The sequence below is a fragment of the Paramacrobiotus metropolitanus genome, unplaced genomic scaffold (genome assembly GCF_019649055.1).
Source record: "Paramacrobiotus metropolitanus isolate TYO unplaced genomic scaffold, Prichtersi_v1.0 Parri_scaffold0000045, whole genome shotgun sequence".
Classification (NCBI taxonomy): domain Eukaryota; kingdom Metazoa; phylum Tardigrada; class Eutardigrada; order Parachela; family Macrobiotidae; genus Paramacrobiotus; species Paramacrobiotus metropolitanus.
Window position 1 is genome coordinate 154 of NW_026570265.1, and position 527,858 is coordinate 528,011.

Here is a 527,858-nt window from a genome sequence, read left to right on the forward strand (position 1 = left end):
TCGTTCAGCTGCAGGTGAAAAGTTTTGGACGACAAAATATGTGTTGATGGATTTGGGAACCCACCGGAACATGTTATCAGTTCTACGGGTGCTTTTGGCACGGCTGCAAAAATGCTTCCCTGACCAACGGAAATGAACACGGTCAGAATGCGTACTTTGGCGAATTGCGAGAGGAAACGCTAGGATTAAAAGAAAGATTGAAAGCTATGGCAGATTTTTTTGTGGAATCTGGGAATGTGAGTACGACGAATTGGTTAAAATGGAAAAATCATACCGCAAAAGAATTTCGACCGCCACTGAATGTACGTGACCACTTGTTCGGCGGAAGGACTGAAATTTTGCCATGTATAAAGAAATTCCACCACCGCTGAAAGGAAAAGCTTTGATTTCATATCCTTGTACCCGTCAATAATGGTGTACGGCAAGTATCCAGTGGGTCATCCTACGATTCTTTACAATAACTTCGGCGACCCGTTCGACTTATCGGAATATTACGGCGTGATTTATTGCCGTGTACTTCCCTAAGAATTTGTTTGTACCGACGTTGCCAATGCGACTGAAAGATGGAAGAACCGTCTACACGTTATGCAGAACATGTTCTGAAGAAGTAATATTGCCAAACAGTGTGAGCACACAGATGAAGAACGGGAACTTGAAGGTGCATGGATCACTCCTTTAATGGAACAAGCTGTATCGGACGGGTAAAATTGGCACATTTTTGAGATCCACCATTTCGAAGAAACGTCGCAATTCAATCCTGAAACCAAAACGGAGGAATTTTCGCTCAGTTTATTCTTGACTTAATCCGTGGCAAAATCGTGAACAGCGGGTTTCCGGCGCACATCGTGACGGAGGAAGAGAAATGGGATTACTGCCGCAACTATGCCGAAAAGCTAGGAATTGTTTTTGAACCTGACGAAGTGCAGCTAAATCCAGGCGCAAAATACTGTGCGAAAATTTGGGTAACGCTGTGTGGGGCAGGTAAAAGCAATATTATCGATATTTTGTAGTGTGTTTCTGTACTAAATTTTTGATAGGTTTGTTATGAAAGCGCTGTACCAGCAACATAAATACTGCACTACTTATAAGCAAATGAAGGACATCGTTTTCAATACATCGTTCGAAACAAAAGATGTTCGGATCGTGAATAACGGCAAAGCGTTGATGTCACCTATATGGAAAAAAAAAACTGGGTATTATATTTCGGATTGATTTTGTCAGTTTTATTCAGCATTGCATTTTATTTCTTTTAGGCTGCGCCAAACAAACGATGCAATCCGTACATTGGTGTTTTCACTACTGGTTTGGCTCAACTGAAGCTGTTGCAGCAACTACGGCTAGTTGAGGATCGTCTTCTTTATTGCGACACGGACTCCGTTATGTTTGTTAGTGAACCGAAAAGCCAGATCCACCTCTTGGAGATCTGTTGGGCGAGTTCTCCGATGATCTGGGTGGTAATTATTTCGTCGAATGGTTGGCACTGGCAAAGAAAACGTACTGCCAAATGATGTCTAACGGGGAGGAACGGATCAAATGCAAAGGTATCCGAAAACCGAAGCACTGAAAGATCGTTTCACGGATCGGTACTACGGGACATGTTATTCAGCACTGGCCCATCAACTGTCCAAGCATGCGATGACATAACGTTCAAACGGAACACCACGGACTTTACCATTCAAACTGTGCCTTTGCAGCGGCGCGGGATGCACATTTACCAGCAGAGTGATCGGAGAAAATTTTGTAACGTACCCGCACGGATATGAAAATATTCCTTCCTAAAATCGGCTCGAAGGAAATGGATCTCGTATTTAATTTGCTTGAGAAATACACCTGCTATGTTGTATGAAAACATTGACGATGATGTGGCTCTCGAATCCTTAGTGGATTAGCATAATTTCTACTAATTCTGGTTTGCGTATCTTTATTTGTGTTATGGCGTCAAAAATGGCGTCAAAGTGTATACTGTGTTCTTTTTGATTTTCTACTTTTTCTGTCGAACAACTGAATATTCTTTGCATTTATTATATTAAAAAATGTGAAACATCGGTTGACATTGTCTTCTTTCAAAGAAGCTGAGCAAAAAAGCGATAGCGCAGAAATATTTACAATTATTCAAAACTGAGTGCACACAGAGATTATTTGCTTTTCCGTTTCTACACAAATAATGTCAAACTAATAAGATCGAACAAGAATGATGAAATTTGCAATACCAATGAGTGCACACAAATTATTCCAATATGCATTCTGCCATGTGCAATGCAGAAATTTCCATATCCCAGGCTTCCGGCTTGTTGAAATGTCCCAGCGGCAATTCCTGTCCTAGTTCATTCTCCAAACGGTGAAGTAAGTAACACAACGTTGACCAAGTTCCAGCGATAGACTTCACCCTTGTGCAATCCGAATACATTGTTCTTTGTCGACACTAGTTTCAAGTGGCGTTGGAAAACACGTCACGGTGGTTTTTCGCTTTCCACGGAAAGAGATCGTTTGAGCAGTACCAACCGTACGAGCCAGATGCATATTATCAATGACCGAGCGATCTTCAAAATTCGGAATAACTGTGCCATTTCTAGATCGTGTAGACAGATGCCGTTCTTTTCAATGAGGTCCAAATCGACAACGTTTGGTTCAAGGGTTGTAACCATTTTCACCTTCCGGTCACACCAAGTCACTAACACCATAACACTGCATTTAAATAATACACTGTCGCGCCATCAATACTACCGATTTCACGAAACTCATTCCTCAGAGCCTCAATGTACTCTTTATATCTAATTTCAAATGCTGCGTCCATTGCAAAAAATATAAGAATCCTTACTAAATCAAATACAAATGGAGAGATCTAAAATTTGCAATCTTTTGTTGGTAGCCGGACACAGCCGATTATCATCAGTGTACTTGTGGGCAGCCCCAACTATTTAGGCCGCACGCGATTGGTCAGAAAGAAAAATAAAAAATTGTTGCCAAGATGGACGCGCAACAGATACAACGCCACGTGCTTGACATTTCACTCATCAGTTGGTTTGTTCAATTTTAAACCTAAAATGTCGCATTTGAGAGCCGAAAATAATGGGCGTTTGAAAAGCGAGCTTGTGTCAGGGCTTTGTTCTTCCGGAAGTTCTCGCTTACCAGTACATGATCAAAATCCCTTTTGTATAAACGCAGTGTCTCTGCCTTCAAATTTATCGTTGCGTATTTGATGAACCAGCAGTTCATGCAATCGTTTGGCCTGAAGTGTTATTCTGTGTCACTGGAGCATTCATGCAAAACCGACTCAATGATCGTAATTTAAAGTCTTCAGTCTTTTTATCTCTCAACCAGGTGAATATCAACTGGAGCATCTCATGCAATAACCCTGACTCAATGAATCGTTAAAAATTCATAAATCAGAAAACTTCTCTCAGAATCACCAAGTTTCGGTATGAAAATTTGCTTGTGCCTGTATGTGCGATTGTTTTTCGTCAAGCCGTGGGTGGAACCTCTCCGTGCGTGAAAAAAATCTGGTATTCAAGTAAAGGATGCTCTTCAAAAAATTTTACAACGTTGCGGCTTTCAACCAGTGCGACTGCAAACGGACCTGGGAAAAGTTTTACAACCAACATGTTTCCGGTTTGTTAAAAGAGTATAATATTGATCATTTTCTACTCAGAACGCTGAAATTAAAGCCGGTTTAGTGGAACGTCTTAACAGAACAATTTCAACAAAATTATTTCGCTATCTCACATTTAACAAATCAAAGAGATGGATTGATGTTATACAAGATATTTTGATTCATACAATAACTCTCCACATCGCTCACTAAAGAACCATACGCCTAAAGAAGTAAACAAAGAAAGGAAGCAGAGTTCGTGAAAATAATGAAAGAAACGTGGAAACTTAATCATATTTTGACAAGAAATTCGAAAACCAACATTAATGTGGGAGACTACGTTCGATTAAGTTTAAAAAAACTCCCATGAAAAGGGATACACGATTGGGTGGACCATTGAAGTGTACAGAATAAAAAAGCAAAGATACGAAAGACGGCGTTGAAGTATTTTTTGTGGAAGATTTGAAAGGTGAGCAATTAGAAGGAAAATTTTACCTTGAAGAATTGCAAAAGTGGCGAAAGAAACGAATGAATCCGCTGAAATCGCTGTTATTGGAAAAAGAGAAACAAAGTCCTTATTCATTATGTTGGGTGGAATAAAAATTTGATGAATGGATTTCAGTTTCCGAGTTAGCTAAACGTGGTCTAGTGCTTGTTTAAATAATCAATCATGGATTTTACTATTACTGCTACTTCTGATAAGCTGAACGGCAATACTGCCTCTGAGTTTACCGTGTATTTACCTGATTATATGCAACTCTCGTCAGATTATGAAATGGCTTTAACGTTTATACAATGTCCGAAGCCAATAAATTCTGATGTAACCACCCTTTTTGTGCACTCTGATTTAATAAGAAGTCAAATTTTAAATAATTCAAGAGTTTCACTATTAGCTTTGCTGTCCGTCAAAGAAGCATGTGGCGGAAACGCATCGAAACGTGGATCGTACACTGACATTGCCGTCAATCAGTTTGACAGAATTTCATTTTCGATAACGGATGCAAGTGGCAAAAACATTTTATTTGAAAAGGCGCTACTACTGTACTTCAGTTACATTTTCGGAAAAAATAATCATGGATGATATCCAAACGTTCAGCATACCTGCTCAGGTTTATGTGCAGCTATTATCACCAACATATAACCACAGCGAAGGGCATGCACAAACTGGATATGGCGCTATTGGGAATTTTTTGGTAGTTTGGCTAGAACGGCTAAAAATATAATATTTCCAAACCTCGTAAGGTTAGGGAAAAATGTTGTTAACGACGTTCTTCATAACAAGACGCCTCTGTTGGATTCGGCTCGGAATCATACTGTGGAAGCTATGCAAAACATCGCTAGTAAAATTCAGGAGGGTCCGGAAAGCGAAGAAAGCGCAGAACTCGCTCCAGAAAAGTTGTCAAAATATAGAAAAGCCAATCACGAAGCGGAAGCGTCGCCATCGAAAAAAGAAGCAGGCAGCAAAACCGAGAAAGCGAGCTGCTAAACGTCACAAGAAATCAAAAGTGAAAAAATCTTGAAGAAGAAAAAGCTGCGTTTTCCTCTGAGTAATTACTGAATCAGAAATAGAATTCTATAGAAAGCCACGTGGCAATCATGGATCTTCAATCAGCTCCTCTATGTTTAAAGTCTGAGTTGGACCACTTTTCATTTCCGCCTACCCAAACGGCTATCGAATCTGCAAAATATGTATCTTATAACCCAATTGGGAATACTCTTGATGTTGATACCCTTTCATGGGAAATCGCTGGGACTCCCGATGAAATGATTGATTTGGCTCACAGTGTAATTTTGTTGGATGTTTGTGTACGAACCTCAGGAAACGCACTACCAGCGGATGCATTAAATTTTGGTGCAGTGAATAATTTAGCGCGTAGTTTATTTAGCGGACACGAACTTTTATTTAACGGCGAATCAGTTTCATCGATACCATCGCTATCACATTACGCATCGTACTTTGAGAATTTATTTAATTATGGAGAGCATGGCCATGAGCAGCTGTCACATGCTGGATGGGTTCCGGAAACCCGGGTCAATTCGACACGTTGTTGCTAGCCGTACCCGACCCAAATGATAATGACTTGAAAGTTAACGAAGCGTATGTTGTCCGAAATCTGGCTCTTAAAGCGGGAATCACACTGCGTCTGTTTTTAAATTTCCGTCTGATTTGGCTAATCAGCAGCGTCTGATTCCGACTAAAGTGGACATGAAACTTGTTTTAACACGGGCTAAAGATAAATTTGTTCTTATGTCAAGCGTTCCAGCCCTAGATTTAAAAATTGTTATTCAGAGAGCAACATTACGTTTGAAAAAAATTAGGTTGGACCCAGAATTTTTGCTGGCTCATGAAATTATGTTGCAAAAACGTAATGCCTTAATTCCATTCATTGAATCTAACATTATGGAAATGACTATCCCGAACGGAAGTAGTCATTGGTCGCGGGACGATTTATTCCGCGGACAATTCCCAAACAAATTCTTGTCGGCATTGTACATTCGCAAGCTGTTGGCGGCGTGTTAACAAGAAACCCATATAATTTCGTTCTTGCTGGAGTTGGTCAGATTGTAACTTATATCAACTCGGAGCCGTTCCCAGGAAGCCTTTAGAATTAGGGGATCACAATTACCGCGATGGTTATCTAAGCTTAATGGAAACGACCGGAATGCTGTTTAAGAATTCGTGCCTGTCTTTTTATGCGCAAGACGACTGAGGGACGTGGGTTTGCAATTTACGGTTTCAATTTAGAACCGGATGTCGGAGATCATTCATGCATTAATGCACCTCGCAAAGGAATTTTAGGATTGTCAATTACATTTTCCACACCAACAACTGAGACCTATTCAATTTTAATTTACCACAACAGAAACGCGCTGATAGAAATCGATTCTCGCCGGAATGTTTACTGCCCCTATAAGCGTGCCTAACAAAATAATGAATAACTACGAAATACTGGACATTATTCAACACGACGCCTGTTTGGCTAAGCATTTTTTAGGCGTGTATTCACGGGACACACTGCCATCCGGCATTCAAACTAGGTTTCCTTGTGCACTCATTGTTAATTCGGACAAATATAACATGCCCGGAGAGCACTGGCTTGCCATATTCGCAAAAAACAGAAACAACGTTACATTTTTCGACTCTTTTGGAAAAACATCGCTCTTCTATGGCGTGGAAATCGACAAATTTTTGTCCGATAGCTTCCCTGAATGTAACGGCTATTACCGTGAGAATTATATACAACTTCAGGATCTTAACTCTAAAACTTGTGGTTTATTTTGTATTTATTTTCTATATCATTCTTGTCGTGGTCTTATGTTGCGTGCTATTACTGATAAACTTGAATATCCGAAAAATCTGAAGCGCAATGATGTTTTATTAAATAAGTTTGCACGACGATTTTTACACATATGTAAACATCCGGAACGTTGCTTGAAACGTCATCCGAAAAAATTGCAATATTCGTTGCCGATGTACAAAGTAATAAAGTGAAAACATATTTTCATGCTGTTGTTGGAAATTTAACAAATATTAAGCAAAACATTAGACACAATAAGCATAATAAAGTTAGTATCGTCGCCATGATGTACTTGGTGTAGCGTTTACGCTGCCGCGACCACTACGGGTTCCACTTCCCGAACCTTCAAATTCATCCCCATCAGCCGTTTCATACAGTCGACGCCGTTGCGCGTTAGAAATTAAACTTGCTGGAACGTTTGAGTATTTCATCGCATTTATTAACGTCATTAAACCAGTTGGTGTGTAAGTGCTGGTTGGATTTGTTGGCGCTGTCACCCAGCGCAGAAGATCAACGATATTGGTCCCCGGTAACGCCATGCCATCGTTAATTATATTCCAATTATCCGCAACACTCAAATTCGTGTGTTCCAAAGATGATTTAAAATCTTCTGAGCGTTACCTTGCTGCTTGCTTGGCAATAAATCTTTAATTTTGCTCGTAATGTGTTCGCTTGCGTCTGTGGTGTCGACAGGCTGCGGAATAGTTAATTTTCCAGGTGGCATTGCAGTAGCTTGGTATAACATATTTCCGTAAGCGCGTAAAAAGCATCATCGTGCACAGCTAGTTTTTCTTTTGCGGTTAAGTTAGGATTATGTAAAGCATTATTACCATCCGCATATGCATTATATAATGGTTGAGCGAACCGATCCGTATGCGCATGTGTTGAAGGAAAGTTGAAGAGGTTTGTTGCTTGGGCATCTCTGTGTTGTGCCAACTGGTCAGCGTTAAGTAGAAACATTTTACGTGCAGCCATATTAGTTTTAAATTTTCCCCAAAACAAAACTTAAAACAGGAGGTAAAATCAGAGATAATAACGCGGCACCTTTTGCTAGAAGGAAATTTCTTTTCTTGCGACGAGAAACGTTGCGCTTTGATAATAATTTCACATACGGCAGCACACGTTTAAGCCGTGCAGCTTTGCTTGTTTCAGTGACAGGAACTACTCCTTCAACAATTTGTAACGCACACTCAGAAATAGCATCAATGAGAGTATCTTCAGAGTTTTTGATGATTGCTTTGATCAGCTTTGGTTTGCCTTTTGCAATAGATGATAGTAAGTCCAGATTAGAAACGGTATGACTGCGCTCCATTATGAGGGAATGTAAATTTCCGGTAATTTTTCTTCGTTTTCCCCAAAATGGCGGTACGCAGCCGATATTTATCAGGCGTTGTGTGCTGTAAGTCAATTACAATGTAGCCGTACGGTCTATCTAAACATCCGGCAAGTGCTGCTTCAAAATACTGTTGCTTTTGAGGAATAACTGTCTTCCCAAAATTTGAAGTTGTTGTCTATCTTGCGGATTTTAAAACAGATAATGATTTTGGCGTTCAGTCTGATGTCACGAGCATAAGCATTCTTGAAGAAAAGGTTTTGAGTCAGAAAAATGACAGTGGTATTAGAATGACGTCCACCATTGCAAAATAATTGGGCTACGTGTTTACTTGTCTTCTCTTCAAGATGTAGGTCATCAATAATGCATACATTAACGAAATTTTTATCAAAATATCTTGGTTCAGAAATTTCGTCCGGTAATCCTTCGATGAAAATAATAGGTACGCCTTCTCTAAAGTAAATGTCGTCGTAGAACCAATGTCTGGTAACTGAACTTGTAGAACCAATAAAAGGATCTCCATTGCTGAGATTGTTGCTGCCAAATCCTAATAACTGACGTGTACCGTCAAATAAAAAAGTAACAAGCGGCATAACAACTGATTTTAAAGGAATGCGGTTAGTAACTTTTAGTGCGATAACAGTAATAATGCGCATTGTTTGAGAAAACAGAAAAGGCACAACGTAAAAGAGCATCCAGAACAGAATCCCATGTGGCTTTGGCTGCCCATTAGGATCGTCCGGCACGTAAACAGGTGGCAACGGTGTATCCATTGTGGCAAAAAAATTCTACGAAAAAATTGATCCTTTTGTACGATTCAAAATGACAAATGAAGGATGAAATATTTACCAGCAGTGGCAACAGTCGTTGTTGTTGATATAGTGACAGTGGTTGTTCAGGATGCCGTAATCACCCCAAGCTGGGTCCATTGGTGGCCACACCGGTTCGAATGGTTGGCTCTTCCTCTTCGTACTCCGGGTCCTGCGTTGGAAAGCCGTAGATAGGATTTAGACGAATCATTGCTTCGTGTACCTGGCACACGTTGTAATAGAAATCGATGTTCTGGTACGACTGCAGCTGTTCATCATCCGTGCCACATGATGCGTAGATCTTCAGTCCAGTCTTGTCCGGCATTTCCGCTGTAATGCTGATATACACGCGGACATGCTGCAGCCTCCGTTCTTCAACTTCACCTTCCCACTTACGCAGTTTCCACTTCAGATAGTTACGCATCCGGCCGTGGGCTAAGTCGCGGACAATGTACTTCCAGGACGCCAGAGCCACCTTGTTGAACGTACGGTCAGGAAATCGCTGCTGAATCTCGGCAAGCTGTTCCACTGGCTTGACAAATTTAAAACCAATTCGGCGAGGCGTTGCATTTCTGAAACACGCTCAAACTGCACTCTAACTGCCATGTTCAAAACGGATAATCTTCAGCTGCAAGTGCAAAACGATTCTTCAATGCAGTATAAATTTCACGGATGTAGGTGTCCTCAGTTGCCGTTGCTGGCATAAAATACGTAATTCCATCAGGAAACCCCATGACATGACCCGTTGGATAAAGAGCACCAACAACGCCACTGAACGCCATTTTGGAGTGAAATATTCAAAAATTAAACTGAAGAAAAAGTTCAAATGATTGTTGAAAAGAATGAAATGAAAAGCCGGTTATGCGGCAGAATCTAACGCGAACTTGTTTACATAGTGCAGCCAATGGCTTGCACAGCCTACTGGCTACTGGTCATTTGTTAGAATAATATAGATCGGTATACCCGCCTCTTGATCTGCTCGGATAAGAGCAGCGACAATAAGTGGGGTGGGATCAGGCAAAAGCAACTGCTTCGCACCTTTCAGATAGAAAAGTTTTCGAAACATCATTTTAGTCTATCGATGCGCGAGACGGATTAAATTTGGATGGATTGCTTCCGCCGATGCACTGGTCGTCGCTGATTATTCACTAGCCGTTATGTTTACAGCCGTGCGTTCCGTGACCTGTCCATTCCTATGTACAGTTCGCCGAATGCATGGTTATAGATGCGATATGTTTATGGCAAAATTGTTTAGGATATTCTACTTGTGGATGGCACCATTATTGTTAACTATTGTTTTTTCATTCGTTTACAGAGATGCATTACACGGTAAATGCGTCTGCATATGGCGTGGAAGGCATCTCTATAATGGAATGGTCCGATTTTTTATTTTATGGCAGAAGTGTTTAGGATAACCGGACTTCCGAGGCGGCATCTGTGTTCCTTTTATTTTATAGAGGTGCATACCATGGCAAATACAAGTGTATATGCCGTGATAGGCACCTTATAATGAAAAGGACACTTCGCAGGAAAACTGATCATGATCGTATGGCTGTTGCATGCACAAATTTCGAAAGTCGCCACCACTGTGGACTATGATAGTGCAACGACTGTTGCATGAAATATATCAATATGAATGATTTATGCGATTTATGTTTTGACGCCATTTTGACGCCATGATATTGACTTGAATTAACATTACCATTTTGACGCTAAACGAAGTCTGTGTGCATTGGCCTACCACTAGGCAGCAGTACGATGTGCGAAATGCATTTCCGGCAGCGCCGATACCATACAGCACATGCAATGACTGTTCGGACTAGCGTTTTGTACTGACAGTGTGTGGTGACTAGTGGTGATTTTTTTCAGTTCTTTTGTTATCTTCTGATTTCTACCGAAAATGGCGTTTGTTTCTGTCTTGTTCGTCTTGCTGTGCTTGTGCAGTGGTGTGGAGTGCGGAAAATGGATCCAGTGTTACGGGAAATGTCTGTGCAGTTATGATACTGGTATTGTGAACTGTACAGGTAGAGAACTGTCAGCGATCCCTTATCCCACCGAGCCGAAAACCTGGATTCGTCATATTGCCTTCAGCGGAAATTCCGTTCGTGTCATCCCTTACTATGGTCTGTCCGTTTACTTTCCTGGTCTGATGTCTGTTGATTTGTCTGGAAATCCTATCGATGAGTGCGTTACTCCGCCACCGTTTGTGAAATTTCGTGTCATCTCTGTTTGTGGAACTGGCACATCGGCTAGCACTGGTTCTCCGACGATTCCAGCCACTACACATGCTCCTTACATCACCACCGACACTGCTGGATCAACTGCAAATGTCATGCCATCAGAGACGAGCACTAGTGTGGATGAAGACGCGGAGATGAGTACCACTAACATTTTGTATTTCTGTGTTGGTGCGGTTGCTTGTGTTGGAACTTTCGTTGCGTGTGCCTGTTTTGTGGTGAAAAAGTGTGCCAAGAAACAGAACGGCCCCGCTCTGGAGCGACTTGCTGAACCCGATGATGCGATACAGATGCACGTCCGTAATGAGAACATTTACGAATTGTAGATGTTTTTTACAAAAAGATTTATGTACAGATTTTTACTTTTATGAATCTCAACTGTTGACCAAATTACAGTCAGTATTCTGTTTTACACCGCTAGCCATACGAAGTTGTGATTTTTTGTTAGTTTTTTATAGTTTTTACTCTTCTATGATCTTGATGGTTGTGAAAAGATAATTACGCTCTTCTCCGATTTTGTGTTATGACATTGAAATGATCTTCTCTCTGTTCTGTGTCTCTTGCCGGTCAGTGTGCTCGTAAAGTACGGAATGTACGGTAATAAAATGTGGAATGTGTTTGCACAGGTGTGTGTACATAGTGTTTTTTACTTCTCCTGATTCCCTATCAAAAGTTTGTTTACATAAGAACATTTAACGACTTTGAACTTCTCCCTGATTCCCTATCGAAAGAGGTTTTTACGATTTGTTTACTTACGGCATAGAGGCTTTTGTATCTACTGTATTAACAATAGCATATCAACGTAATTTAGATACACAACATACTCCGTATTGCGTAACATGAGTTCACTATACTGAGTGCTCTCTTGCTATACGCGATGCGAAGTGGTTGTACAATGACCGAAAAACAGATTATTATAATAAGCACACCAACATTAACAATCTGACCTAAAAATTGACTAACTCTGCACATTACTTTGGATGTCGGTAAATTCCTCAGCACTGCGTACATAATGACAACGAAAATTTCAACACAAACCGCATATAATTACCGCTAAACCTTCGTTCGTAAATTCATTTTAAAACTGCTAAAACAATTACTTTCTACAATTCTAAAAATTCTCAACCGAGGCCGTAGGCCGAGGTTGAGCTTGTACTTATAATTATCATTTAATTATTGCTATCTAGCATCCATAGAGTGGCTCAGTACGGAGATCGGTCAGTTCGTCGCCGTTTAGGAACATTTCTTTTGCCGCTTGAACGTTTTTGCTTTTTTTTCTGTGTACAGATCGTCTCTTCGTCCTCAGAATTTGATGACAGCTGTGAAGTACTTCGACTACTTTCGCATTGCGGCGCGTCAATATATTGCAGTTTGATTAGGTCATCGAGCAGAGCTGTTGATAGTGTCGATCCTGAAATAAAGTTGAGAATGGAACTGAGTATGTTGTTACGAGTTCGTACACTTCGGTATCACTTTCCGGTGGCATCTCTGCTGAAAGAAGTGCATCAATTTCTTCCATGGTTGGTGGTTCCTGTTGTACTTTCAGAGCAATGTGTACATGCGGAAGTCCTCTCTTCTGAAATTCCACCACTTCGATACAATAAATCTTGGATTTTCCGTTTAGTATTGTGTGAGCGTTATTGATAAGCAGATTCTTCTTCGCGTTGAATACGCGGGTGACGATATCGGGTCGGTCAGCAGCTGTTTGTCCGGGTTTTAGTTTCGTCGTAATCTCGGGCCATTTCGGGTTTGTTGTGCAGGTTATAAAAAATGTGGGATTTCCGTAATGACTTACTATTGCGAGCGCTTCGGCAGTTCTTTTTCTTTGTGCTCTCTTCGATCCAGGAAAACTGTCTGGTAGATAGATTTTACTCGAATTGATAGGTCCGTCTGCGTTGATCGTTTCATCAAACAATAGGTCGTTTTCCTTGATATACCTTAGTTGATTTTCCCGTATATAGTCCAATCTTTTCTCTTCCACACTGCTATACATGTCCACAATGAACTCGTTAAATAGACCGCCAAAATAATGCAATATTTTGTGCCGTAAAATCATTTGTCTGTGGAACGCAAGCTGTGTTAAATTATGTAGTTCTTTATATTTTGGTGACCATCCTGGTTCTCCGCATGGACAGATAAGAACGTATTGTAGTGGCAAATATAGGTTTGAAGTGGAGCGAATGAACGTTGGCGCTGCACTTGTTTTCTTCCAGCAGATAATCGATCGCTCTTGAATTGGCTCATTTTTATCGAAAACAATTAGAGCTGCAATTTCGTTAGATACAGTTTCGGTCAATTCCAAACGTGCATGATCTGGACACTCTTGGTAAAGTTGCTGAAATTCGCTCCATAAAGGATTATTCGTTTGCAGCGTTTTGGTGATCTGTGAAATTATTGTACGTGATAGCTGGAACTTGTTAATATCTTCCCGGATATAGGTGTTATCATGGATGAAAAAACGCAGCGGTCCGCGAGGATCATTTCCTGTGCCCAATTTAAAAGTTTTTATTGGATAGTTAATTAAGTTGTGTATGATTGAATACTTCGTTACCATTGAGCATCCGGTGATATATTTTGCCATTTATCAAGATTAAGTTAGATAGTCCTTTTGTGCCGGGAATTAACTGTCCTGTACATCCAGTTGCAGACATGGCAAAAAAGTTATTGTATTTTCTGGAGTTTTTTTGAAGCAATTTTGAACGAATAACATAGCGCATGTAACATTCCGGTATATGGGGCAGTTCAATAAGTTTTTCGGGTTGCTTTCCTTTGCTGTTACAGCAGTTGCTTCCTCGTTCTGATAAAAGTACATCGGCACCACATCTTTGACACTCCGTCCATTGGAGGTCACGTGTTAAATGTTTTAAATGATTTCTTTGCACAGACACTTTGCGGTTTTGTTTACGGATCAAATTTTTATGGTCATAATATTTCCGTCGTTTCCGTCGAAATGTCCGGGAAGAGTATTTTGATCTTTTGCCCATTTTGATTTAAAAACCGCAGTACAGATTGGTGTTGGTGACCGATTTTATTTTGCATGTAGCCGGCTTTTTGATCTTCATTTGCGGTTTGATCTTCAGAATTACATTCTGCGCGCTTTGCATATTGTCTAAACTCTAAAGAATCATTCATAATCGATTACGGAAATTACGTTTCCGTAATATATTTATATTGAGCTCACGCAGACTTTCCTCTGTCCGGTTATTCTGCCATATTAGGTTCATTCACAGATAATGCACCGCGGCATGTGTCTCACCGTAAAGTTTTAATGCTTCATGTAGCCGGCTTTTTGATCTTCATTTGCTTTATTTTTATTTTTCAAAGGTCATTATTTTTGGACATAGCAACATGTTGTTACATTGCTGTTATAATGCATTCCAAGTTTCGCGGAAGTGCCGGTGTTCCGTCCTGTGCCGGCTATGCGTAGTTGATTTTTTAAATTAAAATAGTGTCTGGCCGGGTTTTCGAGTATGGGCTTTCCGAATATATTATTGGTTTTTTTCTAGTCACTTTGGTTTGTTGGCTCTGGTGTATCCCATTCGTGGCCATATAGATCTGAATCTGGATATTATAAAATTCTGAGCAATCGTGTTTCGGTTACATATAGCCGGGACAACTTATTGAAAGTGCTGCGTGAATTTGAAACTGAAACTTTTATTTTTTTATTCCGCAGTCCGAAAACGTTTAATCAAAGTCAAAACGCCAACTCGCGCGTAATACTCGTTTGTTTAGTGCACAGATCCGTACAACAGGACTTCGTGAGCATGACAAGTTTGAACTGCGTTATTAAAAGTAAATATCATAATATAGTGTAAGTGCGTGAAAGAGTTAATTTGGTCGGAGAAGTGGTGTGATTAGTAACACAGAAAAATATCTTAGTCATCTCGCTTTGCAATGGACTCGCACGACTCGGACGCCATTTAGTCCGCTACAGAAAGCACAGTATCGTATTCGCCAGCACCGACACTCGGTGATTTTGGTATGGATGCACTGGGACGTGCGAGGTTGGGCAGGGATAGTGCACTTCCGCTCCCGGCCGACCCATGCGAATCAACGCTAAATCGCGGCCCTTCGCCTCTCGACGTCAAGCTATACGGTGAACTGCCCGATTCTGCCACGGAGATGCTGCGAGAAGTCGCTCGTCCAGCAGGTGGCGCGGACACAATAGCAGAAGTCTTCGTGGGAATTTCGTTTGGTTTTTCGTTGGCGGTGTTAATCGATAACAGCGCAATACGTTCTTGCTGTTGCGACTCCTAAAAAAGATCCGAAAAAGAAATGGCAGTGCTCATTAAAAAGCGTCGAGGCAGTGTTTATAAAGGTAATATTGTAACGCTTATAGCGTTGTATTTGTTGCAATATTTTAGAACGTATAAAGAAACTAACTTCGCCGGGTTAATTTTGTAAAAAATGCCGGTCTTGTATTATATATATGTCACGAAAATTTAGACATTGAAGTGTGCGTGAACGTACGCCGATGTCGGATACTTTGACCGTTGTTTTCACCTTTGTATTTTATTCATACACAAAAATCAAAAGATTTACTTACCTGTCTTTCCAGTTGACGAAGATTTTCAGTGTGGAGTTCCCTTTCGATTTCTTCGTCTAACAGCGCATCATCGCGCATTATTTGATTTGACTCTTGCAGATGGCGCATTAAGACCGCAACCACAACATTTACTAATGTAAATTGGGCCAGCAGTACAAATATCACAAAGTAAATGGGTGCAATTATGGGGCTAACGCAACAATTTGTGATGCAGGCGTCGTCTGACCGGCAGTCTTCCCGCAGCGCATCCTGTACATTCATTCATTGTGCTGCATCATATTGCTCGCTTACAAAATGGATCAACGGTCGAATGACGGTACCTTCATTATGCCATTCCAGTTGTCCCCGGTTGCAACTCGAAAAAGTGTCAGGAAAGCCATTCCAAAATTTCGGAAATGAGCGTGTTCGCCTAGTCCTTCGCATGGATGCAGGTCATCGCATTCTGTTAAAGAATAATTCGGTTTTTAGCTCTTGACTTACATCTATTTTGCTCAATTTGCGCATTATATATGCGAGCACCGTAAACCAAAAGGCAGAGTTTATAGATTATAGAGTTAGATATGCTCATTACATTAATGATTATTATGCCATGCCTACCTAACCGGCCAAACAATTCAACTCCCAGGGTAGAAAAGATGAAAAACAGCAGGAAAAACAGCGTCCCCAAATTGGTAACTTGAGGCAACGCTTGGAAAACCTTGAAAAGTAAGTAACAGCATGAGTGTACATTCGTCCACTTGAACTGATCATCGCGTGTGGCATTACCGTATCAAGAAGCGCTCGAATCCCGCGGGCCATTTTCAGTAACTTGAGAACTAATGGAAAATGGAAGGTTTTTAAACAATAGCTGTCAGCCAATCGAACATGCAAATGGTATACTTCGAGCAATGCGCAGCACTCTCATCACCCGTATGATCGTGGGATTGATGGGAATAAGGTCATTCTCCATTTCTTCCAAAATGATTCCCACGACAGATAAGATCACGATGGCAATATCTAGCTGGTTCCATCTAGCAATACAGTTCGAAAAAACTCAGCAGCTAGTGCTGTTCGGTATGCAGTTTTAACCAAATTAACTAAAGGTCATGTGTCTCACTTGTCGGAAACGTAGCGCTTAATTCCCAATGCCATCAGTTTAAAAAACGCTTCGAAGAAGAAGACAGCCGTAAAAAAGTAGTTGAAGATCTTTAGGGCATACATCAGCTCCTAAAATTGCCCTTACTAAGGTTACGCAAATCCATGCTTTGGTATGCGAGGATGCATGCTCAGCTTACGTTCGGCATCAAATAGTACTCCATCGCCATCGTCACAACATTGAGTCCAATTACCAACGCTATGGCTAGATCGAAATATTTGCTGGTCACCACGTTATGCTGATATAGGCGAAACTTGGAATAATTGGCGTAATAAGGAGGTGCTCGCAATTCTATAATTAATGTGGTATTAAAACGGTGATTTAAAGCGCAAATGCGGGCGGGCTTATGAATATGTGAACAATGTCAGAACATGTACGGAGGATGTACTTTGGCGTTTCCTTTCCAGTCGTTCGGCACGTTTTACAGCTCTCCGTGCTCGTTCCTCGGCTTCTTGTTCTTCGCGGCAGCGATGGAAATTTTCGACAACAACACCCACAAACATGTTGAGCACAAAAAAGCCAACCAAAAGTAGGAACGAGATGAAGTACAGTAGACGCCATTCATTGAAATTTTCCGAAGGCTGCAAGAAAACAAAGTGATGTATTCGATGTTCGGGCGTTGCAATTCCGCATTCCCTGGCGAATTATATCAAACTGACTACGCAATTAATTTTTTAACTGATTTAGATACATGAGCTGCACTCTGGTTTTCAGTACATACTGGCTGCACTCTGGTTTTTAGCCATCAGAATCGATGGAAATCATGATCGATTCCCAATTATAAGCGTATTCTGATGTGAAGGCCGCTTGTAAATGTGTACGTAATGCCAAACAGCGCACAATTTACGCATAGTGCGAAGTTTTTTGTACAATTGTTGTCTTTGCATTTTATCCCCACCTGCAAATCGACGCCGACCGCATCTAATCCATTGTACATGATGTTGACCCATCCATCTTTACTGGATAGCACAAACAGTGCCATAAGAGCCTGTCCCAAATTATCGAAATTGTACTTCCGATTGATCCACTGCACACCGACAACACCCTCGCGGCGCAGTGCATCGCAGTCACTGCGGTTGCGCACATTCCGGATAGCAGCCGGCGGACCATGGCAGTACCAAAATGTTCCTTTAAAGAGCTAAAACAGGCGCGAGTTTTGCAAACATTAACTTTACTTTTTTTCTGCTAAGGAGTTTTACCTGGACGCCAAGAATTCCGAAAATTATGAAAAAGATTGCACTTATAAGCACAATGTTGCCGATTGGTCGCAGGGATGTTAACAAAGTTTCCACGACGAGTTTTAAGCCGGGAGCGCGATTAATAACCCTGCAAGTTAAAGTAATATTAAGTTTTACACAACCACGATGTAATTATCACACTACTCTGAAAGACGATGTGATTACTACGATGTAATTATCACACTACTCTACTCCTTAAATTTTATGTTTGAAAAATCACCTTAATGGCCGCAGTGACCGCAACAGACGAAACACTCTTAAAATCCCGAATATCTTTGGACTGTTCGACGGCGCGATCAACCCGATGAAAACGTCCACAAGAGATATCGCAACTAGTATTCCATCCATGACATTCCAGCTGCTACTCGTATATGGATGAGATCCCAAAAACAGCCCGTGACCAATAGTCTGCATAAATATACATGCAAAATTGTATTCGTGCATGGTTTATAATAGAAAACTAGCTGTTCACCTTTAGAGCCATTTCCACAGTGAATATAATGGTAAAGATATAGTTGGACACAATCAGAATTTCTCTTTCCTAAAAATATTTATTGTGTTAAAAGACAATCCTCATGAAAGAGGGCAGATTTCATTACCGTGCTATAAGGCGGAATACTTGGCCGCTCCATGGCCAGTGTAATGCAGTTGAGTCCAATGCACAGTAGTATGACATAATCAAAATACTTATGATCGCTGAAATTGGCGCAAAAAAGCCGAAACCTGAAACATTACTACATTTAGGATTCGCAATCTCGTAACATGAAAAAATAATAAATCAAATTGCCTTACTGGTTGTGCGGTGGAAAAACGAAATAGGAATAATAGTATCTTTTTCGCAGATTAGTACATCGCTCCGGAATCCACCAGATCTTCTTTTCGGAATTATTCGGTGAATTACTATCCAGCCGCTGTGTTCGTCTGGCCTGCAGTGGTGACAATGGTCCTTCGCGGTCCGTATCGGCCACCGGGTTGTCTGTATGGGCGTCCACCGTCAAACCGGGGTGTGCCGGTGAATCCCGCCGACTGAGCGGATACACACTGCACATGGAATCAAAGCGCAGACTCGGGGGCAGCACAATGTCTCCATGGGGGCTTTCGATAATTTCGGGGTTATATGGGACGCGGCGCACGATGGGGCGAGTGCGTGGTGACCTTCCCACCGACAGCGAACGCATGGGAACGCCTTGCTTCAAGCACGATTTTCTCAGTACGCCGCTACCCGGGCTTCCATTGCGCAGTGGACCACTGTTGCCATTGGATTTAGATGTGGGCGAAGATGCTAACGGCTGGATTTGAGCCATGGTACTGTCGCTATAAATGAAAACATTAGGGTGGCTGAATTTAAAAACGGAAATGCGCTGTGATCAATACAACTGCATTATTTTTTTCAATTTACTGCAAAATATGTTATTTTTTTGATTATTTTTAACAAATCCATAATAAATGATGAACTAATTTTCTTACTATGAAGATTTTCGTTTGTCTTTATGTGGATGGTATATTTCGAAGGGATTCGCCAAAGAGCGACTTCGCCGGTTCGGGTCAAAGCCAGATGGATCTTTCGATTTTCGCTTCCATCGTCGCGTGCTAAAGCGAAACGGATGTGCTCTGAACTCCTCCAATTCGAATTCTCGTTCCATTCTGTAGGACAATAAATGCCGTTTTGTTGTTAATTATCCTTTAACTGTGATAATAGATATCAGTCGCGCCGTTTGTCAGCTAATGACAACCGGCTGGCGCAAAATGTAATCATACCGTTCGCTCTCGGATTTGCTCATCCGGCGTTCAGCATCTTCCGGCCGCTGATCGACACTAGCGGCCCGTTCACTTTCCACACTAGATATCACATCGGAAGCGGTCGATTGACTGCTGTTGGAGCGATTAGGCACATAGAGCAGTCGATTGTGTAGTCCCAGATTTTCATTGACATTTAACCCGTCAATGGGCGTGGCCGCGGTGCGCGTAATGACCGGAAGCGCCAGGGAAGGACCATTAAGTCGCGGAAGTATTTTGTCGCTGTTGCCAGCGCCAGATAGTGCCATCGTGGTCATTGCCATTGCTGGTTCGCCATCTCCGTCCTCTGACTCCAAAAATGTACTGGATGGAGCGTCCCTAATGTTTTTTGGCGATTCACTGGTTTTACTGGAGTCGATATCGTCATCAGCAAATCCTTCAACCAGAATCGCCACCAATAAATTAAAGAGGACGTAATTTCCAAAGGTCATCAGCGCAATGAAGTAGATGGCGGCCCAATGACTCGTATATCGCATAGCCAGGTACAGCACGTAATTCCAGTCTTCTTGGGTTAATATCTAAAACACCGGTAATTGTACATTTTTGTTTTCTTTTTGGCATCCTCTGTACAAGCTAACATCAGTTAGCTGAGTAAGCAAAACCATTAATGGAAATTATGGAGAAAAATTCTTTAAATATGTCTATAGAAAAAAAGCTTGTACTGTAAGTAGAAAAGTAACTAGTACGGCTGCAGTTGAGAAGCAAAAGCATAAATAAGACTTAGTAGTAAGCTAACTTAGAAAAAGAAGTTAAGTACTATTGTTGCATTTTAACCTTAAAAAATTGTTAGACTGGCCACTGATTAGTAGAGGAAACAAGCGTTGTTAGATATTTTTGAAATACCTGGAATACGGTTAGTGTACTAGTTAAGAGCGTATCGAAATTCCGGCGATCTCGAATGAGGGTCATATTAGGATTGCGAAAATCTTTGCATTCGCAATCTTCGCCAGTAGGAAGCGAGCAAAACTTATTGGCAAACAAATGGCGTCCCAAAACGCTGGAAGCAATAGCATTTGTAATGAAACACTCAGAGATAGACAGATGTAAGCTTAGCGCTCAGGAAGATGCATAGTGGAAACACTCTTGACTGAAGTAGTGACATGGCAGCACAAAGAGCATCTGTTATTAGATTGATTAGTGTAGCGCTAATAGCTGCAGCATTTTATAAATAACTATAATAATTTTTCGAGTAAAGCATGGATATTTTTGCAATAGAAGCTACAAACTTTACATTCTGATATAAATAATATATATATTCTGTGGCGCAGTGAAATATTACAGGCCACCTAAATAATAAAGTGGGTCGATTTGCAACTGGAGATGAGTATGCATTAGGGACATACTTGAAATACTGTTACGAAACTCCAAATAAATCTATCAAAATTCGTACGGGGGCATTTCAAGACACCGTCGTATGTCAGTCTGCATAATTTCTGGCATCCGAATAAGGTCATGGCTAGTATACTGCAGAACCGAGAAGCGTGCTGTATTGAAAGATTGTTCACCACCACGTTCACACATTCATATCCAGAGTCATACACTTTATGCACGCATCCAGCAGCGGAAGTTGCGGATATGTACTTACCTGAAGACGAATATAAATAACAATAACAACGCAAAAAATGTAGCAACATTATCCATGGTCCGAATCATAACGACAAGCTGTCGCTTGAGCGCCGGCATAAAACGGACGAGTTTGAGAATCCGTAGCAATCGAAATGTGCGCAGCACAGACAATCCACTTCCGCCGGCCTGAACAATTTCTATTAAGCTGCGAATAATAACAAAAAATTAAATCTTGAGAAAAGAAACAGAAACTATTTTTGTGTAATTTTATGAACATACAGAAAAATACTTTACTAATTGTAAAAACTTTGCCGCATGCATTGCGCTGTTTTCCATGTAAAATTTCGTAACAGAGATATCTACTGACCTCAAAACAACAATAACACAGTCGAAGAGATTGTATCCGTTGCTGAGATATCCAAAAACTCCATCCGCCATCATTTTCAAAAGCATTTCGATGCAAAACAATGCCGTGAAGAAAAAATTACAGTATTCCAGAATTATGGTTAGCTCATCCGGCTAAAGGTTAACAATTGCAGATATTCAAGGTTACCCTGTGTGATACGCGGAAAATAACTAATTGATGATAAATTGTGCATACTTGTAAATGATGCTCGATTCCCATGCTAAGCGTGTTGATGAGAATGGCCACGAGTATTCCGCGCTCAAAAAATTTACTACCGACGAACTGTTGGACTTTAGCCCGGAATGCAGTAAGGAACTCAATCAAGCGATTTTGAGGCTTCTCGGGTTCTGCATCTCGAATCCAAAAGTAACTGGTTTCATCGATCTCGCAGTTGCGGTTAAAAAATGCGCGCTGTGTTGTTGCGGCTGGGTCTTTCGAAGAAGTCTCTGATGTGACACAAATAGTAAATCCTAGTCCTACTCGTGAAACTTTAAAGAGAGTAGAATTAATAAACTTAAGTAATAAACAAATTATTAAACATAGAATTAATAAACATAAATCTTTTTAGTAAAATTTTCCCAAAAATAACTCGTAGCTATCATGTATTCCTTCACGCAATACAATGTCAAGAGTATTTCAACGAAAAAATGTTAAGAGAAGTTAACATTTCAGCTAATGAAATAACATTAATATTAAATGTTAACGTTAGCGAAATTTGGAAAAAATTTTCAGAAAATGGTGCATAAATAAATAAAGTCAGATTTACCGGACTGAAGACCCGGCATATTGTGCGTTTCGACGTTGACCATTCGATCTGCAGCTGGCTGGAAGAGCGTGGTCGGCTCTTCCGGCTGCACGGTGATCGTCGCTACCGTTGACGCGCCGGCTGGCATCGCTGCACTGCTCGTGATGGAATCCCGGGAATATTCCTCCGATTTCCTTCTGTCTGGCGGATTATTACCACCATCCATAAACGACACAGTGGACGATCTCTCCGATGACTTATCGGCTCCTGTACCGCTCGACTGCTGCACATCCAGTGTGCGGCGAGTATAATCAAAAGGCACTAATGCCAGACTGCCTTCCAATGACAGATCGGGATGCCGTTCACAGGACATCTCAGCGCTGGACAACTGGGCGGTGGGTGTCGGTCGACTAAAGCCCTCCTTGCCGTAATAGCCTTGGGCAGTGCGCTTCAGGAGTTGTTTTTTGATTTTCTTCTCTTGAGCTTCGGTGTAGTAGGCTTTGGCCTTGCGCTTGGCCCGGCGCCATAAATGACCACAGTAGCGCACTAGTTCCCTGTAGCACCCGCCCGGCTCAGCGCCGCTCCCCAAAGAACTGGTGGAATGGTAGCGTGCCCTTTCGGCAATCATTCGCTCTGTCTCGCGTTTCTTCGTCTCCGAAAACTACAGCAATCCATATTTAGCAATAATGCAATGGTGACAACGATCCTTGTATCATACGAATATATTATCGATTATTGCAAATTTGCCAGTCAATTAATTATCTCTACATCCACAGCGAATTTCTGGTGAAATAAAAGCAATCTCATACCTGGGTAGCAATAACAACAAGGCATAGGTTTATCATAAAAAATGAGCCAATCTGGAAAAAACAGACACACGCATTATATAATTAATGGAGTGTCTGTATGGCGTGCTGTAGTGTATGTAGTACTCGTAGTAGCATCACTTACAACAATCAATATCACAAAATAGATGAACACCCAAAAACTGTGTGCATCCTGCACAAGATACATAATTTCCGACCATCCTTCAAGACTGATCACCTGCCAAAAAGAAACAAATAAATAGCATCAATATCAAATCGTTCGTCAAACTTAATTTTGGCATAAAACACCGCTAAAAGATTTGGCATTGCATTTTCGAAAGCAGCCTTGATGCCCGGATACTTTTACGTATGTATTGTACTCTGTGATGTCTGTATACACGGTCTATTTTTGCTTATGTTCAACTCACATTCTGTCTAATTTCGTATGCCATATTTTAAACAAATTTAAAATACGAAAAAAACTTATTGTTTTCCAGCAGAATTTAAATGGTTTGATATCGATTAAACCTTTTAAATGCTTTTAGCGTCACTCACCAGAAATATGGCTACCCACGCGGTGCCTATAAACAGACAAGGAAATATTTCGTTATGCTATAAAAAATAAATGAAAACAAAACGAATTGCCTATATGGAATGCATTTTTACCAATGTTATCGAACGATATCGCTCCAAGGAAAGGATTTTTTTCTGAGGCACGACAAATTCTGTTAAACAAAGAAAAAACATGTTGTAATTCCTTAAGAGCGTGGATCGATATACTGTAAATACTCCTGCTACGTCATCAGAATGCAGCAATACGGTGATTGTTGCAAAAAATCGTACATTAATGTGAAAAAGTCATAAAAATTGACCATCCCAATTTCATCACAATGCCTCACAACTTAATTATCAGGCAGTTACGCTGCAGTAAAAATTTTCCTTCACAAGAAGATTGTAAATTGTACGTACGTGTAATACTGATGCCAGTTTATGCAGGTGTTTGCTGGTACGGAAACGGAATTGTTGGGTCCCCATATGAGATCGTTTAATGAACCATTGCATGGCCTATTATTCTCGATATATGGCGGTAAATTGTCACATGTGTGCATGCCATCGTCTTTTGGTAGACTGCACACATACTCCAGATAAGTATGTTGGGGTTCGTAATACTTCGGGATGCCTCTGTAAATGCAAAGGTTACAAAAGGACGGAAGCGTTAATCGTTACGTACAGCAAATCTCTGTATACGCCTAATTTTTTTATTGACATAAATGAAGTCTACAAAAATAAACTTATAAATTTCCATAAAATATGCATCAGTTAATTAATCTGTATACTGTCACATGATTACGTTAAAGTATTTCTTGTTTAGCTAACGTCCTTAGTCGTTTTATTTGACTTTATATATTCATACCTTGGAAAGGTAATGTTGCCGCTTCCGCTTAGAGTGCATCGATTTCGTAGTAAGCCAGCCCACAGTTGTACACCAACTATTCCGAAGGCTGAAATGCATTATTAAATGTTAAAACGTAACTGAGGTGATTCCTGGCTAGTCAGGGATTAAGGCAAGTTCATGTTGACTGTGATGTTTGTTAATATTCGCAAAACTCATGATCAGCATATTCGGTTCATACCGCATACACAGCCATCATCGTCCAACCAAAACTTATAATTAAACCGTAGATGTACGTTATTTTAAATTTGTTTAATGTCGTCGCCACGACTAAAATAACATAAAGAAGACACTTACAAAAAAATACAAAAAAGGCAAGGAGAAAGGTGCTTCCGAGCATCGGAAGCGTGTCCAGCAGCAGCATCACCAGTATCCTCATGCCTGGAAAGTGTGAAGCGCTTTTGATATTACCGTTCACACTTTTTTATTCTTCAAATAACGTACTGGGCACTCTGTTGATTGCTCTCAAAGGCCGCAGAACCCGAATAGTCCTGATAGCGGACAGGTTCATATTCTCCATGTTGAGAAGATATTCCACCAGACTGGAACGCGCACGCCAAGAGAATTTGTAAACGCTTGTCCATGCATACGCCATTAAAAAATTGATTTCGCTGTGCTTTTCGAAAAGCAAGCGAGGCTTACCCGGCAATCACAATAAAAAAATCCAGTCGATTCCTACAGATAATTTAATTTTTTTACCAGTCACAGGTTAATTAGATAGGTCAGTTTTTAGCTTTTCGTATATTATTTCAGCTACATTTCCTATGTTCTATGCAACAGTGACTTTATACAAACGACCAGACAGAAATCGCAAAATTAGTATGCAGATTAGAAATACTGAAGTTGACAAAATCTTTTGCCACCAACCAGGAATCCGCCAGGTATGTCTTTTTTCCAAATACTCCCATAGCTATCATTTTTATTACCATTTCCAGCTGCAATGAGCAAACAAATAATTAGCGTCCGCTAAGCATTAATGGAGCATAGGATTTCCACTTACGGCGAAAAAGGCAAAAATTAAATGGTCTGCTATTGCTAGAATGTGGCAACCAGGTGTATCACAGATTCCATCACAGGGTTGATATCTGATAGAGCAAGCGATAGATAAATATTATTCAAATCTGTAAAGATGGGGCGTAAAAAACGAAACTTACAATGCTAGTGTGACGCAATTAAGAAGAATCACGGCCATGCTGACCCTTTCAAACCAAGTATAACAGCCAGAAGTTAAGGAAACCAGTGCAAACACATTATACCAATACAAACGTCTGGATATCGTATGATGACTAATTGATCCACAAAACCAAATTAATATGCCTGTTTTACAAAAATGACAGAAGGTATGCGAAATGGATTTCGTAGTGATCACAGAAGAAATACAATGCAGTGAGATAATCCTGATTCTTGACCCGATTCCCTGTTAATCCCACCCTTTTTCTTTGCTCCATGCTACCGTAATTATGGGCTAGGCAGAGCCATAATTGGTACTATGTTGCGCTTCCGATTACGTTCTCTAGACATTTTATGCAACTGCCTTATCGAAATTTTTTCATTTGACTCTTGACTATTTATTAAATCACTCGAATTTTTTAACGCCGCAGTCGGGTCAACTGACGACCGTGTAACGTCATGATGATAAGAAACTGCAAAGGGACGGCGGGTATCATTTCCCAGTGGATAACGAATTGAAAAACAGAAAAACTGTGCAGATTCAGCAGATTTGTGTTGCTTTCTGTTTCATAACCCAATTGATTTGATCATTGATCAATAAGTCGATGAAGCGAATAATACGGCAAGCAATTTACTACTTTTATGCGATTGCAGACTCCTGTTACAAGCGAAGGGTTTTCCATGGATGTGTACGTAGCCAGAACAACTGAGCTATCCCTTTCCGCCGCCGCGCAATATACTGCAGACGGAATAATCGGCTCTCAACCTCATTTTCGTACAGTCAGCAGTGGCAGCAGCAAAAACTGCGTGTGGTGCCGATGCCGTTCGTCCCCCCAAACAGCCGGGTATCAGCAACCCATTACCGGGAATATATATTCTGTACTTCCCATTCAGCGGATTTTTGGCCGGCTTGTATAAAGTGCTGCATACACACAAAGTGTAGGCTGCGCACTCAATTATGTGCAGCCATACAGTCGCTGCGCAATGACGAGCTGGCGCGGTCAAGCTTCACTTCCGGTCCGCATCATATGGGACCGAGTGAATGCTGCAGTCCCGGATTGATGCCGATATACAGCGGCTAGATTATGTTATACGAGACATTCGGTCCACGGGAAAATGAGTCCCTTGTGACTGATAAATTCGATATCCTTATGTTAGCTTTCAGGCAGTTTTCAGCAAATTAACAATAACTCTTGCCTGTGCCCACACGCCATACCAGTCAGCAGATATGGTTAAGCTGATAATTATGACTGTTATTAAATTTCTTCGCACTCAGGAGCAGAATCTAGCGTGTAATTCACTGCTATTACTTGCACTACCAGTCTACCACCCCGAATTTACTGCTGAAACGTTTCTATAGCTAGCTGAAAAAAGCACAATCAAAAAATACATACGCACGATAACAACGCCTGCATCCTGTCAGGGTAGGAAACGCATTCAGTCAGCAAAAACCATAGCTTTGGCCTTTGTGCGAAATTAGCATCAGATTTATGGTAAATAACCAGCTTACAACCAAAGTGCACGAAATTCAGTGTTACGTCGCTTTTTTTGTAATTTGAGTATACGACAAGCGAAAATTAATTGTTACCTTTTTATACACACGATAGAACTGGTAATACTGAGTTACGGACTAATGCATAATTGCGCAAACAAAACGAATTCAACATTAATAATTACTATGATACAAATGTTTGGTAAGTAATTTCGAAATTTGTATTATGTCATGTTCTTTTACCCATTGTCGGTTATTTAGCGGCAGGCTCGCCGATCCCTCACGACCCTACACGCTTCCGCTTCATTAGCATCGCTGTCAGAATGGAAATTCAAGTGTGATTCATTGGACGGATGACGGAAAAACATTTCCGGCACATCTGTAAACTCTTGTACAGATTCTTTGCACAAAGTGACTGCGTAGATATCGCTGGATTTCAGATGCTACGGTATCTGGATATTTGATGTTATTGGTTTTTAATTCAGTGTTATTGAATTGCTGTATGTACTGTAACGTTTGCACCTGACTACTATGCCATACATATCGGTATCAACCACTTACGATGGTTTAAAATGAGGTAAACTATAACATTACAATAAAATTTTGAATTTTTTTAAAAAATAAATAAACCGCTAAGTAAAAAAAAATTTAGTTTTAAAGTAAAAATTTCTCTGGAAATACTTAAATATTCTGAACTGCAAGAAAATAAAAATTAACAACCGGTAGGTTATTATATTAATCGTAATTTGTTACAAGACTGCAGTACAATAAAACGTTGCTTAAACATAAATTTATATAAATTAAGCATTGGGATGGATATAGTATATACAGAGTTACAAGTATAACAAGTGATGCAGATTACGTGAAAATAGTTTTATAATTCGAGCGTAAAAGCATTGAAATGAATATCGCAAAAGGAAATTTAAATAAGACAGACACATGCCCCACCCCTTTATCGGCAACGATACAGTAATAATTGGCTAATTTTTAAGAGAGGGTTATCTCATTAAGTAATACGGGTTACAGTTATCAGTTCTGCAGCAGGTCTTAAAATCTTTCATAAATTCTAATTTTGCACTAGAAGGGACACACAAAGTAGCTATCTGTAGTTGTTGATTGATAAATCTCAAGCCAATAGCAGCTTCATTTGTAGCTTTTCGGCTAGACTGCTTAATGACCCTTAGGTCGACATCAGAATTATGACCGGAAGTAGAAACTAGTGAGATGCAGTAGATCCATGAGTACGCATGCATATTGTGGGAACCAAGCACGCCGATCATGCCGGAAGACTGATAAACAACCTCAGCGGCTGGTGTGCACCGCGCTCTAACCAAACCCGAATTACTGCTTTAATAAACTTGAAGTCTGACTATGCATTTCGATTTCTCTGCGATGGGATTTACTGGAGCTGGCGCTGTAGTCCCAACATGCTGCCGGAAGGTGAATTCCGGTATCTGTCAGTGAGTAATCAAATGAAATGCTCAGGAGGCTTAAACTGCACAAATTAGTATCAATCTTGACTTATCGGTTCGACTGGGTTTCATTGTAAGAATTATACACGAATAAAGCGAGAATCTTTTCATCTTTAAACAGACTAACGGTAAAAGCTTGCGAAAGCGAAGCATCATTTTATATTTGCGTTTCTGCCGGGTAAATCATATAAAAGCGATAACAGTAAGTTAATGATGGCCTGTTTATATATTCTGTTGTACAGTTTTTATCGTTAATGATATATTTAATGATAAATACGACTATACGAGTACTTACTTACACACTACGTGGACCAATCTCGTTTCACTCGATTGTATAGCGGCAGGTTCATAAAAAAACAATAATAAAAATAATTTAAGAGTATCGTGCAAATGCAGTGTTAATATAGTTATCAATACAATAGGAGAAGTAAGGCCTTGTCCCGAATTCGAAGCGAATCTTTATCTATGAATATATATTTACTATGTTGTACTGTAACTATGCGCCCTACTGAGCCCCATTAAATCTAACTGCAGCCTCAAGGAGGTTTATAATTTTGACTTCTAACAGCACGATTTCTAACAGAATTCTGTAATATTGACTGAAAGTAGTCAAGTTTTTGCTATACATACAGAATTCCAAATAAAATGAGAATTATATGTTCATTGTTGAATTAATTTCAAATAAAGCTCTTTATCCAGGATGAAACGGTCGGTCTGTTTAGTGGCAGTGATAACACCAATGCCGGCAATGGCTTTATGAAAATAGGAGGTTTATTTTGATGGCTTTGAAACTGAAACTTTTGTTATCGAAAATAATATAATGTAACATGAATATAATATAACATGATTAGGAGCATAGCCCAAATAGAAAACCGGCGTTTTCGACTCCAACCAAGTTCTACTTTGCCGTTTTTCAAAACGTCATGAAGTTGAGCTTGACTTTAGCACTACTTGGTCTGAAGCCAACATCGGATTAATTGAATAAAATAAATCAAGGCAAATGTATGTTTGATAATTGTAATCATAATTTAAATAGTTAGTTCGCGCTGTTTTTTTACGAATAAGTCGATGTAGTTGTTTGGAATAATGTTTTCAAAGGAATTCTCTAAACGCAACTTGGAATTTGAAATTACAAAGAGTATAAAAGTCACTAACGCTAATATACTAGTGAGGTAAGTGAAAGCAGGTGAGTGCGGCACACTGTAAATATGTAAGTGCACGCAGTAGCGTAACGTTGTATATTCCTTCCAGATGAGCCATCAAAGGAGGGCACGATACTTTATTATTATTATTATTATTACGGCACAAGAGCAGACAACCCCAAGGGGACTTCAAGTCTGGTCTTATATGTAGGGCTGTGAAATCAAGCTGTACATGCTATTTTTTTCTGTACAAAACAGCAAATATAGATTTTGGTTGGAGTCAGCGTTGGTATCATGTGTGAACGCACCGGGTATACAGGATGACTTATATTCCATTTCATTTGGAGTATGAGCGGATCTACAACTTGGTTGGACTGCGCCCAGCTAATGCGACATAGCCTAAGGTAGCTTTAGCATAAGCTGGTTATGACTCGGGACATGTAAAATTAGCGATCGATATTGTCACGAGAAAAGTCTCCAGACAAACTTCGGATGCCGTCTAAGTTTTTTTTATGGGTAGTACATGAACAGTATAGTACTCGTACATAAACAGGAACATAAATTGTGTAGTATAGTACACAATTTTTGGGTAAAAATAATTAGCTACACTTTTGTTACCTAATCTTTTCCTGTACTAAAATTGTCCTTTTTGAGAACATATTTGATTTTCCGTTCTAACTAATCTTGTTGATAGAAGTTCAGAGCTCGAAAAACGTAGGAGCAATCTTTTTTAAGCCTATTGTCTGCACTTTAAGACGTAATTTAAAATATTTTTCAGGTGAAAGACTATAAAGCCGATCACCTGGTAAACCACCATAACAAAGATAAGCTCTTTCTTCTAGTCCAGGCTCTGAGTTCCAGACCCAGAATAAATTATCATTATAATTTAATCTGGGTCTGGGAAAACACGCTCATAACCCTGTGTGCACTTAAGCGGTACGACATTGTTAGTATCTAATAAAGCAGCACTATCTGTAAAACCGATTTTCATGATGATTTCAGACTCACTGGTATCTAAATTTTCCAAATCACCAATTTCACAGTTAGTATAAAACACATTATTACAAATCAAAATAATTAGCGCTTCATAAACCTATTTACCTCATCAATACTTACTTCATTATCTTCCTACTACAATTACCCTCAGTTTGATTTTACGTTTTTTTCTATATTCATGCATGTATTCGCGCATATTTCTTCCGATTAGAATCACCTTCTATTATTTTATTAAGGATAATAATACTTAAAATTTAACGCGGATCTCTGTTCAAGAAAACTTCCTAACCCATAATGAAGCTAAAAAAACGTACCAAAGTCAAACAAAACACGGCAGCCTGAATCAGCACTGTTCCAAAATCTAAACCGACCACCACGAAATAATCAACAGGAGAAAAATCTTCTTCACTGCATACTTCTTTAAATCCATAATAGCTCACACGCAACTTCTGCTTATTCCGGAATTCCTTGTATACCCACCAAACTAAAAAGATCCAGTCAACAAACCGAATCACCGTAACATTTTCTCGAACAACTTTCTAATGTACATCGCAACCTACTTCCCCTATAAAAACCACCTGTTACTAAAGATCCATAACCATCAGATCAGAACATCATAGTCTGCTCCATTAAGCAATAACTTTCTCGAACCTTCATGAATTTTCCACAATAATCCATCACCATCCCCCACCACAACTCATAACACACAACACACTCCGCTTCCTGTTACACTTCATTAAACTATGAAGTATGAACAACCAATAAGTCGAATACACTTATGTCAGACTACAGTAAAACCCCCACAACCTTCCCTCTATTGCAACATTCACCCCTTCATTATCAGTTTCTTTCAAAACATATCATCTTTTAATATAATCACCTTTAATATAATTTACTATATTATTAAATTCTCTATTCAGCACTTTACATTCCTACCCCTTATAATCTCCACATACAATATGCTCCTGCAATGTACTCCTACATTATGTAGAAGCATATTGCAATGTCCTCGTACATATGTAGGAGCACATTGCAATATGCTTCTACATAATGCAGGAGTACTTGCAATGTGCTCCTACATATGTAGGAGCACATATATGTAGGAGCACATTGCTTCTACAAAATGTTTCTACATAATGTAGGAGTACATTGCAATGTGCTCCTACATATGTAGGAGCATATTGCAGGAGCATATTGGATTACGTTTGTTTGGATACTACAGTTCCGTTTTTCTCCTCCAAGAACCAATAAACCGATGCAATGTGCTCCTACTGTCCTACATAATGTACGAGCACATTCCAGTGTGCTCCTACATAATGAAAGAGCACATAATGTAAACTAAAAAAGATGCCGAGTTCACAACGCCATCTACAAGTTTCACGCATCGTTACTCGACTCATGTCACATGACTGTTAGGCCCTACCGCTTCCTTCAACCGGCCGGACCCTTCCGTACTCTACGGGCGCCAAAATTTACTTTTGTTTACACATGGATATCGAAGACCAAAAACCGAAACTACAGTTTCATATATGCTACGACTGATTCTAGTCGTATACCGCATATAAGAACCTGTCACGGTTCAATGAACCTGCCGCAAAATTATTTATGGATGCACTACCAATAATTGGACTGCCACGTACTCACCATTTCCATTCTACTGTAAACTGCTGCTTCTAAAGTTCTAACGTTCAGCTTTGCCAAATAATAATTAAGCTAGTAACTGTAAGCTCGGGAGAATTCTGAGGGTGCACAGGTGTCTTTGTCAACATTGTTTATGCGAGCATCTGTAGGTACTTAGTGTTGATCGCTATAAAATCCGATATCTTGAATCGATCGTGGAGAAAACTTGGAAATCAGCATCTCTTGCACACGGAAACATATTATTGTTTGCGTACCGGTTACATGCTTGCTGTTGCCGCACTTGCACAAAACAAGCCAACAAGGGTCAAGCGGCCATTATGCTGATTCTGGATGCCCATGTAGGTCACATAATGTACGTTTTACTTTCGAAGCGTTTGATTTCATAGTTTTAAGCAAGAGAATTTCGAGATTGCTTATGGACTCCAAGGTCATAAAGTGTGTGTATTGCTGAATACACGGTATACCGCAATTAACAAATTTCCTGAAAGAACTGTAATATACGTTTGTGACAAACGAAGTTTTTCGTCGGCAACAAGTGCCATTACGATAATTCACGAGCTAGAATTACCATCATTCTCAGCTGAGCACTCGGAATATTCGGAATGCTACGTGAATACAGTAGTTAAACACCGCGCACCCTTTGACTGGTAATTTTCTGTAAAAGTTTCGCAAGACCCTTTTCAAAACGCACATTTAAGGGTTTCAGGAAAACAATGTACATCACTTCCACATGCCAAACCGAAAAGTCCCTCCACAAAAGAAAACGAGGTTAAATAAATAAATATTCGGGCACTTTGCTGCCAGTACCATTTAGAAGCATTGCGCTGTGTATTTGATCGTCAATCGCGCTAAGCGATATGTGAACATGACAAGCAAAGTGCTAAGAATAATAAAATTTCTCCTTCTAACGTTTACCAAGCTCATTACGCGCTAAAAGACGTGAAAATAGCCGGGAGAGTTTCGAAAAACAAACATACACACAGAGTCCAAATTATATCTGTGTGTATGAGAGCACACTCCCGGATGGGGCTGACGACAGTCTGTGGGCGGGATGGAGAGAGTATTAGCGTATGATTAAGGCGAAATTCGAAATCAAAACGATAATAACCTCCCGAGTCCAGTGTCCCCAATTATTAAGCACGTCATTTTTTCGGATTATTGGTCACTATACAATAAGTAAGCGCTTACTGCCAGTGCACAACACATCCCGTACCCGGAAATTAGCTACTGAATATTCCTATCGACCACCTGATTAGTGGGTAGTGTTTTCGCGTCATATATGCGCGCACTATACAATGTTGCCTTACCGTTGTATATCCATATTTGTACGGTAGATTTTACGCGGTAACGTTAATTAATCCTATAGTTTCCTTAATTAATAAATAACCGCCCGTCATAGTGAGAAAAAGGATATCTCGATAGCATCATCTGTAGACAGATTGTCCGCAGCTTGGAAGTTTGCCGTAGACAGAGGAAGGAAACGGGTATAAATCCCGGAAACGGTAATGGTTCCGCTGGAATGTAATCATAATAAGGCAGTGGCTCCTTAATTGACATCCGCTCATTAATCTGCTCCTCATTGTTGTCAATCGCGGCAGCATTATCCGGTATGATTATGCGCGATGTGGTGGGCTGATCAGGAACAGGATGGTTATTGGTGGATGCAGACGAAGTTGACCTGTCGGGTGCAGATGTACTCGGACGCGGCTGGGCCTGATTAGCGACGGCTCTGTCGTCCGCAGTGCCATAAGCTGGATGATAATCCATGTCGCTGTCTTCCTCATTGTTTTCCCTACCATTCAGCGACATCCTTAACTCTTTTGCAAAGGTTTTCTGCACAACCAACAAAAACGATCCTTATAATAAAGTTGTAATGGTCCACATTGGATATCGTTGGCGCGATCAGAATAACAGTAAATCAATCAATATTAGCGGCAGATTGGTTATTTTTCCTGGCTGCATTTTTTTGCGCCAGATTCATAAGGTCAGATAAGCCGCACCAACGCAGAAAGTTGCCGCATTATAAATAGTATATTTTGTGATCCATTCAACGCAGCATTAATGTAGCTAAAGATTTCGGATAAGAATATGCCGATGTGTAACAACGTTGCATTTTCGCAATTAATTGTACACCGGCAAAATTATATTCTGTTGCTCGCATACGTCCACATTTCGCGGCTGCAAAAGATTTTTCCGTCAAATAAAGATCGTGCGGCAGCGGCGGAGGGAAAAACGATAACTGCTGAACTATTGATGGCGCGCCATTCCTGAATAGGGAATGTGAATGGCTTTCAAAACGTAACGCAATACCTTGGTGTATGTGTGTGTATATGGGCAGTGTGCCTGCGCATAGATCGCTGTTGCCTTGTAATATATCGTGCGTAAAAGGAAGGGAAAGGGGAGCACAGGAAGGAAACCGACGGGAGCTACTCAACACGGTTGTGGTGTTAGTGCGCAGCGGCGCGACACACGATCGAAGTGTACGACAATATGTAATATGTGTGTGTTGTGTGTTGTGAGCCTGCGCGCCAGTGCCACACAGGCAGGGATGCAGGCCGGGACCGCCGGGTGATGGGCTCCGTCAGCTATTACAGCCAATACGCAGTGCGTTGAGGAAAAAAGCGCTCTGATCAGTGCGCAGCTTCCCAGTCGCGCCGCGACTACCGCTGCAGTTAGGATTGATGAAAGGATCATGAACTATCTTCATAAGAAATTGGCGCCATCACATGTATACACAGACGCGGCTTCCTCTTAACACTGCCCGTACAAGTCAAAAATTGATTTTTGCCGATTTCGCTCTCGTATCCCGGCTGCAACAGTCCAGAATAACTGGGTTACTTTAATCGCGTATACGGAAAAATTCAGCATCTCTAAGAATTAAAATTACGTCATTTATGGAAACAGTTCTGCGTGCAAACTCAGTGTGTCCCTTTTTTTCGAAGCCCCATAGTGTAGACCGAAGATATGAATAACGAGAGCGCTACACTGTACGCAAATCTCTAATGGAATAGAGGCGTAAAAACCGCATTAACGAAGAGGCTTAGTAGAATAAAAATAAAATCGGAAGCGGTGTTGTTAAGCCAGCGAGTGTCTGTACAGGTGTTCGTTCATGTTGCTCCATGTAAGTGTGGGAAATCCATACAACATCCTAGAAGCACCGGAAGTGGAAATGCTCGATAAGTACCACTAGACTGTGCTGTTACAACAGGGTGTAGCCAGATTCGGATCAATCAATTTTCGCAGTGAACCCACTCTGTGCAACACACCAGCTTTACACCTTTCTTCCTGTATGCTGACAAAATTAGTAGATTGTACAAATTTGCTGCCGGTTAGTTCCCATTAATATGTTATCTGACAGCAGACAAAATTATAATCGACATGTTATATTTTTTTGGACTTTAGTTCATGTTTAAAGTGCAGATGCACAATGTGTGTATTGTAGTTTTATCCAGCACATTTAAAAAGTAACATGTTTACATGAATTCTCAATTTTATTTGATAATTTCACAGTGTAGCAACAATAAATCGCACTGTAATGTCATAAAGTTGTTTGACTCTTTAAGATTCCGATCATGTACATGTGCATGCGGCTAGCTTGCCGCTGCATCATGGAATGGTGACCTTAGCCGACTGTGGGGGGCGCTTGGGATAATTTGTTTTAAGTTAAGCATAGTATTCCCACCGGATCGCACTCGACCGGGTCGAGGACGAGTAATATTCGATCATACCATACAAGTAAATTCCCATTTGGAGACAATTCCTTCCAGTGGAACATTGCCCATAAAGCCATAAATCTCATTTATAGCGCTTAATGGTTGTATCATAGTGTGTGCATACATGTACATTGTCAACGTATAAAACATGTGTGTGCTTTTGCTTATCGGTATCGCAACGTGTGATGCAAGAACAAACAAACCCCCAATACTATCCTCTTTAATTTTCGCAAAACACAGAACACACTTGTAAAATCGTCATAATGACTGCAAAAAGCGACAACGTCGTGCAAACCCAGTTTTTCTTAAATCCTTTGATACATACAGTACGGAATAAACCATGCATATGGTGTATTTCTTGCTCGTGAATAACTTCCTCGCTGCGATTTCTGTTACTAAATTCTAACTTGATTACTTGATTGTTCAGTTACTGCTTTGACTACACTATATCCAAATATAAATATGAACTTTTATTAATTACGAGTCTCGCATGTTTAGAGAACGTGCCGGTTTTTTGCGCGCGTGGATATGATATAGAAGTACTGTACTATATATGATATGGATATGATATGATGTACGGGATATGATATATAAATATGTTGAAGTGTTGCAGAACGATTAAACCCACTAATTACCTATAACACACAATGAATCAGGCGATATAAAAGAACTTTATTGGTGCTTCTTTGGCATTTGATCGCATTCTAAATTTTAACAATAAAATAAATACTGAAAAATACTAATCCCGGTAACAGCCAAGAATAAGGAATTGTTTCTAATTAGAAAAAAAATTAGCTAGGACAGTAACTGCACAGCTACGAAATCAAAGGAACAGGCACTACAGAATACAGTACCTACAATATATACAGTACCTGCCGCGAGGAGGTGCTTGCACTGTTACATTACTCTAACTAGCATTCAAGACGCGAAAAAATCACTACGGTACATGTTATAGGTTTAACAGCAGCATCTGCCAACATTAATTAAGCAGATCAGCAAGAAATGCACCCACAATACAGCACATAAATAGCTACAATTAAAGGGTAAAATTTGAAATTGAAGGCGGGCAGTATAAAATTTGATAAAAGAATACAAATTTCGCTCGTTAGCGTGATTCAGCATTATCTGCATAATCAGCAAGCAAAATTTTTTAGAATCTATTCTTCAGTGATACGGTATATTTTAGGTCATGTTAAGGATTTTTTGATTTTGGTATATCAGGTTTGCGTTTTTGAATATCATAGTATAAGACCAAAATCGAAAAAGATGTCCTTACAAGTACTTACTCGTATTTACGAGTACTTAGACAGTTATACTTACTCGTTTTTTTTTCCTTTTCGTTGGACTAGGTTGCATATGGTTCGACTACTTAAAAAGTCAAGCATTTTCGAACTGGTAGACAATTTTACTATACTTTTAAACTTCCGGTAAACGATTATCCTGTACGTAAGATAATATTAATTTTATTAGTAGTAACATGATACAGTAATAGAGTGTGTAATCTAACAGAATATGGATACATGGATGAAGTCACCTTTACCACGGTATATTTACATTTATATCTACAGTATATAAGACATACAATGCCTTTTGGCCCTTTTCCTTGCCTACACAGAATCTGAGGAGTAACAAACAAGATTTGCAGAGACTGTTACAGTGTAGGCATTACTTTGTACCTACCTATAGAAGCATGTACAAATAAAACTATCCGTATCTTTTAAGTGAAATCATTAAATTCTATGCCACATGCTTTCTTAAAAATTTTTAAACCGAAGGGGACGGAATAAATTGATCAGTACAACAGGAGGATTGAAATGCCACTGTTGAATATTTAAAAAATGAAAGGAATTGATATACTCAACGACGTAAATTCTTTCGTTTTAGATTTCGCATGTTTTAATTTCCACATTGCTAATTACGACGGCGGCGATCCGATTTTGCGGCAGCGATCTGATTTGGCCCTCCCGCTCTAACGTACCTCGCGCCGGAACATATATATGTAGTTTAAAGGAGGTTCGCGTATTCAGATTTCCGAAACTTGTGACTAAAATCTGTAATAATAATACCCCTCAGTGATGATGTTGTGGGAACCGGAAGTGACCACCGACCAATACCATAATGGTCCTGGGTCCACGAGTGACGTTGCTCTTTTACTGTAAAGTACACATCTGAACTGAAGCCTCATTCTCGCAGTTTTGTTAGCAACATTACGACAACGGCTTGGATGGTTATTTATAGTTGTGAAACTAAAAATACATAGATCATGCTTCTCGAGCATGCGAGCATTTCTTTCTTACAGCTAAAAGTACAGTAATCAAGCAGTGAAACAAATAAATATTTAAAAAACGGGCCGGCTAAATGTGTCTTAGGTGGCAGTCATAAACGGCTGTTAGCAACTTAGGGTAGTCCTTCTTATCGTACAAAAAAAGGTGAATTTTTACGAAGAAATTTTTGCCAACAGAATCACCATAGAGTAAACAGAGCATACTGTATTTACTATGCTATTGTGACAGGTTTTCTTTGGTGCCCCACAATCCAGAATCCAGAGAACGGAACGGCGAACAAAAAAGGGGAATCGAAATATGGAGCGGCTGCGGCTAAAACAACTGGCACCCCTTGGAAGGTGGTGAGCGTTCAATTTAAGAAGAGCAAACTGCAAAGTTAACCTTCATTGATTCCCCCAGTAGGAAATTCGTATGTCCCCACTTCAGTCCCATTTGCGATTTGCAATAAAAAATTTCCTGGAAGCCATCAACAGTCCAACGCAGCACCTCCAACAAGTTTAGATTTTTGAGTTTCCTTCCTTCAGTTAGTAAGTAGTAAACTAAGCATTTAAGGTGTTACTTGTGGCAACAGATTTTTACTCTTATCGTTCATTATACCGAGAGGACTGTGCAACTCACCAGATTATTACTTATTGATTGACAACGTGATGGCCTTGTACTTCCTGTTGAACTGAGTGTTGTGCTCCTGTGCTACGTACCAACAAGTTGTCATACACACTGCGGCTGCTGATGTGCCAGCATTCTAAAGCCCTCGGCATTAACCCGTGAATTCTTCTTGCCTTGCTGTAAAACACAGCCTCAATGGAGCACTCCCTGCCAGCCCACACCACAGAAACCACGTCCTATCCTCCCAACATCCACTTCGCTTCCACACTAACCACCACCACCCTGACCGACAGCACCCACTTGCCTGACGACCAGATGGTCGCCACCCATGCCCAGGCCCTGGAGGAGCACGAAGAGAATCCCAGCGCCGAGGGAACACTCGAGCGCCTGGTGAAGACGGACGATGTGCCCAGTGAAGACCCCAATGTGGATGATGGACAGCAGCCCCTGGGTATCGTCGAGAGCTGTTTCCCCTATCTGGCGCGCCGCAATCACCATCATCACCACCACCATCCACAGCAGCAGCCGAGCAAAGGGACCCTGGCGCAGTTTGCAGCGTGTGGCGGGATGAAGTGCCACGCGTACGACGATGAGAAGGAGCATCCGCGGACAGCCAAGAGCCGAGGTTCGTTTCTCAGTACGTGTTGCACTGGTCATCATAGGAGTAGAAGAGAGGCACGAAGCAGGCAATAAGGATGCTGCACTGGTCGTGGTTATAGTAAGTTTTTGTGTATTTTTACAGTTTGTGGTTACTATTTCTGTGAAGGTGCAACCAGCCAGGACTAGGACTGGTTATCAGGTTATTTTTTTGTTGCGCTTTCTTGGTTATTGAGGTGGTGTCAACTTGAATATGCTAAATTTTTATACGCTGCTAAAGATCAGTAACGCAGTTGTGTTAAATGCTTCAATGATGTTTTTTTAATAACTCGTCAGAATTCAGAATTCGACAGTATTTTAATATTTAGCCGTAGTTGCTATACCAATCATTTACAGTAATATTTGGCTATAGTTGTGGCGTAGACAGATTGGATAAGCCAGTTTTCCGTATCTGTTTGCATGCACTTCTCTGAAATGATCGGATCGATTCAGATTGCTAAACGCAGAAGCCGAGGGAATCGTGCATGGATAATTTCTTGTATGTACTGTATCTGTAATGTACTGATTCTGATTGACGTTTCTTTGACAGAGGAAGTCGGAAGCGTTACCACCGCTCTGCTCCATGAAACACCAAATCATGTGCATTTGGTATCTGCGAAACCGGCCGAAAGCGTCCCAGTAACCAGCACAGAGTGACCTGACGGGAACAAACGCTGCAGACGATTCAAAAGTTTTGGGGTACACTTTTCATTCCGTGTTTTATCTTTTATGGCGGTCAAGTGTCAGAAGTTCTTCCAGAGCGGTTGCTAATGATTTATGGCTTCGGTTGTATAAAATATGTTGTTCGCAGTTTTTTCTCGACTTTTTGATTCTGAATTCATAACTTGACAATAATTTCGATGGCTTCATGTCTGTTTTCTTGTACAAACCAGAAACTATTATGGCTTTAAATAGATCAGTTTGGTCACCGGAAGGAAGTCCGATAGATTCTTTTAATAAAAGAATAAAACAACAAAAATACGTGCGCAGCTGTCAAAAAACACAAAACAACGTGCAAAACCCATCCCCATCCGTGATGTGATAAAAAATTAAAATACAAAAAAGCCGAATTTGGTCAAAAACGTTTCCGTAAGACTTTACATACACGAATACATAAAAAACACTTTCTGCGCATAAAGATAAAACACTTCGATGTGACGTTGCAATCCACAGAGTAATTAAAAACTTGAGGTTCTAAAATTCTATACACAAAACACACACATGAACATGAACGCGCGAAAGACGTAGAACAGGATAGGATTGTCCATCCAAGCAGGTAGTACTCATTCGTACCCACGAATGCTTGTTGGGCCGGGCTGGGCTAGTCGGTTTGGTCCAGAGCTTCACTTGCGGTTCAAACCATCGGCATTCATTAGCTGCAGGATCTGCAACAGACGGGTCGGGATTTTGGCGCGCTCCGAGAATTCATCGGAACTCAACGCCGCCATCAAGGGATCAATGTGCTTTTTGGCGTACGTAAAGAGCTCAAGTAAAGCCGGACGGGTATGGAATTCATGGCGGTGCAACTGCAAAATTAAGTTCTCCAGTTTATTCTCCTTTCATTTTTTTTACCGATTTCATATGCGCGACTACACCTAAAAATCAAGTACGATCCCTTTTATGCAACATAGGTACTAAATTTCTGGAGCAACAACTGCAATAACTTTTTGGAATGCAGTATGTTTGATTTTGCAGTAACTAATACATCAATTACCATACAAGTAAGAAATTTAATTACAAGACATGTACGGTGATGTACATATCTGTTAGTTTCCATAACTATACAGGGTAAATAAAGCGCGTTACCTTTGACTCTTCAGCAAGAAGCTGATTAAACTCCTGCTCAGTGATTTCCGGTACTTGATACTTGATATCATCGTAATAGTTGCGCACTAATTCCTGATAATTGGCGATATCTTTGGCAAACAAAAGTTTACTGGAAGGTGAGTCTTTACTGAGTTTGAGATCCGAGGTCGAGCAGCTTTCCATTAGAGCCTGAGCAATCACAGACAAGCAGGAATCCACGCTGTTGGACTGCAAAAGCCAGAAAACAAATGAGCAAAGTTGTTATCCTATCAGTTGTTCCTGCATCTGAAATTTATTAAAATTTAAAATGTGACCTATGACTACCATAATATGTATTGACTGCAGGGGTACTTCTTGAAAGCCGGCGGCTTATCACATGCTTGCGTAATTCAATTACAAATTTTTCTCGACATCTCTTCAACATCTCGACATAAGCGCAACTATGGTTTTGATCAATCAGCATGAAAAATAGCTAAAGCAACCAATTCACCTTAGGTCAGGCATTTCAGTTCATTAGAGCCGCATAATAAGCAAATAATCATAGGCTATTGTATCGTTGTATCATTCTCTGTTAACATCCGTGACCTGCAATTTGTGCTTCTGCGCATGATATAACCAATGAGTCGTTAAAAGAAAGAAAAATCTGCCCACATCCGCCGCCAAAAAAAACCCCATCAAACGTGATTGGTAGGCGTTGACAAATGTTTTCACAAGCTGCCGATGTGGTAATGAGTGATGAGACAAGTCATTACGCCAGCGTCAACATTACCTTGTGAATGTCGAAGATGAAATTGGGATTCTTCAGTAGATTCACCCAAAATCGCAACGGCACACTGTTACTCTTCCACGTATGCACCACTTCCGGATCGCTGATCTCATGGTGCAGCGCCTGGTCATCCAGGAAGTCGAACAGGTGTTTAATGGCCGCCGGGAATGCATAGCCGCGTGTATTGGTACTGAGTATACATTCGAACATCTCGTCGATGAATTTCTTCAGGGTGGTCTTGGTGGTCAAGAGGCGTGTGAGATAAATCTCCGTCATCATTTTGCTGCCGCGCTTCGTGGTCCCGTCCCGACTCGGAGGATCGGGAGTGTCGTGTGGCCGCACCAGATGCCACACTTTGACTCCGTGTTCGGCGTCGGTGTGTACGAAAGGCGACACGCCACGACTGAGGGCCGGACTAGATTTATGGGACTGTAACGACTTATCCGACCTGCAATGCACACAAAAATATGATCAAAACACTTCGATGACCACAAAGCGAGCCGCAAAGTTATGGGTCAAGCCACTCCGATAAAACAGATATATATTTTCATGCGCAGTTATGTAAATAGGTAAGTAACCACATCCACTTCACCACGAAACATTTTTTTAAAAAAATTTGGTCTAAACCGTTTCCGGCTCAAATCCCAACCCCATATCAATTTAAAAACTTACTAACTTTATAAATTTCTTTTCAATTAATAATTTCATTACGGTAATTTTATGTTTTAAAAAGACTATCTTTTAGAAAAATTATTTTTGAAAAGGAATTTCTTAGAGGTAACTTTACGTTTATTATCGACAAAAATTTTCAGGCTCAAAGCAGGGAAAGCTTCTTGACTCCTTGTGGATTCGGCAGTGCTCGTAAACTGATTACGTGGAGAAGAGGCATAATCAGCTACCATCATTCCTGCCCACTTGTCATGCACATCTCCGTCAGAGAAAAAACCCCCTCCTCTCATCACGAAGTAGCCGCAATGAGAGCACACCAACACAATTACTCCTTATATACATCAAATTTGCATAATTTGACAAATCCCCCCCACTAGAGAGCGCGTCTCAAGACCCTCCATCAATTCGACCACTCTGACAACACATGGCGTTAGTCTTCAAGCGGTAATCGGCTTGCCAGCAATAAGTCACTCAATTCTTCGTGTGTATAAAACCTTGACATACTTATCGGACATGATTGTCAAATTATAGAAATTTGTGTGCTTTGGCACCAGCACAAAGGCAGCTCCATCATTAACATGGTAATGCTGCAGGGTGTTCAGTCGCTTCCACATGGTGCCGGCACTGCCCGTTTCCGTCTGCGAGGTAGTGTCTTCATCCTGCAGTGGACAGCGGCCCGCCTGCCCCGTTCGCCACTCCAGATCCAGTGCTTCCGGTCGGGGACGCCGAGAAAAGGGCGTGTTGCGGTAAATCACGTCCAGGGCCTTTTCCTTCACCTGGGTGATGGAATCACAGTCCAGTACTTTTACTTGATAATCCTGACTGCTGTGCTCCGAATCCACACACGAAACATAAATATGCTGCAAATAAAATCAACAGAAATGTCATCTGGTAAACCAATAAACCAACCAAGTCATAACAACCAACCCATTACTGATTTATGTACTCGATGACTGCATTCAATATTCTTACACACCCAATCTTCGCAGAAACATAACTCACTGCTTTTTTCTTAATTATTCATTGCTGAATTTCCTGCCACCCGAAAATCTATTGAATAAAAGATTTATTATGGAACAGAGATGAGCCCAGCGCCGCAAGCAAAAGGTTCTTCTTTTTCAATGGAATTTTTTATCCAAGAGAGTAGAGACATAAGCTGCACTTCTATCTAATTACGTTCTCGTATGGATGATATAACAAAAGCCTGATTATGCGCACTCACAAGCGCTATCACAACTCGCGAGCTCAGCGGACCGCTAATTTGTTAAGATCAGTGTGAACTTTGTGCAATCGAAGTGAGTCTAACAAGTGGAGGTGGCTGAACTCTTGGGTCACTTACCATTTTTTTGTGGTCAATTTTCTGACGGATTAGCTTTTCTTCGCTTAGCGAGTACTTGGCCTCACTTGTAATGCTGTCGACTGGGCCCTTTTCAATTTGCATTTGCACGGCACGATACAATAAATATAGCGGCCGTCCGGCAACATCCTGCAACGAAGGAAAAATCAGTGAAAAAACACGTTGGCAGACGTTCGAAATATAGAGTGATATTCAACAAGTCAAACATACGTTGACCGCCATGTCAAACTGTTGCCGTTAAACCATCAAGTCATTCAACTCAAGTGTTTTTGTTGCGCGTCTGCACTTTTCCTTAAGCCAGCCGCGCCAACAAAAACTGATTAAGCTCAACAAAAAACATCGGTTAAATAATCAAAAATGCACACTTATAAACGGCTAATGTTTATCTTTCAAACGTGTTCATCACACATCTGCATACTGCAGACACATTTACAACTAACAAGCACGTTAAAAAGCGAAAGTGCTCCCGCAAATTGATTTGCATACCAATGAAATTAGACCTGCCAATCATACAGTAAATAGTACTAAATACATACCCGCAGGAAACCGTATAATAAAAAGGTCAGCCATGCTGAGAGCATTTTTTCCGCCACCGACTCGTTGCGCCGCATTAACAGCTTGAGATTCGGATTGCTCTTGCCATCGACACATTTTTCAATTAAGTCACTCAACAGGGTCTTCAAGATGTCCGTACAATAAACCATGTTACTCTGCAGAACGGCCATTAACAGCGACGCCACATTGACACGGTCGCGCATTCCAAAATATCTGCAAGAAAACAAAATCAGAAAAGTGAACCAGTGCTTCTAAGAACCACTTCAGACAGGCACACAACACCAATAACTGTACCGATTAGACTCCAGTGTGCGGATGAACGTCAGCAGAAACGTCTTATTGTGCAGCAACTCCCCGAACAGTTTCAGTCCACTATCGATATTCTGTTTCCGTGCCGGATCCACCACCATCTCACCGGTCATCAGGGGATGGGTATCCGAATTCGGAAATAACACCTTGGCCACGTACCAGCGATAGTCGCGGAACGGAATGCCCCCGGTGGACAAGTCTCCGGTCCAATCAGTAATATCGGTCTGCAGCTCGGCGAAGGCCTCTTTGCACTCACTGGCCACCTGCAACTCCAGCGCATCAATCTGATCCTGCATTGTCTTCAAAACCCGCGAGCTCTCATTGGTCTTCTTCCGGTACAGGATAATAAAAATAATGACAATCAATATCAGGACCCCGCATCCCACAGAAATTCCAATGATTACTTCCGTTGTAAATAGGGACGCACCCGCCAGCGGCTCGTATGACAGTGTCCCAATTGTGAAGTTCTGTCGATCGGTAATGATGACACGCACTTCCGGCAGCGCTCCGATACGCGCTTGTCCATCTAAGCCGCGCGCCGCCGGCTCGGTATCGGGCGGTCGACAAGTCAGCTGGCGCTGCGTTAAGGAGGTCACATTGCACAGCTCCATGCCAATCTCCACACGGTAATCCTCCAGCCGATACGACTGATCCAGATTCTCTCCATCGATAAACAAATACTCGCTCTTATGGTATTTAATCCCGTTGGGGTCGGAGAAGTTGGCCACCACCGGACTGGGATACAACTTAAACTTGGGAAACTGCTGGCCCAGTTTGGAGATGTTCCGCACCGACTGAACGCCGTCCAAATAGAAACTGTAATCCAGCTCCAGAGGCCGTTCCACGGAGCGCTGCCGTCGAGACCGGGAACCGAGATCGGGTATGGCTGGACTGCGGCATTCCATCCGAATGTCCGATGATGCCGTGCACATGCCTTCGTAATCCCTGCCATTATAATGGACAACAATCCGCGGTTGGGCAATCACATTGAGATTACTTCCTTCCACAAAGATATAGCTTCCCCCGGAAGCAGTGCCTCTTGGACCCAAATTAAGTTGTCCGGATCCAAAGGAGTTGACTCGTGTTACTTCCGGGTCAGTCACATACTCGAACAACTGCTCCTCCAACTGCCGTCGACCCCGATCCAGCATCACTTCAATTAAACCTCCACTAATCGATGCGGCACCCGATGTGACACATGTCAGTGTCGTTGCATTCCGCCGCTGCACATCGCAAACGTTTTTCCCCACCGTCACAACCACGCGGCTGCCGGCATTCAGATAACGCCCCTGAATTGTTAACTGTGTACCACCGGACTTGGGCCCCAGTTTGGGGGAAAAGCTGGCCAACTTCGGATCGACGTAACTGAACTTGGAATCGGATAGAGCCGTAAACTGTCGGGCAATAGCCACTTCCACATCCCCGCTTAAAATCTGGTCGCCTTGAAGCTGCTCCACAGCATCCGTCTGGCAGACGATCTTGGATGTACGTTCATAACGGTCAGGAATGGGGCTGCAACGTCGGCCAGCTACTTGCACACCGCTGGCAATGTCACCGAACGTCTTCCCGAGATTAATGCCTTCAATAGTGACCAACGTGCCGCCTTCCCATGGGCCCAGTGACGGATAAAATTGTTGGATTTCCGGATTAGGACAAGTGGAGTTCTTGTTTAACCACACTCCGGGGCACTGATTTGTTACCTACAAAAATAAAACGGTCAAATTACTAGTTAGGTCGTAATTTACATTCATATGAAATCGAATTTTCCATGAATACTAAAAAAATTTGTGATCATCTCACATCACGGGTTAAAATTAGTACATCGAACGGTTAAATGTCATACGTCCATTTCTTATGTAGCTTTTACAAAGAAAACAGCAAAAGAACGATTACGTAAATCAGTGTTTTCTGAACCGCCGATGGTCCTTTTACCTGGCAGCTCTTCTCGCACCAGCCGCATTCGAACTCGCTCGGCAAATCCAGACAGAACCCACAGTTTGATGACATAATCGCGCACTTGTACATGAGGACATGTAGATTTTTCGGATTATCCAGGGGTTTTCTGTCTGCCCATGTAATATCTAACTGCGCGGTGGCATTCGGCGCCGTCGCCATGTAAGCGAACTGCAACGGCGAACACGACACCGTATCGCCCACATAATTGGCTTCCGTTCGTTCCACTCGACCGTCAATATTGAACACACAGGTGAATCGTGTCTGGAACGGTTGTATATTCTCGACTTTAACCATGATTTTCCTCAGCATATCAGACGGCACCAGCATGTACTGATCCTTGACGAACCCTTCAGCCGGGCCAATGCGTGGACAGAAATCCGGTCCCGAGCGTGAACTGTACCCGCTGCGATTCTGCCCGTTGACCAGGTAATCACTGCGACAGTTCTCGCCGGCATTATGAGTGCAGCGATGATTCTGAACACACCAGTCACAGGGATAAGGGCTGGAAACGCAGCTCGTGCAGTCGTCCAAGGAAGCGCAGTCATAAAAGGTCACATTGTCGGCGCCGAACTCGGTCCCAGCACCTTGCAACCGGATGGCAACACGGACCGACACGGCGTTCTCACCGTCCGGGATTTCCGGTAGCAAATCCACCCGCGGTGTTAGGCAGGAAACACCATCTTGGCTTCGAGTGGCGTTTGTTTCCAAACTGCGACCTTGTGCCGAAAATACGCATACAAGCGGTCCATCAGCAGATGGGAGATTTTCTATCGCAAGGGCCAACTAGAACAATATCATTTGAAATTAGAGAAAATAAAAATATTAATCAGCATGTACAGTAAATATCTTATATCTTGCAATTTCTTGAAGTATATTTATATACAGTATTATAATTACTTTATTATGATGTGCACATGTGTTCCTACTGTGATTCGATGTCAAGCAAAAAAATAATGTTCTTTGACGAAATTATTCTCGTTACTCCGGGAAACATTTCGGTAAGTACTGTATACAGAAAGTAGTTAATGTAAATATTTTATCCATTCATAAATATTACCTGAAAATTTAAAGTATGCCTTATATTATGGAGTACGTAGTTTAAGCTTATCTCACAGTTGAAATGCCATTGCATGACTACTGCAGGACACGCTTAAGAAAAAATGCTTTATTGCTGCCAAGTCAGCTATAAATCTTGATACAAAAAATGCTAATTTGTTCGACTGCCGACATTGTTAAAGGTTCACTTAGAATGCAGGCACTTAATTATATTTCCTGTTCGCTGGTATGTAAAAGCGTTAACAAGATTCGAAATAAAATGTCTAACTGTCGCATGTGTTTATTGAAGAAACGTGTGACGACAAAAAACATAATATTCCGCAAAGCCTAATCCATCGACGCCGACGCGAAAACTTTCTCAGTGAATATTTTCTATTATGACAGCGTATTTTGTGTAATGTCCTTGTCGGTATGGGCGGCTACGCTTGGATGAAGACCAAACAACAGCAGCCAAAATATTCAAACAATGAGATTACGGCCTCTAACCATGAAGACCGCGATTATGAACACGTTTGAGTGGTAACATCCGCATATTTAGCCAGTGTATTGATTAAATGCTTTTTCAAATGTAACCTGTTACCGTTCAATAAAAACGCAAACACATTCATAACCACCTTGTAATCACATCCATTTAATGCGCGCATTTTCTTATACGTACCGTGCGTGATGTTGTGCGCTGTATCTGGCTTGGCGTAACGGAGACGATCCGGGTGCACTTTTGGCTCTTGAACGGTAACCAGTACAGATAGGTGTTATCATTCTTCGCTGCATTAGCACTACACTGGCTCCGCAAACTGCACCTATAAAGACAGATAACACATACTGAAAGGTACCCAATTAACTACAACGTGCCGTAACTACCAAGCGGTTTTCTGTCTTCAATCACATCAAAACGATAAAAAAACGCTATAATTATCTGTGTAGGCGTGGTGCTGCTTTTTGACGGCTGATCGCTGCCGGCTGCAAATGCCTGATCTGACATGGTCAGTGCTATAAATCTGTTAACTGTTTTTTATCAAGAAATTGCATTTCACAATAATTTTGATTCGTGTTTGATGGTCCAGACCACACAGAAGTTAAAAACTACTGTTGATATTCATAGTGGTTTAAATGAATATGATGACGCAGGATACCACCATTCAGCGTACTCAATAACGCTGCATATGCATTTCTTTGCGTCTGCATTAAAGCTTTTTCACAAACGAACATTTCAGTTTCTCCCAAGAAAAATTCTTTCTTTCGATAGCGCTGAGACAGAAACCACTTCTACTACCAAAAGATTCCAACGCTAATTGATCAGCTTAACGTTATTTGCACGAAGCTTAGCGCGACAAAAGGATATTCAAGGCCAACCATTCATAACAAAGATGTATTTATTCGTCAGTACTGCCACGGCATATAATCCATGCACATATCTTGCAACGTGCATCTGCAGCAGTGCCGATACATTATTTTCAAGAAAAGGTTAAAAAATTGCATGCAAAATAAAACCTAAATTCCGGAAAATACAGATATACAGAAAGTCATTAATTGTTGTCTAAACAGCAATAAGAAGCATAAATTTATTTCTAATAAACCTTATAGACTTATAAACCTATATCCACTTAAAACCGTCAACGTAACAGCGCTGCCCATAGACAAGCTGCTTGTCTTCGAGCTTTCGTTTGCACAGCGCCGATGCCGATCTGCAAACTGTAATCATACCGGCACTAATATAAAGAGACTGCCCTGAACAGCTTCCATGAGAAAATGTCCATTTACGCAAACTGCAAACCGGTCCAGTGCTCTGACTGTCAATTGGTTATGCTCACTATCCACCACGACAACTTAATTAAACACGATTTACTTTGCTCCTGCAACAGGACGCCATTATCAGTCGTATTTTCCTCTAGAACACCCGACGAAAACAATGACCACTCAACCGTTACAAGTCACCGCCACTGGCTAAGAAAAATTTGCCAAAATCAGTGTTATTAAGAGCATGCATCCAGTCATTACTGCTCAAGGTTAAATATTCGAGCAAAAACGTCTATAATCAACTTTAACAGCGATGATCAGCGTGTCACAACGCCGCATTCGGTCGCCTTGCTGTGGTTTGAAACTTAAGAAAACAAATATAAAAACAGCAGATTGATACTTGTAATCTAAGCAAATTTCATAAACTACACATCTGTATCGCGTGCGTATATTTTAAAAATATACAAAATCGATGCATAATAAACCAAATAATTATTTAATTTTGCGTATTAAACCGTGAAACAATGCATAAATTCTGCGTTTATGCACTATTTAACAGGTCAATAAAAGAAACCTTCCTTAGGCTAACCATTTTCCGCAAAATTCAATATCTGTGGTGTAATCAAAAAGCTTCTGCTTATTTTACCACAACCTTGTTCAATGTAGCAAGAAAATATTTTATTTTACTAAGCCGCACATTCTACATAGTGATACGATTTAGACTGCTCTCACTTTCCGTAAGATACGCTAATCACGCGGAATAATAATCCTATTTTGAGCATTTCGCTCACAGGAATTCCACCCCTTTCGCCAGTGGAATTTAATTATCTGACCAATGAGCCTAATCACATGTTCTAACTTCATCCGTTTTCTGCCGCAGATTTTGGGGATAGCGCACAAATCATGAGTGATCTTTACAGCCTCTTCCGGCTGCCGTTCGACCCTGTATTTCCCGGAGTAACGCCCTTTTGTGGCGCATGATAGCTCCCCTTTGCCAGTCGTATTATCTAGATGGAAGTCTGCTCCTTTTCCCATGCGTCACCGCAGCACACGAACAACAAATCAACACTAATTAGACAACCATGAACGAGATGTGCATTCTGCACTCTGAGTGAAAATTCCCCGCAAATTCTCCAAAAGCTCCCAATGTTTCAGATTGATGGCACTTTAATGAGATGCGACCTTGTCCGCAGCGGAATCGGACGGATCGATCTTTCTTACTATGACCACAAATTAATTCCACTAACGATCTCCGATGGGACGGACAATTTTCTTCTAGCCGAATTGTTAACTTTTGCGACAGAACGATTTTCCGTGTCCACTACCACCGCACAGTCTCGTGCTAGTTGCTGCACCAAGTAATCGAAAAATTCTTGTGCATCCTTATCGCGATGTCCAGCAATGTGGCACAGCGCGGTCATTTATGAGCATATTGGCGCGACGGCAATGTTTAACACATGTAACCTGATTCTGCTACAGTCAGGGCCTTCCCATGGTGTTTGATCAACACGCTCTGAGAGAGATACAAGTGCCCAGCGCTGGCTAGCCTTTATACACCCGCAATGGCCAAATGGCTGTCTGATTAATTATTAAAACCACAACACACCGGACAATACCAAAATAAAACACTCCTAGACGCAAAATCGATTCCTCAAGTCAAATCTATGTGTCCACTTCTGTCATTAATTATGGATGTGCTCTAAATTGCATTTTAGCTTACTAATGAATTTGCAACCATGTTCAAACGCTCTGTGCTCAGTGTTGACTTGAATAAAAAATTTATTAAATATTACCACGAAACTTACTACTTAGGAAAATTGGATTAATTCAGTCAATCAGACCACATAAAAAAGAACGCAAGTGCAGTTTTCACCATATGAAGAAAAACGAAAACTTTTTTTCCTAAAAGAAATTGCGGGCGTTAAACCTCTCAAGAGAATTTAGATCTGAGAACAGAAATGTTAACCTACATTGATTATCCTCAAAGCAAATCATAAACTTTTACGACCATTATATAAAAACATCTATTATTCTCAATCATCGTAAAACGGGTTCCGATCTATATTCTGTTGGACTGGTTCCTTTGCGGACGAGTGTTGATAAAATTTTAATGACCCCGCCAAAGAAGCCCACATTTTTTTCTTTCATTCAGGAAACCGCTTGCCTTTTAAGGACTGAATACGCAACAATTGCTCTCTCGAATAAAAACTTACTTGTTCTCCAGTGAGCACCAACCACAATACGGGTCATAGTGCCCCAAACAATCTCCACAGCTGGTGTAAACAGAGCAGTCTTGTACGCGAATTTTGCTGATCTAAACATGCCACAGAAAATCGTAACGTGAGAAGTAAAATAACTCGTTCAGAATGTCAACCATAAAAAAAACAAACCGAAAGACCGACCTGTGAGGCTGTCGCGGCGTAGATGAATTCTTTCGTCGGTGAGATGTGCATATCCGGCAAAATAGGAGCCGATGACAGAGGAATTTCTTCATATTCGCGGGCGGTTTGCTTGGAGTCAATAAGAACCTGCAAACAGTCATATCATACAGTGTTTGCAAAGATAAACCCAACGGGCATATCCGCTCAATCTCAGTGTCCGCAAATGCGACTTGTAAACAATTAATAATCATATTTTTATTCGTCTTTTGACAAATTATCTGTGCAATCTAATTTGGTTTTTATTAGCGGCACAATCCAGTGAACACAAATCGCTTGACACGTGTGACGAGCCGTGCTATAATCGCCATACAGTATTACAGCGATTATTAAAGCCCCTTTGTTTACAGTCCACCTCCCGGCAGAAATTGAAGGGAAATCCTGTTTGAAGCGTCTGTGTGCCAACATATGTTGACTTAATTCTTCAGAGCTGCGAATCAAGATGGACTCGCCACACATCAAAGATTTTCATGAAACTTGCTGCATGCAACTCATATGTATGCCCACAAAGTCCGGCAATTCAATCTTGAGAGGTCAGCAAGTGCGGCTACCGGACTTTCATCAACATCATTACTTCCACTTTGTTGCTTTTGAATTAGTCCAGCTAGCTGGCCGTAGTCCAATATAAATACACATTATCGATTCTATTCCGTACAACGGCATCTAAGCGGAAACACAATTGCGTTCTTGGTATACATGGCACTTTTTGAAAAGTCCTGGATAAACTGATACCTAATAAATGGCTTTACTGTTAGCACTGGAGTGCTTAAAAATATAACGAAAATGATTGCATAAAACATCAAAACGATGTATTGTACAATAAGTTAATAACTATAATTAAAACGATTCAAAATGCGTATTACAAAACCTCTGTTTACTGCGGAACAATAAAATCATAGAGATCAGAATTACATCCCTATCGAGTTACGAGAATGCCATTCGTAATGGCCGCTGGCCAAGCACCAAGGATAACAGAAATTTACCATTTTAGTTCAAATTTTCCGAATTTTAGCACTAATCCTGGCTAATAATTTTATTTTTGCACATTCAGATTTACAACATGTAAAAGCTAGCTGATGCTGACAACGATACCATGTAAGTACATTATACACCACGGACTGAATGCTTGCACTGACCCACTGCCTATTTTCCTTTCTACAGTAGGTCATAACCACGCTACTTCCGGTTTGCCGCTTGTCATAACTGCAGCCCGCCATTATCCATTATTTATTGAGAAATATTCTCCTACCCAGATAAACTTTCATCCCTTTTGTACCGCATACAGCATGCATCATAAATTCGATTAATGCTGTCTGGCCGGAAGGTAATTTGCCTCACATGTGACTGCATTAGTTGCTCATATAATTACACAATCTTTACCACTTCGTGTGTGCTCCTTATGTCAAATGAATGAACACACAAGCTCGTCGTTTGAGTTGTATGTTTGTTTGGCAAATAAATTTTCCTTCTAGTTGATCGGGTAAACCTCACCGTTGAGCTTTAAATTAACCATTAACCTAATAGTCCAAATTCGAAATTCACGTGCTAAACCAAATGATACCCCAAAATCAATAAAGGTTTACTTTTTGTAGGACGACGGAAGGGGAAAACTTCATTTAAATGTGGCTTCCTGTCATAATAGTCAAAATTAAAGTTTTGACAGGACGATTGCACTGTTATGTCTAACTTGTCAACTACAACAGGGCGTTTTTGTGTGTCTAGGGTGACAATTGTTCAGGGTTTGTTATAGTTTTGGCCGATCTTATTATTTGTCACGATAAATCAGGCAATATATATGCTGACATGCCAAACTGACAGCCTCACTCTTGCGGAAGCTGACAAGGGAAAGGAAACTCACCAAATCAGAATCTTTGAACAAAAATTCGAGCGCTAACTAGGGGCCGTCCCAAATATTCCTCATTCTGAACTTGAGCGGGATAAAACCTCTCACTTAAATCCATCAGGATTACTCTTATGCAAGAAATTCTTATCTAAAATGCAGCCTGTATCTTCGAAAGACATAGCTCATGTTCTTTTCGTTTGCGTGAATTGCGTTTCGTTTGCGTTTGCGTTCCATCAAATTCAGGCTCACAGCAAATTGTCCGCCCCACAATTCAACTATATATTATTATGTTTAAGAACATGAACTTTCTTCGACCAGTTCGGTTCTATGGCAATCAGGGAAGTTTTGAAAAAGTAAATTACAAACGAGTTAATTTTGACAAATTTTTACATCCCCCATTTTCACAAATTATTGCTTGAATGTAGTAATAAGGCTTGCGATTAGTACTTCAACAGGATATAAATATAGATATACATCCTCAATATCCCTTTCCAACACGAACCGCAGAAACAGGTTTATGGGTTATCGGCCTTTTCAGCACATTAGTTTATCGATTTCCTTGTGATGGCAGCATAAAGTGCACATGATCATATATTATCCGTTGCACCGCCAACGAGGAAAAGAGACATGGTCAAGCCGGCTGCTATTTGCCCCACAATTTCCGTCTTCCTAACCGTTTTCAAAACTGTACTTACTTTCTTCAAAACGCCTTTTTCCGTTCCCAAAAAGAGCACAGTGTAGGCATGTGTAACTGATGTGGCGACAGCCGTAATACGGACGTCGGAATATGTCAAGATGGGAGTCGCTGTTATGGGAATGGATCCGTTGAGGGGATAGTTGAAGTCAGAGCCACAAAAGTTATCACCAACTTCTATTAACTGTAATCAGACAATTTTGTTAGGACAGAATAGCCCATTGCGTCGCGCTCAACAATTTGAAATGTAATAGCTAGTTTATTTCCCAAGAGGACTTGCCACATTGACCCCGCCGATCGGCAGGGCGACATAAAAAACTAACCGGGAATTAATAATCCCCGGCGTACCGCCTGAGGTAACGGCTCCGGGTTAGACCAAACCCGTAATTCACCACAACACAATGGAGTTTCCAACACTGCCACTTATAAACAGCAGCCAGAAGTAAAATGGCAGCTGATAATAAAATTATGTGTTACTAAATATTAACAAAAATAGAATCAATAATTACATGACTATTGTTTCTGCGCTTACAATAAGAATTTTTTAGACAGAAACGCAAACAATTTACGATTGCCACTTTTCACTCTCGTTTTTTTGACGTGTGAGCTTCGATTCCAAAACCCTAAGTGGCCATTTTCCAATCTGATTCTTTGGCTTTAAAATGCGGAAGTATTAAATCGTAAAATAAACTAGAGTAGGATATATAATGATATTAATAATAATGATTAGTTGCGTTTTCTTTGCATGCAGAAACACTCGCACGCAACCTGAGCCTCAGGCACCCCGCTCTATAGGACGTGAACGGTGATCCCGCACAACCGCGGAAATCTCTCAGGACGTTAATTACTACGAGCGGGGTCATGTCAACTGATATTACTTACTAAAAGAGGGACTTCAACAACACCAAGCCACCGAGCACTGCCCAGCGGTCAGACGCTTGATTTCCCCGCAACTAATTCCGCCAGCTCATTCTGAACAACTCCATGACAATCCAGTCAACAGAGAAGCTATTTTCTTGACCACTAAGCCCTACCATAAGCTTATCTAGTGCCAGCAGATAGTAATTGTGGCTTCATCTTTCGAGAGCCACTATACGGACAACTTGAATATGCTCCGCTATTGGCGCACATTATGCATCCAGTTCTCAAGTGCGAGATAGTTCCGAATAAATCAAATCTCTGGTCACGCCACCATCGTTACGAATGTCAGGATAATACAAAGACATCTGAGCATAAATACTCCACAGCAGGTCTGCGCGTGTTCTGTATCCTACAGTCATTCTGGCATGTTTGTCACAGACAAATTTCCGTTCGAACATCAAATTTTTGTTTAAAAATAAAATTAGTTTTGCTTTCAAGCGAATTAGTTTTGCTTTCAAGCGAATTTTAAGTGCGAAGGGGGTTTCAGGACGAAATTAGATGCTACCATAATCCTCAAAAGATCTTCCCGCAATTTCCGACCATAATACTTTGTATTATACAAAATCGGTTTTCAGGCAGACATTAAATCTATCAATATAAAATTAATTGTGGTCAGTTATTTGTGATATAGGATACAATACAGCCGATGTGCACATAAAGCAATGGCAGCCTATCAACAAAAGAGATTGACCGAATTTCCCCCGCGAAGTATCTCGGCAGGGATTATGGTAGCCACTGGAGATTTGCCAATACAAGCATTCTTACATGATACCTTCCCAGTTGTGGATTATGCTGTTCATATGATATATCCATTTTATCTAAAGAAGGTCGGTGGCTTATTTTGTACCATAAACCAATTCATACGAAAAACCCGTTTCTCAACAAGTTCGTTTCCTTACAGCAGTTCAAGCGGAAACAAGTATGCCACAAGCACTCAGTGCAGTGCGTTAAGAACAATGATATTTAACAAGCACGTTAATCGTGCGGCAAGTGTTAGAAAGAAAATGTCAAAAATCACCAGCAAAAAAGAAAAATCGCCTGTCATGTTATGGGAAATGGATGTAAATCGAATCGTTAAAAACCTATATTGGTACTGAAATGGAAAATCCATTTTCCAGATTATAAAAATATCCTGCTCAGCACCGACAACCCAAATAGACGCTCAGCTAATGCTAGAGCATCTTTTTAATTTAACTACCAACTGCAGTGTCCGAAAATAAATAACTACTAGTATCTTTCAGATGATTTCAAATTATCGACACAAAAAATGAACATACATCCCAATATCGCATTCTAAAATCGACCAGCATTATCCCGCTCTGCTGAAGGACCGAGACAGGCTACGCACAATGATAACAATTCACGAAAAGCGCCACTGGATTTTGAAAAATTACTCGTAGTCGTATCGTTTCCAATTATGCGTTCGTTTTCCCCCACGCAAAAACGAAATATTTACATTTCCAATAAAGAACTATGCCCTACAAACCAAGCAGCATTTTTGAAATTCACACTGCATTATATTCATGGTTACCCTAATTTCTCGGAGAGATTCCTTTTCATCACGTAAAAAGTCCTGGTGGTAAGGAATATGTACGTCCCTTTTAATGTAAATGTTTCTTCGATATAAGGACATGACAGAAATTCACAACCATAACCTCCTGATATTGGCCATATTAATTTTCTACATTTCGGCATGTACTGGTAATAAGCAATTTAAACCGTTTACGTATATGACAGAGTCACTGATGGTATGGTGAGCGTTCATAAACCTCGTTGTGCGTTAATCACTGTGCTGAAAGAGCCTTCATTGTACTGTATTTATATAAGTTCTATCAAGCGTGAATTCTTACTGTTGAATTTAGCCTAAATTTAATGGTACGTGCCCAGATCAAAGTTTTGCGGCTAATTTGCGAGGCGCTCTTGTCTTATCTGTATTCGTCAAGAGATTTTGACCTGCCTAAAGCAATTGTTGTTCTATATTTCTCAAGCTCCCTTTTGGAGAGGATAACTCGTTTTCGGGAAAAGAAAGCGGGATAAAATAGCTTTGCCTCCCAAAGTCGGTCCATTTTCAGGGAAGAGAGCTGCAGCAATTTGTAGCGCTGGCTAGATAATGAGGTTTTCTTAAGAGCTGCACTTTTGCACTTATTGATTTGGTCCGTTCGCGCAAGCCACCACACAAACCACCACCATCCCATAAAAGCGCAGCTGAGATTTTGACCACGTATTACCCATATACTATGGCCACTACTAGCTTGTTTCAACACAGCCAAATCTGAAGTCAAACTCTTGGGAAATTGACACAGAGCAGCCCAGCAGGAAGAAAAAAGTCATAGCTTACCGATTTTAAGCACTGCTTAGTTTGCCGGATGAAACTCAATCCGGCCATCCCGTTTCCAATAAAACACTGCCGGATATTATCAGTAAACTGCTGTTGAATTTGTGCCAGTGAATACATACACACAGCCGAATGGGAGTCTGGTCGATTTTGATTAGGCTCGCCTGCCTGGTCCGCGAAGGCCACAACAAGAATATCATCCGTTACTTTTATTCCCAAATTTGCTGCCAGTTCTGTTCCCGGGCTGCCCAGGGAAGCGGCCTGCGCTAAATCGTATGTTCTATCAGAATTGGCGCAGACCAGAGGCACCTCGGTGTACGAGTAATAATTTTCATCGTCCTGACATATTCGAATCAGTTTGGTCCGCACTGGTTCATATAAATCCGTCGAGCGTGGTTGCGTTGTTATGAAATAACTGAATCTTCCAGAAGCAAATCCATGAACATAGTTGATCCTGTAATTCTGCCGTGTTTTCGAGTCGATCATCACATATGTACCGGTACTTTTCATAGGGTCATTGAAGACCAGTTGGAAAAGGTTGCGAGGATCTAAACTGCGGCTGCTTACGGCGAACACATTGTCTTCCGATCCAGCATAAACTGATCTCCCGAGGTATAAAACTTTGCTGGTGCCGCCGGCAATGGCACTCGGTGGCCCAGGTGCGACGAACGCCACTACGGACAGTTGGGGGTCCATCGGTACAACGGCCTCCTCTACATTGTCGCTTTCCAACAGCCCCGTAATGTTCTTCATATCGCGCATAACGCATTTTCCGTGATTAGCTGTTCCGCATACAATCAAACGTTCGCGATCGTAGTACGGAAGTAAAACACGGTTTTCATTCTGATTAAGGATTCTGGGATAACTGGAGCAATCCCCGTTTACTGGACATGATGGACTTTCGTTCTAAAACGCAAACGCAAATTAATTTTATAAGACTCGATTTCATAAAATGATTCGGACACCACAATTCAGCGGGAGCAATAATTTTATCAACAATCTCTCAGGCATATGTTTAGTGTTTACAACATACCAAATTTGTTTGATTATGCAGTGCAGGTATGCAAGCAAATTTGTATCATAAATCTTTACTAAATGTACTGGTGTTCTACATTTACAATGCAAAAAATTAATATGTGCTCTGGGTGCGGAGAAAAATCGTAACGGTTAATGACAAATTGCAACACCCTTCCTGGTGCGTCAACATCAGCAGATTCAGCACGTACTAATTGTAAACTGCATATAATTATTGTCCACAGCGCAGGCTGTTGTGATCGCTCGGTATGCTTCAAAATCCTAATCTGATACAAATATTTTCGATTCTGTTATGGATGAATACGACATAAATGTACTCAGAGGTTCTAATTCCCTTTGCAGCATATTTAAATATTTTGCTCAACTTGATGCTCCAGTGGGTTTTTCTCAGTATTCAGATCTGCCATTCTTGTCCTTCCTTTTGACGAATAACATACAGCTCAGCGCGCAGGCATTGTAATTCCCTAGTGTCCTCTGCATGCTGACAATTACACGCTTTTATAACTGGTTTCAAACAGTGATTTATAACAATCTTTAACTACAAATTTTACACCAATGACCCTCGGTCAAAGCGGGCTTGAGATAGTCACGTCGGTTCAATTTTCCACTGTTTGATGTTGCTGTGTTATCGTCTATCGTTGGCGGCTCAATGCGGCACAGACGCGCCGTGAAACACCGAGAGGCAGGCGCGAATATTATCAGATTAGATGGTAAACGATCCCGAAGCCAGCCAATGTGATAAGCATCAACACCGTACATAGCTCAGCTTCTTTAAAATCAACGACATGAAACATTTTGACTCATAAGGCGAAACTAAACTGATCAGAATTCAGAAATGAAGCAAACATGTCGTTCATAATCTGCACGCAGCGCGCGAAGACGCAGTGAGACGCGGTAACGCCGCCGTCGTGCGTTCAAATGCCGCATTCCAACCTTATCAGTCAACCGGATGAATTCGAATCAATTAAACCATAAATTTTTCCCTATTAAGATTAAAATCATAACCATCCCAAGTAACACATCTGCTTGGAAAGTAAACAACAACAACCGAAAAGCTTTTATGCGTAAACTTACAACGGGTCCCGTAACGACAGATTCTTCCAGTGCTAAATCCGGATCCAGCTGAAACAAACGGTTGACAGCACCAACGTACACCTTGCCAGTGGATCGGTGAACGTGCAGATGAGCAAATTTTCCGGTGCTGCCTGCATCGTCGATGGTAAACGTCGATACAATACTGCCAGAACAATGGCAAATAGGGCACAATATGCAAATAATAAACAATAAATTCCACAGAAAAAACGTAGGAGGCAATGTGTGCGTTAATCCAGATTTAATCCGTAATCGCGGTGGAGGACGACCCACTGAACTGACAGACATTTGCATCAAATCATCCAAATGATATGGTCGCAGCATGACAGCAACATCGCACAAACACGATCTTCTTCCCAGCAAGATCCAAAGAAATTATTATGGTTGGAATATTTGGATCTTGAATTGCCTCACTCAAGAGGATATCTGCGGAAACGCCAGACAACGGTTAAAAACAGAGAACACCAAAATGCATTAAAAATTAAAGCGCTCTGTTAATCAGGTCATGGAAATTCGATTTGTCCATTATAGGCTGCGTATTCAATGATAGCTAGAAAAGATCGAAATTTACGGCTCGATAAAGACGCAGTAATTTCAATACTTACAGAGCAACTGCGGCGTATTGCGTAAAATATGATCAAAGAAACTTCATTAACCCTATGATCACATAAAATCATAAACTAAAAACACAATCAAAGAAACATTTTATTAAAAACATAAATGCGTCCATCGGCAATAAACTGCATAGTTTCAAAGAACAACAATTATCTTCTCACAAATATGCGTTATTTGAACAATACAACCACCCCTCTTGCGCCACAAAACTGCATTTTAATAAATATCAAAAAGATCGCACAACCGACAAACAGCCTACAATCCAGCCTACGCGTGTTTCATATCCACCATGTTCGTCTTAGTCATAAATGCACGCGTAAAAATAAAACAACAGAACGGGCAATCTGACAACTGTGATTTGTGAAGCTTAAACTAAAAATAAATGCAGAAAACGCAATATATTACTGTGCAGCACTACAATCAAAATTCGGGAATGCCCAAGAATGCTTCGAAATTAAGCACTTGCAAATTGTTACATGTTCAATTACGCACAAAACAACTGCCTGCTACTATGTATTGAACAATTTGAACTTATCGGAACAAACCGAGATACGTTAAAAAAATCTTCTCAAAAACAGTATGTATACTTCCGGACTTTTCAATTGCTCTGTGCATTTACAATGTTAACGTCCGTGTGGAAAACACAATTAAGAAATGTGTTTATCTGAATTTTGAAGTCTAAAAAATTACAAAACCAGTCAGATCCAATGAAGCAGAAATTTCGGCCTTTCTACAAGTTTGAAATTTCGCATACACTCGTTCTCGTTGGAATGCAGAGAGCCAGAACGAAAAATAAGTACTGTAATGTCACGGTACTCACGTAATGAACAAAATAATGGACAAAATACGAACATTCTATTCTCAAATAAAATATTGTATAATTGTGAAAACACGATCAATGCTAGAGCGAAAAATTTTTCTAAAAATTTTCCACGATAGAACCTGCTGCAAAAATATCAGCCTAACAATTTTAACCTACCTATAATCAATTAAAATGCGGTTTAAACAATCAACAACAAATCAAAGCCGATAAAAAACTATAACACACTGGTCACAACTCACAAGTCTCAAAGATTCAGAAATAACGGTAGCATTCATGTGATGGTGCGCGGCGTATTTGTACCGTATAATAATGATAAGCCACATGTGGAAAGGAAACTGCAGTATCGAAATTCCGCAAGCATATTTTACACTTACCTTAATGGTATTCCAAAAATATAAAATTATTAATCAATATGAGTAATCCAATACAGATGACACGTCCTTATAATTAGCCCAATCCGACAGGCTTGTCTTTCAGAAAGCCATATTCCGTGGATTTGATAAGAATGAAGATCTTCAATTAAAGCTCAAAGGAACGCACAGCAAATTACGGCGCCTTTACTTCTGTTAAGAACCCATATCCTGCATTTGGAGTTATCATATTTTTGCAGTAAGTATTTATTGCAATAAATACAAATCTGCACGTAGAGCAAAACCTGTTTCAGTTTACAATCGTATTACAACTATCGTCACTGCATTTTACGCAGTCACACTGCACTGCCACATCGTTTTCACTCTGTAGATCATGCCAGGGTTGGACAGTTGCGTGCTATGATTTCCGCAGCCGATTCGTAGTGCGGTGTAAAGCTCGTACGGAATACAGACAAAACGTGATGTGGTTGGTTTGTGTTCGCACAAATTACCGCCCACTGCAGTTTTCGGTTCTAAAGCTACAGTAGAGAGAATTATGTGGTGGTCAGTTGTACCGGTAGTCCTGGTAAAGCAAAATTCGAGCAAGATCTGGTTTTGTGCAATGCGTATAAATGCGGGGGAAAAATGCATTCCACAGGATTGATAGGCGGGCCAATTAACTATGGAAAACAAAAGAATGCCACAAAAGCATTATGGCAGCTGCTGTTATTAATACGCCGCAAGCCGAAAAAGCGACATCTCGGAGTTTTACTCACTACTCTATTGAGAGCGTGCTATGTGTATTTCGATATTATTCTAATTAAAACGGTCGTAAATTGGTACGTACTAAATGGACAAAAAGAAGTGCAATGTTCAAGTTTAACCACGCGATTTACTTGCAGTGATTTCACGAAAAAGAAATCATTGCTGTTTGTATTCAGATTTCAGGATATTAACTGCTATACTCGTAGTAAGAAGTAAGATTAGTAAGATACTGCAGTAGAATAGGATTCCAGTACTTAATAAGTAGTAGAGCATTATTATAAAATTAATGTAAGCACATACAAACGATAAAACGGTACACAGCGAACTCTGAACAATCAAGGAGTAGGACCCGAGAACAGTACATACTACATACCTAATATCTACGAGTATATTTTATTTAAGTACAGTATTTTATATTTTTAAGCTACGCAAAGGTAACAAAGTACAAAACTCTGTATTTACGAGTAAGTACAATAACATGGCCGTAGACTGGAGACCATTAAACTAAATTAGCGAAGAACATAAACCCTGCACCTGCACTAAATTCAGTGAATCAGTACTGACGGACAAAAGCTTAACACAAATCTGACCATTTTGATGTGACAATTAACAAAAATAAAATTTGGATATTACCATAAAGTTAAAATTAGACCAAACGAAACCCGAAAACCGGCAGGGAATTGGGAAATAATTAAGTAATGGTAAGTACTCGTACAAATGCCAGTGCATCGGTTTATACTACAAACTGTCTCTTAGAGGCGATTGTCAGCCCTATAAAATTTGGAAATCAGAAAAATTGAAAATACGCGTTTTAACTTTTGAGCCTTCACAAGTCAAGTTGTGGAAGTTCTTTTGTCCACAAAATTTGCAATATTCATTGTGTGTAACAGCGAAGATTCTTTTCTTAGTCTTTAATGATTGTTATTGATCCACTATTTTGCGGGCGTATTTAACCAGTGGAAGCCCCAATGGCTTTGCTAATGAAAAACAGCAGCAGCGTCCTACAGCGGATATCAACCATTGGAAAGGATGTTTGGCCATCTTTGAGTTCTCGCTTGTTTGGTTTGCTGTCTAGGAACTTGGACCCATTTCCCTCCAGTGCAGCCATTTGTGGAACGATGTATAATGCAAGACCGTCCACAGCGCCGTCCACCACTCCGTTCTCTTTGACGACCTACAGAGGGCTGAAACATGTGGATAGATTGAAGCTGCGGTGCAGTGCATGCTATTTTGCAAAACGACAAGGTGTGAGTTATGTTTATTGCCGTCTCCGTCCTAGGCACAATCAAGTGAAATCAGGTTACCTGCGGGCTAGACACTGGTGCTGGTCTGTTTATCATCTTCGAAATATGCGGTAGAAACTGATTGACTTTGGCATTTTTTCCTAATCAGTGCTTGGGTTCCCTGCTACTGGTTCCCAGAGTTCTCGCACCATATTGACTTTTTAAGAATCGTTACATCACCCGAAAATGATAATTTCTGTTGCAATTATTGATTGGAGTTTCACGTAAAGCAATGAATAAGATGCGAACTTCCGCTGCTTATGATGCAGCAGTGGCATGTTAAAAAGATTTGAGATGGCAGTTTGTTACTGCTAATTGCGAGGCTGGATGCCGGTTCTTGAAATGTACAAAGTTGTCATTAAAAGTATTAAAACGGAAATTTCTTCATTCTTTCTGTTTTTATACACATTTTCTGGGCTGATTCTTGATTGCGCGGAGTGTGAACGTGAATCTGTTCAAGCACAAGTCAAAGCAAAATACGAAAGCCAGATCGCATCACTTTGAAGGCAAGCAAACATCGGATGATAGCTTGCGTTAGGTATCACAAAACCTGCCACAAAAAGGCCAATCCGCAGTACATAAATATGGCATCGGTGTCTTTTGCAGATTTCCAATTCGCCATGGAGTGGGGCGTATCAGTCACCAGCAGCTACACACTAGCATCCAGTAACCCTTAAGCTACTAGCTACTAGGGAAGTACATTAGGTAATAAAACAGGTAAAATAGTAGTTCAGAAACTAAATTCAACAACACCACACCATAACTTCTGAAGATGTAGGAAACAATGATCACGACGGAGAATCTGACGGTGTCTTTTCTTGGGAGGTTCTACCGGGCCTCTCCTTGGGCGCTTCTGCAAGGGATTTCAGTTCCTCTTCTAGGCGCTCCTTCGCTCGCACAACTTTCGATTGCAAGTAAAATGAACCACCAACTGCTTTGTCGTTGACTTTGAATAAGTGGTCGTACTTTTCTGTCAGCTCTTTTGGATCTATTCGTTTTCCTGGAAGGTTTAGGATCTGACACGCTTCCTGCAAAAACCGAAAGGCCCTTCGGTCATTAAAGATTAGTATCCGTTCTCAGCGCAATTGCTGGTAATTTAATTTGATTTTTTTCCATACATCTAGGGCCAATTTTATGAAATTATGAAATTTATCCTAAACTGTTTACTAATACCGCAGCTGGTGCAATTTACAGCTGCTACAATTAAGTAATAATGGTCATAAAAGTGACAAAACTAGTAATTTTTCATGTGTTTTCTTACTTGCACTGTCATGCCTAATCTGCTGGATACTGCGGCTGCTCTGGATGAATCCCCCGCTCGAGTACCGCCTCCGCCGCGTGAAGCTGCGGCTTGCTGGCTTCCTAAAAAATGCAACAGGGCTAAAAGAGTGGATAATCATTTCTACAAAGCATTTTCGAAGAAATTCTTGCATAAACGCGATAAAGCGCCTCTTCCTGATTTGGCCTACTGATCACTGATTAACTCGTGACTCTGCCAACAGTACGCGCTGATTTCTCTTTCACAGCAAAAAACTGGACTTTAAATAAAAGCGCAGAACACATTCAGTGCAGATGTAGGTATTCGCATTCTGCGGTTTAACCGTTAAACGGCGCCGGGAACTCACTTTGTATTTCTTCTTTTAGTGCCCTGGCGAAAGCTCTCCCCACAATTTGCGCCCCGGCGAGAACCAACTGAGCTATATACTTCGCCTGCAAAAATGCACAATAAAGTAAAACTCAAACAGTCACGTTTCCCGATTTCCGGTTCGTAAAGGTAAGTTAGTAAAGCACAGCAAATATTCCTAAAGCTAACTGCAAGCATAGCAATTAACTCTTAAACAGAGAGGCAAAAAGCAACCTCGAACTAATCACTTATTTTTCTACCTTAAAATTTCTAATCATAAGTTATAGAAGCTGCGCTTAAAAGTTTAAAGAGCCAAACTGGAATACGCACAGGCCCCGACATGTTCGCCTTCAAATTCTTCGATATGATTTGTGGTTCTCCACTTCTTCAGAAGAAACGATTTGGATCACAATACTCAACTCCACCAAAACTGTTACACCTTGTAGACGATCCGCGAGCCCAGGCCTCGAAAAATTCAGCGTTTCATGTGGCGAAATGGAATTTGAAGAACTTGATCAATTACATTGTCGCTACTGGCTTCTCGTAAACATAAATAACACAACGTGACAACTCTACGACTGTACGACATATACGTACAATAGTATCAGCGTCAAGTTTACAAACAGTTATCAATCTACCTTCGAAGTAGATATAAAGTAGACAATAAAGAAATGAACAGCATCGCGAAAAACTGTTGTGAAAGCGCTGGTTTTCCTTGTGAGATGGAACCAAACGGCTTGTCATCAACCACCGCACAAAGACCGGATGGGATGACACTGATACCAGTAAGACAAGGAAAACCGATCGTTTGGGATGTAACCAGCTGGTGTACGGTTGCTGACTCTCATGTCACTGGAAGCTTCAAGAAATGTGGCAGCGTGGCCCAGCTGGCTGAAAATGCGAAGCGTGGGAAGTATTCGTTTTTGGAATACGGATACCTTTTTTACCCTCTAGTAATGGAAACCCTTGGAGTTTTTGGTCCGGCTTTAAGTGAATTTTTACATTTTATGGGTCGTAAAATTCGGGATTTGACTGGAGAAGCACGTTCTACTGCTTTTCTTAAGCAGCGATTCAGCCTTGCTGTTGTTAAGGGAAATGCTACGGCTGTTTTGAGCACGTTACCTTTTAACCCGAGGGAGGACCGGGAATTTGGTTGTTTTTTTAATGTTTAAATTCTAACGATTACGTAGGGTGTCAGCGCGTGCATTTTTTGATATAAAGTATAAACTATCTCTCTATAGTTAACAACTTTACTCAAAAGACTGAAAAGAACCTAAAACAGTAAAACTGTTGTAGTCAGCTGGATGCTGCTAAATCTGCGATGATGCAATCACACGGTAGCAGATCAGCCGCAGATGTACGAGTATTGCTGATCTGCGCCGGGATGGCAACCGCCGTAGACGTTGTTTCGCACGTCACCAATTACAGGAATTACGCAGTGCGCCAAAATGGGAACTACGCATACGCTACGTATCACGTACAGATTGGCGCATGGTAGGCGCACTGTATTACGGGGGCCACTAACTGACCGCAGATTTTACCGAGCACACAACTCTTTTTTATCATGCATGTGTCTTTCCCTTTGTAGACCTTGGTTTTCTGTTAATTTTCATGTGCCACCCGTATTTGCAGACAGCACAGTTTGCAAACGCGCCCCAATTAAAAATTACAGTAGGAGCACGCGTTGCTATGGAGCAACCACGACTTCCCGGCTACTCGAAGGCTACGGCTTTCAACCGCCCTCGGGCGGCGTGGCGGCGCAGATCAGAAATAGTCGCAAGGCGGTTCAATGTAAGTATATTTTCCGATTCACCAGTAGTACAGTACTCGTACGTACGATTTCTTGTACCGACACATTCCCTTTTCCCGGCTAACTTGTAAAATGGTAAGAAGTTAATAAAATTCAACAACCACAGCTTTGTCCTCCACAGAATTTTTAGCTAAAAAAAACCCAAAGTGATACACTGCTTACAGTTAGAAAGGGCGACGGATTACTTTCTTTTTACTTTTCCCGGATCAAATGTCCAGCGGCCCAAGAAACTATCAGCTTCGTTTAATGTTCCTTCATCAAGGAACATTAAGGTTTAAGTATTAGACAGCGTGGGATAAAAAGCCAGACGAGCATACGTTTATGTCATCATATTGTAGCGATAGAAATTAGATGTACCGCCAGTAGGAGCGTTAATTGCCTTTCTCTACTCGTACTGTTTATTGGTTGTTGTGTTATGAAGATCAGAATCCTTATTTCCATACATTTTACCGACCGCATCTCACGGTCAGAAACACCTTGAAATTAGTCCTGCTGCAGCTTCCTCCGAATCTTGCTCCGCGCCTTCCGCGCTTCTTGCCCACGCTTATGCGTTCTTGCTCCTCAGTTTGCAACTTTGCATAGCTCGCTGAATCTTGCTTTGTGTACTTGCTAATAAACACCTGGGATGACCTTGAGTTGTATGGGATGATCGTGCATCTCCCACCTAGTCCGCTTCCGGTCAGCATCGCTGCCGACCGTGCCAGCCTTTCCCAAACTAACAGCCGACAGATCGTGGTAAGGTGGATTAACCGACCCACTAGAACAGCAGTCAAACTCGATAATTTATGGCAAGTAACAGCGGGTCGAACTCGATATTAAATTGATAATACTAACCAGAATTCTGAACGTGCTAAATTCATTCGTTCGTAAGAAGTGTTGTCATTGTTAATACGCATACATTACATTCGACGCTTAAAAACGTATTGTTGCCTCACCAAATAGTCACCATGAATCGAAGTAAGTAGAATAACTGTACCTATCTGTATCGGTCAGAAATTTTCAGGATTCTTCGTGAATTATGAGAAAGACCACATAATATAATTTTATTCTGCAATCATAAATTCCATCCTTATTAATGTTAAATGTTAATCACACTCAGACAATGTCACAAATTACGGAGAGACACAAAGGCATCAGGTATAAACATCAGACGTAGAAATCAAGGAACATTATGTAGCATAGTAAAGTCAAACTACAGATACACAGACTATTCGGAAAACACAATGAATCATATTCTGCTTACATCTCCATTATTTATCACTTTCTTTAATTGGTCAACCTCCTCCTCTGCAGTCCAAGAAGCAACGGTATGACTTTTCGATGGCGAAGGCATCAGGTTCTGTGCGCGTAATTCGTTTTGGTACGTGCGATGGACTAAACGAATCGCAATTTCATATTCGTGCTCCGAAAACGGCCGTCTTTGGTCCATTACATGGGTTACAACATCCTAAAATACAATAAAGTATACGGATTTTTTATGAAATTTCAAATTCGAAACACTATAAGATGTCAACTTATTTCACAAAAGGTGCTCGGCAACGTTAAAACTATACCCTGTTCACGTCAAAATGCTTATTTTTCCACCAGAAGTCGAATGCGTCATGCACTTACACCGGGTTTAGATGCGGATGCGAACATATCAAAATACTGTCGTATTTCCTCAAAGGCAGGCTCCTTAAAGCCAGTGATTTGGGTTAAGGCTTCCTCCAAGTGGAATACACACCGCTGCACACACTTAACAGCTCTCATGTTGATTTTGACCATCTGGTCGGCACTTCGTATGAAGATATCACGTAGAAGCTGGGCTAGGCTTCGATAAAAAAAATTAAATTTCTTCTCTTGTACAATATGCGAAATAATTCGGGATATATTCCACAGATCATTCACCAGCAAGCCAACGCGTCGCTCTGTTTCTTCGCAGACGTCCTGTAGCGTCAAATCCAGCCGGCTTGCAATGAATGATTTGTGTAAGTAATGCAAACAACGAATACGAATCTCCCAATGTATCACTAGAAAACACTTTTCCGCGAATTCCATCAGAGCTGTTGCGGCAAACCGCAGTGGATCCAAATGGACAGTGGGAATGGGATAGAGGACATTCGATGTTCCAATTAGATTTAACGGCCGCGCCAATTCAGCGCATGCTGAACTCGATAACTCAGTAACAGGTAAGCTTCTGACCATACGGTCCAACATATGCGACAGCCACTCACAGTTTTCCATAAATAAGGCTACAATTCTCATCACTTTGGGTTCATTCATGATCTCCGCCAAAGAACCGTCGTACATTTTTAGCAGCGTATCCAGTTCAGTAGCGCTGCTTTGCAAAACTGATGCTTCGATGGATCCGCGATAAAACCAACCAGGAAGAGCTCGGTAAAATAGACAAAACTGATCGTCCTCTGTCCAACGAACACTTTCCGGAAATTCCTTTTCAGGAAGGTAGGCTGCTATCTTACGGAAAGTAAACTTCGTTCCATCAATAAATTCGTTGACGCAAATGGCTGTCACAGCCAAAATTTTTTCTGAGTGGAGTGGCATAGTGTACAATAAATTGCAAAGATCTTCGATCTGACGATAGAACTGATATACATTTAGTAGAATTTTCACGTTGTGTTCCTTTAGCGCTTTGAGGACACCAGGAGGTGCCAACTTGATGGTATCGTCTGGAAAATTACGCAAAACACATGAGCATTAACACACCTCTCATATCAGCAAAACAAAAAGGGTGTAAACATCCGCCAATACACCAAGGGAAATCGGACATACGGTAACACGAATATACGGTAACACAAAGTACAAACAAAACTTCAGAGTACAAATGTAAAAACAAACTTTTCAGTTTCAGACATGGATGCGTAATATTATCTTGTATCATTACCTCTGCTAATATGGCGAACTTTCTCTCCGACGACATGCTCCACAGAAGGAAGATAGGTGTCTGCCACAAACCGATTCACATAAATGGACAAAACACATGATTTTCCGCTAGCCGACGATGAGGAGTCAATTTTATCACATAGGCGCATCATAGAAGGATACAGCGCTGAAAAACAGTAGCGAATTAGCGATCAACTGAATGACACAAGCGACTTCAGAAATGTAAAGGAAAACTTTAGATACTCCGCAACTTTTTAGTCTGTCTGTCAAAACTATAACTCAGTCGTTCCATGTTACAGAACCGAATCTTACTGGTAATGTTTTTCATTGCGGGAGTGCAAATCTTTTTCAACTCCAGCTCTTCCTGTTCCGATAACAAAAGAGCTCCATCCACAAATTTTCTTCGACGTTCTTCGGCGGCGTATTCATTGAGAACTTGCGTTGATGTAGAGTTTTCAAATCGGAAATCGATCTAAAACAAGGCGAAAGTGGTTAAACTTGAATTTCTGTATCAAAAAAATAGAAACACTCACGCCCTGGATTTTTTTAGGGCGTCTTCTAGCCCAAGCCGCTTTAACTCGTTCAGCAAACAACTGTTCGCGTTTATCCACTGCTTCCTTTATTTGCTCGTTCTTCTGATCCAGATAGTGTGCTAAAATCCGCTGCATAATTCCTTCAATGGCCAACCAAACGTCCGACATGTCGTATACCATGAGAGCCTTTCCAGCAATCGGGTCCATATCAGCTGAAAACCTGATGGTTGTAACGGCCTCCAACAGCGCACTGTGCGCTTCCGCGATGGCTATGAACTGATCAACCAGAAGCTTGATTAACTGATCCAATAATTCTGGTCGATCCTTGCTCTGCAACAGCTCCACGTAATTAATGGCGTGAATAGTTTCCGTTGTGTGGAGAAACACTTGTTGCAGCTTGTCACCCAACGCCAGCAAACTGTTCTTCAGAGCGTCCACCAGGCGGTCCATATCGTGCAGACACCGCACCACGATTTCGATTGGCACATCCGGCTCATCATCCTCCGTGACTTCGGCTTTGCGCAAAGATGTTTTCTTGAAAACATTGGACGTGTTTCGAACATATAGAAACAATTCCAACTGGCGCAACATTAAATCCTTCAGATTGTCTCGCTCTTGCAGCAATTCGCTGCGAACATTGGCAACTGCTTCCACCTGTGAAAAGTCGAAAAAAACTTTTATAAAAAAGAATTCTAGTGACTGAGGAATTCAAGAACCGTTTTTGCCTAAAAAGTTGTCAGTGGTAACTGGGAAGTGCAAATGTGCTTCGAAATCTTTTAAGCTTTTAAGCATTCACACAAAGTAAATCACAACTGCGTCAAAATACAAAGAAAACTCGGAAGTCACTCCAGAGCCTAATAATAACTAATGAGTAATGACCATTGCAGCTATTTTTGCTTTGCCTTCGATTTCTCCTCAATCAAAACACTTACATCATGCAGTTTGCCGTTAACAATCTGCAAGCCATCCATGATTTTTTGAGTGGCTTCCAAATATTTTTGTTGCGCTACAGATTCCCGAATGGCAGCAGGCAAATCCTTGATGGTATCGATGGAGTGCAACAACTTCAACTCCTCCTGCAATTCCACAGATTGCAACCACAAAGTTTTCAAATCCTCCTGCTTGCCTCGTAAATGGTCTTTGGCTGATAGGAGCCAACTGCGCACCGCTGTCGAACTCTCTTTCATGGCATTAAGACGTCCGACCACCTGTGTAAAAGTCTGTGCCGAAGTGGTTAGCTCTTCGCGTTTCTGTTCAATCAGTCCCGACAACTGTTCGTCGCAGCGACGATATTCCCGTTCAATGCGATTGCGTTCTTTTTCCTTCTTCTCCGGTCCTTCGAATGCTGCAATAGTGGCGACACTGCGCATGAAATCATGCAGAAGATGAGCAGATTTGCCCCGCTGTGTCTCCCTTTCGTTAAGTCCCCCCAACATTGGGGTTTCTCTAGATCGCGCCATCTCAAGGCAAAAGGCATACGTCACATAAACAACGGTAACTGATGAACACTATTTTCAGGACTTATAGTCACTTGTGAGTTGTGACTTCTTCCAAACAATTCAAATCCGCAGAGCAGTTTGGTGCCAACACTGAATGACAATAATAGTATTTAAAATACTTTTATCATTATGATTCCAGATTTTTGTGTTTTATATTTATCACACAAAACAGACAAAAAGTTAAATTTCAGTCAGTAATTATTAGATTAAAATCAACAGAGGCTTACAGAGTCAAAACAAAAACGTCTGAATAACTGAAAGAATAAAACTTGTACAGTACAAAATTTGTTTTCAATAAACTTTGGACCGCAAAGTGACAAAGTCTGTTGTTTACGTTGCGGCCTTGTGGGCGTTAACAAGGCGTGCCATAGGACGTAGACCAGTACTGATGATGCCGGTGATCACTAAACCGGTACGAGTACGGTTTGATGCACACAACTACAGAAACGATTCGAAATGAACAAGTGGTTAGCTTGTATTCCACTCTTTCTTGTGTTCCATTCTCCACTGATAAGAATGATGAATTCTCTATTCTTTTAAATGATTTTTGATAAATATTATTTTCAAAAGCAGGCGCTGTCAAGTTCAGGGATGCTGGAATGAAGATAACTGAAGCAGTAACTACGAGTCTGTGACCACTGGTGAGTGGTGACGCTGTTTCCGATTATTATCGTGTGATCACGTTGAGTTTGATAGTGCTGGGATAACTACGGTGGATTTGGAAACGACGCATACCGGCATACGACACTTGAAAGTTTTTTTTTAAACGTGTCTAGATCTCGCTCTGGATTAGTTATCATAAGGCACGCATCTGGATGAGGTGTTATGAAGAGCGCCTATTTGCAATTACACATAGGTTAGTGTATTGAAGTTATGTGGGTAAATTTTGTTATGCTAACTGTGATAATGTGGCAGCAATTGCAGCACTCTATTAGTAAATTGTGCAATAGTTAAATTTGTTAAATGACAAATGGATGCATAGTTAAGATAGTTTTATGGTCCCAACTCCCATGTTGTTTTTAAATTAAGCTGATACAATCCATTTTCGTGCAAACCGTTCATTCGAATTCGAGATTCGCTAAATTAGGTGAAGTTTATTATAGCCATAATAATATCGTGATAGTAACTCCACTGAATTCTCTGCAGCCACAACGAAGGCACAGGCGAAGTGCAACATAACATCACCGGTGATGCGTGCCGTATGTTCCGGAAGTGTTTGCATGGACTATGTTCTTTGTGGCGGATATGGAAATTGAGTCGCTGTTTTATTACTCAATATAAAATTTATGGTTCCTGCGTATCATGCTTCCTCCATAACAATGGCGGAATTACCATGGAAAAACTTTGTATGGGCATGGGGTGATGTGCCGTTTATAATTCTTCTATTTGCGATAAAGTTATCGCTGCTGGAGTGCTCACATGATTCGAACATAACAGGTACAGATTTATCGCTGTGCCAAGGTGGCTGTACATTTTACAAGATACTGATATACAATAGTTAATTACTCAAGCATCGATATAGGTATAATAATTTGTGAAGTGCTTACACTATCTCCTGTAGCGGTGTCATCCGAATACGTGTGCCGGTTACACGTCCATTAATTAATCTTTTGCCACTGTACTGTTTACAAATTCGCTTTTGTGTCGATTATATTCGGCCGCAAGATGGTGCATCGCGAAAAAGATTTAAGCCGCAACATTGTCGCAGCGGCTTTTTTCTGTCTCTCCACGTGTCTATACAACTGTCGATAGCACAGCGATGATAACCGCTCTGTCCCATCAGACCACGACTCCTTTTGCTGCACAACAACTAACAAATTCGACGCCTTTGTCAAGCGAAATTGCTTTTTAATGGATTCTTGTGGGCATTCTGGCGTCCACTTGGAATTGTTTCTCGAGCAAGTCGTGCAAATTATGCTACTTCAGACCACTGTGTACAGACACATTTAGGTTGTCAGTGCATACGATTTTGTAACATATCATCAGATCTCCAAATTAATTACTTTACTTTTGCTCTGGTTCTCGATCTGTCTAAATTTTGGGTAACGAGGGAGAAAAGTTCCACCACGGGCACGGTGTAAAGGGTTTCACTCGTAATAAAGCATTTGCATCCTAATTATTACTGTATTCGTACAAAGTTTATTTTATGGAAATACAGTTAGGATTGGGAAGTTATGATGGGTCAGGTGCCTTTGGTGATCTTGAATGCTGCCGATGTATACTGTTTTATCTGTAAGCAAATTCAATCCGGCTCCATTAACACTATTAAATTTACATAATACTGTTTTCTATGCTGTTACATTTTTTAGCAAAACGATCCACTTTCCGCACTTATTATGGGAAAAGTGTCCCTTCGGTGATCACTAATTCCAAAAACAATGAAAAAGTGGTATTGGTTTTAAATCTGATAGCCTTGGATCTTGTTGTAGACAAGGATAATCTTGGCACTGTAGTAACTCATTACATATTTACACCGTAAAAACAAAAATATCTGAAAGCAGTTATTTTTTATGTTTTTAAATTTTTGGTTTTATGATTTTATCTAACGAATTGATGCACTCGTGTACGTAAAAGTTTCAAAATTAACCATATATACAGTAGTTACAGACTTTATACAGCAAATATAATTATGACTTCCGCTGTAAAATGAATATTTTCTATCGTCCGCACTTGTGAAATGTGGTTATTGCGAGGTAAATTAAATTTGCCAATAAATATGATGTAAAAATCTTTGATATAATATTGCGAATTGGCGATTAGTGCGGCAAGCTAATTCAAAAACGCCGGCATACTTTGTAAAGCATGTTTTATATGCATATTTTGAAAATACACCACCAGAATCACTGAAAATATGCATACGTACTTCACGTTTCTAACAATAATAGACGTCACTACGATTTACAGGAGACGTTTTGAGGACATTTTCTTTGGAAAATGGCTCTGACTTCCGTCAGATATTGTACGATCCCGTTTTGGCAACGAATATTTTACATGTTGGAGGCCGTGAAGCCCTGTACAAACTGCGAGCCGACAATCTAGATATCATCAATTTAATTCCATGGGAAGCCAATGAAACCGATCGAGAAAACTGTAGAATAAAAGGCTATGCCGATCAAGAGGGATGCCTTAATTATGTCACTGTGTTGCTCAAAAGTGGCGATGGAAATAAGTTATTTGTTTGTGGAAACAATGCATTTAATCCGGTCTGCACTTGGCGAAAGGTTTGATCAAGCTGACAATTTCGATTATTTAACTGGGATGGCGCAAAGTGCTTTTTCTTGTATATTAGGCCGACGACTTGAATCAAGAATTATCGCGGGAAGATGGTGCGCTTTCCGCACTTATGAGTCCATTTCCCGCTAATGTGTCAATAGCCACATATACAGCGAGAAGTGGCGATCTCTACTTTGGAAGCCGGTTTGCTTGGAATGGCTTAGACCCGGGATTTCATCGCTACTCGCCGCAGTCTGCAGTGCCTATAATAAGGACACCAAAAAACAGCGCTTTATGGGTGGACGGTGAGGAAACTACATAATTCGTGCAAAGTAATTTTAACAATAATTATTGATAAAGCGCAGATTTTTAACTTTGGCGCTTCTTCTTTTCTTGCTACTTCCGAACTTGTCGTATTAATGATGTGCGAGCTGTTATAATTACATACGCCATTAATTTTGTTATGCTGGTCAGCGGTTAAAGAGTTTAAATTTGTTTTGGCTGATTACGCATGTGTGCTTTTGTGGTGGGTCGTGAATATTATCGTTTTAAGGATAAGAAGCGGCTCATGAGATACGTGACGATCTAGGTCTTTCTATATGTACATAAGCAAAACGAAAGCTGATAGCGTTGGGAAAATGGGTTGGTTTTCGCTCATTTATACGTGTTATTTTAGACGCATACTTTGTGGAGATATTTGAGAAAGGACCGTTTGCGTATGTGTTTTTTCGTGAGACCGCTCGGGAATTTTTCAGTAAATCCAACGAAAAGAAGCCGGTTTACAGTCGTATTGCACGAGTGTGCCAGGTATGACGAAACTTGACAACGGACATAAAAATTTATTACTCGAAGACTGTGGTTATATCAGAAAAATAAAACTGAGATATATCGATTCATTAGAAAACGCATCAGTAATTTACGTTTTCCATCGATTTAACATTATAAATTCAACCTTATGGATTACTTGTTGCAGAACGATATAGGAACCTCAAAAGTTACCGGTGTGCAGGTATGTCCTTATTTCGCAGTTTTGGTCAGTATATTATAAATTTTTGTGCGTTTTATAGTGGACAACGTTCCAGAAAGCGCGAATCGAATGCCCACTACGTTTTGGAAGTTCCTTTGATCGGTCGGCGAGTAATGACGATTCGTTCGACCAAGTACAACAGATTGCCATTCTGAATGACAATGCCGAACAGCTTGTTACTCCAAGAACCGTCTTCGCCGGCATTTTCAACACGCCTGGGTATGTGCTAGTCTAGATTCTTGTTTGTAAACACAACGTTGACAACGTAGTATTATGCAGGTAGTGCGTGCGATGATTATGGGTTGTATTGACTTACTGTATTTTTCTGGCTCTTTATTATGCTGGCCATAGTGAATTGACCGCATGGTTTAGCTGATGATGGCATTCTGACGGTATCTTTCTTAAAAGTGCCACTTGTATAAGGTTTTATAATTTGATCGTAATGTGTGCGTAAAGTCTAGGCTAAACGAGAAATCAGCGAGTCCTCCGCTGACATTAAGCAGACTGTTTGACCCTCTCGATCATGACACCTGCCATCTTTTGTACACAATGTTGTTTGTGTTACCGGCTTGAATGAAACCTTGACGATTTTCTGCTGTCTTTAACATTCAGAGGGCGTTGAAAATTATGCCTAGCTACCGGTAACGTTTTATTCTGCTACGCAGTATGCCATACTACATATCTTGCGTTCAGTGCATTAAAATGCTTGTTTGTACATGATTATATGTATACTTGAAGCATGTAAGATATGTTTCTTTCATGGAAGGCAGATTTACATTGATTCATTACAAAAATAACCATAATCATCATCAGAAATTTAGATGGCTAAACAATTTTCAGATTGTTCGTGCACATAAAAACAATTGCAGTACTGGGTAGTTTTTTAGGCTTACCTTTCCTTCTGTAGGGATACGAATGTTACTGGTACACAGTGCAAAAGTGTGCTAAATCCTTACTTGTTATTGTTAATAAACGAAAACAAACTCTTACTCGTGACAGTCGTAAGTGGTAATGTTTGGAAAACTGTTATGGGTCCATGGGTTTAGAACAACAGAATTAATATTTGTTGGTGTTCCCTTTTATAGCGTAATACTTAATTCTTGCTGAATAATACCTATTTACCATTAGGCAGATGTGGAAAATAAATTGCTAATTAATAATGCCTTCGTACAGTATGTTATACTTGGATAATTTGATTTTGTGAAATTTTGTTACAGCCACAGCCTTTTTGGGGCTGCCCTCTGCGTCTACGAGATGCGAACTATTGAGCGGGTTTTCGACGGAAGTTACCAGGAGCAGCCTAATACTGCTTCGATGTGGCAGAAACTCGATACGCCTGAATACCGAAACTTCAACGTGAGTCGAGCGGCAGAACAGTAGATCGGGATTATCGACGTCGTTTGGCCAATCATCAGTTTAATCTTTCATTTGATGGTTTTTTGTTTGCAGTGTTCAGTGCGGAAGGACAGTCAAGGCAGAAATGTGACGGTGCTTGATCTGAAATTTGCAAGTGACCCTCGGTTAATGTTTGAAAGCGTTGGACCAGGAATTGGGCCACTGTTTGACAAGCCAGTTGTCATCGAGGAAATGACGCAGTAAGTATTACGGAATTTGCACCAGATAGCAGTCAGTGATTGATAGATTTTAGCGACTTGCTAGGTGCTAGGTACGAATACATTCAGTTGAATGCCGACAAGTAAAATTACAACAGATTTAGATGGCATTAGCAAAATAACGGGACGATTAACGGGCGATATCTCAATCGGTTTGTGAGATACAGTACTACAATTTACTAATATTTATCAGAATTTTCGTCACAGTTCCGGATCGATAATAATCTATTGAATAATTGTATACGGTAAAGGTCTGCCAGAATCAAACAGCAAATAAATTAATGCCCTTTGTTGGATTTCGTTTTGCATTGACTACGAAGTACAAATAAAATGATCGAATTAACGGAAAAGATATTTGTACGATCAAATCAGTTAAGGCAGAGCGTAAAGAAATTTGGTACGAATAGTCGGTGAAAGCAATACTACCATTATTTCATGGTACGACTTCAAGAAACTTGTAAATAGAACGACTTGCTTGATTTGCGCTCGAATTACTACCAACGTATTTATCCCTATAATATAAAAACTTGTTTTACCGAACTGAACCTGTAAAGTGTTTTGCTCTCTGCAACTTTTCAGTGGCTTCCTTTTCAAACAGTAGATACCATAATTAAACGCAATTAAGCAGCGCGTTACTGCGTTTAAGCTGGCTACGGGCATCAAATTATACATCTATAAGTGTCAAAAGTGCAGATAATGTTACCTGAACCGGCGCCGCAATTTTGCGGTTAGCGTTTTCATCCGTTTGTGGCTTGTGTCAGAATTTGCTGAAATGGTATTATGGAGGTTCGTTGACTCTCGTCAAAATTTGCGCCGTCGATTGATTAGTTGACAGATGGGCCTTATTTGTTGTCTCTGACTTAATTTTTACAGCTGAATAAGTTCAAACTATTTGATTCCACCAAACAGTTGCGTAACATTTGATTAATCAAGTGCTGAATAAGGAAATAAACTCGCTCAGGCTCACTTGCCGCATCCTTTCGGCTTTCACTGCCAATGACGCGTTAAACCCTCATTTACAAAATTCGAATCCACAAAAACCAACCGCTTCTTTTTCTGGTAGCGCCTGTTTTTTAGTGCATTTGTATAATATAATGCAGAATACACATAGTCATATGTTACAAATATGTTGTAAAAAACCATGTTAGAAATTATAAAAACGAGTTTACAGTTATTAAAAACATCTCTCGTTTTAGGTTCCATTTTTTACAAGCGGAACGCATTTCCATAGGGAATGATCACTTTGTCTATGTCTTCTACGTAATAACGAGCCATAAAGATATCCGCAAATATGTTCTTGATCCGGCGGATACCCGTTCCGGGCGAGCCTGTATCGTGGCAGCATGGACCAGTTTATTTAAGCCACTTGAGAGCATTTTAACGATGAAGCTGTTAACGAAGCAGCAAGCGCTGATTATTGGGACATCTCAACGGGTTATTCGGTTGAGTAACCACGCTTGTTATGAGCACTCTAACGAAAGGTAAACTAAGACCACTTGTGGTTTTTATCGTGCGTATGGACGCGTAGAAAAAACGTGTTATGCTCTTTTTTTCTCCGTGCAGATCCTGTATTGACTCGGGTGATCCACACTGCGGCTGGGATAGTCTTCGCCAGATGTGTCGAGCTCAACCGGAAGGTGACAAGCAACACAACACCGGATGGACGCGTTCCCGTCTGGACAATTGTCACAGTAATACGATCTTTCCGGCATGGGACGAGCAGGCGTGGTATCCGTGTAAAGAGGATGGCAGTCATGAATCGTGTCAGTGCCGGTCAAGAAAATGCATCGGCAGTCAGTGTCATGCAAGACAATTCCAAATGACCAATTGTACGCGGCACGGTGGATGGACAGATTATTCTTCTTGGAGTGAATGTTCACGGGCCAACCGCTGCCAGCAAAACCGTACCCGCAGTTGTACAAAGCCTCTACCACAATTTGGCGGTAACGACTGCGAAGGCAGTGCACTGGACAGCAGATCGTGCGATGTGGGCGAATGCGAGGCAAAAGCCGATCTGCGCATGGCTGTACCATTGGCGGCGCCGGTGATGTCGGGGGCGCGATTTCAGGATTGGGGTCCGTGGAGCGAATGTTCACGCTCTTGTGGACGGGGAACGCAGCGGCGTACACGATCCTGTATGTTAGGGTCACCCACGGGGAAGTGCGATGGACCCCAGGTGGAAAGCAAAGACTGCAACGTGGAAGACTGTCCACCCATGACAAAGATTGGTAGCTGGTCCATATGGATTAGTGATCCTCACAAAGGATCGGCCGAAGCGTTTGATGAACACAGATTTCAGTGTGTGGCGATTATGAATGGAACCGAACTGGAAGTTAATTTGAAGCATAACAAACGAGAATGTCCAAATGCCCGAGCGTGTCACACTGGCCGGTAATCGAGAAACTATTTTTAAAAGTTTTTGCCATGTTTTGAAGTTTTTATCTCCCTTATTGCATGGATATTGTGGTGCTTTTTGTCGACGAATCTGTCGAGAAATGGTAAATTTCTTTTGTTCTACAGTGTATACGATGCCCGTGTGGAAGCTTCCTGGAGCCCCTGGATGGAGTGCAACCATATCGGAGTACAGGAGCGTTTTTATGATTGTAAAGGTGCTGAACAACGTCCTTGTCCAGCATTTGAACAACAAGGTAGGGTATCCAAGTGGTAATTTGCTTGGATGTAAATAGTGTGGTTTTGCCTGATTCAGTCGTCCTGATCAGCAAATTTCTTACTTTAGCCACCGAGGACACTTCATGGGGATGCTGGTCCGATTGGTCACCGTGCACGAATAACGAACAGTCCAGACATCGGATCTGCATAAAAGATAGCAAGGCGTGTCGCCATGGGGAATCGACAGTTGAGGCCAGAGTGTGCAAATTGTATGGTGAGTACGATATGTTATTTTACAGAAGAGTGACCTTTGTAAAACAGCAATGCTACGTGTGCTAAGTCTGAACGAATAACATATAGATGAGAACAATATAGAGACTGCCAGCTCCATCAACCAAGCCGCTGCTTACGGCTCCCTGGGTTATACGGGATATTTGATTGTCGGATGCGTTCTATCATTCCTGGCTGGTACCATTTTAACACTTTCGATTGTCACATATCGCCAAAAGCGGAAAAGTAATCCGCACAACGAAGCCCCGCAGTATCCCATGGCGCCCTACATGGAGCGGCAACCAGTCCAGCTGAATACGTATGCCATCCCGCCGGGCCATCACATACCGAACGGGGAGAGCAAAGATCATGACACTGACCATGACGACTACCCGGAAACGCAGGCCTTCGTCCCGAGCGAACCGGTCACGCCGAAAAACTTTGAACGGGGAGCACCCATGAAAGCGTCTTTCAGGGGTGACAATTTTGGCGGGAAGCCGGCGGCACAACGGCAGTTTTCCACAAGCCAGAAAAGCGATCAGTATTTTGCGTGAAGTATTGTACGAAGATGAGCACAGCATAAGGTGATGGGCATACTACAGTGTAACGCTGGTGTGGATGTGGTTATGAACTGATGCTCAGATGCAGATTGTGATTGTTACGGCAGTTTAGCTGGTTTTAGACTAACGTGTCCTTGGACTTGTCTGTCTTTCATGCACCGCGGGATGCTGAGCTGGATTTGCTGTAGAGGTATTCTCGGAAAGTTTCGGTTGAGTTTTTGTATTTATGAAATCTTTCTTTGTTGTGGCTCGTTGAATTTTGTTTGGCTTTGTTGTACAAATCAAATTATTGAAGTGAGAAATTGATGTTAAATTTGCGATATGATATCTGCAACGAGTTGAAGTATTTGCGGCGTTGCACGACAGCACATTTGATGTAAGCCAAAGAAAGCCGTCGTTACAGACAATCACCTCTTACCGAACCCGTTATCGTAAACACTCTGTTTATTACAGGCATCCATTTTACGAAGTCATTGTGTTTTATGAAATTTACGTGGTTTAGGAGTACATTGGTATACCCACATCAACGTGTGAAATGCAAATAATTACTATAAATCTGGTAAGAGAGGCCAAAAGAGTAATATAAAAACAAATTTGTTTGCAATTCAGTGCTCGAGCCAAGTGCCGTGCATATTAACAGTTTTCGGTAACCTTTCAAAGGAAACAAGCCACAATGATTATAAGTAGAAAAATTTATTGAAGCGAATATAGAAATTGTAGATACTTAATCAACAATGAAAAATCTTAGGATGGTGGACCTATTGCAATGGGAAATATCGTTACAAAGTCCCGCCATTAGTAAGCTGCTTAAATGTGCTGGTCGTCCGGATGCGTGCAATGGGCGGATGACTTCCTGATCTGTGCGACAGATCCGAAGAGCGGACGGTACTGTATACACGTTCACTGGACGCGGCATTGTCCGTCACCGCGCATGTGGAAGGTTGCAGGGAAACGATATCGTCAGCCGGACACAGTTCGGAACTACTGTCCTGAAACATGGGATTGTCGAAGGCCGATACCATCAGGCTGCAGTTGTGCGAAGTCGAAGGGGGTCCGTCGGAGAAAGGACTATCCAACCGATACCGTGAATGGGAACTTCTAGCTAGGATGATTACAATCCCCAAAAGTATTACGACGATAACGCAGAGTGCCGCTATGAACATAATTATACCCGGGGAATGCGGAATATATCCCTGCAACAAAACAATCAATTACGGGTTGTGACCGGTGCGATGACCTTTCGTTTCAACATTTTTTCGGCCTCTACCGAAGACGGGTGCCTACACTATGAATTACGAAAACGCAAACCTGCGCACCAGACGGACTGATTTGTTTGTAATTGTTCATTATAAAATGTTTCAACAAAATTTTGTTATTAGGTTTACGCACGGTAGAATTAAGGATGGCAATGTTAGTGACAAACTTACTGCATACAACGTAGCCGCATTGTGGGCGTCCAGCAAGTGCAGCGCAGCTTGAATTATGACGCGGAACTCCGATGGAGTGAAGACGGCGGTTTGATTGGCTAAGGCGTACACGGTAATAGTTGGTTGCATAGATTGGTTGGAGCTACAAGATCACAGTCACTTTTTCAAAATTCTGCACGATCTGAAATTGCAATAGTCAAAATTCACTCACATTGACAGACCGGTCAGCTCTACAGATGTCGTCAAAGCCGCAGTGGTTCCGCTGGTTTCGCTGCGCTCTTGAAGCCGCTCGCGGGCTACCTGGTAGATGGTCCAGTTCAGTTTGTCCAGGAATGAACTATCGTGAATGGAGCTCGCCGTCAGTCCCGTTCCAAGCGGTACATCATAATGAACAAAAGCGACACCTTGACGAAAAACATTGTATTTATTATCCTGGAGTCTTAAATCGGATGCTGTACCCAGAGACTCTGGCAAAGCGTGGCGGGTATTCTGGGTCGCTTGTTTAGTATATGTGCAATAAAAGTACAACTTACGACTTTCTGTCAGCGAGTTCGCATGCTTTGGCCCGAGTGTCGTATTATTATGATCTGCAGTTAAAAAAGATGTGGACGAACTGGACTACGAATCGCTGACCTTCTGGGGATGGCCTGTCGTCACCGGTGAAACTGTTACTGCGCTGGCTTCCTCTATCGTGTCAGTGCTGTGTGTTGCAGCTGAGATTTCCGGCAAAATTGTTTCCGGTGGAATGCTGGTAGTCAGTACAGTTCCGTTCAGGTTATTCAGCAAATGTGGGCCAGTCATTTCTGGGCTCGGATGGTCTGTTCCTGCTCTTGTGGTGTCAGTTGTCGTAGATCCTGTTGTCTGCGAGGGTTCGGAGGTGCCGGTCGTGATAGTACTAACAAGTGTGGTTCCTGTTGGAGCGCCGGTTGTCACGGATTCTTTAATAAGCACCGGTTCAGTAACCTGTGAGGTTTTAAAAATTATCGTGAACATTCATTCGAAAAACAAACCTGGAGCGGAAAACATTACCGGGGTTTCAGGTTGAGTAGCGTACACGATCTGCACAATGTCATACGCGCTGGAGTCAGTGACTGTTGACGGACCGGCAACCGTCGAAAGCTCCACAATCTCCAATTCGTCGAAATCTTTGACTTTGCCAAATTGTTCCTTTTCGGACAATGCAGTTGGTGCACCAGTTTTGGAGGAGACAGTTGTTTCCGTTACAGTGGTAAGGTTGACGGAAGTTTGTACAATAAGAAGGTTTGGTATCGCTATACTATTTTCAGTTACTGTATGATTTTCGGCCAATGATATAACGGCAGCAGTCGCTTCGCTTGTGGAGGAGGAGCCGGTCTCCAAATCTGCAAGTGCAGATAACGTTGTTGCTGGGACGTGCGTCGCATTGTCCGACGTTGACGTAACCGTGGTCTTTTTTTCGGTGGTCGAGCTTTCGGTAGACGGGGACGTTGTCGCCAGGTAAGTCAAGCTGCCCATAAGTAGCGATACGGTTAACGGCCACACTGTCGAAGACGGTGTTGGATGGACAGTGGCCATCCCGCCGCTGGTGACGGCTTCGGCCGATACATTGCTGGAATGCTTTTCAAAATACGGTTCATGACCTTCTTCTTCGTGGATGGTCGTGCCTTCCATTCGTACCACCTGAACGTGTATAGGATTGATACCGCCATCGGGATCCGTGTGAAGTGTTTCGGCGGCCAATGTGATGTTGCCGGTAGTTGGCAGTGCGTCGCCGATGGGCTCGCTGCTGTTGGTCACCTCCATTTCGTATGCCACCACGTCATCGGTTTGCGAGCCAAACGTTAAAGGATGAATGTTGAGATTCTCCGACAGCATCTTTGCATTACAGAAGTCGCCGGTCCAGCCCGGTTCACAGACACTTTGTCCGGTTCGGGAGTCGCATGTGAAATGGTCGTCTGGACGCGGCACACAATATGTGGAACATTCCGAATCGTAGTAATGGGGCAGGCACTGAATTCGAGATTCCAGTTGCAGGCTGAAATTGTCAAACCACTATGAATTAAAAAAATTTTCAGTTTCACTAAATAAACTAATAAATAAAAGAAACAAATAATAAATAAAAATATTAATATAGATATTAAAATACTATGTAACTTGCACATTATGATACTACATTGATACATATCGGCATGCAAACAACTGACAAATTATATGCCCGGTGCAGGTGGTGGCGTTGTTTATTAATGAAAGTACCAATAGATTAAGAATAGACGTGTTTAGACGTACTTTTATAATAAATTTGTATGTGTGGAACTGTATTTAAGCCAATAATTTTTAAGCGCGCATGATAAGAATGCATTTCGCCATACCTGGTGTTGGCCGCTGTGGAACCGGTCATCCGTAAGCGCAGCATGCCTCCGGATGGAGGCTGTTGAAGAAGTATGTATGTGAAGTTAAATAGCCTGTAATGAATATTTTAGCTTTAAATCTAATATGTCATTGTAAATAAATTTTTAAACACACTAAAAATAAACATCTGAATATGTAAGATGATTTTGTTGTATCGATTGAGAATAGCCACCAAAGTTATTTTCTATGGTACGTAGGGCGATTCGGCAAACCCGGATCCAACAGTGGATCCGGATGCGCAACTCTGGTTCCGTGTCCATTGTTCTTCGCCGGGCGATTCAACAACCCTTTGGGGCGATTCAGCAAACTTTATTTTCGACAAATAGTTAACTTTTACAACGCAGCATCTGTTATTTATGTATTTGCATGTAATAAATAAGTGTTGTCTATCTCCATGGCATGCAGTAAGTTGTTGGTCTGTCTGTCAATATAATGCTTTAAATTGGACGAAGGGTTCACATTCACCACAACGGAGCGTAATCAAACGGCGATTTTTTATAACTTTGGTGGCTATTTCTATTTCGTTAATAGGCGCCTCAAATAGTAATCATTTTATTACCTCAAATAATAATTTAGCTCACCCCTCATTTTCAAATCCATTCTTCATATCATTTGAGTATAGACGATAAAATCAACTTCAAGGAGCGCTAGGCAGTACTATCAGTACGTGAGCTTTCTAATCCTATTACCGGTCCTTTTGCCGTATTAGCTCCAAGGAAACTGCCACGCTCCCTCTCATTGATGCGGATGCGCATTTCCACCCCACGCCAGGCGTGTGTGATGTTAAAGACGAAAGGGTTTTTAAGAGTGTTCAGTTGTTCACCGAAGGTTACTTCTGCGGTATTATCATACGGTCCAAATGTGAAAGGTCCAGCGAAATCACACGTGGCCAACGGATCAACAGTGTCGTTCCTGCATAAAACATTTTATGGTTAACAACCACTTTTCGTATAATAAACACTATCCCCAGTCTTTACATGTTATAAAACCAATACAAAAGAAATCAAAACTTATTTAATTTACCATAAGATATTGTCGAAAATAGGATTTTGAAACAACCAGACAGGCTGCACAGAGTGCGTCCTGTGTAGTGTTGTTTTGTGAGTGCGGCAGTGTGCCGGTAAGCAAATGTTTCTTGGCAGTCATTACAGGAAATTAGCAGTGCAGCTTTAATACATGTTAAAATTAATTTGAACTGAACAAAAATGTGATCAAACAAATTACTTTCCTTCTATGGCAGTTGGGAAGACTATTGCTAATAGTACATACTACTAATAGGAAACTAATTCACGAATTCTTACGCCAGCGTCTATCGATTGAAATTCAAAGAGGCAATGCAGTTTCTGTTCTTGGCACTATCGATGGAACAGACAATTTAAGTGAAATTTTTCTGTTGTAATTAATCCCGTTTTTGTTACAAACTTGTGAAGCGACTGGCTTGAGCTAATAAGAATATAGATTGTAACCCTTCGCATAGGAAACCGGTTCAATTTTTTAGTACTCTCATTTTCCTAATCTAAATCATACTTAAACCCTGGCGATTGCAAGTTATTGTAGTAATTGTAGTGCAGTATTTGTGACTAACCAGGTCGCATCGGTGGTAGTAAAGCAGACGGTGAAATGGGGATCACATTTGTTGGACGAAAACCATCCCGAGTCGCATCTTTGCCCGTCAGACATCATATGCCGAGTATTAGAAAATTTAACAAATCGTACGCGAAATTGAACAGTGGACTAGTGCGCGTCGGCCAAGCACTGGAAGAAAATTTGTTGCAGGTAAACCCAAAGAAATGCCAAGCGATGTATTTATGTTCTGACCGAAATACAGAACCGGATCCGGAAGTTGTCATTAATGGGTCGGTAATTGGCATAGCGAAATGTGTACGATATCTTGGTGTCGAAATTGATAATCACCTGAAGTGGAATGAGCAGTTCAGAAAGGTACAGCGGAAAGGGAATTTTGGCATTGCCATGATTAAACGGGCACAGCAAGGGCTCAGCATGTCACAGCGCAAAGGTCTCTATCACGCCTGCTTCGGTTGCCATATCGCACACCAGTCGCCGGTATGGTCTGCAGCGTCTTCGACTGAGCGCGACAAGCTAGCCGGACTACAACGTAAAGCTCTGAAAACCATCACTGATTACAAGATGCCGGTTACTCCGGAACTGTATCAGAAGCTGGGTATTCCTCACATATTCGACCGATGGCGGCAGAGCGATGCGGTGTGGTTGTTCAAGTTCTGGAACAAAGATCAGTTCCCGCTTCCGCTTCCGGCCTACCTCCTGGACATGATCCAAGTAAAAGATAACACCACGCGCTACAACTTGCGGAAGCCGGCCCGGATCGATGTTACGCGGGCAAAGAAAGTTATCGGAGGGTGGACTATGGAAATGCGGCTAAAGCGTCTTCTTGATAAACTTCTTGCTGTTAATCCTAAAATTCTCGAAGCCAGTTCTGTACCTTCTTTCAAATTTCTACTCAGATCTGTTAAACTCTCCTAAACATTTTTGTTAGCGGAAAATTGTTTTTGTTCGACCAGACTCGAAGTCCCTTCGGGGTTGTCTGCTCTTGTGCCGTAATAATAATAATAATAGTTAATGTTGCGACGATTTCATTTTCATGCGTAGTGCGTGGCATAATTTGCCCATGAGCTCCAAGAAGTAAGTAGTACGCAAGAAAAATTAGGGAATACATGTTTGCGACACACTAGAATCTTTTATCAACGGCATCCAGAAATTATACATGCACAGCAGACCGATGCCAATTGCAATCTTCGTGGGAAAGTTAGTTTTCTTGAACACTAAAATGACTACAATTATCGGCGTTTACAATGGAACTTCTCCTGCAGCACTTAAACACCGACCGGACTGACCAGTGGGCGTTGCCAATTTGACCATTTCAAACAAGATAACGCTTAAAGAGATGGCCATAACAGCTTTCACTTTCCCTTTCCTCTATGGCGCGGCGCACAGACGAAACGACGAAGAAAACAACGACGACGTGGAAATACGGCTGGGAAAGGCAGCAGCAGATCGCTCAAGTACCCTGTCTAGTGTCTACCTCCAGCTTGTCAGGAATGCTCTGCGCACACTGTGCAGTGTGTACCATTCAACGCTCTGACAAATCACATAGCATGCTCCGAAATCTCTTCCTTCTTCAATTTTCGTGTAAACACATAATTGTCAAACACATACATCATAACCACGTTCAGGTACGAAAATTGTCTACTATTAAGCCAAACCATAGCACGAATGAATGGCCAAACAAATCTCATAAATGATCTGACAAAACTGGTTAAGAAAATTTCACACGCGAGGTTAAACGAAAAACAGGAAATCTCTCTTGCTCATTTCTGTACAAAAATCACCATCACAAATCATTGGGAGGACTGGCCAACTTTTGGCCATCGGAAGCCGGGTCGGAATGGAAGAGCGAGAATAGTATCGGGCAATGAGTACCGCCACAATAACAACACCAATGCCGGCTGCCATACCAAATTTCATTTACAAACGGTCATGTTGAGGTGCGATCACCGGTGGCTTTTTCGTTGGTCTTGTAAATTTGTTTTCGCGAGCCTCTTCCTGAAGCTGTCTAACCAAAACGAACGAAAACGTTACTGTACTGGAAAATAAAATATAAAGGCAAATCTACAAAAAAAAACTTCCATCGCCGAAATGGATCAAATTCTAAAAGAAATATGTTACAAAATTTAAGAAATCCATGTTTACGCTTTCTATAAAAGAATCACAGCGAGCGAACTTTTTGAATTAATTTAAAGTTAATCAATAAACTGTCGTAAAAAACTGTCGTGCACTGTCGTAAAAGCACTCCACTCCATGAAAATGCAGCAGAACGATATTTTCAGAATTTAAAAGCAGCAATAAGGGTTCAACAATTGTTCTGTAATCACGATAATAGCATCTAATCAGCCCTGGACTTTAAGCAGAATCGGCCATTACGAAAGCCCAGATAGCAGATACGTACGGTACACGTTCAGCCTCCGGGGCAATCGTGGCAGGAGGGAATTGAAGGTAAAGATCCCGGGCGTCTTTGATTAACGTTTCCCATGATAGAGTGGTGGGGAGATAATTGAGAAATCCGTGAACTTCGGCCTGATCCTCAGGCAACGACAGGATCCGATGCGACAGGCTGTTCACTATCTGTTTTAAGAAAATCCTTTTAAACTGATTAAATCCTTCACGTGCTTAGCATGAAACTCACAGCAGCGCCCAAGTAAATCGGCATGTGTGGATCGGAGGCAATAAACAGATCGCACAGGCGAACAACCAATGTTAGGGGAACATTTTCTTGTATGTTGTGACTGTACCAAGTAATAAGCCATGGCAAAGCAAACATTGTGCCAATGTCTGACCTAAAAAACGTCAGAACGGTTAAAAGGATGATTATAATTATCCGTAAATATACCAATACAAACAAATAAGCACACATATTCAATTGTGCACTGGATTTTCTGAAATACAAGCTTAGCGATTGAATAAAAATATTAACGCTCAACCCTGCCATTAATATCTAATATTTAACACCTGCTAGGTTGCTCATAATTTTTACGGTCGACTGAAAAACACAAAATTTAAAAAAACGTTCCGTAAAGCGATCGTACGTCACACAACCACCATTACGCATCCACACTGTAAGTCACGCGTGACCCCAAAGCAGCCTGCACCATGAGTCCATGACTAATTAAAAAAATAATAATACAAACACACGGTACAAGTAACTATCCATGCAAATTTGGTGATACAGTACACATCGAACCAATAATACCCATAACACAGGAATTCCAAAAATTATCATCTGCAAGCTTTCAGATAGAGCCATAAAGGCAACGACCTACGGTGTTAAAAAATCATGGAGATGGGGGTTACATCTGCGGATCAGTGGATAAATGAACTGCAGCATAGTAACCGTATCTAATAACGTCGGCGTCATGAAAACGCGGAAATGAGTCTGGCACAGTTTTCGAAGAACGGCAACCGTCACTACAAAGCAAAAACACTAAGTAATTCAAGCTGTGTAACAACGAGCAAATTTTAACACTAAGTAGTACTTATTAGTAGTTATTACTAATGATAAGTAGTTCTACACTTCCCGAAACACACACATCCAACAATACTTATAATATTATCCATATGTCCATGGTAAAAGTACTGCATAATACACCGTTATTATTGCAGAAGCAGCTGAAAATTATTCCATGCCGCATGTGAACTGGTACGACCACAGTTAAGTTGTTAAATAAAAATACAAGAAAGCGCATCGGTTATAAATCTGATAAAACTTACGGTTCCCATCGCGAAGCACCAAATGCACGGTAATGGCGATGTCACGGAATCCTTTGTAGTAATGATAGTCTGTTCCGTGCAATGTCCTCATAATGACACGCTTCAACACATCCTGCATTTCATCGCGGACTTCCGCATCCAAATCAGGCGGATATCTTTTGAGCAGTCTCTCGACATCCAAGTCCACAACACGCGCATCTCGGTGCTCCTTCATGTCCTCTTCGGCTGCGAAAACCCATAGAAATTTTAGTAACTAATTCTAAGCAGAAACCAATAACTAACAAAATACCAACCAAAAATTTACAAAAAATAGCTCTTTTAAACACTTCACAAAAATTACGAATTAGACACCGCATAATTTAGACACTGTAACAAGATCAATTGAAGCGGACTGTCGTACTTGGTTCGTCATGTTTTGCAAAGGGAGTGATATCCAGAATTTTAGGCCACGCTTGCTGACGAATTTTATTCGTCAAAAGTCCGCCTGGTAGAACGGCCATCTGGCGCAGTCGCTCTGTGTTCGCAGAGTTGGCACTGGCCAGCAGTGCATGGATTTCGCGCACTTTTCCGGGGATATCGTCTACAACACAAACTCTGGGATTCCAGCGGCTGAAAGGTACGGTCTGATACAGTGTATTTTAAGACCAAATTAACATGAGTTATGAAAATTTTACCTTCTTCAGACATCGTGGTTCTGGAAGTTGCTACATCGATTCGCATAATGCCCCTTCGTCGCAGCAATTTTTTAATGGATAATCGACGGAATATGCCAGCGGCCTGGAGTCGCGGAAGATGCGGAATGTTTACCGATTTAGGAAAGCAATCCGAAATTTACTCCGCGATACACTGTCAGGGAAAAACCTTGGGTGTAAATTGTGCGATATCAACAGGAATGAGCAGATGCACAACCAACAGTCAGTCAAATTGTTTACATCACTGGCTCAAACTGGAAGCGGAAACAATTAACTAGAGTAAAACAAGGAAAGAGAAAAATGTAAGAGCAGACTCTTTTCTGGTCAGAATGTCAGATTAAACTATTTTTGGAATATTACAATTCACAAACTGACACAAATAACAAGTACAGTAATAACCAACTGTAACCCATTAGAACACCAACCTGATTATGCCGGAGGCAAACCCCGCCGCCGCTGGGCAAGGTTCGCAAAGGTACTTCGCCGACGTATTACCGTACGCTCTTTGAAACCTCCGTCTTCCTTGTCGTCTTCTATGGGAGTGCCCCGGCGAAATTGATAGATGCAGACGCAGAGGTCCACGAACAGAATGAACAAAACTATGCCCAAACCTCCATAGCAACCTAATCTGAAATAATAACAATTCGATCCGCTTGCTTGACAATCCGTCTGAATGAACGCTACGGATACACCAATAAGGAATGGTATAATAACTGACAGAAACCAGTGCTTCTTCAAAATCCTTCGGACTTTTCGCCTCAAATTTAAGAAGCCCTTGATTCTTGACATGACATTATTTGGACGTAGTGCTAGAAACGGGAAAGCGGGAAAGCCCAACTGCAATTTTAGTTTACGGAGTCCAAGGTTTCATTTCTCACGCAAACGGATTGCAGATTCTGAGAATCAAAATCAGTGATGAGTTTCACGAGCGCAACATACTGACAGTAGAGATGCACAATAGTGCACCAACTTGCACCTTACTGCCTTCTCAGTAGGGAAGCCTTACATATACATTACTAGCCATGAGGCATGAGGCTTGCAGCCATGCATCTGCAGTGCTGCACTTTTTATTTGCGTTTAGTTTTGGTTCTCGGTTTGTTATCATTGTGATGAAATTTTAAGGCGGTAATTTACGGATATTGTTGTCATTCCTCCCTGTTTCGTTTGGCTAGCGGTTAGTTTTTCCTGCACAAAACGTCTGGACGTTTTTCTTCTACTAGAACTTTTTCTGTTATGGATGTCTGATCCCTGTGTTTGAGTTCAAGTGCAGCGATTCGTTAACGGTCATGTCGTCAGAGGAGGACGAGTACGTTCCTGGTGGTTCAGGTTCTCCAAAGAAGACTAAGGCTACCAAAAAGAAGAAGGCTGCAGCATCATCCGAAGATGAAGGAGATACTGACAATCAACCAACAAAGATGGCCCGCACCCCCAAAGAGAAGAAAGCCATTAAGAAGATCTACCAGAAGAAATCGCAGCTGGAGCACATTCTCATTCGTCCCGATACATACATTGGCTCGACGGAACTCGTGTCGCAAAAGATGTGGGTCTACGATACCGAGGAGAAGAAGATGGTTTTTCGCGAAATAAAATTCGTTCCCGGACTGTACAAAATTTTCGACGAGATATTGGTAAATGCGGCGGATAACAAGCAGCGCGATCCAAAAATGTCCATGATCAAGGTTGGCATTGACGCGTAAGTTTCAAGTTTGCGATTTAACGCAGGAACTCGAAACAGTGATTGGTTCTTATTTGGGGTTTTTTGGTTTTATAGAGAGCAGAACCAGATCTCTGTTTGGAATAACGGGCACGGTATTCCGGTCGTGGAACATAAAGAAGAAAAAATGTTAGTTCCCACAATGATCTTCGGTCATTTGCTGACTTGGTCCAATTATGATGACGACGAGAAGAAAGTGACCGGCGGACGAAATGGATACGGAGCCAAGCTGTGCAATATCTTCAGTAATAGATTCGTTGTGGAAACCGCTTCGAAGGAGTACAAGAAGAAATTCAAGCAGGTATTGCGTTGGATTTACCGTAACCGAAATTTTGTTTGTAATTATTTATACCGTTATGTTCTGATTCAAACTCGCCTTGCGCTAGAAATGATTACGATTACCTTGTGTTTTTGTCTATGTTTATTTCAATATTGCAGGAATGGTCGAAAAATATGGGAAAGGCAGGTGAGCCAAAAGTGGATTCGTTCAGTGGCGAAGATTACACCAAAGTCACTTTCGAGCCCGATCTCAGCAAATTCAAAATGGCAGTACTGGAAAAGGACACTGTGGACCTGTTATCAAGGCGAGCGTACGATGTTGCTGGAACCAGTGGAGGCGTTAAAGTGTACCTCAAGGGAGAGAAGCTACCGGTACGCGTACATTATACGAATTACGAAATGCGTAATATTCCTCGATTTTTGTTACTGACGGTTTTCCCAAACCAGTCTGTAGAATGTGTTTTAACCGGGTGGGTCGTCCGTTCATTTAGTACGTATTTCTTGTTGCCAGTGGTTAGTACTGCAGTTAGTCAGGTTTATGTGAAATTCATAATAAGCCTTCCAATAAGTAGATGTTGCCGTCTCTCCCTGGTCATAAACTAAAAAGAGTGAATCCCTAAGTAGATCTACTCTAGGCTAACATCAGTTTTCCCTGAACCACATACCCTCATCGGAGTTGATCGATGTCACTTGGTTTAATTGCTGTATTCCCTTCTGTTTGTCCTTTTTTTAGATCTCTAATTTCAAGCAGTATGTTGAGCTATATACGGCCAATAACTCCGACGAAATGGGAAATCCCTTGAAAGTTGTAACTGAGAAGGCTAACGAAAGGTGGGAGTTTGCGGTCACTTCGAGCGACACTGGATTTAGTCAAGTCAGCTTCGTCAACAGCATCGCTACTACAAAGGTAATCGATAGATTTTTTTAACAGTTTTGTAGAATTATTTCCTAATGTGTTGTTCTGATTCATTGTAAATTGGTGAAGTATTCAGGGTGGGCGCCATGTGGAATACATCACTGACCAGATTACCAAGGCAATGAACGAGGTCATCAAGGAAAAGAACAAGAGCGGTGCAGAGATTAAACCATTTCAGGTGTGACAGTGAAACTTTGTTTTTGTCTTTCAGTTCGAGTATACTTTGGAGTTTTACCTCTATGGCTTAGTCTTTTAAGACATGTTTTTCTTGAAGAATTTAGCACTCTACTCTTTTGCGAATGGATATTCTGGTCACTTTGACGCGAGTCCGCAGTACCGTACGGAGCGTAAGACTCACTGTTATTGTTTTAGGCGATCAAGGGGAACGTAAGGGAATGCTTTTACAGCCTACCAGAACTGGAAGAATGGAAAGCGAATCTCACGGAGAGTGAGTTGAAAAAATACAAGATCAAATATTATAAAGGATTGGGTACTAGTACCTCAGAGGAAGCCAAAGAGTACTTTACAAACATTACGCGGCATCGGATTGCGTTCCGATACGGTGGAAAGGACGACGACGATGCTGTTGATTTGGTAAACCGTCGGTTCATCGTTTTATTTTAATTACGTATTAGCTGTTTACTGTAAAATACCCGGGTATTTTTCTGTTATATTTGATAATTTTGTTTGTCGTACTTATGCCTAAATTTACTTTTCGTTAGGCGTTTGCGAAAAATAAAGCAGATGCCAGGAAAGATTGGCTGACGAAAGGAATGGAAGAACGTAAGCAGCGCAGACTGGAGGGTCTTGGCGAGGTTAGCAAAAGCGCACTGTCGTGTTACTACGCATATAGTTTCCTTTTCGTGATCGGTATTGTTTTACGCAGGTCTACCTCTACACGAAAACCACAAAGTCTGTGACGTTTAGAAAGTTCGTGGACGAGGAGCTGATTCTGTTTAGTAACATGGATAATGAGCGATCCATCGCTTCGCTTGTTGATGGTGAGAAATCCGACTTGACAGGATCCCATGAATATATCTTATGTGCTTGCTATCAATTCACTTATTTGCGGGATAATTACACCTGCATTCAGGTTTGAAGCCTGGCCAGCGGAAAGTGCTTTTTACGTGTTTCACGCGGAAGAAAAAAGGTGAAGCGAAGGTGGCCCAGTTAGTCGGTTCCGTCGCTGAAAAGTCCGCTTACCATCATGGCGAAGTAAATCTCATGCACGAACTGTTTTGGGATTTTTTATCAGTTTGTATTATTTTTGGTAGCAGTCACTTATGTCAACAATTGTTGGATTGGCTCAAAATTTTGTTGGGTCGAACAACATCAATCTCCTCCTGCCACTCGGACAGTTCGGTACTCGACTGCTTGGTGGAAAGGATGCTGCCAGTGCTCGATACATCTTCACCAATTTGAGGTATTTCGTGGTTATCCATCTTCGCGTCAATATTAATGTCAGAGTGTCGTTTGGATAACAGTCATATGGCCAGAGCCGTATTCCATCCGCACGATGATCCGCTGTTAAATTATTTAAACGAAGATAACCAGAAAATTGAGCCAGAGTGGTATATTCCCGTTGTGCCTATGGTGTCAATGAATGGCGCCGAGGGAATTGGAACCGGATGGATGACGAAAATTCCGAATTATAATCCACTGGATATTGTCGCGAATTTAAGAGCTTTGATCCGTGGAGATGAAATAAAACCAACGGTAAATGCTTTCAAGTTTACATGCAAACTTTTTAGCTAACTGTGCACATATCTTTGATCATCAACATTGTTGCAGAAACCATGGTACAAAGGATATCACGGTGAAATTTTGCCAGTAGATTCAACTCGTTACTTAACTAACGGGGAAGTGGCAGTTCATGATCAGGAGAATTCGATTGAAATAACGGAACTGCCTATTCGGACTTGGACTCAAAACTACAAAGAAGTGGTTGTTGAGCCTTTGCTTTTAGGCTCTGAATCCAAAGATGGTAAAGGAAAGCCTCCCCAGATTCAGTAAGTCCATATGTACTTACTCGTATATATGGTTTTTGTGTTTATACAAGCACGGCTATTCCGACGTTTTACATGCAGAGATTACAAGGAGTACCATACGGATACTACCGTCCGTTTCGTGATTCGAATGTCAGGGCAGAAGTTTGTGGAATTCCAAAGGGAAGGATTTCATAAGACATTTAAACTCCAGCAGACCATCTCTATGAGCAGTATGGTAGGTGCGAAGGATCTTTGCATTAATTACTACATTACCGGCATTTTTTTTCGGCAGTCTCTTTTGTGTAGAATGTGTGTCAAAAGTCCTAAAACTTACGATCTTGATTTTTACATTTCATGGATTCGTACAACTTGCCTACTTCGAATTTCCTTCTGAGTAATATATCTGTACTTACAATTAGATGTGTTGCTTGTTGAAGTGTGGGTTCAGTTCATGTGGCCTGCTTGCTTCAGGTTCTGTTCGATTCCAATGGAGTGATTCGCAAATACGATAATGTCAGCGACATCTTGCGTGAGTTTTTTGAAGTTCGAATGACATTCTATGGAAAAAGAAAAGATTTTCTCGTGGCGCGTCTGTCGGCTGAGGCTTTGAACCTTGAGAATCAAGCCCGGTTTATCGACGAGAAAATTAACGGGAAAATTACAATAGGTAAAACTGGCAGTCCTGTTTAGTCCTCTTTTATATAATTCGTTCTTTTTTATACTGACAGAGAACGTCAAAAAGAAAGACTTTATCAATAAATTAAAGAAAGCTCAGCCACCTTATGACTCGGATCCGGCCAAGACTTGGAAAAAGAAATTTGGATTGCCGGAATACGAAACTCCTACCGCGGATGACGATGATGTCAAGAAGAAAACGGATGAAGCAGAAGCCGGATCAGATTTTGACTACATTCTTAAAATGCCTCTTTGGAGTTTAACGAATGAACGATTTATGGATCTCATAGAGAGACGGGATGATGAGGTAATGCAAATTATCAAGGATCACTTGAATGTACTAATGTAGTGTTTGCGCTTGGATTCCTTCGGGTATTGCAGTTCTGACGCTTTGTTATTATTAAAGAATAAAGAGTTATCAGCTCTTCGGATGAAAACACCCTCGGATTTGTACACGGGTGATTTGGACGAGTTCGAATCCCGTCTGGAAGTATACATTTCCGATTTTCTTCATGATTATTGTAGTTTGATTAGGGTTTCTTGCTGTAGAAAGTGGAAGCTGAAGAAGCCTTTGTGTCACCTACCAAAAAACCTGCTGGCAGGGTAGCGGCCAGGGCTAAAGGCCAGAAAGGACGAGGAGCTGTTGCGAGCTACGCAGATACGCTCCCTTCTGTGTACGGGACACGGGTTGAGCCAGTTGTTGATACTGCCACTATTGCGAAGTTTGAGAAAGCCAAAGAATTAAAAGATCGAAAAGTGGATGTAAGAAAGTCTGTCGCCATGTTATTATCGGGTTCTTCACATTTTTCCGCAATGTGTTAGGGCATAAAGGTACCCCGAGCTCGGGCCAAGAAACCCGCTGAGAATGGCGAAAATCCCGCCTCATCTGAAGCGCCGAGCTCTAACAGGCCGGCAGGAGACGACAGTCGTCGGGTGGATACTAAGCGCCGTCGTATACACATTACGCTGGAAATAAGTCGGGCAGGTCAGCCGTTTAAAGGCATCCTGTTGTGCTTTTTTCTCCTGTGGATGTTGAACTTTGCTGTGGGTTCCCTTCCTATGCTACCAACGGATACTTGCGCTATCCGAAATGACACGTGCCCTCTTCCGGGAAAAAATTATTATGTTCCCAACGTCTCAGATCCCAAAGCGACGATCGTAAGAACATAACACTTAATTTCAGAAATTAAGTTCTAGTGCTTGGCAAATCTTTTGTCAGGCTAACATGATTTGACTGAGAACTGACGGCTAGAATTAATATTGATGCATGTGCCAGTAGTTGCTGGCTAGCAGACTGCCCGTATTTTCGATCCATAAGTCGATTCGTTTCAAATATTGAATTTGTTTTCAGGTGGAAAGGGTCGCATGGTACTTTTTCGGATTTTTCACGGGTCTTATTGTTATGTATTTCTGTATCTTGTTTTCGTCTAAAGTTGAGGTAAGCATTAACAGCTGCTATTTCCTGTAATTCGAAGTACATTAGGTTATTTTATCTGGATGATGAAAATTTTATAGTACTTGCTCTTTCCAGTTTGTCGCAGGGCAGATTGACTTACTTACAGAAATCTCTGCGTCGTTTTCCAAGAAAATTAACCTCAGTTTGAGATTCAGCTTAATACGTTAAAAATCACTGTTATATGTTGATTTTCAAGAAGTTGCTTAAACAAAGATACGAACCTTCTGCTTATGTTATCGATATTTTCATCACAGCCTAATTTATTTTGTGCTCACAGGAAAATGTGACAGCTAACGGAAGAATTTGTAAGCGACATAATCTGAATATTACAATTATGGTGGCGCGCTTTTCTGGGTTTCTAATTACTTTTATTTCTTTTCTAGCAAAACGTGAAAATGGACGCGGATCCGATCAAAATGCCATTCTAGCATCCAGAGCTCAACGGGCGTTAGAAGAATACGCAGAAAGCCAGGAAATGCCATTTGAAGTAAAGGAGTATTGAGAATCGTATTTTTTAAGCTTACTTGTATGCATTTGCAGCCAACGTGTCCATATTGTAATTATCTTTGCGACGAGGATTTGTCGACCATACACAGGAGAACAGTTACAGTAGAAAACACGCGAGATTATGGGTTCGGGTTCAATTGCAAGAAGTTCCCTGGGACTGACGGTACGAAATGGATTGTAATTTCGGATGTCATGGATATGCAGATTGCCGTTTACAAGGGTGACTTTATCCGGGAAATTAACAAAATAGTAAGATCAAAGTTTTTTTTTCAAGCCACTAACTATGACACTGGCGAATGAATTTCGGCTGTGATAATTCTCTTGGTCAATCGTCTGTAGTCAACGCAAGAACCTAACCAGCGATCCGCTTTGAAAGAATTGTTCAAAAAGACTGGCAAAGCCTTCTCAGTGACTTTGGTACTGGAATACCGCCATGATTTGTCGCCACATATCGACGCTAGTTCCGGCGGTTTTTCTGGATAGCCGCCCGATTCCATGGGACTAATTGATGGATCATGAGCAGTGCTAGCACGACCTTACTGTTGCTGCATGTTAAGCTTCAAAATTGTGATATTGTACTACTTTGGCAAAACTTTTTAACCCAGTGTTCTCTTTAAATGTTCCCCGCAAAGGCGCAGATAAAATTGAATTTCATGTGGAATATTCGTATTGCTTTTTATTATGTTAAGGCATTTTGAAATCATTGCATACTTTTTTTGTTAAATAACTTTTGCCTTCATTACCATGTTGGTCATCGTATCCTATTAGGTGATGCAGTCGAAAAAAATACAGATAAAGTTTGTGTTAAGATGCAGTTGTGTGTGAAGATGCAATGTGTCTCTCCATAATCGCTTCATGCGCGTTCAGAATGAAATGTACCGGTAAATGGCCGTAGTTCATGGTGAGTGGTTAATCAGCGCGATAAATTCGATAAACCATCGCGCTGTCGGGCGGCAACACTGGAAACCAAAGAACATGAACAGCGGAAAGGTTGATTGAACAAAACGCATAATATGCGCGAACGTGAGCTGGTAGGCAGTTAATATCATCAGTCCAATTAGCCCAGCTGTAGCTCCCCATGGGCCATAGCCCGTTGCATCAGCATCTTGCCGTATCCGATTTTCGATCTCGTTCCAGCTCAAAATTCAAATGCCATCAGTTACATCTGTTCCGGGCGAGCCTGTATCGTGGCAGCATGGACCAGTTTATTTAAGCCACTTGAGAGTATTTTAACGATGAAGCTGTTAACCAAGCAGTAAGCGCTGATTATTGGGACATCTCAACGGGTTATTCGGTTGAGTAATCACGCTTGTATGAGCACTCTAACGAAAGGTAAACTAAGACCACCTGTGGTTTTCATCGTGCGTATGGACGTGTAGAAAAAACGTGTTATGCTCTTTTTTCTCCGTGCAGATCCTGTATCGACTCGGGTGATCCACATTGCGGCTGGGATGTCTCCGCCAGATGTGTCGAGCCCAACCGGAAGGTGACAAGCAACACAATACCGGATGGACGCGTTCCCGTCTGGACAAATGCCACAGTAATACGATCTTTCCGGCATGGGACGAGCAGGCGTGGTATCCGTTTAAAGAGGATGGCAGCCATGAATCGTGTCAGTGCCGGTCAAGAAAATGCATCGGCAGTCGGTGTCATGCAAGACAGTTCCAAATGACCAACTGTACGCGGCACGGTGGATGGACAGATTATTCCCCGTGGAGTGAATGTTCACGGGCCAACCGCTGCCAGCAAAATCGTACCCGCAGCTGTACAAATCCTCTACCACAATTTGGCGGTAACGACTGCGAAGGCAGTGCACTGGACAGCAGATCGTGTAATGTGGGCGAATCCGAGGCAAAAGCCGATCTGCGCATGGCTGTACCATTGGCGGCGCCGGTGATGTCGGGGGCGCGATTTCAGGATTGGGGTCCGTGGAGCGAATGTTCACGCTCTTGTGGACGCGGAACGCAGCGGCGTACACGATCCTGTATGTTAGGGTCACCCACGGGGAAGTGCGATGGACCCCAGGTGGAAAGCAAAGACTGCAACGTGGAAGACTGTCCACCCATGACAAAGATTGGTAGCTGGTCCATATGGATTAGTGATCCTCGCAAAGGATCGGCCGAAGCGTTTGATGAACATCGGTTTCAATGTGTGGCGGTTATGAATGGAACCGAACTGGAAGTCAATTTGAAGCATAACAAACGAGAATGTCCAAATGCCCGAGCGTGTCACACTGGCCGGTAATCGAGAAACTATTTTTAAAAGTTTTTGCCATGTTTTGAAGTTTTTATCTCCCTTATTGCATGGATATTGTGGTGCTTTTTGTCGACGAATCTGTCGAGAAATGGTAAATTTCTTTTGTTCTACAGTGTATACGATGCCCGTGTGGAAGCTTCCTGGAGCCCCTGGATGGAGTGCAACCATATCGGAGTACAGGAGCGTTTTTATGATTGTAAAGGTGCTGAACAACGTCCTTGTCCAGCATTTGAACAACAAGGTAGGGTATCCAAGTGGTAATTTGCTTGGATGTAAATAGTGTGGTTTTGCCTGATTCAGTCGTCCTGATCAGCAAATTTCTTACTTTAGCCACCGAGGACACTTCATGGGGATGCTGGTCCGATTGGTCACCGTGCACGAATAACGAACAGTCCAGACATCGGATCTGCATAAAAGATAGCAAGGCGTGTCGCCATGGGGAATCGACAGTTGAGGCCAGAGTGTGCAAATTGTATGGTGAGTACGATATGTTATTTTACAGAAGAGTGACCTTTTGTAAAACAGCAATGCTACGTGTGCTAATTCTGAACGAATAACATATAGATGAGAACAATATAGAGACTGCCAGCTCCATCAACCAAGCCGCTGCTTACGGCTCCCTGGGTTATACGGGATATTTGATTGTCGGATGCGTTCTATCATTCCTGGCTGGTACCATTTTAACACTTTCGATTGTCACATATCGCCAAAAGCGGAAAAGTAATCCGCACAACGAAGCCCCGCAGTATCCCATGGCGCCCTACATGGAGCGGCAACCAGTCCAGCTGAATACGTATGCCATCCCGCCGGGCCATCACATACCGAACGGGAGAGCAAAGATCATGACATTGACCATGACGACTACCCGGAAACGCAGGCCTTCGTCCCGAGCGAACCGGTCACGCCGAAAAACTTTGAACGGGGAGCACCCATGAAAGCGTCTTTCAGGGGTGACAATTTTGGCGGGAAGCCGGCGGCACAACGGCAGTTTTCCACAAGCCAGAAAAGCGATCAGTATTTTGCGTGAAGTATTGTACGAAGATGAGCACAGCATAAGGTGATGGGCATACTACAGTGTAATGTTGGTGTGGATGTGGTTATGAACTGATGCTCAGATGCAGATTGTGATTGTTACGGCAGTTTAGCTGGTTTTAGACTAACGTGTCCTTGGACTTGTCTGTCTTTCATGCACCGCGGGATGCTGAGCTGGATTTGCTGTGGAGGTATTCTCGGAAAGTTTCGGTTAAGAGTTTTTGTATTTATGAAATCTTTGTTTGTTGTGGCTCGTTGAATTTTGTTTGCCTTTGTTGTACAAATCAAATATTGCAGTGAGAAACTGATGTTAAATTTGCGATTTGATTTTTGCTACAAGTTGAAGTATTTGCGGCGTTGCACGACAGCACATTTGATGTAAGCCAAAGAAAGCCGTCGTTACAGACAATCACCTCTTACCGAACCCGTTATCGTAAACACTCTGTTTATTACAGGCATCCATTTTACGAAGTCATTGTGTTTTATGAAATTTACGTGGTTTAGGAGTACATTGGTATACCCACATCAACATGTGAAATGCAAATAATTACTATAAATCTGGTAAGAGAGGCCAAAAGAGTAATATAAAAACAAACTTGCTTACAATTCAGTGCTCGAGCCAAGTGCCGTGCATATCAGCAGTTTTCGGTAACCTTTCAAAGGAAACAAGCCACAATGATTATAAGTAGAAAAATTTATTGAAGCGAATATAGAAATTGTAGATACTCAATCAACAATGAAAAATCCCAGGATGGTGGACCTATTGCAATGGGAAATATCGTTACAAAGTCCCGCCATTAGTAAGCTGCTTAAATGTGCTGGTCGTCCGGATGCGTGCAATGGACGGATGACTTCCTGATCTGTGCGACAGATCCGAAGAGCGGACGGTACTGTATACACGTTCACTGGACGCGGCATTGTCCGTCACCGCGCATGTGGAAGGTTGCAGGGAAACGATATCGTCAGCCGGACACAGTTCGGAACTACTGTCCTGAAACATGGGATTGTCGAAGGCCGATACCATCAGGCTGCAGTTGTGCGAAGTCGAAGGGGGTCCGTCGGAGAAAGGACTATCCAACCGATACCGTGAATGGGAACTTCTAGCTAGGATGATTACAATCCCCAAAAGTATTACGACGATAACGCAGAGTGCCGCTATGAACATAATTATACCCGGGGAATGCGGAATATATCCCTGCAACAAAACAATCAATTACGGGTTGTGACCGGTGCGATGACCTTTCGTTTCAACATTTTTTCGGCCTCTACCGAAGACGGGTGCCTACACTATGAATTACGAAAACGCAAACCTGCGCACCAGACGGACTGATTTGTTTGTAATTGTTCATTATAAAATGTTTCAACAAAATTTTTGTTATTAGGTTTACGCACGGTAGAATTAAGGATGGCAATGTTAGTGACAAACTTACTGCATACAACGTAGCCGCATTGTGGGCGTCCAGCAAGTGCAGCGCAGCTTGAATTATGACGCGGAACTCCGATGGAGTGAAGACGGCGGTTTGATTGGCTAAGGCGTACACGGTAATAGTTGGTTGCATAGATTGGTTGGAGCTACAAGATCACAGTCACTTTTTCAAAATTCTGCACGATCTGAAATTGCAATAGTCAAAATTCACTCACATTGACAGACCGGTCAGCTCTACAGATGTCGTCAAAGCGGCAGTGGTCCCGTTGGTTTCGCTGCGCTCCTGAAGCCGCTCGCGGGCTACCTGGTAGATGGTCCAGTTCAGTTTGTCCAGGAATGAACTATCGTGAATGGAGCTCGCCGTCAGTCCGGTTCCAAGTGGTACATCATAATGAACGAAAGCGACACCTTGACAAAAAACATTGTATTTATTATTCTGGAGTAGTTAAATCTATTACTGTACACAGAAACTCTGGCAAAGCGTGGCGGGTATTCTGGATCGCTTGTCTAGTACCTATATTGTACTTACAATAAAAGTATAACTTACGACTTTCTGTCAGCGAGTTCGCATGCTTTGGCCCGAGTGTCGTATTATTACGATCTGCAGTGAAAAAAGGTGTGGGCGAACTGGATTGCGAATCGCTGACCTTCTGGCCATGGGCTGTCGTGGCCGGTGAATCCGTAACTGCGCTAGATTCCACTACCGCGTCAGTGCTGTGTGTTGCAGCTGAGATTTCCGGCAGAATTGTTTCCGGTGGAATGCTGGTAGTCAGTACAGTTCCGTTCAGGTTATTCAGCAAATGTGGGCCAGTCATTTCTGGGCTCGGATGGTCTGTTCCTGCTCTTGTGGTGTCAGTTGTCGTAGATCCTGTTGTCTGCGAGGGTTCGGAGGTGCCGGTCGTGATAGTACTAACAAGTGTGGTTCCTGTTGGAGCGCCGGTTGTCACGGATTCTTTAATAAGCACCGGTTCAGTAACCTGTGAGGTTTTAAAAATTATCGTGAACATTCATTCGAAAAACAAACCTGGAGCGGAAAACATTACCGGGGTTTCAGGTTGAGTAGCGTACACGATCTGCACAATGTCATACGCGCTGGAGTCAGTGACTGCTGACGGACCGGCAACCGTCGAAAGCTCCACAATCTCCAGTTCGTCGAAATCTTTGACTTTGCCAAACTGTTCATTTTCGGACAAAGCAGTTGGTGCAACAGTCTCAGAGGAGATAGTTGTTTCCGTTACAGGAACAAAATCAATGGAAGTATGTACATCGGGAAGGCTCGGTGTCGTTAGAACAGTTTCGGTTACTGTATGATTTTCGGCCAATGATATAGTGGCAGCAGTCGTTTCGATTGGGGAGGAGGAGCTGGTCTCTAAATCTGTGATAACAGGTAACGTTGTTGCTGGAACGTGCGTCACATTGTCCGACGTCGACGTAACCGTGGTCTTTTTTTCGGTGGTCGAGCTTTCCGTTGACGGCGATGTTGTCGCCAGGTAAGTCAAGCTGCCCATGAGCAGCGACACCGTTAACGGCCACACTGTCGAATACGGTGTTGGATGGACAGTGGCAATCCCGCCGCTGGTGACGGCTTCGGCCGATACATTGCTGGAATGCTTTTCAAAATACGGTTCATGGCCTTCTTCTTCGTGGATGGTCGTACCTTCCATTTGTACCACCTGAACGTGTATAGGATTGATGCCGCCATCGGGATCCGTGTGGAGTGTTTCGGCAGTTAATGTGACGTTGCCGGTAGTTGGCAGTGCGTCGCCGATGGGCTCGCTGCTGTTGGTCACCTCCATTTCGTATGCCACCACGTCATCGGTTTGCGAGCCAAATGTTAAAGGATGAATATTGAGATTCTCCGACAGCATCTTTGCATTACAGAAGTCGCCGGTCCAGCCCGGTTCACAGACAATTTGTCCGGTTCGGGAATCGCATGTGAAGTGGTCGTCTGGACGCGGCACACAGTATGTGGAACATTCCGAGTCGTAGTAATGGGGCATGCACTGAATTCGAGATTCCAGTTGCAGGCTGAAATTGTCAAACCACTTTGAATTAGAAAATTTTCAGTTTCACTAAATAAACTAATAAATAAGAGAAACGAATATTAAATAAAAATATTAATACAGATATTAAAATACTATGTGACTTGCACATTATGATACATATCGGCATGCAAACAACTGACAATTTATATGCCCGGTGCAGGTGGTGGCGTTGTTTATTAATGAAAGTACCAACAGATTAAGAACAGACGTCTTTAGACGTATAACAAATTTGTATGTGTGGAACTGTATTTAAGCCAATAAATTTTAAGCGCGCATGATAAGAATGCATTTCGCCATACCTGGTGTTGGCCGCTGTGGAACCGGTCATCCGTAAGCGCAGCATGCCTCCGGATGGACGGCTGTTAAAGTAGTATGTGAAATTATCTATTACCGGTCCTTTTGCCGTATTAGCTCCAAGGAAGCTGCCACGCTCCATCTCATTGATGCGGATGCGCATTTCCACCCCACGCCAGGCGTGTGTGATGTTAAAGACGAAAGGGTTTTTAAAACTGTTCAATTGTTCACCAAAGGTTACTTCTGCGGTATTATCATACGGTCCAAATGTGAAAGGTCCAGCGAAATCACACGTGGCCAACGGATCGACAGTGTCGTTCCTGCATAAAACATTTTATAAACAACCGCTTTTCGTATCATAACCAAACTTATAAAATCGTTATAAAAGAAATCAAAACTTACTTGTTAGTAAATTTACCGTAACATACTCGTATTATCGGCAATAGGATTTTGAAGCAACTGGGACAAGCTGCACAGGGCACAGAGTGCGTAGGACTGTTTTGTGTGTGCGGCAGTGTGCCGGTAAGCAAACTTTTCCAGGCAGTTATTACAGGAAATTAGGAGTACCGCTTTAATCCATACTTGTTAAAATTAATTTAAAATGACTTGTGAATAAACATTCGATCAAATAAACGACTCTGCTTCTGCTGCAGTTGAGAAAATGATTACCAATAGCAAAACAGGAAGTAAGTAATAGGAAGAAAAAATAGAAACACTAACAATAAGAGGAAAACGGTTGAATCTTTATTTCCCTCATTTTCCTAATCTAAATAATTACCTAAATCCTGGCGATTGGAAGTTATTGTAGTAACTAGTAATATTTGTGACTAACCAGGTCGCATCGGTGGTAGTAAAGCAGACGGTGAAATGGGGATCGCATTTGTTGGACGAAAACCATCCCGAGTCGCATCTTTGCCCGTCAGACATCATATGCCGAGTATTAGAAAATTTCACAAATCGTACAGTTAATGTTGCGACGATTTCATTTTCATGCGTAGTACGTGGCATAATTTGCCCATGAGCTCCAAGAAGTAAGTTGTAAGCAAGAAAAATTAGGGAATACATGTTTGCGACACACCAGAATCTTTTATCAATGGCATCCAGAAAATTATACTTGCACAGCAGATCGATGCCAATTGCAATCTTCGTAGGAAAGTTCGTTTTCATGAACACTAAAATGACTACAATTACCGGCGTTTACAATGGAATTTCTCCTGCAGCACTTAAACACCGACCAGACTGACCAGTGGGCGTTGCCAATTTGACCATTTCAAACAAGATAACGCTTAAAGAGATGGCCATCACAGCTTTCACTTTCCCTTTCCTCTGTGGCGCGGCGCACAGGCGAAACGACGAAGAAAACAACGACAACGTGGAAATACGGCTGGGAAAGGCAGCAGCAGATCGCTCAAGTGCCTGTCTACCTCCAACTTGTCAGGAATGCTCTGCGCGCACTGTGCACCATTCAACACTATGACAAATCACACAGCATTCTGCGAAATCTCTTCCTTCTTTGCAGTTTTCGTGTAAACACAGAATCGTCAAACACATACATCATAACCACGTTCAGGTACGAAAATTGTCAACTATGCCAAACAAATCTCATAAATGATCTGACAAAACTGGTTAATAAAACTTCATACGCGAGGTTAAACGAAAAACAGGAAATCTCTCTTGTTCATTCCTGTACAAAAATCACCATCACAAATCATTGGGAGGACTGGCCAACTTCTGGCCATCGGAAGCCGGGTCGGAAATGGAAGAGCGCGAATAGTATCGGGCAATGAGTATCGCCACAATAACAACACCAATGCCGGCTGCCATACCAAATTTCATCCACGAACGGTCATGTTGGGGTGCGATCGCCGGTGGCTTTTTCGTTGGTCTGGTAAATTTGTTTTCGCGAGCCTCTTCCTGAAGCTGTCTAACCAAAATGAACGAAAACATTACTGGAAAATGAAATACATAAAGGCAAATCTATAAAAAACTTCCATCGCCAAAATGGATCAAATTACAAAAGAAATATGTTAATAAATTTAAGGACTTCATGTTTACGCTTTCTATAAAAGAACCACAGAGAGCGAGCTTTTTTAAATTAATTTAAAGGAAAATCAATAAACTAATTGTGCACTGCCGTAAAAGTGCAACAGAACTGTACTCCGTGAAAATGCAACGGAACGATATTTTCAGAATTCAAAGCAGCACTAAGGGTTCAACAATTGTTCTGTAATCATGATAATAGCATCTAATCAGCCTTGGACTTTAAGCAGAATCGGCCATTACGAAAGCCCAGATAGCAAATACGTACGGTACACGTTCAGCCTCCGGGGCAATCGTGGCAGGAGGGAATTGAAGGTAAAGATCCAGGGCGTCTTTGATTAACGTTTCCCATGAAAGAGTGGTGGGGAGATAATTGAGAAATCCGTGAACTTCGGCCTGATCCTCAGGCAACGACAGGATCCGATGCGACAGGCTGTTCACTATCTGTTTTAAGAAAAGCCTTTAAACTGATTAAATCCTTCACGTGCTTGGCATGATAACTTACAGCAGCGCCCAGGTAGATCGGCATGTGGGGATCGGAGGCAATAAACAGATCGCACAGGCGAACAACCAGTGTTAGGGGAACATTTTCTTGTATGTTGTGACTGTACCAAGTGATAAGCCATGGCAAAGCAAACATTGTGCCAATGTCTGACCTAAAAAACGTCAGAACGGTTAAAAGGATAATTATATTAATTTTATGCATTAATGTACCAATACAAACAAATAAGCACACAAATTCAATTATGCACATTCTCACGAGCTCAGTGATTGAATAAAAATACTAACACTCGCTCACTGCAATTAACATTTAATAACACCTGCTCATTTACGGTCGAATGGAAAACCCCATATTAAAAAAGGTCTGTAAAATAATCGTACGTCACACAACTACAGTACTACCACCATTACGCATCCACACTATGCATCACGCATGACCCCAAAGCAATCCAGTTCATGACTAATCCAAAAAAGTGATAATACAAACACATTGTACATGTATCTCATGCAGATTTGGTGATACACGTTGAAGCGGTAATACTCATAAAACGGGAATTAAAAAAATTTCCAAAATTATCATTTACAATCTTTCAGATAAAGTCATAAAGGCAACGACCTACCGTATTAAAAAATCATGGAGATGGGGGTTACATCTGCGGATCAGTGGATAAATGAACTGCAGCATAGTAACCGTATCTAATAACGTTGGCGTCATGAAAACGCGGAAATGAGTCTGGCAAAGTTTTCGAAGAACGGCCACCGTCACTACAAAACAAAAACACTGTGTATTTTAGGCTATGAAACAATGAGCAGATTACTAAACTAAGTAGCAAATAAGTAAAATTATAGTTCCAACCTAAGTAGAAGTACTTATTACTAATGATAAGTTTAAGTAAGTAGTTCTAAACTTCCCGAAACGTATACTACCAACAATATATCCACATGACTATGATAAAAGTACTGTATAATAATACATGTACACCCATTATATGTTTATTCAGGCAACAGCCAATTAACATAACAAGCAAGCCCGCGCCGATAGACGCTAATAAAAAAACCGAGGTTTATTTACACCCATTATTACTGCAGAGGCAGCTGAAAACTATTGCGTGATGCGTGTGAACTGGTATGAACACAGTTAACTAAAAATACAGTGCAGATCGCAATAAAGCGTATCGGATATAAATCTGGTAAAGCTTACGGTTTTCATCGCGAAGCACCAAATGCACGGTGATGGCGATATCATGGAATCCTTGGTAGTAATGATAATCTGTGCCGTGTAGTGTCCTCATAATTACGCGCTTCAACACATCCTGCATTTCATCGCGGACTTCCGAATCCAAATCAGGCGGATATCTTTTGAGCAATCTCTCGACATCCAAGTCCACCACACGCGCATCTCGGTGCTCCTTCATGTCCTCTTCAGCTGCGAAAACCCATACAAATTTTAATGACTTATCATCATGAACAGAAACCATGAACTAACGAAACACCAACCAAAAATAGTATTTTAAACACCTATTAAAATCTGCACCGCAAAATTTGTACCACTGTAACAAGGTCAATTAAAGCGGACTGCCTTACTTGGTTCGTCATGTTTTGCAAAGGGATTTATATCGAGAATTCTAGGCCACGCTTGCTGACGAATTTTATTCGTCAAAAGTCCGCCAGGTAGAACGGCCATCTGGCGCAGTCGCTCTGTGTTCGCAGAGCTGGCACTGGCCAGCAATGCATGGATTTCGCGAACCTTCCCGGGGATATCGTCTACAACAAAAACTCTAGGATTCCAGTGGCTGAAAGGTACGGTCTTATACAGTCTGTTTTAAGACCAAATTAGCAAGAGTTATGAAAATTTTACCTTCTTCAGACATCGTGGTTCTGGAAGTTGCTACATCGACCCGCATAATGCCCCTTCGTCGACAGGCTCTTCGCAGCAATTTTTTAACGGATAATCGACGGAATATGCCAGCGACCTGGAGTCGCGGAAGATGCGGAATGTTTACCGATGTAGGAAAGCAATCCGAAATTTACTCCGCGATCACTTTGCTGTCAGGGAAAAACCTTGGGTGTAAATCGTGCGATATCAACAGGAATGAGCAGATGCACAACCAACAGTCAGTCAAATAGTTTACATCACTGGAAGCGGAAACAGTAAACGGTAAACCGACAGAAATTAACTAGAGTAAAACAAGGAAAGAGGAAAACGTAAGCGCATGACTCTTTTCTGGTCAGATTAAACTATTTTGGAATATTACAATTCACAAACTGACACAAATAACAAGTACAGTAATAAAAATAAACCAACTGTAACCGCGTTACCGCTTTTGTGCCTGTATTTGTGGTTTACGTAATTTGACCGGATTTCACGCTTGTCACGGCTTGTGACTAATTTAAAGCATGTAAAATTAAGTATATCAGCATTCAGCAATCAGCATAATTATTTAACCCCAAATTTTGATTTCATACTCATATAAATTAATATGCTGAGGGGTTTATCCATCTGTAAACAATGTCGCATCTTATAAAATTCACGAGATTTTAGCACTCTTATCTGCCTTTATTACAAACTCACTTCCGCCACCGAGCCTTCGACATCATTATGTAAAATCAATGGCATAACAGTGTAACACTACAGAAATCCTGACCTTCTGATGACGTTCGCCGTACCTACTATGTAAATAAATTTCATTTAATATTAAATTACCCTTTGTACCGTTATTACTTTAGTGCACAGCAACTTTTATAAAAACGTGGTACGTGTGAAAACATACGTATAGCAGCTAAGAAAAACGATGCTGATTTTCATACAGAAATTGGTTTCTTTTGTGGTCAGGAGTTGTGAAGATAGCAGAAGTATGTTACTCTATTCCAAGTCCCTTTTAATAGTTTTTGTGTACCATAGTAAAAGATTCGTACAGATACTAATCATACTATAATGTCATATATTTCATTAAATCTATGTCACCAAATAAAATTTCAAGTTGGTTCTCACTACACTGGCAAAGAAAGACAGCTTCAGAGTTCTACGTGAACCGGGTGCTCATTCGGATTCGGCGTAGGCGTTCTGGATACTCCTGGTACTTCTCCAAGTTCATCGTCATCTTCCGCCAAAATCTCTTCTTCATAATTTTCTCTATTGTTTGTCCTTGTGTCACTTCCAGCCGTGTCCTCCATAATCACATCATCGCGAATTTCCTCGGGACATTGTACTTTGGGCCGGTCGGGACGTTTTCTGGATGAATTCTGTGCATCCGTGGATGCTTTTGCATCCGGTTGCTGCTCACCTTTTTCTTGCTTTTCTTTTTCTGCCACAGCGTCCGCAATGAGTTTCTTCATATCTTGGTTATATTTCTCCAGATATTCTTTTATTTCCGGGCTAAGTTTAGCGCCGCCGGCTCCGGCCTTGCCAGTGAACGGTGCCAAGTCAGCTTGTTGGTCAGTCATAATATCCATGAAATCCTGCATGCGATCGTGAAGGCGGCCCAGGAACAAAGCCTGTGCTGCTGGCTGTAATAAATCCAAATCATCGGCCGAGAAAACAGCATCACGGTTCAAATCCAGCAGCAAAAACAGTTCCCCGGCAATTGCTTCATATTCATCATTCCATTCGGTCATTTTCTGTAGTAGTTTCTTATCCTTCTTTAACCAGTTTTGCATCTGGTCGAATGTGAAATTTTTCTGCCCAACGGCGTTCAGAATGAGCTGCAGTGGAGAAATGGTCATGATTTTGTTGAGATCAATCTCCGGTTCTTTCGCCAGTTTCAGCAGTCCCAGTGTCATTTTGCCGGTTGGAACGGCGCCGCAAATCTTATCGGACGAATCAATTGTTTTTCGAATCCAGTTCGTTTCCGCCTCAATGAAATTAGAAGAGATTTTCACAAATTGTGTCCATTTTGCTGGGATGTACAGACAGTCCGTTGCTGCTAGTTCCGCTTTATAAAATTTTGCAAAACGCAGCCCGGGAATTTTTCGCAGGTCAACCGAATCGAAATCGAAGGTTTCCGCTGCATCGATCTCGAGTGTAACAGTAAAGTTGCTATCCCGGTGAACTTGATTCCCATTGACCAAAAAAACATTTTTCTTTCCCTTTGCCACGCAGACTAACCGATCCAGATTGCTGACAGCGGGAATTACATTGGTCTTCTTCGAAGCAGACATCCGCAGCTTCGCTTCTTGCAGTTCTTCGATAATCGCTTTGCACTGCACCGATACCGGAATACTGAAATCTATGCGCATAAAATCTGGAATAGTCGTCTCCATCTCTATAGCGGTATCCCAGGACTTTCGCAGGAAAAACTCTCGAAGCGACAATTCCTCGGTGTTTTTTGATGGCCCAGTCGCGTTTACCCGGTGCAGTGCGGCAAAGGCATTCGTTGTGAAAAAGGAATCTCTCGGCCAGTTTTTCTCAATATTCGTATCCTTGAATGCCCCGGCCACAACCAATGGCATCGCCGGAATGGCATAATCGTCAATAAATGTCTTTCGCGGCGGGAAGGATTTGACGCGGTCTACGCTGAACGACGGCGCGGTTTGACCCAGCGGTTGACCGTTGCCCGGCCAATCGTTAGGATCCGCGCTGAAGTGTGCCTGCGTTGGCCATTGCTCTTCCGGTTCCAGTTCTGGTAAAATATCTAAATCTGCGTGTTCGTCCACACTTTCCGAAACCACAGTTTCGGTGGGTTGCGACAAATCCTCATCATGATCAACTGCAGGAATTCCTCTGCTTAGAAAGAGGAAGAGCAGAATGCAGCTGCTCACTAAAACTTTCGATGGGAGCATATGCTTCCTAAGAACCATGGTTTGTGAGGAACGTGGTTTCGGCTTTATCAACATTTCACGTAATCGGTATTTGGTTGCAACGTTAACACGATTCGCAGTTTTCATACTTAGTCTTCCGCATAGTTGCACATAGGTTGCATTTGCACTGATAAGCGCTCATAAATTTCGATAAATTGTGCTTGTGCTCGACTCCTTCATAATGCAATTTGCATTATCGCATTGTGCACCTCGATCGCTCCCACACAGATAGCGCCAGCTTTGAGCTAATTTATTTACGTGCGACAACACATAAGAACTTTTCTTACGACGTCTGGACTCAAACTTCCACAAATGAAGTTTAGGTGTGGTGGTTTTCTGAAAATTTTTGAGTTGGTGATACCAAAAAAAAATAAATAAAAAGAAATTGTTATTTAATGAGCATGATTGTAAGAAATGAAGACTAAACAGGCAGAATTTGCTGAGCTAGGCTTAACTTATAAGCCATAATTTAAACATTTTAATCTTAAACAAGAGCAGAATTGAAGAAGCACGTCCGATAATCAGTTATAATCCATGTAAACGTATGTCCAAGGACGTCGTTTAATACGGTAATTCTTTATTGGCACAAATCATTCATTGCAAGCTGCCGGCTTTGGTCCCTGTTAAGAACAAACGATTTGCAAAATTCTCATGGGTACGAGTACTGTAATAGCGCATCAGTATTGGGTATTTAGAAGTGTTTAAAACTTACAGTGTACGTATCACAGATGAGTCCCAAAAGGTCATACAAAGCGCGCGATTGCATGCTGGCGGTATGAATCTGCAATTAATATTCCACATAATGCTAAATTATTGAAAAACTGATAATCTAAATAGTTACAACTTACAAAGTCAAAACAAAACTGGTCACAGTTTACTGTAAGAAAACATCACAAATTATGATCCGCTTGTATACTTGTACATAGCGTACTTCTAAAGCTATACGTGTTCTGCTTCCACAACTAGCTTCTAATAATTTAAAATTTTATAAAGTTATCATTTTAACTTAATTATTTCACTCTTACGCCATTGATGACCATCCAGGGCACAAAAGTCAGTTTGGGATCCAGAGATTCCGTTCGCACTCCCATAGTGTGTTCCAACTGGTTTCCTTCTGAACTTTTCGAGCACTTGTCAATAGGTGCAAAGTCAATGCTTTGCTGGCTCGCACACTGTTAAGCAGTTGCAGGTATAATTATCCTATTACAGATGTAGGTATCCATAATTCAAAACAGCAAAGTTTTTGTGCAACATACATCAGGTCCAGCGGATGAGGGATCTTTTGCGGCTTCCATGCAGTTAATTAGGGTAAAAACGCGAGAAATTTTTGTAGCGGGGTCAGTGTTGTTCAGCGGCAAATATTTCAGAGCACAAGACTGCAAAAGCAAAATTCAAAATCTGCCGCTTTCTGAAGAACATTGCAGTTTCAGGATTCTAATTGTTTCTGCTGTAGAAATACTGCATATTACCGTTTACACAAATGACACACTGGGTGTTAGTTAAGTACCTTAATAATTTAAGCGTACAATTTGTCGCGATTCAAGAGTTGTTTACGACAGCCGGTAACGGCATTAAAGGAATTCGTGAGTGCTTACTTGAATTACGTTTCCAACACATTCCCTTGGTCCATGTTGGCAGGTGAAAACCCAGTTATCGCCATCCTGTTTTTGCTACATTAGCAAAAAGCCTACTTATAGTCGCACTTTATATACATCAGACAACCAAACTTTGCAAATCGATATAAAAAATTAATTTTGTTATGCTGCCAGTTATAGTGTCGAATATATGCATAAAAACTTCTCCTCGTATAATACTTTTGTGCTCGTACCGTTGCTTTGCCGTAAGGAATCATGGACACGTTCATAATGCTGTTGATCTGCTGCAAAGTTGGATACAGCTGGTTTGTGATAAATGCACGACTGTCCGGGCATAGTGTTTCATAATAAACTTCTAAAAGTACTGGCGCTGCATCCCGAATTCTTCGATGGGAATGGTGATTCTTCTTGTGATGAAGCTTCGATGAGGCGCACGCAAACACAATCGTTAAGCTAGTCAGCACCAGCATATATTTACCGGAAGTCAGCATTTTTGAGTTGGTTGCAGGTGCAGTTCCAGTTGCCGGTACTTTAGATATTCGTGCACACTTGCAAGACTTTGTGTGCGAGTTGTTTTTATACAAAACTTAGGAAGTTTAAAAACACTGTAACAAAATGCACTGGTGGTGTTAATTCGATCAGGTGAACGTCAGATGACCTAAGCGCATTGCTGGTGCAAGGTGCAACAGGTTTGCGATGATGTCGTTATCATTTTGCAGCTCTTTATCAATATTTCTGCACAAATAACTATTTGATAAACTTGCCATAGCATAACAGCTAAAGCATTTGCATGAACTTGTGGTCAAGATTTACTGTGATCACAAGATGTGTACGTTATTAAACTGCTGATGCTGATGTAGTTCATTGCCACATTCCATTTTTTACGGGACTTGGTGCGGTAACGTAATGCATATTCTACTTTGTAGTATAAATTTTTACAACTGTATCGACAACCGCAATGCTTCCATTGCCGCACTTTGTAACAAGTACGCAACAATGTGGTGCAAAATTGTACAGTTCGTGCAGGTACTGTAAAGACGTAACGTTTATAGAGTATAGATACACTGCCAACCATTATTTAAGTATTTGTAACTGTTTTATTTGTTTCCATTTACTGATAATCATTATATGCTGCGCTCAAAAACAGTCCACTAAAAACCATTCCACTAAAACAGTGAAGGGGCTAGTAATTGATCCTGTGCCGGCAAGCTGACGGTAAGTGACCCTGAAAATCAGTACCATTCAGAAAATTAATTAACGTCATAACCGTTAACTTTTTAACAAAAATACTCACGTACACGTTTTCAAACGTGCTAAACCAGTAATAATTCTGGTTCCTTACCTTGTACATGGAACACAACAAATGAAGCAAGTTGCTGGTTCCCAGACGTTGTATGTGATCATTATGCACCTACGATACTTTAAAATCAAGACACCACAAGTATATATCATCTAAATGGTTACTTTTTAATATAAACCGTATAAATATTAGGCCACCTTTAGAATTATTCATAGACTCGTAGTCATTTAGTGACAGTCTAAAGTCTATTTAGGTGTGCAATTATGTATTATTGCAAAAATTATAAACTGCATAACGTATTATAACAAATAGCGATCCCAATTTCCAAAATTTCCTTTTTTTCCCAATTTCCAAAAGTTTTCCACGAAATAAAGACCCCATCCCAAACGGGCCAAACCCTTACGAAAAAATAGTGACCCCGGGTTACTAAGTGGTAAAATACGCTAATGGAAAACGTACACCATCAATAACAAGCCATGGAACCCATGTCAGTTTCGGCTTTAAAGCTTCGGTTTTCAGAGCCATTTTGTGCTGTAGATGGCTTCCGGCTGAGTTTCTAGTGCAATCCAGTAAGGCTTTTCCACTGAAACCAGATTTCTTGGCACACTAGAAACAGAATTCGAATTCTGAACACTGAAGTACGAGTAGCACGAATTCTGCACAAGAGTGAATATGAATACATATTGCTATGATTCTGCACGCAAGTCGACGACATAAAGGTCACCGACAGTTTTGGAATACGTTGTTGCAAAATGGTAAGCGACATTTACTCTTTCGGCAACTGTGGACGGATCGTAAGCCTGCATTGTGCAGTAAACGAATTCCAATGCTGCAGTTTCGTTTTGCTGCTTTAGAAAATGATATCCACATGTCTGAAAGGAAGAAGGTCGAACTAGGTAACAGAAACTTTTTGTTGACACTACAAATCTGATTTGCCAACAATTCAGCATTTGTTCGCAGGAGAGCAAATCGCGACACTGAAGGAAAATACGAGCAATTGTTTCGAACAAGTGATAATTAATACACAGTTGCAAGCGAGGGCACTCTTCTACATGAGTGTTGCAGTTTAACACTAAAAAAGCAACCAAAATCGCAATCTTCTCTTGAGAGTTGAGCTTTCAACTGGAGTTTGGCCTTATAGATGAATCTACTTTGTACTCTAACGCACCTGTATGCGATTGCCCTTGCATTCTGGAGGCCCATGGTGGCACCGGAAAATGTATTCTGCCCCTAATCGATGCCACTGTAATGTGCACGCCAAAATTAATTTAGGACAATGAAGAAAAGTGCGAGATATAACGGTTTTATAACTTTATAGGTTTTCTATTTGTTTAAAAAAGATATAACAAACAACTTGGAAAAAAGTACGTAAATATACGACCAAAATGCTACAAATTACGAAATACTTCATACTGCAATGCTTAAGGCGCGATTCAAGTATTACGTAACGAAAATTTTCCACTTTTTCGACCACCCCCCCACCCTTTTGTGACCTTTATCCATGTATTACTTATGAGCGGGTAACGCCAGCCGGACCCACCCCCCACCCCCTGAGCCGTTACGTAATACTTGAATCGCGCCTAATGCTAGCTTTCCGAAATAATACCTTCTCTTCAATCAGATGTTTATAGCAGTTTGCAACTTTACGACTGGCCTTTAGCCATTCTAAAAAATTGTTAATATGTATGAGACAGCGTATACTTGAGTTACCGTTGCTTTTCCAAATGGTATCAGCTCAACCCGAACGATGTTGCCGATCTTCCGCGTAACTGGCAGCAGCTGCCGCAACAGGAAGTCCACGCTATCAGGACACAAGGATTCGTAATACACCTCCAACAGCAGTGGTGCGCTTTCGTTTCTTTCGACCGAAACTTCAGATTTTCCTGGATACGCCTGTGGACGTGGGTAAGAATCCACCATGTTCACCGAGATCATCGCTAGTGCCATGAAGAGCGCTACCGCCCATTTCGCTAATACAACTGCATCTTTTCCAGTCATACTGAAGATTCGGTTTCAAATTGGGAAATTCGTAAATAAATCTATAAAAGTTGCTGTGATAATGTGGAATTGTTGCACGAACATTTTGCTGCTCCAACGGACGAGTGTGCTGCACAAAATAAACCGCTAGTTTCGACACATATTACTACTACACGTATTAAACGAGTAGTGCCGTAATAGGAATACCGAATGTGCATAAAGTAAAAATGGCCAACAAATCTGGAACACCACTTGTGAAAGATTGCACTACCACTTAAACGATGTCAAAAATTGTCAATAAGATGCAAGGCTGATCAGTGCACTTTGCCACCATATCACCATATTCACACGTAACCAGGCCTGATGGCTTCGTCAAAAATGTCGCCACAGTAATCGAAAAAACAGCCTTTATTTCGCGATAATACAAAGATTTCCAGTGCTAAAATAATAAGAATCACGTAATTACAACGTTACGAGTAAGAACCGGAAAAACATTGTTATCTTTAATCGGAAACTGCTGCAAAATGTTATGAACTAAATAGTCAAAACTAATTAACAGGAATCGACGTCCAAAAACAAAACCCAACAATAAACGCAAGTATGCAAGTAGTAACATGCGTAATTTTAATCTTTTTAATTTTTACGAAAAATGTACAACTAGTAAACAGCCTGCACGCATCTTTTTCAGATCCATGTTACTCGATTCCGTTCCGTAAATCATTTTGCAGTTCATTCCTGAACATGCAGATATCGGAACTATTAGCCAACTGGCCTTGCAGATGGCGATTTGTGTGCTTTCGTGATGGACGGTGTTTGCGTTGACCACCGGCATCCATAGTATGCACGCGTTCACCACGTTGGTAGGGATCGCGCAGATTGTTCGGCAGCACAAGATACTGATTCAAATACTGGGGCAGGCGTTCCGCCGTGGTATCCGCTGCAAATTAGGCAGAAGTTAGTTACTTGCAATTATCGCCCCACCCTATTCATATGCAAAGGTTAATAAAGGAATAAGAGCGGTAATTTCTTGTACGAAGTTAACTCGTAAATAAACGGTACGTGCTTTTGCGCAAAAATGTCTTTAGCCTAATATTTGCCTAGCCATAAAGAATACCCATTACGTGCCAAGCACGTAGCCACGTACCATCCGATAAATTAGTGGGATGCAGTTGGTATGGCCTGGTGCGTTGGCGACGCTTGCCGGTCCGGCTGCTTGTAAGCTGCTCCACGGGATTAATCGTAATGTGGCCAAACTCCGTTGGCATATCGATTCGTGGATATGAATCCCTGGGCAAACTTGGATAGTAGCAATTGGGGCACGCAGACGCCGCTGTCTTATTTCCATCATCATACAGATTAAACGTGGTCTCAAGGCATGGTGGACGCTGCAGTAAATCCAGCCATGATTGACGTTGGATGAAAGCTTGTTGTGCCAGTGTCGTGCCATCTTTGCAACTCAGCGTATAGTGGGCATGATGATGCGGCTGGACCGGGCCGTGATAGTAGCCGGCTGTTGTTGTCAAGCATGCCGGATAGTTATTAGCGATCTCTTCGTAGATGTGCCCATCCACATGGGGTTGGCGCTGCTGCGACTGTAATGTGGATGTTGGTGCATAGCGGATGGCGCTGTCTGTCAAGAAGTTTACTCCTGACGGCTGCAATAATCAAACACAAAAATTACGAATCAATTTCCATTAGAATTGTTAGCGGCACTTGGGTGTCACTAAAGCTGTTATCGTACCGGACTGACAGCATTCAGCAGTGATATCTTTTTGTAATCTAAGTTATCCGAGTAGGCCGCTGCACCGGATCCTTCCGATCCGTCGGAGGTGGAAACCGAGGCAGGTGAATGCTTCCGCACGGAACTGGGGGATCCAGATAAGCAGGACAGAAGTCGGCGAATGTGTTTCTTGTTCCTAAAATATTACAACAAACTGATTTTCTTGCCCACCGTATATTGCGTATAAATTTTACTGTTAGGGTTTTTTCGAAAACTAACAGCAAAACGAGTTTTCCGTATGCGGTGGATTATTTACAAATTACAAGCTAAGTGAATTCAGCGAACACAATATTCTAGTACAGTAAAATAATGGACTTAAAGTACTCATACTTGCACGAGTATGTAACAAGTCACAACATGGTATAGTATTTTATGGTGACATGTCGATAGGCTAGTTCATTATATTCATGGAACAGTCCCGAATTTGATGATTAGCTATAATCGGCCACGAATGCATTGCTGTACGAGTACTGAAAATCTCAGAGATAGGTATTATTATCCTTTGTCCACATGCTTCCCAATTTACTAGCGTTTCCTTAATCCGGTGCTTAATATCTACAGATTTCCCATGAGGCTTCAAAAAGGAATTCGTCATGAACTCGATCTAGTCTATCCAGTAGGGAGAACGCATTATCCGTAGTTAATAAGCCCTTTTACGTGCGAATGCGAGACCGAAAATCTGTTTGTACGTGGATGCGAATCTGACAGATGTTTAAAATGCGAGATTAGAGGAGAAAGTATGCTGTTTATTCCATTAACGCATTTAAATCCGAGTTAACTTTCGACAAATACTATCTAATCAAAGTGTTTACGCCTATTAGAGCGAAACGCACAGACGTAGCGCCACCCAATTATCACAAAAACTGGATGCATTCCAGACTGAAAATGTAGTAACCGATTGGACACTCCACTCGTATCGCCATGATTTAGAATCAGGCTACAGGCAACATCTGGTCAAACCTACAGTACTCATGCTGATCCAGAAAGCGATTACCAAACTGCGGCAATGGGCATCACATAATGCGCATGTTACAAATATGTAGATTTCGGAATTACATTGCATTATCTTGTTGCCTCCGACAACGCAATGAACGCCCGAAAACGCCCAGATTCCCGTTGATCTGATATTAACCAACACGTAGTGGCACTGCGGGAATGTGCAGAGGAAACTGTATCTGTCATGCGGGGGGTAAAGGAAGGGCGGTAACCCAAAGCGAACAGGAGATGTGAAATAAATAACAGAGTGCAGCAGCCGTGCTGGGCAGTGCCCGGCCGCAGTATAATGTGTCCGTCCAACTGCATAATTATGGCCGGACAAAAGAAAATGCATTAGACAGCAGGTTCCTTCAGTGCCGCATCGCATTTCAGAATAATAACACACAGGGCAAAATACAATTTCCTCAGGCAACACTTTTCTGAGCGAGATGACCTCTTTAAGCAAACATTAAGGATTCAAGAGGCTTTACTAGAAATGGCAGGAGAAATGCAGTTCCAAACGGCGCGAACAAGAATCCATTTAAATAAACGCCACATTTAACGTCGTAGCAAGATTGTGTAGCCGCTATTTTTAATCCCGAAAATGGATCGCCAGCACAGCTACGGCAGTTTAGTAATCTGTCTCCAAAGTTTAACACAAAGTGCAACATACAGTTACCAAATAATTTTTATTAAAAATATTAGTTTTCATTATCCCGCACAAAAGAATTTTAGCAATATTACTGTAATCATTTCTGCAAGCTTCTGTATTGGTAATGGCATGGTAATGGTTCTTATACATTGTCCGTGTTCCTTTTCGTGCCGGTGACCATAAAACGAAATTTCGAAAGAAAATGAGATCGTTAGCGCAAACTTGTAGCCGGTGAAATTTATCATTACTTGTTCTGAACTCCTCCGCTAATGATTGCGCTAGCTGGTAGAATTAAAGAAAAGAGCGCTTGCCGAGCGGATAATGATTTCTTTTGTCAACCAGGCTGGCTCAACTTATCCGTCTTGGTAAAGAAAACTCCGACCGGGCGAAAAAGTGCGTGCCATTCTTTGAGCTGACAGGTGCCAGACTGCACCGATCATCTTTGGCGAGTAATTACCTAGGCAGGGGATGTGTGTAGGATCCTATTTTCTTGATGAATAAAAACAACATCTGACGCATAACAAAAGACCGTCCAATAGAATATAAGGAATGGATTGAGATCCCATCGAAAGTACTTAGAAAAAGAAAAATACTGGCCCAGTGCTGTCCTCGTGGACTGACTCACAGTGACTTGAACCACACTTCCTTTCAGGTTTCAAGTATCGTAGGAAAAGACTTACGAACAAAGAAACTACTTGAGGTGAGAGGCAAAAACATCAACATAACATACATGATCATTTCAATGCTGTGTTTGTTTAAAGCCATGCCATTCTCACTATGTTTTCTTTTGTAAATCGGGAAACGACAGAGACCTAGCCAGAAAGCACTGCGATATACGAATCGGCTTAATACCGAAAATAATAGGTTAATTTCAATAGCGCAAACTATAGAAATTTTCAAAAAAAGCGATGAAAAACTTATTTCATAGTTTTGAAAAAACAAAATAGACAAGTTCACAAAATTAATAAAATGTCATGAAATGTGCTTTTCGCAGACTTATTTCAGTTTTGCCAAATACCACCAAGCATCATACCCAGTTGTTTTTTACCCTTGGTTTTACGGTCACTTTTACAGTTTTACCAGTATCAAGTATGTAAACCGATCGGCAAAATTACTCACCTCCAAGCGCATACACCGGAAACGGTCAGTGCCACACTGAACAACACAACGCATACAACAATAATGGCCAGGGTCGGCTCATTTTGCACGCCGTCGGTATTAATGGAAAATGGATAAGGAATACCATTGCTGCAAGTGAATTGTTCCTCGAAGGAGCCATCACAAAACAGCAGCGGGGGAGGCCGAATAAAATCAGGTGGATCATCCACCAACAGACATTCCACATCGTCCCACGAATCGCATCCCATGATTACGGCGAAGACTTGATCGGTTAAGAATTCAGAAAACGTTTCTCCAGCATCCAGAAAATCAGACTACAGAAAAGGGAGGTTAGATTCACCACGAAGTCCACAACAACCCCATATATCGCTCGTTTGACGCGTTACATAAAAGCTTTCATTACGCGATAATATGTGCAGGCGATGAACTGATCGATCCTGTTCGTTTCCCAGTGGCTGCCAAACAGCGGAATTCTCGGGATGCATATGAATTCACCACTGCATATAACGCTGGTGATTTAGTCAACATGAACGACGCTGCTACATTGTTACCGATCGATCACAAAAATATCGATTAGCTTTGAAGCTTACAAACAAGTGCTTTGGCTCCTACTCGTACATACCCAAAACTGTGGCAAGTCTTATTGGTCCAGTTTTCCCCTTTATTCACAATCGATTGGCAGCAGGCGTGATAAAAGAGATTATAAACATCCAGGCACTCTGCCGCTCCGGTATTCGAGATTCTGCAGACTGCTCGGTGAACATAGATTCTGGACTGTGGTCCACGAGGAAATCGTGTTTATTGGCTGTTTATTATTGCTTTCTCCTTCCACTTCACATTTTGCCACTGTTCATCTCCTTTCTCTACATTTGTGGTTAAATATGTCTACCGTATACGCAGCTTTCCGGTTCTATTAGCTATGATTTCATACAGCTTCGGCACTAAAAGCTGGAAATAGTTTCAACGTTGTATTTCTCTTTTCACATCAGGGCCACTCGTTGCATTTGAGATGAAGTGGACACTCCTCTCCGTTCTACTCTACTCTAGACTTTTTGACTTGTACTGTATGTGCGTACTGTGTACAGGTTTAACTACTACTAACTAGTAAGTACTATGTGACCGTGCATGCGAATGCGATAGACCGACTGCGGCGATATCGAATGACCACACCACCGTGCTTTCGAATCGCCTAAAATATGCGATAGAGCAAGCAATACGATGAAACCCATTCTGAATTTCTTCAGTTTTTAAATTTCAATTTTCATTCCTGCATAGTGCCTAGTACAGAGTCAGACTACAGAGTACAGATACAACAACTGCGGCAAAATGAACCAGCTCAAATCTGACGGTCGACTAAATATAAAAATGTAATGAAAAGGATTTATTCGTGAAGTAACACTACTTAAAAACCGAGAAGAAATTCTTTTGAATTAGTTTATTAATTTTAAATACTAAGCCTGAACTTCGTCCGACTTATTTAAACAAATGGCCAAGATGCTAAGGGTGGGTCTCACATTCAAAGCGAATCTAGTTGCGATACAGCAACTCCACCTCGCGAGGTGGCTTCGCGTACCGTATCTGTAGGCGTGGCCACTGCAAACAACCACCTCGTGCGGTTGAGCAACCGTACCATAACGAGATTCGCTTTGAATGTGAGACCCACCCTAAGAGTGCCGCTAAGACATCTAAATAAAAAATCCCCTTCAATTCGAGGACAGGAGAAGGACCGTTCCCCAATCGAAACACGTTCTGATGGTGAACATTTTCACAACAAATTAATCAAAAAACACGGGCCCGGCACCGCGGCGTTTTACCTCACCGCGATAGTTATCGTTGATAATTTTTGTGACCAAAAAGTTTAGTCCTTATTTTTTACGATAATGTTGATTGTTCGTGGTTCTGAGTTTTTCGACCAGACTCAAATCAAATTAAGTTCCTAGTGCGATGTATGGAGACTATCTGTAGTGACCTTTTAGGCTGTTCTTTTGTCGTAATCGTAATGATAGTAACAATAAAAGCATTTCCTGGGTTGCATTACGTGCCAATTGCCATACTGCTACACTGATGAGGCAAGCAATATCCACACCGATTGTGAGACGACTCAGACGAGTCACCAGCGTGAACAGTAGCGCCGGAACGGCCCGGAAGCCAAGCAGAATCATGGACTAGCGAAACGTTATCAGAGCTTATCGACGTGTTTTGTCCCATTCCCTTCGAATCTCAAAACCCTCATGCAGAATCTTCGGACCGGAACTTCGCCCGATTACAGAGCCGAGACTTCAGAAGTAGTCTTTAAGTTCAAGTCATCATGACACCCTAACCTTTTCTCTGATCAGGCCGCTTGAGCTGCTCAAAAATAATGATATTGCTCCTTTTTATGCATATTTGTATTATACATGAAAACTGATAGGTGCTTGATTTTGAATAAAATAATGCTTTTTCAACTTTCAGGAATTTAAGCGCGAGTCCAGCACCAGTAGAGATGATTATCGTACCGTATCTGCACAAACAGCACTATGCAGACTTCTGTCCATGCTTCTTTATTGAAAGTTTGAAACGTACACTGGCTGCTGGCCACGCAACAGTTCAAATTGAAGACAGAACCGTGGGCGGCTGCCACAATCTTACCTTGAATAAGCTCTTATGTAAGTAAGTGCGGATGGGGTAAATAAACTTTCCAAACGTTGATCGTCGTGGTCATCAGACGATCTCATTGTGACAGTTTCTTGCGAAATTGGACACTTTCGTTCCTCGACAGAACGGAACGGCTGTTTAGGATTGCTTTTAAATTTACATCTGTAAAAACTAGCCAAACCTGCTCTTAACGAGGACCAAAATTTGTGTGCAGCTGTAATGGAATTAACGTCCCTCAGGCTGCACCGAAGATCCATTTTTGGAGATTTGCATTTCTGTTGCCATTATTGTGCTGATTTGGAGCTGTTTTCGTTATGATAACTGAAACGTTGAGGGGAGAGTTCTGCACGAACTTTTTATGGTTACTGTGGGGATTCTCTTGCATTGCCGTTGCATGTAGCAAATGGAAACATGAGTTCCCAAAAGAGAAACCATTCAGAGAACGTACGTTTTTTGCTTTTTCGGTTCTCATTTGTTGTCGCTGCGTTTTTCATTGTTCGCGCATGAAATTTGCAACAACGTTAGACCCATGATTAGAGATCTATATAGAAATTACTTGTAAAAATCTTTTTCTGCATGCTTAGTATCGCTTTTCACATATTATGGTGGTGGCGCTTTGCCACTGATAGCATAATAATAATGTGGTATTTCCTTATTAATTTAAAGGGAATATCAGCATTCCGTTGACCGTTGGTAATGTTTACGATTTTTAGCCCAGATTTAGACCAGTAAGGATATTACTGATTCGTTATGTTTTGCAGATGGGATCAACCCCCACTCCGGATTATATAATGTCTCTTGAAAACAGTTTCTCACCAAAACCAGCTGACTTCCAGAAATCCAAAAAGCGGAAATCATCAAGTTTACCGTTAAACCGAGATTCGAAGGCCGTTGCGTGTCATGCAACTGAGTCGCCTGCGCCCGCAGTTGCAGCTCAGCCTCTTGCCGCGCCGTCCCTGGTAATTCCACAGACCGTTGGGCAGTTTGCCGAAAAGTCCGGGAAGGAGCCGTGCGCGGAACCCACCAGTTCGCCCATTGATCATTTTCTCCTGGAGAAGAAATTTTTATCGCCTACTGAAATCGAGACGCAGCCACTGGATTTATCTGCAAAGAAAAAAAGACATAAACCCAGAGCGTCAGGGGATTATTCGTGCATTTGCAAAGATGAGGAGAAAAACAAGGACAGATTTATGATTGAATGCAGCGGTTGCGAAAAGTGGTTTCATGGAGAGTGAGTAACAGTTCTCTCTAGCGTTGTTGTCATCCTTGAGCGTTTTTTTAGCGTAAGGACTGTTTGGTTTTTGTAGATGTGTAAATGTTTCAGCAATGCAAGCGGATTCCTTCCTGAATTACTATTGTCGCGAATGCGCTAAACAGCATGGAGAGCCAACGAGTAAGGTTTATTTACAGGCGAATTGCTTTTACACACTAATCCAAAACTGAAGTTTTTTTTCATGCATTTAGAGTTTTGATGCATAAAAATTGGTTTTAGACATCTTTCTAGAATTCAGGAAGCAGAGTATTATTGAAATTTTGTTGGTGGAGGCATTGAATTCGTGTTGAGCCTTTAAGCTTCACTTATAGTTGGGTGTTTTACAGAGAAGCCAAGGACAAACATGCACCGCCATAATGCATACGAAAAAAGTGCTACCGGTAAACCTACACAGTCTGGGACACCTAGGTTTATGGAGGAGTTACAAAAAAGGCAGTTTTCACCGTAAGTTGAAGATTTGTAATTTTCTTAGCGTCTTGCAAAACGTGCATTTAAATTTGCGTTAAATGCCGCTGACAAACATGGTGAATAAGTAATTTTAATATGTTTGTGTTTAGTATTGAAACTGTTTTGGATGTAAAAAGAGGATTTGAAATTGATGTGCAGTATCTGGAAGAAAATGGTTTTGAACGACCGATTTTGATTCGCGAGAAAGGCGGATTGGAGATTGTGATCCCCGGTTCTGAGTTTTATTATAAAGATGTTGTTCAAATCCTAGGTACTGTAGCTTTTTTTATTTTTTTTATAGAGTAAATTTCAAGTACATTTATCTGTAGGTGGATCCCGAGAAGTTATAGCCATCGATGTCCGTAAGTGAAAATTGAACATTACAAAATAAGTTTCTGAATTTAGTGTTGGTTATTCATTTGGGTTCGTAGAAACGCAAGAGGATGGAATCAAACTAACGTTAGATGAATTTCTCAAGTATATGCAAACTCCGCCGCCTAGGAATCCTGTCCTTAATATCATTAGCCTGGAGTTTAGTAATACTGAGTAAGTTACTCGTGCGTCGTTTCAAGATTGCTGGCTTTAAAACAGCTTGGCGTTTGTATTAATACTTTTCATTTAAAACACCAGACATGTGTTCTTTGTTGTTGTTCATGTAGCGCAGAAAGTCGGTTCCCGCGGTGCTGTCCAGAGTGGTCACGGCGGCCGATAATATGTTTATATGCTTATTTGTAGACTTGCCGCAAAGGTGATACCACCTCTGGTGGTGCGTGAGCTGAGCTGGGCGGATCAACATTTTCCAGAATTAAATGATGTGCCACCGGAAAGTCCGTATGCCAAGCCCGAAGTGCAGAAATACTGTCTGATGTCCGCTCAAGACAGCTATACGGATTTTCATATTGACTTTGGTGGAACGTCCGTGTGGTATCACATTTTTAAAGTAAGCAGGAGGATTGGTAATACCTACTCTGGTTAAATGTGTGTTTATTTTTCGGAAGTTGTAATGTCAGGCGACGTGATGTTTTTCTGTAATAGGGGAAAAAGATATTTTATTTAATTGCGCCGACGGATTCCAACTTGGAAAAATATGAAGAGTGGATGAAATCCGATAAGCAGTCAGAAAGGTTTTTGGGCGCCGAATGCCACTGCTATAAATTGGAGTTAAATCAAGGCGAAACCATCCTCATGCCTAGTGGCTGGTGAGCTCATCTGCCGCATAATGACAGTGCTTTACAATTTGTAATGTCACAGTGTGGTAACGGCATTTTCGTTGATGCATGTGTTGGTGCTTCCATAATTCTGGTTTTTGCTGGAAGTCATCTCTTTTCGACTAAAAATGCCCCTCTATGCAGGATCCATGCTGTTTATACTCCGGAAGATAGCCTTGTTTTTGGAGGAAATTTTCTCCACCATCTTGGCGTTGAAATGCAGCTAAAGTATGTTGGATAGTGGATAACTTTAGCTGGTGTATTTCGATGGCTTGTAAATTTGTTTGTTTTAGGATTAACAAAATGGAAGATCGCCTTAAAACTCCGTTACGTTATCGATTTCCGCATTTCTATACAGCGTGCTGGTACGCGCTGAATGACATGACCGATCGTTTAGCGGATTTCGTCGAAGAGCATAAAAAGCCTCGCAAGATTCCAAAATTCTTGACTGCGGGATGTAAATGTTTATATACGGAGTTTTTGGATTGGATGGGAGATGACGAGGTGCGATGTTGGTGTTAGTTGTGGTTGTGTTTGTTACAAAGGGTGTTGCTTTTAACAGGGAGCAAAAACTAAACGGCACGAGGTACCAGAGACCATTGATCCTTTTGAGACCATGAAACGGCTGAAGCGATTTTTGAAGAAACTCGCTGTAAGTAGTCACTTGTTCCAGCATTTACTTTATACCAAGCAGAAGAAATACAAAGAATTATTAGATAATAACTGGCAAAGTTATCGGAAGAGAATTACTAGTAGCCTTACGTAACACCCTTAAAATAAATGGCTAAAATTTAATGTTCGTTGGTTGCAGTTTAATTTTCCCTGTTTTTATTATAGATGTTGTAGATAGCCTTTTGATTAAGCGTGGACCAGTTGGATGCATTTATCTACCTGTGCAGCGCAGCATATGTTGTATAGATACGTAGCGCGGAGCTCATTCTGATCTGCCTCTTTAGAATTCGTTGTTCGTCTGTCCGTGAAGATGTTGTTGTCGTGTAATTATTTTGTTTTGTATGGGTTTTACTTGTAATTAATTATTTAGGTTTTGTTGAATCTAACAGTATTGCACTTGATTTCGGACAAATTTGATGGGAACACTGCCGGTATCGTGGGTGTCTTTGTTGATTATGATTTTAATTTAATGAATATTTGCGAATGGGCCAATTTTCTTTTAACTTTTTGTTATCGTCTTTTTAGTTTTCTTTGTGTGGTGTTAGTATTTTGTAGTTTTACCCGGGTGGTATGAAGTGTGTATGACATTGTCGCCGTTTCGGCACATTTGGAAAGGTGGACTGGTGTCTTGTGTTGTTGTTGACGTTGGTGAGAATAAACATTCCCTGGTGCGATTAATTTGGTGCATCGCTTTTTTTGCTGATTACATACAGGAATTCTCGTGAAGGGAACGTTGAAGACTAGATTTTTGGGAGCCGATTGCCTGATTTCCGCGTTTTTTGCATTAACCGGCATTCGGAAATTCGATATGTTAACAGAAGGTGAAAGTCGCTTGCATATAAAGGAAGAAATTGGTCTAGATGTATGAAGTTGAAATATGAGCTGTACACCATGCTTTCAAATTCTGATCATGAACTTCCGTCTTCCGTGTGTACTTCAAAATCTCGTGGCTGGTTTCGCGTGGTCGACCACACGACCAGTTAGTACTTTTTTTCAGCTCTAACGCACGTAAACCGGCCCGATGCATCTCTCAGCTGTAGCTCGATTAATCATAAATCATTAAAATAGTATTGTTACACTATAAAATTAATTTACACCTACTGTACGTAACATTCCATGTATAATGTAATATACTATATGTTTCCATAGTTTACACTTTGCAGCACACAGATAGCAGTAGTTTTACAGCATCTGTCCAACTTGTCTTTGCAGACCACACCATTAAGTCGTCATAGAAGTCGAATTCATTCACCGGGATTACCGAAATCACATACGAGACCAGTAAATTTGGAGCTATGCCTAATATAAAATTAACAGGACTATAAAAGCCTAATAAGACGTAAAAATTAATATAAGCAATTCATTGTACAAACTGTTCGAGTAATGAAGATGTGCGTATCACATAACGGAATTTTGCCCAGATCGGTTCACCCTTCTTCGGCGAACTAATTTGCAAATGCGCAAGTGTTAAGAGATTGGAACGGCATCCATTAATCACGAGCCGCCGCGGCGACACGGCCAACAAACGGGTTATCCTCCTCCATAAATGACACACTTTTCCGACTAAGACTGCGGCTGGAAGATGATTTGCCCATTAGACTATTAGCGGAGTGATTAGGCATTAATAATCGGGTATCCTCGTTTTCATTAGGCAGGAGATTTATGGATAATTGCTTACCGGCCGGCGCCGGATGATGGTTGCATGCGGATGCGGCCAGCGACGCGGCGGCGGCGGACGTGGGTGTACCACTGGCAATCTCCATGCAGAGAGAGGGTCGTGTGGAGATACACCTGGAGTCAGACCGCTGCTGCTGTAGCGCATGCGACGGCTGCACCTGCAACAACGTCTGCGACCGGAAGCTGCCGTTGTTAATCTGCAGACTGCACTGCCGTCGGATCTCGGCCTTGCCCATGAATAATCTCCTGACATCCCGCCGCAGACTGGAATTACTGAAAATGTACAGGAACGGATTGCAGATCGTGGAGGCGACAAAGAAGAGAAAGAAGACTAAACGTTGATATTTGTCGTTATGATCGAAGCGTGCTAGCGAGAAGGCCCGACTAACCATCAGCAGATAGACCGGGAATGCGCAGATTAATATGGACAGCAGGATCCATATGACAATCTGTACCGTTTTCCGGTTGTCATGACCGGTTAAGAAGGCTTGCAGTGATGAGTAGGAACTGTGCCGTTCGGCCGTCGCGCCCGATGAGAGCCGGGTGTCGCCGCCGCTGCGACTCTTGGCCAATTCCACCGTAATGCTCCGCCGGATGCCCAGATGATTCTGAAATTCGTAAACAAAATTCTTCCGGGTTGTCGAGGCGGCATTCTTGGCGGAAATGAACACCTTGATGTAGATGGCGGCCAGGGCAATAAACGGCAGGACAAACGTCAGCGCGGCGTAGACACAGGCCACTAACTGCGCTGTGCCGGTCCCGGACCAATTAATGTCACAGTAGCCATTGTGCAGGAAAAATATATGCGTATCCTGCCAGGCCAGCGGCATGAGAACGGCCACCGGCAGACACCATGATGCCGATATTAAGCATAATGATCGCGTGTAGCTCATCCGGCGACTATGGTGTAATGGATTACCAACACATGCTAAAAATCTATCCAGACCGATCAAGAGCACGGTGAGCATAATTATGCCGACAGCTGCATGAAATCCCAGCGCCACGAGCTGGCAAAATAAGCCGGTGAAATGGATACGCGTTAGATTAGCCGGGGCGGCGAACTTTACATACACACTGATGGGAATCACGCCGATCATCAGGAGTAAATTGCAAAAGGTCATGCTCATTAGAAAACGATGCCCGCTGGTGCGGCGTGAGCCCTTGCGGTAGAAAATAACGCCGGAAATAATGTTCAACACCATTCCGCTCAGCCAGATGCCGCACAATGCCGTTGTTTCCACAATACACTCCGCATCGCAGCCGGGAGTGCCGGTATACGATGTGTTGAACATGTTGCAGCTGTCACAATAAATGAAAGAAATTGTACGGTTCAATACAGAACGATAGACCTGAAATTCCCAGGGTAGTATTTTCGCTGTCATGCGTACATAACACAATTGCGACGCAGTGTGTCACATATTTCCGCACTGGTCTGGAATGATTAATAAAATAACTCAAAGCGGGGCAACGTCAGTTTGCCTATGCATCTCAAAAAAACAGCACGGCAAATTGCAGCAAAGAGCCCAGTGTTTGGCAACAGAGAACGGGCGCGCGCCAAATATGCAAAACCATCAACGCCGTTCAGTTCAATTGCATGCTAATTCTTTCGACGGCCAAACATACAACTGCATCAGATAGCCGTTCGGCGGTTTGTGGACACGAACTCGATCCCCGTCAAACCATTAAGTTATGGGTTTGATCAAAGTCAAAGATAAAAATACTTTATTTCCTCAGCTAATATAAGAGGCCAATCAATGGCAGTATGGATGCCATCTTAAACAAACACATAAATATGGAACGGATATGGAGAAATCATCGCAATGTATCGCTCGCTATCGCTGCGGTACAGCGCTGGCGTCTGGCACAAGGCCGGCCGTGTATGAATAGCAGTTAGCAATAGCGTTTCCGGAAGTCAAGGAATACACGACTGGAGTGAAATCAGCGTTACACACTACTGTGAATCAAGTCAAACTTGACATTTGCTGCCAGCTGTGCCCATAGCACGCAGTATCGTGTACTTGTACGTGTTCCATGACTCCTGCCGGTCGGCCGGGAATACCGTCGTCCGTGTATGTACAGATGCAGATATAATTATGAACATACAGGCACCACGCGTAACAATTTCCTGTTGCGGGTGCGATGCGTTGTCCTTGTTGGACAACCTACAACGCAACCTACGATATTTTCCCATTCGACCATGAATTTATTAATGGCTGTTTACTCAGAAGCGATATTCCGTAATTAAATGTCGACAAAAGGTTGTGGTGGTTTCGGATAGAGCGGTGTGTAAGTGCTGTCCGACAGGAAATGAGTTTTCCCTTTTTTATGCAACTGAGCGTGAGTACGACGTTAAAATGTTTACAACTCCAAAGGATTTCATTTTTTAAAACTCGCGACATTCGAGATTATAGAAACCGAAATAAAATGTGAAACTGAAGACTGCAAAACATTCAAACAGCAGATTCCGTAACACAGAAAAAAGTGCAGTATGCAAAGGTCAGCAAAAGCTTCGTTCTCAGCCACACTTAAATTGTGGAAATAATGCAAACATTGCGCCTATACAGAATCACTATCTGACTAACATACCGTCCAGGATAATGAATTCTGCTCGCAAAGTTCTGAAATTCAACAAGACCATGGAAGGAAGCATGGAAAAATTAGCGACGGAGAGTAAGGTCACTCGCTGTCCGTTCGGTCCTGTAACAAAGTCATTTAAGAATTTTTACTGTGCTAATATAATAGCCAACCTCTCAAAATTTACTTACGATCCATAAATAAAAATTATGTATTATGTGTGAGAACTAGTTTTTGGATATATCACTCAGCGTAATCTCACACTACGAGGCAATACGTAATAGAGTAAACACAACAACACACCATAAGCAACCCCTACTTCCATCAAAGAATTGTTCTGAGTTTGACTAACAAAATATTGGCAATGTTATAACTGTTCCACGTAATCAGCAATGAACGAATTCGTGCGGCAGCGGTGACCACTGACCAGCAACACTACAACTAACAGTGGCCGATACAGCGGAAAAACAACAAACGTCTTTTCTTATCATTCAAATGATGCAAAAGGCTTGTTGTCATTTTTGACGCCCCAATAACCGTGACAGTAATAGCGCTTACGCACGAATGACTTTACTCACATGGCCACAGCTAATAATTATACTCTACAGTCACAGCATAGTATACGAGCGATGCGTACAAAGAGAATAAACCTCACCAGTAATTTGTCGGCATCCGTTGACCGACTGGTTGCCCGAAAAATATACACAAGGTGCTTCGTCAAGTATAAATGGATCAACATCCACAAAAGGATAACATCCTAGACCGAAGGAAAATACTTCGTAGTCAACGAACAGAAATAAGTGGAAAAATAATTTTTACCTAAAGTGTCTGGTGCCGTGGGCGCCATGTGGCCCCAATGTAAGGTCTGCTCCAGAATGTCCAGTGGATCATTTATACGGCAATTCTTGTAAATGTCGCTAACATTTTGACCAGAAGTTCCGAGTACTCTATTAGAAAAATATCTCATATTTTAGCAGTGTGCAAAATCCTGGCGCATAAAACGGGAATAATAAAGGATAATTCCTGTACCGTACGCCGTTCAGATCAAACTGGAAGGGATTGGTAGCGAGATGAAGACCCGAAGATTTATAACACAACGGAAACATGCTGGGATGCAGTGGCTGTTGCGGCAGCATGAAGTTGGCTGGGTCTTTACTTCCGGGCATAATATACACGTCTACATTGCGCTGCCAAAATTGAAAAAACAGTTTTATCTTCACCGCTACTGTATGGAATAATTATGGTGAGAACAATACACGAAACTTCGCCATCGAAAGTCTGCTGCCAAAATAGCACCACTTAAACTTACAACCAGTTGTTCAAGAGTTTCATCCACATTCTTCATTTTCTCCACACTCCCAAGAGAAGTATGACGGGTCAGATATCGCGCCTACAGATTTGAAAAAATTCTTTAGAAACCGTCTTAAAATTATGCTAGCAAAAAACCATTGAACGACCTGAAAAAAATAAAGCGAAAATTTGAAAACAACTGCCAGTCTCAAGCTACTCATACTTTTAGAGCGAGTTCCTTCCGTTCTTCTAAATCCGCTTCTATGAGATCACCAGCGATAATCACAGCTGCAACACAGGCCATTTTCTTCTTTGTTGTTCATCCCCAGCTTGACCAGTGAGCAGATCTATACATAAATCCACAGGGAACGAGTTTTTATTGTTGGGACCAAGACCCAATCCAGAAAGGAACGCAACGTAACTGCAAAACGCATTGCAATTTTCAGACATACAGAATAGTCAAAATTCGTTACTCCTTAACGCGTAGCCGCTGAAATAATTTCCAAGCTCGAATTCAAACAACTATAAAAATATAATAAAAAAGCAACAACTATAAAAATATAACTATAAAAAACTAAAGCAAACAAAACAAAGCAACAACAAAAGTAAGAAAAGAAAAACTAAAGCAAAAAAAGTAAAATAGTTCTACATATTAATGTTAATGCAAGTATAGAAACTATAAACTGTAATACCGCAAGTTTTTGAAAGTACTCTGAAAACTACACCGTAAATGCACACCTCACACGTCAATAAAGAAATCGAAGAGATATTTTGCGATTAATTTTTATTTTACAAATAGTACTTCTATACTTACCATTAGATCTTGTAAGAGCCAAAAACGCCAGAAATAAAAAATTAAATGGAATTAATTCATTCAGAAATATTTTCTCAAAATAGACGATAGGCATCAAAACAACTTCAGTATCAGAGATATCGTATAGTCATAAATTACATGTTTGTTAACTTGCTACGGCTGTATGCGACCCCAATTCCTCAAAGAATAAAATTAATGCCGTCAAACACGCACCAGTCAACCTCGGGAAGATCAAAATGCGGCTGCGGTGGCATCCCCAGAAAACAATAGTCCTCCACCACGAACACTCCCGCATCGTTCTCCCGCCCGGCCAACGCCACGATCATTCCCGTCACCACCTGTTGCAAATCCATCTTTCCTCCCACGACGATTCTCTGCGATTCATCCTCCAGCACCAGGGTGTCGGTGTCACTAGTATAGCGCGGCAGAATAGGCTGTGCAGGCACTTCGGTGTCTTCGCACATTTCCCGCAAAATATTGGGCTTTAGTTCCATCTCCTTGTACAATGTTCCAATCAGGCATACTGTCTCGTTCTCCACGATGTCGCTCAGAGTGCAGAATCGGTATTTGGAGCCTGCAGCAGATAGCCATCATCATAAATGATAAATCCGCTGCTTGAGAGTGCCTTATTGAATCAAATGCATTAAGGACGCTTCGTCAACGCTTTAAAAGAACAGTCGACTTACCCCATTTTGCCTCAGCTGCTTTGGTCATGCGAGGCTGCAGCGCCGTCAAACGTTCGTGATAAAGCTGAGCGTACTGAGGCCTGAAAGCTCTTGCATTTCGCATTCGGAACGCTCCGCTTTTGTCTGTTATATCGCACGTGGTCCGACAAATGGGTTTCTGCGTTTTTGCGAGGCTCATGTTTGGAACGCAAGCAGATTTTTCGAGGCAAGCGAACTCAGTGCGAACGCTGTTACGCATATGAATTTCCCAACTCCCAAGTCACGCCATGGAATGCCTAATATTTTGCGGATTGATCGGAAAAGCAGCCACGAAAATTTCTAGCTACAGTATTCGTATTTGTTGAAGCGGAAATGGGAGGGCGGAGCAACACCCAAGTCATTTGATTTGAAAGTTTCCCTTTACTGTACTCGGTTTAGTGACTGAGCCGGCTTTGCCGTCATGGCGGGAGTTTACAAAGAACTACAGCAACCTCGAACACGCGCATATTTTGATATTATTCTTTCATTCATACTTGCAGTCCACCAGATTTTTAAATGCCAGTGGACTTCTGTATTTTATGTAACGCAAGTTTTATGGCTATTTAATATAGGCAGATATGTACAACAAATGTACGAGTATGTATATGTACAAATCGCCATTGGTATAATTATTATCTTCTTGTGCCGTGGTATGAGCTCTGGTACGATGCACAATACAATACTTTGTAAGTTTGTAGTATCAAATAAAATAGGTACAATATCAAATTATTAATTCCTTATCTATTAATTCCTTAACTCTCCAGATACGGTGACATGTCATCCAGTTCGCACAACAGACAGTTAAATAATATGAAAGAAAGCAATAAAAGTCACTGAAGCTTTGAAAAAAACGAAACAGGCTCTAACAGCGCATTAAATGCGAAAACAGAATTGGAACTAGCTCAAGAATCCCACGATGTTTCTGATCCGTTAGACTTGGAATAACCAACCGTTTTCAGGTAAACATCAGCTTAACACCCAGAATCTGGTTTGCTTGCTGGAGTCGAAGTTAGCTAACAGTACTTGCAGCATTCGATCAAAACCTTGGCTCACGACGATCTCTCATTTCCGACTATGATCAGAAAACGGCACTTCCGGATCTATTCCGTAATAGACACACTGGACATCTTCGCTATCCACTGCGTATTCGAGTATAAACATCGGGTCATTCTGTTATAACAAAAAATACTGATGTCAGTAGCTCGAGAAAGCAAAGCCCGAAAATCAAAAACAGCAGCCATTCGATATCGACAAACAATCAGCCGTGACAGCGTAAGTGGTCGCGGAACATATCCATCGTGAGACATTTCGTCAAACTTACTTATATTTCGACAATTCGTTTTGGGATAATTTGAAGCGCACACCTTTTCGTTACGTGACAATCTTTTGGGAGATGGGAAATTATGGGCAGAACAGTCATATGACCATTCGCCACAAAAGCAAATTGTACTTACTTATGGTTAAACGAAATGTCCGTAAATACTCACTAAAACAAATGTCCTGCCACTAACTGTGTCACGACGAATTGCCTCACGCGGCCCACGGCCAACTGTCTATGGCAAAATGCATGCCTCACCCCCAAATGTCTCCTAACTACCTGTCGCTCAGCCACATTAGGCTACTTATATTGTTACAAAAATGCAAAATCTCTAATAAAGCGTCGAAGTTTCAGCACAGTATTGGCCATATAACTATCCCAAAATCGTAAACTGACCTATTATGACACGATAATTACGTCGAGTATCAACCTACTAGTGCAGTTACACTAACACTATACATACGCCGCTTCGAGGGATGAATGTGAACCTTCCGTTTAGTTCGTTACGGTTGCCGAAATCAGGAGGGTTGGCCAAACACAATATGCAGTGACCATAACGAGAACGAGTTTCGGATGGTTCTGCGAAAAAAGAATTGTTTTTGTACAAGCCACAAGTTCCACAACCAAACACGATTCCAAAGAAACCTATAAACATAGATTAATTCCAACATAATACTTACTAAGAAAACCCACCTGTCGACAGGATCACAGTTTTGCCGAAATCGGACAAAATCTCGAAATGGACGACAAAAGCAGTGACAGGTACTGACAATCCCTGTGGAATTTGTTGTGGACGAAGTGAAAATTCCGAAGTAAAACCCCAATCTCGAACCGGCTGCGACACCAGTCCATGTAGATCGTACGTCTATCGCAACAATTTTCTACTGTTACTAAAATTACGAAAATAAGAAATTTTATGATCAGACTGCTTGACCGGACGAGTTCATTCAATGCTTCGTACGTTAACATTATATGAACAGGGAGCATCATAAAGCCAGACTCTATAGTTAAAAATACAATATAAACCCTACTTACATATAGTTCATCGCTTGTGCTGCATATGGCTTGTGCCTCGACCCATCCGCCGTATATCGGAGTGGACAAATCGTTCTCCTGGAGCCCCGAGAAGTCGATATTGTAGGCGTTGTTCCATCCTAGCAAATTTTCGTGTAATACCACATAATTGTCAATAATAAACTAAATAACCAGTCAACCGCAAACGTTTACGGCTTACGCTTTGTCTCGCGATGATACTCATCACTGCTAGAAGCACAAATGGAAAGGCGAATCACTGACGGTAGAATCAAAGGTGTCCTCTGTACAAATAAACCCCGATGTATGATATTCACCGGTCAGTATGACATTTTGAGAAGAAACAGCGTACACTACAAAACGAGCTTGCAGAGATTATTTGATCCACCAGATTCCCTCTGAAAAAGCCGTGACCGCACCAGTCACAAACAATAACATCCACGGATGATAACAGCTGTTTCAGGGGGGAAGCCGTTCCCGCATTCAACAAAGAGCCGGTATTATATGCAATCACTCCTGCAAAATGAAAGCACAACAATGGAACAGCTCAAATTAAAACGCATCTTTTGCGTTAATGTTAATACTGAATAAGATCTGGAATGTTACAGTAATAATGATGAGCATTTCATTGGTGCTAGTTGATGCGGAAACATCTGAATTTGTACTTGTACGAATCTTCAAGCTGAATAACATTGGAGAAGGGCAAGGGCAAGGGCAAGAGCAAGAATGATTTTAGATCAGTTAGACATTTCCCAAACCAGTCTAGAAATCCACGATAAAAGTGAAGATTCGTACAAGTACAAATTCAGATGTTTCCGCATCAAACTAGCACCAATGAAATGCTCATCATTATTACTGTAACATTCCAGATCTTATTTGTACGGCTACAATATGCTATTACGAGTACTTACGATCTGCCAACTTGTTGTCCACTGCTAACTGCGATACCAGTCCTACAAACGGTGACGAGTCTGCCTGTAAAATTCCAAAACCTGTACGCATACAGACAAGAGGAAAACTGGGACATTTGGCGCATGCCGGCATACCGCAATAACCATTTTCGCGCCAAGAGCGGCACACCAAACGCTGCGAATACCGGTGCCGCAACCGAGATCCAGAACGACGTTGCCCACAATGCTGCTTTGATGGTCACGGATAAGCGTGAGCAGAGCAGATACAGATTTGAAATCATTCAGCCTTATCTGGATTTAAAGAAGGAGTACCATGTAAACCAGTTAACTACTTAATGCACAGCATAAACACTTATTAAACAGTGATTCCGAATAAACGTTACCAAGTGTCCTTTTATTGTCGTAAACATCTTATTCATACAGTAAGGAAACTGGGCATTCTCTGATTCCATCTTCCGGAATACTGCCTTGATGATAGGTCCTGTTTCTCGAAACTTTACCGGCTGTTTAAACGGATTCTCCACTGTAAGTGCACACTTCTGGTAAATAATTATGGGGGTTCTCATTCTGTTGTGATCAACATCGGAAATCTCAATTACAAAACCTTTTAAAAATCTGGTGGCACAGTAATCGTACGTTTTCTATTCTAGTTTTCAACTGTTCACATAATTGACTTCCAGAAGTTGTGAGCACGTGAATATTACGAGTAATATCCACCAATAACGACGACACTTGTTCGTCGTCTGAGTCTTCTCTTAATAGTTTCATGGAAAGTTTCTTACCTTCTTTATCTTTGTCAGTTTCCGAGCTTCGCGCGTCGTACGAGCTACTCGTGCCCGCAAGGCAGGCATTTATCTCTGGTACGGATTCCCGTACATTCGGATAGTTTGCTCTCATCGGGACATCTTTAACAAGCGCAAGGTTTCTCGGTTGACCACGTCCAACTCCTCTGCGCCCAACAGCTTCCGGAGGTCTGATTGTCCGTTCACCGTTGTCTGCCTGTCCAGGATGTTCCATTGCGTATATGGAACCAGATCTTCTGTGACAGTAGATTTATCGTTCCTTTACTCCGTGACACAAGGACATCTATTCCATTTTTTCTCAACAATGGGAAGCCGTCACAAAGTTTTACGGTCGCTATATATCAGACGATCGCAATACCCGGGGCCGCGATGGCCCAAAGCCAAGAGAATTTGAAGCAAAAAATGGAAAGATCTTGAAACTGTGAAGACGTTCACAGCAGCTACAGATTATCAGGAATCTAAACAGTTAGTACCATGGAGAAACAAATCTTCGCTTGATGTGCCCGACGCTTCTTTTGCACAGACAAATACAGTGCAGTACATGATGGTGAGTACACTGACCGTCCAAAAAAATGGGAGAGGCCCAAGACTCCAAGAGTGATAGAATAACAGAAATTGCTATTAGAACCATGGGCGAGCCGCCCGGCCGGTCGGTTTACGCCGAAAACATATATAAAGTAAGCACTTACTGTACTTGCGCTCGTACCTAGACTATAGCGGCTGCACTCGTACGTACGTCATGAGCATTCGTGACTTCCGTAGGAAGTTGCGATCAATCCGCGCGTGGTTTGGTTGATCCATCATATCCACATTACAGTTTGTAATTTTCCCACAGAAAGTTTCAGGTGTGAAAGGCTGAGTAATTTCATATGTACTGCAATATTTTTCAATGTTTGTATTATCGAGTTAAACTTTTAGTTGGCTGTCGAGTGTCGACGTACAAAGATTTAGCGATTTGTTTTTAAATCTTTTTAAGCTTTATAGCGTCTTTACATTCTAGTTTTCCCTGGACTGTTTGCTGAATTGTCTGGGTCAGGATCGAGAGATTGATTGCGATGGCTGATCATATGCATCACAAACCCGTGAAAGGTATACTGAAGAAAACAGACAGCATCGATCCGGGTGAGCAGCCGAGGAGGAATTCTGCTTCACAAGAGCACAAAGAGATGAAGTGGGACGAAATGAATATTCTGGCTACGCATCATCCTCCTGGCAAAGACTACGGGCATATGAAGGTTCGTTATTGCTAATTACCGACTTCGTATTTCCTTTTGGCTTCACCCTGCCTCCAGGGGGAAGAAAGATTCGGGTTCTTGTAGCTTCCGTATTCTGCTCATTATCTTCTTACAAGCGTTGACTAATGAATGGTTAAGACGATTAATTGTTGGTCTAGAACGTGACACATTTAAATGTTTACGCAGCTGAAATCCAAAAATAATTCATAGCAAAAAGAACTTCATAGCAGGTTGTAAACTGGAATGGTATCAATAATACATCCGATTTTGCTGGCTGCGACATGCATGCTTCTTTGCTCGTATCATTTTTACTGCTTTGATATCCAGTATCCATCACGTATTAAAGATTAGGTTATAGAGCACTCATGAGATTCATCATTGAAAGGTGAATTGTTGAACGTAAATGCGGCAGTTTCAGGCATCATTAATTTTGCTAATCTATTCAGTTGTACTCAGACCACAAAAGGGTAGATTTTAACAAGCGCCAGGAACGGCGCCAAATGACTGTGACAGCAGGTTGTCTGGAAAATTTGTGATATATTTCGCTCTCGTAATCAGTTAATGGGCTGTATTCTTGCTGTATAGATGATGCGGTAAAATTTAAGGTTTTAGTCGGATCATCAGAAGTTTCTGTGATGTACCAATGCTCAAGACGTCAATAGGTTTCTTTGAATTGGGCTGTATTGTTTTATGCTTCGAATCCTTTTACCAGTGCGCAATCTAATTGAGTATTTTGTGCAGATTGAAGAACCTAAAACACCTTTTTCACATTCGCCACTGCCGCCTGATCATGACGTGGACGATGATGGCGATACGGAAATGCATGAACCACGTTCCGAGTCGGAGCCCGATCTTGCTGGACCTTGCGGAATCAATGCGGCTTCCCTGACGGAACGTCTAAATGCTGAACAGATGGGCCACCAATGCGCTAAAATGATTCGTGTACCGTCTCATAATGATGAAGATGAGGAGATTCCGGATTCGGAGTTAACACCCGAAGAAAGGGAGAAGCGCCGGCAGTTTAAGGAGCATCGTAAGGAGCACTACAATGAATTCCAGATGATGAAGAAGGCGAAGGAACTGTTGCATGATGAAGGAATAGAAACCATGGAGGATAATCCGCCGCCGAATGCTAAAACCTCATCCACGTAAACATGTCGTCCAAGCCAGTTTGTGACTTCGCTACATGAATTTCGTTATGGCGGGTTTTATTACTTATTCCACTAATGTTACGAAGATTGTATTCTGATTGTGGACTGCAGCTGTTACACCAGATATTCTTGTTGTATCTGACTTTTAACATCACGCTTCTCATGCTTTCATTTATATTATTTGAATTTTGCCAGGAAAATGTCTGCTTTCTGTAAACTTAATGCTATACAAACGTTTTGTGTGAATGTAAATGTTGCTGTTGGTCTACTTACAAGTGTTAACGAAGACATTCTGCATTATGAATTAACCGCTTTTAGGAAAGGAAACTTGCATTTACGTCTCCGTAGTTTGTCCTATGGTACCGTGTGCATTTTCTTCAAATTTTTCTCCAAATAACTATTTCACAATTAGAATAGATTTCTCCATTTTATTTTATTAATCGTAGCATAAATGGGATCTGGTGCTGTTACTGAGTGTGGAAGTTTTTGTTTATGTCGTGTACAAAGTATTTTGCATTTGTCATAACCCTGTCTAGTATCACCGAACATTCGCGAGCGTCCAAAGTGAGTTTGTGCGCAATTTCGCAGAGCCTGCTGTTTTTTTATTTAATTAATTCGTACCAAATGTTGGTTATTAGTTTTCAACTTCGGATAATCGCTGCTGGTTTCGTTACTACATTAGATACATCTGCAGTACGTGGTGCCTGGTGTGGGCATGATCCTAAATCCGCACACAGTGTACTTACATCATCCTGTAAGTAATCCGACTGTAACTCATATTCATCCATATTAACGCAATAATAAATATTGGTCGTCAGTTTAAATTAATGGTGTAATTAACTTTAAAGTATACGGTACATATACAGTAATACACACTGTTTGCCGCGAATGCCGTGGGCTGATAATTGTGTCCTGTGGGAAGATGTCAGATCACGCAATCAGCGCACCGGCGAGGTTTTACTTCGTAATAATTGTTCTCAGTTCTTAAGCAGCTCCGCAGCTGGAACTTTCCCATACCACGGTTTTTATTGTGGTGGTAGTATTTACTGGCCATCTCTGGTCGAGCGTGCACAGCGAATAAAGCTTATTTGCAAAAAAGCAGAATCTTACTGGAAAGATGTGTTTCCCAAATTGCATTCCTCTACAATTACTACTAAAACGTTAAACGGATATCGGTCATTTCGCGTTTTGATGAGCTCCACTATGGAACACCGGCTATCATTTGCATCATAAATCTTTTAAAGGCGTTACAAATATCTTACAACATTTACTATTAAACGCTAAAAACAAAAATCACAAATTCCGACATCAGAAATGCGGATGCACGTAACCCGACTGCGGACAGATGCTTCCCGTTCACACGAAACCTTGCCTGACAATTAAATTAAGTATTCCCCAGCTTCGATATCAGGACGACGGTGCATCCCTGCTACCTGATTGCTCTTCATGCAATTTCACTAATTCTTCAGCTGGAGCATGCTGCTCATGCCAGAGTTGGGTGTAAAGGCTGCTGGGACGGCGCAATAGCGAGTAATGCGTTCCACGCTCAATTACTTTCCCGTTCTCCAGCACGAGAATTTCGTCGGCGTCCACCACCGTCGAGAGTCGATGGGCTATGCAGATGGAAGTGCGGTTTTCCGTTGCTCTTGCCAGCGCTTTCATGATTTTCTGTAAATATCGCAAAATTTTGCGTCTACCCGTTAGGCGAGTGTCCATTAACCTTTACGTCTACAGAATCATTAATGTGGTAAAAAAAACTGAGCGAAACTAACATGTTCAATTCAGCGTCGTTAATAAAAGCACCAACTGGCCTCATAATCACTTACCTGTTCCGTAATAGAATCTAGTGACGATGTGGCTTCATCAAACACCAGAATCAAAGGGTTTTTCATGATGGCTCGGGCAATGGCTACGCGTTGCTTCTCGCCGCCGGATAACTTCATGCCTCGTTCTCCGACTTCCGTATCGTACTTATGGGCCCACTTCTCAATCGAACTGTGTATTTCTGCCATTTTTGCAGCATCGTAGACTTCTTCTGGAGATGCCGATAGGCGACCATACTGAATATTATAGAAGATTGAACTGTGGAACAGGACCGCATCCTGCGGTACGACTCCTGAAAAGAACGGCGCCACGTTTTCACTGCATTACGATTCGAACGAAACGAATCTTAATATGTTGTACAATTATTTAACAAGATTGTGTATACGCTTCAAACTTTACCACGCAGAGCTCTTTGCATGTATTCTGTATATCCATTCGCATGATTTATTTCGCAAATTAGTGTTTTAGTTTCGCTTGTTGAATTCAATATTCGTACAACGTCAAGAAAAACTACACTCACCTATAGCTTCCCTAAGGCTGTACAATGTCACATCTTTGACATCCTGGCCGCCAACAAGAATGCTCCCTTCCATCGGGTCAAAGAATCGGTAGAGTAGACGTACTATAGTCGATTTTCCGGAGCCGCTGCCCCCGACTATCGCAATCTTTTTCCCAGCGGGAACATGGAATGATAAGCCGTTGAGGATCGGATAACCATTGATGTATGAAAATTTTACATCCTCGAATGTAACAGTTGACGTAGATGGTGTGAGCATCAACTGCACCGAATCAGGTTTGTCCTAAAGCACGAAGGAAGAGACTTTAAATGAGAGCGCAGATGCTCAAGAAGACTAAAAACCAGATCCGCCGAAGAAGGCAAATCCAGTACCACTTACCACTATGTTAGTACCAACGTTCATAAGGTTAAACATGGTCTGCATATCTATCAGCGACTGTCGGATTTCACGATAAACAGTTCCCAGGAAATTCAGAGGCAGTGAAAGCTGCATTAGTAATCCGTTTACCATAACTAAATCTCCAACCGTCAGCTGGCCTATAAAACAAAATATTAGCAGCGAAACAAAGACATTAAAATCTTAAAAATTTGTTCACCTTTTAAAATTCCTTGGCTGGCCATAATCATCACGGCGGCAAGAGCTGTACTGAAAATCAGATTCTGCCCGAAGTTCAAGGAAGCTAGGCTTGTGTTGGTCTGCAGCGACGCTTTCTCGAATTTCATCAACACTTCATTATATTTATTCGCTTCGTGCTGCTCATTGTTGAAATATTTCACTGTTTCATAATTGATCAGACTGTCGATGGCTCGCGATCCTGCTTCATTGTCCGCTTTATTCATTTCCACTCGAAATTTAGTTCTCCACTGAGTTACCAGTAGAGTATATGTGGTGTAGGTTCCAATACATCCCAACGTGACAAGTGCATACGGTAATCCGAACTGGTGGTACTACAAAACACCAAAAATCTTGTATCTATAAAAACATAATATCTGGTATGAAACGGACTAAATCACTAAGAGTACAGCGAAGCTCCTGATAAGTTCACAACAACACATGGAATAGGGGTACGGAACCTCATTCTTACCATAACACCGGACACTAGCCCCACTTCAAGGATGGTAGGAAAGACATTAAAAACTAAAGCGCTGAGCACAAAATTGATGCCCCTAGTGCCACGGTCAATGGCTTTGGACAATCCTCCCGTCTGTCTGCCGAGATGGAAACGCATGTCTAATGAGTGCAGATGCTCGAACGTGGACACGGCGATCTTCCGGATAGAATGCTGAGCAACTTTGGCGAATACTGCATTTCTCATTTCGCTAAAAAGAGCCGCTGACGCCCGAGCAGCTCCATAACCAAGAAAAATCACAGCGGCGTAGGTGGCTGCGTTTGTAGCGGGATTCGTAGATGTTACGGTCAAAAGCTCGCCTGAATGCTCGTTGAGATAGTCCACGCCGTGTTTGAATATAAACGGGACATAAATGTTTACCACCTACAAAAGGAAGCGAGCAAATCAAAACTAAAACGAAGTTTAGGGCAAGAAATATGTGCAATTATTTAACAACAAAGAATAACCAATTTCTACATTCAAATGATGCCAAAATAAACAACCATTGGACAGGTACTTTCTAGGAATCGCATACACAGAACAAACCTTGGATCCAAGCAGGAGGGCCATCGCAACCGCTACCCTGACTTTCATTCCCACACTGTCTTTCGGCCACACATAAGACAGCATTTTCTTGACAATTTCCCATCCTGTCGTTCGCTTTTTAACGCTGAAATCCATGTCACTGTCATCGCTGCCGCCAGGATGGCCATGCACAAACCGTTTAACCACTTGTTTATCCTTCTGATCGGGATTGGGCACAAATGCGCCAGATATTTCCCGACCTAAAATCTCACCACCAGGAATTTTCGGGGAGAGAAACTGCAATTTGTCCGCTTGAACCTGGGAAGTATTAAAGATTCAAAAGCTTAGCCTAAACAGACAATAACATTAAGTATTGTATATGACTGAAGGATAGGATTCGTCCAGTCAAAAGCTTACATTTTTGAAAGATGGCGACCAAGAACTCGTTCTCCTAACGCCGCCGCATATTCGCAAGCTCCCATATTTTCCAATGTATCCCAGCTGACGATACGGCGCAACAAGCGTCCGCGCAGAGGCAATCAACTGAAGGCTCATGGTGCGCTGTTACCTCGACCATGGGCCACTTGAAACAGATTCAAACAATTTCCTGCGTATATCACCATGCATGACAAAATCTCCGGAACTTATATCATCACTGGCAATCGGGTATGATATAGTTAACTAAACAGCAAGCTGCAAAAATGCACAAAACCAAAACATTTAAAGCCACAAACGTCAGGCAGGATGAGGCAGTGCAGGCAAACACTGCAGGATGAAGACTTCCACGAGTTTTCAAAATGAAACATTACAAGTGCCGCAGTCCAGAAACACACTTGCAACAAACTTAATCTAATGATTAATATACAGTTTAAATATCCCAAAACCAATCTGTAAAAAGTTTCGTAAACCAGTGTTAGCAACTGCTTCGAACAATACCAACAGCAGGAGCACAATAATTTACTTACGACTTCCAGACTTCAGCGAGTGAAAGATATCACAAAAACATCGGAATTTTCTTGGGCGTAGTAAGCGAGATGATCTACCCTGCAGGCTCCCTATTTCCCACATTTTATTGGGTGGTTTAAGTTTGCACATGCAGCCTTCGCTACTTACGCTATTGTTGTCGAAAAGACTTCAAATTAAAATTTAATGTGAATTCTGAAGTTTGAACCCATGAATGATGAATCACGAGACGCTTCAGATTTTTGCAGCATATGATTTTTTGATTCCCGTTCATTAATAACCGTTATCATTCCCGTTCATTAATACCCGTGTTAGATAAGTTTTTGACCTAAAGCAGTATGTGAAGTTATTGTGAACCAGTAAAACTTGAAGATTGAAGAGTTGATTCGACGTGCTATCTATGAAATTTTGCCCTTTTTGGGCTCTTGTAAAGTCTTGTTAATCGTATTCTAACGAATGGGAACAATAGGAATTGGGTCAGTTTGAGTGATCGCCTGGGCGCCTGTCGCAGACAAGGATTTTCATTTGACAGGTGAATCACGTATCGTACAGAAGAAGCAGGACAGAAAGTTGTTTTTTTCGTTTCCGATCACCTTCGTCCGAAGATGGAAAACTAGCGCATTATAACGAGCGATCTGCAAACCTTGAGCAGCTCAATTTTTTAAGCAGGATAAACCGTAAATGTATGGTGAGAAGACATGGACCGCAGCAGCACGCCTATTCGACACCTGATGGACAGCATGTTGGACAGTGTTGTTGAAACAACGTCGCAGTTGAACAAATTGCAATACGCTACGATTATCTCTGATGATAATGAAAACGCAGCCCTTACGAGAGCGACCAATGTTTTCACCGGAAACTCGGATAACACCGCCATTAATTCCGCAACGCCTGATTTGGACTATGGATTCCACAACCAGTCTAGCGAGCGACAGTCCAGCTTGCATGATTTAGGTACTAGTACTTTGTGGCTTTTACCGCATACTTAGCATTGCTGGCCCGAATTGTGCAGAAAGCATTTGCACTTGCAGTTTCTGTAGTTTCAGGCTTTCAGCAATCTCGCTCGCATTTACTTATTCTATGGTATGAACTGTTATTTACGAGTGCAGTATAGTTTTGAGTTTGGCATTTAGGAACAAGAAAGGAAAGGACGCCATCACCGGAAATCGGAGAGGCTGTGCCGACGAGGAGGGCACGCTCCAGTTCACCGGAAATTGCAGAATGTTACCGCTGCTCTGCAGGCGGGTCTGGCGGTAACAACGGTGTTTATCGAGAGGGTGATTCCGGTTTGGGCTTGCCTGACGAAGAAATGGAATGCGATAGTGAGAAATTCCCGTATCTTGACCGTCTGGAAAAGGAATACTTGGTATGTGTGCAGTGTTATTTGTAAACACATTTCATACACGTGCTATTTAAACGTGGGTTTGTTTGTTGTGCTTACTGTTTAATAATAAAAAGCGTAAATTTTTATTGAACTTTATCGTTTGTCTGTCCGCGTTTCTGGCGGCTTAAGTAGGATATCCGATATAATGCATCATTTTGAGTATCTTGATTAAAGTATATATGGAGAAAAATAAAAATGCCGATATCCGTGCAGATGTTCAAAACTTGATATGTGTTGTTGTCCTTATTACAAACCCGATTTGCGATACGTCTGTTGGGTAGAAATGCACCGAAGAATACGAAAAATTTTCATCTGTATACGAGGATGGCCAGGACGAAGATTCAGACGATGAAGAACGAGCTTGTGACAGAATTGAAGTGCTTAAAATGCCAAAGAATTCGCCCGAGAAAGACTGATTTCTTATTGTCAAAGAAAACGCGTCACATCGAGGGTGTTGGATCCAGAAATCACAGCATTTCGTCCATGGAAGGGTCAGTTTCCGTATCACTTTTATTTTTATTGTGACGGCTGTATGTTGGGCAAAAAAGGAAGGGAACTTCGGTTTTAAAAATTGCAGGATCTGATTCGACGATTGTGAATGCCTTCATGACAAGCAGTATTAATTCCCGATTGAAACCCTCATTTGACGAGTGTCACAATATGGTCCGGAAAGCTTGCAAGAGCGAACGATGGGGACAAAATAATGCTGAAAACGAAGAACTGGGTAAGTTTTGTTCTGAAGTTATCTCCATAGCGAAAAATTCTAGCCCTACTCAGAAAATAGCGGCGCAAGCCATATGCAGCTTTAATGTGCTTAAACTCGCAACATGTTTTGTTTATCCCCGCTTTTCTGTTCCAGCTCGAAAACTAATTCACGAAATTCATGTTTGCGTGGATAATATCAGGAATATTCATAGCTCGCATTCCTTTGCGAAATTGCTAACGGAACTTGATGGTCAAGACGTACAAGTTGACCCAGAAGTAGAATGCCGATATGAATCCACTTTAGAACAAGCGCGCACTCGATGGGATGATGCTAAATTCGATGTGGACGGTGGCGAAAATTCCGAAGAAAACGATTGGTCAGGACTAGCTTCAGGTGCTTGAAGTTTTTGTTGACAGTTTACATGTTTTTCGCAGTTACGCATCCTGCACATTCACTGGAGCTGCAGTATTTAATGTCATGGTATCTGTTGGCTGCAGATCATTCTCCTACGCCATCTGCATCTGGCTTTTCCAGAAAGCCTAAGTTTTCTTTCTCAAACACTCGGTCAGCGGTTACTGCCCAATCGCTCCTCATGGCAGCTGTTCAACGGTATAATGATCTCTTTACTCCGCGGCGTGTGGCGCTGCATCCAGTCCCATCAGAATCGGTACCGCGGTCATTTCTCCAGGCTTCTGATTGCCGGACAAGGAAGTTCCACATCAGACGTCGGCCGGAGAATCAGAACGATACTGACCAGGGTGAGAACAGGCAACCACCTCCTAAAAAGCGAAAATCTTCCATTTCAGACACAACGTTCGAAAATGCCTCAACTCTTTCGCTTATTACTCGCACCGCCACCCCTTTCGTTCAAGTTCAGATACCCGTGACGGTTATTCCAATGGAATATGCTAGATTTACGGTGCGTATCAAGAAAAAACTTGGCGGATGAATATTGATTTTCTTGTTAGTTTGATTTCGGGATTTACGTACATCATTATTTTGGGAAATGGAGAGTGTAACCGAATTACGTTAAGACTACTCGTACAGAACATCAGTGTTATTTTGTCTGTATTTCAACTTTTAAACCATAAATCATTTCATGTGTCATAAATCATTACTTGTATCATTTCACAGTCAGTTCAGCTGTAATGCACATGCAAAATGCTCCAGCAAATAATAATAATAGTAATATAATACTCGTACTCTTTGACATCAGATCCATTCATCGTAATACTGCAAGCACAGCACTGCCGAGACAGGCATGCCATTTTCAAGATTTCGCAATCAGTGCGCAACTGGAAGTACCCAATTTACAACTGCTTTAACACATTCCGTCTTCCGAATGGCTGTAATATTTTCACCGGCAACCGTTTCAAAACCACCATACACCGTATCACAAATTGCATTAGTAAGGGCCTAAACGAACAAAACAGACATATACAGTACAAAAACGCCAAATAATATTTATCCTATATGACTGAAAACATCACAGATGTCATGGGAGGAAGATCAGTAAAACAAAATCTACACTGACTTGGACAGATCTTGTGTAGCGGGGACATTTGGGCTCCTACGCCCAATACGAAAAACATCTCGAACGTTAGTAAGCTTTCCAAAATTTTCGGCTTCCGGGATGGTCTCCGGCAGTGGACAATTCAGTGTCTCCGGCAAAATCATAGTTGCAAAAATTCCGATAGCCGACAAACATCCAAACACTATCATCGGAAATGCTGCGCCATTGAAACGGAGATACACAATAACGGGTCCGAAATTGCCTGGAAAGTAAATGATATGCAAATAGAAGAAAAACGATGCTGACTGCTAGCTTTCGCAATATTTCAGATCTGCCACGGGTAAACAATATTCACTTGTCAGCAACGTTCAAGTGCCGATCAAACTTAAAAGCAAGCTCGAACTTATAAGCATACTACAATTAAATAATTACCAATCTTCAACACGGTACATGTAAAATTAGGCAACCTGATGCAAAGTTTATCAATTAATATCAAAAGAAAATTTACTAAGATGCCATTCAATATGTTGCTGTACAGTTTTGCAGCTTTTGTCATGTACTTACTGACGAAGTAACCCACGATATTTGTCAGTGCCACACCTTCACCGCGCAGTACTGTTGGAAAAAGTTCTGAAACCATAAAAAAGCAAAAAGTCTTGTATAATATACAATTATTCACACTTCATAATACAAGCAAATGCTATCTTACCATAAACCATAAGTTCTTGTACGGTGTACGCAGAAGTGACAAATAATTTGGCGACTAAAAACAAGGTGAGCAGTATCGGCCACGTCGAACTGCCCTGGGACGGTATCGCAACAGTTGCGATACAAGAAGCAGTTCCGGCCACAAAACACACAATCATGGTCAAGCGTCGTCCGAGACGGTCGGCAATTAACTGAGTGAACAATGATCCCGGCAGCTCCACTAATCCAACCAACAAAAAACTGAGGTATGGATTTTCACCAAGCGCAGGAGCATAATAATTCAGCCCTGTATATATTACGTTGACGGCGCAGCTGAGATAGGTCAAAACCAAAGTCTTTTTCCGCAAATTAGGATATTTCAGAAGATCAAGCCAGGAAGTCTTCTTGGGATTCATTCCAGAGGATAATCGCTTCTTTTCTGCGTACAGCTCTTGGAGTTCGCTGTATTTCGCTTCACATTCTTCGTCATAGATTTTGCCATTGGCTTTCGCCACTTTGCGGAGGAACTTTTCCGTTTCAGAAAACTGTCCAATCGATAACAACCACCGAGGGGATTCCGGCATGACAAACCAGTAACCGAGGAACAAAAAGAATGGCGCCGTGGAAGCGAATATCAAATACCGCCAGTGCCGGATAAAATAGGCTACCGCGGTAAAAGCCACACCTCCCAACGTAAATGCAACAGTCAGAAGGACGGAAAACGTCGAACGGATTCCGGGCGTGAGAATTTCAATGCCCACCATATAAGGCAGGATATAACAGGGGTTAGTAAATATATTCTGTACACACGCTATCACGACGAAGGCGATGAAATTCGGTGCAAAACAAGAGCCCACACCCAGCAACACGTATAACAGTAAAAACACAAAAAATGATCGTTTTCGTCCATAGTGATCACTGAAATAACCGCCCAAAGGAATGCCCAGTACCCCGCCCGTAGAAGTCAAAATATAGGCCAGGGTGGGCAGAAATGCTGCGCCGCATACCAGTAAAAATTCCGTGATCAGGCTGGTGTCACTATTGTGACGGTCAAAAGTCCAGCCGTGTCGGCAGTGAGTTGTGTTTAGATGGGTGTGGGATGTGTTGATGTATCGTATCACTCCTTCTATGCTGCCCTCTTTCTCCAGAATGTCCGTGTAATTCAGATCATACATTTTACAGGTGGAATGCTTGACGGTGTCGTCGTCATTTTTTTCCAAGGGAAGAAGCTGTCGTTCCTCCGCAAACGTTAAGTTGTGCAGCGGAATATGACACCTAAAACATCGACAATTTAAAACTGCATATTAGAGCACAAGATCCGAGAAATTTCGAAATGCCTTTACCTTCCCATTAGTGCCGGTAACTTTTCTACCAGTAACATGATTCAAACAAACATTACATAACACTCCAAAATACTCTTTTACACTCACTTTAAATTCGTGTAACAGAATTCTGTAATTTAACCTGTTTCTGTTGCAATAACAACTATTATCTACAGATTCTACTTACCAGTGATCCGTTGGCATAGCGGAAACAAACAGCTAAAAAAACACAATACGTAAGTTGATGTATCATGCATGCCAGTCACAGATATTTACCAAAAACTCTTAAATTACGGTTCCACTCCATCAGGGCCAACGATACTGTTTTCGAGTTTTTTTAGAGTTTTTCGTATTCTGGGTTTTTGCTTATATTTTATCGAACTGCAAAAATCCAAATGCCCCCGACTTACCCATGAAGACTGCATAAACGCTGATGCGAAAAACATGGGAAGTACCACAAGAAATATTATGCATTTCTGATAGCGACCAAATCCGCCGAGTCTTTCCAATATGTCCTCAAATAATCTGCCGAGATCCGCTTCGAGAAAAACAGGTGTCTCTGTCAAAGGATTTTCTTCAGCATGGCTGCACAAATTCTGTTCCGCATCGTCCAACAACGGCTCATCATCTCGAACATCCTCCATGCTGTCTGCTCAGTTCGACACCAAAGTTAAAAAAAGGAATATTAAACCGAGAGCTGCAAACTGCACAAGCAACTCGAACGGAGCAGGAACGAGGAATCGTTGGTTTCCGAGCCTTGAGCAATGGAGAAAACAAAACAAAACGGTGTCGCACAGTTCGTTGCTCGATCGGAGACCCGAATACTACAGAGTTCAAACTAATCATGCCAGTATACAGTACCGAGAAATCCACAAAATTTTTGGAAGAAAGATCTGTCATAGCAACTTTGATGAATATTATCTAATCGCACGCTTCGTCGGGAATAATATGGACGTAAGCGAAGAAAACGCTGAAAACCAAAACAAATGAACACAAACCAAACTTTATCAGTATCAGCTGACTCCTTCCAACTCCACTCGCGTGCAGTCGGATGCGAAATTGTGCTGTAGAACAGTAGAAGTACGTACTGTAATAGACAATTTTGTGAAATGATAAGACGGTAAGTAAGGGAATAATTCTAATGATACTTCGTATTTTTAATTTTTTGATAACAAAAACTTACTTAAGAGCTGCAGAGAAGTAATTAAACATGAAGATCTTTTCGACTAGAAAACATTAGTAAAGCTTTTATAAAAAAACCGCAAAACGGTAGGAACCATTTCCATAGTAATTTTATGTACGTATTACACCGTGTATTGTTATTTTGTACAGCATTAAAATTAGTAGAGGTGACTATTAACGAACGTAAGTAAGTTTCTTCTGTTTTCGGGAACGTCATTTCGGTTAGTAACTGCTGCTTGCGCTACTCCGCTTTCGTATCACGGAACAAAACAAATAAAACAAAACAACGGCATGCTGATTCAAATTTGTAGCAACCATTGAAAACTGATATCCCATCTTCTACGTATTTTATATGTACGATTATATCCATATCTATATATATACTAAGCACAAAATTATAAAATTTAGTTTGCATATTTCTAAACATGGTGCAATGTCGCACTTTTCGTCTTGGATTTTTTCTATTAGTTCTCGTAATTTCCGAGGTCAAACTTTTCGTTCAGTAATTTCTGTAATGGCTTCCGCTTTTAATCAACAATCTTTGAGAATTAATGCTGTTTGTATCCTTCGAGTACACTGTATGTACGCCTTGCAAAGTTGTAAATTAATAGTGTCGTACCAATTCTGCTGATGGCGATTTCATTGCCGCTGTACAATAAGTACAGCAGTATTCCGTACTATTATAGGGCGTGTACTATTGTTAGAGTGGCAATGGCAGTGTAAAGGGTTTTCGTTACTTATTATTACAAGAACCGTTTTTGGTTTTGTGTAAAACATGCTGTTATAAAATTTTGTAAAATATTCTACGAATAAGTTAAATGCATAATGCGTTAAAGTAATGTACGGATGCCTTTGATAGGCCCTTTACCGGCTTTACGCTTTTGTGGACAGGGAAGGTTAACTTGTTTGTAAACTGTAAGAATGACTCGTACTACGAACATTTCGAATTAAGCATCAAACTTTTAAAGTATTACACATATTGTGTCATTCCGTAAAGGCTTCACTAACAAAACATGGCAGGCGAACACAATTCATTTCAATTTTGCTTCATCTAAAAATTACAGAAAACTATGCTGGTGTAACATGCAACACCAAAACCTACGCGGAGATTGCAATTCACCGACCCCAACTTAAAAGGATTCAAAATAAACATCTCATTATATGGCACAAGACAATGAATGTACTTATACTGTAGTTGCGTCTCACTGCTTTGCAAAAACATTCAGACCAAGGCTGTGCATCCTTTGAGCTAAGAAATCAACAGTAGTATCAAACAGCACTTTCATGAACGCTTCGCTGCACTTCCATTTAAAACTTTAGAAGGAAACATAACACTAGCACGGGGATTGGCAAGGTGAGTTTGTACTGGTCCATTGTTGTTGACCAGCGGCGTAACGAACTGACTCAGACTGGTCAGATCATCGTCTTTCGCCACATGAACCAAATGAGCAAAGCAGCAGGGAGGCGAAATACTGGACTTTTTCGGTGGGGGATTTTTCTTCTTAGGTGTTCGCTTCATCTTCATCTCCTGAAAATTTGCCGGATTGGAAATCAGCGTGATAACATTCTGGAGAAATTTACTGGCCGCGGAGGTGCTAGCAATACGCAATCCCACTCGGGTTTTTTGGTTTGAGGCCTTGAAATCATGGTAATCCGCATCCACACTGCGATAGTCCGATGTCTTTGTGATCACATCCCGCCACAAGGGGAAGCCGGTACCACGCTCGGCAAAGATAAAATGAACGGATTTTCGGTCTGGCCGTGTTACCTGCACCACAACCGGAACGCCCTCGGCATATTGCAGAATCCAAGATGCCGGCGTCTGGCGAGTGGTCATTTCCGGTTCACATAAATACAGCGCAGCACCCGCTGGACAAACATACACTTGGCTGAACAGTCCTCGATAAAATGTTTCAATTTGTGTGACTTCTTCGGCCGAAAGCGTTTCGGCTAGTGATTCCAGTGTCAGCGGTGAATTCCCAGTATTTGACCTTTCCCACTGAGCATGGGAATAGTTCAGGGAGGAGGCATGGGAATCCCGATCGGGGGAAGTCGTACCACTGCAGCTGGACGATTGCACCGATGAGAAGGAATCTGACGCCACACTACTACCGGACATTATGAAGATTATTATGAGAACAAATGGGAGTGTTCAAATAATAATAAATGAAAACATGGCACAGAGCACATGCGCATGCAGCTGCGGCGATGTTAGGCGCGGATATAATTGATGGGTTGCTGAGTTTAAATTTGCTCGGCCCTCGCGCGCTTCAGATGGACAATGATGGATTGCGGCCGGGAACACTAGAGAGAGGGAGAATTAATCGCTTGATCAGATTGAGGATATGAAGAGGATTATTCCGGTCCCGGAGATTCCAATTTCACATCCACAACTACAAACAGACAATTTTCAGTCTTTACTGCCGACGAGAATTAGCAAAATTCCTGTACAATATTTTCAGAGGCGCGCATAACGTAAAGCCTTGTTCGTCGGACAAAGAATACGAAATGAAACATCAACAGGAATTTCGTGCAAACAGTCTCGTGTTTAATCAAGTCCACTATCTTTTTGAAGTTATTGTTTAGCCAACATAAATATCCGCATGACTTTTGCGCGCATGCAAGCCATATAGCATACGGACTACATACTGCCTCATGGGCATTTTAGACACAGTGCTAACACAAGATGCCGTAAGTCAGATGGCATAACTGATCATTGCCACAAAACCTGTTAGCCATAAAAGCATAAATCAACGCTTTCACACGATTTAAACTATTACCTTTAGCATGGCTGCATTTAAAGTTAGCGTGCTCGAATTCGAATTCCCACTGAACCGTATCTCAGCTAGATCAGCATCGTAAAATTGTGTACTCTCAGAATTCCTGTGATAAGGACACGCGACGATGTTTGGAGCTTTGCTGCACGTCCTCGTGTTTTTAGGGATTTCCCGCATACCAAGTTTTAGCCATTGATATTTGATATAATATTATACCACAAGCTGATAGTTACAGATAAAAAGTTCTTGACTAATGCATGCTAAAAACATCGATTACTCAGGAAAGCAAAGCAACGGCAATTATTATTACGTTGCTGCCGGCATGAACGCTCATAAGAGTCATAACCACTTACAGATTAAAAGTTTAAAACGTAGCGGCTGCTAAACGGTTCGGTGTGTCGTGTACACTATACAGTGACGCACCAAGACTGTTTTAGACCGCCAATGCAAAAAAACAAGTAATCGGTCAGTTTGCTTCAAGTTCACCATTTATTGCTTTAATTTACTGTAATTTCTTTATGAACTGTACTAATTTTACTTACATACATCAGTTGCATAAACCATAGTGCACCGCAGCCACATTCAAACTCGGTACAGTATTTGAGTATCAGGATCAATCTGTCTACCATTCGTCACTAACACTGCCGATCATTAACCCGTACACCACATGTCAAACAAACAAAATCTAATTCAATTCGGGATCTGTTCCAAAACCACAAAGGGCGAGTTGCCCGGAAAGATTAAAACAACTGATACTGGAAAAAGGGCGATCGCATAAATACACGTACAAACTATTTCCTGGCTTTCCCTCATAGTAATATGATCACTTGCTTATTACACTATAACCACCCACAGTGGCCGCACTGCTTTTCATAATTATTAATTATCTGCATAGATAAGTTACTTAATTATTACCACGACAAAGCCATAATTCCAGTAACAGAAGTCGTAAATCATGCATAATCAATCTTAGGTAACATTCACCGGCAGAAAAATAGATCGTTTTTGTAACCTCCTACGTCAACGTTGCGAAAGATCGCGATATACAGGGTTACAAGGAATATCGATTAAAAACAGGAAAATTATTCATGCTTTCGTAATAACTGGACAACACAGACTTTCTGCTTAAACTTCACGCGCCACCACACCACATCATTATTGTATGCTGTTAATTATTGCCTCTCTGTTGTATCAGTTATCATACCAATTGCCGCATACCTTATCGCAAAGTATGAATTACGAAACCTCATTTCCCTTCAATGGGCGTAAATTCATCAGTTCCATATCCATTTACAAACAAACACCAGATAACTTATCACAGCAAAATTTGCCAAACAGAAATAAACCAATACAAAGTATGCACACCTGTTTCTAAATTCAACATTTTAAGACACAAGTGAGTGAATATCAGAGTGTCACTAACCTGTATGATTTATCGGCAATGGTCAGTTAACTAAACCAGGAAACGAGGTCAGAGCAGTTCCCCAGCGGCAAAACAGAAGCGTATTAGTGCTGATTAGCCAGTGACTACAGTCCAGTTGGTGTAAGTTGTGGCAGCGCTATCGTCTCTCTTGTGCAACTGGCATCTAGATCTCTCACTCTCAAAAACGACCGCTATTCAGCAGAAAAGCGGCACAACGTTTTCGCTTTTCTTCCAAATGCTTGGAGAGTTTAAAATCGGCGATGATAACGGTAAACTATGAAGGACACTTGAGTCTTATCGATTTCGCTAAATCACCATGTCGACTTGACGCGCAATGATTATTAGACCACTTGCAATTCAGACCGGATTTAAGTGTCGCCACTGCCAGCTCTTCACCGCAAGCTCAACTGAAAAGCCGGCTATCACAATAGAAATCTTCACAAACGTCCACGGCGAAAATTTACCATTCACAAAGCAGAGAATCAATAAGAAGCTACTACAAGAGTAGATTCCTGACGACAGCTCGATGTTCGTTAGATTAAAGAATCCGTTCAAGGAATTGCTCGTAACGGTAATACACAATACGGCAATAGGCACTGATTCCACTCTGCATTACAGCACTGATTGTGAGCTTAACGATCGCCGCCGATCGCGATCATCGCACGGATTTGTCCAATAGTTGTTCGCTGACCACAGAAAACGAGCCCAACTACAAGCGAAGATCGCTGCATCCCGTAAAGAATCGGTAGGACAAGCTAACAGAAATTCTGGGACTATCAATAACAGTCGATCGAAGATGGATTCATACAAAACACATCATACGAAACAGCAGGTTCAAATGATCCTGCAGAAGGTTAAAAGAGTTTATCTTTATACGTTAGTTTATAGTTTCAGCTCAAGCTGCAAGCAACTTGCATCCAGCTGCAGCCGGATCAAATTTTCTTTTCAACTTGTCGGCGTTTCTATTCAGGAAATTCAGATTTAACTGCCAGCAGATGGCCTGTTGCATCTAGTAAAAGCTTCATGAATGACGGATCACAGCCAAAAGAGAAAGCAGACTGTAGTAGCGAATGGATCGACATAGCTACGGATAAGGGGTGGATACCCCTTTAATATCTATCTTGCTTGTACGATACTAGTAACTGCATATTTTGCAGTGCTGAAAGCAATTAATTTCGCGCTCTAGGTACGGTTTAACCGTAAATAAAACATTCCAATGTAAATCACATGAAAATCAACAGAAAAGGAAATTATAAAAACCGACAATTGTTATAATGATCCACGCACACCTAATTGTAAAACCGGCACGAGTGTCCAGTACTCTTAGAGACCGCAAAACGTGACCGGCCATAAATGATGAGCGTGATTACTGAGGCGGTGTCTCTGAACAGTGCACACCTATATGCACATTATGAGCAACCAACCTCGGACGCAAACAGTAAGAGCATTAATTATGCGCTAGCAGTCTAGCACTATGGAATTAATTTTTGTATTTTATTTATCTATCATTGGCTCATTAAGTCTAACAGTAAGACTGGATGAGTAAGGGCAACACGACAATTATTACGATTACGGATATGCCGAGTGTAGAGTACAGTTTCAATATCAGCTCTGTCAATTTTGGTGCCGCTCCAGACGAAGGAAGAGATTGCAACAGATGGCTAATAAAACTCATATTCTTGACAACTCAAAATTTGTTCACAGGAACATAATGCAAAAACAAAATAACCGGGTAATTTCCAGAACACATTAACACAAAAACATAAACTCGAATAACTGCGCCACAAAATCGCAAAACGAGACAAATTTCACGATTCAACCGGGAATATCTTTCCCGGCAACGGTTTATCCCCATTAAGCGGAAGAAAAACACAAATACTACGCCAAGAGGTTTTATCAGACGCAGTGTCCAGAGATTCCTTGAGAGGTCCAGAAGTTTCGGGTAACAGAAGCACACAGCCCAAAGCTACAATCGTCATACCCCCAAACACCATGAAAGGCAATGAGAAGTCTCCGTACCGGAAATGCACGATCAACGGCCCAAAACTCGAAACCACATACGAAAAGAGGGTGATAAACGATACGGCTTCTCCCCGAAGAGATGTAGGATAGCTTTCGTACATCTAAATATTAAACGAACAACATTACAGATACTACATAAACGTATGAAAATTCATTTTAATTCTTAGTGCAAAAGTGCCTGTTATACGGCCGTTTCACGCTGGTTTAATGAATATACAGTCAGTTGCATTTTACTATCCAGCAAGGTATTACATGACCGATAAAAGGTAAACGACAAACATCATTACATAAGAAAACTCACCATCAATTCCTGCACTGTATATGCACTGGTCATGAACAGACGAGCCAAGCAAAATAAAATCAACAGGCTAACATAATGGGTTTCCGCACTCGGGATTCCAGCTGTGCCTAACATGGATGCCACTCCAAACAGTAAGCATAGTAGTAAAGTGATCTTTCTCCCCAATCGATTAGCTATGGTTTCCGTTAGCAGCGAACTTGGTAGCTCGATTAAACTGGACAACAGCAAATTCAAAAATGGATTGCTTCCAAGGCCTGGCGCATAGTAGTAGAGTCCAACGTACACTGTGCTGACACAAAAACTCAGATACGACAACAATACTGTCTTTAAAAACACGCTTCGGGTCCTAAATAAATCCAAAAAGGACGTCTTCGAAAGGTTAGATTCATCTGTGCGTAACCGTAAGGCTTGTAGCTGTGCAACTTTGTCTCCAATCTCCACTGAGTATCTTCGCCGGTTAAATTTACCGATAACTCGCAAGTATTTTTGCAATTCTTTAAAACGTCCCTCGGATAGCAACCAGCGCGGCGATTCCGGCATTATGGTCCATAAGCCCAGAAAAAATACTGACGGAAGTACGGAAGCCAGCATAATGATTTTCCAGTAGCGAAAAAAGTATGCAAACCCCACTAGAGCAATACCTCCCATGGTAAAGGCCACAGTTATCAAAACGGAATAAGTGATGCGCATACTGGGTGTAATGACTTCCAGACCCAGAGAATACGGAATGGTGTACAACGGATTCGATGGGATCGACGCCAACGTTGCCAGTGCCACGTACATCGGAAAACTAGACGAGAGAGATACAGCAGGGCCAAATGTCAGCAATAAAACCAGAAACAGGAAGAAGGATTTCTTTCGGCCGAATTTGTCCGAAATGTATCCTCCAGCAACAATTCCCACGATACCTCCAATGGATGGAACTATGTATCTGGAATAATAAAATAAAATCTGTAATTGTTAGTCAACTAACAGCTACCAAAGTTGCAAAAAATTGTAACCAATGGGAAGCAGCAAAACTAGTAAAGACACGATACATTTAAACACACTGAAAAATAACTACTGTAATCCGCAACGGGAATACTTTGCATTAGTGTGACAATCTGATAAATTTTCAGACTTTGAAACACAAATTCGCCAGATTCTTACCCTAAAGTCGGCAAATAGTCATGCTCGCATACGAGATCGAAATCGGTGACTATGCTGGAGTGGAGGAATGACTTATCGTATGTCCATCCCTCAGAACACTTCTTTAATCTGGTGTTTTTCATCACAGTCCCGTTCAAGAATGGAACAACTGACTTTTCCCAGTATATCCAGATGTCCACACTTCCGCGTAGTCCACATCATACATGCAGCATTTACTGACGCGTGACTCCTCGGTGGATCCACAGGAATCCGATTGCGACGGAACATAAGAGGAATTTCCTTTTACCAACGAATTATTTTTCGGAATCGTACACCAGTACTCGGCCGAAGACGCAACCAAAAAGATCTACAAATAAACCCAACCTTCGGTAATCAAATGATCACCAATTTCCGATTAAACATAACAAACTCACCCAGCTGCTCCCCAGCACACCATTAGCGAAGATTGCCGGTAGCACAACCAAGAAAACAACCAGCTTCTGGTATTTGCCAAAACCACCAAGGTCATCTAGAATCTCTTCAAATTTCGTTCCAATGTCCACATCCACGTCCGCGCTATCACTGCCAGGCTGCACGATGGTGGAATTCGAATCGCTTGATGAGATTAAGCTGGCGTTACTTTTTTCTTCCCTGAAAAAGGATGAACTGCTGTGCTGCTTTCAGACATAAATAAAAACAGTGTACAGTTGGTCGGGTTAGCAAACTACTGTGCGAACTTAAATTATGAAATAATTCAATTAACGATGACTGTGTGAAAAACAGAAAACAAGCGCAAGATAATTGAATGCCAAAAGACACAGACAAAAGCAGAACACCGTAGGTAATCTTTACTTGGACAAGAAAAAGAAACGTCTATTCAAGTGCCTGGAAGAAATTGCCTATGGCAAAAATTACTGAACACCGAAACGCATCATAACTTTTACACTAAGTTTATAAATCGGCGACTGGCTGCACCGTTAAGCTCCGTCTAAAAAATATAGGAATTAATTATTAATGTAATTTTTTTTCTTGCGAAAATATGAAGACTAAAACTAAATCGTCAGAAAACTGCTGACGCTCAAAAAGACAATGATCGACATCTATTACTGCACAGACAGCACAGTCACCCATCAGAATGTTTTCAACTTTTCCTGCTCCAGTTTAGAACCTGTCAACTGTCAAATGACCCAAATCCGATCTTGACTTACGGGTTTGCATCGGATGTCGCTGACTCTTCCGTCGACCCTATAGGTGGTGGGTCGTCGTCTCCGGCTTCGATTCCCTGAGAACTTTCGGCCATCTAATCAAACAAACATAACAAAATAATGGAAAGCGAAGTCGTGCATCTGTGTCATTTCCAATCAGGAATTAACATGAGCTGAACTGATCGGCATAGAACAATGGCAATGCTGTCACATTCAAGTTCAACCGTAGACACAACGGCTCCAGTGTCGCACGATTCCGAAAACCTCGCATTCAGTAACCACCAAATTGTAATAGATTCAGCATGTCAAAAAACCAATAATTAATGATAGATCAGCAATTACTTAAATAACGTTCTGATGATTCTGTTATCTTTAACAATGAGCGCCAACGGTAAAACTACGCTCGGGACACTCACTCACCATCCAGAACTTGGCTGTAAATTAACGTGGCAATCATTAAGGCATCAAATTGCTGCTGAACAAGAGATGGTCAAAGAAACGTGAAGTAAGTCTTTCAGCGCTTTTAAACTATTTTAATTTCAGTATTATCTAAAACTAAAATTGCCAGTTAAAAAACACCCGAAGTCCAATGATAAACCAGGGAGTACTAATACTTCAAGATCACAAGGTTCAGAATGCTGTGCAAAATAACTGACTCATATTTTTGCAGCGATGTTTTGGTTCGCTTTTTCGTCTACGCCTTTACGGCATGTTGAAAGAGGCGGGCGAGATACCCATTGGTTGGTGTGCCTGATGTTTGAACTGATGACGTGAGCATTTTTACGCCTACTTCCGCTATGCCTTTTAAAAGTAAAACAGCGGTATCATTTCATCTCTTTTGTTAAAAAAATGGAACAGTTCCCAAGTTTCAAAGCCTACCAACACCGAATACATTCAATGGAAGTCAATTTGCACATTAACCAAAAAGGCGCAGACAGCGCCGTTACACAGAGCTTAACTGTAACAACCCACCTGACAAATGGTGTGTAGAAATACGGAAGAAAACATGTTTCAAAGACAAAAATTTACTTCTAATGTATTTTGAAAAATACCAGAAAAAGCAGTTATGTTTTCACGGTGCTGCGATCATTTTAGTAGTCGCTTCCATTTTGTATCCATGTGTGGCGAAAACGTCACTCTTGAAAAACGATCCCAAATTCAAAATGTTGACCCTCTTTGCCTATAAAAATTTGGAAAACCTTGAAATGTAACTTAACGAAGAACTCCAGTCTCCAGATGAACTGCTAGTCTGCTACTAACCTTTTCCTCTAGTTCGCGAACCGGAACTTTAATAGCCATATCCTGATCCTGCCCACTGAGCCGTTTATATGTGCGATGTTCATTCACAAGTTGCCGCAGCAAAAACAGCAGCAGTTCATTGTTGTCACGACGCTGAGATAAATACTTGGCAAAAATCTACGGAAAAACAAAATTCAGAGAGCACAACTAGGATATAACAGACCGCACTTACCCGGCGCATGTTCTTCATAACAGTGAATTTCTGAGCCGACACAAAGGATTCAAGACAGACAGTTATTGCCACATTGACATCCTCTTCATTGACGTATTCGCGGAGGTGCATCTTAGCATGTGATTCGGATAGGCGGATAATGGACTCAATATGGCGTACGGTGATGGCAACGCTTCCGGTAATCTATAAAGTCCAAAAAAATTAACATTTCTATGTCCCGTTAACCGCTTCATGATTTAACTTCATTGTTCAACTATTTTAATTAGCAAATTTTTTATTTGCTAACATTATATTACCATTGATTCGCGCCGTAATTCTGCATACATATTGGCGATTTTGTCCTGATCAACTGAATGCAGTTTTGGATGAATCCTTTCACGTGCATAGGTAATGTATTTCTTCAACAAATCCTGCTCAATAGGTTCGGCATGTGTTTCCCTCAAAGTGCTTCGTTCGATTTCCTCCATTTCCTCTTCGCCGGTGTTATTTGGATGACTGCGGCAATGACTTTCCACTACAAATTTGGCCAAGTAAGCGTCCTCTGCTGCATCGACCGTATCTTTGACAATGCACAACACGTCAAAACGGGAAAGAATTGGGTCCGACAGGTTGACCTACCATGAACGAAACGTATCAACAGACCATGTTAATTGCCCTATGAATGCTGATAACTGATTTTATACATTTTCTGCAAACGTTATGGAAGCATCGTATCGTCCACCGATGGGGTTGGCTGCCGCAATAACTGAGCAACGCGCTTGTAAAGAGGTCACAATTCCTGCTTTAGAGATGGAGATACTCTGCTGCTCCATGGCTTCATGGATACTAACGCGATCGGAATCATTCATCTTATCAAACTCATCGATTAGACACACACCCTTATCAGCAAGCACCAGCGCTCCGGCTTCCAGCGTCCATTCTCTTGTCTGCGGATTTTTATTGACGTACGCTGTCAAACCCACGGCAGAGGCACCTTGCCCGGTTGTAAATACGGGCCGATTGGCAATCTTCTCTACGTATTTCAAAAATTGAGATTTTGCTGTCCCCGGATCCCCGCACAAAAGGACGTTAACGTCACCACGAATCTTATGTTTGCCGCCGGGGTTTTTCGGCACGCCGCCAAACAAAGCCAGAGCCAGCGCTCGTTTGATGTCGTCATGGCCGAAAATTGATGGAGCCATACTGTTAAAAATCTAGAGAAAACAGCAGACTTCAACACTTCCCGTTTCACGAGTAATTTCCGTAAAACCTACCCGTTCGGTTATGAATTCATCCTTGGATAGTGCCTGAATGGCTTTGATATCGCTGTCCGATAACGACAGCGCGAGGGTCTTCTCGTCATTTCTTTTGATATGGTTTACCACAATTACAGTAGCGAAAACAGGAAAACCATTCCGCGTGTTGAGTGAGCCATCGTAGTTGTTGGAATACACTCCAATAACTTCCTAGGTAATAAAACGAGAACACGTTATAATTTCAGCCAACACCAAAAAAGTTATACACGAATGGCCTGACAAAGCATCATACAATTTCGTCCCCTGGTCGCACGGTGTCAACCAAGTCGCCCTTCAAGATGCATTCCTTGGACCGCGGCAATCTACCAGCGGCAACTTTACCCGGACTTTCCTGGATGATTACCCGCTGGAAGTTTTCATATACGGTCTGAAAATACAACGAGAAGTTGCAAAATACAGTGTACTCGGGTAGAGGTTATAACTTATAAGCAAATGCTACCGCACCTCTTTTGCGTTAACAGTAAATGGACCTTTGGTCTGACACTGAACGCACACTTTAGGTTTAGTTTCTTCTGATCCAGTAATATAAATGGGTCCATTCTGTTCTCCACAGTTCTCGCAGTTATAAAGTACAGCTAATAACTTGGGAAGAATTCCGGTATTGCTAACAACAACTCCATTAGTTCGGATAAGAGAATTCAAATGGATTTGCCTGGTAAATACAACCTTGGTTAGAACTTAGAAGTATACATTATTATAAGACTTAGGTAACTATTTAGTCACCAGTAATACTGTAATAACAACCAAAGGAAGTTAAGTACTTAATAATTTCAGCAAACAACCAACCTCAGCATACGTATGTCTTCCTGAACGGGAAGTTCAGCAACTCTGACAATGATTTCCTGATTGATACGCTCATAATTCGGGAACATCTTCACGACAACTTCAGTGGCCGCCTAAAACAACAAAATAAGTTTTGCATAAGTAATCTGCAGTTGTTTTTATTCGAAAAAGCGTAATATTAATTTTAAGTATTTCTTACGGCATTAAAAAGTTCCAGAATTTCTACAGGACATTCGGGGAGAAAGAAGGCCAACACCGGTTGATCCTTGGCTAAATGTTCGTAATTGATTTCGAAACTGTTCAGATTTTGGCGGCACATGCGGGAAATCCGATCGCGATAAACATAAGCGTTTTTACTATCGGGATCCTTGAATTCAGTCAAGAATCTTCGGAAACGATTGAAAATCTCTGTACGTGGTGCGATCTGGGTAACCCATTCCTGCAGGGAATGCCCACGCATATCTTGGAGATTCTCCACTGGCTCGATGATCTAGATGGAGCAAGTCCAGATCAGCACATTATGTTACTGCACAACGTTGACTACCACAACTCATACCATCGCAAAGGCAATTTCACAGCACAAACTAAATATGTGAATTTGCGAAACCAACCTCTTCATCTTTATCCCGCATGGCCGCTCTTGAGCGAGAAAACCTCTTATGCAACTGATCTTCTCTCTTCCCAAGTTCCTCTTCCAAGTTCCCGAACTACACGAAAAAGAGAATTATTGTGTTATTCCTATGGTAAAAAAACCACTGGTCTCTGTACCTTCTGAATCGTCCATATCTAAACGGTCTTCGTCCAAACGTCGACGGTCTATGGCCAACTCAGCTGCCAACCGAGCAGCTTGTGACATTTCGGAATAGGCGCTTTCATCCAAATCCTCCGGATCATAGACGTCCAAATGGGGCATGGGTCGGTAGTCTCTGAAGTATTCTTATTACGACTCAAAATGCTTATTAATTAATTTCTTGGAAATTAATTAACAGAGCACGTAAGGGCGAATCTTCGACACATGCTGTACGAGTATACTTCTTCTACACATGCTGTACGCTTACTTCTCCATATCGTCGCCCATGAGGTCCTCTCCCTCTGGCTCATCTTCGGCCTCCTCATCACCACCGCCCAGAAGGTCCTCTTCATTTTCAAATGCAGCATCATCGTCTTGTGCTGGAACTGCTTCCGCTGGAGGGTTCGAAGCCTCATCTTCTGACAACAGTGCGTTGAGGGGACCGCTCTCTTCGTTATCCATGTCTGATACTGACAGCGACTGTTAAGTAGTCTGCGAACCGTAGTCGGATTAGAACAGATATGCCATTACTCCTCAGGAGCTTTCAATTCATAGCACATCTGACATAGGACACTCCAATTTAAAGCGTCACCCAGTCAGGCTAAAAGTTTACTGCAACATTACCTGCGTTTTGCAAACAGAAAACCTTTCGGAACCGAATTCACTTGTGACTTCTCACTTCTGGCTTCGGAGTCAGATGGCGCTGACACAACCAGTTCACTATTAACCAACTCATAAAAGAATGAGCAAAGACCCGCAAAGTTCTAAAGTTTAAATTGTAATTTGTAAAACTTCTGTAAAACATTAAAATCAAAATTTTAGAAGCAGTTTTGCTTCGAGTTCTATAAAAGTATAAAACTTCGTAAGTCAAAAGAGAAAGCAAGCATTTACGGCGTTCTCGCTTTGTTTGTCTTCTGCTGACTGACTGCAGCCCGCCGATATTATAACTGTGCCAAACAGTTCATCATCACATCCAAATTCCGTGGGAAGCCGATCGTCACAACGCAGAGCAGGTGCCATTCCTTGTTCAGAGCACGTATTTCTTGCACATTCTTTTTGAATAAGCAATTCTTAAATTTTAACAGCCCTCGCGCAGTCGTCCCTGATTCGATCCGTGATCCGTTCAAACCCGAACACTATCCTCGTTGGTCAAACTGAGGGATTGATGTCAAAGTTCTAAGTCGGAATAAATTGAAGAAGTTTCCCAAATTTCTCCTCAGTGTCGGACTTCGACTTTTCACTCCGCCTGCGTTTGTGGCTGACGCGAACGTCCTTGCAATTGTTTTACCAGGGAGACCTGTTCTCGCCTTATTGGCGCCCATCTATATTTTCGATCCTATCGGCTGTCCTGAGGGATCTGTAAAATGCATAGAATATCCACTGCATTACTCCGTCAGGTAAAATTCGTAGTCGAAATGACTGCAAGGTAAAAGATAGTGCAACTCATTCCAGACTGAGCGTTTGATTACTTATTACTTTAATTTAATGGTTGTTAATTGTTAAACATTGCGGACCGTAGTTCGCAGTGGAAGCATTTCAGTTTTTAGTCGTCAGTGTTACCCCCTTGAGAGTTTTAATCTAAAACTTGAATTTCCTCGCAGGCAGATGAAATTAATGTGCATCAGTTAGATAACGAATCGCTAGATTTTACAAGTTTAGTCTTCATTAATTGATACGTGAGCTTGAATTTCCATTTGCTAACCGTGTTTGGTTCAGGGAGTTCGGGTGCCTTATCCTTACGCTTCTGGATCTCGAAGCTTTGCGTCTACCTCATCGAACGGTACGGCTGACTTTATACCGCCCTGAATTTTCTTAGCTACTTTTTACAGAGAATATTTCTACTTACGTATAACACACATGGCGTAATTCCGAGTTCTAAATTATACACATGCTTCCGATGTTATGAATTTACATAATTTCAAAAGAATTTAAACAGTTTATGATAAACAGCCTAATTTTTTTTGACAAATTTTTTTGGACACGCTCTACCGATAAACAGTTTACCGGTAAAGCGTGCCCAGTAAAGTTGAATTTTTTGTCGCGTACCGTCGTTGGTTCAGGGCTTTCTTTTACGTTTGGATAATTTCACATTTATGAACTGTGTTTTTTTCCTTGCAGAAGAATTCGACCTTGTCGTAATTGGATCTGGACCTGGTGGATATGTGGCCGCTATTAAAGCAGCTCAGTTGGGATTAAAAGTAAGGGTAAAAGTCCAAAGAAAGGCGCTTCTGAATAATGAGTCGGTTGTTGCAGACTGCGTGTGTGGAGCGCAGTGAAACTTTCGGGGGAACTTGTCTTAATGTTGGATGTATTCCATCTAAAGCCTTACTAAATAATTCGCATTTCTACCACATGGCCCAAAAAGATTTTAAATCCCGCGGAATCGAGCGTACGTTGATGTAATTTTTGAATATTTCGAATTTTTCACCGTCTTACGTTCGCCGCATCTCTGGCACATGCGGCGTCTGTATTTCTTATGAAAGCGAGTTTTAATGACTTATGCAGTATGCTCATTTGTATTAACGTGTAAACTGTAGAGATTGATTGCTTACCGGCAGCCGTTCAGCTCGAAAATTGTTTTTGCTTTTCAGTGGACGGAGTGCGTTTAAATTTGGATGCAATGATGGGACAAAAGCGAGATGCCGTTAAAGCGCTTACCGGTGGTATCGCGATGCTTTTCAAAAGCAACAAAGTTACTCCAGCCAAAGGACACGGGCATATATTAAGCCCTAACGAAGTTGCCGTACTGAATCCTGACGGCTCACAAAATCAAACCCTTAAAACCAAGAATATTCTCATTGCCACGGGTTCAGAAGTTACACCTTTTGCCGGAATTGAGGTTAGTTCGGCATTCTGCACCATTCTTTAATAACTTTGATTAATTTTTGTTTTATGTGTTCAGATCGATGAAGAGCAAATTGTTTCATCTACTGGCGCCCTATCGTTGAAGAAGGTTCCGGAAAAAATGATCGTCATTGGTGCAGGTGTGATTGGGTTGGAATTGGTAAGTGTTAGCGTTAGTGCTTTCATGTGACGTTTATTAGCTGATGTTCTCAGTCACGTTTATCGTTTAACATCTGTTGTCCTTAGGGTTCGGTTTGGAAGCGATTGGGTGCTGAAGTTACAGCAGTAGAGTTTTTGGGACATGTCGGCGGCATGGGCATCGACATGGAAGTTTCTAAGCAATTTCACAAAATCCTCCAAAAGCAGGGAATAAAGTTTAAATTGGAAACCAAGGTTCTGACAGCCAAACGAGATGGAAAACGGATAGCTGTGGAGACGGAGGCCGTTAAGGACTCTGGTAAAAAGGAAACTCTGGATTGTGATGTTCTGTTGGTTAGTGTTGGACGTCGCCCCTACACTGCCCATCTGGGACTTGAAAATGTGGGCATTCAAGTGGATAAACGCGGGAGGATTCCCGTAAACAAACGATTTCAGAGTTCAGTTGCCAAGTAGGTCGGCTTTTCCACCTTCGCATAATGAATTTACGAGGCTCATACACTAAAACTTTGATTTTTCTATAGTGTCTATGCAATTGGCGACTGCATAGAGGGACCGATGTTGGCACATAAAGCCGAGGACGAAGGAATTGTATGTGTAGAAGGCATCGCTGGTGGACCCGTGCATATTGATTACAACTGTGTCCCGTCGGTTATTTACACTCACCCAGAAGTGGCTTGGGTGGGAAAATCAGAGGAACAACTGAAGGAAGCGGTTCGTAATCAACTTATTGCAATATCGAGCCGCTTCTGTTTTGGAACCGAACATGTTTTACAGGGAGTAAAATACAAAGTGGGGAAGTTTCCTATGGCAGCAAATAGTCGCGCAAAAACTAATAACGATGCGGAAGGATTTATTAAAATTTTGGCTGATAAAGAAACGGACAGAATTTTGGGTGCTCATATGATTGGTTCGGTGAGTTATTGTAAATCTCAAGATCGAATGTCGCAGCAGCGTAACCGGAAAGTGTATCGCGCAGTGTTTTGTCTCGGGTTTATCTTTTGCTGGTTATTTTCACGTTGTGTCAATTTATTGTATTTTGCTGTGATAGACTGTTGGTGAAATGATCAATGAGGCTGCTCTGGCCATGGAATATGGAGCGTCTGCTGAAGATGTTGCCCGTGTTTGCCATGCGCATCCTACCACGTCCGAGGCCTTTCGGGAAGCGAATTTGGCTGCGTATTTTGGCAAAGCTATCAATTTTTCATAAGATTTTATGTTTTATTAATTTTTGTGCTAGTGGCTTCAAGTTAAGGGTAGCTGTGGTGGCTGTGCTGTACTTTTAAAGCGGTTTCCGGTCTAGAGTTGGAATTTAGTGCAACAAGGGAAGTTTAGTTTTGCGGTGTTAAAATGTTAAAATTTATGGTTAGAGAAAATTTGGCCACTGTGATGGGTATTCTTTACTTGCATTTGAAATAAATCGCAAAGTATTTTAACCCGGTTAAGTAAAATAAATATTTAAACCCAGCCAAATCAGGGAAAAATTCTGATTGTAGTGTAATTTCCACTTTTAAAAATGATCAAGGTATTTTGTGCTCCTTATCGCTGTGTGTAAGTAGTCGTTTCAATACTGTCCTAGCTGTTGATAACTACTGAAAGGTAATCGATGTGCGAGTACTGTAGATTGTGTAATACCATCGAGACGTATAAACGCTTACATACTGGTACTGGAAAAACCTGCAAGAGTCGTAGCACGAAGAACATTACAAAAACTATAACTTTATTTTATTCGAACAATAGAAACCAACAGGGTGACAAAAACTGCGTATTGCGCGACGTATTTGGCATGTAAATAAATTACGATTCCCGTAAATTTCTGTCATAAATTTTATGTGCAGAAGAGTTGTCTAAATCCAAAAAGTAAAATAAATTATTAACTGTGCAGGGCACATACATGACAACGGCTGCAGTCTGTATAGTGTTAACCATTTCCTACAATATGGCACAAGCACGGCTGCGTGCTTTCGCAGACGTCCCATTGGACCGGCTTTCTGTATTTCTCCGGGAACGCGGTTCTTCCACCGTCTGATTAACATGAGCAATAGGCGGTGGAGATGGCGATTTCGTGGGCTGAGGCGGAGATTGCGATGGCGGTGCGGCAGTGGCTGGTGCAGTTGTTTTAATGTCCATCCGTGGACTTTCCACCGGCTGAATGGAAATAACTTCCAAAGAGTTCTTCGCTGAATTGACCTTCTGTTCTGAACTCTCCCTAACCATCGTGGTGGTAGCCGGCAATTCTTCAGGTGTTCTTATTAACGTTTCCGGTGGTGGCTTGGACATTTCGGGCGAAGATGGCCGAAGCGGTCCCGGTGGGCGGGGCGGATACGAGAAGTCCGGACCGGCGTGATTGATCACATCGCCGTTCTTGCCGTCTTCCGGAACGGACCAGTTAATACTAATCTTCTTCTTTTTTGTACGCGACTGAGACGGGCTACTTTCTTTACTGCTGATCCCATTCTGTTCAGTCGGCGGGGACAAGCGTAAATTTTCCGCGGCTAGCTTTTCTCGTCGCATTAATATCTGCTGGATCCAGTGGGAATAGTCCTGATTGGGTGCAGCTAAAATGCCATACCCATATGTTAGAAGTATTGAATTCACTATGTACTACGTCCAAAATAACAATTTGGCTTTTACGGCATTTGCGTACGTGAACATGCGCTTTTATGCATTTAATTTAATGGTATCAATTTGTGATTCCATTCAGGTACAGTCCTTTGATCTATAATACACTTGCCGCAATAATGGTGACACGGCTGCTTTGCGTTATTAGCAAGTGTATGCCTGTGCCGTATGGCCCATGCGGGGACTTACGTAAAATACTGGATGGAACTAATTTAGCAATTTCCAGATATTTGTCATCGCCAGCGTCTTTGAATGGAATGTCGTCCTTTACTTTCGCAGCATGATACACCTTGGCAAGCGTCAACTCCGGTTCGGTATCGATTTTTTCGTCAATATAAAAGATATCACCGTGGGCGACCAGCGAAGCCTATTAAAAAGCGACAATACAGATTTACAGGATAGGTTCCGGAGGGGAGCATAGCTGACCAGATGGATACTCATGACCCATTGAAAACTCCACATAGGCCTTGCATTCAAATTGTGTATATTTACCTGCGAGTCAAAATATATTTCCGCTGGAATGGAAACTCATGACTTGACTGTGCGGTACGCACTATATTATCGATTTTTTTATGTACAGAGTTATTATATCTATAGTTTTCATCAGCACGGCAGATAGAAAAATTTGGTTGATTTTTTCGTGAGGCACCAGGCTGTAGTATTTGTGTAAGAACTTATTCAAACTTCACGCCGGTAAAAGTGCAGAAGCCTTAATTACACGCCAGGGCGCGCACTAGTAATCTGAAGCGTCGTACGTACTGTATACTTTTATTGATGGTACGTTCTTTCGAGCACGCGCAAAACGTCCATCTGTTGTTGCCAATCAAAGATTCAAAGAAATGGAATAGAAATATATATGCCGTGTCGGTTCGGAATTTCTACTTTAAGTTTTATAAACATTGGGTTGATTACTGCAGTTTACAGCCGCGAGTAAGGAAATTTACCGGCAAACCTTCACTCCACCGGTTGTACAGTACGCAACACCTACTGACCACTTCCTTTGACTTACAGTGGTGCGGATGCCCTGCCAGCTGACAGCCATGAATTCGTTGACGAGATCCATTATATAAAACACTTCCAACCACAGCGATTCCAGGAATGACGTGTCATCCTCCTCTTCGGCCGTTACTCTGGCGGATATCTCCAGAAAATCATCATGCTCACAAGAGATGAAGAGCAGCATGTCGGATGATTTGGTTAGTACGCCTCGTTTCCAGTAATAGTGATATGAGCATTTTTCAATGAGCATGTTGTTAATCAAGGCAATCAACCGGGAGGCATTCCCCGGGGGCATCACGGGCAGGAAATACATGTACAGGGACAGCTGGACGTCCCCGCGGAAGGGCCGGCTTGTCCAATTCAATTGCTAGACAAAATCAAATCTAATAAACCGCCCTTTCACTGATCATTTCGCCGTAAATAATTGCGAAAAATCTCTGTAAATCTGCCGGATGGAAACATGTGGCAGAAATGCGCGGCATAGGTTTCGTGATGACGGCAAAAAGGGTTTTTACACCGGCCACTTACTGGTTTCGCATCCGGAAGTAATCCGAGAAGGGGGATCGCGTATTGCTGTTGGGGCGAGAGGCTGGGAAATGCTGGCAGCGCCAGTGTTTCCGATGCGGTACGCACGGGCCGGCTTGTTGACAACAAGCAAAGATGGAACAGAAGACTGCGTATCTGTACAACTTGATCCTCCTCCAACGCATAATCCTGAAAAGTGAACGCCACTGCACTTCAAATCAAGAAATACGTTTGCCACACGGCTGCTACATTTCGCTAATTAAAAACGGGATGTGTTTACGTGCAGCATTGTGCGCGTGCGAACTGAAAACTGGCTGAATATTTATGTGTGCCTATTGTATTACCATTTAGCACTGTTGACATTGTAATTAATTATGGGATGTTGTAATACAAACCTGCCAAATTAGCGGGAACAGCGATTCCTTGATCAGTCCTTTATTCGGGATATCTTCCAGTGCCGAGGCTAAAATCTGCGCTTCCGGCGGATGTGCGTTGAGACTCCGGGGCCAAAAGCGTTTCCCTTCGAAGCGGAAGGATTTCTTCTGATCATCAATATGCAGCGCACATGCGCAGCGCGCTAATACTGACGGATTAATACAGATGAGATCCACAGACTGAATGGTTTGCAGTGCCCGGGCATCCAGTATCACTCCCTAGTCATGACATAAAGTCATCAGAGGTTTAACCTAACGTAAACCTATTTGTCCAGACCAATTTCTCTGCAACTATGCAGAGTGCGCTTATACTGTGACAAGTTCTTCAAGTTGGAGAGGCGATCAGTTAGGCGGCTGATGGTGATAAATGGTTCCCATAATTCATGAATATACACTTCCTGCGAGCGCTGAATAGTAGTAACGTATAAAGTGGCTGGTGGTCAACGAAGAAAAGTGATTCCATAATAAGTTTCTACATGGTTTTTTCAACAGTTTCGTTTATGAAAAATCAAGAGCGCCATTTCGAGTTAACATTCTTACAGTTGTGCTTACAATTTGCTGTAAGAATCCAATGCACTCAGTGAACCGAGATTTGCTGACACGCTCATCTTTCGACGCCATTGCTTCGAAGTTCCTCCAGGACACACACACCACGTTCTTATCGCGCAGTGTCGATACTTCATCATACAATTCCACCCAGCCAAGAGGGATTGGGCGTGATAAATGTGGGAAAGTATTTGCGTCCAAACAAGCATTGAGCAAATGTTTACGAAGGGGATCGATCCCTTGTCCTGACTGGCAACTTGCCGTAACGAACATTTTTATCGTGTATTTTTCATCCACCTGGCGCTGTAATTCGTGGATTTTCCCTTCAAACATAGCACCATCTGGAAGGTCTCTGAAATTACACAGACGTCTCTACATAGCGTCGTTAAAGGCTGCACTTGTTTGGGAATGGAAATTAACTTAAACCGGAAATGTGCAGATCTAAAGTTTTAAACAACTAAATAAAGTGATGTGAGTTTAGATCGTCGTTTTAAAAGCATCATAAATCTAGTCCCCTTTTAACAAAACATCATGCTAGCACCAAAAACAATTGCATAAACAGCTACGTACGCCATACATAAATACAAAAAAAAACAAAAAGAAAGTTTGTTCACAAAAAGAAAGAATTGCATATAATTATATGGCATTCATGACCTTTAGGTTTTTGTAGCACAATGCAACAGGACTTACTGCAATAAAGCGAGTTCGACATTGATGCTGTTTTTGCGAACAAGGTCGGCACTGTCAATTGACCTTTTGATTATGTCCATTCGCGATAAGCACTCTTCATGAGCATATTTATCCGCACGGGTGGCCACCACATAAATGTGTGGCCGCCGTGCTTTGCCATATATGGTGTGTATTAATAAAGGTATTTTTTCCACACTGCTCGAATCCTCGAAGTTACACACACAAATATACACAGACGCATCGCTGAAGAACACCGGGTGCACACCACGCAGCACATCCCGGCCATCACAATCCCACACTTCTACGGTGAGGTCCTTCTCGTCCTCGCTGATGTCTTTTGTTACAGCACTATCTGCAATGGATGAAAGGTTGCCAACACGCACAGAAAATACACACGATGCTGGAATGTGTATTGATTATTTAAACGAACGTACCCCATGCATTCTCTTTGAAAGGCTGCCAAACGTGAATATTTACACCTGTAACAAACATACAACATAAGGTCTGCTGCCTGCATATTGTACATCGCACTGCATATCGTAAATAAGTGATATGTGTGCAAAACATAACTTTCAGGAGATTGAAGAAGGGCTTTGAAGCAAGTCAACAAAGTCTACAGTTCGATAAAATATATATAAGAAATACGGCATCCTGCAACGCGGTATCCCTGTAGAAGATGTTTGCGTGCCGGAGAAGTTATAATATAGGCTCAAACAGTATGCGATACTATTACCAGTAATAAGACAACAGAATGCCTTTTACGTAACTTTATACTAACCAACTAATTAGAAGTTACTATCCAACTAATTATTCAAACACAAAGTATTGTAATTGGCTTCTGTATCGGTTATTTTCAAAAGTTACGACTATTTTGATTTGCTCTTTGCAGCGGTTAACACGTGCTAATGTACTCTAATTTTGCAATCGACGAAAAACGTTAAGGTCAGTGTGGCGAAAATTGGAAAACAAGAGATTTATAGTCGTGATGCTAAGGCCAAACTAGTTAAAATAAAATGGAATAATAAATATGACTCTTGATAAAATGCTAATTAACGACTTCTTTTATTTCTTACAGTGCACAAACACTATGTACCCACGCTTATTTACTTAACTATGAAGTCCTGCGATTGCAGATTATTTCTTTCTTTTACGTACAGTAATACCGCTTGTACATTCAGCCGGATAGTTCTTTCGTGCTTCTTTAACCTCAAGCCATCAACTTTAAACGCATATATATATACCAAAAAAATTACTTATAAGGCAAATAATTTTTTTCAATACAGTCGTAATAATAACGCATTATTATATTAAGCATAAGCGAATCATCACGACATTTCGGTAATATAAGCGGACAACAACTACCTTCTGAAATGAATGTCGGAGCGTGATGTGCTTGTTTGCCCATCAAGGCAGTTAGCACGGCAGTTTTTCCGCTTCCCGTCGTTCCCAGAATGAAAGCTTTTAGCCGATAATTAAGATTTCTGGATTCAAAGTGATTGAGAATAGCTACAACTGATGAGGATGTAGCCGATACTCCAGCACTGATTTCGTCCGGAATCCCCATTGCGTTTAATTCCCGGCACATAGTCAGGGAGATCTCTTTTAGCGTTGATCTACGCTTAATAATTGAGGCCGGTATGCGCGTAATTGACGTCCCATCCAGCTTTATCCTAACAATGGTTGTACAGTAGCGAATAATTGCCTGCAGGGCGAGATCTTTGATTTTGGGATTCCAGCTAAGATTGACATAGCGTAGATGGATGGCATGAGTGGCCAGCTCCTTCACACCATAATCCGTAATCTTGGCACAGTGCGACAAATCAACATAGTGCAAATTACTACAGTACTTGGCCAGTATCCACAGTGTGGAGTCGGTAATGTTGGTTTTAAACAGTTCAATGTGGCGTAATAGTTTACAATTGGTAGCAATATACTCCACACAGCGATCGGTGATCTGTGGACAGTCGCCCAAGGAAATGGCATTTAACGAGCCGAAATAGCAGTCAACAGCGTAGTTGACATGGAAGTCAAAAATGTCATCAAATCCGATAAATTTCACGCTGTGCAACTCCAAAGGAATATGAGTAACCCTGAAAACAATGTTGCCTCGTTAAGCTGTACTGACAAAACGGAGTGCTATAAACCTTTATGATTTAATGCAGTGAATATGGGAAGTGTAATACTGCAATAAAGTTTGGAGTCTGCTTGCAAACACTTGCGATTAGGGCGTGAGCGGTGTATAAGCAACCACTATTGATCGCTCCTGATTAAAAGAGCCGACTGGCTACCGTCTGTCGTATGAAAGGATCAATCTTTGTTTCCGAACTTACACACTCCAGGTTGTAAAGTTCCATTGCAAAACTCTAATGTTAATCGTTGATTTATCGATCTGATTAAATTATGGTAGGTGACTAGGGGTGGTTAGGCACAGGATGCATTCAATGGCATTTCGACTTTAGTGATTCATAATTTTAATTATGTTATGCAGCTTATCACTTGTTGCAGCAAGCGAAATCCGCTGGCTGCTTACTAAATTTAAATGGATCCTTCAAATTTAACCAGGTCACTGTCAAACGTATGGAATTTGCTGCTTATAACGTTTCTGTAATATTATTACTTAGGATAAACATAAACATCGTAAACATAAACATCGTAATTTCGTAAACGTATATAGCGAATACGGGGTTTCGGCAGGCAGTAAGTAAGCCTTCGTAATCAGCAATTAATGGACTAACTATTATATTTCACATAATTATGCAATACTCAACAGTTCATGGATGGGATTGTCGGGCCATGGCTTCCTTTTCGTATGCACAAATGCAATGTTCTGCAGCTCTTGAAGGTTGGTACCGATGTGCTTGAGGCATCTGTGGTCAATACCAAAGCAATCCTCGAATTGCAGAGCTCGAAGGTGTTTACACCGCGTTACTAAATGCTCTAAATGGTTCAAATCAAACTGGTTGTGACCTTCCACTTCCTGCAAACAACAGCAAAAAGCAACAAACCATTATAATTACCCTTACATATACTTGCGTATTTCAGACGCATAGAGGCAATATTTACTATTTGCTAGCAAAAACTCGATGATAGTATAAACAAGTTGATGCGTTGCTGCAGAAAAATAACGTTCACACCATTCCGAAATGAATAGGCCATCTTACCAGAGATCTCTGATGCCGCAAACTGCTGCTCATATTTATCGCGAATATCACGGGCTCCGTAAATGCTCATTTTCTTGCTTATGATTATAATTATTACTCACAAAATGGGGCGCAACGGTAGCACGTTATGGTAGAAAGGATGTATTTACCTTAATTTCAAAAGACAGCAATTTAGGCGTAACGCATCCAACAATATCATGGAGCTGCGATCCGGAAAGCTGAGTGCACGCTCGTAATCTTAGCACCTTCAGATGATCCGAAAGGTGGATAATCAGGGTCTGTACACAAAAGCCGGGAAACCTCAGGCAGTATTCTCATAATTAAGAAACACCTAATACAGCCTATGTCGAGCCTTAGAAGTACTGGAGCAGTAAGTTACTAACTTAAAATGATTATATGGACGGTGGTAGTTTAAATTCAGCGAATCGAACCTATCACTAATCAAGCATTTAGTATAAATGCATGGGCAGAAATTAGGAAAGAAAGATAATTAAATATAAGTAACATAATTATTATAGTTAAATAGATGCTGGGTTAAATCTGCCGCGCTCAAAATCATAAATTGGCAACTCATACACATTAAATAGAGCGCTGAGATGGGTTAACGTGGTGAAAGAAGATTAATGTAACGATTGTTAAGTCACGCTTCTGGAAATACAACTTTCAAGTTCGACAACTCTAAAAAATAGTAAACCGTAATGCTGTTTTTTGGGCAAGCTCAGAGCGAAGCAATACAGTAGCCATTTTGCAAAATGCAACAGAATGATTTGCATAAAAAATGCTAAAATTAATTTTTCATGGTAATGTACGAGCTAACGATTAGAGAATTGTGGAATTGTTCGTGTTTAGCTCACGACTGTTAAAAGGGCAAGATCTGGCTCCCACTGTTCCACATTACGGTAATACAATCACGTAGAATATCAAAAAACGCATATAATTACATGTTACCAAAAATTAACAAAATCAGAACTGGATTTTTTGTCGGCATCACGCTTGATCGAGTGTTAATCGTCATCAAGATGTAATAACCATTTATGACATTTCATGCATAACTGGTTACGATTGGCTGTTCTTTCGCTATGAACTATAAAGATGCTAATTATCTGTACTGAGGTTTTGTAAGATCATAGTAAAAATCTCATTAAGGTCACATTGTAAGTTTTCTTTTTTCTGTTATTTGGTTGGTCCCGAGAAAGATAAATAACGTCAAAACTCATAAATGTCCACTATTTTTAACCTACATTTTTGAAATTTATTATACAATGAAAATGGCACAAACGGTTTGCAGAATCGTAGATGTCTACGAGTAGCTGTTTACTTCTAACGCCAGACCAGTGTAGTTTGGGAATCGGAAAACACGTCATGCATTGTGTATACTCCCAGTGTGATTAAAAAGTAAGTATTGTTACGATTATCCACTACCTGACAGCACCTGTGCATTATGATGTGTGGAATTAATCGAAGTTTATACTATGGAATCGAGTATCGACAGACACGACAGCTGTTTTGGGATAGTGCTGCATATGCATCATGCCTACTTACATAATATTGTAATCGATTATTTAATATCATTATGTCTGGGAAAGCCTATCCCAGACTTCTGAGCACTGTTTAACTGCACGTACACATATCCCATCCTTACTTGGATATCATCTAGGCTTTCCGCAGCAGTAATTGTAATGTCAGTCGTGATGGTTTCCGCACCAGCCTCATGATCGGAGCGCGATGCCGGGCCAGGTGAAGACGTGCCTGTAACCGCTTCCGCTGGTGTAGTGAAGCGGCGTTTTAAGCTGCGCGCACGACCCGCTGACAAAGGCCGAGATATGGTGCTGTTGGGCAGGGAGGTTTTACTGGAGCTAATACTACCGCTACGGGCCACAGCGGTTGCCAACGCTGGTGTTTCGTCGCCAGTTTGATTAACTGTCAAGGAGGCTTTTCTGGCCTGACCATCCATACTATCCGTACAGCATTAACATAATCCATCAATTGGCCGCATCAGGAATCGGTCGACGCGGGCACAACGGAAACGATATTGACGAAAAGTCTTGACGTTCAATAGCGCATTATTCATGAAGAATTACCGGCGTTTTCACAGTAACGGATAAAGCACTTGTTGGGATAACTTCCCATTAAGTAAACAAGAACCTGCCAGATATGTATTTCTATTTCTGCCCGATTGTCAATGATCGATAAAAAGCGCAATATTTGTTAGCAAAATATATGGATTACGGATGCCTATATGCTCGCGCAGACACGTCGGGGAACGTTATTAAGCACCTCCAGTACTGGCGAAGGAAAGATTCTGGTCTGTCCTTATTGATTAATAGAAATTTCAAATAATTCATTGATCGAAGAATATAACATGAATGGTCCAGCCGAAGCAGTCATGATCCATATACATCAACGCCTCAATGCTTTAGAGTGACAACACACAGACGCTCAAAAACGTACAATTTGCACAAACGAAATGCTGGATCTGCATTGGTGTTGTGGGATGTAATAAGTACATGTAATGGGAATCATCTGGATACTCGGTTTGCGTGCGCGGTAACTGCGTTCATTTTAGAACGTTTGCTTACACAGGATGAACGAATGGTGCGCCGGGACGGTGCAAGATACTCTGTATTGTCATATGCTTGGATGTACACGCCTTTATCAGGGTCTCTGTCTTAACTCGCATTCTGTCAGGGTATTCGTGCTCTATCCACTGAAGTGAAGGGTTTGTTTGTCTGCTTTTTTAGTCTCATCCATTTTACACTGCACCAACCCAACCAGGAAGTAAAATACCGCAATTAGGACGACGTGAAGTCAAATCCATTAGTGCATAACATTACGTACCCATAATACAAAGTACGTATCATGATCAGTAAAACACAACAAGCTCACTGCAACCCTTAATTCGGCACCTTTGTATTTATACATCTGTTTGGATTTATGCATACAGATAGAAACGTATTCTTTATGTGTGTGCTAGACATAACCCTAATGTAAAACAAGAAAACCACTGACTTCTGATGTATGTTATCAATACAGGATTTGCGATGAAAAGAACAGCGAAAAGGCGGCCCAGAATAATTTAACCAAAGGCGCGTCCATTTTAAGGCGGCAGTCCATAAATTAATAACGCAAACCTAGAAAATATTAATGTCAGTCGTACAATATGTATGAATTTTTTCGAAGCGGAAGCGCACGTATAATACGGGGCACAATGTCGGGACGGTACGCCGCTAGGTCGGTATTGTGGTCAGTATCTGACGAGGTGGTAAACACATTCTACTCCGTGTTACAAGCTCAAGAAAAAGGAAACTACGATCGCGTTCGGGTACTAACTACAGTAATTAATACTGAACAAGATACAGTTGCAGAAGAACACCGTAAAGGTACAGAGCATACAAGAAAATACTGATTTAATAAATCACTATTTTTTTGTTTGGCTCGGTATCCGTCAACTCTTTTTTGGGTAGGGATTGTCAAAAGCACCACTAGTTACTTCGAGTGTTTTCTGACAGTGGGAAAAGCACCCATAATATTACAGGCGTCGGCAAACCTAATCAGCACAGTAGCACCCTCGTAACGACGATATTTAGGAAACACCTGAAAATGACAGACTGCTTTATTTACGCTGCTAAGAACTTCACCGTATCCTCAAAGTCTGATTAAACAAAAAGGATCAGACTTTTGTTTAAGTCAAAATTTCGGTTTGGCTTTGCGGTGTAATCCTGTAAGTATGTGTACTATGTATGTAGTCGGCTGTAGCCGTGGATGACGATGTGTAAAACACAAGGTTCATGATAAGTTTTTCTTAAAAACAATTTATAAACTAACCAAAAAAATTTCCAATAGCCTGGTAAGATATTTCCATTAAAAAGAGCTAGTGACTGTAGTGCGATAATAATAATAATAATCGTACACTTATGTATGTTACTTTTTATAATAATTTTATGGAGATTGAATTGATAGAAATAAGAATAAAAAGTTTAAGTTTGGAGATTATGCGTGGTAATGCTATGAGTGTTTTGTGCACAGTCCCTTCCCACGTTAATTGGGACAAATTCTTCATTTGATTATATTTGTTGAGCGAAGCTCGCCTTGTACATATTGAGAAATAAAAGAATAAAAGTATAGGAGAGGTGGTTGGTTGGAGTACATCCTCCAAAAAATAATCTCTTGTTAGTTCAAGTTAGTCAGATTTTTAAAATTTATGCGCGCTGTGGCGAAGCATTATCTGTATCTGTATTATTGTACACGGGCTATGTCCAATAATGGATTGTCCAAATGCAAAACTTTTACCATAGTTCTTGTAAAGTTCCAGAGGTTTTGTGGTCATGGTAAACCGCACACAAACATCTGTATTCGTACTATGTCAAAAAAAGTCTACGCTGACCTTTGCCAGCGCTCTCTACAAGACTACAAAGGCGATCCTCGCTTCAGATCTGGTGCCTTCGCCGAAATCCAACATAAGCATTTAGCGGCAACATAGAAAACATAGCAGAGAAGATTTTGTTAGAGCTTGTCCTCACTATTGTGTTTTTTGGTTATGCATTCCAATACCCAATTATGAATTTTCTAAACCGTTAGCGTTAAGTTTGCACGATGCTAATGCACTTTTGTAAGTAACTCGTAACTCGTATTAATTTTACTTTCGCCGCACAACTTGCCGATTTGTCTAACTCTCATATACTGCTACGTCCAAATTCCAATAACGAGTTAAAGGGATTCGTGTTAGTCCGCAATATTTGTTTTAGGTCAGTATTCCCTTTCTGGTCCTATTACTTCTATTTTTTGGTTATCGGAATCATAATCGGATACCCACAGAAAACGGAAGTAAAATAAAAGAAAATCACTACAGCACTGCAATTGCGTTGCAAATATATGGTGGGAAGCACTTCGACTGACGTGTGAACTGCGAACCGAACTGGAAACTTGACAAGCGGCCTGCAGCGTCTTGGCGCTACCGAAAAGGCAATCAGTACAGTTCACTTTTCGGCGATCGGGTTTCATAGAGTGCCGAAAAGTGGGCTCATACATGATTGCTCCCTGTCTGGCCTTCCAGTAGCTGCCGCTGCCAACGATTGCAGGGCTGGCATGACTTAAATAATTGATTTGGAACAAACGGTCCAATACGACCAAGAGAGTGGGTTTCTTAACTTTTCTTTAAATGTGAATCGAATTTGTAAACTGGATTCTGCCTGATCTGCCGTGCACTTTATCGACCGTCTCGTACTCGCCACAACGACAAGGTAATCTGAGACGGTGTTTCTAACGAGATTTCTTCCACGCAGCGCGATCATGCGCTATTGCCGTCAATCACGGATCTTGTAGTTGTGTTTTTCTGTGCGCGATGAGTGCCAACATGGATGTGGGTGCTGCTGATGGAAAATCGAGCAGTCGACCCAAGGAAGCTGCTCCTGACAAGCAGGCACGTTTCAATCCCGCGTACAACAGTGGCGATCCGTCTGGCTCTACTTCCCCGTATCCCAATATCCCTCCAACTCCCCCCGTTGCCTCGCAGAATGCCAATGCGACATATGGTGGATCGTTTGAGAGTGGCAGTCCGGTTAGCAGTGATCCGTCGGTGCAGAATAATCCCGCTGCCGCGTCTCCTCAACCCAACCGCATCAAAACCCCCTCTCCCAATTATCCCGCGGATATGCAGCCAGCCAAGACACCCCTGGAATATCAGCGACCCCAGTACACATTTCCAGGCGTCCTACACTTCCTGCAGCATGAATGGACGCGTTTTGAGTTGGACCGCGCCCAGTGGGAAGTGGAGCGGGCCGAGCTGCAGGCGCGCGTTGCCTTTCTGCAGGGTGAGCGCAAATCTCAAGAAAGTCTTAAAGTAGATCTGGTCCGCCGTATCAAAATGCTGGAATTGGCGCTGCGGCAGGAGCGACAGAAGTTTGCTCGTTATAAAGTGGAGATGGAGGGCGCACAGCCTGTTAATAATGATGCGGGCAAAGCCAGTGAGGAGTTCAATCATGAGTACGGGATGAGTGATCTGGGATATGGTGATTATGTGCGCGATACGGCGGAAGACAGTAGTGCTCTAATATCGGGTATTTCCTGGAAGGAAGGTCGTCATCTGCTGCGGCAGTATCTGAAGGAGATCGGCTATACGGATACGCTCATTCACCTGCGCTCAGCCCGTGTGCGTCAGCTGGTCGGCAATGCTAATCGGCGGGTGGGGAACCCGCGGGGAGCGAACGCCGCCAACGCCACGGACGAGCAGGAACGCGTGAAGGATGTGCCCAAATCTGTGATGGATAATGCGCTAATGGTAGCGGAGAATGCTATTTGTGCCACATTTAACCTGCTTAATCCGCATCCTTTGCAGTCGTCGCGGGAGGCGGAAGACAGTGATGAGGGCGAGGATGACGAGGAAGAGGGGGGTTCGTCGTTTACCAGTGTGTTTCAGCGGGATAAAAAGTCCAGAAAGACCATCATCCCCATGCGACCGCCCAAAAGTGCCAGCAATGAGGATATGGCGCAGGTGATCGGGGACGCCGATACGGAGGCAGCAATAAAGGAGTTCGATTTTTTGGGCGCGGACACTGAGGGCAGTGGGGAGGCGCGCAGTGGGGATGGCGAAGAGTGGCCGTCATCGCCGAATTTGGCTCGCATGAAGGAAGAGTTTCGCAATGAGCAGAAGGATCGTCGTGGAATGAGCCGGCCTAAACGTACGCAGCTGCAGGAGATGCTGCAGAATCTGAAGCAGGAGGAGGATATTACCGATCTCACCGCATCAAACAAGTACAGCCTTTCATTTTCGGCTCTTCCCGAGATATCATTTCCCACCGGTGATGGAGGCCCGGATGGATCATTTGGTCTGGGTGAATTGGCAGGCTTAACAGTTAACAATGATACTGAAAGTGGAAATTATGACGTAAGTTTACTCTTTCACATATACCACAATGTTGCATGGTTTTTCTTTGCTATTTGATCGCCGATCCGTGTATGGGCTATCTGACATGTGAAAATTAAGTGCGGATCACCTGTAAATCGCCTCAGTTATGGTAGCAATATTGGTGTTATTGAATGTTGCAGTTATCAGCGAATCGCGATGGCAGCACGCGCAAGAGTTGGTCCACCAAGTACAGTCTTCGCAGTCATTTTGACGGTGTACGCTCACTGACATTTCACCCGGAAGATTTAATGCTCATGACAGCATCCGATGATGGAACGCTGAAATACTGGAATCTTTTCCGTAACTGGAATGGCAACAAAAAAGCCTCGTCCGTGGATTTTGAGCCGGTTTACACATTTCGCGGCCATATGTAGGTTTTTATCGGCAGTCATTCTTTGATTAACGAGTCCTAATTCTGTATTCTGTGATTGTAGAGGCCCGGTTCTCTCCACAGCCATGTCTAACAGCGGTGAATATTGCATCAGCGGTGGCGCTGATTCCACAATACGCTTCTGGAATCTCTCCTGCACAACTGGTGATCCCTATGAGGCCTACGATCCCGCCATCGTCGGACCCATCTTGGAGCAGCATACGGATGCCGTCTGGCATTTGGCACATCATCCCCTGCAGCCGCTGATGGTGTCCTGTAGTGCGGACGGTCGCATAATCTGGTGGAATACGGAGAATAACAGCATGCTAACGCAGATGGCTGTCTCCGATTGGGGCGCTCCCACATGCGCGGACATTTTCCCCAATGAGACGGCCAAGTTCTCGGCGTCGTTTGCTCATGATGCGGCTATGTTCGATGTGGAAACGGGCAAAGCAGTGGTCAAACTGAAAATTCCTGATAATCCGGATGATTACATTTACCGTATTGTTAATCATCCCAGTCTTCCCATTGCAATAACCGCTCATGAGGACCGGCAGGTGCGCTTTTTTGACACTAATACGGGTGAACTGATCAACTCGATGGTGGCCCATCTGGATGCCGTGTCCTCATTGGCCGTGGATCCCAACGGACTGTATTTGGTGACGGGCAGCCATGATTCTAGTATTCGCTTTTGGAGTATGGACTCCAAAACCTGCTTACAGGAGAGTTCGGTGCATCGGAAAAAGCTAGATGAGTCGGTGCTGGATGTGGCGTTTCATCCCAGTAAGAATCACGTGGCCAGTGCGGGTGCTGACGGAGTTGCCAAAGTGTTTACATAGCGTTTAAATTGGACATTTTGTTTAGTATTTATATATTTTTTGACTCATAATTTGGGATATTTATTGTTACTTTTTTCTGATTTTGAGTGTGGTTTTTTATTTTGGTTCTCCCGTTTTTTTTCGCCCGCATCTTTTGAAGTCTGGTTTGATTTGGCTTTAATTCGTGCTTGTTCAGACGGAAGTGGAACAAACTGTTGATCCGCAAATTCTGATTGTACTTAATGTTTATTTAAGAATGATTAACAGTCCTGGTCGGCTTTCTGTCTGATTGTAGCATGCTTGCGTCTGAAATGCGTGGTGCCAGAAGCTATTAAGAGATCGTTCCTGAAGACAGGAATCTGTGTCATTAATTCTGAGTACCAGGTATGGCAGTATTATTTGCAATTTCGGCGCTGAAGTACACATATATCCCATTCAAATACGGTGACAATTAGCTCCATACTTCTACAGTCTGCTCGATACTCCTGGAAGTCGGTAGTGAAATGACCACATCGGCTTTGGCGCTCTGCTTTTTATTTAACGTTAACGTAAATAATTATAGTTCGGAAGTTCAATTAATGCTGTGTGCTCAGGGATAAACCTAGTGTTCCCGTGCGTCCCTGCTTTAATTGCTGCATAATAGTATGTAGATGTGCAGCTTCATTATTAACTAGTTTATCCCGAAATCCTTTCGTCCTTCAGTGATTAATCCCATCAGTGCTACACTACACAGGCAGACATTCCATCATCCGGTGGCATGACAAGTATGTGCCATGGACTAATGAGGTTCATGAGTAAAATGTATTGACTGAGATGGAGAATGATAACTGCATCCCTCCTTGAGATCATTTGACGGGTTAGGAGTACAGATCTCTTTTCTCAATGGCCTCTGTCGGATATAATTAAGAAATAATCAGCTTTTTCTTCATATCAATCTCTTCACACCAATTGACCATTCAGTTGACAATCGGCAAAATAGCAGTTGACAAAACATGCCGGGTCGAACAACGCGTACGCAGCGCGATCCAACTTAACTATTTTGAGTTTTTGCTAAATCAGAATGCTTCGTGAATCGACTAAAAAAGGTTTATTCAATTAAATTTCAGCACTTGTATTTCGTTTTTCATTTTTATTTCACATAAAAGTCTGTTCAGCAACCCACAGATACATCTTTAATTTATCAGCATGCATTCGCTCAGTGAGTTTTATAAGAATTTAGTTTTACGTCCAGCTCAGCCAATAAAAAATCTATTTAAAGCTCGGATCGTACACAACAGCATAACCATGTTAATTGAGTACTTGTATGAATAATCGCAAATGAAAAAATTGAGTACGTTTGAAAAAAACTAATGGCGCAACCATATCAGCTGGAGTGGGGAAAGGGTTTTATATCGTGCCACTTCTGTTCATTTCCGACGGCTCATTAACGACGCATGTAAGGTGAGTGCTGTTGGGCACTATAACCGAATGCGGCATACATGAGCGTATCGACGGGATATTCCCATTCTGCAGAGAGCGCTGGGAAAGTCCAGACAACATTCGATCCTCGTAATCCATTTCGCAAAGAATTTGGTTATTCCACAAATAAAAGCGATCCCCAACGCAAAATCTGTAAAAAAATATAAATAAGGAATTGTGATTTTCACATTAATTTGCAACTATATTTTAATGGTACTGCAGACATTAATACTGCTGTTTTGATCACGCACGAACAATACTATGCCGTTAATTTTACAGAACATTAATCCCTTATTCAGTCTAACAATTGTAAGTAAAATCATTCGCAGTTTTTTACACGCATTTGATACTAGTTCTGAGGCAATTTTCTACCCATTTGAGGTACCTGTAACTACAATTGTGGCAGTTGAAACATTCCAGATGGTAAACGTTTCCGTTGGCGCGCATTACAAGTTCAAAAGCCGGTATCTGTTTCTTGCAGGAACTGCAATGGCCCACCCCGCCAAAAAGTCTAAACCACATTCAAAATTGTTTATCATTCTTTCTTGATTTAAATGATGCAAAAAGGTGTAGCAGTTATTAGTTGCACGAGTACCTTAAGTAATCCCGTCGACATAATATCAGGTCGGCTTTTGTGAAACAGGTGCTGCCCACTTCTCCCAAGCGGCAATCACAGCATGCGCATTTCAGACAATCTTCATGCCACAGTTTATCTAACGCTTTTAAATAGAAGCGATCCAAAATCACCGTACCACATCCAGAACAATGCAGCAAATTTCCACATGTCAGGGAGCCGGAAACCGCAGGTAATGTTCGAGAACTATCAAACGGATCCATGAGACAGACGTATCTATGCGAGCAAATATTTGAAATTAGCTAGAGCGCACTCTGTATTTAAGCAAACTTGCGTATCTGTTCAAGGTCACAGATCGCATACGTCAAGTCATTTAAAAATACATAAATAAATTTTTTAAAAAAATTGAAATAATAAAATATATTGATCAACGAATCTCCGCTAAAGAAATACATAAGATTGACACATAAAATATGAGTGCTTTCGACGGGAAAATAAGGGAACAAGCCATACGCAACAACATATGCGTAAACGTTTCGCTTAAAAGAGTTCCCAAGCCCAAATTGACCACTAAATCCAAATTCATCAACTGGTTGACAAAATATTCTGGGATCGTTTGAGTGGATCATTTGAAATGCACACCGGATACGCGCGACCAACAGCTTATCAGTTTTGAAACAGACATCAAACTGCATGCGGTCTGTGCCTGTCGACGGTGGTTATCCTGGCCGGTAAAAAGGCTATACTCTACGCTAGATGGCCAATGTGCTCATAGTGTGATATGCCTAATCAGGACAATCGCCACCACAAATCGCAACATAATCCTATTACTTCAAAACACGACCAAACCAGGCGGCGCGTGTCGATCACATCTAGTTTTAGCCTGTGACCGTACTCCCGAGTCAAAGATTATGGGCTGTGGATGAAGATTCAAATATACTGCACTACATAGTGCAGTATACCACAAAACGGTATACCGCTTTGTGGATGCGCGGCTAACGTTAGCCTAATGATGTGATTTTCACCAGTTCTCTCACATACTTTTATGCACTATCCAGCTAGTGTACTTAGTTGTAAGGCAGTAAACAAGTGGAAAAATCGTTTATTACTATAAAGTATCTTGTTAAAGATACAGTTCATCACAGTATGTGCAGTTTGTTTCCATTATTAATTTTATAGTGAGAAGCTACCAATTTTAAGGCTTTCGTTTTTTCTACATTTTTACAAGTTTAACCGAACATTATGTGTACCAATAGCAGCGCGCTTTCAGCTTGCGATATTTATCATACGTATGTGTACCAGGTAAAAGCTGTTTTGGCTTGAATAAAGCGCGCAATGCTTTTTAAATTGACAAAAACGTCAGAATTGTGACAGATAATATTGTAGATACTTTTGGTTAGTTGCATGGCTCACTTTAATTTTCTTACTAGGGTAGTGTTACAAATCTTCTTGCATATTTTTTATACTGATAAGATTCATACTTCGAATACTGCCTTATATGGGCTCCCTTTATATTACTCTCCCTTATCTGGGCTCCCGAGCAATATGAGCAACCCTCTACATGGGCGATTACGTTATTACTCACACTTTCGCAGCTGTTATCAGTGTTATGACTGACTGAAAATTTTGATTTACTTAAAATACTTATTTTGCCAGTACTTCTGTAGCATTTAGTTTGTATTAAAGTGCTCAGGTTGCATCAACGACTGATTCAAAATCTTTCTAAAATTTATATGTGTGACTTAAGCTGGAAGAAAAAGGAACGAGGACGCTTTGAAAGAAAAAAACGAGAAGAAACTTCGCCCGCTTGAATGCACTAAGAACCCCATGAAAAAATAATCTGATATGCAATTACTGCATTTTTCAGTTTGTTCACTGGCAAATCCGGTTGAAATTAATGAAAAATATATATAAATAATATATATATATATATAAATATAATTCGGGTGTGAAATTTTGGAATTCTTTGGTGTGCTCTTTGGTAGAAAAGGGTTCTGCTATAAATCCGATAAATTAATTTGACGGGCATTGCTAACTAGCCGGGAGCCCAGATAAGGGTGAGTAATGTAAGGGGAGCCCATATAAGGCAGTATTCGAAGTATACGTATACTATGTAAATGTTTAGTTGTGAGTACTCGCTAAGCTGTCATCATTCGGCAGAACAATACGAAAGTTGTGCTAAACAGTAAACGTCGTAATAAGTCAGATTTTCCCGCTGTACGCCAATGCCGGCGCTAGTTGCTTGTGTTCTCGATCGGCCTATATGAACTTACTTCAAATAATTTCAATGGGATACGGTGTCACACACACATGGCTCCCGCAACCTCTGAATCCATAACAGTTTTTGTAAAATAAAGTTCAGTTTTCGTAAACAGGTTATCTGCCAGGAAAAGGCTTGTCTCGGGAGTGCTGTTATCACTGTTCGACTGCACTGCCGCATGAGATGCCGGCCATGCGGCGATAGATTGCCCAGTCTGGATACTTGAGTGCAAGCCGGAAATGGTAGTAAGTGGATACAGCACTAAATTATGCACGTGGTAGGGCGGAATTGTTCTGGTGTCGTGAAATTAAACCAGATGAACACGAAGAAAACTCCCGTTTACGTTACGAAGAAACCAAAACAGCGACGATCGGATGTTGTCTAGACAGAGATTTCGGGTAAGTTCAAACGGTACAGCAAAATGTCACGTGTATAATATTATTATAGTTAGACAATCGGACTGCACTGGGAGCACTAACGAGTGATAATGGATGTATATTGATGCTAAAGGGCACATAAACGCCGCAAAAGTGTCGATGTAGATGCCGCAGCTGTATTTGGGCGCGCGCGTATGCAGACTGTGTATGTACGCTGGGCACTGCTGCCCGCCAGGATCCAGTGCGGTTAAAAACACATTTGCGTTAAGTACGAGTCAGTAATGGAAGGTCCACAAGCCGGGGACAAGTTTATGGCTAGTAAGGGAGAACACCATAATAAAGACACTGCATCATCGCCTTGCGGGCATATATACAGCCGGTCGCTGCAGCATTTATCGAGAGAATGGAGTAAGACTTTCAGTCCTTTTTCTTCCCCATTATATTCAACATCCATCAAGCAGATTAGTTTACCAGATACAAATCAAACGCCGGCAGAAGCATTTTGGAGATTGCTTCCTCGCGATATATTGCTGCTGTGTGCGATGCTGCAGCAGCAGAGCTTCTATAGAGGAAACAGATATCCCGCACCGCATATCGCGCGTCCTGAGCGTCAATCCTGGCGGTATTATGCTTGGTGAAAAGCAATTAAATGGAGCGAAAACGTAGACTTTATAATAGGCGGACGTATAGAAAGGACGGCACACGTTCGGCTCCGGCATCTACTGTACAATACATCCAACCGCACTGCCAGCCAATGGGGCCAGCGTCCAATCCTATAGAAAGCCCTCCGTGTGCAGGCTGCCTTGAAAAGCGGCATTTTTCCAAATAATCTTCTCCCGCAAATTGAATTGATATTCTCTTGTGGATAATAACTCTATGGGTTGCTTCAGTGATCATGATACCAGATAAATTGCCTCAACTAAACACTACTTACACCAACAGCGTGCTATCCTATCAAATACGATTAGTGCACACAGCGGGCTTCCTACGCACTGCACACTGCAACACAGCCGCGCGGGCAGCCAAATGAAGCTTCTTCCATCCAGGAACCTATATCCATTTGTCATCTTTCCGTTTGCAATTAACTTGAAATTGCTGATCAGCACAACAACAACTAGCCGCGTTGAACGTTCCTATGCACACAGCTCGGCGGGGCGAATACCTACAGTCACATTCAGGATGCTAAATTAATGTACTTGTAATTAACGTATTTGCCCACACCACCGATAACCACTTCGCATGCCGAAAAACAAACAATTAATTTTGAGGAATTTGTTAAGGCATCCGCCATGCGGAAGTGATGGTTGCAAATTTGCAACATTCGGGTGCTGCATTACGAATAATCAGTGCGAGACGTACAGTATCTTTCCAGGAGCATACGTGCCGCAGCATGGTAACACTGAAAATTGTTTTCTCACAACAACTACGCGTATGCGTCAATAATGTTAACGCGCGAAAAGGTCAAGGTTCTGTACGGCACGTTGGAGGTTAATTCTATTACAGTATTGCTCCATTAACATTAACCATATTGTATAATTACTATATACTGTAGATGAAGTCTTTCACCTGATCAATTTTGAAAACACTCACAATATATTTTATATTCCGATGAAAAAACGGTTTTTAAATTTTGTTTTGTGTCTGTGATATTTCTGAGCTGTCTGCAGTAACACTGTGGACCAAAATCTTCTGTATTAGCTTACAAAATCTCTCTGAAAATGGCTTTTATAAACACAATTTCATAACAGCCATGCTTTCACATGATTATGTGAAGAATGATTTATTGAAACTTCGCATACATGGTTTATTTCGACCTCGTTATTTTCTTGGCGTTATTTGTTTGGGTCAATGGGTACTTCTATCTTTTATTTCAAGTGTTCAGTGAAAATTACCGTACGGCAGTGAGAAGCATTTTTGTGTGCCAGGCAAAAAATTATCTGAGCGAAACAATTTGTAAACTCTATTCAGTAGCTATACCTTTAGATCTCGTCAATTGCAATCATAAATCTACTGATATAAATCCACTTCTATCAATTCAGACTTCTGCAAAACAACCAATTAAAACTTTCCGAATTACCAGCTCATGCAACCAAAGTACTTCAGGATTGTGATTCGCAATCATTCAACCTAGTTGTATCATGCAACGGACAATATTATCGTCCAATGGTCGAATTTCGTCACCTCCGCATTAATAAATCACCAACTAAATATTATCTACCCGGCATTCGATAACACCAAACATTGAGACAAATGCGGTGATTGTCCTACGAACCTTTTTGCAATCAGTCGCGACAAGCGATTCGTCAAAGCCACAGCGCTATCGTCCAATTTATTAATAAAAGTCACGGGAAACTTCAAAATATTCAGCGCGGTTAGAATTTCGTAATAATAATTACGTTCAAAATCCCAAAATCACAGACCTGAGTCATGCATGTACACGTATATAAAAACCAAATAAACCAACTGCTGTATAAAAATATCTCAGTACAAAATACGCAAAAAGATCACCAACCACTGTCAATTACGGTAGTGCAGCCAAACCGAGTCGGCTATACTTCAACAACCCATTAATTAACAAAACAGATAACACCTGTAACCAATGCCAAAATGAAAACACCGTACAACTACTCTTGAGTACCCTTAGAAAGAACTGTGCGTCTCCTCTGAGCTGTTCTCAATGGCCCGCTGCTGCTGCTGTAGATGCTGCAGCTTCAAATAATCTCCAAACATTTTCCGCGCATCCGCCAAAATCTTTACGAGGTTGTATTTTTTAATCATGCGATCAAAATACATGGCCAACTCGAAATGATGCTGCGTTTTGTTAGCCAACAAGTGATTCCGATTGTGTAACAATATCGTAAGACACACAAACAGGAGAAACGGGTTCCCATCACCAAGCTTATCCGGTGGCGGAAGATCGGAAGAGTTTTTCAGTTCATTGGAGGATGTATCGGTGATGCCTGAGTCCATAATACTTTGGGGCCAAGCTCGTGAACTATCCCCATTCCGATATAAATCTGTCACACACAATCCCTCAACAATATCGCCGGGAGTAACGGCTGGAGATAGTGAGCGCAGAGAGTCGATCTTCGAGTCCGTTAACGTCTCGTCCATGCTCAACATGGATAGTGATCGCGGTGAAGGAGACGCCGTGGATCCCCGACTATGTGAACCGGAGCAATGTGGGGATTTCGATTTTACACCCAAATATTCGAATTCCTTTCCCATTCGCTCGGTAAGGGAGTTCTGCAGCAACACTAACTCCTCTGAGTCGCCCGAAGATAAATCGTCTCTCTCAGTGTCACCATTCTCACTTCCAGTTTTGCTGGGATGAGCACTTCCTCTTCCCGATGAGAATTTCGAAGAACACCCGTACTGGTGAAACCGGGAACGATTTGAATATTCACAATCACAAAACACATTATCTTCAATTTGCGGCTCGGCCAGGTCGATTTCACCCTGAGGTGGATCAGGCGGCAGCGAGCTCCAGATGACCTCCAAGGCTCGCAGTGAATCCTCAAAACCGAACTCTCGTTTCATTTCAACCAACAGCCACCGATAACAAAACAGCAGATCATCCGAGTCGTTCTCAGCAAGATATGCACCAAATTCTGGATCGTAATAATTCAGCAATCGACGCAAATGCTCAAACTTTATCATCATGCTCTCGCTGTCTCGTCGGAAATTTTTCTTCATTCGTTTCATTAAGCCACAGAAACAGATGTAAGCGTGAGCTTCATCACGCATGACATAGAGAAGCGGTGATGCCAGATCACTCATCCCTTGACAGTACGAAACAGATGGATGGGTCAATGCGTATGTCGTCAAAATATGATACAAAGCAACAATGTTTTTATTATCATCCGATCCCGCATAGAACTTTTGTGATCTGTCCGTTCGTAAGACATCCTTCTTTACCAGATTACTGATAGAAATGTGTGGAAGCTGATCATCCCTTATGGATTTCTGACATTTCTCTCGTAAATCGTAATATTCCTTCGATTTTCTCTTCATATAATCCAGCCGTTCCTGCCCAGTGAGATTATCCGGGAATACATTCAAAATCAGCCGCCAGACATATTTTCTGACATGCTGGTCCACACCTCCCAAATATACCGATCGCCGAAGATCCATGGGACGTACCAGACGCCCGGCGGAGTCAAGAAAATTCCGATACTCCGGAATCGGTCATGGGGGCCTTTGGTGACCGCGCTTCCTCATCGGGATCGCTTGCCGTTAAGTTTAAGGCCTTTTGGACTAATCTCCATAGGACGGCCCAAGGACGACAAGCGTTCACGGAAAGACGCGCCACGCGTTGCTGGAGGACGAACTGTGCTGCCTGGTTCGGGTAGATCTAGAGGACGGATAATGTCCCAGTCATCAAAACCTATGCGGAACAACTGGCTCGATAAAAAGCGCATTGAGAGCAAGGTTCAAAGTGTTACGGAGATTAATAAGGACACTTTCATACCGTCCACAAATGGCTGCACATCAACCTTCAAACGCAGACAAGGATCCGCATAGCTTAACAGTGCTGCATCGAGATCCCAGTCAGATAGAAGCGATAAATAAGTTGGCCTGTTACATTCATCGCGCGCTTGATAGCTGATTGTAAAATCGCTGCAAACAGCATTATAATTGGTATTGGGTCAGGTATAAAGTTAACAGAAAAATTCATTACATTATTTCCGTACCTTTTGATCTCCAATGCTTTAGCCAATAATTTTCGCAGGATATCGAAAGAAGTGATACGGGGATCAATGCAGAATTTTTTGTAAACTGGATCCTTCACACCGTCACATTTCTACAAAGCGAACAATCAACCTATGCAGATACGATAGGGTGTCTAGATAGGAAAAGCGTACGTAATTATTTCTGCACAATTCACACAAGTTCACACATTGAAAATGTTGCAAAACAAGCAATAAATAAATAATGATCAGCTTAACAGGTAACATAATGTGTACAGTTGTTGGAAGTTACTGTGTTTGTATTGTACGCCACACGAAATAACACTGCTCGCTCAGCAGCCTAGTAAAGAGAGTGGTAGCGAATAATTATAACAGTTCCCGCGGGTGAGTTGTGTTTCAGTTTTCCCCAACAGGCAGATAATTAATAGAGGTAGTAAACACCCCGGAAATACATTTTGTTAACCGAGCACGTGGGCATTTACGTCCGCAGTTTTTCTACAAAAAAACACAGCCGTACTTTGCGATCGCTCTATTCGGTTAGTTCTTTCAAAAACGGCATACTAAGCAATAACAGCCTTCCATAAATAGTACTCGTAGTTACGAACCTAAAAACAACCTTAACAAGTATAAAATTTGGGGCATAAAATCTGAACAGATTTGGGCAAATGCGCTAGGCTAATTTTTTTCTCTGAAGATCTTTAAATTTGATCTGCGGCTTTAACTTTTATCAGCCGCATAGCGTGTAACTATAGACTCACAACAATCTGAAAAGCAACCCCCTACCCCAGAGAAACAACAATTCACCTGATCCGTGGCAACAGTTTCTTGACAGTCGATTTGTGACTGTACTCACTTAATTTTGCGTATGCAGTCAAAAAGTTTTGGTGTAATGGAAACATGCAATCCGGGCGCTGATCTACGTGAGGGCCTAGACAAGGCTAAAACAAGAGAAAAAAGAGCCGAAACAATTACCTACCGGAAAATGGCTCGACTGCATTTGCTGGCTCTCCAGCACCAAAAATCACTAAATCTCTGTGACCAAGTGTTAAGTTTTGTGAAGTAGGAAAAACCAAAAATGCAACGACCGCTACAGGAACGCAATATATAAACTACGTTATAAATTAATAACACTCAACTACCGCACATCCATCCCATAATACCGCAAACCGCCAAAATTACGGGGCAGAAATAATTTGCACAATGTGCACACAAAGTTCGGCTTTTTGCCTTCAGCATTTCACACAATTTACTTAACTAAGTATTCTGCGCATTTATTTTAGCTTAATGTTGTTGTCTGTCTCGGTAGATGAACCGATGAGTTATAATTTGGCAACATGCAGCGAAAACTTAAAGAGGTCAAATAAAATGAATGCCGTTGCCGGTTCACAGAGTGCCATGCCGACACCATATTATTTTTACAGAACAACAATTTAGCCGATAAAAGGTTATCGCTGTGCACTTTCATGTCGTTCGAAACCGATAGGCAATCAAAAATGTTTGCCATCTTAACCATTTTATGATCCGGTAAACAAGATAAACGAGCTAAAGTTAAGAACGGAAATGAATGTTGAGTGCCAATGGCGTCTTGGTGAATCTAATGGTTTTTCCGCCTGATGAGCACCATTGTTATCTTGCAAAGCAAAAGAGCACTGCGGTAATGCAGCCAGCAGTAACAGTTAACACAAAACAGAAGGCGCAATCACAAAAACTTATACATACTTTTATGTACAGAAATGTATGCATAATTGTAAGTAATTGTACACTTGTGTTTTTGTACAAAATGGACGAATGAAATTGCGAAGAGTAATTTTTTTCAAAATCACTTAAACAAAGGCTGCAAAGCAAAGACCAAAACATTCACTCGTGCTCACAGATCACTTAATTCCTCGTTCTATCTGTAAGCACTTGCAGTAAGTAGAAAATAATTGTGCCAATCATACTGTTAATCTGTTTGAACCCACTATTTAAAAAAATGCCACTAAACGAAAATAAAATTAAGACCACTTTAACACTCACTGCCAATACTAACGAGTCGACTAATTATACGTATTTCTAAATACATGGAATTAAAGCAGTCTAGATCTGCTGCATCGTTTACGACTCTTACCGTAACTTTGACTTTGATGGCTTCCATCTGGTGAAGTGAAAAGACGTCCGACTGCATGGTTTTCCGAGCCCTTTTAGATACCTTAGATTCAGTCTCCAAACTTTGTGAGAACTATCCAACAAATCCCGTGCCTGGTATCCCTTTTATCTCTAGTTTCGCTCGGCTTTCCAATTAAGACCAACGATACTGAGATATTCCAACCTTGTTTATGCACGATGAACCACAGTTTCGCGCGATCGTGCACGATAAGGAAAGAGAGCAAACGATTAACTGGAAGATGTGGAGAAAGTCGAAATCGCACATTTCCTATGAACACTCTAGCATGAAGGCATAACTATCTTGAGAAAATCTGATTCCTTTGGAATTCTCTTGGTCTATCTTTTGAAACTTGTCTACCGTCGCTGAGTAAACAGCAGAACACTACCAGACGGCATGATTTATCAATGGTTGAAGTGGCCCAACACGTTGTAATCAGGTGGCGCCAGACGTCAAGGTTTGGGCGGAGCGCTCGAGAGAACCGGTGTACTTGATTGGTCAAAATCATAATATTTAAAAATAATTCCTAATAATTTACACTTTCGCATTAAGAGCACTCATCTTCCATACGAAATTGTTGTTTTGACTGATTCTTCCACGCTTTATCTAGTTCACTTTCATCGGAAAAGTGCGGCAGTGCATTATTCAGGGCAGAAGGCGAAATTTGTACCTATCGTGTACCTAGTACCTACGTACTATATTATCGCGCAATATCCTTTTCTGCATTTAATCAGTATTGTAATTACGTATCTGGCAAAACCCTGATAATAATTCCTGCATGTCTTTGACTCTTCGGTTAAAGCTGCATTAAATTTCCCAACGCTTCGCGTGTAGTAGGCACTATTCGTTTTTAAATTAAAAGCTCAGTGAAAAAACCAGAATGTTGCAAAAATAAAAAGTTCTATTTCGCAACCAAGCATTCAACTACTCGCTTCACTACAACATGCTGCTACCCTGAAATTCGACGCTGGCAGTATGCACATACTGCCTCCGCAAAATCGGAACCTACTCTATAGAATCTAGAGCAGGAAAGCCAGTAGATAAGGCAGTCAGAATCGCATTTCTGCAGAATTTATTTCACAAATCGGTACGGGAAATACCAGCGCACCAGATAACTAAAAAGTAAACAGAATCAATCCAAGGCGAAAATATCTGTAGTTATCGGTGCAGTACAAAAGCATCAATTACATTAATACATAAAAAACATATAAAACTGAAACAAACGACAAGCATTGCAATCAAAAGAAACCGATTTCGGTCGGACTACAATCGTAGCGTACTTACATAGTTAACTATAGTATTTCCTACTATTTCGCCATAAATGTGTCGATCAGTTGCATATTAACTCCCTTTGCCTCCAATTTCATTTGCAAGCCGGTAACCAGTAATTTTAGACCAGTCAATTTTCGTTCTCGTAAGTGGCAATTGTCGACGCAGGGCTTTGAAGGTGGTTTCCGACATCGTGTTATAATTCTCTGAAACTCCCATCTGATAATCGTTTTCCGCATCCAGAACTATCTGGCAAACGTTTTTCGCTGTTTCCGTTTCATTCTGAAAAGGTATAGCCAGGCAATTACTTCTTCTATATCATTTCACAAGCGACCCCGTGCCTTGAAAGGTAAGCTAGCGCGAGATCATCAGTCAAAGTACATACGGTAATTGTCACTTCATCCTTGATTTCTTTGGAGCTCACCAGCTGTACGTTTCCATCCTCATAATAATGCACCTAGTTCATGAACGCTAATTAAAAATCTCTGCATTTTGAAGCATATGCAGCAGCCAACAACATTCACACGACAATATACTGCACACTAACAAAGACTTCTATACTCGTACATATACTTACGAGGGAGATACCCGAACACGTCCGCGTCAGATCAGCATACAGTTGGTACCATTAGAATCCTTAGAATTTCAGCTATTTTCTTTGATAATCAAAATACCCCCAGATAAAGAACTCGAGTTTAGGGATCCCTGAGAAGCCAACACAGATAAGATGGCTGATTTCCATCGAAACGTCAGCAGACGCCATACATATACGGCGCGTCTGTACGGATGCGAGATTGCGCAACCGTCTTTCAGCGAGAAGTTAAATAGCGCTTTATCGATAGCTATCGCAGTTTTTTAACTCATTAAGCGCAGCAGCATCGACTAGCTGCATAGAGATCAATGCAACCGCGGATGCTGTGCGCGCGATAGGGCAAAATAGGTGAGACAGCCGTCAACAAAACCAATACGTACAGAATCAACAGATTGCAGCCAGACTATGCGTAACACATGGCGCATCTAGGCTGGACAATGCGTATGGCGCCTGCTGACGTTTCGATGGAAGTCAGCCATCATATCTATGCTGGCTTCTCAGAGATCCCTAAACTCGAGTTCTTTATCTGGGGGTGTTTTGATTCTCGAAGAAAATAGCTGAAATTCTAAGGATTCTGATGGTACCAAGTGTATGCTGATCTGACGCGGACGTGTTCGGGTATCTCCCTCGTAAGTTATACATAGGAGAGAATACAAAAAGTTTTCGAATACGAATTTCTGCATTCCACTAAATCATACCACATTACCACACAATCATTACTTCTACAGGTAAAGTGTATAGGGGTAAACAATATTTTGGTTAATTCTTAAAAGGAGTACCGAAACCTGGCGCGCAAGGCAGTACTTCAGGAATGCCTTAAATCGTAGTAAAAGTTGCATTCTTACCTGCACTTTAATTATGCCACGCAGTTCAACACTGCTGTCTGAGCCTGGTGAAAATGTCAGCGACCACTGCGATCTCCATCTACCGTTCCTGTGTAGTAAAAATGTCGATTAATAATTAAACAATCCAGCCCCACGAGCAGAAATAATTTGAGCAGCACCAGTAATTCTTGGGCTGGAACTGATGATCTTCGATGGCCACGACCACTGTAAACTGTCCACCGTCGGCTTTGGCAAAAACGGTACATACGCCATGTTTATAATAATTGTCCACATAGCTGCTAAAATGCGACTCGAATGCTGACCGCCAGGACTCCACCCGCGCATCACCGATCTCCTGCTGCTGGATATCGCTGGCTTCTTTGCGCAAATGATCAAAACGGAATGAGCGCTTGGATCGCGGGTCGTAGAACCGGTGGCGTCCGAGATCATTGTGTTCACTGATAATAACCTGTTCAGCACGAGCTTATATTGTTTAGTAACTTTAGTTCACACATATGTAGCTCCAATCCAAAAATAAAGCAGCGCTGCTAATACTTTCACATACCGCTTCATCAACTCCTTCCAGACGTACGGGTGTAAACTGGTCTTTATTGTACTGCGCAAATGTCCTGTAAAAAATAGAAAATTTACGCAAAAAAATACTGAAAACCGCTGCAACCAGAGGTTGGTTAATAAATTAAATCTGGGGAAACTGTATAAGCGTATACTTATAAAAAGTAATACCAGCTTTGCGAAGACAAACTAATAATACATGAATACAATCTACAGGCCGTTATTTCGGTAAACCTCTGCACGTTTCGTGATTTCAACATACCCCGACAATTTTTCTTTCAACAGGGTATCATCGTTGAGAAGAGTCCTGACATCTAACGAGACCATTGTCGATTAGCGAAATCAAAACAGAAGAAACTGAAGATGCTGTCATGTTTCAACCTTGAATACGACATTACCGTTGAAGACTTCGTTGAATTCTCCGGGAGGTGCGTGAAGTAAAAACCTCGACACTATATTCACCTACAGACCAAAACACAACGTTAATCCGAGGCAATGTGCATCGAGCACGACGAGCAGTGAGTACTAATAAACAGTATAGGGTCCCAGAAAGGTTCCATCATAATATTATCAGGTGGTGGAAACAGCGTCCTAACCTTGTCTTCCTCCGTTACTGTTTCTCCATATGTCGCCATGATTTGCGGATTGAATGGACAATCAGCTATTCCAAATGCAGGCGTATCAAACACCACAAAAACCTGGCTGTTTTGGTCAAGCACAGTGGAGATCACACAATGACAAACGGGATCCTTCGATCTGTTATTTGGCGATCGCTACTGGCGATTTTTTGACGGTTCACGATACGCCTATTTGCTGCGCAGGCACAGGTACGACTTCATTTCGCGTACGCTTTAGGTACCCGTAGACCGTAGTACATGATAAAATACGTATTTTATACTGCAGTTTACGTACTCGTATTCTATAAAAATGCTAGCAGGCCCCAGTCAGTACTCTGGTCAGTATTAAACTATAGTAAAAGACTCTTTTGTATAGTGCGTACTAAATTAACATAAAAATTATTGCCGAATAATTAATCAAGTGGGCGATTTTATTATGCGCATTAAAAATAATAATATTACTGTATAATTTTAAACTTTCAAGTATGAGTACAGTACTAGTTGTGTACGTTTAAAGAATTTTGAGCACGTACGTACGGTACATCCGCTACATCCGTGTGGCAATCGACGTACGTTTTTCCTCACGCAGTTTTTCTTTTTCGACGCCGTAAAATTTGCGATATAGCGAGCAGTACTCGTACAGTCTCGTACTGAACTTTCTAAGGCCTCCAATATTTTTTTAAGGCTTTTCAAGCTTGCAAAATTGTATATGTTTAACGCGGAGCTTTGAAGTTTAATTATGCGAATTCAAAAGTTGTGATTAATTACTTCTTTTTGATTTTATTGCCTCTGCAGTCGCCAGTCAGAATAAGCGTTTCAGATTTTTTCACATTATTGCGATTTACTGCAGTTATTCTGCTGCTGTTTTATCAAACTGTAAACATGGTTTTGTCTAAGAACGGCCCAGCAGGAAGCCTTGCACGGACACCTTGCCTGCATGTGATCCACGACACCCATGCCTTTCTTGGGTGAGTTCGAGTTTTTTCGAACGCCTAAAGAGTTCGTCAAAAGGGAACTTAAACAGTAATCACTCGGAGTGTATGTGCTGTCAGTATCTACTATGAGGCTCTGGCCTTTGTGCTAAGGAAAAAATGTTTGTCCCAAGTCAAAGTGCCTAAACCACCTGTTGGACGGAGATCAATTTGCTATCGTCTGTGTGTCAAATTGTTAATAATTATGGTGTTCAATCTCTGTTTCGTACAAATTTGATATATATATATATTCTTTTTTTAATTAGTATTACAGCAATTTTCCTTTTCACTGGTATGTATGAACATTTCACTTTTGTTTCAGCTAAGCTTGGGTTGACATAATCGGATTCATTTCACTTTTGATTACGACTTTTAGGAACGTCCTCTTGTTTTAAAAATGTTCGAAAATATTCACAAATCATTTGATATTAATTTCCAAAACTATGGTGTTTGTAAATGTGTCCGGTGTTCAAATGTATTATAGTCTAATTAGTGTTTCTCTGCTTCGATTTCGCCCTTCCTTTAGTTTTCTTTATTTGGGAGCTTTGTAAATTACAGGAAGCTGTTTGCTTTTTGTTGAATTTATCGTTTTTGCAAGATGCCTGTATTAATTGGTACCCCTGGCTCTGTTTATGAAGCCGCCACAATTGTGCACTTGATTGTCATTTGTTGTCACCTGATACTGTATCAATGGTAATGTAATGTCTTTATTAAATGCCTTTTTCTTTTGTTTCAAATAGAATATCCGGCTATCCTTGAAAGATTTAATGCAGAAAGGCGAAGCAATGTTATAACAGTTTTGAAGAAAAATCAACACTCCGAGATGTCTCTATCGCATGAGATTCGTAAATACTCCCAAATCTGCAAACTTCTACGGCAGAATTATCGTGACACAAAATTGGCTCTGAAGGAACTGACATACAGTGGTAGCTTTGAATCAGGTATGAAAACTGCTTCCGGCGTTGGGAAATGAGAATTTGACTGATTTTTCTGCGTTTGTTGCTCTTTGTCACTCACAGTCATACGCATTATTCACAGAATTTTTGGCAAACGTTGCCATTGTACGATCGGAAGAACAGCTGGTGCAATCTGTGATCGAAAATGTGCCAACCATCGTTATTGTGGGACAGGATTACGCTGCCAAATTGGCCATGGTCAATTCACTTTTAGGACAAGCGGTGTTGCCGGTCCAGCTGCAAGAATCGGCGAACGGTTGGCGGATGTTGCGAATTGTGTATGGCATGAACAGAAGCTTCAGTTTGTCCACTGCCGAAAACTTTGAGGTGGTGGATCCTGTGCTGTCTCGAAAGAACACGAAAAGTCTTGTGCCAATTGATGACCTTATGCTAATGGTAAACTGCTAGCCCCAATATTAAGAAGCGTCCAAGCTAGAATATTTTATCGTTTAATACGCGTTTTTTTGCATTCATTACAGAGTACGACTACGGATTCAGCAGCCGGAAATGCAGTTCTGGAGATTAGCCTTAGCCATGAATTGTTAATGTCAGGATGGCGCATCATTGTTTCACCTAGTCAACATACTAGTGGTCTGGAGCCAATATACCAGAAGTGTTTGGAAGGAGCCTTGCCGGTGTTCGTCTGTGTTCTTGCTGGGCGTATGCTTTCTGACGAAGTTAGTTAAACAAATTCTACACAGAATTTTGTTTTTTCGGTTCCATTTATGTGAATTGATATTTGCAACATTTTTTATTTTTGAAACTTTTACGTTGGTACAAAGTTGTTTTCACATGTCGGTGGAAATGTTTGGCATGCTTTTCGATAGATATGATTCACATTGCTAGTCGTTGCTTTGATTAATGTTTGTTTGCTTCTGTCAGGTAGTGGAAATAGTCTGGCAAACCGCCAAAATTATAAAAGCATGCGTGCGGTTTTCCAGCGAAATTATGCTGAGGGGCTTTAATACAGTGTCGAAGTGTTGATCGTAAAACTTTATACTTGTGTCTAATGCTAAGGAAGCTTTTTACGGGATTTTTGAGCCTGCTCTTTTGTAGGATCTCGGGTTGCTTGCCGAACAAAAGGCTTTCGCTCCCACTTCGCCTATCCTTTATGTATGTCCCGATGGGGATCCGCCCAAGTGAGTGTTTGCAAGTTTCATTAGGCTGCTTACTTAAGAGTATACCCTAGTGTACGTCTGCGAATTACCGGGCGCCATAATCTTGCTTGGTTTTCGTTTGTCTGTACACGTTAAGTTAGAGAGTTTTCTCGCCTTGCAGTGCCTCGGTTAGCCCGGATGTTGTTCCGAATCGCATCAGTGGTCAGATTTTTGAGCAACTGGTGAGTGGTGGCTTTCTCTCTTTTCCGATTGATGGACGGGCAGAGAAATACCAGGAAGGATTTGGAAGCGAAAATGAATTAATTTATGGTGCGTTGTCCCTTACGACCATTGCTTCCTTTGCCCGTCGCGTTCTTCTTTCGCGTTTGCTGGAAGCCGCAACAAATTTGTATAATATTCATGGTAAGCAAAGGCGGTTGACTGTCGGATTCGGGATTTATAGTATTTACGGCCGTTGTTTACAGTACAAGATAAAAGCAGATCTGTTTGATGTGGTTAATATTTTTGCAGAATTATTATGTGATTGAGAAACTTTCTTCCACTTGTATTGTAGCACTATGCCAATTTTTTTTGCAAATGCAGCTGGAAATACAGTATTTATTTAGCGGCTGCTTCAAGTAATATATACGTACTTGATTTTGTATGTTCTGTTATTACGATCAGAACTTTGCTTAAATCGACTACAATACTGACAATTTGTTTGCAGAACGGGTGCTAGCTCAATTCACAATATTCGCTTTCGATATTGCCCGTGATGTCTTGATTACTCCGCGACGATTAAGTTACGTTCGCACGAAAGAGTTGGAATTGTACGAGACCATGAGCGCGATTGCTAACCGTAAACAAGAAGAGATTGAATTAATCATACAAGAAACTGTTGATTCGATCAAAGATTCGCTCCTGGATGAAGCGGAATCGTACAAATTTCACCGTACGCAAGTTATACGTTGTTCATTTGTTGAAGAAAATATGGTAAGGTTAAACCAGTACTTTTTAGACGTGGAGATTATTGAAAGTCAGGATGCAGTGCACAATATGAAAGATCTGCAAAGCTGTATGGAAGAAATCCGTGACCTTGTACTTGCGCGGATTAATTCTGCTGTGGCTGGCAAGCTAATTGGCTCGGTCAATTGCCTGCGGGAAAGTTTTGTGGGTGCGAAAAATCTCGCTTAATGAAATGAAAAGATTACATGTGTTAATTCATTGTGGTGTAATTCAGGGACTTTATGTCGCTGCCTGGAAAGCCTGGAGTTAACAAACGAAAGCAGCCTTCCTTCGGCCGCTCATGCGCTTAAACAGATTTTCAACGCTGCTTATCAGATACAGCTGAATGCTGCCACAAGTTCATCGGTGAGCCATATGTTTTATGAGAAGCTGCGGACATTCGTCCAGAGTTTGCGTTGGAGTTCCAGTGATAAAGTAGACAGTTCCTGGAAACGGACAGTTGCCCTTGAAATGATGACCTCCTTGTCGTCGACGAAATTAGCAAAAAACATTTGTTCGCAGTTCCGGGAGCGTTTGCGACATGCGCATGAATTGTTTTTGTTATCCATACGACAGCTGGAGTGTAAGCACGCCGATAGGTTGGAAAAAATGGAGCAGAAACGGTTGAAAGTTCGGCGACTCCATGCACCTAAGGTGTCCAAGTTGGCCCTGGAAAGCGCTTCCGCCAAGGATTTGATTTGCCACGGCATGCCCAAATTAGGCCGGGAAATCGGTCGAGGCCAGTATGGTGTCGTATATGCATGCGAATCCTGGGCTGGCTATGCACCGTGCGCGGTTAAATCAGTTGTACCTCCGGATGATAAACACTGGAACGACTTGGCTATGGAATTTTATTACACAAGGTAGTAAGAAAAGCATGCGTTGTTCTTATTTGCTACAATTATTTGATTCACTTTTAGCTGTTACTGCACCATATTTTCTGCCTTTTTTTAAATTTTATTTTTTAGTTCTGTGCTAAGTAAGTCACGATTTATAGAGCGGTGTATTCCGACTTCGTATAGCATTTGGAACAAACTGCCTATATTTTTACAGATGTATTCCTCCCCATCCTCGCATTGTTCCTTTGTATGGGAGTGTCATTGACTATTCCTACGGCGATGGGGGTGCCAGTATGGGGCCGGCGGTTTTGTTCCTTATGGAACGATTGCCACGCGATCTCCATGCTGCTTTAAAAAGCGGCATCCCTTGGGGAACCCGTCTCCAAGTGGCTGTTGATGTAAAACTCCGGTCTTACTTTTGTTAATGCTAACAGTTAATATCTTCTTTCCTTTAGGTTATAGAAGGCATCCGGTTTCTCCACAGTCAGGGACTAGTCCATCGAGATATAAAGCTAAAAAATGTTCTTGTGAGTACAGTACTATAATTTACGAAGCTGTCGCGTATCTCGGTTTTGTTGACAGAATGGTACCGAACAGTAAATTAGTAACAGTTCAAAGCTTGGCACAGAAGTCTTGGTACTCGCATATGTAAAACTGGGGAATTGATTATTCTAGCTGGATAAAAGCTATCGCGCTAAATTGTCAGACTTGGGATTTTGCAAGCCGGAAGCATTGTTGTCTGGATCAATTGTCGGTACACCTGTAAGTTTTGTTGAGTTATTAAGAAAAATCTAGTTTAGCGAAGGATTAGGGTTGCGACATGCTGCGATGGATAACTGAGTGACATTAGAAAAATATTTGTGTGCTCCACCAAAAATGGGCGTTATGAAGAGACCATTGAATAACATACACTTTATTTTATATGTTGTCTGCAGATTCACATGGCTCCAGAAATTTTTACTGGAGTAAAGTATGACCATTGTGTGGATATCTACGCCTTCGGTATTCTTTTTTGGTTTCTCTGCTCTGGTTCGGTTAAGTTGCCGGCCGTGTTTGAGCCATCCATGTCTAAAGACATGTTAAAAACGTCGGTGCGGAAAGGTTAGTCACCGAATGACAGCGATTTACCTGTTGCACGCTCTGTGACAGACATGGAATTACGGAGTGGTACTGTCCACTTTTTTTCTGGTGGAGTGTAATTACTCTTGGCTGTTGTTTAGGAATCAGACCGGAACGTTTGCCTTATTTTGACGATGAGTGCTGGAACTTAATGAATGCTTGCTGGTCCAGTGATCCATATATCCGTCCTTTGCCGGGCTACATTGAACCAAAACTACGAGAAATATATCAGAATTTTAAGCGTGGGTGCCAGGCCGGGAATTTCGTTCGAGAAACAGAAGTTGTGATTGGCTCGGGCGGTAGTCCTTACGTTGATCTGGATATTCTTAACCGGGGATAATTTTTAACTGAATTTTATTCCTGTTTTAACTTTTTTGTATTAGGGAGTTTTTGATTTTGATGCAGAAACAAAGCTTTGCAAACTACCTTTTTCTTTCACATTCCCTTTTGTATTTGTCATGTTGATAAGATTTACTTGTGAAAGCTGACACCCGGAAATATTGGTGCCTGTTTATGATCTACTCGTAGGTGTCTATATTGGTCCATCGTAGTAGCCGAAAAACTTTATTGAGAAAAGACAGATGCTTCTTAGATCCCCATGGCCGGTCTGGCTTTTTTAAAGAACTATGTGAAAAAATTTGATCGGGAAATACGAATTGTATCTCTTCTGATCAAAGTTGAATATTATAATAAGAAAATCAGCACATAATAATTATGCAATACGGTTGACGAACAGTTGAGTTGGTGTTTGGTAAAATCGAAATTAACAAGTTCATATGTTTGAATTTGCCGCTGCATCAAATACAAGCTTACGCCACGAGTGGTTTTTACTCTAATACCTTTGCCGATCGTAAAAGGCTATGGATCTTGGACAGCCACTTTTTTCCCAAGACGTGCAATCATGACAGATCTACTCTACTCGTAGAGTGTATAGACTTATCTTGATCTTGTTCGTGAGTCGTCATTTGCAACCAGCAACAGTGCGACCACATGTAATACGAGCCTAATGGTCAATGTCGGCGTGAAAATGAGCGTCAGAGAAGGACAAAAGTTTTTTTCTCTAAATTGTTATCTTCTATTTGTTGACTAGCGAATGTTCATCAAACTGCAACCGGAATCAGGCTATAGTCGACGCGGTATAGCCACAGCTGCACAGTACCGGTGCCATCAAATAAGCTTCTTGGCGATTTGCAGCAAGTCATGGCTACGCACAAACACCCAACACAATGAACAGATAAATCCTCGCTGTACTGTATACCGCCGTACAATTGTATACACTGTCTTAGGAATACTACCAGCGTTAAATATACACATCATCAACCGAGTGAGAAAACCTGTTTTTTCATGGAAAATGAAGGTCGAATTTTGCCTTGTATAGCAGATTGTTGTTAACACATTTACTGCCATTCTCTTTAAAGCCAGCTAATTCAATATTCATTGTTATTTCAGGCTAACACATGCACAAACGTTCATAGAGTATGCTAAATAGCGACCGGTAGCCGTAAAACGGCTCATTTCGAGTAGCCAGGCGTTCTTAAGATGACATCAGTATTTTCGATCTTGCTATTTTGCGGCACGAAATCATATTGTGCTTTGTGCAATTTTGAAATTTCTGTTGCAGTACGGCGCTTTTCGGATTGGGAACAATGTACTTCTGTCAGTGTATTTAGCATACACTTTGCGGTATTTACGCTTTGTGCGGCAATTTATCATATTTATTGGAAGTTGTGAACCAATTAATTTCAACGATATGCTAATTTGTGGCGACGGATGTAAACCTTGGGGAAGAGGGTTCTACACATCCTGAATATTAGGGCTTCTTCAATGCTGCTGTTTCCCAATCCGGCAACTCAGTAAGGCTAAAATGGACATTCGTTGATCACCATGCCGATACGGGTGCCAGGTGTATAATCTCCTTTGCTGCGATTCTGGGTGTAAGTTCAGTAATTCTTCGCATGTATTGCAATAAAATAGAAACAGATTACTTATATCGCTTATTCAGCGCTGTCGGTATTATTGCCTTAGCACCTCTTACATATATATTACAAACATTTTTTAAGCTGCTCAGTTTTTACTGATTTATCAAATGTCGATAAGGAAAGTAAGGCGAGAATCTTATGTCCTAAGCAGATGAACTTATCACATATTGTTTGAGTTTGCTTGTTTGTTTCGATCTGCGTTGTTTACCTGCAGATTTCGCCGGAAAAGCATTAAGGATTGTGAGCTAACGGTATATTACCGTTTTTCATTTGGAGTAGTGCATGGGTTTGTCCTCAATGGCACTGGATGATTTCACGGCAGCATGCGCAGGTTGAGGTGCAGCATTAATGCGACAGACTGTGTTGCGCGGGAATTGACTGATTCCTGCACACTGGAAGAACTGTGATCGGGTGAAACTGACCACCTAGCAAGCCATGCCGGAAATTTCTGGTGCCGTCCAGGACAACCATGTCGATTGCGGACGCATTGCGCATATTATCAAAATTCGATTCGATTCTGGAAAGTTAAGAGTGTTCAAGTGGATGGATAATTGTCTATTAAGTACATTTTTCTTCGGTCATGGAGTGCACCGTCTGACACGAATGTAGCCGCGGTGCAAAGGAATCATCCGGATATTATAGCAGAACGCAGCGGTTTCATCCTGGCTTGGCACTGGCAAGAGTTCACGAAGCTAACGGATTGGCGTGGATCTTGCTGGTTGCTAAACCGGGTGACCAGCTTTTGCTTCACATCGGTGTTTTTCCCTGGTCATTTTGTCCTTACGGAGTTTATTTGAGCATGTGCATATCTTTTGTTGAATCTTTTGTGTTTGCAGTACATATTGGCCGAGCTCAAGTAACCCCATTGTTTTAAAGCTAAAGTTCGCGTATTAAAGCTACCACTCACGAAAGGTCATATCCCTACAAGTTACAACTGCTGGGTAATTTCGAAAATCGACGCACTGTGGTTGTAGCGCTACGTATGTTCCGCAGTTAGAAGACAAATAAAGTAAAAAAACGTTCTTATAAAAGGTATCAGCAATACTATTAGTCAACAGGTAGTGTTTTTCGAAAACCAAAGACACAGTCTAATTCTTTTAAAAATTATCACTAAGGTAATAATTGCTTTATTCGGCAGAAGCCGGTTCACACAACATTAAGCTTGCGCTAGTAGAAACTAGTTAAAATGATTCAAAATTTATATGTACTGTATTTTGTACTTTACGATAGCTGACAGCTATTGATTACTGTACTGTATTAGTTTGTTTTGCTGTTTATGTATTTAGTTATAAAAGTTTAGTACATATAGTTAAGTATATGAATACTGTACTAATCGTCAGCTGTGCCAAGATTCTTGATCTCCGCGTTTAACTTCTGTTCCCCCCAATCAAATTTTCATAGAATAAAGGAATTTTTTTTGTAGAATAAAGGGTGTTAGAATCCTCTCATTATAGTGATGGTCATAGGCTGGTCAAAGTTTTCGAATATATATTATTCCGGAAGTCCAGTGGCTGTTTGAAACTTTGTTGTCATGGATGTCATAGACTTCACATGATCTGATTTTAACTACTGTGCATTGACTTGGCTGTACAGTAGGAGTACAGTACAACACAGCACCTTTGGACTTCACCGCAGATTTCTGCTCCAGTACTTTGTACGAGCGCTGTTTAATTAGACATGATAATATTATAGTTAGTTATTAGTATTAATTTTGTTATTGTACTTCGATAAGTTAAAGGTTAGTTAGCAGTTCGACTAGAATGACAACAAATGCCGAAACAGAATCCAAGCAGTTATTTTTAATGAAGTAAAATGCACTTAATAGAGGCGAGATTTTTTTCCCAGTAAAATTGTCCCTGACAGTCGTAATGCTGTCGTATAACCCAGTTATTTCCCAAAATTCATCCGTGCCCACCATCAGCTTGTTTTACTTACAGTAATAAATTTTCACGTTCTGTAAATCAGTACCGCCTGGCACCACCACTCGGCTGCCAGTCACCGTGCTGAAAGATACAGCAAAAATTCTTGCCAGCTGATCAATTAATTCGTTTAATCTGGTACTTACTTACAACTTACTTTAAGTAAGTCTTAATTACTCTCTAATTACTCATTTTTCTCTCATTAATTTCAGTTCGATTTGACCAATAAAAACTACATTATGAAAAAAAAAAAAGTAAGTCTTTAACCATAATAAGTTTGAAAGCTGACACCACTGAAATTTTTAATCAAAATTACTGTACTCCTTTTAACAGAGTCTGATTAACTGTTTTATCTTTGTCAGAATTTCTGTTATCTTTGTGACTTTGCAGTTTGCTAAGCAGAGGCTCGTACTTTTCTTAAAGCTTTATAGCGCCCGATATGTCTGAAACGAATCCCACTTCCAGAATTAACTCAGTTCGTTGCCTGTTTTGCATCCTGTAATGTTTTTGGAGGCTGTGTGTACCTTTCTTTAATTACTAACAGTACTAATTGCAAGTTCCATCACAACATCGTGGGCGTACCTCTGCCGCAGAAGCTGCATGCGCATCGCATCTGCAAATACGCTTGAAGGAGTCACAACCAGATTGCTTGTTTTCAAGAAATGTCTGCGCGAGATAGCGATGTGGACACACTTCGGCCACTGGAATGCCTTTTTGAGTCGATGAACGACGTCGCGGGCCACACGGTATAATTACGAATATTCGAAATGAAGACATTGACTCATGTTTTATACAAACAAAACATGTATTGCTGAGTGTTCTTCCTGATAACTTCGAATAGAGCGCGTACTTTGCAGGAATACGGTATACGGTTAGCAGTGCCTCATCTGTCATCCGTCCACTGGACAATACAGAAACGCTACAACGATTTCCTCGCACTGCACGATGCCGTCGAATCGTACGGAATGGACGTGGAGTTGCCTCCGAAAAAGTCCTTCGGCAATAAGGAACGCGAATTCTTGGTCGAGCGTCAGCGGGCACTTCAAGTAAAAATTACTTCAACTTAATACTTTCTTGCCTTGTGTTGCGAATCCGTGTTGTTGCAGCTGTACTGCACTACGTTGCTGGAGAACTTGTTTATGGTGTCGAGTAAGCCAGTGAAAACATTCTTGCTTCCTGGACCGCGATTGGCTACTCTTACAAGTAATTTTTTCCCAATGAATGTCACCACTGATTCATTAGTTCAAAGCGTACGCATTTTTGTAGATCAACTTCTACGAAAAGGCGCAGTTATCTATGATATTTATTTTAGGTTTTAAATTAACATTAAAATTTCTGTATACCGCTGTTAAGTGTCTGCTTTCTGTGGTCCTTTCTAGCATCCTGCGTTCAGCTGATGGCCATGGTCTTTAGGACCGATCATCGGTTTGAATTGACTGGAAACTTACCCGGTATAGGCTGGAGATCGAACAAGGAGTATGCAGTAGTGAAAAATGTTGATAATCCCAAACAAAAATTGGTTGGATATTGGGTAAGAGTCTGTCTATTTATATCCGTTTATTAATACAGAGACATGCCTATTGCAATATAAACGAAAACAAGTTTTTTTTCACGCATAGGGATGTATTTCAGAATTTTCGCCGTTGAAAATTACAGTTGGATGTTTGTGCATTATGTTTTCTCATCTTGCATATTTGTCGTATCTTATCTCATTTGTCGTATCTTAATTATCGAGTGGGAAATAAATACGGTACATACCGGTTTTCTGTTTTTTTTAGACGTCATACGGAGCGGACCGAATACCTTCATCCGCGGATATTACTTCATTTTTGCAGAGTTTTGCCCAGATAAATGTTAGTTTTGAGCACCCCTGGAGTAGCTTGTGTAGTGCATGGATTTCGGATGCTGATGGGCCTTTTTTGCAGCATCCCTTGTTTTATCCTTTGCTATTCGCTGACGCCAGGGATACGGGGTGCGTTTGCGTGCGACCTGAAAATACCACAGGAAGCCTGTTGGATGTTTTATGCGGTTCTAAGTATCCTCAGCCGTTCCTGAAGAAGTACAGCCGCAATAAGAAATCAAAAGCCGTGACGGAAGAAGAGATTCAGCGTTTTGGTCGACAGATTTTGGAGGGGCTGAAGTTTTTCCATGATAATTCCATTCCTTATGGTAAATTTGTTGTAGGTGTTTGAACACAAAGGCGCTTGTTTTGTTGTTTTTGAGTTTGTAATGCGATCTAATGAAAATCGTTAAAAAATTTCCTTTATAAATCTATCTTTGTTTTTTTTAACTGCTTCTGTACTTTTATACTTTATCTTGCAGGAAATCTAAGCAGTAGAAACGTATTGGTGGAAAATGGACGCGTGCGGATAACTGAAATTGAAAGTGGTATTTGTGGATTGCGAAGTTTTTACTGGCCTTACATTCTTCAGTTTCGCAAAATAAGCGTGAGTAAACGACTCTCGATTGCTCCCGTGCTTTCCTATGCAGTTTCCATTTTAGCAGTTAGATAATTTTTGTTGATTTGTAATACTGTCATCCGCTGTTTTTCGTATGTTTTGTACTATTGTTAGAAAAAACCTTGGACATTTGGCATATTAATGCAGTTCATTTTTTAGACGTTTGAAGCCATCGATGTGTACTGTTTTGGTCACATCCTTTACGAAATGGCCTTCGGTCGTTCATTGGAAAGCGCTACATGTGATAGCATTTCTCCAGCTTGTCCACCTCTCGTTCGCGCCGTTCTCGAAAGCATTCTTACGACGGAAGCATGCCGCTTCGGCATGCCCACTGTATCACAGTTGTTAACGCAACCTCTTTTCCAAAGTGTGGTTCTCAACTATGAACCCGCATCTATCAAAATATCGCGCTCGTTAAAAGACATTCTCATGGATTCCAAGAGCAAAATGGAAGCGCGAATGGCACAAGAGCAGAAATTGGTTAGTGCATGCCGCTGCATTGGGTGAAAATTGAGAAAGTGTTTTGTAATGATGACCATTTTTAGTTTCATGCTCATAGACAAGAGCTGAAAGTGCATTCGCTGCAATCATCCGAAGACGAGAAGAAGAAACGCCGTTTGGTGAGGCAGACAACTAATGAAAGATGCGGTATTAATTAGATGTTTCTGTTGTTTCTGGCGTGTTTCAGGTGGCACTGAAAACCCAATTATCGAGTGGTATTGTTTCGGATGGTGATCATGAACGGCCCAGTACTCCAACCGGAGCAGCCGCTGTCAGGCCACTGAGTACATTGGCTGATTGAATATTGCTTTCTGTATCTGTTGCCATCAAGTGTATGCATCACTCGTTTAATTTGCTTGCTTGTCTTTTTTGTTTTCTTTTTTGTGCTAATTGTTCAAGTTGCTGACGTTGTGCTTTGGGACGCGCTGTGGAGATCTTTTCCAGTCTGCTGCTTTGCCCTCGCCGGGTTTTTGGATTCTTTCGCGTTGTTGCGCTGTTTGTGAGTCAAGTTGCAGTCTACTTTAATCATTCACATATTTTAATTTGATGCGGTTATGATTTGATGCGGTTATGATTTAATTTGATACGTGTAGTTATTCACTTATCTTCTTGTCTAGATGGGGCATGCGAGCATATGTGTGCTTGTCAATTTGTTTATGCTTTGTTTTAGTTTGTTGTAACACCATGAAAATTTTAAATCTTGTCTTATAGGCACTGACTCTGTGTCAATGACGTCGAAAGCAGGCCCTCCCGTTCCCGGCCCGCCTCCTCCGCCGCCCCCTCCCATTAAACTGGAAGGCGCTCCACCGGAAGTGGAAAGCAAAGATCGTTCGGCCCTGCTGGCCAGCATTCGGGGCTTTAGCAAAGCCCAGCTGTCGCAGACAGAAACCAATGATAAAAGTGCTCCAAAGATTTCTTGATCCCGTGGCATGAGAGTGGATTATGTATGATTTGTCCGAGTCTGTAATTGATTGTACAGCGGCTTCTTTGATTATTGATCCCGGTGGATGTATTCCGTGTCTTTATACGATATTTTATGTCCTTTGACGATGAGATTTTATAAGTTCCAAGTCCATCCTCGGTTCCTTGACCAACGCATTGTGTGACGAGTGAATATTTGTTCGCTTAATATCGTAATAATTAAAAAAAAAACATCGGAAGAGTTAGTGATCTGCTCGAAACCACTCGGGTAAACGACTCGGGTAAACAACTCGGGTTATAAGTTGCCGTCAAATTTTAACAAAGGTCATATATGTTAAAATGTGTGCGCACCGACGACACCGTCACTTTTGAATTATTGTAAACTTTTACATTTGAACCGAGAATTTCAATTCCTTTTTGTTCTTTTCGGACAATGCGCATCGTTTTCAACGAAAAAAGGAATTTCGGCCTTTATGCGAATGCTAGTGCAGTATGTGTACTGAGATATGTAATAAACGAAAAAAACTTGAGTCGCGTGATGCACACAACAGTGATCCAGTGAAGTGCCGACAAACCTGTTTTCGCTGGTCGATTCAAGAAAACTATTCATTGAACTACATTAAGCATGAACCGAAAATAAAGTAACTTGTTTGACTGTTGGCGATGATCCTGTCCCAGCCAGTGTACGGGATCATCAATAGCGAATATATGCCGACACATTGCTAGTTAACAACGCTTCAATGCTCGGGAATTTGCATAACTCGCACGGTCGACCCACAGCGATCCAGTCTTTTATATCCGACAAAGGAATAACTACATGATCTGTCTATTGACTGAAGAAGACTGCAGCGCCATGGTAATCGCTAATCAGCATTCAGCTCCACAATCCCTAATAAAATTCTGAATCACTCTGCGGGAAAAAAGCAAAATGCCGACGCATGCAGTGATGCGCTGTTAGACAACATTGGCATAGGTCGATAGTCTTCACGGGCCTTTGGCTACCTTGCCTAATATTACATTATCCAGTTATCCGGGATCGTTTTTGTCGCTGCTGTACTAGTTTGCACTTTACAGTCTTTACTCAGGACACCCTCGATGGCTGTGTAAACGAGGATGTTTTCGCCGCATCCAGTGCTGCAAATGTGTCATATTGTCCAATTCTGTATGGAAAACGAATCTGTTTACATTACTTTACCAGTTTTCATCCCAAAGTCAGCTCCCACAAAATTAGGAACGCCCAAGCTCAAATCACTTGCACATCCGGCATTTGCATTTGCGGCTGTAAATGTGTCCAGCAACCATAATTCATTTTCATATACCGTACCCGTTGGTACTGCATGCGTAAAAGTTACGAGTATTTCCAGGCTGGTGTTCTATCGATGCATCCATCCGAAATACCACGGTTGAATAGTGAACTTTCACTTTTATGCATTTGATTCGGCTACCGTCGGACAATCATTCCAGCGCGAATCTGGTGTGGTTACCGTGTACTGCACTTTTTTAGTCTGTGCGTTGTGGAATGCTGAAAAGTGAAATAACTGTGGCCCTGAATTTGCTTTATTACGCCCCAAATTAATTACGTTTTATTTTGAAAAACATGTCAAGTCGCCATACATGTATATACTACGAATAGCTTCATTATCCTGTGTCCGCTTATGAGCGCATAAACTACTGTGTCAACGGGATTGAAGACTATCACTATGGGATCGCTCTGCAGGAATCTCATCGGTATGAACCCAATACATATGTGACGCTAGCTTTATTTTTTGCCTAAGACTTTCTACGCAAAAAACTTATAACTACCGCAAGATCTGTCAGGAAGGTGCTCTTAACATCGTTAACCTCGTGTCAGTTAAAACGAGGCAATATTAATGATTGGAAATAATTCCCGGCCGGTGCTGCTAAGGCGAATGCTAAGCGAACAGTCGAAGGCGAATGCGTAAAATTTATGTATAACATGCGTAGTTACCAAGGTGCGGTAGTAAGCTTCTTTTAAAATTGAAAAGTTTGCTTTAATTTAAAATTGCTTGAGCTATGGATTGCTTGAGCTTACTGCTTATGTTAGGTATGTAAGTCTAACGAAAGCCGGTGTTGGGTTGAGACAACAACGGCACCGGGCTACCGACATTAACTATTTCTATTGGCGATGATTTATGGACATAAATTTCAATACTGTATGCAATATCATGTTTAGTATATTATTTTTTGTCCCGATCGGCGATCATACACAAACATGCTAATATAGTTGACATTTTTTCTATTTCTAACGAAGCCATCAGCTTTTTTACATACAAGTGTCAAGATATTACATTTGAGCGACGGAGATAAATGTCTCATTATATCGAAACTATATATATCGAGATTTATCGAGCCAAATTACGCAACGAAAGTATGACTAGGAACCCCATGATGTATATGCTGTTCTGCATAGTTTTGTGCATTCTGACATCCATGACCATCCGACGGTCATCCGCGGTGAATCCGGCAAATTATTTTCCTGCTCCCACTGGACTGGACGCCGAAGTGTTAAATAATCACAGTATTCGTGTGTTTTGGCGTCCTCGAGAATATTACCGGGCTTCATCATCGTACCGAATCACGCTGTATCCAGAATATGCTGACTACAGAATTACCAAAGACGTCCCGGGAACATCTGCTTCGGCGGTGTTTGAGCATCTCATGCCCGCCGCTGTGTATAACGTTACCATACAAAGCGGCCATAACGATTACTTTGGTAAAAAAGGTGAAGTTGTAACTGTTAAACTGGAAAAGCCGGATAAAATCGATAGCGCCGGTAAGCTTGGAAACGACAACAAAAGCAACTTTGCAATTAATTAATATTTAGTATGCGTTTGCCGTTTTGTTTCGTTTGCTACCTACCCGTATGTAGTATCTCTGCTTTCTACTGTAAAATGTTTATGCTGCCGCAAAGTAGATATACGTTTTTTTACCACTTTAATTAAGTAATTTTTACCTGCTCGTACTCGTAAAGCGATTACAGTAAGTATACTTTCAAATTCATTGCTTATATATATGTAGAACATACCCAGGTTGTTGCATGGTACACATCTAAATGTGGTTTGGAGAAAAATAGGTATCGGAGAAAATAGAAAAAATAGATGCCTTTGCATGCAACTACTACATCTAAAAGTTTAATTTGCACAGTGACATACAAATCACCTTAGATTGTTTATACATCAAAATAAACGAGTGCGTACGACAGCATTTTTATTGCGAACAATAGAAGCGCTTTTAGCTATGGAGGGAAGATTTTGTCAGATTATCGAAGTTGGCAACATTTAGTTACTGCAAAAGTTATGCAGTTGTGTGACAAGTTCATATATAGTACTATTAATACTGCCACAAGGATTATTTTATTTGCTGATTAATGCAAAGTTATGGCAGCTGACCTTTTGCATCTGCAGGAAGAAATGTGACCACGCCCGATGGGCTTTCCTGGCTGGAAATGTCGGCATCAACGACCCCGAAAACGGAAGAAATTGTCATTGTCAGCTTGATTGTGGTATTCTGGATTTTTGTTATATGTGTATTTACGAGCAAATGGGCAAAGATTCGAGTCATCGAACCGCGTTACTTTGATTATAAATTCCTATTGAAATATGACAAAGCGTTCGCCATACGAAACCAAGCAATATCCGTTGGCGGCGCCAATGGTCCACGGAAATCAATTGCGCCCAGTATGACTGGGATACGGATTACAGCGGCCCGGCACAGCATAGCAGTGCCATCCATGCGGATGTACAATGCCGGTCGCGGAAGTGTAATGTGTGGCAGTGCGGCCGCCGACTCCTACAGCAATCTGGACCTGTCCATGCTGCAACCTTCGCGACCGTTCCTGCTGCCGCTGCGCTTACAACAGCACCGGCATTCGCACGATGTCAGAATGGAATTTCATCCTCCACAGCAACATGATAACGACTGTTCCGAAACACCAACCAGCGTGTAGCGCGATTCAGAAACGATAATGTTTAATACTACTTCCCGGTTGATGTTTTTCAAATACTCCCAATAGGACAGTATTAGCAAGTTTTACATATTTGTTTTTTTGAACCCCTAGCGTTCTGACTTCTGAGTTTCCTTCTAGCATTCCCGGTTGTGGTTGTTTTGCAGTGATTTTCGTTATGGTATATTGTAATGGTTATTAATTGGTTTTATTAGATTCTACTTGCTATTCTTATATAAATTATTAATTTTATTATCCGTAGAACTGGGCACGGGGTAATGCGGCGTCAATGCTGGGCATGGAGTTATAAACTAAATGAGATTTTCTTGTTGTAGATTTGTGTTTCTTTTCAATATCTATACTCGTACTTCAAGTTTGCTTTACTGTTAAGTACAAGTATCAGGCCTTTACACTACGGTATACAAACACTATACATCCGTGCTGTAATATTGTACTTGTACATGCATAATGCATACTATATTAGCGTTCGAACAAGGAAATGCAAAATATAAACATCAGAGTTACAACCAGGCTCAAAACTACGGCTATGTTTTCCTTGTCCGCCAAAGTATCCATATTACACAGCGCGACGAGCGCGCTCCTTCTTTGAGGCTGGTTGTACAGCAGGAAGAAGCCACGAAAAAACGTGTAACTGGATGACTGTGGATTACCGTGCGGTACGCTCGAACCGATCGAAGCGAGCCGAGCGACCAGCAAGAATCCGTAAACAGAAGCCGGCTTTGGCGGTGGTTACGTAAACGGTGGTGACTCATTAGCCTTTGCAAAACAATACAGGGAATGCGCTCTTATCAACAATGTTTTCCACAGTTAGTTTAATCCCATGAAGATTCATCTCACGAGTTAGTTTCAGTGCTGCCGTTTAATTTAAATTCTGGGTTTCCAATTTTATTTTGTTATTCAATTATCACTCGTATCCTCATGGATAGTTTAATTCTCTTGGTTAGATGACGATTGTAAAGAATTTTGCTCGATAGCGTATGAGGTCGATATTCCAGTGATGTATAATGATAGACAACGTTCTCACTCGCCGTAGTGCGTATAGGCATCGTTAATCGTTTGACTTCAGACTTTTGAGACCTGTTGTATAAGGATGGTGCCTGATACAAACTTGACGGAAGATGCTACATCCCAACAACCGGAGTCGTTGGATTTTCGCTCCGGTATCTTGCGCACGGTAATCGCGCAGCAATGTGTGGCCGTGGGTTGGCATTCCATCAGCGAGTCCAGTCTGGCTGCGCTGACAGACATCATGGATCGCTATCTAAAGCAGTTCTCCCAGAGAATCGCTGCCTTTACTCATTTGGGTGAGTGCAAAGCACAGACAGCATCCCATTAGCATCGCATAACAGGATAGCTAAACGAGTTTGCTCTGGTACAGCGGAGCGCACGGAGCCCGAAGTGGGTGACTTTCGTTTGGCTCTCAGCGACATTGAACCGTGTGTGTCGCTGAAGAATCTGCGCAGTTTCTGCGTCAGTCTAGCTGATGATCCCCTGGAGATCGCGATTGACATGGTGCGGGGGAATACACCAGATCTTGCAAAAAGCGAACCACAGGAGAAAATGGCGAATGCTGTTGTGGAGAATGGGGAAAAATCGCACGGTACGGACGAACGCGATTCGTCTTCTTCCATCGTTCGTCCAGAGTGGATGGACGATGATATCCTCTTTCCGCCAGTGGAACCTCTCCAGCGAGTAGAGGAGGCCGAGAAAACTACGAAGGAAGAGCAGCTTGTTACAGCTGGCGTTCCGGACGTGGTTATCATAGCTGACGAAGAGGAAGATCTTGAGGAGCCTGTGGCTACGAGCACGCTTAACGCTGCTGGCAGAGTTTCTCCGTAAGTTTTTATGCGATAAAATGAATCGGCAGTTTATCTGTTCGGCTTTATCTTGCCGTTTTCACGAGGTTTCCATACTCCTTGCTAAGATTATTAACACGGTGCAATTCAACGTCTCAGTAATTTTGGGAAATTATCCGTACGATTCTGTGGGATGGTGAGATCAGTCCCTCATATTCCCGTTTCAGTTATTATTATGCGTTTGCTTATTTATTCTAGCTGCACTTGTTAACTATCGGTTAAACTTGGGCCTTTTCTATGTATTTTTAAAAGTTATTCCAGTGATCGCAGATCTGGGCTTACCTTTTTTATCGGCTGTTGCTTTTTATTCCTCTAATTGTGAAACATAGTAGGACGTACGCCACTTACTGGCGTACGTAGTGGCGTACGTAGGACCTGCTAGTACTTACTTTGTAGTTGAGTTGTGTAGTACGAACACTTTTTCAGCTTTTCTTGTTTTTGCCTTTTCGCAGTGATTTAAGCATTTGTGTGACTTTTCGTTACCCCATTTGTAAAGTTTATCTCAATTCAGTTCAGGGTGTCCATTGTCCAGTAACCGTGTTTTTGTGTTTGGCAGATCTAAACTCGTTCCGTCGACTCAAACGGCTTGGCCTCGCTCGCTAAAATCAGTATCGTTTGTTAACGGGGCATTGGTTTACCCTCAAGATTACGCGCTTCCTTTGGCACGTTTGCCGGCTTCTACACCGAAAAAGATTAAGCACGACTCTGGAACTTCGGTTACAATAAAGAAGAAGAAGGATTCGAGCAAAGTGAAACAGGAGAAAATTAGTGTTGATGAAACCATTAAAATTCACAAAAAAACCAAAATTCCAAAACCTGTGGAGCCGACGCCACCGGAAGTTAACGCTCCTTGTGTGGATGATCTAAAAATCAAAATCAGGCCACCAAAACCTAAAAAAACAAAGCCGGAAATAAAACCTTTTATAGACGTGAAACCAGTGGCGGACATGCCGAAATCACCACCGGTTGTTGTGCAATTACCAGTCGCACCCAAGGAACCGGAATATACCCACCCGTTTCTGCAACCTGCAAAAGTGGCTTCTCCACCGCCGCCTAAGGTAATGCTGAAGCTGAAGTCAGTCCCAGTTCTGATCAATAAAAAAGACAAGGATGTGAGAAAAGACCAGCGGGTAGCTGAAGTTGACGAGAAGAGGCGAGGAATTGAACTGCCGCAAAAAGTGGATAAAAGCAAGAAACGGAAACCGGATGGTGAAGACACGGAACGCGACCGACCATCAAAGCATAAAAAACTAACGGATACCATAGATTATCTACACGATAAACAGCAGCGAACACAGGAATCGACAGCGGTCAGCGTGATTGTCCAAAACCGCAGACCATCCGTTATTGCTCCGACCATGGCGTCGCCAGCTCCCTTCACTCCCAAGAAAGTGAAGAAAGAAGAACAATACGATCCTATAGTGGAACAACAGGCCCAGATGGAGCGTCACGAAGCCAGAATGCGTCAGAAAGCCGAAGAGCGGTACCGGCTGGAACAGGAAGATATCCGGAAGAAGGAAGAACAATACTTGTTAGAGCAGGATCGAATGTTAGCTGAGAAACGAGCCAAGAAAGCCGAGGCGAATAAGGCTAGGGATGCGGAACTGCTCTGGAATCGGAGAGAATCTGATCAGCCTGTTGAAACCGGCGTGGGAAAAGAAAAGAAGCGCGGAAAGCCGCAAGGAGTAATTCCTGCTGAGGTATGTTTCTGTGATAATAACTTTACACTTTTTGTTAGTACACGTTAGGATTACCGCTTTTGTTTTTTTAGCGTGACCATAAGGAATCCAGAAAGGAAACAGCGTTGCATCCGCCATTACCTAAAATCACTTTAAAGATGAACAGCGGAAAGGATATTCAGTAAGCCTTCTTTGTAATATGGGCATTCTGCAATAATAACAATGTCCATATTAGCTAGCAATGATTGGTTTTTATTACTCCGTTACTATTGTATTACAGATTAAAATGGTGTCTGTTAATGCGCTTTGCAATGGGAACTTTACCTTGGTGTCTGTCCTTTAGGGTAATCAAATCGTCAAATCCACCACCATCCCAGCCTTTAAGTGCCCCTCTGTCCGTTCCCCGCTTGCCAACTCAGACATTGTTTGACAACACATCCACGCCTAATCTCAGTCTTCCCGAAAATCTCTCCTTTAATCCTCCCGTTTATCCTTCGACTTCCACGGTGACGGCTACTACCGCTCCTCTGGATTTATCCATGAAGCCATCCAAGAAGCCGTCTCTTCCTCCATCTTCGAAACCATTGCCGACGGTCAGCGTTGTAGAGACCAAACCTGCAAAGCTGACTATCTCACAAACTCCACCATCCAAACCCATTAAAGCAGTATTACCCATGGTGCAGACTCCCGTCGTACAGCCGAAGAAACATGAAGAACCAAGTAAACCGTTGCCTCCTCCGCCTCCGCCATCTTTCGTAGAAACAGACGTTCTGCTGCCTGAAGGGGACCAAAAAGTCTGGATTTGTCCATCTTGTGGCAAGCCTGATGACGGCAGCCCCATGGTAGGATGTGACGATTGCGATGACTGGTTCCATTGGACGTGTGTCGGTCTGCTGTCGGAGCCAACGGTGGAGAAGTGGTACTGTCCGCGTTGTCTCAATAGGAGGACCAGTAAGAAAAACAGTAAAAAGAGCCGAAGACACTGAATTTTCTGTGGAAAGATTCGTGTATTTAATGTTGTATGATATCTCTGTATTTGAATTTTTATTTTTTCTAATGTTGTCGTTATGTTCTGGGTGTTGTATTGTAGTGACTGATGTATATGTTTCTGTTTGGTGTTCAGAAAAATTGCAGATTAGCATGTACAGTTGAGACGTGCTAAACGATAAAACGCGAGTACAGTCCAGTCCGGCTGTGTTTAGTTCTCTTTTAAAATTTATTAACAATCAACAACTAAAACCATTGTTTAGACAATAAATCAGTCAATGTTACCGGTAACGAGTTCTGGCAACCCAGTAGTTAATTTTGAACTAAAATCGAACTGTACACATGAAAGACTAAGCTGTCGATAACCTTTTACGTGATGAATCTTCACATTCACTGATAAACCGTTTCAGTTTATCGTCGCTCTCAGGAGGCAGTGGTCGCTTATCAACGGTGGTCAAAGCTCTCTGATTCTGATTACCAACCACCCGGCTTCTTAGAACCTTACCGCTCTTCTGACGCCGTGAATTGTCATCACTGGGTGGTGTATCAGAGCTGACCTGTTTACTACTAATCACCATACTGGATGTGCTAATCTCTTCTTCCGTTGATACCGTTAATTTTTCGAAGTTTGCCTTCACTGGTGCGCTGGGTGGAGCAGCTCCAGTAGTCACAGGACGCTGTAATAGGACCGGCGACCGAGGGCGTCTAAAAGTGTTACGATCGCGCCGAAAAGAAATGCCATACTCTTCAGTACGTCCCGCTTTTCGTCGGCTCTGACGAAGAGCTGCTACGTTTTCTTCGTCACTTGAAATGGTGCACTTTTCAATTTCCAATTCTCTCCGCTTACGATCAGCAACCTTGCGCTGGCGTCGTGTAAGAACGTCCACAGCTCGATGGCGTTTTCGTTGTGGTTCCACTTCTGCCTCCGGAGCAACTGCAAAAAAGTTTCCTCGATAAATTCAGAGTGAAACGACAGAGTCAGACTAAATATTTTAACTGTCTATTTCATTTCAGTTTGAAATTTTTTGGTATTTTGATAAATTTTCTTATTACCTACAGATTTTCTTATTGCCCCCAAAACAGTTGACCTCATTCAGAATTAAAGAACTTCGTACATTTTACGACACGATTACGGAACGTGAGGATAGTTTCGATAACATCGCAAGCGATTTTCAAACTTACTGTTTAAAATTTCTTCGTTTTCCTCTGAAAATGGGCTATCCAGCTTCGCAAATCCGGAGCTCCGCTTCTTGTTAATTTCGTTGTTTTTCGATTTCCCACTATCAAATGTGGGAAGATCATGCAGTGCTCCGTGTAACTGCCAGGGAGAATCTTCACCAATTGGATCAGTGGTCAGTATATTCGGAAGTGACATAGTTTTCGGGTGAACAATATCGGATGAACGACATTCTAACTCGACTTCAAGGGCTTTTGTGAGATGTCCTCCACTTTGATTAACGTAATCTTTACATGATTCCAGTGCTCTATTAATCTGGAATCCACTGACAAGCTTGTCGAGATCGTTCTGTACCAGCAAAAGCTTTAGCTTGTTTTGGGAATACTTTAACCAGTCGATTGCTTTGCAAACATCTGCGAAGGACGACGCTTTATCTTTGAGAAGTCCAACTGCAAAGTGTTTATGAACTATCGCCAAATTGTACTGAGCGAGCGTGCATTCGGGATTCAGGTGGCATAACAGCTGAAGCATCCCGGAAGCTTCTGTCCAGTTTTTATCTAGACAAAAAGCCCGTGCAGTGAGTAGCAACAGATCCGGATTCAGACTGGAGTCGATGGATGCCATGCGAGCTTTCCTGTATGATTCCACTGCTTTTAAATATTCTCTCTGCTCACAATAAGAATGCCCCATATTAATGAGAAAATCAACGGTATTGGGGCAATCTTTGACGACAACGGCCAACATTTCCGAAGCTGCCCGTGCGAATCCTGTTAAAATTATTCGACTTCAAATATGGCGGATAAACTATCAACTCAATTTACAACCTGGCTAACTTTGCTGGTAAACAACATGTGTAATAAAATAAAATGACAAACGAGATACAGGCGCTTCGATTAACAAACGCTTCGGTAATCGTGCAAAACTCACAATCACATAAGTTGAACTAGAAAAATCACTTCAGCAGTAAGCCAGTAACATGTCAAGCAATTTCAATTATTTCAAAAATCTTACAACAATCATAAACAATCAATCATCAATTATTTTAAAGCTTACCAGTTTTGCTCAGAACGGATGCCAATCCATTTACCGCATAAACGTTTGATGGATCGATAACCAAAACTTGGCGAAAGAGAGCAAAGGCTTTCTCAGCGAACACTTTCCGATCTTTAGGGACATTTCCTTCTTCCTGCAATAGCGCCAAGTAATAATTCCCGTATTCCAAAAGAAAGTATGTATCCGTTTTAGACAGTGGATTTTTGAAAAGTTCATCCAATAAAGCTCCGGCTTCCACAAAATTTTGCTCCGTGAGGTAAGTCTGAGCACAGAATATCTGAGCGCTTAGTTTATCAGGTTCGATGGCCGAAGCGGCGTTAAACCACTCCCGTGCTTCTTCCGGGTTGCCTTCCTGTACCGCGATGCGACCTAGCTGCAGGTAACAATCATACTCCAACAAAAGAGAGCTCAACGCAGTTTCATAACAGCAGGCAGCATCATACAATCTTCCCATCCGCTGATACAGGACAGCTTCATTAAACTTCAAAATCATAGTGATCGCGTTGCAGTCCGACAACTCTTCCACAAAATTACCACTAAGTAATTCTTTCGCCAAAATTAAATACTGTTCGCTCTCAGTAAAATTTCCCATGGTGGTGCACAAGGCAGAAAGATTGACATACATATTAATGGGAACCTTGTCACGATTTTGGCAAACGTCCAGAGCTTGTTTATAATAATGAAGCGAAAGTTCCTAAATAAGAAAAACATGTCAATTTCATTAGCAAGCAAATCATAAAGCGTCTCCAATGAATACAGAGGCAAGGTCTACATTTTGTATAATATGTTTTTAGTCATGTCTGTTCTTACATTATCTCTTGACTCGTAAATCTCTGCCAGCTGTATGAGGGTATCAAAATCGGGGGATTGATCAAGGATAGTCTGGAGGCAGTCCTGGGCTTTCCTTTCGTTCTCTGGCAATTTACTCTTCCGGTAAAGTCCTACCAAAATTTTCATTACAGACGGATGTTTATACTGGGCATATATGGTCTCGAAACAACGGATCGCCTTATTAACATCATTTTGTTCCAAATAAATCTGCCCCAATCCACACTGTGGAAGAATGTAATCAGTTCCCCCGAATTCCAACGCCAAAGAATAATATCTTGCAGCTTTCTCGAGTAACTTCGCACCCTGCAGGGTTTTGGCCGTGCAAAACAACATATCAGCCACACCATGCTTTCCTGCTGCAATATTTCGTAAAAAGAGCAATAGAGAAGGGAAAAAGTCCGGCTCCTGATGGCCATTATTCAACAGCTCCGACACAACAGAATCACTCGGATCTAGATGATGGGCTTTGGAAATAAAGTGCCAGGCTTTATCCAAGCTATCGTCGTCGTCCTCAATCAAATAACAATAAGCAATCCCCACTAATGCCCCCAAGCAATCATTGTCCAAGTCTAAAGCTCTCTGGTATGCTAGCAATGCTTTATTACGCGATCTTAACTTGGTGTGGCAGTGACCGATAGCCATCCTAGGAAGTGAAATTACAAAATTCACGCGTTAAGTACTGAAAGCAGAAGCTGTACGAGTATTCGTACGTTTAAATTTTAAAAAGTCGCCATCGAGCCCAAGCTAAAGTGTGCATTTTATAACATAAACATTATATTATCTTTTAGCTTAGGTTAGTCAGCTTATGCAGCAATGTATAAAATTAAAAACCATCAGACTGAGCTTATGTGCTTTAATACATAGCAGTTAAACAAAATTATTATACTGCTCTTCTAATTAATTATCGAAACCCAAAAACGTTGAAAGCTTTATGAAATTAGATTCAATTTAAACCGATATCTATGTTTAACTTACCGCAGCTCAGCTCCACAGTATCGGGGATTAACAGCCAGAATTTTCTTTAAGTCTGCCAAACTTTGCTCATAATTTCTGCCTTTGAATGCGATCACTGCTCTTTCCGCAGTAGTAACAATGCTGTTTCTATCTGTTTCACTCATGGACCTCCGAAATCGTTGCGATAGTCCATTTGCTCCAGGTTCACTCACAATGAAGCGATTCAATTTTCTCTGAAATATCTCCACATTTTGAGCAATAATTTCTGGCGTTATTGTATCACTGGTACTGGCCATATCGTAGCAGGACGAACGATAGTGGCTAGCCAATAAGCCAACACATAAGTCCTGATCATAAAATGCCCCGACATAGTTTCTATCTCCCACAGCAAGAGCTTGTTCCAGCAATTTGCAAAAGAGGTCCCGTTCCCCTTGTTGCAAAGATCGCAGTGCCAAGTCCACGAAAATCTCCAGTCGTGGATACGATTGCTGGGAATCATCTTTTGAACAGGTGGACGAAGAGTGCTTGCTGTCATTCAGAGATAGGGAACAAAGAATAGATGACAAGTCTCCGTAAGGAAGATTCAAAGACAACTTCCTCAAAGACTGACGACGATCATCTATGTCGGAAATCCGCGAAAGTCGACAGGGGTTGTCGCTTTCGGACCGTGAACGAATGCGGGCACCCTTCACTCGCCACATGCCACTGAACTCATTTACTGAACGCTTGCATTCAAGTTGTTTCCCTCATTATACAGTATCCAAATTCAAAACATTCGTCCAAGTTTTTTGAATGTACAAAAACGAATAAATTATAAATTTATTAGTACTGAGTGTACTAATCTAATGAAAAAAGTCGTATGTCTTCGTATGGCCGATTGCATAAATAGATTTCGAAGCAGCAATACGTAACCACCCAAAGCAGCTTCATTAAAGCAACCGTTTGGGGGGCGGATGGAATTTAAGAACTGGTGGTAATAGCGCACCGCTCAAGCAGACAACTAGATTATCGATTCAAATTAACATGTCTGATCACTTTACGGGCTGTCATAGAGTCTCACTTTTATGTTGTCTTTTAGCTGCCGTAGAAATCCAATGGTCACTGTCACATGCTCACATCAAAACATTTTTTACTCGTACCTGACTTGGCTAACCTTACTTATCTTTTTAAACTTGTTAGTTTTCTAAGTAAAAAATTTTCCACTTCGGGTAAATTCTCATTGAAGTGGATTCACTGTGCGTAGGTGTGGAGGAGAATGGAAAGACCTGGAGAGCTGAAAGTGGAGGCGTTTGGTTCTCCAGTCTCACCAGAAAAGACATTTTTCAGAATGGCGGACGATTTATCACCCTCTCGCTTAAACTACTTTAGTGATTCCATTTCTAATCCGGATTATCGTAGTATTCTGAAGAAAATGAGCGAAATCGGCTTGCCGACGTCTGCCTCAACCTTGATGAACGACAATTCTTCGCGAGTTGCAAGTAAGCACAGTAGAAAAATGTCTGTTTTCAGTTGTGTGCATCCTGCGTACAAGTGGTATTCCTACTCCAGAGTATCGTGTTCCCATAGTCTTAAGTCTGGGCTTAACAGATTCCTACTTGGAAGCTGCTGGACGGGTTTTGCAGAGCGGGGAGGACAGTCGGCCTGTAGAATACCAACGCTTGCATGAAGAACGTAGTGGCCGTTTAGCGGGAACATTGGCATCGGTTGGTTATGAACAACATCCCGAAACCTTGAAGGTCTGTACACTTATATGAGTTATATCCATATCTGGGGTTTGTCTGTTCAAATTTCTGTTTTTTCTCTCTGTCGATAAGCCCTAGTTTAAATTCCAGGATTTTGTGGATAAACGACGCCAGGAGCATTGGAATGCACTAATTGAATCCGAAAACGGTTCATATGAAGAAGCTAAAAAGGCGCGCTTGTACTCGTTTTCCGACCCGGAATGGGAACTGTTTAAAGAGGAAGCCGTTCGTGCTTACGCGGCTGCCGGCAACGGTGGCATGGTGGAACTGCTGCGGGATCAGCGACTGCATTCAGGAAGAGGTCTTGGCCTTGGTGATAGAGTTTTGACCAGTGTAGAGAAGCTGTATGCTCAAGTGGTAAGAAATACGTTTATTCCGCTGCTGGAGAGTTGCGAATTTTTTTCTATTGTGTATTTGGGACTGTGATCAGCCGTGGTTCATAATTTGCAGTTGCGGCATCATAATGATGAATTGCTCAAGTTGCGTTTACCCCTTGGAAATGTTGGGCAAAAGTTTTATGATGCTATCGAAAGAATCCACGACAAGAAAATAACCGAGCTTTGGCGTATTTTTGTCTCGTTAATTCCATCCGATTCCCAAGATAAGCTGCGGCATTCTGCGCTAGCGTTTCGGTCATCTCCTAAATTTGCGGAAGACTTCGTTAGCCGCGCGCGAAAATATTTGGAGCAGTCCGCGTACGATATGGCGGTGGAGCGAGTTCGAAGTCCAGTTAATAATTTGAATGCCACATCTGGTGATGGAACGAACCTTATTGTGGCATATACGAAAGCGCAGTTGAGCAATAACCGAATTCATATGGAAAACCTTGGACCGAAAGTTCACGGTTTACCGATCTGGGCATTAATATTTTACGCTTTGCGGCTTGGATCTTTGAACGCAGCGGTAACTCTCTGCAAGCAGGGTGATGAATTAGTTCGATCCTTTGCTAGATTTCTTGTGGAGTATGCTCGAAATCAGGGTCAACTTTTGACTGCTAGCCAACAGGAACTGCAGAATATTTATTATGGAAATGCTTCATCATTTTCTGACGACGTTTACAAACGGGCAGTTTATGCTATTGTGGCACAGTGTGATGTTGACGACGAATTTGGAGGTACACTGAACTCGGTGGGTGACTGGTTGTGGGTGCACATCACTAGAATGGAGCCGTTGGAAAATGCAGGAAATGGTTTCACTCTACAGCAGCTTCAGCAAAAAGTAAAATTACGCTTTCCTGCTCAGAAAACCGACGATGTGGAGGCTTTCGTTGCTTTCCTTTTATCTGGTCAGTTCGAGATGGCTATGGGTCGGTTATTCCAGAATCTTGCATACCGATGTCACGCTGTACATATGACTATCGCGCTAAAATGCGAGAACATGCTAGTGACTGCAAAAGAACCAGCTATTGGAACTATTGTGATAGAAACACCGGAAAGTGTAGCGATGGATTTGGCCAATATGATCAGAATTTTCGTCGCGGATTTCCGTTTAAATTGTCCGGATGTTGCTTTGGAGTATTTTTATTTACTGTCCGATACTCCAGCTGTACGCTCCACTCATTTCGGCCACGAATTCAACAGTTTATTTGAATTTTGTGTTTACAAATTGGCAAAAGAAACTAACAGCTACCAGGCAATTTTTGGATCTGGGAAGTTGCCTGACGGGAGTGTAAGGCTGGGCTTAGCAGACAGATTTATTCCTGATCCCCGACATTTGATGGGTGTAGTGGCCGAAGATTTCGTCGAAGATGGCCGCTTAAAAGAAGCTGTAGAATTATTCCAGATGGCTGGTCGCTATTCGATGTTGTTCAGGGCGCTAACTGAAGCAATTTCGTCGGAAATCTTGCTCCCAACAACGCCTGGTCACCGTAACTCTTTAACGGAACTGGCATTTGGGTGCGCTGAAAGGTTTGTCAGTTTTTCTTCAACAATTCATTCAAAAATTGTGGGATCTTATTTGTCACTGAAGAGTTAAAGTAACTGAACTTTTATATGCGCGCGTTATAATCAGTCTTTTCGGAAAATTTAGTTCGAAAACTGATTCAACAATTTCGATTCCAGGTTGAAAACGTACGGTGAACAGGACGATACGTATGCTCGAAATTTTTTTCTCATCTTGGATCTCCTTACTTTTCTGGGCTTCGTTAGTTCTGGTGATTACAAAAAGGCTGTGCTTCTGATGGAAAAACTCAAGTTGTTGCCCCTGGTAGTCGAAATGGTTGAAAATGCGGTAAGTTTTAATTGACATAGAATTATTGTGCTTTTTTCATATTTGTGCTACTTTTTAGGTTGCAGTCTTTACGGATGACCTGTTACCGGCGGTCCAGGCATGCATACCATTGGTGACTCTTCGCACCATGGAATCGTTTGTGCAGTGTTATTTAGTAGAGAAAGAACGAATTCTGGATTCTCGGTTAGGCGCGGATGTAGGAGCGCCTTTGAAAACTGCAAACTTGTTCGTTTCTGGCGCTCGTTTAAGTGATGACCTCATAAAGGTATGGAAGTTGGGTTTCTTATCCAGACAAAATTTCCTAAATGTTAAAAAATATTTTTGCCTTAGGTGCAAAATGGATTTCGAAAGCAGAGCAGGGCTTTGTTAGAGTACGCAAATCGCATTCCGTCTCAACATCTGCCAAATCTCGTGGAATTGATGGCGAAACTGGACGCAATGATCGCATGAAAAGTTTGCCCACTTTGCTGATTGAAATTTGGGCTGTTACTGTGTTTTGCCATTTTTTGTCAGATTTAAATAAGCTGCTGATCACTAATAATCGTTGCATTAGAGCGTTTTTATTTCCAGTGTTCTGTACACACAGTAACTGAATTTCAGTTCTCTCAGCGGATGATTAAAGTCACTATTGTGGTTGATGTGTCTTTGACTGAATTATCAGTAAGGCATGTTACGGCATGGCATTCTCAAGAACCAAAATTAAAAGATACGTATTACACACTAAACGAAACAATTATACGCTACCTTCTCAGTTCTCATTGTAGTTTGTGATGTAGATGAATTTTCGAAGTATGTAACACCTCGAGGCACCAGCGGTAGAAGCGTCAATTAACTTGTTGCAGATGCTCTTCCGTATCTGCCTTGAGCAATCATACTTCATGCTCACAGTAGTTTTCGCGTAATCAAGATTTTATCATGTTTACAGCATTAAGTCGTTCCGGGGTGAACAAATTACTGCCCTGTCGAGAACATTATTCATAATGCGGAGCAAAAGAATTGTCCACAAGTGGAGCAAATAAATCTTTTAAAGTTTTAGTACGTACCTATATGTTCTTAAAGAAAACAAAATATGATAAATTTGAAATATTTATGGCTGTTTCCTGCATTTTTAATTTCTTCTCCTCGATCTCACGTACAGCTCAGGGCGCAGATCCCCGCATACCTCTGCATTCCGAAATACCAAGCAGAATATTTAATACTAACGTGCGCCATGTCATTTGTGGCCCGGGACTCATCAGTTAGAGTAAGCTATGGAAGTAAGTAACTTTCTTAGACATACTGAGAGATAACAGCGAGATTTTACTGGTTTCGGCTGCAATCAATCATGACCTTGATCGCGCCACCGGCACCAGTGCGTGCCGTTTCGAATGCTTCCAAGGTTTGTTCCAGTGAATAGCGATGCGTTACCAGCGGCTTCACATTTACGCGGCCTGAAGCCACCATTTCAAGTGCCGCAGGGTAGCTAAAGAAAAAGTCAGATTTCGAAAAAAATACACATGGTAGCCAGTTCAACTAATAAGCTTACCAGTTTACATAGCGAAATACACCGCGGATGTCAACTTCGCGGCAAAGTGCATCCATTATCGGCAATTTACTTTCAGGGGCACCCATACCGACAAGCACAACACATCCTCCAGATTTAGTAGCCTAAAAAGAAAGTGCACCAGGTGTATACATATAATGGCCGCGGGTAATCGGTAGGAAAAATTACTTAACACACATAGTAGCGAAATGCATGCAGATGCTGACATAGCGAATGCCAACACACATAGGGAAAACTGGATTGGTCAAGTTATAGTCGCTTCTACACACAAGGTATAGTCGTACAGCAAACTGAAAAAACTGCACCTACATATTTTCAAACTTACAAATATTGCCAATGTTGTGCTAGTTTCGGCGCCGCTGCATTCTATCGTACAGTCTACTGGACGCCCCAGAAATTCAGCTATCGTTGCCGCAGTGGTTTTAGCATCCTTTCCCGACACATTGATTGTTAAGTCAGCGCCCAAGTCTTTCGCTACTTTCAGCCGGTCATCGGATATATCTGAAGTGTTTTGTGTTTGTTTTGTTAGGACACTGCGTCGTCATTTGTACATTCAAAATTCTTAGCGCCACAAATGCCGCTTACCAGTTACAACAACCCGGGAAGCACCCATTGCACGCGCAGACACCAAGTTCACCAGTCCAATGGGACCTGCAATGCCGGCAATAATTTATACCTGAAAGTGGCGCTGAATTTTGCCGTAATTAGGCGAATTTTATGGTTCTTATCAGGTCCACTATTTTATTACCTGCGCCACAAACAAGGACATAATTTCCCAAGACGATGCCAGCTCGTCGGCAGGCATGAACAGCCACGCTTAGCGGCTCCAGCAGTGCACCCTCTTCCAACGAAACGTGATCTGGCAACCTATTCGAAACAATATCATACTCGTATTAACGGATTCAACAATAAATTGACTACCGTATTTTAGCAGTTAATGACCCTTCCAGATTTAGAAGCCCTCCCGAAATAAAGACCGCTTCGAGGGTTTTATTTGCAGTGCTCCCCCTTTTAGAAGCTGTTTTCCTTGTAATAAAGACCTCATGCAAAACCTTACGAAAAAACAGTGATCCCGGATTTAACTGGTAAAATACGGCATTTACCGAGATATCTTTATATTAAACTACCGGTAAGCTGATGATCAGTATATCTAAAGGAAATTTACTTGTAACAAAAATCAGCGGCATGAACATAATAGCGCGTCAAGGTGCCGTGGTAAGGCGGTGTGGCGCAAAACGTGATATGGGGACACAGATTATATCTCCCTTCTTTGCAATATTCGCATCTGCGACACGGCACACCCGGCTCGATAGCCACGCGGTCACCTAAAAGCAAAAAACCAGTGATACTGTAGAAGTTTTCAACTACATTTAATTAGCCTGCAAATTTTTGTCAGTGACAGTCAAGAAGTGCAGTGGCTTACCTTGTTTTAAGTGGGTAACTTTATCACCCACAGCGGAAATGACACCGCTGGTTTCATGTCCCAAGACCATAGGCGCTACAACCGTTTTTATCGTAAAATTAAGGTCCAGTTAAAATCGCATCAGTTTCCTCGGTTTACACGATGAATAAGAGCTCACCTTTTACGACAAAATCTCCGATGCATCCTCTTTGCCTGCGGTGGAAACGATTAAGAGAATATTAATGCAAGTCATGCATATTGCCGGAAGACAAGTTAATAAAAGTACTTATGGAAAACGAAAGGAAAACTGAATGACAGCTGATTATTTTTCATATGCATAATTGCGTATTCGTATTTTAGAAGCCGCAGTGCGTGGTTTCCGTATGATTATGGAAGTATATCACTAAATACACGAGCATACAACTAAAAAATCAAAACGCCGAGCTGGCGTGGTTGATTTCCAATTAATCGCTAACTAGTGCCACAAACGTTCAGTTTTTATTAATACTCGTATGTTCCACTGACCAGTAATGCACATCCGAACCACAAATGCCCACTTTCTGAATGGCAACTTGCACCTCTGTAAGTGTAATGCATATGCACTGTTATATGGCACATCACTTCCGACAAAGCAAAACAATACGCACTACGGACTATCGCTACTGCAGGTTTTTACTGCGCTTTTGCAAACGATGATTTTTATTTTATATTATATTTAATTTTCATTTTATCTCGTGCAATTTTATACGAACCAAACGATAGTTACCTGTACTTTGCACTGGTTACACTACAAAGCTGTAAGTGTCAATTCGGTAGGATTTGGTAATACAATAATTTACGTAGCGAGTGACACCGAATGGATTGCAAAGAATGCGTAGTATGTACATCATAGACTCATAGTGCATAATAAGCTCAGTTTTGTAATCAATAACGTTAACTAATGATTACCGTGTGGTCCAGGTTGGGGAATGGGACGCTCCTCCTAAATACGAAGAAAATTAAAGATAATAAGAGTCGTCATATGCGCGCGATCCATCAGAGATGCAAAATTTTACCAAGCGTAAATTTTTGATCGAATAAAGCACCGCCGATAAATTCGTATCCGGGGATGACGGCATATTTATAACTCTTTAAGAAATCACGCTTTGTTTGGTAGGTGCTACAAATAAGTGATGAAAAGGATCCAAGTACGAAATAAGGAAGAAGCCAGATATCCAGCCGGAGCTCCAAAGACCGAAGTAAACAGTGAACGCAGTAAGCGCAGTGATGGAACAGGAAACCAGCGAAAGTGCAACTGACAACTTATTTTATACTTCATAAACTTTAAATTGCATACTGAGAACGCACTGAAGCAACAGCTGATACAACACCTTATGGGCTTCCAGGGCTTGTAAAAATGCATTCGACGCTAGCTGCGGACTGCGGTTAATGGTTTACCGGCCGGTTCTGCATATGTGATAATGTGATATCGATTGCTCAATCTTTGTCGCCGGTCCGGAGGCACGTTAAAGTATATGATGAACAAGTTCTGCTTTACAATAAATACAACGACCATTGTAATAAAAATAAATACCAACTAAAATAATATACCTTCATAATTATTATTACTTACTTGAGGCTACTTCATGGCACACAAGTACTGTACACATTTAACCGCAATAATTACGTACTAAGAAGTAAGAAGTACTTACGTTAATTATGCGCCATGCCTACTGGCTACTTGTTATAATTATGAAAATCTTACGATTTATAAGTATTTCAAGCATTATTAATTTTCAAGCGTATAAAACAGTACAATACACTGTGCAAACTGCAAATATGGTGGTGTAGAACTGTACAGTACTGCGAAAAAGCTCAAACAAAGTACTTACTGGTTGTACAATATTTACTCGCAAGTCGTACAAGTACTGTACTGATTTTTACAACAAGTCAATATAAATACTATATAAAGTCGAAGTACTTAAGTAAGCCTTCGATCAGCTATTGTGCAGGTAAAAGAGTTCAAAATTCTTCTGGCAGAAAAAATACCTCCACACAGTGTCAACAAGCTAAAGAAGTGACTGCAGACAATTCGAATATTATTAATTTACAGGAATAAGTACAAAAGCAGTGTGAATTGCAGAGCTTTTATTCGTTTTAGAGACCATTAATTTTACAGATACATCTCGACTGCGTTTAGTTTTTAATTACTTAACATTGCGCGAAGCAAATTGTAAGTCACTTTTGATTGCTCACTTTGCTGACCGTGCCCAAACACCCGATACACGAACCTCGCAACTCGCAAACATAAGGACTTCGTAAAAAAAAACACCAAACAGTACCTATAACTGCGAGAAAAAGACGGTATCAACTCCAACATACACAGCAAAATCACCGGCACCTTACAAACAACCGTTTAATAACTGCCGTTATGATCTAAAACAAGGTCCAAACTGAATTAAAAAAAGCCCGCCAGCGCGACCGCCGTAATTCCTGCTTCCAGATTTTCGGCACCATTGTTCAGGCTGACTGCTAATCCACACTTCCATAATTAGTCCGCATATCCATAATAAAAGCGTTCATAGTAAGCCTACAATCAAAAGTGGCTCAATAAGCCTAATTAAAATTAATTAGTTATGTGTTCGTCCGCCAAAATCGGAACAAGACGACTAAAATCTTTCTGTCACAGGCCTATATCTGTAGCTGATGACTGATGGTCATTATGCCGACATCATGGTGACCATCAGTTCCGCTCCGGTTTTTAACGATAGAAGTTAGGTAGTACCTTATCAAAATCTCTAGAATTCCGTCTGGGTATTCTGCCGAACGGTTCGAGATCTTTATAACACTTCGGAAACACCTTTTCCACGGCTGCTAAGGCTATTTCTAAAGGGATGCCTTTGGAATTCATGACGGACTCCGTGGCGCGTATTTTTACGCATTCCTGTACAATGGAAAGTGATGTTATGTTCATAGCAAAAAACTATGTTCATAATACCAACTTGATGCTGATTTTTATAACGCCACGGCGAAGCCGCGCCCTGGAACATGGCACTGAGAAATGAACAGTGCGTAATTGCCGATGCACGAATCTGCAATCCAATATCCGGAAATTAGTATTATTCGCACTTTTTCAATGTCGCACTTTTCGAGCAATGCGCGCTTTCGTTTACTTTGATTTTACGCGTTCAATGCGGCATTTATATTTCATATCGTGAATTAAACTCATATTCAATTTATTGCAGCCAACAACTTAAAAATAAAAAGGAAAGCTAACAATAAGGCATGACTCGTTGTCTGTTAGCTGGTCACTAACTTCGGTGCAGGCAAGATGTTCAATGTTGTCAAAATCAACTTTGGCTCGACAGGCATCGAAAGCGTGGATTAATTCATGAGCGAGGACGGAAGTCACTTTCCCTTGTGTTGTGCAATTATTCTGGCAAACCACAATCTGCAAACCTAAACCGCTCATTACACATGCCCACCGGAAAAGATTACTTACCAACTACCAAGAATAAGCTGTGCACAGTTAAACTTATGGTTAAACGTAGTCATAAACTGTTTAAGCGCACTTTGATTTCATATAATTATCTTTATTGTTAGCTCTAATAATAATCTAATTTGTGAGAGTCCTGGACTGCAAAACAAGTAACAGCACTCCAGTACGACATGCGACTCACCACTTTATTCTTAGGATCAAATCCTCCGGCAGTGTAGCCTTCGCAATGTTCGCAAAGAAAATTTCTTGATAACTTCAGTTCGCTACGAAGAGAGCATTTCGAACAATTCCGCAACTACAGTACTGGCGCTATGTTGAACAGCTGATTGTCAATTTGTCACACGCCATGCATACCATCCAAAACTCTTCATCGCATCGACCAACAACTTCACCGGCGCACTACTCTCCAGAACTTTTCTGATGTTGTTTTCGCACTTAATTTGTTGGTAATCCTGTTTTCCGAAACCTATAGCGGTGTCGTACCACCCAGGTTTGTAGCGCTGGCCCGAAACATGTTCTGGAAACAAATCCAATCCACTTTTCTCCCTAGGGACATCAGATGCATCTGGTTCAGGAATTTTCTGCGCTTGATCTTCTCCTTTAGAAGTTGCCGGCTTTGTTTGCTTCGTCTGTTGAAAGCCCAAAAGCTGCTCCAAATCATCCGCCGGCGCGGCCATCTCTTCGAAAATGACGACAAGTTTTAAAATCTAAGGCCTAAGCAGGCTAAGCTATCGTTAAAGCAGCCGATGCAAAAATTTTGGCAACTTTCCGCAGTACCGGGGATACTAGGCTTTGGTGCCGTTTGCAATTCAGTGTTCTAGCTGATTTGCGTTAAAAAAATGTAAAACCGTAAAAAACATGACTCTGAATCCAAAATAAAGAATTTATTCTGATTATAAATTATGATTATGAAAGCGAAAACGAAACTGCGACATCCTTGCTTTCGCAATTGCTTTGCAAATATTAATAAGACCGGCCAATAGAGCGGCAGCTATGTGATCTGATCTGTGACGGCGTTTACCACCTGCGACTGCATTCAACTGAACAGTGGCACTATGGCTGCATATTTAATATGAAAAACCACCACAAGTACGAGTGCTCGTACTGATAACTGATGGAAAATTTTGTCAAGCAAGTAAGTGCATACGGGAAACAGGAGAAGTTTTGAAATATTTTCGAATGTTTGTTGGTTTTTCAATGATAATGGTCATCAGGTTATGTGGGAAGCGACTTATAAGTAAATAACGGTTCAAAATAGCGGTAGTACGCATGCTCTTGCACGCTCCATATTCTTTGCTACAACTGCATAGTACAGTAACGCATTGGAGTTTCTCAACATCTCCTATCTGCCGTGATTCAATTAGTACGGAATCCAAGCCTGTTGATTTGGTCCTTTTCCTGGTATTTTTGCGAGCATGTTTTCAATAGCAGCTGTTTGCACCCGTGCTATCCGAACGGGTCAGACTATGACGTGCAGTCTGCCGAAACGAATACAGGATAGCTGGCGTTACTTTTCGGTTACTCCTTGTCACTCGGTAATGGAGATCCGGGAAACCAAAAAGGAAGGGGAAACCGAGATTGAAGGTGTATTAGTGGATCATTTTACGGATAGTGTCCAACTGAAGGTATGTCTGCCGCCTGTGCGAAAGGCGGTTGTATAATTTGTATTATTGCTCTTCGTAATAGATCGAACTTTCCAGTAAAGACCTCAACATTAATTTTTCAGGTTGTGACTGCTTGTCATTACTTTGCTTGTTGTTTAGGCGGATAATAAGACCGGCTGCTGTTGCTTGTGCAATCTCAACTTGGACTTGAAATATCACGACGTTCTAATAATCAGCCAATTCCTTCATCCCACACGCGGCACGATGCTACCTCGAAGAGTTACTGGTCTTTGTTACGAGCAGCAGAGACTTGTTGACACATTGGCTTATCAGGCTGGAAAAGCCGGCCTGTTGAAAAAAGTTTTCTTGAAATCGCGGGGAACGAAGATGATTATGCCTAAGAAACCTGGTCATTCTCTGCCAAGGCACTATAATTCGTGGAACTAGAGCGAATGCAATTGGAGATCGGTTAGTCATGTCCAGCTAAATGCAGTAGTATTGAGAAACTACTGGATGGGCATTAAATTGTAGATACGGTTACTGGTTAGTGGTTGCAATTAATCTGTCCAAATGACCCATAAAAGTGAAGATGTTAACGTCTATGGTATGGAAAGGATTGACATCGAAGTACCACAAAGGTTCCATCGATTTATTTTCGAAGTTTTTTTCGGCAATAAAAATCGTGTAATACATAAGTACAATTTACAAGTTCAAACCATATCTTATCACCGGGTGTCGACAATACAAAAGACGTGGTCCATTCAAGGATAATAAATCCTGAGTATGGCACTTTGAAAAATAAAATTTCAGATCAAAAAGTGGAAATCATGTCGGTGCAGAGGTAGCAGCACCTTGTCCGGGGGAACCATTATAACTAGACTGCGACTCGGTATTCCTTTTCCGAATTTGGGCAGCGGCTGTTTGAGTTTTCTTCAGGGCCAGCCGAATATTGACTCTACTAACTTCCTGCATTCCGGCAGGTGTTCCATCGAGTACCATCTGGAAAACGGAATACATTATTCCCAGTTAAACTCAAGCTAATGAAATTAAATAATGTTCACACTTCACATAACATGCGCGATGCGGAACAGTTGCCACAATCACACATTATAATTACTTCGGATGCTCGTGATCCAAAACATGCAAGAATTCTGACTCTGTAATCCACGACTAGGGTTATGGGGTTTGAAGCGAGAATAAGACGAATCAAACAAGGAAGATTCCTCAAATGTTCAATCTCATCCAGAGAAGAAACCTCGTTGTCGCTCAGATCCAAATCTTCCAAAGAATATAATTTTGCCAAGCCTAAAACCGGCAAATTAAGAAAAAGCACTTATATAACCCAGGCAGCAACAGCAGAATTTCCCTTGTATTTCTCCTAATATGCGCCCACCTTTTAAAGTTTGCAGCTGATTCCCAGACAAAGTTATTTTCTGAATATTTCCAAGCTTTGCATGCATGTTATCAAGAATCGACAAATAATTCCTGGCCAATCCCAACTTCCGAAGGTTATGTAAATGATGCAAATGATCCAGTGTCCGAAGTTGATTATTGGATAAATCCAAACTTTCCACGTTAACCAACAATTTCTGCATAAACCAACTTAAATACATCAGAAACAAAATTAACAAGCCAATATCAACTTACAATCGATTTGTCCAACTTTTCAATACGATTCTGGCTTAGGTCAGCGCTGACCAGTTTATTCCAACATAAACAAGAAGGAAGTTCTTCTTCGGTGTGCCATCCATCAGCATCACGAAGAAAAAATAACGACAATGACTGTAGGGTGCGATGTATTCGTAGCTTTTTTACAGTGTTCCGTAAGTTCTCCAAGCCCGTAATCTGGGAAGGTCTCAGTTGGTCCAACTGCAAGATAAAAAACAAATGCCGAGGATAATGTCACAGCTGACAGACAGAAGTGCACAATTCTTAAATGTGGCATAAGGAATTCTCAAATTTGACATAACGAAAATAGAAAAAGGTTCATGAGAAATTAATTAGGCAAAAATTCAAAAAATACGCTACATACAAACTTCAGCAAGTTACGGTATTCTAATTTACGAGTAGAACAACGAAGTTATTCTACTTTGGGTCAGTAGGGCGACTTACCATCAAATCCTCAGCTGATTTAAAAATCATCAGCTCAATCGGCAACTGATTTTCCACGATGTTAGATGCCGCAAGCAGACCATCATTACCCAAAATCTTAAAAAAATTACCAACGTATTACTTTTGACCTGCTAATACTGGCGCAATCAGATAGAACGAAAATACCGTACCCTCACGGTTTTCATCCGATAAATGTAATCCAGTAAATGTCCAAAATCTCGAGTTCTGTCTTTAGATTCGCACACAGGCTCAGGCAGTTGAAGTCTCTTATTAATGGCATGGATTTGTATCGGCGTAAAAACGAGTTCATCACGTGTGGAATTGGAATCAACGACACTGCAAATCTTCCTGGACAGCTCTTCCGTAATGAAGTGAATTTCCTGAAATACATATTTATAAAAATACGATATCTCAATTCTTCTCTTCTGAATGTGGACAGGTAATCGGAAATACCACTTTGCTGAACCTAAAACGCTGAAGTCATGAACATATCTAAAGAAATTAATTCACTATTGATTAGCTCAATGTTGGAAGCTCACATATAAGTGCATGTCCAAAAACTCCGCCAAGGCTCTGGGAAACGATCTCAAATGATGCCTGAAAAAATTTAGAAACTTGATGGACTTGATGGTTTTATGAATTCTCATACTGCCTCATAAAATGTAATTTATACGTTACTGCTGGCGTTATACAAATCAAACGTATATACCCGTAAAAGTATTATGGAATAAAAATAAACGTGTAAATCAGTACATCAAACGCTAAATTGCATATACTGTAACAGTGCTCCCACTGCAAACTGGATGGAGTCTTAGTCTCTCACCATAATCTAAGTAGGTAAACCTCCAAATCCACCTGTCGCTTCTTGAGAAACGCTTCATTTTTTACTCCGAAAATGTTCTTAGCTGGTAGCAATCCCTGATCAATTTTAAACTGAATGACCAACTGCAAATACAAAGCAACATGATTCCACGATTTATTATGCTTTAGCCAAGTACTTCAAAGGATCACTAATACCTGTGAGTGTAAAGTGCTGAACTCACTGTAACGCCGCTTACAGGTCCAGTAGAAAGGCGTCAAAGTGATTTGAATTTCATAAAACTAACAAGAAAACCTTTGTTATCCTAAGAAAAATCTAAAAACCATGTGGCACATAAAGAAAACAACTCAAAAAAGCAGAACCTTACAACATGTCCAGCATCGTCAGCGACATAATGGTTAATTCTCAATATCTGACTGATATTGATATTTTCTGGTCTTTGCCAATCCACGAAGGCCATGACTTCCTCGAAATACGAAGAAACGAAAACCAACTGAGTTTTCGATTTCGCAAAATGAAATCATCTGGATTTAGGCATAAAACGATATTGCAAAATAGTGCAAAATTAAAATTAGCTTTACGGAAAACATTTGAAGCCACAGTCACTAGGCTCACTACGATCAGTACGATGCACTAACAATCACACGAACCATGCTGAGGCACTCTCAGCTTGAGTCAGACGACAAAAACGAATCAATAAAATTTAAGAGAGAGCAAGAAAGAATACTGGGCGAAGGTAAACGATAATAACAATAACCATAATCTCGTTTTGCAACTTGCCTGATGCCTGGTTTAAAACGTTCGCTAATGCCAATGGGCAATGGCATTAAGGTGTTCGACACGAATGCTCAGTTCACTTCCATTATTAATTTTCGTTTGTTCTGACTGTACGTATTGGGACAAAAAGGATTTTTTGTTTTGGCAGAATTACTGGCATCGACATTGGATATGTTTTCAATAAGTACTGTACTCGTTCATGGTACATTATAGTGTACGGTCTGTACCAATGAGCAATGAATTTCGATTTATCTTTTACCGGTTAGCGAATCAATTACACTAGAATAAAATGCCTCAGAATTAACATGCCAGAATCAAGCCGGTCATGCTAACACTAAAAACACAAAAAACGCTTAGCTGAGCAGCATTAGTAATAACCAAGTTACAAATGACTACTCGTAGTCATAGCATTATGTATTCGGCAAACATGGAAGTGATGCCGGGGATAAAAAATGGCACGGGCGGATTTTGTGTAGAGTGGGCCGGTAGATGCCAACAGGAATGTTAATGATTATGTAATTGCAGTGTTCCCGCAGTTGACAAATGCTAGAACTACGTGGTACTCGTACATCCAGAGGGGTCACTCAGACTCACTCTACATTCTGCAAGTGCATGCTTGAAAGCAACCCTACCTCACCTGTCTTTACAAACATACTAGTACTAGTAGCAGTTATTATAATAGTACTCGTATTTTATCGAATAAACCGCGTATTCGTTCAGGTTTAATTTTAGATTACCAATTGTTAGCTTACGAACACTCGAATCCCTGTTTCGGGCCGTGGAAGGCAAAAATTTCAAAAAAATTGCAGTTTGCAAAATTGCAAATCGTGCTGTGGATAGGCCAAAATTTCACAGGCCAGTCGGCAAAACTTGCAAACGTTTACAAGCATAAAGAAGCATCCCGTCTGCAACAACTTCGTAGTCCTGCCGGATCGCCCGGTTAGCCTGATGATGGCCATTAAGACATTTTGTATTCCTGTTATCGCTCGCCGGATGTAACCGAGGTAGGTTCGCAAAAATCGCTGAATTTTTTGCTAGGGACCTGAAGCACCGGCCTATTTTATTTGTCTGTGTGTATGTATCGACTGCGAATACCTTGATTGTAACATGAAATCTCAAGAACACACCGAACCGAGCGTGTATAACAGAAGCACTCCTTGTGTAACTTTATTGACCGCGAAAATACAAGAATACAGCAATTTTAATCTAAGAAAGACCAAAAATATGTCACGACTACCGCAAATCATTAGAACTCAACACAATATAATTACGTGGACGAGTTTTATCCAGTATTGTAAGTACCGCAATAAAACCATTTTTAAAATTTCTCACTATTGAATTATCACCATTACTAACCAATAAGCAGCATAGCATATGCCAGTGCTATTCAAGCCACAATAAAAAGAGTGCGAATTGCGAAACCACAAATGCAGCCATCATTTCACCGCGGTTCGCTTGTACCGGTATGTGAGCACCATAAAATAAAAGATTATTTTCTTTTGCGGTTTGCAAAAAGCGTCAAGTGGAACCGGGAGCGCTGTAACCGTCACTTGGCATCCGCTTCTTCCAGAGTATACCAGTCGGTATGCGACGACACTCCAATAACATTCTCCAGTGAGACAATCGTTTGGACCACGGCATCCTTAGCGAATGGGCCACTCTTCGCTTTCACCTTCAGCTCCAAATAAGCTGTTTTCAGAAGCTGCTCATCGTCAATCGGGAAATCAAGAGTTTCCTCATAACTTTGCTGTAAAAAAAATACTCTTGAATAGTGCTGACTATCTAACGTAACCGGTATATAGACTGATATCCATTTGTTGCAGCAAAACGCACACACACCTGATCCGGATCGCCGATGAATTCCTTTGTGCGCCGCTTAGTTTTGGTCTGGCCAACATTGCAGGTGACCGACCTATAAACAATAATGTGGCAATTTCACGTTGAAGAATGACATTTCAGTTAACAGTAGGTGATAGCTTACACATAGTGAGCATTTCCGACATTGTGATTGCGCACCAGCTTGGAAATGTTGCGCACTTCATGGACAGCGACAAATAAAGCACGACGAGATTCACCCCAGCGCATAGTAAGCCGAGCAGCTGCCGATGTACTGTTTCGCTGTCGCAGTTCACTTTCCGCTTCCAGATCTACTGGCACTCGAACATTGCCAACACTTCCCCCGTCAAAATGATCATCTCCAGATCCAGCTCCTTCCTTGAATTCTTGAGCGGAAATGGGCGTACCCTCAGGCGGAGTGCGCTCTTTCGGCATCCGACCGGTGGCATCAGCATTGGCAGTAAGAGAAGGATTCAAGTCCATTTTTTGTGCGGTAGCCATCGCTTCCGGCAGAGATATGGCTTTTAGTAAACGGAGACGTAGATTCAAGCGCAGCTCACTATGAGGCCCAGAATTCTTTAGAGCAAATAAACCACTGGCATCCATATTATTTTTCTCAAGCAAGGACCGCAGGGGAACTTCTATCCAGCCAAGCTTTTTCGAGGATTTAGAATCCATGACTTCGAATTTGATCACATCACTTTTAGGGTCGGAAATCAGGAAAGATGTCTGTGATTCCCATACAGGGTCGTAAGTTCGTTTGGCCACAACGGTGGTGTAAGACTGCTTTCCGACAGTAGCGACACAGTACGGATGTGGCTCGGATGCGATCTTCTTTACATTTGGAAGAGCTGTTGCGCAGTCAATAAATACCATCAGCATGCACGATGACAAATGGGTACGATCACTTAACATGGTGGTTTCTCGAATGACTGAATTAATTAGGTTTGCTTCCGAAGACAGCCCTAACCAATATAATCGGACACGGATGTTTCCTAAAAAGCGCAACAGTTCAGTACAGAATAAACTATAAAGGGCACACGATTTTACCTGTTTCACAATCTTCCAAGCGGAACCACTTATCCACAGTTCCCTCTTTAACAATTGGAAACACATCCATCGTTAAACGCCCAAGGAAGTCGTCATTATTGCCTTTATCCTTGTCGAAAACTTCAATTTCCAAAGACTGACCGCTAGCCTGATCCACAATGAACTCAAAATATTCGCTGCAATTGGAAATTAGACATACATATAGCGTTTTAATCGTCCGTGCCCTATTCTGAAAAGTGTGTAAAACTGTCAATATCATTATTACCTCCAGTTGGGATTGATATTCTCCTTAATGACTTGAGTCTGAAAAATTTGAGCTCCAACCTTCACAACGCAATATGGGTCAGACTTTCCTTTTCCAATCAAACCGACATCCGCTCGCTCCAATTCCTGTGCTTCGGCAATAAAAACTCTCAAAACGCCATCAGGCGGAATAAACTTTAGGTCATATTTGGACAGATTTTGAATCAGTGGAATCGTAATTTTATTGGGCAAAACGGTAAAATAGTTTATTTGTTCTTGAACAACTTTGCGCATCAGTTCACTAAGGCCAGGAATATCCATAACATCAGCCAAATCCGTCAAATTAAAATCCACAGCCGGAGTACTCAGGAAGAAAGCAGTAATACCGCCAACAAACGGCATCTCCCGCACCAAAGGTTTGAAAATAATTCGCATTGTGCCCTGGAGAGTGATCTGATTAAAGCCAATCCTGAATTTACCAACACGGGCTTTCACTTCACAGTCGCCGGCATACAAAATCTGGGCATCCATAACGATTTCTCCGCGGGCAATATGCTCTTTGTAAACCTTCATGCCACCAACTCTAGGCGCTTCGTCTCCCATGGTAATGCGTTCAAACTCGAACTTCATAATTTTTGGCAAAGCGTTGTTAACAGCAGGTTCCTAAAAGCATAAGGGATTTGATAAATAAACGGTTACAAGTTCTAAACCTGATAAAATATAAGCATTTCCAATACGATGCGTCATTTCTCAAGCACGCGTCTTTGCACTGCCGGCATAATAATATGTATTACGCATGCCTACAAGAGTTTCACTAAACACGAGCGCCTGAAAAAGCAGACATTACAGGCGCCGGCTAATTAAAACTCACCAAAAATATACACACAACTCAGAACCCCTAACAATTAACGACCCTGGATTTCTTATTAAAAAAAGCGCAACTGCTTGAACAGCAGCGTTACCAGCAGTGTTTCTGCAAAGATCCCACCTGGAAAGGGAACACACAGCTATTCCTATTCGTATAATTATTATTATATGTATGTGTCCAAGTCAATTACAATGTATTATGTATATATCTGGATATTTGAAATTTTCGCATGCCTGATCTTCCATAATTATCTTTCATTTGTTTGGCCTTGTCAAGCGTACGTACATAATCCAGTGCATGCATATGATATAAGTACTTGAAAAAGAACAATTAAACTGAATCTGAAGTAAAAGCGGATGATTTCGAATACTACAGAGGGTGATATTAAAGAACAGGCACAATTTTCCACCAAAAAATCGATTATTTTATTAATATTATGACCACACCAACAAAAGAAACCGATCACCCACTGCTGCGCAATTAACTGAACGACAACATAAAACCTTGCGATGACGGACGTGAATACCGTATCTAATTGCAAATAACTTTCGTTACAAAGACTGACTTGTGAAATTGCGCATGTTTAGAACGGTTGCATTTACTTGTGATTTGTGATATTCACTTCAGTTATCCGTAGTTGAACACAATAAATTAATAGCAGCTGCAGGTACGTACTTACCATAATGCTGATGATGAGGTTCTGCAAGTAAAGATTCATAAACGGCCACAGCTGATGCATCATGCGGTTGAACCATTCCGCTCGTTCCTGATCAGGGAAGTACACCCAGCTGGGCAATTCCTCGACTCTATCCCGAATAAATTTTTGATCGTTATTCTGCAATCCATCATAAGCTCGCCGCATGTTCTGCGCTTTTTCTTTGCTTCGAATCGCAAGCCACCACATGAGTGCTCCCAGAAAAATCCACCACAAGCTGAACTGGGTTCGTCCAACAAACCATGCCAAGCACATAACAATGATCTGGCAAACGAAAGCAACTGCCGTGGCACTAAAGAATGGCAGCGAGGATAGTAACGGGAAGTTGAGTGGTATGTTCTCCATGACTTTTTTTGACGACATCTTGGCTATCGTAAGGACAACTGGCGTAAAGGGCAAAAAGAGGAATCTTCTGCAGTTTGCAAACTTAGACGCGACTGCAGCCAAACAACAATGAATTCCAGGCTGTGCATACAAATGACAGACGAGTGCTTTACATTCTGGTGTGATGCATTATTGTGCAAATCAACAAATGCAAGACCCCGGGCTTCATGGACTAGCGACGGGAAACAGCTAGCGCGGCAAAATGGCCCATGCGATCACGAAATGAACGAAATCATCTACTTAAGTCTTAATGTACAACATTTTAACAGAATGCGGCCTGAGCCGACAGACACTATAGGCGGAAGTAACGGAAACGATTATAAGTGCAACATATTTTTGTCTCCTAATTCAGAAAACCAGTTTTTAGTGGGCGGAAGGGCTCCCGTTCGATATGTGAATTGAATTTAAACACACGATGCTATCAGTTATAAATAAATATTGGTGTTTGTCACTGCCGGCAACTGCAACTTCGCAAACTGCAAACAAACAGAAGTTTTTAACTCAAACTACAGCACTTTACGTGCGTGATAGTCGATCGTACTTCGTAGGACGTATACTATAGTATAATACCAGGACAAGTACTGTACTTGCGTAAGTACAGTACTTTTGCATCATACGTATACCATCAGTCCAAGCTTTGCGCAGCATAATAAGATGAATAAACTCGATGTCTACAGATCAGCATTACCATTCATAAATCATGTGTAAACATCGAATTTAATAATCATTGCACAAGAAATTTTAAAACTCTCAACTAACAAGTAAATGCGTTACTGTTGAAAAATAAACCTTGCAGACATTAAAGTTGCTGTCACCACAATGTGACCACATATTGCAATTTCTGATAAATTTCCGGTAACAATATTTTGAAAGTTAATTAAATCATTAAAAAATGGTATGGCAGCGAGTTACACAGCATCCACAAACAAAGGCGATCGAATAATTAAAAAGATTTCGTCTAAATTCGCCGTTGGTGGTGATGTTCCCATTTTACCTATAAGGTCCTATATATACTCTGTAGATGCTGCGTTTTCTGTCACTTTTCTCGCTGGATTTCTAACCATACGCATAAGCTGATCAGATTCTGTTATGCATCGCGAAACATAGTGTGTTCGAGTCTGTTATTCGCATATTGTTCATAATGTACAGCCCTCAGCAGCAATTTCCTTACTTTAATTTCTTTAATTACTTTTAATAAATCTGGAAATTTTGCTCCTGCAAAGTGAGTAATAGTCATAGTCAAAAAGTAAAATCTACAAATATCTACAGATATGTTATCTACAGATATCTCGAATTAACATCCAGACCAATTCTTGAACAGATTCCGCAACACTTGCAGCTAAACCTTTTTACATAAAATTTCATTTACAAATGTGAAGTTCAGTGCTTTATTTCTAGTATTGTACTTGTACATATCGCTGATTTTTCGACATTTCGAATCTCAGGTGTACTGCATTAAACGCTAATTATAACCTTTGCAGTTATCTGCAATTAGCGTTTTATGAGCCGCTGTCTGTTATAGAGACTTCCTCAACCGGTTGATGCCGTTTCTGTTTCTAATAATCATCTAATATCATCTCTAATACTAACTCTACTACGATCATGTCTAATGCTCTATTATCTCTAATACTAACTCTACTCTACGTACGATACTAACTCTACGTATCTGCAATCGCTTTTATGATAGGCGGTATTTTTGTTTAATTGCTTCAATCTGCTTGTACAATTCTAGTAATTATAACAGTGAATAAATACTTAAACCCTATTAATCATTTCCATGCTAGTGCCAACTTGTATGCATGCCTAATCATTTGCTTTCTTCCATGTCAATGCTCATTTCCCACGTACGTACTCCATGGAATCAGTTTAGCCTCAAATCCCTCAACGAATGCTCACCCGTCTTCCGGACATGAATGACCCTTGACTTTACCCGCATTCGGCTCTACATCTCCTACATACACCGTTGCGATCCCACCGATTCCCACGCCACATATCAGTCATATGTATTCGCATTCTGCACCTAACTTCGGATCCTTCCTGAATTCGCAATTAGCACCCACCCTATCCGTTACAACCGTTATTTTGTCAATTGTCAAAAATCATATGCAGCAGCACAAATTGTCCGTTTGTCTGAATATGATCTCTCGTATTCGCATATCTTTCAATTCGGTCATTTGGGCCTTTTCTTCCGCTCCGGGTTGGGGGTTGCGTTCCGTTTGGGGGTGTCCGGCGCTTTGGACAAATTAATCTTTCTACTTCGTTTCATTTCTTCTCTACCCATTCCTTCTTACACTATCGCAATGCTTCGGGCTGCCGTTGCTGTATCCTTCTATGGTTTTCTTCGCGTTTCTGAGTTCTGTGCACCCAAACAGACTGCCATTTCTATGTCAACTCTTCTCAGATCTAACGTAGTTATTTCAGAGCATGGTCTTCTGCTGACTCTAAAGGTTTCGAAGTCTTCTCAATTCGCTCCTGTAACAGTTCTGCTCCCTAGTGTGCGCAGTGAAACTTGTCCAGTTCTTCATTGTCGTAACTACTTATTTTTTTTCGAGATCGCTTTCATACTTCCGCGACGCCTTTCTTTATGTTTCATGATGGAGTTTTCCTAACTCGTCAGTACCTGTCCACATTATTTAAGAAATGCCTTGCCCCTGCATACTCTTGCCATTCCATTAGAATCGGCGCTGCAACTACAACAGCCATCGCCGGAATCCCAGCGGATCAGATTCGCATGCTTGGGTGCTGGTCAAGCGATGCAGTTAATCGTTATATTCAGTCTGATACTCTCCTTATTTCAAAATTGCTGTACATGTCATCTGTACTGGTGGTTTAATTTTTCAGTAAACTGGTCGTGATTTGTTCGGTTCCGCTCCGGGTTTGGGGGTTCCGCGCCGCCCGGTGTAAACGCTTTATATATTAAAAGCAGCATGCGGGAAAAGATGGCAAACAGAATTCAATAATCTATGCTGTACGCTGTAAACTACAATAGCCTATTCCCTAAACTTCTATCTATCTATATATATTTCAAGGTAAATATATTTCAAGGTCTTTTTTTAATTTCTACAGACTTGCTACAGATTTGATTTAAGTTGATTGCATAAATGGTCGCATTTGAAGTTCCAAAATCTTCCACCGGAAAGCAAAACCAACGTAATGTACGTGTTCTATAATTCTGCAAGTTTGAAATTTGGCTAGCTATAGCTTGGGTAGTATCCAGTCTTCATAATGACTATTGTACTGTATCTACCTACATACGTATACTGCAAACCATACAGTAATTGGGTGTTAACAACGGTTTTTTAAGTTTTAAACTTTATAACTGCTGTGCTGCGTTGTCTAGGGTACTCTTTTGATTTGCGGTTGCCTAATGGTAAGCCTCTTTTTCGAAAATATTTTTATTACTGCAAAACTTTGACTTGTTGCTTCCGATCGTTGGCAAGTGTTCAGCCATATAGAACTGTTAAAACAAGTGTTTTTAGCAAAAGTGTCCTTATTTGCAGGTAATCAATATCATACAACTCTGTTCAGCTGTTGTACTGTTGGAATTGTAATTCTGTTATCAAAAAAATAATTACTTGTAGTTGTAATAATACTTGATAGTTTCAAGCGAAAACGCCGGTTCGCTTTGCTTTGCAATCTTGATTATCTGATACTAGTACAGTAATTATTACTTAGTACTTACTATAATTATATAATATGTTGTGATAATTATGTCTTAACAATCTTAATAATATTTTATTAGAAGTACTACTCTTTTGCGGTACTGTTTTCTCCTGATTTCATTTCTGTAGACAAAACATTATACAAAGAGTCACTCAGTCACAGACGTACAATACTTGCAGTTGCAGACTCCAGTGACATTTTTTTCTTGTCTTGAATCTCGATGCCCCAATCCGCAGCAGCAGAGGGTTATTTGCGTGACGTGATTATTTGGTTTGCATTTCGACGTGTTTATCAGTTTATGATTATGGACCTCCTCTGTATGTCCCGTAAATAACCATGTTTAGTCAGGGTAGTAATTAATTTTAGCACAGTAGTGATTATACTTACTTTTATTATCATATTCAGATTTTTCTACAATTATAACTGAATTTAATGACACCAGAAGTGACTGGTTCAACCTAGACTTTTAAAACATTCGAAAACTTTAAAGCAGCCCAAGGATTGGTGTTTGGAGATCGGTAGAAGTGCGCGACCATCTGGGAAATTGTTACAGTTCCCGTCGGAATCCAGTGTGGCAGGCGCACATTATTGTGCCGTTTGCAGCCCGCAGGTAAGTGAATGTGTACACTAGGAATGTGGTATTACAGCTGTGTGAACAGTTGTTGCGTGTATTTGATAGGCCCTAAAGATGACGTTATGAATCTGATGACAAATTCCTGTTGCCTGCGATCTGGAGCTACGCTGCAGCCTGCAAGTGTTCCCGCTGGCATTGTGGTCCATTCTGAGCGATTATAATAACGGCAAAATTATCCAGTCGATACAACTTAATTCTTGTTGCGGTTTACAAATTCAGAAATATTGTCACCGAAAGATGTGCCATGTTGGATGTGGAATTGGTGTTCCATCTTTGTTTAACTCTAAATTCTGAATTGCGTAAAGGATATGGGCATGTCTCTGGTATCTGGAGTTGGATTTAGGATACAGATCGTGCGCGCGGAAATCGGACGAAGAAAATTGTGCGGGTTGATGAACTGCAGAATTCGTGGACTGAGATACTGAAGGTATGCTGTTCTTGTTATTATTGACTTTATCTATCGAAGTTCTTCAACAGTTTTTTGCATATATTTTGCTAGATAATGCTAGATACTGCTTTGTATCCATTACGCATTAGTGTACCGTGTTTGTAAACAAGCTGACATCGCTGAATCTGAATTTGTTGAATTTTATAGTTCTAGCGTAATGTTTGCTTAAACACAGTTGCGCGGTATTCTTTCATGTACGGTAAGCTGCATTGTATTCGCGAAGAAATCAAAAATGCCACAACGAACGCGAACTATCAGCTGCGGTATTTGATACTTTGCTGCGATTACTACTTCAGTTGTTTTATGATCAGCCGTAGTTATGTATTTACCTATTAGGCAAATTCGAATATTCGTTATTGTACAGTTGTAAGCAAAATGTCTGATGAATGAAAACACTATACAGCATCCATCATGGCTAAAAAAACGCGGTTTCGAAAGCTATCAAGCACGAGGGAAGTAGTTGCTGATCTGGCTTTTTTGCAGTCAACTTACCACTGCAACTAGAATTAAAGGTATCGATTCCGATGGTTAGGATAGTTCTTGCGATATATATATGGAAGACACTAATAATTTTATATCTCGTTAAACCTATGGTGGCATAACTGTCCGAGCGGTACCGTCGTGCAGTAGTAACATATCTATCAGCATTCCCAGAACCTTTTCCCAGTTTTCTCGTGAAATTTTTCGCAGTTGTTTTTGTTGATGCGGCACGTGTTTTGCGCTGCCATAGCTTAAAGCGGCTAAAACTTTTGTCGGTTTTTTTGCCTATAGCGCTCTGTAAGTTTCCCAGGGTTACATACTTTGTAGTTTGTACCATTTGTTTGTCAATAACCATTACTTATATAGGAAAACTCCACTTGATTTCAGTTGAAAAGTTTTTAGAGAAGGTTACATTTACAAAATAACTTAATTAACTTGTCGATTAATGTTCATGAATAGTTCCTTTCATATTTTACTGGTGTGTTTAATAAGAGTTCGCCTTACTCGCGTAAAATGCTTTAAAATACGTGGAGCATCGCATCGGTGCGTTATTACTTGATAAGTAAGTGTCCTAATAAAATTTGCTAAAATAATTTTGCTTATTCAGCTGAATGCAGGGTCGGTGTTTCTTTTTTCTAGATAGACTCGGTTATCACTCTACCACCAGCTGTACTTACATGTATCTGTAGAAGTATACGAGCACAACTACCCGTTGCTTACTTTTATAAGCTTCCGTGCGCTTAATACATATCTAGGCGGGTATGGTTGTAGAACGGTGCGTTCATACAATATTTTGCTATGCCCTTTTTCAACAAAAATGCTGACGTTGATAAAATCGTCGCCTGCCTTTCGGATCTAATGTGTACATTTCCTGTGGTGATTTTGTTTTCGTGTTCCCCACTCATTCTTAATGCACAACTTTACTGATATTTGGCAATCTGTAGTGATTTTCGCTTTCATGTGCCACAAATTGGGCGTATTTTGTGATAAAAGCAGTTAAAGAACAGGAGGCTCTGGCATGCTCGGCTGTGCTTTTGATAAAATAGGTTGCAGTACATTAGTGGTGTACGTTGTCATAGCCAAGTCAAGTACGCGCGAGGATATCGATTTTTTATAGTCACCGTAATAACTCGACTGCAGGAGGCATTCCAACATGAAGTTCATGGTCATTTATTCGTCTTGTGCGCATGTGCAGTGGGAATTTTTTATCCGACTACAATGTACATATTTGTAGATTGCGCAAAGTAGTGCTCCAGGATGCCGGCCACTGTTCCGGTACACGAGAAAAACTTTGTGAAAGATCTCGTGGTTCCACCACAGTTGCAGGGATGTAAAGCGTTGAAATATGAAGAAAACGGCCTGCAGGTTATACCGGTAACCATTGCTGTCGATCCGAATTGTTTCTACTTTTTCTGGACAGATCAGCATCGCAAATCTGAATGTTTGGAATTATCATCGGTTCGTGATACTCGGATTGGCGAAAAAAAGGCCAGATTACCGCGTGATCCGAAGTTGCTACAGCTCTGCCTAATCGGTAATGCGACCGATCGGGAGACACCGCTGGAGGAAAAGTGTATGACCATTGTCTGTGGGAACAACTATGTTGATCTCAGATTTGTTAGTTTTATCTTTGCCAAGCGTTCTGAAGCTCACTTCTGGACAACTGAATTGTTCCAGCTGGCCTATAATTATAAAACACAGAATCTGGGTTTGGAACGAACGCTTTTGAAAATCTATACAAAATTAAAAATAACTTCCTCACCCGATATTCGTATCTCAGTGAAGGATATAATACAGTATTTTTATGCGGACAAAGATGATCGCAAACGATGCGAAAAGGCCTTGGAATCCCATAAAAATGATCCCATATTACTGGAAAAATTTCAGTTTAAGGATTTCTTGCGGCTGTACTCACAGATTGTGCCCCGTCCTGATTTGGAGAACATCTTTGCTGAATGTATCGCCCAATTTGGCAACAAGAACGCTAAAGTCTTAACTGCGGAACAATTGAAGAATTTTCTCAATCGCTCTCAACGTGATCCGCGTTTAAATGAAATCCTGCATCCTCACGCCACGATAGAGACGGCGCGTGCTCTGATTGATAAATATGAGCCACATGAATCCTTTAAGCAGGAATATCAGCTTTCGTTGGTTAGTGGACAAGCGCAGTGTGCACACACGCTGGATACTTTTGATTTTCGCTAATTTGGCCACTTGTTTGTTCTATGAATATTTTTTCGCATTTAGGACGGATTTATCCGGTTCCTTATGAGTGACTCCAATGCGATTATCTCCTCCACATGCTACACACTACATCAAGACATGAGCCAGCCTTTATCCCATTACATGATCAAGTAAGTTGGGATCAAGTATTCTACAAAATATTTACGAATTACCGCTAAGAATGTCTTAAGTGCCGAGTCAGTTTTCATATTGCTTGGAGCGTTTATTTCATGCGATAAAGCGAGCAGCGCGATGTTATACACTTAGCTGCTTTATTCGACAAAAGCCAAGCGCTTTTTTGACACTTATAGGTATTTGAAAAATTTTTGTTCCAGAATTGTGGAAAGCGTATTGACGCGGTATTGTTATCATAAATAATTTATGAACTGTGATGAAGAATTTGTCTTATGGGTAAAAATGTTTGTTTAAACAACATTGTGCCGTGCAACATGTATTTTATATTCGTATTTTCAACATTTGAACATAATAATAATTTATAATAGTAGAATACAGTGTTGTCTTTATTATGTGTCATTAAGGCTGCCCGATTGGTTTATCCCGTAACTAAATCTTGTGTATTTATTCAGCTTCCTGTTATAAACTGACAGCTACAGTGCTATAGTGTCATCTGTTCGTGAATTCAATTTTTGTCCGCTGTCTGCGATCAGAATTTTGTCTAGCCAGGCGCTAAAAGTAGTCAGATTGATTACATTAGTTTGCGCCTTGAGCGCGTTGAAGATTTTGGCTTACGTTATATCATAAGCTACTGCAATAGTAAGGGTTGTTTTTGGAAGTCTACCGGGAGAATAGTCCTGATTTCCGCGAAATCGAAATTCATTTCCTAGGCTAACTTATCTGTTTGAGTAGTTTGCGTAATTCAAAATACCATCTTGTGTTCCGTAATGCCAGAGAAAATATTGCTGCATGGTAGTGCATACCACTTCACCTTCTGTTGGGTTGGTATGAATGGCGGGAAAAAGAGATGGCTAACACTGGTTAGCTTAATGGATCGATTAGGTGCACGTATTCTCCGTGTTCATCCCGATCAGCCCCTTTCAGTGGTTTCGTGACTTTAATATCTATGATTTCGACAATTATGTAATACGAGACCGAGTATGATCGACATAATTAGACTTTCCAAGTTGACAGGATGGCGTGTCAGACGTGATGGGTGTGCGATTGAGATTGAAGATAGTAAATCGGGAACTGCGGTTTGCAGTTTCGTCATAAAAAATACTACAAACCCACAACCTATTTGTTTTTTGAAGTATCGTTTTATGAGTGTGCTGTGAGCTGTCAAAGTCGTGTCAAAGTCGTGTCGGATTTTCTCTAGCGATTTATTCCTGTTGCGGCCTTTATATGTGGATAATACCTAGTTTCGAAAGCAGTGCCACTGTAGTTTAGTTCAATTAGTTGACATTGGCATGTTTAGGGTACACAGTGCTATTAGAATTGCGGTCGGTTTGAAATATTTATTCCCCCCGATAACGTGGGGAAATATTTTTCTGCTAACATTTCATTGACGGGGCAGACTGCAAAAAATTTCGATTGTTTTTACCTAAAGAGATTAATTTTTAATAAAACGGACGCCTCGAGTTTGTTTCCTAGAACAATGGTACTAACTTTTGCCGCGTTCCTTAAAGCATAAACTACAGCTGCAGTTCGAGTGTACTCTATTAGAATACAACGTGCATATTGTAGTTAGAAAAACGGAACCCAAACTCTTGGCGCATAATGTATAGGAGTGATCTGTAATCATGCGTGCGAATCCGAAAAGGGCCTAAAGGGAATGACGTGATAAGGAGTGTTCATATCCTAAATAGGAATAAAAATTGACAGTAGTTGTTTTCCCGTTCATTGCACATCATGGTCTGTTGCGCATTTGATAAATCTGCATATGGCTTATTAAGCCGTTATCCAGAAATTCTGCCTTATCCACAATTTGCGAGTGACAAAGTTGTCTTCGAACGTGCTGCTTTAGCTGGTTTTTGGCGGTTCTGCTGGGCCATCTTGTGAATCAAATCAGTATTCAGCGCCAGAGCTTGATGTTTGTACTTTTGCGGGGTTGACTGATCACCACAATAATAAGTACTTTAATTTCCGCTGTGCAATCAGATTGTCCTTTGGAAGTTTAGTGCACCGTTGCATAGCAGAAACAGAGCCAATGAACGTGCACACCCATATCATGCTCGAATGCCGGCTGATTTCTTTTTCTCTTCATTTGTGGTGTTTTTCAGCTCTTCACACAATACGTATCTCCTGGGAGCACAGATCAAAGGGAAGAGCTCGGCGGAAATGTATCGGCAGGTTGTATTTATTTATTCTGCTTGCCGCTTTGCTTTGGCCTACGTGATTTGACCTCGATTTGCACTGTTAAATAGTCTCTACTGTCGGGCTGCCGTTGTGTGGAACTGGATTGCTGGAACGGGGAGGACGGTGAGCCAATCATCACACATGGTCGTACATTGACCATTCCTATCAGCATTAAAGAAGCTTTGGAAGCCATTGCCGATTATGCCTTTAAGACGTCAGATTATCCGGTGATCTTATCTTTGGAAAATCGCTGCTCCGCCCAACTCCAGGACAAATTGGCCCGTTACCTTAAACGGGCGTTCGGTAGTGCACTTCTGGACAAAGCCGTGCCCAATCACCCCTTAGACGCCGGTACTTGCCTGCCGTCACCGGAATCGCTAAGAAATAAAATCTTGATTAAAAATAAGAAGAAAGCTCCCACCGTCGGCTCCAGTGTGAATTTCCCTTCCGTTACGGGGGATCCGCGCACTCCCGAAGATCCTATCGCCAACAATGATTCCGATACGGACGACGAGAGCGATGAAGTGGAGGGCAACATACCGGACAGTCTGCCGGCTGACCCCGAGGCTGAGGTCAGCGACGCGGTCCCCGTGGAGCAGGCGCCGGTTGTCGCTGCCGTGGTGCCTATGGTGGAGACGGAACTGAGCGCTCTCGTTGTATACGTACAGCCAACCCGTTTTGACTCCTTCGAAGCGGCCAAAAAGCGAAATCGTGGTTATGAATGTGTTAGCCTGGTTGAAGACCGGGCTATGATGCTCTTGAAAAAAGACCCGGTGCAGTTTATTGATTTCAACAAGCGTCAGTTAACACGCATATATCCGAACGCTACACGGGTAAAATCGACTAATTTCCTGCCATTTTTCTTTTGGAGCTCAGGTATAGCAGCAACAGTCTCTCTATTTATTGGTTTTACTCTGTAATCTGTACCCTGGATTTTCACAGGCTGCCAACTCGTGGCACTCAATGTGCAGACGCCCGATTTAGGTGAGCGAAGCGATATTTAAATGTGCCGGAAATATTTTGATTATTGGAGTAATAAATTTTTTGATAAGATATCTCAGGATTTTTCAATATATTATACCGGTAAACATGGCTCTCGCATCAGTTTATGCACAATTGCTAATAGACGCTTTTAGTGTTATTTGTTCAGCTGTCGGTACCAGGATTAACCAATTAAATTGTTAAGGCAGTGGAAATGAATCGATTTTTTAATGGGATGTACTTAATTTGTTTGTTCGAAGAATGTTCAAAGGACGAAACTAATAAGTATACGTAAAGCACAAGTACGCAAATGCCGCCTGCTCCGATTGTTTGGTAGTAGCTGACTAGCTGCCAGCTTGGCTTTCGAGCAGACGTGCACGTAAGGACATTTGCGTGTGGAATGATGAAATGGAAGTATTTTCTTGAGATTTTCGTTTCTCGGAAAGTAGTTGTAATTATTTTGGAAGGATCACGTGGAACGCGTCCTCATGAGAATAAACACCGCCGGGAAATTTGCTCACTGAGCATGATTTGTAGGCATGCAACTTAACACGGCTGTTTTCGAGTTCAACGGCTTGACGGGATACATTCTCAAGCCGGAATTAATGCGCCGGAAGGACCGCACATTGGATCCGTTTACAGAATCGCATTTGGATGGGGTAAAAGATTTATTTAACTTTTGTTAACAGATAACTGGGTATATTTATATGTGTGCATTTATGAATGCATGCAGATGAATTATACAGCTGTGACGAAAAAGGCGGCTTTGAGTGGTGTAAAATTCTATTAATTTCGAATCACTGAAACCTTTGTAGCGTTTATTGATATTGTTAATTCCGAAATATACTTCGAAGTAGGGGATAATAGGCAAAATAATTTTTGTACATGTATAATTATTTACAACCCAGCTCTGACTGAGTTACATTTACGGATTTTATAGTGGTTTGTTTTCGGTCGAAATATCGTTATAAAATATGCTCTGTGTCGTACTGTTAACAGTGTTATTTTGCCGCGATAGGTTGTTCCTGCATCGCTTTCTGTACGCGTTATAAGCGGGCTGATGCTCAGTTTTAAGCGGATATCAACCTTCGCTGAGGTGGATCTGTACGGGATATTTGGTGACATAAAAAAGAAGGATCACCGCACTAGGACTTGTTTGAACAACGGCATGAATCCTCAATATGATCAAGTCAATCAACCTTTTGTCTTCCGCGTTACGCTTCCGGAGATGGCCTACTTGCGGATATCCGTTCGTGAGGAGAGGACATCACGCCTGATTGGGCACATTCTCCTGCCCGTAAATCAAATTCGCCCTGGATACCGTCATGTCGTTTTGAGGAACGAGATTGGCCAGACTCTGTCCGCTACAGTGTTCATTTTTGTCGAAGTCAAGGTACGTAAAATGCAGTAAAATATATAGTATGGTGGGTTTTGTAGAGCTTATAAAATATTTTGATGTCAGTACTTTATTTGAGAGCGCATGGCTTGATCCTTGTGATCTGTGCACATTTAATTTGATCGATTTTAGTAGAATGAAGACAACATATAAGTTTATCAAGTAAATAGTTTTTGTGATGATTATTATAAACGATACTTGTATTCTTGTTGGTATTCGCTGTATTTATAGGCAACGTTTATACGCTGACATAAATTTCATATTGTACTTCCTTCTGTTCAGTGTAATGAAGACGCTGTATGTCAAATGTGGTATGTCAACCGCGTATCGCTGCAGGACTATATTCCCACATATCAAATTGATCTGGCCAATGCCCTGGAGAATCCAATTCGTCATCAGACCGAGCACGATCGCAGGCAGAAGCTGGATGAACTGCTAGGGGATGATGATCAGGAAGATCTTGTCAATGATCCCGATGCCGTTAACAGTAAGTGCCTGCAGGTTTGAAATGTTCAGACTTTGCAGTGATGATAATTTAATCTACTCTGTAGATGGTGTGCCGCGTGTACCTCCGCCGGGCAGAGCGTCGCCCTTGCCGAGCGCAAGAGTACCGTCCCACAGCGGCAGCCAGAACAGTCAGAATGGCTCGCCGCTGTCGACTGGCCGACCGCCGTCGTCTTTAGCGCCATCTCAGGGAGTCACCCGGCCTCCTAGTGCTATCAAGCTGCCCACGGTGGACAGTAATAATAAACTGTCAGGCAGTAATACGCCCGGCACACCGGGTCCGAAGCGGGCATCCCTTGTCCCGGAAAATCCCGATGATCTCAAAGCACACCAACGACTCCAAGGTGTCCGTGCACCTACACTGGAGGAAGTCAAAAAACAAAGCAAAAGCCTGCAAAAGCTGGTGACGAAGCAGGATAAGGAAGTGGAAGCCCTACAGAAAAAGTATGTTAGCAGCGTGAGAAAGTTAGAAGACGGACAGGCCAAAGAGCATGAGAAATTAGTTCTGGATCAGGAGAAATCTCGTGCCAATGTAGAAAAGAGGAAACTGAAGAATTCTGCGGCTAATCTGCTACCGACGGATATGGAAAAAGATGTGGATGAGTTGATTAGGCAACACGAGTCTCAGCGATGGTTGCACTTAAAGAAGCAAGCCGAACAGATGGCCGCGCTCAAACGTGATCATTTTGCCAAAGAAAACGAGATCAACCGGAAATACCACGAACTGTTCTATCAGACGCTGGAGGAAGAGCTCCAACAGCAGCAGATAACGTTGAATGAACAGCTGAAAACTGTCAATACTGTTAATGTCAACGAAATGCTAAAAAAGCTTAGTGAGCAGGCGTCCAAAGAACTTCACGATTTGAAAAAGAATCGCAGTAATCAGACCCAGCTGGATCAGAGTCGCGATGACCTGAAACAAAAAAATGTGCGACAAGGTGTTGCCATTGGAAAAAAGTATGAAACAATGTACGAAGACAGGAAGAAGACTCTTTCAGAGGTGAGTTTTCACTAAATCAGCAAGAAAAATTTTCAATCTGCAGTGGACATATAATTTAATGTTTGCCATAATATATTTTGTGATATGGATTATTTTTATGGCAACAGATTCCTGAAGTTCTTTTGGTATGTGTACAGATACGAACGATAATAATAAGCTCGGGCAATAAATAACTGATAATAGCGTACAGAAATAGTTTGTATAACTATGTACGTTGTACTTTTTTGTACACAACAGGAGATGGACGTGATATTGCATCAAATGAAACGAGAAAAAGTCCAGGTCGAAGACGATTTGGATAGGAAGTTCAATGAAAAATGCCAAAAACTGGAGGATGAGTTGACACACTCCCTGCCGAATCGCCATATGGGTGATGGTGATAGTAGCCGTTCTAATACGGCACTGAAGTCGTGATAGCCTGTGTTTGTTGTCGTTTACAAATTCGGTGATCAGATAAGAAAAGTTGTATATTTATTTGATGTCTTTGTTTTTTTGTATGGTTACAAAACAGTCATTCCTGTGCAAAGTTTTAACTGGTTTATTACTGTCTGGTTTAATTTACCTGGTGTATAATTGTTTGGAATGATAACAAAGAAAATGGTTACGAACTTAGATTAGCACTGTGTTATATATGCGATGTTAGGTAGTAGGTAGTGTCACTACTAGGTACAGTACATACTTAATATTTCTACAGATAGAAGGTAGCCTCGCGCATTCGGGCCCGGCACTTACTAATAACTACTTCTTTACTTTCTAATCATTTGAAGATATGTATCTGTACTTACTAATTTGAATTTACACATTTCTGTGCAGATGTATGAGTGGGACCAGTTAGTAAAACTTGTTTTAATGGCAGGAACGATTTCCAGGTCGCCAGCCACTTTGATTATCAAGGAAATAGATCTATATTATGATCTGCCGCCCCGTGGAACTTGGCTAGAAAAAACCGCTGAACAAATTAAAAAACCGATTTCACCATTAAACTCAGCATGTTCCAAAAGGGTTGCACATGCATTTTGTTTTCAAAAATATCTGCCCTGAGACCATCGCTCGGATGCCGGCACCGGTGCAGGCATGAGTTCAAGGTGACCTTGAAAGATCCTTTAAAAACCGTTGCGTGGAGTAATTATTAGTATTTAAAAATACAGAGTAGTGAAGAACAAAACTGAATTTTGTCAGTCTTCTTCAATCCGACTTCAAGACCGAAATTCTTCAAATTTTGCATGTAAACGCACATACAAATAAAGATCGTTTTGACATCGAGCCAGAGTGGTTGGAAAAAATGGTGCAGAGTGGGTTCGGTGTAAAAACTATCATTATAATAATGTGGATTTACGTGAAGATTAGAATGATTTATAATGATTTATAATGAGACTGATATGATTTATAATGAGACTTTAGGTACACCTGAAAACATCTAAACGTTTTGGAATTTTGATTCACCCATAACTTTCCAACCGGATGTTGTGCGCGCAAACGGATTTCACGCCTACGTATACGGCGGTATACCCATCTTTTGGACAAAATACGAGTATCATAAAGTAATGCAAAATACTGAAAATAGTGATCTGGAGTGCGCGACAGCGAAAGTTCCCGCGGTTTTACACGAATTTGGTGCCACGTACCGGGCCAAATCCCTTAAACATGTCATTTAAAGCAGTTAGTAAGAGAACCCGCCTTACGTGAAAATCAGCAAATCCAGTGACCGAACTGATTGAATGATCGAACTACCACCACTGTTCAGTGAAACGAGCTCTCTAGGGGAGTGAGTGACGGATTACTACCACTGTCCAGTTATCAGTTCGCTAGGTGATTGAGTGTCCGAACTACCACTCCTGTCCCAAGCAAAGAGCCGCCTAAGCGAGCGAGTGACCAATTGCACGAAAGCGATAATTTTTTTAAAAAATTTTAATAAATTTACAGTTTATTTTTGGGCCATTCAATTTCGCCGAAATTATAAAATGTTTACCTAATCAAAATCATTTGAATAAACTGGCAGTGGAGTGTGCACCCCAAAAAACGCGGAGACGAATCCGTAGCTGTTTCGAAGAAAGATCCGAAGAAGCCCTGGTCAGTTCTAATATAGCACTTGAGCTGTCGAGTGAACAGAACCGCGCAAAGGGTCACACTATCCACTGACCAAACATTCCCAATACCGGGAAGCCTTTGTGACCGCATGTTGTCGGTAGTCACAGGACCTGGAGTTAGCGTTAGTGATTTTCAGTTCAGATAAGATCGGAACCGTTACTACTGCCCAGCTCAGTGATAACACTAGCACTGTAGCTGACGCCCTGTCGATGAACAGACCCGTGTAAAGGCTCACTCGCCTATCCACCTACAAAGACTACTGAAAAAAGGAAACGGTCGCCATTGTCCAAGATAAAAAATTTTACTACTGCCCTTTGTCAATACTATACGATACCAGTGTCCACCAACAGCCCATACCAATATTTAGGGATCACTGATCAGGGCTGCTGAGTGAACGGACTTATACACGACCTGCTATTAATACCACTGTTCGGTAATTAGGTCCCCGTCCATGTGATCACTGTCGCTCGTTATACTGTGGATCGACCGGCGTTCAGTGCTGCCAACTGAACGGAAGTATTAAAAGATTTACACAGGTCTAGCCCACTGAATAACGAGGCAAGACCAATTTTATTCCACGATCAAAAATTATTATGTTCTTAACAATTAGCGGAACAGTTACTAGATATTTAGCACCGCTCCTATATTATAGTGGTGCTACTAAAAATTTTGTATTACAATAAGTCATGAACCGATCAGCTATTAATGTTTCATGATTAGAGTAGGCTACGAACCGAAGACAATGCGTAATCCTAAAAACGTTCAGTAAACGAGGCGAAGCCGAAGCCGTTTCTTAACAAGAAACAAACTTGAAAAATAAATAAATCTACAACAACCATTGTTATTCAAGAAATTGAGTGTAGACCACAAGAGCATCTGAGGCGAAGCCGAAGATGACTCTTGTTATATAGATATTGTAACAGTGGCCTATCTGGCTACTGTTCTAGTGGGGTGGCGATCAGCCTTTACCACGATTAAACGGCTGTTGGTGTGAAAGGTGGCACGAACGGCAACGATGCGGTCGTGGACGCTCTTAACTGATGTTACACAATTACACAGGTGGCTCCGATTGGGATGACACAGGTTCATCCCAAGCGGTCAACACAACAACGTAACTCAAGGCATGTTTAATGACAAGGCGTTCAAGAAACGGAGCAAGGTTGTAAGCAAGGTTTCAGCAAGAGAAACAATCAAGTAGATGCAAGCTGTAGCAAGCTGAGCACAAGACTGAATTCTAGAAGTTCATGAGAAAGGAAACTAGCCGGTAAAGTGGACAAATTCATAACGCGATGGAATGATTCATCATAACTGGGCGGTCTTATCGTTCGTACAAATACTTTCGCTACAATATTGCGATATGCAGGTCGGCTTGCCCTTTTCTGCGGCGCCAAAATTTTTGCTTTATTGTCAATTAAGTTTAAGTAAAAATGTTTTTGATCATTTTCGTGAAAGTGCGAACTATCGACGATCTTGTGCTGTACCAACCAATATGACAAAAAAAGGCTAACACACGTGAGTTATGAAATTCGCATAACTCGATCGAATTAATGAACCAAATAATTATTATTCAGTATGCAAGTATCTGTACGAGGGTAGTACTTAAGTAAGTATATAGTATAGATATAAATTCAAATAATAATAAAATTAATGATTTATAAAACATAATAAGAAATTAATGACGTAAAATGATTACAGTAATAATTTTGATTAATAATTGATAACCAGCTTAACACATATGCATAAAAATTAAATATTATCCCGGTAACCTTAAAATAAAAAAAATTATCCCGAATATGCAAGGCGGCAAGTGGCAAGAAAATGTTGAGAAAATATTTACGAAAAATACTGAACTTTACAGTGTTTATTAATTTTTTTGTTTATAAGAATATGACGTGCCATGAAAAGCAGTAAGGTTTTGTATTGGCCTATATTAGACGTACTTTTCACATAAATAAGCACGTTCTTTATGGCTTTAAGCCCAGTCGGCGACTGGTGCACGTGTCACGCCACTACGCTATGCTCTCCGACCCACCATGCACGCATTTTCGCCACTATCTGCATTCTGGTGTTCTTTTTTGATTATAATCTTTCGCAAATACGTAATTTTCATTGATGTTTTTCAGATTGCATGTTCGCTTATCTTGCGCAATGCATTAAAGTTTATCAAATTTATGAATCCTGGTTCTGTAATCTGTTGACTGTGACTCTGTGAGATGTGGTGACTTGAAATTGTTGTACATGCAAGTTACAGTTATATGTTTTAACTGAATTTTTTACAAAGTGGCTGAAAATCTGCTGGCGTTAAGTACGAGTACTTTAACTTGCATGAATGTAGCCTTTCGAGAGAGTTCATTATTATCATTTTGTATTTCTGTAATCACTTATCATCTGTGGCCTTTTGTGTATGCAGTATGCTTATCGTCCTTATTACGACATGCCGTAATGGTTTATCACTGGCCGAGTTGGTTGGTTGACATGTAGCCAGTAGCAGACGAAGGGCTAATTGATGACGGAGATGTGAAAGTCTTGATCCGTGCGCCCCTGTTTTTCCTCTGCCCCACGACGGAACGGGTTCGTTCCATCATGGGCCTGTTTGGAAGGAGCGCATCCGATTCCCTTCTGCCATTCTACCAGAATGGCAAAAGCAAGGGTCCCTCCGTTGGAGCCAGTGCGAGCTTCTTCGGTTCACGGCGCGGATCGCGACTGTGCGAGCGATGCCTTATTTTGATGTTTTTTACATTTTTTATCGCCATTTTTATCAGCACAATTCTGTACTTGCCCGATATCTCTACCAAAGTGCACTCCGTGGGAAAGGAGTTTCTCATTCCGGAACGGCCTGTGGAAAATGATATCGCTATGCAGATTAAGAAGCCTCGACATAACTTTGTGATACCTGCCGATTTTACGGGCGCGTCAGCGCCGAAGAAAACTCTCAGCCGCAACAAAATCCAGTCGGAACTGGATGGAAAATTGCACGATAAAGGGAAGGATGTGGAGCAGACGGATCAGGACGGCGAAAAGCGATCCGCCAACAATGAGACTGAAAAACGCAGGCAGCTGATAATTAAGGTAGATGCGATGATTGCTGTTGTTTGCGGAGAAGAGCGGGTGCATTTTATTATTCATTATTCTAGATGATGGTCCATGCATGGTCCAATTATGTTAAATATGCTTGGGGTGCCAATGAGCTCCGTCCCGTCACGAAACGCGGCCACAATCCGTCCATTTTCGGTAAAGCCAAATTCGGAGCGACGATTGTCGACGCGACGGACACGCTGTACATGATGGGACTACGGAAGGAGTACCAACAAGCCCGCGAGTGGATAGCGCAGAATCTTAACGTTTCCGCTAGTGTAAGTGGCTCTCTATTTTTATTAATTTTTTTGCGGCTTGTGATAAGTATACGATTTATTCATTTTTTCATTTTTTGCTGTGATGTTCGTCTTGCTGGTATTCTGTGTTTTGCATAGAAAGTTGTGAAGTGAAGTTTATTGTCCTTGCAACGGAGCGGTTGCCCCCTCTAGGCTTCAGACAGTAGAAAGAAAACAGAGTTTAGTAGGAACATTGAAAAAAAAATAACAATAAAACATGAAGGTCATTTTGACATTACGTAAAACAAGCAGGAAAAAAATACGCAGAGATCAAGCTTTAGCCATAATCACATGAACAGGCAGAAAGAAAGTCAGTGCTTTTGTTACGGTTGCGATAAGTTGTATTTACCTATGTGGAAAATGGGAGGGAGACGATCGCGCTGGGGTCGATGCGTAAAACCAAAACCCACATACTTTATAAAGTAGTTATTTATTAGTTTCCAAAAATTTTCAAAAATAAAAAAACCGTGGGGAAAAGGAAAGCACCGACACTTACGCACGTAATCGCCTTTTAGTTGCGTTGTTAACTATATCGCAACCGTTGAGATAAGAGCAGAAAAAGTAAAAGCCGTCAACACTAAACATCAGGTAATGCACGAACATTAAACACAAACATGAAGTAACTGCACTAAGCACATTCTTTCAGGATTTTCACTGATGGTAAATCGTTCAGTTCCACGGTATCCAGGGCATCGGAAAAAGTGTTCAACGTGACATATGCGACAGGTTGTAACGGAAGGTCATTCCAAACGGACACAAGTCTGCTGAGGTACGATTCATGGGATACTCGGACTGTTCTTCCACAAATTGTTGTTAAAGCCGGTGTGAGTGGACACGGATGTTTCATGAGACGTTCAGATGTTCTTGTGTTTCCTGCAACAGACTCAAGCACAGCAGCCGAAAATATGAGCGGAGATACGACTACGTCTCCCAACGGAATTACTCGAAACGCGAATTTATAAATATAAATCAGAGCTTTTTTCAAACGACGTGTGCTAAGATCGTCCCAATTGAGCTCTTTTAACCGATCAGCGTAATTCAAGACATCACTGCCCAAACGCAGGGTTTTAGTAAATCTCCTCTGACAACGTTCGATTGCTTTTCTCGACTGTTTTAATAACGGATGTGTGATGGAGCAACAATAATCGACAACTGAAAGGACGAGTGACTCGAAAAGCCGTATCCGGGCCCCGTAGTCCGTATACCGAAAAATATGATTAATGTACCTGATTCTACGGTTACATTTTTTTGCAATATTTTCACTGTTAACTTTAAAATTTAACTTTCGATCAAGAAAAACTCCAAGATGTTTAACGTGAGCACACTTCGGGACGAGAACGTTATTTATACTATACTGGTACGGAAAGAGTTTATCTTTCTTTTTCGAGAAATGGACATGGGCGGATTTGCTGGGATTAAGAGTCAGCTGCTTGGAGTTAAGCCATTCACTCAGATACGTCAAGTCTCCCTGCAACAAATGACCATCCGTACTGTTTGCAACGGGACGCAACAGCACAATGTCATCGGCAAAAATGAAAACCGCGCTTCTGTTTTTCAATGCACGGATAATAAAATTTAAGACGCATATGAACAGTAGTGGTCCCAACACTGAACCCTGAGGTACGCCACTGTACACCGGTACCTCGTTGGAAATTTCGTTTTCAACCACAACCCGCTGCAGACGATTTTTCAAGTAGTCGGAGATTAAGTGCACAATACGACTCGGCAAATTCATTTCGTTTAAGGCACTAATTATTGATTCGTGTGAAAGCTTATCAAAAGCCTTCGAACAGTCCAAAAATACGGCATCTACAGCAATACCACTGTTAATAAAATCGTTAACAGTTTTAACAAAAAGAAAAAGCTGTAGTTCGGTTGACCTTTTGTGCCGGTATGCAAATTGATGGTCGAGAAGAATCTGGTTTTTGTTTAAATGGTCACGAATTAGTTGGTCAAGACATCGTTCGAAAATTTTTGACACAGGGTTTAACATCGACACTGGCCTGTAACTGCCCGGTATTCTGCGGTCTGCGGCAAGCTTTGGCACTGGGGTGATGTAAGAATGTTTCCATCTGGCAGGAAACTGGCCTTCATTGACGGCGGCATTAAAAACCAATTTAAGCGGAGCTGTGATAGATGGCGCAGCGATTTTTAAAAGTTTATTTGTTACTTCAAATTTGCCGCTAGATGTTGAAAAAGAAATTTTTGCTAGCTGTTCAAAAATTAACAATTCTGAAATTTCCCAAGTTTCGTTGTTATTACAAATTAAGTTAATATCGGTGCCGCTGCAGTGCTCATTACACGGAGACTGGGATTCACGGTATAAAGAATTCAACATATTGGCCTTTTCCCTGTCTGTGATTGCTAACTTACCATCGCTACCGGTAAGCGGTGGCATGCCGACCCGGTCGTTTGTCGACTTCATATACCGCCAAAATTTCGATGGATTATTTCTGTAAGCTGTGGAAATATCCCGAAGTTTACACTTGCCCAGCTTTCTTATAAGGGTGGTACATTTCTTCGAAAGCCTTTTCCACTTCAATTTATTATCGTCTGACTTAATATTTTGTCGGTACAACCGAAAAGCGCGATCTCGAGAATTTATCATTTTTTTAATATTTTTGGGATATTTCATTGATTTTTTACGTATCTTCACTTCGGTGTATGAAAAAAAGAATTTAGCAATTTCAAGAAAAGTTTTTTCGAATTTATCCGCTCGTTGGTTAGCGCTAAGATTAGCAAACAAATTTATCCAATCAACTGCTTTTAGCGCCTCATTAAAATTATTAACATGGTTACTGTCAATTTTCCACCGCATTACTGTACGAAATTTTTTACGAAACTCTTTAACTTTCAAAAGAAATTCGAAGCCAATATGGTCATTGGTGGAAGAAGGCGGACTGATCGGTTCAGCGGGTTCAAAAAGCATATTTGCGGGTATAAAGCACAAATCAAGACAGTTTTTCTCTCTGGTGGGGAAGTCAATTATTTGCGTTAAACCAAATTCTTCGACCGCATTAAGCAACAGCCTGCTGGCTGGCTTAACAGCTGTTTTATTAATCCAGTCGATATCAGGCCGATTAAAATCACCCATGATTACACATCTTGCTAACAAATGGGGAGAGAAATTGGAACGCAGATGTTCAATTAGAGCAGGAACAGCGTGCATACATTTGTCTGGAGACGAATAGAAACCGATAAAAATTCGTTTGAGTGACCGAGATTCAACACACAAAGTTTCCAGTGCAGGAGACTCTAGTTCAGGCCTATGAGAAGCACGCAAAGAATTGCGTATAACAATGGCCACTCCGCCTCGACCATCAGCTCTTGCTTTTCGAAACACATTAAAATTATCTAGGTCAGCAAAACAGGAATCTGTCGTAAATGGTCTGTCGTGAGTTTCAGTAAGAATAGTCACATCGCTGTTTGAACAGAAGAATTTCACTTCATCCCTTTTGTTGTTAACGCTGTTCACATTACAGCACCGCACGCGGATGCTTTCCAAAAAAAGCGGATGTTTCTGCTGTTTCGCAGTTGCTGCATGATGACCAGTATCGCTGTTGCTCAAATTTTCATTATTTAAAGATGTTAATTTATTGGAACAATGAAAATCGTTATTTTCACCAAAAATCAATGAATTTAGCGGTAACGTTGCACGTTTTTTAGGGAGCTGTTATAAAACATTCGCGACTTATACATTTCTTGGTAAACAGTACAGTATTCATATGCAAAAGCCGCATGCGAATTACTTTTGTCATATTTACCGGCTGTTTTGCAATTTACGCACACGTATTTAAACAGAGGGTCTGTTTCGGTACAATCAGCAGAAAGGTGTTGTTTTCCGCAGTAACCACACACTGCTTCCTTTTTCTCACACCTTGAAGTTACGTGGTAAAATTCGCAGCATTTCTTACATTGCGGCACGTAAAAGTGATCGCTAACGGGGCATGAGTACCAACTCAACAGCACATTCTTTTTATTATTCAAAATATTTCGCGTTTCGGCATCAACATCAATGACAGCTGCATAGGTTAACGGGTTGGGACGATTGCTTGTAAGTTTTTTCACTACTTTGATTTCAGACTCAACACACAAATTTTTAGACTTCAGCTCGTTAATTAAACTATCTTCGGACATAGCAACTGGAACTCTGCGAATTATCATGCGATGTTTGCGGGCTTTCGGCTTTTCAACATGTACTCCAAGCGCTTCGCTATGCTTGTTAAATAGCTCTTCACCTCTTACTACATCATCTGTCGTTTCAAACTCAACAATGACTGACTTACCATAACCCGGGCGGACTTTCGTTACATTGGCACCCTGTGCTCCGGTCGGAATAGTGGTGGACAAGATGTTGCAAAAATCCGTCATTTCCTTTGCTGTTTTACGTGACTGAGTTGACGTAGGCTCATCTTTTGGTTTCAGCACCAGGATTTTCTTGTTGGATGCGCCATCTGGCACTGTTCTTTGGGAGGTCACAGCTGCATAGGTACTTCTTGAAGGGGTCGAGTGCGCATTCTGACGGTGAAGAGATTCGATTTCCAGCAGCGCGGTTTTGTGTAGTTGTTGTAAAGAATCAGTTAGCTCCAACACTGCTCGACCATCAGTGGTCAACGCTGTGTATTCCGCTAACTTTTTACATGTAAGGAAATCCGTAATGAACCGATTGATTTTGGCTACTGATTGGGAAAAATCAAGCACAGGAATTTCTGACGTCTTAATCGAACTTTTACTGTTTTCCCCCATGATGGGGAAAACGAAAGGTCAAGCCTAATCAGCACATATAACTCAATCCGGATACGTTATTCTTCGCTGGCAGAAAAGTTAGATCCGCACGCGAGACTGCTTAAGCGAGACTGCGAGATTCTTAAAAAGCATTTTCTGTTTTCCTCGCAATGCGATTATAAATCAGTTTCGATTTTGCGCATTTATGCAGTCTGCGATCCAAATTCAACGTGGTTGTGTACCTGCCATGTGGAACTGATTTAACAGCTGTAATGCGGAAATGTAGTACCATCCTGTACGCATCGGCTGCTATTTCATGCCGCTCTTTGTTATTTCTGCCCCGAAGCTATTCATTGCTCTCAAACCTACATATTGTATTAATTATCTTGTTGCATTTGCTTCAGGAAGGAGAAGTATCGGTATTCGAATTCAACATTCGGTATATCGGCGGATTGTTGTCATCGTATGCTTTGACTGGTGACAAGGTACTGTCTAATTGTTAAAGGCTGGGTTTTGTTTATGCCGCTGCTCCGTGGACAGTTGGTGAAAAGGCGGCAGACACTAAAGTCAGTTTTCTGCCAGGAATAACAATGCTTTTTAGTCCAGTCCAAGATTATTCTGTATCAGATTCCCAGATGAGTAACTTTTATCTCATAAAATCAAACCAAAAAAAGTATAAAATTTTCAAAATACCAAAAATAAATTCCAATAGCCTTAAAAGTCTCCCTAGCGGAGTTTGGCTCTGTTGGTTCGATAATAATAATAATAATCAGTTCGTCCCAGTTTTTCCTTGGACTGTGTTTTCTTAATCATTATTCACAATTATATTTACAGTTTATATATGCTCAGATTCCGTTAGCGAACAAAAATAATAATTTAGCTTGTTTCTGCCGTATTAAAGTATGCTTGACTAATTGCTACCATTTCTACACCTTTAGATGTTTCTGACCAAGGCAGATGAGATGGCAACAGCCGTACTGCCAGCTTTTGAAACACCTACAGGAATCCCTTATGCTATATTGGACTTGAAACGGTATGTGGATAGGTGGCTTTTTAGAATGGTCGAATTAATGTAATGATTTCTGTGTTAGAAAAACAATGAAAAATTACGGTTGGGCCAGCGGTGGAGCATCCATTCTTGCTGAATTTGGAAGTTTGCATTTGGAGTTTGAATACCTCGCTGAAATGACAGGAAAATCGATATATCTTGAAAAGGTACGTGCACTCAACACAACACGCATTGAAATGCTCGAATGGAGCGATTGCCACTCGTACGAATTAGCATATATTTTGCATTAATGTTTAGCGTGCACTGATTGTCGTTTGTGATGCGTATAAACTGAAATTGATCGATGAACATGCGGTTCTGGTGCGTCTGTAAATTAGATCGTCGCAGAGTAGATAAAAAATTGATAATCTTACAATGGAATATGATTTCGAATCGGTTATGCTGCAGCGACGCTGATTGATGCAGTTTGCGTGGTAACATTTGTTGTTAGCACAGTTAAGAATTTTAAGATGGTTCTCAGGTGCCGTTTTTGGATTTTTTAGGTTCAGCGCATTCGTAACCATTTACAGTCTATCGACAAGCCCAAAGGCTTGTACCCGAATTATCTAAATCCGCAGACCGGGAAGTGGGGCCAGATGCATGTATCGATGGGAGCGTTGGGTGACAGTTTCTATGAGTATCTCTTTAAGACTTGGATATGGAGCGGAAAAAATGATACGCAAGCCAAAGAAATGTATGATACAGCCATGGAGTTTGTGGTCAAACATCTTCTTCAAACATCGAAGAGTGGGCTGAAGTATTGGGGTGACTGGATGACCAACCGCATCGAACACAAAATGGATCATTTGGCTTGCTTTTCCGGTGGTCTTTTTGGTTTGTCTGCCAAGTATGCCAAGGATCCTGACCAGTATCTAACGCTGGGGAAGGAAATAACACGAACTTGTCACGAGACGTATACACGAACGCGTAAGAGAAAGAGTAAAATTACAGTCTAAGAAAAAGTAAAAAAAATTGTCTAAGAAACAGTAAAATTATATTAACGGACTCATTATTATCTGTCGTTAATAACTCCTTCTGTGCAGCGACTAAACTGGGCCCGGAATCGTTCCGGTTCTCGGACGCCGCTGAAGCTATGGCTACGCGAGCTAATGAGAAAACTTACTTGCTGAGACCGGAAACGTTTGAGTCATATTTTATTCTGTGGCGAGTTACCAAGGATCCCATGTATCGCGAGTGGGGCTGGGAAGCCGCTCAGGTGGGAAACCGTTAATTATAGTAACAAGATGTGTTGGGTGTATTTACGAGAGCGCTCGTTACGTTGTTGATTTAATTTCTGTGGTACACACATCTTGTGCGTGTTACGATGCCTGCTGAACGTTCTTACTGCTTTACCAGCTTTGTGTTTCGTCTTGTTCGCAACGTTTCCTTACTTCAGTATTTAAAAATCAGTGACCAAATCATTCTATAGGCTATCGAATCATATTGCCGTGCAGAATATGGTTACTCTGGTGTAAAAGATGTCTACCAGGAATCTCCGATACCGGATGATGTACAGCAAAGCTATTTCCTGGCGGAGACATTGAAATATTTATTTTTGTTGTTTTCCGATGATGATGCTTTGGATTTGGATAAATGGGTACTCAACACAGAGGCGCATCCGATTCCTGTGAAGCGCACGACGCGGTTTAAAAATCATCCATGAGTTTGGCATCCGGTTTGGACTGTTTATGGAAATGAATAAGTATTTGGCAGGGAAAGTTTACGTGATACATACTCTTTTCTTCGGTAATCTGAGTGTGAACAATTCATGCGCCGGTGGAGATGTTTTGCAGTAGGGTGAATCCCAAAGTTTACGATATATTTCAGAGGATTTACATGTGCTCTTGAAGTCGCTGGGTCTGTAAATTTTTTATAAAGTTTTAGAAGTCACTTGAACTGTTTCTGTCAGATGGGTGCTGCGTTGACAATAATGATGCAGGATGTCTGTTGACTGAATAAAGCCTTCAAATGATCTAACAATTTTTTTAATTCAATAAGGTCCAAAAAGAGCTGGATACGCCAGTCAAGTAAATCGAAAAACCATTTTATCACAAGGTTCCGAAACTCAAACAAAGTAGAACCATACATGCGCATTCAAAAACAACAAAAGAACAACAAAATAACTGCGTTTGGGGTTAAACGAAAAACCGTACTTCCACATTAAGTGATATACATGCTTTAAAATCCACGCAAACCATTATACACTTTTGGCTTTATTGACTCCTGCTTCAAAATCCTTTTCAGCACTACAAACAATCAAAAGAACGTTATCATTTCCGGTAGTCATCAGCAAAGCGCTGACGAATTACCTTCTTTATCCTCTGCAGAAAACTGTTCCTTAGGGAAATCCACATCAAACGTAATATAAAGGATACCAAACTGATTGTTGTTTTCATAATTTGGCATTCCTTCGCCTTTCTTCCTTATTCGTGCACCGGGCCAGGTTACGGTTTCTCGTGATACGGTAACCTATTTCATTTGGGCGTCATTTGGCAATAAACAATAATTAATATATGGAACCATTTATTTAATGGATCGTCAAATATCCTAAAACAACCGAATGCTTTGCTAAACCGTCGATCAGTTCCTTCTGCTGTTTTAACTCACAAGGCAGCACGCCACACTTGGTTGCGTCTGTGTTTATCGTAAGTTCACACTGCTTTGGAATACGCATTACCCATTTAACTCACAAAATGGCCGTCAAGGTGTTTTAGTTGCATTTCAAATCCATTCAAAGCATCCAGTAGAGAAATCGTAACGTTGCAATATAAATCATCTCCACGTCGCTCGAATACTGGATGGGGTTTCGTAACAATACGAATTTTGAGATCACCAGGTTCACCGTCAACATGTGGCTCGCCTTCGGCTACAAAAGTGTGCTCTTGTCCATCGTTCATTCCCGCTTCCACTTCAATTTCCAACAGGCGTTCCTCAGTCACGAATCTGAACGACAGAAACATACCTTAAAGGTAAGAAACACACTTCTTCCGTACAATCCCTTTCGGCTACCACGTCAAAACCAGACACTCTTAAACTTCAGAACGCCCAACTAAATGAACCTTACTGCAAACGCTATGACAATTTTTGGATTTAGAAACTTACTGGACGTTGGGGCACTGATCACAGACAGTATTTTGTGTCATCTGGAAGCGACCGGGACCCATTTGATGTGTCACCATTTCCTGTCGACAATTACACTTTCTTGTTCCAGCAGCCGGTTTCGCCACGGGTTTATTGCGAACCACCTTCAAGCATCCAAGTTTAGACAGTTATACGGCTCCCCAGTACGACATATAACTAACACACTTCTACAAAATTCCCAGAATACAATTCCTCCAGCGTCACTTCCAGTTCCAACAGCACGTCCGCCCCGCGCGGTATGTCAGGCTGCTGACGACCGCCGCCTCCGAAAAAATCGAAACCACCGAAGAAACTAAACCAAGAAATAAAAAAATGTAACCCCATGTGAATGCAATCACGGACATTAAGAATCTTCAAAAAAAGACCGAAAACCAACCAGTATGCAATAAAAAAACATCTATTTAAATGTGTAATAAAATCGAAAACTGACATAAATGTCAAGTTAATTCCACACTGATTTTAAAAACAGAAAAGCGGTAACTTACTGGTTAAATTTTGATTTATTACCAAGCTGCTTCGCTAATTTTTATTTACAGTATGCGTTTGTGTTAACGTTAGATATTTATTATAAATTTACTGTGTTAAATTACTGTACTTGTGAGATTGTTTAAGTAATTAAGTGGCGCAACTCCCATACCTCGCGAAAGGATCGCCGTGCATGCTGTCTTGCTTCAAACCTTCTTCTCCAAATCGGTCGTATTTCTCGCGTTTCTCGGCATCTGATAAAACCTAATAACGTCGAAAAAATGAATCGAAATATCGCTACGCAGCATGGCTGCGCAGTTCGGCACAACGGGAGAAATCAATGGCATACTTCATACGCGGATCCCAGATCTTGGAATCTTGCATTTGCATTCGGATCATCTTTATTCTTATCGGGATGAAGATCCTTGGCTAGCTTTCGGTAAGCTTTCTTGATCTGGTTGGTATTCGCATTTTTCGGAACTCCCAAAATTTTATAAAAATCGCGTCTACAAAACAATATTTTCAAATCACGAGTGAGAATTGATATCAACAGCTCGTACTAATGATTCACACTTTAAGGCACAGTCACTGTTCACAGCAAATACATACCCGCACTGGACTTCTAGTATGCTTTGGATAAGAAGGATTATGGTGGATATTATGCAGCCAGAGATCTGCATTGCCAATCACAGAACGGTTTAATCAGCCTTCGGAAAATCTTGAGAGGATCGTGCTCGGCATGCAGCAAAGGCTTTCACAAAGCCCAGCAGAGGTGCAGAGGTCTCGAATCAGTGTTCTAGTTGTGCTTCGGAAGTCAGATACTCCACGGTCCGAAAAATAAAGAATTGAGATTTCCCAGCACTGGTCAGTCGGGATCTGCTCAGTGTGTTTAGTGAAAGAAGCAGTGCAAACCAGATAATTATTTTCGCTTAAAATCTGTAGAACGTAACAGTTTCTTGAAACTCGACACCGACGGCATACACAAATCAGACTGTCTTAACTCGGAACAAGAATCTCACACTGACAATGAGGAGACGCAGAGTCAATGCTCAGAGAACAATAATTAAAAAAGTGAGCCGATGAGCGGCATTATCTTTTCTGACAAATCTTAATTTTCATAACAAAAAACTTCTATTAAATTTAAATTAAAATGATTCAACTCTTTCTGATCTTTTACAGCTTTACTAGTGATTTTTAAATTTTTTGCTTTCCTGCCACATATATATGCAGCCTTACGTGCTACCGGATACGATGTAAACGTGGGACATGCTTGCGAAACGTACACTTGGCCGCCTGTGATTGGATACGCTAGTGACAAACTGAGTTGCTCCTTACTCCACACGAAAATCGTTACACCTAGCGCGAGCGCCAACAATTGTTACTGGTTACAAACTCGGGTCCTTCATTTCGTATTATTTTTAACAATCCGCCAATTGTTGCGGGTTTGCCCTTCTCGTCTGCTTACATATCCTTAATTCCTTATGAAAATAATTAAAACGATGCTAAACCAGTTATTTTGCACCGCTGGTGTTCATACAGAGCGGAGCAAATTGAGTCTACAAAGAAGTATACTTCGTACTTCTGTTATTCTGTTACCTTGTACTGTATGTTTATTGAATCTACGAAGAAATCTTCCTGGGCGACCGGCCGGGTAATACGGTCACTACTCGTATCTTCCCCTTGCTGTCCAAACTCTGGGAGAATTCGAAGGACCAGCTTATTAATGGCCTTGATCGTATCATTTACAAGAAGTACGACGAAACCAGATCTAAAAGCCTTCTCGGAGCCTAAATTAATACAACTGTATAATACTGCGAAGCGCCTTGGTTTCGCACTGTTTACGACACCACGACTGGGGCCAGATAAAGGCAGTGGCGCAGATCATTTTGGTTATATAAAATATGTAAGGTCACTCTTCAATAGTCAACCTTGTAATCCAGAGCGTGTTCTTCTGTAACCTTTATTCGTTTACAGCTCGCAACACACTGGCTTTTGCCGTAAAACATAAATCTCTTTTATACTCTTTTTATGACAGTTATCATCCACAGGATCTGTGGGAATATACTAGCGCCCATCAGATATCGGGCTAAGAACAGCGAACGTTCAGCTAACGTGCATGACACAGCATGCCCACAGACAATAGACTTTAAACTATCGGACATAGTTTATATAAACATAAATTATCCACGCGTCTGTGGCGTGACACTGCCCTCCGCCTGGTGTTTTGGTCCTCCAAAACGGAAGCCTATGAAAGGGGGGCAGTCGGAATGGTCCGGAAGTGTCCAGGCAGGTCGGCTGACGGAATATCCGGGTAAACCCGAGGAGTAGTTACTACGGCCAGGGGAATCTCGACGCCTGGTTCCATCCGCGCTTGTCCAGGCTCCATGTCCGCAGCCGGTCGTCGAATCCTGCGCTCCCATTGTTTCCGACATACCGTCGTTAATCGCGAAAATCCGTTGCACATGCAACACGCGAAAACCACACTTCCAACGAAAAGTATGATGACGATGGCTGTGATCACGTACTTGATTATCGTGACCCACGAAGCCACCAACGGTAGTTGTCGTCCAGACTCAACAGCTGTCTGTACGAACTCGTCCGCATGACGAAGGCCATTCTCTTCCATCGCCCCTGCGATCTGAGCGAGAAGCCCATATGTGTACCGGTGTTCACGACTAAGAGCGTTGGACAACGCTTTGTGAGACAGCTCGGTTGACACATTGAACTTGGCCAGCAGAGACTGATGTGATAGCCGCTGTGTCGGCTGCTTCCGCATCCAGTCTCCGTTAACAGCGATGAACGGTAAACCGTTTAAATTCACAATTTCAGAATGCCAGCAGCATGTCTGGAATGGAACTAAACTGTACCCATCGTAAGCTATCGTCCAGTTACGATAGCGGGGCTGAGGCCCACAGGAGGTTGGAAACACTTCGATCTCCACTTCCAGTGCTTGGCACTGTTGCATGACGGCGTAGCTACCAAAGCTACGTACATGTTGACAGGTCGTGTACCCTAGCCGTCGCGCGGCCAAGATCCCGCTAACATGGGATAAGGTCACGACGTCCCACATCAGAGACTGATCCATCTTGCACCTCAGCTGGTTAGTCGCTTCGACCAACACGTTCTCGTGATCCGTTAATGTACTACGGATCCACTGAAGATGACTCGCCAGATAATCGGCCGAGCTCAACACTAAACCGTCACTTGATCGGTTTCCAGTTCCAATCACCGGTGCTTTAGCTGGGCTACTCCGGAGCCCACTAGCACTCCCAAGGACAATCACAATACCAGGTTCATTTGCCACCCGGTAAGTTAAGGAACTGTCAAAACCGCACTCAGCGGTTTTGTTACCAAGCAAAAACTCCATTTGCGCCGCGGGGTCACGGACCCGAGTTGTATTGGCGTCTTTTAAAAGCGTTCCCTCACGGGCCGATACCCGTTCCCATCGACACGCTTTCGCGGCGTATTGTTTGGGTTCCCAAACAATCACGCGATGACCAAACCACGCCATCCCATCTGTGGCCGTAGAAAGGTCACCGAATATGGATCGCACTACGCAGGTCGGGCATTCACGTTCCAAAGTGACATGCTCGTACTCGCAGTTCCGTAAGGTGTAGTTCTTGGTTTGCATCCAAGACCCGTCACCAGTCGGTTCCTGTATGTAAGCCCAGGTCAACCCTGACTTCTCCATGGCGTTTTCACCACACTTCCCGGTCCGAACCATGTCCCAGCACTCATTTGCTCCGGTGTCTCGTACTGATTCACGAAGTACGGTGTCGGTCCAACCGGTAAATCCTTCTTGGACTGAACGGATCCGATTCCATGTTCGACAGCTGTACCCTTGGAACATCTGACCAGTCTTTGCGGCCTCCAGGTACACTTCAAATTTGATTGGCGTTCCTTTTAACGGCCCTTGATAGTCACGACACGAGGCTAAACCTTCGAGACTGACTACTCCAAGGTATGTTGGCTGGCTACAGTTGCATCCCACCACTGGGACTGCGTGTACCAGTCGAGCCATGAACCACAAGGCTGCCAATGCTACGATCCACCACATCGAGCATGTGACCTTTGCCTGTCCCTGAACCGATAATCGGTTTGGGCATCGACGAGGTTGTTTCTGTTTACGCGGCTGATTTCCGACTACACGAGCCGGTTCAACCCTTCTAGGTTGAGCGAGTATAACGTTGCACTCGTTGACATAGAACTTGGTCTGAGTGGTCGCTCGCCCGGATCGGCGCAGCGGTTCCACATCAGATGCGGCACCCCCGCTGTCGGAGTCGGTACCATCTGCATCCACTTCTGGTTGTTTGGGTACGGGCTCACCAAACACTGTTGATTGGTCCTCGTCTGCTGATTTTCCTTGAGGGATACTCTTTTCTTGTCTTCCTCCCGCTGAAGAAGATAAGAAAAGGTCATCTCCACTTTCCGTTTTGTGGATGACTGACTCATCTTTCAGGGGTGCCGTGGGGATCCACCCTTCCCCTTCGCCGTCCTCGGAATCCTCGTACAACTCGTTACGGTCATAGTATCGTTTGAGTTTACTCACGTGGACAACGAACTCTTGCTTCCGTCTTTTACCTTGGGTCTCGACCCGATAGGTAACCGGAGACATCTTGGCCAAAATACGGTATGGACCATAATACCGGCTCAAGAGTTTGGTCGCCTTACCTTTCTTACCCGCGGGGTTAAAGACAAGGACTGCTTCACCGGGTTCGTACTGAACATCTCGGTTGGTATCGCGTCCAACGATATAGTTCTGTTGGACCTCGATCTGCGCACCGGCTAGTGCGTGCACTTCTGCCAGCCGCTGTCCGACGTCACCGACAAACTTCGGGACATCAGTCGGAACTAATACGTCCACCGGAAGTACGGCTTCTCGCCCATACAACATCCGGTACGGAGAAAACCCAGTCACATCGTGACAGGAGGTGTTATAGGCAAAGACCACGTATGGTAACGCTTCATCCCAAGTCTTTTGGTCCTTATCAATGAACTTGGACAGCATCCCGGCAAGGGTTCGGTTAAACCGTTCGCAGGACCCGTTGGTCTGAGGATGGTAGCCCGAGGTAACTAACCTTTTCACGTTCAAGAGCTTATAAAGCTCGGTGGTCACTTCATTTAGGAACGGAGTACCTCGGTCGCTGAGGACTTTCAAGGGAATTCCGTGACGTAGGAAGATGTCGAACACGAGAAATCGTGCGACACTCTCCGCCGTTTGCGCAACCAACGACTTTGCCACTACAAACTTGGTGAACAGGTCGGTGGCCGTAATGATATACTTCTTACCACCACTTGACCTTGGTAACGGACCAAGCACGTCCGTAGCCACAATTTCCCAAGGGCCTTCGGCACAAAAGGGCTGCAGTGGCCCCGCCGTAGCCGTGGTCGGAATATTCCGTGTCTGGCACGGTACACATGTCGCGACGTAACGTCGGACATATTCCACCATAGCCGGGAAAAAGAATCGTTCCCGGACCCGATCCCACGTTCGTCCGAACCCGAGGTGCCCTACGTACTTCTCGTCATGGCACTCTCGTAGGATCTCTTCACGGAGCTGCTTTGGCACTACCAACAGCAACTGCTCCTCTTTGGACCCGTTCGCCCGCCATCGACGATACAAGATCCCGTCCTTCAACACGTACGACTTTCGTACGATCGTGCCCTCCGCCTCGGGTGGAAACTCCCGAAGGCGCTCCAAGACAAACGCGTCCTTGGCCTGCTCGGCACGGAAATCTCTTTCCGGCCGGTCAACAACAGCAACGACCATGTTGACCTGTTGGACCGGTGGATAACGCGACAAACAATCACCATCGTGGTGAGTCGCTCCCGGTTTGTACCGGATCTCCAGCTCAAACTCTTGCAGCCGCAGCGCCCAGCGCACAAGTCGGCTGTGAGGTGTTTGGATTCCCATGATCCAACACAAGCTGTGATGATCCGAGAAGACGGTCACCTGTCGTCCCAAGAGGAAGTGACGGAACTTCTCAAACGACCATACGATAGCCAACGCCTCGCGTTCGGTAGTATGGTATCGCGTTTCAGCGTCCAACAGACGCCGACTTCCATACGCGATCGGTCTCTCGCGACCTTCGTCGTCGCGTTGGACCAGCACGGTGCCCAGCGCGTACCCCGATGCGTCGGGGTGCATCTCTACCGGTTTCTCCGGGTCGAAGTGTGCCAGTACCGGTGCGGTACACATGGCCACTTTGAGGTCGCTAAACGCTTCCTGCTGAGCTTCCCCCCAGAAGAAGGGCTGGTCTTTCTTCGCCAGCGCATGCAATGGCGCGGCGATATGTGCAAAGCTCTTGATGAATCGGCGATAGTAAGAGCATAAGCCCAAGGAACTCCGCAGGGCTTTCAGGTTCTCCGGTTGTGGAAACTCGGCGACCGCCATAATTTTATCGGGGTCCGTTTCCAGTCCTTCTCTGGTAACGATGAATCCTAGAACCCGAACCCGGGCCTTGAGAAAATGACACTTCTCCGGTTTTAGAAGGAGTTTCGCATTGGCTAAAGCTTTAAACACCGCCTCTAGTGCCTCAAAGTGGCGTTCGAGTGTGGTCCCTCCGATGACAATGTCGTCGAGGTACACGAACACGTCAACCCACAACAGGCCACTAAGGACATCGGTGATCATCCGCTGAAAAGCAGCGGGTGCGTTCCGTAGGCCGAAAGGAAGAACTTGGTACTCGTAAAAAGCGCGACCAGCCTGAAAGGCTGTGATCGCCTTCGAGTCTTCGGCCAAAGGTACTTGCCAGTACCCAGACTGACAGTCAAGTGTCGTGAAGTACTTCGACCCACTCAGACATGTCAGACAATCCTCCACATTTGGAAGCGGAAACTTGTCGGGTACGGTCAACGCGTTGACCGCCCGGAAGTCCTGGCAAAGCCGGCGCCCCTTCTTATCGGAGCCCTTTTTAGCTATTACCACCGGACTACTCCAAGGGCTCGTCGACCGACGAATCACGCCCTTTTCCAACATACTTATGACCTCTGTGTCTAACCATTTGAACTCTTCAGGCGAGTATCGGTACTGCCGTTGCGACACCGGTTGCGCACCAGGTTTCAACTTTATTTCGAATGGTGACACGTCTGCATTACCCATGCACTTGTCATTAGTATGAAATAGATACATATATCTATTAATCAACTTTAGAACTTCTGGGCCCACATCTCGGGTCTCCAGGTCACACACGTCAAAACTTTCTATCGACAAAGTTTCCCACGTGTAGTCCCACGCTGACAGGTCCAGTTCGGCTTCGGCACCTGTAAGACGCGGAAAGTTAGTATTAGATGGTGCAGTTTCAACCATCAATACTTCTTGGAGTACCTTTGGTGGCTCTTGCAGCCCACCTTGGTTCCCGCTGACCAGTCGTTGGGACGTCACGTCCACAAGCAGGTCCAGCTGTTGCAACATGTTGCAACCAATCACTACATCGTGACCTTTCATGGCAAATTCATCGAACACGATGAATGGGACGATATCCCGTTGCCCAGCTGTTGCCACTTGCAACAGCACCTGTCCCTGGGCCTCCATCATCTGTCCGTTGGCACACTCGGCTTCGATGGTTGAAGGAGCCAAATCTACTCCCAACAGGTCCACCAGGGCACGCTGGACAATGCTGATCGTAGATCCAGTGTCCACGACCGCTTCAAACTGTACACCATTCAACTCGATTGTGACCTTTGGCAATGGGGCAGTCAACACTGCTCCGGCCAACCACACGACCTCTCCTACAAGAGAGCGTTCGTAAGCGCGCTTTCGGTCAATTACATGCCGCAGGTCGTTCGACTTGACCAGCCCCCTTGGCCCAACCAGCGGGGTTGTCTTGTCAACAGAGAGGATTTTCTTACCTCTCTTTGGGTGTGCTTCCAAAACACACACTTTCTGCTTCTTGGTTAAAGCCAGCTCCAACTCCTTGGCCGCTAGCTCTAACTCCTCGGCGGTGACCCCGACCTTCTGGTCGTGAATGCGCATCAACGTAGCCTGACCGTCAACCCGTGACAAGCCCAGGCTTAACTCCACCAAGTGCATCCGGTTCAGCTTCACATCTGCTGAACCAATACGTCCGTCCAATGCTTCCACTTGCATTTCCCTCCGGATGGTGACTTTATATCCCACAGTCTTGTCCGGTATGACGACGTTCCATTCCACGATGCACTTCCGAGTACGGACTATATCCGCCCCGGTCCGACCATCCAACAGTCCGACCCGAACCTGGATGACATCCATGGGCACATCGTTAGCAAACGACGCCCGAACCCGCAGCAGTCCATGACCAGTCACTGGCATCATGGAAACTTTGACCATTGGTGGTCCTAACAACGACTTTTCGTGCCCCATTGTCACGTCGTTGTCCAGCGGGTTCACGTCCTCCAAAGCCCGCTTCACCGGCGCTTTGGCGACGGTCTCCTTCATCGGCAGCGTTTTCAACGCCCCGACCATGCGTGGCACTCCTGGTTCCGACTTTCCCGGACACCATTTCAGGCCACCGCGGTCATTCGCTCCGGCCGGTGCATTACCGGCCACCGGTTGCGGTGGCTTACTACCACCCGGCTGTTTGACCGTGCTAACCGATGGCTCCGATTTCTTCGGCAGCCCTGTCGGTTTTCGCAAAGCTTCGTCCAGCTTCTTCGCTGCGGTGCCCGGTACCTTGACCGCTGCATCCGATTTCACCGGCACGGGGTCCAACTTCCTTGGCACCACGTCCGGTTTCTTTGATCCACCGCTTGGCTTCTCCACCACGGTGTCCGCTTTCTTCGGTGCGACCGATTTGGCTGCGACCGACACGTTAGTCACTACCGATTTAACCACCGGCTTCGGCGTGACTTTAGCAGTCGGTTGCGGTGGCTCCGGCTCCCGGACTTCCACTTCTACCGGCTCGCTGTCGGAACTCGGCGGTGTCCACTCTCCATTGTCCGACACCCCAAATTCCATAGCCTCCTCATGACCGACTGACAACTCCAGTGCGTCCGGTTCCGGTGCAGGCGGTGCCGGCGCTGGCTTTCGTTTTGACGGCAGCTCGTCTTCTGAGCTCGTGTCGCTGTCCGATGTGGTCGGCAGACCGGCCACTTCCGGTTTCTTCCGCTTGAAACTCCGGATGCGTGCCTTAAACGTCGGTTTAGCACCAGCTGACTTAAAGGTCACTGGTCTCACCACGCCTCCACTGACACGCCCCACCACCATTCGGACTTCCGCTCTGGTCTTGGGTTTATTTGATGGACACTCCCGAGCCAAATGTCCCACCTTCCCGCAGTTGTAACAACTGCGTTGACCTCCGGGGGTTGGTTTACCTGTAAAACCACTTCCCCCATGTTTGGCGGTAGCCGGCCGATTTGCCGACTCACCATCCCCACTACCAGACGGGTTCCGTCCGAACGTGCGACTGCGCCATTCCTGACGCTTCGGTGGTCCGAACCTATTTGACGGCTTCGGATGCCCTGTCGTGGCCACCGTCGTTTTAGCATTGTCACATTCCCGTTGATCCCTCCGGCGAAGCGCGTTTTGCGCCATAGTTAGCTCCCCATAAAACTCCTGGGGAGTCTTCGCCTGTGACAACACGACCATCGTGTTGAAACGATCGAGCAGGCCATCCTTAACCTGTTCGATGACATCCTCATCCTTCATCTCTCGGTTGACCAAGTAACATTTCGTTACTTTCTCGTTGAAGTACGTCGCGATATCTTCGTCTGGTTGCTGACGTCGCCTACGTAGCTCGCGTTTGTATTGTAGAATGAGGTCCTTCGGGCGGAACCGAGCGCGTAACTGCGTCTCGAACGTTGCCCAACTCGTGAAGCTTTCCGTCCCGTCCTTGGTGGTGTGATCCCACCACTGCCCGGCAAACTCCTTCAGGCACAATGGAACCTGGCGCAACTTCTTGCGCTCGTCCCATTCTAACGCTGCAGCATAGCGGTTAAACTCGCGTAACCACTCATCTACAGCGTCATTCACCATGCCGGTGAATATCGGTGGACGACTGTCCGATGCGATCTTCAGATCGCTAAACTCCTTGGCAATTTGCCGCGAGTCTAGAACAGTCGGCGCTGTCGCTCCACGCGCCGTCCCCTGCGGTGTCGTTTCCACCGACGGTCTACTAGTGTTGTCACCTGGTGTCGTCATGTCCCCAGTGAACAACCACTCTAACATCAACCTCTCCCTTAATCCGGGACGAGCGTTAGCTGGTATGTACCGTTACTGTTTAAAAACAGTCCACGGTTTCGGCACCAATTGTAAGGTCACTCTTCAATAGTCAACCTTGTAATCCAGAGCGTGTTCTTCTGTAACCTTTATTCGTTTACAGCTCGCAACACACTGGCTTTTGCCGTAAAACATAAATCTCTTTTATACTCTTTTTATGACAGTTATCATCCACAGGATCTGTGGGAATATACTAGCGCCCATCAGATATCGGGCTAAGAACAGCGAACGTTCAGCTAACGTGCATGACACAGCATGCCCACAGACAATAGACTTTAAACTATCGGTCATAGTTTATATAAACATAAATTATCCACGCGTCTGTGGCGTGACAAATACTAGATATCAACGCAATATAGGGACTATTTTTCTTAGTCGTATTCGCTGTTTACATTTCAAGGTAAATGATATCATGTGCCAAGTACCTACTAATTTCTCAGGAAGTGACATACTTCTATATCTGTAGGTACTTTATGGCAATGTAAATGCAGCTTGCATATGCAGATATGCTGATGAAAAGTTGTGCCGATTTTATAATTATAAACCTAGAAATAACTTATATACTATCAGGGTCTACCCTACCGTATATATGTATGTAACAAAGCACAAGCCCTGATATTACGACATAGAGATAGTTCTACATGTACGTGACCTTTCTTTTTCTTGAACATTACTGCACGACAGGCCTACCGACCAGTATTATTCCATACCAAAAAAGAAGACAGTTCTGAAAATGTGAAATTGAGTATGTATTAAATTACTAATTTAAGGACTTGCAATAGAGTTACAGAAACAATGCATTAGAGTGAAAATGACTTTTATTTACTTCACGTAACGTACAGGTAATGATAAAATTCATACGAGTATGGCAAATATAATTCAACCTGCCGGCTATGCCTAGAAAGTAAGTAATTCAACACATTTTTGCAGCCTTGATAAATGTTGTACGAAGTCCTTAAATACTCGTACATCTAAAGGGGCATCAATATGTAAAATACGTTGAACAAAATACCTTACCGTATAATGTTGCGCGGTCTTTATATTGATAGAAAAATAATTCTTATGAGGTTCAAAGCATATAACGGTCATTAAATTTGAACTGCACCGCTAACCTACGAGCAAAGGTTTTATTTTATTGTTGCCTTTTTGCGATTTTTCCTGGTTGCATTGCCAGGTCAGCTAACATTTTTACTGGATGATCATTGCAGGTACAGCGCATCGGAGGGAACGAAATATACGGTAGACTCCGGGTTATCCCTGGATAATATATATTTTTAAAACACAAACACAAAATGCTAATATTAGGATCAGGCAGAATTACAATACGGCAGGTACCAGGACAATTTTAATGGTTGAACTTAATGCAGAGGTATTGGGAGTTTGTTAAAAATATCGCAGGTGATATTAGATCCAAGTGCTAATTGCCTCGAACCACATTCTGAAGTGACGTGAAGAAGTGCATTAACCGATTGCGACTGGGATAGTTTGCCTGGAATAGCCGCTACCAGGTTACTCCTCGGTACCTCGAGCCATGCGATTTACGTCTTGCTCAGGAACACATACGCATCCGGATTGCGCAATCATGAACCGTCGCTATCCGATGCATAATTACAGGTGCGAACCTGTCCCTCTTCGCCCGAACATGCGTGTCGACTATCTGTATGTGCGACTCCTGGATATACGTCTGCAGCTGTACACATATGTTCCAGTTCGCTTGCTAGCATCCGATCTGCGCGAAATCAATATGATAATTTTAGTCACTGTTGACGTGCAATGTGTAACTGTATACACGGTATTTCCAGTGGGGCTGCGATACGGTACTTGTGACAGCACAATTTAATTCTCCATACTTAATTTCACTACCGTGCAGTACTTTGAACTGCTGCATTTTGCCATTAGTGTAATTCTATACTCGTGTTCGGTGCATTCTCTAAGAACCGGGAAGAAAATAAATATCGGGAACGAAATAACCTTTTATTACTTATTTGTACTACATACCTATATTATACCTGGTATTCCATGGCAAATCGAATTAGAGTATGGGACAAGCAGTCACAAGCTTAACTAATTAAACTGCAGAATATGTATTCATAGTTCAGGGTGTTACTGGATTATTATGACTTTATTAATGCGATTACCCAACTGAGATAATTTGCGAGATTTTTCGGAAGATGGCATTTATGGATTAAAATTATATGACTTCGAGTTTTAATCAGGCAACAGGTCAAAACCTCTTGCGAATCCTCTTGCGAAAAACTACCCGGCTGATTTCTAATTTTACGCAGATCAGAATTATCCAGTTGTGAACTCGTGAAGCCAATATCGCTACTTCTACATTTAAAAAACGAACTACAAAGGATGAATAACGTATAAACGAAAACGTAATGTGCATTGTACAGTATTATCTGACTGGGTAAGGTTATAGGTGTAAATAGAGATTATTATGCGCGTTTTCCCAAAGGTCAAGAAGGCTTTTTAATTGTATTCATTTTGCCCGGCATCTGATGTATGTACAGTATGTCATAATTATGTGAATTGTGCGCTCATGTGGCTAGTACCAGATACGAGGACAGGGCATCAGCGATGTATACTTGTGAATGCAAAACTGGGTACATTTGTCGAAGACATCTTGATTGCGACGGTCCAGCTTTTCCCAAGCAAGCTATGTTTGGAAGTCACAGCTGCTTATAGCGAACGTTTTCTGCTCTTCGTTGATCATCGCTCTGGTTGATGGCGGCTATTTTTGTTTCTCCACGGTATTCGTATACAAGATAAGACCGTCGGCCGGGTGCACAGCACTTTTGGGATCTTCGAGACTGTCGACGGAATTAGTCACTCCTTCTACTTCCGGTCGCAGAGAGCTGACAAATTGTGAGTTACGGTTTGCCGCGCAGCGAGAGATGGCGCGGGATTCACAAGCGCAACACATCTATTCTTGACCATTCGTTTTGCTTTCGTCATTCTCTCCTGAACAGCAGTCGTGCCGGCGAACATGTGCCTAATGGAGGTCAACCAGGTTCATGGATATTTATAACTATTTCTTACAAATGCGTTCCTGTGCATTACATTTCTCTCTCTCCCAAACAGCAGCAGTGCCGTAATATTTTTTACACTCCTAATGATGTGATTCTCGCGAAGTGCTGTAAAAATAGCCCCAGGTTCATGTTGCTGAGTGGGGATGCCGGCTGCATTATAATGCGCGGCAGCCAAAAAACAGCTTGGTGTTCTTAATTTTTGGAATATGGCTTAACTGACAGCTGTCCAACGATAAGCCATTAGATATAGTCCTTCGCGACAATTCTTGTCAACACATTTTCTTCTGCAGTCACACACTTTTTAACACTGATGCCATGTTAGCCAACGAATTACGACTTGTGCATGTTGTTTAATGTTAGTACAAATGTTGAAAGCTTAACATTAAGAATGTTTACACGAGTCCACTACCATTTCCGAGGTTAAGTGAACTTGGGAAAAAGAACGATCAATCCCATGCCGCCTGCGCCGCTGTATGTAGAACTAACGCGTATTGTCAGCTAAATGTAAGATATATATGGAGACAACATTATATCATTATAACAGTTTTACCACAACGCTGCTCGTAATTGTAACGTTTAATACGGAGCGAGGCGAGCGATGGAAATTTATAATCTATTTTAAACTAAAATAATTACAAAGTATGCAATTTGATGACATAAGCCTAAATACTGTGAAGAATTGTGCACTGCAGGTTTATATTGTTACAAAACTGACGTCAGCTGCAGGTACATTCTTACGCGCATAACCGTAAATAAACTGGAAGATACCGCAAGTTATCCCTAATAATCACCTTAACTTGAGGATAAAGGGCAGCGGTAACAGTTCTGTGGCAAAATTATCTCGTTCCGCCTTAATATTGTGTAGGTTTAACCCGTTGTTTACGCAGACGGTAAATTCCCACGTCGTAAGCCAACGTAAGCTCCGGGAAGCGTGGTTAAATAATCTAAGCAAATCTGCAAGACGTTTTGCATCCATGTGGAGCATTTTACGGCATACCTGCTCATCGTTTGACCTATATGTATCCGCATCATGGAGCGGCTGCACGATAATTATGAATCCCACATACGTAGCTGAGAAAAATTACTGTGCCCAAAATAAAGTACGATAGATATATTTTTAGTACTAATAAGGAAGTTATTCATTATTTTTGTATAACTGTTATTCCTTTAAGTCTATTAATAATGTAGACGGGGAACTGTCTTTATTTAGTCAGATTGGACGGCATTTATAGGGTTTCTGTATTTATCTCTCGTACTGTGACGTGGAACTCTTAATTACTTAATCATGCTGTCATTATTTACAAACATCCTAAACCCACGGTTCCGGGCATATGCTGTGCGGTTCCGGGCAAATGCTGTGCTGACATTACGGTCGGTCATACAATTTGAATGAAGTTATGAATACATTGGTCAGTTTATTGTGCTAACTGTGCATTATTTTTGTACTACCGCAACATAATCATACAGGGAGTTTTACCGTCAAATGTTCGCTGCATTGGAGCAAGGGAATAAAGTTTACCACAAATTAAGCTTTAATTTTAAAACCTAATTTTTTATATATGTTATTTTACTGAAATATTTTATCGGTTTTGTAACTAATGAACTATATTTGCCCATAATGATATGCACAATGGCGAGCAATCCGTAGAGTTTCCGCACATAAAAGTATTGATACTGTGCAACGGTTGGCTACGTTTGTGTTTCGCTTATCAATTACAGTAGAACTACAATATATACAAAACAGAGTGTTTTAAAATAATTACCGTTTTTTAATTTTTAATAATTAACGTTTTTTACGTTTTTTTTATTTGCTTAAAAAACTTTTCGGTCGAGTGCTCACATATATATTGTAACAACAACCAATTATAAACTGACAAACAGCCATGAGATGCATATAGCAGCATGTTCTTCAGTTGATATTTGATTTGTTCTCCATATTTGATTATGTATTGCAATTAATACTGTACGCGAACGCAGACATCCTATTGTTAAGTTTACATTTTTCGAATTGATGCGCGAGTACTGCATGGCTGCTTCTATAGGTGTTTAAACCTAGAACGATGTGGTAGATATACCTAAATACTTGAAAAAGAATTTAAACATTGAACTAGTTGGTTACCATCTTCTAGAAACCGTTATAGCAAGATAAACATTTTAAGTAAGTACAGTAATAATGACCTTCTTAATACGCAACTGCTTTATGGAATTAACTGTTAATAAACGGCGCGCTTCGCGTATACTGTATGCGAAACGCTTTTGTCAGTGTGCATATGCCGGTTGCACCCGCGCCAGGAACTGTATTAGGGAGATCATTGCATTTCTTTGGATAAAGTGATACATCAGCCGATTTACACGAGGAGGAGCCTGCGGTGAAACCGTGTGGTGGGTGTCTGGTTTAAGACTGATTACGTTAGCAGGCACGTCAATGACTGGCACGATGACGCGGAATGTCCCGGTGACGTCGAGGAATTTGAATGTAAAAAGCCCGCTTTACTGCTCGATTTAAAAATCATTTTCCGCTGGGTTTTCCGCACTTCACGCCAACTGTGCAGTACCGAGTTGACTTAACAAAAACATTATAACCGCATCGTTATAATTCTTTTCATTTACTAGTTGTAGTTTGTCTTCCTTTTCTCCTGTATCAACCTGGATTAATAGACCATATATATATGACTCATACTGCGCTTAAGTGCAGAATCGATGACGGTGGGAAAGTTATCTTTAGCTGAGCCGCACTAGACATATGCCGATCGTTGCAAACGTCCAACTGCAGCTGGCAAGTTGGGCAATAATTTCCAACATCTGATGTGTGGTTCATGATCATATGTTTCCATTATCAACGAAGTGGGCTCACAATCATTGAAATTTATCCAATTTCGTTATTACCGGCTTTTTGTGCGGATGCTGTTATGTTCGTACACGGATTAATTGCGCCTTGCAGATTTCGCCGGCACTATTAATTACTGCCGCATCTTATCCGATATACCGTATCAAATTATTAATATGCCACGGATGAACTGAATCCTACCGGACAGTTACGCAACATCTTGGCTTGCATATCCACGTCCATGTTAGTGCAGAGCGCCCACATTTCTGCTTGACTGACCGAAATTCAGTAGGGGAAATACCGGATAGGATTTTTGCCGGCAACACATTTTTTCCCATTGCCACGCGTAGTATGCTAGCACTGGAGGTCAGTACCGCTGCTGTGTCCGATCAAAAGCAAAGCTTTCTCTTAGATGTAAATTTTCCGGGCTATCAACTGTTTGTTGAGCGCTCACAACCTCCTTCCTACCTGTAGACGCAATCTGCACATCACGCAATTAAATAGATTTAGTCACAAAGTTTTGCGTTGCCCTTTAGTTTCCCCAATGTCCACCCAGCAGTCACAGTTACGTGACACAAATATCTCCCTCTTCTTCACCCGTCTCTAATGATGGCTTTTTCTGGGAGCAGAATATTAGCATGTGCGATCCGCCGCCGCCACCCTTTTCTTTCTCGTCCGAACACAGCACCAGCAGCAGCAGCACCTCCGGCCAACTCCATCAGTACATTCATCACCACCACCACCATCATCACCGCGGAGGCGAACAGCGTCGATTCTCCTACGCCGGCACCACCGCCTCCAGCGACAGTGGTGCATACTCCGGCTACTCGGTGTCCTCCATTCTCCAGCCGGCCGAGAGCAGCGACCACCTGGTGGACAGTCTGAGCAGTATGTCCGGCGGATCCCACCTGTCCACCGGCAACACTCCCGAAAGCGACCCCTGGACCACTCACTCCACCCCGCCGCACTCCGCCCCACCCATTCCCCACAATGAACCATTCGATTACTTTCAGCCGCATCCGGTTACCTGCCAAACATCGCTGCCGGCATTCCAGGAGGCCTACGTGAGCAATCCATCCATGCCGCTGCGTCCCACACTGTGGCCCATGCATCCGTTCCGTTCGGCGGCTGCCGCGACGACCAATGCACTGAATCAGGAGCTATTAGCGTCCTGGCCCAGTTCGTCCACTGCCGCCTGTCCACTGCCCATGCCGGGCGATATCAGTCCGTATAATCGCATGGCACTGGGCTGGCCGCCGCAGGATCCTGCCGGCAAATTCAGCCTGGATCGCTCAATGGACCCCGTGACCATGTTCGCTGCTCAGCACGCAGCGGCGGCGGCTGCTCAACACGTCCATCCGTCGTCCGCTGCGGCAGCGGCCACCGCCATGCAGATGCCGGTCTCCTCTGGTCACAGTGACACATCGTCCGAAGCCGGTTCCCTGTCCAGTCCCGTCATGTCGCCGTCCTATTATGCCAGTTCCAGTGCGCAGTCGACCGCCGCCGCGGGGAGTCTCTTTAGTTTTCCCACGCACTACGGTCCAGCGCATCCTGTACTGCATCGGACCAAATCCACGCCGACCACTTTTGAACGCATTGCCGACACGGACACCAGTGGACAAGTCTGTGCTGTGTGTGGCGATCATGCCGCATGTCAGCATTATGGAGTGCGCACATGCGAAGGTTGCAAAGGGTTTTTCAAGGTGAGAATTGCACATTTGTTTACTATCTCAATGGCTGATTTTTATCTGTTAATACTGTTTTTTTTCCAAGCAGTTAAGACGATTTTACCAGAACTTCTACAAATCGTATTATACTTTGTGTGATAATTGCAGAAAAAAAACTATTTGTCGCGCATGAAACTGAGGGACTGGCTAATTTTAAACTAACTAGTCGCTCAAAAAATTCTCTTCTTTCAGTTATAATTAGTTTGCATTCTTCACACGTGTAGCCTAACATTACTAACGCTCTTTGCGTCTGACTGTTTTGCAGTGATCGATGGATATTGCGTTAATTGTCATCCATAAGCTGTATCACAATGCGCAAATTCCAGATTCCCAAAATAAAAACAAATAGGCAGTAAATATTTATAGACACGGGCGTACGCACTTAGGCAGCGCAGTAATATGCGTAATCTCTTCGTGGGGGCGTGTTAAAGGTGAATTAAGGCAGTATCATCGGCTGACCACAAATACCTGCTTATTGTTAGCTCTGCCTTAAACCATTGATACAACTCCAGACCCTTATTATCTTTTAGTGTCATTGCAATTGATTTGCTCAGCTTTGCTCCATGGCTAGAAACCGAAAATACAATTGTTTTTTTACAGAGAACGGTCCAGAAAGGATCGAAATATGTTTGCTTGGGGAATAAGGATTGCCTGGTGGACAAGAAGCGCCGCAATCGTTGCCAGTTTTGCCGCTATCAAAAATGCTTGGCAGTTGGGATGGTTAAAGAAGGTGAGCCATCGACTGTGTGTTTGCAAAAAACGCCATAACTAGGCAAGCATAACGAGGCAGGTGTGTTGCAATAATCTCTTCACTGATGAATTTTGCTTTACTGCATATAACTTATCGCAGGAAATTTTACTGTCTTTCCCTTGTCTAATGGCTAGTTGATTTAATATTAATACGGCTATGCTGCTACAAAAGACGATATTCGTTTCCCTTTTTGTGTGTATTTAATTTTATGACGTATGCTTCTGGGGTATAAATTGTATTCCCGATTTGGCACGGTTTCCCGTTAATAAGTTACTCTTAGTAGCAGCGCAGCCAAAATTAACAGCTATTAGCACGTGCAAGATCGGATGTGTCCGCCGGTGCGTTCTGCGTTCATCCGGGGTTTGTATTATTATTACCATTTCCTGTGTTAATACACTTTTCAATGAACTTTCCCCATCTACCTAGAGTACTTACTTGTCCAGTGAATGTACCTATAGCGTGGGTACGTCTGAGTCAGCATTATCAGACGGTTCTCTGCCGCAATTAAAAATGATGCTACGGCAAAATTACTGACAGAGACTGGGCCAAAGTCAGTCTACTGAATTAAAACCTGAATAAACAGCTCGAAAAATAATGGAAAAGGATATATGAATAAAAAATATTTGTGGTAGGCGAATGATGGTAGTGGAATAGTTTAGAGAATATCTGGATGCAGTGTTGACAATTACAGCTCTGTAAAACTCTAATTATTGTAGTGGTGCGAACCGACAGTTTGAAAGGTCGTCGCGGCCGGTTACCAACTAAGCCGAAAACGGTTAGCGAAAGGGATGCTGCATCGAGCACCGCATCTTCCTCACGTGCCATATCGAATAACGCCCAACGTACCACCGCCACCATGTCCAAAGTGGATCTAATATCCCATTTAGTACGATATCAACAGGAAAGCAATCCACAAGTCTGTTTGGATTATCAGGTACACGTTGCCTTTAGTTATTTAATTCACACCGTGGTTAATGTTCGCGTAATATTGGCCGTATTAGTACACGCGCAGGAAGATTATCGACCTAGCCCAGCCTGGTTTAGGCTCCTGCCTATGCGTTCGAGTACTAAATATTGATGGGTTTAATTATAGAGCATCGGTTCATCGGCAATTAAAACTACTCAGGAGGAAATTGAGCGCTTTTTGAGTATATTGACGCACTCTCTGACGGATATTGTGCTAGTATGGGCGGATAGAATACCCGGCTTCCACGATGTGCCGCAGGATGATCGCGATATACTAATCAATAGCAGTGCACTGGAATTAATATCATTGCGCCTATCCCACAGGTACGAGCGAGCGCCGTGCACGCTTTCCTCCTATGTATAGGGTTAACGCGTTATCCCGGTTTGCGGTTACGCACAAGCGGCACTGCCTTTCTTAATATCCTTGCCCGTCAGTTGTGCGGCTTATAACCGCATATGCATGTGTAACTGCGTGCACACAGGGCGAGAACAGACGTCGGTTGGCGCTAAAATTCCCACATACATAGATGGACATGAATTGGGGACTACGGTGATACGCAAATCCGCACGTTAACGACGTGGGAATTTTTCCCGGTTGGGGAATATGTCCACGTCAGCATAGACGATTTTGAAGGATTGCGCAACCAACGTATATGTGTATGCCGCCGCAGTATACAACAGCCGTCATATGTTTTTGTCAATAGCGATTTTCCATGCACGCATGAAAAGCTGCTTTTTGTTCCTATTGAACAATCTTTTGCATTTGTTATTGCCAGGTTGCTTACCGATGCCGCCACCATGGGCTCTATTGACCGCATCCGCTTCTGCAGCGGCATCACTTATCCCAAAGATGTGGCCATGCGTACCATGGGAACATGGTACATGGAAATTGAACAATTGTCCCGATCTCTACAAATTCTCGATCTCGATAATGCGGCTTTTGCATGCCTGTGCGCACTGGTTCTCCTGCAAGGTACATATGACATATCCGCAATAAGCACATGTGAGAGCAAATTAAAACATAACGCACAATTTAGAGTAATAAACAATACAGTAAGTACAGGTTCCATATTGGCATCAGTACCAATAGCACTAATTTAATTTTGTAGTTGTTCAGCATATTAACGTGAACAAAAGCTACTATTTTTCTACTTTACTGATCCTGATAATGGTTTCGTTCTCTAATGGCCATGAAAAATTACAAATGCTAATTTATATAGCCAATAAAATTTGATAATTTTTTCAGTTTAACATTTCCATTCATATATGCGGCAAATTGATCAGGAATTTCCGCATTAATGAATACAAATCGCACATTATTGACTTTATAGAACTATCGAATACATATTCAAGACAATACATTACGCAACGATTAAACCATTGATATCATACCAGTTATAAATCCATACGTTATTGACTCTGAATTTCATACATGATTTTGGATTATTTACAGATCGTCCATTCTTGTCCAATAGTGCTCCCGTCCTTAATCTCCAAATCAGAATTATTGATTCATTACGAGATTATACTGCTTGTAATGCTCAAAGTTTGCATAACTCTTTTCCTCAAATACTCAACAAAATCCACGAAGTACGCGCCGTTGGTGAGCAAGCCAGACGCCGACTGGCTTACCTCCTGAGCCACTATCCCACCAGTGTCCCCGTGCAACTACGCAGATTCCTGACCAGTGAGGAAATGGAATAATGCAGATTCTCTATCTTTTCTAATTAATTAACGATATTATCTTTTTAGAATTTTCTTGCCAGTTCTATTTATTCACTTAAGAATTGCTGTATTTTTATGCACCTATACCTGATTTGTGAAAAAAGCGTATCAGAGAGATTTTTTTAGAGATTTTACTACAAACTCTACGAAGTCCGTGGTCAAAGCACAACAACAATGCCGGTGTTTATTATTTATATCGCTCTAAGTCTATATAGGAGTGGAAAAAATACAATGCCATTCATACTTAGAAGCTACTGAGTACAGAACTACAGATAGTTAAAAATTCTTGTCATAGGTACCGAACAGTATAACCACAGAATTAATTAAGTAACCGTTCTGCGCGAACTTTATCACATCAATCAGTGCTGTACAAATTACTACAAGTGCTCAACATAAAACCACATAAACAAAAGCAACGTGAAAATCAGGGCACGGTAGTAACAGGCACCCGATTAGAGGAACCAATTTCTTTTCGACTCTCCACAAATCGCTGAGCCGTAGGATGCCACAGACTCCTTGCACGTATGATGCTGTATGTTGCCGTTGGTACTGCAATAGCAATTACATAAGTGCACCAAAGAGTCCAGCAAAAAGAAAACAAAACAGCGTAAGAATTATAAATTTTTATCACGCGTAATGCCAATACTGCAAGGTAGTACTTCTACCGATACTGTATTCATTTCCTGAAAACCTAGCGCTGCATTAATTCTTCGCCAATTGTCTCTTATATGTCTTACATACACATACCAGTATGCATGAACATAACAGTGGAAGGTTGAACATCCAACATTTTCGAAACATTCGGTATCGATGTGCACTGGCGAAATGGAAGGTAAAAGGTCCCCAAGAAAAATCTCACCGGTGTCTCCGATTCCTCCTTCCACTGGCTCGGTACGCAGTACATATGACATGACAACAATCCACACGGTAAGATGTCAAAAACCGATTGCTCAAACGCGGACTGGGTAATCTTAATACTGCATTTCATTTTCCCAAAAGGGGCAGTGACACTCCGTGTACCCGGCGAAAGGTCATGACTTGTGAGTTGCCCGTCACTGACGCTTACGAATAAGAATTCCGGCACTGCGCGATAAAACATCTGCAGCCGAAAAGGCTGAGTCATCTTTTGCAGTCCATGATTTTCATATTTCAGCACTTCAAAAATAAGCGTGTTTTTTTCTTGAACGTAACATGCCAGAAACCGGGCGGATCCCCGAGAGGAATCTTTGGATTCGTTAATGCGGTTCTGGTGTTGCAGCTGTTCCAGGTAGTATGTACTGACCAATTCCGACACGGTTAATCGTCGTACAGCATACAGAGCTTCCACCGAACGGTACATGTCGTTGAGCACATCGACCGCCGGCAGTCGGACCACGTTCAAAAAGTAGTTGCGCATGTCCACGATGGCCGCGTAGACAATCTGGAAGAAAACTTCACACTGGCGCAGTGACTCAGCCACTTTATCCAGTGCCACCACACCGTACTGGAACTCGCTCAGAAGGTACACCCACACCTCCATTAACAACAGATTAATGACGTCCACCCGCAAATTATTCTGCTGCATCACGGCCCGGATGGCGTTGATTTTATTAATAAAAGCGTCTACGGAGGCCTTCTGCGATTCAACGGTGAGCGTCAGTTTGCAAAAACTATAGACGAACATCCTAAAATGCAAAAGAATAACTACAGTTAAGTATAATCCTACTTTATCGCATTAATCTCGTCTCCGTTACTTTTATGGCGCAGAATCTGAAGATTTTACCAGCATGACAGATCAAGGAATAAAAAGGTGTAAATACAGGTACAACCTAATCAACCATGCGATAGTACTCAAACAGTTAGCGATAGTTGTAGCTCACCGTATTTCATAATACAACTGTTGACCATTAAGCCAGATTTTGATGAACCGCAACAACCTGGCTAAAAAATTCTCGTTGGCATCCGCAATAAATTTCCCGACATTCCTCCGGACAGACTGTGCTCCGCTGGTGTCCTGCTTTCTTTCCAAGGCGGCGATAATCCTTTCCGAATGCAGCATACTGCTGGCACATAACATCTGTGTGCAGACAAAATCGCCGGACTTAAGAACTTTACACATCCGCTGAAGACTCCATGCGCGCGGCTCGTCCAATTTCTCACCATTGGCATGCGTGAGAAAACGGGTGATCAGGTCAATGTATAGCATAGCGCAGTCCACCATTATCTAAACTTTAATGCACACACCACACGCGATTATTTTGACAAAATCTCGAAAACGCCTCTGTAAAAACCAATAAAATCCTGTAGGATATACCTCCATGGTCTGCATTAAAATGACGTAGTTTTCTTGAGGGTGCGGCCAATCGAGCTCCTTAAAATAATCAGCAACGCGACCAAACGCCCCAACTATGGCTTCCGCCGAGGATAGCATCGCCAATGAGGGAAAATGCTTTTCTGATTCTTCCTCGCTAAATGTCAGATAATCCTGAATACAACAACATTAAGAACTGTATGGTTCTGGTAGCGAAACACAGAATAACATTCTCCGCAGACAATAAATTCAAAAACATGAATTACAGAAAAAAATAAAACGACTTACCGCGTCAAGGTCGACAGCGGACGCGACATCTTTCCGGATGCGTAATTCAATCGCGTGCAACCACACAGGAACAGTTGCTTTAAAATGCAGATAATATTCGCTGCGAAACTCCCTTTGTCGAACAGGGGAACACATTCGGCTGAAATGTTTTGCACGGACAAAAACCTCGAACAAGCAGTGCGCTAACGGTTCACCAAGGACACTGTGCGATTTTGCATACTCTTCCAAACTGCCGGTGACAAAATCTAGCTTGTCGTATATACTTTTGGCGATCTGTAAAGCACAGTAATCTCATAAAAATAGCACACCAACCGGTTCACAAGGAAAAAATAATACGTGAAACTACAGGGCTTAAAATTTAAATAACCTCCGAAATCTTTCCAAAATAAAACTTTAACTCAGCATGGCGAGTAGTCGCTTCTTACCGCTGGCAATAAGCAGAAATCCAACTGGGTCTTGAGTTGCGTAACAAAACGATATCTGGCAAGAATATGGTCCAGCCTCGCTGCTTGCTCCAGTTTCTGTTCGGCGTACGCCAACATTTCTTTCCATCCACTACAGATTTCCATCGCATCATTGGAGAAAGGCCGCGAAAATTCACTCATCCAATCGGAGCACACCTTTGCACTGTCCTAACACACCCTTGTTCGTCAATAGCATCTACGGAGAATGGCGAGCACTGTCTACCTGAGCGGCAAGCACCACCTCGGTACTGGTCAGTGCTTCATAATTCGGTAGTCGCGAAAGACTAGGTGATCTCGAAACGATGTACAGATTTCGTATAAGACTGCCAAAATTTTCTAAAGAATTTTCATCAGGGAAAAAATGGAACATCCGTGATAAAATTTGGAGTAACGTCTGCACCATCTGCTTGAAGGCAGCTGAAAGGTCATCAAGCTGTAACGGGAGAAATATGCAACAGATAACACTTAAGTATTTATTTAGATTTAGTTTACCTCGCCAGAAAATTTCTGCAGTCCTGGATCAGCAAGCGCCCGAGCAATGAACTGGACGAGAACGGCTGTTTTCGTAGCGTTCTCGTGATTGACCTTAGCTAACTCTTCGATCCATACCCTAAAAAAGGAAAGCCAGCACCATCAATTACATAGACAAGTCCATGCAGTACAGATACTTGCATAAATAATGTCATAACATCTGTATTATCATTCTGTAGATTTTCATTCGCACATACGCTTTCGATGCGTTGAATGTCGACTTCGAAAAATGCAATGCGGATTCTCGTTTCTACAAAGCGTAAAAACAGCATTTTAGGTTTATATGTAACACACAAATAAGTAATAACCAATATGTTTGTCATAAGAAGATTGCGTACAGCAGCCACTTGGAGTTCCGAAGTAACGTTTTCGGCAATCTGAAAAATACCATCCGTTTTGCAAGCAGCCAGCGTACGGCCGGATCATTAATTTGTGTTTCTCCAAAACACCAATATGCTACACTTTCAGGGTAAATGCCGAAAACAAAAATATTCGCAGATTCTGGGCCCCCACATAATTTCGATAGCACGTGAAGATGCTGTACACTGTATACCAGATAAAACGCTTGTCTAGTTCTTTGTATGCCTGTTTTTGTAGGTCCAGTTCAAACTATTGTAAGTACATGATAATTGTAATAATTATTCGACTAGGGTTGTTTAACTTTGTACCCAGTTCTCAGCAGAAGACACACTATGGCTTATACAACTGATTGACTGTTGAGGAAACGAACTCGTAGATGAAGAAGTCGCCGAAGGCACCGCACCCATTTATTAAACTCTGAAATGCTCAGCTGCAAAATTTTCTACTCAAAATTTTAGAGTAAGGAATATGACGCTCCCAGGAAAGAAGTTAAGGTGTTCTTAGAACTAGAATAACCAAAACTTGGAGGCATGAAGTAAGTAACAGTTTATCACTTTGGTATTTATCTAACACCTCCTACGGTTTCAATTTGCGGAGACTACTTACAGTACAGTAGTAGTTTATGCAGATCTCCTTAATGAGCACGCTTCAGAGCCTGACTTTTACACACGATGGGTGTCACGGTAACACACTCAGCGCACGGAGAGGCGTGCGCCAAACGAAATTCTGTTCAACAGCAAAAAAATTTAATCCAATCAATTAATATCGCAGACATGTCATTAGGAAAAATTAAGCGATTAATAAATGCACAGTATCATATTTCAATTACACACTAAGCCAAAATTCTGGTAGCATAACAACACCTTGCTTTGGAAAGAGCTTATGAATCAAAGTACTGCTGGTCGAAAACGTAAGAAAAAAATTAATAATACCTCTAAAAAATGCGACAACAAGAACAATCAGGGTAATCGACATCACAAATCACAACGTTCCATGGGATGTTCCTGGAGCAAAAAACTGTATCCGACGCTCTTGAACTTTGTACTGCAGGATTTTATTAGTTTCGCATAAACTGCCGGGCTTGCGAACATAAATGCGGAGCTGTAACAACAATCCTGATTAAATTCCAAAACTTGCAATTGATAACGTTGACATAACTTTATAATGTCGACATATCTGTACTATTAATCAGAAAGTTATTTCGACGCACCGTGTCGACACTCAACATGGAAAGTTTTTTTATATACTCGGTTTGTTTTCGCGTTTCATGTTCCGTAGAAGTACTGTTCGAGTATGAATTTTTTTTATGTGCATCATGGAACATTGGAACTGGATAAAAATCGCTTCGTGAAGCGCTTTTCATCTAGCAGTCGCAAATCTATAAATCAAAGAAATACCATTGCACGTATACTGTTTTCGCAATTACAACTTTTAGATCTTCTGTTTCACACGATTAAATAAAGGTCAGTGCTATGCGCCCCGACAATCGGGGCGCAAAGCAAAACGGCTGTGCGCCCCGATCGGGGCGCGAAGTAAATTGGCTGTGCGCCCGGTCAGGACGCGAAGTAAATTGGCTTTGCGCCCCGAATTTTCGAATTTGCGCCCGAATTTTCTACGCCAGTAATTATCACGTAATACACTGTGCAATGGGTATTATAATGTTTCCGGAGAGACAGGTGACCTTGAAAGCACATAAACGCATGAACTACAGGACATGTTGATCAGAACAGAAATACGAAAATATCCAATAAACGAGGAACTCAACATGAATATTATTGCTTAAACTGTAATTTGCGTACTAATTATTCAATCATGGAAATTTGCGCAATCGATCCAGGCCCAGAAATGCAGTTTGAAACTCTACGGGATCTAGAAACATATATGGAGGCATATATGGCGAGAACAAACCAGCTGTTCATCAAAGGAAAGAGGACAGATATACTCCGTCCTTCAGACCGATTTTATATCACCCATCGGTATTCCGGCTGCAGGTGGGCTCTTCACCGACGCCGTCATCTGCGCTTACTTGGCAATAACACCACTAACCGCATCGAGAGATTTTTCGCAATGGTGAAGGCCGTTATGCGCGGACAAGGGCGCAGGGTCATTAAACGGATGCATCTTGCTGAATGTATTGAAATGGTACTGGCGGCAGTTAATTCAAAGGTTACTCTATCGGACTACGGAGAATACATGAATAACGCAAAGAGATTAATCATGCACGACTTTCCGGATGTCAAAGTGGGAGAGATGGTCGGCAGACTGTTGACTAATTTTGCCGCTTTGGTGGTGAAAGAACAGTACAAGTTGCTGGCCAGAGAATTCTATACCACAGTATCAACTGGCGCGGATACTTACGAAACCAAACATAAAAAAACCGGAAAAGTGTATCAAATAATTTGCAATCCGGACAGTGGGGAAATGTGCTGCAACTGCTATGTTTCCTGCATGTTTGGCTTACCATGCCGGCATGTGCTTGCAGCAAGGCGGTTCCAAAGTATGCACACATTTGATATTAAAGACTGTCTTCCGAGATGGCAGCGATTGTCATCAGAAAGCTCCGGAGAACAGGTTGACCTTTATCACGACGTTGTGCTTGACGCATTAAGTGGTCACATGGATGAGAACGAAGAAAACCCTGAAGTCGAAAACAAGACAGGAACCAACAGACAAGAAACTGTCTCGTCCGGCAGCCAAGTTTAATGAAGCCTTCAGAATTCTGTCGAAGATCTTTCATCTGTTGTCGCAGCGCAGAATTCAGAAAGATACCAGTATATTTTGCAACAACTGCAGCGTGCCTTGGACCACCTTGATCAAGGGTATTTGTTCCGCGTGTTACCGGTAGTTGAGACGGCGTCAGTGTCCTGTCAGACAGATTTAACTGGAAAAATTGTTGATAATCCTGTGCAGTTACTGGAAGAAAATGCACAAAAAGAGACAGAAAAAAGTCCAAGAAGGAGTTTACCTGAATTTAAACTGTTTCGCGATGCCAGAAATGAACGCGGTCGACCACCAAAAAGCGGCTTAGGATTTTATCGAATTATAAAGAGGAAACAGAATTCCGACAATGGCTGAAACAAATAATCGAAACTGAAATAGTATCAAAACCGCCAAAGAAACGTGGACGATTTACGCACGAAACCAACAAACCGGAAACACCGAAAATGACGCTTTCGGCTGAACAAGCTGCTAATTTGCGAGTTTCTTTGAACTGCCCGCTAAAAGATGATCTTGAAGAGATGAACGGTGTACCATTTTAGTACCTTATTAGAAGATTTCAGTAAATTTTGTAATTGGTTTTACCTGTATTTTGCAAACCCATTAAATTCGGGGCCTGGACGGTTTTCGTTTCCACATAAAATTCGGGGCGCACAGCCAAATTATTTCGCGTCCTGACCGGGCGCACAGCCAGTTTACTTCGCGCCCCGATCGGGGCGCACAGCCATTTCGTTAAATAAATCCACATTAATATTGTATATACCAACCTCGCCGTCCAATGCTGAAGATAAACCACTTCGAAGACCGTATGTCTCCAAATTCCATTCAGCATAATGGAAAAGAAAATTGCGCAGTTCAACATCGGTCTCCAGATCCTCTGATGCACTGGTATAAAGGACTAAGCATCCGTCTTCTACCAAGGAATGCAGAGAATGCACAAAGGCGATGACTGTTTTTAATTCACAGCCCAAATCCAAAATCAAGCTCAGATCCTCGATAACAATGCAAGGGGGACGGTCCGGGTATTTGGCTCGCATTTCAGCAATCACCAGCGAAATAGCTCGGAAAACAGTGTGTAAAAGAGGAGCAGGATGTTCCCCTAATAAATGCATAGGAGATGGTTGGCCAGTACATTCGGTGCCAGTGCAACTCTTGGTTTCCATCATTCTTATGGTGGATACGCTCGTGAAATCCGGATCGTGAGCGCTATAGTACCGAAGCAGTCCGGAGCTGACATAATTTTGAAGGGAAAATCCGCACTTCGTGGTTATTATCTTAGAGTGAATGTATGCTTCGGAAAACGATAGGAAGCAGCACGGATGGCTCTGTTTCAGAAATAAGGACAGAAAATGTAAAGGGACGAACGAGCCTTGGGCTCTGGGCACTGGCTTGCCGGAGTACTCTAAGTCGCAAATGGAAACCACACGGCCTAACAGACTATGGAGGTTTTTTTCATCGATGTCCAAATATGAATTCATCTGGGGGAACATTTTTAAATGAACAGCAAATACTGGTGCGAAAACCTTCAGTTCTGAGCACTTTGTAGTTTGTAGGTATGCGACATGCCCTGCTACTTGCTCCTTTATTACGATACTTTCGTCGTTTTACAACTTTTAATCAGGGCAGGAAAGCCAGCTGGCGAAATGTCGTTACACTCACCATACGACGCATACGTACTTATTTTATTGTGTTGCATGCTGGCCGTCTCCCGAGTGCGGTCCAATGCAGGTTCGGTTTAGAAATGTCACGGTGCTTGCAGTTGCGGTAGTGTTCAACTATTCGGAATATCTCTCCCACTTTTGTGTTTCCGTTCCAAATGGATCAACGGTTTCGAAGCCTAAAAAGGATGAGCGGTTTCGAAGCCTAAAAACAGAACAATGAATTATATGCGAACTACTGCGGTTTCCGTGACCTTCCCTGCTCGGCCTGTACCGCAGCTGCCCCTGCCTGGTCTTACGTATACGAATGTTGCTGCAAAAGAAGTTCTACGTACACGACAAAATGGACCAGCTGCAGGCCATTGTACGTCCGGCATGAAATGTTCCGGTGGGTTTTGCTTCAACGATTGTAATTACTGCTAAACAGCCAGTCCAAGTTTTTATCGAAAATTCTGAAGCAGAAGTACCGTATCTGCTAGATCCCGTTTACTTAAAGTCCCACATTTTGCGGACAATTTCGGTTCTGTAAGAGTTTATGACCGATTGGCTGACCCTACACCATAAAGCTATGGCAAAATACTAAGGTATTAATTTTGATTTCAGACATTGAGTTAAAACACTTAGAAGAACCCGTAGAACACGTAGAAGTAAAAAAGAATACTACATATGTTATAGGCTACGTATTTCCTGCGTTTTTTACTGCAGAGCTACTGAGTAAGGTTTTGTAGTGCGCAGGGCCGGACTCTGCAGCTCGTACTGTAAAAAAACACTCTGTGCCAGCTCGAGTACAGACATTTTACTGTACTTGTATATATCGATGGTTAATTACTGACTTACTGTTACAGGTATGCTTTCGATTTGCTTTGCGACAAAACCGCCCGAAATTTTTTATTGCTTACCATTATGATTAGCTATAGGAGTATATTAGTATTTATTTTTATTATTTATTTTTATTATTAGTATTTATTTTTATAGGAGTATATTAGTATTATTTACCGAGCCGACAGAGGTGCTGGAAATGACACTGCTGCAGTGTTGCTATACTGTAGCTAACACTACCAATCTTCAACAAGAAAGTCGCGATAATTCTGGTTCGGTAGATCGTTAACGCGTAATACTTGGGCCAAAACGATTATGAGTGAAGCGCAGAGGAAATTAAAAACTATACATCGCCGCAAGGTTGCATATTTTTCTAATTGCCAGCATAAAGTGCTGATATGTGTTTAGACGCATTAGTGGGCCTTTCTGAAAGGATTACAGTGCTTTAATACGTTAATGTACCTTAACGATTTCTTAGATGTGCTGAAATGCCTAAGTACTGCTGGCTCCGAGTCTAATTGATTTAATATTTGATAAACAGCAGTATCGCATAGTATTATTAATTCATTTCACACCTCTAACCAAAATATGTACCCACTACCAAGACCACGTACGCTGTCACACAATACCAACCAGTTAGCAACCCTAAACATGCAAAGATGGCATACAAGCGGCAACCGAAGTACTTACCAATAAGTCAGTGTTCTCGCCCAAAAGTTCCACAAATCACAAGTTGCATTTGAGCATTAAAAAGTTGCATTTGAGCAGCCAACATAATCAGACGGCTTATAAACTTATGCATCCTTAACTAGTATATAGCTTGAATAAGTATATGAAGGTTAATACGCTTTCACTGCTCTGACAATTAGAACCCGCGCGCAATTAAATTTAGCAGTTTTGTGTGGCTTTTTGTAAAACCGCTTTTATCAATTTTGTGTAAAATCAAATGCAAGTAAAAAATGTTATACTGACATCGTTGTATGGCAGCTCGATTTAATGTCGTAAGCATACGAGTATTGATACTTTTCCGAGATGTATTAATGATGTCGAATGGCCTCACCACGAAACTTCCCGCTGCGAACGAAAATGCCGACCACTTCCCTGCCTGGTCGACTGGACTGCATTTAACGAAAAAAAAAACTTAAGCAACTCAAATGTCGTATTCGAATTTACAACACTTCCTAGAAATATTTGTTTATAAGCAAATGTGTGATATTTTTAGGGCATAAGTTTTTAAAAGTTTACTTTGAAATTTGAAAAAAACTGGAACTTTGGTTTATTGCAAAACTTTATAATTACGCATGTGCGTTCATATGCATATTTTAAAGAAGAACTGTCCATATAGAACGACATTTTTGGTGCAACAGTTTGTGTTCAAGTTCTTGGATCTTTATACCCGTATTTCACTCATATCTTCCCAGCAAAATCTTGTATCTACATGTATGTATGTTTTGTAATTACAATATTATTTTAATAGTTCTCGACCTAGTAATGGTAGCAATCATACAAGTACGAACGACAGAACTTGCATACGTACGACGTTACTAAACAAAATAAAAATTAATTGTAATTAATTTTATGTTACAGATAGCGTACAGAACAATGTGAATATCAATTTCCTGGCACTATCTATCTGTATTTACAATTCAAGTACTTACTATGAATTGTAATTGATCGCATCATTTTAAAGTTCTTTGGGTGCTGTTTTGACTTAATATAGTTATTTACACACTACGAGTAGTAAAGCCGTCTCTGATTATGGATACTTCTACTGTCTTCGGGTTTGGTTCTTGCAGTGTGCCATACAAAAATTAAAAATTATTTGCTGGTGTTGCTGTAACTTCAAACAAATGCTATAAGTTAACAAAACGGTCATATATCACTTATGTGAAGTAAAAACTGGACAAACATAATATGTAAGTAAACAATTTTTTGTGGGAAATTGTTTACAATCAGTGGAATGAATTTGTGGACCCGGTTACATCAGGACACATTATGTAAAGGTCACTTATCAGACTTTAATTAATACGATGCCGTAATTAATTAACGTCAGCCAAAATACATCACCGCTTAATATTGCTGTAGTGGATGCACCTGTCTTAGGTCAAGCCTATCGTTCCCTTCAATAACAATTTGGAACAAAAGCTGCTGGTAACGGCGGGTAAACGTACTGGAGTGAGAACTTCGTTACTGAGGACACCTTCCCCGGAACTGAAAGACCAGTTATCTCCAGACTGCAGAATAAACACTAAAACTTACAAATAGTCCAACTACAACTGACTTTCTTGGCTTTAATAGCACGATTATCCAACAATATTCCTTCTCAAACCATTAGTGTGTACTTAATTAACAACTGGCGTTTGGTAAAAGAAGTTTAAAGGATATATTTTCTCATGTCATATTTGACCTTTCTGCTTTCAGTTGCCGTACTAGCGCTTTTTGTTGAACTGAGTGAATTTGATACCAAGTTTCTTAACTATCAAGGAATCTGTTCCACTCCAGCAAACACCAAAAGGTAGCCAATTTGTAGCTTACTGCGTCGGCTGTGCACGGTATTAATGTCACCGCTGCTGAGAAAACATGTCTCAAAAACTAGCACCTACATTATTTCCTGATCATGATAGTTCTTTGTGAAAGCTGGCAAGGATTTTAGCTGTCCAAAGATGATCAGAGATACTTGAACAAAACACCTCGAGGGCAATGAGTTTCTTCACCCGAAAGGAACGTTTAGTTGGACCGGCAACGCTAATGGTAGCTGGCACTTTTCTCTTTTGCCGTCGACGCACAGTAGCATGCCGACTGCGCGCAAGCCGACGGTCTACCTTTCATTTTGCTAGCAAAATGCTGTAACAAATTACTGAATTGTCCATAGCATCACTTCCATTGCTGCGGCGCCGCATGGGTCTTAACAAAACCGGTTTTGTTTCTGCGCCATAACTGGCTAGTATCAAAGAGTTACTATAGTACTTAGATAAACTTGCCGTGTTGTTCGGGCCGAAAGAAAAATCGATGGCAGTGATGGTACGCAATCCATCTTAAACCTTAACCAGGGCACACGCGCACGCCACTGCACTATGATCCGCCTGTTTATGGCCTTCACTGATTGTCAAGTGGTTAGAAATAATCCGTAATCCAATCATACACTGCACTTAAAGACCACCCCCTCGCTGTGATGCCACCCAAGTTTTGGTTTATGAAAAGGATTAGCTGGCACTGATGACGAACAAAACGCACCAATGATTGGATTGTCAGTCAAAATCTAGCTCGTACAAACGGCAAAGTTATACACTTGCCGCACATAACGGTTTGTATCATCGTACATATGCAATCGTTCTGCATCAGGCCAAAGAGAATTTGTAACGAGCGACATGGGGATACGCATACATTGAAGAAAATTATACACATGGTACAATTGCAATGTCACTGGTGCAGATAGAATATTTCGCGGCAAAACAAGTGTTATATACTGTCCAATGCTGCCGCGAGAACGATAGTGTCATTAAAAATTCTCGATGTTGCGTATTTTCAACTGCTTCCCATTCAGGACCCTTATAAACTGATTATCAACTCAAATATCGAATTGTTAAAGAGCCGTTGATATTTATACGTGCATGGTGGCCCGGTCTGGCCGGCAGCACGCGGTTTATATATTGGTTTATACTGGGACCGGAAGAAAGTGCGAAAACGGAATTTTAAATAATCATTTTGTGGTCTGATCTTGCATTTTAATTGGCTACTTACTTGACTGCTTCTAATCGGTGGAGCTAACTCACTTGACGATTCTTATAGCTGTCCTGTGCTGCTGCAGCCGCCGCTATCTGATTAATTATTATTCACTGGGCATTCGGCGCGGTGTGCATTGATAATAGCCGGATTACTTGATTGGGATTTCCTTATGTTATGTTAATGTCACCGTGCGCCATGGCCTCGTCGGCCGGATCCCCCGCGGGGGGATATATTCCTGTCTCGCGCACTAACTACAACGTCCCATCCGTAATGTCTGAACTGAAATATTCTGACATCAAATATCCGTCTTTTACATCTCCGTCGCCGCATTCCCATCCGGGTAACAATCTTAATGGGCATTCTTATTCAAGTGTACCCTCTTGGATTCCTAATGCTGATCCCAGTACATTACAATGGTCCATGAATGTTAGTGTTAGTGCGCCGGTTAACGGCAACGATATGTACTCCGGTCGGCAATTGCAACCATACTGGCCGACCAATTTCTCCAACACATCGCCTGTCAACGTTTCCCACACAACGACCAACATGGGAATGCCCGTGCAGTCCTGCTACAATACGACACCGCTGTCGTCGGGCCATCCGGGACATGCATCACCTTACAGTTTACCTCCCAGTCTGCAGCCGCAGAATCAGCCACAATCGCAGCCAAACGCACCCATACATCCGCATCTACAGAATTCCGCCTCGCCGCCGTCGTTAGGGCATTATGGGAATTACAATCCCGAACCCCCCCGAATGTTTTCGGGTTCGCCTAATTTGGGCAGCTGCCAGTTAAATGATGGATCTCTGTCGTCAGGAGAAGATCAGGAGCTCGTGGGTGACGCTCCGACATCGGAAGATCTGGAAGCCTTTGCTAAGCAGTTTAAACAGCGCCGGATAAAATTAGGTAGGCTGCCTGGCGCTATGCAGTATGCAAACTGGTCTCTATACTGTACTTAAAGAGATCAGTTTATCATTATTAATTTTTTAATCTGGTAATTGACAGTTGTCGTTTTTTCTGTTTACAACAGGATACACCCAAGCAGGTAAGCAAACTGGCCATCCAGTAAGGTTAAAGCGGTCGGCATGCCGTCGTGAGCATCCTTGCGAAAGGCACACACTGGTAGATTGTATTTCGGCATAAGAGCACAGCAACGGATCCGTCGAGCGCGGCGGCGGCGGCGCACGGCTGCTGTACAGTAGCCTATCATTCTCTATTGACATAACAATGACAAGTAGAAAGCCAACCGATATTTTTTCTCTGCCATCGACAGATGTCGGATTAGCCTTGGGAACACTTTATGGCAACGTCTTCAGTCAAACAACAATCTGCCGATTTGAGGCGCTGCAGCTTAGCCTGAAAAATATGTGCAAACTTCGGCCGTTATTAGCCAAATGGTTGGAGGAAGCCGATAGGTAATTTTTGGTTTGTTTCGACAACTTTTAAACAGAATTTCAGCTGAAGTATTGCATAAATTCTAGCGCGACCGGCTCTCCGAGTTCAATTGACAAGATAGCCGCACAAGGACGAAAGAGGAAGAAGCGCACCAGTATCGAAGTGACAGTTAAAGGAGCACTGGAAAATCACTTCCAAAAACGACCTAAACCAACTGCACAAGAGATATCAAGCCTTGCTGACAGCCTCCAACTTGAAAAGGAAGTTGTACGGGTGTGGTTTTGTAATCGCCGACAAAAGGAAAAACGTAAGCAGCACAAAGGTTGTTTGTAATGTTTGTATGCCATCGCGTAGCACTTCTTTCATTTTCCATAGTTTTGCCCAGCTTTCTTTAGAGAAAATAGTAAAGGCGTAAACTTTCATCGTAAGGAAAATTATTTTGTTTACCTACAGAAAATATCGGACTTGCTGTAGCAGTATTACATAGATTTTAATTCGTCGGAGCTCCTGCTTTATAACGAACAGAACCTACAGCTTAAATTTTTACCGTAGACGAGACAGAATGGTGACAGTTTTGAGGTTTAATTAATTCAGCTGCACTGGCTAATCAGCTGCCGTGATGCGAATTTGCATAACGATTTTACGATGTTTATTGTGTGCATTATAATGTAAACCGGTTTTTATTGACCATGACTGTTATGATTAGTGTTAAACTCTTTGTTACGCGAGGTAAACTATTTATGCTTATCACAATAAATAAGTGTGATCTTTATTTATATTTAACGCTTGCTGTATAGCATTACGATCTAGTTAGAACCAATTTTGCTGGGTTCATTATTAGGAAATAGGAACACTTCACTTGCAGCAGCATATTTTTCGCAATGCTTCCGAAAACCATAGTTAACTCAGATAACAACAATTTTCTGGTTAAATAGTCTTATGTCAGTTTTTCCAACAAAATATGCATAAGTATTATAACTGTTCGTGATGTTCAAAGTTTGTATGAACAGCTGGCAGCAATCTTTATCGGCTCCTAGACCTGGCTAATTGACGCAACTTACCTGTATTTTGTAACTTTCATAGGACACCATGAACACTCTCCGATAAATGAGCATTCACCTTCTCCTGGAGCTGCGAACAGTCCCCATCCCAATTAAGCAACTGTATTCAGATGTGTGAGCTCTAAATTTAGATGGCTTGGTGACCTTACAAGAGTACATTTTATGGTGCCGTTGTTGAGCGGTCCCGTGGATCCAGTCACTGTGACCTTTTGTTGCATACCGATGTGTCTCTCTGGTTTTCTGTCACACAAATTTAAATATGATATTCTCTTTATGATGTAATCATTGATGTTGTTGTCAGTAAAGTATTTGCAAAAAGATTTTTAAATTCCTTGTCTTAACCGCGTACGTTTGTTAACAGCGTCATAGTCAATAAATATTTTAGGTTGTCTGCTGTTCCAGTTCTCCTGTTTACCTGTTGGCTATAAGATCTTTTACCTAAACTGTAATACGAAGTACTATGAAAGCACCGTAAAGAAATGTATAACATTGTTATTTGCTATTTGTAATAGGCATGTTCCACTAACTGTGTTTATTTCAGTCGGCATTAAAAATAAATTATACATTCGTTCGTGCAGATGTAAATTAAATGGCAATTTTGACGCACCGCGACTTTTGTTACGAATAAGAAAAAATTGTGTTTCCAGTTACATATTACACTATAAATGCAAGAATCGAATGCAACTAAAACTGATAATCTTAACTGCGCTACGCTACATAGTGCACACGGATACACCGAACAATGGAGCACCTAAAATTGGTAGTAATAAACAACTACACGAAAGACTTTTATTTATCGTTTACGCTCTTCTACCGAGCAGTTTCGTCTGCTGCGCTCGCACAAAATCCCTCGAGCAGTGCTAGCTAGATAAAGGTCACAAGCGCTTAACGGCAGCTCACTATATCACTTTTTATGTGTTGAAGTGTGTTCGCCAAACCAACCATTGAATGGAAAACGCATTTTATGAGTACGCTTTATTGATTGATCGGCAGGATAACAAAAAAATGCCTGGCAGCTTTTGACTTGGACAATTAAAAGAAACGTGTCTGGGTTTTGTTTGCGCAGTTTCAACATTTACGACAAGAAAAAACTTAATTAAAACGCAGTATATTTCTCAATCTCGGCTATAATTATCTACAATTTAGGGTTTTGATGGTTATTGATAGCATTCATTATGTCCATCTGTTCTCTTCTTCGACTGTGCAGTGTGCAGTATGCGTAGCAGTTGCGAATATCAGTACGTAATACTATCTGTTTCACAGGGTATAATATTGTGCAGTAGTTGCAGAAGCCATATTGCTCTAATTTGTGATAACAAAAACAAACAATTATCGATTTTCAGTTGCAACCATAAAGTTTAAAAGAAACGCAAGCGCAAGCCTCCACTAGAATCCTGTTTTGTGAGATTTGAAATTACTTTTTCTTATTTTTTAAATGTAGTAGGCGGAATTTTATAAAGAGAATTTAGTATCCACAATAAGTCAAGCCGAAAATTTTACTAACTTTTACTGTAATATTAACGCTAGCAGTGATAATCAAACTTTTAGCTGCATGTAGTGTAAATTCCTAATGCTTCGGGTCAATACGATTAGTGGTGGCAGACAAGTCTGTAATTTTCTTAAATGATTGAATGAAAGATGTGGCTTGTTAACGATGTGTTTGTTGTGGATAATTAGATGCTGCTCCTGATGGGAGCGCGCACTGTCGATCACCATCAGGATAAATAAGGACACGCAGGAAGATTGAGCTAGATAGCGGAGGCCAACGCATTGGTCCATTCAGTGCGTTCTCACTACTCTCAAAGGGTGTCCTGACTTGCCCAGACTACACAGGCAGCACAATGTAAAATTAAGAGACGTCGACGCAGATAATACACTAGGCCAAATCAGGATACGAACGCAATCGACAGTCGAAATGCAGCCGCACAGTAGCACGAAGATATTAATATGATCGCTGACAAGTGGAAAGAAATACTACAAACGGCGCCATGGCAAAGTGTTTATTTACGCAGACGGTAGTTGGTTTAGTGGCAGTGATGCCTCATTTTAGGGATTAACATAGTGAATCAGGAAAATTGCGCTGTAAACGCACAGCTACCGGCCCAATTTGCAATATATTCAAACATGGTTGTATTGCTCGATTGTCTATAAATGCTGTAAGCAGCAACCAGCCAGTAAATCCACAGAGGATAACACTATACAGATTCGTACAACTCATTATCAAGTCGGCTGCTGAATTTTTAAGTGTAAAATGATATGTTGCAGAGAGTGAAAAGGTACTTACACTGGTACACAACGACAAGATTGCTGGCGTTTAATTATGTATTCTGTGGTTAGCAGTTGATACCCGTGTGCTTTCTTGCGGAATAACAGAGCCCTTTTCCTAGCGACGCTGCGCTACACTACTTGACCAGATGCTTTTTTAAAATTCTAAATTTTGTCAAAGTTTACATTAAGGTTTATTATTTTTGCGTCGCGCTCGTCGGATATAAGTGCCCAGTAGCTTGTGTCAAAAGGTCATGAACTGGAAACGAAAAACTGAGCAACCGCAACCTGCAAACTCTTTAGTGCGAACATTATAGGTATGGCATAGTTTCGTACATGATTCGATTAATACGAAGGAAATCACTGGAGAGTTATAATTAGTTTTCAGACAAATTATTTTGTGCGTAATGAATTTTCACTAAAAAATTCATTACGCATCACTAAAAAAATTATGCATGTATCCCATTCTGCGTTCACTTACTTCGAAGTTTGATAGATAACTAATTATTTTTTTAATCATAAAATCTATGATAATATAAGGTAACGCTTCACTTTCACCACATATGGTTAAAACGCTTTTTTTTATTAAAGATTTCTTGATTCAAGTAGTAACTTGAAATTAGTATTATAAACATTGAAAATTGTATAACTGCTTTTGTCTAGCCATAATAAAGCTATCACGGGGCTTATGAAAGAAAGTGTGGTTTTATTTTGTTCGCCAAAATATAGAAGTACGCCTTAAATAGAATCATGTCGCTGCTACGTCCACAGCGAGGAGAAGATTCGCAAAAGATGACCCGGGCACCATGTGCTTATGAGGCAATAGCGCGATCAATTAATTGATCTAAAATCAATACTATCTCGTAATTTCTAAGATTATTATCGGAACCCCGCAGCTCGGCACCCGCAGACGCAATTGTACTGGCTCGCATACAACAGGAAATCTCGAAATGAAATCTGGTTAAATAAGTGTGTACTTGAACCTATCGTCGTTGGACTTTAGCGAATGCTGACCGTCCTCCGAAGCAGTCGACAATAATCTTTAAAAAATCGTGCTCAAAGGATACTGAAAGCGTTTTATCTGACAACTGCGCTTCCCGAGTTTAATCAAAAATACCTGCTACAATAAAATTACCAAGATAACTGGAATAAGCACACTGAACCAGCGCATTTATATATACGTATACATGTAAGTAATACTAAAAAGATAGTTTCAGGCTTTATTACAAATGTCTGCAATGAATGTGCTTTTACTGATCAAGCGGTTAAGAAAGAAAAAATTGAAGGCACGAAAATGATGAACAATCCCACATTGTAGCTGAAGGTAAACTGAATTTGCCTTTTATCAAAAATATCTTTTGTAGGCAAATTTACCAGTGCTTAAAGGGTCTTAGAAGCGCGATTATGTGCTTTGAATTCAAAATGATAATGATACCCTATATCCATTTTGTGGATCGTTTAACACTGTCGAGGGTCAGTTATCTTCACCTTGATTTTACTCTTAAATCTTTACAAGCAGCTCTTCAAACTGTCGTCTCGATTGTGGCGGATCAAATGTATTTTTGAAATTCCTAAGCACGCAATCGGGTCGCCGTATTGTAAGTGCTGAGGAGGTGTAGAGTGGATATGTCAACAGTAAATCTTTGAACGGTAGCAAGAAAAGACTTTTTATTGCAAATCCGTAAAAGTACGTCGTTTTCGTAAAATGGCAAGGCTATTAACATCCATACAGCATTCTTTTTATTTTCAACTTGTATTACTACAGATACTGCAATATTATTAGGACATTCGTAATATTTATGCTTTCTTAAAAGGAACTGCTGTTTTCTATGTGCAGGCTTCAAACTTGCCAAATTATGCAGTCTATTTGTCATCGTTTTTCTTTTGATCATAAGTTCTTTCGTCGCGATTCTGCGTGAAGAAAAGTAATAATCACATTTTATCAGATATTATTTACTGGTTTCACCTACAAAATACATATAAAATAATTATCAAGATTTAATTATTAGACTAAAATTTAATTAAGGGGCAGTTAAAATTTATAAATAAGTGTGTCAAGTAAAATGTGGTTACCTCGCATTTGTATGTGCATCCGAATAGTTTTGTTTTACATATTCTTTGTACTAATTACTGTAAATTCATCACGATGCACCAGGAAAATCAGAAATTACTTGCACATCGGTTACAGGTGACCTTTCTCTTTCAGTTCTCATAATATTTTACCTTTAGCTGCGGAGCCGAACATTTGATAGACCGCAACCAGGCAGCGTTGTGTTATCCTTTAAGTTAGTATAATTGGATTGCGTCATTACAAATAGCGCAAGTGATTTCCGTTTGTTTATGAAATTCACTCAATGCTGTACTTGCACCTGGATCTCAGCAAATAAAATACGGTTGACAACGGTAGAATAATCAACAAACAGATCCCGCAATGTGGATCGCTTATCACTTATCCATATCTATATGTTCGTATGCGTAGTCTGAACAGGTAAGTGACTGTATTTGTAGCCATATAGCGCTAGTTGTGGCTGATTCTCCAAGTGACACATTTGTTTGTAGCATTAGTGGTACAAGTTTGGGCGGATATCGGTTTAGGGTAGCAGCATCCGTCATCTCATCTGGTTTGACACTCTTTTACGCCCTGATAAAGCTGTTACAAATTAGCTGGGTCTTGGTGCGTGTAATCTATAGAAGATTCCCACTTGGTACGGAATGATGAATGACAGTTGACAACGCGCGTGTCCCTAATGTGACTTCCCACTTGAGCACCCAATTTCCAGCACAAACACAGTAATGAGACACCAGTACCAAAATTTGTGTTTTCGTTAACAGTTGTAGCGTCTTATTTTTTTATAATTTGGTATTTCTTATTAGACAGAGAAATTCACTGCAGAATGAGCACACCACGAGACCAGTAATAGTTGTCAAAGTTTTATCAAAATTAAAATTTTTATTAGCATTATTTTGCATAAATGCGTTTTTCTTAAATTTTGCAATATGTACCTGCTGCATTATTTATTTTTCATTCGCATACACTGCCATACTGCAAAGGAACACAACTATTCAATACATGCAATATCGTAGACATAGTCAAACACTAAATTACTAAATACTCGTACGATAGTATTGATCATCCGCAAATTTATGACGCAGACATGCTGCAAAGCAGCAGGTGCAAAAAGGCCCGAATGCCGTTTACGAGTCAACCAGCCGATGAAATTATCCGAGCACAAGCAGAAGGATGAAAAATGGTTTGCCGGTCATGATAGTGGTCACAGATTTATGGCCCCCGCAGCATAAAGGATTATGACGTTATAGATAGAATAATATAGCGGGATGCAGGGGATGCGCAGGACGGTTCACGGATCCCTTTGTCGTAGTTATGGTTCATCTTTGATCTAGACTGATTCGTCTGATCGTTCCCCACCATCACAATTCCCGTTACATGCTTCATCACCCCGTCATAAACCAGTGAATTTATTTCATAAATCCATTTCACTGGGAATAGTCGCCCTGTCGTTGGAAAATGCGAGTTGCGATCAGCAGGAAGCATGCACAATATCACCGGCATGAGTCCCGCTTCTGCCCTATATACTCGTATTTATGGCTGCGCACGATTAGGCCAAACATTCGCTGCCGCGTATGTTGATTTTCAGAGCTGTGCCAAGAGCGTACAAAATCCGCTCAAGCGTACAGTTTTATTTCAGTGATTTTATTCAATGTTCGATATCGTTAAAGGTCTTACGGTTAATTATATGTTTCAAAATATTTTCAGAAACCCAACCAAATATTAGTAAGCAGACTAATCAGTAAATTTTTTGTCAAATATTTTAATGGGCTCTCAAAATCTGCTACCGGCATTTATTACTAATATGCAAGCTACTGCGGCAATCACCGGCAACAGTTTTGCGCTATATATTGCTCTTTGTTGTCACAACCTTTGAAATAGTGAGTGACCAGTTTGTTAACGTTAACGTTTTCTTTTCCGGTCTCGCTTACAGGTTACATAGGCAATGGTCACTTGCGTAACAAAATTTTCGTAAAAAGTTGACACATTTTTATAACTGAAGATAATGGGTCTAAAAGTTTGGAAATTACTGAAAACGTGACAGACCGACATTTTACAATAACTAAATATTGCTGCTGATTTTACGCTCCATCGGACGTATCCGAATCAGACGTCTAATTCCCATCTCTGGTCTGTATGTTTGCGCTCCAGTTGATGCGGAAAGACAATAATCAATTGGGAATCCTCTTCAGATTACGCCTAATGCTTTTGTTGTTCATGTTTGCTCAAAGATGCATCTGCCGGGCGCAAATATCACCTTTTGTCCGGAGCTGGCAAAGTCGATCCAGAAGGCCCCTCAAAGCGATGAAAAGCGATATTGTTAAGGTCGAGAAATATTCCTAGTTATTAAGACTACCAGACAATCGGCTAAATTTCCCCGCCGTTCACTTTCACGTGCTTTCAATTCAGCGCTGTAAAAGCCTGAATTGGATCAGTTCGATGAGCTGATGGTAAATAAAAACCGATACGGCGACCACCTGAGCGCTAACTACAAACGCTATGCTGAGTGGAAGCAGCGTGTATTCAAACAATAATGACCATCCGCTCAGTTGTGTATATGACGGTATACGTGTGTACGGATATACGCGCAGTCATCCATTCAATTAACAATGGTTATTTGTACAATGACAAAACGGTGCATTGCCACTTTACCTATGACAATGCCGTATCATCGCACCTTCTTTCATTAGATAAAGAATACGGCCAGAGAGTAATCACTTACCGGGGATATCTGTCTAAATAACATGCTTGACAGAAATATTTGGGCCGAATTGTGTAGCGGTGATATGGACAATCCAACGCGCTGTCCGATAGATCTTGTCAAACAACTGGCTTTGTTTTCCGTTGATCTTTCTTTTACACGTCGCTTTCTTGTCTGTCAATGTACGATCGGGCCGATTTTTCCGAAGGACGTAGCGCTGCATACGTCCACGGGTATATATATATATGTATGTATATATATACCTGTAGGTATGGATCCCTGTCGAATCATATTGTAACTTGTAAGTTTGTAACACAGGATAGGGAAAAACTGAGCTTGTAACTGAGGACAGACAGAACGTTTACTGACAATAGAGAGAAATTTACTGTAAACTCAAGAGAGACAGAAATGCTGTAACTCAGGATGGGCAGAGATGCAGAGGCAGAGGTGGAGCATGTATGTGAACAGTGAAAGAACGCACTGAATGTCATCGTCAGTTGATCCAAAGTTTCAAGCACTAGTTTTCGTTTACCTTTCCATAAAACTTCCTAACCAACATCTCAGAAGATAGAAAGAAAATTTGACGCTTTTGATCTCTGATAAGTGTTTTTAGGGAACCAAGAAGTTATGCTTGTTTGGTTTCTCGTAGACATAGCATAGGGTGCAAGCAACGCCTCCATCGGACGGACCTATGCTAAGTCTACGAGAAACCAAACAAACTTTCTTGGTTCTCCATAAAACCTACTTTCAAAATATCAAAAATTCTAAAATTTTATTCTCTATTCTGAAACATTAACTGGGAAGGTTCGTTAAAGTGACAACGAAAAACTGATGCTGCAAGTTTTGGAGATAGTGGCAGTCGGAATCAGGTACCCAAAGTCGAGACTAATACACGTATGCGCGTACGCGAGGTGGTTGCACTTGCCGCAGACTATTTCGCTAAAATAGCCGTCCAGCTTGCACTCAGGCAATCTTCCCAGTAAACAACTCCACAACAGAAGTTTTTTGCAGTTATTATGTAATAAAACCCGTCCTTCGGAACAGTCCCCACGGGGGACGCCCCGCTAGGGTTTTTTCTTTTCAAGATTGATGCACGTGCGCTAAGCTGGTTGAAGGTGTGATTCCGACAAAAACGCCCGACAACATAGGCCAGGAATCTTCGGCATTGCGTATTTATGTAGCGTACACATCGCATTCCTTAATTAAGCGTTATAACAGCATCCCCGTTGTTAGTAGCCCGTGACCTTGGACTCGGCTTGTCATTTTCACTTCTAACGCACATTGAAAAAAATAAGCGGAGAAGAAACTTTTCACAGTTTAAAATCCAGATCTAATCCATAGAATGAATATTTCAGCAATTATCGATAGGGTCAGCATGAGCACGGAACACAAGTTCAGCGATCATGGATACAAATGGCTGAAATGAGAATTTAATGAGTTAATAGCTGCTAAAATCTTAGACCGTTATCGGTAGGATCTTTCTTCGCCATACATTGTCAACGTCGTTCAATCAGCAGCACAATATTATGTATGATGCATTTTGTAGGAAAACCCTTATTGCTTTAAATAGGGAAACGAGTTATAAAAGTGTAACAAGTAAAAGCTTGAGTCATTTACAATGCGTCGAAAAGGAAATTATAGGTCTTTTAGCGGGTGTAAGGTGATTTGCTTGGTTCAGTTGGCGTCGGATACAAGTTTCCATATCATATACTCTTCATCTCTCCAATCAATTCCCTTCCTTTACATTTTGATTGTGTTTAGAGGTTTGCAGCTGAGCAGGAATGCTTATTATTATTCCGAAGATCAAAATGTTCCATTGCGTTTTCCATTCTCCTTAAGGCAAGAATGGACTTTTAATCAGAAGCAGTGAGCATGGTGAAGAGAAACAGAGAGATACAGGGTGAAAATTACAAATGCAACATCGATTCCCAATCGCAACCGCGTTTCACCAGTGCACATTAATAATGTAATAAGTAGTAAAATCTGAAATGAATGATTTGTTCCATACATTACCTTTACTGAAAGTTTGCAAAATTTTGGGGCGCGATTAAATCTTACATCATAAAATTGGGAGGGTCGCCTCGTGTATGCAGCGTATACAAATTATTGTAAGAAAGATTGTCGTTGGAGGAGATTTGTTAGCCGGGGCTATTAAATATGCATTTGGTCGTCTACATGTGTGCTTGTGTCCAGTAACTGTACTTGTTTATTATGCATTGCATTTATACAGTTTTCTTCTGAATCTCAATTCTGATTATCGTAAAATTACCATTTCTAATGCCCCTCACGGCCTTGCATTTCCATTTCGAAGTGCATTTACGGCAGCGCCAGTGCTGCGAAAGTAGTGATGGCTGCTGCATGCATATCAAAAACCTTATCCTCGCTTGACTTTCAATCACAAAATGCCCACTGAATTCGTTTTTAATGCTGTTAGTGCTAGATCATACGGTTGGCATTCGGTTTGGCATGTAGCTGTAGTGCGGATGTAGTTTTTTATTCGTGGATACCACCGGCAGTTCTCAAAATTTAGCTATCGATATCAGCAGGAACCGGCAGTCCTATTAATTTTCTTAAAGGATATTACACTACAGCAAAGGAGCATAACATTGTTAACCTGTGGATACATATCTCATCTATGTCTGCTGGCTCGTCAGTTTATAATCATTATCCATGTTGCGGTATTTACACGCGGAGGTCACTTGAAATTGTCTGCAGAGATGGCATAACGGCGCCGACTGATCGTCGCTGATCAGACTCATCGAACAAGCAAAATACCACTTTGTCTCCTAAAAGGATTTTCTCCTTCCGTACGCACCACTAGCGGAATTATTGGAAATCACATATTACATTTCTCAAGAATCTGAATCTATGGGAAGGTGTGGCGGCGTACAAGAGACAGGCTCACACACTGGTTTTGGACAAACTTGTAATGTGAGTTTTATGTTACTGACCAACATACAGCAGCAGCGACAGCGACGTCGCTGATCTATCCAGCTGCCTGCGTATGTCACTCGAGGCATATTTATCATTCCGTGCAGTAGTGCACCGACTGTGATTTTTGCCGCACGTAATCACCGATGATTGTTTATCACACTCGACAATCAAGTTTTGGCTCTTTTATCGGCTCCGGCCGAGACCATCCTTCAATTTTCCGTCGCCTCTCTCCCGGCTTAGCGCAATTTATGTGCACCCACCAAAAGGCCAACTACGAGTATAAGGCGAGATCAATGTAGAAATTTTGCAGGCAGTACGATCTTGTTTCTAACGTTACATCCTCCCTTGGCGTAATACAAATATTTCCCTAGCGTAAAATTGCTTTCTTGACAGTGCAGTTATAATTTTCGGCCCACTCGAAAAAGTTGGATAAATAGCCGCGACCATTTTCACTGACACTTTATTTACAGCCTATAATTTTCCAAATTTGTCTGTGTGCAGAGTTTGAGTACATTTCGGCTTTAGAGCTGACTTTAACATGGGTTAGCATGTGCGAGGGGGTTGTATAGAGTTAAATTGGTAATGACCATGCTATTGTCGACGTATTTTCTGCGCGGATGTGCACGGGTAAACGAGTTGATTATCCATCCCGCCCCCGAAACCCCCCACAAGCTGTTAGTAGGCAATGTCGCGGTTTCATTAAGGTCGAGAGTTGATTTAGCTGTAGAAACTTCCCCAAACGCCGGCGCGGCCGCACTTCACTATATGTACACACATATACACACTTTAAAGAAACAGACCAGAAACATATTAATTCCCAATGGGAATCGCTGAAATTCTCTAAGCATTCCCAGGAGCGGTCTTAGTGAAACATATCGATTTTATCTCGAGAACGCCACAGTGCCAATAATATTATAATCTCGTGCGGTACTGCTTCTGCCGCCCAAGCAGCACACGGTGCCACGTTAGTTCATTTCGGCCAGATGCATATGCACTGGTCCATAGGAAGAAATGCGGGCGCCGCGCCGTGCAATTGCGCGGATGGCACATACGATCTGCATACAGGAAGTGCGGCTGGGAATGTTTAACCAACTTCTTCCAGCCTACTAACGGAAATTTGTTCCCGGACCAAGTAGTGACAAGAATTATAATGAAATTATTTAGTGCAGTCCCGGGTGCTGTGCTGCCGTCGATAAACTTTGCCCAGTGTTAGTTAGTCGGAATCTGGACGTGTGCGTTATTTGCCGAACGCTTCATCAATGTTCGCTCTCCAGCGTGCGCGGCTTGTTTTTGTTTTGAAAAATACTTCACCCAAAATTAGTAAATATGACCGGGAGCATTTGATCAGTCTCGTCAGTGCGATACGCGATCGATTTAATCCATGGAAAAATGTTTGTTTCACGGAAGAGAATAAAAATTGTATGACCATATAAAGTTTCCAAAGCATAAAATATTCAAAACTGTGTATGTTGATAAAAACTTTTTCGATGCACATTTATTTGATTTGCTTAAGGATGGATTTGACTTTGCAATCTCCGTTATTACCCGACGAAAGGCGGCGCCGTGCATTAAAAAAGAGGGCATAGATAAAGGCTTTGGTAGCCCTAGTAGATAGTCATAAACACTTTGAGTACTTGTAATAATTTTAGTAATTTAGCTTATTACTAAACCTATTCGCTTACTTCTGCATCTGATCTGTTTCATTCGATTATGATATATTATTTAGAAAAGTTTTGTCATACTGCGCAGGAGTTGATTTGATTAAGGTCACAGCGTGTACAACAGTACCATCTACGTTCACTAAATGAAATGCTTTTAAACGTTGCTGAAAGAAATACTATTCGATTTTATTAGCTGGAAGAAATTTCTTGGGCTGTTTGCACAAAGGTTGCTAATAGCCTAGATAGGATTCTATAAACTTTATTATTGATCCTTTTAACTCATATTTAACGTTGGAATGAATGTAAAAATATCCGCGAGGCTTACTAATCGCCAGTCAGTCTGATGCGTTGTCGTTTTAATCTCCGCTGCATGCTACCGCGAATAGCCATGTTCGAAACAATAAACATAATTTCGCGGTATGGTAGTCGCGGCTTATGGCTCAAAATGTCACCAAAAGAACGTCGTAAATCTGTAGTTTCTTTCAAAATTTAACACTTCATCCTTAATATAATAACGTGACTAATGTCATTCTGCTCGAGTGCAACTGCGCTGACTAAAATAGATACAAATAGTACATAAATTGTGCCGCAATTTTGCCATTTATCGAGCACTTTTATGACCAGGAAACTGGTTTCGCACGAATTCTGCTGTGAAAGGCGGTGCAGGTATACTGTATGTTGCCTTTTGTGGTGCAATCGCCGCAACGTTTGTACTCAGAGCGAATAAACCAAATAAAAATACACATCGTGGAAAGAGGAAAAACTCCGTTGTTTATAGGGTATAGGTTGTTTTACGTACAGTATAACAAGAAATACTTATGTAGTTATATGCAGGTGATCGTTTCGAAATTTTGTGTTATACGAAGCGCTGGGTATTATAACTGCGAGATCGACTACTGCATGTTATTTTATGCTGTAAACAAAACATGACCCTCTGAACTATTACTTTTCAGGGCGGTTTTCAGCATATGTCTTCTGATAACCAGTTTTTAAAGCGTTCCCTTCCGATTAATTATGTAGATGCTCAACTGGGCAAAAACTAAGTAAACATATATAAACCGAACCTTGCAGTAACCGGAACTGAATGACCGTCTATTCACGATACATATATTTATTTTTTAAGCCTAATGAGAATCTTATCGAATTGTACCTCACTTTAGAATCGTGCTGATTTTATAACAAGCCCATCAGATTCCGCATTTAAATAAAATCGTTGTTGCAAGTTGGTATAGATAAACTTAAGTAACCCGCAATCGGTATAGCATTTTTATTATTTTTTTCACAAATAATAACGGAAAATAATAATTCTTGTATTCTTTGTGGCTGACAATAGATATAATGTAAATTATTAATGCTATTGTACTTTTTGCAAAAAATTGATTACTAATCTGCAGGCGATGTGTTATTTGCGACGTGTGGTAATTGTTATTGCGTGTCTGCTTATTTCGCGAATGTGATAGACATTCTTTCTGTAACATTGTCGAATTTTATAAATTCGTGCCCGTGCAAAATGCTCTGATTACTCGTGTAGACGTCATTTGTCCAGTGTGACTATGAACGGAGTTGCGCAGTCATTCTCGCACGACGATAAAATGGAAAAAGTACTAGTACCACAGCAGGAGCATGATTTGATATAAAATTGTTAGTATTATTATAAATAGAGCTGCTGCTTGTGCAGTATGTAGAATTGTTGTTTCGTGATAAATTTGCTCCAGCTTGGCATCCGTGTTCTGAAAGTTCAAAGCGACGTCCTTCAAGAATAAGTTTGGCTAACACAAGAACATTTTAAAATATTCACTCTATTAATAATGTCATTGTTACGGTGAAACAGAATGAAATTTTGGACACCGTATCGCATTGTCACAAAGACACTGCGGGAAATGGGCATAGTAAATCTTTTCACGTATGACATTTAATCTTTAGAACGTTCCGGTTTTATGTTGTCCATTAGTGTGAAGTTGTGATTAATAGGTTCTGATGTGCGGAAACCGTTACTGGCTCGCGACAGGGTCATTAAATTCACAGCGTCAGTCAGCTTTTGTTTGGTAGCTTGTGGTGCCAGGACAATCGAACAAAAAAATAACAAACCCATCATCAATCGCATGATACATGAGGTTGATGGATGGCACAGTTCACTTGCAGCTGGCTTTATGAGTACACGGACCGGAAAAATGCAGTAATCGAGACATCGGCACCTGCCGCGAATAATAAACGCCGCAACCGAACATTACGTTACATTGCGCCTAATTTTTATCGGGACATACCCATACATGTTATTCGCTTTCTATTGCCGGCAGGCATATAAAAATTAATTGATTGTTCTACTATTACTGGCAGGCAAATATGGTAAACAGTACACCTATCAGTCCCATAAGAGGGACAGGAGCGGAATTAGCCTTTACACGTATGCACTAAAGGCTTTTTTTCCTGGTTTTGCTTCCAAGGGTGACAAATGACAGCTCTGTCGCGAGAGGAATATATTGTTTGGTACACGAATAGATCGGTTTTAGTTTCATGATAATAATTAGTTTAGACTCTCAACAAATCAGTATGGAACAACATAAAATTTTTTCGTGACCTTAAGGTCATTTTAAGCAAGCAGTGAGAGTTTAAGGTTAGTCTTGGCAAAACTCACGCAATATTTAGCGTTTCTTTCGAATGTACTCAAATGGAGAAAAAATTACAAACAATACAATAACGTAACAAGTACTTACCTAGTTTTTAGGATTGTGAGTAATTGTGACAAAGGTATTTCTGGAATTTCGCGATATCGCTTTGTTCTGACCTTTATGCACAATCCAGTGTTTTTTTCTGTCTTGAGTTATTTTAGTAATACGATCTTATGTGTTACCGCATATATCTACAGATCCAGCCACTGCTATGACCTTAATCGAAGGTTTCATCCATGCTATTATCTAGCGAATCTTTGTTCTAGCGGAATTTGTGATAGCTAAATTTTCGATTCATAATTTTGTGATTGCGTATCACCGTGTTGGCAATCTAGCAAGAGAATTGCGGCAATGATTCTTGAATCTTAGTATTCAAACTTCAGCTGTGAAGCGGTTATTAATAACAGATATTCCGTTTTTAGATCAAACTACATACGCTGTATTTCTGGAGACAAAGCAGGAGGTGGTTTTCAGACTGCGTTGGCTTACAAATGTACGAGTTCATAGAAAATGCGAAAAGGACAGCGAATTTCTTCCTTCAAATGGCCCATTCGAAAACGTAAATTAGCACTGAAGGCAAAACACTTTGATGGCAAATTTTTTAACTAAAAGAAATTCCATTTCGATACATACTCCGTATCCATTTCTCGATACGATCATCAATAAAAAGTGATAAAAATGCCCGCAAAAGACGGACGGAACAACTCTGAGCGTCGATCAGTCTGTACAAACCGTTAAAGAATTAATGAGACGAATATATCGAAATTATTTGGGTTTGGCACTGGTGGCTTTATCGGCCTGTTTATGCAGCAAATCTGCAACAGCGGCATCTTTGTTTCCCTCGTGCTTTACGAGCGATTCCCTGGCGGCTTCCCTTGAGAATCCCATTCCGATAAGTGCTTGAATGTCTGACTCATTTGGAACAAATTGTGGCTGTCCGGCGTTGTTTTGCGGGATTTCGGATTCGTGCAAGAACGCTGTCTCAGCACCGGTCGTCCCGATGACCAGAACGTTGCGCTTTAGATCGATAATCATCTGATGGCGTTTCATCATATCCAGTCCGAGAAGTATCTGCATATTATTGCCATCCAACACTGAAAAACTTGTCGTGAGGAATGCCCCACCGAATTCCATCTGGCAGGCATGGATTTTCCCAACAAAACGCTGAGTTCCAACACCGACAGCCATCCCTTGGAAGCGGTCATCAATCAAATGGGCAATATGGCAGCGTTCAGCAAATTCACGGCTGATGATGCTAATCTGTGCCCCAGAATCGACGAAGGCTTTCATTTTAACACCATTCACAGAGCAGTTGACGTACAGCATGTGGACAGTGGCCAAATTTTCTGGTGCATGTTCCAGGGCGTATTCGAAATTTTCCTGTAAAAACAAAATACAATTCAAACACGACAAACGATGGTAATGTTTACGTATCAAACCCTGTGTTTGTCCTGCTGTGCGGTATAATAACTGAATCCAGAATGTTCAAAAGCCAAACAAAAAATTGAAATAACAACGACTATGGATTTGCAAACCTAACCGATAAGCTCGTTTAAACTATTGTTACACTTCACAGCTGACGCAAGCGAAGTATGACCGCTCACCATCGAAAGTTCAACCTAAAATACGATTTTATTCCAGTGATAATCGGCATCTCGACGGAATTGCAATAAACGAGCACTTCCCTGGTTTACAATTCGAACAAAAAACAACCAACATTAACCCCAAAAGAGAGACCATAAAAACAGTCAAGAGACTTACGAGAAAGAATACGAATGTGAAAAATTTTGCAGATATTTACGGGTAAAACTTTCCAAAGGCAAATACCGCTCGCAAAAAAAAAACAGTTTGTTGATAACACCGGGGCCTTTGTTTGACATAGCAGATTCGAAAGAAATTAAAGAATCCAACAAGCCAAATAACAGGAAAATTGTATCGAAAAAAATTAAACCCAAAATATCATTTTTCTCAAAGACAGTCATTTTTATGACGAAAGTTAAAAAGAACCAAATAAATAAAAAAATGATATTCCAAAAAAAGCAGAAAAAAATACGCTCTGAACAGGTGGCAGTTTTGGTAAGTCACGATAACTCCACAAAAAACTGTTCAAAAACGCCAGCAAACAAACAAATAGCATCAGAATGGCGAACGTGAAACCACGACACACATACCTGAATGCGTTCGCGGCGAATCAAATCCTGAATCATCTCCTGCGCTTCATGACTGTCGGGGTTTGTTATCAAAAGCTGTCGTTTCCTCAGTGCTTCCGCCTCTTCCTGCCGAATAAACTGAGCAATGGCAGCATAATCACTTTTCAGCGCTGCATCTACAAGTCCGGGGAATTTTGCCATTTGACGTTCCAGCTCTGTAGGATCACCCTCCATGCTTTTCTTCAGCTGTTCCCCAATTAGTCTGGCTTGCATCAGTTCCGCAGGAGAAAATCCGGAAGAATTTGCAGAAGCCGCGGACGATGTTCCAGCAGATGTACCTCTGGACAGCTGCGGTACCTGGATGCTACTGAAATCGATTTTAGGGATTTTTGTAGGTGGAGTCCCCGTGGAAGCCCCAGTACGGGACGTGGACGCAACTGCACCCATCATCTTCACCAAAACCATATCGCCATCCTTCAAACCACAGGACTGCAATGTTTTGCTGTTGTCCGTCAAATCGCGCCCATTGGCCGAAAGGACCATTTTGCCAGCCGGAACACCCAGATCCATTTCGCACAGAGCTTTTACATTTTCCAGTTCCATGTCATCAGCCAAATCCAAGGAGACAAAACCACCGTCCAGCGTCGTAAAAGTCAACTTCATTTTGGCAGCTCAGAGTATTTCGATCAAGTCCACGTCTACGAACCAAAATAGCCACATAATAATCACAGAAACATCTGAATTCGGCTAAAACCAACTAAAAAATGAACTTCAAAGTTAAAATTGATTTACCGAAGTTAATTTGCGGCTTTAACTTAAAGCCGCAAATTAACTTCGGTAAATCATCAAAAACAGCAAGCCTTACACTAACCATAAAATGCTTTCAAAGTCATTTATTTGAGCCAAAGTATCGGCAATACTTGACTATAATAAAATCCATGTCTCGCTTTAAGCACATAAGTCGTCTGTTTACTTTCTCGCTGCATTATGAGTATCATCTGATCAAACTCCAGGTAAAACAATAAAGAACCCCAGAACAAGAATTGGAATGGCAACATAACAGTAACAGCCTACAGAACGTGCCTCAAGTACGCTTAATTTTATAGTGCTTCTCACCTGGTTCCTGTCGTCCTGTTACTATCGTGAAACCGTTCTCGAAGTACAGGAAAAAAAGTGTCTGTGAAGGTCAGCAGCGAAAAATCTATGAGGGCTGAACCGAAATATTAATCGTGTCAGACGTCCGCTTACAATCAAAGCTGAAAATTAAAAATTAAATGAGATAAAGAAGTCCAGCTGAACCAGAACTACAGCACTTGTGTTCACAATTAAGTTCCACTCAAAAAACTAAAAATTTCAAAATACAAACCAATCTATTAAATACGAAAAAAATACCACAAAATTCAAGAACTCTCCAGAATCAGAAATAGGTATGACCATTGATCGCTAATGATATTGATGGGTTGCAAACCAACATGATTTGCAGATTTCAAACCTCACTATTTTGGTTTTTCACTATTGCCTATTCATCGTGGGTGCAAGGTGCTAGCAAGGTGCTTCCGGTGCACCGCACAGTGACGTAGTCGCACGAAACACACCGAACGCGTGCCGCCGTATTGTACAGCTCAATACGGCGGCACACGCGCTAGAGCTCAGATGCTTTAAAACGAGATTCCGTGCAGGTCTTTTGTTTTCCTTTCAAATCCGTGGACCTTTTTAAGGCAGATTTGATTTTGAATGTGAAAATGGACAAGTTTCTCCAGAAAGGCAAAACCTCCGGTTCCGGAGATGCTTCCTCTAGCAAGACAACAAAGCGCAATAGCCCGAGCAAAAAGGATTCACAACCTGGCGCTTCGACATCCGGAAAATCTGAAAGCCAGTTCAGCAAATTCTTTGCTCCAAAAAGTACGAACGCTGTCAAGAAGAGCCTCCCATGGGTCGATAAATAGTAAGCTGGGATTCTGTATACTTTGTTTACTCTAGGCCGTTTGCTAGCTCTGTGTATGTATTCCATAACACTTTGATTTATTGCTAATTATACTGTGGTGAAAGTTAAGTACGTATATGAAAACTGAACTAACCGTAACAGGCGCTAGTTTGGCCGGTGTCTTTGTTTGCATTTTGGATTATACAGTTGAAGCACTTGTCTTTAATTTGTAATCTACGATTTTGTTTAGCCGACCAAAATCTGTGGAAGAAATAGCTTTTCAGACTGATGTGGTAGCCGTGCTGCGGAATGCGTTGAAAGGAAACGAGGTATCTAATATGATTAAGTTTTTCTGCGATTATAGTACGATATGAATTGTTTGATGCTTTCGTGTTCGCCTGGATGATTGAACGTACAGGCTGGAGCTGGAACAGTTATTGAAGGTAGAATAAATGTTTTTCGGTGTTTGTTTATATAGTTTCCGCATTTCCTTTTTTATGGCCCTCCTGGAACGGGCAAAACGTCCGCTATCTTGGCAGTCTGTCGCGAACTCTTCGGGTAAGCTACAGTGTACGACAAAAATAAGTTAGCATTATGTCTTATTTGTGTCGTGCATTATATTTTTATGCCTTTCCGCGAAATGATTTGGCACATGTTAATGTGCATTTCTAAGTTCTTCGCTTTATTGTGCGTATTGCTGGTACTAGCATGGAGCTCATGAAAGAGCGTATTCTGGAGCTCAACGCATCAGACGAGCGTGGAATTGGTGTTGTTCGGGAGAAAGTGAAAACATTCGCTCAGTACAGCAGTTCTCCTGTTCGTCCAGAGTAAGTAGACATCACTTGCCAAGTAAAGTATTCCAGAAGCATAAGGAAGAAAAACAGTTTGGGCGACCGGATGTGCACCTTCGATAGATTTCCCAAAAATAGTTGTCCTTTTGAATGTCTGATTGCAGTGGCAAGCCATGTCCTCCATTTAAAGTTATTATTCTGGACGAAGCAGATTCCATGACTCAGGCCGCACAAGCCGCTCTTCGTAGGATTATGGAAAAGGAAAGCAAAAATACGAGATTCTGTCTGATTTGCAACTATGTCAGCAAGTAAGTCCGGAAATTTCAGGTCATCTGTACATGTAAATCCAAATGTTTAACCGGTGAAATGAATGCTGTTTTCAGGATTATTGAGCCACTAGTGTCTCGTTGTGCCCGTTTTCGATTCAAGCCACTACCGACATCTGTGATGAAGGAACGTTTGCAGTATATTGCGGCACAAGAAAACGTCAAAATCGAAAGCAAAGTACACCTTAGTGCGTTTAGAAATTTTCGTCAGTGATCCGGTCACCGACGTCGCAACTCGCCAGTCGTGTCTGTATGTGTTTGGAAGCCCGAAATATACTGTAATGTTTTTAGGCACTGGATGCTCTGATCGGGGCGGCAGATGGAGACTTGAGAAGAGCTGTTACTCTTCTTCAAAGCATATCTCGGCTCATGAAGGACGAACAGATCACTAAGGATGATGTTTTGGAATTAACTGGGGTATGTACACATATTATAGCTAGCGCCAAAAATTGACGAAAGACCCACGAATACCGATTTGATATTCCTGGTATCCAGTGGAAGACAATCTGACTCAAATTTCGTCGATTGCAGTACATTCCGGACGAAGAGATTATCACCCTAGTAGACACTTGCAAACTTGGAAACTACGACCACGTTCAAGCGTTCGTTCAGCAGTTAATCTATGCTGGATATGGAGCTGGACAGCTATTTTCTCAACTTGAGAAGCAGATTCTGGAAAACGACAATCTGAGTGGCGACCAAAAGGCGTCTATCATTGAGCGAATAGCCATTGCCGATCACCGACTGATGGATGGCGCCGATGAGTTTCTGCAGATCATGGATGTCGGAGGCGCTGTGATGACGGCACTGGCGTAATAAAATCACAGAACGAAAAGTAACAACAACTGCGACTTTCTTTCCAGTGGAAAGCTTGGAGATAGATGCTTTATCCGGAAGCAATATTCGTTTCGTCCACTTGCGGAATATCGCTTGCGTCTCTGGGTTTTGATTCGAAAGGCAGTTGCAATAACGTTCTTCTGCGCCACACATTTCCACCTTTGTATCCTGCAACGAATTTTTCTATTGAAAGCCGCAGTATTTTAATTTACGGAGCTGTTTTTTTGTACGAATTGATCTTTTCCGAATTAATAATTACGATATTCTAAAGCATTCTGAACGTGCCGCTACAATTTACCGATAAAAACTCCAGCCGCGGCAGTTGCCGCCATAGCAAATTTGATGCCGGTTAACAAACCCACGGGACCTCCAATAATCCCTACAAATCAAACATGGTTTAATCCGTATCGAATTTCTGTGGAGGCAAAACTACAGTGGTAGTAAAACTAATCAAAACCTATTTTCAAAATATTAAATACACATTAGACTTTCACCGGTACGCACCTCCAATAACAGCTCCAGCCACGGGATACATCTGCGCTTTATATTTCGCAGCCTAAAGACGTATTCGTAAAACAAGTGCGTCGTATGCACTGTACGCGTGCTGCTTTTGGACTTCTGAGTTAAAATTAAAAGTTTCTCGTACCAGCTTTTTGTGAACCTAATAACCTATAACCTATATTTTACCTCGTACACGTTGAAACGGCTTACCAAAGATAAATCATAATTCGCATCGACCACTGCAATGTCCGCTTCGGCAATATTTTTGTCTATGGAATCAACGGTTTTTCCTTGAGCCTAAATATACAAATATGAACAACAGTGAACAAGAGCCCAAAGGCCACGACAGTATTCCTTTCCGCCTTGCAAGCTAATATCTAACCTCGAGAATGGTCCAGAACTGGTCCATCATCCCAGCAACTTGTTCCACTTCCTAACCAGAAAATTTAAGGTTGTTTTAACCGGATTGTTTTAGTTAATCGTGAAATGTTGTCAGAAGACCACCACGGTGATCATTAACGTACGTTATGAACAGTTTCCACCCGCAATAAAAGGTCCTCCTGATCAGCAATGCGATCTTTTTCTCGTTCCAGCTCATCGGAAGCCAGAGCGTAACCTTGAGCTTTCTCTTCTTCATTCAACAAAACATCTGCGAAAACACAAAAAGTCTTCCTTTAGCGTACAAAACGACGCAACAACTCGCTCACATTTTTTAATTGTACTCTAACACCATACCATCTTGCGCCTGAATAGGCCGCTTCACTTCGGGATGCTTTTCCAGGATGGACGCCACTGTACGAAGGAGCTGAACACGCAGCCGCTCGCCGTTCTCGTCGAAATGTCGTACATCTTCCGGGCACTGCGCCTGTTCTCGAATTCTGTTCAGATCAACAAGATCCACGCGAATTTGCTGCAAGACTCGACTGGCTTCCATCCTTTGCGGGAGCACGTTTCGGCGATCTTTTTTGAGTTTCAACTGAATTCAGACAATATATTAAGCTCCTATACAAAATGCACACTTAGAATGTATTAAATTTTAGCAGACTTTTACACAGGTACCAGAATTATGTATTACGTTAACCCAGGTTACTACCAGATACTACACTAAGTTACTAACCTAAGCTAAAAACCCTCGGTCGCCAAAAATAAAAACCACTAACCCTATCCAACTCTTTTTCATGATCCTTTAGAGCTTCCAAATGTGGTTTAATGGAATACTGCTCGAATCTTTCCAGAAGCAAAATATAACGTTTCCGCTCCATGGCGTATAAAGGATTCAAAATTTTTTCAGGGTTAAGATCGGGAGTGTTGTTTCGCATGATGCTTTCAGCCTGGAATCGCACGATCCCGTGAATTATCGCACCTCAAATTCGGTTCAATATCATGCATCCAGCAAAGAAAAAGAGTCAATTCAAAGAATATGGTAGTTCGGTTTGTTTGTGTTTTGCACGATAGCAAACCAGATGGTGACCAACGGGGCTTCTGTTTGGGCACATCACATGTGATTCACGAGTTGTATGAGTCATTACGTTTCATTCATGACGATCCAGAATTTGTATTTGAAGACTCCTTGAAAGTTGATGACTACCAAATTCAAGGCTCCGTGGGTGTTGGCCCTCAGTCCATCTACTGTACTACTAGTCGCTGAATTGATTAATTCTAAATTTTGGTACGCAATTCGTATTTTTTCGTATGAAATTATTGAAATAAAAATTACAGGAAAATGTTCTTGCAGTTCAAAAGGGTCTGGAACTCTGGCAATTATATACCGATAATTCGATTAAAGGGTTACGGTAAAATTTAATGCGGCATTGGTTAAAACCCTTTACAAAATTGCCGTGTTTTGACTTGGTTTCGTTTTACGCCTTTGTAGCCCTCGGCCGATTGTGAGCTTACGACTGTTCCTTTGACTTCGAGCCCCTAACCTAATTCCTTAAGATTTGATACCACTGGGCTTGTCGGATCATCCTTACAGCTTATTTACTTCCTTGTGCTGACATATATTGCGGCTACCATATCGTGTGGACTGTGGAGTTTGTCTGGATTTTGACATCTGGAAGCTTTTGCACGGTTTTCTGCACGCTCGAGGCTTAGTAGCTTCCACAGGACCAAATATTACGGATCTCAACATGGATTCAGCGAGGCAGCGAAAAGAAGAGCTTCTGCGAAAGCGGGAGAAGGTGGAGGAAATGCGCCGGAATAAACAGATTGGTGGCAACTATCCTGCTCAGGTTAGTGGACTGTACACATATGGACACTTTTGCTACAGTACGAAGGCGTCAATACGCACTGAAGCATCTAGTATGCATTTGTTTTTGGATGTTGCAGTGCATGGTGTATATTTGGAAACTTTCATTATGTTTTGTTATGGTTGCTAATAAGAATGCTGATTTTTTTGGTTTAACAGGCTGACCGTGCAGAACAACTTCCGGCGGCTGACGATCCCGATGAGATTTTAAAGAAAGTCGGCATTGAAATGGCCGCAGGTATTTACGTACGCAGTACTCAGCAGTCTCAGCGCATTAATACAGTTTGTATTAATACTTGTTACTGTGAATACTTACTCAACTTTTCGTTTTTGTTTTTAAATAATATTCTGGTTAATGATTTGTGCTTTCTGTATGTGGAAAGTGATGTTTCATTTAGCAGATAAAGTATTTCGAGTTTTAAAGTTTGCTTATTCTGCTCAGGAGAACCAAATTGCACGAAATCAACACGTAGTAAGTTTCGCATTTCTAGCATTCCCGCGCTCGTACGCAGCGGGAGATGGACCAAGGAATGCGGTCAATGGAGAACTGTTGCCGCTGGGAGCGAATCAGGGCGACGGTATTGCTCCGATTAATCCGACACCATTTACCCGACCAGTGACAGTGTACGGTGGTAGCGATACCATTGTTTCTGTCACCCGTATGTGCTGCGGGCTTAATAATATGGATTGTTTTCTGTTTAGGGATAAAAGTGTGTCGACCGATGTTGGCACAGAGGTTTCGAATGGGGAAGCAAAACCCAGAGAAACTGTTTCGTACAGTAAGGAAACGCAGACCAGCGGTCTGGAACGGACGGAGCATGCAAGTATGTGTTGTTCTTTATGTTTTTTTTTGTAATGGAAAGTGTGTGTTTTATGTAAATGTATCGTTTTTGTCACGGTGATGGTTTGCAGGTGGAATACATGATTATTACGGTGAGTGTTCTGGTCCAGTCTGTCACTCCGAAAGTGGTGGCGTCTACGAAATGAATTCGTCTTGAAAAGTTTTTGGTGGTGGGCGTTGACGTAGCGGGACAATTTCGCAGGCCGGGTGGTGGCTTATAAAATAAAATTCTCTTTGCCAAACCTATACTGTTTTTGGGTGATGGGTTCTCCTTCCTTTAAGATGCTTTACACCTCGAGGCTCCGGCCTTTGAGTGGGACGATGAGTTCCCAGGTAAAGCACATCCGCGTTATATCCGTTGTTCTCTCTTGGTTTCTGTTATGTGCTTTGAGCCTTCGAGCCGCTGTGGTGAACTACTGGGTTTTGTACTGTGAGCGCGGTGAGCTACGGGATTAGTAGGAACGCTGATGTGGTTGATTGTAGTGCTGCATTATGACGATGGCGGCCCAACGGAGGAGTTTACCACTGCTATTTCCAATGTCTACGATATAGAATCCATGAAACGTAGTCAGCATTTTGGACCTACGAAGCCAGCCGTAGAACAGATGCAGAGTGTAGATGAAGAGCATGATCTGAAGCAATCATGTAAGTTTGACATTCCTTGTCCGTTATTGTTGAGACAGAGATGGTACTGTTAATAATATGGCTGAAAGCGTTGGAATAATTTAGTGCCCGAGCTTACCGCGGAGCAGAAACAGGAGATGATGTTATCCGAAGACTTCCGCCGATTTTTTGATAAAACCGCACGAATAGTGGAGAGATCGCTCGCTGAAGATGATCGCGGAATCGATATTTTTAAGGATTATAAAGGAGAAGATTTGGACACTTTGGAAGCGTATGAAATATAATTACACGTTTTGATATTTTGAAAAGATTTTCTTTGTTTCGTCAAATTTTCTGAATATGTGTGTCATCGATTTCCGTTTAAGACGTCGGTGTTAGTGAGTTGCGTGGAGTAGAATGTTTGGTGTACTTGTAGTGACGACAGCGTTGGCCTGAAGGTGACATTACAACGAGTTTTCATCGACGAAAAGAACGTCAACGGCCGGGGCGTATCGTGCATGGACATATCTCCCCATTTCCCCGAACTAGTCATTGCGTCATACCATAATCCTGAAGAATATTCAACAGATCCTGGGGGTTTAGCGAACATTTGGAACCTCCGCTTCAAAAAGTCATCACCCGAAGATGTTTTCCGTTGTCATTCGACACTAACAGCGGTATCCTTTGCTGAATTTCATCCCAACCTTATACTGGGTGGAACCTATTCAGGGCAGATAGTTGTATGGGACAATCGTACCAGCAAGAGGACGCCCATCAATAAAAGCCAAGTGGCAGTTTCAACGCACTGCGTGAGTACCAGTTGAGTTAGCTCAGGCATTCTTTGACAGCGCTCGAACATCTGTTTCCTTTGTTAGCATCCCGTTTTCTTCGTGAAAGTAATGGGAACGTCACATGCCCACAATTTGGTTACGGCTTCCACGGATGGGCGCATTTGTACTTGGAGTTTAGATATGTTATCGCAGCCGCAAGAACTCCTGGATTTGCAAGCCAAACAGGCCAAAGTCTCAACAACATGTCTTTCATTTCCGCCAGGGAATCATAACAATTTTCTGGCCGGTGCCGAGGAAGGAGCGGTTTATGCTGGTTGTCGGCATGGCAGGTAATGTAGAATGTATATTTATTGGTGTAATGTTTGAACTATTTCATCTGGTAATTGTTGTTGAACAGTTGTTAGTACTTGTTTGCTGGGAGTATACATTAATAATGCTTTTACGGTTTAGTAAATCGGGAATCGTAGAATCGTATGAGAACCATTACGGACCGGTGACATCTGCGTCGTTCCATCCCAAACAGGATTCACCAGACTTCGCCCATTTATTTTTGACTTCTTCCTATGATTGGACCGTCAAACTGTGGTCTCTAAAGGATAAGAAACCGATCTATTCATTTGAAGCATCTAGTGACAATGTGTATGATGCCAAATGGTCACCCGCCAATCCCGCTATTTTTGCCACGATCGATGGCGGAGGCAGTCTTGATTTCTGGAACCTAAATCAAGATACAGAAGTAGGCGGTTTAAAAATTTTCATTGACAACTTTTTTGATTTGATTAAAGGAAGGTGAATTTCAGATTCCAGTGCTGAGAATACCAATCGAAGGTGCATCTTCGGCTAGCAGGCTTCAGTGGACTCCAAGCGGTCAGCAACTCCTTGTAGGAGACAACTCTGGACGTTTGCACGTGTTCGATGTTAAAGAGGTGCCTACTTATTGCAGCGTTAACCCTTTCATGTATCTTATTGTTGGGTTAAACTAGATAATTTTGAAGCTTTTTTCAGATTGAGATGCAATATAGTTCAGTAATACTATAAGGGCAGTCTTTTTGGTTCAGTTCACCGGATACAATTTACTTTCACCTTCTTAATTTGACTTTCCGTGTGTCATGTCTGGTTGTTTTAGACGCACGGCTATCGATCCGAGGATTCTAATCATTTGAAACGTACGATTCAAGAACTGAAACAAAGATCGTTAGCCAGTGATGAAGCCGAAGCGACCAATGCCGCCATTTCGAGCACCCATTCTTTGTTAGATATGCTGGTCACCGCACGGTGACTGTAGCAAGTTATCATGTTGATAGCAGTTGCGGTGTTGATGTTTAAACTGATACAGCTAATTTTATATTTTGTTTTTTACTTCCTGGTCCCTGCTGATCTTGTGCAAGTTCAAGTGCAAAATTTTAAAGATCTTAGCTTGCCCGTATCTTTCAACCCAGTTCTGAAGCTTTTACCCCTGTTGTAAAACATTGCTATTAATTTTTATCAATTTTTGTGGCCACACTTCAAGGTGAATAATACCAATGTTGATATATGGCTCACTTAGACGCTACCATCTGCGAAGTTGGCGGCAACTCCGGCCAGCACGGATTCTACTTCGACTCAATGTTTATTTAAAAGAAGACCAGTACTGCAAAAATTCCTTTGAGTCGCATTTCAGAGCCAGCAGTGAATTCTTCAATTTTAACACTCGCACAAGTGGAAGCGTCATTCTTGCATCTGGCGAAATCGATTTCGCATCGTTTTTCGAACTTTACTGGCGTATGTATCTGTGGGCAAGATATCCGGTGCCCCTTCCTCAACACCAAGACCCGTCGTACCGGAATGGAGTTTAGCCTAAAACATGAAAGAACTCAGTTTCAAATTCTCACAGAAAAATAATGGTGAACCAGCAACTTTAGCCACCAACCTCAACAGGGTCCACCTTGCCCTGTTTAGCTTTGCCGAGACCTTTTCCTTCCGACCATCCCATGGCTTTCATGAGTTTAGCACCGACATTATCGCTTCCTAGTCGGGCCTTAGCAGGCTCTTCGTCCACACTGCAAAAAATCAGGCTTTAACGAGCTGATTCGCTAATTCATAGCACGATAAAGCTTACGCTTCAGATTCAGATGGCGCAGCCCTTTTCCGACTGGACGCTGCTGCAGCGGCAGTAGCGCCACGTAGAGGTGGCGCCGGCTCAGTTTCACCATATTTCTGTCGACGCTCTTTGGCCCTATCACGATACTTCAAATTCCTTTCGTGTGCTTCCAGCTCCTCAATTTCTTCTTCCGTCATAGTTTTTTTCCGGTGCTCTATTAGGTTTTTCTGGAAAAAAATTTGTTGTGATAGACTGTCCAGTAAAATGGCAATCCAAAAATACGTGCCAGGTGCAGTTCCGACGTGTCCAAATGTTTCTGCAAAACCTCTCTGGATGGCAGTTGGCGCTTGCACAACAAACACGCAAATCGCTCCCAGTCAATCAATTTTTCCTCAGCGGCTTGCAGTCTGGACAGAGATGCACCGTTGTCCACAGTTGGTGGGCTATCAGGATTCGGTGAATGCGGATCACTGGAAATGCTGGCTTTCTCCTCGCTTTCAATGGAAGCACTACGCTGTCCATGCGTTAGGCTGGACGAAGTCGCTGTCCCAGGCATAACAACTTTCTGGACCTACAACAAGAGTTCCAAGAAAACTTGTAACAAATCTGTTTTTTTTTTATTTAAGCGCCCGTATCATACCTTGCTTTCTTCGTCAGATACGGCTTCTTCATCATCCGCCTCTTTGAAAACACTAGCAACTTCCCCAATGCGCACGTCCACGACAGGAGCCGGTTTCTTTTGAGGTAAAACTTTCTGGTTCTGCGATCTGGCCCACTTTTCCATTTCCTGAACAATTCGTCTAGCTTCTTTTTCTTTTTCAGTCTCTGGTTTCGGTTTCTCTTCGACAAACTCCGCCGGTTTACTAGCTGGTTCTGTCGTGGTAGCAACCGAAGCGGAAACCGGTTGCGTAGCCGCAACCACTGCTACATAGCTCTGTGTCTGAGCATTCCACATTAAGAACTGCTGGGTTTGTGGATTCCAGTAATACTGAGAAACAGGAATAACCACATAAATAAACAAAGAATGCTTCCATGAAAACAAACGAGTACCTGAGTGGTGGGATCGAAATACAATTGCGATGTCGGGTCAAAATAATAGCCACTAGCTGCGTCAAACTGATACCCGGCAGGAATACCGGCTGGAGTCTGTTGACTGTGCATATGCTGCTGCACAATTGCGGCAGACATTTGGGTTTTCTGCATTTGCTGCAACGCTAACTGAGCAACAGCTGCGGCGGAATTGGCATCATTACCTGCTCATTAAAACACAAGACAAGTTAGCGCCAAATAGAGAACAAGTTGCAACCTTTTTAAACTGTTTCAAGCCATAAACAGCTCCAACAAGCTAAGTTTTTTTTACCAGGAGCTCCAGAATGTGCAGGCCGTGATATTCCCGCTGTAACGTGTCCGGGCTGGTTCAAAGGTTGCGGAGACAATATTTCATTCAAAGACTGCTTGGCAAACGATACAGCAACTATAAAACCATCGAATTCGTACATTAAAACTTTCAAAGATTTTTTCCAAGAACAGTCGAAACAAAACGACCGAATCCAAGTAGAACATTCGGCCCCGGCCATGGTACAAACGAAGTATGTACATCTGCCCCACCTTGTTTGCCATCGATGGTAAGTGGCGGGTTAATGCGCATAAGGCAGTTATACATTTCCGTACAGTCCTGAAGACCGCGAAACTGAACAAATCCATAACCCACGGATTGCTGTGTGCGTGGATCCCGCATAATTTTTACAGTTTTAATTCCAGACACGGGTAAAACTGTTGATAACGACTGTAAAATTTTGTTATCTTCTGTCGCAGGATCCAGATTTCGCAGTAAAAGAGCTGCAAAAACACACCTAGTGTAAATCTGCATGAATCAGTTTCACATTTAAGCACTGAGAAAGTTTCACTTACTACTGCACGGAGTAAGGCCCACTTGGTCATCGGCTGATGGTATAGTTACATGTTCAGCTTCGCTGCGCGGTGCTTCACACCGGAAACAAGACATTCGGTGCCGGAAATTGTTGCAGCCACACTGCAACCGTAGAAAATATCAAATGAAAAACAATCACGTGTTTAACAGTATGCATTTAGCAATTAAACCCACGACAGTCATAACGGTATACTGTATCCATATAATATTAAAGCGCTTACCCTCAGGCATTCCCAGTCGGTCTGTGCTGCAACAGGAGGCTTTGGTCCTCTGGCTGGAGGGCCTCGATCATCCCGTTTTTGGCTTATGTCTCGATCTTCACAATAATGCACGATCACCCTCTGGTTATTGATGTAGATGGCACCCTGAAAAGCATTTGAGTTGTGGATTTTAGCTACATACTGCTGAACCTAATTTTTACGACATAGTCAACACATGATCACAAAGCAATCTAAACGACTCTGAGCCCCGCAGTTCAACCTGAACTTGTTCCATCCATGCACTGGTTGTTTCCATATTCGCAAACTCCACAAATCCAAACCCACGATTACCACCTGACATGAACGAACGAACAATCTTTAAAAATTTTCAACGGCACGCATCTGCCACGACGGACCACAATTTTATGACCAGAAGAGCTATGTGGAAACTCGTCAACAGCTACAAGGTGATACAAAACGCATCCATGTTGTAATTAATATGAACCCGGGAATTCGGGGCAAGGTCACCGCGGACAGTTTTTTCCTGAATCAACTTAATCACTGCGCTCTGACCGCTATGCGATTTCAGTTTTCGTAAAAAAGAAGTAATTTTGTAAAGCAATAAGGCAGAACATCACCGCCATCACCGCGAACTGTCACCCTAATAATGCGCCAACACAGGAGTGGCGAAAATGCGGGCAATATAGATAGAAGAGGGATGGAGGGTATCCCAAAATTACAGTAAACTCTGCAGCATCTCTACAAACCTTCCATAGTGCGTGGCACGCGGACATCCACAAAAGCTGCGATCTGCGGATCCAGTGCATGCCTCACCTGCACAACCAGCACATTCAAGCACTGCTTCGTTCAATAAATAAGCACGGTTTTTCATCGCCTACTTCAGCTTCAAAGGCGCCGGCCGGGAGTCCGCGCATCATGATGGTCCGCGAGGGTGGATCATCGGAGTGACTGGGCGGTGGCGCGCGTCGCTCGGAGCGATCCTATGTAAGAGTGACCAAACCAAGCGTTCAAGATTGGAATCTCTGGGCAATCTCCGAGACGACTGTGTGTGAGCGTGTGTGCATGTGTTACATGATCTCTAGATTCATCAAACCGGGACCGAGGCGGGGAGTAGCGTCGTTTGCCTCTGTCCCATTCTCTCTCGTGGCGTCGACCAGGCGAACGGGAGCGGGAACGCGGTCGATGGTAGGGTGGCTCCATGGATCGCTCTCCGAAACGGTTCTCCCGAATGTCCTGATACGGTTCTCTGGAAGGTATCTCTCCACTGAGCACCATGTTTCAAAACACATAAGATTGTCTAACCTTGGACGATATCGCATATCGCGACCCTGTCGATAATCCGACATTTCCAGTCTTTACGGAATTCCTTCACAGTCGTACCAAACTGACGCAGCTCATATAAACCTACAACAATAGGCCACAAGTCCCACAACCTTGTAGGTGCTTACAGCCACACTGGCAACAGGACTTACATACACTGAAACTATGTTTAACAGTTTAACTTTAATCACTTCAATGTATGTTGCTACAATACCTTGATTAGCAAAAAAAAACTACCACAGAAGAGATGCGACAGCGACTATAACAACTTGAACTATACTCAAAAAGTGGGGATTGCCAACCAGCCTTGTCACTTGTCAGCATAAAATAACTGAGTAGCTACTAGTAACTAATTACGATTTAATTAACTTATTAACGTACGGAATGTAAAATCGGGTTTTACGTTTACCGTATTACCTGTTTATAACTTTTACTTCTACCATATTACCTTCAGTTTACGACTCTACACTGTCTACAGACTGTACCTCTCTGTAATTAAGGCATTAGCTAACAAACAATAAGCCATAGGTTTGAAAACCACTGGTGTTGAGGGCGCATTCCTCAAGGTCCAGAAAAACTAGAAGGCTGAGAAGAGCGCGAAAATCCAGATGAAATCCCGTACTGGCGTACTCTAAAGTCTACTAAACTTTGGAGTTTGGAAACAATCAGGGCAGGAAAGTCTGAGGGAATACGCGCACCTTTTGCGTACAAATGTACAGTACATAACTCATTAGCACAAGTAGCGGAGGCAATAGGTCTATCCCACACCACCCGCCCACAACCAAAACAATACGTTCGCAGTCGCTACCGATTGTTTTATTAGTCCAGTGCTTAATTTTATAATTTTTTTATTGTTTTACGAAAAACGTAAACGAAATAACGAATAAGTTATTCTTGCAGCTTTTTTGCGGCTTTGCCATTTGTGAGGCTTTTATGATTTGTCGCTTCTTTCGCGTCGAAGATGAGTTTTGCCAGAGTTTTTCATATTGGCTAGCGAAAAACTGAGCGAAAATTGCGCCACAGCAAGCAGTGCAAAGTGATTTTTCCTGCGCTTATCACGAGCAAAATTGTGCTGATGCGGTAACTTATGCGCTTTCTCACGGTTAGCAAATGTCTGCTTTTTTGCGACGGGGTTAAAAATGGCTTTGTGTTTGTACAATTTCCTGCATTGAAAATCTCTGGTCCTGGAATAGCAGCATCTCTGCGTATTGGTAGACGGCAGTATTGGTCGAAAGCAAGCAGAATGTCCAAATTTGTGACGCGACTCAACGTGGTCTCGGGGAAAATGGAATGGGGCCTCCTGGACGACGATTACGATTATTGGCAGGAGATTGCTCGATCACGTTATGGAGACATGCTGCATGACACCGAGCGCAACGTAAAATATTCCATAGGCTTAAAAAAAGCCATTGATGCGGTACACGCACGCGGACAGAAAGCCAACGTACTGGATATCGGAACGGGCACTGGTCTGCTGGCCATGCTGGCGGTCCGTCACGGCGCCGATTCTGTTACCGCGTGCGAAGCCTTTGAACCGGTGGCGCAGGCTGCTCGCCTGATTATCGAAGACAATGGCATGGTGGATAAAATCAAGCTGATTATGAAACGATCGACAGCCATCCGAGTTCCTGAAGATCTGGAACAGCGCTGTAATATTCTGGTGTCGGAGGTTTTCGATACGGAACTGATTGGCGAAGGCGCACTCGGAGTGTTTATCCACGCACATGAGAATTTACTAACAGAGGATGTTATAACGGTTCCATATTCGGCTACGGTGTATATTCAGGTTGTGCAAAGTGATTTCTTGTTGCATCACAATCATCTTGCAGACAATACCGGTATGCACCGCTTGTCGAATCAGCGTCTTTTTAATTTTTAGCCTGTTTTCATTGAAAGAATTTTAAGTAGTTTATCCTCATTCCTCAGTATGTATTAATGCTTAATCAGATTTGCGCGATTCTTACAATTTCAATGGCACTGTAGATATTTCAATATTTTATAACAATTCGTAATTCTAACTGGGTAGCTAATTGCGCAATCGACTGTGTCGTGTCCTTATGACGTCAGAATGTCCTTAGTTATATATTGTAATCTTTTTTTTCTCTTCGAAACATAACTACTTCATTAATTTTTGTTTTTTACCTTATGTTGGAAACAAATGCAGGTTTGAATGTCCCAGTTGAATGGAAAGACTGTCCCGGTCCGGCATCGGTTCATGACGTTCAGCTGAGCCAACTTTATCCTCGGCAGGACTTTCGCCGACTGTCGGAGACACACCCTGTATACGACTTTGTATTTTGCCACCGTAATAATTTGCGCTTTCATGATGAGAAGACTATTCAACTTATGCCGCTGGGAATGGGACGTTGCGACGCCATTTTCTTGTGGTGGGATTTGAAAATGGACCCAGAAGGAGAAGTTATCCTGACGTGTGCACCAAGTTGGGCTCAGCAAGATGCGACCGGCATCGATATGGCTCTTTGTCCTTGGCGGGATCACTGGATGCAGGTGACTGATATAACAAAGGTTGTGACGGCGCACGCAGGCGATGCACGTTACGAATTACCCTTTTGGTTTTTTCTTTAAATATTTTAATGGGTCGTAGGCTGTTTACCACTTGACACCCCAACTGAAAATCCACCCCGGAAATCCCTTCTACGTCCATTCTGTGCATGATGAGTACAGCTTCAATTTCTGTGTCTCTCATAGTTCGGATACTTCTAAGGAACATCTTAAACATCTCGTTTGTTCCTGCTATTCACATCTGGTGATGAATCGATCGCGAATGGCGATGCTGGGCAACGTTGCGCGGCTTAAGTTTTGGGCAAGAACACTTCAGAAAGTACGTTGAAGTGTGCTCGTATTCGTATATTGATGCGCTACAGTAGACCTACGTGTCTTATGTTGCGTTATATATATCTGCATGTCTTTAATTATTCGATGTGTAATGCAGATGTCGTCACCTCATCTCAATCTCCTGTATATTGGTTCACCATCGAATCTGCCTATCCTGGCTACTAAGCAATCATGGAAGAACATTTTCATAATTGAAAATGATCATCTAGCGTCTCAAGTGTTTAAAACTTGGCTTAAGGCCAACGATGCCGACAGCCGAATTACCATTATTGAGAAATTAACGGATCTTGTTAGCGATATCGATCTTGATGGGCAAAAGGTTTGTTGTATTGAATATTATTTGAATTTTTCGACATCAGCTTAAAAGAAATGCATTTGTGTAGATTGACGTGATCGTTTCGGAACCTTACTTCACCAACGCCCTGCTCCCGTGGCAGCATATGCTCATTCTTCTGTCTTACGTTGAACACTTACGTCCTCATTTGTCACCTAACTTCAAAATGGTTCCTTGGGAAGCAAGAATCCGTGGCTGTCTAATGGACTTTGATGATCTATGGAAAATCCGTGCACCAGTTGGTTCAGTGGAAGGTATTGACCTGAGAAAATTCGACCAGCTGGTGGAATTGGCTATGGCCAAAGCTGATTCGTCCATTGAGCCGCAACCGTTATGGGAATATCCCGGAAAGATACTCAGTGAGATCTTCACTGTTCATATTTTTGATTTGGATAGACCGCTAGTCAAGGATTTTCTCAGTGTTTCGGGTTCGGTGGAAGCCGTAACCGATGGTTAGTGTATGAACGATTGCGCTGCCTAATTTGCTCAGAGTCTGATGATTTTCAGTTTATTTTCTCAGGTGCCTATAATGGGATCGCATTTTGGGTAGAATATTCGTTTCCGATGGATGGTACCGATATGGTGTGGACAACTGGACTGGATGGAATACCACTGCCCGGTGAATATGTCCGCTGGAATCCTTATCATCGGCAGGGAGTCTACCTCGCCCGGCAAAGTCGAAAGATTCGCAAAGGCGATCGGTTGCTGTATGAATGCCTTATCGATTATGAAAGTGGAGAAATGAGTGGGAAGTTCAATTTTGTTGATGCAAACCCTGTCTCTGAGTCCAGCAAGACGGTTAACGAGGTGCTTACTGCAATATCGTAGTATGACTGATCCTCACTAATAAATTTTAGTAGTGATGATGGTTGATGGTACAACCATTGCGTTGTAATTTATAAGGCGCACTTTATGGTCGTTTGTTGTTAGTTGTTTGGATTGTTTATCGTTATTTTTTATCTAATAAACCATGGAAATGTGCGAATCGGTTCTGCCATATCCTACAGACGCTAACGAAGTCTTTACAGTTTAAAGAGATGTCAACTGGTAGCCAAATTAACATGCCCTCGATGTTCTAGACAAACTAAATTCGCTCAATCGTGCTGATTCTCCCACCATTTTTCCTCTAACATAAGCCTGAGATTGACATAAAACTGCAGTAACTGTACAATCAGAATTATAACAACGAAGGCGATTTTAGAACTGGTGAAAGCAGAAATTACAGTTCTAACGATGCATGAATGAGAACATCATCCTTTTTGTCACTTTTCTGAAGATTCTGGTAGAGCTGTCCAAAGCGGCCGTATTTTACTCTGCCCTCGAAATCTGGACGCGCTTTCCGCTTTTTGGGCAAGGCTGGAAGATCCTTTTTTGCTGCATCCGGTTTTCGTTCTACAGCATATAATTATTCACTTTTGAAAAAAGAGCACCGGATAGTTGTAACCATAGAAAACGTACCCAGCGCAACGTGGCTGTGAATTCGCTGCCTCTCGCGGATCATGTGTTTCATTTCTTCTTTAACTGGACGTCTTAAAACGGTGTGCAGATACGCACGAAGCTGGGCATGTTCCGGGGATTTGTTGGCGTTTGCTTCAAGCAGCATATCCAGCTCCGCCCACAATACGGCATAAATTTCTGCCCTGAAATTATTGTTCAAGGTTGTGCGTGCAGATAGGTATGAGGTTAGAGGTACGTATGTACTTCCAAAAAAGTATTTTTACGTTACAGTACAGTAATTTGTTACGTTACATGCCAAGTATTTTAGCTTTCCGCATATTTACTTTTTGTGAGAGGAAGTAATGTTTTGAAGCAACAAGTGGGCATTCGACACGGGCAACGACTCGGCATTTTTTTCCATGCCTGTCACTTCAAGAATGGCATCTCGTGCAGCCCCCCAATTGGCATGCCGGGAATCCGCTGAGTTTACAGCGTCGAAAAGGGGCACAAACTAAAGTGCAAATGTATCATACAAGTGTATCATGTACTACGTTTACCATGTACAAGTAAACTGTAAATCATGTTTTTAAAACCACAGCATAATCCTACAATATTACCTGTGGCAGAAGGTACACAATGGTGTCACTATAAACAAGCGGAAAGTATGCCGTCAACTGGTTTTGATGATCCAATACGCTCTTCTTCAGTGGAAAAGTTTTCGGGTCCAACGATAACGACGATAACACTGCAGCCAGTTCCTAGTTCGTGCAAAATAAAAAAATTCAAACCAACATTTTGCTGTGTAAGAAACTGCAGCGCAAAGCAAGCTGTAGAAAACTGCCTGTTTATGTTTACGATTTTATACTTTAGCTCGGTATGTTGCAACACGTCCTCCAGCAAGTTCAGCCAACGACGGCATATCATCCGTGAATTTTTCAGTTCCAGATCGCAGCTGGAGAAGACAAATTTTTCCGCCGCACAGAAAGAGTTTACACGCCATTCCTGCCGTTTCCTGGCTTTCCAGCAATACTGCGTTACCTGGTCAAAAGTTTATGCGTATCAAGAAATTAAAGTCAACAAACAGCGACACATTTTGTTCCGTAATAGTCGGCCTTACCATCCACAACATACCCAACCAAGCACTGCGTTGGTCGTGTAGCTTGATCGGACGGCGAAGCACGTAAGGGCAGCGCATTTTCCAGGGGTAAATAATTCGAAACCAATCCTTTTACGGGTTTCACCCATTTCATTCTTAGCGAACTTTCTGAGCGACTTCCTTGGCGACCGGAAGAATCCAAAAGATAAGGATGATAGAGATCGACATTAAATGAAAATGAAGTTGATCCGCCGGATTTTGCATCCTCTTTCATCGGAACTGTCGCGGTAAACATATTTTCAAATATTAAACTCAGTACTCACACGTATTACGTATCACTGGCAAACTGCGTGAAACAGCTCTGAAAGCATTTGTATGAAAGAATTACGTAGACAATCCGACTTACTGTCGGTGACAGTTGTCTTCAAGAGACCCAAATCCAAGGCCACGCAGGATTTCAAGCATTCAACAATATCCGCACCAGTTTTCGCGAAATAATGGGTGAGGTAGATATCTTCGCTTTTATCGAGCTAGAAATCGAAGATCTCATGAAGCGTAAACCGACTTGCAACTTCAAAAACAGAACAGTCTCCTAAATTACTATGCAATATTTAACATTCTAAATCATATATCTACAGAAAATCTCAAGCTTAATAATGCTTCTACCTTTTGTGCAACTGCAGGTGGTTTTTGCTTGGCGCCGACACTAATCACAGCTATTTCGTATCTGGCCAGATAAGCCACATTCTGCTCTATAAGACATCGTCGGAACAGCGCATTAAGTTTAAAAGGGTCGCTTTCGGATGTCAACAAGATAATTCTGATGAAAAAGGGCTTATCAGCCACAACATCCTGCACAGGAAATTCAAAAATGGGGCAGACAAGAGCTCGTCATTCTCCATAGCACGGAAGCTGGCAGTAATTTTTTCCAACGAAATAGTCGACAAATTCGCCGGATCAGAAGATTTGTCCATTCTATGATTGGCCAGTGCCAACATTTTCAGTCGAAAATTTCGAAATTTAGGCATTTTCATCTGTTGTGCTTCCAGTGTATCATCCAACGGAGTGATAACTATTGGTTCCTTATTCTGCTGGACTCCGAAAACCGCTATCTGTGGGTTAGCAAGAAACTCAGTGCTTAAAACAAACAATTCATACCAAGCGGCGTACTTTCTAATATAATGTCACTTAAAATGCGTAATTATAGAGGCTTCAGTTCACTATAATATTATTCAACCCAGTTTACAGTGAAGTATAAATTGCTAAAAAAATTCTTTCGTTTCCAAAAAACGCATAACACTTGCGCACCTTATAAGTTGGGTAGATATCCCATGCGATGCGGCAGTATTCAAACAGTGCTTCTGTGGCCCATGTTAGCCAACTCCATTTGACGGGAGCCAGAGGACTTGTTGCGGCATCTGGTCGGCTTTTTGCGACAGTATCAATGTCCAGTGCCTGTCATTGTCAATGCAAAACCGTCAGAATCATAATTCAATGCTTACGCTGGTGCGGGATGAATATCAAAACACGTTTCAGTCCTGACTCACATCTGGCGCATAATTCCACATATAGCCAGAGTTTTCCAGGAATACTATGGTGCGAAATGCACTGGTGGTTGCACGGGACCTGCACGAAATAACAGCTCAACCAGCCTTACCAATCCGTTAAAAACGCACTGTTTCATCACCGTACCTTTCGGAATTCTTTGTCTTTGGAGTTCCCATCCTACTGTATTTGCTCGTACCTCATAGGGATTTCACAAATTTCACTTTCGACTTCTAAAAGTAAGTAGTAATGCGTGCAGGAACACGTGAGATAAACTCTATCTTGTTCTATCCAGATGCAGAAGTTTAAAATCAATCCGCACTCACTGTCAGCTTAGATTTCTCTGGCAGAATCTCTGCTACAATCATTTCCCCAGTTCCGGTACGCTGTAAAACTGTCTTCAACGGGCCTGCTCCAACCCAACACACACCAGTGAACGCAGTGAGGGTGACTATCGATGTTCTAAAAAATCGCAAATCGTAACATACCTCGTGAAATCAGAAATGAAATGAAAATTTTTTATTATCGCAGAAATCTTCCCATTTCTTCATGGGGCAGTCGCCCTTGGGCTGGAGCAGTACGACTTACAATCAACGGAGTCGACTGACCGCTGCCTTTCTGCTGCACTAGAAAAATTTGTTTTACCTTTTTAGTTTTTCCTATGAAAATTCAAATACTTAATTTTTATTGCTTATCGGAGTACCACTAATCTTTTGTTTCTTTTACATTTGATCTGATGCCCACCTTTTGATCGCTTGTGCATTTGTAACTTGCCGCTTTCGTAGGAATCAACGATAAGTTCAATACAGAGTTTGCCCACTGTGCTGTCTGCGCCTGGTTTCTGGAATTTGGTTATCGGTTTTACGTATCGTAATTTACACCTATCCTTCCACCCTTAATTGCTCCGGACGACGTTAGAAATATTAATTACTATGCATGTTTTGTGATTCCGCCTTGGTCTGGCAGAGGCCCCATCGCTGCTTCACTGCGCAAATAATTTCATAACAGTTTTCTCGTACTGGGGAACGGATATCAGAGATATAAAGAGCTTGAACAATGGTTCGCATAACTCATAACTTTGGGGAATTTGGCAATATCGAGGTCATAAAGGGTATCGATTATCCTCTTGAGACCCCTCCGGAAGAAAAAGGAAATATATTCGAACGATACATCCTTCCGAATTATACAGAAGCAAAGGCGAGGCTGCGTAGAAGTTTTGGATTCAAAAATGACGATCCGGAGCTGTTCTCCGCGGCTGCGCTCCAAGAATCTCTTGATGATTCGACGGCATGGAACCGCATTAAGAATATTTTCAAATACGAGTAGGTACCCTTTCTTCTTACAGTACCGGTTATTTTAGTAGACTGGTTAAGTTTCAACCTTCTGCATGATTGCATCACAGTTAACTGCACTATATAGATATTAGCAAAACCAGTACGTGGAAAATATATTAACTGTAACACTACAATAACAGTGTAACTTGTAAGTGATAAAGTTAATTTTACTTGTACGACAGTACGAGTACTAAAAGTAAAATGATTGAGCATAATATGTGTTATACTATTATGATGTTCATTTTGGAATTCCGGCCAGTAGTGAGCGAATGGTTTGTATACTGTTCTAGCGCCAACGACCAAATTTCGGGTGAATTTCTCATGATTAAGCACTCGACAATCGCTGCGCTGATTGTTGGTGCAGTTATGGGAGGCTGGAAAGGAGTTAACGGCATTCGAGAGCGTTTCATAAAGTACCACCAGGCGACTATTTTTGAGCGTGAGCTGGAAGCGCAGGTTAGCGAAAGTGATATATATCTCCGAATAAATAAATCGCATATTCGAATTTTATTGAAGTCGCGTCAGAGTGTTGCAGCCATGTTTTTGCAAATGTACAGTGTTTTTTGACATTGTGGTTTTAGTAATTCTTAACCGGAAAATTGCGTTGTTGCAGATGAGAATGATTGACACCGTTGCTTACCATGGCTTCCGAAGCGCTCTTAAATATGCGTTAAAATATGGATTTTTTATGTTTTCTTTTACGTAAGTTATGAGTTATGCTATCCTTACCTTGAGGGATGTTGTGCAGGAACTACAATGTCATAGAGGTGGTGCGTTACTGATATGCGCTTATTTTCTTTCACCTGCGTATATATCAGTAAAATAAAATTAGCAATCATCTGCGTATGTAAAGGACTGAAATAAATTTTTTATACAAGCTGGTAAGAACAGCGAAAACTTACTGATTTTGGAGTTCAGGATTCCCAATTTTTGCAGAACCATTAGTGCGATGGCAGTTGCCGCACGGCAGGAATCAGGGATAGTGGAGAACACCATTGCCGGAAGTAAGCCGAACGCCATTGCCATTTCCGATTTCGGTTTCGTGTGCGATTAATCCCGAAAAAGTTTTTGTTGGTAACCTCAAATGCTCATATTTTAGCGATAACTGGAGTAGTGCATCGACCTCATATGGGAATACGTGCTGCTGTCACGGCTGGAACTTTGGGGGGCGTTCTTGGGTAAAGCTCGAAGCACATTTATTGCTGCTTTACCTTGCATTTTTTCTTGTTGTGATGAACTGCAGAACTTGTGCCGGTGCCCTCCTGTATGGATCAAGGAAACTCACGGGGCGAACATATGAGGAAACGGCTTACTGGGTTAAGATGGGACATGTGAATCGGTACCGCTCCCATCTGGAGACCGAATACGCGAAGCACAATGGACCTCTTGTTAGTTTGTTCGGTAATAAAAAAGACGGAACCCCTGCGACTGCAACACCAGCGATGTCCCCATTGCTGCAGAGTGCTCAGTCTACTGGTGTGGCAGCTTCTAGGTGATAATAATTAATTTGATAATTGTGTTTGGTGTTTTGTTTCGGCTGTAAATTGTTTTGGGATTTGTTCTTTTCATCTTTCTGGTTGTTGTGTTAACTGCCGTGAAATCTTGTTTTGCCAAGTAAAGGTTGGTTTTTTCTGTCATCCGGTGTTTTTTGCTGTGCGTACGAATCATGCAGATTGTGATTAATGAAGTGACAGATTACCAGATGCCATACGAATTTTAATGGTTATTCAAGTTGACATTGGTTAAACTCAAAATTACGCAGTTCCCATAATTTCAAATAAATTACCTAGTTATGGACAACAGATACTCGATTTGAGTAATATGTATCGCACACGGCACTTCTTTGTCGTCATTTCTTAAGTTCTTATAAACGTAAGATGCTTCCGTATTGTACTTCCATTTTATCCGCAATTTTGATGGGATTGTTCGTCTTATATATGAACTGATTTGTTGAAAGAGCGAGTACACGAAATGCGTTATGGTGTGCTTCAAGAGGATTACAGGAATTGTATTAGAATTTTTCACCAGTTTAATCTGCAACAAACCAAATCAAAGTCATACCACTTGAGTACTGGGTCTGAAACAGCGACAAAATGAACATAACTTTATTCTTCCAGTAATTTCAACACTGAACACAACAGAACTGACACAATTCTGCAGCAGGTTTTGTCCTCTCACACTCACAGTGCTCATACTGAGCCTACCAACAATTACGAAGTGCACAACAAATAAATAACCGTAGCGGTGGAGTGGATTCCGGTAGTATGCAGATCCTCGGAAAAACTTCAACTGAAATTTGAACATATAAACAGCGAGATCAGACATACCGAATTGTGTACATCACTGTGAGTATCTTTTACTAGAGCCAGGAGCAGAAGATGTACTAGCATGTATCCGGCCGGGTAGTGCCTTTCTGGATGAAGCCGGGTCAATCACCTCATTCGCTGACTTGCGTACTTGACCATTTACTAACTGTTCTTCAACAAATTCATGTCGAGACTGCTCTGGAAAATTTGCCTCGTACCAATCTTTAAAAGCACATGCTTGCCGGTACGCTTCGTGAAGGGATGTATTGAAAAATGGGTTAGAGACCATTTGAAAAAATTCTTGAGGAAAGGAATGGCTGGGTGGTATGGCATTCATACCCGCACGCCGGGGATGATTATTTGTATTTACTGATGGGAATTGCATTGAGCTGAATGCTGGACGCCGCATCCATGGCAGTGACGCGACATACTGCTCTTTCAGACTGCGGCCGTTCTGTGGACGCTGTGCAGAGTGGGGCTTTTCCATAGTCAGGGGCGCAGGATCAATAACTTGGTAATAAGACGGTTTAGGTTGTCGTTCTGGATCGTCGTTTTCATCAGTAGAGGTATGGGTATCCGCTTCGCTATCCCATTCTTCCGTCTCCGAAGTACTATCGCCTATGCAAACACTCATGATAGTCTCCTTCCGTAGATAAATATTTACTCAGTTAGACAGAAAATGAATTATGGATCATTCATTTGTACAAGGTAATTCATTATCCTGTTTATCAAGATGAGCATGGAACATAAAGTTCCTTTGGAGGTATCAATTAAGAAAGACAGCTGATGAAACGTTAGGTAAATTGTAAATTAATACATCTTACATTCACGATACAGCCAAAAGTTTTCAGCAAGCAAAACGTCCTGCAAAAGGGAAGGGGATGCATTTTTAAGCGTTCTTTCTACCTGACGATTCACTTGTACTTTCTCTTGCCGGCGCTGGTTGGTTGATCTGCGTTTTATCAGCTTCCTCATCCGTAAACTCACTGTCGGAAGAATTCATATCTTCAGGAGTTTGAGTAGCACTCGAGGAAATTGTAGCACCTTGAATCAAAAATCAAACTTACTCTTTACAAAAAAATTGATACAAGAAGTATAAAATTTTAAGTGATACGCCGCATACGGGCATAATATATGTAGTAAGTCACCGTTAGTTACTGCTATCAACTTTAAAAGCAGTTCGGCAACCCAATAATTTTTGTCGGGAAAAACTCTCTAATTAATTTTTTTGCAAGATGAATGAGGAGATTTATGCGCTGGAGCAACAATCATACGAAATATTTAAAAAAAAACAGACCTGTGGCGGAAAACGAAACGGGGTCAACTTTTTCCTTCTCTGTATTTTCTTCGTCGGATGATGTTAACGATCCACGCGTCTTCACCGGATTTGCATCACCAAGCATCGAATGATATCGGCTTAAATTGGAAGTATTTCTATTCGATGAGACAACTGTTGTCTCACACCGCTGTAGATTTCTCTTAAGTGGTGCAATATTATGTGCTATCCGATTGGAAACGGGCAGAACTGCCTCGGAAATTGGTTCTATCATCCGTCTGGCACGAGTGCTCACAGGAGAAATATTAGCGATCATCTTGGAGCTTCGGGAAGAGCATGGGCTTTGATTATCAATACCATTACTCGCGGCATCAAACGATGAACGCGATGTAATATGCTCAGCGATCTCCACGTTTGATATTTGCTCTTCCAGATCTTTGGTAAGGTCCGCATTTTGAAGGATGGCCTGTTTTATGTTAAAATTAGCAGGCAAACTCTCCACCAAATCGTGGCTACCATGCCCGTTGCGTTTATCCATTTCGCCGCTCAAATCCCAAATATTTCACAGTCACTTTTGAACTTTGATAAACTCTTTATGGCTTTACCCATGTAAAACCTTATGAACAGAATTTCACCAGAGATAGTGAAATGTAATCATAATAAATTCAATTAATAGCACGAAGTACTCATTCAAAACTGTCAAAGACTCAAAGGCTACGACAAAAATTATAAGACTGGATGTTTTTCAAGTAGAACCAAAACACTCGTCTGAAGCGCACAACATTAATGACAAAACTTGATAAAATCTGTTCGTAGGGACTCAATGATGTTCCCAAGTGCAAACCAATGTGACTTGAATGATTTCAGTCCCAATAGGATACCAGTCAATGCATCCCGATTCCCGATTTAAATTTACACTTAAATAGGAGCAGAACATACTGTAACAAGGCTACAACTGATTTGTGGAGCAACTGATTGATTGAAAATTTGAAACTTGTGTCTGCAATCTGGCATCGTGCCAGGCTTAAGTACTCTCGATCAAATCATTGGTTCGAAAACTGATCATAACGGCTTTCCATAGCCAGACGAAAAACTTTGTAAGGCATTTTGTGATTTTTGTCTTCGACTCTTTGACTGTTTGACAGCTTTTCTGGTTACGTTTGAATTTGAGCACTTTAAATTGTTAATAAGGGAATCCTTGAATGGCTTTAAAGTTTTCCAATTTTTGACGCAGTACCACATTAGAAGTTTTCGATGAAATTCGAGCAGTAATGGCATTACCCGACACTGTTGGAGAGAAAGACGATCGGGATGCAGTGATTCTGCCACCTCCACCTCCACCTACAACTTATGTTCCCCTAATTAACTTAAACTCCCCTTCGCTTTCATCTGAATCCGGACGCAGTCTTTTGAGCCAGACCATAGAAGAATCCAGCAAAATAAAGCTGATGGACAGAATTAATCGCATCATAAAGTATGACATTTGCAGAGAGCCGGATCAAGAAGTCTGCTGTCGGGTAGACTTGCTTCTTCATCTGACTCCTCCGATTCTCCAGACAGGACCGAGGTGAGTTGAATAACTTGAATGCAGTGTCAAATGTCGATGCACCGCTCTCATCACAGTAAGGCTGACTAGTACTAGGGTTACCGTAGAGGCTCGTTTTATAAAATTTATAGTCAGTAATAAGCATTCCAAACTCGTTCCAGTTGGAATTTTGATAAATAATTAATTAACATTTTTTTCTCTAATTCTTAACTTGCAGTTGTGGATTTGCAGCACTGGCGACCTTAGGGCAGCTGCTTGACTCGTCCGATTGCACATTTCCGGATATCATGACTGTAATGCTTGAATGGGCAAAAGATCAGCAGTTCACGAAGATGGGCGAGATGTTTTCCGCCGCCAGGCTTCTTGAGACCCTGCAGAATTTTTCCCATGTAACGCGTACATGAAAGAACTGTTGACCACTGGTCAAGGAGAAGTGTCCGATGTGGCTTGTAAAGAAATCATTGATGGTGTTTTGGACAACTGTGTTATGCTTATCCCATATGATAAGGGTCCCAATCACGACCCCGTTCTGCGGAATGGCCATTCGGCTCACTGGTGTGTTGTTCTCGGTAAATGAGTAGAAAATATCGTATCCTGTTCATTTCTGAAAGTTGCTTGACTGTTTTTGCATTTTTGAGTTCGTTGTTTACTAATTTTGTTTATAAACGATAGTGGTAGTGTATTACTTTACAGTCAGATGATTAAGACTAATTGAGCAAAATGCTTAACAGGACTGGCTAAAATCAACTTGATCCCGGAAGATGTGAAGTTTTGTGATACGAAAGAAACCGAAAATTCTCCAAATGCAGTTGACCATGTATATGCTCTTTGCCGACACGGAAAGTCTGCACATGTTGCTGTCTGGAAGCTCAAAGAGTTATTGAACAGTTGCTTGGGACTCAAAGAAATGCGGCCAACTCAGGATGCAGAGGACTTTGACTACATCGTCAGCGATAGGAACGATTTGAAAGAATTACGCGGGCGGTTAATAATCATTAATACCAATCGTGAGCCGTGGAGGCATGTTTACGATACACGTGATTCTGATAGTTGATCTCGATCATCTCAATCAGAATTGTGATGAAGTTTTACCCGGTAGATGTCTTGTAATTTTTAATAATACTGGCTGTCGAACAGCTGTTTCTCCCTGTGTGCATAGAATTTGCACAGTTTATGCTGTGATGAAATGGATTATGGAATGCAAATTGACTAATATTAAAAACGTTCAAGTGTATATGTAGCATCAAGGCGGTTAAAGTGGTAATTGACTAATAGCATTTCTGTTCTGATTACTTCGTCCCCCCGTTTTTGCAAAGGTGTTCTGCTTTTCGTCAGGTTTTTTTAATAACCCTCACCCCTTAATATTAAGCTCATGTCTGCTGCCAAAAGAATAAGCGCCGTACCGTCTGCCATGTTGTCAGACGGATGCCGCTCTGAGCGGTGCGATATGACACAAGATCATATAGCACTCATAGAGGCGGTTCCAGTGTCTAGTTTCACCACGGTCTGGGATCCCGCAACACAATTTACGTACTATTTATTTATTTGAATCTGAAAGATCGTTCGCACGATACTACAGTAGCTTTCCAATTCTTTTCTGGACACTGGAAATCATTTTTTTGCATTTTTTTAATGCGAATTTGGTTAAACCCACCACGAGCCAGTTGTGATATCGGCATTCTGCTGTGTAGGATATTTATTCCACAATGTCCCATCAGAGCGGAATTCAAGGTAAAGTACGATATCGATGCGCACAACTTCACGGTGTCATATTCTGTTAGTGTTTTGATTAATAATCTAGCATTAAATAGCTTGAATCTGCTTAACTCAAAATCTTTGCAGGAAATGCGAGCCTGCTGAAATTTTTTTCTGAAGCTCGCAATCCCAGTTCCAACATTCGCCTCATTAAAGTTGTGATCGAAAATGGTACTTAAATGCAATATTTGGTGTTAGTTAGTATTCGATTATTTGCTCGTATACGATTTCGCTCGCTCGCGTTTCTGTATTCAGACAATCTGGATTTTTTATTTATGTCGTATTTTCAGAGGAGATGACACTCAAAGATCACGCCAAAGTCCACAAGTCTTGGGAAGAAGGTAGGATTTGACTATTTAGCGTTTATCATTTTATGTGCTCTGAAGTGAAATTGACTAACCATAAGGTTTTGTTGCGGGTGCTCGATTTTGAGTGTTATGCTTTTGGTTTGATTTTCTTTTAATTTTGTTGCATTGAATTACAACTTCCCCTGCATTTTTAGACTACGATAAGCTGGTCACTCCCTGCCTCGTTCGCGGAGAGCCGTGCTATATATTCTATCGTTTGGACTCGAAGAATGCCAGCGGATACGAGTGGTTGTTCATTTCCTTCACGCCTGATGATGCTCCAGTGAGGCACAAAATGCTCTACGCTTCTACACGTGCTACGCTGAAGAAGGAATTCGGGGGGATGCATATCAAAGAAGAGCTGTCCGGAACTGCACCGGTAGGTTATTTGTTCTCATAGCAAAAATATCGCGTAAACAGTTTTAAACGACATATGCTTGAAATTATCTAAGTACTGTAAAACATGTTGCGGTTTTACATTTATATGGAATGTGATTTATGCACTATGCAGTACGAATATTAGGTTTGCAATATGCAGTATATTAAGTTTGCAAGGTCTATAGATTTCTTTTTTTTTCGCTGTTCAGTCGATACGCTCGCTAAATTTTCCGATTTTTGCTTATCTTATTTGATGTATTTGCTTTGTGCAGTTTATTTGGAGTTGCGTGATAGTTTATTGTCTTGTTTGTAGTGTTCCAGGTTTTCATGTTTTTGTGTTTATTTAGGCAGACGTCAATTTATCAGGATATAAACGACATAAGCGCGCAGAAACTGGTCCGGCTCCGTTGACGGCCGCCGAAGAGGAATTAGAGCAAATAAAGAAAGCGCAGGTGCGTTAATGACATGCTAATTTTGCCAGTACATTGTGTAAACAAAAAGCGGTGGAAAGTAGACTAGCATTAGTTGTACTACATGTAATAGAAAACCAGTTATCTGGTTAGCATGTAAATAATAACTATCAGTATTCAGTAGTGTATCAGTGCTTGCAGTTTTTTGTTAAATGGTGGCAGTTGCCAGTAAAGAATTTCTGATGTACAGTCAGTACTGTACCCACGGTCCCACCTATTATAGTGCCGGCAATCGTAATAACAGGTTAATTTTTGTGCGCGTTTCGTTACCTGAATTGATTCGAAGACTTGAAATTGGTGAGTACTGAATAATTCTGAAATTTTAGCTGGAGTAAAACTGCCGCTTATGCATAACTTCGAAATAACTCGAAAACTTGGTTACATACTTAATCGCAATAAGAAAACGCTGATGATGACCATATAGCACTTTATCCTGCGAGTTATCATGTTACTGCATTGTGTGGAATAAACTAAATGTGACGCTACAGTACATGTAATTTCAGACTGGAGTAGATATAGGCGTTGACACGAAACACCAGACCCTACAAGGAGTTGCATTTCCGATATCCCCAGACGCCAGAACTGCTTTTCAAGAACTTAAGCAAGGAAGGGTGAATTATGTTTTGATGGTAGGTACAAGCAATTCTTTGATCTATTGAATTGAAACAGGTTTTTTCTCGGTATGGTTTAGCATTCGCACCTTCTTTTCAGAGTCTAGACACAGTCAAAGAAACTATTAATCTTGAAACTGCAAGGAATGTAGGATTGAACGATTTATCTCGTCTGATTCCGAAAGATCATGGACGATATACGCTGGTTAGATTTCCGCATAATTATGAAGGCGATCACTTCGACAGTCTAGGTATGCGTCATGCCGGTTTGTTGTCAATCGTTGCAAAACTCCCCTAATTCGGAATTGGTAATTTTTAATCTTTTTTTTCTGTTTATCTTTTGTAGTTTTTATTTATACAATGCCGGCGAGTGGGTGTTCCATAAAAGAGCGAATGCTGTATTCCAGCTGTAAAAACCAATTAATTGATACAGTCGAAACAGCGATTAACATGCCTGTATCCAAACGGGTCAGTATGCAATGCTATGCATGCCTGGGTGTGAATTTTCCACTTAATGGTAATACTTGAACTGGCGTGATCTCAACGAAAATGCAATCTGCAGGTGGAAACAGATGACCCAACGGAAATAAACGAGGCGTATTTGTTGGATCAACTCCATCCCCAAATTCAGCTTCATCAGTTGAAGTTTCAGAAACCCAAGGGTCCGACGAGCCGAGGAAATAAGCGCATTACCAAGGATGCCTCTTAACATCATATGTTAATACTGCAAGAAAACTGTGACGCCTTTCGAGGTCTTGCCTGTACATGTAGGCAACCGACAGCTTGTTAAAGTGCCTTGACAAAGATATTATGATTATCATATTTATTGTTCTAAGTTTTGTGTTAATTTTTACGCTTTTTACGGCAGTTTTCGGATCGAGATTTGCTTTTAGATGGATTAGCATTTTGTCAGAATTTTTATGTTGAGCACCAAAAACATAAATCGTCCACGATGTTGACGCCCGAAGTCTAGAGTATGTCAGTAGGATGTAACTTTCAAGCATTAATGTACTGTACAGAGAAGGTCTAGTCCCAAGCATTTTCCGCCATTCTTCACGAACAGAATATCAGAACGAATTCTTTTACAGTAGTTTTACCAGATGTTTGCTTTCAACTTCTACACTCCTTGAAGATATTTTCAATTTTTCCAGCCACATTGATTAACGACATTTAATGACAACTGCAAGTTGCAAACGCTTTAAGCGAAGATTAAGCTGAGCAACAGATTCTGCAACCGTTTCCAAACCGTGATTCACACACACTAAATCTCTGCAAGAATAGAAGGTCCGAAAGAACGATTACGGCTATCTGGAACGTCGATACAAAAATGATAAATAACATAAATCAAACTAAAGGAATATCATAAAAAATGGAAGCTACGTCCTACCATCGAGCGAAAAACCACATATCCTTAGATAAACAATTATGCATTAAAAGAATCACGTAATAGCTATTAGAAAAGTAAAGTCAGGAAACAATACAAATCTATTCTGTCATATCAACCGCATCATTCGCAAGATTTACACAAGTGCTACTAAAATTAGTTTAAAAACAGCTCCCCCTTTTCCACTTCCAAACAGGAAAACCAAATTTAAGGCCAATCTGCTGAATTTTACAGCAGTCTGCACAAGCGAGGTCGGGGCGGAGGCGCTGGAGGCTCCAAGGCAGCTAATATAGCTTCATCAAAAACGTTCTTCAATCCTTTCTGCAACAATAACCCAATCCACGGCTGTAATTTTGATGAGTTCGTCATACTTACTTCAAACCCACTTAATGAGGGTATGAATAAAGGGTTTCTGTTTCGACTTTAAAGTCTAGGCTTTTAGTTTTTAATATTCATATACAGACATAATACAGTACTACTAAAGTGCGACCGATTTGTGAGATCGATATAACAACGAAGGCTTACAGAACTAAGATATAACCAATTGAAGTACTAAATGTTGGCTGCGACAATATACCAACCCTTTTTTCTACCGGTTCAAATGGTACGAGAGTGCGACGATGCAGTAGATGAACGATTTATGTAAGTAATTCACGTACCTGAGTCAATGCCGAGCACTCCACATATTTCACTGCTCGTAGCTCTTTAGCCAGTTTCTCGCCATTCTCTGGCGTCAACGGCTTCTGTCTATTTTTGGCCAATTTTTCCACTGTAGTCGGATCATCCCGCAGATCAATTTGCGTTCCCACAAGCAAAAACGGCGTTTTCTGACAGTGATGTGTTATTTCTGGCACCCACTACGACAAAATAGTTTTTCGAGTTACAGTACAATGGCAGGGTACCCTCCTCAATAGTGAATCCTGATCAAACCTTAAATGAACTTTAGAAAATAAACCACAAATTCCAAATCGTTTCATAACGGAAGCATAAAACGGCAATTTAATTACGAAGCCCACTTTTCCGTATACTGATGTTTACAATTTAATGTATGTCTAGGATAGTGCACCGAACAGGGAAACGGCAGACGGGAGTACAACTCTTACTAGTTATGTTAGAGCGAAAAATCTAAGATGGATATTACGGAAACACAATCGGTATTCACTTTGGTTACCATAAAATATAAATTATAAACAACCACTTAGAACTGTTAACCACAGTTTTTCAAACAAAGGCAAGACGAATTAAAAGCCACACGATTTCACAACAATATTACCACGAAAACGATCCTCCAACATTAAGGTAAAAAATTTGAGCGAAACTTTGACAGTATTACTTTTCAGGCTTAAATGGATAAAAGGCCAAAACAATTAGCGGAGGAAACTTCAGCCTAATCACCAATCTAATCAATATTAACTCACCTTCTCTTTGACGTTCTCGAACGATGGCGGGCTGACCACAGAAAAACATACAAGAAACACATCAGTCTGTGGATAACTAAGCGGCCTCAGTCGATCGTAATCTTCCTGGCCTGCTGTATCAAATAAGCCCAAAGTGTACGGTTCCCCTCCGATCATCACGGTTACAGCATAATTATCAAAAACCTGAAATCACCAAAAGGTTTACTCACGTATGTACTAATAACTTTCATCGAACATCTAAGTGGCCAGCAGCCGTTCACAGGTGATTCTTACCGTCGGAACATATTCCGAAGGAAATTTATTGGTCGTGTAGGAAATCAGCAAGCAGGTTTTTCCGACTGCCCCATCTCCCACAACGACACACTTAATGGTCTGCATGATGACGATTGTGGCGTGACTGTCAGGCAGTCTGCTTAAATGCTGCAATAATGCACTCCACTAGCTGGATCCCAGCATAAAAGTTGTCTGCAAAATAAGACGATATGCACTTTCACCAAAGTTCTGAAATTTTGATAAATACTTCACATCATCTACGACTGTTATATTACAGCACGAGTAATACTGCTCTTGATAAGATCACGTCAGAAAAATCAAAATCGAGTCTACAATGATCAATCCACAAAAATCAAGAGTGCTCGTACGGAAGAATCCTTTCCGCTGCCATTAAACTATGCCGCTCTTCTTTAACACCATGTATGCAGCACCGTCCGCCTTACAGGTGAACAGTGCTGGTTGGGGTCTGCGCACAGTAAAGCTGACGTGAAATGCAAGATGTTACTCCAGTGATCCAAAATTACTATTCGTATGATATCGTTACAAACTTACAACTACAAAGCAAACAGTGCGACCTACGGAGACTTAAAAAAACTACTAATATAATGCCAGTTAATTAAAACAAACTATATTCGTGGCAATCCTTTCAAGCAAAGAGCAGAACCTACCGTAACCAGTAAATTTTCCAAAACTGCGAAGAACGGTTGAGGCAACAAGTTAAAGTATGAAAATATGCTGTAGTACCCACGTGCTACGATGTCGATCCTTTAACCCGTAATCGGTAATCGTCAACCTACGGTAGAATGGTAGATTTACAGTTCTAGCATGAACCCGATTACCTGATTAACTCAGACAACATTACAAATAAAACAAATTTGTAATGAAAAATCTGTTCAAATTTTCTGACTTTCAGTCACTTTCTAGGACAACACTGACGACACTTTGATACGTTCCAGCAAATGCAATCGTGTTCTTTTCCACTTACTGGAAACCTAGGGATCCTTCGCAGCTTGATAAATCTATTCAAAACGGTCTGGGATGATATATGAAAATCACAACAAGACGACGGGAAGAACTTAACAGAAAGTCGACTGAATATTAGTGAAAAGGGTATTGCCCACAGTAGAAGAATTTAGCACAACCAACCTAATCATTCTGAATTTGTGGGCTGGTGAAACGCAGATTTTACTGCTAAGGCCGGTGACGATTCACTATGACGGCATCGGCACGGTATCGGTATGCAGAAAGCCAGAAACCGCCCGAACTGATGATTTGTGAATACAGTAAGTACTTACGTACCGGTACAAACTACAAACTACGATATACTCCCACTTGTCCCCTCAAGATACTACCCGTAGTCTTCTTCCGTAAGAGCAGAATCGGTTGCGAATGCTATACAGGAGACGAAACCAAGTTCGCCTAGTTCCGACTTCCGACGTGTAATTTCGTTCCTGTTGCTTTCGAAATGTACGAGCCGGGGGGTGAAAGGCGCAAAGAGCCTACTCAGCCTAGTCGACTTTATGGGGAATGGGATTGCTTACCGCTTACGTAATTTGCTATCCCACTCCCGATAGACTAACCGTATATATACGGTTATTCCACAGGCTATCCACGTTCCAAAGAGTTTTTCCGGCAGCGGGAGTGTTTGATACACCCAGGGCCGTAGCGAGGTCCGAGCGAAGGGATAGGCGCAACCGCCCAAAAACGGCTGCGCATCCCCCAAAAACAATTTGCAACCGTAAACTTGTACCGGTCCCAGTGCCTGATACACCGCATAGCTGTTCGCACTTTGTCAAGCCTCCGAAAGAAACTGAAACTCTAGTTTGGTGGCGGCGTGCTTACCAGTTAGAGCGGAACATATCCCATAGGCCACACCGCCACAGCTCAGTCTGCAACAGCAAGCCGCTCTGGAAAACAAAAATTTGCCCTTCATATATTTATTTTTCGGATGTAATAAGAGTTTCCATCCTATGGTCTTAAACGAGGTGAACTGGACATTGCTTAATTCGTTTGCTAACGGTTTCCGCAGAAATCTAGTATCATAGCGGGTCCATCCATCAGTTTGCGTATCGGTCAGTAGCGGGAATCGAACAAGTACAGTGGCGGCCCACAATTTCATGATCACGTCGACATAGCGCGGAAGCGTCGATATTCCTTTCCTTGCACGTCTTCGTAGCCCAACTAGACCCAACTATGCCTAACTTTTCTATCGATTCGTAGATGGTAGCTTCCCGCGCCGTCGGCCGCCAAGTCTTCCGTTGGAGAATGATCCGCAGTGTCTCGGGTCTGATGCGAAAGAAACGGTCAGACCGCCAAATGATGGCCCAGATATTTAGTTTCTAGGGACCCATCAATCAACAGCAAACACCACTCCATGATGTCCGGCGATGCGCACCTATGCTGAACCGCTGTCCATTCACCCGTCAGATGCAGAGGAACTTGAATGGCAAACCAGGCGTGCACGGTGTTTGTTTTTATTCCTCTAGAATGATTACGTTGTCATTAATTTTATCATAGTCATTCATTGTTCTCTGTTTTACTAGAATGTTATTTGTTTCCTTTATCGACGAACTTTACACGTCCGAACATAATTAGCTACTCCAGAGCCTAGATTTTAATCCTATGTGAAATTTTGAAGTTAACTTGTAAGAACGAAATTTACAATGTGCTTGCCGACAGCTTGCCTTTGTGAGTACTTTACTCGGACTCTTTACTTTGACGACAGTTGTACAAGAATGCGGTCACAAAGCAATTTTGGAACACATGACTAATTGATCAAGGATCCTGTTCTGGATTTAGAGGCTCGATTATTAATTTTTTTATAAAAATATAGTTGCATTAACGCAATTAATTAATTTTTTTATAAAAATATAGTTGCATTAACGCAATTAAATGTTTTTCCATGTTACAAAGGGAGTAACAAACCGAGGCGCCAAACTAACAATCCGCTGCGACCACCGGTCAGTTAGCGACCAGTCGCACAGTCATGATTACTTTAAACAGTTCTCGCCGCCCGCAGCGGTTGTACTATTGGCCGTTTTCCAGACTTATGCCTGTGCGTACAGTAGTACGAGGTACCGAAGCATAGAAAAGGAAACATTCCTTTTCTATGCTGCAAGTACGTGTACTGCAATTAATTTTATGCTTTTTTTGTTTTGATTTGACGAAGACGCTTTAAACGATTATTACCGTTTATTATGTATTACGATTGTATAGCAAATTTGTTTATAGTGTAGCTTTTTTTAATATGAAGTTATGATTGAATTTGTTACACTAATGATGACAATACATAATACGAACTCTCATCAAGTTTGAACGCGCATTTGAACTGTAATTATAAGACTGTAAGTAAGTACAATATTTCTGTATAATCTGCAGTGTTTTATGCCTTTTAAATTTTAATAATAATATCTCTCGGAAGAACCATAAATTTCGAGTGACATAGTGCCTTTATTGCAGGCTGAGGTTTTTTAACTTATTGTATGTTGTCCGTCCACAATGGATCGAGCCAGGGCGGAAGTCGTTATCGCAGTCTCCAGTTTCCTTGGTTCATCTCTCGCGACCGCATTATTCTTTGTTTGTACACCCCAGCCATTCTGCTTACTGTTGTCACCATGCCTTGCATTCTTATCTGTAGTAATACAGGAAAGACTTATGCGAAGACGTGTTTCAGAGGTTGGTCTCCAAATTTGAAATTGCAGTGCATAATGCAACTAAAAATGTGAAGACCAGTCACCAGTGTACTGAGTACGGGTGTAAGGTTTTTGCTGTGATTATGTTTAGATTTCCATCAGGAGCTCATTATTGGGCAATCTCTTCGCCTTCGGTGTTTGGACGGTCTTCGTTTTCCGCTCAGTGCGGCCATTCGGAATCTATATGGCACTATTGGCTCATTTCCACTGGTCGGAATATTTATTCATTTCCATGTTTTCACCGCGATCTTTGTCCGTTAGAAGCTTTATGTTGGATCACAGTCCGGCATATGTTTTTGCGACCATAGCTTCATGGATTGAATACACAGTCTGGCAATTTATTTTCCCAGGTTTGATTCAGCGATATTAGCATTGTTTTGACCGCGTGCACTCGTGGTTAACAAATTTAAAATCCACAGAATTCGCCTTATAGGCATGCGTGATTGTATTTGGATTTCGATTGTTGGATTGCTGATGTGCGTCGTGGGTGAATCATTACGGAAAGTTGCAATTGCCACTGCCGGAGAGAATTTCGATCACATTGTTGAAGTCAGTGGGATAAATCCGATAAATATTATAAAACTGGGCTTTGAATATCTACATTTATTAAGAAAACATGTTGATCGATAAAAATGTTTTAGGATAGTAAGCGGCGCGAGCATGTGCTAATAACTCACGGAGTCTACAAGATTTGCCGCCATCCTTCTTATTTGGGATGGTGGATGTTCGCGGTAGGAACGCAGGTAAAGCGTAATATTTATTTTAACCGCCACGAAAAGACCGGAGTTTTGAACTTCTGCTTGCAGATCGTTCTCCAGAATCCCGTGTGTGTTTTTGGCTTCTTTTATGGTGCTTACCGGTTCTTCGCTGATCGCGTACCGTACGAGGAAAGAATATTGATTCAGTTCTTCGGTGATCAGTATATTCGATATCGCCAGCATGTCCCTCTTCTTTTGCCATTCATTAAGGATCCAAAAGATGTCGATTAATGCTCTTGTCGTTGTTGCTTTCCAAATTTCTGTGATTTCCACTTACCCGTGATCATTCCGAATTTCCTGGTGGATTTCCTGTTGAGTTTACTGCCTAATGGCATTAAAGTTTTTCTGCTTGAAAGTTTTTCTGGTACGTTTAGCTGATTCATTCTTATGGTCATACCGCATTTTGCACAAGCGTAAGTCACGCCGACTTAACTCGGTGGTCACTGGTCAGTAAGGTTTTTCTTTTCCTAAGATACGGTAGGTAAAGTGTAATCACGGTCCTTCTACTATAAATTACTTATAAAAAACGAAAAATAAATGTACTAAATATACGTTGGTAAAATGTGCTTCCTATTTAGAGAAGAATAATGGATAAGAGAAGAAGAGTTATTGTTTTTAACCTATTGGCGTTTTTTGTTTATTTTTTTATTCATTAAGCTTATCGGTGGCACTGGCCGGTGATTACAATTTACCGGTAGTGGTTACCTTCAGATCGAGCATGTATATGACTTATGCTTACGATGAATTTTGTTTATGATGCTTTTCCACGGTGGTTGATGTCAAAAAGATTCAAAGGAGGTCGTTCCCTACGAGTACTTTCCGTTCTCGTACCAGAACTCATTCTAATACGGAAACAAGTTTTTTTTTCATTTTGCCAGAACAAACCTTGAGCCTTTCCCAATTTAGTCTCAGTCATCAAATTGAACTATTTTCCGGTATAAAGACATGATGATAAGTACAGTACTTAAACGACAGGGAACAATCACAACTGCATATTTCCATAAAAAAAGCACCAGTAAACACTTGAAAAAAGAATCCTGCAGATTGTCCGGACTGTGGCATCCCGCCTCCTTTTATTTCTATGAATTACTTCATCAGAAGTATCAATAAAACGTTTTGTTTTACTCAGTTATTAAAAAATATCATGTTTGTTTTCGCTGTCGGCTGAAGCTTGTAATCTGTGATCTTTAATTTTATATGTAATAATTGCTTTAAATATGTGATTCTGTCTGTTTGCCGCCAATCTGGATCAGAATGTACTCGTACATACCAAGAATCAGATGCTCATTTGTGAGAGCCACTAGATCAGTGAACTAACTAACTAACTTGAACTTGGGAATGAAAATTATTTTGAGTGCATGTAAATAAAACGTTAATGTAAGTTAGCGTTAGGACTTAACTGTTTTGAAGCTTTGTTCCTCAACTCGAGCCAACGTTGTGATATCTGCAGTCTGCACGAGGCATTACTGTATTCATTATTCAACGCTACAACTTACAGATAAATAAAAATCAATACAGCGGCTACGTATTATTTTCGATCAGAGAACAAAAAAGTTGGACAATGCACTCGCTTCCGCATTTGCGTGCAACGATGGCGACTGATGCCGTACAGTGCGTACACTACCGTCTACCAGTATAAATCTGTATAACATATTATGCAATTAGGTAAGTAGTGCATTATTGGCAAGCACAATATATACGACAAGGCCTACAAGTGACATGTTAATGTCATTCACATAAACCTCGAAGTACAAATTTTCACATCAGTCAGAACTTCGCAATCTAACCGGTAAACCGATCGAGTTACAATTATACCAGCAGGCAGCCGCAATAACAGCGAAACCGAAGCACTTCAAGATCCAAAAATAAGCATCCCTCTAACGGTTAACCAGTATTCAAGATTGCTCCTGTTCCTCTGCAGCGGAAGATGGAAGCGTTTTTATTAACTCGGATGTTTCGCTAACGATCCTGGCATTCTTTTCCTCTTCAATATCATCCACTAAACTCGGCCATGGAACAGCACTCGCCGCGGGAATTTCAGGTGAGCTCAGGCGGTCATTCAGCGCCTTTAAAGCGATTTGTCTACAGAAACATTAAAAAATCAGCTGTGGTTTGAATCTCGATCAAGATTGTACACAATTTCCAACGTCAACCGTTGCCACATTTATGAAACACGTAACCGTACAACAAGTAGCCGTTGGATTACTTATAAATTATTGGGCGCATTCAGAACGATAACAATCATAATTGTTATAACGAATCGAGTTGATTGCTTCAGAGTTTTGGCTTTTGTTCGTGTCATAAAAGGAATGGCGCCAGCCCCACTGCGTAGAGTTACGAGCAAAGAAGTTGGATACAATCCATCAAGATGATCAAATTTGTTGTAAGTGAAAGGAAAGGCCGATGTTTTGCATAAATTTATGTTCTAGTACAGTACATAAATTTATGTAGTACATTCTAATACATTCGAAGTTTAACTACGATATAGCGAGTAATTACATCAGAGACAACGTCTATACGAGGCAGTTTTATTTTGAGGATTGCTGTAGTTTCTTTTACACTTAAAAGTAATGGACACCGCAGTCGCGGATGAAAATCCTAACTTAACTTCCTTCTGCAGTTCGTTTTGATGGTCGGTGGAAGCATGGTCACCATACTGTATCCAAAAACACAAGCTTGCCCCAAGGCCAAAAGTGTGGTCTTCTTAGCTTGGAGATGGACTTCCGCAAGATTAACCTTGATATATCAGTATTACGCATATCCATTAAGGATTCTCAAAACACAACTGCGAATAACTCAAAATCCACCAAAATTAGGAAGTGCTGATCTGAAATATATATACTTCCATCATGCCCACTGTAATCCCGCCCTTTTTAGAATTGGACGAAATATTATTACCAGTCTGTATAACTTAGGTGAATTTCTGCACAAAGTTTTAAAATTCTGAGATCAGCTGTTCGAATCATAATTATGTTGCATCCTGTTCGTGCTATACTGCATCATTTTTATTAATTATGCATCGTAAAATATTATATTATTATTATGCTCGTTTATTTTTTTCTATATTTAGACTGCTGAATAAAAACATGCGAACGCAAAAAATACTTTCTCAGAAAATACAAATATAATGTATGCGACAGTGAAGATATTATGTGTATTTTGTAGTAATCTACTGTTTCGCAGTCAGTTAATATACTTATTGTCCTGGGTTTTCGATGTTGTTACTTCATGCAATTATGGAATGTAAGTTACTACAGCAAAATGTCCTGTTGTCGAGTGAAAGAATGCATGACCCAAAATCTATCGAAGGTAATACACAATGGTAACAAAATTATTTTAACGAAAGTGAAAGTCACTCCTCATGGCGAATTTCTGGAAAGTTCAATTTTCCCCCATCTTATTTGTTTCTCTCTCAGTTCACAATGAAAGCCAGCGCCATGGACACTGACATAGTTTCCTTTGTTGCAAAGTAATTAACTGTGGTAATTACTTCGCTCGTGATTGGTCAGTGGTAGAAACAGAGACAAAGGTTTCTAGCTTCTTTCGACTAGAGTTGCGGTTGCTAACTTGCTGGCAGCATTTTCCAGAGGAAGATAAAATGCCGATACGCTCACTTGTTCCTTCAGTCGAAATTTTGGTACTGTAGTAAGTGGCCAGCTTACATTAGAAGCATTTTCGGAGCAGCTTCTGTGTTCTTCCAGGGCAGTAACGACAGTCACACATTAAAATGTTCAAAGCACTGGTACGTACTTTCTAATCTTATTATAGGAAACTTATATACTTTGAAATTATTAATTAGGTAATACCGTAACAAAGCATAAAAACTTGTATACAGAAGCATATATTAATCGTAGCAACTAGCAAACAGACCAATTCTATTCTCATATATTCTCATAATACTGGAGTATTATGTAACCTTATAGCCAAAAAAATCCCTCCTTCGAATAATTACTTAATTTGTAGCTGACTGCTGCCACTTCCTAATAAATTTCTGTCGGGTTAGTTCCTTTTGTGCCTCGTGGCTACCGCTCTGTTCAGCTTCGCTGAACAAGAAGTCGAAGCTCAATTTGGATTCGGTGGACTAGGCTTCGGATTTCCCTTTGGCGGTATGGGTTTAGGCGGAATGGGATTTGGCTTCCCCTTTGGAGGATTCCCCTTTGGTGGAATGGGAATGGGATTCGGCGGCATGCCATTTTTTGGTAAAAAGAAGTAATCGCGCAGTGATGAATGCATTTACCATTGTGAATAAGTGTGCATGCTTCGTGCTATCGGTTGTACAATATTATACTGTACATACAAGTATACCTGACTGCTGACTCCTGCGAATAGCTGCTGCGTTTTATGTGTTAGTTTTTAGTGTGAAATAAAACAGCTGCAAAACGTTTTCCGTTTATAATTTTTGTAACTCACTTTCTTCGTTCGGCATCCAACTGACTCGAACCTGGTAAGGTCACACTGATTCCACTCGGTAGCGATTCGGCGAAGTTGTACTTTCTCTGCTGCTTTTTAAGTATCCGAAGTTTCACCAAAACACCATGAAAAATATTAACAACTTTAGATACCGGTGGCTGTAACACATTCGGGAAGAAACTGCAAAATGTGAAAACATTAGGTTAGCAACAGAGTGAATACCAGTCTATTAATTCCTATAAAAAGACAGCCATCCTGTAAGTCAACAAAAATTCATGTCATCGCTTACGTGGCAAATTCAAAAGCTTCGCTGCTATCGCCACGATTCCCATTAGAATGCTTCTGGAGATACCGCAGATATATAAATCCTGCGTACGTTCCCGAAAGAAACATCCAAAAATACACCCATTCCGTGACATGCAAGGAGCACACAACCAATAATCCCAAAAGCAACAACAGCGGAAGATTTCGGTTGCGGAATTTAATACTTCCGGCCACCGGTATTTTGAAAAGAACGTGGTCTGGCATAATTTGTTTAACCGCCACACAAACTGCAGCGACATAACCTGAAGAAAACAAAAGCAAAAATGTCAAAAACGATAAAATTCGCCAAAATCAATGAAGAAGTGTAGGAAAAACACTTGTTTGCAAATCACCTGTTAAACCATGAATGTACGTGTCGAACAAGAGTTCCTCATGGAAAGTGGTATAATATCCAATAAAATAAATCACAACAGTCATGAAGACCACGCTGAAGTTCATCACTTCGAAGAAGACCAGCATCTCCAGAGCGCCCCACATCGGCTCAATAAGTTTAGCGCATAGTCCCACCACGATCAGATCAATAACAACCAGCCACCAGTGCAGCTCCATGAATACTGTTGTGAAGGCTGTCCATATGTGGAAACGCGGAGGGAGCAATGTGCCCGGGGTAACGGTCAGTGCCTGTACAGCACTGTGGGAGAACGTCAGGAAATAGCAACAGAAAACGGCGATACAAACACACTTGACCACTACACTGCTGTTCTTAGCAGCTGCCCCCGCCTGCGAGGAAAGGTATCCCACATTACGCCGTAGAACTCCCGACATTCTGCTCCAGGGCTGCGCGATGGTTGAGATAAAAGACTTTCCCACGAACTTGTGTATCAATTTTCGCGCTTTTTCAGCAGACAGGAAACAGTGTAAAATGCCACGTCGAGGCTTGGTTCCGAATCAGTTGCCTTTCTGCTTTCAGCCTGCACAAGTCGTACAATATTAATACATCCAAATTCAAGAATATACTCTGAAAATTAAATATAAAGGTTTAACAGAATATGACCATCCGTACTTAACAACAAAAAGAACAACAAGTTAGCCTAAACATCATCAATCGTAAATGCTCATAATCTGACAAGATTCACAAGAACCAGGAATACTGACTTGCCAAGTTGCTTTTACAGATAACTTCCGGTAAAGGGTTAAGTCGCAGTTCTGTGAAAACAGTTCCAGACTTCCAGTTACAGATGTTACCTCTAAAGATACCAAATGAACAAATTCTTAAAATATCACATTCCATAAAACTTATTACTTAAAGATTTAAATTCTAAACCAGAATCTGGTAAGTGGATAAAAATATTTTGATATCAACTTTGAATGATGCTTTACGTACCGTATCTGTTGTATCTGTACTATCAAACCAGATGCGCTTAAAAACAAATAGCAAGCGGAAAGGGTTGCACTAAAGGATATCCTGTCCTACTAGCAATTAAGCATTGCAAAAACACTGTACTGATAAACTGTAGCTTGCGAAAGCAGTTGAAGTTTTTTGGGTTTTAAAGTTGAATTCTTTTATACTTTTGGAAATCCGAAATTTGGTTTTACGTTCAAAATTTTGATGAATCTATTTTGATGAATTAATTTTTCCCGTTTTTGGAATATATTACTTTTTCAGCATTGGCTGCGCTTTCTTTGAGCTAACTCGACTGATGTAATTTATCCATCATGCTGTATGGGACGATCAACATATGATCCCTATCTGTGATCCACATTTAACAGGCCGTGGCCATGAATTTTTTTGCATCGCCAAGTTAGTTCCTGGTCACCGTTGGCGAGACTGAATTGTCCTGCAGGTAAGAAGAGGAAATGTAAACTGTAAAGTTCTTCAAGCCATGATACCTTATGTCTCCCTAAAGAGATTTCGATTTCAAACAGATTTCGGAAAATATGTAGGTTGTTCCGTCTCTGAGATTTGACGGCGTGACGCTTCTGTTTATATTATGATAGCCTAAAGTTTGCTACAGCAGTATTATTGTAAAATGTAAACAACTACAAAGTACAAAGTTATTTTGTCATTAGTTTTATTATGGTAGTAGTACTACGGTATCCGTAAATTATCTGACACTGTACGACTGTGAGATTAGAGCAGCTGAGCAACAGTTGTCGAATACCTGGCCTTGATCGTAGTTCTTGTTATTTTTTATGAACAGAAGTAAGAAGTTATTCCAGTTTTCGAATGTCCAGTTTTCCGGTTTTCCATTTTTTTCAGTTTTCCAGTTTTTCGGGTCATCAGAATAACGCCCCTGTTCTGGAGCGTTTATCGCATTTTACTGTTATGGTTATAATACGTTTTATGGCTTCTCTAGTGAAATTGCCTTCCTAACAATAAAGCCTGTGGTGTCCGCACTGATTGTGAAGGATTCCCGATTCCTGTACCAAATCACATCGATATCATGCCGAGCAACAAATTTAAAACGAGATTTCCCCCGGCCAGAATTAAAAAAATAATGCAGACGGATGAAGAAGTCGGAAAATTATCATGTGCTGTTCCTGTGATTGTATCAAAGAGTGTAGAGCTTTTTACGGAAATACTTTTGCACAAATCTGGTGAAATAGCGCTTGGTCGAGGTGCAAGAACGTTGAGCATTGACCATATCAAGCAATGTGTCGAGCAGGAGCACAAATTTGATTTCCTTCGAGAAATTGTACGGGAAGCAGCGGCAAAAGCCATTGGGAAGAGCAGCGAGGATGTCGCAAATTCGGGCCAGGCAGAAGCTGGCACATCTGCTAACGATGCCGAAATGGATTCTGTTTCCAAAGATAAGTTGGTGAATGCGGTGCGACACGGAAAACTGCAACAACCAGGCGAAAGTATTCCTTCTAGAAGTTTATGGACGTTCAACCCTGGTGGAAAAGATTTCGTCCCACAGGCGCCTGCATCTCCTCGGAAGTTGTCTGGAAAACCTCATCGCCATCGCGAACCGGATAGGAGTTTTAGAAATCCACCATCGGCATCCGCATCTATACCTGCGCATGTGCCTGAACCTAAGCAAAAGGCAAATGCATTGGCTCATTCAGCTAAAACTCACAAGACGAGCGCGAAGAATTCCGGAAGTAAAATGAACCGGAGTGATAAGCAATCCCCTTCAAGCAGTTCTGCAGAGTAGGTAGTTTTTCTGGCAGTGTCCACAATGAAGGAATGGGTTTCTTATAAGTTCAGCATGCTCGCAGTCGTAAATCTTCTACTTCGCTGCTGAATTATGCCTTTAGGGTGCAGTTTTAAGTGCTGCAGATAAAAAAATCTTGAATTATTGTTGTTATTCTGGCTAACCAAATTATTTTCCAAATTTCAAAACGCAGAATTTGTGTTGTTTGTAGACAGCCAAAGGGTACACCAGCAGGTCGGTTTTATACCGAACACTCAGCAATTTCCGAACCGGTTCCAACACCCTACCCTCCCAAAGACGACTTTCCGTCCTCCTCTCACTTCCATCCATACCATGTGGAACGGCTTCCTGCTTTTCAAGCAGATTCTCTACCCGAATATTCCACATATCCCAGTGCACATGGTCATTATCCGTACCAATCACCACCGTCCATGGTGAGAATGCCCCCAGTGCCTGCCCATATGGAGCAGATGTATAATAATGCGGATGATTTAACGCCGCCTTATTATGGTGCTCCTGACATGTATGGAAGAGACCAGCAAATGCTGATGTACCAGTCAGCCGTGGATTATTCTAACCATTACTCTTCCGATGAGCCGCTTAACCTGCAGTCTCCAGGAGTCCAGGATCTAAGCCGAAAGCGACCACTTGACTTATCCGATCAACATCCGTCCTTAAATTCGTACAGTGTGTATGAACGCTACGGAAACTAAATTTAAAGCGCGAAGTTGAGCGATATCAAGATCTACTGCACGTGCTTGAAAATGCGTGCTTTTAGTTTTTCATACAGTTTCGTTGAGGGATCAGATGGTGATGGAAGTTTATGCTTGATTTGCTTGAATGTGCTATGACGATTGTGTCTATGTACACAGCATAAAGTTAAGGGTACAAAATGGCACACAGTAATACGTTTATTGGACATAAAATTTATTTTTGTGAATTCGCAACCAGATCCAATAGTATTATTACACTTAAAGTGAAGGGTGTATGATAATTGACCAAACCGGAAATGAATACAAACTTAAAACTATGCAGTTTGCACCTCCTTCGCACGCCGTACTTCACAGTTCATCCTACAGTCTACCCGGTGCGCACTATTTTAATACAGAGGGTCAAACGAGCGGTCGGTACCAATGATACCGCTCTTAGGCCGACTCTTACCTGAGTGACTTCCGTAAAAGTTCCGTTTCATTAAATGCTGTAACGGTTCCGAAATCGGACCGTGGTACCGCCGGATATAACCCATATACCGTACAGTAGTGTACTTTACGTTTTACGATTTTTCAACAGCTTTCACGCGTACTTACGTGGCCGAATCTTCGTGCTGCTTACAGCTTAAATTTTATTAAATTGATGTTTTCCGAGCGAAATTTGAATTTCTGAATATCCACACATTTTGAAAATGGCTGCAAGAAAAGTTTCCTTTTTGAGCATTCTTTTCTTCGCAGCGACAGTTTTTTCTCAGGATACCATCAATAATGCCGTCGTAGTGTCTGAAGTCGAACGCACCCTGGATGCATCCTCGCAGCTGATAAAACTAATCGAGATCATAACGCTGGAGACAGCCGGTGGATCGTCCACGTCGTCCTTCTTGTATTTTATCGAGCCCACATTGCAGGATCGCTTGGCGCACATTGATGCGCGGGTATGCATGATTCTCTGGTGTCTAACACCCCAGTTTTTTCGCTGTTCGCACATGTCGAAACTTTATTCTTGCAATTTAATTGATGTAGGTTGTCGGCAAAGATAAAGCATCCAGTAGAGTGTTGGATGTTAAGGAGACATCAGTCAAAGGACATGAGTAAGAAAGGATTAGTTGACGTTTGTCGTTTTCCAGCTAAATCGTAACGTTTTTCTGCATCCTGATAGTGTTTTATCAGTTGTTCGTTGTTGGTGAATCTAGGAAATCCAAGGTTTATCGAATCAGTTTGCCATCGAGTCTGACGGGAACCAGCACGGATAAAATACGTGTGCATTCCGTATACACGCATGCACAAACGCCGCACCCGACAGAAATTGGCCAACAGGGACACCAGTTGGTGCAGATTAAGAGCAATATCTACCATTACTCGCCTTATCAGACCAGGAAGCAGAATTTGCGGGTATTGCTGGCGTCGTCCAAAATCGAAGCGTTCTCCAAAGAGCCCAAGCCCGTTTCAGACAGCGGAAAGGAAATCAAATATGGACCATATGAAAACATTCCGGCGTTTACAGCTGTAAGCTATTAACCGTTAGGTTTCGTTTTAAATCTCTGTAGCACGGTTAACTTATAGTAATATGTTTACGTATTTTGTACCTCGTTTTAATTGAAAATATACGCCAAATTTCTTTGCTGGTTTTTGGTAAAGATTCGGTTTACCCACGTAGGCTACTTTTTACGCACAAGCAATATTTTCCATTTCAATTTGCCATATTCCACATTCCATTGCCATTTTAAAATTTTAATATGGGTTTATTATATACTTAATTCTTTTGCAGTCGGTACACCTGCATGATGTTGATTTGTAAATGTAAAGCCTTGCAATGCAGTAATTTTATGTTATTTTCTAGGCTCCACTCGTTTTGCATTTTGAAAACAATGCACCGTTCCTTAGCGTTACTAATTTGGCCCGATGGATTGAAGTGTCTCACTGGGGGAATATTGCTTTCGAGGACACCGTCGACATTGCTCACACTGGTGCCAAACTGAAGGGAACTTTTAGCCGACTGGATTATCAGCGGGGATTGACTACGAAAGCTTCAGTCGCTGAGTTCAAAGTAATAATTATTGCAGACCGTTGTGCCGGTGAATGTAAACCAAAATCTTGTTTTAGACCCGGCTTCCCATTTCCGCAAGGGACATTTATTATCGCGATGAGATTGGAAACATTTCCACTAGCCATGTCAACAAAGGAAAAGAAACTGTGGATGTGGACGTTCGACCACGTTTTCCCCTTTTTGGTGGCTGGAAAACGCATTATGTTCTGGGATACAACGTTCCGAGCAGCGATTTCTTGCTGAAAAGTGGTAATTGCAGTGTTCACAATGGCATACTTTGACTGTTTTTGAATGTTTTGACACAATTTTTCATGTTCAGTAACATTCATTCAGGTTGAAGTGTTGTATTTCGTTAATGGACTTGTGATGGAGGGTTGATTTCTTGTTTTCACAGGCAGCAACTTCGTTTTGCAAGTCCGACTCATTGATCATATTTATCAGAACCAGGTGATCGATGATGCTACCATCAAAATAATCCTCCCCGAAGGAGCCAGGTAAAAAACTGTCTATTTGTTTGTAATAAACAAATGCTATTACATACGATAAACGGATTGTGATGGTCGTAATGGCTTTGTTCTTTTAGCAATATTGAAATCCGAGCTCCGTTCAAATTGGAAAGATTACCAGATGAAAAGCATTATACCTACCTGGACTTTGTCGGTCGACCTGTCATTGTTCTCAAAATAAACAATGCTGTTGAGGAACACATCCAACCAATTCAGATTAAGTATGCTTTTGATCGCTTTAACTTATTTTATGAACCCCTTCTCGTGATCGCGGCCTTCGCTCTCTTGTTTGCGTTTGTTATTATTTATGTCCGCTTCGATTTTTCTATTATGAAATCCAAACGCGAGTAATTCCACTGTTTTTAATTGTTTCAAAGTTGTTAAGAAATGTTATTGGTTTCGTCGTTCATGTGTAGCTGTTAATGAGGACCTCATTGATGCAATAAATTTCTCATCGGGGAAAAATACGTATGCCTGGAGTCTCTGTAGATTTTTACAGGACCAATGTTCAGCGTCTGCATAAAATAATAATTGCTCTTCGAACACAGAATTTGCAGGATTGGAGCGAGAATTGCTCCCTGGTCAGTTCCACACGAGTGCCATTTCATACAGGTAAAATTTATTTTTTAAAATCGCAAATCAACAACGCGCACGTCACACTTAAGGAGAATGACATGCTACGGGTTAAGAAAATCAAAATCATTCTTCATGCCAAAAAAGAATGACATCAGAAAAAACGGGACTTCACGAGACCGTAGCTTAAACGGCCACTTTTGGAAACAATTTTAACGTTAGACACTATAATAGAGGCATTTTCAGACCCTCATTGGCCTCACAACTTTTTACCCAACCCCAACTTTTTGCTTAGGCGTTCTTTGGTAGAGAATTTACCGGAACTGCTTGTTTTGGCAGGCACTGACGCACCGGTTGGTCGTTTACTGAATGGCGCGAGGGAAGCCCGCACTCGAGCAAGTTTGGCTTTAGGATCATCGTTAACGGGTTTCACTGTCTTTTTTACCGGAATGCTTTCCTTTATTTTTTCCACAACAAAGTCATCATCGCCTTCCACGCTATCAGAAAACTTTACACAGACCAGCTTGTTGTTAATAGCCGCTTGCCGACGTATCCTGCCTGTTGCTGATGATACTTGAACAGGCTGCAAAGAAATGCTGTCCGTAGCCAGCTCATTCCGCGATTTCTTTGTGGAGTAATAGAGGAAACCATTGATCTGCAAGGTAAAAAATGAAAACTCATTTGAGCGTCATATCCAACTAACTAAATTTTATATTCACGCCGATTCACGGCTTTGCGATACAATAATCGATTTTATTAATCAATTGTTCATACCTCAGTACTTTCTTCTAATATTTCGGCTTCCTCGTCGCTACCAGTAGAAATCCTTTTGCGTTTCGCAGCGGGCTGTCTCTTCGATGCAGTGACTCGCTTTTTAGCACCAGCAGGAGGAAATGCACTTTCTGTATTATCGGTTTTTTCTACCGTCTCCTGAATCTCCAGTCTAGGATTTTCATCTGGTTCGGGAGAAATTTCTCTGAAAATAAGAACGTGCCCGAATGAAAAAAGAACAATTAAGTACTACTAACACTGCACCCAGTCATTACACAGTACATGACCGGAAACACACACCAGATTTGGTAAATTATTTTAAGTATACCATCAAATTGTTACCAAAAAGGCTCTAGTTTTAAGTTTTCTAATTTCATACCGATAAATCGAAAACCGACAGAAAGCAAAAGCAAAACTCATTTGTGCTGGCTGGTAAGCAACCTAATCCAATTGAACCCAGTTTTTTATACTTCGTAGTTCGTATCATTCGATATATAAAAAAGTCAGCAATTTATCCAAAGAAAGTTGCACGATGGCAGAAAAATTTTTTTGAGCCACTAAAACAAGTGTGAGAGAACGTCCTCTCAGTTGGACCTTGTTGCTTGTGAGACGAATATGCTAAAACTAAAACTTTCAAATGTGAACTATGTAATGGTACTTAAACAATCCGTAATTCCGTACTCCTACGCATACAATATACTCACTTGTTTGCAGTCAGATCTGGTTTCGGATTGTCCTCTCGCATCACGTGAACGGAAGACGCTGATCCTGTGTTAAGAATGTTTTTCAGTAATCAATATAATGAGCAGTAAACTGTGAACAAAAACCCTACTGAAGTCGAACATGCAGAAATGCGTTCACCAATCGTCGTACTTTGAATCTTTAGTGTAAGCTTCTGCGTTGACGGTGGTATCGGGCTATTCGAAGTCCGAATAACGAGAGGAGTTGGACTGGGATTTAGACCCATTTCTCCAGCCGCGCTCTGAGCATTTCTCTCAATCGGGATTCTTTCGTCTGAAATTGCCACTGCATCGTCACACTGGAGATCGGAAGACGGAGGTTGTGGATAACTATCCGGAAAAACAATCCCCACATCGTGTGGTGGGAGGTTTTTTTCGGCAGAGGACTCGGGAGCTTCGGAAGAAGGGTGTACTGCATTGTTAGCGAATGGTTCGGGAGCAGCAATCGCATCATCATCGAAGACACTAACATTTTCATACAAACGTAATGTTTCTTGAGGCGGTGTGATGATATGATCCGTCGTATTCGTGGATTCCAGATCTTTTGTCTTCTCATCATTTTCAGAAACTAACACACGATCATAATCCAGATCTTCAGAAACTGTCGTCTGTGTCTTTTCTTCTTGTTGGTTAGATGAACATAACGGGATAGCTAAGGAATCGCAGACAGTAACACAGCCAGAAACCGACATTTTCAAACAAGAATTACTACTTATAACTTATGCCTTATCACTGACAACTTGCTGGATAATCTTCGGATTTGACAACAGCAGTTGTAACAATATAATCCAATCGAATCAGATGGTAAAGCCGCAAATGATGAGTACCAAAACCTTAGTAATAAATCGCAATTGAAGAATGTAAACAATTATAAATCGCACATCTTTTTAAAAAATTACGAAAGAATTTTGAAGAAGTACGAAATCTGACACATACGTATATTAAATTATTAATGCTGCCGCTCACGTAACCCCACACCGAGCCACACGCAGCGGTGGTGTTGTCTGCTTTCGCCGTTTTTGTAACATTCTGTTTCTTTTTCTTAAAATTAATAACTAAGTTCCTGTTTTACTAGACCGCGTGCGATGACAAAGTGCTGCTTGTGGCAAAATTCAAAATGCACCATTAATTGGATTTACGCCCATTTTTTTACTGGAATTTTCAATATTTTTAAGTTAAGCAGTTTGACATGGTAAAGGTGCTGTGCGACTGAAAAAAGGCAGTAGCAATATGCATGGAGAAACATAAATTCAAAGATTGTTATTCGTAACTGCTAGACAACGGGAGTACGGCACGACGACACAGTAGATTTGAATTTCAGACACTCTCGGCATCTCCCGAAGACGGAAAATGAAAATTCCAAAAATTCGGTTTTTTGGAATTTTCAGAAGATGACAGGTTCAGCCAAAATGCTTAGCCTGGCAAATTTCCGAGCCGAGCTAAAACTCTGACCAATCACAGCTTCCTTGGCGTGACGTCAATTTCAATTTTCGGTAGCACGATCATTTTCGACTTCCGGTTGCATTTTGCTTTGGAGCAAATCGCACTAGGTACACTGTTCCTTCTGCGACTACCGTTAGCTGTTGCATAGTACATTAATATGGCGGTCCGTTTGGGTCAGCAGCCGTTTTTCAAGTTTTCGAGTTTTCTCGTTTGCCAGTTTGTCGGTGGTTTGCACATTTTCACGATTCGCACGTGTGCACGATTTCATGTATTGACGTGCGCACATGTGCACAATTTCTTGATTTTCAGTTTTTGATACTGTTGGTGTTCTTGATTTCAGGTTTTCGTGTTTTCAGTTTTTGAGACCTTGATTAATGATTTTTTTTTTATTTTTGATTTTCATTTTTGCGATTTATTATTATTTTTTGATTCAGATCCTTTAATCCAGAAAATTCAGTTTGGCCGCGGTGGTTTCATCCCGAAATTCCTAGTTGGCATTCCGAGAACTTTTTCCTGGAATTCCTGATTGGCATTCCGAGGACTTTTTCCTAAAAGCCCATGCAAATAAGGCCGATTCCTTCGCCGTTGATCTGTTTGAATTGATGGTGGAATTTACTGGAGGCTCTCAGGCTCACTAAGATTTTTTCTTTTTGCATCACATTAGATCGAAATTCAAGCACTGTTTTGTTGATATGCAGCCCGTGACGAAGTTCAGCCCCACTGCCTACAAGATCAGCATGCGTTCCATGTCCAGCGCTGTGCATATGCTCCAGGATCGTCTGTCTGTGTTATGCCAATACATGGCCACCGTGGAGCAGAAACAGTTGCCACCGGACAATAATTATTGGGTAGCATGAATTTGGAATTGTAATGCTACCTGCGTGTTTTCTTTGACGTTAAAAAACGTATGGTTTAATGCGGACACTTCTTCGCTTAACCAACTGTGGCAGAAGAACGAGCAGAAAATTAAAAAACTTGACGCGGCAATTTCGGATGTTTAAAGAATTTCGGATCTGTCAAAGTTCGCGAAGCGTACCTTGCCAAGTTTAATAATCTTTCCCGCACTGGAGACAAGGTGGGGGAATGTTTAAAGATTTCTCATGCTTGAGAATGCATAGCTTGTTTTGCACTAGGAAGGGGCTGAAAGTGCGTTTCGACAGCGCTTTGAAAAAACCGTAAGTCAAGGCAACAAACTCGATCCGATTTTCCAAATTGTCCGTATCGGTATCTTCTTTGAGGATTTGGATTTAACCGCACACATTTTGGATAAAGCATGGAGGTGCGTACTGCTTGGCTTCGAAGTGGTTAAGAAGTTTCTGCGCATATCTGTTATGATTTTGCCAATTATTATGATCGGTTTTCTTTTTTTATGCACAGTCTGCTGGAGCAGGGCGGTGATTGGGATCGACGAAACCGGCTAAAGGTGTACGAAGCATGAAGATGCTTGAGTTTCCAAAAGCCACCATTAATTTTCTGGACGCAGTTAGCACATTTACCTGTTCGGAGATACATATTAGACTACGATACCTACGTGGCGTATAACGTCATGTGCGCGATGCTGACGCTGGAACGAGCGAAACAAAGAAAAAGTTAAAAGTGGTGATAAGGATCTGATTGTGGTATTAAATTTTTTTTGTAGTGACCACTTTTTTACGTAAAATTTGGTATGGATACTCACACTTTCGCTTAAAAAAGGATAGTTGCCTTATTAAACAAAGTTGTACGAGTACTATTCAATTATCTTATTATGACAGGACTGCTAGTGTAGAGCACTCGCCAGCATTTTTGTTTGTTATTGTTACGGGAAATTATTGTTACGGTCAAGCATGCTGCCGTTCTTCCGATCATTTCGTTCGGCTGTGGTACTTTTGGTATGTTGACAGATACTTTGTATTGATTATCGTTAATACTGTGGCTGTCTAATCCTGTTATTGGGGGTTTCCGAATAAAACGTTTAATGACTTTCGGGTACTGATAGATCGATGTCGGAGAGTTGATAAAAGCTGTAATTTCAAAACTTCACAGCGCAAGCTGGCGAACTGCATTAAATAGGAAGTTTAAAATTTAATATGCTTGTCTGTTTACGATTTTATGTGGCTGACGGCGACGGCGTTAAATCCAGTCCCTCAAATTTTATTCCGCATTTACTGTGTTACCTTTTAAGCGCGCATTCATTATTACGTGTTTGTTGTACATTGATTACTGCTACACATTTATGGCATTAAAATTTATGTTTTTAATAGGTTTGTCCACGTTTTTCAGCTAGTCATTGTGTTGGTTTTACTGATGTGCATTGCCAGTAAATACTATTGCCGCCGGTGGATGCTGATTAACCGAGAACGATCCACGATTGTCGTTTACCGCTCACCGAATGTTATGGCTTATCACGGTCAGTATTCAAAAAAATCTACAGTGAATAGATACCCTAGCTGTTCGCGTGTTCTGTTGTCGCTATTTCGAAAGACAGAAGTCTGCTGCATATTGTATCAGTTTCCTGCTTTGTACGGTTTCGCAGACAATCTTAGGGTCGATTATTATGCGATTACTATATTATTACCATAGAAAACACGCAAACTGTTAATCTAAGGATAGTTACGTCAGTAATTTCAGTAGGATACTTTCACGATTTTTATAGCCAAGTGCGCACTGGGCATCTTATGCTAATTCTGACCAATGGGAACAGTCAGATGTACCGTTCAGATGTGATGTTAAATTTTATACTTCGAAGTACCTTATCGTCTGCTTAAGACAAGAGGTTATTACTGCATGCAGTCGTTACCGTCGCAAACATACGAAATCTTACGGCAGATTAATTGTACACCTACCGCTCTGCGTGCTTGAAGCGGTATAACATTATTTACTTGAGAGTGTTTGTGTGAGCGAAGCTTATTATGTACAGTACCTTTCCTCTGTTGTACTTGTACCTTGTTCATAGAAAATTGAGCGTACTTGCAGATGGGTGAACATTTAAGTGAGTGTATTGTCACGACTTGAAGGTGGCGTAATATCTTTAATATTAACCCGCCACTGAGGGCGCACAAAACCAACTAATTATCGGCAACATAGCAACACAGGCAGACTGCTTCCGCAGTTGCCATGCTGGACACACAGGTCACAGCGGACACAGTATCTCGTGACATAGTGCCACTACACTACGCCACAAGTACCTTTCCTCTGTTGTACTTGTACCTTGTTCATAGAAAATTGAGCGTACTTGCAGATGGGTGAACATTTAAGTGAGTGTATGAAGGGTTTTCAGCAACAAAAAAACAGCTGCTAAATGACGCTTTTCTTTGTTGCGTAGTGGGTGAAGCCCATCCGAGTTTTTATCCTCGTGCCGACGTGCAAACAACAGCTGTTTATCCTACATACACCGGTCCGGGAACAGGCGGCCTGACCTTTCTAGCCTTACCCGGCGGCGGAAAGTAATGGTCGGCTGCCGGAGAATCCAAAGGGCCGCATCCTGCTCCACAGCTCCTTGCAGCGATTTGTACAAATAGTCGCTTATTTTGCTGATGCGTTTTAAAGTAGAACTTGCACGGCCACGTCGCTGAGTTTGATCTGTCATTGGTGTTTTTTTTATTTTCCAAACCATCCGTGTGGGGTGGCTTTGTAAGTTATTTACAGTGTTGGGGTTTTATTGAACGATGTGGTGCTACATGCCGCTCATTATAAAACTTTTACTAAGTAATAAGGAACTATTTTTCCGTATTGTGAAGTTATAATAAAAATAACGGAATAAAAAATTTCGACAACAAGTGGAGAAAATGTCGGAAATATATAACGTTGCACTGGTTTTGACATTAATTTGGCTGGATTTGGGATACCGGTTCGAACCTTTGACCAGTGACAGAATGTTTCGAAAATATAACAGTGTATTTCCTCTTACTTGTTAAATAATGTAGCTTCGAAGCCATTCCGGACGTAAATATAGTATTAAATCTACGGGACACGTATTAACATAGGTGAAACAGTATCTTAAAACAGCGGAAAGGTCACAAAAGCGTATAGCATCTTACGATTTTTTATTTCAAAGTATGGCGTAATATGAGTTCCGGTAACTGACGCATGGCAGATAATTTGTGAAAGAAACGGCTACGCCATAAAACGAAAGGAGCAGTATCTGCGAGAAGATATGATGCAAATTTTGTGCTCATCTCTCCAAAGTCTCCACTCTCTCCAAGTATCGTTACGTTCAATGTGTTGTTTACCGAAACTATGAAGAAACTGCTCACAATGGCGCAAATGTACCTTAATGTTTCGACATCCATTAACGACAATAAAATCAGTACATAAAGAATAGAAGGTGCTTATTAACAACTTCCGTATTTTTCACAGATTCAATGGAAAGGTTTGATGCAACATTTCTTTGGCCGCTTGAAACAAAGGAATTCCGTAAAATCGGTCCTCTTGAGTAATGTCCAGATTGGCTAAGACGAAGGCAGCTTCATTAGGGTACAGGCTGACAATATCAAAAACGGGGACAGAATCTCGTGAATGCGCCGCATTATTCGTTATGAATTCCGGAAAATTTTCAGGGATATCTACATTGGATTGCGGCAAAGGATCACCTAACATAACTTGCTGTAAGGAAAATCCTTTTAGCTTCTTTTCCCGGCATCCAAGAGTGAAAATTTGCCGAGGAGACATATTACGTTCGGTTTCCAGTTTATGGTTGTTAAAAAAGGAGATGAAATTATTCAGCTTCATTTGGATTCGATCCACAAAAATTAGATGCAGAAGCATCACGTCTCGCTGGCTGTTAATATCCAGAATTCCCATGTTTTCCATATGTATAAAAACGGATCGAAACAATTTCAGTACAACCCGTCCCAGATCGCGCCACAACCGTTCAGTGCGCTGGATGTGAACGGAAGGCCCTCTAATAATACTTCCACGATTCGGACCCATGTAATGCTCCATCCAGCGGGCAACGCCAAAATTTTCCCCTATGAAATTTTCATATTTAGAAAACTGCAACTCACTATATATGTACTTATTGTGCTACTCACCGCCGCAATCTGTGCGAACTCTAGATGGCACTCCGGATGACGCGCAGGCATTGACGAAAGCTTGCAGAACTGTACTCGCACGGTTATTTGTCGCAGCCAGTAGCGAAACGACAAACCTAGAGTATCCATCAATAATTCCGTGCACAACAATACCCCATCGAACCAGTTTATGATTGCCATCCAGGTGCCACAATGCGTTCGGCCCGGGATTTGAATACTGCCGGCAAGGAACAAATCGGAAAAAGCGCATGGCAACGGCAAACGGATCCAACCGTCTCATGGAACTGATCACCCTGTGACGTGGCAAAGTTAATCCATTAGACTTTAACTGCGCCCGTACAAATCTGTATCCCACATTTGGAAAGGACTCCAAAATTTCAGTAACAGCAATATCCAGGTCATCGTCAGCAACCATGGAGTTCTAAAAAGTAAACTGGAAAGCTGAAAACACAATACGATTGCATTACGATTACTGTTCAATGATTTATAGTACGAAATGTATCGTACCAATAAAACATTTGTCATATGGATTTTCATCAGAACTAAGTGAAAGCTTTCTCGATAATAACTTATTAATACATTTTTAATATTGAATTCTGTTTCTTAGATGTACCAATAAAAGGGTAGATACAAAGTCTTTCACTGTACCTTCCTGTTTAGATCTGCTTCTTGCAACCGGCGTTGGACCGTTTTTGGCGAAATTTCATAGAATGCCGCAATATCTTTCACAGTAAAACCGTCGAATCTCAGCTCCGCTAGATCATCCTCTGGTATCATAATCTTGCCTTTGTAACCCGTTTGCACAGCCAACTGGGAATCCATGGCGCCTCCATTTTCGTCTTCTCGTAACAAAGTGCGCAAACCAGTGGAATGTTCACATAGAACATCAAATAATCGCTGAGCTTGGACAGTCTGATCTTCAGGAAAACTTTCAAAACGTCTCTCGTATAACTGTAAATTTGATAGATCTATTTGGACTGTCTAAATGGCTCGTGCACTTCGAATTACCCGATCATGTATTCAATCTGAGTAACAGTCCCATCCACACCATCCCGATCACCGTCTGCGGAAGCTAGCAGCCTCGTAGAACGCCTTATAATAGAATCAGCATAATTAAAAAACTGTTCCATGTCTGGGCGCAAAGATACGGCGCAAATGGCACAGATTTATTTTATGTAATATTTCTTTAATAACGGCATACTGTTTGCAATTAAAAACAACTGGAACACGAAAGAAAAAGCGGCAAGAGAGATTCGTTTACAAACAGCCAGCCAGAGGCGGAATATTCAAGATTTGCGTTTTACCATAGGACTAATGAGGGCGCATATACAAGTATAACAGGGTTTCACTGTTATGGTTTCACTTGCCAGCTACGAGTGTAACTAAGCAGTTAAATTTTTGTAGTCTGGATCTGGTTATTTTGGAAATCCGTGTAAAATAGGGAAATACTACGTCTCACCGAAACTTAGATCGTTGCTTTGCAAAGGGAAGCACATAACTGAAAGCGTTATTTGACCCAAAGACATGCCTATGAACTAGACACGGATATTGGTTACCCATGGTATTTGATACCAGCTCCAGACGGACCCCATCTTCATTTTAGCCAACCACACCGTTCTGAATCTGGCACTTACAAACAACAGCTCCGCAACAGCGAAGATTTTGCGGAATTTTTGAGAACGTATCTGGCCGAGAAGGATGACGAAGAATAAACCGCACAACGCGATCCGGAAACAGTGTCGAGGCAAGAGCAGCTGCTGGAAGAACTGGGAAAGAAACGGTCCCGGAGCGATAGTGATGTCGAGGCCCGGCGATCATCTACGGCGTCTTCACTGAAACGCGTGCGGAGTGTCCTGCGACAGGCATCGAAGGTATCCAAAAAGGATCGGGAAACTGAGAAAAAATCGCAGCCCGAACCGGTTCCGGGAAAACTGGTGGAAGCAGAGAAGGCGGAAATTGGAGGTGTAAAATGGACCGTGCATTTGACGTTCATAAAACAACATTTGTCAAATCGGACGGCAATCATGATTCTCATATTTTATGGCGGGTATTCGGCGATTGGGGCGGCGGCGAGTTTCTGGTTGAGTGATTGGTCCAGACTGCAAAATTCGGACCGAAAAGAAACGGACTATCGGCTGGGTGTTTATGGAGCGCTTGGATGTGGACAGTGTATGTGTATTTCTCGTTGAGCCTTTTAGTTTAATTTCAGTCAGATTTTCAAGAAAATCAGTCGCACTAAACCGATTTAAGGTGGTACTAAATCTGTAATACTAAATCATAAAATGTGGCCGATTAACTCCCTTAACACGGAGCAAACGGTCTTACAAAAGTAAGGAACACTTCCTCACGTTAAGTACTCACAGGTTTTTAGTATGGTTCCTTTTTTGTTCGGTTTATGTATTAGCCATATTTGGAGCTTATTGATTAGCATTGCTGCGAGTAGTAATTATTATCTGTTACGCTTACTGTTGATTTACAAGATTGTTCGCTAGCGCTGATATTTTTCTCCTTTCGTACTTGAGACTTTACTTGTGCACGTTTTAGGCCATTTCCTGGTGATTTATTCTTTTGTTTTTAATGCGAGCTTTTTCTGGTGATTTCGTAGTGGTCCTGATTATATGCCACACGCTCACGATGGCTTACGGTCGTGTCTGAGCCGGTCGCTATCTGCACGAAGGCCTCCTGCGACGGATTATGCGCGCACCCATGTCCTTCTTCGATACCACCCCGCCGGGTCGTCTGGTCAACCGCTTCAGCAAGGACGTAGATACAGTGGATGTACTGAGTCCCTCCAATTCCGATTTATGGCTGTACTTCATTTTCGGTACACTTAGCGTTATCGTTGTAGTAAGTAACTACAATGTTCATTAATAGTAATCGAGAAAACACAGAATATAAAATGGCTTGATTGCAGATATGCGTGACCGCATGGGTGTTCATCATCATTCTCATCCCTCTGGTCATCCTGTACTTTTTCTTGCAGGTATGCTTGAAAATGGCAATGTAAATAGGTATCAGTAATAGGTATCAGTAATTCAAAAAAAAAATAGTTATCAGTAGACAGTAAATTAAAAAATGGGTATCAGTAATTCATTGATTTTGTAAATGAACAATTTACGTATGTACTGCGATGTCACATTACTACCTGGTAGTGATAAAAACCTCAGCTAGTACTGCTGCTAAAGCAAGTAATTACGTATTAACCTTTTAGTACACTTTGACACGCTTTGACGCTTGGAGTTGTACTTGTGGTAAAATTTTTGTCGTTGCGATCGTAATCTGAGTATTTTACGTCGCGCCTTGTTACGTATTGTTTTACTATAATTTTTATGTTCTTAGTTTTACTGACGGCTCTTTTTGGCTTGCTGTTAATAATATGGAAGGTTTTGATAATGACGTGCTTTACTTTTACAGCGCTTCTACACTGTAACAAGCACACAGCTGAAACGTTTGCAGTCCGTATCGCGATCCCCTATCTTCTCCAACTTTTAAGAGTCCCTTTCTGGACCCGGTGTTAATATCGCTACGAAACAGACGGAACGATTCATCGAAGCAAATGAACGTCTGATGGATTATAATGATATGTGCTTCTACCTGAGTTTGGTTTCGCAGAGGTTAGTCATGGTCATCTCACATATCTTGAGCAACATGTCAGTGCTAAATTTAAATCATTCTAACAGTTTTGAATTTGTTTTATAATTTGGGTCTAACTTGGCGTTTAAAAAAGTGAAATGAATAATTTACCGATTCCCTGATCGACCGATCTGATGTAGATGGATCGCTGTTCGCTTGGAACTGATCGGTTTCCTGATCACGGTTTCCGCCGCGCTGTATGCGGTGGCCGGTCGAGATTTATCGTGGGAGATGGAACCGAGTCAGGCAGGTTTGTCCATTGGTTATTCGTTATCCGTTACCGGGCTGCTGGCGGGTGTGCTGTGGATATCATAGTTGGAGCAATGGAGAGCAACATTGTGGCGGTGGAACGCATCAAAGATATTCGGAAGCACCCCAAGAAGTGTGTACTACCAACGGGTGTAAACAAGTTATCCAAGCGTAGCGCTCTGAAAACTGTCAAAACGTTTTGAATATTTCACAGGCGGCTTGGGTTGTGCCTTCTTCACGCCCACCGGGCGACTGGCCGCCAGAGGGACGTGTGGACTTCAAAGATTATCAGACACGCTACCGGCCGTGTCTGGATTTGGTGTTGAAGGGTGTTACGGCGCGGATCGTTAGTGGCGAAAAGGTCATTTGTGATGGATACACACCTGTCTTACTCGTATTGCATTTTACTTTTTACCTGAGTTCGCTTAATTACATATTGATTTCGTTTAATTTACACGACTAAATTAATAATAGAGTGATTTTATGTAGTGCTTGTAATACAAGAAACGAAAATATTTTGAATCGTGACTTCAAATTTGTAAAGGACAATTGACAATCAACAGGATTTCGGTACTTAATACAGCAAAGGGAGATTTGACTGCTTATTTAGATCGGTATTGTGGACCGGACGAAGCCGGCAAGAGTTCCATGACGCTGGCCTTGTTCCGCATTATCGAAGCGGCATCTGGATCGATCGACATCGACAATCTTAACATTGCGGACATTAAGCTGCATGATGTGCGATCCCGAATCACTATTTTACCTCAGGTTTGTTGTTATACGTTTGTTTAGTTTGTCTGTGAATTGTTAATTCTGCAACCTCTTTGTTCTGTTTATGAGATCGTTTCTCTAAATCTGTAGGAACCGGTGCTTTTTAGTGGAACTAAAAGAATGACTTTGGATCCTTTCACAAAGTACACGGATGCAAAGATTTGGGATGCTCTGGAACATTCGCACTTGAAGGAGTCTATCAGTAGCCTTCCAAAAGGCTTACGTCACCTTGCGGTCGATGGTGGTGAAAAGTATAGATACGCAATGCACACAATTTTTCTTCGGAGATTAGTTGTTTTTATGTTTGAGTGTTTTGCATGCATATTCCGCGGTCTGCTTGGGGATTGTTTTGGCACTTTACAATAAATACGTGACCCTGCAAAACTATTTAAGATTTAAAAGCTTTTACCTGAACTACTGTAACGTAAGAAAACTGTGATGCTAAGTATGGAAGGTTATTTGTTGCTTACAGTGTTGGACAGCGGCAGGTAATCTGTTTGGCGCGTGCGCTTTTGAGGAACCAAACATTATGATTTTTTTCAAAATGCTCCAGTTTTCGTTCACAGTTTTGACTGTCTTCATTCACTGATTTTTCGTTGAATTTTCTTAATAATTGGGATTTTTTATGGGCATTCTGTGTTGTGTCTGATTTTTAAGCTTGTTTTCAGAATTCCTAGTGTGTTTATTTGCAGTTTGTAGCATGATCGTCTTAATAAAGCTGATGGGCTTTTACGATATTCGTTGATTTCGTTTTACGGTATTCCGTTGTTTTATTCAGTTTTGTGTGTTGGCGTTAACAAAAATATTATTCGCTCAAAACTCTGCGTAGTAAAAAGGTTTAACACCTACCAGCTTATTTACAACAAGGATAGCTAGTTATTTTGCAATTTCACTTGCAACTTTTAGCTACTAACGGCGAAATTTGCTACCGGACTCCTGTTTTTCTACAGAAATTGCACAGTTACCATAAATACATACTCCTTATGACCTTTATTGGCTTTTAATGCGGTTAACTCGCCTGTAATAACATTTAAGATGCAGAACAGACCACACTTTTCTACGCGCACACAAAAATAGCCCAAAAATCGTCCATTCTTTGAAACATTAATTATGGAATACCGAATTTTCAAAAATTCATGATGCTTCCTTAAACTGCTTTTATTTTTTACTGCAGATTTCACATCAACTGTAATTTTGATATCATTAACAAATCGCCGTAAACCGCTTTCGCAAATCCATATTTTTCTATCAAATGCGGTTTATCCTGAATTCTAACAAAAGGATTAAACGAAAGCAGAACCGATAATTTCAAGTAGAAAATGCAGATTCTTCATGTACAGTCGGCTCCGTTGATTCACGATTCTCCATCCATACACCACCCGTCACCTAAGATCAAATTAAGATAGTATGTAATTAATGAAATTTATTGTAAATGCCAACGGGAAAAAAACAGAATTTACTTACGTCACTTAGTTAAACTGAAAAGAACCTTGCTCCACAGAAACAACCGCAACACTTGCAATACATTGGCGAATACCAGCAAGCAATTTTTCTTGAGATGAACAGCCGGTTGGCAATGTAAGACGATTAAAACATGTGCAAGCTGTTGGCAACCAGTCTGCATCCAATTCGGGGCTGAATTCTATACGGATTGGTGTTCTCGGGGCACAAATAGAAGCCGTAATGAAACGCAATAAGTGCTGACGTTCAACACAGGACAAATCGTTGGAGACGAGACTTTCGAACCATTCGAAGACGATTTCCTTACTGAATTTCCAAATGCCAGATCCAAAGTTTGGTGGCTCAATCTTGCTCAGCAGATCATGGGCAGATGTAACCGCCCAAAAAAATGATTCTTCGAGATCCTTCCAATAAGAGATCAGCCGGCGTATTTCCTTACACATGAAAACGTTTGTATGTACACCAGTAAAGATAGGTATCATGATGTTATACATATGCATTGCATTTGCAGGAATTTTCGGTACTTTAATTGTAAGCTTAAGTAATCCAAGCACTCAGAGTTTCTTACAATGAAAACCGGTTGTACGTACCCGTTCCATGCTACCGGACAGCATTCCTTCCAGAACGTACTTGACATTTGCTGCTCTTTTTTCAACCAACTCATACTGCGCCAGGTGACGACAAAATGTTTCTCTTTCCAGCTTCGCCATACCGGAAATCTAGAATAAAATAAAAAAACTGAATAAAATTTAAAAGCTTTTTTTCAACTTCTAGAATTTATTTTGTTACACAGATACACAGACCGCCTGTTTTCTTTGAACCTACGTTAAACGATGGGTTTAATTCTGACCATTCCACGAAAAAAGGTACTTGAGTAATCACAATATCTCCACTGCCCATAAGGATATGGCTTATCATCTCTCCGACGCTCTTTTTGAAATCGTGGATATCATTCAATTCCACTGGTAAACCCAACAGTGCACGAAAAACCGAATTATTCAGCCACACTGGAGATGGTGCGTAACGAAGAATCGCCTCACGCAAAGCAAATCCCATACATCGCAACAAGTTTTTTCCTTCGTCGGACATAACAACTGAACTCGTTAATAATACTTTGCAACCAGCTTCCTCAAAAACGGTTGATCCTAGCTCATCCAGTTTAAAATGGCGGAATGCTTCCCACAGGACGGTAAACAGTTCTTTGTAGGGTCCGCCCAAATCACAAGCACTGTAGCCAACATAACCAGTGTTTCGATTGCCTCCGTAAAAAGTAGCGTCAAAGGTCACTCGCCATGTAGCATTGCAAAAAGATGAACTAAACAACCTCACAATCTTATTTAACGGAAAATGTTGACAACTTACTCATTTCTCCTGACTTTAATCCGGCCACCAAGCTCCAGATTAACCCTGTGCGCGGTATAACATTCAATGAAAACGCGGACAAGAGTCTCTAGATCACAAGCATTCCATTGAAAAACAGCTTCCGATAGGGCCGATGAGTGGGAGCCAGTAACAGCTTGACACACCATTTCCCGAACAGCCTCTAAATCTGGGTGTTCCGGACTCGGAGGGAGAGGGTCAACTCGCATCATCACTTTTATCGGTGTTCTGATTACGGTGTGATTACCCAGGTTGACGGCATCGACGCCACCATCACTAACACTTTGGGCTGAGTTAATTCCTTCATCGCCATCCACAGTTGTCGCTCGTATGACAGACCCGGAGTCACCGGTAGACGGCGATCCAATAACGTTTTCAGCATCGTCCTCTACAATAACGACATCTTGCTGTGGCTGTTCAGTGCGATTCACTACAATCTGACGGGGAGAATCCGGAAACTGTGTAGTGTCGAATTCACTGGAAGACCCATAGCCATACGAATTCCTCGGATCCCTGGGCCGTGATTTGGCTGGAGCTCTCGGACGGGAGATGAGTCTGAACTGTCCAAATCAACATCGACATTCATTTGGTCGTATGAGCGGCGTCGTGACCCTCGTGAGGTCGATGGTTCACATTCCGGCAACATCTGCGGAGATACGGCTGCACTCCCGCGGCGCACTTTCTCTGCATTGCATAAGAATAACAGAATTTGATATAACCTCTTAATGCATAACTACAAATTTTTTATTATTTTGTTACCTTCGACGTTTTTTACTTTTAAATCTTCAACTTCTACACCCCGCATCTACAAAACCCAAGTCAAATGGTCAGAACAACTGTATTGCAGTCAAATTAAAAAACGGTAAAATTCCACATATAATGTACGAGTACAGTACTTAGTACTTACTTCAGCAAACTGTGCAACAACATCATACGGCACAGTGATAGCGTTCGTCGCTGGGACGATAAATAAGTAGGGATTTAACTCCGTTCGTTTTTTCTCCGTGTACCTAGAAAGAACGAAGAAAATATAGAAGGAAATTTTGCTTTTAAGCTTTACGGTAAAAACGGGCAAGCTTACGACTTAAAATTTTCCCAAGCACTGGGAGCGTTAAAATCAACCGGAAACAGATAATTTCCCTCTGCTTTTCCGTCTTCCATTCGAGTAATAACAACCCAGTCTCGGCCCTGAAGTACATCACTGAACGCCTCCGTCACACGTCCCGAATTTCTTCCATGGTTGCATTGTTGCATGTAACTTCTCGAATCAGGTTAAAGTGCTTCATCAAATCGATCTCATTGAAATGACATCTGTTAAAATCACCAAAAGCATATTATTGAGTAAGAACCTTGAAGTGTCCTAAGTAAGTAAGATTGCACCAGCGTCCTATTACTGCAGTGCATTGAGAGTACACCTTTCATTTTCGCTTCGTAAATCAGTATGCTTCGTAAAAACTTGTCAACCGGCTCAGTATGTTCAGATACAAACATTTTAAAATTACACAATAATTGCGCTTAATTTGATTACAGTTTGGCTTCACTTACGCATCCATTCCACGTGCAGGAATAACGTTAAACTCCGTTTTGCGAAAAAGGTGAACCATGAATACATGTTTTTGTAGAACATTCGGTTTTGGCAGCGGCACCGCAACCGGTAAGTTAAAACTGGCCTGGCTGCGGTAGCTAGCAACACTAGGCTTCCTGGATGTGTGGATACGGTTTCGAGAATAACCAGCGTCCATCAGACCGGTGCCAGAGGGACGGAGAGTTCCACATCGTCCGGGAATCTGCTGTTGAAATCAGACCGGCGAAGAAAACAGCGCTGCGTTGACTCTGGGCTGGCTTGGACGCGGAGGCTGCACAGCAAAACGAAACTGCGGCATTCCAACAACCTGTTCACTCGTACCCGGTACGCATAAACTGCTGCGGACGCTCAAACTGGCATCCGTTGCTCCTGTCGCTCCAATTTGTCCTGTGTTACAGTTCCTTGTTATTCCGTGTACATTACTTCCATTCGATACTGATACCCCTGCAGCTGTTGTAAATGCATGGATGACAAATAATGAGAACAGTCTGCGCAGAATTCGCTCGGATTCCATGTGAATCTTTTTTGTTCCGATAATTGTAGCACACATCGGCAATCAGCCACTCCACACTTGTGAGGAAACAATCCGGTATCTTCCATCTTGAACAAACTTTTTATATCAGTACAAAATAAATGAAAATTAACGTCACAAAAAACTACAACTGCATTTGACCAACGCAAATTTTCTTCAGAGCTGAAAGAAGTAAGCTAGCCAAAAAACTGGCGCGAGAAATAACCGAATTAAAGAGTGTATCCCGCTTTTATAAGCTTTTTGGAGTAGCAAGGAGCGAGCTGATCCGTGCACTGAGGTACAAAACCAATTACCATGTTTTTAGTTACCGCGCAGTTTTATAGCCTATTAAAAGGGCTCGCTAACTTAAAGATTGCCCACCGTCGGCCTGCTTTGATCGGATACCAACTCCCCCGCCTGACATGCCGCCAATGCACAATGAGACTGAAGCGGTTTTACAAAGGAACACATTGGTGCCGACCGTACTGCCTTTACACTACACTTGACAACGGAGCCGTTAACGGGCATAATGATTTGTATTTTTGGATAAATTTAAGAGTCTTTTTATCATCTAATAGCGTTGGTGCGTAACACTTTCTGAATTGTAGTACGACTACTAAGTAGCTGACTGAACTTATTAAACTGCGACAGTAAAAACCAGCAGTATTAGAACTAATGGCAGTCATTTTTTCAATGATTTCATTTCGTATTTTTATTGTCTTATGCGTACCGTTTTTTAACGTCAAACAAAACACACAGGTGCCTCAAGATTGTCAATTCATGCTTCCAGCAAGACTACAGATTTTCCACCATTAGTTTTATTGACGGTACATTTAGGCTTTAGGAAGGTTATGGAATTTCACAATAACAGAAGTGGCAAACATCAAACATTCTTCAGCAGCGAAGCAAAATTGGCCAAAAGTGTGATAAAAATTAAATGACACAGCGGAAAACAGAAGAGGAAAATCAGAGGTTAATAACTCTTGAGAGGCGCTGGATGTTCCTCAGCAAATGATCAACTTGTTTAATAAACAACTGATATTGCCTTTTCTTGTTGGCTGGCCGGGATGTTTCCATACACCGTTCATCTTTAAAAAAATTAATATAGTCAGTAGAAAATTTATTTGATAACAGCATTTTATGTACGGAATACTTCTTAGTCTGCTGTTCTTCATGTAAAAAACCCAGAAAATCATGTGCCACCAGTTATTACGAATACTGTACTGTAAGTACAACTTGTACTTATACCCGTCTCCTGCATGCCATTACTGATTGCCAATACGTTTCTAGTACCTACAAAGCAGGCAACAAACAATCCTCTTCCAACTAATCTGCAAACTTTCAAACATTTGCTTGGTTCATCACAACCAAGAGTACTGGTTGAACCGAACTAAAGCATGCATAATAAAAAAACCGATAATCTGCGATTCGCCGGTGATCTCTGATTTTACAAACGAGAGGAATACAGGAACATAAGATAAGCAGTTTTTATAAGTATTATCAAGTTAATTAATTACTGACCTTGTCAATCTTACAGTGCAGGCGACCAGCGGCAATAAGCGCGATAATCCGTTGTCAATAAAACCAGCCGTAACACCAAAAGCCTGGACGATGCAATCGAGCGTTAAGAATTGATCCACCAGCTGATTAGTTGTAGACGAGGATACGCATTTTCCGAGTGTAGTAGCGGTAATGGTCAGCCCACTACCGGTCCACTTCCAAAATCTGCTGAACGTTTGTTGTAATTTGAATAAAATCACAACAATTGCTTAGAACTTCAAATTACCTTTTCGGAAAGAAAAACCTACCCAGCTGTAGAAACAATTCAGCATAATGCGATCCGTACAACGAGTTGAAAAACTGTCGCAAATTCGGCATTCTAAGCAAACCTTCCACAATCTCCGCGCTCCGGACACACCTATTACAATGGTATTTGATTAGCAACATAATAAGAACCAGCCGCCATAGTTACAACTTGGGACGAAATGGTCGCATACCCAACATCTCCACATTCAGTACGAATGCAGCGAAGTGCACTGTACGACTGAGTTCAAAATATCCGTTTCGTACAAGTGCACTGCACCGCTTGCGTACAGAATGCTGGGTACGGGGCTATGCAACCATTTGGTCCTACATCGTATGTATTCGATCCAGCCGCAATGAAAGTTGCAAAACCGTATAATAGTCTCCGAACAGGTAAATGTGCTAACTGAGCCCAGAAAATTGGTGGTGGCTTTCAGAAACTCACGCATCTTCATGGCTCGTACACCTTCAACCGGTTTCGCCGATCCCAATCACCGCCCTCCTCTACCAAGCTGTGCATAAAAAAAAAGAACCGCTCATAAGAAATCGCAAAATCATAACAAAACTAGCAAAATCACAGTTACGCGCAGAAATTTCTGAAAATAAGTATACGTATAGAAGCCAAGCATTGCGTACCTCCGTGCTTAATTTAAAAGCAACGGAGGTACGTTTGAGTTTGTTGTCTGTCCTACGGTCTTTTTAAAGCACTGTCGAAACGCACTTTCAGATGCATCCTAGTGTGAAACAAGTTGGGCATTCGCAAGAACGAGGACTCTTTAAACATTCTTCCACCTTGTCTCCAGGGCGGGAAAGATAATTAAACTGTGCAAGGTACGCTTCGCGCACTTTAATAGATCCCAAATTCTGTTAGGCATCCAAAATTGGCGCGTCAAGTTCCTTAAGTTTCTGCTCGTACTTTTGCTACAGTCGGTTAAGTAAAGAAGTGTCCGCATTAAACCCATACGTTTTTTAACGTCGAGAAAAACACTGGCAGCCTCACGACTCCCAATTCATGCTTCCAGCAAGATTAAAGATTCCCAACACTACTTGAAAAACCGCAGGAAATAAAAAATATATTTCCATTTGATAACGAATTTTTTTTTAGCAGCTTCGGATTTTACACCGCCTCTGAGCCATTGAGCGCATGCTCTGACTGGTCTTCTAGAAGCGGTACAACGCAACGGCTTCCTTCCACGGATTTTCAACTGCGATAACGGATTTACCAACGACTTACCACATTGTCCTTTTTCTGCTGCTCTTCCAAATCCAGGCTCTGTACCTGAGTGTAGCGTAATGTGGCATCTCTACAATCTCTACTACGCTTCAGTTCCACGAGAATATCGTTATCTGGTGGCAACTGTTTCTGCTCCACTGTGGCCATGTACTGGCATAACACAGAGACGATCCAGGAACATATGCACAGCGTTGGACAATAAACGCATGTCGATCTTGTAGGCAACGGGGTTGAACTTCGTCACGGGCTGGATATCAACAAAAAGGGGCTTGAACCTCCATCTAATGTTATGCGCAAAAAAAATCTTACTGGCATCCAGCAAGTTCCACCATTGTTTCGAACAGATCAACGGCGAAGGAATCTGCCTTATCTTGGACGTTCAGAAAAAAGTCCTCGGAATGCCAACCCGAAATTCCAGGATAAAGTCCTCGGAAGTGGGAATACCAACTAGGAATTCCTAGATGAAGCCACGGTGGCCGGACTGAATTTTCTGGAATAATGGATCTGAATAAAAATAACTAAATCAATTAAAATGAAATTTAAAAAAGTCATTAATCGAAAATTTAAAAATGGAATACACGAAAACCTGAAAACGAAAAAACAAACAATCTCAAAGACCGAAAATATGAAAATCAGGAAATCGTGCACATGTGCAAACGTCAAAACATGAAATCGTGCACACGTGCGAATCGTGAAAATGTGCAAACCGACAAACTGGCAAACGAGAAAACTCGAAAACTTGAAAAACGGCTGCTGAACCAAACGGACCGCCATACATGGAGCACAAAAAAATTTCATGATGTTCTAATGGACACCTTCTCGTTAAACTTTCACTCATTGCAAATACTAGTATATATGTTCTCCGTGTTTCACTAAGAATTACGGTATGTTTAATTGTTACTCATGGTCAGCTCACACTTTTTAGCTGAGCTGTTGCAGTGTGGCATTTTGACTTGTCCTATATTTATCTGACTTTTGCAGCTAGTTGAGCAGAGGCAGATCTTGGACGATTTGGAAATGGAGCCATGCTACATGGATAAGGCGGAAGCGAAAGACGAGGAGGACGAAGTAGAGCACGTATCCGAGCTCTCCGAATGTTTACCTTTTTGGACAGGCGGCCAGATGCCTTTCACGGTTTCGACTAAAACACAGGTTGATCCAAGTTTTAACATTCTTGAGAGAATCGTCTGTCGGTTCCGATCACTTTTCCGTATCCGTAGCATTTTAACAATTGTGGTTATGTCTTGTAGTATGCCACCGAAATGCTGTGCCATGAGCGCTATGATGATTTTGAAACCCGAAGACAGATGACATCTCCGTAAGATCCAAAGAAGCAAAAATAGATAGATAGATAACTGCTGCTGTATTTTTGCTGCTGTGATATTTTTGCCGAATTGTCGATATGTGTTACTGCGCGATCGCGCACGTGAATGCAGTTGTTTTGGATTTACAAATTTTTATTTTAGAAAGATCATAAGAAGTCGAACAGCCAGATTTTTTCTGCATGGTTTTGAAGCTATTCCTTCTTCGTACAGCGTAAGTTATTCCATTGGTCGAACTGGGTTTTTTTACTTACTAATTTGTTGATCAGCGGTGAAACTACTGTATCGTGGTTGACGTTTCGTTATCATGGATTTTTTGGTTGAAACTTTTCAATGCCATGCGAAAGCGGCGCTTGGTAGCATTAGAAATGATTAGATATCGGTAAGTATCTGTGTCACTGTGTGTGTAATTAATTTTACTTTCAAAATTGTTCTTTAGTTTGTAGTCGTAATTGGCAATTAATGTGCTACTGAAATCGCTTTGATTTGGAGATATCTTGCTGTTACGCTGTTCGAAAATTTTTTCGTGCTTATTTTTTTTAAAATTTTGCGAAAAAAATGTTTTTAGTCTTTGGATGCTAGCCATCCGTGGTTGTGCTTCTGGATCCTTCACGGTCTGAATATTATCGGAGCACCGATTCCGAAGAAAGTGGCTGACGCGTGAGTAGCCGGTAGCGGTTAGCCGGGTTAGGTGAAGCTGATAAAATAATTTGGGAATTGCATCCACGCCGTTTTTTACCTAGTGCCATTAGCATTCTTCGCAGCTGTCAAGTGGATTCTGGCGGATTTGGGGGTAATTGATTCGTTTTGATCTAGATTTTTCTTTCCGTAAAAAAGAATATATTGTTTGTGCAGGAGGCGTTGGTCAGAGTCCCCATTTGGCAGCCACGTACGCGGCTTGCATGGCGTGAGTATTCGTTCACAATCAGTGTTTTTGTTAAAATTTCCTTTTGAATATCTTGTGTTCAGCGTTAAACGAAACCTGGTAACATCTAGGTATGATATTTTCCGGTAATGTTTTAATTTCAGACTGTCATCAATTGGCACTGATGAAGCGTTGTCCGTTATTGATGTTGCGGGAATCAAAAGATATCTGGAACGTATGCGACAGCCGTCGGGCGCGTTCACTATTAGCGAAGATGGCGAAGAAGACACGCGTTCGGCATATTGTGCAATTGCCGTGGCTGTTCTGCTCGATATCCCACTGGATCCGCTTTTCGAATTCACGGCTGAATGGCTGATGGATTGTCAGACGTACGAAGGAGGATTTGGAGCGTTTCCCGGCAGCGAAGCACATGGAGGTTATACTTATTGCGCTTTTGCATCTTTGTATCTGTTGGAGAAACCTTTTCTCTGCGATCTGAACCGTCTGACCAGATGGCTAGTTTTCCGGCAGATGCGCTATGAAGGCGGCTTCCAGGTGATTACGTATAAAACTGCTTCGCTTAATGATAGCTATACGGAAAAGATTTTCGGAAGTTCTACGTTTATCGACCATTTTTACTTCATTTGTTGTTACAGCATATTTCGCAAAAATTGCATTTCGATTGCAGGGTCGGACTAATAAACTGGTCGACAGTTGCTATAGCTTTTGGCAAGGTGCAGTTTTTCCTCTCCTTCGGCAGGTGCATGAAAGTCTGAGGAAAAATGATCCTGTTGACATTGGGAATATGTTATTCGATCGAACTGCGCTGCAAGGTTACGTGATCATTTGCTGTCAAAACATAGACGGTGGTTTCTGTGATAAACCTGGCAAAGCAAGCGATTATTACCATGCGTGCTATGCACTGGCCGGAGCAGCTGTCGCGCAACATAGTCTTATCGGCGATACAGAATGCATTTTTGGGTCGGAAGCAAATCGTCTGCAAGAGATCCATCCGGCCTTTAATTTAACCTGTCGTTCTTTTGAATATGCTCATAACTTTTTTAAATCGATTAAAGCCCAGCTGAAATAAATGTTTTGCTTTCTGTTGTTTAGGAGAAGCTGGTGAAACAATGGATTGTTAGTTAAATTTGGTACAATTTGGTATTGATGAACAGTAGTGTTGAGGCAGAATTGGTTAGTTAAGGTATATTGTGATAGTAAAAGGATCGGGAGAACTTTTGTGAGACTTGAAATTGCAGGATTCCTGTAGCGTATTTCTTATTATTTTATCAAGCGTATTGGAGTACTAAAAAAACGTCCAGATCGATTCCTGCTTCTGTGCGAAATCAAAAAAGCAGTTGTGTCAACTTATGCGGGACGCTAGGCGGTATTCATTCCCAGGTACTGGTACGGCAGTGGTACTGGAAACGCGTAAGTATTTTGTTTATTATTTTTCCTCACCAAAGCATTTACAGTAACTTAGAAGGCAATCCCTCTTATTAAGCATCAATCGAGAGGGGCGGCCTAATTACAGAGAAAATTTGATCTAAATTTGCTCCCAATGGCGCTGTCCCCATGATCGATGCACGCGTAAGTAATAGATCCCAGCCGGTTATAGCTCGCGTTCGTGCAATGATGTAGCGAAAAACCACCGCTAGTATTTAACTGACTAAAGATACTTAACTACTCGTACTGATATTTTGATAAAATAATGACAATAAATGCCGGAAGTGCGTCTACTTGCTCGGCTTGGAAGAAATGGGCTACAAATTGTACTTACCTCGTTTTGTCCGCGGGCGATCGAAGCGTTTGGCACCTTCATTTCGACTTCCGGTTGCACTTTGCTTTGGAGCAAAGCGCACTAGGTAGACTAGTACTATTCAAACGATTGTGGTTCTTTATTTAAAATTTCATTTTATTTCTTAATAATTGTCAACTGTGGAGCGCGCCGGCTCGTGTTATTTTCTTTTATTTTTGGCTTTTGCTGAATAAAGTTACAAAAAAGAATAAAAATACCCATACGGGCCGTATGATACGGCCATACCGGCGGGATTATCGTTCCAACAGGACGAGGGCGCCACTGTGCTACACGCAAATCTGCCATTGTCAATGCGAGCATCATGTTGTCGTTTACCCGCTAAAAACCGACTGAAATGAATACATACATACGATGAAGAGTTCAGAAAACACTGGAGCATTCTGAATTTTTGATCGAGTTAGAAACTAAGAAACCCGTTATTTAACTTTGGAATCATCCCCTTCAGATTCTGCCTTTTGGATTGTAATTATTCAAGTAAGTAATAAGTTTTTTAGGTTCATTGGGCGTTTCACTATCTGGTGGAAACATTTTGCATCGCATCCCTGTGCTCAGTGTGCTTTGTTAGTAAATGAGTAGATCGGCTTGAAATCCGAAATTCTGAACATTATCACTGCAGTGGATCACGACGGCAGTGTGCCCGCTATCAACGGGAACGGGATGGATCAGGATCCACAGAGTCCTCCGTCTGCCGGCAATGGCAGCGCTGCAGATATCTCCTTCACGGGAGCTGGGGATCCTGCTGATCCCTCGATGCTGCAGACACCCAATCAGTCACTGATTCTCGCTACGCAGGACAGCGGCTCATCCGCTCTTCGCCCATCACAGAACATCACTCTCAATGCAGCGAAAGGAATGCATCGTGATGTGTTTAACAAAACCAGGAATTCATCGCACTCTGGTTCTCCCAATCGGTCGCACCTGCCCACGCCTCACCGGGACAGGTACCCTCGCAGTCGCAGAGGTATGTGGGAGTTGTTTTGGACTGATGGATTAATTCGTAAAAAATGCCTTGAAAAGCCCTTAATCAGAGTAATGCTGATTGAATAGGGCCCTCTTTCTCTTGTTTGCAGAAAACAGTTTGTTAGTTTGATCAAGGATGTTCAAAAGTATAAGCCACCGCTGATTTACATAACATTTTTAGCTGAAACGAAAAATTATGACTTTTTAGTCCTGTTCAGTATTCGCATTTATTTGTCATCTGCAACATTGTGATTTTCTACCCGGTTTCATTTTGCAAGAATTCATTTGTGGCTGTCAATTATATTGCAGTGCATGTCTTCCGGTACATGTAGATGTATGTAGATAGATAATTTTAGGGTACTTTCATAATCGGTCTAACCAGTGCTTGTTATTGGCTGTTTAGTGTCTATTATTTGTGATCTTTGAACTAACGTTACTATTGTGGTGGTTTACACAGAGGATTTCCTTTCACCCATGCGATACGGAGCGGGTCCCAATGAAACTCTTCGAAGTGGCAGTGGCGCAGCGTAAGTCACAGTAATTATTAAAAGAAGTATTTTTCAACCTGTTTGTTGTGGCAGCACCCCGAGCCGACGTGCTATGCGTGCCGAACTGGGAAATCCAATGGAGCTTCCTCATCATCCAAACCGTACGATTCCTGCATTGGGCGAAGAACCGGAATTGTACATCTGGGGAACAAGTGTCAACATCGGCGAATGCAAGCAAGAATTTCGCCGATTTCTGGAAAACTTCCATGCTGTTGATGATAGCGATGAGGATGCCGAATTGACACCTGAACAGAAAGAGGCTGCAGCAGAAAAAGCCAACTTGCACTTACAGGATGCTTATTACATTGACCGGCTGCAGAAGGTATAATTTGCTGTCTTTGCAGTTTCTATATGCGAAGTGCAGTATTATTCTTGCCATTGTTTTCAGTAAATAATGCTGTTTATTGCAGATTTCTGTTATGGATACTCCTCAAATGAACTTGAACTGTGCTCATTTACGCGATTTCAGTCCGAAGTTGTACAGCCAGCTGATTTCTTACCCACAAGAAGTTATTCCTATGTTTGATTTGGCGGCGACGGAGTTATTTTTTGAAAAATACCCGGATGATAAACTGTCCAGTCCGATACAAGTGCGACCATTTAACCTACACAAGGCATCCGTTATGCGTCTCCTGAATCCAGAAGGTGACATCTTTCAGCGTTCACGGAATGCACTTGATGTCTAGAGAATAGTTTTTTTTCCATTTCGTAGATATTGATCGCTTGATATCCATTAGCGGAATGGTTATCCGCACGAGCAATATTATTCCCGAACTGCGAGATGTTGTCTTCATGTGTAGCATCTGCGATCACCGTCAGCGGGGAGAAATTATCAGAGGGAAAATCAACGAGCCGACTGTTTGTCCAAATTGCCATTCCACCCACTCATATTCTGTGCAGCATAATCTATCCCGATATTCAGATGTGCAGATAATTAAGATTCAAGAATCTCAAGGTTCGCCCAAGCTTGCTAAGTGTATAGGATTAATTGTTCACCTATAAGCTATTGTTATTTATTGCAGAGGATATGCCACCAGGGCAGACGCCACATACAATTTTGGTATACGCTCATGATAATCTGGTGGACACTGTGTATGCTGGTGACCGAGTTGTCGTGACTGGCGTTTATCGGGCTGTGCCGATCCGGCCTAACCCTCGTCAGCAGGTCGTGCGGGCGGTTTATAAAACCAACATTGATGTAGTGCATTTCCAGCGTAAGGATAAACGCCGACCAACGGAACGCGAAGAACGGTATGGTCCACTTAATAGGATCTGTGTAAAAGTAACCATACCGACATTATCAAATCGTAATCTTTCAGAGAAGGGCCCAGATTAACGGACGAACGGGTCAAACAAATAATGTCGCTCGCCGAGATGCCGGACATTTATGAGCGACTTTCTCGTGCCTTGGCTCCCAGTATTTTTGGTTGCGACGATATTAAGAAAGGCGTACTGCTGCAGTTACTTGGAGGCCGGCAGAAAGATTTTTCAAATATTGGACGCGGACGACCACGGTAAGCTTTTGGTATCGACCGATCTTGGGTCAGATTGCGAAGTATGCGCTTTTTTTGTAGTTGCGAAATCAATATTCTACTATGCGGCGATCCCGGCACCAGCAAAAGCCAAATGCTACAGTATGCACACAAAATAGCACCGCGCGGCCAGTATACTTCCGGAAAAGGATCCAGTGCAGTGGGCCTGACTGCTTATGTGACTCGAGATCCGGACACCCGCCAGTTCGTTTTGCAATCGTATGTACGGTATACGGCTTTCCATGACCTTTATTTAATTATAATGAATTTCTTTTTTGTTTTAAATTTAGGGGTGCATTGGTATTGAGTGACAATGGAGTTTGCTGCATCGATGAATTCGATAAAATGAATGAAAGCACACGTTCGGTTTTACACGAAGTGATGGTACGTTTGATCATGCACATAAATTTGGTCTCTGTTGGTTAACAAACTTACATTCCAACAGGAACAGCAGACCCTTTCCGTCGCGAAGGCAGGGATCATCTGTCAGCTGAACGCCCGCACATCAATTTTGGCTGCGGCCAATCCGGTTGAATCACAGTGGAACAAAGAAAAAACCATCATCGAGAACATCCAGCTGCCGCACACACTCTTGTCTCGCTTTGATTTAATTTTCTTGGTGCTGGATCCCCAGGATGAAAAGTACGACAGTGACCTTGCTCGACATTTGGTCAAAATCTACTGGGAAACGGAAGAAGAAGCGCAAATTGAAGAACTGGTGAGTTGTAAGCCATACAGTTAGTTTCTCAGAGCGTGGGAATAATGAGAGCATTACAACCACAGGATACTGGGTTGCTTAAAGATTATATTGCTTATGCGCGAGAAAGGATCCAACCGAAACTGGACGACGTTGCGGCCACCGTTCTGATCGATGCATATCGTGATATGCGACGAATTGGCAAAGGTCGTGGCCATATTTCAGCTTATCCCCGCCAGTTGGAATCGCTGATTCGTTTGGCTGAGGCAAGAGCTAAAGTGCGTTTGTCTGATGTGGTGACGAAAGAAGACGTGGATGAAGCAATAAGGTCTGTTAAATTCGTGGTGGTTTTACATCTTATTCTTTTTAAAAAATACGAGTAACATTTGTAGGCTGCATGAGACCGCATTGCAGCAAGCAGCGACTGATCCCATTACCGGTAAGATCGACATATCCATTTTGGCGACCGGTATAAGTGCGGCGGCCCGGCAGCGTCAAGCACAGCTGGCTTCGGCACTGCGTGAATTTCTGCAAACGAAACTGGGTTCAGGCACGTATCCACACAAGAGGGTGCTGGAAGACTTCCGAGGTTTCTCCAAAGCGGTAAGTCGGGACTTTGACTTGTAGTGTACTTTTTTCCCCATTTCGTTCGTCTTGGCAAATTGGTCATTCGCTGATTTCTTGCAGGCCTTCACGAACGAACAGTTCGACGATGCACTTCGCGCACTGGATGACATCGTAACTGTTTCAGGAAAAAGTATTCGTATTGCATAAATTCGCTCTGTCTCCAATGTCTCTTTCCTTTTTGTGTGCTTAACGCTTCATTCCTTTTGTGAATTTCCTTATTCTTTTGCGATTTTAATGGTGTGGTTTTTGAGTTTTAAAGTCCGTCGCGGTATTGCTTGTTCAGTGTTTTAAGAATCTTTTTCTTGTGTCAGATTTGTTGAATGCAGGTACGCGCTGACGTTTTTATTAATTTTTTTAAAATTAATCCCATAAATCACCAATCACATCAGCATCTACCGGTGGGTCCACTGTCAAGACAAAAATAACAAATACATGGACAAAAAAGTCAGCCATGGAATACGCACAAAAAATCATACGAACAAAAACAGAAATCTGAGATTACTCGTTACAAGTACATCAGTCAGAAGTTAAGAATGGCCTCTTGCAATCAGGCTACCAAAGCAAACAATGTTTACAATGGTCTCAGTGATCCCGTAATGTTATCAATCTTGGATTTTTCCCCCGAACAGTCCCAACGCAGTTTTAGCACCGATTGCAACCTGCAACATTAAAACCGTTTGCTTAGAGGCCGGCACAAGATAAATGTCTTTCTTTAAGCAACAGGCATGGTAACTAAAGCTAACTGAGCAAAAGCGCTTTGAATTCGTGAGAAGAACCAAGAGCAAATTAAACAGCAACGGAGCAAACAAACAAATTTACCTGGGTGCGTCCAGCATCGCTTATCAACATTGCCACTAATCCACGATCTTTGGCTCGACGCTCAAGGGCTTCTAGATGGGGCGCATCATCGACCGCTAACACAATGGTCGTTTCTCTGTAATACCAAAAAGTTTTCTCGGAACTGCAAAACAAATTGCTCCCTAATCTAAGCCGTCAAAAACAGCGCCCAACTCAATGGAAAAGTCGGTTACTGTTGAATAATTCATGACGACGCAAAGAATATTCAGATAATAGACTCAGTCTATAAGAAACTTGTCAAAGGCCGACCGTAAATAGTCACAAATCTTTCCGGAAAAGAAGCTGTAAACTCAGTGTAAAGCATACAGCAGGAAATATGCATTATTTCAGGCTAGCAAAACAAGTCCTGTTCTTCTAACAATTTGCAGGTGTTCGTTGCGCTTTTTATCAGCTATTAACGACCATAACATGATTTAAAGCTTGTTTCACGACAAAAAACGGTAGACCGAATTCAGTATTAAGTTCCAAAAAGGGTGGGGGGGCAATCTCAGTTCCCAAAAATCCCGATCAAACTCATCCAGATGCAAATTAACGCTGAGTCGGCAAAACGGCAGCTTTCCGATAATAAATATCACAATGCATTATCTATCGTACCCCTCGCGTTCCCAGCTGCGAATTCCGCTCCGGAACGAGCGACCTTCATCTTCGCTTTCTATTGCCCGATAAATGCCAATGGCGGCTGCAAGATATCTCTTGTACAAACAGCGGTAATCATCACAACGCGCAGCCCGCACACAATACCATGAGCAGCTTGAGCAGCAATCTTCCCCGCCGTCATTCGCAGCGATGTGTTAATCAGAATAACCATTTTGTACTCTCCACCCTCACTGGCTGCACCTCCCGCATCCAGACCTTCCCAGTTCTCCTCCCAGTGTGGTCCCCCGAAGTTTCCCCGTGGAAAGGCTGGCTCCAAGGCAGGCGGACTCTGTCCCTAAACATCAACCACAACAGCTGAACTGGACAACTGTTTGCGTCGCTTCACACTACAGAGACCACCGGACCACTACTGATTCTTCACTTACCTGATTGTCGAAAATCCAAGTGACCGCTGTATCAGTCCCGCGATTACCAGAGAAATAAAGCGCCTAATAAAACCATGTACATTAGTAATACGGTGAAGTGGCGGAAAGCTGCACTGTTCGGACCTGAGCTGCGGTTTCCTGGTCGAAGCCCATGGCTGCTAACTCTCTCATCGACTCCGGATTAGGTTGGAAATCTGGATTCGGAAATGTCGTCGGAGACGCCATGCTTTCTGTGGAAATCTTTCAAATGAAACAATATTGACCGGTGAAATCAGAAGACTGCAAATGGTTACCTCTGCGCATCTGGTAACTCATTGACGGTAGTCTACCATCCATTTGTAGACTACCGTCAATAACCCAGTACACCTGTCACCTCATATGGATAGAGCGGTCTTACGACTTAATACGGCTTATAGATTTATCAGTTTTATCTAACTGCGCGATATATTACATACCTTGCAGCTGCAAATCTTTACCACATCGTTAATCTTTCGAAGAAATACACAATAGTGCAGTGTGACAGGAACGTTAGCCCGAAGAACCACTACCATGCGCAAATTTACGATGTATCGCTAACTCTTAACTCATTGGACTTCTAAACTTTTTTGACGGAACGGTTTTTTTCCTCGGAAAAAATTCCTGATTTCAGCCACCGTACGTACGTAGTACGCGCATATCGCTACGGGTAAGATATAACACACGTGAAGCTCTATAGAGCAGCCCATTGTATTTTCAGGTTAAAGCTGACCAAAAATCTGTGCGAATATAAGTTACCGGTGTGTTTTAAAGATTTGATTATGTAAATAAAAAATAAAACATATGAACTTCAAACAATGTTCAAGAATTCTTTTCTGTCTTCGTCATAATCAAAGTCACAAGTCCGAATTACGGAAGCTATGCAGTAAATATGCCAATATGTGATAAGGGACACCAAGCCTTGCGGTTAGTTCTCGTTACTCGTACGCATCTTGGTTACGTCGTTTCGTGCGTGTGCTGTTTCATTAAACGCATGGTACAAAGTACAAACGTTTACTCGTAATAAAATCAGAAATCGGAATCTCTCGTTGGTTAATATCCAAAATTGGAATTTAATTTTCTTTTTTTTCCGTGTAGATCTTTTTACGATATAATTTTGCCATAAGTTTGTTTGATACAGAACAAGATTAGTACATAGTGGGATTGGCCCCAGCTTTTACGGAAGTGCGCTTAGTACAGTTCACTCTAACCCTAAGCGCGACAGTGCGAATGTCCGTCTAGTAGCGCAATGGCTGCGCGTCTTCCTCGGACTGCTCGGGTATGCTGTCCCAGTCATCCAGATGCTGATCTCGTGGAAGACTATAGGGCTGGTGATTTGGTGTGTCCCGAATGCGGTCTGGTTGTGGGTGACCGCGTAATAGACGTTGGAACCGAATGGCGGACATTCAGTAACGAAAGTGGTGGAGACGATCCATCGCGTGTTGGTGGCCCAGAAAATCCGCTTCTGGATGGCGATCAGCTGACAACCATAATTGGTGGTGCCACAGGCTCAGCTGGACTGGATGCCAATGGATTTTCCAAATACAGGAACAGAAAAACCATGTCGGCTCAGGATCGCGCTTTAACAACGGCATTTAAAGAAATTTCTACCATGGCTGAGAGGATTAACCTGCCTCGCACGATCGTTGATCAGGCAAACGTTTTATTCAAACAGGTGCGTCCACGGTAGATTCAAAATAGCGACGTTCCTTAAAGTGTGGAGCGAACCATAATAAATTGTAAGAAATAAGGGTATATTTCTGAAGGATAACGGAGGACTGCAAAAGTCTGGTTTGTTACGGTTTCTGATCTGTACTCATATCGATTACGAATGCTCATTTAGGTTTATGAATCGAAAGTTCTTCGCGGGCGAAGCGCGGATGCTATAGCGTCTTCCTGTGTGTACATAGCCTGTCGAAAAGAAGGTGTACCTCGAACCTTTAAAGAAATCTGTGCGATATCCCGTGTATCAAAGAAGGAAATTGGCCGTTGTTTCAAATTAATTCTCAGCACTGTTGGTGCCAGTGTGGAGTTGGTCACCACAGGAGATTTGATGCCGCGGTTCTGCGCTAATTTGGCTCTTCCTTCGGTAAGCCATAGGTCTACGTGTTACTTTCTGCAAGACATTGCTTTCTGTTGCATTTAATTACTGGGCTTTGAATTAGTCTTCGTTGATTTTGTCGTTAATATTACTCACCAGTGCTATAGTGGCACTACGGCAGGAAATCGGAAGTGGTTCTTGTGGAAATTACAATATGAGAAGAAAAACATGAAATTAATTTTAAAAATATAACAGTATTCTATACTCCAGTAACTGTACTTTGTTACGTTTTGTCTTTAAGTTCTGCTCGCAAAAGTTTTTCACCATAAAAACTACCCGTCTCACTTTTTTCTTGCTAGACGTAAGATGAATTTTCAGTTAATTGTTCAACAATTTTTATGGAACGTTTCCGCTTTGATATTTTTTGTTAGGCTACACAGGCCACTAGTAAGCAAAAAAATTTTGAATAAAATTTACTTTTTTTGCTAGCCCGTGCAACGTGCTGCAACCCATATCGCCCGGAAAGCTCGGGATTTGGACCTTGTACCTGGACGCAGTCCTGTTAGTGTGGCTGCTGCTGCTATATTTCTCGCTTGTGCCGCATCAAAATCAACCAAGTCTTCCAAGGAAATTGGTGAAATAACTGGTGTGGCTGAAAGTACAATCCGCCAAACGTATAAGCATCTCCTGAGTCGCTAAAACTGTCAGTGCTAAATGATGGACTTAATTTTGCTCACACCATCTTTGGAATTGGTTGAGTTATTGTTTCTTATAAATTATTCTTATTTTCGCATGGTCGAGCATCTTTAACTTTGCTAATGGAAGGCAATTCTAAACACTTCGTCCTTCTTGTGCCTTGAAGTCTGACAATGAATCCGATATGTATTACTTTTATGTTTTTTAGATCAAGAGAGAATAAAGCAATTTTATGAAAAGTGTACGTTTACATTGGTACAAATTACCGTACAATACAAATACTTCTTAGTTCTTAGTCTCTTACCATTTGTACCCCTGGCTTATTGGTGCTTTTGATAATTAGTGTTATTGGGCTGTGATTGGGATATGTCTATGATAATCTGTAATATCAAATACTGTATGTACTACTGTACTGTCTACTGTACTCGCTACCGACGCTACGCACTTTGAAACTTCAGCACGAGCAAAATATCTGTAAATTATTACTGTACGAGTACTTATTAAATTACGGGATGTATGAATTAATTTTTATAGCACAATAAAACTTTAAGATGCAGTTGCGCAATAGGTAACTACTATCAGTAATATGCCTTCGTGCGGTGTGTGGTAAACAGGCTGCAGCTATATCATACTCATAACCTTAATGGTAACTGGTAAGTAACTCATACTTAACTGGAGCGGTTTCCTCGACTTCGGATTTCGGAACACCATATGTATTGGACGGTATAACATAAATGTACGACCGTCGGTATCGCACTGCATTTTTCGGTATTAATCGTAAGTTATAAAGCTGTTTTATTGTTTACACTTTAAAGGCCACTTCGTTTGTACCTTGTTTTGTGGTACGTCATCTTGTTTGTGGAAGTCTAGTTACTCTTTTACTTTTGCTACGGAATTAAGAATTTGCTGTGAAACTTTGGTTATCCTCGATCGACTGCCTTTAGGACCCCATACGTAAGAAGCAGGAATATTTGGCAATATGAATGATAAAATTGTCGGGTTACAATCGGATGCGCGAGCGTTTTTATCGCGAGCTGCTCTAGAATCCAAGAAATATGCTCATCCTTATTACATCTTTAATGTTTCGCTTGCCGTTAGTTTTATGTTTTTGCGTCTCGTGAAACCGTTTTGTACGCTCCTGTTTAAAGATACAGCTGAATCGGGACCATGTGCACTGGATTTGGTAAGTGATAATGCAAAACTAAAATTAAAGAATATTTCTCAAAATGGAAGCAGTATTGTGGTAAACATTTGGAAAATCTGTGCATCATTACCATTGGTGCGAATAAGTTTGTCTCATTTTTTATCGGGAAATCAAGCTTGATCGCGTTGGTTTTATATGGGCACATGTCTTTTAGAGTTTTACGAAAAGAACAAGCTGTTGGGTAACTGATTCAAGCTATCAAACATGTTGAATATCCTAATTCCTAATAAATTATACTGTGAAAAAAATTAAGACGGAAAAAGCGCTAATTAGTTTTTATTTAGTGTGAATACGTACGATTCTACGAAGCTGATTTTTGTTCTTTTTTTCCAGCGGGAACACGAAGTGCTGATATTTGTTGGCTGCATAACTGTGATAAAAAATCGTGGGGCTCCCACATGGCAGCACTATCTAAAAAAATTCGCTACATACGCCAAAGTGGCAAATGTTTATTTATTCTGGCGACAACATCCGGCGCAGGGACTAATTTATTTAGCAATATGTGCAGGTTTGTTATTTATCGAATTTATGTTTTCTGCTAAATGTCCGTAACCCGTTGATGTTCTTTTTGCAGTGCAGATCGTTTTCTTTCCCGAGCCAATATATAGTGGACCACAAAAGATTGAATATTTCTCCGGACTAGAAAACATGGAGAAGACCATACGGGAAGATACTCGCAGCACGTGGCTAGTGTGCTTTTATACCACTTGGAGCATGAAGTGCATTGACATGGCGCCGGTTTTTGCGGAAATTTCCGGCAAATACTGGCTGCCGAATTTTCGATTTGGCAAGATTGATGTGGGACGATACTCGGAAGTGGCTCAAAAGTATTCAGATGCGAGATATAATTTTCTAGGGCCCTTGCAGAATAATATGAAAAAATCCGATGCTTTTATTATTGCTGCAAAACTGCAAACGTTAACAGTTTCTGAATTACTTGATAGTAATTTTCTCTTGAAGATGTCTTGCCTTGTGTACTCCTTATTTTTTCCTTGTGTACTCCTTGTGTATTTCCTTGTGTATTTCCTTGTGTATTTATGCCTTGTGTACTCCTTTTTATTGTGTACTCCTTATTTTCGAGATGCAGCGATGATAATTCGGTTTCATTCGATTCATCATGCGATCATTTGGTTTAGGTACCGAATAGGTACTGGCGCTTGGACGCGGCAGCTACCCACAATTATGCTTTTTAAAGATGGCCAACCGCATACTCGCCGACCTTATGTCGATGCCAAAGGACAAGTGCCCAAATATGAGTTTGCAGTGGTATGTACTACCTCCTACTGGTTTACATAAGTGACGGCTTTTTTTAAAGCTTTGCTAACTTGCAAATGTTTCGTAGCCTACCGTTATCCAAGATTTCGATTTGAACAATGAATACGAAGCATGCAAAAGTCGTCTTGGGAAGAAAGTTATTCAAGATTTGGAGGAGAAAAAGACAAGCTGATTTTGAGGAGTTTCATAGTGCTTCCGTTCTTTTCTGTTGCTGTCCTTGCAGTGCTTACAAGACGTTATAATTAGGATTTTTTGTTGTAAAGAGTCTGAGTCCAGGTTTTACTGATGTAAATTTGTTGTTCGTCTTAACAAACGAAAATTCTGACAGTATACAATTTCGTTACAAAAGTTTTCTCAACCGAATGAAGAAATGTTGCAGAGGGCAGTTTGTCCTCATGCGCAGTTACTGTATAGTACTTATTTGCACAATCACCAGTTAGTAATCAGACTAGAAATTTATATGGGAACTTAAGAATGCACTCTATCTCAGGCTTGCCTTGTAGCAGTGGCAGAAGTAATATCCGAATTTCAGAACGGTGTTGCATGCAGGATGCTATTGAAAGGAAATCTTTAGACTTACAACACCGCTGATAATTCCTCCAAGCGGTTTAATTTCGGATTATGTAATTGTTATCCAACATGGTCCAGAGTAACTCCGGAAAATTAGGGTTTCAGTAAATCAAACAGATTATAGTCACAGTCTTTTCCAACTACGGTCAGGCCAGTGAAATTTTTATTATTTAGGCCTTTGCGGATTCCGGGTGTGGCTTTTTCCCGAAAACCTACCAACAAGCCGAAATCGTGGTGGGTCAGTATTTTTTAGCGAAAATCGGTGTATATTTTCAGTTATACCACGTAAAACACAAATACTAGAAAGCGTCTATATCAGTTTATTGATAACCGCAACTTCGCGACTACTACTACGTACTTTTTGTTGAGTGGTAATGATGATACAAATGATATGATACAAATCATACAGCTAAACCGGTGAAAGCCAAATGTATATAGGCAAAACAGCTGACTTACCGCCAATTCCGCCTTGACCTTCGCATCCAAATGCTGCACAACAGGGCTAATGATCACCTGTTGCTGGTTGCGGTAAATGTCGATCAGAAAGGCTCCCTGCATCGCTGCTTGCAATTCCATAGCTCCTCTTTCGACTGCTTTGCTATCCAGTCCAACATTGCCCTTTTCAACTGGCTGCTTATCGACGAATTGAGGGTCAACATACAAGCAAATCAACTCCGTCAACGACGCCAATTCTGGGGTTTCTCCCAAGCTCCGCAGAATTTTGTCACAGACTTGGAGATCAAAAATATTGTTCATATCCATCTAAAAAAAATACGTTCCTTATTGCAAAATACAGACAGTCATCGGTACAATATTCCGTCGCAAAGATAGATCCCGAAAATTTCTGCTCACATGTTGACGATGAATCAGGAAGCCGACAGTAGGATCGAATGGATGCACAATCTTCAAAACACTCTGATTTTGCAAAATATTCCGTAAATCCAAAAACAAATCATCCGCCACCACATTGTTACAGTCGAACACGTACGTCATCGCCGGGGATACCGTAGAAATGACGAAGTATGACAAATTCCGCAGCTGAACTTTAGCGCTCGTGGCATCGAACACGGTTGCCAAACCAAGGATGGACTGTTTGGTTAGCACATCTGCAATTTCCTTGAAGATCTGTTCGTTATGTTGAGAGTACACCAAGTATGGCTTTTTTCCATTATCGACGCTAACGGGATCTGGACAAAAAAGCGCATCCGATGGAGCAATAACATTCATATCATCTGCAGCGCTTTCCTCGGTTCCGTTAGCGTGATCCATCTTCAGTTGCACAGCGGTAACGCAATAAATGATATCAAGCCCTTATTGATACAATCATACAGGGACACTTTAAAACTGATAGAAAACTAGTAACATGCCCCACACTTGACAAAATCCAATGATAATTTGTACGTTTTGACTTTCGAGAACCAGAATGGTGAAAAATTCTCAAAAACTTCAGAAAGCAGAGAAAGTTCAAGAAATGATCCAAGAGTTGTGGCAGGGTCTGTGCAGAGTGCAGACTGCAGACCATGGTTGTGGTCACTGAAAAATTAAAGTGACGGTCCCCGCGAATGGAGGCTGTATACTTTGTATTAATACGTCAATTCGTGACTGGCACTGGTGACTGGACATGCGGATATAAATCCGAGTACCGTACAGTACATATAATCCGCATCTCTGTAACCTTTGGCAGTTTGGCTTTATCTACAGACTACAACAGCTCTACGTGCCTTAACCACTAACGTCATGATGTCTCACGCGTTTTTCTTGGTTGTGTCCAGAGTCCCACACCATGGTAAACAAAAAAAGGGTTACTCCACCGCGGCTCTACGATTGCGGTATAGTGCGGCGGACTGCGATGTTTCCAGTACGTCTACAAGCATTCTACAGCATCATCGTTAGCGTTTTTCTTGGTTACTGTACGAGTACTGAAAGTAGGATGTAATTATTGCTGCTGTACAGCTTTTGGAGCCGCTCAAACTTTCAACAATGCACTGCTACGCTCACGAAAAGACTTAAGCTACCGTAGGAACTCTTTTTTTCCTGTTCGTGCTACACTGTGGAGGGTGTAACGGAAAATGTTGTGAAATTTCCTAAATGGAAATCGAAAACAAATTTCCAATAAACACTTTCCAATCCATGAATTATTTGTTTATCTGGTGTAATAAGCAAAAAAAAGGGAAGAAACCACAAGATGCCGCAATTTCAAAAGAATAAAACTCGAAACACCAACAATTTAACAGCTTCACTCGAAAATAAAGCAACAAACAACTATTCGAATAAAAGCAGTCCTCTGCATTCTCGAAAGATCTGTCATGCACCGTTTCATCCTGGGGGCCATATGGATTGCGCTTGTGCATGATACGCTGTAGGAAGCCATTGCAGGTATTCATACATCAGATCTACGGAAAAAATGCAACTGTTCAAATTGAGCTGCAGCATGGATTGTCCATTGCTTTTTTGTTCAGCTTGTTGTGCATACGTACATTGTGGTTCTCTGCGCCATATCGCTAGCAGTTTCTCGCGGCAATCAATGTTGCGATCAGCGAGTGCCCGTAGAAATGTCTGAGTTTTCGGTTGGAGACTACAACGTAACAGATGGCACATGTAAAAAGCATGTCAAATGCTTCTTCGTAAAATCGAAAGCGCTACCTTGACCAGCTTTTCACCATAATGCCAGGCTTAACCAAAAGGTGCACGCTCAAGGGCTTCAGGGACTCAAGAACGGCGCCTTCCAGAAAAAACTTTCCAAACCACCGATACAAATCCAGTCCAGCTGGATAGTCCACTTCAACTGATGGCAAAATCCAGGCATGCGGTCCTGCACACAAGCTCCAATAATTTTCATATAATGCAGTTTCTTAAAAGCTCTTCGGGTTATAATCGCGTTTAACCAACCTTCCGCCAAATCAAAGCCAATAAATACAAACGTGGGCAAACATGTTAATCTACTGCAGTTATCCAAAGAGATTAAAAATTTTCAATACATTAAAGACTGTGTGTTCTGAAATATCGAAAATTATCAGTAATTATCAGACCTTGAATGGCAAATAAAGGCACCGTAGTTACAAGTTTAAAACGAGTCAAAATTTGTATTTATTTCCTATAGCTAACGTATTTAATGTCAAACTAAAGAAAGTTCTTATGCACAACCCCACCGAAGGTGCTTGTCCGATGGCATACGACTCTGCCGGTTTTTTTGTCAAACCGCGGTTCCGGGGTGTCTAACGGCGGTGAGAAAACGCACTCCACTGGGGCGAATTTCGGTATCCAAATTGGGTCAATTTCAGCCACATTCCGGCAATAGATTCGATTCCCCTCAAACAGTTCTTGATATAAAACAAACTCCGGAGATTCTTGTCCAACGACGGAAAACGGATGAATGTATACAAGCTCCTCTAACATACTCGTCCGGTACGCATTTCGCAACTTCGCCTTTTCTTTCGGCTCTGCCGCCGCCACTTCCGCCGGTGAAATTTTCCGAGCTATATTGTGCTGCATACAACATAGTAGTACCTGCAGCATCATCTTGCACTGCAGTTCACTCGGAGGCGGCAACAGGGGGTCCATTAGACAGTTTATCTTCGGCAACACCAAATTAACAGCATTGGTCAACTGTTGACGCAACTGCCGTATTTCTTTCATGGCTTTAAAGCGAAGGAAGTGCTGATTGCAGTAGTCGAATGTTAAACCGGCAAATTCTGCCGCTCCCACTGCTTTTAACAAAACCATAAGATCTCCCAACTTTTTCGAAAAACCACTCCCAATCCAGCGCTTTTTTAACTGGTTTAAAAACGAACGTCTTTGAGGGTCATTTTCCGGCGCACTATCATCCGTCCCTAATTTTCCCTCCAGAATTGGTTCCTGAACTGATAAAGCCGATATAAGAGTGATCATATACGGCATCAGGTTGTGATCCCCGCACAGGGATAACGCTTTGGCAAATCTCGGTGCCACCGGGAACAAGCTCATGGTTTTTCCTAATGATGTAATCGAAGTGACCGTATCCGCCGTTTCACTGTGCTTCGGATGCACCACGCGCTCAATAGCGCCCAAACTTAACAATTCTTTTTCGGCGGCGGCGATGGCGCTGACACTTGGCGGAGTCGGGAAGGGAAAATTTGCAATTTTCTCTATATTCATAGCCTTCATCTGCAGAACCAAGTCCTCCACAGGACGACGCGTAATTTCCGGTGGAGTATGCTGAGGGAAATCGTCGTTAAACACGGCAGAAGAATATATACGATAACAATGTCCCGCGCTGGTTCGTCCCGCTCGCCCGGCCCTCTGATTTGCCGATGCCTTGCTCGTCCAAACTACTCGAAATGTACACAAGCCGGTATTTTTATCATATAGCTTCATTTTGGTTTTCCCTGTATCGACCACATATTTCACATCGGGAATCGTGATGGAGGTTTCCGCAACATTGGTAGCCACAACACACAATCGCGTTCCCTGAGGAACCGGTTGAAAGACCAGTGCCTGTCGCTCAGACGGAAGCAGAGAATACAACGGCAGTACAGTCATCGGTTCATCAGAATGTCGCAGCATTTCCGCATCATCCTCATCAACATCTTCGTCTGCTTCGGTAACCGCCTGCCCTTCTTCCTCGTCCAGCGCGTGCACCGGGTACGCATCAAGCTTGAATGTGTTCACGTCAGGACTGGGAGAAACGACTGATTCGTCTGGCTGTTTTTCCTTATTAGTTTCGCTTACAACGATATCAGTCGCAGCTCTAGACTTTCCCAATTTTGACTTGTCATTTCTGGGAAACGTCTCTCGAAGACGTTTGCACAGCGCATGGACTTCCTGCTGGCCAGTAACGAACACCAGAATCCCTCCAGCTGGTAAAGTCTGGTGAATCTTGCATATTTTCTTAAACGTATCTTGAAGATATTCCTTTTCGCTAGGTGTACGGCGATTAAAGTGGATCGTCACCGGGTGCTGCCGAGTTGTAATTTTCATAACCGGAGGCGGAAACGGAAAAAGTAGTTTGTTCTCGGTAAAATCTTCAATCCTCAATGTTGCAGACATAATCACAAACTTGAGTGGAATTCCTTTCTGCAAAACAAGAGTGCTAAACAAGATTAAATTCCGTTGAAACGGTAGCGAAATCCATGCTACTGGTAACAAAAATTAATAGATAAACTGTCTTCAAAAAAAGGAATACGACGTCTTTACTTTTCTCCGCAAGGGCACAATCCGGGACAGCAATCCGATAAGGATATCAGTGAACACACTCCGCTCATGTGCTTCATCCACAACGATGACCGAGTATTTTTGCAAGAGAAAATCCTGGAAAAAATAAATCTCTCAGACCCTTCTAAACGGATTAGAAAGCACACACTCACATTGGCAACTTCTCTCATCAAAACACCATCCGTCATAAACTTAATTTTTGTCGACTGACTCCAGTTCCCTTCGTAACGAATCTGGTACGACACTTCGTCGGGGCGATTCAGTTCCGTCCCTACCCGCTGCGACATACTGATAGCCGCCACTCGGCGCGGCTCCGTTACACCAATAATACCATCGCCACTGGCGTATCCTGCTTCATACAAGAACTGCGGCACTTGCGTGGTTTTGCCTGATCCCGTTTCACCACAAATTACAACCACATCGTTCGTGTTGATCGCCTCCATAATACTCTGCTCCTCGCCGGTAACCGGTAATCTGGAGCGCTGATCTTGAATTTCCGGGAGACGGGACACGGGGATGTTGTGCAAGCGCCGGAAGGGATTCGCTTTCGGAAGCACCGTTTCCGCTTCCGGCGAGCTATCACGATCACGAGTACCGAGATTTTCCGTGATGTTGCTAGTCGGCTGAGCATCGGGGAATTCCGAAACGATCAGCGGTGGAACAGGATCAACGTCGATATCACGCGACTGTCTTCGCTCGGTGTCGCTCGATTCAGGTTGGCTTTCGTCGTCGCTCGATTCACTCGTCTCCTGGACGACGGAATTTCTCTCCACTGCGCTGTCATCTTCTTCGTTCGCCAAAGACTTCACTTTCTTTTTTCCAGAACTAGCACGCAGCTTTTCAAGTCGGTGCCTATTCAGAAACACATTTTCAAACTTCTTCCGGTTTTCAGAACGAAACTTGCAAATATATAACTTTTGTAATTCAAGAAGCAAATAAAAAAATGGAAGATGCGGTGCACCTTTTTAATCCTTTAGTCTGCATTTGCGTGATTGAGACGAATTCTTTTGTTTCCAGTTCGGAGGCCTGGACCGCTTGTATTGCCTTAATAAGCTCACCACGCTGCAATATAATAACGCATCATTCAGAATTTCAAAATGAATGAAAGACTATCAATGAATTATGAACGCGAATTTCGCGAAGCGAAATACAAACGGCACACATAAGTCGATTTTTACCTTAGCACTTTTCGTTCGCTTCTCCTTGAGTCGTTCCTGCATTTTTTTCTGTCGATGTGATAAAAATTTTTGCTTCGGTGCGCAAACTTCCGCTTTTTTCGTTTTTCGCTTTTGAGAGGGAAGGACTATGGCATTGCTGTCATCATGGACGGCGTCGTTTCCGGTGGTCGCATCAGGAGCATTTTCTGCAATTCCGCGATCAAGCTGCACAATGAAAAGAAACTTTCCGGCATATACCGTGAACACACCATGCAACATTCAGTTGTACGGTTGAAGCTAATAAGTCTAATGAGTATTTGACAAACACAGGCCACATAAGTAGAAAAGCTTTTGGATTTCGCAAGAAAATATAAAGCTCGGGGAACTTATATTTGCAAGTACTGTACTAACCTGCAATGGAATCGCTGGTCCGCTAGCGACGGTAACAGATGTGTTCTGTCTGGCTTTCCAGTTAAACCCTTTCTTATTTTTCCCCATTACTACGATTCAGGGTACAGCGTAATAATGCAAAGCTCACTAAGGAATCCAGAAGGGGCAGAAGCTATAAAAATTTAAAGAAATGATTCTCGCGCTACTTTCAAAATTCAGATTTCGCTTTTCGTCAAACACTGCACCGACTACGAAGCCCTACAACCGCCTCTTCGGGTGGTCATCTTAGAGTCACCAAAAAGCATCCCATTCTGATTCCTATTCCTGGATCCTACTCTAGGGTCAATACGGCTCACTGTCGTCAGCTGGGATGTTTATCGATTTTTAGGCGTTCAGATACAGACTGCGAGATAAAAAGGCTAGGCTAAAGGATTTTCTTGGGTTTCCAGACTAACTTTTCCACAAAAAACTCGTTTTCGGTTCGCTGCGCTGTTTTATCAAGATTTTCTTTCACAGCGCTGGCATTCCTCACTTGACGTTATATTGTATCGGGTCCCGGTTCATTGTGAACTGGGTTGAGAGTTAAAAGGTTTAATTTGCTCGTAGGAGGCGGAAATACGGAGTTGTTATTGTTATTGCAGAGAAGTGTTAGGCATCTGATAATTTCATAATTAGGATAATCTCTTCAAAGTAAGTCACTTCCATCTGAAAGGATTGTGTACCACTGTACTACATGCTGGTTCAGTTCTTGGGAAATCTTGTCGGTATACACGATGCACTGCATCTCATGACCTTACTTGTCACAGTTTTTAATGATTTTGTTGCAACCACTTCCTTAAAACAATGCGATCTGCTTAAGGCTTTCTGTGATTCCTTCTTTGCATTGCAGCGTGACCACACTGACAATGGCCTCATCAGAAGAACAACGAGCCACGCAGCTCCTGGCGGAAGCCGAGAAAAAAGCCGCGGGAGGTTCCTCCGGAGGATTTTTATCCAGCGCTTTCGGCAATCGCAACAGTAAAATGGAGGACGCCATTGAGCTGTTCTGCCAAGCCGCCAATCAGTTTAAAATGGCCAAAAACTGGAACCAGGCTGGTTACGCCTTTACCCAAGCAGCGGAAGGTAGCCGGAAGCTCGACAAGAAACATGATGCGGCTATGAAGTTTGTCGATGCCAGTGTCTGCTACAGGAAAGCAGACGCTAACCGCGCCGTGGACTGCCTGAAAAAAGCTATAGAAATTCAAACGGAAATGGGAAAATTCAGCATGGCAGCAAAGCAGCATATTAACATTGCCGAAATTTACGAAACAGAACTGCAGAATATCGCACAAGCCATCCAGCATTACGAGAAGGCTGCCGATTATTTTCAGGGAGAAGAAAATAAAAGCCAGGCGGCTGCTTGCTTGCAAAAAGTGGCCCACTACGCTGCGGACCAGGAAGACTACATGAAGGCCATTCAGATTTTCGAGGAGATTGGCAACCGGAATGCCGGAAACGCTGTGCTGAAACACAGCGCAAAGGACTACTTTTTTAAAGCGGCTTTATGCCATTTATGCGTCGATCCTCTTAACGCGCAACATGCGGTGGCGCGATACGAAAAGACGTTCCCAGCTTTCCAGGATGCACGGGAATGTAAATTGGTTAAAGCAGTTTTGACAGCCATGGAGGAGTCGGACGTGGATAGTTTCACCGGAGCGGTCAACGACTATGATAAAATTTCTCGCTTAGACCAATGGACAACGCAACTGTTGCTTCGTGCTAAGCGAACACTGGGAGAATCTGACTTAACGTAATTGATATCCTAAGGTTGTAACCGATTCTGCAATAGATACACAGTAATTCGATACACTTGCTTTAGCGTCGTGCGCTTTTTTTATTTGAGCTGATGAGTGCACTTTATCATGTACTTATCATGTACTTATCATGTACTTACTCGAAGGTTGTGCGCGCCTTGTGATAGTGTTGTTGGTGACCTATATAATTAAGCACGGCTTCCAAGTTCCTTTTCCTACCGTGTAGCTGAATTTTGTGTTGTGCACGTTGATATGTAATAATTTACCTGTGAAGTGTGAAATATCACCATATATAACAGCTTTAAACTTGTATGAAAGTCACTAATACATCTACTGGCAAAATTCTTACAGCGCGCGGAGATCAAGGCCGTTGTGCAAATTCGTGTGCGTACTGCGTAATCAATGTCCTATCGCGTAATCGCAGTTACATATCGTATACTATCGTATAAACCTAAACTCAAAAATAATATGCCTTATAGAAAAAGATGTGCTTTCCAAACAAAGGTATGCTCCTATTTTAATATTTTAAAAAATCATTTGAAACATGGATAAATCAGATTATATATCAAAGGGAACTTGCGAGGAGCGAATTTCTGTACCATGGCCCGTGGGAAGATTATTTTTGCATGACTGTTTCCGGCTCCCTCTTATTCACTATGGCAGCCCCCCATAGTGGCAGTTTTAAAATGACGCTCCTACTGGCCACGCACTACGGATGCCCATTCTGTGGGTAATAAAACGACAATATATGTGTTCCTTCTGGAATCTGGCTCCTCTTTAAAGCTGCCTGCCAGTTTTTTATGTAGTTCCCGCTGCTGTTTGTGAATGTTGTTATCGATTGATTGAATTGACATCTGTTACGCACATCGCTCAGGAAGGTCTCAGTTATATTGTAATTTGTGATTTTTGCAAATTTGCTGCGTGTTAACTGTGAAGTATCCTTTTTGTCGATGTTGTGCAGCAGCACTTTGGAACCTAATTGGACTCACTCGTTATCCAATTTTTACTGGTCTTAACTCTTATGCGAATCGGAAGCGGATAAGCTGAACCTACTAAGCTATCATTGATTCCATTCTGAGGTGATACTAAGGAGGTTTCGTTCAAAGTCAGGAATAAAATTAGTAAGTACGCTAACCATGAATCACTTGTCAGATTAATAGGCGCTGGATGGCCAACAGTTCCATAAAACCTAAAGAACTGTAAAATCTGAAGAACGAAGAAATAGTACACTTTACCTCTAATCTAATTAATTTAGGTTGACTTAAAATAAGACAAAGTACGTGTAGGCAAAAAATCTTCACTTAGCCGTTAGCATCACCAGCTCTCAAGTCTCAACTCTGTTTGACAGCTTACGACAGATTAGAAATTCCTGTCGTAGTAAGATTTAATAAATGCGATTGCATTGGTTTTGTTTTAATCTTTGAAGGTAAGAAAATGGCAGAGAAATCCGCCAGTCCCGAAGAACAGCGAGGCATGAAGCTGATTGCAGAGGCGGAAAAGAAAGCGGGCTCTGGGAAATCAGGAGGATTTTGGTCCAAGTTCGCTGGAGGTGGCTCAAGCAAAATTGACGAGGCAATTGATCTCTTCTGTCAAGCCGCCAACCAGTTTAAAATGGCCAAGAACTGGAGTCAGGCTGGCTATGCGTTCAGCCAAGCCGCCGGACTGAATTTGCAGTCGGACAACAAGAACGAAGCAGCCAGTAAATATATCGACGCCAGTGTGTGTTACAAGAAAATCGACGCCAATCAAGCCATCGAATGCCTGAAAAAAGCCGTAGAAATCCAAACCGAAATGGGCCGCTTCAGTATGGCCGCCAAACAGCATATTACGATTGCGGAGATTTACGAGTCGGAACTGCAGAACATCGATCAGGCCATTGTGCATTACGAGCGGGCGGCCGATTACTATCAAGGCGAGGAATCCCAGAGTCATGCCGCCAAATGTCTGCAGAAGGTGGCGCATTATGCCGCCGAAAAGGAGGACTACATGAAAGCCATTCAGATCTTCGAGCAGATTGCCAACCGAAATGCCGAGAATGCCATGCTGAAGTACAGCGCCAAGGAGTACTTTTTCAAAGCGGCACTGTGCCATTTATGCGTCGATCCGCTGAATGCGCAGCACGCGTTAACACGCTACGAAGAGACATTCCCGTCATTCCAGGATACTCGAGAGTATGGATTGTTGAAGAAAGTTTTGGGTTGTATGGAGGATTCCAATGTGGATGGTTTCACGGAAGCTGTCCGCGAATACGATAGCATTTCCCGGATCGACCAATGGACAACGCAGCTGCTGCTGCGCGCGAAACGAACCTTGGGTGAAGCTGATCTGACATGAGTGATTCCGTTTGCTGTTGGTGCTACCTTTACCCTTACCACATTCTGCAGTGCGCTGTTAAAGTGCTTCGAAACATTAATTTCGTTGATGTGGGACACGTCTGCATTAGATGTTAATAATAATGACAATTTTTGGTGGTCGAATTACTCGTTTGTACGCTTATTAGTATTGCATTATGTCACTGGTGTGTCAAAGAGTTGGCATTGCACGTAAAACACTTTCGATTTTTTTTGCTTTTCATAAGTCTCGTTCATCAGATTGTCGTTGACTGTAAGTTTCATCTTTTCGATATAACTATGTAATCTTTTTGTTCTTGTGATTAGAAATTTATAACTATATTCTAATACTGACTTTATTTCATCACGACTCCTCTTCAGATAAAAGCGATGATAAAAGTGTAACATTATGATTTCCTCAAACATGCTGCAAAACGCACTGGTTGGGATTTAAGTGCCTTTAACACAAGCACATCTGCAGTCTGCACTTTGGTTATCCTTTTGCTAATTGCAGTTTGTAACGTAAAAACTAAAAAGCCGACAATACGGTTAATGCATACAAGTACAGGACGTATCACCAGGACCGACTCTAAAGTCTGTACAGTCAGCCCTAGAGACTAAAGTTAGTGTTACCGATTCCGCTTCTTCATAAGTGATTTCTTCTTAACAGAAAGACACCCAAGCAGTATTAATTACACGAAATGGTTGAGCCAAAGTAGCGTTAAAACTTTATTTAAACCATAACAATTAATTAGCTTGTAAGAAGTGTTAGTCAGATTCTTACTGTACTACGGAAAACAAAATCAAAAAATACCCCGCACTATCGAGGAATTTCTTATACAACACAGCGAATAACATCAACGTAAAAATCAAAACAAGGCAATAAGCCTTACCACTATCAAACTTTATCAGTAATCCCTGGAAATGCTGTTCGTGTAGCTGATGCTGTTATGGTTCCTTTCTCGAATCCCAGAAACGCGGGCGCGAATATTGAAAACTTCCTGCAGTGCATCTCGAAAGCAGAAAAAGTTATAATCAATGAGCCCTGCAAGCGAAAGCAATGTTTTTGAACATGTTCTTCACCGTTTTCTAAAGAAATATTCAGATAATGTCAAGTGCAAGCCATCCGATTACCTTGTCGGGAAAAGTTTTCCTCACGCAGCAGACATACCAAAGCAAGATACTTGTTGACCTCACGCAAATACAGAATGTACGAGCTATTCAGGCGAATAATGGACGACGACTGGCTGTCAAAAGCGCTAGCCTCCACATCTTCACGCATACTGCAATCACACAAAATCTTATTCATTTTCAGTATGTGCAACGAAATTTTTTTCGTGAATAATCTGATAATATCACGTACCCGTAAATATAAGAAACATCGATGACCACATCGATAAAATCACAACACAGTTCGTAGGATGCCATATCCACTGGGTTACTGTCAGTTGCCACATAGATTTTGCTGACAACGTCGAATAAAAAGGCCTTTTCGATGTTCGAATTCTGAAACCAACTTCAATGAAAACCACATCTCCTAAAAATATCAGTATCAATAAGAAAACTAACCGAAATAAATATATTTAACAAATTCTCCATGGTGGGCAATTGAGGAATCAATTTCTGCACGACTTTGCTGAATGCCTCGAAAATTGAATGGTCATAAATGCTCGTCAAATAAAAACTGAAAGTAGTCAGAACAAGGCGCATTTTTATCTGACTAAGTACAGAATGGCAAGATCGGATCACACCCACCTCAAATGGATGTTTTCCAATCCCGTATCAGAAAGCTCATCATTGGCACGTGAGTGAATATCACGTTGCGTTTCAATTTTTTGATCGTCCGATAAGCCATCCACTTTGTGGATAAACACTTCGAAATGGATGTTCGGGTTGACTTTGAATGCGCGACTAACCGTCGCATGCAGTTTTTCAAGAGCATCCATGTAATCATCCTAAAAAGCGAAAAAGTGATTTGCGCAAAACATCCCCAATCGACAAAGATAAATAACAGCCAATTAATTCCATACTTGAGCATCCAATATGAAAATGAGCGCTTCACATGCACCACCGAAAATGGTGTCTGCGTCGAAAGACGGATCGAAGAAGTCAATCTGTCCCGGAAAATCCCAAACTTGGAACTGAATAAACGAACTGCTGGAAATATCTGCACATTATAAAAACACGGATTAACCACCAGAAGGAGTACAAATCACGTGAATAAAACAGCAGAATAAACATAACAGATTTTACACACTTTTCTGGCAGTCGAAAGCGTTTACTATTTTTATTATACGTTCGGAGACAAATTTAAAATTGCAAATGCAAATTGTAAAGTGGAAAAACATTCACCAGTCTTAGCGTCTTACCGTCCTTCGTTATTTTATTGGTGCTTTCCAGGAATAGAGTCTCGTTCGGTGACATTTTATGAAAAACCACCTTCTGGATGGACGATTTGCCAGACCTGTTCGCGCAACCAGTATATATCAAAATCCTCCATTTATGAACAACTACTTAATCAACAATAACTATGGATTTCAATTATCAATCAAGTAGTACCTTCGCAAACCCATGAGCAATATCTTTGGTTTGACTTCAGCAGGCATAAACGATCCAAACTCTGGATCGTAATCGTCCGTTCCATAACCAAATTTCGGTAATGAACCGACGGCATAGCTGCTGGACATTCCATCGTACTGGCCATCCTCATCGTACGACGACTACGAGAACACAAATCGAAAATTTGGAAAAGAAATTTTGCGTTTGGAAAAAGGTACAGTAACGTAAATGCATGGGAAGGAAGTTGCGAATGTTTGGCTCTTACCATTTTGATTATTATCTGATCAGTTTGTTGACTTCGTCGAGGTGGGCTTCCCAAAGCTACATCAATCACTTTTGACTCTTTTAACTTACACGAATGATGGTGATCGCTTGCTGGATGTCAACCCAACCACGTCGCTTTGTTAGCTAAGGCATCTTTCGGCAACACAACATCGACAACAAACATCAAGATCAGAAAAAGGAAGAGCGCTCCTCCCATAAAACATAACAACTGTAATGTGATACAAATTATTGAGAAGACGAAACAATCATAATTAATTTTATAGGTATGACCGTATGTTTACCACTTGACACTTTTTATAGTACTAACAGTAACTAACTGCTTTATTAAATTCCAGCGACGCTTTGAAAAATTTCTTGTGACTTCTGCCTACAACACCACTGTCAGGTGTGCGGTATAATGTTCATCCAGCGCTAGTAGAACAGGCAAACGCACCGTAGCAAGGGAAGCCCTCGCATCAGCAATCTACACTACAGCAATCTACACGAGTGCACAATAATATTGTGCAGAAGTGGCGTCTTATTTGATTTTATTCGTGATTTTACAGCCATTGCACCATCTGTGGACCCTCCAGTTGTTAAGTGACAACGTAACAGAAGCACGCGTGCGGGGGCCCATGCCACAGGCTGTTTTAACGTAAATCTTTGAAAATTCATAACTTTGTTCATTCCTGCATTAAATTTTTATGTATAGTCTTGAAAAATGCAGAATAATACACAGCATTAGACAAAATAAATGCTTCTCTGTTTCCTCTTCAGGGTAACGCACTAGGAGCCCCTGCGGTTAACATAGCCGCCTATGACAAATCCCCCATAGGCGGCTATGGTAGCCGTACAGGCTAACAGGGCATAACCCTGAAAGAAAAACAAGAAAAAATTTATTTTGCCTAATACTGTGTATTATTCTGCATTTTTCAAGACTATACATAAAAATTTAATGCAGAAATGAACAAAGTTATGAATTTTCAAAGATTTACGTTAAAACAGCCTGTGGCATGGGCCCCCGCACGCATGCTTCTGTTACGTTGTCACTTAACAACTGGAGGGTCCACAGATGGTGCAATGGCTGTAAAATCACGAATAAAATCAAATAAGACGCCACTTCTGCACAATATTATTGTGCACTCTCTACACTCGATTCCTGAAATCTTGTACTACAGACAGCAAATCTGAATCATCTGATTTCCAGTTTGCTTTGGTTTTTTGTCTTTTGATGAGTTTTTGTTGTGCTTTGTAATTTCTAATACTAGCACAGTAGCACTGGTGTTGCAGTCACGGGTGCCATTTCCTTTTCACACTTCCATTAAAAATGGCGGAAACAAATGCGCCTGGCTTAAATGTGAATGTTAAGAGAGTTTTTCGATATGCTTTTATTGCTTGTGTGTATGTCATTGGTGTATTCTGGAGTGTCGTTTGGATATGCAGCAACTTCCTCACAATCCTGCGAAATCCCACAGGATTCTTCACTGTGAAGAAACGTGCCAAGCCGCCTGCAGTCCTTCAGGATCCTGCTTTGGGGGAACACGGCTATCTGCATCTTAAGGTGAGATGAACACGGGAAAAGGGACACTGGAAAAGCGTCATGAAAAAGGCAATGGTGGATGCCTTGCATGTTAGCGCATTTCTATGAAAAATTCTAGAATGTTCTTCATAATTGATTTGTCTAACAATGTTCCCTTTTGAGTACATTTTTCCTGATCCCTCGTTTCCTGATTTTGCTTAGAACGGCATCAGAATTCATTACGTGGCTTCTGGACCACCGGATGCTCCTTTGATGCTTTTCCTGCATGGCTTTCCAGAGTTTTTCTATACTTGGCGGCATCAGATACGTTATTTCAAAAATTCCTATAGGTGAGTTTAGCAGCACACACGTATTATAAGTTTGTTAACCCAGTTGTGTGGAAATTGTTTTAGAGTTGTGGCGGTGGACTTGAGAGGCTACGGAGATTCGTCAAAGCCTTCTAATTACGCGGAGTACGAAATTCGTAAACTATGCGAAGATGTGCGATTGATCATCCAGAGCTTGCAACGCGCTTCCTGTATTCTTGTCGGACACGACTGGGGCGGTACGCATGTATAGACTGCTTCGGTTTATGGTTTTCGTTAAATCGGTATTTACCGTTCACTAATGTATTGTTGGGAGGTTCAAATTGTTCAATACATTATGTACACGTTGTAGTATACTACCAGTAAAAGTTATGGTTCAGTGAACACAGACGTTTAATAGCTTTTCCAGCACCGCCACTATCGGCAATCGGCGATTTATTTTTGACAGGTATGATAGCATGGAATTTCGGTTCATTGTACCCGGAAATGGTCTCCAGCATGGTGGTAATTAATGCGCCCCATCCAGCCGTTTTCTGGAAGTTTGCAATGAAAAACCCGAAGCAGCTACTAATGAGCTGGTGCGTTTTGCATACTTCTACTGCACCTGTGCGAAAAGCTGCGCATATCAGACACGTATTAAACCGAATGCATACAAGTAGTGCATAGTTTATGTAAACGAATTTCGCATACAAGTAGTGCATAGTTTATGTAAACGAATTTCGTCCTTTTTAGGTACATCTTCATGTTCCAGCTTCCCTTCCTACCTGAGTTTTTCCTGAGCTCCAGTGATCTTAAATTTCTGGAAGAGATATTCACTGTTGCACCGATGGGAGCTAAACCAGGCACTTACCAAGAGGAGGACATCGAAGCTTTCAAGTACACCTTTTCTTCCGCAAAAGCATTCACTGCGCCCATCAATTACTATCGTAATTTGTTTCGCTTCAACCCACCAAAACCGATCAAATTCCAACCTTTGCCCTTCCCCATATTGGTGATCTTCGGTACGGGTGATCGAGCCATAAGTCCGGAAACTGCACTGCTTTCGGGGCAATTCGCTGGAGGGATTTTTGAACTCAAATATGTGGAAGGGGCTAGTCACTGGGTGAATGAAGAGGAACCTGAGGTGGTCAACAATACCATCGCCAAATTTTTGTCTGATCACTGATTTAGAAGCTTTGCTAGTTTCTTGCTCACATTGGTGGGTTTTTTTTTATTTTTTTATCGCTGTTATTCTAAAGAGATACCTTTTCATTGATTTTTATAACAGGGAAGCCGTTTTTTAATTGGTGGTTCAATTCGTCTGCCAAGCTTTTAGTGAATAAGTTGGGTGACAATAAATTCCATTTATCATATGGATATAACTCACATTAAATAATTATTTTACTGCCAAACAATATTTGTAAAAGAACCATCTTTTTTAAAACACTACATACCATCATGATTAAGTATATTTCAAAGTACTGTATGATTTTAGTAAGTAATATTAACTAGGGGCTAGATGGTAGTCATGGTACAGTACTACTAACAAACAAGTACTTCCAAAAGAGATAGGTCATCACTCATCAATTCATCATCAAAAAACTGATGATGGTGCTATGTGTAACAGTGGACGGATATGTAAAGAATCAGCAGTTCCTTAACGATTTGGAGAAAGCGGTTTCAGTTTGCCAGTGCACCTTGCATTTGCAGTAGTATCGATAAGTGTAACGCCTGAAGTCTAACTCAAGACACCGTCCCATTAGTCTCCATAAGTTTCGCGTCTTCAAATTGGTCAGGATTAATTTCCGCGGTTTCTTGATCTTCTTGCTCTTCTTCTTCCTGAGCTTTCTGAGGAGCCTGCTTACGCTAGTGAAAACAACCAATCCATGAAGCTCAAAACAGAGGTCAAGTACAAAGGAGCTGCAGCAGAAGAATACCTGTCGCTTCTTTCTGCCTGGTTGGATTTTTTTCCCGCTTCTAAGAGCCTAGCAAGCAAATTGCGTTATAAACCGAATATTAACATTTCAGTGCACTTTATGGACCACGAATCATGTTTTACGACATATACCCTGGAAGGAGATGCGGGCTCGTCCTGCGTGACTCCGCCTTCGGACACGGGTAGTCCAGCATCTTCAGCCTTGGGAGTCACTGGTTTTCTACCTTTCTTTTTTCCCTTCTTCCCTTCAGCCACTGACAATTTTCGCCGTAATTCCCGTTCTTCACTCTAGATGACACGAAAACTCACAAGATGTTTGAGAATTTACTACAACCAAATGCACACGAGAACGATTTTTTCTCGGACCATTGGGTTTGCCGCGGTTAATACCGTATTTAATAAGTATGTCCGTACGCAAATACTGTATTAATCTCACAATCAGCTCTGGTGCACATTTCATGCAAGTAAAATATAACCAGGACCAAAATCGTTTGAAACGCACCTCCGCAGATCTGGTTCCATGCATTTGTCGCATATGCTCCGCCATATACGAACTCCAAGCGCTTTCATAGGTACAGCCAGGAAATGCACATTTATGCGGCTTTGCACCTGCAGATTGCGTCGGGATTGTTTTTTCAATGTTATCAACGACGCAATTCTCCAGGGAACTGTGCTTGAGTTCTGCTGCAGCTTCAAGAAATTCGCTTTTTTAATTAAGTCGTGTACAGCCATCAAATTATATCAAATACGGTGTTAGCAACAGAAAATTTCGAGCTGCCGGATTTACTAACATTGTAAGCAACTGCAGATGCCAAATAAGTTAAGGCTCTCATACAACCGAAACTGCAAAAGCCACACAGTACATAGAATTTAGACACTTTTTAATAATTATTATGTGCAGAAGTAGACTGTGACCCCTTTGTAAGTGGGAAGGGTTTTAATACTGTATACAATGACAACAGTCCAAAAATAAGCATTTACCGAACTGACCAGTATGGCTGTTCATGTGACCCTTCAGACTGGTTCGATGTCGGTAGGTGTTACCGCATAATTCACACCGGTAAGGCCTTTCCCCTTTTAACACAAAATCCATATTAAACCGTGAAAAGAAATCCACAGAATGATCTCTTACCTGTATGTGTCCGCATGTGATCCACCAAATGCGAGCGAGACTTGAATGCTCGGCCGCAAGTGTCGCATACACATCGCCTTCGCTCTGCATAACGATTTACCTTTATAGAACTTGTTTTTAATAATGACTAAATCCATTACAGTTCTAACTTCAGTCTCATTACTCTTGATTACTGTATATGAATTGCTCATAAGTAACAAAAATATCTGTACCTCTCTCAGCAGGCATTTTGACAATATTCAAGACAGCGTCAGGTTGAGGTGGGGCAGTTGGTGTGGACAGTCGTATTACGCTGGGAATAACCGTGAGCTGTGTAATTCCAGTGGCTGCAGACGGGCATTCTTCCATAGCTATCCGCAGTTCTTCCTCGCTTTCGCAAATAATCCTGCTGTTGATCTCATCTAAAATTAAAATGCACCAAGCGTAAGGGCTTGTCTTGGAATATGTAAATCAGAAGGATCAGTCATCTCACCTTGCCAGTACAATAAAATATCCTGATCGGGCGGAATCATTGTCAGAATCTTCGCTCGCAGTTTGTGAAATAGGGTTTCTTCATCCCCATCGCAAGGCTCGTCCAAATTGAAGCGTCGGCTCGTTCCATCGCTTTCGAAAAGGATTTTGAACTTATACATGCTGCGACTGCTGTCACTAGCGCATGAACTTTAAAATATTTCCAGCAATAAATTATATTATCAAAATTCTCTGGAAAAAATACTAACAGTACAATCTCAAAGCTGAAAAAGTATCAACAAACAAAACTAAAGTGTTAGGAAAACTTCACTAAACCGTAAACGTATTCAATGCCGTATTGCTGAGTACTGCGCAGTGCGCGTACAGTGTTGCGGACGCGACAGTATCCTATCGCGAGGGTAGCGAGCTCTGCGTTAAGATTACTGTAACATGCATGGCAATGATGGCATGCAGTGCATGCCGTTCGGCACAAAAATCATCCTACAAGACTGCAGCTTCCCTACATCCTCCAGGAGTCCAGGTATTTATTACAGTAACGCTTACTTACATCCGGCGTGCCGCAACCTTAAATTTGGACACGGCGTAGCATCTGCATTATTACGCGTACGCCACTTACTGTATGCCAGGAGGCGCTTTTGAAAAGCAGTTTGTGGAATTACCAAAACAGCTGCGCATTGGGCAACCCCTGCAGGTTTGGTGTTTTTTCGATTTGTTCAAACTCATACAATCCGTGCGTACCATAGCTTAAAAAATGCAGAAAAAAAAGTTAAGTTTGAAAACGAAAAGTTTATAAGTAAAAAGTTTTGAAAGAAACGTTTGATTTGCGATTTAAGGGAATTTCGTTCAGCATGGAGGTCTACCAGGCGGTCTGCCATAGACCGCTATGCTGAACGAAATTCCCTTAAATTGCAAATCAAACGTTTCTTTCAAAACTTTTTACTTATAAACTTTTCGTTTTCAAACTTAACTTGTTTTTCTGCATTTTTTAAGCTATGGTATGCACGGATTGTGTGAATTTGAACAAATCGAAAAAACACCAAACCTGCAGGGGTTGCCCAATGCGCAGCTGTTTTGGTAATTCCACAAACTGCTTTTCAAAAGCGCCTCCTGGCATACAGTAAGTGGCGTACATTACGCACAGTACCTTTACAAATGTTCCTGTAGGTGTTACTGGGATATTCACACAATTACTAGTGAGTAATTGTACACTATCCTATCGAGGCTGCGATCGATTGAACTCCCATTACGAAGACTTAGTAGGAACGTAGGCAAGCTGAATAGAGGATAGAGGAAACATTCCACATCTCAGTACCTGGGAATTGTATATAGGAAAGCTCCTTATACTGCAGCGTGTTTTCTTTTTAAAAAGACTGGATAATGATAATAGTCTTCCAGTCTTCCGTAAGCCAACTGTTAACTATTGTTTAATCTGTTCGACATAAATAATTATTTGCAGTAATACAGACTTAAAGCTCTACTTTATATATGACAGATCTAAAGTTTTATAGTAAGTATTATATATGCTATTTACGAATGACAGTACCGTAGTGCTGTTGCATACCTCCTAATACCTCCTTTGAGTTCTTTCCCTATTGTGTTATGAAATTATTTTACTAACATTACGACCATAAGGCAGATTTGGAGTTAAATGGACGAAGTACCGGAAGTATTGCCATCAAAATTAGCCCATGTGTTCGATGAGAAAGTATCGGGACTGAAACCAATTGTGCCAAAACTGCTCCCCATGCGATCCGTGACACTGGAGAAACTGGAGAAGATGCAGCGCGAAATCGAGGAGGCCATGAAACTAGCAGGAAAGCCCACAGTGAATACCGGTTTGGACAAACCCATTTAACTCCTGCAGCCATAGTTCGCACTAGCGCAACTGTTGTGTAACATGTAAGCCTAATATGATGGTACAAACACATACCTGTGGATCTAATGCATTATGCAGGAGAAAGAAAAAATAAAATAGCAGTAAATGTCGGCAATCGCTACTTTGTAATTTGCAGATAAATAAGAGTTGTGGGCTAGGCAAAATATCAAGCTGAAATGCATAAGTAATCCAATGTTTAGTTAGCGTTCTGGGACCGTGCAATTCCCTCATACACAAGCTTTATTCTGAGCGTCTTATGCAGCATTCCATGCCATGAATAATCATAGATAATGGGCAGAAACGGAGCAAAAATTAAAGGCCACAAAGAGCCCCACAGTCTTAACTTTCATCCCTGCTAAAGGTCAAAAACAACTGTTATTGCCCCTGTTATTGCCCCTGTTATTGCCCAAGTAAACGCTCCTTTCACTTTTTCTTGAGGTCATTCAGAACAGCCTGCGCCGACAGCCGTCCGGGTGCTCCAGTTACGCCTCCGCCTATGATAAAGAAGAGCTATTTCACGCTCGCCTTGGTAAATACTTATGTTGTGGCTGCTTAGAATGTGAAGAAGTGGACGTGTACCTGGATGACAACCGCTTCCGCATAAATAAAGCCCTTTAACCGGCGTTCGGTAGCCAGTCATCTTTGCAAGAGGTCTACTGAAAAACAGCTGATCCCAGTTCAGACTTCCATGGAATATATTTCCTGGGAAGACGAGATAATAAACTACAATCTTCGACTACATTTCAGCGCAGTATATTTCACGCAAATCAACGCAATTTCGGGAAAAACTTTGCAAATGTTTTTCGTATCGTGCAAGTGTAGCAACTTCATTCGAAGATGTACTGTAATTAATTTGTATATTAAATACACGTGCACAGTTATGCAAGCAGTACTTTACTAGCTATAGATGCATGCATATCCGACTTATCCGTTCATAAAATGCGTGACACACCTCCGGTCAATCCAAAGGTCTGCTCCAAAATGTGAGGTGTCAGAACTTCATATCCCAGAACGGATGTTGTAAAACCGGGCGCATAGTCATCGATTTGCTTAAAAACTTTAACAAAACATTTTCGCGTTAGCACTCGCAGTTTCAGTAGTGAAGTGATATATTAGGATTAGCACCTTCTTTTGCAAAGTTGTTGCGGTCAGTTTCCGACCAAGCCGCACTGATTCCATAAGGCAAATACTGCACGAAGAGTAACGCCACATGCGCACCGGGCGGCGATATGGTATGATCCAAACTGGACGGGATGACCATCTGAAAATATTAGAAAACATGGCAGGTGAAACGGGCGTCAGCGTAACATAACTGGCAAAGTTAACTAAAAATGCTACAAGTACTTACTTTGTATATAAAACCATACCATACTGTATACAATTATAGAACATACGTACATAAAAGACCATATACATAGAAAACCACACCGGCTCACCTCGATCATGGGCTTTTTCGACGGTTTTCCATTAACGAAATCTTTATAAGCATCATCCAAGATATCAATGGATTCGCAGTTCAAATGAATTGAGCACTGATGATGCGGCAGAACTTTATTGCCCGCCTTGGAAAAATCCGGGATGCGGGACAGCGCTACGTTGATTTTGACAACCGGCGAGGCGTAGTCAATATTGTCCACTTGCGTCCGCAAGCTACTATCAATGGACGCGTTGGGCAGGAATTCCTGGAATGTCTTCCGGACTGTGGCGTTACTCAAGATCACTGGCGCCTGAATCTCTTCGCCCGTTGCCAATCGGATGCCACGGACACCATCCGCTGATGTGGCGATCTCGGTGACCTTTGCATTGGTGAAAATATGTCCACCGCGCGCTTCCAGGACGTTGCCGATAGTCTCCGAGACAGCACCCATGCCCCCTTCGACATAGGCCCACGCCCCTGGGCGGTTCTCCAGACGACCCATGACGTGGTGCAGCAGAACGTAGCCGGTACCGGCGCAGTGCGGACCCAGACTGCTGCCGATTAGTCCATCGGTGGCCAGTGTAGCCCGCAGAGGTTCGCTTTCGAACCAGTTTTTTAATACTTTAGAAATGGGTGCTGTCAGTAATTCGTATGTCTCCGGAAAGACTTTTCGAAGGGAGTACGCTGAAAAACATGTCAAAGACTCAAAACCATGTGCAAGCAAACGGTTGTGCAAAAGTACGAGTACATCAAAGTATTTGTACTCGTAAGTAAATGAACATGAACATTTGAATATAATCATTCAACAAAAAATCTAAAAACACCGCATTGTTAGAAAAAAGCAAATAAACACGCGCTTTTTTACCTGTTTTAGCCACTTGTTTAAAGCTGGAATAGTTTTCTTTCCTTCTGTTCCGACCGGCAAAGCTTGGTGGCGGAATATCGAATAACGGATCGATGGCATCGACAATCTGATTCAGTAAAGCTTCGTAACGGATAAAATTGTCAGCATCCTTGGCGGAAAATTTGGATATTTGTGCATGATTTTCTTGATGGTTTGTTCCTAACAGCAACGATTGTGTGGACCCTTTCATCGGCGTGAAGGAATATGGATTGCGGAAGTGAAGTTTTAAGCCATGTTTCTGTAATGGCAGAAAACAATAACCTATAATTAATACATGCTAAAAAAATCCATGCTTTTGACACGATAACTAGCTGAATGAAATTTTAAAAAGTACAAAGTGCAATGTTTTTACACTTGTTTACCTTCAAATCCAAATCATTATATACAACGGGACGGAGAAGACTCAGTAAGTATGATGCTCTGGAAAATTTGAATCCTGTAATCAAAAAATATTACACTGATTAATACTTAATTTTCTCACACCTCTTCTATGACGGAACATGGTGCAGTAGCTACAGAGTACTCACTTTCAGTACTCGTAGCTGCCGGAAAAGAGATAATAAAAACAGAATAATTTTAATTTCAGGCTTACATACAGTATGGTAAACGTACGAGTATTACATGCTTATTCGAAACCAGTTTTTACTTCTGCAATTTCTTTGTTGTTTTACTAATCTACTGTTCCATTACAGTATTGTTTCACTACTTTTACTAAACTTTGTTTGAACGTCATCCCGCAATTTTCCACCCTAATTCCGGCACAATTCTCAACATTACGGCCATCGCAGCTGGCTCGACCTTAACCGACATCCCGAGTTCTAATTCTGCGACTTTTGTTATCACTAACTACACTCGTAATTGGAATGAACATGCAACTATGCTCACGGTCAGTGTTGCAGTACCATATTATAAAAAGCTGATGTTACCGCACTCGATAGCTAACAGCTCTCATGGGACAAAATAGCTTAAAATATTAATAATTTCTTTGTCATAGCCCGTGACGGAGAAACAGTCTTACCGGGAACAATTTCCTCTGTGACTGCAGCACCTCCAATTACTGGCCGCTGTTCCAGAACTGCCACGTCCAGTCCGGCATTTCTCAAGTAACACGCCTGTGATAATGTGACATTAAAACTTATCAATTCAGTTTTGTTATTGGCATTACACGTACCGCAACCAATCCATTGTGGCCTGCAAGAACAGTGTGAATTTGGATAGTTTAAATGATTTGTAACCTTAACACACAGGCAATACCGAATTCAGTGACCTTAACCAAACTAATTACTCTAAAACGACGTTACCCACAAATTATGTTAAAATTGCAGTCTGGAGCTGTGTTAGTGGTTTATAAAACAATAAAAATAACTAAACAAAATAATAATAAAATGCCAACTTCAACGAACAGATAAATTTGATTGTGAAGTCTGCGATAACATCTTATTCTAGAACCACTCGCATCACCATCCGATTAGCGCAAAAATAAACCGAGGCTTATAATAACTGGAAATAGAAAACCTTTTTGGAAACTAAACTTTTCACTAAATCATTCTTGCACTGAACTTTAATTCAACTGTATTAAATAATTTCTATTCTGCGTAACTTCGTGTTAGTTACAATGCTTACCACCACCAACCACAACCGCATCATATCGCTTTTTTAAATCACTCAAGGCTTTTCGTTTTCGCAACATGGCAAAAGTTTTATGATAAGAGGTATATCGAAAAATCAGATTGGAAGTCAACAGAACCTTGTGAAACAGTAGAACATTAGCGCAAGACAGTTTTTATTCTAAGTTAGTAAAAGAAATTCACATTCGAAAGGTTTTACTTGAAATGTTTCCATCACACTGCGAAGTTCTTGGCAGAACTTGGATGCCTTCCTAATTCACATACAAAATCACACACAAAATCGCAAAGATTGCTATTCGATAAGCACAACCACGCACGTGTAAAAACAAGCTGTGGAAACGATAGCGAATGTCCAACTTTTAGTGACCGGACTCATTCAGATGCAATCTCAGCTATCACAAATCTACCATTGCACTTATCTTATATTCATTATCAAACGCACAAGCGTTTTGCATAAAAAATTTTTTAACCGATTTATACCATAGTCCCGGTTCCCGTATCAACGAATGCAAAAAAAATTTGGAAAAATGTCATACAAACAAAAAGCCGGAGAGAAATCAATTATGCCGGTACAAATGCAGGACTGTTTATCTGATCAGGTGACAACTGGCTCCTGCTGGGATTCCCCTTCTTCTACATCGGATTCCTGATCTACAACGCCTTCGTCCAGCTGCATCAGATCAAAGTCCGTACCGAAATCTTCCGCCTCATCGTCAATCACAAGGGTTACGGTGCCCTTTACTCGGAGCAATGCGTCTGTTCCGTCACCAAAACGCACTCGGGTGTTGCCAATGACAGCAGTCACACCGTTCACCGTAGATTTCGAACTCGGAGCTTCGGGAAGCACTCGCCTGCCAGGGCCAACCGATGCGGCATAGCCCATAAGGTCACCCTGTTCATAAAAGAAATCAGTTGCGCCATTATATTATTTCAGGGAACATGTAGTTATCGCAGATTCGATTCCCCCATGCTGCTATCCCGATTCCCAGTTAGTAATAATCAGAAAAAATTTCTGCATTACATACAAACCATAAAATTTCTATCCACAATTTCCAAAGCGTAAAACTAGCTAATACAAAATTTCGAGTGCTCCTCATTATAAGTAAATGACGCACTGATCTCTTGAAGCGTAGTGCACACTGAGTCATCGATACAGTTATTATTCATGTTTTCAATCTGGTGCCCAAGTAACTACCACATCTCAAGCAATAACGTGTTGGTCCAGCGTACTTGCAGCAAACCACAGTCTTGTGACAAAAACCCTTCCAAGGTTCTTTACCCAGTACGCAGACGGATCAACTCATTTTTCACATTTTTTGTTCGGTAATCAAAAATAATTTCTAAACGACAAGACTCACAAGACCATACACGGACCAGCATGTGGCCATATTGACATGGAAAAATTGTGAAATTAACTTTGTAAAAGTGCCATACCGCTTATAATTCAAAACTGCTGTTCAGTAAGTCGGAAACAAGCGAGTTGTCAAAAATCGAAACCAGATAATACAGTACTACTAAGTACTTACAAAGTTAGTCAGGTATGACAAAATTAGATTAATGGTTTTAAAATTATAGATAACAACCCAAATAATGAGTCAGTCGCATATACAGTGGCCGAGATAAAGAAATAGCAAGTACTCGCAGCCTAACCTCAATATTCATGGTCATGGTCATCTCCGACGGCTGCGCTCCCTCCATTCTGTGTGCCTCGATAATAGTTCTTAGTACGGTGGAAGTGTCCTCCGCTGCAGCTCGCACAAGGCCTTTCTATTGAATACCGATTTAAAATTCACAATCCCAGATCGGTGACTGATGTAATCTACTGCCACAGACCACTCACTTGAACTGCTTCCTTCCAAGCACTCTGCACTGCTTTCCCGACGGGAGAAAGGAGGGCCAGGAGATTCTCGGACTCGGTTTCACCATCAAAAAAGGACTCATTCGTTGTTGCCGAAGACATGCTCTTAGAAGTGTTCTAAACGGGCGAACCAATTTTTTGTTCAATTCAGCAAAATAAGTTCGACGAACACTGATAATAAGTTATATTTCATATATCATAATAATAGTGAACGAAAAATTGTGGTTTCCCTTTGTGATTATCGGACCTTACAGTAGCACAGAGTACTGCGTAATGCCATACAGGTGATACTAGTATAGGCACCCCTTTTACTATAGGCGCCCCTTTTCGATTACCTATTTATTTCACGCTTCCCGTTTTTCGGGCGGTCTATAGGAACCCCGGTGGGAGAAAATTTTTTTCGAATCACTGGTTTCGAAAAATTTTTGACAAATTATTATTGAAGGCAATTTTTTACGACTGACAAATCCGTTACCCTTGCCTTTTCGTTTCGTAGTCCTTGCATTCGTTTTCAGGTTTTTGTGTACTTCAACGGCCTTGTGTTACACGCATTTCCCACGCTTTCAGACCTTCTGACAAATGTATGGAATTGTTTCTTCATCGTACCGTTTAAGTGCTGTTCTGAATTCGGCAAATAATTGATAGCAGCCCTTGAGGTGCGTTATCTTCCGATCGATTAGGTAGCTTACTAAGTACACAGATGTCATACAAAGGCAATAGTAGCAATAGTAGTAGCAGAAATGGCAATGTTCTTCAATTCTGAAGTGCGAAAACATTCAAAGCCGGTGTAGCAGTGTCTTACAAAAATTTTTAATGGTCAAAACTCGACCATTGCAAATTTGCCGGACCGGATAACAAAGTTCGTACTACGAACTTCGTAGTCAAATGTGACTACGAAGGTTTCAACGAGATTATAAGTTTAAGTTATCCCTGACGAGCGTTCGACATGATCACTGCCAATGACGCCTATCAAAATCATTAAAGCATGTTTTTCAGTTTCAAGCGGCTAACGAAAACCAAATCGTAAATGTTAACAAATACACACTGCATGCATAAAAAAGCATCAATTTGGAAGAGTTGATACAGTAACGCTTTCCATACCGGTACCGTCAACCGGTAATCATAATATTTTATCTTATACCAGTATATGCGATTTAATTTTACCGTATAAAGTGTAGCGAAATCAAGCATGACCGCTCGCATCCAATCCAGAGCTTTGATCCTTATGGATCAAACGTGTACAATACAACGACGCAACAAAGCTAACCACGACGTGTCTATTTTGTACTACTTCTACCGCTGTAAGCCGACATTCCCGGCTTCCAGTACTTCAAAATGTGTCGGGGCTCGGGATAGACTGTACGATGAGCTAACAGTACGTATACCCCGCCCTGACGGTAAGCCTTGTAACGTATTTTAAATTCGCGGCAGAAGTGCGAAATATGTCAATTAACAATCGATGTATTGCAGACACTTGGAGTCATGATCAGCTTGGACACACTGTTTATTATTCTCAAAAGACGCATGCACATATACAGTCGGTTTTTATTAGTATCAGAAGATGTAATGTGTATACATCACTATTAAAGGACCTTGATTATTCTATTCCCGATCATAATATGCATTCGACAAAACATTTTTACCGGCATTGACGGACGGATTGCCAACCGGTTAAGCATAAATGTAAATTCCAAAGTAAAGCAACGGATGTTTTTTTACTTCCGGTTCGAAATCGTCTTTTGCCAGTCACTTCGAACCAATATCTGGTGACATACATCTGTGTGGAGCAATAAATTATGATGAACATCGTGAACGATACTATCCCAGAAATACTTGGCAGTTTTAACCTTTACGGCAGATTCAAACGACCATGCGTAGAGCTGGGCCAGCCGGAGAAATGGTGGATATTTCTGCTTTCCAGCGCCCTGTGTCCGGTCGCGTTTATATTCATTCTGCTCCTTGTGCTCACCTTTAAAAGGCTAATCATTCGACTTTATCGGAAATTTTTTATTAAAGATGCAGGTGAGAACGTCGGAAAGACGGCGCCAGCCATGCACGATAATGCCCCGAAGAAGCGTTTACTTCTGTGTGGACTATCGCCTCACGGATTTCATGCTTTTCGGTTGCGCATGCAGGAACTCGTTAGCGCCAAATTTGTTTCCGGAGAAATGTCGGTAAGAATACAAGAGATTCTGCAAAGTATTAAATGCTTTACTTTTGCTTAAGGGATTTAATAACAAGTTAAAAATGACGAGGAACACATAATTCAGTAGGCAGTTTACCGGAATACAATGACAGCCGTAATCATTAAGAACACTAATTAATCGTTATCGAATACATAACATATCTGACTGCAGCAAAATTTTATGATGCGATTGTACCAACTTACAGTGTTAGTGCAGTATAACGTATGTACTCTTAAACAAATGCTGCAAGTTAAGAAGTACGTAAGAAGTTAAATACATCGGCTGCAGCGCGACGTTGAAAATATAATGCAACTCGGTAACTTGTTGCTGTTTTGTGTAGGTGTTTCTAATGTTTCTTGCCAGTCAGGTATCCTTCCTAATTTATCTGACGGAGGTTTCAGTGTAAGTATTAAAGTTAGACATTGTGGTGTGATTTACTCAAGAATAACAACGAAAAGCTTTAGTTATACATAATTTCCGGTGTAATTAATGAATTTGTGTGATCCGTTCAATTCATTTAAGATTAGCAAGGAAATAATTTATTTTGCCCAATTAATTCTTACCTTCTAGGCGGCAATCTTGTTGTTTGGAAAAATGTTACGTGAGATCGCTGTTCGATGATGCCGGAGCTATCCTGGACTTGCTACTGAACTGCCTTTTCGGCATCCACTTTTTAATTAGAGTACTGTATTTGATGAATTGACTGATGCTTTCAAGTGGATCGTACTTATTACAACATTTGCTGCTTGTTATTACAGTTTATTGCTGCTCATAAAAAATTGCCCTTCCTTTTTGAACTATATTCGGTTATCGATTATTTTACGGTTCCGCCGGCAATTGTCGGATTACTTCTCAACAGAAGCTGGACAGGTACAGATATTGTATGTTGTAAGTACTAAATACTACGTAAGATAGACTGATAGCTCAAATCAACTGAACAAGAGAAAATTGATAGACACATAGAGGCGTCCAGTTGCAAAATGCGTAGCATTCGTTTTTAATTATCCGGCAAATACAAACACTCCCAATTCATATGATGCTATTCTTTCTTGTCGTCGATAGGATTACGATTTCTACGGGTTCTGTATTTTTTGAATATACCGGATATCCTTCAGTATCTACGCATTCTCAGAACACGGACGGCGCTACGTTTGACACAGCTGGTTTGCAGCGTTGTCAGTGCGCTGTTGATGTCCGCCGGCATGTTCCATTTAGTGAGTCCTTTAACCGCGCGTGTTCGAAATAAAAGAAAACACGCCTGGAGTTTTGCATTGCCTTACTCATCTCTGTTACAATAATTAGCCTTTTGTGATTATAGCTCGAGAATTCGGGAGATCCGTTTTATGGCTTAGCGGGCAACAAGCAGAACCTTAGTTACTGGGAGTTTGTTTATTTTTGCGTTGTCACCGCCTCCACGGTATGTAACGGCAAAGGGCACTACTACAAATAAATAATTTATCTCCGTCAGACTTTAATTTTTCGCAGCCGCGCTGTGCTTGATTTGTAGAGGCTGTACTGCGATCTGGTACTACTTACGTGGCTTCGTTTTACGTTAAACGCATTTACTTCTTTAATAATGCAACGGAAAGTTCATAGTAATATACGTAACCATCAGACTCTGTTAATTAGGTGGGATACGGTGACATCGTCTGCTACACCGTTTTCGGAAGAATCTTTAACGCGATATTCATCATGTCCACTCTGGTAAAAAAATTATTCTCTTAAACATTAAAGGTCGAAGAATCGCTATCGGGTAGGGATTTCATGTTTGCGCATTCCATTCACTGCGTCACAGTTACAATTCAACCACTTATGCTAGTTTTTTGAATGATTGCTTGTTTATATTAAAAGCCACCGAATACGTATTTATGCTGACAACATATTGCAGGCTGTTGTTGCTTCCGTTATCCCAGACATTTTCCGAATTATATCCAATCGTAAAAAATATGCCGGCCATTATGAATCCCCCTCCGGAAAAAAGTAAGATGCGTGGGGTTAAATAGATTTGCCGTAACTAACACAGTCCTTTTTGCAGGCACATAATTGTTTGCGGCAACGTTAACTTTTTAACGGCACTGGGGTTTCTAAAAGAATTTCTTCACAAAGATCGTGGAATCACCGATATCAAAGTGCTGTTTATGGATCTGTAAGGATGTCAATGGTTTACATCTGATAACGTGACTGATGCCGGTTTTGGACTAGGAAAGAGCCTGATATGGAAATGGAGACTTTGTTGAAACGTTATTTTACGGAAGTGGAATATTTTCAGGGTAATGTTTATTTAAGTTTATTTAGTATAAGTTTATTTACTTTATTTAGAATAAGTTTATTTAGTATCAAGTGGGATTACAGTAATTAGGGTACCTTGCAGTTGCGGCATATTTGTCTGCAATACTTTTATAGAGATATATGCGCTTTATGTCGCAATATGTACAAAGCGAGCGTCGCTCAGCAAAACAGTTCAAATAATTTTTTTTGTATACTATTGTATATTATGATTGTGCACTTCGTGCCACTTCTTTCTTACCGATAATGCAATAAGAACTGTGACGAATCAACCCAATTTTTTTGGAACAATAGGATCAGCAATGAAGTCGCAGGATCTTTTTCGCGTCAGAGCGGACACATCCGATGCCGTAATCATTGTCGGCAATAAGCAGTGCATCGATCCAGATGCAGAAGACGCGGTAAGGTCACATTAATTATGTTAGCGGTAGAGTTCAGCTGTCACCGATTTTCTTGCACCTCGGCATATTACTGCCTGATTCATAAGCGTATTGATCTGTGCTGTAGCCTGAAATACTCGTACAATAAGTTTTATACTGTCGTCTGTAACAAATACCGTAGACAGAGATCATTATTTTCCTTACTTGTTAGGCAAATATCATGCGGGTGATATCCATAAAGAATTTTCATTCATCGATTCGAGTAATTGTGGAATTAATGCAGTACCACAACAAGGTTAGTGCCATTTTCCTATGTGCTTATAAAACTGACCGGGCTAACCAACGCTTGTTTAAGTGCTTTATATCGACCGATAATATAAGCAGGCTATGCATCGTCATTAATTTTCAGTTTTGTCGCTAGTCATATAATACCATGATATTAATCGTAGGCTTATTTGCTCAACATACCTAGTTGGAACTGGAAGAATGGCGACGAAGTGGTATGCCTTGCCGAACTGAAACTGGGATTAATCGCTCAATCCTGCATTGCACCAGGATTTTCAACCCTAATGGCAAATCTTTTTACGTCACGATCATTTACTTCTTTAGAAAAGGTAGCATCTTCTTTAGAACACAGCAAAAATTCCTGCCAAGAAAAACTTTTACGTTGCAGCAAAGTTGGCGCACTGAATATTTACGAGGCACCGGTCTGGAAATGTATTCCGAAAATCTGAGTTCCTCTTTCACTAACATGACCTTTGCTCAAATATCGGAGTAAGTGTCAGGGTAGCCTACGAGGCTACGACATCATGCTCGTGCTTATGACCTCTCGTGATTTAATCATCTTTGATTAAAATTCCAGAATATGTCTAGTGCGGTTAGACATAATGCTCATCGCAATTTCATTATGGAGTGCCGAAGAAGATGACTTTATGTTTGTTATTAATCCCAGACCGGAAACGGTGATCACAGCCAATGCTCAAGGGTTCTTCATCGCAGACTCTGCAGAGGATGTGCAAAGGTGACTTGATCAGTGCCTCGACGCTAATAATAAAATCATCCAACTCTGTGCCGGCCAGCCTAAATATAGTTTTGTCATAAGTTTGACTCTTTAAACACCATCACTAACACTCTAAGCAAATAATTTTCAACTGAAAATAAATTCTTCGTAATCCTGTGGCTAAAGTAAAGCTTTCGGCATACGAATGTGATATTACTTTACGTTAAAGTTTCCCGCCAAAAATATAGAAATTACGCAGACACAGCCAACACGAATAAAGGAAAAAAAGAAATTTAATGATGTGATGCGCTTTTCAGAGCAGCAGTTTACTGCAATACTTGCCATGCGCACGTGGAACGGATCACATCTGTTAAAAAGTGTGATTGCAAGTCGGCCGGTACGTTAGATTGATTATTTGTCGACGACCGGATATGGTTTTAATTATGAATGGGTTAACGTAAAATGTACTTCATGGAAGTACAATCAAGCCGCATAGTTCCATAGGTACTACTGTAGTAATTGCTTTACTGCACTGCAGCTGCAAATCATCAAACAGCAGAAAATTGGGCATTTCCTGCTGTGTTCGCGGACAATCCATCAAGAAGAATTAGCATGATTAGGCCGGCACATAGAAAGGACTCAAAAACCAAACAGGAAAAGGTGGAGATTTTCATTCAGAATTATCCATCCACTCCACGACTTAAGCGCAGCCTGGAGCTGTTAGAGTCCAAAAACATTCATCCAGCTGGGTAAGTCTAAAAGGGCTATTCGTGTAACAATCGGCAGATGAACCGGTAAACTTTGCGTCGCAAAATGACGCAGGTGAGAAACGCATTTTACTGTTACATAAATTCTTCACGTGATTTTATCATATAGGGCATACTTAGTTGTTCCACTTTATAAAAATCCAAATTCTGCGTCGGAAAGTAGTTGCGAATCTGATCCTGTCGCTTTGGACGGTGACACCGAACACGAAGGAAGTGATGCAGAAAATCTGGACGCAAAATTCGACTCAACCGGCATGTTCCACTGGTAATTTTAAAATTTTTACTTATAATTATGGTGGTCAAAAACCATCTCGCACGAAATACGTAGTACATAGTAAATATCTGAATTTGTTATCTATGTCCTGTCCATCTTCTTTTGGGTTCAATTAGGTGTGCCCCTCGCCCATTCGAATCAGCCCTGCTAGTAAGGCTTAATAAGCAGTAATAATAGCATCCAGAACTTTGTCACGTTGCATGACTGTGGTCACTGTTCATATAACGAAGTAATAGCTTTTTTTGTTTGGGACTATGGTATATGAACTAATTGCAGGATCGGCACGCAGCGGCTAAAAGAGCATTCAAAAATCACGTCGTCGTTGGAATATTTGCCGATGCTCATTCTCCCTTGATTGGTCTAAACAGCCTTGTGATGCCACTTCGTTCCAGCAATTTCAGATATGAAGATTTACGGGAAGTGGTAATTTTGGGTAAGATGGCTTCGGCGGCACGAACGGGTGCACTCTGCACCAAAAAATATATACAAATTGTCCTTGTAAATTGTTGATTGCCGACTCTGCACAAAAAGTCTTCCATTTCTAGTATGCTTTGCAAATCAAAAGACGGTGCATTACGAACGCAGTTTTAAAGTGCGTGGTTTTTTCCTTTTCCAAAGCATTTGTTGGAATTTTTAAATGAGCATGATTATCACGATGCCTTAAGGTCATTTCTAATTGACAAACACCCACTGCAGCATATTAGTTCTCATGCCTGTAGAAGTGTGATCAAATCAATAATAACACTTGGGCTCAATGCAGGCAATGTCGAGTATCTCAAACGGGAATGGAAAAATCTATATAATTTCCCAAAGGTGACCTTGATCAAGGTAAGTTCTCAATAACCAACACAGCATTAGGAGGCTTAGTTTTTTTTATAACGCACTGCATGCAGCTGTACTTTTTACCTCATGATCACTTCTATTAAATTCTCATATTCCAAATCTGCTTCAAAGTGAAATTTGAGTCTGATAACCCGACAATATACCGACAAATTAAACAGTATATCTAGTAAGGACTAGGAAAAAATTTAATTACGAATTGAAAGCTGATATTTCAATTCGTTTTGAAGGTCAAAGCGGTTCAATTTGCACACACGTACAATAAATGATATTAATGTTATGTCCTTTGAGCTTTGTTTATTTAATTAGGGAACTGCTTTAAGTCGCGCCGATTTGCGAGCGATATCTATCCATTCGTGTTCCATGTGTGTCGTGCTTACATCCAAGATCCCTAATTACAACGACGCTACTCTCACGGATAAAGAAGTCATCATGGCTTCGTTAAACATAAAAGCCATGGATTTTGAACCTCGTCGAATAAGGCGAAATTCCCGACAGCCATCCACATCCGGTAAATGATTTTCATTAACAACTCTAAGTAGTTGCCGGCATAAAACTGTCAGCGAGCTCAATACATACAATGTATGTAGCGAGAGTCTGATTAAGAGCGCTATCAACTAACAACATCCATCTTGCGATAGCTTGAATACCATAACGGCCTGTTTAAATTAATTCATCCATTGGTTCCACGTGTAAACGATATATTTTCAGTGATGTATTATTCTTGGTTGCTCATAATTTTAGTTTCCGGACCGGAAAGCTTAAAAATTACCAAGGCATTGACCCATCAATCGAGTACAGCAAGGCGAAAAATGCGACCTGGCGCCAGAATTCCTATGATAACTGATCTGTGTGCGTTATGTTAATGTATAGAAACAATAGAATACGTCATGTATGTATAGGACTGTAAATTAAATTTGCAGCACATGCATATTAGTTAATTTGTAGCACTTATTTATTATTAACTGTAGTAAGGTTTAATTTCTCAATATGTACAAGGCGAGCTTCGCTCAACAAACATGAATCAAATGAAGAATTAACTGTTAACTGGAAGTGACACATTTATGCGTAGGTAGTCTCCATACTGTAACCACCTGCGAGACAAATTTTTACGACGGGTACTACTATGCAATACAGATGACAAATATTTGAAATGCCGGTTTTCTGACTTGTATGCTTAAGTAAAGAATATTCGCATTCTGTAAAAATAGTACACGTTCATATTTTGTTATGTAAATCTTTAAGTCGTGATTTGGAGATGCGTCGCTTATTATCAACTGCTAACTTGCCGGTTTCTCATAGTACATTACATAATCAAATAAATTATCATAATATCACAAAACGATGTTTAGAATATCTATATATTACAATCTACGAGTAAACGTGCTCACGTTAAATTGTATGAGTATTTCCAGTAACATACAATATTCGTATGGATGCATGCAAATATGTAGATATATAACGTTAAAAATGTCTGATGTATGCATGTCTTGAATTCCGGCAGTCAACGACCCCAACGTGCAGTTCCTGGATCCCGATGACGAGGATAATGATGACTATGATACAGGATTCTTTGCTACAGAGCCATTTGCTTGCGGCACTGCATTCACAGCTAGCGTTCTGGATTCGCTGATGTCGATGGTAAGGGCTTTTGAAAAGGTCACTGCATAGTGTACTGCATAGTATATGTCATGCAGCAGCTCCAGCCGAAACATAATGCAGCGGGACTGTAGCCATAAGAAACAGCACAACACTACTTTATGCTCCTAGGTCTACTTTAATCCATGCGCATTTCGAGTGATCCGAGCGCTCATATTTGGAGGTGCTTCGTCGGAGCTGGAGGAAATCTTAGCCGAAGGAGCTGGCCTTATCGGTGGACCAAAACTATCGGACGACGACAATCGTAATAGGTCATTCGTCAGCCAGACTCGTATGGCCGATTTTCCATTCAGCGCTTTCATCGTAAGTCGGAAAATGGTTGTGACCTGTGAGGAATTCTGTTCGTCACACTGTTAAAAAACCATTCTACATTTCAGTACTTTGCGTAATCTTGTGCTTAAATAACTGGAAAATGCATCTTTAGAATGCGACGTTTGGCGAACTGTTTGTCAGTCTCATCCAGAAGCACGGCTTGCTGTGCCTTGGACTTTTCCGGTTAATGCCCGCATCATCGGAGGAGGCGGCTAATCTGACCAAACGCTATGTGATAACGAAGCCTCTACCTAACGATGTCCTTCGGGAAAGCGACTACCTTTTCGTCTTGATGCAGTCGGATTATGCAGCTTCCCATAATGTGAAGCAGAACGTCACTTCGGGATGATAACCGACTACAACAAAACCTTTTTTGACGATTTAATACCCAAATCTGTTGATGGTGTTAACAATAATGAGATTTAAATATTTTATTGTATCGTTAGAAGCATAAAATAATTTTTAGCATATTGCCGCCGGTTGTGTTTCTGTGCGCACTTTCTGTGATTTCGAAAGTTTCTGGTATAAATCGCGTTCTTTTATGTCTGACGTCAGTCTTCGGATTTCAAACCGATGTGGAGAGCTGAAAATTATTCTACAGGTAATTACGAGTACTTCTGAACCGCACGCTCAGTTTTCGCACAAGCTTGTTTCTGGAACTGAACTGGTTTGAAAACAATAAAATTTTAAAAAGAAAAAATGAGTGCGTAATTCGTAAGAATTCAACAGAAGCGGATTTGTGTCCATTCATTTAACATTCATATCATTTTATTTTACTCTGTAATCAGCGAATTCTCTACTCAGTTCAAATTACTTTCTCATCGTAAAAAGGATTGTACAGCGTAGCTTTTGTAACAAAACAGGAATTTCTCACGCAGATCGTATTTACAGTCACAGTGACTGTACAATACTTTATTTTAAACTAAAAGAACAGCATTAATACACCCATCATTTTCGGGATTATTCGTAACCTGAGCATACTTTCCCCAGACGACCTTTCCGCCTTGCGTTACGAGACCCAGTTCGCTAACGTTCACTTCTATCACCGTACCCTTGGTGATTACACCTAGAGACGTATACATAGGTGAGCTAGGATTCTTTTTCACGCCAATTATGGGCAACTGGAAAGTGGCTTTCAGTTCTGGATGCGTAACGTGCGCTTTCTTAAAGCGAAGAGCCATCGGTCGGATAAATCGTTCGTATTTCGGAGGCTTGCGCGTAAATCCTTCTCCCACATAACACACCTGCGAATAGCCCAACAAATGAAAAACGTTTAAATACAGTACTCATTACATTGTACGAGTACAGTACAGTACAGTACTCATTATATTATATTATACAGTACTCATTACATTACTCGTACATAATTAACCTGTTGATTGACATTTGACAGTAAAATCTTAAAGATTTTAAATAATACAGATTTTAAATAATATTCACTGTTTCTCACCAGAACCCAAATTTAATACGACAACCCCAGTCTCCAATGACAATCGTGATATGAGTCGGCGAGCAAAGCCGCAAACATACAGCATACTTTTGATAAATTCCGAATCCGCACTACAGCGTATCAAGCATACCTTAGTGACCATTCTCTTCCATGATTTCTTCTTAGACTTTCCACTCTTTAGAACCTTGAAAACTTCCGCTTCGCTGACAGCCTTGACTTGAGGAATGGGGACAGTCCATTTTCCGGCTTTTTCTTTCCGTTTCTGCTTGATCATATTGGACAGAACCTTGGCTCGGCTCTGTGTCTCACGGTCCAACAAGTAGGCCGGAACGGCACCTTCCTGCACCGGTGCATCCTTCTGCTTGGTTTCGCGTTCCTCATGCAATTTAATGGTCTTTTTCATCTGAACTTTCTCGTGATGCCGTTGTTTATTGTAGATCTTGGCCTTAATGCCGCGCAAAGACTGAGCTTTGCTGGCCTGTTCATGAGGCGCTCGAGCCTCCCGCTTGCGCTTCTTTTCATGATAATCCAATCGCCTACCATGGCGCTTCTGTGCGAGCTCGATGTGCTCGTTCTGCGGCATGCTGCCCACCGCCGACCTCGGTCGATCTTCAAATTACTGTATCCAAATGGCAAAAACAGCACCTGAATGCAGACCTCGTTAAACTTACTACAAGTAGATGGACCCAGCAAATAAAAATTTAAGTGTCTTATGGTTGGAATTTCACTGCCCCCGTGGACTTCAGGTTGAATATTCTCAAATATTTAATTGCATACCTTCCCAGTCTCCCAGATAAACAATCACTCGTTAAAGCAGTATATCGGAAAACCCGAATAAGTTCGCCGAAAGCGTGTGGATGACAACTCCTGCAGTCTTATCGGGTCGAAGAGCAGCAGCAATATGTCCTCTAGCAACTTGGCATCAAAAGTTCAAGAGGCAAAGGGGGCCACAGTAAATAGAGGTCGGAAGAATTGGTATTTAAATCTAAGGTGTTGAAAACGGAGATCTTCCGCGTCTTCCGACCAAAATACACAAAACTGCACGGAGTGAAGTAGAGAATTAATTTTGACTTGCGGAAAGCTCACGTCAATTATATAGCCATTGAGTTAACCGCCTTCCGTAAGCGGCTGCTGTTTACTTTTTATCATTGTCGCTTCAAAAGTAAGTACGAGATGAAATGAAATTACCAAATGAAATTTTTGATAAGTACTTAATTTACTTAAATTTTTATTTACAATGCTTTTCTTTTTTTCAAGAATAATTGTTGGATATTTCTTTCTCTGTTGAGTCTGTTCTGTTAAATAGTTTTGAATACTGTTTTCAAGAAGTGTACGTATAATTTCACGACTCATTTACTGAGTCTGTACTTGCTGAGACTATTCAAAATTCCTTTTGTTTTCTTGAGTCGTAACAGGGGAAGAACATCCCGTCACAACCGGTGCAATATGAATGAAACACCACAGGGAATGGTCCAGCTGCTTGAAAGGGAAGATTCGAACAGTTTTCAGTCGCAGGCACAGCCAGCGAATGATCCAGTGGAGTCCACGATGAAAAAAATCACGATAAGTGTTGGCGATGCAGGAACATTGCATGTGTGGAACCATGATGGTGACTTTTCCTTACAATTAGCTACCGTATCTTTTACGCTCTGTGTTTTTCTTATAATGGACCCGTTATAATATAATGGACCCGTTATATTTATCAGAAGCTTTCTTTTCAGACGTGATTATGATGCAGAAGAAATACCATGTCATGGGAAACGCTGTTGGATGCTTTGCCAAAACTCCTTTGCAGGACGTCTTCACATCTCTGCCTGTACGTTTAACATCTGCTGAAGCCGCATATCTACGTGATATAAGAGCCGCAAGATTCGTGAGGGAAGCTGAATTAACAGCGGCGCCCACAGAAGCCCAGGCAGAATTATTTCACGCACACCGACAACGGCAGTACATTGATCAGGTAAGTTATTTATTTTGGTGGTTTACATTTTCTGTAAGGCATATGTTATAGTTCAGTTGTTTTTGCTATGGTTCTTATTATCAGCCTAAAATTTTATCATTGGTTCGCGAAGATATCATTTTGTCGGTCTTCATTTTTCGCCGCTTAGGTTGAATCTTAAATTCTTAATCGTAGTTCACTTTATGAAATTTGTATGTGTCTTTTCATAGGTTTTTGTTTTAGGTTCAAATACTCGCACAAAATCGTATAGCCGAAATCGAGTCAAAACGGGATAAAATATTTGCTGGCAAAATCTCTAAAATGCGAGCAGATGCACTGGCTAAGGGAATCACGCTACCGGCTGATGAGGAGGAAATTTGGAAAATAATGCGAGATGAACTGCTTAGTCGACCAGTTACGCACGACGGACATGTCAAACTGGAATTACCTTTACGGTCGTGGAGGACCGGCATGCAGATGTTAAAATTGCCGGAATGCGAATTTTCGTATCCCGAATCCCATGAAGAGAAAATCTACTATGCGGCTTATTTTAAGTTGATGCTGGCGGGATTTTGGACAACATCGGGAGTGAAATATGGTGGTGATCTTTTGCTTTATGAAGGTAAATACAATTTTTGTGTTTGAACTTTGCATTAGGATTTGTAATTTTTTTATGATTTTATTTCTAACTGCCACGTGTACAAATACTGTGATTTCACTCCACTGGCTCAAGTGTGCAGATATTGTAATCTTACTTCATTGGCTCAAAATTTTTCAATAGGATGAGTTTTTCTAGCTATTTTCTTTGTTGTGGGGCCATGACCATTATCGTTATCCATCGCTTCATTTACGTATAGGATACCTACCTACGTCCATGAGATTCACTGTGCTGTACAGTGTCTGTGTAGATATTAGATACTTTTATAGTTCAGAAACAGTTTTGAAATTTCAGGTGATGTTCACGTAAAGCATTCGGTGTGCATTGTAAAAATTGTGGAAGATAGCAAGGAGACATCACTGGAAGAGATTTTACGACTGGGACGAGTGGCTACATCATGTCATAAAGCCGTGCTTTGGGCATCAGTTGATAACAATTACGACGTTAATTTTACATGCAGCAAATGGGCACTGATGAAATGAGAACCGATGCACCTTCACTTATCGATGTATCGACTTTCACAGCTTACCTACCTGATACAAAAAATCTGTGATAATCTCTGTTGTTTTGATAATAAAAACACTGGGAAATCTTTTGGTAGATTAAATATCTTACGTCATAGTTTCCACATGACCAACTGCAAGAGCAAAACTGTTGGGAGTTGCAACCACTACATTGAGTCTGTGCCACAATCCAAGTACAAATACAAAAATAGTCCATTTTAAAAATTTGAAAGCTTTCGGCTTAATAGATGTACGGTACTTTGAGGCAGGATAAAAACACCGACATCATGCAAAAGGCAGTGCACGATACGCAATTTGTTTGGAGATATGGCTGCGAAAAAGCTTACTAGAAATTCCAAGACGAGTTGTTCGTCGGGCTTGATCTGTCGAACGTTGTGCTGCAGAGCGCTTATACGCGCAATTATGCCTAACATTGCGCCAACTTTAATAATACGGGAAAGGCGATATAGTATTTCTCTGCACTTTCTCTGCCATGGTGGTTTCCAGGAATCCCTAAAAAAAGCATGTGAAATGTGCACGAATTTTACAGAAACAGAAAAACAGCTCTGCAAACCTTCACAGCAGTGCCGACACCATGGACATCCAATAAAAACGTGTCATGGCCATACAACGAAGGCAACTCGTAATACGTAGTCGGTGTCCCATTTTCAACCAGTTGATGTGCCAGCTCCCGTTGTTGCCAAACCGGAAACAGTGCATCTGTCACTACGCCGATAATTAGTGTGGGCACTTTGATCCGTGCAAGATCTGCATTGGACAGCTCAAATAAATCCATGGCCTTGGAAATGTACAACAATGTATTCGGATCCAGCATGGACGCGCCACGTTCGCCTTGGTGGTCGATGTACTGCTCAATCAAGAAAGTCGGACATAAACTGATCGTTGCTCCTTCAATCATTTTTCTCCCGAAGCGCTGACGCCATTCCGGCCCGCTGCGATAACTGATTGTTGCAATCTCGCGAGCAGTTTTCATACCGTGAAACGGCAACTGATTTCCTGGAAATCAACCATAATAAGAAAATTACGAAGATTTTATAAGTCAAACTACTGACTACTACTTTTATAAGTCAAACTACTCAGTATTATGTGCGCATTAGAGCGTTCTGGTGGCACTTAATCTTGTGTAAAGTTACTAAAGCTGTAAACGCGGTACATGAAACACTTTTCCCAAATTATTTTGTTCAGTGTGATTAACGACTATTGATGACTATCTGTGTCTATTACGTGAATAAATTAACTGTACGGGTAACATCATGGGTAATTTGCAATAAATATTTACCGTAATAAAAACCGTTGTTCCAATTAGGATCCGTCATAATACACCGTCGCTGTAGATAGCGTGTGGCGATGCTGGCAGGATACGAATACTGACAAGCGGAAATGCTGATCAATCGGCCCATCCGTTCCGGATATAAAACAGCCGCTTGTGCCGAACACATTCCGCCCAGTGACGATCCCACACAGGCGTGCAGCTTCTCAATCCCCAAAAAATCCAACAGGTGGAATTGGGCGCGCACTAAATCCTGCACACTTAGAACCGGAAACGTCGTGCCGTACGGTTTACCCGTCAGAGGATTCTTACTGGATGGACCAGTCGATCCGTAGCAACTGCCGATGTGATTAGCGCAAATCACAAAATACTTAGATGTGTTCACAGCGTTTTCTGGTCCAATAAATTCCTCCCACCAGCCCGGCTGCTGATTAGCGGAATGGCTGCGCGCGTGCGAACTGGCCGATAGGCCGGTGAAAATCAGAATTGCATTGGAGCGGTCAGGGTTCAATTCGCCCCATGTCTCGTAAGCTATCTGCAGCTGCGGAATAACGCCTTGGTTGTACTGGAAATTGAAAGGCTCCGAGTGACGAAAGACTTGGTAACCACTAACGATTTTCTCATAGTTAGGCTCTGGTCCCTGAACGTTTCTGAAAAGCGTGCACCGATCGGAGTAGGATCAATGTACTGTATTTCACTCAAAGATGGTACTTACTTCGATAGCGTACAGGGGAATTCGGACACATTCCCACGAAAGATCTGAGCTTCTTCTAGCTCTGTCTTGGGCTGGCTTGAGCTGTGCCTCTTTGGCACGATGGTATAATTCAGTTTCTTCCCAGATACTGGCCACAAGCTTCGGGTAAACAGCGATGTCCAAGATGGCTGTGACAAGAGTTGTGTTACAACATAAGAACTCCTGGTAGATGCCATCATAGATGTAGCTTTTACGACAGCGAAAGCGACTATCTCGTTAAGAAGGCTAAACACTGATTTTATGTATTTAACAAATAGTTTTTCCTGGCTGGCTCGCCTTCGCCTTCGTTAAAGATCTGAACATCCACACACGAATGAGGAAACAGTGTCGGTTGGAACTGACAGAACGTTTTCAAATGCCATCAGTAGTAACGAGTACTACGAGTGCACAATAATATTATTGTGCACTCGTACTACTTGTTAATTAATTTTGTCCTTTTTGTGGGACCGGAAACAGCTGATCAGTGATCACAGACTACGACTTCCGTGTAGTGGCCCCCAACAGGCGGTAACCATGTGGCAGAATTTCTTATATTTCCGATTTGCTTCGCTTCGCAGAAGTGGCAAAAGTGAAAAGACTAATAAGTATAGCTCGTTTGTCAGTAAAGTATTTTTGGGTTTTGTTTCATATTTTGTTCGTAGTTTGTGGTGGGTTTTTGTTTTTTTCTGGGTTGTGGCGCATCGGATTTTAGTGCATTTCGTTCTTGCAAGAACACTCTGAAGCTGCCCTCGTGATTGTGACCATCTCATGTAGCGTCGGTCGCTGTTTCCGATGATCTGAAAGTGGATTGTTATCGTTGTGTTGCGATCTTAGAATTAGAACATGGAACACCAGCAGACAACATTGCGTGATCCGCCATCTGTGAAGCCCTCGTCCATGTCATTCCATAGAGTAACTGTTCCCCGTGACGGAAAAGTCCTCGTTCACAACGCTCAGTCGGTTGCACCTGGCGAAATCCTCGGATTTTGTGGGGCTTGTGTTAAGGGACTGTCAGGAACCTGGGTGGAGAGCCGGGTAATTCGCTCGGCCCTGCTGGGAACAGTTACTGTCAACTCTCGCCAAAACGAAAACGAACGCGTAATCGAAATTAACGTGTCCCGACGAACTGCTGAAACCTCAAGCATTAACCAGCCTTCCTTAGCTTTTGGTAGGTGTTTGTCATTGTGTGCACAGTTTACTGTTACATTTAATTTACGATTAGTAATGTAACAATGTTCGCTGTTATTTAAAATTTACAGTTAGTGATTTTTTAAACTATTTTCTTCATATTTGTATTCAGTTTAGCCATAAACAAGCAACTCCAGATGCACCCGCAAGTTTTATCTTTAAATTATAATGAAGTGCATTCTGTGCATAAAAATTTTAATTGTCTTCGCGTTTTGTCCGATTATTTTTACTGTTTTCAGTGTTTTGATTAGGTTTTCTTATCCTTGATTTGGATTTTTGCGTTCTTGCAGGTTTTGAACGTTGGTTCAGTGGTAGTTTGTCACGTCATTGTAATTTGTTAATCCTGCGTTTTAGGTGAAATTGTGATTGCGGAAGTTATGTCGGTGGATGTGTTGGAAGTGCATTGCATGATTCGAGTCGTCGGTGGTAAAGTGCTCGACAATCCTATATCGGCAGTTATGCACATGGAAAATATCGAGCCTCTTAATCCACACCTGGTGGAATTGGAAGACCAGTTCGGCGCCAGAGATCTCATATTGGCCCGCATCATGACACTTGATTCGCCCGTTCATTTGGATGTGGCTGGGGATTCCAAACTAGGTGTTGTCACCTCGTTTGGTCCAACCGGATGTCAGATGATCCCAGTTGGCGCGCACGAAATGATATGTCCGGATACATTTCGCAAATTTCACAAGCGACTTTCTACCGCAGTTTTACCTGTTGTGCTACCAGCAAGGAAATAAATCAGCTTCGGTTGTTTGCAAAGTACGTAATATAACTGACAAACGCTTTAATACCGAAATTTTTTGCCTGTTCTGACATTCACTTGTAAAGCTCAAGCTGATATAATATTATATTATCTCTTTGTGGAATTTTCAACATGGATCAAAAGAAATTCAGAACAACTTAACAATAAATTGTTAAAAACAGAAAACCGTACAAAACCGTATTTAGAAAAGTAAAAAAACAATGTCAAGGCACAAAAGGATAGTAATGTGGCCAAATGCAACGCTGAAGACGCCACATTACTCATTAAAATAAAAGTTCACATGATGATCTGTGGTTCTGTAACGGAAGTTTTAATTTCTTTGTGTGGCAAGACGAAGCCTCCATTGAGGTACAGTTCATCCTTAACGTTGACATCCTCTCCAAGAACACACACATTTTCCATGCGCACCCACCGTCCAATATCGCAGTTCCATCCAATTATACAATCATTGAGCATAGAATAGGCTTTGATTTTACTACCTCCTAAAATTGTAGATCGATGTATTCGCACACCATCCTCAATCGTAACTTTGGGCCCGATCACAACATTCGGTCCGATGCGACAGTTCTGGCCAATTTTCGCGGTTTCATGCTAAAAAATCCCAATGAACATATTTCTGTTTTTGGTCATTCTTTCGCCACAATTATGCCATGGATGTCTCATGCAAATTTACCACCAAAACATTTCCGACAAACTGCGACCCGCTGGTAAGGCTTCCTTTATCTTTTTGACTAAGGGAATTCAGATAAAGGCACATTCCTGTGAGGAAATCTTTTGGTTGCCCAATGTCCATCCAATAACCTGTCAAGAACACGACAAAAAAAATATACTTGTTGCCGCCGTTGGCAAAATTAATTAGGTATTCTAATTCGATGCCGGTAGCCAGTTCTTCAAGCATTGCACCTTTTAATTCCATTGCGTACAACTGGCCTTCCTGTGCCATATTAGGAAACACGTCTTTTTCAATGGACGTCGGCTGCAGTTGTATCCGTTTAAGAATGCCCGGGCTGAAGATATACATTCCAGCGTTGATTTTATTGGATACATACTCCTGAGGTTTCTCCACGAAACTTCCAATTCTGCCCACTTCATCGTAAATAACTACTCCGTATTTCGACGGCTCCGCAACTGTTGTCACCTATAACAGTATCCTTATCAAACACTACATTTACAGTACACTAATACCGCACAGATGAAAAAAATTAGTAACAAACACGACAAAATACCAGATTTTCGAGTACATTGCGCCGACAACTGTTTTCGCTAGTCTTGTGCAACTGATAAAATATTGACACTGACAGTTAAACTTCAAAGTACAAAAACTTTAGAAATAATCCGCAAGACCGCAACGTCCAACTTCAGTGGAATTCACTCTTTCTGCTCACCACTATCGTTCCCTCCTTTCCGTGATTTTTATGAAACTGTATCATATCTTTAAAGGGAAAGTCACAGATGACATCGCTGTTTAGGACGAAGAACAAGTCGGCATCGCCGAGGTACTGACTGGCCAGAGCAATAGGCCCACCAGTTCCCAAAGGCTCCTCTTCCAGGGAATAAGTTATCTGAATTCCCAGCTGCAAAAATAATAACATTTAGATACTCGCTCCCTTTAACACTGTATGCCAGCGGGCAAGGTAATAGCTCACGAAAGGCTACTTAGTTTGCTTATTTTTTTACAACTCAACAAGTGTTATAATATTACGCAGTTGAGCTCTCTCAATCGTTAACACTTCTTATGTTTCTTACCTTGTTACCTAGTTCCGACAACTCCTTCTCCATCATCTCCGCGCGATAGCTCACGGCAAGAATAATATGGGTAACCCCAGCCTGAAACAACTTCGCTGTACGTTCGTCATAAATTGATCGCTGGTTCTGATCATCTTAAGAAAAGTACATTTCGTCATACCTCGTGTAGGGCTTGAATCTGATGATAGAGCATGGGCTTGTTGCAAAATTCCACCAGAGGCTTTGGTCGGCTGAGAGTAAGTGGACGAAGGCGTGTTCCATAGCCGCCAACTAATATCAGAGCCTTCATGTTCAAGAATCGGCAATCAAAACAAGAGTGACAAGACCCAACACAAGAGTGACAAGACCCAATAATCGTTCAGTACATATGCAAATCGAGGCAAATTAGTGGTCTCAGAAGTCCACCTGTCCGGGTTACAAATTCATAACACAGTAAGTAATACGGTAATACCATACAACCTTGGGAAACTCTTTACAAGCTTACAGAGTATGTGCTGCTGCAAATCTGCAGTAACAATATTGAAACGCAATCGCAATCTAAATTAGAAGAATACTGAAAATACTTCAATTCATCGTCAATACAATACGACATCTACGAATAGATTTCAAATTTCAATGTACAATACAATGTTTTTGTTTTGCAAACCAAGACACGTCTACTTTCCACGTCACACAGCATTCAACAAATGCGGTTGCATTTATTCAACCGGTGCTGCCAGCCTACCACGTTACACGATATGTACAAGTATACAATTGTAGATATATATAATGTATGTACTGTACGTACTATGAATTTCTCTGAAATATTACAGTATTGGATTAATTTTAGATCAGTTAATAATGACGTGTGAAAAGTATCGCTTCACCGAATACACTTCAAATAAAAATTTGTCAAGTCCCAATTAACTGACCAGTGAATCAATATTACAACTGTACTTGGTACAGAGTGCAGTACTGCAGAATCAGATACTGGTATTATAGACTCAAAGGCCTTGTCCCGAATTCAAAGCGAATCTCGTTATGGTACGGTTGCTCAACCGCACGAGGTGGCTGTATGCAGTGGCCACGCCTACAGATACGGTACGCGAAGCCACCTCGCGAGGTGGAGTTGCTGTATCGCAACGAGATTCGCTTTGAATTCGGGACGAGGCCTAACTGTCTAACAGAGTAGTACTCGACTACTCGTATAATATCGAATAGATAGTAATTACTAAATTAGTAACCTTAAGTACTCGTAACAATATTATTTATTGTATTGTATTTGTGGGGAGTTTAAAGTAAATAAAAGTAACTTCGGGCGTTAAAAAGTTGGTTTTTCAGAATAGGATGAGGTTTTTTTAAAGAAACGCTCCATACAGTTTCAGTCATTTTAACTAAACACAGCTTTGGGTTCGAATAAAACTTCTCAAAAGTCTGCCTGAATTGTTATTACTTCCGCAAAATTTCAGTAAGCAATTTTAACATTTTAAAACAACCTAACCAAAGGACTATCCAAAAATTCAAAACCAAAAGGATTAGTTGCAGTTCAAAAGACAATTTAGTGGCAAATGATATAAAATGAAATCGGCAAACATTTTGCCGGAAACGTGTAAAAGTCTGCACTCCGCAGTGACGTCATGCGCTATGCCTCTGCTACCGTGGCCGAATCAGAGGTTCCCATGGTTCTTTAATGCTACCATAGAAGTTAGACTGTTGACTGCTGAAAAGCATTGGTAATAAGAAATTTCAAAATTAAATTGTACATTTTTGTGTAGCCATTTTTGAGTTTGTGGCACTTTCCATTGTTACTTGCTGCTTGTACTTATAAAAATTTTGTCGCACCACTTATACCCTTAACGTATTACATACTGCAGCTGCAGTCCAACCGCAGTAAGTCATAATAAATTTGAATTTCAATTATTCACCTACAAAACATTCATGTGAACAGTACTATGTGAACATTCGCATAGTACTCAAGAGGAGTACTATGCGAATGTGCGATTACTGAAGCACAACTAAACTTACTAAAGTCATGGTAATTAATTTGAATTACGTAAGATTTGGCAGACCGCGATAGAGCCTTTTCTTTTGCAGATGGCGATTTTTCAGAAGCTGTTCGATTTGGTCTACATGGATTATGAAGGCCAGCGAACATCTGAATGGCTGTATCAGCGCATTGTCCTGGTTTTCGCCGTTGTCGGTTTCGTCGTGGGGTATTATTTCCAGATGTTCTCCTATACAGTGGGCTCCCTGGGCTTGGGCAGTGTGGTGGCGACACTGGTTTGCGGTCTACCATGGCCTTGCTATCGCAAGCATCCACTCAAATGGCAGCCAGTTTCCGATAGTGCAGCCGCTGATACAGTACCAGCGACTACGAGCTCTCATGGCGAAGGCAAGAAACGCAAGAATAAATAGTGTAATTTACTCATGGATTTTGAATCTGCTAAAGATGCGCATTCCTGATACGCAATAGCGGATGGTTATCCACTTTGCAAATGTCACTTGAATTATCTTTATTCCCTGTATTTTTGTTTTCGCGAAGAGGGTTGCACTTTCAAATGTTTAACAATATCTGACCTGATCTTGAAAGGAGCATGTGAAAATCTAACTGATTATTGCTCGTGTTATTCCGTGAAAAACGTTTTTTTCGTTTTCCGCTGGCTTTTGTATGGCCGCTTGCAGGTTATGATTAGAACTTAGAAATATAACAAACATTTGAATGCTCAGTCACGTATCTGCGCCCGTGCTCTCTTTCGAATTTTGCATCACAACAAGGAGTAGAGTACGGCTCAAACGACATAATTCAATCGGGGCAGAAATCTCGGCTTTAAATAATCAACTATATTTACAACGACAAAATAAAAAAAACTATAAATCACAACTCAAAATTACAATCCGGTGCAACTGCACCTGGAGTCTTCTGTGAGTACGGAATAGTTTTATCGTGGACTTTAAAATGGAAAATGACTCGCAATTAGCCACAAAGACCGTTTCGTTTTTCTCATCTTTGGCCTTTCTGAGCGGAGTATTTCGGCTGAGTGGCAGCCTTGGGGAGCCGGTTATCCCGTTCGTACTTGAGAATGTTGATCTCGTCGGTTTTCGTTTGCAACTTTTCGTTCATCGATGCCAAATGTTCGCTCATAAGGCTGATTTGTTCGTTGGTGTGGATCACCGTGGATTCAAACTGCTTTTTTAACTCATCAATGTGGTTTCGCGCCTCCGACAAGCGTTGGTCCACTTTTCTTTTATCATCTTCCACCATTTGCAGCCGCAAATGCAGAGCGGAGCACTAAAACAATTTGAGTCACTAAGAAGAATAAAAATTCCCAGGATCTGCTAACGGCGATCTCGTTCAACAGCACGATGTAAAACACTACTGTAGAGAACAATCCCGATAACTTACTTCCGCCTGAAAATATAACGCCTTTCCATCCGCAAGTTGCAAATCGGATATAAGTGTGTTAATACGCGTTCTTAAACTGCTCTCCACTTGGTTTACGGGTGCTTCCATCTCCGTTGTGCGCGAATCACCGCTATCACTACGTTCCAGGGGAAGTTCAGCTTGACTGCTCGATGACTTCAGGGTTAATATTTGCGCCTTGTACATCCATTCCTCTCTGTCCTAGAATGAAAACATTTTTATGCTTAACTAATAACGTCCCAGTTATTGACCATATACACGAACCTGCTGCAGCTTAACCAGCTGCTCTTTTTGCGAGTCGATCTAAAAAATAAAGGCAGGACACACTTTATTAATTAAACCATGAATAACTTTGTAAGATTTTCAGGGATTTCTTTACCTGTTCCGAAAGACTTTTTATGAACAGGGATTGTTGAGCAACATCTGTATTATTCTGAAAAAGGAATTGAAAAGCGGTTACATTCTGCTGTATAAAAGTAACAAAGCAATGTCATGCATGAAATTTTCAAAAAGAAAGTTCTAACCTTCTGCAAACTGTCTATGTCGTTTTTCGCTTTCTCCAGTTCTGATTTTAGAATAGAATTTTCCTGCAAGAAAACCAGTTAGTATGGTAAAAAAATTTCTAAATGGTCAGAATTCGTAAGTCATGTCTCACCGTTCTTAAATCGAATACACTTCCTTTATGCTCGGACACCTAAAAATAATAAAAAAAAGTGTGCCACTCCAAAACGGCATAATCTTTTTGTTGTAATGTTTTCAAGAACTACAGCGTTTTAAATACGAAGTTTCGATTTTCTACCCCAAGAAAGGCCACGAAAATGTTTACCTCCTTCCTCCAGGCGGCTTCGCATTCGGCTTTGACGCGATTTTCTACTTCTTGGAACATCTCCTTATACTCGGTCAGCTGGTTAACTGCGTTTTTCTCAGCCACGGCGGCATCTCTCAATTTCGACTCCAATTCATTAACTCGCGTTTCCATCTCGGTTTGAACGGAATTTAGCTACATATAAAGCAGACACTGATTCTATGCCACAAATTCCATTCTTTCACAGCGCTATGGCTGCACCGGTTCGCGTAACATGACACCAACCTTGCTCGACAAATGCGCATTAATTTCCACCAACTGCACAAAATCGGCATTCAGCTCCGTGCTCGAAGATGCGACGCTTGGTTGTGCAGGTTCTTTTCTTCTGCTCTGCAAGTATTCCAAGAATAAGAAAAGACACTCCAGGAGTGCGCATCAACAAAACGTGTATTTACAGATTTGCTTTTCGTGTCCCGTTCCATGAGGTCCTTTTGGAGGATGACTAAACGAGTCTGCATCTGTCCATTCAAAAAGCGTATACTTTCTGTCTCCTGTTCCAGCCTACGAATAGCTTGGTCCTTTTGACGCATCTGACTCTGCAACAAAAAACTCTCAGGAAAACCAGAAGCGTAGAAACCATTTAAAAATGCTGATTTTAAATTATATTAAAACAGTCAAATAAGAAAATAATTTTTGAATTTTGAGTTAAAGTGCTTAACGCTAAAAATTCTTACTACCTTCAACTCTGCAGTGTTGTTCTTTTCCTCCACAACCACATTTTTAAGCACCGCTAACTGACTTCGAACCTGAAATCAACGAAAAAAATGACTGATAGCAAAATATCACACCAGCATAATTACGGTACTACCATTAAAAAGACTACTGTAACTGCTACGCGATTGCTGTAACAAGCAAACCTTGGCATGTTCCGCTAGCAGTCGATTGTGCTTCTGTTCCAAAGTTTCGCCTCCTGGAGACGAATTCGTGCTTTTCACATCATCATTCTCCATGTTGACTGCAATCTCGCAAGATATTTCCAAGACTCGTACCAACAAAAGAACTTAACAATTACCAATACCGTAATTACTTATGAAAACTACGTGGCGCTAGAAAATTTGGCGTCCACTACTGCTATGATTTACGTTTTATTTGCAAAAACTTTTAACAAGTTATTTCTGTCAGCCAAAATAACTTGCAGCAACCAAAGAGGCTGAGACCGTGGTGATAACGCTTAGCGCTCGGCGTGATGCACCTGTACCTCCGAACTTATGGTAACGTTGAGGCTGAGTCCACCAGGTTGCACAGGAAACGTCACCATGCACTCAATTGTTTCATCTCCATTCTCTCGCAAAAAGTTTTCTGCGTAGCAAAATAGAAAATTAAACTGTTTAATTGTGAATAAAAATTTGCATTCAGCTTTCGTTTTCTTCCAAGTTTTGGCAGGTAAAAGGGTTAAAATTCTGATATTGTGGATTGTTCATTGTTTGTTCCCACGGGAGAAGATTCTGTTCGTTCGTGATTCCTGACTTCCTTCGTGCTGGGACTGAATCTAGAACGAACCGAAAGCTCACGGTTCTCGGTGTCTGAGCTTCTTTCACTGGAACTATAATGGTAAGCCGCAAAATACGAAGTTGTCGGATACACGAGACAGACACAGAAGAACGGAAGATAAACAGAAACCGCATCCGCTTTCGTGGTGATTATGGTTTCCAGCTGGATTACGGTTAAACCGCGGAGAACTATGCCAACCTTGCGCAGCAAATCCGATCCGGCTGCCATGTAATGCTCCAACTTTTGTTGCAGTATTATCAGGATAATTACGAGCAACGCGGCGGGGGTCGTCGCGGGCAGCAGTCCTTCGCCAGTGTGGCGGGCGGCAACCAGGGACGTTATCGAGACCGCAACCGGGACCAGGGTGAGGGTCGCTACAACCAGTACAACGATGATCACTACGGTGGCGATGGAGGCGGCGGTCGAGGCGGCGGCGGCGGGCGTCGGCAGTATCGCGATAATCATCAGCAACACTGGGAGCGTGAACGCGAACCGCTGGAAATCAATGAAGATTCGGACATTCCGGACGAAGTACACCGCTTCTTGCATGACTTAAAGGAAGCGGTTCGTAACCGAGAAACTTCCAAACTGCAGCATCTCTACGAAGCCGAGTACGCCAAATGCACTGTAGCACTGGCTGTGTGCATTTAAGCTGAATGTTTGTTTGTTTCAACAGTTTTCGTGGACTAAGCGAGATATATTACCAGACTCGCGCTTGGCCGCACCCGAAAGTCATCGAAAGCATTATTGGCGATTTGCCTGGTACGTCAGGCATTTTCTGCCGTTTTGCTACCTTCCATCTTGTTTACGAGGGGATTTTTTGCAGAGCGGATATTTATTCTTCTCTACAAGGAACTGTATTTCCGCCACATTTATGAAAGCTCGGTAACACACCAACACAAATAATGTCACTGCATACTGTATTTTTCAACATATGCAAAACTTCGTGTTTATTTAAATATCAGTTTAAAAGCGCATTAAAAAACTTTTGGACCATTTTAAAATCGCGTGACCTTTTTAATTGTTTTGTTCCAGCGTGAAGGTCCATCGATTGATCAGCGTTTCGATTCTTACAGCAACTACTGGCAGATTTTTGATTTGATCTTGAGTAAGTGCTGAAACTTCTCAGCTTCTCTGAGTACTAGTATTGATTACCTAATTGACATTCATTTGTTGTTGGAATTTGCACATTTGGGTCTTTTTGTAATTTGTTGTATCTTTTTTCTGGGGTGACCCGAGTGCATTGTTGCAGATCGAGACGTGCCGCTTGATGTTGGTCTGCCAAACGAATGGGTGTGGGATATGATCGATGAATTTATGTACCAGTTTACGCATTTCTCCACGTACCGAGCTAAAGCAGATCGGATAGGAGAAGAGGAACTCTTGATGCTGAAAGACAATCCCATGGTATATTCTTTAGACTTTGAAACGGGAAAGTAGCATCTTTGAAATTGAGGACTATTGCAGATTTGGAATGTCAACATTGTCATGAATATTTGGCTAAAGCTGGTTGAGAAAAGTCGTATACAAGAGCAGCTGGAAATTTACAACGCTGGCGGTAGGCTTGGTGTGAAGTCTTCTGATCGAAAGATAATGTGGCTTTTCTTACGACAGGGGACCCCACTTCCAAATTTGAGAGCGGAAGTTTTGCCGATCATCCCATGTATAAAATGCTCGGCTATTACAGCTTGATCAGCCTTATGCGACTTCACTGTCTACTGGGCGATTATTATTCGGCTTTGAAAGTTTTGGAAAACGTGGAACTTGGCAAAAAGGTATGACTCGGCGGGATTGAACAGTTGAAGACATTTTTCGCGGCAATACCTGAAATCATAAATTCTGACACAAATCAACCAGTTTGATTTGAAGTCTGTACAGTTGTTATCAAAAATGGAATCGATGTTGTGTGGGTATGATACTTCGATTCTTAACTGTTTTGTTGATGCACGAGCGGACAGATGAAAGTGTGTACTAATTGCTTAAATGAAGGCGCAACCACCTTTTTGGAAGAAATTTCGAAATGGTAAAAAGCTGCAAGGCTAGCGAACAGATTCATAAAATCATATTAATTAGGAATTCGATGTGTCGCACTTTTTTGGAACATGTTTGCGTTCAGCTGTTATTGATTTTCAGCATTTACTGCAAGCATCTGGATTGCAAGCTTGCTTGGTGGCCACCTACTATCATGTTGGAGTTTGTTACATGATGATGCGACGCTATCAGGATGCCATTCGCACATTCTGCGACCTGCTCTTACATCAGCAGCGTGCTACTACTCCCATGATGAACCGTGGAGCTGGCGGCGGCAGCTTGGGTTTGCCGTCCCAGTTTGCTGGTGGTCGGACTTATCAAGTGGACACTTTGGGCAAAACGGTGGATAAGATGTACAATTGCCTCGCGGTGTGCTTAGTCCTCCATCCCATGCATATTGACGAGTCGATCAGCTCGTCTCTGCGCGACAAACTGGGAGACCGTTTAAATAAAGTGCAGAAAGGGTCAGTACATGAAAATTGCTAGAAAATTTTCTTTTTTCCTTCCAAATAACTAAGAAAATGAACAATTTGCAGAGCGGATGAAGATGAATTTGAGAAGTTATTAACTGCGGGTCTGCCAAAATTTATTACACCGGTTACTAATTATGACGATATCCAGCCGAACAGTCTGAAGGTTCGTATTGTCACAAAACGAGACTCCCAAGATTTAAATATTGTTTGCCTTTTTATAGGACTTCCAGATGTATCAGCTCAGCATCCTGAAAAAGGAGTTCAGTGCGCAGACCATGGTTGGCACTATCCAGAGGTAAGAAAGCAAGGATAGCGCTTTCTATCAAGGAACTCAAAAAATGATTTCTTTATGGTTGACAGCTATTTGAAGCTGTACACATCGATGCCGGTAACTAAACTAGCGCGATTTGTGGATTTAAAAGAGGATGACCTGCTCCAGCACTTGTATACGTACAAGGTAAGTTTTTCGTTGACGTCTGTTTTGACGTTACAATTTCGGTGTCAGTATATATCTTTACCAGATTTGAATTGCTTATCTCTTCAGCATAAAATGACGAACATTGTGCACAATCACGGCTCGCCTCTAAATGGAGAACTGAAATGTCGGCCCGAATTGGATTTTTACATTGACAAAGATATGATTTACATTGCCGATACGAAAGTGGCGCCACGCTACGGAGACTTCTTTGTACGGAATATCCAGAAATTTGAAGAGGTAAAAAATAATGCTTATTCGAATACCTCAAATTGTTTCTGACGTTATAAACTTTTACAGCTCACGGAAACTCTAAAAATGATTAAAGTCGGCTCCAAAGAGGGATGATCTACTAGCGCGACTGGAAATTCTTGTTTTTGACATCATTATGCTTTGCTGATGTTCTGTACTTCATTGCTTATTCACTTTTATAACGATTTGTAACTCGTGCAGAACTGAATTTCGTTAGTTTTTATTTATGTGTATTGCAGCGACAGAAAAATAACAAGCCAATCAAAGTCATCTTTTGGATTGGATTTTCTTGAGCCAGCATCGGAAGTGCAGACAATTAAAAGTTGCATGTTCATCTGCGTTAACGTTTAATCTCACAAGAACGATTGCATAGTTATTTTGATATTCATCAGTAGTAAACTCAAAGAAGAACTAATTCTGGCCATTGGAAACCGCAGTTTTGGTGTGGAATACTGCAGCACTTAGGGCCTGGTCTAAATCAGCCAAGAGATCTTCGATATTTTCCAAACCCACAGATAATCTAATCAGGGTATCACTGATGCCCAGCGCTTTGCGCTGATCTTCTGGCACCGAGGCGTGTGTCATGATGCCGGGGTGTTCAGCCAAGCTTTCGTATCCACCAAGGGATTCAGCCAACGTAAAAATCTAGAAAAACCGGTAAGGTTTCATCCAAATCTTTGTTAATGTAACAATAATTATGACGCATTCAGTAAAAACAGATAATTACCAACCTTAATGCCTTTCAAGAATTCCCTGGCTTCTTGCAGACCGCCTTTAATGTAAAATGACAGCATCCCGCTGTATCCTCTGCACTGTCGTTTCATAAGCTCATACTGAGGATGTGATGGTAATCCTGGGTGGACGACTTTTTCCACACAGGGATGTTGCTCAAGGAATTTCGCCACAGCCAAGCCGTTCTTCATATGTTCCTGCATGCGCAGATGCAGCGTTTTCAGTCCGCGTTGTACCATGTAGCAGTCGAAGGGCGAAGGAATGGCTCCGATGGAATTCTGGAGGAATTTCAGCCGTTTGTACAGCTCATCGTCCCGCACAACGACACAACCCTGCAATTCGCACCTCCACGTTATAAAAAAAACAAATAAATGGTGTCCACTTCATAATTCAAAATAGGAAAAGCAATTACATCGAAGCTAATATTTATATCCATGAGGCATGACGGTACCAAAGAGACTGTTTAGTACTTACTGCCATGCTTTATCCCATAAATATTTGCGAGCAAGATCTTAAATCCCGTTTTACAAAGACCGCGCAAATTATGTATTAACCAGCTACTAGTACGTAAATACATTGCTGGTCTCAGATAGTTTTACCGTAATTAAACTTCAAGAACGAAGTTTGGATTTGAATCGATAACCGTACCTGCACCACATCCGTATGCCCGTTCATGTACTTGGTCAGCGAATGATGAACCATATCGGCGCCCAGATCCAGCGGCCGTTGGAAATAGGAGGACATGAAAGTATTGTCCACAACCACAATGATGTCCTTGTTGAACTTCTTCACCACATCCGCCACGCCCTGGATGTCCACCACGCAGAGAGTGGGGTTGGTGGGCGTTTCCAGCCAGACCAGTTTGGTCTTGTCGGTCAGCGCGGCGCGCACCTTATCCAGACTGGTACAGTCGATCAGGTTGACTTTGATGCCACATTTGGAGGCAACCAGTCGGAAGTAGCGATTGCTCCCTCCGTACAAATCGTTCATGCTGATCACTTCGTCACCGGCGTCCAACAGGTGTATCACGTTGGTCATGGCACCCAGTCCGCTGCTGAAGCATAGTGCTGCAACCGGAAAACTCAAAATGCATAACTCGCACAGCATCCATGGATATCAAAATCAAATCAAGTACGTAATAAAATTATGCAAATTATACCTACACAGTCGTACGTCTGTTACTATACATAACACACACACCTGCGAGAGGAGAAACCTGCTCGTAGGTACTTACTAAATTCTACTATCAGTTAGTTGTATTTTAGTGGTTTCAGTGGCTAATACTGGCTATTAGTTTTGGTCAGCTTGCACATAAAAGTTAAAACGGAAGAACTTTTTACTAAATGTAAAAGCAAATTCAGTTTACGCCTCACCATGTTTTCCATTTTCCAATGCCGCGAGCGTTTTCTCTAAGCTGTTGCGCGTTGGGTTTCCACTTCGCGAGTAATCGAAACCGTTAAAAACTCCCGGCTCAGTCTGCTGGAAAGTTGTAGCCAGGGAAATGGGTGTTACAACGGGTCGAAATCCTATAATGCAGTTTAATAAATACCAGTATAAATACCAGTATAATGCTTTGTGTTGCAAATGAATAAACCAAATACAGTAACCATACTTTATACTGACAAGTGAGCTATGCTTCTTCTGCCACGCCGGAGAGCACAATACGTATGTTATAAGTTTACGGTTTCAAACCTCAAAATCATATTTTAAACCTCTACACACTGAAAATCTCATTGTCAGATTTACAGATTAAGTATTTACCATACTGATCGGTCTCAGCTCCCACATGAATCGCGCTGGTAGCAAAATGCGGAAATGGCTGGAATTCCGTGTCGTTGGCGGTAGGAACAACGAATTTGCCATAATTCCCATAGTGGGGATTTACGGAATGATGATTCTGGTGCTCCATTTCCAAGGCGGGTTGCTGTTTTGCGAAGTATGTGGCAGTGGCCGAATGCAGTTGGCGATGATTAACCTTGCGAAGTGCGCGCATCAAGTGCCAAAAAGTGACAACTGCACGCGACTTGCATTCCAGTATATGTAGCTACTTTTTACTTTCAAGTTTTAAGCCTTAATTAAAGCAAAACCAGGCCTAGGCCTGCAGGTGGTGCGTACTGCGTATTACAGTACAAAATATTGCAGCCTATGCCTCTATGGTAGATGAACACTGGTAATCCTTGCACATACTTATTCGTTATCACTTGGCTTTATCGTTTGCGTGGTAATTAATCCGCACTATGTACCCTCAAGGGTAGCCGGGAGCTGACAAATGTGGCTACTGCTGGCTACCGTGGGTTTGTGGTAAGCAAGTAATTACTATCCTTTTTGAGGATCATTTCATTTTGCAGTAAGACGAAGAACAAATAATACGTGAGTAAGTAATACATAATTACTCGTATTATACGTTCACCAATGACTTAGCATATCGGTAAAACTTAATGCACCAGATTTAAATTTGTTTTCTTGAGATAGGTGTTGTGATCTTCATTGTCTGTTATTCGAATTTTGATTTAATACCATATTTTCTTTACATTTTCAGTATCAGACAGTACGCACTAATTTAACGGCGCATATATAAAGTATGCATGATCGTGAAGAGAATCGCAGTACTTTATTAAATACAAATATAAGCATAACTAGCAAAACGAAGAACAAAGGCAACTTTGATGCACCGGTGTAAACAATACAGTATGCGGTACATTAGCGCTTCCACAAGCTTGTTAGTCATGAAATTCTTACATAGGGTTAATACACAGTAGATAAGTATGCAGGACGGTCAAAAAATTGTCATCTAACTTTAGCTTTTGATTTGAACTTCATGCCGCTGAAAAACAATTAGTTTAAACCGCCACTAATATCAAATAATTTTATTTAGACTAATATTATATCAAATTATTTCATTTATACTGTACTGATCTATGTATTGATCTATAACTCGACAGAACTGTAACTAACTGAAACAAACAGAAAATGGCGCTTGTTTTTTTAGATTCCTCTTGCAGTTGCTTCTGTAATTGTAACACCTGTCAATTCTTCAAAATTAAAAATCTCCACTCTTCAGCAACTGATTGTGATTATCATTACGCAGACGTACAAAATAGATATAAATACGTAATAGGATGATACTTTTGATTACAGTTTTTGGTGCTACAAACTACGAATGGTTCCAAACTACAGTATTTTTTAAAGAAATGTTGACATTCATTACATAGTATGTACACGTTTCTGTCATAAGCAAGCGCGCGTATGCATCAGAACCGAAGGAATGGACTAACTATAGAAGTACTTACATACACAAGAAACAACCTGGACCACACGAAAATGTTAGCTAAAGCATTTTACACTGATTATCCTTGGTGTCCATTGGCAGCTAAATAAAACTACATGTCGACAAGACGCTTCCCGGTTTTCGTTTTGTGACCTTAGCATTTTTTGCAGTTTTTGGTGATAGTCGGGTCGGTGAGGAAACAAAGTTTTAACAAATAGTTTCTTGAGTCATCAGCCGTAGATTCCACCCAGACCACCGAATCCAAACCCATAACTGCAAATGATTAACAAAATTTGTAGTGGAGCTGAAAAGCAACTCATTTGCATATGTATACAGAAGTTTGAACTACAGTATGTTTTAAAAAAACTGAAGCCGTGTCATTGCAATATTAAAACTACTGCATGTTAATTTAGCGCTCTTGCTGCATTATCGGTTTCCGTATTTCCAGCATTAAAAATGTGCAAAAATCTACGTACTTGTAACCTATCTGCATAATAGCGAGTACTGTTTGCTTGTAGGGCTGCTAAAGCAGCATTTTAGGAATATTAACTATGTAAATAGTATATGATTTGTTTCCATGCACTGCTTAAACGCTGTTACCCAAGGCCACCCAGTCCAAACCCTGGATAGCCTCCAAATCCAAAACCGGGATATCCCAATCCTGTAATAAATGCCGATTTACAATACGTATGCACAAAGTCGTGTATTGTTATGCAGTATTTGTCAGGTCCAGTACCGCCATAAAGTCCTCCTAAACCCAAACCATAACCTCCCAAAGGAAAACCAAATCCTCCCAATCCGTATCTGTAATGCAATGACAGATTCAACTTACAATAATACTCGTACCTGCAAAACGCTCCAGAGAAACATTGTGCAAAACAGGCTAGTCTGCGGGCCATAAACTACGAACTATTGCGTTATAATTACATACTGAAGTTCAGAGCAAGTGGCAAAACAGTGGATAACAGACCTACTGTAGTAAAGCTTGAATTAGTGAAATCCATGCTGCTAACAGGCAAGTGACATGTGTATTTATTTGCTACTTGTGTAAGACAAAAAAATCACAAGTATGACAAATTGCTGCATAAAAGAACAGAATACTCCTAATGAAATTGAAAATATGCATTTAAATACTTATTCGCAAAGTTTTGAGAATTTCCAAACAGCTAAAACTCCAAACAAAAAATCGCTAAAAAAGATAACAAAGAAACGTCGATTGACTGATGTTTTATTGAGTACTCGTAGTCAATGACACCTGTATCGTATACTGTATATGTTTTGGCTCAAGTAAAATTATACTTGTACGTCGTAACGAAGCCAGAACGAAATTTATCGATAACAAACTTATATGTACATCCACATTTCTATCGAATCCCACAAAACGATATCAAAGGTGAATCGATACAACATAACATTATTATTAATATACTTTGGTAATTCATATACATGGCTGACAACTCCCAAGCCCATAAAAATTAAAAAAGTCCTAAGATTATAGGGGGACAGTTTCCAGCAAATCCTGCGTATCAGTTTTTGCTAAACTAAACCGGTTCGATTCTGAAAGAAGTTTTAACTCTAACTAAAGAAGAAAAAACTATAAAAGTCATAAATTTTATCAATTCGAATGTAGATATGACATGCGCACTGACCCTCCGTAGCCACCATATCCACCGAAACCGCCGTATCCTCCATATTGAGCAAAAGTGACCTTAGGGATAAACGAGGCTATTATTACAACAATCCATATGCAATACAGAATGACAGCTTGATGCATTGTTGATGTTTTTTTCCAAAGCGCAGCGATAATGAGCACCGTATAGAACACGCAGCACTGATGTTGCGTTGAATGACCACAGAGGCGTCAATGCTGATACAAATCCGGTGTGAAAGAGTGGTTAGCCGTGCCGGTACGGAAATCCGTGAAACTAAATCAGGCATCATAATACCAAGATGCTTATATATTGTTTACAAGGCTTTTCGGTAATTGACAAGTAAACTTTTAAAGAGATAAGACAACGCTGCCGCTAAACGTGGTGGAGGCGTTGGTACAGACTGAAAATCAAATGAGAGTGACTTTATGTTGACAGATTTAGGGTGGAGCAAGAATTAACAACCCCGAGTCCGGCGTGCTGTAGTAACAATTCACAGCTATCAAGCAAATATATATTTACCAATTTACATGCACAATATGTTTTTAAGTGAACACTGTTTGTTTGGTTTATGGGCATAAAAAATTACATTTCATTATGCCACTTTCTGCATGGCTTTGTCTATCTGGCCAGCTGAAGTGCATTTGCTCATTGGCATAATCAGCACTGTTATATTTTCATGAGCACCGGTGTTGTAAATCGTATTGTATCTGCAACCACAACAGATGTTTTGAAACTGTATTATTTACCACTTTATCAAGGTGGATGCTATGAACAGAAATGCATAATTAAGCACCATTAGTAATAAAGTGCTAGCATAATCGCAGATCACTTTTCGGGGATCGGAAGAATAAAGCTGTGCCCTATAATGCTCATTGAAGGCATCGTGCTTGGTCTTTTACTGTAGTTTGATTGCTTTTTTTACTGTAGTTTTTACTGTAGTTTTTACTGTAGTTTTTTACTCGTTTTTGATATTGTGCTTTGTGAAACTCGCACTATCATGGCACAGCATTCGGTTTTGCACTTACTTTTAGTAAGGATATGTACGGTCAGTGCAAATTAAAACTGGTATCGCCAAATTGATTACTTTCGGAAATGACTTATATTGCCCTTTATTATTGATATTTCACTTTTAAAAAAGAGAGAGGTTCATTCTGTAGAAGTAAACTTACACTTACATGCTTACCAACTGTTTTAACTGCAAAAAGTTTGGCTGACACTGAAGATATTTTATATATGTACGAGTACGTTCAACGTTTGGGGTTGACACTTCAAAAGTGCTTTTGTGACCTTCAGAAAAGAATTAACAGAAGTCATGAGCAGCTATACCATTCGAAAGTAGCATAATTAAGTCACACGCAAAGTGAGGAATGCAACTTGCAGTCTGTTACCGATAGATTTTGTTTATTACATTATTCAATGTTTTTTATTGTTTTAGGGTTTATTCAGATGGAATTGCATTATTTATCTGCATAATCATTTACAGCTGTGTACTATAATACAGTACGTGTTTCGATCCTATACAGTACGTGTTCTCTGCATAGCCATCTCGATGATTATTAATTTAGTCTGTTGTTCAAATTCTGAACTTTTTATAAAATCAGTATTTTAGGTCCATCGATGATCAATCGGTCAAACACGGATGTCTAACAGTAAGGAAACACGTCTGGAAACATAAATAGCTTGGCACTCGTGAAGATTTGTAAATGCAGTTAGCATTGATTTACCTTTCAGTTCGGCGTCTCAAAACAGCCTGATAATGTGTTTTATTAATATCCAACTGCATGTCTGTAGTTAATTTGTCTAGCAACTGGTATTTTGAACTTACAAGCTGAAAATGCCAAGCAATGCCCGAATTGACCGGTGTCACCCGGTTTAAATTCATACTCTTCTGATGCTTTAAAATGCCGCTCATCATCATCCGCGTGGACACCGCACAACGCAACCGGCAGCCGAACAATTAACACCATCATCTGTAATCGGTATCCTTAGACCGAACCAGTTTAATGGCCCCAGCGAAGAAACAAAATGCAAAAAAATCTAATGGGAAAAACAAAGGCAGAAAAAAGTCGTCCGCCAAAAAAACCGAAGACAGTGTTCCACAACCTGGCTATCCGTACGGGGCTGAGCCGTGGGTAGAAGCGCAACCAATCACACTGCCGGAAACGCCGCCTGGGCACATTCGAACGGTCATACCCACTGGCCAGATTATGCCCACATGGACGTTGGTCGCCGGAGAATTATTACGTCAAAAAATTCGTGACGTCAATAATGAAGCGATGATTAACGATGCGAAGTGGCAGGAAAATGTTCGGTTTCTCAAAGATAAAATTCGCCAGTTGAATGAAGACCTAACCAAGCAAACAGCTACGAACAACTTCATGCAGACTTTGTTGACTGTTAACGAAAAGGATGCCGGTGGTGCCATTCAGGAATTATCTCAACAAGGAAAGAATTTAGAGGCACAGCTGGAAACGGTTGAAGGTCATCACAGAAGGCTAACGGCTCACTTAAAGCAACAAAAGCAAACCGCAGATGCAAACAGCCATGCTTCGATTATTGCATTGGAAAAAGAAATTTCCGGTAAAAACATTACACTCGATACTACAAACTGCAAAAAACTTGTTTAGTGTCTTATTTTGACAGAACAGCCAGAGATACAATTCTCCAGCAACTGACCGCAGAACACTTGGAACTGCGCCGCCTGGAAGAAGATCGAGACACTCTGCAGTCATCGATCGGCGAGCTGCGTCGAATGGTATATAAGAGTGAGAAAGGTCATCAACGTAAACTCATGATGGCCGATCAGCGGCGTCGCACCGCGCAGAAGAAAGCCCAGGAAGATGCCGAAGCTAAGCTGCAGCAGCTGGCGAAACGAGGGGCCAAAGCGGCACTGGACAACATCGCGCAACAAACTCAGCAGACAGAAAATGAGACAGCCGAAAGCAGCTTGTCATTTCGTTGGATCTGCGAGAAGGTGCGAAGGAAGCGCGATGAAGTGAGCGATCTGCGAGCGCTGCTGGATGAACTGATACTGGACCATGACGCCGTCGTATCCGCCTGCGAGGGGAAGATCCGCGAAGGCAAAAGGTTACGCCGGTGTATACAGCAACTCGCCGATGTTATACATGACACGGAAACGGAAAATAATACCGCTGCGATCGAAATGCATCGCGACTCACAGGACATTACAAGAGCCATTGAACATACATTTTACGATCGCGATAAACAGATCAATATCTTGACAGCAACGAAAACGGCATTGCAGACCGAGTTGCAAAAGGAAAAACGCATCGTTCGTCAGCTCATTACCGAGCGTGAATTGGTGGAAAACTTCCTCATTTCCAGTCTAATGGAAGCAAGAAAAATGAAGACTCACATTAACAGCGATCAAGATCGCGAAGCAGAAAGAAATTACTTTAAGCAATTGTGTTCGGCATGGAAAGGTCACCAGTCATATCCACCTTTTCAACTGACGCAAAGCATACATGTAAATCAAACGCTGTTGCGCTATGCGAGTGCCAGGATACCGTTTCATGAGGATATTTCCCAGCTTAACTGGGCAGAAAAGGAAACTGTTCTGCACATCTTGTTTCGTTACCTTTGCGAATATCGTACTTACGGACGAAGCGGCACACCTGTTAAAGTACATCGCAATAAAATATAAGCCTAATTACGCTTTATATATGAGCGATCGTATAATCTAAATATTTTAAGGTTGTATCATGTATGCAGTTTACAATTAATTAAAAGATGTCTGCCATGGTGAGTGGAAGGCGCTGCAGGTATGGCCGTATGGGAGACGTACGGATCTGATGCGACCGCCATTACGGCATGTACGTATTTATAATTGGTTGCCAATCCTTGCCACTTACAGACTTATTTATTGGAGCTGGTAAATACCATGTAACAAAATGCACTGCCACAATGGAGATTTTTCCGAAAACGCTGCGGTAGAAATCGATAGCACCATTTCATTGTTACCGAAACTCTTGACAATTTGTTACAGTGGAATACGAACTAGCACTACTTTACTTGTGGTGCTTATGTGCATTGTGCAGCACAATGCAGTAAAATACAGGGGTGCCGGGCCAAGTTCGGACAGTTAAAAAAATTCCTCTACTTCTACCAGTGAAATCTAAATTTTTTTTACCACTTTTGCGTGATATTAAATGGTCTGTAGCACCTTAAAAATTTCGTTTCCATGCAAAAAGATGAGGCTCAGAGAATGGGAGCCAAAATTCAAATTTAATTTTCGGTGCAGAAATCGCACTGCTTACTGAGAAATAATCAAGTTCCTTCGACAAGTATTTAAAAATTGGAGGTGAATGAAAAGTTTTAAACGATAGCATGGCCATCTAGCGGGACTTTCTTCCTACCCTTTTAAGCACTGACATCTGGTCTGCTGCTATCAGTGCTCTTGGCAACCGCATTTCTCTAAATGTGCTTCTTAACATACAAGTCTATGGGAGATAAGTCTTACTTCGAGGTTACCGCGGACCCTGATGGCATGAGTTCCTTTGCTGACCCCTGACGGACACCTTCTGGGTCACTCAACAGTTTTCAAGAACCTTCACACAGAAATGTCAACTGCTACATTTTTCAGAGGTACAGTTTTAAGCGCAAGTAAAATGACCACTACCCATTCCTAAAATCTCGTCCTGCCCCTTATTATTTATTATCATAGCGAACATTTTCAACTTTGATCCTTTTGGATTCGCAACTAAAAGTTGTACTAGAAAACACAAAAGTAACAACAGAATTTGCGTATGGTGATTTTTTAAAATAAAATTTGCACAACTGTCCGAACTTGGCCCGGCACCCCTGTAATAATTAAGCAAAGCCATACTTCAGTCGACATACCGCCTGCAAACAACACAGCTATAGCCTATTATCAGTTTTAAAACTGCATTCGCATCATCAGTTCACTACATCCTGCGGAAGCCAAAAGAATTTTTTCTATCTCACATCAAGGAGAAGCACCGCACAATTAAACAATTTATAATACAGCATACACGCTCATAGTCTCCCAACAGTTTCTGGAAACTGGCAAAACATGAACGTGAATAAAAAGTGAGAAATTACCAAATGAGCAAAACTATGGAGAAACATGCCAAAGACGATTCAACGAGCCAGGACACAACTTTTCCGCTGCATAAAGAAAGTAACACGAATCTGTCGGCTCAGCTTGCCGACATTCATCATTTGCACACGACGGACTGTGGTTTCCTCAAATTCCTTTCGAATCTCACATAAATTAGGCAGCTGGTCAGCGGAAGCAGTGTTCAACAATTTATGGAAGGTCTGGGACCAAATCTCGGAATACGAACGTTTGAAACTCTTGGTGATCTTCCAGATACCACCTTCTTCGTAAACTTTCATGTACTCTCCAAACAGCATGGTGTGAATGACATCCAGCACTCCGTACAAATCAATCTCGTATGTCCACGGCCGTCCCTGTAGGATCTCGAAACCTGCCGTAGTTTTCCCTTTGCGCATAGTGGAAAACGTGGTGCCCGTTTCAAACAACGTTGTATCAATCCCACAACCGAAGTCCGTTAGGACCGCCGATGGAATGGCAACAAATTCTTCCGCACTTTCAGCGAGCGACATTTCTTTCAGACCTTGAATAAGGAAGTTATCTGCTTTGATATCGCCATGAATAATGCCGATACTATGCAGACTTTCCACAGCCCTCAGCACATCCAACGTCAACTTCATGCACAACGGTTCCGGAACAGATTTTTCAGGAGAATTCTGGAAAGCTTTGACTAGCTTAAGGATGGTGTCGTGTTCGAAAAGTGGAAGCAAATTGTAGGTACCATCATCTTTCAGCCGGAAGAACTGTTGAGCATTAATGATATAGGGCAGGGACTTTTGATAATCCGCCGAAGCGTTTAACCTCCGCAAGATTTCGCTATGAATGTACTGATCCCACCAACCACTTTTGGGCTGAACTTTTAGTGCCCAGGTATTGCTGGCATCACTTCGACAACGGACCCGGTACACGGCGGCATACGATCCTTCTCCTAGCTTTTCTTCCACAATGTATTTGCCATCCAGTCTAAAAACAACATCCAAATTCCAAATCAAGCGAAATTAATTTAAGAACAGTATCTCTGAAATTAATAGCAGAATAACGGGTACGCACAATTGCCTAATCTCTACAAGTACAACGAAAAAATATCCGTCTTGATCCTGCTGAAGTCGCCAGAAGTTTTTATTTCACGACAGCACTTACATACCGATAAACTATAATTGACTTCCTCAAATTAGAGTCATTCAGCCATACTATGTATTTACCTAAGCACAGTTCTTCCGGAGACAATTTCTGGCAGTTCGGCATCCAACATAATGACCAAAGGATCTGTCTCAACCCGGACCCGCAGGCGCTCCTTGAACGACTCCATAAAAGAGGCGCAGTAAGGATCGACGGACACTGACCTCTCTTCTGCTTCATCAACTGCTTCATAATTTCCGGTACTTTTTTTACTTCGCAAGTGCATGGAGATGGTGCTGCTGGCATTGCTTGAAGAGGATGTCTTATTCTCACGACTGCCTTCCAGTATAGGACTCAGCGGATAGTAAGATTGTCGCCGGCGATAATCATCAGGAGACTGACCCGATATACCACTTGCTTCTGGATCTTTCAGTCTTGTTTTGGGCGTTGATGCCATGCACTTTTCAAAATCAATATGGTCGAAAAACTGACTTTCCGATTCCAGCTGAATAGTTTGATCAAAATAAGCCAAACTTTTCCGTGTGGAACTAAATTCGTCCGCGAATCCAGGGTTCAAACTTTTCCGCGCGGTTATCGGATCCGGTTTACAGACGTCTTGTGGGCTGTCCATTTCAATAGCGGCATCATGTTCCACTTTCACAAATATCCAATTCTCCGGACTTTTCTTATTGTAATCGTCGTCCTTAGAGCTGCCCGTGTCCTGACCACTTAATTCGAGGACGGCCTCAGATCCTTTCTGGTTGTCATCCAATTTTTCCGGAGGTGTTGAGATTTCCACTTGACGATTACCGAGCTCTTCCACAGTATCAGAACAAAGCAACCTTTCATCCGCATCCGGAATGCATACAGCCGCAGGAATGTCGGCAACTTCGTCCTGAAAAATCTCAAAGCCCATGGGTGAACTGTGATTGTCAGAGGGGCGAGCTTCTGGAGAATCTTCGTAGATAGAGAACATCTCACAAGTTTCACCTCCCATATCAAAAGACCGCCGTTCTCGCTTGACAACAAAACTGTGTCGCATTGGAGAACGGTTATCACCGAAAGCCCTTCCTGCATTTTCATCATCCGTATCTAGCAACCCAGATGCCGCAGACCTTTCCCTGCTTGTCCCGTTCAAAGTCTGATTCCACATAGCATTGATGGCAGGATTAACCGGATGCTCTGACCAACTCTGGCGTCCACTGAGAGGCTGAGAAGATTGGTACGGTCCCTGGCTGAGTACGATATTGTCTGACTGTTCCGGGTTCTCATTTCCGGCAAAATAATCTACAAACATGTGACTATGATAAATGTGGTTGCAAAGAAAACACACGGAACCATTACCGTTTCTCATTCCTGTTTGGTCTTCGGAAATTCCGTTTTGCATCTCTTCTGGTAGCTGTCGCTGTTGGATAGCGCTCAGTATTCGCCCTGCAACTTCGTGCATCATATTTACCCAGGCCGTAGCGGAGTGATGTTGACTTTCCGTGATGCGCTCCAGACGCCGCTGAAGATCGTATGCAAAGTTGAACATACAGTCCCATGCGTCCATATCATTTCTATTGATATCTTTGTGTAAAGCCGTTAAACACGAGCTTAACCCGTTCGCGATACTTTCCGTGACAAATAGATCTTCTTCATTGGACTTGTGGACATCAGACGCCAACCGATACTGCTCCTCCGCCTCCAGTTTTAACTGATCGATTTCCACTAACTTCTCACCAGCTTCTTGCAGTTTCTGTTCCAAAACTGCATTTTTTTCGTGAAGCAAAGCTATTTTATGATGAACATCCTGCTGCAAATGGTCTAACGCCCCACGCTCCTGTTGAAGCGAAATCAGTCTTTCATCCAAGACTTTCTGCTTTTCGGCGAGTTCGACCAGCACGTTTCTGCGCTCATACTCAGCAATTTGACGTTGATTCTCGGCCGCAGCCAATTCCAACTTTGCAGCAGCTAATTTTTCAGCCAAAATCTTGTCAGCATCCTCTTTTTGCTGCTGGCTTTGTCGGGTGCGGCGATAAGATATACACAAGGCTTCTTCTATGGACAGCTCCTGAGATTCTTGGAATAGAGAGTAATTCCATGCGAAAACCTGCCCATTTGGTGCAGGGGGAGCTGGCTCATACGGGATATTGCTACTGCATGGTAAACGATCGACGGCGGGCTCACGCTTCTTTGCTCCCGGATCTTTATAATTAAGCACGCTCCAATCGACGGAGCAAACCAAGCCATTCGAAGGCGCCACTGGTGTATTTAGAATACTCTCTAACGGCTGCTCCTCTTTGACGGAATCCCGGCTTTTCAGTCCGCGGTGATCTGTTATGGGTCGGCGAGATTCTTTCGCTGATTTTTCCGGTGGATCGCGGTGGATTTCAAATGGATTGTCTACCCTAGCCGGGACGATTTTCACCGCATGTTTATTTCGAGATTTTTCGAATTTGGTGACTGCAATCGTGTTTTCCCGTTCCTGACTGGTTGACGGAAATACTGGTTCTTCGGGTGCGTGGGGCCGATCGCTTTTATCGCCTGCATCGTTGAACACACTGACCACAGTAGGCTTCGTAGATTTTTGTTACTGGAACAGCTCCGACGACTCCTTTTGTCGTTTCTAGAAAGATGTGCAATAAAGCATTATACGAACGCATTTTACGATTAATACGGCACATAGCAATTACGGTATTTACGATAAGTTCACAAACTGGTCACTTCAACGATACTGCAGACTGAAAGTAGTACTGCCGGATAGTACGTTCAAACATATGCCATAATTAATTAACTTTTCGTATGTTCATATTTCCATCAGCAGGAAAGGCAGCCGAATACAGTCTTCTCAAGCACCGAGCGTCAGCGATCCACATAGAACTTACGGAGTTTACTGTCTCCAATGCGGTTAACCGGTGCATCGCCTTTGTCCTTCCCTACTGCTTGCAAAGCTCCCAGGGCTGTTCGTTCCTCTTCCAGTTCATCATCAAATACTGAAAATGCTTCAGGGTCCAAAACCAAAGCTCGGGCATCCCGATCCAACAAGGCTTTTTTACCAGCCTGCAGTCGCAGAACGTGATCCGGACAGCCGGCACAGGCAGTAATGCCCTTGTCAAGGATTTCTTCTGCTTTCAGTGTGGCTCTCACCGATTCCAATTCCGATGCCCAGGCAAGGTAAAAAACAGGGGAAAGCGTACCGATCTACAATCACGCAATTTCAGAAAAGGCTAACAAGTACAGTAACAACTATAGTACTATAGAAATTTTACTAATCCGAAAAATGTAAAAAGACTTGATCAGTTAATATTAAACGAAAACTGGTTGTAAATACTTAACTTCCTTAAAGGTGCACGACTGTGTATTGCAGAACCACAATTACGATGGAACCGAATTTCGCTGCACAAGCTGGGATCGCTACCGTTACCGTCTTACCTGTTGCTTCTCCATAAAAGAAAAACTTTCCAAAACCAACTTTGGATCTTTAGTCGCAAATTTAATCCAAATCTTCACAAATCGTTCATCCTGAAAATAGCGCTTGCTTTCCTGGTCACATTGCAGAAAATGCTGACAGCATCGCGTCAGAAGCTCATTGTAACCGCTCTCCTTCCCTCCCCGTGGATAATTGCTTTCCACCCACTGAATATACGCATCCCATTCTGCAAGAGGATCATCTCCCGCAGGTTCAGCAATACGCTGCTCAAACTCCTGTCGTTTTGCATTCAGTTCCAGCGTTTTCGTCTCACTGACATCGGCCAACGATGATACTTGTCGACCCTGGCGTAGAGGCCGAATGTTCTCCTTGCTCGTATCCCAGTCTTCACTGGCCGCCATCTATCTGTACAAACAGGGTACGACCCTTATAATATGGAAAAAATTTACGAAATTCCACTAACAAAGATTCAAAAGCAAATAACAAGTCTATTACAACACATGATAAAAAATCAGATATATTACGGTCTACGGATATTTTAATCGACAGAAATTTAATTAAATTGGAAAAGCCAACTCTTAACAGTCATTGTCAACAAATAACACATTCCTTTCCAAAGTAAATAAGTAAAGTTATTCCACAGTACCATCTAATTTACAATTAATTAAAAACAAAATGAGCTTTCAATACTCACAACGGCTTTCATTAGCATTCATTGGAGCACTACTGCATCAGCCATCACCAAATCAGGACTAATTATAATAAAGAAGAACTATAATGTTGTAGGACTAATAAAGACTGCCACCGTACCTGAAATTTGATCAGCTAGTGAGGAGGAAGATTATGCTGACAATCCCATAGGTTCGCTTTTTGCAATCCCGTTTAACGCTTTCAAAGTGAATACGAAGTCAAAATTAAAATCTAAATGGAAACTTGAAGCTAAAAGGTTAAAAATTCATATGAGCACCCGGATCCTGCAGAACGGCAGCAGAAACTAGAAATCCTCCGCACAAGGAAAATAACACACACGTTGCGCAACCGGGCGCGCACGTGCATCCGATTGGGGCAATCGTGCATGTGCGTGAATTAATCCCTGGCCGGGCGCATGGAAATCATAACCCGATTTGAAATTTGCAAATATTTTTGACTTTTCAGTTTTCGTAAAGTAGCGTATTTTGTTCCTTCTTGATTCACATTTTGTTTATCATATAATAGTGCGATTTTCCGGAACGGGAATTCTGCGCCATGGCTAAACATGAGGTATGTTAAATCATGGGCGTGCTACTTGCTATTAAAGCTGCTGCTTCGTAGTTGGGAACTATGCGTAAGTAAGGACTACGGTCTATGCAGGAGATCTTACGAATTTTCTGTTTTGTGACTTTTGTCGCTTTGTTGTGAATTGGTCACAACTCACAAGGGTATTCTTCACCGTAAAAAAAGATAGAAAATTTAACTGAAATGGACGACTAAAATTTGTTGTTAGATTTGAATGCATCCAGGCTGCACATGGCATATTGACCCATCCCATATTGCCATATTGTCCGTCCCATCTATATTCTATACCATTATGGCATTATCCTATCCGAACTTACAGTAGAACGACTGTTAAATATTAAAATTGTCAATCGAATTTTATTGTCTTATGCAACGGGACGCTGTCCCCTCAAGGCATTGGATAATTGACACCGCAGAAGATAAAATCATCATCGTTTTATTCATGTTGCATTATCAATGTTTTAGGATGAGCCACAAGAAGAGGAGGGATTTGTGGTAAGTTTGGTTTGCGTCAAAGACTACCATTTTGTTTCGGGGTTAAGGTTGTGACCATTGGTCGTATTCCACAGGATCCGCAAGCTAAGCTGAGGGAAAAATGCTCGGCCAAGCCCGACTGCGCTAAACTGTCTCAAAGGCTGGAAGAATGCAACGAAAGGGTGCGAGGGCGCATAAAAACCAGTGAAACCTGCCATGAAGAAGTCGTTGACTTGTTTCATTGTGTGGATCATTGCGTAAGGAAGAATGGATTTTAAAATTTAGAATTTAGTAACTGATTTATTGACGTAAACCGAATTTCGCTTATTTATTTTTAGCCCTGGGTTTCGGAGTTTGAGTAGACTTTTTAATTCATCTTACGTTATTGGTGTGTTTCGTTTTCTCATGTTTCTGCATAGCATTCTTCGCTTTTCTTGGTTTTTTAATGTTGCAGTTTGGCCATTTTGCTTCCTTTTGACCATTTGTGCAGTCCTGCAATACTTTATTATTATACTGCAAATAGTCTGCAATACTTTATTATTAATTTCTCATCATGATATATGACAGTGTGAACCTTTGAGTGATTTTCTTATCAGACGGTTGCTGTCGTAGGTTGCCAAAGATTTGTTCCACCATTTGAAATAATCGCATTTCGGATTGGATGGAGTCGTACCAGTGGTACCACTAACTGACTAACATTACTATTATCATTTGGATTTTTGCGTATATTTTGCTGTTGTGTGTTCTGCGGATAATAATGCTGGATTTGTCAGTTGTTTGAATATGACGCGTGTACTTGTACAACGGCGCGAAACATCTTGTTTAAAACTTTATGGTTAGTGTTGATAAAATCCAGAAATCTTTACTGTACAGTACCATAATATTGCGCAACTCTGTACAATATGGCATACCAACACTCACTCATTCTGCCACCAGTAATAAGCAGTTCTTATTGGTTAGATAAGTACATACGTTGTTTATGTGCGCTTAAAGAAACCCTTAAACATGCACAAGAACAATTAAAACACACTGTAACAAACAAGATGAGAAAATAACTATTTAATACGATCAAGTAAACTTCTCCATTGTCGAGTAAATAGAAAACGCAACTGTCGTAACACAATTGCAGTATTGCACCATCTACCTATATAGGCTATTAGCATAAGCAAGAGATGATACGAACTGATGCACTGCGGCACGAAGCATTGATTATTTGCTTATATGCACTACTAAAATGCCCCTCACGGCCTTACTCTTACAAATATCGAAAAGCCTGGCTTCTTGGATCCCGCGGCAATGACTGGAGGACATCCTGGAGTCCGAGATCCGCTACTCTGTCGTCATTCTGACGAGCTGAATCCATGCCGCCGTCTCCATCAATATTCGGTTCCGGAAGCTCTGCCGCGGGGATAACAGCTTCCTCGTTCGGAAGCACTTCTCGTTTCCACGAGTCTTCTGTTTCGAAAATCCTTGGTAAGTGCACATAGGCACGTCGATCCATTGTTCTCATTCACTTTATACCAGACAACACAAAAATTCCAAAATTGTTTGTTCAATACAGATACGTCCGTAGTGAAGAAGTTCTCTGTTACAGTCCGTTTTTTACAAGGACGAGAAATATATAAATTCGAAAAACAAATCGAAGTTACACTAATACACTGTAATAAGTTTGTACAAGATTCAAAAAGTAAAAAAGCGCTGCTGAAGAGTGAAAAAGTTAACTTTAAAAATTAAAATAGTGTTTTGAACTTTTGACGGCAGACAAACCGTACGACATAAGGATGCAGGTACCTGACAGCCAAGGCGGTCACCCATGCCCTGGACCTGGTGTCTATTTTTGCAATTTTTTCGGAAAGACAGGAATGCTTAATTGCTCAAAAAGTCAACATAAGTATTTCTACTGTGCGAGTACTTACATCATAAAAATAAGATGACCGTGTTAAATGCCCAAATTAATTAAACTGTACTTGTTATTGCCAAAATAATCAAAGATATCAAAAAGATTTTCATTTGTCATTAAGACTCACAATATACAGTTTCCATTAACAATTCCGGAGTCTATGAACAGACAAGCGTTTTCTGAATAACTATTTCCGAAGCATTTCAGAGTTCGCGACGGTTGGTTAATGTTTTCAAATTCGTCCCACGATGCATGCAACCAACCACATACTCAAGATTTTCACATGGCAAGTTGAAATTTTATTCAAGATTGTCGACTCTGTCAGTTATCCAAAAACCCGAACGGGATCACGCATGCAAACACTGCACAGCACAGCGCATTCATGATAAATAAGTACTGATCGCCCATAATGCCACAGATCACATACAGGATTAATCAACATTAAACACCACCAAAAACATCAGCAAGTAAGTTAAGCAAGTAAGTGAATATTATGTTTCACTTTACTACTAAATATCGACAAAAGTCGGTGTTAACAATTAAAGGTACTTTTGGTGAACAATGCTCAATGAAAGCCCAAACCTACTCGAAAATAGAAAATGATATGATTTAATTGATCTGAATCTTTGCACTATAGCCCTAAGCTTCGAATAGTCCAGGAACAGCTTCCAACACAACATCCGGTGGTGACGGCGGTCTGTTTTCAGTTTGGGCTACGTTGGACGGCTGTCCACGATCCACTCTGTACGGGTTGTCACGACCCATGATAGTGTCAAACAATTCGCGCCAATCACTAACACGACCGTGGAACCATCCCACATCATCCAGATATTCGTCCTCGTCCGACAGGAAATAATCGTCATCCCCATAGAATATGTCGTCATCACTGTCTTCATCCGATAAATCCATAAAATCAGCCAGCACGTATGTAGTCGGCAAGGATACTCCTCTGGAGCCAACAACGCGCCGCCTGGGCTTTGGATCCGGAACTGCAAAGGGTAGTATATTATTTTAATCATAATTATTATTATTATTACAGGTATTATCAAACTAAGTATACATAAACCGTAACGACATCCAGCGACTTACGGGTTACGGGAGTACCATCCGGTAATGCATGCAAAAACCAACATTTTCCACCGAACGGACATGTTCCACGACCTTGATTGTAATGTTTGCACGGGCGTTTTCTATAAAAAATTTTATTTTGCTTCTCTACCGTATGTTACCAATAAGACGTCTCAACCCAAATTACCCCATCTGTTTCTTATACGCAGTTATAATTTCCGTTTTGTGCTTTTCGGTTTCCGGCCACATCAGGCTGGGGATTACATAATCAGAATGGACACGACATTCCGGGCACGATCTAAAATAAATACACCATCTTTGTCCGCATGAAATTCATGTGGATGTAACTGCGCAGAAGGCTGGTTTAAGCAAGGTGTAAAGAGATAAACCATACTGTCCATACATATTGTACACCTTGGTTTAAGTACTGTAACTCGCGCCAGGGAAGCAACCAAGCATATAAAATATGCAGTAGTATGTAAAAAAGTATGAGGTACAGAGTATATATGGGGTATAACAGACACCTTCGTACCGAATGGCTTTGGGGTCCAAAGTTTCCCGTGACTGTTTTCTCCATTTCATGATACACTCAAAACAGAATGGATGTGTGCAATTTTCCAGTATTCCAAAACGCCTTTTGGTCTCGTCTGCTTGATCCAGAACAGTTTCCATGCAGATTGAGCAAGCCTTTTCTTGGCTACGTTGAACAGCGAACGAATATTCCATGTCTTTTTCGAAGGCGGCCGCGCATGCCTACATAGTTAGCTCTGATCCACCACCAGCCATGATTCGAAATAAATACTAGATGCACGCAAAATAATCTCAAATGAATTTCATGACAATTATTCACATACCTCTTCGTGTTGCGATCGCTGGACGGGATCGTTTGGGTCGAGAACTTGGCACTGACAAACCTCGCACAGGTCTCCATGCCAATTCTGACACGAATCACCTACGGGGCATATTCCTACCATTGCATATTGGCATACAGCAATACAAGAGGTTGCAATATCATCAGATGGCAATGGCGTGGCCGAATAATCCACGGCTTGGGCATACGATACAGGGGGAGGTCGGTCTACAGCTGCAATAACAAAAAATCCTAATTACGTATACAATTAATTCAACATCCATCCGCTTTTACAGATAATTTCAGAAGTAAAAGCACACAATTATTAAGGTTCTGTGTTTCACCAAATCAAGTCGAAAAATATGTTACTCATTTCAAAACACGAGCGTATGACCTTACTGTCTTTATTGTAATAAGTAAAAGCAAAATATAAGCACCCCAGTATTCAGACGGGAAGCTGTTTTCGAAGCCAGAAGACTGCAACACGGCATCTCGCAAATAAATACCTATCCCTCTTACCAGCTTCCTCGTTTATCGCGCTATGAACCAAATGTCTTGGACTGGTCATCTTGGGTTTCGGCTTAACCGGCTCGACGGACGTTCGGCAAAATCCGTTGTTTCCGGTGTCAGCAACGGTCTGCCGAACGTTTCTGTCATGATCGTACCTACAGTAATCAAACAAAAAATTACGAAATCTGACAATTTTAAAAAAGCTCTTTGACATTTCCAGGTTCACTGCTCTTAAATCATAAAATTAATATGGACAACAAACGCACCGACACGAATTCCCGTAAAAGCAGTTGCCTTGCAAATAATATCGGCAAATGTTGTCTGCTGGGGTGGAGCGATCGTGGGAAAAAGGGCAATCTGCGCGGTAGCAGCAGCCAGAAGAAAAATACCTTGAAAAAAAAGGACTGCAGGCGCAAAAGGCAGTGATCAAGTAGACGCAACAAGAGAAAAAATAACTCCACTAACGTAAAAAATAATTGTGCTAACACACGTCGAAATACAGTATAATGACTCAAATTTCGCCTAATAATCAAAGTACGAGTATTGAAGTAGTCGAGTAGCTTAACAACTGTATATTAAACTAGTAGACCCCGCGCAAATTGCGCGGAGTAAACAATGCAATGGACAAATCACAAAAAAAATCGCAAAAATAAAACTCGTAACTGCAGGTTTGTAAATATATCGTATGTGAACTCATAACTGCAGATTTTATGAACGATGCGTATAGTAGGATTTTATTATACGCAAAATACACAACAATGTCCCTGCACACTGCACAGTTGATGTCACTTGTTGATAATAACTACTGGAAAATTTGCCTAACCGTTTAATTGACTGCAGAATGGCCTAAAACCTGATATGCGAATTTTTAAAGTTGTTTTTCTCACAAAAACGTAAATTTTTTTGTCTCCAATCTGTTTATTTCCAGATCAGTCGCCATCAGGTAAATTTCGTGCAGCTGCTACATAGGGACCCTGTAATTTATTAAAACTTGTTTTCCTCTTTTTCTCACCATTCTGAGCTTTCTCAACGCATCCGACAACAATTTACTGAAGCCCTTTACATCCCAGTTTGACCGCTAATGCACCACTGCTGCTGCCCTTCAACAATCAGTGCAATAATAAGTGATAAATTAAAACAGTAATAGTCACATTTTTTACTATTACTTTGACCACAGAACAAAGTTAAACCACTTTAATTAAATAAGGACAAAAGCATTTCGTTGTATTTCCTTCTCCGCTGTTAGCACTTTCTAAAATCGAAGACTGTACGCGAAATTTCTTGCATGTTTGCTGCTTCGCGAGCTCCAGCATCTCGGCGTTGCCTACGGCTCCGCCTTCTGTGACAAAATTACGAAGGTATTTCAAGTTTCCCAAAAATTCTCTTGTTCTCAGTAGTCGCTGGTCAATAACGAAGCATACCTTGCTTAAGGATTTGGCCCGGTACATAGCACCACATTTTAGTATCTGTTCGAAAACTTCCACTTTCGCGCACTCCCAAACCCCTTTTTGCTTTGGTTTGTGACATATTGCAGCAAGATGATTTGTAATTTGTATACATTGGCGTGAAAAGCGTTTGAGCGCGCAACATCCGGTTCGGGAGTTATGGCTGTATGAAAATAACGCACATATCAATATGCATGAAATGGGTTTTTCACGGAGCCACAGTTCTGGCATTGTTTTCACATTTTAAAATGAATTAAAAAATTTTAAAAATGGTGTAGCGGTGGTTCGGTGTAAAGACGATCTCCATGGCTATGTGCACTTACGTGCAAAATTTGAAAAGGATCGGTCCATAATGAGACTTGTGGTAGACCTGAATTATGCATTTAAACTTTTTGGAATTTTTTTACCCTCATAACTATGCAACCGGATGTTGCGCGCGAAAACGTTTCACGCCAATGGATACAATTATTCGGCTCACAGTATCAAAAAGCAACCCAAGAAAGGGTTTGGAAGTGCGCGAAAGCAAATATTCCCGTCAATATACACGAATTTAGTATTATGTACCGGGCCAATCCCTTAACTGCAATTCTCGCCTAATGACTGCCAATATTAATGACTGCCAAGCATTCGCTCAAATGTGCAGCTGCCAGCTGGCTGTCCTTTAAATCAGCACATTACACGCAGTTCCGCCTTTCTGGAACTTAATTTTCCACAGAAAAAAATTTGAAGTACTCGCAGGTCTGTAGTTTTTTAACTTCAACAGCAAATCAGTACCAATGGCAACCACCCGTGGAAGCGTGGCAGCTTTAAACGGGTCGAACCACTACGAATGACAGCGCCTTGGGAAACAGTTTTGAGCAGTTTTAATGTTTGAAGACCTTCGTATGTGTTCTTCCTCAAATCATTTTTTCTTGATGCCAAATACTGAATAAAAAATCGATAAATTCGTTCAAGACCACGGAATATCACGTGGTCGTGATTCCAGAATAACAAAGTTTTCCCAACTCTAACTTGTAAGTTGGTCAATTGACTCAATTCGTTTTGGTTGCCGAGACAGTGTTGGGGTGGTCGGTTTTGCAGTGGTGGATTCTTAGCTGTTCCCATAGGCTTTCTATGTTAACGTTTTTGCAAGTTTTCTTTCAAACGTTTGTTTTTTCTCAAATTCGACTTTTGCTGGCAAATCTGTACGTTAAGGGCTATCGAACGACTTATAGACATTGGAGTTTGGTTGAGTGCAGCGTTAATGCATCGATGACACACACGGAATTTTGTTAAGGCTTATCCTTTTATTTATATAGAAGATTTTAACTTGCAATCCCAATGAACCAATAATTACGTAGTCACAATTGCATTCTGATTTGTGCCGATTCCTTGCCAAAAATAGTTCAAAAACTCCGGTAAATTTCGCTAATACGAACTATTTACTACTCTAATGACTAAACTCTCCGTTTTTTTTGTAAATCCTCCCTTACCTGCACAACACTGAGCCTGGATCTCGCGATGACATTCTCGCAGTTAAAGAAGAAAATGGTAACAAAAATTCACAACTTCCGAAACGCCCAACGATTCTGGCTAAAATCTGAAATTAATGGACACTATTTCATCATACACCAACCAAAACGGTGTACAGAGTATATGTTACGAATACGATTTCAAGTCCTAACCACGTCTAACTTCACCACTTCAGCACTGAACACTGGATGTTGAAATACAGGGTAGCACTAAAAAGTACTTCTAACACCCATTAACAGTAGCCGAACACCCATTAACAGAGGAATCGGAGCGACCGAACACTGCGATGCTGAACGAAGAGTCAAAATAACTGTAGTGCAACAGACCTGGCGGAATCCAGACTATGCAGACTGCAGTCAGCAGCGAATTCTTAAAAGCGGAATAAAAATCCACGATAAATCGTAGGGTCTTCTCAAATCTCAACTGTGGGAACCAGAAAACGTGACAAATCAGTTGTCCATCAACGCGTTTCAAAAGACCTGCAACAAATTAAACAGATTTCGAGTTCGGTAACAAATTGTATCGGTTGAAGCTGATCGCGTATACAGATACCGTAAACAGCAATGCTTAGACCACCTTGCTTAGACTAATTGTAAGTAGTAAGTTACTAAGAAAAAAATTTATTTCTCGAACCTCGATAATTTCGCTATCCGACAATGGATATTAGAAGACTAAGAAGAGCATTGAAATACATCAAAATATTTTCAAAAGTACGCGAGTCAACCACACACCGAAATGATAAAAATGCGTGTCAGTAGAACGTCCCTCAAAATAATTTTTTGGGTTTCAAGCAACTGGAACCTGAAGTTGGACGTGTGGTTACTTACGTAAAGTTGAACCCTTTATTGTGTCAAAAAGTGTGATAGTTTCCCTGTGCTTCAATTTTATTTTCTGTAGGCATTACGATATTTCAATTCTGCGTAAATTCCGATATCCCGGTTGCTACCGGCAACCGCTGTCGGGGAGTTGGGTCTGTTGCCAAACCGAAGAACAAACTGCCACTAAATCAGACCCTGAAATTGTACGTGCTCACATCAGTTCTTATTTGTTCGCTAGGTGCTCAAAATTAAAGGTAGATATTTCATTTTACGTATGTGACATTTTTTACGATCAGCGAGCTGCAAAAGGGCGCATTCCCAGAACTACCCGAAACATGTATGGGAATATTACAGTACAGTAAATAAATGTAAGTTTATGAGCCTGTTCGCTGTTCTGGTTTTTTATTTTCAATACAGTACTCAATAGACACACGTTTCAGAAATACCCGTACCGGTATTTCTACACTTACACCGATCGGCGTTAACTGCCATGAGAAGAAAAAATTAATATTCAGACTTTAACGAGTATTTAATTTGTCACACGATTCTCATCGAAATAACATAATGATAATTTATTGCAAGTCTTAGTGTTTACACCATTTAGGGCACAATGTCGTTCTGACGTTCTCGCACCGATCCAAAAACGAAGAGAATTAATTTAATTAAATTTTCATGATCATCAATTACGGTACATGCGTACAGTACGAGTACTGTAATTCCAGACAGCATCACATCAGAATGGTTAACACCAATTAGAAAATAAAATAATGCTTACTCAAACTAACAGAAATCGGCATGAGGACACGAGGAATGTAAATCTGATGACACTCGAAATATTGGCAAAACGATAAAACGAAAAGCCACAAAACATTTAACGAAAAAATAAGGAGCAAACTAAAAAGGAGTTAGAATCGATAAACCCACACCCAATAATAAAAACTGTTATGTTAATAACCATTTCAGCAACCGAAGGTCCACAGCCTCGCCTTTATTCCTCACCCAGCGTAGTATGTTTTACCTTGGTAAAATCAAACTTCTCTCCGGTGCCACGCTTGAAAATGTCCAAAACATCATCGCACGTTGACTCAAAATGCGATACAGCATCGTAGGATCGCGAAATAAATATTTGACTTTCCTGTCCGAGATCAGTGGGCACCAACAGATCGCTCACGGAAACAAATCTAAAAACGACGTTGCAAAAACAGTTTCTTATCGATCATATTAGTTATTAAATAAATTAAACGGCAATTCCATAAAAATATTAAAAATCTTGCATACTTTTGTCGAATAGGCCCAAGCAGTTTGATTCCAGGCTGAATTTCAGCTTCAGGATTAGATGTCTCCACTGTCGTGCTAACCATGGCAATAAACCATCCTTTCGAAGCGACTTGGTGTGTAAAGGAAACGCAAGAAATATAAATATCTGAAAAGGGCAAACACTACTGCCACCGCCTCGCACAACTGGTCAAAAAGCAGCTACGGTAATTTCACTCACCGTTTCTGCGATTGACCTGGTTCTGGGGAATGATGAGCTGAGTGGACAATGCGTTGTTCACATCGGGAATTGGGTGGTCCAACAAACAGATGCAACGGATAACCTACACAAATGGTAAGTAAAGAAACACGAAAACTAGCGAGCAACATGGAATATCAGATAAAGTATGTTATTAAAGCTTTAATCAACCTAAGAAATGTATTATGTCACAAGAAGAAACAGTATATTACGTCACAAGGCAGTTATACGAGTATTATATTATGACATTGACAAAACTCACTTCGCCAACTTTTTTAACTCGATCCGGGGCATAGCTGGGATCACAATACACCTGCTTGCAGCGTACAGTCTCATTCCCACAGCGAACGCCAACCGCCTTTCCTTTCTCCAGGATAATCTCGTCGACTGGTTTGTCCAACATGTATGTTCCGCCGTATATGGCACTAAGTCTATGACAACCCAAAACAGTCAAAACACTTAAGATTATTGCCACTAACGAGATAAGCTGCTGCAATCCACCTCGCAAATCCCTGAGGCAGTTCTCCCAGCCCATACAGTGGATACAAATAAGGACTTTTCCCATATCGGGCTAAAGACTCCTGGTACAGCTTGATCTTGTTCAGCGTTGGTCCACAAGGTTGAGAAATATAACTAAAGTGCAAAACAAATCAATTTAGAACAAATGAACAAGTCAGGACGCGGTGTACTTTTAGCGTGCTTTATGATTCTAAATAACAATAACAAATATCCGCAAAAACAGCTGAAAAATTTAGAAGTTCATTTTTGTTCGTGATGAACAGTAATTTCATTTACTCATCGGTGGTTTGTAAAGCCAGGGCGTGGCCGGTAAAGTCAGCTGTATTCTTATCCAAGCCAAATTTTTCATAAAGTTCATGCATCGTTGTTCGTTTTGGGTCAATTTCCTTCCATGTTTTCGGGTCTTCCTCGTTAAAGTCATTCACGAAAACAAGGAAATTTCGGAATCGGCGCTTTTCAAACAATCCCATCAAACCTGTATAATGCACGTATTCTTACATCATTAAGATTAACTGCTAGAGGCCGTGGTCATGCCACAAAGAGTAGGCGCGTGGTTTACCGGAAGCCAGCGCTTCTTTCTCATCAGCAGGGACTTTGTGAATCTTCCCTTGTTTGAAGACATAGCTTCCTTCGATCGACTTGAATTCCAGATATCGGGTGACGCCGGTGTGAATGAGCAGACGCACCAACTCGCCTACACAAGACAGGAAGAACATTTACACAAACACACAGCACCAGCAAAGGCGCCTCGCGCTTTCACAGATTATCGATCGATTTCGGGACGCGGGTCATACATTCACTCAGCAATGCTACTGCAGGCGACCGTCAATGGAGCCGTAATTGAACCCATTTACCATTTGCCATCAGGAACTTGGGAATCAAATCCACATTCCAATCTCTTCCCCGACCCATTTCTTCCGGTGGTTTGCCAGCGTTAAATTTGGCGAATAACTGAAATAATCGCTACTACTCAAGTATGCGTACATAAAATTAAACGACAGCATTCTTACATCTTCCAGTGGAGTAATGGAAGCGCTGTCTCCTCCATAGTACTTATTACGATCCAAATGCAAAATCTTTTTCCCGCTCACGGATAGCATACCACTGATGATGCACTCCTAAAATATAAGGCCATGACCAATCCATTTTTATACCGCAAAAATTGTCTTTAAATTAATCGAAAGGTATGTAAAAATGCGCACTACTGTGCATAAGCTGATAAGCGGTATTCCGGTAACCATATCTAACGAGCAACACTCGGACCGGAAACAGCCCGCCTGATTACGGAGCTGGGAAAGTAGCTGCAACAATAAATGGGCACCACACGGCCAACAGAATATTTAAATGTGCAACCAACGAATTAGGATCGAAATCCACCGCGAGAATGCGGCATCTATCCTGGGAGCACCACCATCGATAACAAATTTATGCCAAAATATAGATATAAAAAAAATTTCTGTGATTAAACCGTCTTTAACCGATAAATGCTGATACACTGGATATTACTCAGTTATGCATTAATGCCATTTTGAAACAATCTACTGCAATATGGTTGAATAAATTTAGTCGTCACATTTTCTTGGTGTAACAGTGGTAACACTAAACAGGTAAACAATTGGCTACCCCCAACTGCAAGGCGAACGTACCGTCAATCCTGTGCCACAAACAACCGCATCATATTCCTCATCCATCTTTGCTACCTATCCAGATAACGAAACCTCAAAACCGGAGAAAATCTGCAAACAAGCGTAAAACAGATTCATGGATTGATTGCCATCGTAGAATGTTTCTAATCACCACTTCTACTAACGAAACAGGGCAAGTTGGATTCAGCTGGTATTCAAGTTTCCACACGTTTGCCCATCTCAAATTAACAAAAAGGGAAAACAAATCAGAAATATATAAAGTATCTCACACTAATCTGCGTACGATTCAAAAGTAAGCTCATTAAAACTTATCAACATCAACTAAATGCGAAAGTGCCACGCACAGAAATGCTAATCAACGATGTCGTCTATGTTTTTTGGATACTTGTCTGGTCGCTGGCGCGCAAAAGCTACTGATCTGCCCAAAAACGACTAAAACTTTCAGGATATCGCCTTACAATTTCTGTGATGCTTGAATGTAGACGCTTGTAAAATTGTACGTAGCTCACGTAGCTCTACACAATAATCACAGTCAATAATCAAATGAGGAACAAATTCGAGTGTTAAGTCTGGACAGGGTTCTCGTGTGTGCTCGACAAGGGTAGTCGTCATACACGGGACCTTTCAGAGTGGGAAAAGTAAAACGGAAGGAAGCATGGCAAGCCGATTTGACCAGACAGTGCAGACACTGATTTAACAGCTGACTTTGCAAGTTTGTATACCAGGATAACGATAACATGAATGATGACGGTTTCACTGTTGCTACTTAAGAACTGCGGCATTTGTATGTTAAACTGTTGTCCGATACAAAATGCAATAAAATAATACTCGTACTAAAAATTTATTAAAAGAAATTATCATTTACAGATACTGTCCATTTACATGATTACATTTGTTTTTAAATTTGAGTTCAAGACTTCAAATTTTATTACTCACAAATGTTGTGCTATTTACGGTACTGCAGTCTGCAGTTATAAATATTCTTTTAAATATGCAGGTAGTTTTGTTGCAGACATGCAAACGGTGTTTTTCTTTGTCGATTCTTGTGTTTATCTGAATTATGGCTGGAACTTCTTCGCTTCGGTACGCTCTTTTTCAGTCCTGGTGCCGGTTGCGTACAGAGAAATTATCCATGTTAATTTTGCTACGTTTTGCAGTGCATCCGCGCAGTTGTAAGATATCTCGACAGTCGACACAATGATAATAAAAGTACAGAAGCATAGATTGCAATGCAGCTATAAAACAAGATAAGTTAAATAAAATGTATCAGACCTTTACGGTCATTTTGACTTAGCGTGTGCGTACAGTCCTTTCGCGGGTGCACTTGTAAGTAAACTTGACAAGAGGTTCTTCCGCCTCGCTAATTAATGTTCGATTAAACGCTCTATCGCAAACTGCATGATACTGATCTAGCTTTAATTGTGTCAGATTGTGTGGCGTATTTGAGTTCGCCAATAAATTTCCAAGGTTGTAGAGATTCAAAACCAAAATATTGCATTATTTGTGCACGAATTTCAATCGCTTTATCTAATTGTACAAAATGCCGACGCTTCAAATTAACACTAATGTAACAGTGGACAAAATTCCCAAAGAGTTCAATCGGGAGGTCACAGACTTCTTATCAAGCTTGATGGAAATGGATCCCAAAGTAAGCAAACTTCTGCGTGAATACTTCCCAGGCATCGAAGTTCTAAAAGACTAGGACTTAAATTAATCCATAGAATTTCAACAAAATAACTTCGAATTTCGCATCGTGAAATAAATCCTACTTACTCACAATTGACAAGTTTTTCTGTATATTATACTATCAAATATTTTGTTTTATGATAGTTCTTCACTGTATTTGTGAATGCTGGTCAACTGATCACAAATGGTGGTACTCATGAACCATGTGGATTTGCATCGTTGTGGTTTATTGGGTCATTTTTTGGAAACGTGAGCGAGAAGCACAACAAAGCTTTGTTCGATTTCGTGCAGCAAAAACTTGGAATTGCTCCGAATCGGTATGTTAATTATTATTAAGCGGGTCCACAGACAGAAACAGTTTATTTTTCTTCTAGTTTTGCCATCTTCTATCACGATATGCCTCCAGCTGCAGTTGGCTACGATGGCAAAACATTTGCTGGAACTCCTCGACCATCATGAAAGAATAATTTTGTCTTATGCATTTTACCATTAATGATTTGAGAATTTAATGGAAAAGATTTATAAAATGCTCTCTAGCTATATACATATATACAATGTAGGACTAAATGGTCGCATAGCCCCATACCCAGCATTCTGTACGCAAGCGGTGCAGTGCACTTGTACGAAACGGATATTTTGAACTCAGTCGTACAGTGCACTGCGCTGCATTCGTACTGAATGTGGAGATGTTGGGTATGCGACCATTTTGTCCTAAGCTGTATGTCGACATTGTTATTTACTTCCTGCTCTGTTGATACTGGATATAAGTATGTGCGGGCAAAGTCTGCTAGTCCGTGTACAAAGGTCAGGTTTGCATTTGGTTACATAGTTTAATTGGACACCGATCTACAGTAGAGTGGCGTTTTGATTAGTAAAAAACACATTTATTGGCTGTTAGGTATTCAAAAAACAAGTAGAATAAGCCGGTTCTGCGTTATGGTTTCGATATTTCGTTGTCGGTACAAAGGCATTTCACAATCCCGTGTCAGTATTTTTATGCAGTCGATGCTGAAGCGGTTTTAGTGTGCCGTAACGTCGGCTCAGTACACTGTCATAAGTAAATAGTTGAGTGAAATTGTAATTATTAATTCAATGCAACAACAATGACCGTGCACATGTGAGCATAAATCAGAAAAAAACATGTGATCAGTCGATTTGGAAATTCAGAAGAACCCTGTCCGTGAGGCTAGTAGTTCACACAGTTCTTTTGGACAGTTGGGCGGAATAAAGTGGGATCGATGTTGTGAGTCGCCAGAGCTTTGTCAATAATTGCTTCTGTATTGGCATTAAAACCGGACGGAGATCGTCCCAAAACCCACGAGTGTGCTAAAATCAAATTACCATACTTAGTATTTATTATTAAAATTTGCGAAAAAGGTGTAGCACTTTCTAGAGTACAGTCATTATTAAGGTCAAATTTTGCTAAGGTTTTCGAGAACAAAACATAAAATTACTTATATAAACACAACATTTACCCCAGTTCACAAATGTACGGTTAATCTCATAAGAACCATTCGTGAAGCATTACGCGTACGTATCTATTGCTGCCTATTGCAACTTGTATTACATACCTTCATGAAACAATCCAGCAGCGATGTTCGAACATGCCCAGACCTAAAGGACAAAAATTGTTTAAAAATTATAGCAAAGTACCGTTTGATACCGTTTGATACCGAATGAGTAGTTTACAATTGAAAAAGTCGTGTAATCCGTCTCTGCCACCCAATAATCTCCGGTCGCATTGCCTGAGAATAACGAATTTTGGTAATTAGTTGGGGGAATTGCTTTTCGTATTGTAATATTCTGCAGTGTACTGCAGTGTACAAAAATATATGTATGTTCATTTAAAAGCGCTAGTTCAAAATGAAATCAAACAGATTTCAGCAGCTGGATTACGCATGTTAACGCCGGCTTCATATTATCACAAATTTTTCTTATGTGTATTCGCTTGCATGCTTACTCATGTTGTCAAACTGGACAACTAATTTTGCTGGGATTGCTCGATTGGGTGCCCACGCTTTTCCTGTAGCGTTAACCATCACGCGCCTAAACAATTATGACAATTAACTGAATTAACAATAAGTATAGTTTGCAACTTTAAAAGTTAGACAATTAAGCGCTTTATTCATTTTTACGTACGTGTGACAAATGTTTTAAAACCACTTGAATTCTAATATCACGTCTTGTAAGCATCAGTTTCTATTTCAGAATTAAACATCGTGTTGACCACAAAATTAACTATCAGTTTAGGGAGCAAATATAAATATAAATAATTGCATGTGTCACATTCACGTTACATCTTTACCTACATACTGTACATTAGTGCATATGTGTTTTCTAGTTATCCTGCATTTGCAACAACCTTATGAATACTTACGATCCATTGAAAGCAAAAACTGTTCCCGTATTGTTAACTCGCACAAAGCTGCTGTTCGGCATCTGAGTGTATTCCGCTCGGGAGCAATTGACTCCAATTTGGAAAAATGCGAAGTAACTTCTTATATCGTACCAGACACCTAAATACTAACAAGAAATAATTAATGACTTCAGTTCTGATATAGACAGAGCTGTATTGTATACAGTAGAATTATATACAAACTGTATAGAACTTTGGTTATGTCAAAGTCAAACAGAGCTTTACAATACCGTACATTACTTTATGCATATGTTAAATTTTGATTACGTAGTTTGAAAGTGAAAACCGTCAAGATTGTTTTTGGTTTGTTGTATATTTGAAAACGATTTCCAGTTACTATCAAAGTTATCGGTTTAGCAAGCGCTTTGTTCGACTATAGCTAATCGTAGGAGTATACTTCATAGTACTCGTACTCTACTTTATTTTGGTTTACGTACCTGAGAAATACTGAAACCATCTTTCACCGGCACAACTGGACAACGTCCAGGCAGAATGGTTGCTTTTGTGGAAATCGAAAAAACCGCTACAAACAGTACGAAAACGACTTGGAATTTGGACATCATCTTCGTTTACTGACAAAAGCTAAATTTTTTTCAATTTTAATTAATCCAGCTGCAAATCGAAAAGAAAATTTTGTGAAACCGAGTGTTTCAAGTTAATATGTCCAAGAGAACGCGGCGACACAACGTCATGAAGCTAGTAATTTAGCAAATAAACTTCTTGTACCACAACAGTAACACCAGATTTCCGCATATTATTTCTACTGTCGCTCGGAAATTAAAATGGCTTATTCCATGAAATGCTTTAGTGATATGATCGCTTGCTGGCGGAATGCTGATACAAATACTATTATCACACTTTGATAAGATAAGCCACTCAAACGTTGCTCCGATCCGATGAAACGTTATATAAATATAATTACCAAGTATTGTAATGACGAAGGAATATCCCGCCATGGCAGAACGCGTACTATACGCACTGTTTCTCTCTTCTTATGCCATTTCGTGTACAAGTAGTAAAACACTGTATTTTATGGAAAGATTCATGGGAACATTCGGCTGTAGTCTAGATCTTACGTTAGATTCTGGATGTGGTCGCACTGGTCTTGGTAACTGCTTTAGGGGATGTGTACATGTTATCGCGACATTTTACAGGTATTAATAACGCTGCAGTGTACCTAACACCTTATACACGAACAATTAAGGGAAGACCTAAATAGGTAGTAGCAAATATTTATGTCTCGTATACAACTTTTTTGCAGCCTATGCGTTTATCGAAAGCGTTATGCGCCCGGGATTTTTCCGGGCGCATAGAAACGACCTATATTCTGACACAGTATGACACAGTATGCGAATTAAAGGAATTCTCGAAAAAGTGCGATATACACAGATTAATTTAAGTACGTAGTACAACTATTAACGGTTTGTGCAAGAATAATATCGGTGCTTGGTAACCAGTACATCGTACACACTGGACACCGGTATTCTGTGATGGTCTTCACAAAAACAAAGGCTTTCTTATGGACTGGCGGGAACCTGGCAGTGTTATTTGTCAGCAACCAAAGCCAGATTTCCGATTAGCTAACTGTAAGCTACCTGATTGCGATGAGAAGCAATTAATTTAATCTGAAATACAAAGCACATTTTAGCTTTTTTTTAACCAACGACATAATTCAGTCACAGTGGACCGGAAAATCGAAATGGCGTGGCTGACTGACAAGCTTTTGTTTACTAAACCGTCACGCCGTCTGATTGACCCAGCGGAAGTGATCATGCACGGTTTGCACAACGAGTGCCCTTTTGAGCTAGCGTCCTTTCTCAAACCTATATGCTGGCGAGCGGAGCGCCTCGTTGCACAAATGGAAGTTGAGGATTTCGATATGAATATTGTTTGGGATCGTTTAGGAATTCGCCGAGAAATGGAGTGCTTAACTAACTACTTATCACCGTACTATCCATACTGGGTGAAATTTTTACTGGCTACGATCCTACTGTATTCTTGCACTGCGCCATTGTGGCTTCTCCTTTGGCATTTGCTTAACGGACAGCAGACGGACATCTGGGCACCGGATAAAGTGACGACAGAAAGTGATCCAGCAGGCGATCAGAATAATTTTGATGTTGCACCGGTTCGCACTAAATTAGTGGGTATTAGTTCGATATCGCGGCCATCCACGTCCGAGGGCACGGATACGACCCGCGACAAACTGACCGTTAACGAGCCGATACTACAAGCCCGATCGCTTCCGCGGGAAAGCAGTCCCTCCTTGTCAACGTCCAGTCGATGCAGCCAACGACAGCCTTCAGTGAGTGTAACATCCCGTGAGGAAATGTTTCGCCATCTGAGAGTTGATGATATTGCAGATAAGGGACCGCTCTTTCAAGTAGACTGTGCCCAGCCGGAAACGAGAGGCCCCGCTTCAGTTAGTCCCGCTCGCAGTACAGCGTCGCGGTGCTCGACCGCGCCGTGTCAAAGGCAGCCGGTGTCCCGGAGAAAATGCAGTAGCATCCGCCCGGAAATCGTTCGAGCGTGGAAAGAGTTCTATCATATCTTGAATGATAATCTAGAGCACGTTCTAAACCCGCATGGATGTCAGAGAACAAAAGACACGGCAAGGGATATGCTGAGAAATCGAGGTCGGATTGTGGACGAACATTTTCAAGCCATCGAAAATGAACACCTTTCAGGCTAAAATGCTGTTTAAGTTGTTTCCTGGGAAAAAGTAGCTGAATTTATCTAATTACTGTTACAAGTCTCTCATGTATTTGAGTAGCTCCTAAACTAACAATAAGCAAAATGTTAAGAAGGCTCGAAAGACTCGAATTAAAGGTGAGCAAATATTTGAAGTGTAACAAATCGGACACCCAAAACAGAGGATTTCATTTTCAACATGGAAATCACAGTAAAAAACCAATTCTCCGTTATCAAGTCATAAGTCAGTAGACAACTAAAACTAGAGAACTGCTACCACTGACAGTTAAAATAACAGACTACAGTTCGGCGATAGTATCTTGTACCTCATCCAAAAACATGTAACTGAAAATCTCATTATAAAATCCGGGATAATAATCACAAGCTCGTTTGCAATCCGGGGAGTAATTAATTTCCAAAAGCATTGGTTGGACGGATTTCCTACCTGTAAAAATTTTCTTCATCAGTTATCGCATTCTCTCTCAAACGTACGGTATTACTATTATTACTGTTCAATAATCCCAAAAAATTTCCAAACAAGAAATAATAATTACCGTTATCTTCCTTCCATGCCAACATGAAGTCTAACCCATATACGGCCCTGGACTGCACAGAATGTCCAAAACCTTCCGGTGGATCTCGGCTTGCAGCCGCTTTAAATACTTCCCGCACAACTCCATATAAATCTTTCTCAACACAATTCCACGATTGTTCTGGATGCTGCTTTTCGAATTTCTCAATAAAACGATCACAGAACATCTGGTGGATGACTCCCTGTCCGTAATTCATTACTGTGAAGTGCTTGTCGTACACCTCAAATTCATCCAAGGCAAACGGTTTATTTGCAAACCGGAGCCAAAACCGCTTATACACTGCCACTGATAAAGGAGAGACACTTTTCACGATAGCAATAAAACGTAAATCAAATTTGACAGGGCCTTCCGGAATGTCGTCCCGTTGAAATAAAACGGGATTCTCAATGTATTTGCAACACAGTTTTGGTCCAGTTTCCGGTAAACGCACAATACAATCCAGTTCATCAGAAATAGTGATATCCAAAGATCTTGCCAGATTCCAAGGTTTACAAATCCAAAAATTATCCAAACCGCGCTCTTCTCGCGCCCGAAAATACGCAACAAAATTTGGCAAATCGGTATCCAAATTATAGGTTGCCGGTAGCCACTGTGGAGAAACTTGCAGTGTGTCTGGATTCACCAAGCGCTTTCCCTCGCTAGCTCGCCGGCAAACAATGGCCAACAAGTCTTTCACTGTTACAACACTTTCGTATGGAAACTGGTTTACAAATTTATCCGGGAATTCCATGCTTAACCCCCTGACAAAATATGATCCAATGGATTCTTGCAATAAGTGAAGAATAAAAAAGCAGATTACCGGAAATCATTAAAATGGCGGTTATACCACAGAATGTCAGCATCTGCCTGTTCTTTGACAATCCTAAACCGCGAATCCGTCAAACTATCCGCAAGGACCTCGTATTCCGCATAAACATTCAAATGTCCTTTCTCTTCTCTGTAAGAAAACTGGTTACAAAGTTACAAGAAATATCCATAAAAAAATTATATGGCATCCTTACAATAATTTAGGACCGGACAGTGCCAAAGGAACTGGTAGAGTATCCAGCAATTTACTGCTCTAAAAAAGATATGATTCTATAATCATGATCAGTTAAAAATGGCGCACTGATAGTTTAATGCAGGTCGTTACCGAAAAATAATCGGCTGCTACATCACGGGGTGAAAACCCAACACTGGGCAAGGCAAAATCCACCCATGGTAAAAGCCGGCACTGCCGCGTCAAGGGATCCGGGAAACGGATATTCTCCACAAAATTGCGTGTCAATTCCTCTCCTGGCGGTATAATTTTGATCGGAAACAGCAGAGAATACGTGATATCTTGAGGGATGAAATAGAATGGAACAATTCGACAATTCGGAGAATCAGAATGACGAAGACGGGATCCAATTTCGTCCATCATGTACCACTTGGGTAATTTTTGTTCAACATCCTGAAAACACATGGAAATATTTTAAACGGCTAAGCAAGCGCAAGCACTTTTTAAACATCTCTAATAATATTCTCAAACAATGCAGAGCTTTATCATAATGGTTAAGTTTTGCGTATCAACCAAATAAACCTCAAATTATTTGGACTTCTTATGATTACAGTACGTGCGTTCAACAAGTGGTCGCTAAAGAGAAAAATATATGTATTTTGAACTTACTAAGCTAGCGCTGTTGAAGCTGTAAGTATTAATATACTTCCACATTAGTCGCAAAACATCGTCAACCAATTCATCTGAACTTTCAGCCGCATTCGCCGGTACATCGACGATATCGCACATGCGATTCAGCAGGCTCGGGTAGGCTACCAGCATATTTCGCGCCGAAGTTAAATCGAAAGTCCAAGCGTGATCAATAAGATAAATACTAGAAAACAGCAAATTCTATAGCACCAAAAATTACACCGTGGCAGTAACGTCCAACTTACTGCTCCGGCCTATCCGGGTGCAATGGCAGCGCATTTTCCGCCAGATAGACACGAGGAGACGAAGGGTTGGTCTCTTTTTCTGTCTCCGGATCCACTGCAATCACACGATTCAGAACAACCGTGCTTGCAAGGTCCCACACCTAGAAGGAAAAACCAATGCCAGCGGTCAGCTGCTGAATCGCACAGTGACGAGCCTAGCGGCTGAGTTTACTTCATCTCGCAGTTTCCGGAATAGCGTTGTCCAAAATATCGGATGTACTCCGGAATTTCGCAGCTGTGGTGCGTGAGCTGCTATCATATCCGCAAATTCAGTCTCCTGCTCGGCCATCCCGACAACAAGTGCGTGCAGTTAAGTGATCTTCGCTTCCCACAGGAACATACGAAAAAGACACGCCTAAATAACTGCTGATATGCAGAATTTTGAAAAATAATAAGGCGAAAAGCAAAAAAATTATTTGTACATAGTGGATCCGGCCGCGGCTTGCAAAGCTTCAAAAGTGTAAAATACTTGAGTCGGTTATCATTGAGCAGCAGGCCAAATCGCTTTTCGCTTCAGCTGTTCGGCTTCGGACACTGACTTGAGAACGATGAACTCAACGAATATGCGTTTAGTGGTTACAACTTTACGGCGGGCAAGTCCGTTGTGACTTTTATTGCACTTTTAGTTTTTCCGAAAGTGAGGCAGAATTCTGAAGAAATTATCTTTTCCAGCAGTCTAGCACTCTAGCATTTTGATTTACGCTGGTATCACAATATCATTCCTAGTTTTTAACGAAAGTGATAAGTAGTCTGAAGTGTTTGGAAGCACGGCAGGCTCCCAGTCCCGCGTATGGTGTTTTAAAAGGTTTAGTTCCTGGGTTTTTTTTTGTTTTCTGCCTCATACGATGGATGGCCGACTCACTGGATGTTCCTATTTGTATGAAGATTGATTTCTTTCTCGCTTGTTGAAAGAGTGTGTTCCCTGCTAAAATGCACATTAAGGAAATAACTCTGCATGGCTTCAAATCGTATGGAGCGAAGACAAAGATCGCTGGTTTTGATCCTCATTTCAATGCAATCACGGGTTCGTATAAGATCGATGTACCTCGTAGTCGTAACTGATTTGAGCAACATACTTTGGTCGTATCGTTTTAGTTCTGTTACGTTTTTTTAGCACTACTTCAAATATAGATTCGTCCGTTTTGCCGTTAGGGTAATGCATAACGGTAATAGCCCTAGGGGCCTAGATGTACTGATTTCGTGTTTAACTGCGAAATGCGAATCCCTTTTATGCCGTTGGGCTGTGATTTTAGGTCTAAACGGTTGTGGAAAATCAAACATATTAGATGCCATATGCTTCCTTCTCGGCCAAAATGCCCCTACTCAGGTATATTTAAGATCGGTTACAGTGGTCGCTTTCCTAATTGGCTGACGGAGTGCATTTTGAGTAGTTTCGTGTGGGGAATTTGCAAGAACTGGTGTACAAAAAGGGAGCTGGCGGGATTTCCTTTGCATCCGTTGCCATCGTCTTCGACAATTCAGATCAGCGCCAGACTCCGCTCACCTATTCCAAAATTCAAGGAAATCACAGTGGAACGAAAAATCCAGCTTGGAGCGCAGGGAAAGAGCAAATACACCATTAACGGAGCCAATGCCACCTTGACGCAAGTGCAGGATATGTTCCGCTCGGTGCAGTTGAATATTCAGAATCCGCATTTCTTGATCATGCAAGGACGCATCGTCAAAGTGCTCAGCATGAAGCCCGAGGAGATTTGGTAAGGATTTGTGATGAGAGTGTTTTTGTAAACGGCCGTATGATGAAACCTGTTCAAACTTGCTTTGGAAAATCATTTTTTACTACGTGGAGATGTACAATTTGCTGTGCAGAGGGGGCTAACACTTAAAATTGCTAGTAGCATGTGTTTGTTTTCATTTACAACCGCGTTTATAGGAAAATGGTGGAGGAGGCCGCTGGCACGATGGTTTACATGACCAAACGGGACAACACTCTGAAGATGGTCAACGGTAAGCAGAAAAGAATTGCAGAAGTGGACGATGTCATCCAGAATACGATCAATCCTAAAATGAAGCGGCTGGATGTCACTCGGCAAAACAATCTGGAATACAACCGCATAAATCGAGAAATTGATAAGAAGGAGCTTCGCAAGGCTGCCGCTGACACCTGGAAATTGAAAGTAAATCAGTTTCACTAAATGTTCAGTTCTTTTTGCCTGAATGGAAAAAATGTTTGATGTAATTTACATAAGCTTTTCTATTTCGAAAAATTGAGCTGATTTGGATTATCTTTCAGGAACAAGCTACCAGAGCCCGAAATAAGAGAAATGAATGTAAAGCATCGGAAAAGGAACTGGACGAGAAGATTAAAACTGATGAAGGAAAATTGGTGGCTATGTCAGAAGAAATTCAGCAGATGGAGAGCGATCAAAATCATAACGAGGACCTGAATCGATTAGAAGAACGCTCCAATCAGGCTCGCAGAAAAGTTGTGGAGCTTCAGTCTGCTATTGAATCCAACCAGAATTTGATTACTGAGGAACTTAATGCCATTGCCGAAAATAAACGCGAGATTAGCAATAAGCAGGCGGGATTAGCGGCGGCTGAGGCAGATCTTAACACAGCTAAAGAGAGTTACGCAAAGGATATCGCGCGGAAAGCGGAATTGGAAAGGGAAGTTCAACGGGCCCAGCAAGCCCTAGCCGTTATTGTTACAGGAGTTGGTGGGGAAGAGAATGCAGAGTTTGGATGGAAAAATCAGTGTCAGGCGGCAGAGCGAGAACTGAATGAGCTAGAGCGGAATATGAACATTAAGAAAGGCACATTGGAGAATTTGAAGAGGCAGCTGGTCGGAACCAATCAAAATCGGCAACGACTACAGCGGGAACATGCAGCGCTCATGGATCAGCTGAAAGGTCTGGATGAACAAGTGAAGCTCCTAGAAGCCCAGCTGGAAGCTTCGCCCCAAGTTGATCGCGAGCAGATGGCGGCGTTGCGCGAGAATCAACGGCGTTTACTGGGGGAAAAGGCTACTGTGGAACAGCAGATGGGTAACTTGGACGGAGAGATGCGAAGCTTTCATCTGCAGTATCAGCGACCTCGAAATTTTGATGAGAGAAAGTATTATGGAGCTGTGGCTACGTTGTTCAAGGTGTCCGACAAGACCAGATTTTTAGCAGCCATTGATGTGAGTTAATGAAGTACCTTGTGCTGATCATGGCTCGTGCTTTCGTGGTTCGCACTTTTGTTTGGAAACTTTTCCTGCTTTGATAATTTCTTTAGCGTTGCGATTTTGTTAATATTTTATTTGGTTGAAATGTAGGCAGCCACAGGTGGAAGGAAGTTTAATTTTGCGGTTGAAGATGATATTACTGCTAAGTCTTTGCTGACTGAAGGACAGATCCGTCGTCGGGTGACCATTCTGCCGCTAAACAGAATGCGCGGTCCGTCCATTAGTGATGCCGAAATGGAACGTATTCGGAAAAAAGTGGGTGCTCATAAAGTCTGGACTGCTCTACAGTTGGTGGAATACGACCAAAAATTCCAGAGCGTCATGCAATATGCTATGGGTAAGCTACGAACCGCAATACTGATAATAAACACGAAAAGCTTAGACAATGTCAAACATAATTAATAATTACCGCGTGATGTTCTTATATCTGCTTTCTGTTGTGATTGGTTTAGCTTGTTCGGTGTAGCTTTAATTGATTTGCATCTGGTTGTTATTGCTTGCTAGTCGCTACCAGTTGGTTCCCTTGACAAATAAGAATTTTTTAGGTTCGTACGTTGTGTGCAGCGATCTCGACACTGCCAATAAGGTCGCTTTTGATCCATCCTTGGGTAAACATTGTGTGACATTGGATGGTGATACGGTGAATCCAGACGGGATTATGTCCGGTGGAACGCGGACGGCGTTGGACAGACTGCCACTTAACCACATCGCCAAATATACGGAACTGAGAGAAAGGCTTGACGAAATTCAGAGACAGTTGAGGGAGATTGATCAGCAGACTAAGGAATTGGATCAGCAGGACGGAAAGTAATGCTAACTGCTAAGCGCTTCCTGAATTTCTTAGCTGCTTTTATTTCAAACAACGTATGTGTAGACGAAGAGAGCTGGAAACGAAGCTCCATGAGAAGCGCAACGAATGGAACGCTTTGAATCACAAATGTGATCAGAACAGTGAATTACGTAATTTGCGTGAAGCCGACCGCATGCGGGAAGATGCAGGTGGGACACCGAATCCCAAATTTTCGTATTCTTTATTTCTTTTACCGCATATACGTATAGACGGTTTGTTGAGAGCTTTTTGGTTGTCCGGTCTTTTAAATTTAAATTGTTCCAACAACTTATGGCTGGTGACGTTTAGAGAAACTGCAGACCGAATTGGATCAAGGCGACAGGCGCAGTGAAGAGTTACGTGCTAAAGTGAATGATCTGAGAGCGAAATTAAACGACAAGAATGCTGGGCGAAAAAGAAAAACGGGACGCTGAGAAACACGAAGCCAGATGTCGAGAAAACGTTCGCAAACACGAGGCCGAAATGGCGAAAACCACGGAAAAGGAGGCAGAAAAGCAGGCATCTGTTGATGATATCAGAAAATCCATTCTGGATTTGGAAGCTGAAATTGTGAATCGGCAAGCGGCAATCAAAACTTATGAAGGCGTAATTGACGGAAAACAGACCACTCTCGTCAATGCCAATGAAATTTATAGTCGCGATCAAGCTGCTTATACGCAGATGCGCAATGAGTAAGTGTTTTGGTGTCTCGGACGACACAATTCGGTATTTACTGATGGCTGCTGGTTTGGTGCCATCTGATATATCCTTTCGAAAGAAAATGTTTCCGTTTGTTTAGGTAATAGTGCTCTGCATTCGATCACGTTTTTTCATTCAAATTAGCCATACTTTGTAGTCGTACTGTCGCCTGTTTTCGACTACGATTTACAGTAAAACTTATTTTTAACAATTTGAATATGGTGAGATATTCATACTAAGAGTTTGCCGGTTTATGCACAGGTTGAACAAGAAGAGTAAAGATCTTCAGAATGCTCAGAAAGACAGGCGCGAATTGGAAAAAGCCATCAGCGCGAGAAAAAGCCAATCTGGAAAAGACGAAGAAGCTTAGTGCTTCTTGTAAAGAAGACTTGAAGAAAATCGAAACTTTGGTATTCCCAAATTTTATTTGTTCAGTTTCAGTGCGTCTCGTTTATAGGAAATTGTTGGTTGTAGTTGAACGAGGAAATGTTCAAGCAGTTCCCCTGGTTGGCTGACGAGTATGATAAACTCGGTACCGCAGAATCAGCTTATGCTGGAATTGAAAATGAGGATCCCGCTGAATTGGCTGCGGAAATCGAGGGCATTAAGAAAAGGAAAACGGAACTTCAGCGACAAGGAGGAACGGAGCAGCATCTAGATTACGATCAGATTGAGCGCCAGGTACGGTTTTGTAGCAGCAAATACGGTGAAATACCGTTTTCTAACTCTGCTGTTGTTGTTACTGTTCTGGGGTCGCTCGCAAGCCAATACTTACTGTACAGTGTGTGAACTGTGAAGCGATTTACAGTTTAACCGTTTAAAATTGGTTTTTATGTTTGTACTGAAACCTTTTTTGAATGTTTTGCAGTATGAGGAGTTGTTGAAGAAGAACGATTTGTGCAAGGCAGATAAAAAACGTCTGGAGGAAATCATTGAGCAGTTAGATCTGAAAAAACAGCATCTTATTGAATTGGCTGTACATGAAGTGAACAAGGTATTGTACAGTTGTGTTATTTGCTCGCTGCTTGGCAGTATTTGCTTCTGTTTTGTTACTGCATATGAATTAAACGTTATTTGCAATCATATAGCACTTCGGAGCGATCTTTAAGACTCTTTTACCGAATGCGGACTGCAAACTTGAACGAGAGGTGGATGAAGACAACAACCTTATTGAATCGTTACGAATTCGTGTGGCTTTGGGTAATATGTGGAAGGAATCCTTATCGGAACTGAGTGGTGGACAGAGGTACGTTGACATGCCCGGCTGACATCGGCTAGTAGGTGGTCAGTGGGACAGTTTGGAAGTACTTAACATTTAAATTATAATTATGAAGAAGTACATTAATTGTATTTGTATGGTTTTGTATGTTTGACGTTTGTTGATGGATGTAAACATCCTTCTAAATTTGCTTCTGAACCGCCTGCTTTTAGATCACTGGTAGCTTTGTCGTTGATTTTGGCGATGCTCAAAATGAATCCCGCTCCAATCTATATTCTGGATGAGATCGATGCCGCTCTGGATTTGAGCCACACTCATAATGTTGGTCGGATGATCCGGAAGTATTTCAAACAATCTCAGGTTGGATAATTAATTATGGCTGCAGATTTGACAGTCACGCGTACGTGTACGTTGTGGTTTTTGCTTGGTCAAGGTGACATTGGCTTTTACAGTTTATCATCGTCTCCCTCAAGGAGGGTATGTTCAATAATGCCAACGTTCTCTATCGCGTTACATTCGGGGATGGTGTATCACAAGTGGAACGTCGTGCCAAACCTGGGGCCAAACAGTATGGCTGAGAACGATGATTCGGAGGAGGAGTGATTTCCCTCTCTTGTTTCTTGAAAGTTTACATGTACATGTAGTCTCACTTGTTTTGTTGTTTTCTTATTATTTATGCTCCTTTTGCCGTTCCTTTCCTCTGCTATTTGTTTTTATTGCTGGTTTTTAAATAATATGCGTTGGAAAAGTCGTGTGCCGACGTAGCAAAGGGCGGAAATAATAAATGCCGCAGTATGGTGTAACCTGTAGACCGTAGTTGACTTTGGACACTTGAATTCCGGCGACTAGAAACGCCAAACTTTCACCAGAAATGATCCAGAATTGCTACTTTTATTAACAGCTGCAGATTTACACAATAAAGTGAACAAATAATCTACTACATTCAGGCCCAAAAAAGCACTTAACTAATAAACAATAAACCACAGTGTCCCTGTTTTTTCTCAAGACATTCAAAGACGAATCACATAGTGCAAGCAAATCATTTACAGTGCATGCACTAATTATAATTTATATATACTGTATTCTTTGCCACCGCTAGATACCGGTATGGACCGTATGGCTACTTCTGTAAATAATATTTAAGCTAAACTCTATTATTATAATTTCGACTTAAATCTAATCTTTGTATGGTGTGAATTGGGGATAGCAAGATCGACTAATGATTTTATAATATAAGTTATGCTGATACCTATCCCTGTCGACACGTAACTTATATTATTATAGCTATAGTCCGATATCGAAAACTGAGGTCTACGGCTGTGGCATGATATAGGGGTCAGTTATACTATCCGAAGAATTGGAAGATTAACATTGGTATTGTCTGGAACTTGGAAGGAACGTGCACACTGCCGGAGCAGCAGTGGATTTTTGTAAACCGAAGGGATCTCATTCATTGTCCATGGTTGAATGCAACCAGTACGTTTTCATAACGCCACGGCCTTTAAGATCCACTTCTCCGCGGTATTCAGTTAAAAACTCCTTATGCTCATCCAGCAGTTCTTTGGTTGTCTTGCTGATGTGGATCTTCATTGCTTTATGATAATAAATAACAATTATTATTAAGGAAACCGTCACCAGTACGCAAAAGAACAGGACATGCTTGAGATGCACTACGATATTAAGACAAGCACGCATCAACAACACCAATTTACCGCTAGTTATCGGAGGCGGAAGCTGTCGCTACCGACTCGTTTTGTATCAAACATTACAGCTCACCTTGACTAGTTGATTCCAGTCGAGAAGCAATGTTCACACTGTCGCCAAATCTAGCAAACAATTACAAAAGATTAAAGATTTTTATTCCAGATTAAAAATAATCTCCATGCAGTTTGCAACCATACTTACATGCAATATCGCGGCATTTTCAGTCCCACCACACCTGTATGTTCACAAATTCAACCGTTTAGGAAATGAATAAAATTGAAGACGAAGTTCATAGAGTTCTGTATTATCAGTGAGTGTACAGGTCTGTTGTAAACATCTTCGGTAAAACCGGGTAGCAGAACGATAGTATAGCATTTTCGTTAAGCGATCCTCCAGTATTCCATTATGCGAGCGGGAATATCATGTAATTTCAATATGATGCAATTTTCCAATTTCGTGTTGACAGAGTATACAACTATTACCCGCTGCGCACGGTCCAGAATGAACTCCGACTCGTAAGGTTAGTTTCTCTTCCGGCTTATGACGTATTTTAAACACTTTAATGGATTTTACGATATGGATGGACATCCGGGCAATTTCTGCGGCATGTCGCTTTTCAATACGCTGTGGTATTCCGCTGACCACCTGCAAATTATAAAGGAAATATACGTCGAACTCATGACATGTCTTAGTCATCAAATTAAAGGCAAAAGCTGTAAAAATATTATCACGAACCGATTCTGCTGAAAACTATACTTGCTTCGAAATTATCAATATACAGAAATTGTAAATTTATACGCCATTATAAGTAACTGATTTACGTACCACATAAGCGTCTCCGATAGTTTCCACCTGAAACGGCAATATCAAATTTCAAAGGATTTTGCAGTAACAAACTTGATCTGGTAAGTTTACCTTGTACACATCGTACGCTTCAATAATGCCATCAAATAATGAATACAGGTCATTGAGAAGGTCGACAATCTGCATTGGCGTACCTAATTTTTATATAAATAATTATTAAATTATCGGTTGTGATACACGTGACCTTTTACATTTGACTTACTGGAGGCCGATAGTGTTGTAAATCCCACTATGTCACTAAAATAAATGGTCACCATTGGGAAGGCTTCCGGTTCCACGAATAGTCCCTGTTTGAGTTTATTTGCCACCGCTCTAAAGTATACAGACACTTCTAAATTCTTATCAAGCGAATGCACAACTAACGGTAGATGGGTTGAATCTATTAATGCCTGTATTACTGTGGTAACATCTGATAAAGGAGTTCCTCAGAGCGCTTCTTCTCGTCCATAAACGCCGCTGTGCGCTCGTTGACGATGGCTTCCAGATCTTTGGCGTAACGCTCCATTCGCTGGAGCAGATTATCCATCAGATTGCCGCTTTTGTTCCCCGGCACCTGCTTCAGGTGGACACGAAGCCGGGCGTTGTCGAAACGGTCTTCGGACGATTCAGACCAGGAGCGTGTCATTATGGAATACAGCTCGGGTGGACAGGCGTCGAATGGAACGCGCGGTCTGAATGGCGGAACTTCGCCTTCTCGGACGCGATCCACGATATCTGCGAACAATTTACTAATTATAAGATGTTTATCACATTAATGACTGTGTGTAAAAAATTTTTTATGTATACTTTACCGCATAATAATTTATTACTTTCATGCACTAAGAAAAATGCCTGGCTGTATGCTTTGGTAAGCGAACGTCAAAATATTTTTGCTACAGCTGGGACTGTTTTATTTTTCATCCATTTTTTTAAGCAAAAGTCTCAGGCTGGCAAAGAGACCGAGCATGATGCTCGGTCGATTATACTGGCACTGCTGTTAGCCGTACAAAAATCTTGATTTTACTAATTTGAAGAGCATATCTTTCAAGGGAACGACATAAGGCCAAATTTATGTGAACGAATATGCCCTGCAACTAAACCGCAATATCGTGCTCTGCGTATACCGTATCTTTAAAAATATATTATCGCTACTTCGTTGTTTGTTATGTACTTATGTATCACTATGTAGACATACGTACCACCCGCAAAGTAAATTTTGCTAACTTGTAAGTGTTGCGCACTTCGGCAGAAATAATCCACTGGTGCATTAAAACATACTTATTAAAAACTTATCTTTAATTTTTTACCTATTACTTGAATACGAATAAGCAATTTGAGATCCGCGTTTTAGCGGTGACGTCAAGAGCGGTCTGGTAAGTATTTATATAATAGCAGCGAACATTGTTTCCGTCACGCAGGTGCATTTAAGAAGTATTCAGTCTGCAGTACACTAGAAGCTATCCAAATTAGAAAGTAATTTCTAACAGGAGTTAACGCTTTTAGCAACTTCCGCTTCGACGACACCGTGTTGTGACGGGCATATTGAATCTAAACGAATGATGCTTTCCGGTCTTCAGGAAGTAAAAATGTCTTTGCTAAAAGGATCCGCAAATGGGCAATTTATTAATAGTAATTCAAACACTTTCACATTACGTAAACACACTGAAACAATCAAAGCCCTACCCAGTACCCAGTAGTCCAAAAACAGCATGTTGCTATCGCATATTAAAATTTGGAAAACGACCTTATATCTTATATAAAAAAAGCAATTGAAGCATATCAGAAACCGCGAATTTGCGCTAGAGAGTTTACGGTAAAATAGAAAAATATACACATACTTAAAATTACGAATGTAACAAGTAAGTACTGTCTGTACTTTACTCTTGATCATGATGTCACCATAAATCAGATGCACTTTTAGGTAGTCTTAAATTTAAGACTGTCTAAAAGTGTACTACACTATGTGTGCACTTGCTAGATCTGCCTACTTACTTATTCACTTACTTACTTCCTTACGAACTTATTTATTTTCCATCTCACAAATGTGCAAAATTTTATTTCTTGCAGTATTTTCCTGACCTTTAACATCCACTACTCCGTACTCCGTATCGGTGCGCTCATAGGGCCCAACTCGCTGCACTATCTGCTGCAGTAGTATACCAAAACTGTAAATGTCCCCTTTCGGCGTCCCGTTCAATGGCATCGGCATGCGCAACAGTTCGGGCGCTCGCCACAACAGAGACCGGTATACTGCCGCAGTATGATCGTGTTTTTCATGAGGCGGGATTTGACTTGTGGACGCAAGAAAGGAAGGTCGCAACGGCGCTAATCCCAGATCACCAATCTTAACCACGAATCTGCCATCTACCAGACAGTTGTTTGAGGTCAAGCGACCATGTGATCCAATGTCTGTGTTATGCACGAAAACGATGCCCTAAAATTAGGGAAATTAATAATTATTTTCATCCGAGCAGAAATAAAACGAGCAATAAACGGAACGTGTTTCTTAACGGCCGTAGATTATAATTTTATTCGTGAATAATCATGTACTATACAAGAACTTATATAATTGGTGATTCTGACTTACATTAACTATATCATTCAAAAGGGAAAATTTGAAAGACCAGTCCAGATTTATTGACTCGTTATCAATCAGGTCGGTGAGACTTCCTCGTGGGCAGTGTTCCATAAGAATGAAAGAGTTGCCACTTTCCGGGCATAAACCGATAAACCTGGCGAAATGCTCGTTCATCATCTGTTTCATCTGAAAGTAGTGTACACGCGTCACATCCAGAAAGCACACCAAAAAGGCTATTAAAAATAACTAATACTGGATTACAGTGAATCATTGAATAGCTTACGGTGCGCAGTTCAAATAAGGTTTGCGGGGAAATATGTACAGTGGGCACTTCCAGCTTCTTAAACGCGACAACCGACTCTTTGTAGAACGCCGTCGAAATGTACGAAATGGCGCTGGCGCGAGAATCCCCTTTGTGACTGGACGGATTTGTGCGCAGGTCTTCCTTGGTCACGCCCTTTATTGAACTGCTATCGGGATGGCGATCGCGCTGCAAAGATTGATTTTCAAGAACTTTGACCTTTAATATTTGTAATTTGCCGTCTTTTGAAATGAGTTGCATTCCCACCATTACGATATCAGCGCTTTTGACCTTCCAGGAATCTTCATTAAGCCGCACCACTTTCAAGCTAAATTTGGAAACTCAATTAAAACGATGTTTGCAGTGTTTGAGTACAAGTGAATCCTTTTATTTTAAACTCACCGATAGATTCCAAATCCAAGGCCAACTAGTATAATGGCAACTCCAAAAATGACGAGCAGTATAATTCCGTAGATGGGTATTACTGCAACGGAATCAGTGTATTCATATAATTAATTAATGTAATCTACTGTGGAAAAACTAATAACAGTTTTACACACTTTCGTGACTTTGACAGTCGGGATCGCGGCCGGTAAATCCGCACTTCGGCACGTTAGCAGGAGGTTCGGCACTGCCGCCCGGCCAATGCACATTTCGTAATTTGACAAGTTTCAACTGTTCAGTATCCAGCTCAATGGTGGGCTGTCAAAAAATAAAGTGTGTTAAAATTTGCAAAAAAAAACAGTCTGCGATAATGCGATTTGATCGTTAATTCTTTTGTAGCTAGCAACGAGGCAAGCTCCGTACGCATACTACAGACGATGCATGAGTGCAACAGCAATTTTAAATTCTCTTGCAACTTGATACCTTGAATGATGTTTCGTTGGGGTCAAAATCCAGTAAGTAATATGGAAAATTTCGGTCACCATAAATACTAATGGTACACTCAATGGCAACTCCATAAAAACTGTGTCCCCAAATACGCGACGATATGAGCCGACCATCGTTGATATTCTCACCCAAAGCCATGGTCCGATTTAGTGCCTGTATTCCATAACGAAATACCTGGCCTATCTCGCTTCATGAATACTAACCACGACCGTTAGCAGTTCAACTTACCACTCCGTAAAACATTACTGCATCCCATATTCCAAGAACCAGATGAGTGACCTTTAGAACCAACAGGTGCTTTAGAAGTATTTACCACATTTATACTGGTTTATAGACTTTTAAACAAATGTACATGCAAAAAGCAGCAGGTGTCGTTAGGTTGTTTACTGAATACGTACTTGTTCATTTGGACCATAAGAGTAGCCAAATTTTTGTTGTGACATATCCTTGATGGTGCCAGCAAATTCATCATATTCATGCTTACCAGCGGGATTGTCTGCCGGCATCTTCATTCGTATAACTAGAAGGCTGTCTAAAATTTCTCGCGAGTTCTGCAAGATCATTAAACATTCCCAAAATCATTAAACATTGTTATCATGTCGGCTGTGTTTGCTTCGTATATTTTGTAACTGCAAATTACAATAGCAACACTCTACAGACTACAAACATACAAGTATAATTAACGGGTGTATACGCTTGGTACTATGGAGGTAATAAATAAAACATATGCCAGTTCCAGTTACCGGGTCGGCGGCTAACTTGTCATCAAAAAAGGACAGATCGGAAAACCCGTGGGATCGAGCCTCGATCAAATTTGTTGTAATATAGACCTAAATAAAACAAAAAAATATATTTATGCAGCTATATTTTGTAGAAATTTTATTTGTAATGCGCATTATGCAGAAAGCTCGAGTAAGCCCGTAGAAATGGAATTGGATAGTTACTGACGCGCTAGTGACCTTTTCGTGCATGTTTTTAATCAGTGAGATTACTTACATACTCCGGCGATAACATTCCAAGTCTTTTGGCAGCTTGCTGAAAATTGTAATAAGCCCAGAAACAAGATTCTCACGCATGTCAGATTTTTCAGTAATATTTACGTGGAACGTTTAACGTTTTTTTACGTGAAACATAATAAACGGAAAATAATTCACACATTTTTATTTGTTTTTGTTCGGCTAAACTCTTCCTCTTCGTAATGATGAGACATATGCAGAGTAACAGAGTACTTATAAAACCAGTACAATAACTCATACAGACTTACCAAAACTTGATACACGATGGGTGGCTAGAATGCAGTTCACACAAATTACTTAGGGAAATTGGAACTTACAAAGCTGCGCTCCACTTTATCTAAGTATAATTACCAACTTACCATGGCTGCTATTATGATCACTGAAACAAACACCATTAATTAGGCTAAACGTCGTTATCGGAATTTTTTTACTAATTATTTATGAGGAATGTTTGGAAATGGCCATCGGTGATGGGTCTCCCGGTTTCAAATCGATATACTTATACTCGGAAAAGGTATTCTTTTGGACTAATTGTCGATATGTACCATATCAATGAAAAGCTAACAATTATTATTGTAAGGTTTACAGAAACCATATGTCGCAATCTTACGTAGGTATTTAAATGACCTTCGTCAAAGGGAATTGTAAGGTGGGCGGCATGATAATAAGTGAATTCAGATGATACAATAGCTTTCGGATTGTATCAGCCGCCTCGTAAAACAAACGTTTACCTCGGGCGCGTTCGCTTGCTTTCCTCAAGGTTTCGTCTATCCAACCATCCTGCGTTAGTGTGCGCAACGAAGACATCATCTGGATCATATCTGTCTTTTGGTACAAATCAACTCGGTAACTCTGCAATATTTGCTGGAAAGACGATTGAAAATCCTTTGCATAGGAATCGTAATCATAGATCTAAAAATTACTGTAATTAGTCACAACGCGTAATTGACACTCCATTCGGCGGTCAGGCATAGCTTTCGTGCATACTCCATCCATGTTTTGTTATACAATCGCTTTTTAATTTAAAATGCACATACGTTTACTTGGGTAACCCATAGGATTTTTCCATGCTCTGTGCATGTGCGGCTTATTAGCAGCCGATTTCTCCTAATTACTTTCACCGCACCATAACAATATTGGACCACTTGAAATAATCCAGTATCCTAATCAGGAACAGCGAAACGTCCTCCTGGGTGTAGCCGAAGCGTGTCAGGACTTTGGTACGATTTTTATCCTCAA

The 527,858-nt window shown here is 41.5% G+C and overlaps 105 protein-coding genes, 3 long non-coding RNA genes and 3 pseudogenes across 168 annotated transcripts in view; 49 read left to right on the top strand and 62 right to left on the bottom strand.

The window, feature by feature from the left end:
- Positions 1-12,421: 12,421 nt before the first annotated feature.
- Positions 12,422-14,168, bottom strand: LOC129591184 (uncharacterized). The gene is made up of 2 exons (XM_055486740.1): positions 13,819-14,168; positions 12,422-13,751 (listed from the first exon to the last, which is right to left on the bottom strand). The coding sequence occupies exons 1-2, from the start codon at positions 13,982-13,984 to the stop codon at positions 12,643-12,645; spliced, it is 1,275 nt and encodes a 424-aa protein (XP_055342715.1). The 5' UTR covers positions 13,985-14,168; the 3' UTR covers positions 12,422-12,642.
- Positions 14,169-14,857: 689 nt separating this feature from the next.
- LOC129591182 (voltage-dependent T-type calcium channel subunit alpha-1G-like) lies at positions 14,858-35,402 on the bottom strand. 2 transcript variants are annotated; one of them, XM_055486736.1, is made up of 35 exons: positions 34,287-35,402; positions 26,114-26,170; positions 25,960-26,044; positions 25,827-25,894; positions 25,602-25,634; positions 25,404-25,501; positions 25,257-25,340; positions 24,921-25,008; positions 24,476-24,688; positions 24,173-24,231; positions 24,062-24,087; positions 23,652-23,744; positions 23,510-23,560; positions 22,722-23,361; positions 22,151-22,401; positions 21,917-22,068; positions 21,569-21,754; positions 21,327-21,447; positions 19,945-20,501; positions 19,654-19,830; positions 18,979-19,500; positions 18,786-18,909; positions 18,659-18,727; positions 18,407-18,594; positions 18,148-18,274; positions 17,847-18,086; positions 17,337-17,529; positions 17,088-17,239; positions 16,910-17,019; positions 16,693-16,823; positions 16,579-16,628; positions 16,411-16,510; positions 16,134-16,255; positions 15,814-16,062; positions 14,858-15,520 (listed from the first exon to the last, which is right to left on the bottom strand). In XM_055486736.1, exons 1-35 carry the CDS (start codon positions 34,679-34,681, stop codon positions 15,188-15,190), a joined length of 6,144 nt encoding a protein of 2,047 aa, XP_055342711.1. In that variant the 5' UTR covers positions 34,682-35,402; the 3' UTR covers positions 14,858-15,187. The 2 variants fall into 2 exon arrangements, with proteins under 2 accessions (XP_055342711.1, XP_055342710.1); XM_055486735.1 differs by lacking the exon at positions 21,327-21,447 and adding an exon at positions 20,827-20,980 and having other exon boundaries at positions 14,859-15,520.
- LOC129591186 (uncharacterized) lies at positions 32,907-41,087 on the top strand. Of its 7 annotated transcripts, none has more exons than XM_055486744.1 (4): positions 32,923-33,210; positions 39,099-39,211; positions 39,270-40,101; positions 40,663-41,087. In XM_055486744.1, exons 3-4 carry the CDS (start codon positions 39,672-39,674, stop codon positions 40,767-40,769), a joined length of 537 nt encoding a protein of 178 aa, XP_055342719.1. In that variant the 5' UTR covers positions 32,923-33,210; positions 39,099-39,211; positions 39,270-39,671; the 3' UTR covers positions 40,770-41,087. The 7 variants fall into 7 exon arrangements, with proteins under 7 accessions (XP_055342724.1, XP_055342719.1, XP_055342722.1 ...); XM_055486747.1 differs by having other exon boundaries at positions 39,099-39,208; XM_055486748.1 differs by having other exon boundaries at positions 39,099-39,208; positions 39,273-40,101.
- LOC129591183 (plexin-A2-like) lies at positions 41,052-62,854 on the bottom strand. 3 transcript variants are annotated; one of them, XM_055486737.1, is made up of 15 exons: positions 62,494-62,854; positions 60,664-61,107; positions 58,558-59,460; positions 55,300-55,482; positions 52,726-52,851; positions 52,537-52,637; positions 49,245-49,386; positions 47,507-48,313; positions 45,560-47,274; positions 45,247-45,478; positions 44,693-44,839; positions 43,858-44,213; positions 42,688-43,132; positions 41,919-42,146; positions 41,052-41,638 (listed from the first exon to the last, which is right to left on the bottom strand). In XM_055486737.1, the coding sequence occupies exons 2-15, from the start codon at positions 61,003-61,005 to the stop codon at positions 41,456-41,458; spliced, it is 5,910 nt and encodes a 1,969-aa protein (XP_055342712.1). In that variant the 5' UTR covers positions 61,006-61,107; positions 62,494-62,854; the 3' UTR covers positions 41,052-41,455. The 3 variants fall into 3 exon arrangements, with proteins under 3 accessions (XP_055342712.1, XP_055342713.1, XP_055342714.1); XM_055486738.1 differs by lacking the exon at positions 62,494-62,854 and adding an exon at positions 62,276-62,379; XM_055486739.1 differs by lacking the exon at positions 62,494-62,854 and adding an exon at positions 61,287-61,456.
- Positions 62,855-64,915: 2,061 nt separating this feature from the next.
- On the bottom strand, positions 64,916-67,025 carry LOC129591212 (mitochondrial import inner membrane translocase subunit tim16-B-like). Its single transcript, XM_055486782.1, has 4 exons — positions 66,472-67,025; positions 66,143-66,227; positions 65,779-65,879; positions 64,916-65,545 (listed from the first exon to the last, which is right to left on the bottom strand). Exons 1-4 carry the CDS (start codon positions 66,481-66,483, stop codon positions 65,306-65,308), a joined length of 438 nt encoding a protein of 145 aa, XP_055342757.1. The 5' UTR covers positions 66,484-67,025; the 3' UTR covers positions 64,916-65,305.
- Positions 67,026-68,979: 1,954 nt separating this feature from the next.
- Positions 68,980-73,150, bottom strand: LOC129591213 (exocyst complex component 4-like). Its single transcript, XM_055486784.1, has 6 exons — positions 72,297-73,150; positions 71,365-72,018; positions 71,144-71,303; positions 70,833-70,997; positions 69,563-70,617; positions 68,980-69,398 (listed from the first exon to the last, which is right to left on the bottom strand). Exons 1-6 carry the CDS (start codon positions 72,822-72,824, stop codon positions 69,180-69,182), a joined length of 2,781 nt encoding a protein of 926 aa, XP_055342759.1. The 5' UTR covers positions 72,825-73,150; the 3' UTR covers positions 68,980-69,179.
- Positions 73,151-73,301: 151 nt separating this feature from the next.
- On the top strand, positions 73,302-82,462 carry LOC129591334 (semaphorin-5B-like). 3 transcript variants are annotated; one of them, XM_055486957.1, is made up of 15 exons: positions 73,302-73,504; positions 73,560-73,719; positions 74,010-74,300; positions 75,768-76,084; positions 76,153-76,381; positions 76,753-76,883; positions 77,050-77,085; positions 77,144-77,322; positions 78,321-78,459; positions 78,553-78,698; positions 79,913-80,197; positions 80,280-81,107; positions 81,237-81,364; positions 81,454-81,600; positions 81,687-82,462. In XM_055486957.1, exons 3-15 carry the CDS (start codon positions 74,150-74,152, stop codon positions 82,148-82,150), a joined length of 3,180 nt encoding a protein of 1,059 aa, XP_055342932.1. In that variant the 5' UTR covers positions 73,302-73,504; positions 73,560-73,719; positions 74,010-74,149; the 3' UTR covers positions 82,151-82,462. The 3 variants fall into 3 exon arrangements, with proteins under 3 accessions (XP_055342932.1, XP_055342934.1, XP_055342933.1); XM_055486959.1 differs by having other exon boundaries at positions 81,702-82,462; XM_055486958.1 differs by having other exon boundaries at positions 73,640-73,719.
- A 473-nt stretch (positions 82,463-82,935) lies between these two features.
- On the bottom strand, positions 82,936-87,821 carry LOC129591392 (uncharacterized). Its single transcript, XM_055487032.1, has 9 exons — positions 87,798-87,821; positions 87,557-87,705; positions 86,995-87,054; positions 86,661-86,883; positions 85,932-85,990; positions 84,594-85,597; positions 83,795-84,170; positions 83,584-83,725; positions 82,936-83,349 (listed from the first exon to the last, which is right to left on the bottom strand). The coding sequence occupies exons 1-9, from the start codon at positions 87,819-87,821 to the stop codon at positions 82,936-82,938; spliced, it is 2,451 nt and encodes an 816-aa protein (XP_055343007.1).
- A 1,295-nt stretch (positions 87,822-89,116) lies between these two features.
- LOC129591336 (TBC1 domain family member 20-like) lies at positions 89,117-92,880 on the bottom strand. 3 transcript variants are annotated; one of them, XM_055486963.1, is made up of 8 exons: positions 92,393-92,880; positions 91,950-92,121; positions 91,676-91,855; positions 91,276-91,500; positions 90,828-90,972; positions 90,194-90,344; positions 89,957-90,132; positions 89,117-89,559 (listed from the first exon to the last, which is right to left on the bottom strand). In XM_055486963.1, exons 2-8 carry the CDS (start codon positions 91,993-91,995, stop codon positions 89,502-89,504), a joined length of 981 nt encoding a protein of 326 aa, XP_055342938.1. In that variant the 5' UTR covers positions 91,996-92,121; positions 92,393-92,880; the 3' UTR covers positions 89,117-89,501. The 3 variants fall into 3 exon arrangements, with proteins under 3 accessions (XP_055342938.1, XP_055342937.1, XP_055342939.1); XM_055486962.1 differs by having other exon boundaries at positions 89,117-89,563; positions 92,393-92,879; XM_055486964.1 differs by having other exon boundaries at positions 89,117-89,563; positions 91,676-91,884; positions 92,393-92,879.
- On the top strand, positions 92,652-100,310 carry LOC129591333 (DNA topoisomerase 2-alpha-like). Of its 3 annotated transcripts, none has more exons than XM_055486956.1 (23): positions 92,652-93,660; positions 93,739-93,982; positions 94,120-94,332; positions 94,694-94,867; positions 94,953-95,054; positions 95,249-95,470; positions 95,599-95,691; positions 95,763-95,877; positions 95,970-96,091; positions 96,154-96,299; positions 96,361-96,592; positions 96,668-96,885; positions 96,964-97,099; positions 97,336-97,531; positions 97,593-97,846; positions 97,946-98,029; positions 98,089-98,301; positions 98,362-98,697; positions 98,891-98,977; positions 99,273-99,300; positions 99,379-99,482; positions 99,536-99,751; positions 99,842-100,310. In XM_055486956.1, the coding sequence occupies exons 1-23, from the start codon at positions 93,254-93,256 to the stop codon at positions 99,983-99,985; spliced, it is 4,086 nt and encodes a 1,361-aa protein (XP_055342931.1). In that variant the 5' UTR covers positions 92,652-93,253; the 3' UTR covers positions 99,986-100,310. The 3 variants fall into 3 exon arrangements, with proteins under 3 accessions (XP_055342931.1, XP_055342929.1, XP_055342930.1); XM_055486954.1 differs by having other exon boundaries at positions 92,653-93,660; positions 96,151-96,299; XM_055486955.1 differs by having other exon boundaries at positions 92,653-93,660; positions 96,151-96,299; positions 97,946-98,025; positions 98,088-98,301.
- A 752-nt stretch (positions 100,311-101,062) lies between these two features.
- LOC129591335 (semaphorin-5A-like) lies at positions 101,063-102,950 on the top strand. 2 transcript variants are annotated; one of them, XM_055486961.1, is made up of 4 exons: positions 101,063-101,742; positions 101,872-101,999; positions 102,089-102,235; positions 102,338-102,950. In XM_055486961.1, the coding sequence occupies exons 1-4, from the start codon at positions 101,171-101,173 to the stop codon at positions 102,691-102,693; spliced, it is 1,203 nt and encodes a 400-aa protein (XP_055342936.1). In that variant the 5' UTR covers positions 101,063-101,170; the 3' UTR covers positions 102,694-102,950. The 2 variants fall into 2 exon arrangements, with proteins under 2 accessions (XP_055342936.1, XP_055342935.1); XM_055486960.1 differs by having other exon boundaries at positions 101,071-101,742; positions 102,323-102,948.
- Positions 102,951-103,571: 621 nt separating this feature from the next.
- LOC129591394 (mucin-2-like) lies at positions 103,572-106,084 on the bottom strand. Its single transcript, XM_055487033.1, has 5 exons — positions 105,260-106,084; positions 104,815-105,193; positions 104,432-104,624; positions 104,221-104,362; positions 103,572-103,985 (listed from the first exon to the last, which is right to left on the bottom strand). Exons 1-5 carry the CDS (start codon positions 106,082-106,084, stop codon positions 103,572-103,574), a joined length of 1,953 nt encoding a protein of 650 aa, XP_055343008.1.
- A 1,962-nt stretch (positions 106,085-108,046) lies between these two features.
- LOC129591264 (TBC1 domain family member 20-like) lies at positions 108,047-111,441 on the bottom strand. Of its 2 annotated transcripts, none has more exons than XM_055486851.1 (7): positions 110,955-111,441; positions 110,681-110,860; positions 110,298-110,522; positions 109,717-109,861; positions 109,101-109,251; positions 108,864-109,039; positions 108,047-108,479 (listed from the first exon to the last, which is right to left on the bottom strand). In XM_055486851.1, exons 1-7 carry the CDS (start codon positions 110,998-111,000, stop codon positions 108,257-108,259), a joined length of 1,146 nt encoding a protein of 381 aa, XP_055342826.1. In that variant the 5' UTR covers positions 111,001-111,441; the 3' UTR covers positions 108,047-108,256. The 2 variants fall into 2 exon arrangements, with proteins under 2 accessions (XP_055342826.1, XP_055342827.1); XM_055486852.1 differs by having other exon boundaries at positions 108,254-108,475.
- Positions 111,442-111,960: 519 nt separating this feature from the next.
- LOC129591247 (uncharacterized) lies at positions 111,961-113,986 on the bottom strand. The gene has a single exon (XM_055486829.1). The coding sequence runs from the start codon at positions 113,978-113,980 to the stop codon at positions 112,112-112,114; it is 1,869 nt and encodes a 622-aa protein (XP_055342804.1). The 5' UTR covers positions 113,981-113,986; the 3' UTR covers positions 111,961-112,111.
- A 282-nt stretch (positions 113,987-114,268) lies between these two features.
- Positions 114,269-118,953, bottom strand: LOC129591395 (uncharacterized). The gene is made up of 13 exons (XM_055487034.1): positions 118,499-118,953; positions 117,957-118,031; positions 117,559-117,660; positions 117,248-117,394; positions 116,831-116,899; positions 116,703-116,713; positions 116,147-116,223; positions 115,722-116,074; positions 115,489-115,563; positions 115,150-115,269; positions 114,919-115,065; positions 114,606-114,674; positions 114,269-114,513 (listed from the first exon to the last, which is right to left on the bottom strand). Exons 1-13 carry the CDS (start codon positions 118,784-118,786, stop codon positions 114,484-114,486), a joined length of 1,563 nt encoding a protein of 520 aa, XP_055343009.1. The 5' UTR covers positions 118,787-118,953; the 3' UTR covers positions 114,269-114,483.
- A 273-nt stretch (positions 118,954-119,226) lies between these two features.
- LOC129591317 (uncharacterized) lies at positions 119,227-124,250 on the bottom strand. Of its 3 annotated transcripts, XM_055486934.1 has the most exons (6): positions 123,914-124,250; positions 123,695-123,788; positions 123,292-123,605; positions 120,507-120,681; positions 119,910-120,420; positions 119,227-119,702 (listed from the first exon to the last, which is right to left on the bottom strand). In XM_055486934.1, the coding sequence occupies exons 3-6, from the start codon at positions 123,537-123,539 to the stop codon at positions 119,461-119,463; spliced, it is 1,176 nt and encodes a 391-aa protein (XP_055342909.1). In that variant the 5' UTR covers positions 123,540-123,605; positions 123,695-123,788; positions 123,914-124,250; the 3' UTR covers positions 119,227-119,460. The 3 variants fall into 3 exon arrangements, with proteins under 3 accessions (XP_055342909.1, XP_055342907.1, XP_055342906.1); XM_055486932.1 differs by lacking the exon at positions 123,695-123,788; XM_055486931.1 differs by having other exon boundaries at positions 123,292-123,788.
- Positions 124,251-125,443: 1,193 nt separating this feature from the next.
- On the top strand, positions 125,444-130,193 carry LOC129591252 (lysine-specific demethylase 7B-like). Its single transcript, XM_055486838.1, has 15 exons — positions 125,444-125,576; positions 125,743-125,936; positions 126,140-126,369; positions 126,687-127,156; positions 127,233-127,318; positions 127,525-127,642; positions 127,756-127,916; positions 127,975-128,007; positions 128,077-128,191; positions 128,381-128,585; positions 128,681-128,844; positions 128,998-129,081; positions 129,147-129,357; positions 129,416-129,505; positions 129,691-130,193. Exons 3-15 carry the CDS (start codon positions 126,337-126,339, stop codon positions 129,697-129,699), a joined length of 1,779 nt encoding a protein of 592 aa, XP_055342813.1. The 5' UTR covers positions 125,444-125,576; positions 125,743-125,936; positions 126,140-126,336; the 3' UTR covers positions 129,700-130,193.
- A 565-nt stretch (positions 130,194-130,758) lies between these two features.
- On the bottom strand, positions 130,759-133,039 carry LOC129591332 (neuropeptides capa receptor-like). The gene has a single exon (XM_055486952.1). It carries the CDS (start codon positions 132,582-132,584, stop codon positions 131,016-131,018), a length of 1,569 nt encoding a protein of 522 aa, XP_055342927.1. The 5' UTR covers positions 132,585-133,039; the 3' UTR covers positions 130,759-131,015.
- Positions 133,040-133,543: 504 nt separating this feature from the next.
- Positions 133,544-136,894, bottom strand: LOC129591301 (DNA polymerase delta subunit 2-like). The gene is given in 9 exon segments (XM_055486904.1): positions 133,544-133,899; positions 134,432-134,533; positions 134,596-134,723; positions 134,806-134,963; positions 135,086-135,166; positions 135,290-135,378; positions 135,381-135,487; positions 136,094-136,454; positions 136,567-136,894. Coding segments are annotated over 9 exon segments (1,392 nt in total). The 5' UTR covers positions 136,805-136,894; the 3' UTR covers positions 133,544-133,771.
- Positions 136,895-137,317: 423 nt separating this feature from the next.
- Positions 137,318-141,230, bottom strand: LOC129591302 (protein arginine N-methyltransferase 1-like). The gene is made up of 10 exons (XM_055486905.1): positions 140,628-141,230; positions 140,229-140,368; positions 139,981-140,136; positions 139,846-139,909; positions 139,287-139,450; positions 139,137-139,218; positions 138,938-139,056; positions 138,596-138,767; positions 138,366-138,481; positions 137,318-137,754 (listed from the first exon to the last, which is right to left on the bottom strand). The coding sequence occupies exons 1-10, from the start codon at positions 140,860-140,862 to the stop codon at positions 137,647-137,649; spliced, it is 1,356 nt and encodes a 451-aa protein (XP_055342880.1). The 5' UTR covers positions 140,863-141,230; the 3' UTR covers positions 137,318-137,646.
- Positions 141,231-141,380: 150 nt separating this feature from the next.
- Positions 141,381-143,309, top strand: LOC129591259 (protein phosphatase inhibitor 2-like). 2 transcript variants are annotated; one of them, XM_055486846.1, is made up of 3 exons: positions 141,381-141,493; positions 141,649-141,883; positions 142,625-143,309. In XM_055486846.1, exons 2-3 carry the CDS (start codon positions 141,704-141,706, stop codon positions 143,033-143,035), a joined length of 591 nt encoding a protein of 196 aa, XP_055342821.1. In that variant the 5' UTR covers positions 141,381-141,493; positions 141,649-141,703; the 3' UTR covers positions 143,036-143,309. The 2 variants fall into 2 exon arrangements, with proteins under 2 accessions (XP_055342821.1, XP_055342820.1); XM_055486845.1 differs by lacking the exon at positions 141,381-141,493 and having other exon boundaries at positions 141,500-141,883.
- A 728-nt stretch (positions 143,310-144,037) lies between these two features.
- On the bottom strand, positions 144,038-147,975 carry LOC129591200 (iron-sulfur clusters transporter ABCB7, mitochondrial-like). Its single transcript, XM_055486766.1, has 8 exons — positions 147,427-147,975; positions 147,031-147,327; positions 146,461-146,868; positions 145,972-146,323; positions 145,755-145,912; positions 145,379-145,658; positions 144,861-145,150; positions 144,038-144,702 (listed from the first exon to the last, which is right to left on the bottom strand). The coding sequence occupies exons 1-8, from the start codon at positions 147,562-147,564 to the stop codon at positions 144,442-144,444; spliced, it is 2,184 nt and encodes a 727-aa protein (XP_055342741.1). The 5' UTR covers positions 147,565-147,975; the 3' UTR covers positions 144,038-144,441.
- A 199-nt stretch (positions 147,976-148,174) lies between these two features.
- LOC129591356 (uncharacterized) lies at positions 148,175-151,257 on the top strand. Of its 2 annotated transcripts, XR_008690834.1 has the most exons (7): positions 148,175-148,504; positions 148,642-148,926; positions 149,106-149,338; positions 149,638-149,847; positions 149,934-150,080; positions 150,216-150,455; positions 150,560-151,257. It is a non-coding gene; the product is annotated as an uncharacterized LOC129591356 (long non-coding RNA). The 2 variants fall into 2 exon arrangements; XR_008690833.1 differs by having other exon boundaries at positions 148,175-148,926.
- Positions 150,335-154,740, bottom strand: LOC129591351 (beta-alanine transporter-like). Of its 2 annotated transcripts, XR_008690832.1 has the most exons (7): positions 153,995-154,739; positions 153,772-153,803; positions 152,285-153,537; positions 152,140-152,205; positions 151,597-151,837; positions 151,266-151,478; positions 150,702-150,841 (listed from the first exon to the last, which is right to left on the bottom strand). XR_008690832.1 is itself a non-coding variant. In XM_055486979.1 (6 exons), the coding sequence occupies exons 1-6, from the start codon at positions 154,226-154,228 to the stop codon at positions 150,739-150,741; spliced, it is 1,929 nt and encodes a 642-aa protein (XP_055342954.1). In that variant the 5' UTR covers positions 154,229-154,740; the 3' UTR covers positions 150,335-150,738. The 2 variants fall into 2 exon arrangements, 1 of the variants encoding a protein (XP_055342954.1); XM_055486979.1 differs by lacking the exon at positions 151,266-151,478 and having other exon boundaries at positions 150,335-150,841; positions 153,995-154,740.
- A 1,043-nt stretch (positions 154,741-155,783) lies between these two features.
- On the bottom strand, positions 155,784-159,973 carry LOC129591353 (uncharacterized). 8 transcript variants are annotated; one of them, XM_055486981.1, is made up of 2 exons: positions 158,967-159,973; positions 155,784-157,159 (listed from the first exon to the last, which is right to left on the bottom strand). In XM_055486981.1, exon 2 carries the CDS (start codon positions 156,883-156,885, stop codon positions 156,049-156,051), a length of 837 nt encoding a protein of 278 aa, XP_055342956.1. In that variant the 5' UTR covers positions 156,886-157,159; positions 158,967-159,973; the 3' UTR covers positions 155,784-156,048. The 8 variants fall into 8 exon arrangements, with proteins under 8 accessions (XP_055342956.1, XP_055342962.1, XP_055342961.1 ...); XM_055486987.1 differs by lacking the exon at positions 158,967-159,973 and adding an exon at positions 158,762-158,779; XM_055486986.1 differs by lacking the exon at positions 158,967-159,973 and adding an exon at positions 158,528-158,678.
- Positions 159,974-160,571: 598 nt separating this feature from the next.
- LOC129591354 (beta-alanine transporter-like) lies at positions 160,572-164,284 on the bottom strand (annotated as a pseudogene).
- Positions 164,285-164,463: 179 nt separating this feature from the next.
- Positions 164,464-168,858, bottom strand: LOC129591189 (DNA replication licensing factor MCM2-like). The gene is made up of 14 exons (XM_055486752.1): positions 168,586-168,858; positions 168,230-168,453; positions 167,925-168,097; positions 167,783-167,862; positions 167,371-167,661; positions 167,175-167,284; positions 166,833-167,040; positions 166,621-166,755; positions 166,347-166,538; positions 165,777-166,286; positions 165,390-165,707; positions 165,094-165,276; positions 164,883-165,038; positions 164,464-164,802 (listed from the first exon to the last, which is right to left on the bottom strand). Exons 2-14 carry the CDS (start codon positions 168,421-168,423, stop codon positions 164,695-164,697), a joined length of 2,658 nt encoding a protein of 885 aa, XP_055342727.1. The 5' UTR covers positions 168,424-168,453; positions 168,586-168,858; the 3' UTR covers positions 164,464-164,694.
- A 168-nt stretch (positions 168,859-169,026) lies between these two features.
- LOC129591190 (dihydrolipoyl dehydrogenase, mitochondrial-like) lies at positions 169,027-172,397 on the top strand. Its single transcript, XM_055486753.1, has 10 exons — positions 169,027-169,358; positions 169,678-169,741; positions 170,080-170,159; positions 170,215-170,350; positions 170,553-170,800; positions 170,864-170,965; positions 171,052-171,413; positions 171,486-171,675; positions 171,739-171,876; positions 172,013-172,397. The coding sequence occupies exons 1-10, from the start codon at positions 169,326-169,328 to the stop codon at positions 172,169-172,171; spliced, it is 1,512 nt and encodes a 503-aa protein (XP_055342728.1). The 5' UTR covers positions 169,027-169,325; the 3' UTR covers positions 172,172-172,397.
- Positions 172,398-172,703: 306 nt separating this feature from the next.
- LOC129591246 (uncharacterized) lies at positions 172,704-182,484 on the bottom strand. Its single transcript, XM_055486828.1, has 12 exons — positions 181,581-182,484; positions 180,088-180,216; positions 179,546-179,754; positions 178,140-178,867; positions 177,212-177,256; positions 176,778-177,129; positions 176,094-176,439; positions 175,503-175,760; positions 175,111-175,296; positions 174,593-174,949; positions 173,773-173,950; positions 172,704-173,519 (listed from the first exon to the last, which is right to left on the bottom strand). The coding sequence occupies exons 1-12, from the start codon at positions 181,890-181,892 to the stop codon at positions 172,894-172,896; spliced, it is 3,726 nt and encodes a 1,241-aa protein (XP_055342803.1). The 5' UTR covers positions 181,893-182,484; the 3' UTR covers positions 172,704-172,893.
- Positions 182,485-185,009: 2,525 nt separating this feature from the next.
- On the top strand, positions 185,010-188,329 carry LOC129591172 (striatin-like). Of its 2 annotated transcripts, XM_055486722.1 has the most exons (4): positions 185,011-186,215; positions 186,273-186,821; positions 186,983-187,212; positions 187,277-188,329. In XM_055486722.1, the coding sequence occupies exons 1-4, from the start codon at positions 185,280-185,282 to the stop codon at positions 188,049-188,051; spliced, it is 2,490 nt and encodes an 829-aa protein (XP_055342697.1). In that variant the 5' UTR covers positions 185,011-185,279; the 3' UTR covers positions 188,052-188,329. The 2 variants fall into 2 exon arrangements, with proteins under 2 accessions (XP_055342696.1, XP_055342697.1); XM_055486721.1 differs by having other exon boundaries at positions 185,010-186,821.
- Positions 188,330-189,178: 849 nt separating this feature from the next.
- On the bottom strand, positions 189,179-193,877 carry LOC129591234 (LIM domain only protein 3-like). Of its 3 annotated transcripts, none has more exons than XM_055486815.1 (4): positions 192,336-193,877; positions 190,084-190,338; positions 189,874-189,999; positions 189,179-189,639 (listed from the first exon to the last, which is right to left on the bottom strand). In XM_055486815.1, exons 2-4 carry the CDS (start codon positions 190,323-190,325, stop codon positions 189,417-189,419), a joined length of 591 nt encoding a protein of 196 aa, XP_055342790.1. In that variant the 5' UTR covers positions 190,326-190,338; positions 192,336-193,877; the 3' UTR covers positions 189,179-189,416. The 3 variants fall into 3 exon arrangements, with proteins under 3 accessions (XP_055342790.1, XP_055342789.1, XP_055342791.1); XM_055486814.1 differs by lacking the exon at positions 192,336-193,877 and adding an exon at positions 190,576-190,881; XM_055486816.1 differs by lacking the exon at positions 192,336-193,877 and adding an exon at positions 190,544-190,881.
- A 1,131-nt stretch (positions 193,878-195,008) lies between these two features.
- On the bottom strand, positions 195,009-200,080 carry LOC129591298 (TBC1 domain family member 25-like). The gene is given in 6 exon segments (XM_055486901.1): positions 195,009-196,881; positions 196,883-196,960; positions 196,962-197,086; positions 197,171-197,319; positions 197,394-197,503; positions 199,498-200,080. Coding segments are annotated over 6 exon segments (2,061 nt in total). The 5' UTR covers positions 199,555-200,080; the 3' UTR covers positions 195,009-195,339.
- Positions 200,081-200,582: 502 nt separating this feature from the next.
- On the bottom strand, positions 200,583-203,613 carry LOC129591251 (F-actin-capping protein subunit alpha-like). Its single transcript, XM_055486837.1, has 8 exons — positions 203,388-203,613; positions 203,190-203,253; positions 203,054-203,105; positions 202,784-202,847; positions 202,398-202,687; positions 202,240-202,327; positions 201,188-201,259; positions 200,583-201,084 (listed from the first exon to the last, which is right to left on the bottom strand). Exons 1-8 carry the CDS (start codon positions 203,424-203,426, stop codon positions 200,875-200,877), a joined length of 879 nt encoding a protein of 292 aa, XP_055342812.1. The 5' UTR covers positions 203,427-203,613; the 3' UTR covers positions 200,583-200,874.
- Positions 203,614-204,028: 415 nt separating this feature from the next.
- LOC129591178 (dual serine/threonine and tyrosine protein kinase-like) lies at positions 204,029-209,883 on the top strand. Of its 2 annotated transcripts, none has more exons than XM_055486730.1 (14): positions 204,029-204,376; positions 205,120-205,320; positions 205,418-205,731; positions 205,815-206,012; positions 206,392-206,474; positions 206,614-206,855; positions 207,160-207,384; positions 207,451-207,606; positions 207,673-208,300; positions 208,491-208,674; positions 208,732-208,803; positions 208,952-209,038; positions 209,212-209,377; positions 209,497-209,883. In XM_055486730.1, the coding sequence occupies exons 1-14, from the start codon at positions 204,364-204,366 to the stop codon at positions 209,733-209,735; spliced, it is 2,808 nt and encodes a 935-aa protein (XP_055342705.1). In that variant the 5' UTR covers positions 204,029-204,363; the 3' UTR covers positions 209,736-209,883. The 2 variants fall into 2 exon arrangements, with proteins under 2 accessions (XP_055342705.1, XP_055342706.1); XM_055486731.1 differs by lacking the exon at positions 204,029-204,376 and adding an exon at positions 204,515-204,671.
- Positions 209,884-213,462: 3,579 nt separating this feature from the next.
- On the top strand, positions 213,463-217,405 carry LOC129591243 (PX domain-containing protein kinase-like protein). The gene is made up of 11 exons (XM_055486826.1): positions 213,463-214,039; positions 214,151-214,339; positions 214,400-214,496; positions 214,673-214,824; positions 215,072-215,146; positions 215,219-215,462; positions 215,616-215,740; positions 215,912-216,232; positions 216,298-216,372; positions 216,441-216,537; positions 216,965-217,405. The coding sequence occupies exons 1-11, from the start codon at positions 213,956-213,958 to the stop codon at positions 217,171-217,173; spliced, it is 1,668 nt and encodes a 555-aa protein (XP_055342801.1). The 5' UTR covers positions 213,463-213,955; the 3' UTR covers positions 217,174-217,405.
- A 780-nt stretch (positions 217,406-218,185) lies between these two features.
- LOC129591316 (uncharacterized) lies at positions 218,186-221,428 on the top strand. The gene is made up of 3 exons (XM_055486930.1): positions 218,186-218,902; positions 219,606-219,968; positions 220,600-221,428. Exons 1-3 carry the CDS (start codon positions 218,875-218,877, stop codon positions 221,139-221,141), a joined length of 933 nt encoding a protein of 310 aa, XP_055342905.1. The 5' UTR covers positions 218,186-218,874; the 3' UTR covers positions 221,142-221,428.
- A 579-nt stretch (positions 221,429-222,007) lies between these two features.
- Positions 222,008-225,880, top strand: LOC129591226 (transcription initiation factor TFIID subunit 3-like). The gene is made up of 5 exons (XM_055486800.1): positions 222,008-222,463; positions 222,538-222,994; positions 223,572-224,715; positions 224,787-224,875; positions 225,038-225,880. Exons 1-5 carry the CDS (start codon positions 222,250-222,252, stop codon positions 225,678-225,680), a joined length of 2,547 nt encoding a protein of 848 aa, XP_055342775.1. The 5' UTR covers positions 222,008-222,249; the 3' UTR covers positions 225,681-225,880.
- Positions 225,881-225,882: 2 nt separating this feature from the next.
- Positions 225,883-230,558, bottom strand: LOC129591225 (RNA polymerase-associated protein CTR9 homolog). Its single transcript, XM_055486799.1, has 5 exons — positions 229,718-230,558; positions 228,722-229,385; positions 227,912-228,605; positions 226,864-227,625; positions 225,883-226,615 (listed from the first exon to the last, which is right to left on the bottom strand). Exons 1-5 carry the CDS (start codon positions 230,395-230,397, stop codon positions 226,032-226,034), a joined length of 3,384 nt encoding a protein of 1,127 aa, XP_055342774.1. The 5' UTR covers positions 230,398-230,558; the 3' UTR covers positions 225,883-226,031.
- Positions 230,559-230,785: 227 nt separating this feature from the next.
- On the top strand, positions 230,786-234,301 carry LOC129591206 (nuclear pore complex protein Nup93-like). The gene is made up of 7 exons (XM_055486776.1): positions 230,786-231,174; positions 231,284-231,432; positions 231,529-231,795; positions 231,889-233,345; positions 233,499-233,667; positions 233,726-233,932; positions 233,998-234,301. The coding sequence occupies exons 1-7, from the start codon at positions 230,952-230,954 to the stop codon at positions 234,115-234,117; spliced, it is 2,592 nt and encodes an 863-aa protein (XP_055342751.1). The 5' UTR covers positions 230,786-230,951; the 3' UTR covers positions 234,118-234,301.
- Positions 234,302-234,764: 463 nt separating this feature from the next.
- On the bottom strand, positions 234,765-237,975 carry LOC129591207 (sorbitol dehydrogenase-like). The gene is made up of 11 exons (XM_055486777.1): positions 237,668-237,975; positions 237,561-237,594; positions 237,138-237,192; positions 236,791-236,825; positions 236,634-236,708; positions 236,376-236,535; positions 235,959-236,077; positions 235,796-235,861; positions 235,536-235,711; positions 235,193-235,314; positions 234,765-235,129 (listed from the first exon to the last, which is right to left on the bottom strand). Exons 1-11 carry the CDS (start codon positions 237,728-237,730, stop codon positions 234,967-234,969), a joined length of 1,068 nt encoding a protein of 355 aa, XP_055342752.1. The 5' UTR covers positions 237,731-237,975; the 3' UTR covers positions 234,765-234,966.
- An 802-nt stretch (positions 237,976-238,777) lies between these two features.
- On the bottom strand, positions 238,778-241,051 carry LOC129591208 (mitochondrial inner membrane protease ATP23 homolog). Its single transcript, XM_055486778.1, has 6 exons — positions 240,445-241,051; positions 240,272-240,353; positions 239,908-240,042; positions 239,594-239,683; positions 239,377-239,535; positions 238,778-239,181 (listed from the first exon to the last, which is right to left on the bottom strand). The coding sequence occupies exons 1-6, from the start codon at positions 240,765-240,767 to the stop codon at positions 239,143-239,145; spliced, it is 828 nt and encodes a 275-aa protein (XP_055342753.1). The 5' UTR covers positions 240,768-241,051; the 3' UTR covers positions 238,778-239,142.
- Positions 241,052-241,196: 145 nt separating this feature from the next.
- Positions 241,197-242,378, top strand: LOC129591211 (39S ribosomal protein S18a, mitochondrial-like). The gene is made up of 2 exons (XM_055486781.1): positions 241,197-241,715; positions 241,854-242,378. The coding sequence occupies exons 1-2, from the start codon at positions 241,506-241,508 to the stop codon at positions 242,139-242,141; spliced, it is 498 nt and encodes a 165-aa protein (XP_055342756.1). The 5' UTR covers positions 241,197-241,505; the 3' UTR covers positions 242,142-242,378.
- Positions 242,320-245,616, bottom strand: LOC129591210 (nischarin-like). Of its 2 annotated transcripts, XM_055486780.1 has the most exons (11): positions 245,407-245,616; positions 244,994-245,150; positions 244,824-244,907; positions 244,630-244,751; positions 244,346-244,403; positions 243,977-244,186; positions 243,807-243,902; positions 243,342-243,563; positions 243,088-243,283; positions 242,812-242,999; positions 242,320-242,693 (listed from the first exon to the last, which is right to left on the bottom strand). In XM_055486780.1, exons 2-11 carry the CDS (start codon positions 245,084-245,086, stop codon positions 242,520-242,522), a joined length of 1,443 nt encoding a protein of 480 aa, XP_055342755.1. In that variant the 5' UTR covers positions 245,087-245,150; positions 245,407-245,616; the 3' UTR covers positions 242,320-242,519. The 2 variants fall into 2 exon arrangements, with proteins under 2 accessions (XP_055342755.1, XP_055342754.1); XM_055486779.1 differs by having other exon boundaries at positions 242,321-242,693; positions 244,994-245,616.
- A 938-nt stretch (positions 245,617-246,554) lies between these two features.
- LOC129591171 (extended synaptotagmin-2-like) lies at positions 246,555-250,966 on the bottom strand. The gene is made up of 6 exons (XM_055486719.1): positions 250,080-250,966; positions 248,555-249,195; positions 248,290-248,465; positions 247,385-248,234; positions 247,243-247,315; positions 246,555-247,150 (listed from the first exon to the last, which is right to left on the bottom strand). Exons 1-6 carry the CDS (start codon positions 250,476-250,478, stop codon positions 246,950-246,952), a joined length of 2,340 nt encoding a protein of 779 aa, XP_055342694.1. The 5' UTR covers positions 250,479-250,966; the 3' UTR covers positions 246,555-246,949.
- A 2,912-nt stretch (positions 250,967-253,878) lies between these two features.
- On the top strand, positions 253,879-264,749 carry LOC129591229 (1-phosphatidylinositol 4,5-bisphosphate phosphodiesterase beta-1-like). Of its 2 annotated transcripts, none has more exons than XM_055486805.1 (13): positions 253,879-253,999; positions 254,656-254,772; positions 254,842-255,223; positions 256,959-257,875; positions 257,972-258,078; positions 260,185-260,254; positions 260,329-261,136; positions 261,203-261,244; positions 261,779-261,900; positions 262,260-262,634; positions 262,974-263,124; positions 263,189-264,141; positions 264,379-264,749. In XM_055486805.1, the coding sequence occupies exons 4-13, from the start codon at positions 256,982-256,984 to the stop codon at positions 264,553-264,555; spliced, it is 3,699 nt and encodes a 1,232-aa protein (XP_055342780.1). In that variant the 5' UTR covers positions 253,879-253,999; positions 254,656-254,772; positions 254,842-255,223; positions 256,959-256,981; the 3' UTR covers positions 264,556-264,749. The 2 variants fall into 2 exon arrangements, with proteins under 2 accessions (XP_055342780.1, XP_055342779.1); XM_055486804.1 differs by lacking the exon at positions 253,879-253,999 and adding an exon at positions 254,209-254,479.
- A 3,523-nt stretch (positions 264,750-268,272) lies between these two features.
- Positions 268,273-277,345, top strand: LOC129591344 (mannosyl-oligosaccharide alpha-1,2-mannosidase IA-like). Its single transcript, XM_055486973.1, has 8 exons — positions 268,273-269,298; positions 269,364-269,582; positions 274,730-274,810; positions 275,264-275,358; positions 275,417-275,540; positions 275,877-276,300; positions 276,417-276,589; positions 276,803-277,345. The coding sequence occupies exons 1-8, from the start codon at positions 268,813-268,815 to the stop codon at positions 277,034-277,036; spliced, it is 1,836 nt and encodes a 611-aa protein (XP_055342948.1). The 5' UTR covers positions 268,273-268,812; the 3' UTR covers positions 277,037-277,345.
- Positions 277,337-280,082, bottom strand: LOC129591346 (dnaJ homolog shv-like). The gene is made up of 8 exons (XM_055486974.1): positions 279,589-280,082; positions 279,329-279,485; positions 279,152-279,243; positions 278,680-278,806; positions 278,476-278,618; positions 278,064-278,316; positions 277,683-277,842; positions 277,337-277,619 (listed from the first exon to the last, which is right to left on the bottom strand). Exons 1-8 carry the CDS (start codon positions 279,657-279,659, stop codon positions 277,552-277,554), a joined length of 1,071 nt encoding a protein of 356 aa, XP_055342949.1. The 5' UTR covers positions 279,660-280,082; the 3' UTR covers positions 277,337-277,551.
- Positions 280,083-286,143: 6,061 nt separating this feature from the next.
- LOC129591331 (uncharacterized) lies at positions 286,144-289,335 on the bottom strand. Its single transcript, XM_055486951.1, has 3 exons — positions 286,831-289,335; positions 286,307-286,710; positions 286,144-286,242 (listed from the first exon to the last, which is right to left on the bottom strand). The coding sequence occupies exons 1-3, from the start codon at positions 289,121-289,123 to the stop codon at positions 286,183-286,185; spliced, it is 2,757 nt and encodes a 918-aa protein (XP_055342926.1). The 5' UTR covers positions 289,124-289,335; the 3' UTR covers positions 286,144-286,182.
- Positions 289,336-294,478: 5,143 nt separating this feature from the next.
- Positions 294,479-300,380, top strand: LOC129591359 (nuclear receptor subfamily 4 group A member 1-like). 2 transcript variants are annotated; one of them, XM_055486994.1, is made up of 7 exons: positions 294,479-295,402; positions 295,573-296,739; positions 297,364-297,493; positions 298,231-298,448; positions 298,608-298,804; positions 299,257-299,453; positions 299,934-300,380. In XM_055486994.1, exons 1-7 carry the CDS (start codon positions 295,388-295,390, stop codon positions 300,182-300,184), a joined length of 2,175 nt encoding a protein of 724 aa, XP_055342969.1. In that variant the 5' UTR covers positions 294,479-295,387; the 3' UTR covers positions 300,185-300,380. The 2 variants fall into 2 exon arrangements, with proteins under 2 accessions (XP_055342969.1, XP_055342970.1); XM_055486995.1 differs by having other exon boundaries at positions 295,666-296,739.
- Positions 300,381-300,382: 2 nt separating this feature from the next.
- LOC129591362 (uncharacterized) lies at positions 300,383-304,782 on the bottom strand. Its single transcript, XM_055486999.1, has 11 exons — positions 304,745-304,782; positions 304,117-304,155; positions 303,976-304,028; positions 303,740-303,857; positions 303,471-303,680; positions 303,209-303,415; positions 302,784-303,056; positions 302,499-302,669; positions 302,065-302,408; positions 300,953-301,869; positions 300,383-300,754 (listed from the first exon to the last, which is right to left on the bottom strand). Exons 5-11 carry the CDS (start codon positions 303,648-303,650, stop codon positions 300,630-300,632), a joined length of 2,217 nt encoding a protein of 738 aa, XP_055342974.1. The 5' UTR covers positions 303,651-303,680; positions 303,740-303,857; positions 303,976-304,028; positions 304,117-304,155; positions 304,745-304,782; the 3' UTR covers positions 300,383-300,629.
- Positions 304,783-304,876: 94 nt separating this feature from the next.
- LOC129591369 (elongator complex protein 6-like) lies at positions 304,877-309,267 on the bottom strand. The gene is made up of 4 exons (XM_055487006.1): positions 308,850-309,267; positions 308,516-308,719; positions 307,624-308,334; positions 304,877-305,239 (listed from the first exon to the last, which is right to left on the bottom strand). Exons 2-4 carry the CDS (start codon positions 308,525-308,527, stop codon positions 305,120-305,122), a joined length of 843 nt encoding a protein of 280 aa, XP_055342981.1. The 5' UTR covers positions 308,528-308,719; positions 308,850-309,267; the 3' UTR covers positions 304,877-305,119.
- LOC129591368 (uncharacterized) lies at positions 305,872-307,461 on the top strand. Its single transcript, XM_055487005.1, has one exon. The coding sequence runs from the start codon at positions 305,951-305,953 to the stop codon at positions 306,839-306,841; it is 891 nt and encodes a 296-aa protein (XP_055342980.1). The 5' UTR covers positions 305,872-305,950; the 3' UTR covers positions 306,842-307,461.
- Positions 308,607-315,907, top strand: LOC129591364 (silk gland factor 3-like). 2 transcript variants are annotated; one of them, XM_055487002.1, is made up of 6 exons: positions 308,607-308,902; positions 313,123-313,966; positions 314,091-314,105; positions 314,334-314,475; positions 314,542-314,762; positions 315,539-315,907. In XM_055487002.1, exons 2-6 carry the CDS (start codon positions 313,234-313,236, stop codon positions 315,610-315,612), a joined length of 1,185 nt encoding a protein of 394 aa, XP_055342977.1. In that variant the 5' UTR covers positions 308,607-308,902; positions 313,123-313,233; the 3' UTR covers positions 315,613-315,907. The 2 variants fall into 2 exon arrangements, with proteins under 2 accessions (XP_055342977.1, XP_055342976.1); XM_055487001.1 differs by lacking the exon at positions 308,607-308,902 and having other exon boundaries at positions 312,365-313,966.
- Positions 315,908-330,327: 14,420 nt separating this feature from the next.
- On the bottom strand, positions 330,328-333,461 carry LOC129591363 (protein DDI1 homolog 2-like). The gene is made up of 3 exons (XM_055487000.1): positions 333,081-333,461; positions 331,986-332,662; positions 330,328-331,194 (listed from the first exon to the last, which is right to left on the bottom strand). The coding sequence occupies exons 2-3, from the start codon at positions 332,625-332,627 to the stop codon at positions 330,580-330,582; spliced, it is 1,257 nt and encodes a 418-aa protein (XP_055342975.1). The 5' UTR covers positions 332,628-332,662; positions 333,081-333,461; the 3' UTR covers positions 330,328-330,579.
- Positions 333,462-333,571: 110 nt separating this feature from the next.
- On the top strand, positions 333,572-336,173 carry LOC129591365 (replication factor C subunit 4-like). The gene is made up of 8 exons (XM_055487003.1): positions 333,572-333,909; positions 334,139-334,217; positions 334,367-334,446; positions 334,596-334,715; positions 334,844-334,987; positions 335,063-335,183; positions 335,297-335,422; positions 335,537-336,173. Exons 1-8 carry the CDS (start codon positions 333,707-333,709, stop codon positions 335,819-335,821), a joined length of 1,158 nt encoding a protein of 385 aa, XP_055342978.1. The 5' UTR covers positions 333,572-333,706; the 3' UTR covers positions 335,822-336,173.
- On the bottom strand, positions 335,277-337,830 carry LOC129591366 (syntaxin-17-like). Its single transcript, XM_055487004.1, has 8 exons — positions 337,504-337,830; positions 337,079-337,319; positions 336,868-336,992; positions 336,726-336,776; positions 336,554-336,640; positions 336,347-336,398; positions 336,141-336,221; positions 335,277-336,010 (listed from the first exon to the last, which is right to left on the bottom strand). The coding sequence occupies exons 1-8, from the start codon at positions 337,660-337,662 to the stop codon at positions 335,892-335,894; spliced, it is 915 nt and encodes a 304-aa protein (XP_055342979.1). The 5' UTR covers positions 337,663-337,830; the 3' UTR covers positions 335,277-335,891.
- A 155-nt stretch (positions 337,831-337,985) lies between these two features.
- Positions 337,986-342,360, top strand: LOC129591360 (cytoplasmic dynein 1 intermediate chain 2-like). Of its 3 annotated transcripts, XM_055486997.1 has the most exons (13): positions 337,986-338,136; positions 338,217-338,574; positions 338,751-338,829; positions 339,083-339,215; positions 339,294-339,415; positions 339,504-339,524; positions 339,916-340,077; positions 340,162-340,327; positions 340,472-340,844; positions 340,911-341,155; positions 341,277-341,562; positions 341,627-341,752; positions 341,953-342,360. In XM_055486997.1, the coding sequence occupies exons 2-13, from the start codon at positions 338,473-338,475 to the stop codon at positions 342,103-342,105; spliced, it is 1,968 nt and encodes a 655-aa protein (XP_055342972.1). In that variant the 5' UTR covers positions 337,986-338,136; positions 338,217-338,472; the 3' UTR covers positions 342,106-342,360. The 3 variants fall into 3 exon arrangements, with proteins under 3 accessions (XP_055342972.1, XP_055342971.1, XP_055342973.1); XM_055486996.1 differs by having other exon boundaries at positions 338,010-338,574; XM_055486998.1 differs by lacking the exon at positions 339,504-339,524 and having other exon boundaries at positions 338,010-338,574.
- Positions 342,315-347,063, bottom strand: LOC129591358 (RNA-binding protein 5-like). Of its 2 annotated transcripts, XM_055486992.1 has the most exons (16): positions 346,863-347,063; positions 346,360-346,461; positions 346,129-346,303; positions 345,936-346,037; positions 345,804-345,870; positions 345,317-345,390; positions 345,058-345,201; positions 344,818-344,938; positions 344,515-344,745; positions 344,267-344,380; positions 343,957-344,159; positions 343,547-343,894; positions 343,193-343,477; positions 342,925-343,133; positions 342,736-342,865; positions 342,315-342,662 (listed from the first exon to the last, which is right to left on the bottom strand). In XM_055486992.1, exons 2-16 carry the CDS (start codon positions 346,401-346,403, stop codon positions 342,534-342,536), a joined length of 2,376 nt encoding a protein of 791 aa, XP_055342967.1. In that variant the 5' UTR covers positions 346,404-346,461; positions 346,863-347,063; the 3' UTR covers positions 342,315-342,533. The 2 variants fall into 2 exon arrangements, with proteins under 2 accessions (XP_055342967.1, XP_055342968.1); XM_055486993.1 differs by lacking the exons at positions 345,317-345,390; positions 346,360-346,461; positions 346,863-347,063 and having other exon boundaries at positions 342,317-342,662; positions 346,129-346,163.
- Positions 347,064-347,215: 152 nt separating this feature from the next.
- Positions 347,216-350,548, top strand: LOC129591236 (protein arginine N-methyltransferase 7-like). 2 transcript variants are annotated; one of them, XM_055486818.1, is made up of 6 exons: positions 347,216-348,215; positions 348,542-348,903; positions 348,983-349,219; positions 349,331-349,552; positions 349,617-350,019; positions 350,088-350,548. In XM_055486818.1, the coding sequence occupies exons 1-6, from the start codon at positions 347,465-347,467 to the stop codon at positions 350,393-350,395; spliced, it is 2,283 nt and encodes a 760-aa protein (XP_055342793.1). In that variant the 5' UTR covers positions 347,216-347,464; the 3' UTR covers positions 350,396-350,548. The 2 variants fall into 2 exon arrangements, with proteins under 2 accessions (XP_055342793.1, XP_055342794.1); XM_055486819.1 differs by having other exon boundaries at positions 348,542-348,885.
- A 35-nt stretch (positions 350,549-350,583) lies between these two features.
- On the bottom strand, positions 350,584-355,020 carry LOC129591238 (protein asunder-like). Its single transcript, XM_055486820.1, is given in 14 exon segments — positions 350,584-350,959; positions 351,026-351,207; positions 351,349-351,515; positions 351,622-351,762; positions 351,870-352,042; positions 352,122-352,379; positions 352,507-352,630; positions 352,767-352,978; positions 352,981-353,212; positions 353,409-353,555; positions 353,648-353,726; positions 353,793-353,878; positions 353,972-354,107; positions 354,390-355,020. Coding segments are annotated over 12 exon segments (1,920 nt in total). The 5' UTR covers positions 353,825-353,878; positions 353,972-354,107; positions 354,390-355,020; the 3' UTR covers positions 350,584-350,786.
- On the top strand, positions 354,281-356,674 carry LOC129591239 (RPII140-upstream gene protein-like). The gene is made up of 6 exons (XM_055486821.1): positions 354,281-354,967; positions 355,270-355,435; positions 355,593-355,681; positions 355,916-355,983; positions 356,079-356,157; positions 356,223-356,674. The coding sequence occupies exons 1-6, from the start codon at positions 354,702-354,704 to the stop codon at positions 356,473-356,475; spliced, it is 921 nt and encodes a 306-aa protein (XP_055342796.1). The 5' UTR covers positions 354,281-354,701; the 3' UTR covers positions 356,476-356,674.
- A 347-nt stretch (positions 356,675-357,021) lies between these two features.
- On the bottom strand, positions 357,022-359,623 carry LOC129591223 (uncharacterized). The gene is made up of 3 exons (XM_055486797.1): positions 358,583-359,623; positions 358,192-358,329; positions 357,022-357,903 (listed from the first exon to the last, which is right to left on the bottom strand). The coding sequence occupies exons 1-3, from the start codon at positions 359,097-359,099 to the stop codon at positions 357,320-357,322; spliced, it is 1,239 nt and encodes a 412-aa protein (XP_055342772.1). The 5' UTR covers positions 359,100-359,623; the 3' UTR covers positions 357,022-357,319.
- Positions 359,547-361,349, top strand: LOC129591224 (actin maturation protease-like). The gene is given in 4 exon segments (XM_055486798.1): positions 359,547-360,128; positions 360,325-360,485; positions 360,488-360,676; positions 360,839-361,349. Coding segments are annotated over 4 exon segments (969 nt in total). The 5' UTR covers positions 359,547-359,832; the 3' UTR covers positions 361,162-361,349.
- Positions 361,350-361,598: 249 nt separating this feature from the next.
- LOC129591256 (twinfilin-2-like) lies at positions 361,599-364,627 on the top strand. Its single transcript, XM_055486841.1, has 9 exons — positions 361,599-361,838; positions 361,950-362,033; positions 362,153-362,203; positions 362,365-362,588; positions 362,935-363,039; positions 363,561-363,686; positions 363,769-363,919; positions 364,015-364,136; positions 364,231-364,627. The coding sequence occupies exons 1-9, from the start codon at positions 361,814-361,816 to the stop codon at positions 364,375-364,377; spliced, it is 1,035 nt and encodes a 344-aa protein (XP_055342816.1). The 5' UTR covers positions 361,599-361,813; the 3' UTR covers positions 364,378-364,627.
- A 339-nt stretch (positions 364,628-364,966) lies between these two features.
- On the bottom strand, positions 364,967-367,909 carry LOC129591235 (cell division control protein 42 homolog). The gene is made up of 6 exons (XM_055486817.1): positions 367,729-367,909; positions 367,488-367,536; positions 366,744-366,935; positions 366,471-366,653; positions 365,712-365,909; positions 364,967-365,373 (listed from the first exon to the last, which is right to left on the bottom strand). Exons 3-6 carry the CDS (start codon positions 366,846-366,848, stop codon positions 365,281-365,283), a joined length of 579 nt encoding a protein of 192 aa, XP_055342792.1. The 5' UTR covers positions 366,849-366,935; positions 367,488-367,536; positions 367,729-367,909; the 3' UTR covers positions 364,967-365,280.
- A 1,968-nt stretch (positions 367,910-369,877) lies between these two features.
- On the top strand, positions 369,878-371,955 carry LOC129591313 (protein-S-isoprenylcysteine O-methyltransferase-like). 4 transcript variants are annotated; one of them, XM_055486926.1, is made up of 6 exons: positions 369,878-370,091; positions 370,203-370,418; positions 370,527-370,785; positions 370,869-370,984; positions 371,077-371,178; positions 371,242-371,955. In XM_055486926.1, exons 2-6 carry the CDS (start codon positions 370,242-370,244, stop codon positions 371,422-371,424), a joined length of 837 nt encoding a protein of 278 aa, XP_055342901.1. In that variant the 5' UTR covers positions 369,878-370,091; positions 370,203-370,241; the 3' UTR covers positions 371,425-371,955. The 4 variants fall into 4 exon arrangements, with proteins under 4 accessions (XP_055342901.1, XP_055342902.1, XP_055342899.1 ...); XM_055486927.1 differs by having other exon boundaries at positions 370,209-370,418; XM_055486924.1 differs by having other exon boundaries at positions 369,878-370,087.
- A 726-nt stretch (positions 371,956-372,681) lies between these two features.
- On the bottom strand, positions 372,682-377,230 carry LOC129591227 (transmembrane protein 115-like). Of its 3 annotated transcripts, none has more exons than XM_055486801.1 (5): positions 377,023-377,230; positions 376,260-376,838; positions 375,893-376,169; positions 375,604-375,783; positions 372,682-373,275 (listed from the first exon to the last, which is right to left on the bottom strand). In XM_055486801.1, the coding sequence occupies exons 2-5, from the start codon at positions 376,690-376,692 to the stop codon at positions 373,089-373,091; spliced, it is 1,077 nt and encodes a 358-aa protein (XP_055342776.1). In that variant the 5' UTR covers positions 376,693-376,838; positions 377,023-377,230; the 3' UTR covers positions 372,682-373,088. The 3 variants fall into 3 exon arrangements, with proteins under 3 accessions (XP_055342776.1, XP_055342777.1, XP_055342778.1); XM_055486802.1 differs by having other exon boundaries at positions 376,260-376,885; XM_055486803.1 differs by having other exon boundaries at positions 376,260-376,885; positions 377,113-377,219.
- Positions 377,231-377,412: 182 nt separating this feature from the next.
- On the top strand, positions 377,413-379,931 carry LOC129591261 (uncharacterized). Of its 2 annotated transcripts, none has more exons than XM_055486849.1 (3): positions 377,413-377,711; positions 378,128-379,021; positions 379,237-379,931. In XM_055486849.1, the coding sequence occupies exons 2-3, from the start codon at positions 378,312-378,314 to the stop codon at positions 379,736-379,738; spliced, it is 1,212 nt and encodes a 403-aa protein (XP_055342824.1). In that variant the 5' UTR covers positions 377,413-377,711; positions 378,128-378,311; the 3' UTR covers positions 379,739-379,931. The 2 variants fall into 2 exon arrangements, with proteins under 2 accessions (XP_055342824.1, XP_055342823.1); XM_055486848.1 differs by having other exon boundaries at positions 378,225-379,021.
- Positions 379,932-380,316: 385 nt separating this feature from the next.
- Positions 380,317-382,753, top strand: LOC129591260 (dolichyl-diphosphooligosaccharide--protein glycosyltransferase subunit 1-like). The gene is made up of 7 exons (XM_055486847.1): positions 380,317-380,670; positions 380,759-380,826; positions 380,929-381,241; positions 381,576-381,782; positions 381,839-382,031; positions 382,177-382,276; positions 382,366-382,753. The coding sequence occupies exons 1-7, from the start codon at positions 380,428-380,430 to the stop codon at positions 382,637-382,639; spliced, it is 1,398 nt and encodes a 465-aa protein (XP_055342822.1). The 5' UTR covers positions 380,317-380,427; the 3' UTR covers positions 382,640-382,753.
- Positions 382,754-382,894: 141 nt separating this feature from the next.
- LOC129591304 (uncharacterized) lies at positions 382,895-385,296 on the bottom strand. The gene is made up of 4 exons (XM_055486908.1): positions 384,506-385,296; positions 384,337-384,400; positions 383,636-383,837; positions 382,895-383,516 (listed from the first exon to the last, which is right to left on the bottom strand). The coding sequence occupies exons 1-4, from the start codon at positions 385,062-385,064 to the stop codon at positions 383,121-383,123; spliced, it is 1,221 nt and encodes a 406-aa protein (XP_055342883.1). The 5' UTR covers positions 385,065-385,296; the 3' UTR covers positions 382,895-383,120.
- A 738-nt stretch (positions 385,297-386,034) lies between these two features.
- Positions 386,035-387,698, top strand: LOC129591348 (uncharacterized). Its single transcript, XR_008690830.1, has 3 exons — positions 386,035-386,890; positions 386,949-387,094; positions 387,193-387,698. It is a non-coding gene; the product is annotated as an uncharacterized LOC129591348 (long non-coding RNA).
- Positions 387,699-390,073: 2,375 nt separating this feature from the next.
- Positions 390,074-391,649, bottom strand: LOC129591396 (uncharacterized). The gene is made up of 3 exons (XM_055487035.1): positions 391,476-391,649; positions 390,828-391,248; positions 390,074-390,764 (listed from the first exon to the last, which is right to left on the bottom strand). The coding sequence occupies exons 1-3, from the start codon at positions 391,647-391,649 to the stop codon at positions 390,148-390,150; spliced, it is 1,212 nt and encodes a 403-aa protein (XP_055343010.1). The 3' UTR covers positions 390,074-390,147.
- Positions 391,650-392,525: 876 nt separating this feature from the next.
- Positions 392,526-396,225, top strand: LOC129591397 (ATP-binding cassette sub-family C member 3-like; annotated as a pseudogene).
- A 415-nt stretch (positions 396,226-396,640) lies between these two features.
- LOC129591398 (uncharacterized) lies at positions 396,641-399,482 on the bottom strand. The gene is made up of 9 exons (XM_055487036.1): positions 399,403-399,482; positions 399,229-399,331; positions 399,081-399,126; positions 398,820-399,005; positions 398,304-398,709; positions 397,767-398,169; positions 397,532-397,660; positions 396,945-397,375; positions 396,641-396,866 (listed from the first exon to the last, which is right to left on the bottom strand). The coding sequence occupies exons 1-8, from the start codon at positions 399,480-399,482 to the stop codon at positions 396,950-396,952; spliced, it is 1,779 nt and encodes a 592-aa protein (XP_055343011.1). The 3' UTR covers positions 396,641-396,866; positions 396,945-396,949.
- A 1,203-nt stretch (positions 399,483-400,685) lies between these two features.
- Positions 400,686-403,601, bottom strand: LOC129591399 (26S proteasome non-ATPase regulatory subunit 6-like; annotated as a pseudogene).
- A 625-nt stretch (positions 403,602-404,226) lies between these two features.
- On the top strand, positions 404,227-406,945 carry LOC129591250 (protein farnesyltransferase subunit beta-like). 3 transcript variants are annotated; one of them, XM_055486835.1, is made up of 9 exons: positions 404,227-404,338; positions 404,436-404,606; positions 404,705-404,772; positions 404,921-404,990; positions 405,345-405,436; positions 405,520-405,569; positions 405,632-405,683; positions 405,806-406,196; positions 406,330-406,945. In XM_055486835.1, the coding sequence occupies exons 2-9, from the start codon at positions 404,472-404,474 to the stop codon at positions 406,729-406,731; spliced, it is 1,260 nt and encodes a 419-aa protein (XP_055342810.1). In that variant the 5' UTR covers positions 404,227-404,338; positions 404,436-404,471; the 3' UTR covers positions 406,732-406,945. The 3 variants fall into 3 exon arrangements, with proteins under 3 accessions (XP_055342810.1, XP_055342811.1, XP_055342809.1); XM_055486836.1 differs by having other exon boundaries at positions 404,243-404,338; positions 404,440-404,606; XM_055486834.1 differs by having other exon boundaries at positions 404,276-404,606.
- An 833-nt stretch (positions 406,946-407,778) lies between these two features.
- LOC129591175 (DNA replication licensing factor mcm4-A-like) lies at positions 407,779-412,206 on the top strand. The gene is made up of 14 exons (XM_055486726.1): positions 407,779-407,934; positions 408,077-408,421; positions 408,878-408,947; positions 409,002-409,290; positions 409,379-409,613; positions 409,681-409,923; positions 409,991-410,219; positions 410,288-410,482; positions 410,543-410,719; positions 410,791-410,884; positions 410,946-411,218; positions 411,284-411,525; positions 411,590-411,800; positions 411,885-412,206. Coding segments are annotated over exons 1-14 (2,691 nt in total). The 5' UTR covers positions 407,779-407,933; the 3' UTR covers positions 411,972-412,206.
- On the bottom strand, positions 412,152-414,331 carry LOC129591176 (probable peptidyl-tRNA hydrolase 2). 3 transcript variants are annotated; one of them, XM_055486727.1, is made up of 7 exons: positions 414,160-414,331; positions 413,828-413,944; positions 413,705-413,767; positions 413,424-413,613; positions 413,277-413,361; positions 412,644-412,758; positions 412,152-412,483 (listed from the first exon to the last, which is right to left on the bottom strand). In XM_055486727.1, the coding sequence occupies exons 1-7, from the start codon at positions 414,253-414,255 to the stop codon at positions 412,427-412,429; spliced, it is 723 nt and encodes a 240-aa protein (XP_055342702.1). In that variant the 5' UTR covers positions 414,256-414,331; the 3' UTR covers positions 412,152-412,426. The 3 variants fall into 3 exon arrangements, with proteins under 3 accessions (XP_055342702.1, XP_055342704.1, XP_055342703.1); XM_055486729.1 differs by having other exon boundaries at positions 413,828-413,934; positions 414,160-414,313; XM_055486728.1 differs by lacking the exon at positions 414,160-414,331 and adding an exon at positions 413,998-414,137 and having other exon boundaries at positions 413,828-413,934.
- A 339-nt stretch (positions 414,332-414,670) lies between these two features.
- On the top strand, positions 414,671-416,459 carry LOC129591400 (transcription initiation factor IIB-like). The gene is made up of 3 exons (XM_055487037.1): positions 414,671-415,394; positions 415,563-415,808; positions 416,250-416,459. The coding sequence occupies exons 1-3, from the start codon at positions 414,969-414,971 to the stop codon at positions 416,457-416,459; spliced, it is 882 nt and encodes a 293-aa protein (XP_055343012.1). The 5' UTR covers positions 414,671-414,968.
- A 599-nt stretch (positions 416,460-417,058) lies between these two features.
- LOC129591241 (thioredoxin-related transmembrane protein 2 homolog) lies at positions 417,059-419,347 on the top strand. The gene is made up of 5 exons (XM_055486824.1): positions 417,059-417,639; positions 417,994-418,168; positions 418,235-418,487; positions 418,797-418,926; positions 419,003-419,347. Exons 1-5 carry the CDS (start codon positions 417,436-417,438, stop codon positions 419,105-419,107), a joined length of 867 nt encoding a protein of 288 aa, XP_055342799.1. The 5' UTR covers positions 417,059-417,435; the 3' UTR covers positions 419,108-419,347.
- On the bottom strand, positions 419,217-421,017 carry LOC129591242 (uncharacterized). Its single transcript, XM_055486825.1, has 3 exons — positions 420,358-421,017; positions 419,962-420,267; positions 419,217-419,717 (listed from the first exon to the last, which is right to left on the bottom strand). Exons 1-3 carry the CDS (start codon positions 420,772-420,774, stop codon positions 419,676-419,678), a joined length of 765 nt encoding a protein of 254 aa, XP_055342800.1. The 5' UTR covers positions 420,775-421,017; the 3' UTR covers positions 419,217-419,675.
- A 527-nt stretch (positions 421,018-421,544) lies between these two features.
- On the bottom strand, positions 421,545-426,461 carry LOC129591240 (probable ATP-dependent RNA helicase DHX37). Its single transcript, XM_055486822.1, has 9 exons — positions 426,264-426,461; positions 425,874-426,077; positions 425,657-425,757; positions 424,848-425,547; positions 424,678-424,791; positions 422,655-424,557; positions 422,149-422,317; positions 421,983-422,080; positions 421,545-421,898 (listed from the first exon to the last, which is right to left on the bottom strand). The coding sequence occupies exons 1-9, from the start codon at positions 426,348-426,350 to the stop codon at positions 421,822-421,824; spliced, it is 3,453 nt and encodes a 1,150-aa protein (XP_055342797.1). The 5' UTR covers positions 426,351-426,461; the 3' UTR covers positions 421,545-421,821.
- Positions 426,462-426,641: 180 nt separating this feature from the next.
- LOC129591299 (alpha-soluble NSF attachment protein-like) lies at positions 426,642-428,316 on the top strand. The gene is made up of 2 exons (XM_055486902.1): positions 426,642-426,932; positions 427,132-428,316. The coding sequence occupies exon 2, from the start codon at positions 427,148-427,150 to the stop codon at positions 428,033-428,035; it is 888 nt and encodes a 295-aa protein (XP_055342877.1). The 5' UTR covers positions 426,642-426,932; positions 427,132-427,147; the 3' UTR covers positions 428,036-428,316.
- Positions 428,317-428,761: 445 nt separating this feature from the next.
- On the top strand, positions 428,762-430,786 carry LOC129591386 (alpha-soluble NSF attachment protein-like). Its single transcript, XM_055487024.1, has 2 exons — positions 428,762-429,156; positions 429,462-430,786. Exon 2 carries the CDS (start codon positions 429,470-429,472, stop codon positions 430,367-430,369), a length of 900 nt encoding a protein of 299 aa, XP_055342999.1. The 5' UTR covers positions 428,762-429,156; positions 429,462-429,469; the 3' UTR covers positions 430,370-430,786.
- A 289-nt stretch (positions 430,787-431,075) lies between these two features.
- On the bottom strand, positions 431,076-433,556 carry LOC129591385 (ras-related GTP-binding protein C-like). The gene is made up of 9 exons (XM_055487023.1): positions 433,190-433,556; positions 432,925-433,085; positions 432,735-432,829; positions 432,396-432,532; positions 432,121-432,320; positions 431,935-432,049; positions 431,729-431,871; positions 431,500-431,648; positions 431,076-431,410 (listed from the first exon to the last, which is right to left on the bottom strand). The coding sequence occupies exons 1-9, from the start codon at positions 433,190-433,192 to the stop codon at positions 431,274-431,276; spliced, it is 1,140 nt and encodes a 379-aa protein (XP_055342998.1). The 5' UTR covers positions 433,193-433,556; the 3' UTR covers positions 431,076-431,273.
- Positions 433,557-434,307: 751 nt separating this feature from the next.
- LOC129591169 (epoxide hydrolase 4-like) lies at positions 434,308-436,383 on the top strand. Its single transcript, XM_055486712.1, has 5 exons — positions 434,308-434,749; positions 434,930-435,057; positions 435,121-435,272; positions 435,482-435,611; positions 435,766-436,383. Exons 1-5 carry the CDS (start codon positions 434,516-434,518, stop codon positions 436,196-436,198), a joined length of 1,077 nt encoding a protein of 358 aa, XP_055342687.1. The 5' UTR covers positions 434,308-434,515; the 3' UTR covers positions 436,199-436,383.
- On the bottom strand, positions 436,346-439,109 carry LOC129591170 (zinc finger protein 853-like). Of its 6 annotated transcripts, none has more exons than XM_055486716.1 (8): positions 438,553-439,109; positions 438,293-438,481; positions 438,081-438,164; positions 437,939-438,022; positions 437,451-437,632; positions 437,081-437,236; positions 436,950-436,997; positions 436,346-436,878 (listed from the first exon to the last, which is right to left on the bottom strand). In XM_055486716.1, exons 1-8 carry the CDS (start codon positions 438,710-438,712, stop codon positions 436,756-436,758), a joined length of 1,026 nt encoding a protein of 341 aa, XP_055342691.1. In that variant the 5' UTR covers positions 438,713-439,109; the 3' UTR covers positions 436,346-436,755. The 6 variants fall into 6 exon arrangements, with proteins under 6 accessions (XP_055342691.1, XP_055342689.1, XP_055342688.1 ...); XM_055486714.1 differs by having other exon boundaries at positions 437,930-438,022; XM_055486713.1 differs by having other exon boundaries at positions 437,451-437,638; positions 437,930-438,022.
- A 1,515-nt stretch (positions 439,110-440,624) lies between these two features.
- Positions 440,625-446,479, bottom strand: LOC129591168 (pyridine nucleotide-disulfide oxidoreductase domain-containing protein 2-like). 2 transcript variants are annotated; one of them, XM_055486709.1, is made up of 12 exons: positions 446,217-446,479; positions 446,027-446,143; positions 444,372-445,268; positions 443,920-443,939; positions 443,767-443,860; positions 443,111-443,184; positions 442,710-442,986; positions 441,864-442,528; positions 441,553-441,688; positions 441,380-441,484; positions 441,007-441,129; positions 440,625-440,921 (listed from the first exon to the last, which is right to left on the bottom strand). In XM_055486709.1, exons 3-12 carry the CDS (start codon positions 444,436-444,438, stop codon positions 440,851-440,853), a joined length of 1,632 nt encoding a protein of 543 aa, XP_055342684.1. In that variant the 5' UTR covers positions 444,439-445,268; positions 446,027-446,143; positions 446,217-446,479; the 3' UTR covers positions 440,625-440,850. The 2 variants fall into 2 exon arrangements, with proteins under 2 accessions (XP_055342684.1, XP_055342685.1); XM_055486710.1 differs by lacking the exons at positions 446,027-446,143; positions 446,217-446,479 and adding an exon at positions 445,607-445,625 and having other exon boundaries at positions 440,630-440,921.
- A 1,229-nt stretch (positions 446,480-447,708) lies between these two features.
- Positions 447,709-456,485, top strand: LOC129591389 (calcium-activated potassium channel subunit alpha-1-like). The gene is made up of 26 exons (XM_055487028.1): positions 447,709-448,408; positions 448,761-448,822; positions 448,991-449,102; positions 449,179-449,290; positions 449,483-449,634; positions 449,739-449,837; positions 450,050-450,124; positions 450,309-450,400; positions 450,456-450,566; positions 450,623-450,690; positions 451,001-451,107; positions 451,298-451,381; positions 451,536-451,700; positions 451,760-451,860; positions 451,949-452,107; positions 452,404-452,483; positions 452,625-452,835; positions 452,963-453,118; positions 453,244-453,277; positions 453,404-453,560; positions 453,888-453,955; positions 454,277-454,478; positions 454,712-454,819; positions 455,472-455,608; positions 455,738-455,929; positions 456,051-456,485. Exons 1-26 carry the CDS (start codon positions 448,031-448,033, stop codon positions 456,285-456,287), a joined length of 3,459 nt encoding a protein of 1,152 aa, XP_055343003.1. The 5' UTR covers positions 447,709-448,030; the 3' UTR covers positions 456,288-456,485.
- A 186-nt stretch (positions 456,486-456,671) lies between these two features.
- LOC129591383 (ribosome biogenesis protein NSA2 homolog) lies at positions 456,672-458,449 on the bottom strand. Its single transcript, XM_055487021.1, has 3 exons — positions 458,166-458,449; positions 457,519-458,033; positions 456,672-457,182 (listed from the first exon to the last, which is right to left on the bottom strand). Exons 2-3 carry the CDS (start codon positions 457,969-457,971, stop codon positions 456,856-456,858), a joined length of 780 nt encoding a protein of 259 aa, XP_055342996.1. The 5' UTR covers positions 457,972-458,033; positions 458,166-458,449; the 3' UTR covers positions 456,672-456,855.
- LOC129591382 (tRNA-splicing endonuclease subunit Sen34-like) lies at positions 458,188-460,583 on the top strand. Of its 2 annotated transcripts, none has more exons than XM_055487019.1 (5): positions 458,188-458,550; positions 458,795-458,997; positions 459,110-459,348; positions 459,571-459,949; positions 460,280-460,583. In XM_055487019.1, the coding sequence occupies exons 2-5, from the start codon at positions 458,835-458,837 to the stop codon at positions 460,465-460,467; spliced, it is 969 nt and encodes a 322-aa protein (XP_055342994.1). In that variant the 5' UTR covers positions 458,188-458,550; positions 458,795-458,834; the 3' UTR covers positions 460,468-460,583. The 2 variants fall into 2 exon arrangements, with proteins under 2 accessions (XP_055342994.1, XP_055342995.1); XM_055487020.1 differs by lacking the exon at positions 458,188-458,550 and adding an exon at positions 458,619-458,718.
- LOC129591379 (uncharacterized) lies at positions 460,538-462,955 on the bottom strand. Its single transcript, XM_055487016.1, has 4 exons — positions 462,495-462,955; positions 461,789-462,429; positions 461,063-461,505; positions 460,538-461,001 (listed from the first exon to the last, which is right to left on the bottom strand). Exons 1-4 carry the CDS (start codon positions 462,710-462,712, stop codon positions 460,933-460,935), a joined length of 1,371 nt encoding a protein of 456 aa, XP_055342991.1. The 5' UTR covers positions 462,713-462,955; the 3' UTR covers positions 460,538-460,932.
- A 146-nt stretch (positions 462,956-463,101) lies between these two features.
- LOC129591384 (uncharacterized) lies at positions 463,102-464,639 on the top strand. The gene is made up of 2 exons (XM_055487022.1): positions 463,102-463,680; positions 464,055-464,639. The coding sequence occupies exons 1-2, from the start codon at positions 463,356-463,358 to the stop codon at positions 464,441-464,443; spliced, it is 714 nt and encodes a 237-aa protein (XP_055342997.1). The 5' UTR covers positions 463,102-463,355; the 3' UTR covers positions 464,444-464,639.
- Positions 464,482-466,876, bottom strand: LOC129591380 (mannose-1-phosphate guanyltransferase beta-A-like). Of its 2 annotated transcripts, XM_055487018.1 has the most exons (7): positions 466,700-466,876; positions 466,376-466,620; positions 466,216-466,296; positions 465,855-466,043; positions 465,373-465,607; positions 465,143-465,270; positions 464,482-465,060 (listed from the first exon to the last, which is right to left on the bottom strand). In XM_055487018.1, exons 2-7 carry the CDS (start codon positions 466,502-466,504, stop codon positions 464,746-464,748), a joined length of 1,077 nt encoding a protein of 358 aa, XP_055342993.1. In that variant the 5' UTR covers positions 466,505-466,620; positions 466,700-466,876; the 3' UTR covers positions 464,482-464,745. The 2 variants fall into 2 exon arrangements, with proteins under 2 accessions (XP_055342993.1, XP_055342992.1); XM_055487017.1 differs by having other exon boundaries at positions 466,376-466,876.
- A 1,350-nt stretch (positions 466,877-468,226) lies between these two features.
- LOC129591402 (signal peptidase complex subunit 1-like) lies at positions 468,227-468,609 on the top strand. Its single transcript, XM_055487038.1, has 2 exons — positions 468,227-468,247; positions 468,289-468,609. Exons 1-2 carry the CDS (start codon positions 468,227-468,229, stop codon positions 468,607-468,609), a joined length of 342 nt encoding a protein of 113 aa, XP_055343013.1.
- Positions 468,610-468,895: 286 nt separating this feature from the next.
- On the bottom strand, positions 468,896-471,568 carry LOC129591282 (protein phosphatase 1 regulatory subunit 21-like). Its single transcript, XM_055486881.1, has 11 exons — positions 471,338-471,568; positions 471,158-471,226; positions 470,876-471,016; positions 470,706-470,810; positions 470,442-470,615; positions 470,271-470,309; positions 470,140-470,202; positions 469,995-470,048; positions 469,880-469,918; positions 469,598-469,816; positions 468,896-469,483 (listed from the first exon to the last, which is right to left on the bottom strand). Exons 1-11 carry the CDS (start codon positions 471,428-471,430, stop codon positions 469,196-469,198), a joined length of 1,284 nt encoding a protein of 427 aa, XP_055342856.1. The 5' UTR covers positions 471,431-471,568; the 3' UTR covers positions 468,896-469,195.
- A 195-nt stretch (positions 471,569-471,763) lies between these two features.
- LOC129591275 (eukaryotic translation initiation factor 3 subunit L-like) lies at positions 471,764-475,540 on the top strand. The gene is made up of 14 exons (XM_055486873.1): positions 471,764-472,031; positions 472,224-472,582; positions 472,648-472,733; positions 472,798-472,856; positions 473,007-473,079; positions 473,224-473,378; positions 473,439-473,529; positions 473,586-473,746; positions 474,105-474,466; positions 474,539-474,638; positions 474,697-474,770; positions 474,836-474,932; positions 475,020-475,190; positions 475,251-475,540. Exons 1-14 carry the CDS (start codon positions 472,029-472,031, stop codon positions 475,296-475,298), a joined length of 1,839 nt encoding a protein of 612 aa, XP_055342848.1. The 5' UTR covers positions 471,764-472,028; the 3' UTR covers positions 475,299-475,540.
- Positions 475,407-478,052, bottom strand: LOC129591279 (cystathionine gamma-lyase-like). Its single transcript, XM_055486878.1, has 5 exons — positions 477,696-478,052; positions 477,308-477,460; positions 476,583-477,001; positions 475,934-476,266; positions 475,407-475,847 (listed from the first exon to the last, which is right to left on the bottom strand). Exons 1-5 carry the CDS (start codon positions 477,925-477,927, stop codon positions 475,614-475,616), a joined length of 1,371 nt encoding a protein of 456 aa, XP_055342853.1. The 5' UTR covers positions 477,928-478,052; the 3' UTR covers positions 475,407-475,613.
- A 481-nt stretch (positions 478,053-478,533) lies between these two features.
- On the bottom strand, positions 478,534-481,104 carry LOC129591287 (glycine-rich protein-like). The gene is made up of 4 exons (XM_055486886.1): positions 480,852-481,104; positions 479,939-480,006; positions 479,803-479,863; positions 478,534-479,475 (listed from the first exon to the last, which is right to left on the bottom strand). The coding sequence occupies exons 1-4, from the start codon at positions 480,974-480,976 to the stop codon at positions 479,433-479,435; spliced, it is 297 nt and encodes a 98-aa protein (XP_055342861.1). The 5' UTR covers positions 480,977-481,104; the 3' UTR covers positions 478,534-479,432.
- A 1,559-nt stretch (positions 481,105-482,663) lies between these two features.
- LOC129591277 (uncharacterized) lies at positions 482,664-484,518 on the top strand. The gene is made up of 2 exons (XM_055486875.1): positions 482,664-483,434; positions 483,503-484,518. The coding sequence occupies exons 1-2, from the start codon at positions 482,858-482,860 to the stop codon at positions 484,516-484,518; spliced, it is 1,593 nt and encodes a 530-aa protein (XP_055342850.1). The 5' UTR covers positions 482,664-482,857.
- A 1,227-nt stretch (positions 484,519-485,745) lies between these two features.
- Positions 485,746-491,452, bottom strand: LOC129591403 (mitotic checkpoint serine/threonine-protein kinase BUB1 beta-like). The gene is made up of 7 exons (XM_055487039.1): positions 491,294-491,452; positions 491,178-491,235; positions 490,486-490,884; positions 489,928-490,254; positions 488,416-489,628; positions 487,155-488,358; positions 485,746-486,915 (listed from the first exon to the last, which is right to left on the bottom strand). The coding sequence occupies exons 2-7, from the start codon at positions 491,193-491,195 to the stop codon at positions 485,976-485,978; spliced, it is 4,101 nt and encodes a 1,366-aa protein (XP_055343014.1). The 5' UTR covers positions 491,196-491,235; positions 491,294-491,452; the 3' UTR covers positions 485,746-485,975.
- A 145-nt stretch (positions 491,453-491,597) lies between these two features.
- LOC129591288 (cytochrome b-c1 complex subunit 6, mitochondrial-like) lies at positions 491,598-493,132 on the top strand. Its single transcript, XM_055486887.1, has 4 exons — positions 491,598-491,743; positions 492,224-492,253; positions 492,328-492,489; positions 492,845-493,132. Exons 1-4 carry the CDS (start codon positions 491,729-491,731, stop codon positions 492,875-492,877), a joined length of 240 nt encoding a protein of 79 aa, XP_055342862.1. The 5' UTR covers positions 491,598-491,728; the 3' UTR covers positions 492,878-493,132.
- A 141-nt stretch (positions 493,133-493,273) lies between these two features.
- LOC129591289 (uncharacterized) lies at positions 493,274-495,549 on the top strand. The gene is made up of 3 exons (XR_008690827.1): positions 493,274-493,705; positions 494,340-494,599; positions 494,840-495,549. It is a non-coding gene; the product is annotated as an uncharacterized LOC129591289 (long non-coding RNA).
- On the bottom strand, positions 494,406-500,306 carry LOC129591281 (probable E3 ubiquitin-protein ligase makorin-1). Its single transcript, XM_055486880.1, has 10 exons — positions 500,151-500,306; positions 499,844-499,996; positions 499,478-499,584; positions 496,827-496,949; positions 496,570-496,715; positions 496,055-496,284; positions 495,733-495,953; positions 495,388-495,498; positions 495,222-495,322; positions 494,406-495,121 (listed from the first exon to the last, which is right to left on the bottom strand). The coding sequence occupies exons 3-10, from the start codon at positions 499,510-499,512 to the stop codon at positions 494,772-494,774; spliced, it is 1,317 nt and encodes a 438-aa protein (XP_055342855.1). The 5' UTR covers positions 499,513-499,584; positions 499,844-499,996; positions 500,151-500,306; the 3' UTR covers positions 494,406-494,771.
- Positions 500,307-500,979: 673 nt separating this feature from the next.
- On the bottom strand, positions 500,980-504,650 carry LOC129591280 (rab GDP dissociation inhibitor beta-like). Its single transcript, XM_055486879.1, has 11 exons — positions 504,472-504,650; positions 504,014-504,103; positions 503,378-503,485; positions 503,222-503,318; positions 502,927-503,061; positions 502,644-502,842; positions 502,350-502,481; positions 502,111-502,279; positions 501,831-501,933; positions 501,614-501,758; positions 500,980-501,516 (listed from the first exon to the last, which is right to left on the bottom strand). Exons 2-11 carry the CDS (start codon positions 504,056-504,058, stop codon positions 501,324-501,326), a joined length of 1,326 nt encoding a protein of 441 aa, XP_055342854.1. The 5' UTR covers positions 504,059-504,103; positions 504,472-504,650; the 3' UTR covers positions 500,980-501,323.
- Positions 504,651-505,227: 577 nt separating this feature from the next.
- Positions 505,228-506,254, top strand: LOC129591286 (MIF-like protein mif-2). Its single transcript, XM_055486885.1, has 3 exons — positions 505,228-505,661; positions 505,844-506,016; positions 506,074-506,254. The coding sequence occupies exons 1-3, from the start codon at positions 505,554-505,556 to the stop codon at positions 506,156-506,158; spliced, it is 366 nt and encodes a 121-aa protein (XP_055342860.1). The 5' UTR covers positions 505,228-505,553; the 3' UTR covers positions 506,159-506,254.
- A 423-nt stretch (positions 506,255-506,677) lies between these two features.
- On the bottom strand, positions 506,678-508,902 carry LOC129591284 (apolipoprotein D-like). Its single transcript, XM_055486884.1, has 6 exons — positions 508,553-508,902; positions 508,077-508,222; positions 507,660-507,745; positions 507,389-507,444; positions 507,271-507,313; positions 506,678-507,025 (listed from the first exon to the last, which is right to left on the bottom strand). Exons 1-6 carry the CDS (start codon positions 508,676-508,678, stop codon positions 506,886-506,888), a joined length of 597 nt encoding a protein of 198 aa, XP_055342859.1. The 5' UTR covers positions 508,679-508,902; the 3' UTR covers positions 506,678-506,885.
- Positions 508,903-509,084: 182 nt separating this feature from the next.
- Positions 509,085-510,949, top strand: LOC129591283 (uncharacterized). Of its 2 annotated transcripts, XM_055486883.1 has the most exons (3): positions 509,087-509,269; positions 509,792-510,420; positions 510,479-510,949. In XM_055486883.1, exons 1-3 carry the CDS (start codon positions 509,248-509,250, stop codon positions 510,500-510,502), a joined length of 675 nt encoding a protein of 224 aa, XP_055342858.1. In that variant the 5' UTR covers positions 509,087-509,247; the 3' UTR covers positions 510,503-510,949. The 2 variants fall into 2 exon arrangements, with proteins under 2 accessions (XP_055342857.1, XP_055342858.1); XM_055486882.1 differs by having other exon boundaries at positions 509,085-509,269; positions 509,792-510,949.
- Positions 510,950-510,980: 31 nt separating this feature from the next.
- Positions 510,981-513,797, bottom strand: LOC129591274 (tubulin--tyrosine ligase-like protein 12). The gene is made up of 8 exons (XM_055486872.1): positions 513,525-513,797; positions 513,314-513,453; positions 513,048-513,252; positions 512,532-512,831; positions 512,401-512,459; positions 512,199-512,336; positions 511,361-512,139; positions 510,981-511,251 (listed from the first exon to the last, which is right to left on the bottom strand). Exons 1-8 carry the CDS (start codon positions 513,639-513,641, stop codon positions 511,106-511,108), a joined length of 1,884 nt encoding a protein of 627 aa, XP_055342847.1. The 5' UTR covers positions 513,642-513,797; the 3' UTR covers positions 510,981-511,105.
- On the top strand, positions 513,318-520,120 carry LOC129591404 (structural maintenance of chromosomes protein 2-like). The gene is given in 17 exon segments (XM_055487040.1): positions 513,318-514,376; positions 514,606-514,679; positions 514,744-514,863; positions 514,865-515,067; positions 515,244-515,487; positions 515,604-516,494; positions 516,630-516,876; positions 517,085-517,346; positions 517,414-517,538; positions 517,678-517,775; positions 517,777-518,060; positions 518,357-518,477; positions 518,542-518,748; positions 518,936-519,061; positions 519,156-519,313; positions 519,499-519,646; positions 519,739-520,120. Coding segments are annotated over 17 exon segments (3,528 nt in total). The 5' UTR covers positions 513,318-514,282; the 3' UTR covers positions 519,865-520,120.
- A 74-nt stretch (positions 520,121-520,194) lies between these two features.
- Positions 520,195-527,858, bottom strand: part of LOC129591273 (atrial natriuretic peptide receptor 1-like) — an 8,836-nt gene continuing 1,172 nt past the window's right edge. Inside the window, exons 2-24 of the mRNA XM_055486871.1 lie at positions 527,746-527,858; positions 527,351-527,531; positions 526,979-526,998; positions 526,868-526,891; positions 526,600-526,638; positions 526,347-526,433; positions 526,002-526,154; positions 525,832-525,882; positions 525,580-525,756; positions 525,273-525,414; positions 525,115-525,196; positions 524,980-525,040; positions 524,695-524,901; positions 524,421-524,597; positions 523,913-524,267; positions 522,253-522,568; positions 522,057-522,166; positions 521,906-521,988; positions 521,816-521,842; positions 521,473-521,635; positions 521,192-521,225; positions 521,063-521,112; positions 520,195-520,878 (exon numbers count right to left, since the gene is read on the bottom strand). The exon at positions 527,746-527,858 is cut by the window's right edge and continues 30 nt beyond it. Of these exons, the coding sequence (XP_055342846.1) occupies positions 520,733-520,878; positions 521,063-521,112; positions 521,192-521,225; positions 521,473-521,635; positions 521,816-521,842; positions 521,906-521,988; positions 522,057-522,166; positions 522,253-522,568; positions 523,913-524,267; positions 524,421-524,597; positions 524,695-524,901; positions 524,980-525,040; positions 525,115-525,196; positions 525,273-525,414; positions 525,580-525,756; positions 525,832-525,882; positions 526,002-526,154; positions 526,347-526,433; positions 526,600-526,638; positions 526,868-526,891; positions 526,979-526,998; positions 527,351-527,531; positions 527,746-527,858 (2,798 nt within the window). The 3' untranslated portion in view covers positions 520,195-520,732. The remainder of the gene's footprint in view (positions 520,879-521,062; positions 521,113-521,191; positions 521,226-521,472; positions 521,636-521,815; positions 521,843-521,905; positions 521,989-522,056; positions 522,167-522,252; positions 522,569-523,912; positions 524,268-524,420; positions 524,598-524,694; positions 524,902-524,979; positions 525,041-525,114; positions 525,197-525,272; positions 525,415-525,579; positions 525,757-525,831; positions 525,883-526,001; positions 526,155-526,346; positions 526,434-526,599; positions 526,639-526,867; positions 526,892-526,978; positions 526,999-527,350; positions 527,532-527,745) is intronic.

Excerpts from the sequence above, each read along its gene's own strand:
- LOC129591316 (XM_055486930.1), top strand. The coding sequence starts at position 218,875 with ATGGGATCGCTCTGCAGGAATCTCATCG. Across the intron at positions 218,903-219,605 it reads GCTCTGCAGGAATCTCATCG|TTTTGTGCATTCTGACATCC; the intron begins GTATGAACCCAA and ends TGTTCTGCATAG. Across the intron at positions 219,969-220,599 it reads GGATAAAATCGATAGCGCCG|GAAGAAATGTGACCACGCCC; the intron begins GTAAGCTTGGAA and ends TTGCATCTGCAG.
- LOC129591175 (XM_055486726.1), top strand. Across the intron at positions 408,422-408,877 it reads GTACCCTCGCAGTCGCAGAG|AGGATTTCCTTTCACCCATG; the intron begins GTATGTGGGAGT and ends TGGTTTACACAG. Across the intron at positions 411,219-411,283 it reads AAGCGCAAATTGAAGAACTG|GATACTGGGTTGCTTAAAGA; the intron begins GTGAGTTGTAAG and ends TTACAACCACAG.
- LOC129591403 (XM_055487039.1), bottom strand. Across the intron at positions 489,629-489,927 it reads GTAAACTCCGTAAGTTCTAT|CCTACTGTGGTCAGTGTGTT; the intron begins GTGGATCGCTGA and ends AAATCTACGAAG. Across the intron at positions 488,359-488,415 it reads CCAAACAGGAATGAGAAACG|ATTATTTTGCCGGAAATGAG; the intron begins GTAATGGTTCCG and ends ACATGTTTGTAG.
- LOC129591190 (XM_055486753.1), top strand. The coding sequence starts at position 169,326 with ATGCATAGAATATCCACTGCATTACTCCGTCAG. Across the intron at positions 170,160-170,214 it reads CAGCTCAGTTGGGATTAAAA|ACTGCGTGTGTGGAGCGCAG; the intron begins GTAAGGGTAAAA and ends CGGTTGTTGCAG. Across the intron at positions 170,351-170,552 it reads TAAATCCCGCGGAATCGAGC|TGGACGGAGTGCGTTTAAAT; the intron begins GTACGTTGATGT and ends TTTGCTTTTCAG.
- LOC129591225 (XM_055486799.1), bottom strand. The coding sequence starts at position 230,397 with ATGTGGCGAGTGAAGGGTGCCCGCATTCGTTCACGGTCCGAAAGCGAC. Across the intron at positions 229,386-229,717 it reads TACTGTGGAGCTGAGCTGCG|GATGGCTATCGGTCACTGCC; the intron begins GTAAGTTAAACA and ends TTCACTTCCTAG. Across the intron at positions 228,606-228,721 it reads TTTACGAGTCAAGAGATAAT|GAACTTTCGCTTCATTATTA; the intron begins GTAAGAACAGAC and ends TTTCTTATTTAG.
- LOC129591317 (XM_055486932.1), bottom strand. The coding sequence starts at position 123,539 with ATGGGATGCGATTCGTGGGACGATGTGGAATGTCTGTTGGTGGATGAT. Across the intron at positions 120,421-120,506 it reads TGCTGAATGCTGTCAGTCCG|CCGTCAGGAGTAAACTTCTT; the intron begins GTACGATAACAG and ends TGATTATTGCAG. Across the intron at positions 119,703-119,909 it reads TCCCACTAATTTATCGGATG|CGGATACCACGGCGGAACGC; the intron begins GTACGTGGCTAC and ends CCTAATTTGCAG.
- LOC129591207 (XM_055486777.1), bottom strand. The coding sequence starts at position 237,730 with ATGCCGTCATCCCCGGATACGAATTTATCGGCGGTGCTTTATTCGATC. Across the intron at positions 237,193-237,560 it reads TCCCCAACCTGGACCACACG|AGGTGCAAGTTGCCATTCAG; the intron begins GTAATCATTAGT and ends TTACACTTACAG. Across the intron at positions 235,315-235,535 it reads GCACAACATTGGCAATATTT|GCTACTAAATCTGGAGGATG; the intron begins GTAAGTTTGAAA and ends CTTTCTTTTTAG.
- LOC129591360 (XM_055486997.1), top strand. The coding sequence starts at position 338,473 with ATGGATTCAGCGAGGCAGCGAAAAGAAGAGCTTCTGCGAAAGCGGGAG. Across the intron at positions 338,575-338,750 it reads GTGGCAACTATCCTGCTCAG|GCTGACCGTGCAGAACAACT; the intron begins GTTAGTGGACTG and ends TTGGTTTAACAG. Across the intron at positions 340,328-340,471 it reads GATTTGGACACTTTGGAAGC|TGACGACAGCGTTGGCCTGA; the intron begins GTATGAAATATA and ends GTGTACTTGTAG.
- LOC129591223 (XM_055486797.1), bottom strand. The coding sequence starts at position 359,099 with ATGGATAAACGCAACGGGCATGGTAGCCACGATTTGGTGGAGAGTTTG. Across the intron at positions 358,330-358,582 it reads CGTTTCGTTTTCCGCCACAG|GTGCTACAATTTCCTCGAGT; the intron begins GTCTGTTTTTTT and ends TTTTGATTCAAG. Across the intron at positions 357,904-358,191 it reads AAGTACAAGTGAATCGTCAG|GCGATAGTACTTCGGAGACG; the intron begins GTAGAAAGAACG and ends GTGTTTGCATAG.
- LOC129591250 (XM_055486835.1), top strand. The coding sequence starts at position 404,472 with ATGGAGCCATGCTACATGGATAAGGCGGAAGCGAAAGACGAGGAGGAC. Across the intron at positions 404,773-404,920 it reads CGAAGACAGATGACATCTCC|AAAGATCATAAGAAGTCGAA; the intron begins GTAAGATCCAAA and ends TTTTTATTTTAG. Across the intron at positions 405,437-405,519 it reads CCGAAGAAAGTGGCTGACGC|TGCCATTAGCATTCTTCGCA; the intron begins GTGAGTAGCCGG and ends TTTTTTACCTAG.
- LOC129591366 (XM_055487004.1), bottom strand. The coding sequence starts at position 337,662 with ATGCGAAACAACACTCCCGATCTTAACCCTGAAAAAATTTTGAATCCT. Across the intron at positions 337,320-337,503 it reads ATGAAAAAGAGTTGGATAGG|TTGAAACTCAAAAAAGATCG; the intron begins GTTAGTGGTTTT and ends GTCTGAATTCAG. Across the intron at positions 336,993-337,078 it reads GCCTATTCAGGCGCAAGATG|ATGTTTTGTTGAATGAAGAA; the intron begins GTATGGTGTTAG and ends GTGTTTTCGCAG.
- LOC129591186 (XM_055486742.1), top strand. The coding sequence starts at position 39,672 with ATGGAGCACTCCCTGCCAGCCCACACCACAGAAACCACGTCCTATCCT. Across the intron at positions 40,102-40,662 it reads GCGGACAGCCAAGAGCCGAG|AGGAAGTCGGAAGCGTTACC; the intron begins GTTCGTTTCTCA and ends TTTCTTTGACAG.
- LOC129591169 (XM_055486712.1), top strand. The coding sequence starts at position 434,516 with ATGGCGGAAACAAATGCGCCTGGCTTAAATGTGAATGTTAAGAGAGTT. Across the intron at positions 435,058-435,120 it reads TATTTCAAAAATTCCTATAG|AGTTGTGGCGGTGGACTTGA; the intron begins GTGAGTTTAGCA and ends AAATTGTTTTAG. Across the intron at positions 435,273-435,481 it reads TGTCGGACACGACTGGGGCG|GTATGATAGCATGGAATTTC; the intron begins GTACGCATGTAT and ends TATTTTTGACAG.
- LOC129591183 (XM_055486737.1), bottom strand. The coding sequence starts at position 61,005 with ATGCTGCGACCATATCATTTGGATGATTTGATGCAAATGTCTGTCAGT. Across the intron at positions 44,214-44,692 it reads AAATTGACCACAAAAAAATG|CATATTTATGTTTCGTGTGT; the intron begins GTAAGTGACCCA and ends TTTTATTTGCAG. Across the intron at positions 43,133-43,857 it reads TTGACAATCATGTCCGATAA|GTCGGATAAGTCGTTACAGT; the intron begins GTATGTCAAGGT and ends TGTGCATTGCAG.
- LOC129591383 (XM_055487021.1), bottom strand. The coding sequence starts at position 457,971 with ATGCCGCAGAACGAGCACATCGAGCTCGCACAGAAGCGCCATGGTAGG. Across the intron at positions 457,183-457,518 it reads GGAAGAGAATGGTCACTAAG|GTGTGTTATGTGGGAGAAGG; the intron begins GTATGCTTGATA and ends GGCTATTCGCAG.
- LOC129591240 (XM_055486822.1), bottom strand. The coding sequence starts at position 426,350 with ATGGGGAAAAATAAGAAAGGGTTTAACTGGAAAGCCAGACAGAACACA. Across the intron at positions 426,078-426,263 it reads GACCAGCGATTCCATTGCAG|CTTGATCGCGGAATTGCAGA; the intron begins GTTAGTACAGTA and ends TTCATTGTGCAG. Across the intron at positions 422,081-422,148 it reads ATGGTGAAAAGCTGGTCAAG|TCTCCAACCGAAAACTCAGA; the intron begins GTAGCGCTTTCG and ends GTTACGTTGTAG.
- LOC129591359 (XM_055486994.1), top strand. Across the intron at positions 298,805-299,256 it reads TCATTGCGCCTATCCCACAG|GTTGCTTACCGATGCCGCCA; the intron begins GTACGAGCGAGC and ends TGTTATTGCCAG. Across the intron at positions 299,454-299,933 it reads CGCACTGGTTCTCCTGCAAG|ATCGTCCATTCTTGTCCAAT; the intron begins GTACATATGACA and ends GATTATTTACAG.
- LOC129591171 (XM_055486719.1), bottom strand. The coding sequence starts at position 250,478 with ATGTCGTCAAAAAAAGTCATGGAGAACATACCACTCAACTTCCCGTTA. Across the intron at positions 248,235-248,289 it reads CTTGGAAGATTGTGAAACAG|GAAACATCCGTGTCCGATTA; the intron begins GTAAAATCGTGT and ends TGCGCTTTTTAG. Across the intron at positions 247,316-247,384 it reads GTCGGAAATGCTCACTATGT|GTCGGTCACCTGCAATGTTG; the intron begins GTAAGCTATCAC and ends TATTGTTTATAG.
- LOC129591302 (XM_055486905.1), bottom strand. The coding sequence starts at position 140,862 with ATGGAACATCCTGGACAGGCAGACAACGGTGAACGGACAATCAGACCT. Across the intron at positions 140,137-140,228 it reads CGACAATAAAAGGACACTTG|ATAAGGCTGAATGATTTCAA; the intron begins GTAACGTTTATT and ends CTTTAAATCCAG. Across the intron at positions 139,057-139,136 it reads GTATCATCGCGAGACAAAGC|GATGGAACAACGCCTACAAT; the intron begins GTAAGCCGTAAA and ends AAAATTTGCTAG.
- LOC129591247 (XM_055486829.1), bottom strand. The coding sequence starts at position 113,980 with ATGAAAACTGCGAATCGTGTTAACGTTGCAACCAAATACCGATTACGT.
- LOC129591168 (XM_055486709.1), bottom strand. The coding sequence starts at position 444,438 with ATGTTGCGAAAACGAAAAGCCTTGAGTGATTTAAAAAAGCGATATGAT. Across the intron at positions 443,940-444,371 it reads TGCGGTTGTGGTTGGTGGTG|GCCACAATGGATTGGTTGCG; the intron begins GTAAGCATTGTA and ends CTGTTCTTGCAG. Across the intron at positions 440,922-441,006 it reads CGGAAGCGGTTGTCATCCAG|GCGGAGGCGTAACTGGAGCA; the intron begins GTACACGTCCAC and ends TCTTTATCATAG.
- LOC129591236 (XM_055486818.1), top strand. The coding sequence starts at position 347,465 with ATGCGCTTTCTCACGGTTAGCAAATGTCTGCTTTTTTGCGACGGGGTT. Across the intron at positions 349,220-349,330 it reads GGGCAAGAACACTTCAGAAA|ATGTCGTCACCTCATCTCAA; the intron begins GTACGTTGAAGT and ends TGTGTAATGCAG. Across the intron at positions 349,553-349,616 it reads TCGATCTTGATGGGCAAAAG|ATTGACGTGATCGTTTCGGA; the intron begins GTTTGTTGTATT and ends GCATTTGTGTAG.
- LOC129591392 (XM_055487032.1), bottom strand. The coding sequence starts at position 87,821 with ATGACAACTTCCGGATCCGGTTCT. Across the intron at positions 86,884-86,994 it reads ATTTTCGACAATATCTTATG|GAACGACACTGTTGATCCGT; the intron begins GTAAATTAAATA and ends TGTTTTATGCAG. Across the intron at positions 85,598-85,931 it reads TCCACAGCGGCCAACACCAG|CCTGCAACTGGAATCTCGAA; the intron begins GTATGGCGAAAT and ends TGACAATTTCAG.
- LOC129591332 (XM_055486952.1), bottom strand. The coding sequence starts at position 132,584 with ATGACAGCGAAAATACTACCCTGGGAATTTCAGGTCTATCGTTCTGTA.
- LOC129591368 (XM_055487005.1), top strand. The coding sequence starts at position 305,951 with ATGGAAATTTGCGCAATCGATCCAGGCCCAGAAATGCAGTTTGAAACT.
- LOC129591382 (XM_055487019.1), top strand. The coding sequence starts at position 458,835 with ATGAATGAAACACCACAGGGAATGGTCCAGCTGCTTGAAAGGGAAGAT. Across the intron at positions 458,998-459,109 it reads GCATGTGTGGAACCATGATG|ACGTGATTATGATGCAGAAG; the intron begins GTGACTTTTCCT and ends CTTTCTTTTCAG. Across the intron at positions 459,349-459,570 it reads AACGGCAGTACATTGATCAG|GTTCAAATACTCGCACAAAA; the intron begins GTAAGTTATTTA and ends TTTTTGTTTTAG.
- LOC129591396 (XM_055487035.1), bottom strand. The coding sequence starts at position 391,649 with ATGGATTCCCAGTTGGCTGTGCAAACGGGTTACAAAGGCAAGATTATG. Across the intron at positions 391,249-391,475 it reads AAGCAGATCTAAACAGGAAG|AACTCCATGGTTGCTGACGA; the intron begins GTACAGTGAAAG and ends TTTACTTTTTAG. Across the intron at positions 390,765-390,827 it reads AGTTCGCACAGATTGCGGCG|GGGAAAATTTTGGCGTTGCC; the intron begins GTGAGTAGCACA and ends AAAATTTCATAG.
- LOC129591170 (XM_055486713.1), bottom strand. The coding sequence starts at position 438,712 with ATGTATAAGTTCAAAATCCTTTTCGAAAGCGATGGAACGAGCCGACGC. Across the intron at positions 438,482-438,552 it reads TATTTTATTGTACTGGCAAG|ATGAGATCAACAGCAGGATT; the intron begins GTGAGATGACTG and ends TTTTAATTTTAG. Across the intron at positions 438,165-438,292 it reads CAAAATGCCTGCTGAGAGAG|AGCGAAGGCGATGTGTATGC; the intron begins GTACAGATATTT and ends ATCGTTATGCAG.
- LOC129591379 (XM_055487016.1), bottom strand. The coding sequence starts at position 462,712 with ATGATGGCATCTACCAGGAGTTCTTATGTTGTAACACAACTCTTGTCA. Across the intron at positions 461,506-461,788 it reads GAACAACGGTTTTTATTACG|GAAATCAGTTGCCGTTTCAC; the intron begins GTAAATATTTAT and ends GTTGATTTCCAG. Across the intron at positions 461,002-461,062 it reads GTGTCGGCACTGCTGTGAAG|GGATTCCTGGAAACCACCAT; the intron begins GTTTGCAGAGCT and ends TGCTTTTTTTAG.
- LOC129591304 (XM_055486908.1), bottom strand. The coding sequence starts at position 385,064 with ATGTCGGTTTCTGGCTGTGTTACTGTCTGCGATTCCTTAGCTATCCCG. Across the intron at positions 384,401-384,505 it reads GCTTACACTAAAGATTCAAA|GATCAGCGTCTTCCGTTCAC; the intron begins GTACGACGATTG and ends TTCTTAACACAG. Across the intron at positions 383,838-384,336 it reads CCAGATCTGACTGCAAACAA|AGAAATTTCTCCCGAACCAG; the intron begins GTGAGTATATTG and ends TCTTATTTTCAG.
- LOC129591274 (XM_055486872.1), bottom strand. The coding sequence starts at position 513,641 with ATGGCCGAGCAGGAGACTGAATTTGCGGATATGATAGCAGCTCACGCA. Across the intron at positions 512,460-512,531 it reads TAGCAGCCGATTATTTTTCG|AGCAGTAAATTGCTGGATAC; the intron begins GTAACGACCTGC and ends TATCTTTTTTAG. Across the intron at positions 512,337-512,400 it reads CTGTCCGGTCCTAAATTATT|AGAAGAGAAAGGACATTTGA; the intron begins GTAAGGATGCCA and ends GTTTTCTTACAG.
- LOC129591380 (XM_055487018.1), bottom strand. The coding sequence starts at position 466,504 with ATGAAGGCTCTGATATTAGTTGGCGGCTATGGAACACGCCTTCGTCCA. Across the intron at positions 466,297-466,375 it reads AGATTCAAGCCCTACACGAG|GCTGGGGTTACCCATATTAT; the intron begins GTATGACGAAAT and ends AAGTTGTTTCAG. Across the intron at positions 465,608-465,854 it reads GAAAGGAGGGAACGATAGTG|GTGACAACAGTTGCGGAGCC; the intron begins GTGAGCAGAAAG and ends ATACTGTTATAG.
- LOC129591389 (XM_055487028.1), top strand. The coding sequence starts at position 448,031 with ATGATGAACATCGTGAACGATACTATCCCAGAAATACTTGGCAGTTTT. Across the intron at positions 450,401-450,455 it reads GAATCCCCCTCCGGAAAAAA|GCACATAATTGTTTGCGGCA; the intron begins GTAAGATGCGTG and ends TCCTTTTTGCAG. Across the intron at positions 454,479-454,711 it reads CCGACAGCCATCCACATCCG|TTTCCGGACCGGAAAGCTTA; the intron begins GTAAATGATTTT and ends TCATAATTTTAG.
- LOC129591206 (XM_055486776.1), top strand. The coding sequence starts at position 230,952 with ATGGAAAGACCTGGAGAGCTGAAAGTGGAGGCGTTTGGTTCTCCAGTC. Across the intron at positions 231,796-231,888 it reads AGAAGCTGTATGCTCAAGTG|TTGCGGCATCATAATGATGA; the intron begins GTAAGAAATACG and ends CATAATTTGCAG. Across the intron at positions 233,668-233,725 it reads TCGAAATGGTTGAAAATGCG|GTTGCAGTCTTTACGGATGA; the intron begins GTAAGTTTTAAT and ends GCTACTTTTTAG.
- LOC129591287 (XM_055486886.1), bottom strand. The coding sequence starts at position 480,976 with ATGCATCAAGCTGTCATTCTGTATTGCATATGGATTGTTGTAATAATA. Across the intron at positions 480,007-480,851 it reads GGATATGGTGGCTACGGAGG|ATACGGATTGGGAGGATTTG; the intron begins GTCAGTGCGCAT and ends ATTGCATTACAG. Across the intron at positions 479,476-479,802 it reads TTTGGACTGGGTGGCCTTGG|TTATGGGTTTGGATTCGGTG; the intron begins GTAACAGCGTTT and ends AATCATTTGCAG.
- LOC129591277 (XM_055486875.1), top strand. The coding sequence starts at position 482,858 with ATGGCCCCAGCGAAGAAACAAAATGCAAAAAAATCTAATGGGAAAAAC. Across the intron at positions 483,435-483,502 it reads ATTGGAAAAAGAAATTTCCG|CCAGAGATACAATTCTCCAG; the intron begins GTAAAAACATTA and ends TTGACAGAACAG.
- LOC129591313 (XM_055486926.1), top strand. The coding sequence starts at position 370,242 with ATGGATCGAGCCAGGGCGGAAGTCGTTATCGCAGTCTCCAGTTTCCTT. Across the intron at positions 370,419-370,526 it reads TGCGAAGACGTGTTTCAGAG|ATTTCCATCAGGAGCTCATT; the intron begins GTTGGTCTCCAA and ends GATTATGTTTAG. Across the intron at positions 370,786-370,868 it reads CTGGCAATTTATTTTCCCAG|GCATGCGTGATTGTATTTGG; the intron begins GTTTGATTCAGC and ends TTCGCCTTATAG.
- LOC129591252 (XM_055486838.1), top strand. The coding sequence starts at position 126,337 with ATGAGTTCCCAAAAGAGAAACCATTCAGAGAAC. Across the intron at positions 129,082-129,146 it reads GGCGTTGAAATGCAGCTAAA|GATTAACAAAATGGAAGATC; the intron begins GTATGTTGGATA and ends TGTTTGTTTTAG. Across the intron at positions 129,358-129,415 it reads ATTGGATGGGAGATGACGAG|GGAGCAAAAACTAAACGGCA; the intron begins GTGCGATGTTGG and ends TGCTTTTAACAG.
- LOC129591299 (XM_055486902.1), top strand. The coding sequence starts at position 427,148 with ATGGCCTCATCAGAAGAACAACGAGCCACGCAGCTCCTGGCGGAAGCC.
- LOC129591344 (XM_055486973.1), top strand. The coding sequence starts at position 268,813 with ATGGGCCTGTTTGGAAGGAGCGCATCCGATTCCCTTCTGCCATTCTAC. Across the intron at positions 275,541-275,876 it reads AATCGATATATCTTGAAAAG|GTTCAGCGCATTCGTAACCA; the intron begins GTACGTGCACTC and ends TGGATTTTTTAG. Across the intron at positions 276,301-276,416 it reads CGAGACGTATACACGAACGC|CGACTAAACTGGGCCCGGAA; the intron begins GTAAGAGAAAGA and ends CCTTCTGTGCAG.
- LOC129591259 (XM_055486846.1), top strand. The coding sequence starts at position 141,704 with ATGGCTGATCATATGCATCACAAACCCGTGAAAGGTATACTGAAGAAA. Across the intron at positions 141,884-142,624 it reads AAGACTACGGGCATATGAAG|ATTGAAGAACCTAAAACACC; the intron begins GTTCGTTATTGC and ends TATTTTGTGCAG.
- LOC129591226 (XM_055486800.1), top strand. The coding sequence starts at position 222,250 with ATGGTGCCTGATACAAACTTGACGGAAGATGCTACATCCCAACAACCG. Across the intron at positions 222,995-223,571 it reads GCTGCTGGCAGAGTTTCTCC|ATCTAAACTCGTTCCGTCGA; the intron begins GTAAGTTTTTAT and ends TGTGTTTGGCAG. Across the intron at positions 224,876-225,037 it reads AACAGCGGAAAGGATATTCA|GGTAATCAAATCGTCAAATC; the intron begins GTAAGCCTTCTT and ends TCTGTCCTTTAG.
- LOC129591402 (XM_055487038.1), top strand. The coding sequence starts at position 468,227 with ATGGTAATTAATTTGAATTAC. Across the intron at positions 468,248-468,288 it reads TGGTAATTAATTTGAATTAC|ATGGCGATTTTTCAGAAGCT; the intron begins GTAAGATTTGGC and ends TTTCTTTTGCAG.
- LOC129591182 (XM_055486735.1), bottom strand. The coding sequence starts at position 34,681 with ATGTCGCTGAATGGTAGGGAAAACAATGAGGAAGACAGCGACATGGAT. Across the intron at positions 22,069-22,150 it reads GAATCGAGCATCATTTACAA|CCGGATGAGCTAACCATAAT; the intron begins GTATGCACAATT and ends GTTAACCTTTAG. Across the intron at positions 19,831-19,944 it reads AGCAAATCCGAGAGCGAACG|AATGGAACGAGAATTCGAAT; the intron begins GTATGATTACAT and ends ATTGTCCTACAG.
- LOC129591358 (XM_055486992.1), bottom strand. The coding sequence starts at position 346,403 with ATGTCGGATTATCGACAGGGTCGCGATATGCGATATCGTCCAAG. Across the intron at positions 345,391-345,803 it reads CGTGCCACGCACTATGGAAG|GTGGTAATCGTGGGTTTGGA; the intron begins GTTTGTAGAGAT and ends CGTTCATGTCAG. Across the intron at positions 344,381-344,514 it reads TACCATCGATGGCAAACAAG|TTGCTGTATCGTTTGCCAAG; the intron begins GTGGGGCAGATG and ends ATGGTTTTATAG.
- LOC129591184 (XM_055486740.1), bottom strand. The coding sequence starts at position 13,984 with ATGCGCTATGTTATTCGTTCAAAATTGCTTCAAAAAAACTCCAGAAAA. Across the intron at positions 13,752-13,818 it reads ATATCACCGGATGCTCAATG|GAAATGATCCTCGCGGACCG; the intron begins GTAACGAAGTAT and ends AATTGGGCACAG.
- LOC129591178 (XM_055486730.1), top strand. Across the intron at positions 208,675-208,731 it reads GTCTCCAAGTGGCTGTTGAT|GTTATAGAAGGCATCCGGTT; the intron begins GTAAAACTCCGG and ends TCTTTCCTTTAG. Across the intron at positions 209,378-209,496 it reads AAAAACGTCGGTGCGGAAAG|GAATCAGACCGGAACGTTTG; the intron begins GTTAGTCACCGA and ends GCTGTTGTTTAG.
- LOC129591362 (XM_055486999.1), bottom strand. The coding sequence starts at position 303,650 with ATGGTGCAGACGTTACTCCAAATTTTATCACGGATGTTCCATTTTTTC. Across the intron at positions 303,416-303,470 it reads AGGTGGTGCTTGCCGCTCAG|GACAGTGCAAAGGTGTGCTC; the intron begins GTAGACAGTGCT and ends AGGGTGTGTTAG. Across the intron at positions 303,057-303,208 it reads ATTTCTGCTTATTGCCAGCG|ATCGCCAAAAGTATATACGA; the intron begins GTAAGAAGCGAC and ends TGTGCTTTACAG.
- LOC129591334 (XM_055486957.1), top strand. The coding sequence starts at position 74,150 with ATGGTTCCTGCGTATCATGCTTCCTCCATAACAATGGCGGAATTACCA. Across the intron at positions 76,382-76,752 it reads CAGCGCTTTATGGGTGGACG|ACGCATACTTTGTGGAGATA; the intron begins GTGAGGAAACTA and ends GTGTTATTTTAG. Across the intron at positions 81,601-81,686 it reads CAGAGTGTGCAAATTGTATG|ATGAGAACAATATAGAGACT; the intron begins GTGAGTACGATA and ends AATAACATATAG.
- LOC129591365 (XM_055487003.1), top strand. The coding sequence starts at position 333,707 with ATGGACAAGTTTCTCCAGAAAGGCAAAACCTCCGGTTCCGGAGATGCT. Across the intron at positions 333,910-334,138 it reads CTCCCATGGGTCGATAAATA|CCGACCAAAATCTGTGGAAG; the intron begins GTAAGCTGGGAT and ends GATTTTGTTTAG. Across the intron at positions 334,716-334,843 it reads AGTTCTCCTGTTCGTCCAGA|TGGCAAGCCATGTCCTCCAT; the intron begins GTAAGTAGACAT and ends GTCTGATTGCAG.
- LOC129591363 (XM_055487000.1), bottom strand. The coding sequence starts at position 332,627 with ATGAAGTTGACTTTTACGACGCTGGACGGTGGTTTTGTCTCCTTGGAT. Across the intron at positions 331,195-331,985 it reads TTCGCCGCGAACGCATTCAG|GAAAATTTCGAATACGCCCT; the intron begins GTATGTGTGTCG and ends TTGTTTTTACAG.
- LOC129591256 (XM_055486841.1), top strand. The coding sequence starts at position 361,814 with ATGTCCCATCAGAGCGGAATTCAAG. Across the intron at positions 361,839-361,949 it reads CCATCAGAGCGGAATTCAAG|GAAATGCGAGCCTGCTGAAA; the intron begins GTAAAGTACGAT and ends AAATCTTTGCAG. Across the intron at positions 363,920-364,014 it reads CGATCACTTCGACAGTCTAG|TTTTTATTTATACAATGCCG; the intron begins GTATGCGTCATG and ends TATCTTTTGTAG.
- LOC129591335 (XM_055486960.1), top strand. The coding sequence starts at position 101,171 with ATGACCAACTGTACGCGGCACGGTGGATGGACAGATTATTCCCCGTGG. Across the intron at positions 102,000-102,088 it reads TCCAGCATTTGAACAACAAG|CCACCGAGGACACTTCATGG; the intron begins GTAGGGTATCCA and ends TTCTTACTTTAG. Across the intron at positions 102,236-102,322 it reads CAGAGTGTGCAAATTGTATG|ATGAGAACAATATAGAGACT; the intron begins GTGAGTACGATA and ends AATAACATATAG.
- LOC129591286 (XM_055486885.1), top strand. The coding sequence starts at position 505,554 with ATGCCGACGCTTCAAATTAACACTAATGTAACAGTGGACAAAATTCCC. Across the intron at positions 505,662-505,843 it reads TGATGGAAATGGATCCCAAA|TTCTTCACTGTATTTGTGAA; the intron begins GTAAGCAAACTT and ends GTTTTATGATAG. Across the intron at positions 506,017-506,073 it reads CTTGGAATTGCTCCGAATCG|TTTTGCCATCTTCTATCACG; the intron begins GTATGTTAATTA and ends TTTTTCTTCTAG.
- LOC129591229 (XM_055486805.1), top strand. The coding sequence starts at position 256,982 with ATGCCGGCCACTGTTCCGGTACACGAGAAAAACTTTGTGAAAGATCTC. Across the intron at positions 261,137-261,202 it reads ATTTTTCTTTTGGAGCTCAG|GCTGCCAACTCGTGGCACTC; the intron begins GTATAGCAGCAA and ends GGATTTTCACAG. Across the intron at positions 262,635-262,973 it reads TCATTTTTGTCGAAGTCAAG|GACTATATTCCCACATATCA; the intron begins GTACGTAAAATG and ends GTATCGCTGCAG.
- LOC129591208 (XM_055486778.1), bottom strand. The coding sequence starts at position 240,767 with ATGGCCGCGCCGGCGGATGATTTGGAGCAGCTTTTGGGCTTTCAACAG. Across the intron at positions 240,043-240,271 it reads TTGATCCTAAGAATAAAGTG|ATTGTGGTTTGCCAGAATAA; the intron begins GTGAGTCGCATG and ends TTAGGTTTGCAG. Across the intron at positions 239,684-239,907 it reads AACATCTTGCCTGCACCGAA|ATTCGTGCATCGGCAATTAC; the intron begins GTTAGTGACCAG and ends ATTGGATTGCAG.
- LOC129591394 (XM_055487033.1), bottom strand. The coding sequence starts at position 106,084 with ATGCTGTCGGAGAATCTCAATATTCATCCTTTAACATTTGGCTCGCAA. Across the intron at positions 104,625-104,814 it reads ACCTTTTTTCACTGCAGATC|GTGTCGCTTTCGTTCATTAT; the intron begins GTAATAATACGA and ends TTTTTTGTCAAG. Across the intron at positions 104,363-104,431 it reads GAGCTGACCGGTCTGTCAAT|CTCCAACCAATCTATGCAAC; the intron begins GTGAGTGAATTT and ends GTGATCTTGTAG.
- LOC129591386 (XM_055487024.1), top strand. The coding sequence starts at position 429,470 with ATGGCAGAGAAATCCGCCAGTCCCGAAGAACAGCGAGGCATGAAGCTG.
- LOC129591333 (XM_055486954.1), top strand. The coding sequence starts at position 93,254 with ATGTCGTCAGAGGAGGACGAGTACGTTCCTGGTGGTTCAGGTTCTCCA. Across the intron at positions 96,092-96,150 it reads CCGCTTACCATCATGGCGAA|CAGTCACTTATGTCAACAAT; the intron begins GTAAATCTCATG and ends TATTTTTGGTAG. Across the intron at positions 99,483-99,535 it reads GCCAGGAAATGCCATTTGAA|CCAACGTGTCCATATTGTAA; the intron begins GTAAAGGAGTAT and ends ATGCATTTGCAG.
- LOC129591260 (XM_055486847.1), top strand. The coding sequence starts at position 380,428 with ATGGCTGCAAGAAAAGTTTCCTTTTTGAGCATTCTTTTCTTCGCAGCG. Across the intron at positions 381,242-381,575 it reads ACATTCCGGCGTTTACAGCT|GCTCCACTCGTTTTGCATTT; the intron begins GTAAGCTATTAA and ends GTTATTTTCTAG. Across the intron at positions 382,277-382,365 it reads ATCCTCCCCGAAGGAGCCAG|CAATATTGAAATCCGAGCTC; the intron begins GTAAAAAACTGT and ends TTGTTCTTTTAG.
- LOC129591284 (XM_055486884.1), bottom strand. The coding sequence starts at position 508,678 with ATGATGTCCAAATTCCAAGTCGTTTTCGTACTGTTTGTAGCGGTTTTT. Across the intron at positions 507,445-507,659 it reads TGTCCAGTTTGACAACATGA|GCAATGCGACCGGAGATTAT; the intron begins GTAAGCATGCAA and ends CGTTATTCTCAG. Across the intron at positions 507,314-507,388 it reads ATTACACGACTTTTTCAATT|GTCTGGGCATGTTCGAACAT; the intron begins GTAAACTACTCA and ends TTTGTCCTTTAG.
- LOC129591364 (XM_055487002.1), top strand. The coding sequence starts at position 313,234 with ATGTTAATGTCACCGTGCGCCATGGCCTCGTCGGCCGGATCCCCCGCG. Across the intron at positions 314,476-314,541 it reads TGGTTGGAGGAAGCCGATAG|CGCGACCGGCTCTCCGAGTT; the intron begins GTAATTTTTGGT and ends CATAAATTCTAG. Across the intron at positions 314,763-315,538 it reads TCGCCGACAAAAGGAAAAAC|GACACCATGAACACTCTCCG; the intron begins GTAAGCAGCACA and ends TAACTTTCATAG.
- LOC129591261 (XM_055486849.1), top strand. The coding sequence starts at position 378,312 with ATGCCGAGCAACAAATTTAAAACGAGATTTCCCCCGGCCAGAATTAAA. Across the intron at positions 379,022-379,236 it reads CCTTCAAGCAGTTCTGCAGA|ACAGCCAAAGGGTACACCAG; the intron begins GTAGGTAGTTTT and ends TGTTGTTTGTAG.
- LOC129591384 (XM_055487022.1), top strand. The coding sequence starts at position 463,356 with ATGGAACACCAGCAGACAACATTGCGTGATCCGCCATCTGTGAAGCCC. Across the intron at positions 463,681-464,054 it reads CCAGCCTTCCTTAGCTTTTG|GTGAAATTGTGATTGCGGAA; the intron begins GTAGGTGTTTGT and ends CCTGCGTTTTAG.
- LOC129591246 (XM_055486828.1), bottom strand. The coding sequence starts at position 181,892 with ATGGATGGTCAGGCCAGAAAAGCCTCCTTGACAGTTAATCAAACTGGC. Across the intron at positions 177,130-177,211 it reads TTTCAAAGAGAATGCATGGG|ATAGTGCTGTAACAAAAGAC; the intron begins GTACGTTCGTTT and ends CATCCATTGCAG. Across the intron at positions 173,951-174,592 it reads GGCAGGGCATCCGCACCACT|GCTTCGCTGGTCGCCCACGG; the intron begins GTAAGTCAAAGG and ends GCTTTTTAATAG.
- LOC129591275 (XM_055486873.1), top strand. Across the intron at positions 472,857-473,006 it reads GCCACATTTATGAAAGCTCG|CGTGAAGGTCCATCGATTGA; the intron begins GTAACACACCAA and ends GTTTTGTTCCAG. Across the intron at positions 473,379-473,438 it reads TGCTGAAAGACAATCCCATG|ATTTGGAATGTCAACATTGT; the intron begins GTATATTCTTTA and ends GGACTATTGCAG.
- LOC129591212 (XM_055486782.1), bottom strand. Across the intron at positions 65,880-66,142 it reads ACTAAAAGAAGAAATACAAA|GAAGCCAGCAAGCCGCAGCT; the intron begins GTGAGTTCCCGG and ends TGCATTTTTTAG. Across the intron at positions 65,546-65,778 it reads GATTAGGCATGACAGTGCAA|GAAGCGTGTCAGATCCTAAA; the intron begins GTAAGAAAACAC and ends CGGTTTTTGCAG.
- LOC129591353 (XM_055486981.1), bottom strand. The coding sequence starts at position 156,885 with ATGTCCGGTAGTAGTGTGGCGTCAGATTCCTTCTCATCGGTGCAATCG.
- LOC129591235 (XM_055486817.1), bottom strand. The coding sequence starts at position 366,848 with ATGCAGACCATTAAGTGTGTCGTTGTGGGAGATGGGGCAGTCGGAAAA. Across the intron at positions 366,654-366,743 it reads CTTCGGAATATGTTCCGACG|GTTTTTGATAATTATGCTGT; the intron begins GTAAGAATCACC and ends TGGTGATTTCAG. Across the intron at positions 365,374-365,711 it reads AGTGCTCGGCATTGACTCAG|AAAGGATTGAAGAACGTTTT; the intron begins GTACGTGAATTA and ends TTATTGTTGCAG.
- LOC129591288 (XM_055486887.1), top strand. Across the intron at positions 492,254-492,327 it reads AAGAAGAGGAGGGATTTGTG|GATCCGCAAGCTAAGCTGAG; the intron begins GTAAGTTTGGTT and ends CGTATTCCACAG. Across the intron at positions 492,490-492,844 it reads TTCATTGTGTGGATCATTGC|GTTGCCAAAGATTTGTTCCA; the intron begins GTAAGGAAGAAT and ends TTGCTGTCGTAG.
- LOC129591213 (XM_055486784.1), bottom strand. The coding sequence starts at position 72,824 with ATGGCGCGATCTAGAGAAACCCCAATGTTGGGGGGACTTAACGAAAGG. Across the intron at positions 71,304-71,364 it reads GCCCTAAAAAAATCCAGGGC|ATCGATTTCCGATTTGAAAA; the intron begins GTGAGTGTTTCT and ends GCCTTGTTTTAG. Across the intron at positions 69,399-69,562 it reads CATCCGCATCTAAACCCGGT|GATGTTGTAACCCATGTAAT; the intron begins GTAAGTGCATGA and ends ATTGTATTTTAG.
- LOC129591351 (XM_055486979.1), bottom strand. The coding sequence starts at position 154,228 with ATGGAGGATGTTCGAGATGATGAGCCGTTGTTGGACGATGCGGAACAG. Across the intron at positions 153,538-153,771 it reads GCTATGCCAACGGATCACTG|GTGTCATATTCCGCTGCACA; the intron begins GTAAGTAGAATC and ends TCGATGTTTTAG. Across the intron at positions 151,838-152,139 it reads TATCGTGGGTTACTTCGTCA|GCAATTTCGGACCCGTTATT; the intron begins GTAAGTACATGA and ends TTTACTTTCCAG.
- LOC129591282 (XM_055486881.1), bottom strand. The coding sequence starts at position 471,430 with ATGGAGAATGATGATGTGAAAAGCACGAATTCGTCTCCAGGAGGCGAA. Across the intron at positions 470,310-470,441 it reads AAGCCGCCTGGAGGAAGGAG|GTGTCCGAGCATAAAGGAAG; the intron begins GTAAACATTTTC and ends TATTATTTTTAG. Across the intron at positions 470,203-470,270 it reads GTGTATTCGATTTAAGAACG|GAAAATTCTATTCTAAAATC; the intron begins GTGAGACATGAC and ends GTTTTCTTGCAG.
- LOC129591234 (XM_055486814.1), bottom strand. The coding sequence starts at position 190,757 with ATGCAGTTTGATGTCTGTTTCAAAACTGATAAGCTGTTGGTCGCGCGT. Across the intron at positions 190,339-190,575 it reads GTTTACGCATATGTTGTTGC|ATACGTCTGTCTCATGGATC; the intron begins GTATGGCTTGTT and ends TTGCTCGCATAG. Across the intron at positions 190,000-190,083 it reads TGTCGACGGGATTACTTAAG|ACTTTTTGGCGGGGTGGGCC; the intron begins GTACTCGTGCAA and ends AATGTGGTTTAG.
- LOC129591280 (XM_055486879.1), bottom strand. The coding sequence starts at position 504,058 with ATGGATGAGGAATATGATGCGGTTGTTTGTGGCACAGGATTGACG. Across the intron at positions 503,486-504,013 it reads TTTGTGGCACAGGATTGACG|GAGTGCATCATCAGTGGTAT; the intron begins GTACGTTCGCCT and ends CTTATATTTTAG. Across the intron at positions 501,517-501,613 it reads CTTGGGCCTATTCGACAAAA|ATTTGTTTCCGTGAGCGATC; the intron begins GTATGCAAGATT and ends CGTCGTTTTTAG.
- LOC129591211 (XM_055486781.1), top strand. The coding sequence starts at position 241,506 with ATGTTTTCAATAGCAGCTGTTTGCACCCGTGCTATCCGAACGGGTCAG. Across the intron at positions 241,716-241,853 it reads CGGATAGTGTCCAACTGAAG|GCGGATAATAAGACCGGCTG; the intron begins GTATGTCTGCCG and ends CTTGTTGTTTAG.
- LOC129591241 (XM_055486824.1), top strand. The coding sequence starts at position 417,436 with ATGAATGATAAAATTGTCGGGTTACAATCGGATGCGCGAGCGTTTTTA. Across the intron at positions 418,169-418,234 it reads TTATTTAGCAATATGTGCAG|TGCAGATCGTTTTCTTTCCC; the intron begins GTTTGTTATTTA and ends TTCTTTTTGCAG. Across the intron at positions 418,927-419,002 it reads CCAAATATGAGTTTGCAGTG|CCTACCGTTATCCAAGATTT; the intron begins GTATGTACTACC and ends AATGTTTCGTAG.
- LOC129591369 (XM_055487006.1), bottom strand. Across the intron at positions 305,240-307,623 it reads CTTCAGCATTGGACGGCGAG|CTCCGCATTTATGTTCGCAA; the intron begins GTTGGTATATAC and ends TTGTTGTTACAG.
- LOC129591210 (XM_055486780.1), bottom strand. The coding sequence starts at position 245,086 with ATGGCCTTCGTGGATTGGCAAAGACCAGAAAATATCAATATCAGTCAG. Across the intron at positions 244,908-244,993 it reads CTGACGATGCTGGACATGTT|TTTTATGAAATTCAAATCAC; the intron begins GTAAGGTTCTGC and ends TTTTCTTGTTAG. Across the intron at positions 243,903-243,976 it reads ATCGGATGAAAACCGTGAGG|ATTTTGGGTAATGATGGTCT; the intron begins GTACGGTATTTT and ends AATTTTTTTAAG.
- LOC129591243 (XM_055486826.1), top strand. The coding sequence starts at position 213,956 with ATGTCTGCGCGAGATAGCGATGTGGACACACTTCGGCCACTGGAATGC. Across the intron at positions 216,373-216,440 it reads AGAAGAAGAAACGCCGTTTG|GTGGCACTGAAAACCCAATT; the intron begins GTGAGGCAGACA and ends GGCGTGTTTCAG. Across the intron at positions 216,538-216,964 it reads AGCCGCTGTCAGGCCACTGA|GCACTGACTCTGTGTCAATG; the intron begins GTACATTGGCTG and ends CTTGTCTTATAG.
- LOC129591264 (XM_055486851.1), bottom strand. The coding sequence starts at position 111,000 with ATGCGGGTCGATGTAGCAACTTCCAGAACCACGATGTCTGAAGAAG. Across the intron at positions 110,861-110,954 it reads AACCACGATGTCTGAAGAAG|ACGATATCCCCGGGAAGGTT; the intron begins GTAAAATTTTCA and ends TTTTTGTTGTAG. Across the intron at positions 108,480-108,863 it reads CCGGAGGCTGAACGTGTACC|ACAGCTTCAGGAAGAGGCTC; the intron begins GTACGTATTTGC and ends CATTTTGGTTAG.
- LOC129591239 (XM_055486821.1), top strand. The coding sequence starts at position 354,702 with ATGGTTCGCATAACTCATAACTTTGGGGAATTTGGCAATATCGAGGTC. Across the intron at positions 354,968-355,269 it reads AAGAATATTTTCAAATACGA|CGCCAACGACCAAATTTCGG; the intron begins GTAGGTACCCTT and ends ATACTGTTCTAG. Across the intron at positions 355,682-355,915 it reads TTTTTTATGTTTTCTTTTAC|AACCATTAGTGCGATGGCAG; the intron begins GTAAGTTATGAG and ends CAATTTTTGCAG.
- LOC129591395 (XM_055487034.1), bottom strand. The coding sequence starts at position 118,786 with ATGACTGGAAAAGATGCAGTTGTATTAGCGAAATGGGCGGTAGCGCTC. Across the intron at positions 115,564-115,721 it reads TTCCTTACGGCAAAGCAACG|CAAAAACAGGATGGCGATAA; the intron begins GTACGAGCACAA and ends TTGCTAATGTAG. Across the intron at positions 115,066-115,149 it reads CCTCATCCGCTGGACCTGAT|TGTGCGAGCCAGCAAAGCAT; the intron begins GTATGTTGCACA and ends ACTGCTTAACAG.
- LOC129591281 (XM_055486880.1), bottom strand. The coding sequence starts at position 499,512 with ATGTCATCGCGAGATCCAGGCTCAGTGTTGTGCAG. Across the intron at positions 495,954-496,054 it reads AGCGATCGCAACACGAAGAG|GCATGCGCGGCCGCCTTCGA; the intron begins GTATGTGAATAA and ends CTAACTATGTAG. Across the intron at positions 495,122-495,221 it reads GGATGGTACTCCCGTAACCC|TTCCGGATCCAAAGCCCAGG; the intron begins GTAAGTCGCTGG and ends TACCCTTTGCAG.
- LOC129591331 (XM_055486951.1), bottom strand. The coding sequence starts at position 289,123 with ATGTTAGAGTGGTTGTTCACTGGGGACATGACGACACCAGGTGACAAC. Across the intron at positions 286,711-286,830 it reads GGAAGCACACCCAAAGAGAG|GAGAGGTCGTGTGGTTGGCC; the intron begins GTAAGAAAATCC and ends GCTCTCTTGTAG. Across the intron at positions 286,243-286,306 it reads GGCTGCAAGAGCCACCAAAG|GTGCCGAAGCCGAACTGGAC; the intron begins GTACTCCAAGAA and ends CGCGTCTTACAG.
- LOC129591385 (XM_055487023.1), bottom strand. Across the intron at positions 432,830-432,924 it reads TTGCTCATGGGTTTGCGAAG|GTCTGGCAAATCGTCCATCC; the intron begins GTACTACTTGAT and ends TTGCGCGAACAG. Across the intron at positions 432,533-432,734 it reads CAATAAAATAACGAAGGACG|ATATTTCCAGCAGTTCGTTT; the intron begins GTAAGACGCTAA and ends TATAATGTGCAG.
- LOC129591176 (XM_055486727.1), bottom strand. The coding sequence starts at position 414,255 with ATGGTAGTGGTTCTTCGGGCTAACGTTCCTGTCACACTGCACTATTGT. Across the intron at positions 413,614-413,704 it reads CTTGGATTTTCGACAATCAG|GGACAGAGTCCGCCTGCCTT; the intron begins GTAAGTGAAGAA and ends GTTGATGTTTAG. Across the intron at positions 413,362-413,423 it reads TGCTGCTCAAGCTGCTCATG|CCGCCATTGGCATTTATCGG; the intron begins GTATTGTGTGCG and ends GATATCTTGCAG.
- LOC129591283 (XM_055486882.1), top strand. The coding sequence starts at position 509,248 with ATGTTATCGCGACATTTTACAG. Across the intron at positions 509,270-509,791 it reads GTTATCGCGACATTTTACAG|TCACAGTGGACCGGAAAATC; the intron begins GTATTAATAACG and ends GACATAATTCAG.
- LOC129591251 (XM_055486837.1), bottom strand. The coding sequence starts at position 203,426 with ATGGCGACATATGGAGAAACAGTAACGGAGGAAGACAAG. Across the intron at positions 201,260-202,239 it reads GTGGCATAATTAAAGTGCAG|GTGCATTATTATGAGGATGG; the intron begins GTAAGAATGCAA and ends TTCATGAACTAG. Across the intron at positions 201,085-201,187 it reads AGGATGAAGTGACAATTACC|AATGAAACGGAAACAGCGAA; the intron begins GTATGTACTTTG and ends ATACCTTTTCAG.
- LOC129591336 (XM_055486962.1), bottom strand. The coding sequence starts at position 91,995 with ATGCGAATCGATGTAGCAACTTCCAGAACCACGATGTCTGAAGAAG. Across the intron at positions 90,973-91,275 it reads GGTGCTTCGCGATGGGAACC|TGACGGTTGCCGTTCTTCGA; the intron begins GTAAGTTTTATC and ends TTTGCTTTGTAG. Across the intron at positions 90,133-90,193 it reads CGATTTACTTGGGCGCTGCT|ATAGTGAACAGCCTGTCGCA; the intron begins GTGAGTTTCATG and ends TTCTTAAAACAG.
- LOC129591398 (XM_055487036.1), bottom strand. The coding sequence starts at position 399,482 with ATGGAAGACGGAAAAGCAGAGGGAAATTATCTGTTTCCGGTTGATTTT. Across the intron at positions 399,006-399,080 it reads AAAAGTAAAAAACGTCGAAG|AGAAAGTGCGCCGCGGGAGT; the intron begins GTAACAAAATAA and ends TATGCAATGCAG. Across the intron at positions 397,376-397,531 it reads TGTCCGGTAGCATGGAACGG|GAAATACGCCGGCTGATCTC; the intron begins GTACGTACAACC and ends TTCATGTGTAAG.
- LOC129591200 (XM_055486766.1), bottom strand. The coding sequence starts at position 147,564 with ATGAGCCTTCAGTTGATTGCCTCTGCGCGGACGCTTGTTGCGCCGTAT. Across the intron at positions 146,869-147,030 it reads CCCTCCTGCTTGGATCCAAG|GTGGTAAACATTTATGTCCC; the intron begins GTTTGTTCTGTG and ends TTCCTTTTGTAG. Across the intron at positions 145,151-145,378 it reads CAGCCTTAGGGAAGCTATAG|GAGTCGTACCGCAGGATGCG; the intron begins GTGAGTGTAGTT and ends CGTTCTTTTCAG.
- LOC129591227 (XM_055486801.1), bottom strand. The coding sequence starts at position 376,692 with ATGTCGGGAGTTCTACGGCGTAATGTGGGATACCTTTCCTCGCAGGCG. Across the intron at positions 375,784-375,892 it reads GAAGCTTTTGAATTTGCCAC|TTTCTTCCCGAATGTGTTAC; the intron begins GTAAGCGATGAC and ends CACATTTTGCAG. Across the intron at positions 373,276-375,603 it reads TTGGATGCCGAACGAAGAAA|ACAAATCGCTTTAAAGGCGC; the intron begins GTGAGTTACAAA and ends ATGTTTCTGTAG.
- LOC129591189 (XM_055486752.1), bottom strand. The coding sequence starts at position 168,423 with ATGGATAACGAAGAGAGCGGTCCCCTCAACGCACTGTTGTCAGAAGAT. Across the intron at positions 165,277-165,389 it reads AATTACGGCGCGAATCAATG|ATTACCGGAAGCGTTGCCAT; the intron begins GTAATATAATGT and ends TGGACTTTATAG. Across the intron at positions 164,803-164,882 it reads TTCGCGAACTAGAGGAAAAG|GCAAAGAGGGTCAACATTTT; the intron begins GTTAGTAGCAGA and ends AAATTTTTATAG.
- LOC129591242 (XM_055486825.1), bottom strand. The coding sequence starts at position 420,774 with ATGGATCACGCTAACGGAACCGAGGAAAGCGCTGCAGATGATATGAAT. Across the intron at positions 420,268-420,357 it reads TCCTGATTCATCGTCAACAT|ATGGATATGAACAATATTTT; the intron begins GTGAGCAGAAAT and ends TATTTTTTTTAG. Across the intron at positions 419,718-419,961 it reads AGGTCAAGGCGGAATTGGCG|GTTTTCGGGAAAAAGCCACA; the intron begins GTAAGTCAGCTG and ends GCTTGTTGGTAG.
- LOC129591346 (XM_055486974.1), bottom strand. The coding sequence starts at position 279,659 with ATGCAGATCTCTGGCTGCATAATATCCACCATAATCCTTCTTATCCAA. Across the intron at positions 279,486-279,588 it reads ATACTAGAAGTCCAGTGCGG|ACGCGATTTTTATAAAATTT; the intron begins GTATGTATTTGC and ends ATTGTTTTGTAG. Across the intron at positions 278,619-278,679 it reads ATTCTGGGAATTTTGTAGAA|GTGGTTCGCAATAAACCCGT; the intron begins GTGTGTTAGTTA and ends GGATGCTTGAAG.
- LOC129591172 (XM_055486721.1), top strand. The coding sequence starts at position 185,280 with ATGAGTGCCAACATGGATGTGGGTGCTGCTGATGGAAAATCGAGCAGT. Across the intron at positions 186,822-186,982 it reads CTGAAAGTGGAAATTATGAC|TTATCAGCGAATCGCGATGG; the intron begins GTAAGTTTACTC and ends TGAATGTTGCAG. Across the intron at positions 187,213-187,276 it reads TACACATTTCGCGGCCATAT|AGGCCCGGTTCTCTCCACAG; the intron begins GTAGGTTTTTAT and ends CTGTGATTGTAG.
- LOC129591279 (XM_055486878.1), bottom strand. The coding sequence starts at position 477,927 with ATGCGCGCACTTCGCAAGGTTAATCATCGCCAACTGCATTCGGCCACT. Across the intron at positions 477,461-477,695 it reads AGCTGAGACCGATCAGTATG|GATTTCGACCCGTTGTAACA; the intron begins GTAAATACTTAA and ends ACTGCATTATAG. Across the intron at positions 477,002-477,307 it reads ATTGGAAAATGGAAAACATG|CACTATGCTTCAGCAGCGGA; the intron begins GTGAGGCGTAAA and ends TTCCGGTTGCAG.
- LOC129591400 (XM_055487037.1), top strand. The coding sequence starts at position 414,969 with ATGGCTGCGCGTCTTCCTCGGACTGCTCGGGTATGCTGTCCCAGTCAT. Across the intron at positions 415,395-415,562 it reads CAAACGTTTTATTCAAACAG|GTTTATGAATCGAAAGTTCT; the intron begins GTGCGTCCACGG and ends ATGCTCATTTAG. Across the intron at positions 415,809-416,249 it reads CTAATTTGGCTCTTCCTTCG|CCCGTGCAACGTGCTGCAAC; the intron begins GTAAGCCATAGG and ends TTTTTTTGCTAG.